At 46.9% G+C, this 576,716-nt stretch overlaps 1 protein-coding gene across 4 annotated transcripts; it reads right to left on the reverse strand.

Moving 5' to 3' along the window:
• Nucleotides 1–15,178: 15,178 nt before the first annotated feature.
• Nucleotides 15,179–484,244, reverse strand: LARGE1 (LARGE xylosyl- and glucuronyltransferase 1). Of its 4 annotated transcripts, none has more exons than XM_088459224.1 (15): nt 482,585–484,244; nt 377,964–378,152; nt 277,525–277,820; nt 216,659–216,741; nt 201,561–201,684; nt 171,564–171,735; nt 91,196–91,300; nt 69,157–69,269; nt 64,035–64,160; nt 36,557–36,712; nt 32,315–32,478; nt 29,823–30,101; nt 26,104–26,250; nt 20,928–21,123; nt 15,179–18,960 (listed from the first exon to the last, which is right to left on the reverse strand). In XM_088459224.1, exons 2-15 carry the CDS (start codon nt 378,067–378,069, stop codon nt 18,763–18,765), a joined length of 2,265 nt encoding a protein of 754 aa, XP_088315350.1. In that variant the 5' UTR covers nt 378,070–378,152; nt 482,585–484,244; the 3' UTR covers nt 15,179–18,762. The 4 variants fall into 4 exon arrangements, with proteins under 4 accessions (XP_088315350.1, XP_088315353.1, XP_088315352.1 ...); XM_088459227.1 differs by lacking the exon at nt 482,585–484,244 and adding an exon at nt 480,075–480,106; XM_088459226.1 differs by lacking the exon at nt 482,585–484,244 and adding an exon at nt 386,863–386,922.
• Nucleotides 484,245–576,716: the final 92,472 nt, after the last annotated feature.

Raw genomic sequence — 576,716 nt, forward strand, 5'->3', positions numbered from 1 at the left:
CAGCAGACAAAGCACGTCCACAGCAGACAAAAAACACCCACAGCAGACAAAGCACACTCACAGCAGACAAAGCACACCCACACAGCAGACAAAGAATACCCACAGCAGACAAAGCAAGTCCACAGCAGACAAAAAACACCCACAGCAGACAAAGCACACCCACACAGCAGACAAAGCACACCCACAGCAGACAAAGCACACCCACAGCAGACAAAGCACGTCCACAGCAGACAAAGCACACCCACAGCAGACAAAGAACACCCACAGCAGACAAAGAACACCCACAGCAGACAAAGAACACCCACAGCAGACAAAGCACACCCACACAGCAGATAAAGCACACTCACACAGCAAAGCACAGCCACAGCAGACAAAGCACACCCACAGCAGAGAAAGCACACCCACAGCAGACAAAGCACTCACACCAGACAAAGCACGTCCAAAGCAGACAAAGCACGTCCACAGCAGCCCACAGAGGACAAAGCACACCCACAGTGGACAAAGTAAACCCACAGTGGACAAAGCACACCCACACAGCAAACAAAGCACACCCAAAGCAGACAAAGAACACCCACAGTGGACAACGCACACCCACAGCGGATAAAGCACGCCCACACAGCAAACAAAGCACACTCACAGCAGACAATGAACACCCACAGCAGACAAAGCACGTCCACAGCAGACAAAGAACACCCACAGCAAACAAAGCACACCCACAGCAGACAAAGCATGTCCACAGCAGACAAAGCACAGCCACACAGCAGACAAAGAACACCCACAGCAGACAAAGCACACCCACACAGCAGACAAAGCACTCCCACACAGCAGACAAAGCACACCCACAGCAGACAAAGAACACCCACACAGCAAACAAAGCATGTCCACAGCAGACAAAGCACACCCACAGCAGACAAAGCACACCCACAGCAGACAAAGCACGCCCACAGCAAACAAAGCACTCACAGCAGACAAAGCACACCCACACAGCAGACAAAGCATGTCCACAGCAGACAAAGCACACCCACACAGCAGACAAAGCACTCCCACACAGCAGACAAAGCACACCCACAGCAGACAAAGAACACCCACAGCAGACAAAGCTTGTCCACAGCAGACAAAGCACACCCACACAGCAGATAAAGCACACTCACACAGCAAAGCACAGCCACAGCAGACAAAGCACACCCACAGCAGAGAAAGCACACCCACAGCAGACAAAGCACTCACACCAGACAAAGCACGTCCAAAGCAGACAAAGCACGTCCACAGCAGCCCACAGCGGAGAAAGCACAGCCACAGTGCGAACAAAGCACACCCACTGCGGACAAAGCACACCCACATCGAACAAAGCACACCCACAGCAGACAAAGCACGCCCACAGCGGACAAAGCACGCCCACAGCGGACAAAGCACGCCCACAGCGGACAAACCACGCCCATACCGGACAAAGCACACCCACAGCAGACAAAGCACACCCACAGCAGACAAAGCACACCCACACAGCAGACAAAGAACACCCACAGCAGACAAAGAACACCCACAGCAGACAAAGAACACCCACAGCAGACAAAGCACACCCACACAGCAGATAAAGCACACTCACACAGCAAAGCACAGCCACAGCAGACAAAGCACACCCACAGCAGACAAAGCACACCCACACAGCAAAGCACAGCCACAGCAGACAAAGCACGTCCACAGCAGACAAAGAACACCCACAGCAGACAAAGCACACTCACAGCAAACAAAGCACACCCACACAGCAGACAAAGAACACCCACAGTAGACAAAGCACGTCCACAGCAGACAAAGAACACCCACAGCAGACAAAGAACACCCGCAGCAAACAAAGCACACCCACAGCAGACAAAGCACACCCACAGCAGATAAAGCACACTCACAGCAGACAAAGCACACCCACAGCAGACAAAGCACACCCACAGCGGACAAATCACACCCACACAGCAGACAAAGAACACCCACAGCAGACAAAGCACACCCACAGCAGACAAAGCACACCCACAGCAGACAAAGCACGTCCACAGCGGACAAAGCACACCCACAGCAGATAAAGCACGTCCACAGCAGCCCACAGCGGAGAAAGCACAGCCACAGTGCGAACAAAGCACACCCACACCGAACAAAGCACACCCACAGCAGACAAAGCACGCCCACAGCGGACAAAGCACGCCCACAGCGGAAAACCACGGCCATACCGGACAAAGCACACCCACAGCAGACAAAGCACACCCACAGCAGACAAAGCACACCCACACAGCAGACAAAGAACACCCACACAGCAGACAAAGAATACCCACAGCAGACAAAGCACGTCCACAGCAGACAAAAAACACCCACAGCAGACAAAGCACACTCACAGCAGACAAAGCACACCCACACAGCAGACAAAGAATACCCACAGCAGACAAAGCACCTCCACAGCAGACAAAAAACACCCACAGCAGACAAAGCACACTCACAGCAAACAAAGCACACCCACACAGCAGACAAAGAACACCCACAGTAGACAAAGCACGTCCACGGCAGACAAAGAACACCCACAGCAGACAAAGAACACCCGCAGCAAACAAAGCACACCCACAGCAGACAAAGCACACCCACACAGCAGACAAAGCACACCCACAGCAGACAAAGCACACCCACAGCAGACAAAGCACGTCCACAGCAGACAAAGCACACCCACAGCAGACAAAGAACACCCACAGCAGACAAAGAACACCCACAGCAGACAAAGCACACCCACACAGCAGATAAAGCACACTCACACAGCAAAGCACAGCCACAGCAGACAAAGCACACCCACAGCAGACAAAGCACACCCACGCAGCAGACAAAGAACACCCACACAGCAGACAAAGAATACCCACAGCAGACAAAGCACACCCACACAGCAGATAAAGCACACTCACACAGCAAAGCACAGCCACAGCAGACAAAGCACACCCACAGCAGACAAAGCACACCCACACAGCAGACAAAGAACACCCACACAGCAGACAAAGAATACCCACAGCAGACAAAGCACACCCACACAGCAGACAAAGCATGTCCACAGCAGACAAAGCACACCCACACAGCAGACAAAGCACTCCCACACAGCAGACAAAGCACACCCACAGCAGACAAAGAACACCCACAGCAGACAAAGCTTGTCCACAGCAGACAAAGCACACCCACACAGCAGACAAAGCACTCCCACACAGCAGACAAAGCACACCCACAGCAGACAAAGAACACCAACACAGCAAACAAAGCATGTCCACAGCAGACAAAGCACACCCACTGCAGACAAAGCACACCCACAGCAGACAAAGAACACCCACAGCAAACAAAGCACACTCACAGCAGACAAAGCACACCCACACAGCAGACAAAGAACACCCACAGCAGACAAAGCACGTCCACAGCAGACAAATAACACCCACAGCAGACAAAGCACACTCACAGCAAACAAAGCACACCCACACAGCAGACAAAGAACACCCACAGTAGACAAAGCACGTCCACAGCAGACAAAGAACACCCACAGCAGACAAAGAACACCCGCAGCAAACAAAGCACACCCACAGCAGACAAAGCACACCCACAGCAGACAAAGCACACTCACAGCAGACAAAGCACACCCACAGCAGACAAAGCACACCCACAGCGGACAAATCACACCCACACAGCAGACAAAGAACACCCACAGCAGACAAAGCACACCCACAGCAGACAAAGCACACCCACAGCAGACAAAGCACGTCCACAGCGGACAAAGCACACCCACAGCAGATAAAGCACGTCCACAGCAGCCCACAGCGGAGAAAGCACAGCCACAGTGCGAACAAAGCACACCCACTGCAGACAAAGCACACCCACACCGAACAAAGCACACCCACAGCAGACAAAGCACGCCCACAGCGGACAAAGCACGCCCACAGCGGACAAAGCACGCCCACAGCGGACAAACCACGCCCATACCGGACAAAGCACACCCACAGCAGACAAAGCACACCCACAGCAGACAAAGCACACCCACACAGCAGACAAAGCACACCCACACAGCAGACAAAGAATACCCACAGCAGACAAAGCACGTCCACAGCAGACAAAAAACACCCACAGCAGACAAAGCACACTCACAGCAGACAAAGCACACCCACACAGCAGACAAAGAATACCCACAGCAGACAAAGCACGTCCACAGCAGACAAAAAACACCCACAGCAGACAAAGCACACCCACAGCAAACAAAGCACACCCACACAGCAGACAAAGAACACCCACAGTAGACAAAGCACACTCACAGCAGACAAAGCACACCCACACAGCAGAGAAAGAATACCCACAGCAGACAAAGCACGTCCACAGCAGACAAAAAACACCCACAGCAGACAAAGCACACTCACAGCAAACAAAGCACACCCACACAGCAGACAAAGCACACCCACAGCAGACAAAGAACACCAACACAGCAAACAAAGCATGTCCACAGCAGACAAAGCACACCCACTGCAGACAAAGCACACCCACAGCAGACAAAGAACACCCACAGCAAACAAAGCACACTCACAGCAGACAAAGCACACCCACACAGCAGACAAAGAACACCCACAGCAGACAAAGCACGTCCACAGCAGACAAAGAACACCCACAGCAGACAAAGCACACTCACAGCAAACAAAGCACACCCACACAGCAGACAAAGAACACCCACAGTAGACAAAGCACGTCCACAGCAGACAAAGAACACCCACAGCAGACAAAGAACACCCGCAGCAAACAAAGCACACCCACAGCAGACAAAGCACACCCACAGCAGACAAAGCACACTCACAGCAGACAAAGCACACCCACAGCAGACAAAGCACACCCACAGCGGACAAATCACACCCACACAGCAGACAAAGAACACCCACAGCAGACAAAGCACACCCACAGCAGACAAAGCACACCCACAGCAGACAAAGCACGTCCACAGCGGACAAAGCACACCCACAGCAGATAAAGCACGTCCACAGCAGCCCACAGCGGAGAAAGCACAGCCACAGTGCGAACAAAGCACACCCACTGCGGACAAAGCACACCCACACCGAACAAAGCACACCCACAGCAGACAAAGCACGCCCACAGCGGACAAAGCACGCCCACAGCGGACAAAGCACGCCCACAGCGGACAAACCACGCCCATACCGGACAAAGCACACCCACAGCAAACAAAGCACACCCACAGCAGACAAAGCACACCCACACAGCAGACAAAGCACACCCACACAGCAGACAAAGAATACCCACAGCAGACAAAGCACGTCCACAGCAGACAAAAAACACCCACAGCAGACAAAGCACACTCACAGCAGACAAAGCACACCCACACAGCAGACAAAGAATACCCACAGCAGACAAAGCACGTCCACAGCAGACAAAAAACACCCACAGCAGACAAAGCACACCCACAGCAAACAAAGCACACCCACACAGCAGACAAAGAACACCCACAGTAGACAAAGCACACTCACAGCAGACAAAGCACACCCACACAGCAGACAAAGAATACCCACAGCAGACAAAGCACGTCCACAGCAGACAAAAAACACCCACAGCAGACAAAGCACACTCACAGCAAACAAAGCACACCCACACAGCAGACAAAGCACACCCACAGCAGACAAAGAACACCAACACAGCAAACAAAGCATGTCCACAGCAGACAAAGCACACCCACTGCAGACAAAGCACACCCACAGCAGACAAAGAACACCCACAGCAAACAAAGCACACTCACAGCAGACAAAGCACACCCACACAGCAGACAAAGAACACCCACAGCAGACAAAGCACGTCCACAGCAGACAAAGAACACCCACAGCAGACAAAGCACACTCACAGCAAACAAAGCACACCCACACAGCAGACAAAGAACACCCACAGTAGACAAAGCACGTCCACAGCAGACAAAGAACACCCACAGCAGACAAAGAACACCCGCAGCAAACAAAGCACACCCACAGCAGACAAAGCACACCCACAGCAGACAAAGCACACTCACAGCAGACAAAGCACACCCACAGCAGACAAAGCACACCCACAGCGGACAAATCACACCCACACAGCAGACAAAGAACACCCACAGCAGACAAAGCACACCCACAGCAGACAAAGCACACCCACAGCAGACAAAGCACGTCCACAGTGGACAAAGCACACCCACAGCAGATAAAGCACGTCCACAGCAGCCCACAGCGGAGAAAGCACAGCCACAGTGCGAACAAAGCACACCCACTGCGGACAAAGCACACCCACACCGAACAAAGCACACCCACAGCAGACAAAGCACGCCCACAGCGGACAAAGCACGCCCACAGCGGACAAAGCACGCCCACAGCGGACAAACCACGCCCATACCGGACAAAGCACACCCACAGCAGACAAAGCACACCCACAGCAGACAAAGCACACCCACACAGCAGACAAAGAACACCCACACAGCAGACAAAGAATACCCACAGCAGACAAAGCACGTCCACAGCAGACAAAAAACACCCACAGCAGACAAAGCACACTCACAGCAGACAAAGCACACCCACACAGCAGACAAAGAATACCCACAGCAGACAAAGCACGTCCACAGCAGACAAAAAACACCCACAGCAGACAAAGCACACCCACAGCAAACAAAGCACACCCACACAGCAGACAAAGAACACCCACAGTAGACATAGCACACTCACAGCAGACAAAGCACACCCACACAGCAGACAAAGAATACCCACAGCAGACAAAGCACGTCCACAGCAGACAAAAAACACCCACAGCAGACAAAGCACACTCACAGCAAACAAAGCACACCCACACAGCAAACAAAGCACACCCACACAGCAGACAAAGAACACCCACAGCAGACAAAGAACACCCACAGCAGACAAAGAACACCCGCAGCAAACAAAGCACACCCTCAGCAGACAAAGCACACCCTCAGCAGACAAAGCACACCCACACAGCAGACAAAGCACACCCACAGCAGACAAAGCACACCCACAGCAGACAAAGCACACCCACAGCAGACAAAGCACGTTCACAGCGGACAAAGCACACCCACAGCAGACAAAGCACGTCCACAGCAGCCCACAGCGGAGAAAGCACAGCCACAGTGCGAACAAAGCACGCCCACTGCGGACAAAGCACACCCACAGCAGACAAAGCACGCCCACAGCGGACAAAGCACGCCCACAGCGGACAAACCACGCCCATACTGGACAAAGCACACCCACAGCAGACAAAGCACGCCCACAGCACACATGCCCACACATTGGCTGCCAGTTATTCATCATGTCCTCATGTCATTGCCTTGCACTATAATAATCCCTGTGTCCTGACTATGGCTGTAGTCCACACTTCTGTACTAGTGACGAACACATATCACTGAGTATATCTGTGATAGGTATGTTACTGACCAATGTGATCTCATTAAGCTGCATGCCCTATGACATATAAATGTATAATACACATTGAATTGCTCTATAATTTGTACTCTTTGTAGATTAGTCGTGTAGAGGTCTCACCCTTTATAGGGAATCTCCGCGCCAGATGGTAACCAATATAACATGGAGCCAGAAGAAGCAACTCTGTTCCTGTCCTGTGTCGGAGCTGTTGTACATGGTACAGGACTACTTTAGAGACCGATCAACTTGGGCGGCGATACCACTGTCAGGGTAGTGAGGAAAATACATGTCCCCAACTTGATTATCTCCTTAGGAACTGCGGTACCTAGATGAACAGCTCACCGGGGTTAACAGTAAGGTCTATATTATGGACAACCCTTAAAGAAACACTTCACTCTAAAGCTGGGTACACACTATAAGATATATCGTTTGATATATCGTTTCGACACAGATCAGAATGATATATATTGTACGGATTGTCCAGTGTGTACGCCCAATTGAGCGTTCATGTTGTTAATCGAATCGTCCCATGCGATATGTCCAGCAGACGGGACGATATGTTGAACGAACAGGTGCTGTTACATGCAGCACGTAACGACACATTGCGACATCCTACACCGGATCATGCAGAGCGTACGGCTTGCGCAATGTATACTTAGATCACATTGCACTATGGGCTGGGTCATACATCATATAGTGTATATACTATCTATATACATCAAGCTTAAGGGGGGTATTTATCAAACCAATCAAATTCTAGCTATCATTCTTGTAGGTTCTATAAAATGAAAGCTAGAATCTGATTGATTGGTTGCTATGGGCAACATCTCAATGTGTGCTCTTTATATGGAGTGATACATCTCACCCTATTTTGTGTGGTGCTCACTATCTGCAGAGCTCTGCTGAGGAGACAGGAGACTCTCCCTCGTATCCCTGGTGACCTCCTGACTGGCCTGTATATATATAATACAGCAATTCTGCAAGAGTAGCATGTCTCCAGGAACGGCCGCCGGCCCCCCGCGCCCACACGCAAAAGGGGGGGCTTCCAGAATGTCGCTAACATGCATTAACTATCAGGGGAGGCACAATATTTTTAGTTGGGGGGGGAGATATAAGTAGATTTTGGTGCAGTCACCCCCTAAGGGGCAGCTGGAATAACCTGCCACACCACCTACCTGATGACAGAGCTCAGTAAGCCTGAGGGGTCTCTGCTTTGACTGATTTGGCCTCCATATGTGGACATCGCTGCTCTCTCCCAGGAATGGGTATGATATACCGCCGGCCGCATGGCCGATTCCCGTCAGCGGCAGCCCGACAGGAGCAGAGTGCGAAGCAGCGGAAGCCCGACAGCGCTGGAAATCCCGATCGTGGATAGATAAGTATGTACTAACCTAACCCCCCTAACCCTCCTTAGGGGTGCCTAACCCTAACTTCCCCCTCTAAGTGCCTAACCCTAACCACCCCCTTCCCCGCTGCCTAAACCTAAGTCCCCCCGTGGGGGTGCCTAACCCTAAGTTCCCCCCGGGGGTGCATAACCCTCCCTCCCCCCTAGCCTAACCCTAACCCTCCCGGGGGGGGGGCCTAACCCTAAGTCCCCCCCGGGAGCCCTAAACCTAACCCTCCCCCCCCCCGCAGCTGTCCGCTCGCGGTGCCCAGCATCACTACGATCGTGATGCTGGGCGCCGGTCTCCCGGTGTCGGGGAAATGCGGGCGTCTACCTCTAGACGCCCGGCATTTCACCCATGCCGGGATAAGCCAGTCGGGAAGCCGGCTGCCGGTATTTAGGCAGTCAGCTTCCCGATTGCTTCCCCTCTCCCAGGCCCCTCATTCACAGCCACAACACTGACACAATGCTATCGCGCAGCTCCGGGAACACATGCAGCCAAAAAGCGCGTCCCTGTACAGACAAGTTATCCAACCAGCGCCGGGAGAGGACGGCTACTTGCGTGCTGCCAGGGAGTCACAGTTTGGGCGTAGGCTTAGTGTAGAGCTGATTTCCCCTTCATTGCTAGGACCTGGAAGTGACATGGAGTGAGGGCGCTTCCATGCCCATAAAGCCACCAAACGAAGAAATTTGACGCTTGCCACAGAATTATATTCCCCCTCTATGTTCACGTCGATGGTAGGGAATGACGTTGGACACTAACTGATGACGTCAGGGTCCTCTAAAGGACATACAGACACCACCGTAGGCTTAGTAGCTTATCACTACAGTGCACTAAGCATCGCTCTAGGACTACAGAGACCATCATGCAATGCGAAGCCGACTGCTTTCCTAACTTTATCAAACCGGACAAATCAATGAAAGGCAGCTTAATAATAAAACCTGCGTGTTATGTCCCTGCATTGACTGGCGCCGCACTCAAATGTTTGTTAACTATATACACTGATGTATAATAAGTGCTTAGCCCCCACCACGGAGCATTGGAAACTATAAAATGTGACCTGTTATTTGACAATTGCAGGATTTTGTATTGAGGTGGGTGAGAGTTCGGGGCTACGGTGGAAACTGGTTACTGCCACCGCTGTACGCTAATTTCATGGACGCTAAGGAACCCGTTCTGTTACAAGTCTGTGGTGCGGAGTCTATGATGATGTTACTGACATGTGACCTTGCAGCCTGTTACAGTCCCTACAGCAGGATCCATGTGTTGGGCCCTTATTTCCTGATACCAGGCTGTGGTTATCCGCTCCCGTCTGCTTCTGGGACAAATGTGACCGACACTGGGAGATATAATGCTAAGACCAGCCTGTATTTGTCTGTGCTTAATATACAGTAAGTGTAGAAAATAAAGCCCTCAGCATCCATGCCAGGGCACAGGAACAGATGCTGGCTGGCGCTCAGATGTCAGCAGGCAGCAGGGAGCTGTGCACATTGGGAATAAAATATATCGTGTTCCAGAAATCCTCTTACTAGTGGTAACAAACCTTAATTGTAATATTATCTTCAACTTATTCCATATAAAATTGATTAAATATTATATATATTTCTAAAAATAAATAGTCCCATACTTTCACCATGGTTCAGCACCTTCATAAAGGTGCCATCAGTTGGGCAAGATGAAAAACGTATGTGCGTGCACCTAAAAAGTGGGCATGGCCACATACCACAAGGGGCGTGGCCACTGAACAATGGGGGAGTGTCAACATAAACCCCACCGTCACTCTGGGAACATTCCTTTCCATTCCATATGCACCTTAATGCCCCCAGTAGTAGTGCCCCTCATGCAATGCCCCCTGTAGTGCACATTATGCAGTGCCCCCAGTAGTGCCTCTTATACAGAGCCCCTCATGCAATGCCCCCTGTAGAGCACATTATGCAGTGCCCCCAGTAGTGCCTCTTATACAGAGCCCCTTATGCAATGCCGTTTGTAGTGCACATTGGGCCTGATTCAGATACGGTCACTCTGACAGAGCGCTCGCTCAGAATCAGGGCCGGGTTTTTTTTTTAGAACGACCTCCTGGCCGCTCACATAGCTGTGGGTGACCACCCACAACTACAGCGAGCGGCCATGATGATGGTCACGATGGTCAAGACCATCGGGTTTGCGACGAGACCCTTGTGGTAGGGTCTCGTGGCCGCAAGCCCCAGAGAGATTTCGGCTCTAATAGAGCCGGAATCTCTCCACTGACATAATTCGTAATGTCAGTGGGGCCGCCCCCAAACGACAGGCGTTCTCATGGGAACGCCTCAGTTTCGGCAGCCACCCCACCGGCGTCTTAAGAGAGGAGGGGGCCCCCTCCTCTCTCCCCGGCGGCCGGCCGCGTCACCGCAGCAGTAGACTCTGGACACTAGTCTGTGCCTAGAGCCTACTGCGCATGTCACTGGGAAAATGGAGCGGACGCCATTTTCCCGGCGATTTCCCTTGTGCACATGCGTACAATGGCGGAAAAAAATGGCCACGGTAGCCATTTTTCAGGAGTTTCGTCCAGTGCTACAGCCCGACGCCGGACTTCGGACGGTTGGTGTGCGGTGTGGGCCCCCCTCAGTAGTGTATGGACCTATTGGGCCCACGTAACTACAGAAGCCTTGATGGTAGCTCAGCATGGGAGGCCAGAACAAGTTGGATACCTATATGGACGGGCGCCCACGTTAATACTGATACACTATCAGCACTAAGAGATGACTGCTAAATTGACGACTTATCTATTTGATCCACTTTTCCAAGTCACCTTTAAGCGTCGCTTCAGAAGTCTTTTTCAAACAACATTATTCAGTGACACGGTGACATTACAAGCAGCCAGTATTGTAACAACTATATCACCCTACCCGTCAGAGTGTACCTTGTTCATTTTATTCCACTTTTTTTTGTACTGATCTACAACAACTATTTTCCAAGTACACGGAACGATCTTATAACAGTGATGTAGCAGCAAAAAGGTGTTCTAAAGAATACAACTGTAGGGCTGTCCATCAACCATCAAAGATCTGGTAGCGATAGCGTGTGCTTTCACCATCGATGAGATGATGATCCCCGATGGCAAGTGGCTCAACCATCGATGGTTTCTTACCAATGGTAAAAAAAACCCAAAAACATTGACAATCGATGGCAGAGCACTTTCATTAAAAACTGGGCACTTTCATTAAAAATGAACCAGTTGTAAGTGTCTTTGATTAAGTTGCTTGGAAGCCATTCCGGACTATGCCTGCGCCGCCCACTGAATAATATTTTGGCAATCCGGTTGAAAAAGACCGATTTGTCAAATCTCATTGCTCTGTATATAATAAGCTCATCCCAACTATCTACACCTCTGATCTTCTGCAGTGTTTGAGTCACCTCACGACCATGTCACCGTGTCAGGTTATTCTACCGATGCCGTATCAATTACCCGCCATCATATGCTCCCGTCATGACGAAGGACATTTAATTTCCCCCCATGTCAACAGCCCTGAATGATTTTCTGTCAGATTTTTTAAAGTGTAATGAACGATTTTTTTGAACTACAAACGATTTTTGCATATTCCCTTAATGAAAATCGTTCAGTTGGTCAGTCTGACTGAACTACAAACTACAAATGTGAACGCGCATGAACGATAATCGCTCATTTTAACTCAGAAAGTGAAAGTTTTTTTCAACGATTGAACGATAAACGATATCGATAATCGTTCAAAAAATCGTTGTGTGTGTATGCACCTTTAGAGCTGAGGGCCTGATTCAGACCCGCTCGCGAGTGCTATGCGCTCGCAAGCGGGTGGATGGTGGCCCAGTGCGCATGACGGAGCTGGCTCCGTCGTGCGCATGCCCAAGACCCGGATAGCGACGGGCAAACCGTCGCTCCGGGTCTCGTACCAAAGGGGGCATGCTGTCGATGTTGAGTGACAGCACGCCCCCTTTGGTGGGCGGGCTGGGGGAGTGGCTGCCCAAACGGAGGCGTTCCCATGTGAACGCCTCCGTTTGGGGGCGGCCCCACTGACATCACGAGTCAGTGGGAGAGATTTCGGCTCTGTTAGAGCCGAAATCTCTCTGGGGCTTACGGCAACGAGACCCTACCACAAGGGTCTCGTCGCAAGCCCGATAGTCGCGACCATCGCGACCATCTTCCTGGCCGCTTGCTATAGCTGTGGGTGGTCACCCATAGCTATGCGAACGGCCAGGAGGCCACTCTAAAAAACAAGAAGGCCGGCCCTGATTCAGAGCGAGCGCTCTGTCAGAGCGTCCGGCTCTGAATCAGGGCCTCATTCCCACCAGCCTTATATAATATGTGTATTAAGAGCATTTTTAGCACTATATTACATCACATGTAAACATAGAACCAATGATTGTAATCAGCCAGTTAGACTTAGCGATTAGCTCTTCCTTGAATCATCCGCTATAGTCACACAAGTCAGACAATCTGATTGGCTCATGTGTAGCGAGAGAGCCTGGATTGCAGCAGGTCCGGGCAGCATAAGTGAGTCCCATACACAGACCAAACCAATCACCGGGGCACAACATTATTTCACAATTTTATTGCACAACTGAAAATAAACAAATGTCCTTGAATTTATTTACAACCCATGAACTCTGGAGGCCGGAAACACTGCGTCTCTCTTCTCATCCGCTAAGCGCTGGAGGAAAACCCACAGCGGCGTGGTTGCTGCGGCGCACTTTTCTACATATGTATACTGTATATATTTACTGTATGTTTTTGAGGTTCGGAACAGGGAAATAATAAACTGATTTTTTATTTAATTTTTTCCCCCCCGGGACTGGCTTTAAGCGTCTCCCTCTTTATAAATGTGTGTTACCTTATCTGCAGTGAAACCGAACGCAAATACAAAAACAGAAATAATAAATTTTCATGCAAACTTTTTTTTTATCCCGCTCCGTAAAAATTGTTGCCGACATAATAAGTTTAGACTTTTGTCACCATGAAAAAAAATATATATCTTGGCGTAAAAATCAGGCAATGAAAAAAATTTGCACATTGAATGAGTGAAAAACGACCTCCAGCGGAGTGTCAGGTTCTGGGAAACGTTGGAACGCGCCACCACCAAGTTTCCTCCCGCACCTACTGGAGATTGTTGGGAAACTACACAAAAAATAAATGCGAGCAAGCAGCCGGAATGACGGGGCTCTGGGCACAAATAGGTGTTTGTTTGTTTTTTAAAAGGAACACTAATCCCATATATAAAGAACTACTAGTAATGTTCATATACTGTATATATCAGTTCTAGATCCTGCCAGTACTACATATTTCAGCCAAGGCTATGATCCGGGGAGGATTATTTTATATGTGAATACAGGATTATCTGCAGGAATCTCAAAGGACATTATACTGACATTAATGTCAGAACTGCAATCAGCAGGGGGTGCTGAGAGAGAGGGGAGGGGGTTATTGTTATTAAACTTTATTTATAGGGCGCCACAAGTGCTCCGCATCACCGTACAGTGGGCCTGATTCAGACCCGCTCGCGAACGCTGAGCACTCGCAAGCGGGTCGATGGTGCCCTAGTGCGCATGCACACGACGGAGGGAGCTCCATCGTGCGCATGCGCGAGACCCGGGGAGCGACAGGGAAGCCGTCGCTCCAGGTCTCGCACCAAAGGGGGCGTGCTGTTGAGACTGCCAGACGGAGGCGTTCCCATGGGAACGCCTACCGTCTGGGTCCGGCCCCACTGACATCACTAGTGATGTCAGTGGGAGAGATTTTGGCTCTGATAGAGCCAAAATCACTCCAGGGCTTGCGGTCACCGAGACCCTACCGCAAGGTCTCGTCGCAAGCCCGATGGTCGCGATGGTCTTGACCATCGCGACCATCATCATGGACGCTCGCATAAGCTGTGGGTGGTAACCCACAGCTATGCGAGCGTCCAAAAGGCCGCTCCAAATTTAAATAGGACGGCCCTGATTCAGAGCGAGTGCTCTGGTCAGAGCGTCCGGCTCTGAATCAGGGCCAGAGGGCAAAACAAATAGACAGTACAGGGTACCTGCCCCGTGGGTTCATAACAGTGGTGGGTTATAATAGGCGACTCCCAATGGCCCACACTGTGCAGAGCCCTATTAAACCAAATAGGGGCATTTGACTGCGAAGGCCAGTAACAAAGCTTGTGGCTTCCTATTGGCCTGCGAGATCACACACCCCAGACTGTGCAAGCATTCTATCACTAGGAGTAAATTTACTAAGATGTGAGTTCTATTGAGAAGTGATGTTGCCCATAGCAACCAATCAGATTCCAGGTATTATCTTCTAGAAGGTGCTAGATAAATGAGAAGTAGAATCTGATTGGTTGCTATGGGCAACATCACTTCTTAATAGAACTCCCATCTTAGTAAATTTACCCCTATGAAGATGCACTAGGGCCCAATTCCTCCTCTCAGAAGGAATGGCAATTGTTGGTATTGAGGACCTCATTCAGAGTCAGTCGTACGCCACTGATGTTTGCTAAACTGCGCATGCGTAAAATTCGCAATGCGCGTGCGCAAACTAGCTATTACGATTAGAAATTGCTCTCTCCTTCAACTTGGCCAGGTCGTTAGTTTGAGTGACAGGATGAGGCGTTTGTGGGTGGTAACAGGGGAAGGTGCTTGTGAACGGGGGAGTAGAGATCCGAACGCAGGCGTGTCTGACTATGCAAACGGCGTTTTATGGGAGTGCATAATTAACTAAGTAGTGTCATGGCACACGTGACATGGGAGGTTTTTACACTGACTTGATCATAGTGTTAAGAGAGGGTATGGTCAACCTTAAGCTCTACGACCAGCTCCGATGGTTCCCGATGGTCTCGATTAATCCTTATATGCCCGGAGATGACGTGTAATGGGAACGAGAAGGGGGCGTATTTTTAGACTTACGGCCGCATCCTCCCCTCGCTCGTCCAGCTAACGATCCCATCTTAACGACGCAACTTGCGAGCGCTTCATTTGCATATCCGGACCCTTTTACCTTACGACCGTGCGGCCGCAACAACCGACTCTGAATAAGGTCATGAGTCCTATAAATAGCTGGGGGGGGTGCACTGCTCCCTACTTCCTTTACTTTCTGCTGGCGGACATCTTTTGTATGATAGTTTCAGAAAGATGGGAGGGTAGGGAGGGAAGTGACCTACTGCTCGGCACTCAGGCCCTGATTCAGAGCCGGTCGCTCTGAATCAGGGTCGGTCTTTTTTTTTTAAGAACGGCCTCCTGGCTGCTCGCATAGCTGTGGGTGACCACCCACAACTATAGCGTCGGCCATGATGATGGTTGCGTTGGTCAAGAGCATCGCGACCATCGGGCTTGCGACGAGACCCTTGTGGCAGGGTCTCGTGGCCGCAAGCCCCAGAGAGCTTTCGGCTCAAACAGTGATGTCAGTGGGGCCGCCCCCAGACGGTAGGCGTTCTCATGGGAATGCCTCCGTCTGGGCAGCCACCCCCCCGGCCCGCCCACCAAAGGGGGCGTGCTGTCACTCAACATCGACAACACGCCCCCTTTGGTGCGAGACCCGGAGCGACGAATTTCCCGTCGCTATCCGGGTCGTGCGCATGCGCTCTGGGCCACCATCGACCCGGTTGCGAGCGCTCAGCGCTTGCGACCGGGTCTGAATCAGGCCCTCAGTGTGGTATATTCTGGGAACAAGGTGTTGCGGCACGGGACCCCCATTGACATATGGGCCAGCGTACACCTTGCAACCATTACATATGTGTCTTCCAAGGGGCTGCTCTAGAGAAACCTGTTTTACAGCTATCTCTATGATTTAGCCGCCATTTTGTTAGGGGACTGAATTATAATAAACTAAATACGCCTCACTCTCAACAAAATACCTGTCACAAGTTATACATACTGCCTACGATTGAGGTGCATGGGGGCGCCGGCCTTGTGTGGGGTACCAGGATTCATAATGGGATATCAGAATCTGAGATGGGGGTCCAGACTGTATAATGACACAATCCCCTTGTATACAGCTAAATAGCAGTATTGTCAATTCAAAAAGTCTTCTGTTGAATGTCAGGACCCTGTGAGGCTAAACTTTTTTTTTTTTTTGTTAGTGCATTTTTAGTTTCAAAAATGAAACCTGTATATATTTGAAGAACTGAAGGGAACTTTACCTATTCATGTGAAAGCGTTGCACTAGTGCAACACGGCAATTCATTATTAACCACCGCTAACGGATGAGAAGAGGACGCAACGCGTTTTACCTGCCCCAGAGAGTCTCCTTCCATTGGTTAACAAGCAGCCTGCTGGCTGGTCTAGTGCATTAGACTTAGAGTTCTCTTTGTAAACATGACAATTAATACTGAACGGTAAAAAATAGTGGAAAATTCCATTAAGTTAACGATTCCAGCTTCGCACAGATCAAGGCAATCAACCGTTTCTCGGGTGTTGGCTAAACTCGCCGGTTTGTCGCGTTGTCTCCTTGCTCTGCGTTTTCGGAAGGAGAAGCGCGTTCTTTGTTTTTTGTTTAATAATTGGGCGACATAAATAACCCTTTTCCATAAATTAATTCCTCTGTCTTTCTAAACACTTGACCTCATGTCTTGCGTTGAACTGAACGGACGCTGTAGAGCTGATCGAGGTGGACCCTAACCCGGGAAGGAAGGCCAGCTGAGACGTTGTATAGTATTATTATTCCAGGTCTCCCAGGAAGGAAAGAGTTAAAATGATCCAAACTGAAAATGAACAAGCCGCAGTATAAATGGCAAGTCTACATACGTCCGACTGCATCATTGTCTCTTGACGCCTAGTCCGCTCGGCACTCGCAGGACCATCTCTAATTGCAGCGCGCACAAACCCGACAGCCAGAAAAGGAATCGCCAGCTTTTCACACCATGAACAAAAGATGTTTTGTCCCGTGGGCAAAGCGAGTCTTCGTTAGTCTCTGCAGACTTTGCTGAAGATGTCAGCGTTGGGACACACGGAATTATTATATAGTGCGCCATGTTCTTATTCAAAGGTGCATGACAGGGCGACAATGCGCCCAGGAGCTAGGTCACCGCGGCCATACGCCAGCTTTCCAGCTCTTGAAAATGATTTTTCCAGTCTAGTAGTATCAGCGTTCCACGTAAGTACGTCGTATAGATACCAGGGCATGTCTGTGTTTTTTTCATTTTCTTTTATACAGGGATGAATACAATACAAAAATAGAAAGAAATGCCCTTTGGATCTTTACAATGTTACAATATTATGTTTTTGTTTTGCATGAAGCGTTTGAGATTTTAACATCTAGTTCCTCAATTCTGACCCCTGCAGGCAAGGAGTGAAACAGCATTTGCCTGAGCTGGGAGTACCACTATTCAGCACAGTTTGTATTACGGGACTTGCAGCGCTAGAGTCAATGATCTTTCTCCCCGTGATCCTCTTGAGAGTGTAGCAAATTTTATGGACAATGATATTTGGACCAACTTTTAAAAATAATTGGTGGGTAATGGCTCACCCGTCTGTGCCAAATCTCTGCCTTATCTTTTTGATTTAGATGACAACATCCCAAAGCAAAGATTCAGCCGTTGGTTCTCGGAGTGAAACTTTTTGCCTTACGATGTCTCTGAAGTTGACGCTTGCAACAGGACTAAGACAGAGAGACGTGGCCGACCTGGGACTGCTTCCCGCTATAAGCGAGACACGATGTTAGCTTTGTTTCTAAATCGGATCCAAAGTGCTTATGCCTCATTCTCTAGCACCAGGGGAGATGCGGAAATCCTCAGTCCCAACGTTTAATCTTCACCCCGAACCCACATCCGTGTTCCCTGCTTCAACGATCGGGAGGGACGGGGCAGCAAATTTCTTGAACAAATGAACCAAGGGTCTCCAAAACACTGTCAGTCTCCAGCCAACCAGTAATGGCCGATCTAATGCCCTCAAGGTCTTCATCATAGCGGTCGTCAGGCACCGGTGAACCCCTCCCCCACCCCCCCCCGGTCTCAGCTGTTATTCTCAGCAGTGAGGTATTTGAGGGCTGTGAATCCATAGCGACGGGACATGTCCTGTTGAAACTCCTCCTTCAGCGTTTTCAGGCAGATCCGGTATTGCTTGTTAGAGCGGAACTTGGTGATGTCAAAGCTCGGGGCGTGGGGCATGTGGATCATATAGGCGTTGGGCAGGACCGTGAATTCGTACTCCTGCCGGAAAAGAATAGAATGAGAGGTCAGAGACAGGACGTACAGTACAGAGGGCGAGAAAAAGATGATAATAAACATGGCTAAGCAATGCGCCATAAGCTCTAGTACCGCTTGCAGATCTCTGTGCCGTGAAGCGGAGATGGAGAATATAGATTACCGACGCTGACTGTGCCTAGCCTTAGTACTCGCAGATGAAGCAGTCTTTATTGCAACAGATCGCTTGCTTCAGTCAGTAACAAGCAGCAAGGTTCTCCCATTGCCTCATGCCAAGTATGGCTGTTATATGAGACAGGTATATTTTGTGTTAAAATTATATATAGGATGATTTATCCAGTACTTTAATTGGATATAAGACGTTACCGCTGTGACCATATAAATACACACGGGGCCAAATGTAAAGGGTAGAAAATGTGACAGTTTAGCAGTAATCGCTCACACTAATACATTGGTCGAGTTGTATCTTCAAAATGGGAAAACATCTGGATGAGAGATTAAATCGTGAGAGTTTTTTGAGTCTGAGGGGCCTATTCATCAACACTAAAATAAAGTTTTTAAGGACATTTTCCTTACTTAATGTTAATCTCCTGGTTAAGGGGGTCATTCAGACCCGTTCGCGAGCAAAGGACGCTCGCAAACGGGTCGATGTTCCCCCACTTCACATGCGCACGACGGAGGGAGCTCCGTCGTGCGCATGCGCGAGACCCGGACTGCGACAGCCAAGCTGTCGCTCCTGGTCTCGCACCAAAGGGGGCGTGCTGTCGATGTTGATTGACAGCACGCCCCCTTTGGTGGGCGTGCCGGGGGTGTGCCTGCCAGACGGAGGCGTTCCCATGGGAACGCCTACTGTCTGGAGCCGGCCCCACTGACATCACTAGTGATGTCAGTGGGAGTGATTTTGGCTCTGATAGAGCCAAAATCACTCCTGGGCTTGCAGCAGCGAGACCCTACCGCAGGGTCTCCGTTGCAAGCCTGATGGTCGCGATGGTCAAGACCATCGTGACCATCATCATGGACGCTCGCATATGCTGTGGGTGGTCACCCAGAGCTATGCGAGCGTCCAAGAGGACGCTCCATTTTCAGGGAGGAGGGCCCTGATTCAGAGCGAGCGCTCTGCTCAGAGCGTAAGTTACCCTGTGTTCATTTCTACACTCCCCATACATTAATATGGGGATGATGAAATTATGGTACTCATCAAATTCCGAAAATTATGAATTTTTGGAATTTGATTGAGTTACTATTCGCCACTGTGAGTTGGCGAATAGGTGAGACTTACCTGTGTCAGCGTTGACAGGTCCCCCGGCTTCTACCTGCGGCACTCTGGACTGTCCTCTGGCTCCGGAGGCTGGTCTGACAAGTGGTCTCCCAGCAGAACACAATAAACTTTATAAAAAAAAAAAAAAAAACGCTTTTTTTTTTTTCTAAACTGTACAGTGGTCTGCTGGGAGACGGGGGGGGGGGAAGGTTTTCGGAGGGGGGAGGGGGACACACAAAATTACCGCAGCTGTAAGCAGTGCTGCACATGCGCTGGTTTTACAGATGTAACAGCGCATGCGCAGCACGGATTCCAGCTGCGGTAAGGTAGGTATAGAGGGAAAAGTTTCAATTTCCCAAAAGGCTGTCATCGCAAAAATGACAGCTTTTCGGAATAGATAGTTATGGGGAGGAGGAATGATGAATTCCTCCGGTAATTAGGTAGAACTCCATGCCAGTTCTAAACCTAATTACCTCCAGAGAATTTTTAGGTATGATGAATAGGCCCCTGAAAAACATGGAAGTTTGCCTGTTCCCGGTCTCTATTACATTGGTCGAGTTTAAAAAGTATATATATATATATATATAATCTCACGAAAGCATCAATTATGTATTATATAAGAAAACATTGGGTCATTTCCGAGCACAAACTCTCCGACCTCGCGCCAAATCCACACCACAGACTTACGCAGCAGCAACATAATCGCCCTTGTTACCTGTGCGTCCAGCTCCATGATATGAGCAACTTTGTTCCACCCAAATCCAACGAATCTCCGGTCATATTCTGGGCAGTTTCGTCTGACCACCACGTATGGCTCGAAATCCGCTTCCCACTCCACGCGGTAAGGGGTTGTCGCGGTCCGCCATTTGGCAAAGTTGGTGGGAGAGTGTCCTTTCGTCCAGACGTGGTACCTGCGGAAATATGTTAGACTGTAAGCTCCACGAGCAGGACCTTTCTCCCTCCTGTTCTCAGCACCTACTTCTCTCACCTGCTACACACCCTCCTTGGGCTTTCTGCGCCCTGGACGCCAATCATCTGTTTTTGATTTTTTTTCAGGCGAACTAGACCGGTCATATCCGCCCGCGCTGACAGCTAAGAGTTTCAGCTGACGCTGTACTTTTCTATTGCGCATATTGCATCAGTGTCTGTGTGGAGATTTGTAGTGCTATATGTACTGTACTGTTTTACCCTGTATTGTCTTATTGTTTTGCTCTTTGTACAACGCTGCGGAACACTTGTGGCACCCAAAATGTACTACTAATAATAATAATAATAAAATATGATGTCGGGAAGGCACAATGCAGCTCCTATTAGGGATGTGCAGGCTCGGATTAGTTCAGATTTTCCCGCCAAATTCTGATTTTTTTTTCCCGCCAAAAATCGGGTCTCAGAAAGAGGCAAAACGTCATCTTTCATGAACAAATATCATCATTCCTGGACAAAAGTCCAGGAAAGATGATGTTTGTCCATGAAAGGACGTGTTGCCTCTTTCTGAGACCCGTTTATTGACGTGGAAAAATCCAAATTTGGCGGGAAAATCCGAACTAATCCGAGCCTGCACATCCCTAGTTCCTATATGTAAAGCTGACCATGCAATAAAATATGATTAATAGGATGGAATTTCCTTGTGACCACCTGAGATTCCCTCAGGTATCTGCAATAGAGCTGGGATGTTCAGGGGAACATTGGGCCTGATTCAGAGCCACTCGTAAGCGGCAGCTCGTTCGCTCCGAGCGATGTTTGCCCAACTGAGCATGCGTACGGATCGTTATACGCATGCGCGAACCAGTCAGCGCGGCCGAAATTCATGTGCTCGCAAAATAGCGAATGCCTGCTATTTTGAGTGACATGAGGAGGCGTATGTGGGTGGTAACAGGGGAAGGTGCTTGAAAACGGGGAGTGGAGATCCGACCGCAGGCGTGCTTAAAGGTCAAAACGGGCGTTTTATGGGTGTGCATAATTAAAACAGCAGCGTCATTGACCACGTCACTGGGTTTTTTTTAAGCCAGAACTGATCGCAAAATTGTGGTAGCAAAAACCAACCACAAGAATAGCGAGCAGTTCATACCCTGTTCGATGTACTCGATTAATCTAATAAATAACGGACATGACGTAGGATGCGAGCGGCCAGGGGGCGTAGTTTCCCAAAAAACGACCGCAAGTTTTGTTCGCTCATTCAGACCTAGAGGCGTGAACAGACCGCAAACAGCGAACGGTTCATTTGCATAGCCACCCCTATTTTCTGGACGAGCGAGCGCAAATAGCGACCGGCTCTGAATCAGGCCCATTGTCAGCAATCGCAGCTACTTTCAGCCACCTGCTGCAGACGCCAGAGAACAAAAGCTCGCACTCTAAATACGAAATGTCTCAAAATCTGTCCAAGTATAAGAACTTTACCATACAGATGTGTCCACATACATCTATCCTCCGTGCGCTACAAGTCGCGTTACACATAACCCGTGAGCGCCCAACGTCTTTTCCTGCAACTTTTCCCCTTAAAACGCGTCTAATTCGAAAAGTGATATGAATAGGATGCACAAACAGCTTATGCTGGTTAAAAAAATGACATGCGACATCCCTATGTGGCCACCGTGTTTCATCCATGGCTGAGGCAATCTCAGCAAAGTGGTTGGAGTTATAGGTTGCTGGGTAATATCGCATGTCTGCCAGACTCAAAGATGGCGGCCGAGACATCAGGTGGGGATTGGGTAATGGGGGAGGTGTGGCTACTGGAGTGAGAGGCTATGCCCCATCCTGATGTACATGCCAATGCATGCCGTGGGGGGTGGTCGTGGCATCATGGGGGGTCGGGCATTCAACCACTGCACTCCTGGGCCCCTACAGATGCTCGGGCAACTTGTACCCCCCACTATCAGTGCCCTTGGTGGGTTCCTGCCCCTTTAATGTTTCTGAGTGCAGGAAAACAAAAACTAAACCGTACTAGGTGCTTATTTATTTTTTATTTTTTCTCCCTTCTCGTACATTTAGAGGCTTTGCCAGCTGCTGGAAGGAATCAGCTAAGCTTTAATTTGTAACAGATTTTGATAAGAGTCCTGCTGTGTCGCATTCGTAGATCCTGGCTGTACATCAAGGTCTGGAGGAGGTAAATTGCAATGGTGCCACCTCCTCTCCCGCTATGCTGTGAGCAGGCCTCCGCTAATTACAGCGCGAGGCACGGCCAGATGCGACCCGCGCGGCAGAGGCCTCCACCGGACACATGGCGACCCCATAACATCAGGAGGGATCAAGATCTGCGGCATGAAACGTATCATTTTGTGCCTTCTGGGTTACTTCGCCGGGAGGGGAGGAAATTTTTGGAAGCACAATCTGAGAATAATTTGGAGCCAGGAATAAGTGACAGCATCTGTTAAGCGTATGTTATAAGCCCCAGTTATTTTCCTCAGGCTGAAATATTCGAGTCTTGTCACTCCCGAGATGTTGTTTATGTTTTAGTGGTCTGTGTGAAGTGAAGTTCTCAATATGACACATCATCTCCATCTGGAATTATCGAGTGTTGTTGTGCGGCTTCTGGAGATTTCCAACAACGAGACGCCATTAACTTTTTTTTTTTCCCCTTAAATTGCAGCCTAAAAATCTATTTTATATGGTATAGTTATTAGCACAATGCACCGTCTCATGGACTGTAGTTCGCCCTTGCACTAATGACATTTTGTTTTAATTACGCGCTTCGCAAATGTGTTTTTTTTTTTATTATCTTCCGGCTGATGATCGGATGATTTGCAGATTACGTTTCGCTGCCTTTGGGTGGAAATAAATCACTTCATGGTGTTGGCGACTCTGACACATCTCTCACATGTTCGATGGACATTGGGCATGATTCAGACCCGCTCCCAAGTGCATAGCGCTCGCAAGTGGGTCGATGGTGGCCCAGAAAAGCAAAGCACTCGCTCCGTGGCTCACTACAAAAGGGGCGGCTGTCGATGTCGTTCGACAGCTCGCCCCATTTTGTAGGCGTGGCCGGGGGTGGCTTCACAAACGGAGGCGTTCCCATGCGAACGCCTGCGGTTTGTGGGCGGCCCCACTGACATCACCAGTGATGTCAGTGGGAGAGCTTCCGGCTCTATTAGAGCCAGAAGCTCTCTGGTGTCTTGCGGCCACGAGACCCTACCACAAGGGTCTTGTCGGAAGCCCAATGGTCTTGACCATCGCGACCATCATCCTGGCCGCTCGCAATAGCTGTTGGTGGGCACCCACCAGAGCATCCGTCTCTGAATCAGGCCCATTGTGTTATCATTCTTCTGTACAGACGTCCGTGGCAGCCAGATTCTGCCCGGCTACGCGATTATCTGACCGCTTTCATGCGTATGGTTGCGCCCCCCCCCCGCTGTTTCTGCGCCAACAGCTGTCATCATTATTATCAGCATTTACCCCCATCCCATCTCCATCCGCGTGCCTCAAAAGAAAAGTTGTGGTACACGCCCACGATACTCCCACAGGACGGATCTGTTGCGCGCTTCCGCGTGGTTACCTCCCAGGCGACGCCCATTTATCCACCATCATGATGCGAATGCGTGAGCAGCCGGCAATTGTTTTACTCGCCGCATGAACAGTCTGCGGATGATCACGGGATGTGTCTGCGGTTAGATTAGTGTCCGAACCAGAATCAGGCCCCCAATAAGCATTTAAAGTGGACTTATCATACTGTACATATCACTTCTGCTCACCGCACTGCAGGAAAGATGTCAGCTCAGTGTAAAGCTGGCCACACACTAGACCAACTTACATCCAACCAGCCAACTTGTTGATTGGTTGGAATGAAAATCTGGTAACGTATGGAAGTAAATGATGATCAGCAATTTGCTCCTAAATGCCAGAAAACAGATGAAAATGGTCATTCAGTCAAGTTTGTTAAATGTTTTGATCTAAACTATTTGTTCAAACAACAGTTTTGGTCCATTTTCCAGCGTTTGGGAGCAAATTGCTGATTGTATACCTTACCAGATTTTCATTCCAACCAATCAACTAGTTGGCTGGTTGGACAGATAATCTTTAGATGTGTGGCCAGCTTAACAGCCCCAGACTGGTCCAGATACTGTGAAGCTGGCCACACATCTAAAGATTATCTGTCCAACCAGCCAACTTGTTGATTGGTTGGAATGAAAATCTGGTAACGTATGGGAGTAACTGATGATCAGCAATTTGCTCCCAAAATCCAGAGATTGGACAAAAACTGTTTGAACAAATTGTTTCGATCAAGCATTTAACAAACTTGTCTGACGCCATTTTCATCTGTTTTCTGGCATTTAGGAGCAAATTGCTGATCATCAGTTACTCCCATACGTTACCAGATTTCATTCCAACCAATCAACTAGTTGGCTGGTTGGACAGATAATCTTTAGATGTGTGGCCAGCTTCACAGTATCTGGACCAGTCTGGGACTGTTAAATTTGCTCCTAAATGCCAGAAAACAGATGAAAATGGCGAGTCTTGGTGCCCTAACCTGGACTTTATACGTGTTTAGCCATTTTATGCTGCTAAACCCGGTCTAATTACTTGTGAAGAGCGCCATAATTAATGGGCGCCTAAAACAATTGAATTACAACATTGGGCGCCCATTAATTACAGTGACATGAAAAACAATGAATCAGCCGCATTGAGTAGTGACTGTCAATAACCTGCAGGTGTCAGTATTTATAAAGTTTCCAATGATAAGAGTGAAAGTGCAAACTAAAATCTCAACATAGACATCAGCTGCAACAGCGCCCCATACAGGCTAAAGAAGGCATGGCCCTTCGCCAAGTAAACCACTTCAGGATATTTGCAAGACACCAATTTTTCAGCAGACTGGACTCTAAAATAAATGTTTATGAAAACTTGGATTTCCCCTCAGCGGTCTGCTAGGACGGTTACTGTTAGAGGCTTATACCCACCTGAAGGTGAATAGAGTGCCCATATCCAGCATAGACAGAAGCTCCGCTTTAGATTTGGGGAAGGAGAGACGATAACGCAGGGTCTCAAAGGCCGGGATGATCAGAGCCTTCTTAGTGCTACTCATGTCCAGCTGTACAACAGTCTTCCTGCACCGGGGAACAGAAGAGAAGGATTAGTATGTGACGTAGGGACAGGTCTTCTCCCCAGTACAATCAGCTCCAATGCAGACAGTCTGGAAATGTTTATTCTATGCAATCGGCTCTATCAGACAACAACTTACTGACAAAAGATATGAAGGATTCATTTGTGTGCTTACCTCAGCTGCACTATTATTAGTGCCACTATAGAAGGGGGAAACACATTGTGGGGTCCTCTCGCCATAGTGCCCTATTCCGCAAGGGGAATCGGGTCCAAAAAAACCCCATCAAGGACACAGTTCCTAGGATAAACTAACCCTGTACTGATAGCAACAGGGCTCATTCTAACACCCTTCTGCAGCGGGTGTTGAGATAATTCTGGTTAATATTAGATAATAAAATTGCTTTTACGGGTGCAGGACAGGTCCCAGCGGGCCCTGTCATGTGGTTTCCTGCTGTCTTGACTAACACATTACTAATCTCCTGATATACTCTGTGTTGCTGGACACTGCTCCTTCCACTATACACTGAAGTGCCAAAAGTCATGGGATAGATACCTAATATCATGTAGGACCCCCTTTAGCCCGGCGAAGTGCAGCAACTCAACGTGGCACCGATTCCACAAGTGGACGTTAGACCTCTGGAGAGATGTGGACCCATGCCATCTGTATAGGTTCTTACAACTCCCTGATATTTGTAGGTGTAGGCAGCGCTGTAGCTAGGGTAGTGCGGCCAGTGCCATCGCACAGGGCACCGCAGGGCAGGGGGCGCTGTTTGGGCCTGTCAAATTTGTGTTTATTATCATTCTTGCTTGTAGCTTCCTCTTATTTCATCCCCAGCATCTCCTGGCCTCTCCTATCTCTTCCCTGGCCCTTGACCATGAAGCCATGACCCTCTTTTGGGTGCATTATGTCCCTTTGAAAAATGAGGGGGGTGCCAATGCTCTTTCTGGCACAGGGCACAAAAAAGTCTAGCTACGGCTCTGGGTGCAGGATCTTGGGTGCGAATGGACCTCTCCACCACGTACCATAAATGGTCGATTGAGTTCATGTAGGCCTCCTGCTGCCTCCATTTCCCTCCTCACATCATGTCACTGCCCCTGTCACATGCAGCCCTGTCCTCACTGACACATCACTCATCTCCTGATATACTCTGTGCTGCTGGGGACCCTGCTCCTCCCACTATATAACTCTCAGTCTGTGGCTTTCTGCTGCCTCCATTCCCCTCCTCACATCATGTCACTGCCCCTGTCACATGCAGCCCTGTCCTCACTAACACATCACTCATCTCCTGATATACTCTGTGCTGCTGGGGACCCTGCTCCTCCCACTATATAACTCTCAGTCTGTGGCTTCCTGCTGCCTCCATTCCCCTCCTCACATCATGTCACTGCCCCTGTCACATGCAGCCCTTTGCTCACTAACACATCACTCATCTCCTGATATACTCTGTGCTGCTGGGGACCCTGCTCCTCCCACTATATAACTCTCAGTCTGTGGCTTTCTGCTGCCTCCATTCCCCTCCTCACATCATGTCACTGCCCCTGTCACATGCAGCCCTGTCCTCACTCACACATCACCTGATATACTCTGTGCTGCTGGGGGACCCTGTTTCTCCCACTGTATAACTCTCAGTCTGTGGCTTCCTGCTGCCTCCATTCCCCTCCTCACATCATGTCACTGCCCCTGTCACATGCAGCCCTGTCCTCAGTACAGATACAGAGAAAATGTACTAGTGAATACTTTCTTCACAACTGTGCACTCCACGATACGTCATCCTTCGATTAAAAAAAAAAAAAACTACAGGGACAAATCTGTGAGACCTGCAGCATCAGTGACAGCTGCCAGCTGTGAAGATTGTTCAGAGAAAAATGGCTGCGCCAAAAAACATATTCACCAAGGACTTGCATTACTCACATAGACCACAAGAGGGAGCTGCAATGCAATACAGTGTCAATTTACAATGTATGTGCTGTGACACACATGTTTATTTTATTTTCCCCTAAAGGGGCCGAACATCAAAGGCATCCCGTGGTTATTAATGCCGGCCTGAGATGATGTTCCTATAATGTGTCTTATCTGCTGAAACGTACATTTCCCTGAGTGTTTACAAACACATGATTACAAGGAGAAGACATCAATTTACTGAGAAATTCAATAATATCCTATTAGAAGCCTCATGCTTCCTTCTCCCAGACTCAAATCATCAATTTACCAGTATGATGACATTACTGCGGGAGATGCGATACGGCGGCTTGTACTTGCCCGGACACAGCCGTTTCATGGCAGTTCCCGGAATCTCCTTACGGCTCACAAGATGGATGAGATGGACTATTTTTGTGGTGATACTTGGGGCTGGGAGGTGGCGAGTTCTGGGTCCAGCACTGATAAGCCATATCTATACCTGAGACTGCGACGCATTGCACTGTGGGAGCTATTGTACATTTTTTTATCTTTTTGAATGGGAAACTTTTTTTTCTGTCACTCTACCGACAAAAGTTTTATATTGGGTGTTGCCGGGACAGATATTATTTTCTTTTGCTTGTGGATTGGAATCAATGTCTTTTTATTTAATAGTGTTTTGGTAGGGCAAAAAGCTTCCATAGTTACTTTCATGTAATAAGTTCCACCTCAGATAAGTACTCCATTATATAATCAGCTGCATATACATACGGTACAGTGGGCCTGATTCAGAGCCGGACGCTCTGACAGAGCGCTCGCTCTGAATCAGGGCCGGCCCTCTAGTTTTTCAGAACGGCCTCCTGGCCGCTCGCATGATGATGGTCGCGATGGTCAAGACCATTGCGACCATCGGGCTTGCGACGAGACCCTTGCCGCAAGCCCAAGAGTGCTTTCGGCTCTAACAGAGCCGAAAGCACACCCACGGAAATCACCTGTGATGTCAGTGGGGCCGGCCCCAGATGGTAGGCGTTCCCATGGGAACGCCTCCATCTGGGCAGCCATGCCCCCGGCCCGCCCACCAAAGGGGGCGTGCTGTCACTCAACATCGACAACACGCCCCCTTTGGTACGAGACCTGGAGCGACGGATTGCCCGTCGCTATCCGGGGCGTGCGCATGCGCACGACGGAGCCGGCTCCATCGTGCGATGCGCACTGGGCCACCATCGACCCGCTTGCGAGCGCAAAGCGATCGCGCGCGGGTCTGAATCAGGCCCTGTGATAGCAACTACGTATGAGCTTCATTTAATGTCTGACACGGTTGTAGGGGGGAAAATAGACCCCTATGTCTATCCTATCCTAATATAACTAGACCTCTTTGAAGGCATCTCAGTGATGCCCAGAGCCAGGGCTATAACGAAGGGTGTGCAACTCTTGCTGCTGCCCAGGGCGCCAGGCTAGGCGGGCGATGAGATCGCTGCACGGAACCCATTTTCATGCTTCCCCAGCTTCTATCTGCCATTTTACATGCTTTGTTTGAAAAATGACAGTTAGGATCTGATTGGTTGGTACTTTACCTGTCTCCATTTGATCTCTGTACAAGCTGTGATAAATTTCCCCCCCACAATGAGATAAAAGGTTGTGTTGGAAGTTGGCGAACTCGGCGGGTTGTTCTTGCATTACCTGAGGCTCTCATAGAGCCCATACATCGGTAAGAAGTCTATGTCTGACAGGAACATGTATGGGGTGCTGACGTGCTTCATGGCCACATTCCTCAGCAGGTTGACGGGATAGAACTGCCCCTCCTTGTAGACAATATGGTAGCCCACGTTCCGCCGGTTGAGTAGCACCTCGGAGCCCTGTGCATAGCGCAAAAACTGCTGGGCCTCCGCATCCGAGAGGTAGAGAGCCAGGCTGATGGGACCCTCCCAGTGTTTACAGATGGCTTCAAGCATCTGGAGCCTGAAAGATGGGAAAATAAGGAATAAATAAGAAAAAAAGAACAAAGAAATGGACGATTTTAATCCTAGACACCGTTCTAACGGAATATGGAGTAAATAATTGCACAGTAGTACCATCAAAGACATTGAAGCAACCTGTCAGAGCCCTGAGACTGGAATTCAATAAATATTCATTTAAGATCAGCGTTTTCCAAACTCGGTTCTCAAAGCCCCCTTACAGTCCAGGTTTTAAGGATATACGTTCTTGAGCATAGATGGAAAAACCAAATTGACTGAGGTACTAATTAAGCCACCTGTGCTGTAGCATGGCTTATCCTCACAACCAGGATTGTCAAGGGGCTTTGAAGATTGAGTTTCGGAAACACAGCATCACAATGCCCACAAATGTTTGGCGCGTAGAGTATTGGGAAATGGGAGATTGCACCTTGGTAGCAATCACAAATACTGCAGAAGGAAGAACAGCACCTCATACAGGGACTCTGGAATTATTTGTCTTTGCAAATGAACTGTCCTTCCATCTAACCAGCAGAACCACAGGGGTCCCAGGCCGAGGACCCTTGTGGTTCCGGAGTTGCAAGCTCCCATCAACGCCTGTAACCAATTCCTGTCGTTAAGCACTTATGATTCCAATACAGGTAATTAGAAAGTGGCCATTTGCATTTAGCTTCACTGAAACTGCCCTTACCATCTCCTGGGTGTGACACTTGGAGAAGCACTGGTTGCAGGTGTGGACCTCCTGTACAGCAGGGGTCTTCAGCCCGCGCAGCCATTCCCCGTGGCCTGCCGAGGGTTACTGTAGTGCAGACCACAGTGAGTGCAGCCAGCACTACAGACAGAAACAAACACACCGCCCCCGGCGCCGGCAGCAGTGTTTGATTTGACAGCCAGCCAATGAGAGTCAGACAGATTCTCATTGGCTGCTGCGCCCACTGAAGGAGCCGGGCTGGAGCTCACTCATAAGCTCCATCTTCCGGCTCCCGCAGTGGGTAATGGGAGAGACATCATGACGTCTCTCCCATAATGCAGAGCGGGCCAGCCTGGGAGGATGGAGGAGCGGATGGCGACGGGAGCGGGGATTCAGGTAAGTGTTTCTTTTTTTCTTCTTTACGTGTGTGTTTGCACTGCTGGGGGGGGGAACTACTGCTGGGGGCACTGCACCTGGGGGGGGGGGTTGGACACTACTTGGACCACTTCTGGGGCACTACTGGGGAGTTCCACTACTGGGGGCACTGCATCAGGGGACCACTACTCGGGTCACTGTATTGGGGGGAACTATTACTGAGGGCACTAAATAAAGGGCACTACTGGGGGCACTGCATAGGGAGAACCACTACTGAGGGCACTGCATAGGGGGGACCACTACTGAGGGCACTGCATAGGTGGGGACCACTACTGGAGGGCACTATATAAGGGGCACTGCATAGGGAGACCACTACTGAGGGCACTGAACAGGAAGGACCACTACAAGGGGGCACTGTATAAGGGGCACTGCATAGGGGGACCACTACTGGGGGCACTGAATAGGGAGGACCACTACAGGGGGAACTGTATAAGGGGTACTGCATAGGGGGCATCACTACCGGGAGCCTGCATAAGGAGGAACACTACTGGGGGCCTGCATAAGGGGGACCACTACTGGGAGAACTGTATAAGGGGCACTACTGGGGGCCTGCATAAGGGGGACCACTACTGGGGGCACTGCATAGGGGGGACTACTACTGGGGGCATTATATAAGGGGCACTACTGGGGACACTGCATAAGGGGGACCACTACTGGGGGCATTATATAAGGGGCACTACTGAGTGCACTGCATAGGGGGGACTACTACTGGGGACACTGCATAAGGGGGGACCACTACTGGAGGCACTGTATAAGGGGCACAGCAGAGGGGGGCAGTTATGGGACATAATTAAAATTGTAAGCGGGGGCAGTTATGAGTCATAATTGTGTGAGGAGGGGGCAAAGTTTAAAAACCGCAGTATAGCTTAGTGGCCATCGGGCTTCGTTGAATTTGTTAATGTGGCCCACACTGCCTTAAAGGTTGAAGACCCCTGCTGTACAGCGTAAGGTCACGTATGATCCTGCACACACCGGCCAGCTGGGATGATGGAGGTTCATGAGCAAATCTACATGCTCACAGGGTCCTCTTTAAAAAGTGACAGAGGCTAAATAGTTTCCCACGTCCCACCGCACAGCCATCGGCCATCGTGTACCTGTCCATGGACAGCTGTGCCACCAGCGTAACATCTGTGTCATCCGCCGCCGGCTCGTATTCGTAGTGCAGGAAGTAGAGGTGAGTCCGATGAACCGTGAACCTCTCTCGTCTGAACTCGTAACATAGATCGTCCTCGTCCAGCTCAGACAGCTGCTTCTGGAGCTGGTAAAAAAGACGGTCGCGTTAGTTTTTATATTTACGTCTATGCTTTCTCTTTGAAGTATGCAATTAAAGGAACAGTGATGTCATCCAATGACGATGTGTTAGTTCCCCTTTTCCTACACTAAGGGTCTGATTCTAGGTCACACGCAGCAGCGACTATTGGCGGTCGCCCGCCTGCGACTTTATGCAAATGTTGCTACAAACCCCCTCCCTTGTGTACATCAATGCGGCTGAATGTGCAAGGAGAGAGAATCCCACTTTTAGCGTCCATGTACGCTGTAATACCGATCAGTTCGTCCTTGATCACCAACATCGGTCGCACCATCTAAACTTGCCCCAGCCCTACGGCAAGTTCAGTTTCTCCGTCTGACCGTGGGCTCCTATGCTTGCGGCTGTGCGTCTGCGAACGCATTGACACGCCTGCCACACTCCCATAACACCCAATGAACGGCCCGTTTCTGCGCACACTGCTGCCACCTGCCAGAAACCGACAGGAGCGCCCATCGCGTGAACATCACCATTGCGTGCGTCTCTGAATGAGGCCCTTTGTATGTAGCGTGCACTATAACAGTCACATCATGTAACTGGAATTACATCTATCGGAGACTTAAATAATTGATTTGCACCTTCACGGCACGCAGATGCTTCAGATTAATCTCTTACATTTTACTGCCCTCCCCTCTAAAACTTTCTTCCTGAGACCTCGGCCTCATTACAGCCACATTTCTGCTCTCTAACAGTGTACAAGATGCCGCAATGCGGCTGCTGATTTACGGCGGTATAAAGCATTTACTCGGAACAAATCCATTTTTAGGGGGTATATTTACTAAAGTGAGAGTTTTTAGAAGTGGAGATGTTGCCCAACCAATCAGATTCTACTTAACATTTATCTAGCACCTTCTAGAAGATAATAGGTAGAATCTGATTGGTTGCTATGGGCAACAGCACCACTTCTAAGAACTCTCACTTTAGTAAATTTAACCCCTTAGGGCCATATTCAATTAGGCAGTGAAAAGACGTCATTTGAGCTGTTTAGACTTTTCCCCCCACATGTGCGAAAAGTCTTTGGCAAAAACTGGGGATAACTTTTCATCTATGAATAGGTAGAAAAATAAAGTGCAGAATTGGGGTTTTGGGGTGCAGACTTTAAAAAAAAGTACCCTGCAGCCTTTAGAATGTTCCCTAAAAGTAATCTCTCCATTTTTTTTTTTAAAGTACCATAGGACACCCCCCAAAAAAGTGGTTTCATTTTGGGAGCGGAAAAAAAAAATTTGGGGGACAAACTTAAAAACTAGCGAAACAGACTCAGGGGGGGTCCCCAAGTATGCGGCAGGTGTTTTTTAGAATGCGGGTGGTTGCGGCAGGTTGATTTTTGAAGAATTTTAAAAGTTCACTTTAGGGAATATGCTTGCACCCATTTTCATGTACCCCAAATTTGATGGGACTAGTTATTTTCCCCCAAAAAAGTTGCTAAATGCTATTCTTCACCACATTTCCAAAGTCGCATAAAAGCACCTGCCGACACCGTTTAAAAGCGCAAATACCTTTAGCAACCCAAATCGGGGGTACCCATAGTGAATCCCCATGTCAGACCATCTTTTTGGGGGGTGACAGGCTGATTTCCCCAAAAGCGACAGGACTTTTCGATACTTACCTTTCCGCCGGGTCCCGTTTTCACCGATTCCTAATTGAATACTGGGATACGCGGGCACGCGTCCGATACTTTATCCCCAGGAAAACTTTCGATGGCATTCTAATTGAATACGGGCCTTAGGGCCTGATTCAGAGCCGCTTGTGAGCGGCCGATCGTTCGCTCTGAGCGATGTTCGCACAACTGCGCATGCGCAAACCAGTCAATGCGGTCGGTAATCGTGCGCTCGCAAAACAGCGAGGGGCTGCTAATTTGATTGACAGAATGTACCGTCTGTGGGTGGTAACAGGGGAAGGTGCTTCAAAACGGGGGAGTGGAGATCCAAACGCAGGCGTGCCTAACGGTCAAAACGGCGTTTAATGGGAGTGCATAATTAGTAAAGGAGCATCATCGACCACGTCACTTGGTTGTCTTTTAGCCTGAACTGCTCGCAGTGATAGCGGGAAGTAAAACCTACCACAACCACTGCGAGCAGTTCAGATGCCTTTCGATGTTCCCGATTAATTTAATAAATAACGGAGATGACGTGCGATGCGAACGGCAAAGGGGCGTCTTTACAAAATAGCGAGCGCATTTTTCGGACGCTCGCTCAGACGTAGAGGCGTCAACACACCGCAAAGAGTGAGCGCTTAATTTAAATATCCGGCCCCTTTTTAAGAACGAGCGTCCGCAAATAACGTCCGGGTCTGAATCAGGCCCCTTAGTATCCTTAAAGAATGAAGTCATATAGAAGATGCTGAAGAGGCAGAAATACACACAGGGTTCCTACAAACATCTCAGGATCCTGCCGGAGCCCTGAATATTAGTTATGCTAAGCAGCGGCTGCTCCCTGACGTCACTGATCGAGGAGGAATCTTCTGCCTGTTTTGCAGTGAAGGGTCCTGATGAGATGTATCAGCTGTGCATTGTACGCCGTGCCCCTGTACCCAGTGACAGGAAACAGAGTTTAAAATAAGACTGTCATGAATATGTATTCTTGCGATGCTTTGGCGTTGCCAGGGGGCACAGGGCACAGCAAGCAGATGGCATTGTGCAGACTTGGCTCAATCTTTGTGTAATAACATTTAAAGCATTAAAGCTGGTCAGAATGTGCGCGCGTTCAGCCAAGGGGTCTGCCCGGCGGCATCTCTGGGGCCGTTGAGTGACGGGAAACTTGCAGCACCTCCAGGGCAGAGAGACAGAGAGGATATGGAAATTGCTACAAGTGTTGGTTAATTAAATGACTATAGAGATTGAATCTCATTAATGAAAACAATATCCCGCTCTGCTGTTTTTCAAGCTACAAGACCGAGTTGCGGTCTCTTTGCCGTATAAATCTATATAAATATGTTCTAAGGGGCATGTGTATCAAAGCTTGATGTGAGATAAAATTTGGAAATATATATCACCAACCAATCAGCTCCTAACTATCATTTTTTAAACACAGCCTACAATATGTAAGTTAGAAGCTGATTGGTTGGTGATATATATAGCTCACAAATTTATCTCACATCAAGCTTTGATACATATGCCCCTAAATCTGTTCTACCCAGTAAAACACGCAGCCATTTATATTCACTGTAATGGTCGCCCTCCATATTAATCCGCAGGAATTGCGGGAAATCGAGAGATTCTGCAGGTTCCTAAGCCCGGAAGTGTTGAGATCTCTAGGTTTTGGGTTAGACAGGGGGGGGCCGTGATTCTGCATAACCCCCACCCCACTTAACTTTTTTATCAAAACCGCACAGAAATTGATGGGTTTTTTTTTTAAATGTAATTAAGTTTAAAAAGTATTTTTAAATGTTTCATTTAAAATAAATACACCTAGAGGATGTTCTGCAGCCCCCCCCCCAATCCCCGTGCCATAGACCCCTATATTAATTTAATTTGCCACCCCTATCAAAAATAGCCCCCCCCCTTCCCCAAGTGCCAAAAGTTCCTCAGGAATATCATCTGCCACCCCCCCTAGGGGTAATAGATCCCCGTGACAGAGCCCCCACTCTCACCCCTAGGGACAATGGGTCCCCAGTTTAGTTCCCCCTCCCCTCCCCTCATGTATTACAGCCAAATAAATATTTTAATGGGCAGCATAATCCCCCCTCCCTCGTTATTCCCCCTTCCCTGGGGCCTAGCCCTGCCCCATCCCCTCACCTTATGGCACAGCGTTGTGGGGTGGGGTGCAGGGAAGACTAATCATCAGCTCCCCCCCCTGCTGCAGCTGATCTCTGCACTTGTAGGGAACAGAGCTCCTGTGCAGAAGCCGGGGGTCAGGACGGGCCGGCGTGGCCGCGTGTCATGTGACGTTGCCAGGTGAAGCACTTCTAGCTGCGGTTGCATCACGTGTGACCACACCAGTTACGTGGTTAAGCTTGTTGTAGCATTTCTATTCATTTGGGCGTTTCTCTTAGATGCAGGGTCTCTGGCCCCCATTATCCTCACTATACTCACATTTTCACTGTTAATGTCTGTTTCGCTGGGGCAACCAAAGAGCTCCCTCCGGAGGAGGTTTCCGTCATACTCCAGAAACGTCAGGTAGAGATTCCGGAAGAACTCCACGTGCTTGTTCTTGACACGTAGCTTCTTAGGAGAATTCCAGTGAATGACCTGCAGAGAGAAACACATTGGACGTATGAAATTATTTTTCAATTTGACGTCAAAATCTTCACACATAATAACTACTAGTATAAGACCCTGCTCCTTCCACTATATAACTCTCAGTCTGTGGCTTCCTGCTGCCTCCATTCCCCTCCTCACAATCATGTCACTGCCCCTGTCACATGCAGCCCTGTCCTCACTGACACATCACTCATCTCCTGATATACTCTGTGCTACTGGGGACCCTGCTCCTTACACTATATAACTCTCAGTCTGTGGATTCCTGCTGTCTCCATTCCCCTCCTCACAACATGTCACTGCCCCTGTCACATGCAGCCCTGTCCTCACTAACACATCACTCATCTCCTGATATACTCTGTGCTGCTGGGGGACCCTGCTCCTCCCACTATATAACTCTCAGTCTGTGGCTTCCTGCTGCCTCCATTCCCCTCCTCACATCATGTCACTGCCCCTGTCACATGCAGCCCTGTCCTCACTGACACATCACCGTTCTCCTGATATACTCTGTGCTGCTGGGCATCCTGTTGCTCCCACTATATAACTCTCAGTCTGAGGCTTCCTGCTGCCTCCATTCCCCTCCTCACATCAAGTCACTGCCCATCACATGAAGCCCTGTCCTCACTGACACATCACTCATCTCCTGATATACTCTGTGCTGCTGGGGGACCCTGCTCCTCCCACTATATAACTCTCAGTCTGTGGCTTCCTGCTGCCTCCATTCCCCTCCTCACATCATATCACTGCCCCTGTCACATGCAGCCCTATCCTCACTGACACATCACCCTTCTCCTGATATACTCTGTGCTGCTGGGGGACCCTGCTCCTCCCACTATATAACTCTCAGTCTGTGGCTTCCTGCTGCCTCCATTCCCCTCCTCACATCATGTCACTGCCCCGTCACATGCAGCCCTGTCCTCACTGACACATCACCGTTCTCCTGATATACTCTGTGCTGCTGGGCATCCTGTTCCTCCCACTATATAACTCTCAGTCTGAGGCTTCCTGCTGCCTCCATTCCCCTCCTCACATCAAGTCACTGCCCGTCACATGAAGCCCTATCCTCACTGACACATCACTCATCTCCTGATATACTCTGTGCTGCTGGGAGACCCTGCTCTTTCTACAATCTAACTTTTGGTCGGTGGCTTCTGGCTTCCCTCAAACATTATGACACTACCCCTGTTGCATGCAAGAAGGCAGGAAGAGGACCGGCAAAATGGATCACTGCATTCTAGTTACTTGTCTGAGTGCAATTAAAGACCACACAAAACATATCAGAGACTGTGATAGCTTGTTAGGGGGAATGGGGAGGGAGAGTAGAGAATTTTCTCTAAGAGAGTAGACTGAGTGTGGCTGGCAGCCTTGCTTTGCAGAAACGCTATGTGTTGAATACATACACGAGGACAGGGCTTATGATATCATGGCATCTCAAAAGCGTACAATCTCTGAACATTGGCCCTCATTCAGAGCCGTACGCTCTGAGCAGAGCGCACGCTCTGAATGAGGGCCGCCCTCCATAATTATGGAGCGTCCTCCTGGACGCTCGTATAGCTGTGGGTCACCCCCCACAGCCTATACGAGCGTGCAGTTTGATGGCCGCGATGGTCTTGACCATCGCGACCATCGCCACTGCGAGCCGGAGCCTGCGGTTGAGTTTTTGAACCGCAAGGCCCGGAGTGATTTTGGCTCTATCAGAGCCAAAATCACTCCCACTGACATCACTAGTGATGTCAGTGGGCCGGCTTCTGACGGTAGGCGTTCCCTTGGGAACGCCCCCGTCAGGGAGGCACGCCCCCGGCACGCCCACCAAAGGGGGCGTGCTGTCAATCAACATCGACAGCACGCCCCCTTTGATCAGACACAACGAGCGAAGGAAAGTCCTTCGCTCGTCGCGTCTGGCGCATGCGCACGACGGAGCTCCTGCCGTCGTGCGCATGCGCAGTGCACAACATCGACCCACTTTCGAGCGGGTCTGAATCAGGCCCATTGTTCCAAACACCATCAAGGAGCGTCAGCTGTCTGTATGGAACTGGTGCGGCAAAGCTTTACTTTATAACCTGCAGTGGAACGTTAGATTACCTCTTGTATGTGTAACATATGTTACCTTCATGGTTCATACATGAAAGTTATATTCTAAAACATACAGTACTAGTCATTTAAAGGCGTGAATCACTAAGGGTGAGGTGCTCCCTATGAGATCGGGTCACTGTAACGAAAGCCATCACTAGCAGAGCCGTAACTAGACTTTTTGGTGCCCTGTGCCAGAGAGAGCATTGGCCCCATTTTTAAATAGGGACATAAGATAGTGCACCTGACAGAGGGCCAAGGCCTCATGGGGAAGGGCCAGGGAAGAGATAGGGGAGGCCAGGAGATGCTGGGGATAAATAGGGACGTAATATAGTGCACCTGAGAGAGGGCCATGGCCTCATGGGGAAGGGCCAGGGAAGAGATAGGGGAGGCCAGGAGATGCAGGGGATAAATAGGGACATAATATAGTGCACCTGAGAGAGGGCCATGGCCTCATGGGGAAGGGCCAGGGAAGAGATAGGGGAGGCCAGGAGATGCAGGGGATAAATAGGGACATAATATAGTGCACCTGAGAGAGGGCCATGGCCTCATGGGGAAGGGCCAGGGAAGAGATAGGGGAGGCCAGGAGATGCAGGGGATAAATAGGGACATAATATAGTGCACCTGAGAGAGGGCCATGGCCTCATGGGGAAGGGCCAGAGAAGAGATGGGGGAGGCCAGGAGATGCTGGGGATAAATAGGGACATAATATAGTGCACCTGAGAGAGGGCCATGGCCTCATGGGGAAGGGCCAGGGAAGAGATAGGGGAGGCCAGGAGATGCTGGGGATAAATAGGGACATAATATAGTGCACCTGAGAGAGGGCCATGGCCTCATGGGGAAGGGCCAGGGAAGAGATAGGAGAGGCCAGGAGATGCTGGGGATAAATAGGGACATAATATAGTGCACCTGAGAGAGGGCCATGGCCTCATGGGGAAGGGCCAGGGAAGAGATAGGGGAGGCCAGGAGATGCTGGGGATAAAAGAAGAAGAAGCTACAAGTGAGAATGATAATAAACAGGAAAACTGACAGGCCCAAACAGCGCCCCCTGCCCTGCGGAGACCTGTGCCATGGTCACACTACCCTAGTTACGGCCCTGAGAATAATATTTCCTCCAGCGAAATGCAGCTGTAATGTCATTAAACAAGGCGCAGCCTGCACGCTTGACTTATTCACCTGATAGTTGTGCTGTCTCTGGCAGTGGACGGCGGTTGGCGGGATTAGCTGGTAGGAGCCAGGATGCCCCCGTTGCACTGAATGTAATGGAATAAGATCACACCTTGGCACAGGGGAAGGAGACTGAGCTGCTTGTTTTGTGATAAATGACCGAGGCCTGCGAGCGGAGCACCCGGGAAGGTTTCCAATAGCGGGGACTTCTGGACGGGATACTACCGCCATTAAAGTGATTATCTGAGGACACAGCAGCCTCCTCGAACGGCAGCTGATGGATTCACAGACTGTCTACGACTTGTGCTGAAACTGCGGCACAACTGCAAAATCATCATGTTACATTATATCCCCCTCCGCCTCCATAACATGGTGTATGACATCATCAGACCAGTGAATCCATCCAGCGGTGTCACTAGGGGGGTGCGGACCGCACCGGGTGACACCATTCGAGGGGGGTGACACAAAAATGACAGAGGCTAAGAGCAGGCGCTGGGCAATAACCCCACAGTACAGCGGCCCAGCTCCGGGTCACTGAGGAGGAGGCTGCGCGGCAGCGAGAAGGATTTCCCTCTCCCCTGCTGCTGCTGCAGGTAAGAGAGAGAGAGGGTCCATTCTATATTATCACTGTATAATAAATCTTAGACGTATTTCCTTTACATGTAATCATAAATTCTGATTCAGAATAGGATTTTACTATTACTGCGAGGTGACAAGTTTGCAGCTTCGAAGGTCAGGAAAGGAAAGTTCTGATTATTTTGATGACAAGTTCAGTGATACTTTCTGAGTATATTTCCATATTCATTTGTCTACAACTTCTACATTACAGTATTTGGGCCGTTATATAAATGAGGCAAACCTAATCCATTAATGTATCTCATTTAACTGTAAAGTTTATTGTTAAAATTAATATAATTTTGATGTAGTTCCTAAACGTTTTTACTTTGAATTCTATCATTTTCTTACCGGATATTTACTTCAACCACATGAAACCACATGTAAGTACATTTAGGCTGTGTGTGATATTGTCATTTGAAGGTATGATTTTCATTTTGCTAGATGTTTATGTCACTACTATTGTTATTACTAAGGATTCTGGGCCTGATTCAGAGTTACATGCTAGTGCACTGCTGAACGCAGATTCACGATGTTCGGGAATCTGTGCAGGCACATGACCCGTTCTGAGCATGTGAAGAACTGGTCTGCCAGCCCGCACGTAAACTGTCAGCAGACTGTCAGTAATTGACAGTCTGCTGGCGTTTGTGGGCGGGGAGGGAGCGGCGATGGCCTCCGTTTCCCGGAACAAGGCATGTCACCACCATTGGGGGGGAGGGAAGAGACCAGGATCTCCATCGGCTGACGGAGATTCCTGGCCTCTTACTCTAATCTGCGCGGCCAGGCTGCGGGACCCCATGGGTCACCGCAGCCGGCCGATGGTCCGCAGAGTATCCGATGAGGCTTTGGGAAACGCAGCTCGGATACCGCAATCGCGCCTCCTGCTGCATTACCATAATGGCAAAGCTGCCTGCGTGCATACATTATATATCTATAGCCTGTGTGTATACATCATATATCTATAGCCTGTGTGTATACATCATATATCTATAGCCTGCATGTATACATATATCTATAGCCTGCGTGCATACATCATATATCTATAGCCTGCGTGTATACATCATATATCTATAGCCTGCGTGCATACATTATATCTATAGCCTGTGTGTATACATCATATATCTATAGCCTGCATGTATTCATATATCTATAGTCTGCGTGCAAACATCATATATCTATAGCCTGCGTGCATACATTATATCTATAGCCTGTGTGTATACATCATATATCTATAGCCTGTGTGTATACAACATATATCTATAGCCTGCATGTATACATATATCTATAGCCTGCGTGCATACATCATATATCTATAGCCTGCGTGTATACATCATATATCTATAGCCTGCATGCATACATTATATCTAGAGCCTGCGTGCATACATCATATATCTATAGCCTGCGTGTATAAATCATATATCTATAGTTTGCGTGCATACATCATATATCTATAGCCTGCGTGTATACATATATCTATAGCCTGCATGTATACATATATCTATAGCCTGCGTGCATACATCATATATCTATAGCCTGCGTGCATACGTTATATCTATAGCCTGCGTGCATACATCATATATCTATAGCCTGCGTGTATACATCATATATCTATAGCCTGCGTGCATACATCATATATCTATAGCCTGCGTGCATACATCATATATCTATAGCCTGCGTGTATACAGTACATCATATATCTATAGCCTGCGTGTATACATCATATATCTATAGCCTACGTGCATTCATCATATATCTATAGCCTGCGTGTATACATCATATATCTATAGCCTACGTGCATACATCATATATCTATAGCCTGCTGCATTACCATAATTGCAAAGCTGCCTGCGTGCATACATCATATATCTATAGCCTGTGTGTATACATCATATATCTATAGCCTGTGTGCATACATCATATATCTATAGCCTGCATGTATACATCATATATCTATAGCCTGCGTGCATACATCATATCTATAGCCTGCGTGCATTATATCATATATCTATAGCCTGCGTGTATACATATATCTATAGCCTGCATGCATACATCATATATCTATAGCCTGCGTGTATACATATATCTATAGCCTACGTGCATACATCATATATCTATAGCCTGCGTGCATACATCATATCTTTAGCCTGCATTCATACATCATATCTATAGCCTGCGTGTACACATCATATATCTATAGCCTGCGTGCATACATCATATCTATAGACTGCGTGCATACATCATATCTATAGTCTGCGTGCATACATCATATCTATAACCTGCGTGCATACATCATATATCTATAGCCAGCGTGCATACATCATATATCTATAGCCTGCGCGCATACATCATATCTATAGCCTGTGTGCATACATCATATATCTATAGCCTACGTGCATACATCATATATCTATAGCCTGCGTGTATACATATATCTATAGCCTGCGTGCATACATCATATATCTATAGTCTGCGTGTATACATCATATATCTATAGCCTGTGTGTATACATCATATATCTATTGCCTACATGCATACATCATATATCTATAGCCTGCGTGTATACATCATATATCTATAGCCTGCGTGCATACATCATATATCTATAGCCTGCTGCATTACCATAATTGCAAAGCTGCCTGCGTGCGTACATCATATATATATAGCCTGTGTGTATACAGCATATATCTATAGCCTGCGTGTATACATATATCTATAGCCTGCGTGCATACATCATATATCTATAGCCTGCGTGCATACATCATATCTATAGCCTGCGTGCATTACATCATATATCTATAGCCTGCGTGTATACATATATCTATAGCCTGCGTGCATACATCATATCTTTAGCCTGCATGCATACATCATATCTATAGCCTGCCTGCATACATCATATCTATAGCCTGCGTGCATACATCATATCTATAGCCTGCGTGCATACATCATATATCTATAGCCTGCGTGCATACATCATATATCTATAGCCTGCATGCATACATCATATCTATAGCCTGTGTGCATACATCATATCTATAGCCTGTGTGCATACATCATATTTATAGCCTGCGTGCATACATCATATCTATAGCCTGCGTGCATACATCATATATCTATAACCTGTGTGCATACATCATATATCTATAGCCTGTGTGCATACATCATATCTATAGCCTGCGTGCATACATCATATATCTATAGCCTGCGTGCATACATCATATCTATAGCCTGCGTGCATACATCATATATCTATAGCCTGCGTGCATACATCATATATCTATAGCCTGCATGCATACTTCATATCTATAGCCTGTGTGCAGCTTTGAAATTGCAGTCCTTACTGAATCAGGCCCTCTGTGTGGTCTGATATGGGAGTTACCGCACTAGGTGACACCAACCCTAATGACGCCACTGATTCTATCCTTAAAAGAGGCTTTTCCACCTTCGACTGATTTACATTTACTGGCACATCCATGTCCTCACACAACTTTTGCCAAACGCATTTTCAGCCATGTCTCTGTACAATCAGGCACAGCTGTTTAGTTTCATTGTCCCACGGAAACGGCACAAAGCAGGACTGTGGATACCGGGCCTGATTCAGCAAGGAACGCATTGCGTCTAGGACACATATTTCAGCGAAAAAAGATGCTCGGCTCAAGCCGGGACCTGGCGTACAGAGAAGGGCTGTTTGGCGCGGCTGCGGAAATAGTGTATGAGGACAGGCCTGTATCTGCTATGGTCCCTTCATTTGCAAAAGATTAGATGGCTTTAGCCATTGTAACCTATGGGCTACATTTCACAAAATGTTTCAGTAGAGGGATCTGTAGAAGGCGTTATCGTGATTTACGGGGGGCCCACTGCATTTTATATTGCCCCCCTCCTTTAGATTTCTGAAAGATCTGTATGGAATTGTCTACAGCACAGGTTCTCAAACTCGGTCCTCAGGACCCCAAACAGTGCATGTTTTGCAGGTCTCCTCACATAATTGCTAGTGAAATAATTAGCTGCACCTGTAGATCTTTTAAAATGTGTCAGTGAGTAATGAATACATCTGTGCACCTGCTGGGTGAGCTGCAAAAAGTGAACTGTGTGGGGTCCTGAGGACCGAGTTTGAGAACCCCTGGTCTACAGAGTTTGAAAATTGCAAAGCTGTTGATGCTGGAGGGTGGACAACATAATTTGTTGTTCATGAATGATAATAACTCTTCTTGTGATACAAATACAATTACAAAGTGTTGCTTTGTAATTGTCATTATGGAGGAAGCAGAGGACTGTGGGTAACTGCGGGTAAATGTGTGTCTTGTGTACAAAACCATGCAAAACATCTTTCCCTTGTAAATGCTGCAAGCCCGGCTGCTTACATAGGGCAAGCAGACATACGTTTCCCCAAAGATATCAGAAGGAAAAAAAATATATATATATTTCAAATAAATGAGTGTTTCCCCCAATAATTTTTTTAAAAAGTATCACATACGGTACATGAAATATTTCCTGAATTATGGATTCCTCCTAGGAAAATCATCCCTGCCATTACAAATATGGCCACTAGATGGCAGAACAACTACACATCAAAAACCACTTCCTGCATCCACAAAAAAAAAAAAAAAAAATCAACTAACCTTCAAATCTCCCTCATTTATCTGTAAGTCACCATTATATGGAGCTGTCAACCTCCAGCTGCAAGACTGAAATCAGTGAGATTTGGGGTGTTTGACCAAGAAAATTAAAGTCGTTTAACCTCTTCGTGGCTGGAGGCAGCGGAGAGTTGGATGGCAAGCACTTTATTTGATCAGCGAGCCCCTGTCAGTGTGTATGGATGACTTCTAATTAGTGCCAGCTGACTGCTGGTCAAATGTTCTGCCTAGAAATTCATGTGCCGCGCGCTCAGGGAATAGCATAAAACAATTTAGCGCGTATACTGGAAGCTGCCATTGAAACATCAGTTCAAATACGTCCTCCTTAGTAACGGTTTCCCTCTTGAGATCGGTTTCTTCTACTAGAACATGAATAATTGCAATAAAAACATAAAGACTCTTTGTTGACAATACACAATAACGGTTCTCATTCGCTGCAGAGATTGTAAGCGTACATCTGTACGTTACAGAAGGATGAAGGAAAAATTCTGAGATGCGCGTAACGTGGTCGCCATTTCGGCGCTTCCAGTCTTCAGAATTCCCATGCGAACATCCGCCTGCATTTTGAGCAGGACAGGTCTAAGCTGCCGCGAGAGCAGCGCCCGTTGCTAGTAACGCCATGTACACCTAGCCCAGGCTTGTTGCAAAAGAGTCAACTGAAAATGGCGCACACTCAGCCGACTCTTCTATTCTCTCTTCTAGGAGGCATCACCCATTGTGGCAAAGTGCTGCAATTTGTGGCTCCACGGGGAGGGGGAGGGGCTAAACGAAGCGATTTGCGTCATTTTAGCATTGCCCCTGCTACGGACCTGCGACTGCCAGTATTATCACCACATAATGGATGGCAGATCCTTCCGGGGGTCCAGTTATGACATCGTCAAAATACCGTTTTCAGGGGTTTGACCATATTTCTCATATGCACCAAACCCCGGAATATGCTTGGATGCGATGGGCAAAGCCTCTGGCTTCTATGCGCAACGCTTCCCTGGGAGGAATCTAATCGGATTCCTCCCAGCACCCCCTGCAGAGCGCGCTTCCTTCGCCAGAAGGACCTCTGGGTCATAAAGCCAGAAGTCCTTCTCTCGCAAAGGACGGCTCTTACCGGTAGAGCTGTCTTTTGCGTTTTTTTCATGCATACCGGTGTAACTAACAAAGGCAGAGCTGAGTGGCGTTACATGCAAATTGCGATGTGTCATGCATCCCGGCCTGGGCCCGATTCAGAGATGGATGCAATGCTTTCGTACTTGAGCGATTACCGGTAATCTGCGCATCCGTCTGAGTCGCCCTGCGCATGCATCAAGTTACACTACCGATGTTGTTTGCTGTGTGGATTTATTTGCAAATTGATTGCCAGTCAGGGACCTTTTTTTGGGCAACAACTGGGAGAAGGGGGTTTGCGGTTCAAAAGCAGGCGCCTCGCGGCCGTTTTCAGTGTGCGACTGCGATCTTATATGCAGTAAGAATCAGGATTTGTATAATTTATGGTTTAAGCCGGGGGTTCCCACATTCGGTCCTCATGGCACCCTAACAGTCCAGGTTTTAAGGATATCCATGCTTGACTACAGGTGACTTAATTAGTACCTCAGTCAATTTGAGTTAACCACCTGTACTCAACTTTGGCTATCACTAAAACCTGAACTGTTGGGGAGCCCTGAGGACCGCGTTTGGGAACCTCTGATTTAAGGGTTTTTAGGAATTCCCAACTGTATAATGATAGCTACAGCTGGATTTACCCTACAACTGTATTATTCCTGATGCAGCCAGTTCCTACGGCAACTGTATATTAGGTCCACATTTATAAAGTCAACATGACAGTGTCGACTCGACACTGATGAAAATGCCGACATGGCCAGCATGTTGACATTGTAGTTTTAAGGTAATTGTAATCCTAACCATAACCCCTAAACCTAAGACAAACCTCAAAGCTAATGTCAACATGATGCCAATGTTGACAAGTCATATGTCCACATTCTGTACGTGCCGACATTTTACAGGCGTCGACGTTTATGATGTGGACATTTTAACCACTTCGAGAGCATAAATGTCGACATTCTGATGTTGACGTAATGATTGTCACTGTCGGCGATCTGACACTCAGTGAAAGGCAACCATTATTTATAAAGGTATAAATGGGCTGAGTCTCACTGACTTTCTCCTGACTGACCTTCCAGGACACAACATGTGGGGGTCACTCACAAAGCTGACCTGCAAATGCAGATTTAGGTCTCGACGATCTACGACTTCAGTTCACTAAATTGCCCATTGAAGTTTCTAAATTGCCCATTGAAGTTATTTTATTTATGACCTATTCACACCTAATTATATATATATATATATATATATATATATATACACCTGAATGTCGAAGCTGGATTAGAAGGAGTGGAGAGTGACAGTTTAGCCCCGCTCCAACGTTTGCTCATTGTGAGTACACAAAGCCTCTTTCCAGAATGTAATCAATGCTGGAATAGCCGTGGCTTTACTGTACAACTCTGTATCCACAATCCCTCATGATACCCTCAGAACACAAATCAGAATACAGTAACTCTACTAATTGCTGTCGGTTACACAGCAACACAATACTGCCCCTGCTGGTAACACACACACACACACACACACACACACACACACACACACACACACACACACACACACACACACACACACACACACACACACACACACACACACACACACACACACACACACACACACACACACACACACACACACACACACACACACACACACACACACACACACACACACACACACACACACACACACACACACACACACACACACACACACACACACACACACACACACACACACACACACACACACACACACACACACACACACACACTGCCCCCCTGCTGGAGCTGGCCCTGGAGCTGCAGGGGACAGTGACGGCATTATTATGTGCTCCTACAGATTCCAACATAATATAAGCAATCTCCCGCAGGAGTGTCAGAGGAATACCACTCACGGGAGAGGTGCACTGAAGCAGGTAATTGAGAATAAAGGAGGATTTCCCAGAGATGAGGAGCACTCTGTGGCTCTGTGCAGACAGTCTGCGGCACGTAGATAACAATCTCAGTCCTCCTGTACTGCTTATTGTGACATATACTGTAATATGCTGGGACTCGGGAGCTGAACAATAAAGGAAAGCGGGCTCGGTGGGAGTACTGGTGGCACCGGGCAAAACAAGTCTGTCTATGGCGGCTATGCAGGGGCGTCACAATACAGCATGGGGTAACATACTGGAAGTAACAGTCCTTGGGGTAACATTGTAGGCACCTGCTATGCACAGTGATGTATCTGTAGTCAATGAAGGAAATAGTCCACTTCCCAGGTCTGCTTTGTCCATATCACACGTGTACACAGCTGATCCCTATTTCCATAGGGATCTAAAGGCTGCTGTTACGCTTGTTCGGCCTGTATGTGCTTTGCAGTGAGGAATACAGAAGCACTGGACTCACCTGTACAGGGAAACATTGCCGCCCGGACAGAGGGCCCTATTCACCGTGCACTGCTGAGTGAATGCAGATTCCCGATGTTCGGGAATCTGTGCAGGCGCCTGACCTGTACTGGGCATGTGCAGTACGGGTCCTGCGTGTTCGCACGCAGACCTGCAACAGACCGTCAGTGATTGACAGTCTGCTGCCGTTTGTGGGCAGAAGGGGGGCAGCGACAGCCCCCAATTCCTGAAACAGAGGCATGTCGCCGTCGTTGGGAGGGGAGAGAAGAGGCCAGGATCTCCGTTGGCTGACGGAGATTTCTGAGCCTCTATCTCTCATCTGTGGCGGCCGGCTTGGGTGACCCCCATGGGCCACTTAGCCGGCTGATGTTACCGCAGATTGTGCCTGATTCAGAAACAGACGCAAAGGTGATTATGCGCGCAATTGAGAGATTGTTTGCCACCGCGCATTCATATAAGCCGCACTGCAGGCACAGCGATCACGGACGCACATAGGAATCCATCGCAGAGTGAGTGACAGGTTGTCAGCCTTTGGGAGTGGTCAGACCTGCAGTGATATTACCTATATTAACGCAGGTAAGGAGGCAGCTGTGGGCGTCCCTATGCTCGGGTGATCTTTGCAGACATTGAGACATTTTCGCTGCTGCATTGCCGTCGTCCTAAGCTTTAATCAGGCGCCCAGAAGTGTTAGGCCCTGATGCACAGAAGAGTTAGTTTGTTGCATCTTTAATAGAAGTCTAAAAAGCACTACAGCCTTGCAGCGGTGGATTGAGCGCTAGACTAAAGCCACCCAAAAAAAAAAAGTTTTTTAAATATGGGGGTGGGGGAAAGGGACATCAAGTAAAAAGAATTGAAGTAACAAAAGGTAGAAATAAGGATGGGGAATGGTTAAACTGGGGATGAGAATAGAAAGAGCGAAAAGCCAGAGAATTAAAAACAACGGGTCATATGACCACAATGGTTATAGCCTCTTGGGGAGTGGTTGGGGGGCCAACTGCCGGTATGGTCCGGTGTTGTGGAAGAGCTGTCCCTCACTTACCCTATACTGGGCTAGAAAGATAAAAGGTGGTTCCGGCGCTTTCTGTGATCTATTCCGAGTTTTTGTTTGATAGTGATCTCGATGTGTTTATAGATATGTAAAAAAATTAAACAATATCGTATAATACCGTTGAGACTTTTTTTTTTTTTGAAAAGTTGAAATACACTCACCATATATTGCTGAGTGGTACGCGTTGGACACAATTCTCACCGTGGTCCTACGGTGGTTCCAAAAAGGAACGTGGATCTGGATGTCTTTGAGTCACTCCAGATTGATAAGGATCGGTGGGGGGACCACGGTGAGAATTGTGTCCAACGCGTACCACTCAGCAATATATGGTGAGTGTATTTCAACTTTTAAAAAAAAAAGAAAAAGTCTCAACGGTATTATACGATATTGTTTAATTTTTTTACATATCTATAAACACATCGAGATCACTATCAAACAAAAACTCGGAATAGGTCACAGAAAGCTCCGGAACCACCTTTTATCTTTTTAACTATTTTCTGAGGGGCATTGTTGAAAAGCTCCTGCTGTTCCAAGCTGCCCATCTGGATCTACAATTGGATCCAACAGGGAAATTGGCGCCAGTCTTACGCATCCCTACTGTACTGGGCTAGGACAGCTTTTTTCCTCTGAAGGGCAATGTCTTGCAAGGAAGCAGTAAATTCGCCACGGCAAGTACTGATGAATCGGATGCCGGGAGTGTTGTGGTGTCTGGGTCCAGCTGCCTTGCCTTCTGCCCTTGTGTGGCCCCATCTTTTCGGCACCCAGGATGCAGAAGAAGGGGCCACACAAGGGCAGAATAGAAGTCTGCCATGTTTTTAGAAAGTACAATACTGCCAGGATGGAGGTAGCTATCGGTACTGCGGTGCCAGGGGGAAAGACACCATAGACACATGTCTAGGAGAGTTTAAGAGGCATTTTCCTTTTTATTGCCCCATGTTTATAGCAACTTATTTTCTTTCATGAGCATAGAAAAAGGACCAGAAATGAGGAGAAACGAGAAGAGTAAAGTTACGAGAGTCCAAGTGGATGAATTCTATAGGGCACTGGCACAATAGTCAGACCTGTAACACAGCTGGATTAGCCATGTTATATATAAACATACTGCCCAGCTGTCCCCATTGGGGGAGGAAAGGGAGATTTGAGAGAACTGTTAAGCACTCGGCAGAGGGTTAGACTGTGGGATTGGTGGGTTAGGCACTAGAGGAAAGGTTAGGGTTAGGCTATGAGGGGGGAAGTTAGTGTTAGGCAGTAGGGAGAGGGTTAGGCTGCGGGTTTGGTGGGTTAGGCACTAGAGGAAAGGTTAGGATTAGGCTATGAGGGGGGAAGTTAGTGTTAGGCAGTAGGGAGAGGGTTAGGCTGCGGGTTTGGTGGGTTAGGCACTAGAGGAAAGGTTAGGGTTAGGCTATGAGGGGGGAAGTTAGTGTTAGGCAGTAGGGAGAGGGTTAGGCTGCGGGTTTGGTGGGTTAGGCACTAGAGGAAAAGTTAGGGTTAGGCTATGAGGGGGGAAGTTAGGGTTAGGCATTAGGGGGAGGGTTAGGCTGCGGGATTGGTGGGTTAGGCACTAGAGTGATGATTAGGGTAAGGGAGGGGAAGTTAGGTCTAGGCACTAGGAGGAGGGTTAGGCACTAGAGGGAGGGTTAGGCACTAGCGGAAGGTTTAGGGTTAGTCATAATGGGAGAGTTAGAGTTAGGCACTAGGGGGAGAGTTAGGGTTAGGCACTAGGGGGAGGGTTAGGGTTAGGCACTAGGGGGAGGGTTAGGGTTAGACACTGGGGAAGGGTTAGGGTTAGGCACTAGGGGGAGGGTTAGGGTTAGACACTGGGGAAGGGTTAGGGTTAGGCACTAGGGGAAAGGTTAGGGTTAGACACTAGCGGGAGGGTTAGGTACTAATGGGAGGGTTGCTGTAGGGCACTAGGGGCAGGGTTAGGCACTAGGGGGTGGGTTACGGATAGGCACTAGGGGGAGGGTTAGGCACTAATGGGAGGGTTACGGTTAGGCACTAGGGGGAGGGTTAGGCACTAAGGGGAGTGTTAAGCACTAGGGGGAGGGTTACAGTTAGGCACTAAGGGGAGGGTTAGGCACTAAGGGGAGGTTAGGCACTAGGGGGAGGGTTAGGCTGCGGGATTGGTGGGTTAGGCACTAGAGGAAAGGTTAGGGTTAGGCTATGAGGTGGGAAGTTAGGGTTAGGCTGCGGGATTGGTGGGTTGGGCAGTAGAGGGATGGTTAAGGTAAGGGAGGGGAAGTTAGGGCTAGGCACTAGGGGGAGGGTTAGGCACTAGCGGAAGGGTTAGTGTTAGTCATAATGGGAGAGTTAGGGTTAGGCACTAGGGGGAGGGTTAGGGTTAGGCACTAGGGGGAGGGTTAGGGTTAGACACTAGGGGAAGGGTTAGGCACCAGGGGAAGGGATAGAGTTAAGCACTAGGGGAAAGGTTAGGGTTAGACACTAGCGGGAGGGTTAGGTACTAATGGGTGGGTAATGGTTAGGCACTAGGAGGAGGGTTAGGCACTAAGGGGAGGGTTAGGCACTAGGAGGAGAGTTACGGATAGTCACTAGGAGGAGGGTTACGGATAGGCACTAGGGGGAGGGTTAGGCACTAGGGGGAGGGTTAGGCACTAGGAGGAGGGTTACGGATAGACACTAGGGGGAGGGTTAGGCACTAGGAGGAGGGTTAGGCACTAAGGGGAGGGTTAGGCACTAGGAGGAGGGTTACGGATAGGCACTAGGAGGAGGGTTACGGATAGGCACTAGGGGGAGGGTTAGGCACTAGGAGGAGGGTTACGGATAGGCACTAGGAGGAGGGTTACGGATAGGCACTAGGGGGAGGGTTAGGCACTAATGGGAGGGTTACGGTTAGGCACTAGGGGGAGGGTTAGGCCTAAGGGGAGGGTTAAGCACTAGGGGGAGGGTTACGGTTAGGCACAAGGGAGTGGGTTAGGCACTAATGGGAGGGTTAGGCTTAGGCAATAGGGGGAGGGTTAGGTACTAGGGGGAGGGTTAGGCACTAGAGGGAGGGCTAGGGTTAGGCAATAGGGGAAGGGTTAGGTGTAATGTTACTTAGAGCATTTTAACCGTTATAACTTTAAACATGCCAGCAATTATAAAGGTCTGTAAGTTGAAGCAACAAAGTACTCCAGCAAACATTACTCACACTGATGGGATACTAAGGATCAGATCAAAGTTGCTGACTGTATATGCGGGACTCTCCACCGAGAGCGGTTCAGGTAGCAGGTGCACATGCCGGGAAACCATGAATTGTGTAAAAGAATCACAGGCCCTGATCAGTTGTAAAATGCTGCCTTTCGCAGTGTGAGATGGAGGCCACAATGGAGCGATTCACAGTAAATGGCGCCATCATGGTCCCGCCCACTGCGCCGCAGAAGTGGATGGGATGCGAGCGAGTTGTCTACTCTTCCGTGAGTGCGGCCCACAATACGCGAGTCTCCCGGACGTTCTGCGAGAGCAGGCGAGAGTGGATCAGAGATAACCCGGTGGCAGTGTCACGGCTTGGAGACTGGAGGATATAACTTTATGTACTTGTGTTTTCTAGGATCCGTTCGATGTGCTCTTTGTAATTACTCTAAGCTTTTAGGCAGGAATTAGCAAAGCAATTAAACAGCTTTCTTAGCGCTGAAAGATGTGTGCGGCTGACATTTAACGATCTCTCTGTGTGACATGAAGGTCACATTGTAATTCTCACCACTTCATAACGCGGAAATGAACCCACAAACCAAAGTTAGGGTTAATTAACTCCACAAAGGGCTGCAATTACGGAGGTTAGTGCCTCTTTACAATGGCGCTTTTTTTTTTTTTCCGACCGTGAATTGTACCAAAATGGCTGCACACTGTGTCACATTTCCCCGACACAAAGGAACGTCTCGGGACGGGACCTGCGCCTTTTCACACACGACATGCGATCAAAACATGTTTTTATACTTCAGATAATATGGATCAATTCACATTTGGCAGATTTCGCTCTCCCTACGGGTAAGAATTCAATGCTACCAATGACCTTTGTGATAAGTTCTCAGGGATTTAAAGAAAACAACTTTAAACCATACTTGGATAACTTTGAATAAGCATTTCGGGGAGATTGTGGAAGCAGCGCCTGTGTGCTGAAGGGGACGTGTAGTGCTCCATCTGGAAGGTGTGTCATAAAATTGTCATATATATATATATATATATCTATCTATATATATATATATATATATATATATGACTGACTGGATGAAACGCGTTGGGGACTCCTGGTTCCACCTTCTCATGAACTTTACCTTTCCTTTTTATCCAGATAAGCTATTCCTTTTTATCCTCATTCAGTAACTTTTTTATGAACCATTGTTTTATTTCAAAATTTTTTAATTGTTATCTTTTATGTACTGCCCTATGTGTCAGGGTCAGGTCTATATTCTGAATTAATTATTACACTGACATGCACAGTACTGCAATATTCCGCACTTTTAATTGTATTTATTTATGTATATATATTTTTGCACTTTTTTGCACATTTATCTTTTATACTAATGGTTTTAATGGTACACATTAAGTTTTGATTCATGTTAAAAAATTTGCACATTTGGCGCTCTACATCAGTTCCGATATTCACACACACACACACACACACATATATATATATTACAAAAAATGCCTTTATCTTGCGCTAAAATAGCAATGCTGCACATCAAGTAGCTCCTCTGTTAGCTACCTTCCGGGAGGCAGCAGCCAGATCGGAAAAGCAAGGGGGCGTGGCTGGCATTGGGGGCGGAGCAGGGGACAGTTTGGCCCCGCTCCCGCTACACAATGCCCAGATTTCCGCAAAATGAGGTGATTCAGCGTGAATCGCGTCATGAGCCACCCCCGCTTTGGGGGATTCTCTCATAACCGCGAGGTGGCCGGGAGAATTGGGAGAGTTGACATGTATGAAATGGGCCTGACGCGAGGCCACGTCCCAGTGACTCATGTCACACCCCTGTGATGTATGACCATGCCCTCTTTCCCATGCGCAACAGGGGCTGCGGGGGGACTGCCCGAAAAATCGTGGGCCTCCCACACCTTCCATGAGAATAGGCAAGCATGGCTTGGAAACAGTTCCCTTGTAACGCAGCACGCAGTTTCAATAAATCAGCACACTTGTTTGGGCACAAATCACCTGTAATTCATCACACATCCTTGGGTAAACAGCGTCTCATGTAGACCCATCAGTGTGCTGGAGACCAATGGCCATTTTCTCGTAGCCCATATTTTCCAGCATTAACCCCATTGGATAAGGTGAAAGTCATCTCTGGGGAAAACATGCGTTGTTTTGTCCTATCAACTTGAGGCCACCACGGGACACGTAGAAATAGAGGTAGATAGCATCCTTATTTTCACAACCCTTTTAGATTGTGAGCTCTCTGTGCCGGGAGCTCTGCTTCTTTTTCCCTATGTCTTTCATACTCGGCAAAAACATGGCTCCTGGACACCTGATAACAGCCGTAGTCTGGGCCTAATTCAGACCCGCTCGCGAGCGTAGGACGCTTGCAAGCTGGTCGATGGTGCCCTAATGCGCATGCGCACAACGGAGGGAGCTCCGTCGTGCGTATGCGCGAGACCCGCATAGCGACAGCCAAGCTGTCGCTCCGGGTCTCGCCCCAAAGGGGGCATGCTGTCGATGGTGACTGACAGCACGCCCCCTTTGGTGGGCGTGCCGGAGTCGTGGCTGCCAGACGGAGGCGTTCCCATGGGAACGCCTACCGTCTGGGTCCGGCCCCACTGACATCACTAGTGATGTCAGTGGGAGTGATTTTGGCTCTGATAGAGCCAAAAGCACTCCAGGGCTTGCGGCAACGAGACCCCACCGCAGGGTCTCGTCGCAAGCCCGATGGTTGCGATGGTCTTGACCATCGCGACCATCATCATGGACGCTCGCATCATGGACGCTTATCACCCACAGCTATGCGAGCGTTCAAGAGGCCGCTCCATTTTTAGGTAGGAGGGCCCTGATTCAGAGCGAGCGCTCTTGTCAGAGCGTCCGGCTCTGAATCAGGCCCTCTGTCTCAGAGATTACAGGACCTGTTCCGTTCAATCTTCCATTTCTATTTATTAAGCTCAGAGTGACTGCGAGACGGTTAGTTCTATCCCTCATTAATTCTGCCGAGTGTTTCATTGTGCCTCTTATTAATTACATATTATCCCTTAATACTTTATAGAGTGTAGAATGAAGACACAGAACTCACTTGGCTGTAATAAGTCTGCATGATAATGGAGAGAAGTGGCAAGGAACATCAAAGGGGCCTTTCTCTCGCTGAGCACAGATAAAACACCTTAGAATTATCCTTGCGAACTCCTGTTGTGTTCTGTATTCTTCTGCAGTGTCAGTAAATAACCTGCGTGTGCTGGCTACTATAGAAACAAGGCCTTATTACAGGGCACATTGGCCTGGTGCTTAAAACGTGTCTGATATATTCCCCTCGTTTCCCAGGTCTCACAACTTAAAAATGACAGATGACTCCGTCCTAAATAATATAGGGACCCATTTATAGCAAGGCTGGGCGGGCGCAGGAGTCATTTTCAGTACGAAGATATCAAATCGGGCTTTGTGCTGGGAGACCTTGTGATAACGGATCAGGCGAAGTACTGACAAGCAACCCAGCAGCATCCTATGCCGACTGTCAATGGGAATTAGTATTGTCCTTGTTAAGGGAGGAAGTAATATTATGAGGGCCATTATCAATAAATAAGTCCTGGATACATTTATATAAAGGCTGCCGGGGTTTATACAGCCGGCTCGCTGGGGCCGGGAGGCTTGCCTGCCTTTCCGGGGGGCCTGGTGAGGCTCACGAGATTTTCGGGAGGCTCCCTGCCGAATCGGGAGGGTAGCCAAGTATCTTTAAAATGGGAAAACATCTGGATGAGAGTTTAAATCATGAGAGTTTTTTGAGTGTAAAGACATGGGAGTTTTCATGTTCTCAGACTCATCACATTGGCCGAGTTTAAAAAGTGTGAGAGGTTACTTCTAATCCCCCCACATTTTCTAAACTCTCACCCTATTACATTTGGCCCAATCTGTCAGTATTAGAGATGTTAGGGACCCACCTGTATGAGGTCACCTTGACATTATTATGATTATTATTATTATCCTTTATTTATATGGCGCCACAAAGGTTCCGCTGCGCCTTACACAGTACATAAATGAGCACATAAGAAAAACAGTTAATAGTAATACAAAACAATGTAGGACAAGGACATGGTTTATACACATCGCTGCATAACACAAGCAGCAGGGCGTCAGCAACCAAGTGTTAGGTGTCGTTGTGGGGAGTTAGGAGTAAATTATACTATAAGTAGGGATTGGAGAAGCACATGAGGACGAGGGCCCTGCTCGTGAGAGCTTACATTCTAAAGGGGAAGGGCAGACAGACAGGGGCGACACAGATGGGGTAGATAGTGAGGAAGGAGCATGGAGCAGTGGGTTAGGATATATGCTGCAGAATGTGTGTGTATAACATGACCTGATGTTATGTCAAGATCAAGTCCTTCATTCATCTGTCTCTGACAGAAAATAGATTTTGTTTATGTGTTATTTATATGAGAGATGTACAAAATAAAGTTGTAGCACTTTAATTATTGTGTGTTACATTTTAGCATCTACATACATCCTGATAAAAAATGGATATATTATGGGACTGTCCCGCCATCCTGATACAGTAGTGACTACTTTAATCCCAGCTGCTGGATGCTATGCCATGCTCCAGTGAGTGGGTGCATCTCACATGCTAGACCCACCCACAAATGGGTGCAGCCATGCCCAACATGCTGTGGTCCAATAAGATGTTGCAGTACCCGGGCCCAGAATTTCTCTTGGTAACCCTGGAGGTGACAGGCAGAACCAGGTGGGCATAGTGGTGGGGTAGCAAGGCCATGGAGGGAGGGAGGTGGTTGATAGTGGAGGAACAGGACAGGTGGGGGAAAGAAGCAGAGGGTTGGAAGGGAGACTGATAAGAGAAAATAGGGGGAACAGCAAATGGAGGAGACAAGAGGGGGAGGATAGGGATGGATAACGTAGAGGATTATGTGGGCACTGAATAAGGGGGTGTTTGAAGTCAGAGTGTTCATGCTATGGACGAGGTAATTAGTGAAATGAAAACTGGAGTGGAGGCTGTGTGATATAGAGACAGTGTGATGTGGAGGCTGTGTGATGTAGGGACAGTGTGATGTGGAGGCTGTGTGATGTAGGGACAGTGTGATGTGGAGGCTGTGTGATGTAGGGACAGTGTGATATACAGACAGTGTGGATTAAAGTTGTTAAATGTTTAAAAATAGAGGTAAAAGAACAGTGCTGCCAATGTATGAGCGCAGCTCCGAAAGTGATATATAAAGAGAGGTGTGTGAGTAGTGGGTGCAGGAATTAGTTATTAAATAAATGATTAAAGAGGATAGGTGTGACACAATGGGAAAAGGCAATACAAACAAGAATTTATGTAGTTTGAGGGCAAAATTACAATGTACCAAGCCGATCCAGTCTGAAGTGTTATATCCAAGCAGGGAGTGTAGTAAGGAGTTTCCTGGATAATCATGAAGCAGAAGATGGTGATTTTGGTAATTCACATAAATATGTTGCTTGTTGTCATTCAGAAAGTGGTCTGGTTTTGAGTTTGTTTTCCCTCAGTTTTCCTCCAGTTTAACTCCGGCGTAATTCTGACTTAGTTATCAAATAGTAATTACACTTATAATCTCACTCTTTTCATCTAACACAGCCTACGTCTATGCAGCCTTAGTGAGCATACATTTTTGCCCAAACATGTACTCAGAGCCTTATTCATACACCAGGCTAATTGTTACAGTTTATTAGAAATGTTTTGATTATCAGTAGTGCTTAGAGCAGGAGTGGCCAACCAGTCAGTAAGAGCCCAAAAATATCAGTAGACAAGTTAAAGAGCCGATAGCATGCGCGCGTCGAAGGCGCTCGCCAAAAGTGGGGCAAAGCCTATCTGTCACAAGGCCACCCAACATTTTTGTGCGCACGCCTTTGGTATGACATTTGCAGGAGTGTCACACCCCCATTTTTAGTAACGCTGTAGGCGAGCCCAGCACTTTGAAAATACAAGCCAGATACACTGAAAAAGCCACTTCAGCACAAAATAAACTGAAACAAGCCAGATCCACATAAAATACACTGAAACAAGAACCACATAATATACACTGAAACAAGCCAGATCCACATAAAATACACTGAAACAAGATCCACATAAAATACACTGAAACAAGATCCACATAAAATACACTGCGACAAGCAAGATCCACATAAAATACACTGAAACAAGATCCACATAAAATACACTGAAACAAGATCCACATAATATACACTGAAACAAGATCCACATAAAGTACACTGAAACAAGATCCACATAAAATACACTGAAACAAGATCCACATAAAGTACACTGAAACAAGATCCACATAAAATACACTGAAACAAGATCCACATAAAATACACTGAAACAAGATCCACATAATATACACTGAAACAAGATCCACATAATATACACTGAAACAAGATCCACATAATATACACTGAAACAAGATCCACATAAAATACACTGAAACAAGATCCACATAATATACACTGAAACAATATCCACGTAATATACACTGAAACAAGATCCACATAATATACACTGAAACAAGATCCACATAAAATACACTGAAACAAGATCCACATAAAATACACTGAAACAAGATCCACATAATATACACTGAAACAAGATCCACATAATATACACTGAAACAAGATCCACATAAAATACACTGAAACAAGATCCACATAATATACACTGAAACAAGATCCACATAATATACACTGAAACAAGATCCACATAAAATACACTGAAACAAGATCCACATAAAATACACTGAAACAAGATCCACATAATATACACTGAAACAAGATCCACATAATATACACTGAAACAAGATCCACATAAAATACACTGAAACAAGATCCACATAAAATACACTGAAACAAGATCCACATAATATACACTGAAACAAGATCCACATAATATACACTGAAACAAGATCCACATAATATACACTGAAACAAGATCCACATAATATACACTGAAACAAGATCCACATAATATACACTGAAACAAGATCCACATAAAATACACTGAAACAAGATCCACATAAAATACACTGAAACAAGATCCACATAATATACACTGAAACAAGATCCACATAATATACACTGAAACAAGATCCACATAAAATACACTGAAACAAGATCCACATAATATACACTGAAACAAGATCCACATAATATACACTGAAACAAGATCCACATAATATACACTGAAACAAGATCCACATAATATACACTGAAACAAGATCCACATAAAATACACTGAAACAAGATCCACATAATATACACTGAAACAAGATCCACATAGTATACACTGAAACAAGATCCACATAATATACACTGAAACAAGATCCACATAATATACACTGAAACAAGATCCACATAATATACACTGAAACAAGATCCACATAATATACACTGAAACAAGATCCACATAAAATACACTGAAACAAGATCCACATAAAATACACTTGAAACAAGATCCACATAATATACACTGAAACAAGATCCACATAAAATACATTGAAACAAGATCCACATAATATACACTGAAACAAGATCCACATAAAATACACTGAAACAAGATCCACATAAAATACACTGAAACAAGATCCACATAAAATACACTGAAACAAGATCCACATAAAGTACAGCCCCTCCATGTGTCACTCCAACTCCCTCCCATTCCAGCCCCATTCATGTGTAATTGTAGCCCCCCCCCATGCCACTGCAGCGGCCCCTCATGTGCCACTCCATTCTGCCCCCCCGGAGTTATCTCAACAGGCCTACTCTGCCCTTATAAGCATGAAAGCAGGCATCATCCCCCAGCTCTCAGGCTGCCCCCCACTGGCTCTCAGACAATCGTGCCCATTATGCAGTGCCCCCTGTAGTTCTGCCTCACATGCAGTGCCCCCTCTAGTTGTGCCCCATATGCAGTTCCCCCTGTAGTTGTGCTCCATATGCAGTGTCCCCTGTAAATTTTGCCCCTTATGCAGTGCCCCCTGTAGTTTTGCCCCTTATGCAGTGCCCCCTGTAGTTTTGCCCCTTATGCAGTGTCCCCTGTAGTGTTACCCCTTATGCAGTGCCCCCTGTAGTGTTACCCCTTATGCAGTGTTCCCTGTAGTTTTGCCCCTTCTGCAGTGCCCCCTGTAGTTTTGCCCCTTATTCAGTGCCCCCTGTAGTTTTGCCCCTTATTCAGTGCCCCCTGTAGTTGTTCCCCTTATGCAGTGCCCCCTGTAGTGTTACCCCTTATGCAGTGTACCCTGTAGTGTTGCCCCTTATGCAGTGCCCCTTGTAGTTTTGCCCCTTCTGCAGTGCCCCCTGTAGTTTTGCCCCTTATTCAGTTCCCCCTGTAGTCGTGCCCCCTGCAGCAGTGGCCCTTATGCAGTGCCCCCTGTAGTTGTGCCCCCTGTAGTTGTTCCCCTTATGCAGTGCCCCTTATGCAGTGCCCCCTGTAGTTGTGCCCCTTATGCAGTGCCCCCAGTCCAGTACTTACCTGACCACGCTGGCTCCCGCTGCTCCTGACTGGATCTAGCTAGATCCAGCAGACACGCAGGGCAGGCTCCTCACATAATGGGTGACATCATGACATCACCCGCGTACTGTATCACTGGGAAGGCTGGCCTCTGCAGCCATCAGAAGCTTCTTTAGCCTCCGATTGCTTCAGAGGCAAGCGTTCACAGTTCCAGTGGGGGGCAGCCGCATCTCAAAACCAAAAGAGCCGCATGAGGCCTGAGAACCGCGGGTTGGCCACCCCTGGCTTAGAGTGTGCACCTGCATTTCCTTTCCTTATGTATAATAATATAATAAGAAAAAAACGTTGTGGCTGTCTGTTTGTTCCAAACTGGTGCAAAAACTACTGAACTGATTTTCATGGGGAGGGGTGGAGGGCAGAGGTGCTGGGCCCGCGGTCACATGAATAGGATAGGCTACATAGCAGTCTGTGCACAGGGCACACAGTGACATTGGTGAGATAGGTGTGGCCCCATGCGCGGGGCTGGTAAGGTGTGGGGGGAGGGGCTTTGGACCCGTGGTCACATGAATGGCTACATAGCAGTCTGTGCACATGGCACACAGTGACATAGGTGTGAGTGGTGGGTGAATAGGAGAGGTTACATAGCAGTCTGTGCACAGGGCACACAGTGACATTGGTGTGCGTGGTGGATGAATAGGATAGGTTACATAGCAGTCTGTGCACAGGGCACACAGTGACATTGGTGTGAGTGGTGGGTGAATAGGAGAGGTTACATAGCAGTCTGTGCACAGGGCACACAGTGACATTGGTGTGAGAGGTGGGTGAATAGGATAGGTTACATAGCAGTCTGTGCACAGGGCACACAGTGACATTGGTGTGCGTGGTGGATGAATAGGATAGGTTACATAGCAGTCTGTGCACAGGGCACACAGTGACATTGGTGTGAGTGGTGGGTGAATAGGAGAGGTTACATAGCAGTCTGTGCACAGGGCACACAGTGACATTGGTGTGAGTGGTGGGTGAATAGGAGAGGTTACATAGCAGTCTGTGCACAGGGCACACAGTGACATTGGTGTGAGTGGTGGGTGAATAGGAGAGGTTACATAGCAGTCTGTGCACAGGGCACACAGTGACATTGGTGTGAGTGGTGGGTGAATAGGAGAGGTTACATAGCAGTCTGTGCACAGAGCACACAGTGACATTGGTGTGAGTGGTGGGTGAATAGGATAGGTTACATAGCAGTCTGTGCACAGGGCACACAGTGACATTGGTGTGAGAGGTGGGTGAATAGGAGAGGTTACATAGCGCTCTGTGCACAGGGCACACAGTGACATCGGTGTGAGTGGTGGGTGAATATTATAGGTTACATAGCACTCTGTGCACAGGGCACACAGTGACATTGGTGTGAGTGGTGGGTGAATAGGAGAGGTTACATAGCAGTCTGTGCACAGGGCACACAGTGACATTGGTGTGAGAGGTGGGTGAATAGGAGAGGTTACATAGTACTCTGTGCACAGGGCACACAGTGACATCGGTGTGAGTGGTGGGTGAATATTATAGGTTACATAGCAGTCTGTGCACAGGGCACACAGTGACATTGGTGTGAGTGGTGGGTGAATAGGAGAGGTTACATAGCAGTCTGTGCACAGGGCACACAGTGACATTGGTGTGAGTGGTGGGTGAATAGGAGAGGTTACATAGCAGTCTGTGCACAGGGCACACAGTGACATTGGTGGGTGAATAGGAGAGGTTACATAGCAATCTGTGCACAGGGCACACAGTGACATTGGTGTGAGTGGTGGGTGAATAGGATAGGTTACATAACAGTCTGTGCACAGGGCACACAGTGACATTGGTGTGAGTGGTGGGTGAATAGGATAGGCTACATAGCAGTCTGTGCACAGGGCACACAGTGACATTGGTGTGAGTGGTGGGTGAATAGGATAGGTTACATAGCAGTCTGTGCACAGGGCACACAGTGACATTGGTGTGAGTGGTGGGTGAATAGGAGAGGTTACATAGCAGTATGTGCACAGGGTACACAGTGACGTTGGTGTGAGTGGTGGGTGAATAGGAGAGGTTACATAGTAGTCTGTGCACAGGGCACACAGTGACATTGGTGTGAGAGGTGGGTGAATAGGAGAGGTTACATAGCAGTCTGTGCACAGGGAACACAGTGACATTGGTGTCAGTGGTGGGTGAAGGCGCTGCTGCCACCAGTCTGTATAGCGCTGCTGGTCACGTGAGCCACTCCCGCGACAGGGCCCCTATACAAAGTAATACAACACCTCAAATAAAAACAATGTTGGCAGAAGCGATTCAATCGTTGCCGAAGCCGCAGGCAGCAGCTAGTGTATGGATACTTGTCTGTAAATGTCTAATGCACTTATGTAATTTTGCCGTATTTTATAACCCCTATATATTGTATTGCATTATGGAACCTTTGTGACACATTATAAATAAAACAATCATAATAATTTATCTTAATAAAATGGCTTATTTCTATTTTTCCTTTTCCCTTAGGTCAGACCTGGTACGGTATATAGTGTTAGAGCGAGGAAGAGAAGAATACCAGGTAAAAGTTTTTTAGACCTAACAAGTTGTTTGATCATTCATTGTAATGCGCTCTGCACTCACAGTGACACTTCATCCAGGGCGCACGCACAAGCTGCGACTGCCCTCCCCCGTCACATTCACACCTCACCTTCAGATCTGAGACGTCTCTGTAGCACTGCTCGGAGCGGGTGTGATCTGACAGCTGCACGTTCCAAAAGCAGGGGAGCTGATGCACCAGGAACGGATTCTGCTTGATGACAGCATTGAAGATGTCCTGGGGAGAGACAGACAGCTCAGCTTCCCACACTCACAGGGAGAGGAACACACCTGCAAAATGTCTTTTTTCATGCCGTCAGAATGAGAGAGATTGTGAGATATCTGCTGGCGGCCCGGGTGGATTAATCCCTACGCGGCTCAGCGTAACCACGTGGCTCTAAGGCGTGGTTATAGATGGCACAAACAGACATTGTAAGACTGGGGCAGTGAAAGGCGGGCAATTGCGCAGTCATCTGGGCAGAAAGCTCATATGTGGGCATGGCCAATTCAACTGAGTGCGTGGGGCGCATCTTTCATGCCATGGTTAGGCCCAAATTTGTGGCCGATTAGCGGCAGGGGAGCCCTGCTCATTTCACAAAACAACATATTGCTCGTATATATATATAAATATATATATATATATATATATATTAATACAACATTACTATCTGACTACGGGCTGAATAAACGGGATGTAGTTATTATACCGACGGCCGGGATGTCGTCTGTCTAAATCCCAGCATCAGAATCCCAACTCGGGACAAAACATAGGCGGTTAAATCCAAACGCCAGCCTACATACTGACGCCGGAATCCCGACAGATGGCATCCCGATCAGAGGTAAGCCAGGCATTTTAGCCGTTAGCCGTGGGGTTTAGGTACCATGGATGGGGGACAGGGTTAGGCTTTGGGGGGGGTAGGATTAGATACCTCTGGGGGGTGTTAGGGTTAGGCACTAAGGGGAGGAGGTTAGGTTTAGGCACCAAGGCGGCAGGGATAGATTTAGTCACTAACGGGATACCGAGCATCGGGATGCCGATGTCGGCATTTTAACAGATGTCAGTATTTTTACAGAAGGCATCCCGACTGCCGGTATTTCATACCCAACCTGAATGAACTACATATATTTCTTTTAGAAGGGTGGAATAGAGCCGGCCCTGACCAATTTAGTGCACTAAGGAATATTAGGCAGCACAGACAGTGTAATGGTTAGCGTTACTGCCTCACAGCACTGAGGTCGTGGGTTCGATTCCCACCACGGCCCTAACTGTGTGGAGTTTGTATATTCTCCCTGTGCTTGCGTGGGTTTCCTCCGGGTACTCCTGTTTCCTCTCACACTCCAAAAATATTCTGGCAGGTTAATTGGCTTCAAAACATTAAATTAACCCTAGTGTGTATATGTGTGAGCATGTGATAGGGAACATAGGGCCTGATTCAGAGCTGAACGCTCTGACCAGAGCGCTCGCTCTGAATCAGGGCCCTCCTACCTTTTTTTGGAGCGTCCTCATGGACGCCCGCATAGCTGTGGGTTACCACCCACAGCTATAGCGAGCGTCCATGATGATGGTCAAAAACCATCGCGACCATCGGGCTTGCGACGAGACCCTGCGGTAGGGTCTCGCTGCCGCAAGCCAAGGAGTGATTTTGGCTCTATCAGAGCCAAGATCACTCCCACTGACATCATTACTGATGTCAGTGGGGCCGGACTCAGACGGTAGGCGTTCCCATGGGAGCGCCTCCCTCTGGCCACCACGCCCCCGGCACGCCCACCAAAGGGGGCGTGCTGTCAGTCACCATCGACAGCACGCCCCCTTTGGTGCGAGACCCCGAGTGACGTATTTCTCGTCACTCGCCGGGTCTCGCGCATGCGCACGACGGAGCTCCCTCCGTCGTGCGCATGCGCAGTCTCACAACATCGACCCGCTAGCGAGCGAACTTTGCTCGCGAGCGGGTCTGAATGACCCCCATAGAGTGTAAGCTCCACTGGGGCAGGGACTGATGTGAATGGCCAAATATTCTCTGTAAAGTGCTGTGGAATATGTGTGCGCTATATAAATAACTGGTAATAAATAAATAAATAAATAATATTTAATCTGGTGCCCCAATAAATTGCAGCCAAGCGTTGTGCTCCCTGGTGGGCAACCCCCCCTAGAACAATGGCACCCTAGTCAACTTACTATATGTCCTGTGCCCAAGGCCGGCTCTGGATTGGAAGCTGAGACCCTCGATCACTATAGCAGCAGCGTTATTAGATGGAAATGGGGGGATACAAAAAGGCAGATGGGGCAACTGTAATTGTAAAACTTAAACGGGCTCACGCAGCCTGCTAACCAATGCTTGTTATGTGATGTGCTGCTGGCAGAAAGTAACAATAAACATCAATACACCATCTAGAGTCCGTAGTGGTCATTCCAAAAAAATCAGGCGTGCACATAGATGTTGTCGAAGGGTGTCGTCAAGTTTGAAGCTGTGACTTTGACCCAAGGATATTTCCATTGATCTCTTTTTAAAGCTTTTGGCTAATTTGAAAACTTTTTTCTTTTTCGGATTGACACGACTTGCAAACGCCTCGCCGTCTCTGACAAAATAAAAGTCTTTCAGTCCATAGAACTTATTCTCTGGCAATCGATGTTCTCTGAATGCTAGCTGAACGCTCAGCAGGGGTGATATCAGTGGGGCTGCTAGAACTTAGCAGGCAACTGCAATGAGCTGAGAAACTTATTTCTTAAGCAGCGAGAAATGTACAAGGCGCGGACATCAATTATAAAATTGTAGTATTTCAGAATACTGACAAACATCTTTAAATATGGCAACGCTTGGTAAGTCTCAGACGTGGCGCAATGCCGCGGCAGACATCCACCAGGACCTGAATATCGGTGAATATTTTAATTTACATTTAAAGCTCACAAATTAGGAATATAGTAGTGAATATGGAATATTTGTTCTCGTCAATTACGCACAGTGGAAGCAGCCATATTGCGGGCAGCACCGACAATCAGCCTATTACTTAATTAGGAACAAGTGATGTTATTGAGGTATTGGTAAATCTTATATTTGTTCAGATTTTTTTCATTTTTAAAATGTTATTTTGATTTTTTTTTTTCTTCCCAGTCCACCGCGCATATGTGAACCGGCTAAATCAATTTACGAATGTGCATATCAATCACTCACCCCGGTGATATTTTTAGTGAATTGCGGCAATAACTGATTTTCTGCTGCCACGATAATTGGCGATAGTAAATCATCATAATTGCAGCATAAACAGAGAGATTCTTGGGGGTATATTTACAGTACTAAAGTGCAGGTTTCTAGAAGTGGAGATGTTACCCATAGCAACCAATCAGATTCTACTTAACATTTATCTAGCACCTTCTAGAAGATAATAGCTAGAATCTTATTGGTTGCTATGGGCAACATCTCCACTTCTAAAAACTCTCACATTAGTAAATATGCCCCTTAAAGTTGTAAAGAGAGTGCCGTTTTGTTGGCTGAAACGTTATTTGGTGAGGCCGCTAGTATCTAGTCTACTGATAAATGGATATCGGTCCAGAACGCAAAGTGTTGATGATGAGTACTGTGGCCGGAGGCCGACCACACGTGATTAAAATGGCTGCCAAGGCATTGAGGGGATTAACCCTCATACCATTGTGCCATTTTTAAAAGGACACTGTAAAGGCACACTGCACATGGTTTATAATAAACTGTATTAAAGTATATATGTATTGCTGTAATGCACTGCAGCTGATCTGCAATGCATTAGTGCATGAAGCAACGTATATTTAATAGGCTATGCACTATATGGTTTAAATGTATATTTTGTAGAGAAAATGCACTTCTTGAATATATGCCTGAATATGACATGACCAGCCTCTGTGTCTGCAGAAACTAGCAGGAGGTCTGATGAATAGGAAGACCTGTTGTGGTCAGTGAACTCTGGCTGGAAGGTTTCTGTTTGAAGGTGTGAATGGTGTCATATAGCCAAACCCTTCAGATAAAGAACTTCCTTTGAAAATACAATTTGTTTGTTTTTCAGAACCTTTTGGATGTCACAATGTTTTAAGGTTGGGAATGCCAAACTGATTGATACTTCCATTGGGAAGGATGAATGTCATTTACTATTTCCTTTGAAATGTATTATGTGGTTAAATTATATTACTGTATGTGAGGAAACATGATTGGTTGGGGACCACAGGGCGGACTTACCCCATATGGCACTGTACCCTGAGGGAGCATAAAAGAAGGCTTCGTGCCTGGTAATATTGTACATCTTTGAAAATCCTTTGTGGAGAATTGCTGTTTGATTTCTGTGTGATATTCCCCTTCAGACGGAAGGGAGGGTCTTCTTTAAGACATTGAGCAAATAAACACCTTTTGCCTTTAAAATCTCCTACATCTGTATCCTGCAACCAACAGAATTGCGCCAAACGCTATTCCGTTCTCCTGCTGTTCTGGGTAAGAGCTCAGCGTCTCCAAGTTGAAGCCCTCTGCCAAGCTACCATGCAGACCTGGTCCATTGCGAGAGATCAGGTGTGAACAGCTGACACCAAACAGGAGGTCCGCAGTTAATCAAATGCATACGCAGCAGAAGCGGTTCCAGGTGACGAGGTAGGAGCCTGAGGGTAACGTAAAAAGCGGTTCCAAACGCCGGTGGTAGAGTTTGGTGGTGGCAGCGTCGTTACATGCCCACGGCGCAGTGGGCGGAGTCAGTGACAGACGGTCACTGACGGTGATTGGGATTCCGAAAGCACTAACCTGTGATCAGGGCCGGCTTAGGCGAAAGGCGTCCGGTCACAAATACATATTAATTTATTTCGAGGGTGGGCCAATTGTGTTTCTCCAGCTACTGCAATACTATAACTCCCAGGGTCTTCATGTGACGACCTGCCAGTGAGCCAAGCTGCTGCCTACGGTCAGGAACTGCTGACACGCGGCACCGCTGAGACTTACTGCTGACACGCGGCACCGCTGAGACTTACTGCTGACAAAATAAGGCTGAGTAGACAGGGCCGAACTTGTAACTGTTCCAATGTGCTCACATAACAGTATTTAAAATTTGTTCTCATTAAATATTAACTTGCTCTTACTGGGTTATTTAAGCTAAAGAGTGCGCACACTTCTTGCCTCCACAGCAAGGTACAGGAAGGTGAGGCCAGAAACACGGATCCGCAGCTCTGCAAGAACCGTCTCCTCTCCCTGTTACCGCAGTTGTGAGTGCAGCACTAAGCGTGGCCTCACCTGATCAGCCAGGGAGGTAGATAGCATGCTCATCAGTTCTCGTTCCGCAGTCAGCCGCCACATCTGCTCCCATTTCATTTTGCGTAGCTTGTCCAGGAGCAAAAGGATCACCCCTGAAAAATAAAATAGAAAAACAGGTAGAGGGGGGATAAATAGGCCACACAGTGACATCTGTGCCCCTTTTATCCTGTACAAATCTCCTTGTCCCTCTTTCTCTTCACTCGTCTGTTTTTATATACAGTATATAACTTTTTGTATATATTATACTTTATTAAATAACAATTGTTATTGCACCAGCTGCATTATAACACTTCTATGTTTTTTGGCTGTGTATTGTAAAGTCTTAAACTGCCAGAGTTACTTTAAAATATTTATTAACTACAATTAATAAAAGAAATATAATCCTACAAACCTTGTGCATAATTCGGTCTCTGCAGTCATTATAGCAAAATGACATGATCCGCCCTGCCCCCCACAGTGCCCACCAGCATCTCCCCTCCAGAATGGAGCAATATGGACGGGAGGTTGACATTAACAAAGTCAACACTGACGTAATGTTGACATTGCCAGACTGTTGAAATTGTGAATGTCAACAGTCAGCATATCAACCATGCGGTTTTCCATTGCCATGTAAGTATCCCTAACCCTGAACCCAACCCTAACCACAGCCTAACTTTAACCCTAATTGCAACCTAACCCTAACCACAGCCTAACAATAATTGAAACTCAACACTAACCACAGCCTAACCATAATCCCAACCTAACCCTAATCGCATCCTAACCCTAATTTCATCCTAACCCTAGCCACAGCCTAACACTAATTGCATCCTATCCCTAACCACAGCCTAACAATAATTGCAACTCAACACTAACCACATCCTAACCATAATCCCAACCTAACCCTAACCACAGCCTAACCCTAATTGCAACCTAACCCTAACCACAGCCTAACCCTAATTGCAACCTAACCCTAACCACAGCCTAACCCTAATTGCAACCTAACCCTAACCACAGCCTAACAATAATTGCAACTCAACACTAACCACATCCTAACCATAATCCCAACCTAACCCTAACCACAGCCTAACCCTAATTGCAACCTAACCCTAACCACAGCCTAACCCTAATTGCAACCTAACCCTAACCACAGCCTAACCCTAACCACAGCCTAACCCTAATTGCAACCTAACCCTAACCACAGCCTAACAATAATTGCAACTCAACACTAACCACATCCTAACCATAATCCCAACCTAACCCTAATCGCATCCTAACCCTAATTGCATCCTAACCCTAACCACAGCCTAACCCTAATTGCAACCTAACCACAGCCTAACTCTAATCGCAATCTAACCTTAACCACAGCCGAACTGTAACTCTAATTGCAACCTAACCATAAAAACTTTAAAGTGTAAAAGTGTAACTGGCGGGCAAAGTTAGGGCTAGAAATATTAATGCGACAGTACATATATAGTGTCCCGATTTCAAATAATTAAAGAAATCATACAACCTGACTACTTTACCATACAATAAAAGTTTAATTAAGCATCGGTGGATTTAATCCTATAAAAGTAGTTCTATTTTCTTTGGTTTACCCCTCTGTATTACTACAGTCTCTTCAGGATCAAGCCCAACACATCATAATGACCTACAGCGCTATTCAATGTGCATTCTCAAAGCTTAGTTAAAACGTTTTTTTTGCGTTGATAGTCGGGAAGAAGTAATGTCAGTGAATGGACGGTTGCTCGCAGCGCTTAGAAGCGTCGCTGCTCTGTACTATACATTGCAGTTTCTACGAAAGAAATCATTAGTGTCTATGTTGGATGCGAAGGGCCGATGTTTTCTGCTTGCGCATGAGTACGAGTCGCACTGCACGTGTCCCGATGCTTACCGCACATAGACGCAGATTGAAATTGTACGCAGATAGATGCATTTCGTTGCCCGTTTCCGGGTGGCAACAGGGGGGGTGGCCAGCCAGACGCGGTCATGTCCCAGTCAGTCAACTGTGTCTAAAGACGGCCATGTTCAGACGCCTACATAGGGATGTTGCAATCTCCCATGGTGCGTCATAACGCGCACAGTGGCGCAATAGCTCCGCAGCTGGTGGGCGTCTCAGTAGGTAGACCACCGGCCGCGGCATTGATATAAATACGCAGTAGCGCTGCGTCAAAAGACGCAGTCTTCAAGCCCTTTGCTCCGTGCGTTCTGTTAAAATTCGAGGACGAAGTCTAGGTTTTGTCTATGGCTATAACAGTAGTCTGATCTCAGGGCCCGCGTATACGAGCCCTAAGAGAGATAATAAGTGCGAATGTTCCTGCGGCTGCAGAACATCTTTCGCACGTTGTATAAGGAGCTGCTGAATGTCAGGTTTTCCCTAACACTCCTCTGGTAACAGAGCCCAGAGTCAGGCTGGTGGGTCTGACAGGCAGGGAAACGCGCGACAGCGGTCTATCATCCACGTTATATAATGCAAGTCATGGGCCTGATTCAGAGATTTGCGCTACTGGCTGAGTTTTTGGAAGCAGCTACTGTGCAATAATATGCTAATGCCGCAACCTCCAATCAGCCGCAGCCTGTTATTTGGGCTGAGGCGCCCAGGCACTGCGAGCGGGCTCGCAGAAGGAGCTCTGCTCTGTACGCTGTACAGATCCTGTGCGCACATGCAGATCATCAAACATCGAACTTGTACGCAAACTATCGGGTTTTACCGAACTACAATTGTAGCCAGACTACATGTTCCAGCATGCACTGCAGCATCCGACTGGAAGAACACAATGGTGCCTGTGGGTCAACAAGTACCAGCATGCCCTTTCGGTTAAGGGCTGTCAGTGCATGCTGGAACATGTAGTTCTACAATAGAGAAGCAAGGCTGTACAAAGTACACGGTCTGACGAGCAGCCATTGTAATTAATAAAGGGGATACTTTCGGTCTGAGTACTTTCTCGTCCGGTTGCTGTGCTGAAATGAATAGTCCCCTATTACTGACAGAAAAAAATGACTTCTAATATCCAGAGATGTCACATATGCATGTAGCAGTGGCGTAGAGCCGGCATATGTTGTATCGGAGTATTGATTCCTACTTGAGTCTGCTCAGTCCGATAAATTCTGCTACAGCCACTGAACCTATTACAAGTGTCATTATTATGCGCGAGCCGCTGTGACAGTACGCACGTCCCCAGCCGCAGACAGCCTCTCGCTCAATATCTCTGGCCATTAGTCTGAGATTTGAATCTTTAACCTAATCACTGCCAGAGGCACACCGTGCAACAACAAACACTACAACCTTTAGTGGTGCATTACCAATAATTACATTCATCTACACTTCTGTACTTTCCCATTAGATTAGATGAGGTTAGCAGACAATACAAAGTTTCATCTGCATTAAAATGATTTTAGTAAATATTATAGCGATGTGATATTTGTGTTAAATAAACCTTTTATCTCTAAAATGATGGACAGTTGTGAAATTAGAAAACATTGCTGCCCCCTCTGTACTACGTCCTGGGCAGGACACCGGTCACATAGCGCACGGTACAGCACCAGGAACTCACCACACGTGCACGCCCCCTCCCCCCATGTGCGACTACGAGACATACACCTCCAATCTGGTGGTACTTTTATTCGTTCATTGACAATTGTAGTTGTCGGTGAGTAAAACGCGTGTGGCTACTATAAAGCTGGGCACACACCTAAAGATTATCTGTCCAGCCATCCAACTAGTTGATTGGTTGGAATGAAAATCTGGTAACGTATGGGAGTAACTGATGATCAGCAATTTGCTCCTAAATGCCAGAAAACAAGCAGGTCTGAATCAGGGCCAGAGGCTGCAGAGTTAGGAGGAGGGCTGGTAAGCTACGGTAGAACGATAAACGGAGTATTAAGGGCGTGTGCTGTTCTAATGCTTTTTTTTTTTTTACCATTTTATTTTAAGGACACTGCATAACATCAAAGAGAATAACAAAAAAATGAAATAAATAAAAGTCATGATACATAAGGATCGAATAAATCCACAACGTGGACTTAGTAACAAAGTAAAGTGATTTTTAACAGTATCCTACAATACTACAAACAGCAAAAATCTCTGTAACATACCGTATATACTCGAGTATAAGCCGAGGTACCTACTTTTACCCCAAAAAACTGGGAAAACTTATTGACTCGAGTATAAGCCTAGTGTGGGAAATGGCAGCAGCTGGTAGTGCCCCCAGTAGTAATTCCCCCTGGTTGTGCCCCCAGTAGTAATCCCTCCTGGTAGTGCCCCCAGTGGTAATCCCCCCTTTCAGTGCCTCCAGTAGTAATCCCCCCCTGGTAGTACCCCCAGTGGTAATCCCCCCTTTTAGTGCCCCCTGTAGTAATCGCCCCCTGATAATGCCCCCTGTAGTAATCGCCCCCTGGTAGTGCCCCCTGTAGTAATCTCCCCCTGGTAGTGCCCCCTGTAGTAATCTCCCCCTGGTAGTGCCCCCTGTAGTCCCCCCCCAGTAGAGAGAGACGGGACAAGAATAAAAATAAAAAAATCACTTACCTGAAACTCCCGCTCCTGGTCCCGCCGCTGTCCGCTCCTCCGGCCGCTTTGCATGGGAGATGTCGTCATGACGACGTGTCTCCCATCACCCACTGCGGAACCCGGAAGATGGCTCCCGCAGTGGGAGCAGCAGCAGCCGCTGAGAGTCTGACAGACTCTCAGCGGCTGCTGATTACACCAAACACGCAGCTGCCGGCTCTGGCGGCTGTGTGTTTGGCAGTGTGTAGCGCTGACCGAACTCCGTCCGGTCAGCGCTACACTTGACTCGAGTATAAGCCGAGGGGGTACTTTTTCAGCACATTTTTTGTGCTGAAAAACTCGGCTTATACTCGAGTATATACGGTAAGTAAAAGTAATGCATCCATAAATATACATACACATACCATAGAGTAGAGTATACTGGCCAACTCTCCCTCATTGTCAGGGAGACTCCCTGAAATAGTAGCAATCTCCCTGTCTCCCTGAAGACTCTACCAATCTCCCTCATTTCATCCTTACCCCCATTATGAAGCTGTTATATTAAAAAACAGAGATATATACATTCCAATGGGATCATTAGTGTCATTTCCTTGCATTGGTTATTATAAGTCTCAAAGGACCTCATTCAGAGGCGGTCGTTAGTTTCAAGCGGTCGCACTAAATCAGGGCCACCCACAGTTTAACGACCGACCAGGTTGATGGTCGCGATGGTGATCACCATCGCGACCATCGGGGCTTACGACCAGACCCTAAGGTTGGGTCTGGGCAGTCGTAAGCCCCAGGGAGCTTTCTGCTCTGAAGGAGCAGGAAGCTCCCCACTGACATCACTGATGATGTCGGGGCAGCCGCCCACAAAACGGTAGGCGTTCGTAAAAGAAAGTCTCCATTTTCCCAAGGGAACGCCTACCGTCTGGGGCCGGCCCCACTGACATCACAAATGATGTCAGTGGGAGTGCTTTTGGCTCTGATAGAGCTGAAAGCACTCCAGGGCTTGCGGCAGACGAGACCTTACCACAAGGGTCTCGTTGCAAGCCCAATGGTCGCGATGGTCTTGACCATCGCGACCATCTTTTTGGCCGCTCGCTATAGCTGTGGGTGGTCACCCATAGCTATGCGAGCGGCCAGGAGGCCGCTCTAAAAAAAGAGAGGGAGGGCACTGATTCAGAGCGAGCTCTGAATCAGGCCCTAACTGCTTTTGGGCTGGGTATACATTTGGATGTAAGTCAGGTTTAGGACACGCCTCTCAGATTTATCAGTACACGCCCACTGTAACACGCGCTCATAGGTGATGCTTTCACAATCTCCCTGACATGCAGGCAAGTATGGAGTAGGGGTATTCTAATCAGGAAAGAACAATAGTAAGACAGCAGAAAGGTAACAAGGATGGACTCCTGGCATAGCTTATTTATGGAAAGTAAAACCAAGGGCACCATATCTGATGATAGGTAGACAGAGTATTGTTTAAAAGGGAGGTAATATACGCCATAGAGGAAATGTACCATAACCGGGTAACAAGGGGAGAGTAAGTGGGAGGGTGAGGGGATTTCCATAGTTTGGCTATTAGGAGTTTAGACTAATGCTTTTATTGTTATTATTATTATTTATTTTTAATCCCATTGGATCCAAAATTGCAAGATTTAAGAAACAAATATATGAGTGATAGACGTTGTGTGGGGGGATCTGTATTTGATGAGACGTCATATACTGTGTACGGTATCTTTATTCGTTTTATAATATTTTTTTTCCTAGTACAGTAAAAATCCCAGAAGACTCTGGATGTCTGGCCATGCTTGTGCTAGTAGTTCTACAAGTGTTTCAATGTGCCCTGGCAGCCATGGCTATGCTGGTGCATTTTGCGCATCTTTAGATGCTGTAATACCGCTTAGTGCGTTATCAGACGCCACTATCGGTCGCACCATCGAAACCTGCGCCAGTCCCATGCTAGGTGCAGATATTTCATCAGAGTACGTCCTCCAATGTGAGCCATTAAGCTTCCGTGTTCGCAATCAGTTGTACGACACGCCCATAAGAGGGAACGTCTTCGTGCATCTGTTTAACCACCTCTCGGTCAGCGCCCAGCACTTCTCCAATACATTTCTGATACAGTGCGTCTCAATTGCTAAAACGCCTCTGCGCCTACAGACGGTGGGAGGCATGCGCCATTTGAGGTTTTAGGGATTTTCTTGAGGTTTTAGGGGTTTTCATGCATCAAAGTGATACCTCAGACTTATCGACTTTCTAAAAATCCTCTCCGGGGACATTCGGGGAGGAGATGCTGCTGTTACCTTGGGGGGAGGGGGCAGACTTTAGATGCCCCGCCCCTTTATGGGGAAAGCTCGCGATTGGCAGGTCCGCCAGGAGGGGACGGGGCTAAATGACTAGATTTGCATAATTTAGCCCCACCCCCTCCCTACGGACCTGTAAAATCTCCCCATCCTGCCTACTTCACTATGAAGTGGGCTGGGTGTGGAAGATATGCATACTCTTTTGTGGGCACGGTGGGGGGGTTACCCGAAAAATCGTGAGCCTCCCGCAACTTCCGGGTGAGTAGGAAAGTAAGCGCTACCTGCGACTTATTGTCATTTTTTCACATGTCCTTAGAGTTGTGATTCAAGTTTCTAATAATGATTTAGGATTACAAACATTACGGTTATAGGATATTAATATTTATTTCTTGGGGGCTGGGGCATTAAGCTTTATTTTTCGAGGGGACGTAGTCAGGATCCTGACGATTAGGATGCCGGCGACGGTCACAATACCAATAGCGGCATAACGACTGTCAAAACGCTTTGTTATATAATAATTCCCCTAAGTGGTATTACTTTCTCGCCTTTCTTATACAGAAGTAAAATGCCTTTTTCAGCATTAATATTAGCAAAGACATGAATTCATATAATACAGTATATATTTAGGGCGCCTACTTGGCCGTGAGCATGCGGTCCACTCGCTGCAGAATCACTGCCTGTCTGCGTACAGCAATTTGTACTTTTCTATTGAAGGTCAGCAGTGGGGCAGGGGGCACTGCGGTGCCAGATTAACACACACACACACAGTCTCAGCTGTTGAGAGAGAGCAGATGGCGCGAATGTTCAGCTGAGTTTTAAATACAATGCACCGGGGGCATTGTGCTCTCTCACTGAGACATTCACCCTCATTCGCAGAGTAATGGATGGGGAGGTGTAGTGACTGCAGCCAGGAGACTATGGGGGAGAGATGCCGGCTTACAACCCAGGGCAAGATTTAGTGTAACTGCGGGATCTACAGTGTAATGCTATTTCCTGCCCATTTAAATATACTCTATATTGATGTAATTGATGTAATACCAAAGGGGCTCTGGGGCTGTTGTGTGTATACTGTATAGTTGAAAAAAAAAAAAAGCCAAAACATTGACAAGGGTTCTATATATATATTCTTGTGTGTGTGTATGTATATATAAATATATAATATATATATATATATATATATATATATACACATGTAAATGTTTACCAGACTTAAGGGATATGTTCACCCAGTTTTATTATGCTTGTGTATTTATTTATATTCTTGACAACAATAGTCTGCAAATATTGTTATTTTCTACCTGATTCGTTGCAATTCCCCATAGCTTGCATGAGCAATTCACAAGCGTTGGATTAAATGTCCTAAGATTCCACTTAGAAAAAAATAATAGTGCAATTAAATTATATTTTATGCAATTAATTTCAATGAAATGTCCCCCCCAAAAAACCATTCCTGTGATCTCTATAAGTTACACAACGAACAATCTCTGTTGTAATAGTAATCACTTTTAGACTGCGTGTAGCCCTAGCGATTAAGCTGGCCATACACTGTCTGATTGCGCAGGGACAAGGGAGGAGCCAACTGCCCGATAGCTTGTTGATGTATGGGGAGGTGATCTCCATTCATAGCCTAAAGGTGGCTGAACGACTGTTGGGTGGATCGGGTAGGGATGGCCATCGGAGGGGTGTCCATCGGTGGTTACCATTGATGGCATAAAAACCATCTATAGTGAACCATCACTGGTTTGCACCTCTGTACGGCCAACACTGCGGTGAGGAACAGTTAGGCTGCGGGCCAATCAAAAACAGGGGCGGAGCTAAGCTTCGTCCTGTCCAGAAAAAAAAAAAATCGGCTCCCACTCATCAAGAACCATTGGCTCTCTGCCATCTATGGTAAAAGTATTCCACATCGGCCATAAACCATCAATGATTTTGAATCATCGATGATCGACGGCCATCCCAAGGATCGGGCAAGTTTGATACCCAAACCGAACTATCCAGACTGTCTTCCATCCCGTATCAGGCTGTGAGAGAGATCACCAGTCACTGCTATACACTGAATGACAACTGTTCAAGCCAGTCATTTAGTTGGCTGGTTTGCACGATTATCGTGCAGTGTTTGGCCAGGTTTAGAATGGTGGACAGCTACAATGTAATAACGATTAGAGAGAAGAGGCTCCTATGTAATACTAGCTGAGATCTCCAGCTCACAAGTAGATGGGTTGTTTGTAAACACTGCTAACACTTGCTTATTATTATTTTTTTTTTAAAGAAGGCACCAGAGAAGTAACAATAATTTGCAAATCTTCCTAATGGGGACAGGCATTTTCAAAAAGAAAAATTGTCTGTTTAAAAGCAGTGCGCATATGAACTGTGCATATATGCTGGGCACTAGGACCCAGAGTCTACTGTGCATTGAGGTCCGACCTTCAACCTGATGTTATACTGCACTTGTGACTGCAGCCATCTTTACTCTATGGGCCTGATTCAGAGCCGCTCGTAAGCGGCCGCTCGTTCGCTCCGAGCGATGTTTGCCCAACTGCGCATGCGTACGGATCGTTATACGCATGCGCGAACCAGTCAGTGCGGTCGAAATTCATGTGCTCGCAAAATAGCGAATGCCTGATAATTTGAGTGACAGGAGTAGGCGTATGTGGGTGGTAACGGGGAGTGGAGATCCGAACGCAGGCGTGCTTAAAGGTCAAAACGGGCGTTTTATGGGTGTACATAATTAAAACAGCAGCGTCATTGACCACGTCACTGGGTTATTTTATAGCCAGAACTGCTCGCAAAATTGTGGTAGCAAAAACCAACCCCAAGAATAGCGAGCAGTTCATACCCTGGTCGATGTACTCGATTAATCTAATAAATAGCGGACATGACGTAGGATGCGAGCGGCCAGGGGGCGTATTTTTTTAAAAAACGACCGCAAGTTTTGTTCGCTCGTTCAGACCTGGAGGCGTGAACAGACCGCAAAGAGCGAACGGTTGATTTGAATAGCCACCTCTATTTTCTGGACGAGCGAGCGCTAATTGCGTCCGGCTCTGAATCAGGCTCTATGTGCAGAATAACATGGTGGGAGACAGTAGTCTCCTACTTAGCTCCTACGAGAGACTTGGTTAATACCTGCATATTAAGCTGTTCCAGCATCCCTGCACCACTACACGTTTGCAGCATACACTCACCGGCTGGTGAGTTGTATAGAACCCTACCTTGCTCAAGCTCCGCTCCATCTACCAGTGTACATGTAACAGTGAGTACGGCTGTACCTGTTATCTACCAATAAACCAACACCATTGGTTAAGTAACGGGGCTACTCATAGTTTGAGTCACCCGCTGGTGTGTTCCTACTTAACTCTGCAGTATCCACACCTGCACACACATCATTTCCAACAGTGTCTCCTTTTCATTCCTGTATACCCGAAATCCACAGCAGGTGCCAGGGGATCGTTCCTCCTTCTGATAGGGCAAACTGGCTGAATTTGATCGCTGATTGTGAGTAAGTTGCGGTAAGTCCACGTCTATATCTCTCTTTTTGTTGCGGCACTACATGCTAGCCTGAAACAAGCATCTAAGTGCACACCCTAATGTGTCTGATCTGAGCCAAAACGCAAAAAAAATATATTTGTTCTGCAGGACGATATACTGGCGTTTAGAGCTCAGCCGGTGTCCGCAGAGAACTTTTTGAGACCTGTAAAACGACCTGACATCTACACCCCCTGACATGGCAGTGGCCTGCCGCTATCCGGTACTTTCAATGGATGGCCTTTCCCCCGTATAAACCCGATTTATATATGAACCCAAATTATGTAAAGCTATGCTGTAACATGTACAACTGTGAAACATGAAGTAAGACTGTCCTAACGTGCCCTTACTTCCTCATTTCCCAATTAAGACCTACAGTAGCAGAGGCTCCAACAAGCAGTTCTTCAGGAGATAAAAGGAAAAGTTTTTAATTACCGTAACTAAAGGCGCGGTCCGAAGTGATGGTAGGCAGAACTTTGAAGCTTTTACTTTGCCAAAACAGACTTTTATATTTTATGCTTCCGTTCAGCCACTGTTAAAAAAAAAAAAAGCATAATGGCGGTCTGCGTGCCCGGAATGTTCACCTGGAAAACTCATCTGTGCGTACAACAATATGTACCGTGCCTCCATGTTTCTTCTACGGCACAGACAACCCTCAGGCCACTGGGAGACCCTACCGACAAACCCTCTTGTGCTACTAGAGGCCGAGGGGCCTGTTTATAAAACTAACACGTGTATGGGGCAAAATCCATATCTATGGGCCAGGTTCAAAGATGTACGCCATACTCCCAGCAGCAGCTGCGTCCAAAGATATGCAATAATATGCTAATGCCTGCAGGAGGCGCCTGCAGAGAAAGGACGCCTCCTGTCGGCATCTCAGAGCCGATGCCTGTGTCCGAAGACGCTGGATCGGATCAACACTGCGACCATCGGTCACAATGTTTGTAGCATTGGCCATCTGAGTAAACCCAAGCTTCCTCAGAATGGCCGCCTCCTGCCCACTTGCGAGTCCAGTATATCTCACGACCTAGTTTGTGGAAACGCAGGTAGTGCCGCCCTGACCCTGTACCCGCTCCCAAACAACCGCAATCATGCCGTGGCTTGGGGGCAATACGTACCAGATTGTAGGATCCGTTCTGCTCATGCCCAGTCCTTTCCCCATGGAAGATGCAAACAAACCATCGGGTCTGCGGGTATCGTTGATTCTCTTCCGACGTCTTGAATACTTCTGCACCTATTGCGATTCATTTGGTAGTTTACACGCCATCTTATTGCCACCTCCTGCCCCATTTCGAAGTTTAAAGTCTCCTCCAGCCTTTTTATCACCTCTCTGATCTTAGTAGCCAGAAAAATGAACTTACAGTAACAGTGCTTTGGAAAACTGAAGGGGTTATGTAAAAAATAGCACATGAATAGATGGGAGACTGACGTAGGAGCACACAGCTGACTGGCACCGAGGGGTTTCCGCCAAACATTTCCGAAGCAGCGGGGATCCAGTACATCTATCTTCATGCAATCAGTCTTTTTATTTATTTATGTAAAAATATTCAATAGTCTACTAAATAATTATAAGACTGCTCAGTGAAATGCTGATTATTAGAACGCACAACTTGTTTTGCTATGCTAATTGTACGGTAATAGTAATCTGCATTTCCCTGTTACAGCGGCATGGTGAGAAATTGCAAACCTCATTGTGATATATGTTGTCACATGAATTAATCGGCGTATTCACGTCCTTGGCTGCAAGAGTCGATGAGCGAAGATATTCCTTTACACATCAAGTGGCTCTGGGCCTGATTCAGAGCTGGACGCTAATTGCGCTCGCTCGTTCAGAAAAAGGGGCCGGATATTTAAATAGAGTGCTCGCTCTTTGCGGTCTGTTGAAGCCTCTATGTCTGAACGAGCGAACGAAACATGCGCTTGCTATTTTTTATAGAACGCCCCCTGGCCGCTCGCATCCTACGTCATCTCCGCTATTTATTAGATTAATCGAAAGGCGTATGAACTGCTCGCAGTGCTTGTGGTAGGATTTTCCTACCGCAATCATGCGAGCAGTTCAGGCTAAAAGACAACCAAGTGACGTGGTCGATGACGCTGCTTTGTTAATTATGCACACCCTTAAAACGCCCGTTTTGACCGTTTGGCACACCTGCGTTCGGATCTCCACTCCCCGTTTTCAAGCACCTTCCCCAGTTACCACCCACAAACGCCTCCTCCTGTCACTCAAATTAGCAGGCATTCGCTATTTTGCGAGCACACAATTTCCGACCGCAATGACTGGTTCGCGCATGCGTATTACAACCCATACGCATGCGCAGTTGTGCGAACATCGCTCGGAGCGAACGAGCGGACGCTTACGAGCGGCTCTGAATCAGGCCCTCTGTGCCATACTGAATCAGCTCGTTGTGTGCTTACCAACGGTGTGCCCAGCTGCGAGGGGCATGGGAATGGCATCACGGGGGCATGGTTATAATTCCCCTGCTCTCCCAGGTGCCAACAAAGACCCGGGCCCTTCTAATCCTTACCCACCATCCCTCTCGGGGCCACTGGTTATTCAGAGGTGGTCAAAGCACCAATGGTTCCGCAGTTGAGCGATTATTTGCTTCTGCGCATTTGCAAAAAGTCCTGGTAACCCTTACTACGCACGCGGGGACCAATCAGTGCGATGGCGTATGCGCTTGGGTACAATATTGCAGTTACTTGAGAGGGTGTCTGCAAACCATGGGTGGTTCAGGGTGGAGACTGGGAGGTCACCTAAAGTCTTCACAAAAAGAGGGCGTGTTATGGGAGGGTCATGTCCGTGTTATAGGCGTGTTATGGGAGTGTCCTGTCCGTGTTACAGGCGTGTTATGGGAGTGTTTCAGCATGTGGCTCTGTTCTCTTTCGCAGCACCGCAGTCAAAGAGGCCATATTTTAAGAAAGTTTGATGTTGCGATGATGGTGCACTGACGTTGGACAGATCGGATCCACCAGCGCATTGCTCAGATATGCAAAGCGGGCATCGTAGGGCTTGCTAAGCCCGTCGCACGGTAGTGCACAAAGGGAATGCTTAAACTTCCACTTGCATATTTTTGCATTTGCGAATCTGTCGGTAATCGCAGCCGCATCTGAACTGCGGGCCCCTCTGAATCATGCCCTATGATTATAAAATGGCAAAACAGTTTGTGTTTAACACTGTGTAATATAGAAATCCCGTATAGTGCTCCCCAGCACGCTGAACGCTGCGCTGCCGTTGAATTCCTCACTGTTCCTCGTTTTATAGATGGAACATTGTTGGGTTAAGTGGTTTTGTTTTTCTCCGAGCTGCTCTATCAGGTGAGAATTAAATTAACGTATCGGATTTGGATTCAGGGCAGAATAGTTTCAGCGAATGGAAAAATGAATCAATTAAATCATTAGGAACATCTAGACCAGGTTTTAAGATCGTGGAGGAAGAGCCCAGCACATTTCAGTTTCAGAGCATGAATATGGCAATATAGCAATATAGCAACGTATTTATCAAGTAACACATAGGGGTATATTTACTAAACTGCGGGTTTTTAGCAGTGGAGACAGGGGTGTTTTAAGAGAGGGGGGGGCAGTGTGCATACTCAGGGCCTGATTCAGCCGGGAACGCACTTGCTAATACGCACGCAATCGGTCGATTAATTCGCACTGCGCATGCGTATGCATCGCAGTGGGCGTGCGCAAACTAGCAATTGCGATCCGAATGGCGATTACAGTGACCCAGAGCAGAGTGATTGACAGGAAGGGCCATTTGTGGATGGTGACGGAGGGGTGGTCGGGCGAACGCAGGCGTGCCAGTGCAGGGTCATGTATAAATTATCCACTGTGATGCCATATGTCTCATAGCGTGCGATGATGTTAGCAATTCCTGAGTAAGGTCAGAGCTTGTGCAAGGGTGCGTGAGGCTGCGATGGTACTCCATGTTACCGATAGCTTCGCAGTCTTGCTAACCATTACAGATGTGTGTAATGTACAGTGGGCGTCCTTATGTAGTACTGCGGCGGCATAGCGATCACAATGGATTAGCATATTATCGCAGTTGAACTGCGTGCGTAATCGCCATTGCATTCGCAGTTACGTTCCTTGCTGAATCAGGCCCAAGGTAAGATGTGTGGCTGAGGGGGGTGACCCGCCGCCGCTCAGAGGAGGCACATGGGCATTAATTCGCCCCTGAAGCAACATCAGAGTTATAGAATATTATACAAAGGGATAACAAAAGATGGAAAACCTCCGGGGAATTGCAATATGTATTTTGATTGGCCGGTTGACCCTGCAGCAAGGAGCACTGATTAAGGTGTGAGGTCTACCCCGGAACCCCCCTCATCCGCTGGACTATGCCGCCCAATTCCCCCGGTCAATCGCTATAAACCTTGCAATCCAGCTGGGGGAGTTTATCCCTATTTTAAAACCAGTAATACGGTCTAATGTGGGAAAGAAAGAGGAATCATTCACACAGGGTCGGAATAACAGGTGACGTCCACCCTGTAGCGTATCGTCAATGGGGACCGGGTGTGGCCAACTTATTATAGTAGGACCAAATCAGGACACATCCTTGCCAGACCCCAAAAAAAGTTAAAGTTTACAACAATGCGTTCCTTTTACTGTCATTTTATTTGATGGCTGAGAAAGTGTTTTACAAGAAGATTAGGGCTAATTGCGCCAATTACAATGGCGTTTAACTACACTGACAAATTCTGAATATTCTGTATTTTTGGATCTTGTTGAATAAGAAAATGACTTGTGTATGGGGACTGCGTTCCTCTTCTGTACTGACAGGTACTGTAAGCAGCGAATCTCCGCAGTCTCCTGTATTACTTAGACAATGAATGGGGCCGTTACCGCAACTTGTATAAAAGACACAGAAATAAGATTTCCGCGTCTATAAGAGAACAATGAAAAGTGGCCAAAGACGGTCGTGGGCCCACTATAACAATGCTCTTCATTTCAAAGCAGAAGGCCTGATTCAGAGCCGCTCGTTAGCGGCCGCTCGTTCGCTCCGAGCGATGTTTGCCCAACTGCGCATGCGTACGGATCGTTATACGCATGCGCGAACCAGTCAGTGCGGTCGAAATTCATGTGCTCGCAAAATAGCAAATGCCTGATAATTTGAGTGACAGAAAGAGGCGTATGTGGGTGGTAACAGGGAAGGTGCTTGAAAACGGGGAGTGGAGATCAGAATGCAGGCGTGCTTAAAGGTCAAAACGGGCGTTTTATGGTTGTGCATAATTAAAACAGCAGCGTCATTGACCACGTCACTGGGTTATTTTATAGCCAGAACTGCTCGCAAAATTGTGGTAGCAAAAACCAACCACAAGAATAGCGAGCAGCTCAGACCCTGGTCGATGTACTAGATTAATCAAATAAATAGCGGACATGACGTAGGATGCGAGCGGCCAGGGGGCGTAGTTTCCCAAAAAACGACCGCAAGTTTTGTTCGCTCGTTCAGACCTAGAGGCGTGAACAGACCGCAAACAGCGAACGGTTCATTTGAATATCCACCCCTATTTTCTGGACGAGCGAGCGCTAATTGCGTCCGGCTCTGAATCAGGCCCATTATTCCTACAATAATTACAATCTCACAGTGGTAGAAAGCCGTTCGGGGTAGAAAAGCACAGGATGCGAATAAAAAGACAACGGCAATCATTTTACATATTAAACGTTACAAAGGAGCCTCTCCCTCATAGAGACAGCGACAATGGCAGGTAAACGCCTGTCGCCTGTGTTTGCAGAGAAGAATGGCTCAATCTTTCTGACTGTATTACAGAAAAAAATCAATGAAGTTATAGATATCTCAGTGCAGTGCTGCAAAGGGAGAGAGATTTAATATCCCTGAATAGCGTAATCTTTACCTTTCGTGTCATGCGCCAATTTCCTCAACACAGCACCAGGGTTTCCAGATATGAATTAAATGATGTGCACACCCTGGCGACGTGAAATTTGCTCAGTCTATAAATACTCCCCCCCGTTCCTTCTGCATGCCAAGGGCATGAGTCGGAGGCGCATGCAGTGCCAATGTCACACGCAAACGGACAATGTTTTACTTCTGCGCATACGTTCGAGTTGCGCCGTGCAGTGTTCCGATGGTTCCCCGCCGGGACACTCAGATCGAATTCGGATTTTAGTGCGCCTTCCTGGGAGGTAATAGGGGGGTGAGTAGGCAGATACGGGCGTGTCGCAGTAGCACAGACGCCAAGTCCAGAAGAAGAGATAGCACCTGCCATAAAGTGGGTGTAAGCTTTGATGGTGCGCCCAAAGACGCGGCGAGATGGATTACCCATAGCAACCAATCAGATTCTACTTAACATTTACCTAGCACCTTCTAGAAGATAATAGCTAGTATCTGATTGGTTGCTATGGGCAACATCTCCACTTCTAAACACCCGCACTTTAGCAAATATACCCCCAAGAGTCCAAACCCTGGGAAGATATATAGCAGCACATTTATTAATCAATTCTGCCCTGACAATTGCTGTTTCTGCATGTTTAAGGGCAGAATTTAGTGTCGCAGGAGATTTTGGAGAAATCTGCTTTCTTTTCTATAGGCACAGTACTGAATGATATCCGCAAAGCAAAGCTTTTCCTAACTTGCACGTGTGGGGCGACGCCATCTTTAGATGGTATTAGCCTATTAACGCCAATGGTGCTATTCTGCCAGAGAGGGATCCTCTCCAGTGGGCTGCAGGAGATCAAGATACGCATTGTGGCCTTTTCCGATTGTGCATGCGCACTGTCCGCCGATGGACGTATCGGAGCCCGTGTCCCTGCATTTTAATTGGTACATCTCAGGAGAAAAAGAATCCTTACTGCCTCGATATGCGGTGATAAGGATTCTTTATATTCAGGGAAGTCTATAGCAAAAAAATCAACCACTAACAGGTGGAGCAGACTGTGCTGCAGCAAATGGCATGTTACATTATTTTTGTTTGCAAAGAACTGGAATCGAACAGTAGAACGAACTACTCACAGCTAAATCAATAGAGATCTCTCACCAGATACAGTAGCTCATAAGTCATGGTGCACTGGAGCTCATTCAGACCCGCTCGCTAGATACGTACGCTCGCCCCCAGCTTATGCAAATTCGGGTAAGTGACAGCATGGTAGGCGATCGCATGGCAAGGCATAAGCACTATGTGTATGTAGACGCCCACCAGCCTGTCTTAAGACGCCCACTTGCACACGTCATCTCCTGGAAGTGCTTGGAAACATTGGTACATCGAGCACCATCGGATGCGATCGCAACACTTAAGGTTGCCTTTACCCTGCCGCAAGCACAGCGATCACTTCAGAGTGAAATCCCACCAAGTGACGTGTACTATGATGCTGCCTTTGAAACGGCGTTGAGACGCTCAGGCACGCCTGCGTTCGCACCTCCACTCCCCCGTTTCCAGTGGTCAGCCCCTGTCACCACCCACAAACGGCCTCTCCCGTCAATCACTCTACTGGGCTGTCTACACGCAGCGAGCGAACGCATCCCAATCTCTGGTATTGTTAAACGCACGCGCATTGCGATGCGTACGCATGCGCAGATAGCGACTATCGGCAGCTACGAGCGTTCACATCATAGTGAACGGGTCTGAATCAGCCCCACTGTTCACTGTGATAAACCCTGCTCCATCTGTGTACAGTGAGTTAACCTGAGCATCTCCAGCAGGGGTTGGGGGGGGGGGTTCTGCACATCACCGGCCTGCCAGCATGAATGTTCTGTTGTATAACGCAGAGTAACTACAGTTAGAGGTTTCCTCATGAGCTGCCTACAGCAGATGGAGCAAAACCCAACATTTGATGATTTACGTTGGACAAAGTGACCTACCAAACAATGGACATGGCCTCGCTGCACCGCAGCCCTCATCTGTTGAGACACACTGATATTTTAGCAGGCCCTGACCTCCGTAAAATCCGTCCTTTCCGACAAATCAAGAAGGTACTAAAAAAAAAAAAATCTTGACTACTGTGGTGTGAGATTCTGGGCACGATCTGGGGCGTTGTTTTGATTTCTCAGTTGGAAATGTACATAGCACGAAACAGAACATCACCTGCTCACATTTCCGGGCGGAACACTGACAGATTAGCGGCCTGATGAATCACTTGCGGCTTCTGCTAGTGGCTTACACAGGCCATGTTAAGACAACATCAATAAGTAATTAACTAATACAAACAAGCACAGATAGAAATAACTTTGCTTTGCTAGAAGCCAGATAGCCGACTGCTTGTCTTTTCCCCCAAAGTGCCCCAAAACATTGTGAATGAAGCTGTCTATACACTGCAGAGTAGCGCAGCCATCGCAGAGGAGGTACGGAACGACGGGATGAAAATTGGAGCGCCTCCATACTCTGGGCCTCATTCAGAGCCGCTCGTAAGCGGCCGCTCGTTCGCTCTGAGCGATGTTCGCACAACTGCGCATGCATATGGGTTGTAATGCACATGCGCAAACCAGTCATTGCGGTCGGAAATCGTGCGCTCGCAAAACAGCGAGGGGCTGCTAATTTGATTGACAGAATGTACCGTTTATGGGTGGTAACGGGGGAAGGTGCTTGAAAACGGCGGAGTGGAGATCCGAACGCAGGCGTGCCAAACGGTCAAAAGGGCGTTTAATGGGAGTGCATAATTAGTAAAGGAGCGTCATCGACCACGTCACTTGGTTGTCTTTTAGCTTGAACTGCTGGCAGTGATTGCACTAAGAAACACAACCACTGCGAGCAGTTCTGATGCCTTTTGATGTTCCCGATTAATCAAATAAATACCGGAGATGACGTGTGATGTGAACGGCAAAGGGGCGTCTTTACAAAATAGCGAGCGCATTTTTCGTTCGCTCGCTCAGACATAGAGGCGTCAACAAACCGCAAAGAGCGAGCGCTCAATTTACAAACCGCAAAGAGCGAGCGCTCAATTTAAATAGCCGGCCCCTTTTTTGGAACGACCGTCCGCAAATAGCGTCCGGCTCTGAATCAGGCCCTCTGTACGATATATACAGGCGGTCTCCATTCACAGCCTGAAGTTGGCTAAATGACGGTCAGGTGGATCAGATTGGTTTGATAACCACACCAAGGTGCCCATTTATCAGGTTTCGGATCCGATACTTATAATTTCTTATCACCGTTATTCGCGGCAATAACAAACAAATTACCGCTGGCATGTATCGTAGGAGCCCATCCCTGCGTTGTATAAAAGTAAAGTGAACGCAATACTGCGCGTGTACGATCTGCTGTCCTCTCCTGATCTGAAGCCTATAGGTTACAATGGGCACCCTAAAGAGACATCCAAGGGATACATAATAAAACAAGTGTTTTCGGGAGGTGGGTAACCCACAAATATGCATTGATAAATAGGCTCCCAAATGTGGTATCCGGACATTAGGTCTACATTGTCTAGATAGACCATGTTTGGGTAGACAATGGAAGATAGGCAGTAGGTCGACAGGTACTGAAGGTCGACAGGCAGTAGGTCGACAGGGACTGAAGGTCGATACACTACAGGTCAACTAGTAACAAGGTCGACAGGTACTGAAGGTCGACATGGTCATTAGGTCGACACTCATATGGTCGTCATACAAATGGTTGACACTCATATGGTCGACATGAAAATGAACAACACATTTTTTTTTTGGGGGGGGGGGGTTTAGCCCTAATCTTTACCCTAATCCTAATCCTCGTCTTGGTGCCTAACTCTCCCTCCTGGTGCCTAACCCTAACTGTCGGGGTAAGTGCCTAACCCTAACCGTCGGGGTAAGTGCCTAACCCTAACCATCAGGGTAAGTGCCAAATCCTAACCCTCCGGTAAGTGCCTAACCCTGACACTAGCCCTAAATTTTTTTAAAATTATTTGTCGACCATTTGCATGTCGACTATGAGTGTCGACCTGATGACCATGCCGACATTCAGTATCTGTCTACCTTGTTACTAGTCGACCTTTAGTGTGTCGCCGACTATCTATTGCCTGTCTATCTTCCATTGTCTACCCAAACATTGTCTATCTAGACAATGTAGACCTAATGATCCACACCCCCCAAATGTTTACAGACTGTCGGCCTGATTCAGTAAGGATTGCTATTGCGATCGCAGCTCCGTAATCGCATGCAGGTCTGTTGCGAAAATATGCTTGCAATCACAATGCCATCGCACTGCCAGCCTAGAGATGCCCACTGCCTCCCACTATCGCTATCTAACATCCTTAACACCTTGCAGTCCTGCGTATACATCCGTAACATTGAGTACCATCGGCTCCTCACGCAGAATGACAGCAGCCCTGACCTTGCTTAGAAATTGCTAACCTTGTAGCACGCAGTAAGTACTGAAGCTGCGTAGGCAATCGCACTGGCTAATCTATGCAGACACGCCTGCGTTTCTCCATCCACCCCCCCGTCACCACCCCCCGAACACTCACTGCCTGTCAATCACTTTGCGATGGCTCTCCGTGGCCTGTGTGACTCCAATGCGATCGCAGTGGTGCCTTCGCGCATGTACACTACGATGAATTTTAGCAACAGCGATCCTTAATGAATCGGGCCCTGTGAACGGTTGTCGCCCAGGTCTATGCACTGAACGATAATGGATCACGCCAGTTGTTTGGGCTGCTGGTTTGTATGATTGCCGCGCAGTGTATGGCCAGCTGTAGTCAGACATCGTCATATTCCCAAACAGAACTGCTATTCCAGAGCGGTAGGAACAAAACGGGTTCCGGGCGGAGATGATTCAGCTCTGTCTGTCTGCAACAATTCTGATGACATCCTCAAATGTTGTTATAATATAATGAAAGAATGTACAGTAGGATCACCTCCGTTTCCGCCATTTTTTAAAGTCTAATTCTACCAGTAAATTATATTTCACTGGAAACTAGTTAAAAACTTTCATTTCCAGAAAGAAACAATATGGGCTCATTGAAAAATATAGTATCAATAAAACTCGTGTTGTAACCCACATCAACCAATCAGATTTTAACATTTATTAGTCTGTCTTCAATAAATGGATGAAAGCTGATACCTGATTTGTTGCAATTAGTTACAGCAAGTGAAGACCTTTTGCACCATGTTAGTTATACCCCTTTTCCTACAAACAGCCAGGTCCAACCTGGATTTTTTAACACGGTTTCAAACCCTGTTCACACCGCAGGCTGGACCCTTTGCAGGCGCTTGGAGATTACATCATCTAAAAGCGACAGTAATAGGGCTCTCCGCTACGGGACAGATACCACGGGTCACTCATCCACATCACACCGCGGCCTACCCAGGTCAGTGCCGGGTTCTACCCTGGTAGCTACCAGGGTCAGATTCCCAGGTAACACAACCTGGGTTGACTCTTTCACACCAAACCTGAATCCGAGTTGCCCCGGCAATAACACGGGTTACAAGTTTGGTAGAAGAGGGGTATAAATTAGCCTCATATTTTAGCATTGTCTACTGCTCGGTAAGAACAATACTTTTCTTGTTCATGACATACATACACACACACACATATACACACACATACACACACACTTACACACTTACATACACGCACACACTTACACACACATATACACTTACATACACGCACACACATACACACACTTACACACACACATACACATATACACACACATACACGCACACACATATGTATGTGTGTACACATATACACACACACACACATACATATACACACTTACATACACACACACTTACACACATATGTATGTGTGTACACATATACACACACACACTTACATACACACACACCGTGCGCCGCAGTACCTGTGTTGTATCCTCTGCCGAGAGCCGGCCAGGGTCGGTGATTTTTCCACAGATTTCCAAGGTACCAGTCACTCTGATTCTCCACCAGGCCCAGAACTTGCTGTCCTGAAAGCAAGAAAGTACAGTATGTAGTGTTACCGTGTTATCTGTATGTTACTGCTGAATAACCACCAGATAATGCTGGAAATATCTGATGTCGCCGTTATACATATTATCTTGGATTTGCAATGTACAGTACATCTGGATAAGGGGTGTTCTCTCTAAACACAATTTTAATAATTAGGAACCGAGAATCATTGGACCTGATTCAGAACCGCCACCAAGGCTGATGTTCACGTCGTTGAGAGATTTTTTTTGAATTTGCGTGTGTGCAAAAATACCTGAAAACTTCTACGGCACAAGCGACTAAAGAAGCATAAGTCAGCATTCCAGCGCCTACGGACGATGACAGCGGGCGCCTCAGTCCTTCACCACATTCACACGCATGGATGTGCACCAGGCTTTGTAGTGGCATTTGCATGAAGTCGCAGACTGGAGTCCGCCAATAAGGTTTGCGTCATGCGCTCCTACGTCCAAATCTGAATCAGGCCCATTGTTTATTGTGCTGGGTGAGCGCCATGTCACCAGGGACCGCACATGTCTGTCATTTCACTACTCCATGTCGATTTGAGTCACTATTTTACCATACTGATACATGCTTATTCTTTCTGTTTTTCAAAGTACCGAGGCTTTGCATGTAAAAAAGCCTACTTATTCTCTGCTGCAAAAATGAGAAGACAGGAGGAATGTGAACTGAGGACTGCGAACAGGAGGAATGTGAACTGAGGACTGCGAACAGGAGGAATGTGAACTGGAGGAATGTGAACTGGAGCACTGCGGACAGGGGAAATGTGAACTGGAGCACTGAGAGCAGGAGGAATGTGAACTGGAAGACTGAGAGCAGGAGGAATGTGAACTGGAGGACTGCGAATAGGAGGAATGTGAACTGGAGGACTGCGTACAGGAGGAATGTGAACTGGAGGACTGCGTACAGGAGGACTGAGAAAAGGAGGAATGTGAACTTGAGGACTGCGTACAGGAGGAATGTGAACTGGAGGACTGCGTACAGGAGGAATGTGAACTGAGGACTGCGAACAGGAGGAATGTGAACTGGAGGAATGTGAACTGGAGCACTGCGGACAGGGGAAATGTGAACTGGAGCACTGAGAGCAGGAGGAATGTGAACTGGAAGACTGAGAGCAGGAGGAATGTGAACTGGAGGACTGCGAATAGGAGGAATGTGAACTGGAGGACTGCGTACAGGAGGAATGTGAACTGGAGGACTGCGTACAGGAGGACTGAGAAAAGGAGGAATGTGAACTTGAGGACTGCGTACAGGAGGAATGTGAACTGGAGGACTGCGTACAGGAGGACTGAGAAAAGGAGGAATGTGAACTGGAGGACTGAGATCAGGAGGAATGTGAACTGGAGGACTGAGAGCAAGAGGAATGGGAACTGGAGGACTGCGAACACCAGGAATGTGAACTGGAGGACTGCGTACAGGAGGAATGTGAACTGGACGACTGCGTACAGGAGGAATGTGAACTGGAGCACTGCGAACAGGAGAAATGTGAACAGGAGGAATGTGAAAAAGAGGGATGTGAACTGGAGGACTGCGGACAAGACGAATGTGAACAGGAGGAATGTGAACTGGAGGACTGAGAGCAGGAGGAATGTGAACTGAGGACTGTAAACAGGAGGAATGTGAACTGAGGACTGCATACAGGAGGAATGTGAACTGAGGACTGCAAACAGGAGGAATGTGAACTGAGGACTGCGAACGGGAGGAATGTGAATTGATGACTGCATACAGGAGGAATGTGAACTGAGGACTGAGAGCAGGAGGAATGTGAACTGAGGACTGCATACAGGAGGAATGTGAACTGAGGACTGCATACAGGAGGAATGTGAACTGAGGACTGCATACAGAAGGAATGTGAACTGAGGACTGCGAACAGGAGGAATGTGAACTGGAGGACTGCGAACAGGAGGAATGTGAACTGGAGGACTGTGAACAGGAGGAATGTGAACTGGAGGACTGCGGACAGGAGGAATGTGAACTGGAGGACCATGAACAGGAGGAATGTGAACTGGAGGACTGCGAACAGGAGGAATGTGAACTGGAGGACTGCAAACAGGAGGAAAGTGAACTGAGGACTGCGAACAGGAGGAATGTGAACTGAGGACTGCATACAGGAGGAATGTGAACTGAGGACTGCGAACAGGAGGAATGTGAACTGAGGACTGCGAACAGGAGGAATGTGAACTGAGGACTGTGAACAGGAGGAATGTGAACTGAGGACTGCAAACAGGAGGAATGTGAACTGAGGACTGCGGACAGGAGGAATGTGAACTGGAGGACTAAGAAAAGGAGGAATGTGAACTGGAGGACTGAGAGCAGGAGGAATGTGAACTGGAGCACTACAAACAGGAGGAATGGGAACTGGAGCACTGCGAACAGGAGGAATGTGAACTGGAGGACTGCAAACAGGAGGAATGTGAACTGGAGGACTGCAAACAGGAGGAATGTGAACTGAGGACTGCAAAAATGAGGAATGTGAACTGGAGGACTGCAAATATAAGGAATGTGAAGTGGAGAACTGCAAACAGGAGAATTGTGAACTGGAGGAATGTGAACTGGAGCACTGTGGACAGGAAGAATGTGAGCTGGAGGACTGCGGACAGGAGGAATGTGAACTGGAGGACTGATAAAAGGAGGAATGTGAACTGGAGGACTGAGAGCAGGAGGAATGTGAACTGGAGGACTACAAACAGGAGGAATGTGAACTGGAGGACTGCGAACAGGAGGAATGTGAACTGGAGGACCATGAACAGGAGGAAGTTGAACTGGAGGACTGCGAACAGGAGGAATGTGAACTGGAGGACTGCAAACAGGAGGAAAGTGAACTGAGGACTGCGAACAGGAGGAATGTGAACTGAGGACTGCATACAGGAGGTATGTGAACTGAGGACTGCGAACAGGAGGAATGTGAACTGAGGACTGCGAACAGGAGGAATGTGAACTGAGGACTGGGAACAGGAGGAATGTGAACTGAGGACTGCAAACAGGAGGAATGTGAACTGAGGACTGCGGACAGGAGGAATGTGAACTGGAGGACTAAGAAAAGGAGGAATGTGAACTGGAGGACTGAGAGCAGGAGGAATGTGAATGGGAGGACTACAAACAGGAGGAATGGGAACTGGAGCACTGCGAACAGGAGGAATGTGAACTGGGGGACTGCAAACAGGAGGAATGTGAACTGGAGGACTGCAAACAGGAGGAATGTGAACTGAGGACTGCAAAAATGAGGAATGTGAACTGGAGGACTGCAAATATAAGGAATGTGAAGTGGAGAACTGCAAACAGGAGAATTGTGAACTGGAGGAATGTGAACTGGAGCACTGTGGACAGGAAGAATGTGAGCTGGAGGACTGCGGACAGGAGGAATGTGAACTGGAGGACTGAGAAAAGGAGGAATGTGAACTGGAGGACTGAGAGCAGGAGGAATGTGAACTGGAGGACTACAAACAGGAGGAATGTGAACTGGAGGACTACAAACAGGAGGAATGTGAACGTGAAAACATTTAGCTTTTGCACAAGAGAACCATTTTCCCATGCAGAATGGGGAATGAAATAGGTCTATAAATGTTAATAGTTTTATGGTTTTACAGAAAATAATGAAGAAACAGGAAAAAAATCAGGCCCATATATTGTCATCGGCCCTAAGAACCCTTATGTACAAGAAACCCTGCATGTTCACACTGGTCAACACAACTTGCTGTCTCATAAACAAAACGTTGGGAGATAATCTTTTTGAACCTATTGATATGCTAAATGAGTCTCTTAACACACTGTGGCCTAAGGCACTTGTCTTAATTGCTTTGACTGTCAGTTGGCTGTTCTTCTAAACCCAATAATATTACCCATTACCGCTGCAGGACAAATGGGTTCAACTTCTAATGTGTTTAATTAATGCATCAACTAGAGGATATCAACACTGTCCACTTCCCGTTGCATCTATCATAAGCAACATGGCATAGAATAAATGAATTGTGTGTATATATATATATATATATATATATACACAAACACACAAATAATATATATATATATACACTGTATATATCTATGCACACACACATTTACAAATTTCTATACAATAAATGGAGGTTTGTACAGTAATTCAATGTTGTAATATATTATAATTATTTTTATGCAACTCCCCAGTTAAATAGTCCCAAACACCAAAATGCATCAATCCTCTGACACCACCAGTTTTCGGAGGTTTGGCTGCATTTTTAGTCATAGTAAATAGGCCCCTCAGACTGTAAATAACCAGGATCACTGCTATTAGCAGCAGAATGCCTCCATATATGTCATGTATGGGGCACTACAACCCGCTCCATAAAAAGGCGACTTTGCTTTGTATCAGCATGGGCGAGAGCGCTCCCTGCACTGTACATCATGTCGCCTCCTTTTACCTTCGACGCGGTGATATGTACGTTGGAGATACCCAGCAATTCCCTTTATGTGCTCCCTGTCACACTCTCCCTGGTAAACAAGTTTATTTAGTTTAAACACTGCCTGTGATCCGTCTGTCCGTGGCCATTAGATTAACGAGGAGCGATGGTACCCAGCATGCTCTGCACCGTATTCAGCAGCACCAATTCCCGGCATTGCTGGGATGAGTTATTCTCATCTCCGCTACCTGTCGCCCCTAATGCTGTCCTGCTCGTCTGACTTTGTCCGTAACCTTCACAACTTCACTTTCTGGTGGAGTTTATTTCGTTTAAACGTGGAGACACTCTGTTGTACAATGGAAGCGCATGTCCCATATAATCGCTCCTGATTTATTAATTCCAATTTGTTTTTACAGTGTTCTACTCTTTCATTTCCTTACAACCTGATTGTGAGAAATTATATTGTGCCATGTTAATTTACTGCCTTATCTTTTTTATCGAAAGCTCCAAGCCGTAGATATTGCCCACAGGGACGTGCGGTGAGGTCAATGGCTGGGGAGACACACATGGAGATGGGTCCGAGTGCTGGGAGCCTGTCTCACCCCCTACTCACTGTAACTCTCCCCTCACTATACTAAGCTGCAGTGTCCACTGATTCTCCTACCTGTATCACTGTCTCTTCTCTTGCTGTTGCTGAGGTACGATCTCTAAACACTGCAGTGCACTTCCCGGTCACATGACACATCCAAGTTTTCCAACAGTGCTCAAGGCATGCCCTCCATAAGCAGAGGCATGCCTCTATTAGCACCCTTTCTGTGCAGCTTACCGCCCGCGGTGTGTCCCCGCCCCCAGCTCTGCAAGCTGTATCTGACTATACAGAAGTGAGGCCGAGCTGTTGCTGCCTCTGCAGTCTCATGAAGCTCCACAAAGCTGGCGAGTGTTAAATATAAGAATGATTACAATGAACAAAGATCTTTTTTGTATTATTCTAATAATTTTTATATCAAATCTCAGGAGTATGACAGGGGAGGCACTGCCTTCCCTGCCTACTCTGACTGCACGTCCCTAGTTACCCACGAGATGGTACTTTGATACTGTATCTCATCATCACCAAGATGTCTCTACTTCCTTCTCAGGCCATACTGTCCTTCAGAATACTGGGAAATATATGGCACTGGGAAAGCACATCGAATAGTGGTGGCATCGATGATTAGTCACTGAGCCTGTGTAGTGAAGCCCATAGGGGGCTGTGCTGTGGCCACTTCTCCCTGGTTTCCGTAACAGGATGGTCGTAATCAGCCATTGGATGAGTCATGGGAAACAGGCATGGAACAAACATTTTCATCGAATCATAAACATCGATGTTTGCAAACCATCGGTTTCTGATGGCCATCCCTAAACTGGGTACACACTATATGATGTATCACATGGTATATTGTTCCGACAAAGAATCGTAACAATATATCGTACACATCATATAGTGTGTACCCCCAATTCGTCATCCACATCAGATGGGACGATTCAATGAACGACACGGTGTGGTTACAGGCAGCATGTAACGATACACCGCGCCATTGTGCGCCAGATCCTGCAGTGTGTATGGCGCACGCGATGTATCATCACATCGGTCGCTGCATCGTATGGTGTGTACCCAGTTTTCGTCAGAGGTGCTCATCGTACAGTAACAGCGGTTGCCTGGTAACAATAGATTAGTATAAAAATAGATTTAATGATAGGTTGCTGATAGAGCTGCTCAAATTACTAAACCGGTTAGTTTGAGAGTTTTGGAATTGTTCACAGAATGATTGCGCCCCTGATTACTGCGCGTGTTCTGCTCCCAGATAAACAATATATGTTAAACTATACTGTAAATGTGTGTTTGAATTTAAATTGCATTACGTTCAATGAATAAAAATGAAGTTACCTTTTAAATGATTTGTCATACGTACAGCGACTATCACTGTGTACCTGCTCACAGAACACCAATGACAATACTACAGTATACGATGTTAGCATTAAAACTGGAGCAAGCTGTTGTCTGTGCCGTAACTAGGGTGTGCCACCAATGCCGCCGCACAGGGTGCAGGGCAGTGTGGACGGTACCGTCGCTGACCCACGGCCCCTGCTTCTGGCTGGCAGGGTCTCTGGAACGCATCTCAGTTGCTTCTGGCCGATGGCTGAGTGGGTGTTACTGGTTGTCAAACATGGTCAGCAATGGGGCCTTCCCACGTAATGAGGAGCATCTCATGGGCATGCCGTGGCCGTGTCACTATTCTGCGTTGTGGGTGGGCAGAGTGCTCGCCATCTTCATTCGCATCTTCTCCTACAGGTTACTCAGGATGGTCGTGTTTTCACGCTGCTGGTGGCCAGTGAAATTGCGTCGGAAGACGCAGACACTGGCTTCGGCAAGTGTCTGCCCCGTTTTCTGGGATGCAGGTTATTGTTGCCCCTTTTTCTGCCCCCAACTCACTTAGGGGACACTGCAACCGTCGTTGCAGTCACCGTTTGGTATAAGCGCAGTACAGATCCTTAGCATTCGCCGATAGGCAACCATTGAAGCTGTACGCAAACCATCAGGCCCCATGTACGACTCAGAATCACTCCCTAACCTAGAATATGTATGGTCATTAAGTTCTTACCCCGTCTCTCAAACGCCTCCTCCAGTTATTTTTATTTGGGGGTTAAAGAGGGGGCGAGTGTAAAGGCTGCCGTCGTTCTAACCACCCCACGTCCCGTCCCAGACACATATAAATGACCAACAAAACAGTAAAACAAATGAGAGCTTTTAAGGTCCCCCCTAATTCACCCACATGTAGACCGCTCTCCCTTATTATCTGGCAGCAGACGTGAGTATACAAACCCGTTTCAAGTGTTTTTTTCTCTTTCTCTTTTTGTATATATTTATTTCCTATAATATTTTTTGTTGCTTTATCCATTGTTAAGAGAATGGAGCAGCATTAATTTGCGATCACACGTACCGTACTTTAACAAGAGCGAATATTCTCTCCAACAATGGTAAGCCCTAGCAAAAAAAAAATAAAAATGACGGTATAAAGTACGGGGGCGCTGAGCTATAATTTTACATGAAAAGCTGCTGGCTATGTAATTTGTTAAAATGCAGTAAATTGATAATACAATGGCATCGCATGGCACTCTATTACTGCGGATTCTATTCTATTATCCAGGAAAAAAAGCTTTCGCTCCGGATTCCACATTTTCCCGGAGACGATAACAAGTGAGAGAGAACTTCAGAGATAATTGAATAAATGATAATGCGGAATATTACAGGGTACCGCCATTAATGTGGGGAGACAATGCTGCTCCTGAAACAGCCAATAGCAGTGTTACATTTTGGGCCGCTAGAAACTGCTTACGAGAAAGTTCCATTTGTTTTCTCAATTGATGATAAAATGTCTTGAAAACAATTTAATTTTTTTAATCATTTTCCTGCTACCTTTTGGCTGAAATACATCATTTAAGAGTAACAATAAATCACAGATAATCGTATCATCAATAAAGGGAAATAAAACGAAGCTAATGGTGTAGCTGGATATCTCTGCAGTGCCATTTTAAAATGGCCAGCAAAAAAAATGGTGTCTGCGCCATCGACTTGCGCCAAGAAGAGTAGCTTTGTGCTGCTTGATAGTGTGCAATGCATATCGCAAGTAAAACCTTGGGCCTGATTCAGACCCACTCGCGAGCGGCTGTCCGCTCGCAAGTGGGTCGATGTTATGGACTGAGCATGCGCACGACGGAGGGAGCTCCGTCGTGCGCATGCGCCAGACGCGATGAGCGAAGGAAAGTCACGACCATCGCGGCCATCACAATGCACGCTCGTATAGCCTGTGGGTGGTGACCCACAGCTATACGAGCGTCCAGGAGGACGCTCCATGAAAATGGAGCCCGGCCCTCATTCAGAGCGTGCGCTCTGCTCAGAGCGTACGGCTCTGAATGAGGGCCCTTGTCCACAAATGTTAATTAAATGCTCTCTGGTGGTTCCACTGATATTCTGTACTCACTCCTATAGGAAATTATCAGGAGCGGGGTGAGTCTGGCATTTGTACGCCACTCTCCGTGCCCGTGATGACGACCTGTTGCCCTCACATGGCTGGCAGTGCTGGTTGCAATCTTGTAATGATGAGGGCGAAGGGGGGGTGGGCATAACAGCTTTATTATGGTATCAGGATTTGTGCATAGGTCTACAGAACAACCATCATTATCCTTCATTTTTAGCCTAATTTTAGGGTGTCACAGGGGATCCGCAGCGCCTTACAAAGTGCATATACAGGTACAGTGCATACATAACAAGACATAGGGGCATATTCAATTGGTGGCGGGAATATCAAAATCCTGCACTTGCGAGCTGTTTCCTGCACCTGCGAGCTGTTTACTGCACCTGCGAGCTGTTTCCTGCACCTGTGAGCTATTTCCTGCAGGTGCGGGAGTTTTGCTATTCAATTAGGTGCTCATGTTTTCCTATTTTGAACGCGGGAGGTTTTTTTTTGCGCACCTCCAGAGCACGACAATTTTAGGAAAAATGGTTGGGAAATGCTCTGGGACCCCGGCAGCACCCCTCCTAATGACTAATTAAGCAATTGGATGTTTCCAATTAGCTTAGTCAGTAATACTCACCTTCTGTAGTGCTGTCTTCTGCATCCAGTGTTGGGACCCGGTCTCCTGCAGCAGCTGTGAGTGTGTCAGTGTTTGTAAGTCTGTATGAGTGAGTGTGTGTGTATGAGTGTTGTGTGTGTGTCCCCCTCAGTGTCTGTGTGGCCCCCGTAATGGGCGCTGGGAGAACTACATCTCCCAGCAGCCCTTGTGCCTCACTGCAACCCCTGGGACTCCCAGCAGCCCCCTCTCCAGTGAGAAGATGGAGGGGAGGCCACCGGGAGCTGCGGAGACCACCGGAGACCCCTGGCCAGGTAAGTGGAGAATTATTTATTTTATTTTTTCAAGCGGCGCAGGGTTTTCAGAGCTGAAAATTGGATACCGTGGGTATCGGGAGCGCGCATACCAGCGGTAATCCAAAATTGGGCGCAAGATTTTTTACTCACTAAACCTCGCGCCCAATTGAATATGCCCCTATGTGTCATACAACTTCCCTGTTTAGATTTGATGCAGGGGTGTATTTATAATGGGTGCAGGGTGTGTGGTGCCCCGCACCGCACACCCTGCACCCATACTTTTTTTTTTATACTTACCTCATACTTGCCTACCCTCCCGATTTGACCGGGAGCCTCCCGAAAATCGGGTGCCGCTCCCGGCCTCCCGGGAAGGCAGGCAAGTCTCCCGACCTCCGGCGACGTGCCTGCACCCCGTGTAGTTGTAAGTATAAGGCCCGGCAGCGGGGGTGGGCCAGTGCCGCGATTCGTGCTGAATCACGTCATCGTGGCTCCGCCCCCTGCTCCACAATGCCATTAATATCGGCATTGCGAAGAGGGGGCGGAGCCACGATGATGCAATTGCGCTGTCACGCCCTCATGCTCCACCCCCAATGACGAGTCATTGCCGGGTGCCGCCCCCTTTGACCACGCCACGCCCCCCTGCTCTGTAATCCCGACAGCTCCCTCCCGGAAGGAGGGAGCAAAATGTCGGCAAGTCTGACTTACCTCTCTGAAGTCCCATGGAGTTGCGCTACACAAAACGCCGGGGAAATGGCAGCATCGGCCATTTTCCTTGTGCTTTGCTCATGCGCAGTAGGAAATCACCGGGAGAATAGCTGCCGTGCCATTTTACCAGTGTCCCACTCTACTGCCCGGAGTCTACTGCTGCTGTCAGTTCGCTGATGTCAGCCGGGGAGAGAGGAGGGGGCTCCAGGCGAGGAGTGAACACGGGCCCCCTCCTACGCCTCTGAATGCATCATAAAGTCGCACAAGCTACACCTTATTGCCCCTGTATCTCGCAGATACAATAAGTTGGCAGGCATAATAAACAGCCAATAATCAAACAAGTATATCTGAGACTAATGGCTGCCTGACAAACAAGTACTGTAGTGTGAAGTAATACAGAACTGCCGCATGGTGAAGTTTGTTTCTTTATACGTTTTCAGGAAATGTCACTGTCACCTTTTAATAAACATTTTTATTATCGGGCTCATGACCTTTAAATGTCTCTATAATAAAATAGCTGTAGAGCTGGTTCATTTTATAAATTTACATTTTACAAGACTAAATTTTCTCCCAATGGGCTCCATTTACCATACAGAGAAAACACGTGTGTTCCTGCAGAAGATAAGGCTTTATCTATCAACGGGCCAACGCTAGCGTTGACTCTCTAGGGTTCTCCAGCGGTGGCTTTCTCATGCAAGAGCAGGGTGGATCCTATTTCACAAGTATCAGGAGGGTAAGTATACGTCACAATCATTCTTCTGCTTTCGCCATTAGAGAATAGAAGCATTATATTGTATATATGTAGTTTGTACACTTTATAGCTTTTACTACTACCACTGCGAGAGCCACATCTCCAGGAGTAACCAAGGTCATACTTGTCTACCCTTCCGATTCGGCCGGTAGCCTCCGGAAAATCTGTACTACTACTAATCATGTACTACTGTTCTCTCCTGGTGTAACCGAGGCACATATACTACTATTCTCTCCTGGTGTAACCCAGGCACATACTGTATACTACTGTTCTCTCCTGATGTAACCCAGACACATATACTACTGTTCTCTCCTGGTGTAACCCAGGCACATATACTACTGTTCTCTCCTGGTGTAACCAAGGCACATATACTACTATTCTCTCTTGGTGTAACCCAGGCACATACTGTATACTACTGTTCTCTCCTGGTGTAACCCAGACACATATACTACTGTTCTCTCCTGGTGTAACCCAGGCACATATACTACTGTTCTCTCCTGGTGTAACCCAGACACATATACTACTGTTCTCTCCTGGTGTAAGCCAGGCACATATACTACTGTTCTCTCCTGGTGTAAACCAGGCACATATACTACTGTTCTCTCCTGGTGTAACCCAGGCACATATACTACTGTTCTCTCCTGGTGTAACCTAGGCACATATACTACTGTTCTCTCCTGGTGCACCCAGGCACATATACTACTGTTCTCTCCTGGTGTAACCCAGGCACATACTGTATACTACTGTTCTCTCCTGGTGTAACCCAGGCACATATACTACTGTTCTCTCCTGGTGTAACCCAGGCACATATACTATTGTTCTCTCCTGGTGTAACCGAGGCACATATGCTACTATTCTCTCTTGGTGTAACCCAGGCACATACTGTATACTACTGCTCTCTCCTGGTGTAACCCAGACACATATACTACTGTTCTCTCCTGGTGTAACCCAGGCACATATACTACTGTTCTCTCCTGGTGTAACCCAGGTACATATACTACCGTTCTCTCCTGGTGTAACCCAGGTACATATACTACCGTTCTCTCCTGGTGTAACCCAGGCGCATATACTACTGTTCTCTCCTGGTGTAACCCAGGCGCATATATTACTGTTCTCTCCTGGTGTAACCCAGGCATATACTACTGTTCTCTCCTAGTGTAACCCAAGCGCATATACTACTGTTCTCTACAGGTGTAACCCAGGCACATATACTACTGTTTTCTCCTGGTGTAACCCAGGCACATGTACTACTGTTCTCTCCTGATGTAACCCAGCCACATATACTACTATTCTCTCCTGGTGTAACCCAGGCACATACTGTATACTACTGTTCTCTCCTGGTGTAACCCAGGCACATATACTACTGTTCTCTCCTGGTGTAACCCAGGCACATAAACTACTGTACTCTCCTTGTGTAACCCAGGCACATATACTACTGTACTCTCCTGGTATAACCCAGGCACATATACTACTGTTCTCTCCTGGTGTAACCCAGGCGCATATACTACTGTTCTCTCCTGGTGTAACCCAGGCACATACTGTATACTACTGTTCTCTCCTGGTGTAACCCAGGCACATATACTACTGTTCTCTCTGGGTGTAACCCAGGCACATATACTACTATTCTCTCTTGGTGTAACCCAGGCACATACTGTATACTACTGTTCTCTCCTGGTGTAACCCAGACACATATACTACTGTTCTCTCCTGGTGTAACCCAGGCACATATACTACTGTTCTCTCCTGGTGTAACCCAGGCACATATACTACTGTTCTCTCCTGGTGTAACCCAGGTACATATACTACCGTTCTCTCTTGGTGTAACCCAGGTACATATACTACCGTTCTCTCCTGGTGTAACCCAGGCGCATATACTACTGTTCTCTCCTGGTGTAACCCAGGCGCATATATTACTGTTCTCTCCTGGTGTAACCCAGGCATATACTACTGTTCTCTCCTAGTGTAACCCAGGCACATATACTACTGTTCTCTCCTGGTGTAACCCAGGCACATGTACTACTGTTCTCTCCTGGTGTAACCCAGCCACATATACTACTATTCTCTCCTGGTGTAACCCAGGCACATACTGTATTCTACTGTTCTCTCCTGGTGTAACCCAGGCACATATACTACTGTTCTCTCCTGGTGTAACCCAGGCACATATATACTGTACTCTCCTGGTGTAACCCAGGCACATATACTACTGTTCTCTCCTGGTGTAACCCAGGCGCATATACTACTGTTCTCTCCTGGTGTAACCAAGGCGCATATAATACTGTTCTCTCCTGGTGTAACCCAGGCGCATATACTACTGTTTTCTCCTGGTGTAACCCAGGCACATATACTACTGTACTCTCCTGGTATAACCCAGGCACATATACTACTGTTCTCTCCTGGTGTAACCCAGGCGCATATACTACTGTTCTCTCCTGGTGTAACCCAGGCACATATAATACTGTTCCCTCCTGGAGTAACCCAGGCGCATACACTACTGCTCTCTCCTGGTGTAACCCAGGCGCATATACTACTGTTCTCTCCTGGTGTAACCCAGGCGCATATACTACTGTTCTCTCCTGGTGTAACCCAGGCACATACACTACTGTTGTCTCTTGGTGTAACCCAGGCACATACACTACCGTTCTCTCCTGGTGTAACCCAGGCACATATACTACCGTTCTCTCCTGGTGTAACCCAGGTACATATACTACCGTTCTCTCCTGGTGTAACCCAGGCGCATATACTACTGTTCTCTCCTGGTGTAACCCAGGCGCATATATTACTGTTCTCTCCTGGTGTAACCCAGGCATATACTACTGTTCTCTCCTGGTGTAACCCAAGCGCATATACTACTGTTCTCTACAGGTGTAACCCAGGCACATATACTACTGTTCTCTCCTGGTGTAACCCAGGCACATGTACTACTGTTCTCTCCTGGTGTAACCCAGCCACATATACTACTGTTCTCTCCTGGTGTAACCCAGGCACATCTACTACTATTTTCTACAGGTGTTACCCAGGCACATATACTACTGTTTTCTACAGGTGTTACCCAGGCACATATACTACTGTTCTCTCCTGGTGTAACCCAGGCACATATACCACTGTTCTCTCCTGGTGTAACCAAGGCACATATACTACTGTTCTCTCCTGGTGTAACCCAGGCGCATAGACTACTGTTCTCTCCTGGTATAACCCAGGCACATACACTACTGTTCTCTCCTGGTGTAACCCAGGCGCATATACTACTGTTCTCTCCTGGTGTAACCCAGGCGCATATACTACTGTTCTCTCCTGGTGTAACCCAGGCGCATACACTACTGTTGTCTCTTGGTGTAACCCAGGCACATACACTACTGTTCTCTCCTGGTGTAACCCAGGCACATATACTACTGTTCTCTCCTGGTGTAACCCAGGTACATATACTACCGTTCTCTCCTGGTGTAACCCAGGCGCATATACCACTGTTCTCTCCTGGTGTAACCCAGGCGCATATATTACTGTTCTCTCCTGGTGTAACCCAGGCATATACTACTGTTCTCTCCTGGTGTAACCCAAGCGCATATACTACTGTTCTCTACAGGTGTAACCCAGGCACATATACTACTGTTCTCTCCTGGTGTAACCCAGGCACATGTACTACTGTTCTCTCCTGGTGTAACCCAGCCACATATACTACTGTTCTCTCCTGGTGTAACCCAGGCACATATACTACTATTTTCTACAGGTGTTACCCAGGCACATATACTACTGTTTTCTACAGGTGTTACCCAGGCACATATACTACTGTTCTCTCCTGGTGTAACCCAGGCACATATACTACTGTTCTCTCCTGGTGTAACCAAGGCACATATACTACTGTTCTCTCCTGGTGTAACCCAGGCGCATAGACTACTGTTCTCTCCTGGTGTAACCCAGGCACATACACTACTGTTCTCTCCTGGTGTAACCCAGGTGCATATACTACTGTTCTCTCCTGGTGTAACCCAGGCGCATATACTACTGTTCTCTCCTGGTGTAACCCAAAGGTCTGCAACAGCTGCACTTTGAGAAACAAATTTAGTTTATATCATCCCAAACCCAGGAATATAAGAATGAAGCAAAGACTTATTAAAATGGAAACCAGGCAGTATATTATCCGCAGAACATTACAGTGTATGGATTTCTTAGCAGTAACTACGGGGCCAAAGTGTAAAAGTGAAGGGTTAACAGACTTTGATTGGAATAAAGCTTTAAGCTTTGATTGCATAGTAAAACCGAGCGGAGGCAGCGCCCTGGATTGCAAGGCCCCGTCCAGTAATGAATTCAGCACCCAGCCATTTCGCTTCTGCAATATTTCAACCATTGATTTTACTGTCAGATGAAAAGACGCTTGTTCCAAATGGCATTTAGCAGGACAAGCCGGCCAGGACGGTGAAGGGCGAAAGCGCGGCTTCCTTTCCGTTGCGCTGCAACCTGCTAGAAAAATCTGGACGCCCAGCAGTGTAAGTGTTAACTGAAACATTTCCTGCCACATGTTAAAGGGACTGATGCCCAGGGTATCAATTCATTCACCTGAGTATAATAAACATTTACCAGTACAATGACTCGTTGTCTCTTACCTCCCAATCCCGGGTTTTCATAAATGATTGCTAATCGGGGAAATTGCATAAAAAACTAATTTCCGCTCTGCCCCCCTGCATGGCCATGCTGTAGGTATTTGCTTCTTTGGCCTATATGCATGCCGCACAATTAGATAGTAGAGCCTCAGGCCTCATTCTGAGCGGAAGGACAGCGTAAGGCAGGTACAACATGACTGAGCCAGGTTAAACCCTGTGGTTGTGGTAGCAGTATACCTTTAAGAATTATGATGTTGGTGTCAGTCATTACTGTTAGCCTATAGGGTTCATTGGGGGGTGTGGCTTTGCTGGTATATTAGGTCTGTTGTCCAAAGACTCCTCCTCTTTGTTTCTGGAAATCCCTCCCTCCCTCCCTGTTTGTGGTGTGTGTGTTTGTTTGTTTTGAGTGTTGTGGCGGAAAGAACGGTAATGTGCTTCTAGTTATACAAATTCATACTTGCCGACAATCAGTTCCCTCCTTCCGGGAGGGAGCTGATTGTCGGCTAACAGCGGGGGGTGTGCCCGGCCATGGTGTCACATTTGGGGGTGGAGCCGGGGGTGAAGCTGCGTGATCGCGTCATCGTAGCCCCGTCCCCTCTTCACAATGCCATTATTTTTGGCATTTTGAAGCGGGGGGGGCACGAATCGAGTCACCGCTCCCCCCCCCCCCCGCTGCAGGGTTTTTTAGTTTATTCTGGGGGGTGGTCGGGAGGGTTGCCGGCTGCCGGGAGGCTTGCCTGCCTTTCCGGGTGGCCGGGAGCGGCACCCGAAAATCGGGAGGCTCCCGGCCAAAGCGGGAGGGTAGGCAAGCCTGTACAAATTAGATGGGTGCGCTCTCCTTGATAAATGATAGGCCAAACGCGTCCCTTCCGGGAATGACACAGGCCGTCCGGGCGTGCTTTATGCTGGAGAGTTGACCACCAACGAGTGTTTGGTCTGCGTGTGTTTTGTGGGAGTGTCCGTTCTTTGCTGTCCGCCACCATACTAACTTTAAGCTTACAATCAATTTCAATTGGCAACATCTAATTATTTAATTAGATAGCCCAACTTCAATATTATATTAATTATGAATTAATTATTAATAATCTAATGGCAAATAAATTTGACCTTTAATTTTAAATCCAACTCCTGTTGTCCGTGTGTTTATTTTTAGATAAGTTTTTAGTTGTGTTAAGTCTGAAAGGTATAGTGTGCCTATCAACCATAGGGAGTTTATGCATGACGCATCTCATTCGGGATTCGATGCATCCCGCCGCTCTTCGCATGCATGCTGATGCTGAATAATCAACGCCGCTATGCATGAAGGAAAGCGCAAAGGACCGCTATCTCGGTTAGAGCTGTCCTTTGCGAATGAGGGACTTACTATGACCCAGACGTCCCTCTGGTGTCATTCTGTGCTGCAATTCTATCCGCTTCCAGGGGTTGGAAGTCTCATGCCAACATCCGCGTGTATTCGGAGATGTACGCCTCTATGTCATCCCACCCCGCCCCCGCCCTAAGGTCGCGAGTGCAGCCTCCATCACTAGCAATGGCGCTTACTATGCTTGGTGCATAAGCTATGACACAAAATGGTGTGAACTCTGCATAGGCTCAGCTCAGAATAGGTCACAAATATGTCTGCACACCCACAAAACGCTTTTCGATGTGCGAATGCCTCTTTGCCGCCCAGTTGCCACCTAGTACGCCCCATTCAGCTGTCGGTGAGGAGCAACTAAGATGAGTCCGACTCAGCAACGCTTGTAGACGCTAATTGTGTATGTAGGTCGCGAGGCAGTTTGCTAAAAGTCACTGTGGTGCGCAGCATTCAGAATTGCGCACAACTCAGAATCAGTCCCATTATGTGTGGCATGGTGTCCAGCCAGTCTGTTATGCGCTATAAACCCCATTGCAAAAAGCAGGACAGGTTGCTGATGGGGCGAGTGGCCAGGCACTTTGCATCATTAGGAGCCGAACCCTTGTGATGTAATGCCGCGATTTGAGGATCTATGGGAGGGGCCAAAATGACGAGGTGCTCATAGAGGGCGGGATGCAGCGAAAGTAGAAATGCACGAAAATGTTTCTCATATTTCACATATGCACCAAGCCCCGGAATGCGATGCACTCCAGGGCTTGCTTGCAGTGGGTAATGCCATCTTGGATCGGATCCCTCCCAGTATGCCCCACGGAGGGGCTTCTAGGTCATAGACCTGGAAGTCCCTCCATCGCACAGGGCCGCTCTGACCGAGACAGCGGTCCTTTGCGGTGTTCGTCATGCATCCCGCTAACTATCACTTCATGGGCGGGATGTACTAAACATCGCTTCCACGATGCGTTACATCCCGCCTCTGTTCGGGTACATAACGCGGTTGATTACTGCGGTATGTACCTAGAAGTGCGATTTACATCACAAAGGACAGCCGTCCCGATAAGAGCTGTTCTTTGCGATGGCTCCAGACAGAGGGACTTCTGAGTTTAACACCTAGAAGTCCTTCTGGCGTCCTTCTGCGTATGAGCAGAAGGACGCCGGCCATCTCAGGGTAAGCGTCCCGGTAAGAAGCCAATATGCTTCTATTGGGTAACGTCACCGTTGCCTACCGGGATGAAGCTTAGTACTGTACATATGTAAAATGCGGGAAAGCCCCCGTTTCTGGAGCTTTGGTACATCCCGGCCCATATGAGCCCTGTCCCATTACCACAGACCCGCAAATAGCAGCATTATGCAGTGAGGGAGTGGGAATTTGATTACAGGCCGTGGTCCCACACAGCAGCCAGTGTGCAAAAGAAAACTGTCCCGTCAAGGTTGTTTCTGGGTACTCAGAAACCCCCCTTACGTGCACCAATGTCCAAGGTCCCTGCCGCGGGGACAAACACACAGACCGGCGGGAGGCAGTGCCGTCCCTACCTGTCTTTGTCAGGTAGGTTGCAGAGCTGCACGCTGTCAAATAAGGGGCGTGGCCTCGCGGGTGGGGGCATGGCCTAGGGGCCCAAACATGAGGGGGAGCCAGCACTTTGGTGACACCCGGGTGTGGCCCGCACTCCCCTTGTGATGCCAGTGGCGGGTGGTATTGATTAAGTATACTGTGCAGCTGCACTGTAGTCAAATCTGAGAAATAGGGATATTTCCAGCAACAAAGGCAAATTTGTAAGCCTTGAACTGTCCTAGTAAATTAGGGATTGTTGGGAAATACTGCATGTAACCGTCCCTCTTTGTACAGTAATGGGATCTTAGGTCTGAAGGGTAAATATAAATGTATGAACTTTTCCCCTGTCCCCCCAGAGCATCCTCTGATGTCTACATTTCCAATAACAACCACCATCTACTGTATACTATAATGTGTATTTATTGCAGTATTGGTAGCTGTATACATTAAGCTGTGTTTTATAACGACTTGTGTCTGCGAGGCTACCAAGGCGCCTGCATGTCTCTGTAAAGAACATATAAATGTGTGCGCTAAACGAAATCTCACGTGTCCCTTATTGGCCATTTCCAATGTTATGAGGTCTGTTACATTGCGGGTGCCAATCTTGGCTACACAGTCGCTCCAAATCTAAAAAGTTCTACACTCTGTAAAAGATTTAATCTAAAGTAACCAGCTCTTTTGCGGGCGTGCCATTTGTTCTGGCCGCTGAGCCCAACCATTGAAGGCTTCATTTTCTAAAGCAGCATTAACAGAACCGGCATCCCGAAGCCAGGAACGGGTAACGGTACGAAGCAGCTGGGCTGGGTTTTTATTTTTCATTTATTTATTTTTTAAATAAAAGTGCATTTTTTTTAAAAATCAGAATAAAATCTACATTATATATGGGCTACAGTAAATGCAGGCACATTAGTGGGTAAATACCACCGTCCTGGCATACTGCCGCCACCTAAATCGTTGTAATAGCAGATTCAGGCAATAATAATTCCTTTCAGACAGGCAAAAATATTAATTAAAATCCCCCACGAAAAAAAACATTGTAGTGGTCATTTCTGCATTATCGTTTTTTGGTAACTGTAATAGCACAAAAGGGTGAGGGATAGAAATCGGGCACGAAGCACTGTCACACGCGAAAATAGGGAACTGAACAGGCCCTGTACACTAATAAGACCACTCCTCTGTACACATTCAGGGACTTATGCAGAGCAGTAAGTGAATTGGGTGGAAGTTCCTCAAAAGTAACATGCATGGGGAAAAAGCGTATACTTGGACCCACGGCAATGGGAGATCTGTTGATGCCAGATACTGGGGGCGTGACCAAGTATGGGGGGGTGTGGCGTAGCCTGGCATAGTTGTAAATACTGCGGCACTCTTTACATGCTGCAGGGAACATTTGTAAGAACCAACGCGTTTCGCGCAAAAAACTATTTTTCAAGTGCTGGTTCTGGTACGGGTCCTGTGTTTATATTTATATTAGACTAATTGTTATAATTTTGTTTTATCTTGAGTGTGTAATACATTTTATGTGAAGATAACACACAACGGTAATTTTCCTATATTCATTATATGAATACACGGAGGCTTCCCGGATTTGGGAACACAGAGGGGTGGATGTCCCAACACTAATGTATATGTGATTTTACTTCTCACTCAATTATTCGTGCTGAAGTATGAATAATACCTAAAGGGTCTAAATACACCCTAAACATCTCATCTATAGGTACTGGGCCTGATTCAGAGCCGGACGCTTTTTGAGAGCGCTCGCTCTGAATCAGGGCGTCCCTTTTTTTTTTAAAGACCACCCACAGCTTATGCGAGCGGCTAGGTGATGGTCGTGATGGTCAAGACCATCGCGATCATCTGGCTTGCGACAAGACCCTTGTGGTAGGGTCTCGTGGCCGCAAGCCCCAGTGGACTTCCTGCTCTAACAGAGCAGGAAGTCCACCTACTGACATCACGAGTGTGCGCTCGCGAGCGGGTCTGAATCAGGTCCACTGTTCAGTGTATATATATATGTTTCATCCATTTATCTATAAATGCTGTATTACGCTATGTGTGTTTTATTTATGTTTTTATGCACTAGATACTGTGGCGTTTTCCATTTCAATGAGAAATTAGATGGAAAGTAATTTAATATTTATGTATTCTCTGGGTGCTAGCACCTTTGATTATTACCTCATTATCTTCGCACACATGAAATTATTGTCCTGATTGGGCAGCTTGGTTCTGATTGGGCAGCTTGGTTCTGATTGGGTAGGACTTGGTTCTGATTGGGCAGCTTGGTTCACCCTATCCTGCGCCCTTGCACACCTCACGTTTTATTGTATCGCATGTTTTTTCTTATATTCAGGTCTGCGTGGGCCTCATTTGCCTTACCACGCCCTAACTGAACTTCGCCTGTGTGAGAATGTCCAGTCACGCCCCAGTTCCGCCGCTTTGGTCCTTAGTATAGATGCGATCTAAATGCATGACTCACTCTTGCATGTGCCCATTTGTGATGCACTGCCCGTGCAAATCACACAAAATACGATCCGCAGATGGGCATACATTGATACCGATGCTATGAAACGCTGCTTCCGAACACCTGCCTTCTATCATTCATGCATGGAATCCATTTATTTGGATCTGAGGCAGAAGTTATCATTACAAATCCTGCGCGCTCTGAATATTTACCGCGCTGTTCACATCAATGTTACCGAAGACTTTGATCCCATGCCAATGTCTATGAACCCAGAAGAGCAATCATACTGCAAATCCGCAAGGTCACTTAGAGAAAAGAGGCCGTTTCAGTGTTCAGATCTTGAAAGTCTCATCTGCAGGAGGTGTCTGGCTCAAGATTTAGGGGGTAGATTATCATAATCCATCAATCTGAATTCAACAATATGACGATCTGCATGAAGGACGAGGGCCGGGTGACAAGATGTGCTCTAACATAGCAATCTCAAGTTTTCTCCACAGCAGCGCTAAGCAACATGCAGCTGCTCCTGGGTCAAAGGGTAATAGAAAGTACCGGATTTTTCCCAAAGGCTCGTCAAATAAGCAAGTCATAAATAATTAGGAACGCCTTACTGGGTTTTTTTTTTTTTGTCTGCATGTTTTTCATTAAAAACCCCCCAATTAATAACCTGTGAGACCTCAAAAATTAGCGGCGCCCTGGAGCCTATAGAGAAGGTAGCACAACCACCGAGTGACGAACTTGTAAACATTATTGATTTGCATATAATTACCCAGACTCCCTGGCTGCAGACACTTTGAAATCTGTGTAATTACTTGTAATGGCACATTTATCACCGTTAATGATGGAGATTTACTAAAGGGCATTAGGTCCGAGCGTCACTACATAAATTAGGCGTTCCTAACTCAGTCCTAGTGGCAGATCGTGTATTTATCGGCTGTTGGATTAAACCACGCAGGGAATTTCCGTAATGGATACAGAGACGAATAGTTGTCACTGGGGTGACTGGCTGTGTCACTCCCCTTCTGAAAGCTTTAAAAGTGCCGGAGTATGGCGCAACCCCATAGAAGTGTCTGGAAAATGTAATTATTATAAGTCGCTGGGCCTGAGTCTGTCGCACGGAATGTTGGCGTCGTCCAGATTCCGTGCGCACAGAGGGCCTGATTCAGACCCAGCCGCACTATGCGCTTGCACCTGTATAAAGACGCCCCTTTGCCACTCGCAACACACGTCATCTCCGGCAGTTGTAGGATTAATCGGGAATATCGAGAGCCATCGGAGCTGCTCGCAGCGCTTGTGGTAGCCTTTTCCCACCACAACATTGTGAGCAGTTCAGGCTAAAATACAACCCAGTCACGTGTGTAATGACGCTACTTTGCTAATGATGCACACCCATTAAACGCCATTCTGACGGTTGGGTACGCCTGCATTCGCACATCCACACCCCCATTTACAAGCACCTTCCCCTGTTACCACGCACAAACGGCACTATCTGTCACTCAAAATAGCGGCCCGACTGCGGGCTATGGGCGAGCACGTTCCCATCGCAATGACTGGTTCGGGCACGCGCATTGCGACTCATACGCATGCGCAGATTGTGAAAAATCGCTCAACGCGAGCGAACGCAGCATACCGTCCGGGTCTGAATCAGGCTCAGGATTGCAGATTCACAGTCTCAGAGATGTATTAAAAATGTACTGGGCGTTCCCAGACGGTGACAGGCAGGTGGTTACGCGGATGCACTGAGATGGGCGTGTTATAGGCTTGTCACTAGTGGTTACGAACTCAGACACATAACTGCTCACGTAGGACACCATACTCTCACGGACAATCTGCACTGAACATGGGGCTAGTGCGAATTTCCATGGTGCGACCAATGATTGCGTCCAAAGACGCACCAAGAGGTATTTGAGCGCCTTGCACATTTAGACGCACCTCTGCACACCTGAGACGGGCATTTATGCATCTGGTGAAAATGGTGACTGTTGCTGATAGGGACTCCTTATTTACCGTTACCCAATGTACTAAGAGGTCGCTGGTGGTAAGCGTCACTGAGGCTTGCGTGGAACCACATTCTGCATTGCAGACCTATATATCAAGCACAAGTATCTCAGGACGGCGGCTGCAAAAAAAAAATAGCCTAAAAAAAAATAGGGATCTTGTCTAAGGAAGTGGACGGTCTGAGGGCTTGATGACGCAGTCAGTAGCGAATCGCGCCATTGTAGATCTACTCCCTGCTACACAGTGGCGCAAGTCATAACAATACAATTCACACTGCAGGGTGCCTGTCTGGAGTCTCTAAAGGAAGGTGCAGCGGCTCCGCAGCAGTGATCCTAGCGACAGTGCCGCCCACGGAGCCCTGCGCTGTGTGTGGCGGCACCGGTGTAACACAGCCCTAGTTACAACCCTGCACAACCGAAGTCGCACACAGATATACATCTGTCGCACATTAAATAAATTAAATAAATCAGCGAAGTCTCCTGGTGCGTCTTTGGCGCATCGCATTGAGACTAAGGCGCATTTGTGGGACGAAAAAGACGCAAAAACCACCCTCGGAGCAAGCAGAGTCGTATGGGATCTGGTGCGCCAAGGTGGGCGGTTTGGCTTGACTGCAGAAACAGTACATGAGGAGGACACATCTGTACATAGAATAGCAGCAGTGAAATAAGTCGTTTTGCGGATTCAGAAACATCATTACACAGCCGCGCTGCTCTGGGAGCACTAGGACATGTACTGAGGCGAAGGTTATACAATAGTCTGGCTCTGCAGGTGCCCTTTCTGTGCCATTTATTTTCTCTATAAATCTTTACTTTGAAAGCAGATAAGATCGCATCATATCTTTCTGCTCTTCTTCCCGGATTTATAACCTACGACCTTGTATTCTCCCGAGCCTGAGCGTTTTATCAATTCCCAAACTATATTAACCTTTATTACCCCATCTAGAAAGCTATCCTGTAAATCCACGACCCCGTCTATGATCCGGCACTGTGCCGTGTTCTCGTGCCAATCTCTGGCGCCTTTGTCCTTGTCGAATCGCTGGTTATTACCAGGAGCTGAACTATTTTACAGGGCAAGTAAGAGTGAAAATAAAGGATTAGCGCGGTGCAACCAACGGAGGAGACCTGGAGCCTGACAAACAGACACCCGTGGACCTATTAACAAAATACTTAGCGCTGCTATCGGCTGGTGTTTAATTCCTGGTCTGACAACTACAGAGAAGCCGACAACTCGCGCAACAGGAAAGGGGAAAACGTCGGCTAATTTTAGTTTAGAATGTAAGCTCTTTCGAGCAGGGCCCTCTACCCTCTTGTGCTTCTCCCTACTGTATTTTCCTTTATCTCGTATTCGCCACTAGGGCAACGAACACTTGGCTGCTTATATGGGTGTAAAGGTCGCTAATATAGCGATGTTTATTATCCATGTCCGTGTCCTGCGTTGTATTGTATTGTAAGTCGCTGATTACTTATATGTTTATGTACTTTGTAAGGCGCTGCGGAACACTTGTGGAGCCATATAAATAAATGATGATAATAATAATAATTAGCCTCTATTTGTAATCACAAGAGCAGTGAGCATAGATAAATACATGCAAGCATTGGGAGATGGTAGCAAAATGGGCATACTGTACATTTCTAGAACAAGTGTTTGCAAAACATGACGTATATCCGTATAGAAAACATATGCATCAAGTTTGCGCGGAGTCACCATAATCAGTCTGCACTTATAGCAGTGCCTCCGAACAGGTGCATATGCGCATATTTGCTGGTCTGCATTTGCGCCGACGCGTCCTCAATGAACTACGAGAGAACATGCGTGAACCCACCAACCCGATTCACTTCTATGGTTGTGAGATGCGTTCAAAGGGTCTGATTCAGACCCGGGCGCTATTTGCGGACGCTCGTTCTTAAAAAGGGGCCGGATATTTAAATTGAGCGCTCGCTCTTTTTTTCGGTCTGTTGCCGCCTCTATGTCTGAGCGAGCGTCCGAAAAAGCGCTCGCTATTTTGTAAAGACGCCCCTTTGCCGTTCGCATCATACGTCATCTCCGCTATTTATTCGATTAATCGGGAACATCGAAAGGCGTCTGAACTGCTCGCAGTGCTTGTGGTAGGATTTACTTCCTGCTATCACTGCGAGCAGTTCAGGCTAAAAGACAACCAAGTGACGTGGTCGATGACGCTGCTTTGTTAATTACGCACACCCATTAAACGCCGTTTTGACCGTTTGGCACGCCTGCGTTCGGATCTCCATTCCCCGTTTTCAAGCACCTTCCCCTTTTACCACCCACATACGCCTCATTCTGTCACTCGAATTAGCAGCCCCTTGCTGTTTTACGACCGCAATGACTGGTTCGCGCATGCGCATTACGACCCATACGCATGCGCAGTTTTGCGAACATCGCTCAGAGCGAACGAGCGGCCGCTTACGAGCGGCTCTGAATCAGGCCCAAAGTGCGCACAGATCTGCAAACATAACCGTTCGCTTTCAGTGCATGCGCAGTGTGAAATCACGCAAGTTACGCTACTCTCACGGTGCATGAGCCCGTCTCTGAACCATGAGACCGTCTCTGAATCATTCCTATTGTTCATACATTTTGATGACAAGAATTCGTCATTTTACAGACATGCAAATATTTGATGAAGGTGGTGAGAAGACTAGGACGGATTGGAGCCTTCTCATGGAGAGAGAGAGAGAGTGGCACATTAATACAGTGGATTATGCATAACAGTATATGTGAATATAAGAATTTATTTTTGTAGGGCGGAATATTTTAATGAGATGAAGAAGAAGAGATTGCATATATCCGGAGGCAGTCTGCTCCCTGTTGAGATAGAGAACGCTGTTTATATCTTGGTTTGTTCTCTGAATATTCCGTTTCATGTTCTGTTTTTGTACACCATGCAAAGCGATTAATGGCAAACACATTCGCTGCAAACAGCAGATCTCCCAGCAAAGTCAGGCAATGATGAAACGCGTTGGTGTTTCGGTCAGGTGACCTGGATGGTGCCACTAGTAGAACGAGTCAGGTGATGCACATAGTAGAGGTGTGAGTCAGATTGCTAATAACCAGGGACGTGCAGTCAGGATATGCAGGGGAGGCAGAGCCTCCCCTGTCATACTTCCTCCCCTATCATACTCCCTGTCATGCTCCAGAGTTTTGATATAATAACGATTAGAATAATACAATGTAGATATTTATAACTTATAAATATCATCTTTATTTATTGTAATAATGTTGTAGTTAAAACTGGCCAAATCTGCGGAGCTCTCTAGAGTTGCAGGGAGAGACGAGAGGTGAGGCGACAAGAGCTCAGCCTCTCCTCTGTGACACTGCTTGCTGAGCTGGGGGTGGGGCTACACCACGGCCAGTAATACTGTACAGAAAGAGAGCTGAAAGAGGTATTCCTCATTGTTCAGGGGGGATGTGTGCCATGAGCATTGATGGACACCTTGGATGTGTCATGTGACCAGGAAGTGCACTGCTCAGAGACTCATCGGAGCTCAGTTAGCAGCAGCAGCAGAGGGAGGAAGAGAAGAGACACAGTTTGTGATGCAGGTGGGAGCAGGCTTGCCTACCCTCCCGATTTGGCCTGGAGTCTCAAAAATAATGGGTGCGCTCCCGGCCCCCTGGAAGGCAGGCAAGCCTCCCGGCTGTCCCCCCCCTCCGGCTAGTAATAGGGGGGGGCGGTGACACGGTTCGCGCTGAATCGCATCATCGTGGCCCTGCCCCCTGCTTCGCAATGCCGTTATTTTCAGCATTATGAAGTTGGGGGCAGGGCCACAATGACGCGATCGCCCAGCCCCACCCCCAATGGGGCATCATTGCCCGGCCGCTCCCCCAGCTGTGCGCAGACATTCAGTTCCCTCCCGGAAGAAGGGAGCTGAATGTCAGCAAGTATGGGTAGGAGAATCAGTAGACGCTGAAGCTTAGTATAGTGAGGGGAGAGTTACAGTGAGTAGGGGGTGCGACAGGCTCCCGACACTCAGACCCTCCCCCATGTGTGCCTCCCCAGCCATTGACCTCACCGCACATCACTGCTAATAACACAAACACTTTGGCTAACCTACAGATAAGCCCTGTGTACATTTTATCGACACCGTGAATGCCGCTCCCTCCTTACTTCTATTGTGCCCGTTCTGCTGAGAAAGTGCTCAGAATAGTGGGCCTCCTTATAATCCTCTGCAGCCACAACAGATAAAGGGGGAGATGTATCAAGGCTTGGAGAGAGATAAAGTGAATGGAGATAAATTACCAACCAATCAGCTTCTAACTGTCATTTTCTCATACACAGCCTGTAAAGTGACAGCTAGGAGCTGATTGGTTGGTACCTAACCCTAAGTCCCCCCAGGAGCCCCTAACCTAACCCTCTCCCCCCCACCGCTGTCCAAACCCTGCTTATCTTCGTTCGGTATGCCGGGCGTAGGTATAATGACGTAGCGTATAATGACAGGCGTCGGGATTTCGATGCCTGTCATTAGTCCCCTGCCGGGATTTGACAGTCGGAATCCTGCGGTCGGTATTTCGACCGTCGGCTTTTTGACTGCATCCCGAGCCTGCAGCCTTTTGGGGATAAATATCCAATAATCCCTCTCTGTTCATGCTGCAACTATAGGTAAAACTTGTCAATGTCATCATCAAATGGCATTAATGATTGTGGATAAGCTCTAAAATAGCCCTATCACGCTTTGTCCATTCATAACGGGATGTAGTCAGGAAGCCGGCAGTCAAAATGCCCGCCGGCTTCCCGAATGTCAAATCCCGGATTGGGACTAATGATAGGCGTCTAAATACCGACGCCTATCATTAGCCCCACGCCGAAATGCCGACGCTCGGCATACTGAACATAGGTAAGCCGAGCGAATAGCCGCGGAGGGGGGTGGGTGGGGGGGTTAGGTTTAGGGTCTCCCGGGGGGACTTAGGGTTAGGCACCCTTGGGGGGAGGTTATGGTTAGGCACCCTTGGGGGGAGATTAGGGTTAGGTACCCCTAAGGGACGGGTAGGGGGGGAGAGTGTTAGGGATAGCCTCTATACTTACCCTGTCGTGATCTCCATATGCCGCCCTTCCGGTGTCGGTATTTCATCCGCCGGGCTGACGTCCGACGGTATATCATCACAGCATGTAGGAGATACCTCAGATAGATCTGACTCACCACCGGATGCTCTTTCAGAGCGCTTGCTCTGAATCAGCGCGTTTTTTTTTTATTGCGGCCTCCCGGCCGCTTGCTAAGCTGTGGGTGACCACCCACAGCTTTTGCAAGCGGCCAGGTGATGGTCGCGACCATCGGGGCTTGTGACGAGACCCTTGTGGTAGGGTCTCGTCCGTCACAAGCCCCAGAGAGCTTCCTGCTCTAACAGAGTAGGAAGCTCTCCACTGACATCACTGATGATGTCAGTAGTGCCTCCCACAAATGGCAGGCGTTCCTGCGGGAACACCTCCGTTTGTGTAGCCACCCCCCCTCCCCGCCTACAAAACGGGGCGAGCTGTTGATCAACATCGACAGCTGCCCCTTTTGTAGTGATTCCTGGGGTGAGAGAATTTCTCTCTCGCTCTGGGGCTTACGCATGTGCGCGGCTCGCGTGCCCAGTACCCCACCATCGACCCACTTGCGAGCGCTATGCGCTCACGAGCGGGTCTGAATCAGGCCCTAAGTTCTAAGAGGTTTTGATAATTAGGCCCTAAATATCTGCACTACTTTTGTACTAGGCCAGGAGAACACAGACTCCCCTCCCTGATTTTAATGGTGTTTGTGAACTCCAAAGGAGGTGGATATTGGTCCTTATAGCAGGCTAAAAACGCGTAGGATTTCTTCCAACATCGCTCATTCAGACACCTAGGGCCTGATTCAGAGCTGAACGCTCTGACCAGAGCCCTCGCTCTGAATCAGGGCCCTCCTACCTTTTTTTGGAGCGTCCTCATTGACGCTCGCATAGCTGTGGGTTACCACCCACAGCTATAGCGAGCGTCCATGATGATGGTCGCGATGGTCAAAGACCATCACGACCATCGGGCTTGCGACGAGACCCTGCGGTAGGGTCTCGCTGCCGCAAGCCCAGGAGTGATTTTGGCTCATCATTACTGATGTCAGTGGGGCCGGACTCGAAAGGTACCCCACCAAAGGGGGCGTGCTGTCAGTCACCATCGACAGCACGCCCCCTTTGGTGCGAGAGACCCTGGCCCCCCTAGTTCTGAATGAAAGAAATATTCTTTGAAGCCGCTCTGCATTTATTTATAGGATCCCTGCCCCGTTTATGCAATTTGCCCATTGCTGATGCCTTTTGAAACCCAGTTAACGCATATTTACCTACGCTCAAGACGGAATGTCCTGGAGACTCTCTAATTTCGGGTGACTCTCCCGGGATTCTGGGGAGAGTAGACCAGGTACCCAAATGCCAATCACTACCGCTGGCTGCAGCCCACATCCCGATGATGCGATTCACATTAGATTGCATCATTGTTGCCCCCCCCCCCGGCATTAAAATGCAGAGAACTGTGACCTTTAAATAGCGGGGCAATAATGACGCAAGTACAGTACAGTATGAATTACAAGGATAAGCTGAATAACTACATTATTAAACGTGTGTACAATATACACTGGGTACTATGCTTTATTGACTATATTACCCTATTGCACTTTTTTCTTTATAAACTATATGCTACTGGGTGTACTTAGCAACATTAGGGCCCATGACCTGCCATTCGTCAATGTTTGTTGTACTTGAAATACTAAATGGAAAAATTCTCTTTCTGGCAGTGAAATCTCCAGCTTTAGTGACCTGGTTTTAATTTATTTCTCCCTAGTGACATTTGTTGCAGGTTCCTGGAATTAAAGAGGTGAAGAGGGGAATATAGCATCCCGACAGACTCATTTCCAACCAGCTCAACGCGGCACCTGTAAGCTCATTTGTGGCCGATGAAAGGCTTAAGCACGGCCGTCAGGTCTCGCTTCTCCACGACCCAGCAGCTAGGCGCGGTTTATGAGATACTAAAAACAAGGTTTATAACGATTCCTCTGTCCCACCATTCTCCAGCCCCCAATATACTTCTAATATCCTTTAATCACAACTAGTAAGGAAGGCCAGCTGGTGGCGCATATATCCCCCTGCGTCAATCTCTCCTTCCGTATCCAGCCAGGGCTGACAGCGAGGCCGAAATGATCCGCTCACTGCATTCTGGAAAAGTTGTGTAAATAATGCTTCGGGTCACTGCAGCCAAGGACTCACCACATCAGCCAGGTAAGGATCTTTACTAATACACTGGGCCTGATTCAGACCCGCTCGCAAGCACATTGCGCTCGCAAGCGGGTCGATGGTGGCCCAGTGCGCACGACTGCGAGTGCACGAGCCCCGGAGCGAGCGCAAAAGGCGCTCACTCCGGGACTCACTACAAAAGGGGCAGCTGTCGATGTTGATCGACAGCTCGCCCCGTTCTGTAGGCGTGGCCGTGGGGTGGCTTCACAAACGGAGGCGTTCGCTGCCGTTTGTGGGCGGCCCCACTGACATCACCAGTGATGTCAGTGAGAGAGCTTCCGGCTCTATTAGCCTCCTGGCCGCTCGCTTAGTTGTGGGTGACCACTCACAGCTATTGCGAGCGGCCAGGTGATGGTCGCGATGGTCAAGACCATCGCGACCATCGGAGCTTGCAACGAGACCCTTGTGGTAGGGTCTCGTTCGCGCAAGCCCCAGTGAGCTTTCGGCTCTATTAGAGCCGGAAGCTCACCCACTGACATCACTCGTGATGTCAGTGGGGCTGCCCCCAAACGGCAGGCGTTCCTTCGGGGACGCCTCCGTTTTTCCAGTCACCCATCCCCCCTGCCCGCCTCCAAAACGGGGCAAGCTGTCAATCAAAATCGACAGCTGTCCCGCTTTGGTGCGAGACCCGTAGCGACGGAGTGCCCGTCGCTAGCCGGGTCTTGCGCATGCGCACGTCAGAGCCGACTCCGGCGTGCACATGCGCAGTGGCCAAACATCGACCCGCTCGCGAGCGAGTGTGAATCAGGCCCTCGGTACGATCTGTACCACCAACGACTTGAAAGATCTTTCAGTGAAGTCATCCTGCCACATCTCTGAACAGGCAAAGTTGACGATATCATCCAGATTGGCCCGCATGTACGGACGATCATAGATATCGTTATCGTTCATGCGGGAACGCGCATCGTTGGTCGTTCACTGCATAGACATGAACGATATATCGTTGAACTATATCATTGTCGTTCATAGATATCGTACTGTGTGTATGCAACTTAAGGTGTATATAAAACATAAATGCATGCTGTGTTTAGATTTGGGTCCCATTCCCAAGATATCTTATTATGGTATGCAAATATTCCAAAATACGGAATATTCCGATACCCAAAATACCCCTGATCCCAAGCATTTTGGATATGGGAGACCTGTAATATCCCTTTATGCATAGTTGAGAACTATATAGATGAAGGATAAGAGACACACATGAGAGGGACAACGCAGATTGGGGAAAACAGGAGAAATACAAATATACAAAAAAAAAAAAAAAGACTGCGCCTTGTCTTGTTCTTAGTTAAAACATTACCCTTGCCAGTCCTTTGTAATGCTTAATATTCCAGAACCCTCCAGCGTGGCGTGAGGTCAGGCTGATCGTTGATGCAGAGGCAGCGGGATACTCGAGCTGTTTTTATACTTTGTTAAACCAACAGTGATGGCTTCAGGTTTACATTCGCCCGGAAGGGCTGTGGGCATGCGTGGGTATCAGTTGGACCTCCTTTGGCTAGATTGCTTTGTGCGAGCAGGGAATAAGAGAATGCTAAATTGGAAGACCTTAACTTCAAAGCAGTTTTCCCTGCAGATGATAAATTAGAGGGGCTGGGATCTCTACGCCACAGAGGAAGATACACCCCTGAAAGGCACAAAGCTCTCATATGTTACAGAGGCCATATGTGAAATAATGCTTTGTTTATGCTTTCTAACTCATGCTTATGACCACCCGTCAATTCATCTTCTACCCAGAATCTATATACTGTATATATATATATATATATATAGTGAAAAAGTTTAAGAATCTGCGCCAATTAATAAGCCCAATAAAATAATGAAAAGACAAAACCCCAATAAGAACCACAATTCCCCTCAAGTAAAGGCGTCAGCTAAATACCAATAAAAGTGTGAGTAATATACTGAAACAACTAAATATATAGAGTAGGTACAGCGACCTGCATGTTAATTCAAATAAAGTGCTAATATATTAAAGGGCAAATGCCATCGTAAAGTTATAATCATAAATGAGTAAAGGGGGGTAACACAATTTAATAGTGGAAAAACGAACATACATAAAATAAATAACAATACATCAGCTGCTACAAATATTGGTAAAAAACAAGTCTAAAAAATAGCAAAAAATCTTAAAAATTGTTTAGCAGAGTTATCTTAAAAAAGCTTATCTTAGTTCAGGAGAAAAAGTTCAAGTGGCAAGAGAATGGAGCTTTGTAATGCGTTTCGTCTCCTCCAGACTTCATCAAAGGGGTCATATATATATATATATATATATATATATATATACATACACATACACACACAATCTATCTATATATATATATATATTACATTATACTGCAAGAAGGCCCCACCCCTCCTTGCTGGACACCACAACCTCTCACCCCCCAAAACCCCCCGGCCAGAGGTCAATGAAATTCGGAACCCCCACCACACATGCACACACCTCCAGAGGTCCCACAAAATGACACCTCACTCACCCCCACTCCTACAGGGGGGGTCCTGCAGTCCGGGACCACTGCGCCACCCCATGTCTGGAACCGGCCACCCCATGCACCCCTGTTGGGCGTGAGGGACATACAGTCCCCCACTGAGCCTGCCACTGTGAGCAGATCTGTCGGCATAAGGTGGAGCAGAGATGAACATGGGGAAGTTTGGAGTAATGGGGGAAGAACAAGGGGAGACGTGAGGAATAGGGGAAGAGCATGGGGGGAGAAGGGAGAAAGAAGGGGATATGGGAGAAGCAGTAAAAAACGGGTAGTCGATGGCAAAGGATAAAACACAGGGGGAGACGGAAGAAACGGGGTGATGAGAAGAACAGAGAAAAGGCAAAGAAACGATAAAAAAAATCTGCACAATAGCTAACAACCCAGCTAATGACAGGTACAAAATAACGATAGATAGATAGATAGATAGATAGATAGATAGATAGATAGATAGATAGATAGATAGGAGATAGATAGATATGAGATGAATAGATAGATATGAGATAAAAAGATAGATGATAGATAGATAGATAGATAGATAGATAGATAGATAGATAGATAGATATGGGATAGATAGATAGATAGATAGTAGATAGATATGAGATAGATAGATAGATAGATAGATATGAGATAGATAGATAGATAGATAGATAGATAGATAGATAGATAGATAGATAGATAGATAGATAGATAGATAGCTAGATAGATAGATACATAGAGAGCCATTGTGAAGAAGGTAATAAGCGAATCCTGTTATATCATTTGAGTAGTCCTGTGACTTGCAGATAAATAGATAGATATGAGATAGATAGATATGAGAGAGATAGATAGATATGAGATAGACAGATAGATATGAGATAGATAGATAGATAGATATGAGATAGATTGATATTATATAGATAGATAGATATGAGATAGATAGATATGAGATAGATAGATAGATAGATATGAGGTAGATAGATAGATATTAGATAGATAGATAGATAGATAGATAGATAGATACATAGAGAGCCATTGTGAAGAAGGTAATAAGTGAATCCTGTTATATAATTTGAGTAGTCCTGTGACTTGCAGATACATAGATAGATATGAGATAGATAGATAGATAGATAGATAGATAGATAGATAGATAGATATGAGAGATAGATAGATATGAGATAGATAGATATGAGATAGATAGATATGAGAGAGATAGATAGATAGATATGAGATAGATAGATTTATATGATATAGATAGATAGATAGATAGATAGATAGATAGATAGATATAGATATGAGATAGATAGATTGATATGATATAGATAGATAGATATTAGATAGATAGATAGATATGAGGTAGATAGATAGATAGATAGATAGATATAGATATTAGATAGATAGAGAGCCATTGTGAAGGTAATAAGCGAATCCTGTTATATAATTTGAGTAGTCCTGTGACTTGCAGATAAATAGATAGATATGAGATAGATAGAAAGATAGATAGATAGATAGATATGAGATAGATAGATAGATAGATATGAGATAGATATGAGAGAGATTGATAGATATGAGATAGATAGATTGATATGATATAGATAGATAGATAATGAGATAGATAGATATGAGGTAGATAGATAGATAGATAGATAGATAGATATAGATATTAGATAGATAGAGAGCCATTGTGAAGAAGGTAATAAGCGAATCCTGTTATATAATGTGAGTAGTCCTGTGATGGGTGTAACTTGCATTCCTGCGTCTTTGTTCCTTGTAAACACTACATAACACATGGCAGAATTTACCTCCAAGTTGACATCTGGAAAATCATTCCTTTAATTGGCAATGTATAGAAATGATGCCCATATTCCCAGATGAATTAGGTTCCTTCGCTGACTCCAGGAGAGGATGAGTAAATAAACAACGCACATAAAAAAGCTATGAGCCGCGTGTCGTTCCATCTGGGAGAGCAGGGAGCCGGTGCGGGTGCCAGTCAGCCGTGCCAAGCCATAAAGGCACATCCTGCTGACTTATTGCTGAGAGAGGATTAAACTGGTTTCCAGCATTAAACATGAATCTTATTTATTGGCCGATTTATCAAGACCTTGCAGTAACAATCATTATTGTACCGTTGCGTATCGCAGTCACAGAATGCACGTCGCCCGTGACTGCTCCGGCATCGCATGCGCGGAAATAAATATGTACATTCACCCATGTGCACCTCCCTGACATGCCCGTTCAGTATCCATAAGCTGACTTAAGTAGCCATCGTCGTCATCATCAGCGCACACTAGTGCCAGTCTATACTTGGTGAAAATTACACCGCCAGAAACAGGGGCGTATACGCTTTCCGCCCACCTCTGCGTAGCCCGCTGTTCCATTGACGGGCCCTCACCGAACTGAGCCTATCTGAAAATGACAGACTACAGCCCAGTTATACCCCTTCAGTTGCAAATGGAGATGGACAATAACTGAAATGCGTACAACTCTGCATTGCCCCTTTAAGAGATTGGCTTCAGCTCATGCAGTATGGACCAGGACAAAATCTGATAGCCAATCACTGGTGGGCTGGTCCCAGACCATGCACTGTAGCTGCCTCATGGCTGCCCTCATGCACATGTCCTTGTCTTACTCTGAATGGCCACGCCCCCTCTGGCCACGCCCTTTCAGCGATAAACACACTATTATTTCATCTCCCCCCGGGCCCTACCGTTGCTTCTCCCTACAAGTGCCAGCCTTATAGGTTAAGGAAAGGAAGAGTTCATAAGGAACGAGGGCCCTGCTTTGAGAGTTTGTGATCTGTAAAGGAGGGGCAGCCCATTTTAGGTGACACAGAGGGGTGACTTAGCGCCAGGGGAGTGGGTTAGGAGGAGAGCTGGTAGGCTTTGATGATGACCAAATCGATTTTGACAGCAGGTTCAAAGCTTTGATGAGAGATGGGCAGTCTAATACTGTAGGTAGAGGGAGTGAGTTTCAGTGGTCAGGAGCAGAATGAATGCGTGGTGCATGCGTCCTTATGCGCAGAATGACACCAGAGGGGTTTCTTTGTCATAGACCCATAAGTTCCTCCATCGCAAAGGGCCGCTCTTACCGAGAGAGCAGTCCTTTGCGGTGTTTGTGATGCATACTGGCGTTACCAACACCGGCATGCATGCGAAGAGCAGCGGGACGCATCCTGAATGCGAGGCGTCATGCATCCCGCCCCAGGCGAGAGATGGACATTGAGTGGACGAGGGTCTTAGTTGCTTCCAGGGTAAGAAAGGATCTGATCCTGATATTACGAATATGGAAGCTCCATGAATGGGAAAGGGCATTTGGGAGCCTGCTATCACATTTTATTTTGGCCATCAACAGGAGCAAGATGTGCCCATTCTGCCCTGTCCTGTCTTATGCTGGGCATACACTGGCAAAATGCCTGTCAGACCTTTATGTGGCCGCATAATGCCCAGCAGATATCATGGTCATACACTGCAGCTGACTTGCAAATCCATATCGCATCGGACGGACACGCTGGACGGCTCTGCATGTCCGACCGATCGCTATTTTGCAATTGGTTGCGCAAATACACAGTAGAATCATCTGGACGATACTACAATGTCAAGCGGGCCGCCCAGATAATTGTATACTGTATGCCCAGCATTACCAATACAATCTCAGTCCCTGCCAATTACAGGGTTGATGCGCTGCAGACTCGCCAGTAAACCACCTGCTATGTGGATTATGGTGTTCTGTAGCGGTAAGCGTTGCTATAATCCATTTTTTAACATTACAATAAAAACTCCTGGTGAAAAATTCCATAATAGCACCCAGAGAATAGGGTCAGATTGTGGGGCCTATTCATTAACCCTAAAAGTTCTCTGGAGATAATTAGCTTTAGAACTCGCATGGAGTTCTAGCTAATTATATGTGGAATTCATCATTCCACCTCTCCATAAGTATCTATTCCGAAAAGCTGTCATCATTTTTGCGATGACAGCTTTTCGGGAAATAGATACTTTTCCCTGTCTACACTACCTTATCGCATCTGGAAACAGTGCTGCGCATGCGCTGTTGCATCTGTAAAACCAGCGCATGCGCAGCACTGCCAACAGATGCGTTAAGTTTATGTACCCCCCCCGACTTACCTGTCCGCGCAGCAGCCTCCGGCTCCGTCCTGCTGGTCTGTCATGTGGTTTCCCAGCAGACCACATGACAGATTAGAAAAAAAAAAAAATTTTTTTTTTTTGGTCTAAACTTTCTTGTGCTCTGCTGGGGAGCACACATGTCCGACCAGCCTCCGGAGCCTGAGGACGGAGCAGAGCGCCGGAGGGACTCGTCGGGGGATCTGCACACGCGGATACAGGTAAGTTTCACCTGCTATTCGCCACCTCACAGTGGCGAATAGTAACTGCATCAAATTCCGAAAATTTATAATTTTCGGAATTTGATGAATACCATAATTTCCACATCCCCATACTAATGTACTAATGTACTAATGTATGGGGAGTGTGGAAATTAACGCAGGAACACTTAGCAAGGAGATATCTGTGATATCTCCTGTGCTAAGTGGCGACATGAATACCAAAATAACGTTATTTAAGGAAAATGTCCTTAAAAACTTTATTTTAGTGTTGATGAATAGGCCCCTGTGAACGTTACACTCAGTAGGCAAACAGTAGTTGTACAGGGTGAGTCTCCCATATCCAAAATGCTTGGGACCAGGGGTGTTTTGGATATCAGAATATTCTGTATTTTGGAATATTTGTATACAATATTGAAATGTCTTAGGAATAGGGCCCAAATCTAAAACACAGATTGCATTTATGCATTATATAACCTTATACACACAGCCTGCAGGTCATTTTATACAATATTTTCAATAATTTTGTGGCTCGAACAAAGTTTGTGTACATACATGAAATTAATTTATGTTTCATATACACACAGCCTACAGGTCATTTTATACTTTATTTTTAATAATTTTGTGCCTTAAACAAAGTTTGTGTACATTGAACCATCAAAAAGCAAAAGGTTTCACTATCTCAGTCATGCTAAAAATATTCCGTATTTCGGAATATTCCGTATTTCGGAATATCTGGATATGGGAGACTCAACCTGTACTGTGTGTAGCTGGTTATTATGAAGAAACAAGTTTATGCTCATAGTAAATGGCTGACGTAAGTAATTTGCAGCGAAAGCCTGTGATTTATTTTGCGGTCCTTTTCTTATTACAATACAGTATGATTTTATAAAAAAATAACAAGCTTACATTTGGGAGGCATAAAAGGGAGGTTAAACAACATCAATGCTGTCTCAGATCTGTCTTTCTGAGGGGTTTACATCCTAAGTTCTCCCAGGGCATAAGCTGGGTACATACGGTTCATTAATAAGGGTCCGCTTAATGATTAGGAATTGCCCTGTCTGTTCCCTTTATATGTAGAGTGAAATCCTGGCAGCCCAGTGGTAGGCCGGGAACTTCACAGGGATTCGTTAATGCGCTGGATATGACCTTGCAAAAATAATGTTCTCACAAACCCCCGGGAGAAGCACATGGAGCTGGGAGGGGGGAGATTCTGTTCATTCAGCAGCCAGATAATTAGCAAAATGCTTCTTGCTCTGAAGATAGAAGCTCTCAGCTCCCGTTTCAGAGGTAATGGTAAGAGCTTGGGACGCGGGACAACGAGATGCCGCACTTTCAGCTGTGAAGTGCAATTACAATGAGAATTTATGGTATAATTGGGGAACACGGGGTTAGTGCGGGCAGATTTAAGCTCGCTAACTACAAAAAATAAAAAATATCTTGCAAAAAAAATAAAAAAAAGCAATTTATAATTTTGCAAAAAGGGAAGATGGATAAGAATTGAGGGGGCTATTTATCATTGGGGTTAGTGAGTGGCAGGTTGACCTGCATGTACGGGTCGCTTCCGTCAAAAACATCCCCGATGCATGCGCGATTTACAAGCGATTGCACGATAACGACATCGTTATCGTGCAATCGCTTGTTTAAATCGCTTGGTGGATACACCCCATTAAGAACCTCTATAGAAGACTATGTTAATTTATAGTTTATTATATATATTTTTTATATTTACTATTCTTAGTACTTGGAGTGTACATCAGCTTCCCCCCTATTTTTCTGCATTAGAACTACAGGTCTCAGCATGGCAGCACCTCTTATAATGTTGTAATTAGGATGTGCAGCCCATCCCCCCCTTTTTCCCATGTATGTGTGTATTAAAGGGACACTTGGAAGGTGTGAGCCCACTTCTCCTGGGCTAGCATGTCTCCTACCTCCCCCAGGTGATAGTAATTAGTATTGGTCCTTGCATTGCAGTACACACATGTAATGGGCACTATTACAAGTAAGTCCTAGTTACATTTATACAATGTGTCAGTATTAGGGAGGTTAGGGACCCACCTGATGAGATCAACGTGAAGTGGTAGGTGGGCAAACATCTTTGGCCAAGCATGTACTAAGAACCTCCATATAAAACCATGTTAATTGATATTATATATATTTTTGATATTTACTATTCTTAGTACTTAGAGTGTGCATTAGCTTCCCCCCTTTGTTTCTGCATTAGAACTACAGGTCTCAGCATGGTAGCACCTCTTAGAATGTTGCAATTAGGATGTGCAACCCCCCCACCCCTTTTTGGCACCTCAGCATGTTTGCATGAAGTGAGCCGACTTCTCAGCAGGTATAAACAGTCCTAAATATTAATGGGAGGAGTGTACATACCATGCACTGTAATGGTAGGAGCATGCGGCTACATTACATAGGCTATACGTCTGCCTCATCTATATATTATGTGTGGGCATACTCAGGGACGTCGAGAGGAGGGGCCATGTGTGCACTCCCCGTGCGGGGCCCCCTCCTCTCTCCCCGTTGGCTGGCAGCCAGTGGCGTAACTAGGGTATTTGGAGCCCAGGGCAAATTTGAAAAGGGCGCCCCCCCACCCCCACCCCCGATGTGGGGGAAAAAATGGGCGTGGTCACTTAAAAATGGGGCGTGTCAACATGACACACCCCTTTATTTTCATACTGAACATTCCTATCCATATGCACCTTAACCCCAGTAGTACCCCTTATACAGTACCCCCAGTATGCAGTTGTGGTCCCTCTTATGCAGGCCCATAGTAGTGCCCCTTATACAGTATCCCCAGTAGTGGTCCCCCTTATACAGCCCCCAATTAGTTCCTCTTACTCAGTACCCCCAGTAGTGGCCCCTCCAATTGCAGTGCCCCATGTAGTGTTCCCCCTTATGCAGTGCCCCCAGTAGCAATCCCCACAATGCAGTGCGCCCAGTAGCGGTATCCCCTTATGCAGTGCCCTTTATATGGTGCCCCCAGTAGTAGTCCCCCCCCCCTATGCAGTGCCCTTTATATAGTGCCCCAGGCAGTAGTCCCCCCCCATTCAGTTTTCCCAGTAGTGGCCCCCTTATGCAGGCACCCAGTAGTGATCCCCCCCTATCCAGTGCCCCCTGTATTGGCCCTTCCTATTATTGCCCCCAGTAGTGGTCCCCCGAGTGCAGTGCCTCTAGTAGTAGGCCTCTTTTATAATGCCCCCAGTGGTAGTTCCCCCCCCCAAGTAGTAGTCCCAAGTAGAGGTTCCCCCTCCCGATTAAGTGCCCCCAGTAGTAGCCCCCCCCCAGTAGAGGTCCTCCCAATATTGGTGCCCCCAGTAGAAGCCACCCCTCCCCCGTTGTGCCCCCACCCCCAGTAGAGATCCCCCCAGTAGTAGCCACCCCCCCTCCCCCGTTGTGCCCCCACCCCCAGTAGAGGTCCCCCCAGTAGTAGCCACCCCCCTCCCCCGTTGTGCCCCCAGTAGTGCAGATAGGTTAAAATATATATATATATAAAAATATACTTACCTGAATCCACGCTGCTGCTTCTTCCGGTCCGCGACGCCGCTCCCGCCGCCGCCGCCCGCCAGTCCTCCCAGGCTGGCGCGCTCAGCATTATGGGACAGACGTCATGACGTCTGTCCCATTACCCACTGCAGGAGCCGGACGGAAGCCCGGCTCCTGCAGTGGGTGCTGCACCAGTCAATGAGAGTCTATCTGACTCTCATTGGCTGCTGTTTAACACACGCATCGCTGCCAGCGCTGGCGGCGATGCGTGTTATGCACAGCCTGAGCCCGCCTCCTAGCGCTATTGGACAAGTGCTCAGGGGGAGGGAACGGGCTCAGGGCACGCACCCCGGTCCAATGGCGGGGCACGCACCACGGTCCAACGGCGCCCAGGGCACGCACCCCGCTCGCCCTGCCCTAGTTATGCCACTGCTGGCAGCCGACTGATGCGGCCAGCCAGCCACCGGAGCATTAGTAGACTCCAGACACTAGAATGTGCCCGGAGTCTACTGCGCATACGCAGAACACCGGAAAAATGGCTGCCGCGGCCATTTTTCCAGTGTTCTGAGCAGCGCTGACACCCGACACGGGACCACGGACAGGTAAGTTTAAAAAAATATGGGTGCAGTGTGTGCGGTGCAGGGCCCTCCTGGACCTGGGGGCCCGTCTGCCCTGCACACACTGCACCCATTATAGATGCGCCACTGGGCATACTGGTATCTGGCTAAATGTGATGCTACATGCCAGTATACTAGCTATCTGGTTGCATGGAGGTATACTGGTTATGTGGTGGTATGTGAGGCTATATAGAGGTATACTGCCTATGTGGTGGTATGTGAGGCTATATAGAGGTATACTGCCTATGTGGTGGTATGTGAGGCTATATAGAGGTATACTGGCTATGTGGTGGTATGTGAGGCTATATAGAGGTATACTGCCTATGTGGTGGTATGTGAGGCTATATAGAGGTATACTGCCTATGTGGTGGTATGTGAGGCTATATAGAGGTATACTGCCTATGTGGTGGTATGTGAGGCTATATAGAGGTATACTGCCTATGTGGTGGTATGTGAGGCTATATAGAGGTATACTGGCTACATAGTGGTATGTGAGGCTATATAGAGGTATACTGGCTATGTGGTGGTATGTGAGGCTATATAGAGGTATACTGGCTATGTGGTGGTATGTGAGGCTATATAGAGGTATACTGGCTATATAGTGGTATGTGAGGCTATATAGAGGTATACTGGATATGTGGTGGTATGTGAGGCTATATAGAGGTATACTGGCTATGTGGTGGTATGTGAGGCTATATAGAGGTATACTGGCTATATGGTGGTATGTGAGGCTATATAGAGGTATACTGGCTATGTGGTGGTATGTGAGGCTATATAGAGGTATACTGGCTATATAGTGGTATGTGAGGCTATATAGAGGTATACTGGCTATGTGGTGGTATGTGAGGCTATATAAAGGTATACTGGCTATGTGGTGGTATGTGAGGCTATATAGAGGTATACTGGCTATGTGGTGGTATGTGAGGCTATATAGAGGTATACTGGCTATTTAGTGGTATGTGAGACTATATAGAGGTATGCTGGCTATGTAGTGGTATTTGAGGCTATTTAGAGGTATACTGGCTATATAGTGGTATGTGAGGCTATATAGAGGTATACTGGCTATGTGAGGCTATATAGAGGTATACTGGCTATGTGGTGGTATGTGAGGCTATATAGAGGTATACTGGCTATGTGGTGGTATGTGAGGCTATATAGAGGTATACTGGCTATGTGGTGGTATGTGAGGCTATATAGAGGTATACTGGCTATGTGGTGGTGGTGTGAGGCTATATAGAGGTATACTGCCTATGTGGTGGTATGTGAGGCTATATAGAGGTATACTGGCTATGTGGTGGTATGTGAGGCTATATAGAGGTATACTGGCTATGTGGTGCTATGTGAGGCTATATAGAGGCATACTGGCTATGTGGTGGTATGTGAGGCTATTTAGAGGTATACTGGTTATGTGCTCGTATGTGAGGCTATATAGAGGTATACTGCCTATGTGGTGGTATGTGAGGCTATATAGAGGTATACTGGCTATGTGGTGGTATGTGAGGCTATATAGAGGTATACTGGCTATATGGTGGTATGTGAGGCTATATAGAGGTATACTGGCTATATAGTGGTATGTGAGGCTATATAGAGGTATGCTGGCTATATAGTGGTATGTGAGGCTATTTAGAGGTATACTTGCTATATAGTGGTATGTGAGGCTATATAGAGGTATACTGGCTATATAGTGGTATGTGAGGCTATTTAGAGGTATACTGGCTATGTGTCCTCGTATGTGAGGCTATATAGAGGTATACTGCCTATGTGGTGGTATGTGAGGCTATATAGAGGTATACTGGCTATGTGGTGGTATGTGAGGCTATATAGAGGTATACTGCCTATGTGTGGTATGTGAGGCTATATAGAGGTATACTGCCTATGTGTGGTATGTGAGGCTATATAGAGGTATACTGGCTATGTGGTGGTATGTGAGGCTATATAGAGGTATACTGGCTATATAGTGGTATGTGAGGCTATATAGAGGTATACTGCCTATGTGTGGTATGTGAGGCTATACAGTCAGGTGCATAAATATTGGGACATTGACAGAATTTTCATATTTTGGCCTCTATTCACCACCACATTGGCTTTGAAATTAAACAAACAAGATGTGCTTTAACTGCAGACTTTCAGATTTAATTTGAGGGTAACTACATCCAAATCAGGTGAAAGGTGTAGGAATTACAACGGTTTCTATATGTGCATCCCACTTTTTAAGGGGCCAAAAGTAATGGGACAAACTAAACAATCCTATATCTAACTTTCACTTTTTAATACTTTGTTGCAAATCCTTTGTAGGCAATTACAGCCTGAAGTCTGGAACGCATAGACATCACCAGACGCTGGGTTTCATCCCTGGTGATGCTCTGCCAGGCCTCTACTGCAAATGTCTTCAGTTCCTGCTTGTTCTTGGGGCATTTTCCCTTCAGTTTTGTCTTCATCAAGTGAAATGCATTCTCAATCGGATTCAGGTCAGGGGATTGACTTGGCCGTTTCATAACATTCCACTATTTAGCCTTAAAAAACTCTTTGGTTGCTTTTGCAGTATGCTCCGGGTCATTGTCCATCTGCACTGTGAAGCGCCGTCCAATGAGTTCTGAAGCATTTGACTGAATATGAGCATATAATATTGCCCGAAACACTTCAGAATTCATTCTGCTGCTTTTGTCAGCAGTCACATCATCAATAAATACAAGGGAACCAGTTCCATTGGCAGCCATACATGCCCACACCATGACACTACCACCACCATGCTTCACTGATGAGGTGGTATGTTTTGGATCATGAGCAGTTCCTTTCCTTCTCCATACTCTTCTCTTCCCATCACTCTGGTACAAGTTGATCTTTGTCTCATCTGTCCATAGGATGTTGTTCCAGAACTGTAATGGCTTTTTTAGATGTTGTTTGGCAAACTGTAATCTGGTCTTCCTGTTTTTGTGGCTCACCAATGGTTTACATCTTGTGGTGAACCCTCTATATTCACTCTTGTGAAGTCTTCTCTTGATTGTTGACTTTGACACATATACACCTACCTCCTGGAGAGTGTTCTTGATTTGGCCAACTGTTGTGAAGGGGTTTTTTTTCACCAGGGAAATAATTCTTCTGTCATCCACCACAGTTGTTTTCCGTGGTCTTCTGAGTCTTTTGGTGTTGTTGAGCTCTCTGGTGCGCTCTTTGGCCCTCATTCAGAGCCGCTCGTTAGCGGCAGTACGCTCGTTCCGAGCGATGTTTGCACATCTGCGCATGCGTACGGTTTTTAGTACGCATGCGCGAACCAGTCAGTGCGGCCAAAAATCGTTTGTACGCTATATAGCGAGTGCCTGCTATTTTGAGTGACAGAATGAGGCGTATGTGGGTGGTAACAGGGGAAGGTGCTTGAAAATGGGGAGTGGAGATCCGAACGCAGGCGTGCTTAAAGGTCAAAACGGGCGTATTATGGGTGTGCATAATTAATACAGCAGCGTCATTGACCACGTCACTGGGTTATTTTATAGCCAGAACTGCTCGCAAATTTGTGGCAGCAAACACCAACCACAAGAATAGCGAGCAGTTCATACGCTGGTCGATGTACTCGATTAATCTAATAAATAGCGGACATGACGTATGGTGCGAGCGGCCAGGGGGCGTTTTTAACAAATAAACGAGCGTATGTTTTGCTCGCTCGTTCAGACTTAGAGGTGTGAACAGACTGCAATTTGCGAACGGATCATTTGAATAGCCACCCCTGAATGAGGGCCTTTGTTTTTAAGAATGTTCCAAACAGTTGATTTGGCCACACCTAATGTTTTTGCTATCTCTCTGATGGATGTGTTTTTATTATTCAGCCTAATGATGGCTTGCTTCACTGATAGTGACAGCTCTTTGGATCTCATATTGAGAGTCGACAGCAACTGATTCCAAATGCAAATGTCACACCTAGAATCAACTCCAGACCTTTTACCTGCTTAATTGATAATGAAATAACGAGGGAATAACCCACACCTGTCCATGAAATAGCTTTTGAGTTGATAGTCCAATTACTTTTGGCCCCTTAAAAAGTGGGAGGCACATATAGAAACTGTTGTAATTCCTACACCGTTCACCTGATTTGGATGTAATTACCCTCAAATTAAATCTGAAAGTCTGCAGGTAAATCACATCTTGTTTGTTTCATTTCAAAACCATTGTGGTGGTGAATAGAGGCCAAAATATGAAAATTCTGTCAATGTCCCAATATTTATGGACCTGACTGTATAGAGGTATACTGGCTATATAGTGGTATGTGAGGCTATATAAAGGTATATTGGCTATGTGGTGGTATGTGAGGCTATATAGAGGTATACTGGCTATGTGGTGGTATGTGAGGCTATATAGAGGTATACTGGCTATATGGTGGTATGTGAGGCTATATAGAGGTATACTGGTTATGTAGTGGTATGTGAGGCTATATAGAGGTATACTGGCTATATAGTGGTATGTGAGGCTATATAGAGGTATACTGGCTATGTAGTGGTATGTGAGGCTATATAGAGGTATACTGCCTATGTGGTGGTATGTGAGGCTATATAGAGGTATACTGGCTATGTAGTAGTATGTGAGGCTATATAGAGGTATACTGGCTATGTGGTGGTATGTGAGGCTATATAGAGGTATACTGGCTATGTGGTGGTATGTGAGGCTATATAGAGGCATACTGCCTATGTGGTGGTATGTGAGGCTATATAGAGGTATACTGGCTATGTGGTGGTATGTGAGGCTATATAGAGGTATACTGCCTATGTGTGGTATGTGAGGCTATATAGAGGTATACTGCCTATGTGTGGTATGTGAGGCTATATAGAGGTATACTGGCTATGTGGTGGTATGTGAGGCTATATACAGGTATACTGCCTATGTGGTGGTATGTGAGGCTATATAGAGGTATACTGGCTATATAGTGGTATGTGAGGCTATATAGAGGTATACTGGCTATGTGGTGGTACAGTATATGACGCTATATAGAGGTATACTGGCTATGTGGTGGTACAGTATATGACGCTATATAGAGGTATACAAGGCTTGTGCCAAAGTCACACAGGGGCACATAGGGCCTGATACAGACCCACTCGCGAACGGCTGTCCGCTCGCAAGTGGGTCGATGGTGTGCACTGCGCATGCGCACGACGGAGGGAGCTCTGTCGTGCGCATGCGCGAGACGCGACGAGCAAAGGACTGTCCTTCGCTCATTGTGTCTGATCAAAGGGGGCGTGCTGTCGATGTTGATTGACAGCACGCCCCCTTTGGTGGGCGTGCCTCCCAGACGGGGGCGTTCCCAAGGGAACGCCTACCGTCAGAAGCCGGCCCCACTGACATCACTAGTGATGTCAGTGGGAGTGATTTTGGCTCTGATAGAGCCAAAATCACTCCGGGCCTTGCGGTTGAGAAACTCAACCGCAGGCTTCGGCTCGCAGTGGCGATGGTCGCGATGGTCAAGACCATCGCGACCATCAACCTGCACGCTCGTATATGCTGTGGGTGGTGACCCACAGCTATACGAGCGTCCAGGAGGACGCTCCATAATTATGGAGGTGGGCCCTGATTCAGAGCGAGCGCTCTGGTCAGAGCGTCCGGCTCTGAATCAGGGCCATAATTTTGAGGGACCGTATAGGGTTTTGGCCCCTATAGGTTGCAAAGACGTCTCCTGAGAGAGTAGACTAGGCGAGAGAACCAGACAGAACTGCCCGGCACACCAGGACAAAACCCCAAACCGATTCTCAGCAATTTGCACAAAATGTCTATATTCAGCCAAACAAAACTTTTTCTCAAAAGAAATCTTAAAATCCTCCCGCTAAAGTATTCACAATTGCACCCCCATAAGTGTTGCTACGAATTTAGAAAAACACAACAAAAGCCCAATACATGAGGAAGAGACAGGTGCACTTTGCGTGATATATATACAACACCACAGCCTAACGGGATTGGACGTTCTGAGAAAATCTATAAATACTTTAAGATATAAAAACCGGCTTCTCTCTGCCTTGCCGGTGATTTATCATCGTCGCTGTAATATTTAAGCTGTCTCAGCAGGATCATTAACGCTCAGGAGAAAATTTCCCAATGGTCCGAACACAAGAGCAGGAATCAGGGGAGAGAATGAGAGGAGGGGGGGAAAAAAAAAAAAGAGTCCTGATTTTTTTTTTTTTTTTCGTAACTTTGCTTAATTTTGTTGTGAATGCTGCAGAAAACACTCATATATTATTGTTAGGGGAGAGAGTAATTTATCAAAGTTTTACTGCAAGTTTGCACTTTGGTAAAAGACTGTCAGCTTTATCGCTTGGTGTATTATCTTCTTTTCTGCAAGTACATATCACAGAGAGAGGATTTGTACTTAAGCACTTTGCAAGCCGCCCTCTTACAGGAAACCTTTGTTTTGCTCCCTGCTGGGTTATCACAGTATGCGGACTCCCATTTTTACCACCTTATATTTATTTCTCCGTATTGGCAACCGTGTATTTTTTAGAACCGCTGATTCCAATTACATTGCCCCTGTCACCAAGCGGGCATTTATTTGTGGTTTACAGTGGAGGTGTGCGCAGATCCCCATGTTTTGGTTCTAAATCGTCATGTTTTGGCGAAACCACCCTTAAGGGGCCTATCCACTACCTGACTTTGTGAACAATCCGACCAAGTCCAGGAGATAGCCGGCAAGGACCGGCCTTGCTGTCCCCGACTATCTACTGAACATGCCCGTCAACCTGACGACGCTCGTCAGGTTCAGTATGATTTACCGCCGGCCGCATGGTTCTAATCCTGACAACAGCCGCAGCCTGGCAGAGGTGAAAATCACGATCGTTCTTTCTGGTAAGTATCACTAACCTAATTCCCTACCCTAACCCTCCTTTAGGGGTGCCTAACCTTAGCCTCCCCCCCAACACCCTAACCCTCCCTTCCCCGCAGACTAATCCTAATTCTCCCGAGGTGGTGCCTAACCCTAATCCCCCCCTTCCCCTAGCGTAGCCTAACCCTCCCGGGTGGGGGGGGGTGCCTAACCCCCCCCCCCTCCCCGCAGCTGTCTGGCATGCCAGGTGTCGGGCTCCCGGTGTAGGTCTAATGACAGGCGTTGGGAATTTGACGCCTGTCATTAGTACCTTGCCGGGATTAGACAGTCGGGAAGCGGCGGTTGGGATTTCGTCTGTCGGTTTCCTGACTGCTTCCCGTTCAGAGATAGGAGGTCGGGCTCCTGCACTGAATGACGTTCAGTGAACGCCGTTCAGTGTGGGCACCGCACCTCGGCGATCTGAAGGTCTGAACGCCAGACGTCCAGTCTTTCAGGTCGCCTAGTGGATAGGCCCCTTTAAGCGTTTTGGTTTTCTCTACAAAATTGAAGAAAAAAATGTTAAAATCATGTAACTTGGGCCTTTTTTTGTTTCTATAGTATTATTAACATCAATAACATGAATTTCCAGTAATTTCCAATCAATTTTGGCACCTGAATCTTACGTGCCATCAAAAACAAGCACGATCCTGTTTTTAGATCTGAGATTCGACTTACGGGAAGACACGGGTCGGGACTTGGTTTTACTCAAAACCCCAAAGTTCGGGTGTGTTTTGGGTTTTCTGCTGAACCAAACCGCTCTTCTCTAGTTTCCAGCTGCCACCCCCCCCCCCCACTGTTGTCTCAATGGCGCTGTGATATTATCTCCCACTCCCCAGCGGTAATACTCCCCCGCCCCACACCACCACCATTCCTTGTGTCCATAGTTCTCTGTTGAGGCATTGGCCCTCACGATGATCCGATCGCATGGCCGCCTGAGGTGAAAAATTGGAATGTGAAGTCGGTGGTCACAAAAAATTAGGATTTAACGTCCCCTTACCGCCCAGAAGAGGGCTTTAGAGATGTGGCACTGGCATCTGCGAGAAGATAGCAAGGACTCTAGCACCTATACCGTAGTCTCTGCTGTCTTCCGTGCAGAAGCCCATGCCAGCGGTCATACTGTACGTTGAGACCCTGCTGTGGGTGCAGGGTTAGCAGTGTGGGGTCCCTTTGACCCAAGACCCCATATTCATGATACAGCCTGCGCCCTTTGTAGATGCGCCCCTGTACCTCGCTCTTGATATTCTCTCTCACTTATATTTTCCTTTGCTTATTATCAAGCTGTTCTGGCCCCCAGGATAACTATGCCAAGCGGCACCCACTCTCCTCTACATGCCGTCATTAGTGTGCCTTTACTGTGCATGTACGGCCAAGGGGCGCAGATGAGTGCCTCTTGGACATAGTGTGTATGCAGGTGTGCATACACACTAGACGATCTTTTGAACGGTATGGCCGATTCCGATGCATCGGAACGACAAATCGATCAATTCGTCAAGTGTTTAAGCACAATGCGCGATCCCGCGGCGATTTCCGCCGCACCCTCAGATCTTCTCTTTATGCAGCTCAATCTGTCAATCTCGTTAATGATTCCCCTCAGATCGTGCAGTGTGTACGCACTACCAGGCGATATGATTACATTGTATAGTTAACGACAGTGCTCGAAGTGGGAATTTAGAGGTGGGGTATGGAGATTTGAATTTCTCCCCCATACCCCCCCCTCCAGCCTCTGCTTCCATATCAACCTCTCATCCCCCACTCTTCTCCCTGCCCGCTCCCCTCTCTCACACCCTGCCCTTCTCACTAACAGATTCCCTCACACTCTCACTCCCTACAATACTGACTGCCTGCTTCCCACTGTCTGCCCCTCTCTCACACCCTCCCTCTCTCTAATTCCCTCTGACCTGTGCTTGAATGGAGCCAGCGGGAGGCTGGGAACATCCAATCCAAGTTGCAGCTACAGTGCACTGCAGTCTGCCAACCAATCCTGCCTCACGGACCGGATCAGACTGGCAATAAAAAAAAAAAGGGGAGGCTCTTAATCTAGCGCGGGCTGTGAACCAATGAGAAGCTGCCACAATTGGCTGGCAGCACTGCAGCACGGGACTCGATGCTCCGTCCCGGATACATGACAGCGCCTCCGCCGATCGAGATGTGTCCCCAGCGGGACACATCTCTATACAATGCCACTGCTGTTCCAGTTCTGGGATCCCATACTGGTACACTCTCTTGTGAGGCTAAAATGAAGTGGGGCCGGGAAGTGGCGGTATGTCATACTGCCGTATACCGCCCCACTTCGAACAGGAATTGGTATGAAATACCGTCGGCCGCAGCCCGACAGAAGCAGAGTGCGACACAGTGGAAGCCCGACAGCGCTGGAAATCCCGATCGTGGATAGGTAAGTATCCACTAACCTAACCCCTCTAACCCTAACCCTCCTTAGGGGTGCCTAACCCTAACTTCCCACGCAAGTGCCTAACCCTAATCCCCCCTCTAAGTGCCTAACCCTAACCACCCCCTTCCCCGTTGCATAAACCTAAGTCCCCCGGGGGGGTGCCTAACCCTAAGTCCCCCCCGGGGGTGCCTAACCCTAACCCTCCCTCCCCCTAGCCTAACCCTAACCCTCCCGGGGGGTGCCTAACCCTAAGTCCCCCCCGGGAGCCCTAAACCTAACCCCCCCCCCCCCCCCGCGGCGCCCGGCATCACTACGATCGTGATGCCGGGCGCTGGTCTCCCGTCGTCGGGGAAATGCGGGCGTCTACGTCTAGACGCCCGGCATTCCACCCTTGCCGGGATAAGACAGTCGGGAAGCCGGCTGCCGGTATATAGGCAGTCAGCTTCCCGATTGCCTCCCCTTCGAACACTGGTTAACTATCTAACCACCCAACGATGCAAGATATATCGTTTGTTAGATTGCACAGTGTGCATGCATTAGATCGTTTGCAAGTCGTTTAGTGTGTACTTAGCTTTACTTAGGTTTAGAAGGAGTACAGCACCCAATCTGCTGGGGAGGGATAAAAAGCGCCGTTTCCAGCAGTGATTTAGCCTTATGGCAGATATGTGAACATCATCCCCAGAAGGCGCTAGCTCCGATACGGCTTCATTGTTCAGAGCTTGATAAATTGCTCCAGATAGCAGCCACTGTTGAGTTGAAGGGGACTGCTGTATTTTCGTGTTACTTTGCTGAAATCAGGAGATATCACTGTTATCTCATGCGTTTAGTCTGTAGCAAAATAGAATTGCATTAATTATGCAGAAACAGCTATTTACACAATTTATGGCTTGATAAATTAGGTCCTGTATCTTTGTCGGCCACGTGGTGAGATATTATGAATGCTTGAGCCAATTTTGGGGAGGTCCGTGTGTGCATACTGTCTCATGTAACTTAATTTACCCCAAGGGGTACCTGAACGTATTCATAACCTAAAAGTAGTCCCGATGGGAGAACCCTATTCTGGATGTCAATACGCCAAGACATGTGGGAAAGAAATTTCTGTCAGGAATATTTTCAAATATCCCCCCAATAATTCCATTGGCGACTCAATCCCGATTTGCAGCGCCTGGGGTTTAGCTGCTGAGGGATATGACGCAAAGTGCTGGCACATACAGAAATCCGCTACCGGCCTATGCGAGTATCTGGCCCAACCTCATGTGCGTATAACGTTCCGCCCAATGTTTTTCCGTCTGCAGCCGCCATCATTAGTATTGGCACTTGCGCCTCATCTTTATCCGCGCGCCTCAAATGCCCATGACACTCCCATCTGTTCTATGCTTCTGCACGGTAACTGGCCAGTTGCTCTCCTATCCTCGCCCCCAAAGGTGCAAATGAATAGTTTGGCACGTGCCCTGTCTGCGGGTGGCGTCAGTTTTTGGACTTGCGTTGCGACTCAGGATGAGGCCCATAACTGTGTGTGGGCGGATCGGGGGCACGGGGATATTTTGTCCCAAATTAACTTCTTACAGTGTTTATCTATTTTATACTAGATCAGGCCTGGCCAACCTGTGGCTCTCCAGCTGTTGTGAAACTACAAGTCCCAGCATGCCTTGCCACAGTTTTGCTATTAGGGAATGCTAAAACGCTGGCAAGGCATGCTGGGACTTGTAGTGTACTAGATATTATTGACGGTATTGATTTGGAGTAACCTAGCAGGCACTGGTCCAATTTCTGCCAGTTAAACTAAAGTAATTAAGAGAAATGAAACCTTTATAATGCAATGTGCAAGCAATTAACCCCTTTATAGACCGGTTACGTCTGTAATGCCAGATTAGGAAGTGCAAGTGAGGCACGGTTGGAGCAACATTGATACGTGGCATTGTTAATGAAGGAGGAAGAATTGTTTAATGGGAGAAGGCAGAGTTGTCTCTAATGCAGGCTGTTAGTAAGATTAATGAGGGGGCCTGTATGCTGAATTCTGCGGTCAATCTCACTAATATAGCAAAGACGGAGCGTGCAAGCTTCAAGGTGGCTGCAGAGAGTCTTCTCCATCATACAAGGTCAGGTCTAAACCTGCAGTGTGTGAAATGATAGGTAGCAGCTGGCTCCAGAGTGTGGGGAGAGCGGATGTGGGATTGGTCTGTACCCGGGGCTCTGCAAGTTCCAGCTGACGCCATCAAGCCATCCTCTGCCCTAAACGTCCTGGATTCTAGGTATAACTGTCCGTACGCTGCTGTCACAGATGGTTGGGGCCATGTTGCAGGCACTGAGTTGACACCATAATGTCGATGATTTTGACATGGTTAAAAAATGTCGACATCATAAATGTCGACATATGAAACATGGAAATTGTGCAAATGTCACCATTAGCACTAGGGGTAGCCTAAGGCTTAGTGAGGTTAGGGGTTAGTGGCAGGGTTAGGGATGTGTCAACATTATGACCACGTCGACATAGTGAATATCAACCTAAAATACTGAACATAGGCGCTACGAAACAAGTGTGTTATTGAAGGCTCCATGAGTTGTGGGAGCTACTTTAGGGACATTGGTTAATGAGCAAATGTAAACCAGTTTTGGGCACCCTGACACCCTTTAAGGACCATAAGTGAGGCCCAAAAGGGTCGCACATTACCCTTAATCTCAGAGCAAGAGCTTGTCCCACAGGTTAAGCTCTGTGGGGGCATAAAGCAAGTACTGAGGACATGTAGCATAAAGCAAGAATGAGCTGAAGGTCTCAGGTGAAGGCCCAAAGACCCACAAGTGGCCCTACGGACACCTGTGGCCCATCACTGCTGTAGGCAGCCATTTTGTCATAGTTGCCGACACATTAGAATAATTTTCAGAGACATTGTACAGCTGGGCTGGTACAGGTAAGAAAACATACCTCATACCTGTAGTGGGACAGTCCCTATATTCAGGCCTCCAAAGATCTAGGTGTGCGGCAGAAAAGCGAGTATAAATTTATTCATAAATCATCCACTTCCATAAATATTATAATGCCCTGATAATAAAGCTGTATTTCTAAATTATCATATTTCAATGAATAGAGCTGTGTGCATGATGGTTCATTCAGTGGCGTGGTATAGTCGGGATAGGACTAGAAACAAATCAAGCCAAACTCAAGTGGCGAAATGTGTAAAATCCATGTGAAACGCGTAAGAAGGTGAATACATAATATTATAAATAATAGTTTGGAACATTTTCCTCATCTCCATCTTATAACCTACATACTGTAGAGGGCAATGCTAGGCTCACCTCACTGACAATAACACCGGAGGCCCATTTGAGAGCTGTACAGTAGGAGAATACATATATTTTATTAGTCAGCAGGAAATGGGAACAGCTCAAAATGTGTTCCTGTCTTCTACCACGCTTTTTGGGAGAAAAAAAAAACATTATTATAATATTACATCAAGACAATGAACTCTTTTGCACTGGACTAGGACCAGGAATAGCGGAGACAATAAAGAAAAGCCCACAGCAATGATGTCAAGTTAATGATAATAAACCAGATTAATTAGAAAACAGTAACTGAATTCAAACTACCATTATTACATAGCTTCAGGAGGCTTTAGTGACCGTCTATAAGGTATTGCTGCAATCATAGACGATAATGGTACCAGGCACAATGACACACCCACAGGCAGCTGCTGTCCAATCAGATAGAATATATTGCATTCTATCCAATCTAATATCATTTATTGAATAAATACATCTTTTTTATGTTAAAATGAATAGGACTTTCGCTCTGACCACAGAAAATAAATATTATTTCTACGGCTGGGAATAGAAGGAATAATATAACCTATATTATTTATGTAAAAAAGTGCTTTAAGGCAGAAAGTGGGATCAAAAAGGCGCACAGCAGCGGCAGAGACAAGTTTGGCTAAGCTATTAGTACCTATTACCATTTTCCCTGGGGCCGCGTATTAACGTTCAGCTGCCTTGTGTATATTTTTTAGATAAATATGGTCGGAAAGTAATTTTTTTTTGTTATGGGGATATAGGATGATAAAAACAAATATTCCTGTTTTCACCTTGGAGAGGTAAATAATTATAAATGAGCCCTTTTTAGGGGTGGAACGCTATCACTATCGCTGATCCTGCAGCAAATATTCCCTTCTCTCTAGGCCCCCAATTTGCACTTCTGAGCTCGGTGGCCCCGTTTGTGCATCAGTGTGCTCTGAGGTGATAGCGGGTACAGGAAGTAGTACAAAGGTATTTGGGGCTCACTTCTCGCCACCAGGCCGCGCAGCCGCAAGAACCACTGCAAGGGCGTTGGTCCCACCACTGGCTGCAGCCGGTATCCTCTCACAGCACGGAGTGTGAAGGTAATACAGGGTCATAAGATAATTACAGATGTACAATATGACGTTGGGTGAGATAGAGAATGACGGCTTGTGAGAGATTTATCATTGTGAGGCGTCAGCAGCCGGGTGAGTTATGGAAAAGTAAATACAGAACTTTTGGTTATTCATGACCGACCACCTGTCAAAAAGTGTCTGTCCTTGTGACTGACATGTCCCGAATTCCCCGACAGCCAAAATGAACCATTTACTAATATCGAGATATGGGGTCTATTTATCAAGGTTTTTTCAGAAATTTCTGCAGGAAACTACAATTTCTGTATATATTTAAGTGTCCCGGCTACGGAACAACAGATTAATCAGGGGCGTGTCCATAATGGGACAGGATGGTGGTGCACACGGGTCCCTGGGCCACACTGCACACCTATATTTTTAATACTTACCTCTCCGGAGCAGTGGCGTAACTAGGGAAGGGCCGCCGGGGCTCGTTCCCTGGGCGCCGTGGGACCGGCGGGTGGCGCCGGCCACAGTACCGTCACGTCCTAGTTAGCCAGTGTATGCCGACCACAACGAGTGCGGTCAGCAATACACATTTACTCAGGACCGGCGCTAGGCTTCCCTGCGCCCAGCGCCGTCCTGTGCTGCACAGCAGCACCCCTTTCCTCCCTCTGAGTGCTTACCCAATAGCGCCAGGGGAAGGGTGGGAGACGGGCTCAGGCTAGCCAGTGCATTTACACACACATTGGTCGGGGGGACGACTACTACTCTGGGCACTGCATCGGGGGGAGGGACCACTACGGGGGCACTGCATCGGGGGGGAAGGGACTACTACTGCGGTGGGGCTCTACTGGAGGCACTGCATAGGGGGAGCCACTACTGGGGGCACTGCATAGGGGGAGCCACTACAGGGGGCACTGCATAGGGGGGGACTACATCTGCGGTGGGGCTCTACTGGAGGCACTGTATAGGGGGAGCCACTACTGGAGGCACTGTATAGGGGGAGCCACTACAGGGGGCACTGCATAGGGGGAGCCACTACTGGGGGCACTGCATAGGGGGGGACTACATCTGCGGTGGGGCTCTACTGGAGGCACTGTATAGGGGGAGCCACTACTGGAGGCACTGTATAGGGGGAGCCACTACAGGGGGCACTGTATAGGGGGAGCCACTACTGGGGGCACTGCATAGGGGGAGCCACTACTGGGGGCACTGCATAGGGGGAGCCACTACTGGGGCACTGCATAGGGGGAGCCACTACTGGGGGCACTGCATAGGGGGGGACTACTTCTGCGGTGAGGCTCTACTGGAGGCACTGTGTAGGGGGAGCCACTACTGGAGGCACTGTATAGGGGGAGCCACTACTGGGGGCACTGTATAGGGGGAGCCTCTACTGGGGGCACTGCATAGGGGGAGCCACTACTGGGGGCACTATTTAAAGGGCACTGTATTGGGGGGACTGCTACTGGGGGCACTATATAAGGAGCACTGCATAGTGGAGGACCACTAGTGGGGGCACTGAATAGGGAGGACCACTACGGGGGGGGCACTGGATATGGGGGGGATCACTACTGGGGGCCTGCAGAAGAGCCTGGCTCTTAACTACTGTGATGTCTAAAAAAAAAAATTACATACAAAAATCTTATGTGCTACCAGATCTGCAGACACCTGCGCATACTCAGTAGGCCAGAACCGGAAGCTTGAACCAAATCGTTTCTCACACCTGACTGTCACATGAGGACATAAATTAGATCGTTAGTTAGCTATGACCATTGTAGCGTGCAAAAAAAAAAAAGTTTTTATAAATATATATATTTTTTTTAATGTGAACCTTAAACACAAGAATGTAAGCTCTCACGAGCAGGGCCCTCGTCCCTCACATGCTTCTCCTCCCCTTCCTAACTCACCACAATGGCACCTAACACCTGGTTGCTGACGCCCTGCTGCTTGTGTTATGCAGGGTTGCTTACCCTCCCGATTCGGGCGGGAGCCTCCCGATAAACGGGTGCAGCTCCCGCCCCCCCGGAAAGGCAGGCAAGCCTCCCGCCTGCCGCCGATCCCCCGACCCCCCCTCCGAATTACCTGATAAACCCCCGCAGCGGGGGGGGCGCTGACGCGATTGACACGATCGCGTGGCCCCGCCCCTGTCACGCCCGCAAACTGACCTCACCTCATTTGGACCCACCCCCTTTTGCCGGCCACGCCCCCTGTGTTGCCGATCTGGCTGCTCCCTCCCGGAAGGAGCAGCCAGATTGTCGGCAAGTATGGTGTTATGCAGCTATGTGTATAAACCATGTCCTTGTCCTACATTGTTTTGTATTACTATTAACTGTTTTTCTTGTGTGCTCATTTATGTACTGTGTAAGGCGCTGCGGAACCTTTGTGGCGCCATATAAAGAAAGAATAATAGTGTACAGTATGCAAGCTTCAATTTATGATCAGGATCTATTGATGACTGTACTGCATACATGTCTGTGGTGTTTAGCTTATCTAATATTACCCGAACGGTGCCCTTTGCTATATAAGCAAAAATGAGGTTGTCTAGCTACTGCGCTGCCTGGCGGCTATTGATGCGGCACCTTATAACCACTTATACAGTGTAACATAAACATTTGCATGAACTGTGCACAATATGTCATAATAAAATGCAGATCCGTGCAGAGTGCAACCTGAGGGGTCAAACTTGTGCCTATGAACATCTGGCTTTTGAATAGGAAACCAAATGAGCTTGTAATGTATTCATCAATTTCTATAGGGTTCCCATTTACTGCTCAGCATCTGGGTAAGAACTGTAAAAAAAAAGAAAAAGCAATAATTTTTCTAACCGACCTTCTGATACTAGTGTGTGTGTAATATATATATTTCCTTTACAGTATCTATGTGTGTACTGCCCAGCAGCTGAGATACACTAGCTCGGAGTCGTACACAGTAATCTGGGCTCCATCTGGATGGGAGGGTAGATGGGGGCGAGAAGTGCCGTTATATAATCACGGTCTCCTTGGTCTTTTTTTTTTTTTAGTCTTTATAGAGTTGATCCTGTATATTATTCGACTTGTTCCACATTACAGATTTTCAATGCAGAATTTGGCCTTGAATGTTGCCCTAATCTCACCACAGAGCAGAATGAAGTTACCGTTGTTATCCTGATTCTATTCACACACTATTACGTTGTATAAAATGTGTATTTGTAAATACAGCGGCACAAAAATTTCATCGGAGAAACTTTGTAAAACTACCGGCTCCTCTACTAAACTGTTCACCCGGAATTTCACTGCAGTGGGGGGGGGGCAGGGGGTGCCATATTACTCATTCGTGTAACATACATTCACAAAGTAATCTGCCCATTGCATGCATGTACAAAGCTGAAACGACAGCACTTAAATAGCATATTAACCCATATACATAGTATACCCAAGTTTTTAACAATATATTTTGTTTCGTTATTATGTTTTAATAAAGTTTTTTAAAAAACCTTCTCTGACACGTCAGATAGAACCTTCTGTATCATGTATTAAATAAATAAATAAAACACATGCAGATGGTGGATGCCAGGTGGTGCGGCCTGATCAGGGGGTCCACCGAATACACAGCTTAGCATATAGAGGTGTAGGAGGAGGACATGAATGATGACAAAGATTGGGTGCAAAAAAACAAAGCAAAAAACAAACAACTTTATTTACACAACTCTCCCTCCCGCACATGAATCTCGATAGTTACTAAGAAAACCTGTTTACGTCTTACAACGCCATTCTCCTCCTGCATAATTTATAATTGCTTCAATCACAGCCGTTACGCCTTCTCACTCCAGCACGACACTATAGCAGATGTTATTTTACTCACTGCTAGATAAACTGGGGAATAAATCAAAGATGGACGTAGTTCTTACTTGCATACTCTCCTGGAAATGCCAGGAGGCTCCCGAAATTCGTCTGCCCCCCGTCCCCACTTACCCGCTCACCTATGCCGCTGCTACACCCCCTGTTGTGCCGACCTAGCTTCCCCATCCTGGCGGCGCAGTGTCTCCTGAACTCTGGCTAAACATGGCCTGTGTGGCTGCGGCTCTGCGTTTGAGAATGCTGCCGCGTTCATGGTCGTCACCGTGAAACTCCCATAACACAGCCACGAGACAGCCTTTTTTTGCGTTCACTTCAGGAATGCCAATTGTTTTGCCTCAACAGTTCTAATGGCAGCTTCTCCGTATACAACAGCAAACTCTGCATAAACTTAGGTGAACGCATGCGCAAAATATCCTGAGAATCCCAACGGCGCAACCGTTCCCCTGAGTTTATGCAGAGTCCGCTGTTGCGTTTGCAGCCCCTTAGATGCTTCTGCCCGATTGACAGGCAGTTGCAAATAATCGCTCGACTACGTGAACACCCACCTCTGAAACAGGCCCACTGTCTCCTCATCCCCCTGGTTAAGTTCTTAATCGTAGCAACGAGTGGTCATAAACAGAGTTTACAAAAATGACTCTGACAGTAGATTCTTACCCAGATAGGACCAAGTGACAGACCCGACTGCTAAGAAAAAAAATAAGTTTTGCTTTTTACTCTCAGATAAAACAGCTCATAACGCTGCTTTATGTCTAAACCTTTTCTTTTTTCTGCACATCACTTTTCAGTGATTATAACCTTTAAAGAAATTGCTTAATGCATTCTCTGCCAGAGCAGAATCTCATTTATTTTAACATTTCCATAACAATTTATACCAATTGTTGGCTCAGAATTATTATTTTTTCTTTAAAACGTTATATATCGAGAGTTAAAAATTGCAGGCACACAAATTAGCAGCTAATAAACTAAAACGGCGCTTGCTCTGCAGAGGTGACGGCAGCTTTCATATATGGTAAGCAGAGACCTCCAGTTTCTGTTGCCACAGCAACCACACCCCTTACGCCAACTGGTGCATGGGCAAAGTCACCGTCCAACTCTGCACAATGATGCAGACCAGAACCGCAGGACGATACATGTCGTATACTATCGGTATACGTCTGTCGCTGCATAGCTGGAACGTCTTCCTCTCATGGAGAACTCTCAAAGGCAAATAAACGAATAATACCAAATCTTAGCAAGTGTGTTGCTGTGTCAGAGTAATGGTGACGTAGTCAGTTAGGCCGCTTGTTGCTGTGTCAGAGTAAAGGTGACGTAGTCAGTGAGGCCGCTTGTTGCTGTGTCAGAGTAATGGTGACGTAGTCAGTGAATCCGCTTGTTGCTGTGTCAGAGTAAAGGTGACGTAGTCAGTGAATCCGCTTGTTGCTGTGTTAGAGTAAAGGTGACTTAGTCAGTGAGGCCGCTTGTTGCTGTGTCAGAGTAAAGGTGACGTAGTCAGTGAGGCCGCTTGTTGCTGTGTCAGAGTAAAGGTGACGTAGTCAGTGAGGCCGCTTGTTGCTGTGTCAGAGTAAAGGTGACGTAGTCAGTGAGGCCGCTTGTTGCTGTGTCAGAGTAAAGGTGACGTAGTCAGTGAGGGCGCTTGTTGCTGTGTCAGAGTAAAGGTGACGTAGTCAGTGAGGCCGCTTGTTGCTGTGTCAGAGTAATGGTGACGTAGTCAGTGAGGCCGCTTGTTGCTGTGTGAGAGTAATGGTGATGTAGTCAGTGAGGGCGCTTGTTGCTGTGTCAGAGTAAAGGTGACGTAGTCAGTGAGGCCGCTTGTTGCTGTGTCAGAGTAATGGTGACGTAGTCAGTGAGGCCGCTTGTTGCTGTGTCAGAGTAAAGGTGACGTAGTCAGTGAGGCCGCTTGTTGCTGTGTCAGTAAAGGTGACGTAGTCAGTGAGGCTGCTTGTTGCTGTGTCAGAGTAAAGGTGACGTAGTCAGTGAGGCCGCTTGTTGCTATGTCAGAGTAAAGGTGATGTAGTCAGTGAGGCCGCTTGTTGCTGTGTCAGAGTAACGGTGATGTAGTCAGTGAGGCCGCTAGTTGCTGTGTCAGAGTAAAGGTGACGTAGTCAGTGAGGCCGCTTGTTGCTGTGTCAGAGTAAAGGTGACGTAGTCAGTGAGGCCGCTTGTTGCTGTGTTAGAGTAAAGGTGATGTAGTCTGTGAGGCCGCTTGTTGCTGTGTCAGAGTAATGGTGACGTAGTCAGTGAGGCCGCTTGTTGCTGTGTGGGAGTAAAGGTGACGTAGTCGGTGAGGCCGCTTGTTGCTGTGTCAGAGTAATGGTGATGTAGTCAGTGAGGCCGCTTGTTGCTGTGTGAGAGTAATGGTGACGTAGTCAGTGAGGCCGCTTGTTGCTGTGTCAGAGTAAAGGTGATGTAGTCAGTGAGGCCGCTTGTTGCTGTGTCAGAGTAAAGGTGATGTAGTCAGTGTGGCCGCTTGTTGCTGTGTCAGAGTAAAGGTGACGTAGTCAGTGAGGCCGCTTTTTGCTGTGTCAGAGTAAAGGTGACGTAGTCAGTGAGGCCGCTTGTTGCGGTGTCAGAGTAAAGGTGACGTAGTCAGTGAGGCCGCTTGTTGCGGTGTCAGAGTAAAGGTGACGTAGTCAGTTGCTGCCACTCCCCCAAACGGTCCCTGAGTGTCAGTCGCTTTGCAAAGAAGTCCTTACTGCGAGTGGTACTTCTAAGGTACCTTGGCGCATGCGCAGTCATGTGACTGTGACAATTGTGCAGAGGGCCAATAATCGTTAAACTGTGCAAATATAGGCCCTCATTCAGAGCCACTCGCTAGCGGCAGTACGCTCGTTCCGAGCGATGTTCGCACATCTGCGCATGCGTACGGATCGTTATACGCATGCGCGAAGCAGTCAGTGCGGCCGAAATTCATGTGCTCGAAATATAGCGAATGCCTGCTATTTTGAGTGACAGAATGAGGCGTATGTGGGTGGTAACAGGGGAAGGTGTTTGAAAACGGGGAGTGGAGATCAGAACGCAGGCGTGCTTAAAGGTCAAAACGGGCGTTTTATGGGTGTGCATAATTAATACAGCAGCGTCATTGACCACGTCACTGGGTTATTTTATAGCCAGAACTGCTCGCAAGATTGTGGTAGCAAAAACCAACCACAAGAATAGCGAGCAGTTCATACGCTGGTCGATGTACTCGATTAATCTAATAAATAGCGGACATGACGTATGGTGCGAGCGGCCAGGGGGCGTTTTTAACAAATAAACGAGCGTATGTTTTGCTCGCTCGTTCAGACTTAGAGGTGTGAACAGACTGCAATTTGCGAACGGATCATTTGAATAGCCACCCCTTGTTTTTGAACGAACGACCGCAAATAGCGAACGGCTCTGAATCAGGCCCATAGTCATTGCTTCCACATCTGAATGTGACAGACAGTAAGACCGCCTGACATCACTATAGCCAGTAGTGGTAGTATACAGGCTGGTTTATATCGAATAGCTATTACTAATATATATACATGTAGAAATGGCGTTAGTGTTTGTATAGGCATCTCCTACCCTAGCACTCTACTTTGTACGCATGACGCCGATCATCCGGCATGTACGTATAACTGTCCTTAATGTTAATTGTAAGATTTTTTTTTTAATACATAAGGCAACATGCATTTCAGTATAGTGCCCCTATACCTTCCCATGTATACTGTGGTATCAGCTGCAGAGCAGGGGACATTGTCACCGCCAGGGAAGATGAAAGGGAAACATGTCCCCTGAGCGATTGTGATTCCAGCCACCGCCGATCAGCTCTAGCTGCTTTACGTCATCACTCATGTTACAGTCTTGTTAAAAACCATTTAAATGCCTAAAATCCTCTTCTCGGAGTTATTAAGCCCCATTCCGCAAGCCCGCTTTAGCTCGCCATTAAGATTCTCCACTGCAGCATTTAATCTACTCTCTCTGCTTCCGAGCGGCACTTGCAAAGTCATAATTATGGCAGCAATAATAGCTCATTCTTGCAGAAGAGCAGCGTCCTGCACAGAGCCCTCTCCGCCAACTGCGCCTCTGGACAGTCCGTTAATCACGCAGACGACATCAAAGAGGAGACGGATTTCTATCCCTCCCATCTAGTGGCTGCGCCGTTATCCATGAGACAGATAAATAAATCCCACACAGAGACAATTGGAGACTGAATAGCTGAGATGCTTGTTGTCCATTTTTTTTGGGGGGGGGGGCAATGCATCAATATATAGGTCGGAGGGTTGAGAAAAAGTAAAATTCTGGGGTCCATTTACTATTAAGTGGTTGGTTTACTATCGCTGCGACTTAGCAAGAAAATCGCTGGAGCGACCGAGTAATACTTAGGTGCCCACCGACAAGGGGCTTGATACGAAATCACATGCAGACACGGACGCGTCCTGTGTTTTTATGCCAACGCCGCAGACGATTTATTCAAAAACCAAGCAGCCCGCTTGCACCTGTGGAAATCCGTCTTGTTGTGTCATCGGACGCACCAACAAAGCTTACGTCACCCTCAAGACAGTGGCTGTCAGTGACACACCCACGTCTGCCTCGCCACCCCCCCTGTTAACTCCCATGAATAGCCACTAAACTCCACACCTCCTCCTTCCCGGCGCAGTAACGGACGCATGTTCAGAACTTAAAACATTGGGCAACTGCACTCATATCGGCATTGGCGTGTGACTCTGAGAGAACGCATACCCATATTTGCCTGCTGTCCCGGGATTGCTGGGAGACTCTTGTATAACACGCATCGATCTCCGTGACTCCCAGTGCGAGTAAGCCGCCCTCCGACATCCCGCTCACTACTGACACAATAAGGGCTATTTCACACCTGCCGCAAAAAAAAAAAGACAGAAGCCGGATATTTTTTTGGGGGGCAATTGTGCCTTTCACATGCGTCTTTCGGCCATTTTTAATGTTTTTGTTTTTCTTTCTAAATGTATTGGGCATGTGCAGGAGCCACGGCAGCTCAGAAAAAGCCGGCGGGTGTGTAAGGAAATATTGTAACCTATACTCCAGTGCCTTGCAGTGACGACATGGACATGGCACGGCAGCCGTCCTTGTCAGTGGATATACCCGGCTGTAACACGGCGGGCGTGCTGTGCCCGTGCCGTCTGAAAGCACCCATCCATTTCCATACTTGATTCAATTTTACACGCAACAAAAAAACACCGTTTTTTTTGTTTTTTTTGGCTGACCGGTGACCGGCGTCTATAGCCCCAAAATAGGCAAGTATACAGTACTAGCCGGCAAGTCTTTAGTACAAAAGATAGCTGACTTTATGAAGACATTTAAAAGGTTACTGTAGCAGAAACAATATGGAGCCTGATTGTGAGTCGCACGCTGCTGTAAGCACTATAACATCTTCTGCCATAGGGCCTGATTTAGAGTTGTACGCAATTTGCATCGCCGCTATGTCAGGAAGCGTCTGAGGGCAAAGGACGCCCAATGCCGGTATCACAGATCTGAGGGATGCATCCAAAGACAGAGCATGGGATTACCTTTTGCGTCCATTGTCACAGCAACGGCCATGGTTACTCAGAAAGGCCTCCTGTTCCCCGCCGGCCGAGGCCAATAAATCTGTGCCAGAAGACGTACCTGTAGGAGGTCCTCGAAAATAGGGCCGACACGCCCGTTTTCGATAATGCGCCCTGTCCCTGGACCACCAAATGGTGGCAGCTTGTCAACTATGCTGCAGATAAGGGGGCACTGCGACCGTCGTCGCAGACACAGATCGGTATATGCGCAGTACAGGTCCTGCGCATGCTCCAATCGGCAACCATCGGAGATGCACGTAAACCTTCAGATTTACGTACAGCTCTGAATCAGGCCCATGGTTGTGTCTGCGACTTTATGCTAGTATCAGCCCTTATCTGCTGTACATCCGTGCGTCTGACAGTGCAAGGTCTGAGACGCCCACTTTGTGCGACTTTATGCTAGTATCAGCCCTTCTCTGCTGTACATCCGTGCGTCTAACAGTGCAAGATCTGAGACGCCCACTTTGTGCGACTTTAGACACTGTAATACCGCTTGGTTCACCTTTAAATTCCACCATCAGCTGCACCATAGAAATTGGCGCCAGCCCCATGCTAGGTGTAGAATACTCCGTCAGAGTATGGCCTCCAATGCGAGTGATTATGCATCTGAGTTCGCAACCAGTTCAGTGAAGCGCTTGCGACACTCCCATACCACGCCCATAAGACTGTGCCTCTCCGCGCTTCTGAATAGTCACCTCCCAGCACATTTCCAGTACATTTCTGATATCGTGCTCCTCAAGTGCCTTTGTGCGTACCCACTATGGGACGCGTGCTCTGTGTGAGGGTTTAGGGATTTCCGCACACGTGCGCAGCAGTAAAAAAAAATTGTACAAGTCCGTGGACACCGCCATTGCATGCGATTCAGAATCTGGCCCTAAATGTCAAAATCATTTACATTTTATCTGTTCAGACCTACCTGTCACAAAGTTATTCCAATCCATCAGGGAAGATTTATCGAACGTTCTAAAGGGGACAAGTAGTGATGTTGCCAAAGTAACCAATAAGGGTCCGGCTATCATTTCTCTAGTGCATTCAATAAAGGATAGCTGGCAGCTGATTGGTTGTTTTTGCAGTAATACAACCCCCTCCCCCATAATCTAATACTCCCCCCCTCCCACACCCCTACAGCAATATACATATGTACAGAGAACACAGGAGCAGATGCATTAGTGCGTGACAGTACTCCGGCAAAGGTTAGGGCATGGGAATTTCCTCATTAAAAGATAAACGTTCATTTATTATCCCCAGAAGGACATTGTTCTGCTATTACATGTAAATAAAAATGCTGATACGCCTCTAATAGCCCTGCTGCCTGTAACAAATAAACTGACTTCATTCAGACCCTAACTGTGAACAATAAAAGACAGACCGATACAGATGGAGTAGAATGTATTGCTGCACACGGTGCAACATGATAGAGGATGAGGTGGATAATGGTACCTGTGCTATCTTGACCAATACAGATGAAGTAGAGTTTATTGCTGCACACGGTGCAACATGATGAAGGATGAGGTAGATACTGTAGCAGTGCTTCTGCTATCTTGACCGATACAGATGGAGTAGAGTTTATTGCTGTACACGTGGCAAAATGATGAAGGATAAGGTGGGTAACGGTAGCTGTGCTATTTTGTGGCAGTGCTCTGATTAGTTTAGGTGCTATACATATTGATTGCTGTAAAGATACGCACCGGGCCGGATTCAGAGACTGGCCCAACGCCGATGTCTGCGCAGTTGAGCAACTATCGGAAGGTCCGCGCAGGCATCTGAGTCGGCTCATGCGCCAAGTTTCATTACCGTCGGCGGTCGCAGCGAGGATATGGCCGCAGTGTGCTTGATAGTCAGGGACCGTTTGTGGGCGGTAAGGAGAGAGTGGCGACACAATTGCAGGTGTGTGGCGACTATTTTTGGGGCGGGTCTCCGACTGCGATTGCCATCCCGTATGCAGATAATTTGGCTTTAGCGCACAGGTTCTCAAACTCGGTCCTCAGGACCCCAAACAGTGCATGTTTTCCAGCTCTCACCACAGAATCGCAAGTGATAATTAGCTCCACCTGTGGATCTTTTAAAATGTGTCAGTGAGTAATGACTACACCTGTGCACCTGCTGGGTGACCTGGAAAACCTGAACTGTGTGGGGGTCCTGAGGACCGAGTTTGAGAACCACTGCTCTAGTGTCTTAGGACCTCATTCAGAGGCGGTCGGAGGATGCAAGCGGTCGCTCAGAAACTGGGCGGCCACTTGCATCCTGACCGCCCGCCTCTGTTGCGGTCGTTAGGCTGTGGGTTTACACCCACAGCTCTAATGACCGCTCGTGTGATGGTCGCGATGGTCAGAGACCATCGGGGCTTACGACGAGACCCTAGGGTAGGGTCTCACTTGTCGTAAGCCCCGGAGAGCTTCTGGCTCTGTCAGAGCCGGAAGCTCTCCACTGACATCACTAGTGATGTCAGTGGGGCCGCCCCCAAACGGTAGGCGTTCCCATGGGAACGCCTCCGTTTGGCCTGCCACCCCCCCGGCCCGCCTTCCAAACGGGGCGAGCTGTCAGTCAACATCGACAGCTCGCCCCCTTTGGAAAGAGACCCACTACGACCAGCGCTGTCGGTCGTAGCGGGTCTCACGCATGCGCACGAGGGAGCCGGCTCCCTCGCGCGCATGCGCACTGGCCAAACATCGAGGCGGCCATGCGGTCATAGACCGTACGGCCGCCTCTGAATAAGGTCCCTAGTCCTGGCGTAAAATTTGAGAAAGCATATGGCCACTCAGACCTTTGATATTCCGCTGATCTTTGCATGTAATCAATTGGATTTGCGAAGCCGCAGGTGGGCGGCTCAGTACAGATCCCGGCGGCTGTGACATTTGCAAACTTTCGCACAGCCGGTGCGCACAAATTAGCAGAATCTGCGGCATTAGCGCCCATCTCTGAATCAGGCCAACCATGCAACATTTCCTACAATAAATTCTACTCCATCTGTAGACAGGGTAGCTATTACAACATCGCATCTTTGTGTCTATCTGCTGCACTAGAGGATTGCCACATTGCAGAGGCAGAGCGAGTATTCAAAATAGAAAGTCTTATACTCCACGTAACACATACTGTACAGCTACAATCAGAGTTCCAGAGCCGCACGCAATACCCATATTCAGGTAGCTGAGCGATTATTTGCCGCAGTGCATGCGTGAAAAGTTCTGAAAACCCCTACGACACGTGCGTTACACAGAGCGTTACCCACACAGACGTTGTTGCGATCAGGAGAGATGGCAACAAATATGGGGCGGCAAAGTTATTGGCATTCTAGTAGGGTGGCTGGAGGTGGCTTGAAGCCAAGGCAAAAAAAAAAATCTGTCTCATGGGCGCGTAACAGAAGTGTCGCGGGACGTCTCAGCGACAGCCGCTGCGTTCTCAGCCACAGAGGGCATGGTCAGATGGAGACACTGCGCCTGCCGCAGGGTTGGTGCACGTGTCGATGGTGCGCTGGTGGCAGCGAGTCGAGAATCACCGGCGATATTACAGCGTGCAGAGACGCAGAAGGTGGGCGTGTCAGGGCTTGCACATTCACACGCAGGCTACTGCACCAGGGGACGGCTGACACTAGCATCTGCGTATTATCACATCCGCAACTCCGGCAACAGACGCACGAGCGGGCGCAGCAGCGTCTGTCTGTGGATCTGGTATCTGGATAACAGAACGCGCTAGGCAGATGGAGGATCTGGGTGCATTGGAGAAGATATAGACAGGAGGATGGATAGATGTTGGATTCAGAGTTGGGTATGTGACAATTGTGAGTGACGTGTTGCTGGATGGAACACGGGGGTGGAATAATATAATGACAAGCAGGGCTGCTAGTTATGATGTATTATCTGCACAGTCCATCACATCTCACACAGGCCTCCTTAGCAGGAAGAAGCTAGAATAGCGCAGTGAAGGGGCTATGTGCCGCCCCTTGGTTTGGCCGATCACCACGCCAGCGTCCTCTGGGCATACTGCCTTTACAAAGTGATCGTGTCTGCTTGTATGAGCGTTTCAGAGCGGCAGTAAAATGTCACTGCCAGTAAAGTGCACAGTCCAGCACTCGCTCCGCACGGCTCACATCCGCTGTCGTCTCCTCGCTGGATGGAAGGGCGCTCCAGAGGTGTCATAACAAGGACAGAATGACCCCCGTGATTCCAGTGTTCACTGCGGCGATGTCTGTGTCTTTAGCATACATGTAATAACCGTCCTCCCCGGCAGCCTGGCAGGGTACTTATCAGGTACATGACAGCCGGCTGTGGCAAGGAATAACTCAGATCGTTTCACCTAGATTTACTAAAATGATTCTATACCAGGCATTCTGGCGGCGAACCCAGAGTACGACTTTTGTTTTTTTACTTTAGCGAGAATTGGCTTTTCTATAACACCGGCGCTCATTTTTCTGAAAAGCACGGATGCCTTTGTCACTGACTATTACAAAAGTGTAATAACGACCTCACAGGCGGGTTTAGGGGGTATGGGGGTTATATACCTAAAGGGAGATATATTAAACCTTGTAAAGAGGGCAGGGGGGGAGAATTTCATAGCATCCAATCATCTTCTAGCTAGCATTTTAAAGAAGTCACTTGATAATAGCTAGAAGCTGATTGGTTGTCTGTTTTCCCCAGTCACAAGCAACTTTCTCACTAGAACAAACCCTTTTTTTTATAATTAAGTTCTCCTACCTCTAATCTTCACTGACCGCAGAGAACATTTTTCTCAATTCCTTTACAGAGTCTAATTAAATAATTGTCAAACTATCAAAACGGATTGTCCTCCTTTCCATTCTAACTGTACTGTTACTGTTCGTGAAATCCTCTCTCTTCTATCTGCCTTAGTTACAGTAAATGTCCCTAACCGTCGGAGCCGCAGGTTAGCTAAAATCTGCGTCCCTCGGTTGGGACAAGTCTATAAGTTGGACACTCCTACCAATGTGGTTTATCTACGTAAAAAAAAAAAAAAAATCAGATTGGGCAATTTTTATCCATCATGTATATGACAAATGATTTAAAACAATCAAATCTGTCAGACCAAATTGCAATAAGAAAATGGGTTTAATTACAAAATTTTGGTGGCTCAATGATCATACAGTGCAGTACATTCTAAGGGGTCTGCGTAGCAGACTAATTCTGACCTTAAAGCATTCGGAAACGGCTGTTTCCTAATGTTTTAGGCGGAATTAAGTTTTATCAAAATGTATTACTGTTAAAAAAAGCAACAGCCGACCACATACAGTCATTTTAAAGTTTAGCTTTGTGCAACTTGCCTGCAGTGGCTGACACCATCTTCAGATGCGGGAAGCCTGGGCACAGTGTGAGCTTGCGATCCACTACAATGTCCATTGAAAGTTTTTGACCACTGTAACCGGCGTTGAATCCGGGATGTCTTATAGATCGTTGAGACAGGCTCTTATCAGGAGATGTAGTTAATAGACCGGCGGACGCAATGCCGCCGGTCTAAATCCCGACACTACCTGCCCGACACGGGACTTAAGATAGGCGTCGAAATACCAACGCCTATCTTAATCCCGATCCCCCCATTTCCCGATCGTCGTGTGCCGGTTAACCCCCCCAAGCCTGGGGATTGGGGGGGGGTTAGGTTTAGGGCCCCCCGGGGGGACATAGAGTTAGCCACCCCCCAGGGAAGGTTAGGGTTAGGCTAGGGGAAGGGGGTTAGGGTTAGGCACCCACCCGGGGGGATTTTGTCCAGGGTGCGGGGAGGGGGGGTTAGGTTTAGGCACCACTGGGGGGAGGTTAGGGTTAGGCACCTCTAAGGGAGGGTTAGGTGGGGGGAGAGGGGAGGGTTAGGATACTTACCACCGGGCGTTGGGATCTCCTACTGTCGGCCTTTCAATCCAATTCTCTTATCAGTCTACGTCCCGGCGACTCCACAAAGGTAAATGCCCGGAGAGAAAAATATTCCTTATTACCGCGATATGCGGCGTTAAGGAATGTTTTCGGGGGTATATACATTTTATTCAATAAATAGGCTCCTTAGGCGTTGTACCTCCGGGGCATACGGCAATAAAATTTTAATTGTTCGCAGACCAGGGGTGTGGAGCAGTAACGGCTTGCACTGGTTAGAGTACAAATTCCTAAATGTTGGTAGGCATGCAATAGTACACTGCAATTAGGCTTTTACTCAGTGTGGATATTGCCTCTATTTATGTGTTCTCTAGCATACAAAATCATGAATATTTAGAGTCCCCTGTCTCTGCAGCAAGAACTAAGGGCCCCATTTAACAATGGCGCATAGCCCCCTATGCATTTGCTAAAGGGGTTAAGTAATCTTTTCTGTATTTATCAAACAGCGGTAATCTTTAGCTGGCGAGAGTGATGCGGTCCACTTTGCCAGCAATGGGGACCTGGCAGCAGCCTTTCCTGGCGTCAAAGAAGCCTTCTAGACACTGCTGGGTCCTCGCCGGATGAATCAGTCATGACACGCGTAGACTGACCATTGTGCACAAGCGCAGACTGACCATTGTGCACGCACATGGCAGAGTAGCCCGCCGCTGGTAGCGTTAGGCTGCCAGCAGGTGAGCGGAGGACCCCGCCGACGAGGATGACGTCACTGGACCTCATCGACAATGTGAGTAATGATGAATACCAGTGGCGCATACATTTGTATCACTGTGATACTAAACGAAATACCGCGGGTATTTTGGAACGTTGCGAAATGGAGCCCTAAACTTTGTTATCTTAAAAGAAGACCGTCCACGCAGATTGGTTCCCAGGTGCTCCAGTCTCACGCCAGGTTCTACCATCTGACAGGTGGGGAGAGACTAAATCGCATACAGAGGCTTTACGTAAGTAGGGAGAAGAACAGAGATGTCCAGGTTCCATCAGTCTGTCAAGAGAACCATGGCTGATTTTTAATTCCATCGTCAGTCGGCGGCTGCAGAGATTACACAGGGCAAATAGGAGCGGGAAGGTGGAAGTTAGAGGAAAATACGACTTCCACTTTCTTATAGAACAAGTTCCCCATCTCTGAGCGCTGCTAATGTAATAACACTGTAGATTATTATGGAGAAATGCTGTTAAAAGTAACTTTTTGCATTTTGTAATCAAACATTTAAAAAAAAACGTTAATTGATGGATGTGCGTGAGAGGCAGCTGTCTGGCGGAGGGCGGATGGGGACACTGTAAACAATCCGTTTCTGCCGAGGGAAAACGTTAAATTCCCACCTTTCTCCTAAATGCTTTTCTAATGACTTTTTGGTTATGATAACGCACAGTGAGAGCACAGCAGTAATTACACAGGCGCTGCGTAATGTCTGCACGTGGAGCCGAGTGGGTGCAGTTATCTTGGAGTCCAGAACAGCTTGATAATGAGCAAAAGGAAAATATAAGTGAGAGAGAATAACATGTCTGAAGTACAGGGGTGCATCTACAAAGGCTGAGGGCTGTGTGACTCACATGGGGTATTGGGTCATGGGGGTCCCACACTGCTAATCCTGCACCCAGAGCAGGGTCTCCATCGTATGACCAATGGCGTTGGCTTCTGCACGAAACACAGCAATAGACTATGGTATCGGTGCCAGAGGTCTAGCTATCTTCTCGCAGACACCAGAAGCCCTCCTCCGGGTGGTAAGGGGATGGTGAGTTCTAACTTTAGCCTAGGGCCCCGGGTGCTTTAAATGCAAAGTTTTCTGAGCTGAATTGCTCCGAGTCCTTATATTATTTTTAACTGTAATATTTTTGCCAATATGCCTGATACATCAAAGTTCTTATAAATTAAGATGATGGGAGATGAGAGAATTCGTATCTATAATATCTGTTTATTCCTCCTTGCGCTGGGGACACAACTAACATCCAATATAACATACAATATCCACTCCATCCTGATCATCCTATTCTATACTAATCCTGTAATCTCTGTACACTGGGGCACATATGCACTAAGAGATCTTATCATCCATAAGCCATATACCACTGTAGAGCCATCCTTTATGAGAACAGAATGTCACTAGTGACCTTGGCACGTTCTGGTTAAGTTACCCAATGGCAATAACTGATCCATGAGATAAACACAGAAAGACGCAGTTATTTTCCCGTTCTGTCCTGACATCTGCTATCTGAGGAAAGAGCCAGGATTAACCCCTATGGAACTGGGTTGCACCGGCTGCCGGCGTACTGTTATGTCATTATACAACGTTTTCATGGATCAAGCAGACTACACGCCGGGCCCTGCCCCAGGAAGTGTGCACATAATTAAGGCTCGGTACTGGCAGGTGTCCCATCATCTATCAGAGGTAGTCAATGGTCCGGCACCCAAAACATCGCTGACCTTTTCTGATGTTACCATGCGTCGTTAGCGGCATTTGAGATCTCTGCAGGAATCTAACAGGTGCTGTCTGCTTTAGTGCTCTCCAACAATACGCAGCGGAATTCTAAATGCAAATACATACACAACACGTAAAGCTGTCTACCAAACACACGTGCATTATCCCAGCACCCACAGCCTTATGCATCAGCCAAACAGGAATGCAATTATTATTATAGTCATATACCATTATTAACATAGCAATGTATACAACTGATATAGTTATTTTAGTGCCTGGGGTGTCGCTTTTTGCTCTGGTGCTTCTAGCACACACTGGCCTGTATATCGGAAGTTTGTTGCATCAGCTGAGTGTGCTAGAAGCACCAGAGCAGAGAACGACACCCCAGGCAGGACAGAGGAACCGCACGAGTTCTGGCCAGGTCGGACCACGTTGCTGCTAACCACGCCCTAGTGCATTTCGTCAGAGACTTCGTCAGAGGGCTGTCGACAGCCCTCTGACGAAGTCTCCGACGAAATACACTAGGGCGTGGCCTCTTGACGTGACACTGAGACGCCATCGGCTCCCCCCCAACTCCATGGTTAGCAGCGACGTGGTCCGACCTGCGGCAACCTCTTGAGAAGCGGTGAGCAGCGGGGTGTGTGAACCCGACAGCTTCCAGGGATAACGTGGTGGTGATTGCCGGTGGGAGTATTTTAAAGACACCACGTGGTAACCAGCCCACACCGTTTTATATAAGGTAGAAGCGGTACTGTAACAGTGCAGTGTTTTATGTGTCACCTTTTTATTAATTAAAAACGTTATTGCACTATGAAGCGCCCCCTTTCTATTTATATTTAACAGAATGACAGATCTGGGCTTGATCTTTTCACAAGGGGAGCTGCGGTCCAATTTCTGAAGGAAAAAGGATCTGGTGTCTATAAAGAATCTGATGAACTGACCAATACACCTGGTCTTGTTGCTGGACTTATACAGTATGGGATTTTTATTAACATTTGCTGATCAGAGTTGGTTGTGAGCGCATGGTCTGGATATTTTGATATATATACACATATATATATATATATATATATATATTTATATATATATATACACACACACACACACACATAAAGATATATATATATATATATATATATATATATACACATATATACAGTATCTATCCCTTTGATGAAGTCTGGAGAAGACGAAACGCGTTGGTCAGCTCTAGGCTCTTGCCATTTGAACTCAATTCTCCTGAATGAAAGCTAATTCCTGGGTGCTTCAAAATCCTAGATATAGCACTTTATAACAACTGGTGCACTATTAATATGATGTCTATCTTTATTTTTTTTGTTTTTATTTATACATTTCTAGATCTATTGTATATTGTTAATTGCAATAAATTGTTTACCCCCCTATTTTATTCATATATTGATGTGTGCACATTTTCTTGGCACTAGCACTTTATATGTATTTTCACATTTGCACTTTATTGGAGTAAACACGCAGATCGCTATACCTATTATCACAAAGCTGTATCACTCCACAAGTGTAAACAATAACATCTCTCACAGAGACACAACTCACAGAAAAGCAGCACATCACTGCCTCGCTGAAAGACGTACTCATCAATGCCTCACTGTCAAATACACATTTCTGAAAATGGACCTGACACCAATCCTTGCCAAAGATCGACTTGTACAACGGTGACCTATTAAAAGAACTTGTACAGGACTTACCTGAGCAGTCACTTCAGAATCCAGCACATCAACCAGTGAGCAGACATGCCAGCTCTGACCCTGAGGAAGCATTAAGCACTTCCTGCCAGTACAACACATGTTTTCTTTCCAAAATGTACCACAGTGACAGTAGTCATTAATGTTCAACTGTTTAAACGGCCTATTCCGCAGGTTCTAGTCCTCAGGACCCCAAGCAGTGAATGTTTTCCAGATTTCCTCACAGAATCACAAGTGAAATACTTAGCTCCACCTGTGGCTCTTTTAAAATGTGTCAGTGAGTAATGAGTACACCTGTGCATCTGCTGGTTGACCTGGAAAAGGTGACCTGTGTGTGGTCCTGAGTTCCGAGTCTGAGAACCCAGTTGGCCTATTCTGAATGCTCAGCTATTTTAGTCACAGACAGACAGACAAACTTGGTATGAGACAGCACTCAAATGGTTAATAGTCAAATTCAGCGGTGCGGGGTCCAGATGCAATGGATACAGTACTCACCTCATACAAACAGAAAAAGTTGAAGACCAATACTCACATTCAACGTAGGAAGTTATTCAGATAAGAGACAGATACATATCATGGCACGTTGGCAGACCCGACAGCCGTTTCAACTGACTCCTGTCGGTTTTCCTCTGGGGTATAGCGGCTATAGCCCCCCTGAGGAAAACTGACAGGAGTCAGTTGAAACTGCTGATGCGTGGCGCTGCCTAGTCGCATTTTTCATGGCACCGTACATGGATATTTGGTGCGACTTTGAGGACAGGTTTACCTAGACCAGTGTTGTCAAACTCGGGCCCTTCAGCTTTTGTGGGACTACATATCCCAGCATGCCTTGCCACAGTTTTAGCATGCCCTAATAGCAAAACTGTGGCACTGCATGCTGGGATGTGTAGTTCAACTGCAGCTTGAGGGCCCGAGTTTGACACCACTGACCTAGACAGATTTGTAGGTATGGAGCAGCAATAGACAAGGGGCAGCAAAGGCTAGGCAAGCTTGACAATATGGGCGGGCAATGAACTGATTTGCACTGAATCGCGCCACTGTCACCTTGCACCTCACAATACATTGCATAACGGGGTGGGCCCAACACGATGCAAGCACAACCTCACCCCTCCCCACACCACCTACTTCTGCCATGCCTTGCCCCCCCAACCTGACTGCCTGCCACTTCTGCCATGCCACAACCCACCCCTACCGCATCGCCGACCTCTCTGCCCCTTAAGAATTCTAAAGAAACACTTCACAATTCTGAAAAGGTTTCGGGGGACCTCAGATTACCCCCCAAAATAAATAGTAGATACTTAAAAGGCTGTATAATCTATCGCCTCTACAGCATGGGCCTAGGGCAGCTCTCTGGGTTTTATGCTCAATTATTATTTTTTTTTTTTTTCGATCAACCTACATTAAAAATAGAGGAAGAGGGTGTTAATAAATGTGCATAAACATGGAACGTGCGCAATTATTTAGCGTGAATGTACAATGCCGGCGACAGCGGAAATTCCAAATAGAGCCCTGCTTGCACAGCGACATTGCACCTTCACAGAGGAATAATTCATGAGTCCATTTAGGGGTCTATTTACTAAGCTGTGTTAGGAGATAAAGTGAACGGAGGTAAGGTACCAGCCAATCAGCTCCTAACTCCCATCTCACAGGCTATGTTTGAAAAATGACAGTTAGGAGCTGATTGGCTGGTACCTTACCTCCATTCACCCTATCTCCTAACACAGCTTAGTAAATAGACCCCTTAACTTGGAAACTGTCTGTATCTCAGGCACAGCGATGAACGTCTAACTGGTCACCGCAATCCAGACGTCAATGTTTCCGCTACAGGGTTCCGATGACCGCTGAACGCAGCACACTGTGCACGCTGCATGAAAAGACGCCATTGGAATTGCATTTTCTGAAGCGGGGTCACAGTTTATCATGGACAAATGACTTCAAAATACCATGCGGCTGCCGGAGGCAGTCTTAGCTCAGCCACTTTTAATTAACCCCTCAGCCGAAACCTAACACTCAGTGGAGCGAGGCATATATTTCTGCTTAGGCAGCGATTCATTCCTCAGTTGTGTTGCTAAGCAATCCTGGTTTCGGAAAGTACAGTAGTAATGGAAGCGGGGATAAGCGTGATTACCCACCAGGGTGACGCCACCTTTGCATGACACCAAAATATTATTGTTATAACGTAGAGTATCTAGGAAAGCGGAAAAAGCTGAGGAAAAGACTATAAATTCCACTGTTCCTGCGTCGATGGAGCCTGAGCCAATGTGTGCGCAGTCCCAGGAGTTACGGTACTGCGGCCTTTCTTAGTTACTTAGATATTATTTCTGCATGAAGAACGGGAGGTTTGGATTTTGGCAGCTGTGATCTCTCTACAATTCCTTATGGAGAGTGAAAGAAAGACTATGGGGTCTATTCATTACACCATATTTTTCAAGCTATTTTTAACATATTTATGTATTGTATTCATTAAAGGACTTAACGCAGGAAATATGACTAATATCTCCTGGTTAAGTCAGTCACCGTTAATTTCCACACTCCCCAGATAGTAATATGGGGATGTCGAAATGGCTGTATTCATCAAACACCAAAAGCTGAAAGGGTGGAGGAAAAGGAAAGAGAACTGGAACGATGAGAAAGGCAGGAAAGTAAAGGGAAATGGGGAAAAAAAGGGATGTGAGGGAAAGGAAAATAAAAGGGGAAAGAAGAAAACACAAATTAAAAAAAGTGAGGAATACGGAAAAGGAAGCAGTGAGAGGGAATAACTGAAATGAAAGGCGAAGAGGAGAAGAATAAGTTAAAGTAAAATTAAATGTGTAGAGGAAGATTTTTTTACAAATAAATAAAGGTAAAATGAAGGCAAAATTAGTATAAAAGTTGAAGGAAAAGCAGGGACAGGGAGGGTAGAGGAAGCAAAAATAATGGACAGGAAAGAAAACAGAAGGGAAAGGAAAAAGGGAAAAAAGGAAAAAAGATAAAGGAAGAGCAAGGACATAAAGGGTGGATGAAAGGAAAGGACAGGAGAGGAAAGGAAACAAATTAAAGGAAAATGAAGAGCGAGACATGATTGGCAAAGAAAGGGACATGACGTGATGGGTGAAGGAAAGGAAAAGACATGATGTTATTGATGAAGGAAAGGAAGAGGAAGAGACATGATGTGATGGGTGAAGGAAAGGAAAAGAGACATGATGTTATTGATGAAGGAAAGGAAAAGACATGATGCTATTGTTGAAGGAAAGGAAAATACATGATGTTATTGATGAAGGAAAGGAAGAGACATGGGGCCTGATTCAGACCCACTCGCGAGCGGCTGTCCGCTCGCAAGTGGGTCGATGGTGTGCACTGAGCATGCGCGCGACGGAGGGAGCTCCGTCGTGCGCATGCGCGAGACGCGACGAGCGAAGGACTTTCCTTCGCTCGTTGTGTCTGATCAAAGGGGGCGTGCTGTCGATGTTGATTGACAGCACACCCCCTTTGGTGGGCGTGCCTCCCAGACGGGGGCATTCCCAAGGGAACGCCTACCGTCAGATGCCGGCCCACTGACATCAATAGTGATGTCAGTGGGAGTGATTTTGGCTCTGATAGAGCCAAAATCACTCCAGGGCTTATGGTCGAAAACCCCGCCCACAGGCTTCTGGTCGCACTGGCGATGGTCGCGATGGTCAAGACCATCGCGACCATCATCCTGCATGCTCGTATGTGCTGTGGGTGGTGACCCACAGCTATACAAGCATCCAGGAGGACGCTCCATTTTTATGGAGGACGGCCCTCATTCAGAGCAAGCGCTCTGCTCAGAGCGTCCGGCTCTGAATGAGGGCCATGATGTGATGGGTGAAGGAAAGGAAAAGACATGATGTTATTGATGAAGGAGAGGAAGAGGAAGGGACATGATGTGATTGACGAAGGAAAGGAAAAGGAAGGGACATGATGTGATTGATGAAAGGAAGAGGAAGGGACATGACGTGATGGGTAAAGGAAAGGAAAAGGAAGAGACATGATGTGATTGATGAAGGAGAGGAAGAGGAAGGGACATGACGTGATGGGTGAAGGAAAGGAAAAGACATGATGTGATTGATGAAGGAGAGGAAGGGGAAGGGACATGATGTGATGTTTGAAGGAAAGGAAAAGGAAGAGACATGATGTGATTGATGAAGGAGAGGAAGGGGAAGGGACATGACGTGATGTTTGAAGGAAAGGAAAAGGAAGAGACATGATGTGATTGATGAAGGAGAGGAAGGGGTAGGGACATGATGTGATGGGTGAAGGAAAGGAAAAGAAAGAGACATGATGTGATGGATGAAGGAAAGGAAAAGGAAGGGACATGATGTGATTGATGAAGGAAAGGAAGAGGAAGGGACATGACGTGATGGGTAAAGGAAAGGAAAAGGAAGAGACATGATGTGATTGATGAAGGAGAGGAAGGGGAAGGGACATGACGTGATGTTTGAAGGAAAGGAAAAGGAAGAGACATGATGTGATTGATGAAGGAGAGGAAGGGGAAGGGACATGATGTGATGGGTGAAGGAAAGGAAAAGGAAGAGTCATGATGTGATTGATGAAGGAGAGGAAGGGACATGACGTGAAAGGTGAAGGAAAGGAAGGGACATGGCGTGATGGTTGAAGGAAAGGAAAAGGAAGAGACATGATGTGATGGGTGAAGGAAAGGAAAAGGAAGAGACATGATGTGATTGATGGAGAGGAAGGGACATGACGTGAAAGGTGAAGGAAAGGAAGGGACATGGCGTGATGGTTGAAGGAAAGGAAAAGGAAGAGACATGACGTGATAGGTGAGGAAATGGAAGGCACATGATGTGATGGTTGAAGGAAAGGAAAAGGAGGGCACATGATGTGATGGTTGAAGGAAAGGAAAAGGAGGGGGCATGATGTGGTGGGTGAAGGAAAAGGTAAGGAACGGAAATTATGTGGTGGGTGAAGGAAAAGGTAAGGAACGGAAATTATGTGGTGGGTGAAGGAAAGGTTAGAAAAAGAAAGGAAAAGAAAGGAAATAATGTGGTGAGTGAAGGGAAAAGGAAGGGAAATAGAAAAAAGAGAAAAGAAAAGGAAAGAAAAACTAATTATATAAAAAAAGTAATTGAAATTAAATAAAAATGTAAAGGGCAACATAATGTAATGGAAAGCTGGGAGAGTAAGGGACAAGAAAAGTTGGAAATGGATGTACAGTACAGTAAGGAAGAAACCAAGGACATGAACTTTAGTTTGATAAATATTTTAAGGAATCTCATGGAGGGAAGAAATAAACCATTCTAGAAGCAGTATAGATGGAGGTGACAAGGAACGGGGGTATGTAGTTAATGTATTCTCTCCATTCATGTACCAAATATTCCATGATCCTTGACCACCACTCCCAGAGCAAGGAGAGTGTCAGGGATTTGTGTCTGAAGTCAAACACACGTGTGGCTATGAGATAATAGATGATAGTGTTTTTAGGCAAAGAGACATGTTGCAACTCTTCAGGGCTGAGTTCCGTCACCACTCATGGTCACCCAGGCCTACAAGAACTTTAGTAGGTCCCAGCGGAAGTGAGTTTCCTACCAATGTGTATGGTGGACAGCCAAGGACCCTCCATAAGAAAAGTAGGAACCAGATCAGGATATTAGGACAGGAGAATGTAGTATAGAAGACTGGGCGGAGGGAAAGCAAGGTAATTAAAGTCTAGCAACTTACATAAGTAACTTTTTATATGAAGCTCTTCCCTCCAGTCATTTCACCAACTGTGGATATGCAGGCTACACATATGACCCCATTATGGCTGAAGTATAGATCCTACAATTCTCCCGTGGCAATGGATAACGAAACCCCTCGTCATAATGGTACCTGCAGGTTCTATTATCAGCGGGTGAGCAGAGCTTATGTTAAAGACAGGACGGGCAATAAAAGGTAACACTTCCTAGCCCTGGGAACTGAATCATGCTTCTTATGGCTCATTAGGATCTGTCAGCTTGTGCCCTTTACCGGCTACAGAGAGATGCTGATAACACTAATCAGAAAAGGTGTTGACCTTTACCACACATTATTGCTACAAGGTATAAAAACAATCGAACAATTTATACAAGTCTCAGAATAGGCTCATTCAATGTGTGTTTTGGACTTTGAGGGCCTCGCTAACCTTTAAACATCACTAAGCAGCTTGAAGTCTTCCAGTCCATCTCTCACCTCTTGCTCTTTGGTGAACCAAGCCATGAAAGTAAGCAGCTAGAATAAATCACAGCCTGCACCCTAGCCGCCGAAATTGAAGTGGAAGCTCTTTGGGCAAAAAAACAAACAGAGCCGCCATAGAGATTGGTTCAAAGCAATTTTTGGTTATAGCATTTTTGTTTTTGGGGTGAGTAGTTTTTTTTTTGTGTTACACTAGCCATCTCTATCAGTTCTATATAGTGATCAAAATACTGAACATAAAACATGCAGTCGATATACAGTATATACAATGAATAATTCTGACCTTTGAACTTGTGAAAAACAGCCCACAGTTCGGCAATGTCCGTGGCAAAGGTGATATCGGTGTCCAGGACAATGACCCGCTCCAGGCTGGCGGGGAGAGTCTTGGTGAGTACTAACTTCATGAGCCCGTATATTCCTGAGTAATGTTTGTTTGGAATCCATGAAACCTCTGACTGTAGAGACAAGATAGAGACACAGATGGTCAGATATTACACAGACTCCCTTCACTGCCCCTCTACTCCACCAAACAAGAAAAAAAATAGATTAAAAAAAATCCACGCTGGACCTCCCTAAGCCTAAACATTAAGACGCAAGACACAAGGGGTGCAAGCAACTACCCACCAGGTGCTACATGTTTTTACGTTAGAACTTTCCATCTCCAGTCTTTCTGTCCGCTGATCTACCAAACATCCATATTATTTATTTATTTATTTATTTGTTAACAGTTTCATATTATATTATACCTCTGGGAGATTTTGAAATATTAGTAGAAATTTATTCTATATCTTACACATATATTTTTCCATTTTCTCTGCGTAGTTTAACTTTTTTTGCGGTACTGTAGTTTTCCTTTCAAGGCACTGAGGGGCCTATTCATCAACACTAAGATAACGTTTTTAAGGACATTTTCCTTAATTACTGTTATTTCAGTATTTATGAACACACTTAACGCAGGAGCTATCACTGATATCTCTTGGTTAAGTCCGTCTGCGTTAATTTCCACACTCCCCATGCATTAGGACATTAGTATGGGGATATGGAACTTAGGCTATACATCAAATTCTGAAAATTATGTATTTTCGGAATTTGATTGTGTTACTATCCGCCACTCTGAGGTGGGGTACAGTGGGTTACACTTACCTGCTGTCTGCTGGGCAGGTCCTCCTCCGGCTCCCTCCGTCACTCTCTGGTCCCTCCTCTGACACGGTGTTCTCCCGGCAGAACACAGTAAAGTTTAAGAAAAAAAAAAAAAAAGTTTTTTTCTTTCTAAACTTTACTGTGTTCTGCCGGGAGAACACCGTGTCAGAGCAGCAGCCGGAGCCGGAGGTGGCTGCAGTGGACAGGTAAGTGGGGGGGGGGGGGGTGTGTGTCACACAATTACCGCAGCTGTAGGCAGCACGGATTACAGCTGCGGTAAGGTAGGTATAGGCAGGGAAAAGTATCTATTTCCCAAAAAGCTGTCATCGGAAAAATTACAGCTTTTCGGAATAGATACTTATGGAGCCATTCCTCCGGTAATTAGGTAGAACTCCATGCGAGTTCTAAACCTAATTACCTCCATCGAATTTTTACTAATGATGAACAGACCCCTGAGTATCCTGAATAACACAAGGCCTATGTACAGCTATCATCTCTACACCGCTTTATGGATCCTATGTGACTGTTTTCCCAGGACTATCGTAGTTTTGGAAAGTCTGAAACTTGAAGATGCGGTTTGGTGTGTACTGTACATACGTTAAACATAATTAGCAAAAATGGTTTTTTGGGGGGGGGGTTTTACATTTAATTTAAAAAAGTTACGAATTTTATAAACTGTGTAAACTTTACGTCCTTGTGTTTTAGACAAGCAAGAGCTCTGTCTATAAATAATTTATACAATCAACTGGATAAGGAAGCATTCAGCATAACTTTTGTATTCTACCACGGTACGTGTGGCAGTACTTGTGACTGTGGGGATACAAATGTGTTAGAGAGGGTTTAGTGTTTCCAAGGGGAACCCTAAAAAAGAGATTTACCTCGTATTCAGCCCTTCTGGCAAATGCCAGATGAGCCGGTTCGGTGTTTAACCCTGGCCAAGCGGCTCAAGCTCCTGGCGCTCTGCTGGGCCGGGATACTGAAAGACGGGGGCGTGCCGTGACTTGTGACACGCCCAGAGATGTAACCATGCCCCTTTTGCAGCGAGGACACGCCCCTTCTGATAAGCAGGCCCAGTCCGTCCCTGCTCATGTTTGTGTCTTATTATTAATACTGTGTATCATATGATATGTAATTCTAGCATCAAAAGTTTAGTTACTTACTGGCTTCAATATGGCCTGTACAGGATTGAGGAGTCCAATTATTTAAGTCCCTGGGGGAGATTTATCAAACCTTCTAAGGAGGACAGGTGGAGGTTTTACCAAGAGCAGCCAATCAGATACTAGCTATAATTTATCTAATACATTCTATAAAATGGTCTTTAGAAGGTCATACGCACACACGCACAGTACTGTATGTCTCTTCCACCTCAGGACATTTGGACTTTTGCAAGTAAGAGCCGTATTCAATTTGAGCAGGCCCGCGATACTGTTCCACCTCCCGGACTTTTCGCCTACTTCGCCTGTTTTGCAGGCGGAAAATTATCGTGCACGTGCCCACGTATCCCCGCATTCAATTTGAAAGTACGCGAAAACGGGACCCGGCGAAACTCAAACAAGCGTAAAGTCATGTCAGATTTGGGGAAATCAGCCTGACACCCCCCAAAAGATGCTCTGACATGGGGGTTCCCTATGATACTCCCCGATTTGGCTTGCTGAAGGTATTTGGGGGGTCATTCAGACCCGCTCGCGAGCGCAGGACGCTCTCAAGCGGGTCGATATTCCCCCACTGCGCATGTGCACGACGGTGGGAGCTCCGTCGTGCGCATGCGTGAGACCCGGCGAGCGACGGGCTCTCCATCACTCCGGGTCTCGCACCAAAGGGGGCGTGCTGTCGATGTTGATTGACAGCACGCCCCCTTTGGTGGGAGTGCCAGGGGCGTGCCTGCCAGACGGAGGCGTTCCCAAGGGAACGCCTACCGTCTGAAGCCGGCCCCACTGACATCACTAGTGATGTCAGTGGGAGTGATTTTGGCTCTGATAGAGCCAAAATCACTCCAGGGCTTGCGGCAGCGAGACCCTACCGAAGGGTCTCCGTCGCAAGCCCGATGGTCGCGATGGTCAAGACCATCGCGACCATCATAATGGTCACCCACAGCTATGCGAGCGGCCAGGAGGCCGCTCCATTTTCATGGAGGAGGGCCCTGATTCAGAGCGAGCGCTCTGGTCAGAGCGTTCGGCTCTGGATCAGGCCCTTGGTGTTTTTAAACGGGCTCAATAGCTGCTAAATAGCGGTTTTGTATAAGTGGTGAAGAATAGTATTCAGGAGGTTTTTTTGCAGAAAATAACTTATCCCAGCAAATTTGGGGTACTTGAAAATGGGGGCCAGCATATTTTAAAGTTGCTAAAGTTAAGTTTAAAAAATCATGAAAAATCCACCTGCCGCGAGCACCTGCAATGATAAAACACCTGGGGCGTACATGGGGAGCCTCCTGGAGTCTATTTCGCTCGTTTTTAACTTTGTACCACAATTATAATTTTTTTCACTCCCAAATTGAAAGTGTTTTTATTGGGGTGTTCTTAAGTGTTTTTTATAGAATTTTTGGACACAGTTTACCTTTGGGGGACTGTCTGGAGGTTGTACAGGGGTTCCCGCAACGTTGCACCCCAAAACCCCAATTCTGCACTTTTTTCCGTCTGCTATTCATAGGTGAAACTTTTCCGCCTATTACATTGCATTGCCTAGGCGGAAAGTCTTTCAAATTGAATACGGTGATACTTTTCCGCCTGGCGAAATGACGTCACTGGCGAAACTTTTTAGCCGATTCCGGTTTTACGCTCCAAATTCAATACGGGCCTAAATATTCACAACGTAACGAGCAATACTCAACTAGTTTTAGGAGTCCTTCACGATTTGCAGCAGTCACAAGTGAGAAAGAAACCCCAAGCTCATAAAACTCTCCTGATTCCTCTGTGTAAATTTGAATGCTGGGTAAATACTTTAATATATTAGTGCATTACCGCCGATAAGTTGTATCTTATGCTGCTGAATGAGAACACCACCTCTGCAGTGTTGGATATATCAGGTGTCTCTGTCTGGTGTAACTAGAAATGTGCAGTTTGGTTTTGCCGAAAACCAAACACACCCGAACTTTGAGGTTCCAAGTCAAACAGAGGGCCTGATTCAGAGCCGGACGCTCTGACAGAGCGCTCGCTCTGAATCTGGGCCGGCCTTCTTGTTTTTTTAGAGCGGCCTCCTGTTGGTGACCATCCACAGCTATAGCGAGCGGCCAGGAAGATGGTCGCGATGGTCAAGACCATCGCGACCATCGGGCTTGCGACGAGACCCTTGTGGCAGGGTCTCGTTGCCGCAAGCCCCAGAGAGATTTCGGCTCTTACAGAGCCGAAATCTCTCCCACTGACATCACTTGTGATGTCAGTGGGGACGGCCCCAGACGGAGGCGTTCACATGGAAACGCCTCCGTTTAGGCAGGCACTCCCCAGGCCCGCCCACCAAAGGGGGCGTGCTGTCACTCAACATCGACAGCACGTCCCCTTTGGTACGAGACCCGGAGTGTCGGATTGCCCGTCGCTATCCGGGTCTCGCGCATGCGCATGACGGAGCCGGCTCCGTCGTGCGCATGCGCTCTGGGCCACCATCGACCTGGTTGCGAGCGCTCAGAGTCCCAGCTCGGATCACTTTTGGGGTTCTGAATAGAACAGAGTCCCAGGTGTGGTCTACCTGTAAACCTGAATCTCGGATATAAAAACTGGATTTGGGGTTTTGGACTGTAGGTAAAGGTATACAGGTCTAAATTACATGATTTTAGCTGTTTTCATCTTTTTTAAAGAAATACAAACCAAATCAAAACTCTTGAGGGTGGTTTTGCCAAAGTCAAAACACGGGTGGTCCGCACACATCTCAAGTGTAAATGCTCTGAAGTGCCCACATACATACTAGTCCACTTCAGCACAGCAGGGAGTGTGGTAGCGGCATAGGTAGGGGGTGCGGGGGAAAGCCAGGACCAGCAGCTTTTGCTTGGTAAGTGGGCAGTTGCATGCGGGTGAGTGTGTGTGTGGGTGATGTTGGCGATAGGGACGGTCGGCTCCAAGAGACTTGCCCACTCTTCCAAGTAACCAGGAGTGCCACCTGATTTTCAGGAGCCTCCTGTCCATTCCGGGACAGTAGGCAATTATGCCACATGCAGGGGTTTATTAACTAAGCTTTATTAGGAGATTAAGTGAACAGAGGTAAGGTACCAGCCAATCAGCTCCTAACTGCCATGTCACAGGCTGTGTTTGAAAAATGACAGACAGGAGCTGATTGGCAGGTACCTTACCCAGGGTTGCTGATGTTCTGGCTGCCCCTTCCAGGAGGGAGCAGCCAGATCAGCATTGCAGGGGGCGTGGCTGGAATAGGGGCGTGGGCGGACAGGTAGGTGGGTGGAGCAGGGCATGGCCATGCGATCACTTAATTTTGGCCCTGCCCCCCGCTACACAATGCCGAGATTGCCGTCATTATGATGCAGGGGACGGGGCAAAAACAAGAAGCGATTCAGTGCGAATCGCGTCATCAGCCTCCCTGCGGGGGGGAGGGGGGTTCTCTTAAAACCGCGGGGGGGGGGGGGGGGCCTGCCTGCCTTTCCAGGGGCCGGGAGTGGCATCCGATTTTCGGAAGGCTCCGGGCCAAATCGGGAGGGTAGGCAAGTATGACCTTACCTCCGTTCACTTTATCTTCTAACAAAGCTTAGTAAATAGACCACGCAATACCTGCAACTCTCACACTTTTTACTCATTTTAAGATATCGCGTGAGGAAATGCAACTGCGCAATTATGGCGTGCATACTGGCGTGTAAATGCAGCTTGATAGTTAGGGACCAGCCAATCCCTCCAATCTATTACCTACCTACCATCCAGGGTGAAAAATGACAATACAGTATGCACTATCTTACCACATAAAGAGGGATATTTACGTTGCACCTAGTGCTAACGCCCTTGTAGCATGTAGACTACAGATCGCATATTTTACCGGTATTGGCTGCTCACACACGCACAGTCTATTGACCGCGCATTCGCTCCCTGTACGTGTTTCTTAATACATGCACGTAGAACATCATTTCTTATTGCTGCGAGTGGTTACTATGGAGCAACTTCTCCAAATTTTCTCTTTAAAAAGATCCATCTCCCCCCTAAGTAGGAACATCAACATGACGGGGTATATTTACTAAGGTGCGGGGTTTTTAGAAGTGGTTTTGTTGCCCATAGCAACCAATCAAATTCTAGCTATTACCTTCTAGAAGGTGCTAGATAAATGTTAAGTAGAATCTGATTGGTTGCTATGGGCAACAAAACCACTTCTAAAAACCCGCACCTTAGTAAATATACCCCGACATCACAAGGAAAAGTGTTTTTCGTTACGCTAGGCTATTTTTTTATTTAGCTGTGTAGATGATTCCCTATTTCCATCTAATAATGGAGCCCCAAACCCCAGAAGGATACGGAACACAAGGCTGCAGGTACCTGAATAAGAAGAGATCATTTAGAGCCCAGCGAAGAGGAAATAATCAGGAAGATCAAGGGATGGTTTCAACACAAGTAGCAGTACCATAAATATATATTACAGTCACATCAAGCGAAACATTATCATATTATCCTCTCGACAGTGACCACAACACAAAATACAGAGTGTGGGTCTCCGCGGATAGCAAAATAATGATATTTTGCATGAGGCTGGAGTAATATTGTATTTTATTTTGTGTGTGTGTAATATGGTTAAAGTATAGTGTATGTGGCTATTTCCTCTGGGAGTTTATATAGCTATTACGGTATAATGCACTCACTCTCCGATGCATTATACTGTCAGTTTTCTAAACGAGAAAACCATAGGGCAGCAGGTGGCATTAAATGGGGGGAGGGGGTGGGGGGGGGGGGGCCGCATTATCACTGATATATATTTAGAAGGAAGAAGGAAAGGCTACTTTTTATTTTTGCTTCATATTATTTATTTTATAAGTCTCTTTAGATTTACATTTTATTTTTTCACCGACCCTATTTTTGCTGAACGCGACTCACTCTCGTTCTGGTTGTGATCCTCTATTCCAGAAACGCTAGTGGCTGGCCGTCCTGATCGGGTGGCAGTCGGGATGCCGACGGTCCAAATGCCGACTGTCGGCATCCCGACTGTCTAATCCCGGCAGAGGTCTAATGACAGGAGTCGAGATCCCGACGCCTGTCATTTTACCTATGCCGTGAGCCTGACGCCCGGCATACCGGACAGCCGCGGGTGGGGAGAGGGTTAGGTTAAGGGCTCCCGGGGTGGATTTAGGGTTAGGCACCCCCCCTGGGAGGGTTAGACTAGGGGAAGGGGGGGGGGTTAGGGTTAGGCACCCCTGGGGGGAGTTAAGGGTTAGGCACCCCCCCAGTAGACTTAGATTTAGGCTGTGGGGAATGGCGGGTTAGGTTTAGGCCCTTACAGGGGGGTTAGGGTTAGGCACTTGGGGGGGAGATTAGGGTTAGGCACCCCTAAGGGAGGGTTAGGGGGGTTACGTTAGTAAATAGTTAAAATACTTACGTGTCAAGATCTTCACTGCCGGTCTTCCGCTGTCGGGATTAGAACTGCCGGACAATATCATTACCCGATTCTGATTTGCACGCAGTATCGGCAGTCCTTGCGTCTTTTGTCGCTGTCACGCCTGCAACTTTATGCTAATGCCGCTACAAAGCCTTTCTCTGTGCAAGGACTCAGGTGCCCACTCGCGTCTTGGTCGTACCATCGAAATTGTTCCAGCCCTTTTGCAGTTGCAATGTCTCCGTCTAAGTGCGCCCTCCCCATGTGAGCGGCTGTGCGTCTCTATACGCAACTGCTTTCAGCGGCATGTCTGCGACCTGCCTCTGTGCGTCTTAATAGTCGCCCCCGTTACCTCCCAGGAATGTCCCTTGCATTTCTGCTACCGTGCATTTAAATTGGTTCTGCGACTCTGCGCAAACAAAATCGGCATGCAAGCACGGTGCAACTCAGACGCACGTGCCGATGTAAAACATCGCTTCACTGCCTCCGACATCGCCGCTGCGTCTCACTCAGAATAAGTGCTGCCGAAATTGAGTGTAACGCACTAATAATCTGTGCGAGATTGATCACACTGTTTCTGCTCAGGAATATAGATCCGGTTGTCAATTGAACGCTATCTTCTCATGTGAATCTGGGCTGTACAGCATCTATTCTATCCAATTCGGCCAACGAGGCGTGGGGATAACGTTTGTGGCTCCTATCAGTTCTGTAGTACAATGTTTTTTTTCGTGGGTAAACAGCTGCGGCTTCCAGGTTTATTATATCCGATCCTGACACCACAATCAGTGACCCAATTAAACCCACATAACTTGTGTTTCATAACTCCCCTAAAGGGGCCTATCCATTAGCAGATAAATTTGAACGATGAACGATTTATCGTTCAATTTATCTGCTAATGGATAGGCTCTGAACGATAAAAATGCGCACTCCTGCGGCTGACAAATTGGGTCTTTTGTCTCTCCAACATGTTGCTCAATTATCGTTTATCGCTGACAGATATTAGAAATATCTGTTGCGGTAAATAACGAACGATTTTTTTAATGAAAATGAATAGAAACATAAAAAAAATCCACTCCCAGAATGATGTCATGCAATATCGTTCGTCGTTTGCAAAAATCTGTCATGTACATGACCGATATCTGTCACCGCAGCCCCAGGATTTTTCAAAAGATAAATCTTTTGTCTTTCAGAAAGATCTGCTAATGGATAGGCCCCTTAAGTGTATTTTTTTATTGGCTGAAGAAATAGAAGAAGTAGGGAGAAGAGCCACCTCACAACCTCACTGCCCCCCCAAAGGCTCAGGCCTAAATCTACCCCTGCTAAGCGGTATCGTTCCAAAGGGGCACTGCATATTTATTTAGCAGATCCTTTGACAGCCCAAGTAACCCATCCAGGCAAACACATCCCCCTTATTTATTTCTGCACAATTGTATTTGTATGCAAGCAAGTTATTTTTTAAATGTTATTTATAAAGTGCCTGCGTATTTCGCAGCTCTGTACTGTGCCATCTCGGGCATTCAGCAGGCGTATCACGTTTGCAAAATAAAAAAACGTCTTTACAAATAGCAATGGCCAAAATGTATTTCTGCGCTGTAACAATTAAGGATTCAGCCAAAAAAATAAATAAAAAAATTAACATGAACAAATACAAGCTCTTGGCCATTCGCCCCAAACTCTCATTCGTTTGTGCGACGTGCCGGTAGGCCCCTACGGGCGGGAGCTACAGAACTGGCACCAGACTTCTGATACCTGGTATCATGCTGTGTCAATAGACAACTTGAGGAGAGAGGGGGTGGGGGGGGGGGTACATTGTGGCTCGGGATCTGCATTCATTGGGTTAGTAACGTTTTTGATGCAGAGCTTTGTACGAGGTAGCAGTTGGCTCCTCAGACTCCAGGGCCTATAGAATCTTCCAAAACAGCCCCAGCTGGAAAATATTACATAGAAAGCCACACGAATAACAATAGCTGTTCCAAGTGGTCTAATTGCTAAAGGAAGCAGAGAAGCACTGAGCCATAAGAATAAGCCTGTGCGTGGCGCTTGTTACAATCATCCCCTACATTCTGTGATGCCTAGAAGCCAACAGCGCTAAACCCTTTCACTGCGAGAGCGAGTTGCAGTTACAGTCGGGTCTCCAGCAGGGTGCTTTCATTTTATAACCTGTAGTTAGAAAGCAATAAAGATGTTCCTCAATTGCTACTGTAATGTTTAATTGTATATTTAACTGCGCAGTCTTTGTATCTTACATATTCAATCTGTCAATTGATGCTTTCATCCAACCAACATGAGACGTGCTCTAAAATGACAGGTCCATGCTGCACATCTGAGTGTCCACAAGAGGGCAGCACTTATGAAATCTAACAAGTGTAATGCATGTTAAAAACTTACAAGTATTTGACCTGTATTCCCAGATTAAATTTACAATAAAATGATTTAAAGATTAAATAAAGGTTTAATTTTTTTTTCTATTGAGGCAATAAATGATATTATGTCTTCAGGGACCTTCTTTCTTTTTATAGTTCTAGAATACTGTTAAAATTGTTTCCTCGCTCATTTGCATAAAGTGCCAGTGGCAGAGTAAAGAGAAGAGAACAACAAAAATGGTGGAATACTAATATGTGGTTATGTCATGATTTATCGGTAATATTTATATGTAGTATTAAATCAATTTAATTTTCTCATGTTGGGTTCCGCACTATAGATAGACAGTAAAAAGGTTGATAATGCCAGCAAATAATGTTATATATATATCAAAATGGCCCTCGGCAGAAAAAAAGGTTCCCCACCCCTGATCTAGACACTGTCGACCTTTTTACTGTCTATCTGTTAATCCACACCCTCTCATGTTAGATTTCGAATGCCCAACAAGGGAGCTTCAGTTATGCAATATCATTTTTGTCCACTAGGTGGTGATGCAGAGACCTTGCAGTTTGTAGTATATTCTAAGGCAGGATGCAGATATACCGTAATACATACTGGACCGCACATTATATATCTGCTATGCAACTCTTAAAGAATCCTATGTGGAAACTTATTTAAATTCAAGATCGATTGGGGTGTGTTTGTCATCTGACAGTTACCATTATGCTAATCCTATGACATTTAAAATTAATATCAGGCTAAAAATATTGCACAGGGCCCAGCGATATCTTCTGCGCTGGAATCTCAGAGGCTTTAATACGCAGACTGATGTTTAATTAAAAAAGAAAATTAATTATACAGTACATTTCATGCGCAAGTCAGACCAAGTGGACCCACACTATATAACATACACAATATTTCTGTGTTATTAATTCTGGTTAACTAATCAACTATCTGCCCAGACTCAATTACTTTGGGATCAAGTGCTTGTTATTATTCTGTATCCTTGGAACCAATGTTATGCTGCTTTTGGGTGTCACAGATATATAGCTAGACTCCTCCCTCTTAGTGACATCACAGTATGTATATTATGGTGGAATGCTATAGGATTAGGAGACTGGCGTAGGGATGGCCATCGGTGGGGTGTCCATCGATGGGCACATCGGTGACTACCATCGATGGCACAAATCCATCTATGGTGAACAATCGATGGTTTGCATCCCCTCGATGGTCACCTCTGCTCGGGCACAGCAGGCCACGGGCTAATCAAAAATGGGTCGGTGCTTATCGGACATCGATGTTTTGAAAACATCGATAATTGATTGCCACCCCTAGGCTGGCTCCTTCCCCATCTCACCTGCCCAGGCATGCTCCCCATCAGAGCTTGTACAGTTTATTACATCACCATTTCTGCCTGTTATTGTGCTGTAGGTATTACTGCAAAAGGTTAATGTATTTGGTAAAGACAATTGTCCTGATTAAACGAGCTACTGAGTGTCCAAACCACTGTTAATAATTTGGGGCACCACATGTCCCTAGTCTAATTAGGATAAATTCAATGTTGCACAAGAACAATGCAGCCTAATTTGCTTATGCAAATGAGACTAATAAGCTGAGGTGCTGAGAGTATTTAGGTAAGCCGTGCGCAGGACAGAGCTGGCGGGGAGAGGAGCCAGCTGACAATCACCTTGTTGGGAGATGGATTGCACAAGCTCCTTCTTGCACACAGGTATCATCCCAGCTTCTGTGTTATTAACACAGGATCCACCCGTGGTAATCCCTGGTCTTTAACCGTCAGCCGTGGAGATAATCCCTGGTTACAAACACGATAATCGTGTGTTCAGCATGGCCCCAGCTGCTCCCTGCCAAACTCTTTTAACCCCGTCAGCGGCTGAAGACCTTTGGTATCTATTGTACACGTGGAATGAAGGCTCTCCGGTTACATCTGCTGTATATAATATCACGCTCGCTATTACTTCCAGGTGCTATATCTATAAAGGTGCTATTCTGTGTCTGAAGCCAAAGACTGCAGTATGCAAATGAGGCGGACGAGACAGACTCCGTGCTGCGCCTTAGTGGTGGGAAGAGAAAGATGACCTCCGGTACTGAAGACGTTATAATGACTCAAGTCAGGGCCGAAACTAGGATTTTTGTCACCAGGGGCAAGACAGTAATTTGGCGCCCCCATGTAATTCCTCCTGCAGTAGTGCCCATATTGTAATGCCCCCATAGTAATGCCCATACGTTAATACCCCCATAGTAATGCCCCTGTAGTGCCCACCATACAGTAATGCCCCTGTAGTGCCCATGCTCCCATATTAATGCCCCTGTAGTGCCCATGCTTTCATAGTAATGCCCCTGTAGTGCCCATGCTCTCATAGTAATTACCCCTGTATTGCCCATGCCCCCATAGTAATATCCCTGTAGTGCCCTTACAGTAATGCCCCTGTAGTGCTCATGCCCCCACAGTAATGCCCCTGTGGTAATGCCCCTGTAGTGCCCATGCCCCAATAGTAATGCCCCTGTAGTGCTCATGCCCCAATAGTAATGCCCCTTATTGCTATGCCCCCATAGTAATGCCCCTGTGGTAATGCCCCTGCCCCCATAATAATGCCCCTGTAGTGCAGCTTATTAAAAAAAAAAAATACTTACCTTGAACCCCGCTCCTGCATCCAGCGTCGCGTCCGGTCCGCCGGCTGCTCCTTGGAACTATGGGGGAGATGTCATGACGTCTCCCCCATAGTGCCCGTGGGGAGAGCCGGAAGCTGGAGTTCGGGAGAGAACTCCAGCCTCCGGCTCCGGCTACACCGCGTCGCTGCAGAGAAGGAGCCGGGCGCCCGCTGGTAATAAATATTACCAGCGGACGTCCGGCTTAGAGCCTCTCTGCAGCGCCGGGCTGGAGGTCACTGGCACCAGGTACAGCGGCTCACCCGGTGCACGTGCACCTCCAGCCCCCCCCCTAGTTGCGGCCCTGCTCAAGTGTAGTATTATGTGAGGGTCACTGAAAAAAAGTATAACGTTTCATGCAATTTTTATTCATTAACAATAATATGATTCAACAGCATGTAGAGTCACAACTTGACATTAATAAATAGAAATTATACTTGCCTACTGTCCTGGAATGTCCAGCAGACTTCCATAGTTTGGGGAGCTCTCCCCGTCTCCTGTGAGAACAGGGAACCCTCCCAGATCTCTCCCACTTCCCTGGTAAAGCAGAGGGAAGGGTGGGTGATGCACCATCCTGGCTCCACCCACGCCTTGAAGGATTATGCAGTGTAAGCAAAAATTGGCGAGTATGGCACAGTCATGTGACAAAGAATGTATTGCCCTCTTTCATATAGGTGTTTTTACATATTAGGACATAATTAACAATTAGTCCTCTGAAAATCCAAATTATTTATAAAGCTTTTGTGTCGTGTGAAATTTACCCCATAACAAATGTATCATCCTTTATCCAACCCCTCACTAAACTGACAGGTCCCCCATGTTTTTTTTTAATGGATAACCAAAGCTGTCCCAAGACAGGACTGTTAAGGTCATGTGATCACTTAGAACCAATGAGCTGAAAGCTGGTAGACTTACTACAGTTTTATAAAGGGACAGAGGGCCTGATTCAGAGCTGGTCGCTATTTGCGGTCGTTCGTTCAACAAAAAGGGGTGGCTACTCAAATGAACCGTTCGCTCTTTGCGGTCTGTTGACGCCTCTATGTCTGAACGAGCGAACAAAACTTGCGGTTGTAATTTTGAATAAGACGCCCCCTGGCCGCTCGCACCATACATCATGTCCGCTATTTATTAGATTAATCGAGTACATCGAACAGCGTATGAACTGCTCGCTATTCTTGTGGCTGGTGTTTGCTACCACAAATTTGCGAGCAGTTCTGGCTATAAAATAACCCAGTGACGTGGTCAATGACGCTCCAGTATTAATTATGCACACTCTTAAAACGCCCGTTTTGACCTTTAAGCACACCTGCGTTCTGATTTCCACTCCCCGTTTCCAAGCACCTTCCCCTGTTACCACCCACATACGCCTCCTCCTGTCACTCATATTAGCAGGCATTCGCTATTTAGCGAACAAACGATTGGTTTGCGCATGCGTATTACGATCCGTACGCATGCGCAGTTGGGCAAACATCGCTCGGAGCGAACGAGCGGCCGCTTACGAGCGGCTCTGAATCAGGCCCAGAGTCTTGAGCACAGTGAGCTACGGATGGCCATCGATGGTTATCCTCGATGGCACTAAACCATCAATGGTAAACAGTCGATGGTTTGCGCCACTCAATGGCCACCACTCCATAGAGAGTGCAGCTTAGCGGCCGCTGGAGGTGGGGCTAAGCTCCATGCCGATGGGAAAAAAAAAAGCATTGGGTCCTACTCTGCCATCTATGGGAGAGAACCAATGAATTTCTGCCATCGATGTCAAAACCAATGATCATTGGTATTTAACAATCGATGTTTGATAACTATCGATGGCCAATTACAGTACCATCCTTACAGTGATCATGCTCCTACCGGAACATGGGATGTTTACACTCATGAATGCCGCAGGTAGGGTATTTATATCTGCAAAGGAGGCGACTAAATTCGTACAGACATGTTGTAAAAAGATGAATATAGAAAAAAATAATCTAATCAGCTGTAACAAGTTTATTTCTGTGCTGTCTGTTTAATACATGGTTATTGTCTGTAGATGACAGCAGGTCCTCTTTAAAGCCTGGGAGTGGGACAGATTATAAACCTTCTCCATGGTCGTCAGATTTATGAAGCATAACTGCACCTACGCTCCTGGACCCGCGCGGTTTATCAAGCTGAGGAGCCGATACTATCGACCGCTTAATCCCAGAATATAAATGTTTACATGTAGACCGTGGAGGTTAATGACATTGGGCCTGATTCAGAGCCACTCATATGCGGCAGCTCGTTCGCTCCGAGCGATGTTTGCCCAACTGCGGATGCGTGCGGATCGTTATACGCATGCGCGAACCAGTCAGTGCGGCCGAAATTCATGTGCTCGCAAAATAGCGAATGCCTGCTAATTTGAGTGACAGAATGAGGCGAATGTGGGTGGTAACAGGGGAAGGTGCTTGAAAACGGGGAGTGGAGATCCGATCGCAGGCATGCTTAAAGGTCAAAACGGGCATTTTATGGGTGTGCATATTTAAAACAGCAGCGTCATTGACCACGTCACTGGGTTTTTTTTAAGCCAGAACTGCTCGCAAAATTGTGGTAGCAAAAACCAACCACAAGAATAGCGAGCAGTTCACACCCTGTTCGATGTACTCGATTAATCTAATAAATAGCGGACATGACGTAGGATGCGAGCGGCCAGGGGGCGTAGTTTCCCAAAAACCGACCGCAAGTTTTGTACGCTCGTTCAGACCTAGAGGCGTGAACAGACCGCAAACAGCGAACGGTTCATTTTAATAGCCACCCCTATTTTCAGGACGAACGAGCGCTAATTGCGTCCGGCTCTGAATCAGGCCCATTGTTCAGGGCTTCCCTCACATTACGCTGTATTACTCTCCCCCACACCCCATTACAGACAGCAAAAGCCCCTCCCACACCTATAGGACAATGGCCCTCATTCAGACCCGGTCGCAAGCGCTGAGCGCTCGCAATCGGGTCGATGTTTAGGCCCTGAGCACACGCAGCGGCCGTACTGCACCTACGCAAGCCCCGGAGCAAGAGAGAAATTCTCTCGCTCCGGAGCTCACTACAAAAGGGCCAGCTGTTGATGTTGATCGACAGCTCGCCCCGTTTTGTAGGCGTGGCGGGGAGTGGTTTCACAAACGGAGGCGTTCCTTAAGGAACGCCTGCCGTTTTGTGGGCGGCCGCACTGACATCAGCAATGATGTCAGTGGGGAGCTTCCTGCTCGATCAGCGCAGGAAGCTCCCTGGGGCTTGCGGTTGTCGAGACCCAACCTTAGGGTCTTGTCGCAAGCCCCGATGGGTGCGATGGTCTTGACCATCGCGACCATCAACCTGGTCGGTCGCTAAAGCTGTGGGTGGTAACCCACAGTTTAGCTAGCGACCAGGAGGCCGCACTTCAAAAGAGAAGCGGCCGCCCACATTCAGAACGACCAGAATGAGGGCCAATGTCCTGATAAGATCTCCTACAGGCTGCAATGCAGAGAATGACCTAATTACAGTTATTGGGCATCACTGGCCCCGCCTCTATGTACAAACACGTCATCAACCCACACTGAGCAATTCTGGAAAGCAAGGCTGACAAGCTGTCAGTCACTCTCTGCCTGTCCACTCAGGGAAGGTAATTCCTCCTAACATTGGCCCTGATTCAGACCCACTCGCAAGCGGCTGTCCGCTCGCAAGTGGGTCGATGGTCTGCACTGAGCATGCGCACGACGGAGGGAGCTCTGTCGTGCGCATGCGCCAGACGCGACGAGCGAAGGAAAGTCCTTCGCTCGTTGTGTCTGATCAAAGGGGGCGTGCTGTCGATGTTGATTGACAGCACGCCCCCTTTGGTGGGCGTGCCGGGGGCGTTCCCACGGGAACGCCTCCCGTCAGAAGCTGGCCCACTGACATCACTAGTGATGTCAGTGGGAGTGATTTTGACTCTGATAGAGCCAAAATCACTCCGGGGCTTGCGGTTGAAAACCTCAACCGCAGGCTCCGGCTCGCAGTTTCGATAGTCGCGATGGTCACGACCATCGTGGCCATCAAACTGCACGCTCGTATAGGCTGTGGGTGGTGACCCACAGCTATACGAGCGTCCAGGAGGCCGCTCCATTTTTATGGAGGGCGGCCCTCATTCAGAGCGTGCGCTCTGCTCAGAGCGTACGGCTCTGAATGAGGGCCATTGTGTGCTTTATCCAAGGCGAGAAAAAGCCTGCACACTTTCACCATTTGCCAGTGTTTTCTCTGGCTTCTTCTAGGAGATTTGGGGTTATAATGGTGGGGTTATAATGGTGCGATTTGATGCAAATCCCTGTATTGTAACCCAAGTCCACCTACCTCACCGGCGAAGTAGGCATGATCCAGGAGGGTGGTCTAGTCTCCCCAGATACTGGAGTGACGCCCCCCCCCAAAAAAAATAATAAAAAAAATCAGGAAGCATCTGGAAATTGGAAGTGATGTTATAGAGTAGGACACTAAAAGCAGATGGTTGGACTAAACTTACATCTTTAACAGAGGAAATAACTATGAAATAAATAAAACTGTTGTCTATACTTTGTCTGCATCTAAAATGGGATTTTCTACACATTGTGGGCCTGATTCAGCATGGATCGATATTGCGATAGCGTACGCAGATGGCCGATTGTTGCGTACTCCGCATGCATATGCACCGCAGTGCGCCAGTTAGCATTGCGATCGCACTGCGATCACTCGCATAGATACAAAGTCATCGCAGATGGAAGGACGGGGCGTGCTCTGAGAAACGCAGGCGTGCCTGTCCATTTGAACGCTGTTGCGCGGGCGCGCATAAGTTAGCCACTGCAACGACATACGTGGCCTGAGTACTCACTGTGTGCGACGAGGTTAGCAATTCCTGAGTAAGGTCAGACCTGCAGTAATTGTGCATGAGGGGCTGATGTTACTCGATGTTCCCGCTGTATATGCAGGACTGCAGGGTATTACGGAGGTGCGAAAGCGGTAGTGGGCGTCTCTATGCCGGCTTTGCGATTGCAATCATCAGCGTATTTACGCAGCAGACCTGCGTGGGTTAATCAGGCCCTGTGTATACATGATGCAGCTTCAAAGAAACCTCAGAAATTCAGAAATGACATCGTATTCAATACAAAATACTCAGTTAACTATTACCAAACATTTCTGCAGAGTACGGCTGTGACCAGCATTCAGTGTCACACCAGTCTTTCCCCATATAATTCTGCTGACGGCTGGTGACAGGATGAACCCATCGTACATAGCTAGTATGTCCCCAAGGGGCTTGTCACCTTGAGTCTGCTTAATGTAAAGGTCTGAATTAAACTGCGTTGAGACGCTTGTCAGACTAGACAGCTAGCACATATGACCTATACCACAGACATACAGTAGTGCCGGATTCCTGTAGCTCCCCTTGCAGTGGTTTAGCCGAAGATAATGAGCGGCTGACACAAGTGCGGAGGACAGAAGGAAAAAGGATATATTCATGCATGAGAGGTCCCCATTCATCATTATCATTTCCCCGTAATGCTTTAATTATATTAAGCAGAGAATACACACTGTTTGTAAACACTGTACAGCTAAAGCAAAATAAAGAATGTGATTTATGGGTAATGACGGGCTTGGGAGTGAATGTACCATATAGTATGTACTAATTTCACTTCTATTTAATCTGTTATCACATATAGCGGTCTATGCATGATGTTACTTATCGGGGTCTGTTAGGACCCCGATAATTAACATTCTAACTCGCCGCGGAAGCGCTGTGACATTTGATCCGAAAATCAGCTGTCCCGCGAGTGGCTTCACTGCTCCTTCACTGTTCCTTTCAGAGCAGTGACGGTAGTGCGCATGCCTGACCCGCAGGTCAAGCATGCGCACAAGAGCTCCGACGTCCAGCGGAAGGAGCCGGACAGGGGTGGAAGGATCCGAAAGGACCCCTCTTCGACACCAGGGGGAAGGAGCGGGTTGCGAGCCCGGGCCTGAAACATTCGCCATTTGAAGATGGCGAATGCTCTCACACTCAAGCTCCAAAAATATAGTGTTTTCGGAGCTTGATGAATTCTGTATGGGGACAGCGGGTCATTCCGCCAGAGGAAGGAAAGCAGGAGACATCTGTGATACTAGTGTATGGGGAAAGCGGGCCATTCTACTAGAGGAAGGTAAGCAGGAGATATCTGTGGTACTAGTGTATGGGGACAGCGGCCCATTCTACTAGAGAAAGGTAAGCAGCAGATATCTGTGATACTAGTGTATGGGGACAGCGGGCCATTCCGCCAGAGGAAGGTAAGCAGGAGACATCTGTGATACTAGTGTATGGGGAAAGCGGGCCATTCTACTAGAGGAAGGTAAGCAGGAGATATCTGTGATACTAGTGTATGGGGACAGCGGCCCATTCTACTAGAGAAAGGTAAGCAGCAGATATCTGTGATACTAGTGTATGGGGACAGCGGGCCATTCCGCCAGAGGAAGGTAACCAGGAGACATCTGTGATACTAGTGTATGGGGAAAGCGGGCCATTCTACTAGAGGAAGGTAAGCAGGAGATATCTGTGATACTAGTGTATGGGGACAGCGGCCCATTCTACTAGAGAAAGGTAAGCAGCAGATATCTGTGATACTAGTGTATGGGGACAGCGGGCCATTCTACTAGAGGAAGGTAAGCAGGAGATATCTGTGATACTAGTGTATGGGGACAGCGGGCCATTCCGGGAGAGGAAGGTAAGCAGGAGATATCTGTGATACTAGTGTATGGGGACAGCGGGCCATTCCGGGAGAGGAAGATAAGCAGGAGACATCTGTGATACTAGTGGATGGGGACAGCGGGCCATTCCGGGAGAGGAAGATAATCAGGAGATATCTGTGATACTAGTGTATGGGGACAGCGGGACATTCCGGGAGAGGAAGGTAAGCAGGAGATATCTGTGATACTAGTGTATGGGGACAGCAGGCCATTCCGGGAGAGGAAGGTAAGCAGGAGACATCTGTGATACTAGTGTATGGAGACAGCGGGCCATTCCACAAAAGGAAGGTAAGCAGGAGATATCTGTGATACTAGTGTATGGGGACAGCGGGCCATTCCACAAAAGGAAGGTAAGCAGGAGATATCTGTGATACTAGTGTATGGGGACAGCGGGACATTCCGGGAGAGGAAGGTAAGCAGGAGATATCTGTGATACTAGTGTATGGGGACAGCAGGCCATTCCGGGAGAGGAAGGTAAGCAGGAGATATCTGTGATACTAGTGTATGGAGACAGCGGGCCATTCCACAAAAGGAAGGTAAGCAGGAGATATCTGTGATGCTAGTGTATGGGGACAGTGAGCCATACTGCCAGAGGAAGGTAAGCAGGAGACATCTGTGATACTAGTGTATGGTGACATCGGGCCATTCTTCCAGAGGAAGGTAAGCAGGAGATATCTGTGATACTAGTGTATGGGGACAGCGGGCCATTCCGCCAGAGGAAAGTAAGCAGGAGATATCTGTGATACTAGTGTATGGGGACAGCGGGCCATTCCGGGAGAGGAAGGTAAGCAGGAGATATATGTGATACTAGTGTATGGGGACAGTGGGACATTCCGGGAGAGGAAGGTAAGCAGGAGATATCTGTGATACTAGTGTATGGGGACAGCAGGCCATTCCACCAGAGGAAGGTAAGCAGGAGATATCTGTGATATTAGTGTATGGGGACAGCGGGCCATTCCACTAGAGGAAGGTAAGCAGGAGATATCTGTGATACTAGTGTATGAGGACAGCGGGCCATTCTGGGAGAGGAAGGTAAGCAGGAGATACCTGTGATACTAGTGTATGGGGACAGCAGGCCATTCCGGGAGAGGAAGGTAAGCAGGAGACATCTGTGATACTAGTGTATGGAGACAGCGGGCCATTCCGCAAAAGGAAGGTAAGCAGGAGATATCTGTGATACTAGTGTATGGGGACAGCGGGCCATTCTGGAAGAGAAAGGTAAGCAGGAGATATCTGTGATACTAGTGTATGGGGACAGTGGGCCATTCCGGGAGAGGAAGGTAAGTAGGAGATATCTGTGATACTAGTGTATAGGACAGCGGGCCATTCAGCCAGAGGAAGGTAAGTAGGAGATATCTGTGATACTAGTGTATAGGACAGCGGGCCATTCCTCCAGAGGAAGGTAAGCAGGGGATATCTGTGATACTAGTGTATAGGACAGCGGGCCATTCCGCAAGAGGAAGGTAAGCAGGAGATGTGTGATACTAGTGTATGGGTACAGCGGGCCATTCTGCCAGAGGAAGGTAAGCAGGAGATATGTGTGATACTAGTGTATGGGGACAGCGGGCCATTCCGCAAGAGGAAGGTAAGTAGGAGATTTCTGTGATACTAGTGTATGGGGACAGCGGGCCATTCCGCAAGAGGAAGGTAAGCAAGAGATATCTGTGATACTAGTGTATGGGGACAGCGGGCCATTCCGGGAGAGAAAGGTAAGCAGGAGATATCTGTGATACTAGTGTATGGGGACAGAGGGCCATTCCGGGAGAGGAAGGTAAGTAGGAGACATCTGTGATACTACTGTATGGGGACAGCGGGCCATTCCGGGAGAGGAAGGTAAGTAGGAGATATCTGTGATACTAGTGTATGGGGACAGCGGGCCATTCCGGGAGAGGAAGGCAAGTAGGAGATATCTGTGATACTAGTGTATGGGGACAGCGGGCCATTCCGCCAGAGGAAAGTAAGCAGGAGATATCTGTAATACTAGTGTATGGGGACAGCGGACCATTCCGGGAGAGGAAGGTAAGCAGGAGATATATGTGATACTAGTGTATGGGGACAGCGGGACATTCCGGGAGAGGAAGGTAAGCAGGAGATATCTGTGATACTAGTGTATGGGGACAGCAGGCCATTCCACCAGAGGAAGGTAAGCAGGAGATATCCGTGATATTAGTGTATGGGGACAGCGGGCCATTCCACCAGAGGAAGGTAAGCAGGAGATATCTGTGATGCTAGTGTATGAGGACAGCGGGCCATTCCGGGAGAGGAAGGTAAGCAGGAGATATCTGTGATACTAGTGTATGAGGACAGCTGGCCATTCCACCAGAGGAAGGTAAGTAGGAGATATCTGTGATACTAGTGTATGGGGAAAGCGGGTCATTCCGGGAGAGGAAGGTAAGTAGGAGATATCTGTGATGCTAGTGTATGGGGACAGCGGGCCATTCTGGGAGAGGAAGGTAAGCAGGGGATATCTGTGATACTAGTGTATAGGACAGCGGGCCATTCCGCAAGAGGAAGGTAAGCAGGAGATGTGTGATACTAGTGTATGGGTACAGCGGGCCATTCCGCCAGAGGAAGGTAAGCAGGAGATATGTGTGATACTAGTGTATGGGGACAGCGGGCCATTCCGCAAGAGGAAGGTAAGTAGGAGATTTCTGTGATACTAGTGTATGGGGACAGCGGGCCATTCCGCAAGAGGAAGGTAAGCAGGAGATATCTGTGATACTAGTGTATGGGGACAGCGGGCCATTCCACAAAAGGAAGGTAAGCAGGAGATATCTGTGATACTAGTGTATGGGGACAGCGGGACATTCCGGGAGAGGAAGGTAAGTAGGAGACATCTGTGATACTAGTGTATGGGGACAGCGGGCCAATCCGAGAGAGGAAGGTAAGTAGGAGATATCTGTGATACTAGTGTATGGGGACAGCGGGCCATTCCGGGAGAGGAAGGTAAGTAGGAGATATCTGTGATACTAGTGTATGGGGACAGCAGGCCATTCCACCAGAGGAAGGTAAGCAGGAGATATCCGTGATATTAGTGTATGGGGACAGCGGGCCATTCCACCAGAGGAAGGTAAGCAGGAGATATCTGTGATACTAGTGTATGAAGACAGCGGGCCATTCCACCAGATGAAGGTAAGTAGGAGATATCTGTGATACTAGTGTATGGGGACAGCGGGGCATTCCGGGAGAGGAAGGTAAGTAGGAGATATCTGTGATGCTAGTGTATGGGGACAGCGGGCCATTCCGGGAGAGGAAGGTAAGTAGGAGATATCTGTGATGCTAGTGTATGGGGACAGCGGGGCATTCCGGGAGAGGAAGGTAAGTAGGAGATATCTGTGATACTAGTGTATGGGGACAGCGGGGCATTCCGTGAGAGGAAGGTAAGCAGGAGATATCTGTGATACTAGTGTATGGGGACAGCGGGCCATTCTGGGAGAGAAAGGTAAGTAGGAGATATCTGTGATACTAGTGTATGAGGACAGCGGGCCATTCCACCAGAGGAAGGTAAGTAGGAGATATCTGTGATACTAGTGTATGAGGACAGCGGGCCATTCCGGGAGAGGAAGGTAAGCAGGAGATATCTGTGATACTGGACGCTGAAGATGACAACTTGTCACAGACAAGGAGAATATGCAAATTGAGATGTGGACAGACCTGTACATGGGCAGAAATATTTGTGTCTGTTGGGAGTCATTTGTGCCCCTTTGCCACCAACTCTACTTCGGGCCTCTCAGAGTGCAAGAGGTTGTAAAGTGTGGTCTTGTTTGTAGACCCTCCTAGACTAGCGGCTATATACAGTATGTCTTCTTAGCCGCTTATATGTTTGTACATTTTGGGAGTTATTTATCTGTAGCTAGTCCAACGTTATCTTTCATTTTCTAAACTGCACTAGAAAAATTTGCAGCAGTATTTCAGAAATGCCTCCATGTTGCGATCGGTCGGGGTCTATAGGAGCACCGAAGTGTGGCATTCGGGGTCTGATTCTGAGTCGGAACCATCAGCAGGCCGTTATTCCGTGCGGCCGTTCGCAGCCTACTTACTATCTTGTGCTAGTGCCAGTAGCCACCCGTCTATGCCAATTATTCATCAGTCTTCGTACAGAAGCCCGAGCCTGCCCGCTGCTTTTCCATCCACAGCCGTCATCATAAGTCAGGGCCATAAGTAGGAGTGTCGCTGCCCCATGGCCCTTGCTTCTGGCTAGCAGGGTGCCTGGTATGGCACCCCGCCCATCCTTTGGACGCTACAGGCCGGTACCCGGTCGTGTATACAGATGAACGGAGCGTTGTCTAGAATGGCACCCCTGCACTGCCTCGCCTCCGGGTACGCACGAGCAGTTTGCAGATAGCCATGAGAGCCATGACATTTGGGCATGCCTCCAAATCAGAATCCGGCCCTTACGGTTTTATAAAAGGGTTCAGAGTTGAGCCCCCTTCGCCCCATAAAGAAGCCTCTATCAGGAGACGTACACTCTCCTGATACTTATACAAGTAATACTTTAGACGCAATCATCCTCCCGGCGCTACGCCTAGAATGTTCTGTGCAGGAATAGACCTGGGAGATTGGCACTATAAATATGCCCAGACACTTCAGCTATAAAGGGTACTAAAACTGCACCTGCTCTGGCTGCTCGTGTCAATGGCGTGCACCTAGCGGATGGCAGCGTGCCATGTGCTCTCAATACACTTGTGGGAGCTAAAGCCCACCACGCCAGACATGAATTCATATAATTAGGGGGCAAGTGTTCCCTGCTCGTTGTCATCCTGCTGCAGAAAGCAATCAGCCCTACATGTGCATTCTGGGCTGTGGGAGCCGGAGTCTTCACAACAGCTTTTGGCCGCTATCTCGGTTTATGTACTTGGAGCTGGCGAGGACGCCATCTGCAATACAGTTGGAGGAGTCTGCTCTTCCCTGTAAAATAAAATAATCTGGTCCGATTTATGTAAATAGAGATGATTAACATGTCTCTATGTGCTTAGAAAATAAAGCTCCATGTGGTAAGGGAATATCGGCACGGAAGAATGTTAGATAGGGTGATAGTTACATAAGTGTGTAACAGGTGCTATAGTCCAATGAGGCACTGTACTAGAGTATTGCTGGCACTAGTTATGGAACAGTGCAGTGGGTAAAGTCATTGGGAGAGGCGGAAGATGGCTTGGTTATAATGATGTTAGGGGATGGTTGTAATAAAATTGTGGAGAGCAGTACGGCTAGGGAGGCGGAGAGCAGTACGGCTAGAGAGGCGGGGAGTAGTTAGGCTAGAGAGGCGGAGAGCAGTACGGCTAGGGAGGCGGAGAGCAGTACGGCTAGGGAGGCGGAGAGCAGTACGGCTAGGGAGGCGGAGAGTAGTTAGGCTAGGGAGGTGGAGAGTAGTAAGGCTAGGAAGGCGGAGAGTAGTACGGCTAGAGAGGCGGAGAGTAGTTAGGCTAGAGAGGCGGAGAGTAGTTAGGCTAGGGAGGTGGAGAGTAGTAAGGCTAGGGAGGCAGAGAGTAGTACGGCTAGAGAGGCGGAGAGTAGTTAGGCTAGGGAGGCGGAGAGTAGTTAGGCTAGGGAGGTGGAGAGTAGTTAGGCTAGGGAGGCGGAGAGTAGTTAGGCTAGAGAGGCGGAGAGTAGTAAGGCTAGGGAGGCGGAGAGCAGTACGGCTAGAGAGGCGGGGAGTAGTTAGGCTAGAGAGGCGGAGAGCAGTACGGCTAGGGAGGCGGAGAGCAGTACGGCTAGGGAGGCGGAGAGTAGTTAGGCTAGGGAGGCGGAGAGTAGTTAGGCTAGGGAGGTGGAGAGTAGTAAGGCTAGGGAGGCGGAGAGTAGTACGGCTAGAGAGGCGGAGAGTAGTTAGGCTAGAGAGGCGGAGAGTAGTTAGGCTAGGGAGGTGGAGAGTAGTAAGGCTAGGGAGGTGGAGAGTAGTTAGGCTAGGGAGGTGGAGAGTAGTTAGGCTAGGGAGGCGGAGAGTAGTTAGGCTAGGGAGGCGGGGAGCAGTACGGCTAGGGAGGCGGAGAGTAGTACAGCTAGAGAGGCGGAGAGTAGTTAGGCTAGGGAGGTGGAGAGTAGTTAGGCTAGGGAGGCGGGGAGCAGTACGGCTAGGGAGGCGGAGAGTAGTTAGGCTAAAGAGGTGAAGAATGATTGTGCTAGTGAGGTGGAGGGTGGTTGTACTAGAGCAGTGTTGGCTAACCTTGACACTCCAGCTGTTGTGGAACTATATATCCCAGCATGCCCTGCCACAGTTTTAGCATGCCCTAATAGCAAAACTGTAGCAGTGCATGCTGGGTTATGTAGTTCCATAACAGCTGGAGTGTCAAGGTTAGCCAACACTGTACTAGAGAGTGATTGTCCTACAGATGTGGAGAGTGGTTGTGCTAGAGAGGTGTAGTGGTTCTGCTAGAGAGAGGATGGTTGTGCTAGAGAGGTGTATTGGTTCATTTGGTTGTGCTAGAGAGGTGGAGAGTGGTTGTGCTAGAGAGGTGGAGGATGGTTGTGCTAGAGAGGTGGAGAGTGGTTGTGCTAGAGAGGTGGAGGATGGTTGTGCTAGAGAGGTGTAGAGTGGTTGTGTTAGACAGGCAGGGAGTGGTTGTGCTAGAGAGGTCCAGAGTGGTTGTGCTAGAGAGGTGGAAAGTGGTTGTGCTAGAGAGGTGTAGTGGTTCTGCTAGAGAGGTGGAGGATGGTTGTGCTAGAGAGGTGGAGGATGGTTGTGCTAGAGAGGTGGAGGATGGTTGTGCTAGAGAAGTGTAGTGGTTGTGCTAGAGAGGTGGAGGATGGTTGTGCTAGAGAAGTGTAGTGGTTGTGCTAGAGAGGTGGAGGATGGTTGTGCTAGAGAGGTGGAGGATGGTTGTGCTAGAGAGGTGGAGGATGGTTGTGCTAGAGAGGTGGAGGATGGTTGTGCTAGAGAGGTGGAGAGTAATTGTGTTAGAGAGATGGAGTGCAGTTCTGCTAGAGAGGTGGAGAGTGTTTGTGCTACAAAACGTGAACAGTGATTGTGCTGCAGATGTGTCCTCTTGCATCTTTGCCGCTTTCGTGGCAAATCGCAGTAGGTGGAGAGTAATTGTGCTAGTAAGTAGAATGGTGGTTGTCCCAGAATGAGAGGCGCAGGTTGGTTGTGTTATAAAGGTGATGGGTGGTTGGTACCAGAGGCATCACACTTTCAACCTGATTTCTCAGTATTAAACGAAAAACTGCAACTGCAAAAAATGCATCTATAGTCACCTATGTGTATGCAGCTGTATTTTAGTCGCACAGATCTTGAGACACTTTAACACTAGAGTATAAAATGTGTCCGTCACCATCAAACCTGCCGTAGGTACTGTATGCCTCCTAAAAGGCATGTGCAAGTACAAATGGGACCCTGGCTACATGGGCAGTAAGTCCCAATTTGTACGTGGCACAAATGAACTCACGTCCGATTCTAAATCAGGTCCATTGTCTCTCAGCGATGCTGCTTGTTCCTCCTGAATTGACAGACTGCATCCTCATGAATATAATTGCTGTACGTACCAGGGTTACGCTTCAGGCTACGTGCATTCGTCAGCACTGCCTACACGATCCTGAGAATTACTAGTACCTTCAGCTCAGGGAGATTAATCTGATCTCCAGCCCTAAAAGTGCCCAATCTGTCCTAGTTGTGGATTTAGAACATCTGACATGACTACCATCAGACCTAATGCAGACATCCTGAATATTGCCCTTACAGGGTTATTTAGCTGCCCTACATTTTATGGACGTAAGCAGATGCGGTCAGCAGAATGTTACCAGCCTGTATAGACCTCAGCGTTATGTATTGTAACGCTGGAAATGAACAGAATTCACAGAGACAAAAGAGAAGACGGGGGCTGTTTATCATGCAGCTCGAGGTAACTCCCGCTGACTTGCAGCTGGAGCAGACCTGTTACCGCAAACAGAGACAACAAAACCACGCGGGTCACCTTCAGCCATAGACAATTACTGCCGAAGTACGGGATCTGTCCGAAGCTTTCAGTCAATGCTAATCAAGTTCTTATCCCCTATTACTATTGACATACTGTATGTACTCAGGGTATGCAGTCTGGAAGCCGATGGACCTAATCCCGACAGCCGGCTTCCCGACTGCTTAATCCTGGCGAGGGTTAAATGACAGGCGTCTAAATCTAGATGCCTGTCATTATACCGACGCCGGGAGACCGGCGCCCGACGTCCCGATCGAAGGGATGCCGGGCGCAGAGTGCGGATAGCCGCGCGCTCGGGGTGGGGGAGGGTTAGGTTTATGTTTCCCGGGGAGGACTTAGGGGTAGGCACCCCCCCGGGAGGTTAGGGTTACGCTAGGGGGAGGGAGGGTTAGGGTTAGGCACCCCCCAGGGAGGTTAGGCTAGAGGGAGGGAAAGTTAGGCACCTCCCTGGGGGACCTAGGTTTAGGCGACGGGGAATGGGGGGTTAGGTTTAGGCACTTAGAGGGGGGATTAGGGTTAGGCACTGAGGGGAAGGTAAGGGTTAGGCACCCCTATGGAGGGTTAGGGGAGGGAATTAGGTTAGTCCACAAGTTCTCAAACTCGGTCCTCAGGACCCCAAACAGTGCATATTTTCCATGTCTCCTCACAGAATCACAAGTGAGATATTCACTCCACCTGTGGATCTTTTAAAATGTGTCAGTGAGTAATGAATACACCTGTGCATCTGCTGGGTGACCTGCAAAACGTGAACTGTGTGGGGTCCTGAGGACCGAGGTTAGTCAATACTTACCTTAGGGACGATCAGGATTTTCACCCATGTCGGGCAGCCGCTGTTGAGATTCCAACCGCCGGAAAGGCGTCCGGCGGTAAATCATACAGTGCTCTGTATAATGGACTCCGTGTTATATTTCATTGATACTTTTTATTGAAGGCTTACATATTAAGGCGGTGATTCTGAGGCGTACGCCGGGCCTAATACAGTCGCATCCTGATTGTGAACGGACGACAAACTAGACACAAATGCGACTATATGTACGTCCTAATGTCTACGCATCTGTCCAATCGCACCGCCCCGCTTTTCTTGTACGCAAGAGCGTCCATCGTCATTGCCATCGGCACTGACGCCTGAATTTGGAGTGCAGAATACGTACCATGCACAATAGAAACTCTGGCTACACGCCCACAGCGTACCCCCCCTCTCACGCCTATCAGACTGATCGCTTGCATGCATTCGCACTGTTGGCACCTAGTTGCCACTCAAGAAAGCCACTTAGCGCCCGCAGAGAAATAGCTGAGGTCTGTACGACTCTGCATCGCGTGACGTTCGCCAAGAGGAATATGCAGCCAAGGACGCAAGTACAATACGCGAATAAATAAAAATGCAGCTGCATACCAACTTGGCTACGGATTAGAATCAGGCCCTAAATATCTAGCTACCCTGCGCATTTGGACAGTGCGCCTTAATCTATACAAGTTTAAAGACATCACCCTAAGATACACCATGCAGGGTTGGACTGAACAGGAGATTCTCAATGTAGCTTCTCAGGGTGGAACACTCATCATGTTTTCAGAATTCTTACCTTGGAGGGATCATTTTTCCCCATGCCCATCTCTCCTCCTGCATTAGAACAAACGTTAGCTCTGACTTGACTATGGGGGTCATTCAGACCCGCTCGTGAGCGGCAGTACGCTCGCAAGCGGGTCGATGTTCCCCCACTGCGCATGCGCACGATGGAGGGAGCTCCGTCGTGCGCATGCGTGAGACCCGGCGAGCGACGGGCTCTCCATCGCTCCGGGTCTCGCACCAAAGGGGGCGTGCTGTCGATGTTGATTGACAGCACGCCCCCTTTGGTGGGCTTGCCGGGGGCGTACCTGCCAGACGGAGGCGTTCCCATGGGAACGCCTACCGTCTCAAGCCGGTCCCACTGACATCACTAGTGATGTCAGTGGGAGTGATTTTGGCTCTGATAGAGCCAAAATCACTCCAGGGCTTGCGGCAGCGAGACCCTACCGCAGGGTCTCCGTCGCAAGCCCCATGGTCGCGATGGTCAAGACCATCGCGACCATCATCATGGACGCTCGCTATAGCTGTGGGTGGTAACCCACAACTATGCGAGCGTCCATGAGGACGCTCCTAAAACAGGTAGGAGGGCCCTGATTCAGAGCGAGCGCTCTGGTCAGAGCGTTCAGCTCTGAATCAGGCCCTATGAGCGCTCAGTGCCTGATTCAGCAAAGAACGCAGCTGCTAATACACACGCAATCGGCCGATTGTTACATACTGCGTATGCACTGAAGTGCGCGCCCGAACCGGCCAGTGCGATCGGGACGGCAATCGCAGTGACCACGAAGACCCATCGCAGAGTGATTGATAGGAAGTGCCGTTTGTGGGTGGTAATGGTGGGGTGGTTGGCCGAACGCAGGCGTGCCAGTGCGTTTGAACGGCGTTGCAGGGGCGTGCATAAATTATCCACTGCGATGCCCTGCGCAACTTGAGACGACATAGCGTGCGATGAAGTTACCAATTTTTGAGTAAGGTCAGGGCTTGCGCAAGTGTGCATGAGGCTGCGATGGTACTCGATTGTACCGATGGTTTGCAGTCCCCGAGTAACATCGGCCCCTCACGCAGAATTACAGCAGCTCTGACCTGTCTCAGAAATTGCAACTCTCGTCGCACGCAGTGAGTACTTTAGCTGCGTATGCCGTCGCAGTGACTAATTTATGCAGGCCCAGGAAACGGCGTTCGAAGGGCGTGCATTTCTTCGATTACACTCCACCGTCGCCACCTCCAAATGCTGATGTCCCGTCACTCACTCTGCGATGGCTTTGTATCTACGTACGTGATCGCAGTGCGATCGCAATACTGCCCGGCACACGCGCATTGCGATGCATGCGCAGTACTCGCCATCGGCCCGATCTGCCTACGCAGTTGCGATTGCGATTCATGCTGAATCAGGCCCTTAGTTTTCCTCTCGCTTGCCAGCTGTGAAGCTTTATTTCCGTACCTTTAATTCATCAGCATCATAAAAGTCCACGCGCACTGCAGGCACCATCCACGTTTGGAAGAGCGTAGCCAGGATCTGCTTGGCGATAGTATCTGCGATGAGATGGAAGTGCAGTGGATTCCTCCTGTAAAAGAAGGAGATGCATATAATTCAGTCTACCTTGTGAAAACCGACTGGGAGGAAGATATAACAACAATGGACATAAAAGCATCATTGGATTTCTCTTCTACACAAGCCAGAAAAATCAGCATTCAGAATGAGTTACTTTTATTCCTGTGTATTATATCAGCTGAAGGCATAAAGTCTACAGTCCTGTGTGGGTCTAAATCAATTGGCTTTTAACACTCAATCTGGCAACAGCGATTTTGTCCCCTTGAACCTGCTTACTAATTATCTGCAGCTCGGCCTGCAACCTGCTTACTAATTATCTGCAGCTCGGCCTGCAACCTGCTTACTAATTATCTGCAGCTCGGCCTGCAACCTGCTTACTAATTATCTGCAGCTCCGCCTGCAACCTGCTTACTAATTATCTGCAGCTCAGCCAGCAACCTGCTTACTAATTATCTGCAGCTCGGCCTGCAACCTGCTTACTAATTATCTGCAGCTCAGCCTGCAACCTGCTTACTAATTATCTGCAACTCAGCCTGCAACCTGCTTACTAATTATCTGCAGCTCAGCCTGCAACCTGCTTACTAATTATCTGCAGCTCAGCCTGCAACCTGCTTACTAATTATCTGCAGCTCAGCCTGCAACCTGCTTACTAATTATCTGCAGCTCGGCCTGCAACCTGCTTACTAATTATCTGCAGCTCGGCCTGCAACCTGCTTACTAATTATCTGCAGCTCGGCCTGCAACCTGCTTACTAATTATCTGCAGCTCAGCCTGCAACCTGCTTACTACTTATCTGCAGCTCGGCCTGCAACCTGCTTACTAATTATCTGCAGCTCGGCCTGCAACCTGCTTACTAATTATCTGCAACTCAGCCTGCAACCTGCTTACTAATTATCTGCAGCTCGGCCTGCAACCTGCTTTTATCAGCTGAAGAACCAGGAGCCTGATTCAGCAAGGATCGCTGTTGGGTTAGCGTCTTCAATCCCGCACGCAGTTCTGCTTCGAAAGTACGCGAATAACTGCAATCGCAAAGTGCTGGCACGGACAACAGCAGACGCCAGCTTCTCCCCTCGCACATATGTAATGCCTTGCAATCCAGCCAAAAACATTGGTAACAAAGTACAGTTGTAGCCATCTACCACGGCATACAGCAGCTCTCGCCGAGCCACGACTAGGCGTGGCCGGCGTTCTACCTAATGAAGTCTATGGCGCCCTAAAGGCGGGCACACTAGTCGTGCCACCCATGCCGCGATGCGCTCGCATCGCGGGATAGATGTGCACGGCAACATCTGTACATCAGAGCCACTCGGACATTTAAGGCAGGTCTGACCCTACCACTAAATTGCTAACTGCGTTTGCCATTGCTTTAAAGATTGGCGGTGAGGGCCGGTCTGGTCAGGTGGAACGTTCTAAAGGTGAGGAACGGTGCGGGGGAAGTCCTGAAGGCTGGAGTGTGAGGTGGTGATTGGAGAGGAGAGATTAATGTAATTGACATAGTGGAGTGGGTGTATAGGGGAGTATTTGTTGAGAAGGTCAGAGATGTAAGAGGGGGAGGAATAAACGCGGCCTGTATAGGTTGGGGTAAGCAGCCTGAATTGTGTTCTGGGTAGGGGGATCCAGTGGAGGGCTGTGCAAAGTGGCCGACCAGATGAGGAAGGCAGGAGAGAAAGATAAGTTGTGCCGAGGCATTCAGTACTGATTGCAGAGAGGAGGAGATTGCAATAAGCAAAGTGGTAATTGACAAGAGCTGTGCCACTGCGCATGTGCCCACGAATGTCGGCACATGCGCGGCCTGGAGCCGTGGGGGCAGGGGTGCATCACCGTCTAATTTGCCTTAGGGCGCCTGATATGAGCTTACGCCCCTGGGAGGGAGGTTAGAGAATCCCTGTGTGAGGTGGGAAGGAGGGGCTTGGTGTGTATATGTGGGTGTGGGAAGGAGGGGCTTGGTGTGTGTTTGTGGGGTGGGAAGGAGGGGCTTGGTGTGTGTGTGTGGGGTGGGAAGGAGGGGCTTGGTGTGTGTGTGTGTGTGTGTGTGTGTGTGTGTGGGGTGGGAAGGAGGGGCTTGGTGTGTGTGTGTGAGGTGGGAAGGAGGGGCTTGGTGTGTATGTGTGTGTGCGGGGTGGGAAGGAGGGGCTTGGTGTGTATGTGTGTGGGGTGGGAAAGAGGGGCTTGGTGTGTGTGCGGGGTGGGAAGGAGGGGCTTGGTGTGCATGTGTATCTGTGTGGGGTGGGAAGAAGGGGCTTGGTGTGTATGTGTGTGTGGGGTGGGAAGGAGGGGCTTGGTGTGCATGTGTGTGGGGTGGGAAGGAGGGGCTTGGTGTATGTGTGTGGGGTGGGAAGGAGGGGCTTGGTGTGTATGTGTGTGGGGTGGTAAGGAGGGGCTTGGTGTGTGTGTGGGGTGGGAAGGAGGGGTTTGGTGTGCATGTGTGTGGGAAGGAGGGACTTGGTGTGTGTGCGGGGTGGGAAGGAGGGGCTTGGTGTGCATGTGTATGTGGTGGGAAGAAGGGGCTTGGTGTGTGTGTGTGTGTGTGTGTGTGGGGTGGGAAGGAGGGGCTTGGTGTGTGTGTGGGGTGGGAAGGAGGGGCTTGATGTGTGTGTGTGTGGGGTGGGAAGTAGGGGCTTGGTGTGCATGTGTGTGGGGTGGGAAGGAGGGGCTTGGTGTGCATGTGTGTATGTGTGTGGGGTGGGAAGGAGGGGTTTGGTGTGCATGTGTGTATGTGTGTGGGAAGGAGGGGCTTGGTGTGTGTGCGGGGTGGGAAGGAGGGGCTTGGTGTGCATGTGTATCTGTGTGGGGTGGGAAGAAGGGGCTTGTGTGTATGTGTGTGGTGGGAAGGAGGGGCTTGGTGTGCATGTGTGTGGGGTGGGAAGGAGGGGCTTGGTGTGTATGTGTGTGGGGTGGGAAGGAGGGGCTTGGTGTGTATGTGTGTGGGGTGGGAAGGAGGGGCTTGGTGTGTATGTGTGTGTGTGGGGTGGGAAGGAGGGGCTTGGTGTGTATGTGTGTGTGTAGGGTGGGAAGGAGGGGCTTGGTGTGTGTGTGAGGTGGTAAGGAGGGGCTTGGTGTGTGTGTGGGGTGGGAAGGAGGGGTTTGGTGTGCATGTGTGTGGGAAGGAGGGGCTTGGTGTGTGTGCGGGGTGGGAAGGAAGGGCTTGGTGTGCATGTGTATGTGTGTGGGGTGGGAAGAAGGGGCTTGGTGTGTATGTGTGTGTGTGGGGTGGGAAGGAGGGGCTTGGTGTGTATGTGTGTGTGTAGGGTGGGAAGGAGGGGCTTGGTGTGTGTGTGAGGTGGTAAGGAGGGGCTTGGTGTGTGTGTGGGGTGGGAAGGAGGGGTTTGGTGTGCATGTGTGTGGGAAGGAGGGGCTTGGTGTGTGTGCGGGGTGGGAAGGAAGGGCTTGGTGTGCATGTGTATGGGGTGGGAAGAAGGGGCTTGGTGTGTATGTGTGTGTGTGGGGTGGGAAGGAGGGGCTTGGTGTGTGTGTGTGAGGTGGGAAGGAGGGGCTTGGTGTGTGTGGGGTGGGAAGGAGGGGCTTGGTGTGTGTGTATGGGGTGGGAACGAGGGGCTTGATGTGTATGTGTGTGGGAAGGAGGGGCTTGGTGTATATGTGTGTTTGTAGGGTGGGAAGGAGGGGCTTGATGTGTATGTGAGGTGGGAAGGAGGGGCTTGGTGTGTATGTGTGTATGTGGGGTGGGAAGGTGGGGGTTCCAATAAGTACTATCCAATAAGACACAAACAAACCAGCTGTACCACAAATGGCCCACGGTAAAAGCCAGTGGTGCTTAATAGTCTCATTAGATGGAACCTCATGTGTCAATGTGTAATTGCTCCGGACCCCATTTGTCAGTGTGCCTGCTTGGGGGCCCCTTGTGTCAGTGTGCCATTGCTCGGTTACCCCACGTGTCAGTGTGCCTGCTTGGGGTACCCATGTGTCAATGTGCCATTGCTCGGTTACCCCACGTGTCAATGTGCCATTGCTCGGTAACCCCATGTGTCAGTGTGCCATTGCTCGGTAACCCCATGTGTCAGTGTGCCATTGCTCGGTTACCCCATGTGTCAGTGTGCCATTGCTCGGTAACCCCATGTGTCAGTGTGCCATTGCTTGGTAACCCCATGTGTCAGTGTGCAATTGCTTGGTAAGCCCATGTGTCAGTGTGCCATTGCTCGGTAACCCCTTGTGTCAGTGTACCATTGCTATGTAACCCCATGTGTCAGTGTATCATTGCTCTGTAACCCCTTGTGTCAGTGTACCATTGCTCTGAAACCCCATGTGTCAGTGTACCATTGCTCGGTAACCCCATGTGTCAGTGTACCATTGCTCGGTAACCCCATGTGTCAGTGTACCATTGCTCGGTAACCCCATGTGTCAGTGTACTATTGCTCGGTAACCCCATGTGTCAGTGTACCATTGCTCGGTAACCCCATGTGTCAGTGTACCATTGCTCGGTAACCCCATGTGTCAGTGTACCATTGCTCGGTAACCCCATGTGTCAGTGTGCCATTGCTCGGTAACCCCATGTGTCAGTGTGCCATTGCTTGGTAACCCCAATTTCTGAAACAATTGAACTAATTTCATGCTGTTACCAGAACTAGTTAAAGGAATTTAAAACTGATACAATTAAGTAACACCATAAAAAAAAAGCATTGTTTCTGGGACACTAAAACACACAGCGTATAGTATATTGCATATGTGGCGAATCAGGCAACACAAACACAAGGGACCTCATTCAGAATCCCTCGCAAGATGCGATCGCTCGCTTGCAAAAAGGGGCCGGCTATGCAAATCAAGCTATCGCTCTTTGCGCTGTAAGGACGCCCTCTATGTCTTAGTGAGCGACAGCAGTTAGCGAACGCTGGACTATAAAACCTCCCACCTGTCACTCGCAGCACACGTCATCTCCGGGAAGAGTCTGATTAATCGTGAACATCGAGGGCCATCGGAACTGCTCGCAGCGCTTGGGGTTGACCTAACCTACCCCAAGCACTGCGAGCAGTTCAGGCTAAAAAACAACTAAGTCACGTGTGCAATGACTCTACCTTGCTAATTATGCACACCCATTAAACGCCGTTCTGACGGTCAGACACGCCTGCGTTCGCACATCCACACCCCCATTCACAAGCACCTTCCCACGTTACCACCCACAAACGGCACTATCTGTCACTCAAAGCAGCGACCTGAAAGTGGCTTGTGAGCTGCCAAAATCAGATCGTAACGAATGACTTGCGCACGCGCACTGTGAATTATACGCATGCGCAGATGTGCGATTATCGCTCCCAGCGAGCGAACGACTCTGAGGTCCAAAATCCACCGCCGCCCTTTGGCTCTCACCCCACAGGCTGCGTACAGTGCTTCTGGTATAAGGAACATTCCTGCGAGCTAGGTCTGCAGAGAGGAATCGAAATCGCCCACGCTGCGGGTCACAAGCTCGTGTCTGCTGTAGGACTAATGCAGATAATCCGTCACTTAGGCCAAATTATACAGCTGCTGTACTGTAGGATGTGTAGTCACTGTTTACCCAATGCTCAGCTTTTCATATTATACTAATATTTACATATTTTTGTTTTTTATGTCATCCGCTCCTATTGCTCGGGACAAGAAAATTGCTGTTAGTTACACTACAAAGAGCAGCATCTAGTGTATAAATGCACAGAAATCTATTTTTTCCCCCCTCGTTCTTTCCATTTAATGGATATGTGTCACCCCTGGCATACTCCGGAGAACAAATCCTTTCATTTGATATTCAAATGATATCCATTAAAATCTAATTCCAACTCTGGGGAATTAGCGGAGCGGCCCGCTAACAAAAGAGCGACCTGCGAGCCGTAAGTTATGGGCGCCAGGAGGATACGTGACATTGTTGCAGTATGTAGCTATCAGTTTTGTCAAGTTTCTTAATGCAATTATTTACTTAATCAGCTATTTACATAATTGTGTTACAGGAGCTGTAACAGGAGTCACGGTGAGTATATTTCAAGGGAAGCAGACACATGCTAAGAATCTAATGGGAGCGTTCAGCTATCATTACAGGAGGATGTGCTAAATGGAGCTGTTGGATGTTGCATTCAACCCTGTATTAAAAGGAACTGCGCCCCGCGCTGAACATCCAGAGACGGTGGGTACTAAGAGAACTGATAGACAGGTCACGTGACCACCTTGATCTTTGGTTGGCTCTCCATCAGTCGGGGGCATCAAAGAGGACAGACCAGTCTGAAGTGATCCTCACATCTAGGTGTGTTTTTGCTGTTAATGAGTCTGAGATCCGTTAATGGACTGTGGTTAGGTGGATCGATGTATTACCATAGTATTCCCAGCCGACATCATTTTCTTTCAGTGCAATGAACGGAATTGTCAAGGCAAATTTAGACAACATGGTAACAGGAAAATACAGTTTTTTCCCATAAGAACATAGCCTTAGGTTGGTTTTGCCTTTTAAATTATTGCAGCTTTAAATTTACAGGGGCTAAAGGTGCGTACACATGGGGCCTGATTCAGAGCTGGACGCTCTGAACGAGCGCCCGCTCTGAATCAGGGCGTTTTTTTTTTGCGGCCTGTTGGCCGCTCGCATAGCTGTGGGTTACCACCCACAGCTTATGCGAGCGGCCATGATGATGGTCGCGATGGTCAAGACCATCGCGACCATCAGGCTTGCAACGAGACCCTTGTGGTAGGGTCTCGTTGCCGCAAGCCCCAGAGAGATTTCGTCTCTAACAGAGCCGAAATCTCTCCCACTGACATCACTCGTGATGTCAGTGGGGCCGCCCCCAAACGGAGGCGTTCACATGGGAGCGCCTCCGTTTGGGCAGCCACTACCCCGGCCCGCCCACTAAAGGTGGAGTGCTGTCACTCAAGATCGACAGCACGCCCCCTTTGGTACGAGACCCGGGCACTCCCGGGTCTCGCGCATGCGCACTGGCCCACCATCGACCCGGTTGCGAGCGCACAGCGCTTGTGACCGGGTCTGAATCAGATCCATGGTACGATAACTATGAACGATAACGATATCGTTTAACGATAAATCGTTCATTTTTATGCAGCGAACGACCAACGAAGACCAACGATGCACGTTCCCGCATGGACGATAATGATATCTATGGTCGTCTGTACATGCAGGCCAACTTGGACAATTTCATCTAGATTTGCATGTTCAGAGATGTGGCAGGAGGACTTCACTGAAAGATATCTATCATAGATATCTACCCGTGTGTACACCCAATATCGTTTGTCCTGCACTACAGAAAAGTTCAAGGGAAATCGTTGGTTGTGCAGATCGTACCGTGTGTACCCAGATTAACTCTTACATAATTGCTATAAACAGGGGCACTGAGGACGTGATTATTAATTACCTGGGCCCAGGCTTGTTGGAGGGGTCCGGGTTTGCCACCCCCCCCTTTTTACCAGTCATCAACTGCAGCCTCTCTCCCCAGCCCGGCACGGCTGAGCAGCAGCAGTCTCCTCTACCTGCTTGATGTGTGCAGGGGAGCGTACCCACTGATCGCCTCCCTCCCTCCTGGATATGCCCCTGGCTGAGGAGAGCTCGGCACCCCCCTGTGGAGCGCACAGCGCTGCACAATCTATTTTTCAGAATGTATTTTAGGGGTGTGGCCATGCCTGCTTGATTAGGCCATGTCCCCTACAGTACCTGGGCCGACTCCGCTCTCTACAGCCCTGGCCATACACTACTTAGGGGTCTATTTACTGAGCAGTGTTAGGAGACAGAGTTAAAAGTGATAAGGTGCCAGCCAATCAGCTCCCAACTGTCATTTTTCAAACACAGCCTGTGAGATGACAGTTGGGAGCTGATTGGCTGGCACCTTATCACTTTCTTATCACTTTTCACTCTGTCTCCTAACACTGCTTAGTAAATAGACCCCTATGTAATTACTGTCTGCTGAGTAATTGCTCAGTCTAAAAGCTAAAGCATAAATTGTAAGGGGGCGATTTCTCAAACTTACTACAAAAAAAAAAAAAGACAAGTGTAGGTGTTGCCCATAGCAACCAATCAGATTGTAGCTATCATTTCACACAATGTACTGGATAAAGGATAGCTAGAAGCTGATTGGTTGCTTTTGAGCAACACCTCCACATGTCCTCATGTAGGTTTGACAAATCTGCCCCCTAGCCGGGATGACGTGGCTATGACCAGGACATGACCAGGACGATCAGCCTGTTATGTTCTGGGTTGCTTGTGGACCCGGGGAGGTAGCAGGAGCAATCACAGAAGCGGGTTTGAATAAAAAAAACTAGGTTTTTTAATATGTGCTTGAGTAGACATAAACTATGGCAGTAAATAAAAGTCCAAGAATATATAAATGCGCACAAAAGTTCTGTGGTGGGAGCAATGGGTTACTTTCCAGGCAGAAACAATTAGAGCTGTCCAGGTGTGCAGGTAGTGAGGCTGAAAATGATCAAGCAGGTATACAGGTAGTGATGCAGGAAATAGAAAGCCAGGTATGCAGGTAGTGAACTGAAGCACAGGATGTCAGCAGGCTCAGGCACTCAGGTATGGGCAAGGGTGATGGAGGAAGCAGGGTAGTCCAGTGGGAGCTAGGAACTGACAGGCAGACTGGCAGACAGCAAATTCACAGGAACAGGATAAGCACAGAGAACTCCCTCTCAGCTAGGCTGAGATACACGTTGCACTGGAAATGCAAGGGAGCTCTGAACTCCCTTAAATCCCCAGTGCTCAGCCGTGAATGGTCAGAGAGGAGCATGTGACACAACAGGATAGGGCAACTAGGTCACCTGACCGGAGACAAGATGGCGGCGCCCATGCCAGAACGGAATGGAAGCACCCCCAGGCCTAACCAGACCAGAGTGACAGTATGCCCCCACAGAACCACGCACAGCCAATGCTCTTCGCCAGGCACCACTGCCACCGCCAGACGCCCCTCGCCATAGAGTCCTCACAGGTATTACCCGTCGACTACCATGCCGAGAGACCCTGGTCGTGACACAGCCAGTGTAGGGAACAAGAAGCTCTGCTAGTTGAAGGGGGTTTCCTGCAGGAAACAATGAATGGTGCGACACAGCCCCATGGCAGCCAGAGTCCCGCATAACCCTGGACCTTGTGCTCAATGAGGAAGGCAATGATGAACTGTGTGCCCCATAACTGAAGGAGTACAAATGGCCATTTAAATTATCATGAGATCTGTGACATTCTTTTGTTGCGTTTATTTGTGATAGTTTCCATCTTCTCTGTCACATCCAGCGCGCCAAGCTCAGCTTGCCTTTGAACTCGAGGAAGCTGTTCCCTAATCTTCAAAATGCTGCTGGATCACAATGGGCTCTGGGTCGTGCCTGAAATTCCTTGGTCCTTCCCGACGCAGTGAGCCGAAGGCTCCTCTTGATGTGTCGGAGGAGTTTTCATCTTAAGAAAGCCTTCCCTTTGTATTCTTCCCAATTCTTGCCAGCGGCTGTTAGACAAAGCAGATGCCTCAGCATTGTGTTTATTAGGTCGTCCGAGCCTTAACATATTTATTACAGATCCATGTTACAGAGCCCTGCGCCAGCAACAAAACTGTCACAGGGACACAGAATCCAAGGTCTTAGGAAGCCCATGTGGCGCGGTGATTCTATGGCTAGCGGCAGGTGAATGAGTGGAGAGTGCGGTCCTCAGGATTAATCAGAGACAAATCATTGCTCATTAACATCAGTGGTTAGTCTACCGTACCGCCCTGGGGTAAGTCACAGCTCTCCATCTCGGAGGCATGAGGCCAAGGCATGCACATTTATCATGCAGTTATAAATATGGCCGTGGAGGGGATTTTATGGAGAGAGATAAAACCTGTTTTCAAGGAAATGTGTGCGTCATAGGGATTTTCCTGCAAAGCAAAACGCAGGGACACCCAATGGTTTTATATTAGCATAATACACAAGAGACGACTTCAGTGAGATCTGATGTCAACTTCTGTATTATAAAGAATAAACTCCATCTATAGATTAGTACGGATATTACAATTAACAATAGGGAGACCCCACTGGAGAAACTGATTGCTGAAGCTGCCTACAGTACTTAAGAACAGCCATAAAGTACAGGATGATACAAAGTCGGCCATAATTTAACCCGTATTGTGTTCTTGGGGCAGATTCTCAGCTGGGAGTTGGGTGAAAAGCAAAAAACCCCCCAAAAAACCCAGCAAGTAACTTTGCAGAAGGACAAACCGTGCTGCAATGTAATGGGGGGGGGGGGGGGGGGAATGCATCTATTATATTTTCATGCAGGGCAAATACTGGCAGCTTTTGCATGTAGCCCACAAATGCTGGACAGTTTATTTTTACACTGCAATTTCAATATTTTTTTGGACACGTCCCTCCCAAATCTAGGTTTCTCTGCACATATTACGTCTGCCCCCACCTGCAGTGCAGCAGGGTTTTACCAAGGTGCAAAGTTACTTTATTTCACTTTGTTCTCCACTCAAAATCAGCCCCTAAATATGTATCTTCACCTGCATGTAGAGTTCTATGCGCCTTTGTGAGCAGACCACCCCTGTCCATATGCTTGTCTTCATGGTCATCGACTCGTTATTGTAAGTGCGCACGTGAACCAGCTCTATCCTTGGCACAAAACAGGTATAATTACACTCACGCAGTACTCTGCCTAGCACCCTGCCCTCGAATGGCGAACGTTAAATCCACGAGATATCGCAGAAAAACATCAAATCACCCAAAATAAATCTGTAGTAAATTTACCCCCTTGCTTCTGGGAGATCCAGGGAGCGGGAGGTCTAGGCGGGAGGAGCAGCGGTGGAATCAGTAGCGGCTCCTGCACGGGCAAGCCGGTCCGTCGCCCGGAGCGCTACTGTTTCCGGAGGGCGCAGGAAACGCCCACCTCACTCCCAGCGCTATGGCTATATTTAAGCTCAGCTGGGAGGGAGCGGAGGAGGGAAGGGGCGGCAACGCAGGACGGCGCTGGGCGCAGCACAGCCTAGCGCCGGCCCTGGGTGGAATGATGCGATCCTCTATAACCTGCAGGTGGGATGCGGAAGAGTTGCCCACTCTCCTGGGAGCCGCCAAGTATGATAAACGTACAGGATCTGATTCAGAGGTACAGGCTATTGCCAGTGGTGTAACTAGGGGGGTCGAGCAGGGCTTGTGCCCTGGGTGCCGTAGGATCGGTGGCGCGGGGAGGGGGCGCCGCTGTGGTCAGTATAGTGCTGACCAGACTGAGGGCCTGATTCAGACCCGGTCGCAAGCGCATTGTGCTCGCTAGCGGGTCGATGGTGGCTCAGTGCGCGTGCGCGAGCCCCGGAGCAAGCGCAAAAAGCTTGACGCCTATCAAAAATCTCTAGCTGGCATTCTGCCTTCGGGATTGTGACCAAATAACCGAATAACTGGTGAAAGCCATATCGCAGCACCAGACAGTAACATCATTCACCCGTGTTCTGGCTGAATTTTGCTGTGGCATCAGAAATGATGCAGCGTCTGCCGGTATACCTGCGGGCACATATTTCATTGATTGATGCACCTGTTGGTCTCAGCTCATTCAATTAGAGAAGCCAGGACTGGAAGTGGGAGGAGTAATGCGTAGAGAGGGGAGGATTTAGGATTAATTCTTAATCCGCCCCCCCTAAAAAAAAGTCTAGATCCGCCCCTGCTACTGGGGGCCTGCATAAGGGGGACCACTACTGGGGGCACTATATAAGGGGCACTACTGAGGGCCTGCATAAAGGGGACCACTCCTGGTGGCACTGTATAAGGGGCAGTGCATAGGGGGGATCACTACTGGGGGCACTGCATAGTGGGGGACTACTACTACTGGGGGCACTATATAAGGGGCACTACTGAGGGCCTGCATAAGGGGGACCACTCCTGGTGGCACTGTATAAGGGGCAGTGCATAGGGGGGACCACTACTGGGGGCACTGCATAGTGGGGGACTACTACTACTGGGGGCACTATATAAGGGGCACTAGTGAGGGCCTGCATAAGGGGGACCACTCCTGGTGGCACTGTATAAGGGACAGTGCATAGGGCGGATCACTACTGGGGGCCTGCATAAGGGGGACCACTAGTAGGGGCACTACTGGGGGCCTTTCAATTTTTCAATTTGCACTGGGCTCCAAATACCCTAGCCACTGGCTATCACAGCTGCCACTGGTTCATTGGCCGCAGTGCGACTGCGTCTTTGTGCTAATGCTGCGTACGATGGGATTTGTACAGAGAAGTCCCTGGCTGTGACACTAATCCGCCGCTGTGTGTATTAAGACACCCCATCATTCGCACCATATAACTTTGCATTAGCCCTATGGAGGCGCAGATTATCCATCTGAACATGGCCGCCCGTTTCAGTGCAGTATGCAGTCGCTGACCGCGACATGTTTATATTTGGCGAGCCACCCCATTGTTACCCCCCGGAAACGCCCACAAAAATTGCCCCTCTCTGCATCCATATTCGTTCCCTGGCTTCCGGTGGTAACCATCGGGACACGTGCGCTGTGCAGCTCATGCGCAGACCGCTTGTGTGCGGCATCGACACTGCGTTTACCTCTAAATCAGGCCTACAATGTGCAGGACCTCTACATAAGAATCAGCTAAAAAGATTTGGGGGTTTAAAGGGCCACCAGTTGCCCGCAGGCAGCTCGTGGCCCCCAAATGTAGAACTGGCTCATCTGAGTACAGTGCAGAGACTCTTCTTCTCATTACCATCTGGCTGTGGCTCTTGGCAGCCAGTAAGAAGCTTCAGTGGAGAGGAGGGACGGCTGACCGCGGCTGTAAATATCATTCAAATTAAGGAGATTGCAAAGATTTTACTTAATTCCACAGAAATTATAAATTTTTCATCATTGTTTCCCGACTGTTTTACAACCCCGCTAGGCAAATAAACTAAATTGTTACATTTATCTAACACTGTAAAGATCAATTAAACACTTCACAAGCACCGGAGAGCACGAGACAATGCACACGGAACACGCAGCCTAACTGCATCTGCAAAACACATTGGACTACACTGTGGCGGTGCTCCTCCCACATGGGACACACACATTAAAAGGATTACAATAAAAAATACAATTCAAGCCTAAGAAAGAAATTGCATCCAAGCAAATTAATTTTTTTTTATTAACTTTAATGTTCCTCCGAGCCTGCGCCTGTCGTTCCCTCCCCACAGTTTCTAGTAGCAGATAGAAGACTTGTGCATCCAGGAAGAAATTTCCAGTTACATGACAAAATGGCAGGGATGGAGTAAACATGATGGGGGCCTGGGCAAAAGGCTCAGTGTGGGTGGGTACTAAGGGCCTGATTCAGACCCGTTCGCTATCTGCGTACGCTCGCTGGATGCGTATGCTAATTTGTCAAAGTGACGCCACGGGAAGCGATCGCTCGCCAAGGCACAAGCACGCCCACCATGTCTTAGCGAGCGGCCACTTTGTGTATGCGTACGCACAATGGCATAGGCAGAGCCGCCCACCAGCAACACGTCATCTCCAGGAAGTGTATTAAAACATTGGTACATCGAGCACCATCGGATGTGAACGCAGTGCTTGCGGTTGCTTTACCCTGCCACAAGCATTGCGAGGAAATCAGTGTAAAAAAAAGGCAAGTGACGTGTACTATGACGCCGCCTGTTAATTATGCACGTCTCTAAAACAGCGTTGAAACACTTAGGCACGCCTGTGTTCGCATCTCCAACCCCCCGATATTAGTGTCCTGCCCCTGTTACCACCCACATACGGTCTCTCCTGTCACTCATTACCCTGGGCTGCCTTTGCTGGGCGAGCAAGAGGGATGCGATCGCAGTGTGTAGTTTGCGCACGCGCAGAACGAAGCGTGCGCATATGCGAACGCACAGCGCGAGCGAGCGGCTCTGAATCATGCCCTAAGTACTGGGGCCTGATCCTGCTGTAAAGGTGCAGCCAACGCCCCCAACATGGTGTAACCATTCCCGCTTCATTGGTGGATCGAATTTCCTAACATAGGCATGCTTCCCCCACATGGCCACACCCCCTTTCCATCAGCCCCTGATCTCTCTAATGCTGGTTAGGAATGGCCACCGACATCATAACCATCGATCATAAACATTGCAACCAGTGACCGTCAATGCTTTTACCATCGGGGTATAAGCATCGATGATTGAACCGTTGGTGGTCACTGGTTGCGAATGGGCAGATCGGGGCCGCCTGCCTCCGTCAGACACCCGCAGCCGATGTTCACTATTGGTGAACATTCCATGATGGTGAAGCTATTCACCATCGGTGTGAGACCATTGGTTGGTTGCTAACCATCGATGGTCAATGGCCATTCCTACTGCTGGTCCTGGGCTTGCGCTTAACATGCCCCAGTACATTTCATGTCTTCTTGTCCTTCAGTATTTTTTTGTAAGTTATTTGGATGCTGGTATGGAGTGTCTAGATTTGGGGAGACTGCAAGAGCTAGGCGGCCCCAGAGGGGTGCAACTGCGTACTGATGATTACCCTCACATATGTAGGTGGGCTGCTTACCATGTTGAACTCTGCTCCACGAGCTGGGGCGTATTTAGAGAGGAGGGGGCCCATGTTCACTTGGCATCTGGGGCCCCCTCCTCTCTCTCCGGCGGCTGCGGAGCTCTGACAGGTTCCCGGTGATTTCCCAACTGCGCATGTGCAGAACGCCGGAAAGTGGCCGCTGCGACCACTTTCCAGGCGTTCTGTGTTGCGCCTCTCCAGCCGACGTGGGACTTCGGAGAGGTAAGTATTAGGAAGTATGGGTGCAGGGTGTGCGGTGTGGGAACCCCAGGAACCCGGGGTCCTGCACACCCTGCACCCATTATAGATACGCCCCTGTCCACGAGTTAATTAACAGATTGGGTCATTGGCTCAAATGTAATAGACTCTGTATTGCTGGTACCAGGTTGTTTTTGCTGTAACCCTAATTGACACTTTAAATCCATCGGATATCTCGCCTGGACCAGCAAATCGCAGCCTATTAGCACTGTCATACTGTACATGGACAGTTCTCAAGTCACCAATGTGATCTGTGAAACTTTACACATAATACGTGAGATAAATAACAAGTTTATTGTACCTGTGAAACAAGACGGATTTAACCAGGGTGACGACATCTCGGCTGGCGTTGTAACCGGCACAAACAATGGCGACGTGAATTGTCTGCAAGGAAGAAAATAAATGTTAATAAGTATGTAGAGGGATAAAGCATCAGGGATAGAGAGGACATGAACTACTGAGGGGGCGACAGGACCTCCATAGAAAACACATTTCATAGTTTTGGTCTAGAGGGGGATTCTAGTGACCTATGATGCCCCCTTTGCTAGTCTGTGCAGACAAGAGAAATTTGGTTACTATGTGAATTTCCCGTCACAAGACATAGAGGATTCACGGCCCCCATCTTTTGTTATACTCAGTCGATGTGGAGATTAGCAAAATATTTGTTTCATTCTGTGTTAACAGTAGCCGGGCAAACGTGCGCATTTTTACAATATGAAGTCAGTAGAAGGAGCATTCAAAGAACTAGAAACCAGACCTAGAGGGACATTGCTAAAATACTCTGAGACAGAGGGCCTGATTCAGACCCGCCCGCGAGCGCTGAGCGCTCGCAAGCGGGTCGATGGTGCCCTAGTGCGCATGCGCACGATGGAGGGAGCTCCGTCGTGCACATGCACGAGACCCGCTTAGCGACGGCCAGCCATCGCTATGGGTCTCGCACCAAAGGAGGCGTGCTGTCGATGGTGAGTGACAGCACGCCCCCTTTGGTGGGCGTGCCAGGGGCGTGGCTGCCCAGACGGAGGCGTTCCCATGGGAACGCCTACCATCTGGGGCCGGCCCCACTGACATCACTAGTGATGTCAGTGGGAGTGCTTTTGGCTCTGATAGAGCCAAAAGCACTCCTAGGCTTGCGGCAGCGAGACCCTACCGCAGGGTCTCGTCGCAAGCCCGATGGTCGCGATGGTCTTGATCATCGCGACCATCTTTTTGGCCGCTCGCATAAGCTGTGGGTGGTCACCCACAGCTATGCGAGCGGCCAGGAGGCCGCTCCAATTCTAGGTAGGAGGGCCCTGATTCAGAGCGAGCGCTCTTGTCAGAGCGTCCGGCTCTGAATTCGGCCCAGAATCACTAACCACGACTAAAAAACATGAGAAAGTCTACTTCATAATCGAATACACAGGTGCTTCGAATAAAGTAAAAAGTATACTCAAAAAACACTGGAATATCTTGAACATGGATAATAGTCTAAAAACCGTAATACATGACAAACCGCATGTGGTATTCCGAAAAGCCCCTGACATAAAGAAAAAAATAGAACACAATCATCTCAAAGAGAATAAAAGGGCGAGACAAGAGACAATGGAAGGGGACAATGTTAGAGAGGGTTTTCACCACTGCGGCAGGTGCTCCAACTGTAAGCAATTGGGGTACACAAGCACAAGACCCACAAGCACAATTATAACAAACCAAACCAATGAGGCATGTAGGATTAGAGGTACACTGTCCTGTGACAGTGACAATTTAATATATCTCCTAGAATGCCCGCGTGGGCTGTAATATGGGGGACGCACCACAAGAGCCCTCAAATTAAGGATTTATGAACATTGTAGGAATATCCACAAAGGCTTTGAGAACCATAGTGTTTCCGAGCACTTTAAGGCAACTCATAATTGCAACCCTATAGGTCTGAAATTCACGGGGATTGAGAAAATCACTTACAACTGGAGGGGAGGCAACAAGTTAGACACCATAAAGCACATGGATATACAACCTACAAACCCTACATCCTGAAGGTCTTAATATAGATCCCTAAGCCATCTAATGCTATGAATACATACAATTACCTCACTCCTGAGTCCAACCATATTCTCTCTCTCTCTCTCTCTCTTCTCTTCTCTTCTCTTCTCTTCTCTTCTCTTCTCTCCTCTCCTCTCGCTTAAGATACCCTGTTCAGATTAATTTAATTATACCCTAAGGTACACCCCATTCTTCTTCATAGGCAGTTTAATTTAATAAAATTTTTGCCGCCGGGGCCCCGGTAAAGAGGGGGCGTGGCCTAATTCCAGAAGGCGTGGCCACGCCCCCTTGAAAAAAAAAAAGTGTTTTGCAGAGCCGCTTCGCCGGGGAGGGGGCGCTGTGAGCCCCTCAGCCCGGCGCAAAGCCAGTGGGGGGCGCGGTCAGTGTGATCGCTCCCCCCTTTCAGGCATAGGAGATTGCTGTGGCTGCTACTTAGTAGCCGCAAGCAATCTCCCGCTGCAGCCCAGCACTGCTGCAGAGGGAGGGAGGGAGGGAGGAAGTGAGGGGGGGGGCGGCGCCAGACCCGGGCCCCTCTGGAAGCCTGGGCCCGGGTAAACTGTACCCGATCCCCCCCCCCGCTCTCGGCGCCCCTGTATATTATATATTAATTTTAACAAGTCCTGTATATTCCATACTGTCTCTCGTCACCCACATATCCATCCCTACTAATTACATTCCAGTTTTTCCCAATGACGTCATAAATCAGCAAATCATTAACCCAACACTTATTGAGCCGGATATCCCCAAAAGATCCCTAAAACACCCCACATTTCTGAGGCACACTAAATGAGCATCATCTGTTGATATATATTGAGGATTATCCAGCAATCATCACCACCTGTCTCCATAAATTCATTTGACCACTCTATAATACTTTATTTACTATTAATCAAGACTGATGTTTGTCTACATTTAAGATACTTACAGATAAATGGTGTGCATTTAAACACAACCACCTATTCATCATTATGATACCAATACTTTAATATCATTTATTTTATTATTTCTAATAGACCCATTACTGAATTAGGCTTCAGTATAACCTTCCACTCATCATTATGGATTATAACTTTATGATTATCTTAATACACCCAATTATGGGCGCTACTTAAACCTACAATAAACGGACTGTACATTATACAAATAATCTAACCAAAGATGGCCGCCGACACTATTGAGGACAAGAGAGATAGACGGTTCTACCACTCCAACCCTCTGCAACTAGAAGGCGGCAGTGAGACCTCGCTGCTGCGCAACTGGTCACAATATTACTTACGGAGGTTAGACACTAGGAGCTGCAGTGTCTGACTTCCACTACATACACGCGGCGTGCACAACCCGGAAGGAATACCCGGAAGTGCGGTGCCACCACACCCGGGGACTAATGAATGAGGAGGATCACTATATAAGATGGAGGGGGCACTACAAATGACATTTGCCCTTGAAAAAGTCTTCTAGTGAGATGAAACGCGTTGGAACATCATTATAATTACCCATGTACTTTTAATCATTAATCCCTGTTTGAAGGGTACTGTCCATTACCCTGTCCATTAGTCCTTTGAACTAGACCTGAGTACATAGTCATCAGTATCCATTATAGGCCCCTCACTTACACTTACACACAGCGATTGCGGACGCAGGAACGTGCAGGACCAGCAGACATCATGGTCAGGTAAGCAATTATTCCTCACCTAAGACACTGTATTCTAGTGTACCTGTCACTCTGACACTGCGTTCCTTTCCTGAGGTGGTGAGAGCAGTGAAGGAGGATTCTACTTATAAACATTTCCTGGACAAGGTCTATTCATACCCATGCAACATCCTGCCGACAGTTTTTGCAAACCTGTAACACCTTGCTGTAAGCTATTGCGAACCTGCAACACCCTGCCGACAGTTTTTGCCAACCTGGGACGATTGTCTTCTCTTGTTGAACATTACCCATACTATGGATAATTCACCTGGATATACGTACATTACTGAGCTATACAGCTATACTAGCAAACTTTCCTGTACTACTGGATATTTTCAATCCTAGGGGACTCCAGTCCTGAATACCCAGCCTCAAGTTTTTGCCCACCAGTTGTCACACATCTCTGCACCCTCATTTGTGATTCCATACAGATCTACACGGGCATTAACATCTAGCCAGATCTTAATCATTAATCTTACTTACTCTACTACCACAGAGCGCTTTATCTATCTGGTTCTAACATTTCACAGGCCGAATATGGCCACAAGCGTTCCGCGTGGAATTCCCACCTATCAGTTTTACCTGCCACACAGACTAATATACACCAACCACACAATCGGTCACAATGAATTGTTGTCCCACTTTCATATACTGTACACTATGGGGCTTTATGTAATAGGTTGCGAGCTGCAGCCGCTGTGAGAACTCCTAGTCTTTCCGTATTTTTAAGGTGGCAATCATTTTAAAGGCAACACCAAGCTGGTTTTGCCTTTAAAACGATTGCCGCTTTAAAAATACTCGAAGACTCGCAGGCAGGGCCGTAGCTAGGGTAGTGCGGCCGGTGCCATTGCACAGGGCACCACAGGGCAGGGGGTGCTGTTTGGGCCTGTCAAATTTCTGTTTATTATCATTCTTGCTTGTAGCTTCCTCTTATTTCAACCCCAGCATCTCCTGGCCTCTCCTATCTCTTCCCTGGCCCTTCCCCATGAGGCCATGGCCCTTTTTTGGGTGCATTTATGTCCCTTTGAAAAATGAGGGGGGCACCAATGCTTTTTTTGGCACAGGGCACCAAAAAGTCTAGTTACGGCTCTGCTCGCAGGAGTTCCCTCAGCAGCTGCCGCTCGCAACCTATTACATAAAGCCCCTATGAATTCAGAGGAAGTCACATACACAAATCTACAAATACACAGCAGAAGGACACTCGGCAGAAGTGGAACTCAAAGGTGGTATTTCTGGAACTTTGCACCTCTACAGAATGTACTGTTCTGCCTCGAAACTGAATTTCAGCTCCATTTTCCTACTTATTCGCTCATCTACAGTCTGATTTGATTGTTATGGGAGTACCGCAATTCATGCCACTGCCCTTTTACCTGAGGGGGACTGCCGCTGCTGCTGCCTTGGGTCCTGTATCCTGCTCAATGAATCTGGCAGGTGTAGGAACCGGCGCATGAGCGGCGGTGGCGCCACGCATGTACACGCTTAACACCAACTTCTCGGGGCTGCATTGTTTGCAACCCCGAGAAGCCCTCTAGGGCTGCCCGAAAGGCAGAGCTATCTGCTGATCGCAGCCTGGCCTCGCAGTCCCAGGAGGAGGAGACACCTCCCCCTGGCTATATGTCTTCAGCGTGGCTGGCAGGTGGCCCTTCCAATGGGAAGCCACCCCCAGTCACAGTGAAGCCAGTGCAGTCACGGACAGCACTGGCTCGCTAAAGTGGCGGATTTTACTGAGGGGGCCTATGACATGTGCGCTAAATGTGTTGCAAATAGTCTGCTTGCAAAGCTCGCCCGTCAGAACATTCCCCTGTGCTAGGCACAATTAGGCAGACAAAACGTTACAGCACCTTTACACCATTACAATAAATAAACATAGAAATACAAAAAGAAAAAACAAGGCTTCTTTCCATAGCTATTAACTTCCCTCTATCGCCTTTCTTTATGTACCGTAACGCGCTAAAAATGCAAACTCGGTAGTTGTTTTCTAAATAGACCGGCCATTCTTCATTTTATGCCTGCCCAAGCAGTACGGAGGAGATCGCACATTTCCTACATAATTAGGATTTCACTCTAAATATAAAGGGAATTATCCATTACCAAATTCATCTTCTTCGCATGCCGAAACACGCCCATGACACTCCCATAATACATTCATGACACTCCCATAATACACTCATGACACTCCCATAACACGCCCATGACACTCCCATAACACGCCCATGACACTCCCATAACACGCCCATGACACTCCCATAATACATTCATGACACTCCCATAATACACTCATGACACTACCATAATACACTCATGACACTCCCATAACACACCCATGACACTCCCATAACACGCCCATGGCACTCCCATAACACTCCCATAATATGTTCATGACACTCCCATAACACGCCCATGACACTCCCATAATACATTCATGACACTCCCATAACATGCCCATGACACTCCCATAATACATTCATGACACTCCCATAATACGTTCATGACACTCCCATAACACGCCCATGACACTCCCATAATATGCTCATGACACTCCCATAACACGCCCATGACACTCCCATAACACACCCATGACACTCCCATAACACACTCATGACACTCCCATAATACGCCCATGACACTCCCATAATACACCCATGACACTCCCATAATACACTCAAGACACTCCCATAATATGCCCGTGACACTCCCATAACACGCCCATAACACGCCCATGGCACTCCCATAACACGCCCATGGCACTCCCATAACACGCCCATGGCACTCCCATAACACGCCCATGGCACTCCCATAACACGCCCATGGCACTCCCATAACACGTCCATGACACTCCCATAATACATTCATGACACTCCCATAATACACTCATGACACTCCCATAACACGCCCATGACACTCCCATAATACGTTCATGACACTCCCATAACATGCCCATGGCACTCCCATAACACGCCCATGGCACTCCCATAACACATTCATGACACTCCAATAACACGCCCATTGCACTCCCATATTATGCTCATGACAGGCCCATGACACTCCCATAATATGCCCATGACACGCCCATACCACCTCCTCTTTTTGCGATCACTTTAGGTCACCTCCAAGTCTCCACCCTGATACGCCCATGGATTGCAGACACCGTCTCAAGTCACAGCAATGTCATATGCAAATGTGTACTCTATCGCAAACACGGGTTTGTACTTGCGTAGTAAGTAGGACGGAGTGCATTTCATATGCATGGAGGTAATTAAACACCCGAGCCTGTGGGTGTCGACCTCTGGACAAGAAGGGGCTAGTTGTTTAGTGAGGTAGTGTTGTGGGGTTGGGTTAGGTTGGGTTGGCCAATAGGATTAGGCAGGGGGTGGGGTTAGGTTTGGTTAGCCTATAGGATTGGGCAGGGGGTGGGTCAGTGATATTTCAGAGTTGTTGCTTGGCAGTGATTTCATAGAAATTTCTCTGGGCGGCTGTTTCCCGCCCTCCCTCCCTTATTCATTGAGTTGTTTGGTGTTGGCTTTTCTTGTGGCGGGAAAGAACGGCAGCAGCCGCCATCTGTCTTTGGAGCTTGAGGTGCTCTCCCTTCCAATACATGGCTTAGGCTAATTCTACCCTACTGGGGTCAGCGGCAATCACCTAACCAGGTGGGCCTCACATCATGTCATTGAGGTGGGGGGAGGATACCTTGGGCGTGGTAATGGGCTGGCTCCTCGCCTCCCATTTAGAAGATCGATGTGAATATGTAGTTGGTGATGTTGCATTGTGGGGCCGTTCTCTCAGCACCACCATACTCTGTCTGTCTTTCTTTATTCTTCTATTAGTTAGTTCAGTTATACATTAAATAGTTTAATTAGTTTAAGCTGACCTTCCTTTCCCCTTATACAAGTCTCTGTGTCATTATTTCATTATGATTATGGTTGACGGTGTACCCTGCACTGTTAGGAGGCGATGGGGAGTTTTATAGTTTTCTAGACTTTTCGCGCATGCACAATAGCAAAACGTCGCTCATCTGCGCAAACATCGGCCCTGCCTGCAGCTCTGAATAAGACTCAATCAGTTGTAAGAAATTGAGGACTGGAGAGATATATAACGAAATAAATAAAACATTATAGTTAAAAAAAAAAAAGATAAAATTGTGTAACAGAAAATGAAAAGTATTGCGGAACTGAGAAACAGAATCATTTATTCAAATAATAAAGCATTTTTTTCAGCCATTAGCTTCTGTTACTGCCATCTGCAAAGAAGCTAAAGTTAAAGCTGTCGGTGACCTGACATATGACGCCGGGGGAGGTTACCGCCTGAGACTGCGCTGTTCTTGCTAGAACTGACAGTGGAGATAGGGCTATTCGCTCACTTTAGTAAAGAGACCGCCATGCACTGGAGTATCTATAAAGGGTGCAGGGTGTGTGGGGCACACAGGTCTCTGGGTCCAGGGGGGGGCCCGCACCGCACACTCTGCACCCATATAATTATATTGCCCTCACCGGAGTCCCACATCGGCCGGCGCTGAAGATGGAAATCAATGGTGTGCCGCCCATTGTCCAGGAGATTTGCGCATGCGCAGTAGAGAATCTCCGGGAACAAAGGGTGGACGCCATGTTCCCGGATATCTGCGCTGCCGGAGATGTGGGGATGCAGGCGTGCCAGGGCGTCTGAACGCCGTTGCAGGGGCGAGCATAAATTAGCCGCTGCGATGCCATACGCAGCTTGGGCTTTCACTGCGTGTGATGAAGTTAGCAAGGTTAGAGCTTGTGCAAGTATACGCGAGGCTGCGATGGTACCGATGGTTTCGTAGTCTTGCTAAACATTACGGATGTGTGTAAGGTAAGGTGGGCGTCCTTGTGTAGTGCTGCGGCGGCATAGCGATGGCAAAGGATTAGCATACTATCGCAGTGAGACTGCGCGCATAATCGCTATTGCAATCGCAGTTGCGACCGGTAGTGAGTCAGGCCCAAAGACAGGAAAAAAAAAAAATCAGATTTCTTATATTGTTTCCCCTGTAAATATATATATATATATATATATATATATATTAACTGTTTGCTATTAGTGTGTGAACCTTTTAGGTAGCAGTAAGTCTGAGCATGGCATCTGACATTTAGAAAATTAAGGGTGACAGCTGGTTGCCAGGGTAGGTGAGCCATAGTAACAGTGCAACTGGGACTTACTGTATAAAGACAGATAAATCCCCATCATCATCGTTTATTTGTAAGGTGCCACAGGTTTCGCAGCGCCATTCAGCCAAAAGTACAAGAATACAAAAAGATAACTGCAGAAAGCAATCGGTACAAAGGCATAAACACATGGGTGCAATTAAGCATAATACAAGCACACAACTGCAAGGAGCTGTCATAGTAAAATAATGAATAATTCTAATTCTAATATAAAGTCCTAAGTGGATTAAACATGTTGGGAAGCTGCCATCTCCCGCCTTATAAACTTTGACCTGTTTTATCAGATAAGCACTTTTTTTTTTTTTATAATTCTTATTACTTTTAAATATGTCATTTCTTTTCCTCTGTGTATTTGTATGACTGACCTATAGTTCTGTGTAAGCTTTTTATGAAGTGCATTAATTATCTGAAAGCTTTACGAAACAACACAAGGATTGTTTATACATTTTATACAGCACATACAGCACTTTCCAGCACCGTTTGCACAATTGTAGAGTAACTAGCTGCTGCTAGAATTAATTTGTGCGGATTTATTGATTTTGATTTTGTTGATATATGTTTGGCCCTTCTTTTTTATACATGTGAATAAATTGTTTTTCTGTAAGCTAAAACTAATTATTTTATGTACTTTATTTTACTATATATTTATTTTTTAATATAGCACATATATATATATATATATATATATATTATATATTGCACATTTTTGCACTTTATTTCACTAAACAAGTTGATATAGATTATCTTTGGTTTGTTTTTTCAACACGCCAGTCGCTTGGATTGACTATATGTAACCATAGTAAAATAATAGTTTATACAATAAACAGAATGACAGCAGGTGGTGAAGGCAAAAGGCACAAACACCACTGTGCAGTCTAATGCTGCCCATCCACTAGGCGATTAAACCTAGCGATTGAGCGATAACGACCCTCATTATCGCTCAATCGCTTGGTAATCGCCCGCAAATCGGGCAGTAAAATGTTAAAAACGACCAGTGATGCGCGCGCCCGCTTTTAACATCAATCATCGCCCGAACATGACGGTCAACCTGACGACCGACGTCAGGTTGCCATGTTCGGGGATGACTGATCTGCATACACTGAACGTCTGAACATTCAGTGTATGTAATTCGCCCTGCGGGAGACGCCGGCGTCGTAACCGCGCCGTCGTCCCCGCATTTAGTAGTGGATGGGCAGCTTAACACTAAACAAGGATGGCATCAAAGGGCCATACAAGGAGGGCCGCCAGGCAAGAGACATAGGGTAGAGTGGGGTTTGCTCACAAGAGCTTACAATCTAGAGGGAGAAGACAGTGAAAGTGGCGCAGAGAGGGCAAACGTGAATGTGGAGTGAGAAAGAAGGGAAGGAGTTAATGATAAAGGTCTAGGAAGAAAACTGGCAGGCAAGCTAGGATTAAAGTGGATATTGTAGGAAGGAGTGCGCTGCTGGTAGGATATTGTAGGAAGGTGTGAGCTGCTGGTAGGATATTGTAGGAAGGAGTGAGCTGCTGGTAGGATATTGTAGGAAGGAGTGCGCTGCTGGTAAGGATATTGAAGTGAGCTGCTGGTAGGATATTGTAGGAAGGAGTGCGCTGCTGGTAGGATATTGTAGGAAGGAGTGAGCTGCTGGTAGGATATTGTAGGAAGGAGTGCGCTGCTGGTAGGATATTGTAGGAAGGAGTGCGCTGCTGGTAGGATATGGTAGGAAAGAGTGCGCTGCTGGTAGGATATTGTTGGAAGGAGTGCGCTGCTGGTAGGATATTGTAGGAAGGAGTGAGCTGCTGGTAGGATATTGTTGGAAGGAGTGCGCTGCTGGTAGGATATTGTAGGAAGGAGTGAGCTGATAGTAGGATATTGTAGGAAAGTGTGAGCTGCTGGTAGGATATTGTAGGAAGGAGTGAGCTGCTGGTAGGATATTATAGGAAGGAGTGTGCTGCTCGTAGGATATTGTAGGAAGGAGTGAGCTGCTGGTAGGATATTGTAGGAAGGTGTGAGCTGCTGGTAGGATATTGTAGGAAGGAGTGAGCTGCTGGTAGGATATGGTAGGAAGGAGTGAGCTGCTGGTAGGATATTGTAGGAAGGAGTGAGCTGCTGGTAGGATATTGTAGGAAGGAGTGTGCTGCTGGTAGGATATTGTAGGAAGGAGTGCGCTGCTGGTAGGATATTGTAGGAAGGAGTGAGCTGCTGGTAGGATATTGTAGGAAGGAGTGCGCTGCTGGTAAGATATTGTAGGAAGGTGTGAGCTGCTGGTAGGATATTGTAGGAAGGAGTGCGCTGCTGGTAGGATATTGTAGGAAGGTGTGAGCTGCTGGTAGGATATTGTAGGAAGGAGTGAGCTGCTGGTAGGATATTGTAGGAAGGAGTGAGCTGCTGGTAGGATACTGTAGGAAGGAGTGAGCTGCTGGTAGGATATTGTAGGAAGGAGTGCGCTGCTGGTAGGATATTGTAGGAAGGAGTGAGCTGCTGGTAGGATATTGTAGGAAGGAGTGTGCTACTGGTAGGATATTGTAGGAAGGAGTGAGCTGCTGGTAGGATATTGTAGGAAGGTGTGAGCTGCTGGTAGGATATTGTAGGAAGGAGTGAGCTGCTGGTAGGATATGGTAGGAAGGAGTGCGCTGCTGGTAGGATATGGTAGGAAGAAGTGAGCTGCTGGTAGGATACTGTAGGATGGAGTGAGCTGCTGGTAGGATATTGTAGGAAGGAGTGCGCTGCTGGTAGGATATTGTAGGAAGGAGTGAGCTGCTGGTAGGATATTGTAGGAAGGAGTGCGCTGCTGGTAGGATATTGTAGGAAGGAGTGAGCTGCTCGTAGAATATTGTAGGAAGGAGTGAGCATCTGGTAGGATATTGTAGGAAGGTGTGAGCTGCTAGTAGGATATTGTAGGAAGGAGTGAGCTGCTGGTAGGATATTGTAGGAAGGAGTGCGCTGCTGGTAGGATATTGTAGGAAGGAGTGCGCTGCTGGTAGGATATTGTAGGAAGGAGTGAGCTGCTGGTAGGATATTGTAGGAAGGAGTGAGCTGCTGGTAGGATATTGTAGGAAGGAGTGCGCTGCTGGTAGGATATTGTAGGAAGGAGTGCGCTGCTGGTAGGATATTGTAGGAAGGAGTGCGCTCCTGCGCTGCCTCCCTCCAGCATCTGACAGGCAGGACTGAGCCGGCAGTCACTAGCACCTGCCGGAGAAAAGTTAGAGAGGGCAGATTATTGACAATCGCTACTGCACATGCATGGCGTCTCCATGCGTCTTTATATCCTGGTACTTTGCATGGACGGCTGGATCCAGGAGACTCTCACCACCATGGAGCCCAGCGCTGCCGTATTACCTGCAAACACACTCTACCACCAGTGCTACTATCCGCCAGTGGCAGCGCTGTGATCACGCCTGGGCACTACAATACCCAGTGATACCCTGAGCTCCAGGCTGCCACAATCCATAGGTTATACCTACCGCTGTTACACCTGTAATATTCCCTGTGTCATATGCTACCTGTTATTCTATCTGAATGAATAAATATAAGAAGTGGTTAAGCATACCACGTGTGGACTAACCCCACCAGCACCAGCTACTGCGTTACAAACCTATTACTCTGCTAATTGGTTACGGCCCAGTACCTACGTGCTAGCAGACATCATCATCCCCGGACAAAACATCTCTGTAAGCAAAAGGCTAACGCAAGTGGGATCTGTACCAAGGCCGTCACCGTGCACGAATCTGGCTCCCAAAAGTCCAGATACCCCTGGCACGGTACACGCTGATACCAAGATCAACAAAGCTGCAGACAACATGGAATAAGAGGATTTGATTGAGTAGCGACAGACCATTATTCATCTGTATGATAGAACTCTGCAGTGCAGGGAGCAGCATGGGTTTTGAAAAGTTGACAGGTGATGAGAACTACACTACATGGAAGTTCGCCATGGAGATGCAGTTATAGCTAAAGAAGTTGCGGAAAGTCACTAGCAATCCTGGTGATAATCCAAACCCTGAAGATATGGACAGAGCTAAGGGGACAATTAGTCTAGAGGTGGAATCACATGTTTATTCTATTATCCATGGAAAAGTTACAGCTTATGATATGTGGACAGCTCTTATGAAGATAAGGTCCAGAGTTTGGGAAGCAAGGCCTTGTATGCTTGAGACAATTACACTATGCTTGAAAGTGAGTGGCAAGGAAGTTGTCACTGACATGGAAGACGTACTGTTTGTACCTAACACAGGAACCAACCTTATTGCTGTAAGTGTTCTTGAGCGGAGAGGATACAGAGTCCAGTTTGCAGAGGGTCAGTGCGTTGTGCACAACCAGAGAGGGACTGTTTTTGCAGCAGCATACTCTACAACTATATACACTAGGCACTGTGGAGTGCCGTGCAATGGTCACGGAGGATCCAATGGAACTGTGGCACAGGCGGTTGGTCATCTAGGCTATGACAGAGTACAGAAGCTTCAGAGTGGTCTGGTGACTGGGATGTCAAAGGACATTCCTGGAAGACCAGAATGTGAGAGCTTTGTGAAGGGCAATCAAACACATGGTGCCTTTCCTAAGTTCGCATCCAGAGTACAAGTGTGATTATACTGATGTGCATGGGCCAATGGAGGTTTAATCCATAAGATGCAACAAGGATGACATGTTTATTTCTTGAGAAACACAAATGAAGCGACAAATTACATCAAAGTGTACAAGAATCTGGTAATAGTGGAGAAAACAAAAATAAAGAACTAGCAAAGTACATAAAAGAAAATCGCATCCAGCAGCAGCTAACTATTGTCTATGCACCAGGACAAAATGGCGTCAGTGAACGAGAACAGTAGTTGAGAGAACTTGAGCTATGTTGAACGATTTAAGTTTCGGTAAGAAATTTTGGGCTGATGCTGTAAGAACGGCGTTTACCTTAAAAATTGATCATCTACAGTGGTAGTCAAGGAAACTACAGCATTGGAAGTGTGGACTGGTAACAAGTTAAATATCAGCCATCTACGTGTGCTTGAAAGTAGAGCTTATGCTCGTGTACCCAAGGAAAGGAGACACAAACTTGATTTCAAGTCCATCGACTACATCATGCTTAGATATTGTGATCAGAGCAAAGACTACCTTCTTTGGGACCCTAACAACAGAAATCGCGGGATGTTGTGTTTTATAGTGTAAACAGGAATATTGTACAGCCACGGGGACCTGTGTGGCTGGATATGCCTGCAGCTGAAGGCGTGTCGGGAAGAAGTGAAATAAAAAAAGTAAACAACCATACGAGGAACAGGAGTTCTATGAGGAGCAACAAGGGGAAACCTCCAACAAAGTTTAGTAAGGTGCTTATTGAACTTGATTGCGGTTTACCTCAGAGACTTCGTGATCCTAAACCAACCTATGATTGGCCTGAAAGCATCAAGTGTTACAGTATGTATTCAACTGCAAAGGATGGAAGTGGAAGCAGTGCAGCTGCTTTTCTTGTTTCTGGGACCATATGTCATTTTATTTGTTTAGTTCAGGGCCGGCCATCCTCATTGCTGCTGAAGACCACTTTATCAGCGATCTGATGAAGATAGCTTTAGTCAGTGCAGTTTATGCTTCCAATGATATATTGAGCAAATGTCTAATTTCTTATGCTCAAAGTTTCTTTTGCAGGAATGTGGACTGGAACATATTCAAAATGCTGATGCTTTATGTTGCCAAATGTCCTGTGATGTATGCCAGTTTTCAGTGAGGGCAGGGGGAGGGGTATTGGAAGGAGTGTGCTGCTGCACTGCCTCCTTTCAGCATCTGAAAGGTAGAACTGAGCCGGCAGTCACTAGGACCTGCGGGAGCTGAGCTAGTGAGGTCTGACCTCATGACATGTGCTGCTTCACATGAGCTGTGACTCTGCGCGTCTTTAATCCCTGGCGTCCTGTATGGATGGTCGGATCCAGGAGACTCTCACCACTTTGGTGCCTAGCAGTGCGGCTGTATTACCCGCCAGTACACAGTACCGCCACCAGTGTTTTGCTAGCAAAAGCATCGACCTTTTGAATTTGGGGCTTAAACATGCCGGGAAGCACACGCCGCCGCTTAGCAAATAAACCTCTTGGTCACATACTTCGGAGGCGGTGAAAAATCCCTGGCCATGACAGGGCCGAAACTAGGATTTTTGTCACCCAAGGCAAGACCATAATTTGGTACCCCCCCATAAAATTATAACATAGAGGACGAAAAGGGTGTGTGGTTGTGTGACACAGTAATGCACCTTATAACACATTATGCCACACATTAATGACCGTTATAACACATTATACCACAGTAATGCCCCCTACAACACATTATGCCTCAGTAATGTCCCTTATAACACATTATGCCACACATTAATGACCCTTATAACACATTATGCCACAGTAATGCCCCCTACAACAGATTATGCCACAGTAATGTCCCTTACAACACATTCTGCCCCTTATTCATTATGCCACAGTAATGCCCCTTTACATTATGCCACAGTAAGGCCTCTTACATATGCCACAGTAAGGCTCCTTACATATTATGCCACAGTAATGCACCATATACATTATGCCACAGTAATGCCCCTTACACATTATGCCACAGTAATGCCCCTTACACATTATGCCACAATAATGCCCCTTACACATTATGCCACAGTAATGCCCCTTACACATTATGTCACAGTAATGCCCCTTACACATTATGCCACAGTAATGCCCCTTACACATTATTCCACAGTAATGCCCCTTACACATTATGCCACAGTAAGGCCTCTTTTACATTAAGCCACAGTAAGGCCCCATTTCCCTTCTCTTACCTGCCAGGGCCGTGTGGTGGGTGAGCTCGGGATGGTGCAGGATGGGGCTGCCACACGCTGGGAAACTGTCAGTACTGCCGTCATTGTAATGTGGCGCCGCTTGCGAACCGATTGGAGCTCACGGACTGGCAGCCTCTGCTGACTGGCTTGCGACCGGCACCACATTAGACTGACGGTGCCTCTGTGACTCGCAAGGCCGGGATGCGGCTCCAAACCCACAAGAGCAGCAACCTAGCCTTTCTGGCAGCCTCTCCCATCACCCCCTCAAGTCCGGCACCTGGGTCACGTGCCCCCTTAGCCCTTCCCCCTAGTTGCGGCCCTGGACATGAGGATGAAGCCAGCGCCTTGACATTGATATGTAGTCGTGAGCATATTCATGGTACAGAAGATTCAACAGGAGGATGTTAAATTTGTTGTTGGGAAGCAGAGCGGACCTGGGCTAATTCGCGGTTATGGGACCCAGACGATGGAAGATACAGGGTCCCATGGGAAAGCTCGGTGTGCGCTCAGTACAACAGCCAGAACTAAATGCCCTCATACATCTGCAATGAATTGGGGCAACTCCCCAATCCCCAGATGCCGAGGTTGTTGGATTTCTCTGATTTGCCGGTCCTGACCAAAATATGATAGTGATCGACAAATCTGGGATTTTTAACATGAAGAATTTCACAGATTCCCCTAGGGATCGGCGGTCATCTATGGCGTTTCCGACAGACGGTTCCAGTCGGATCGGGGTATCGGGTAAACGGCCGTCTGATGTATGGGGCCCTTTAGAATAATAAATTGTGATGATTGAATAACGAAACTGAGAACAAAGGCAGTAAATCAATAACAGGCAGTAAATCAATAACAAAGGCAGTAAATCAATAACAAAGGCAGTAAATCACAACACATTTTAACAATTCCAAAAAAACATAAAACCCAACGTTAAGAAAAAAGGTTATGACTGGACGCCCCATTCAATTAAACTGTGCTGTCAGCAAATATTTATTTAAAACAAATATGTGGCGGTTCAGAGTCAATGAAGGAAGATTGGCATGAGTGATCTTACGTCTACTTTAATACAGGTTATACTATTGAATGGCCGGAGGGGTGCTAATAATAGCACACATATGTATTACAAACAGACCTTCGCCCTAATGACTGGGGCCTGCTCGGAAGCCAGGGACGCGCACGGGGGTGGCAGTTATAGCGGCTGCACATGATTGAGAGAATCACATTTTCGATACAGGCAATTCCATTTCACTAAATGATGGTCTGAAATCCCTCTGCAGGCAGAGCGGCAGCTAATCAGGCATGGAGATAGACAAAAAAAAAAACTAAAGCTGCTTTTGCCAGGAATTGCCTGAAGGTTCACAATCTCAGCTTGACAAAAAAACGTCTGTTTCTGGGATACTCAGATCTAATCTGGGAAGCGTAATTGGGTTTTGGAAAGCAGAGATATTCGACTGAACTCCGGGTACTCCTTCACGGGTTCCTGGGCTGACAATATTAACAGCACCTCTCTGACAGCAGAACACAGCTTTTGAATGACACTGTCACCCAACGGCAGAACCCTAGTAAGGACTGTAATGGTTGGACTGGCTTCTATAGTCATATTTATTTGTGGAACAGAATATAAGGTTGTGCTGCTGGCACTTCACTTTGATTGAAAAAGGTTCTGGACAATGGGCCTAATTCAGACCTGCTCGTGAGCGCTGAGCGCTCGCAAGCGGGTCGATGTTGCCCAAGTGCGCATGCGCACGACGGAGGCGGCTCCTTCATACGCATGCGCGAGACCCGTTATGGGTCTCGCACCAAAGGGGGTGTGTTGTCGATGGTGATTGACAGCACGCCCCCTTTGGTGGGCGTGCCGGGGGCGTGGGTGCCCAGACGGAGGCGTTCCCATGGGAACACCTACCGTCTGGGGCCGGCCCCACTGACATCACTAGTGATGTCAGTGGGAGTGCTTTTGGCTCTGATAGAGCCAAAAGCACTCCAGGGCTTGCGGCAGACGAGACCCTACCGCAAGGGTCTCGTCGCAAGCCCGATGGTCGCGATGGTCTTGACCATCGCGACCATCATTTTGGCCGCTTGCTATAGCTGTGGGTGGTCACCCACAGCTATGCCAGCGGCCAGGAGGCCGCTCCAAAAAGGAGCAGGGACGGCCCTGATTCGAGTGAACGCTATGTCAGAGCGTCCGGCTCTGAATAAGGGCCAATGTACACAGCTGGAGGGGAACACACTGCAATTCTTGATGTGTTTTTCAGCCATGTATTATACATACTCATCTGAACGTTCTCTTGGGGATGCAGTCAGCACAATTTTGACAATCACAATGTCGATAGTATTGGACTGTCGACATGTGCAGAACATACTTACCGACTTCTGAGGAATCCTTTCCGGGAGCTGCTGCTCTCAGCTTCAGGGGGGGGTGGGCCAGACTATAGCCATCATTAGGTACCACTCCCTTTACAAGAAAAGCACGCGATTTGCGGATTCCATGAGGAGGAGACGTGGCTAAATGATGCCATTCGCGTAATTTAGCCCCTCCCCATGGACCCGCACATTTCTCGTAAAATCTCCCCATACTGCCCACCTCACTAGAAAGTCTGCTTACTCTGTCGGGGGTGCGGGGGGTTACCCGAAAAATCGTAGACATTCTGCAGAATGCCGACATTAGGCTGTGGGAGGGAGGGGTTAGGGATAGGCACTAGGGGCTGGGTTTGTAGTTACGGTTAGGATTGGGGCATTACTGACTGCTGGGTGCCGGAAGTCATCATCAGCTTGACCACCGGACCTAGAAGACTCCACCAGATACCCGCTACCAGATAAGTGATCGCTGGACTGTTTTGTCGACAGGCTAATCATGCCGACAGCATGAATGTGGATAAAATATACCCAACCCGGTCTCTTGAAATACTCTGAGATATAACAGGGTTCTGCTGTGCTCTCGTCACTGGATGCAGCGGAACACACAGACTTACTGTAGCTGTATGTCGGAACATTGAGACTGTGGCTTAGAAGAAAGTAGAAAGGAACATAAAAGTGATGCATCTGATAAAAATTGCCAACGGAGCATGCACAAGCCAATTACAGCCATCTGCAGGAGGTAAATCCCTTTAATGATTAATATGACGATCTCTGGAAGAGATGCCAGCACGGAACAATGGACGGACTTAAAATGAAGGATCCTCCCTTATTTGGCTTTGAAGTACTGTAAGAATATGGATTGAGCTTATAGAAGGCATACCCCATCACCAACTGTGGGCCGCATGCAGAGCGTATCGCCCGTGTTTTCTCGCTGCTCATACTCTGGAGCCGATTGTACTCAAATACAGGTGACGCAGAGGTGTACGCATTACAATCGCACCTAGATGTACGACTGGAAAAGCGTAACGGACTGTAATGGGGCGTCCTCATTCTGAGGCGTAGCGCGCCGACAAAAATGCGGGCGATGCAGAGATGGACATACTGTAAGCGCAAGTACACATCAGTGATGATTATGGAGAGTTGCAAACCAAGGGCCTGATTCAGACCCGCTCACAAGCGCTATGTGCTCGCAAGCGGGTCAATGATGGGGCACTGCGTGCGCAATGCGCGTGCGCAAGCCCCGGAGTGAGTGAGATTCACTCGCTCCGGGGATCGCTACAAACGGGGCGGCTGTCGATGTTGATCGACAGCTCGCCCCATTTTGTAGGCGGGGAGGGGGGTGGCTGGCCAAAGGGAGGCGTTCCCAAAGGAAGTAGTGAGCGCTCACTGGGGCTTGCGGCAGACGAGACCCTAACACAAGGGTCTCGTCGCAAGCCTGATGGTCGCGACCATCACCTGGCCGCTCGCAAAAGCTGTGGGTGGTCACCCACAGCTTAGCGCCCGGCCAGGAGGCCATTTTTCTTTTTAAAGTAGTTGTCCTGATTCAGAGCGAGCGCTTGCTTTTTGCGAGTGGCTCTGAATGAGGGTCCCAGTGTACAGATACAGATAGAGGCCAGGTGCAAGATGCACTGGTGTATCTGTCATTTGTGCAGGGTGTGCAGTGCACTTGGGCCCCTGGGCGCAGTGCGGATCACACCGCACTCCCTGCACCCATTGAGTAAACTTACCTTGCAGCTGCCTCAGAAGACATCGCCAGGAAAATGGCGCCGGTTGCAAGATGCTTAAAACTCTGCACATGGGCAAATTGTGTGTTTATTTCCTTGCACTTATTCTGGGTTCTTAATGCCACTTGGAATCTCTTTAGATGCAAATGGCGGGATTGAGCCTACAGAAGAAGCGCAGAAACAAATTTATGCACTTTTGCATATGTTCGTCCTATTCTGAGTCTAACGGAATTTGGCTGAATAATTCCTTCCGTGAAATAGGGCTTTTCAGGACGGGAACTGGGCGGTGGCAAATCAATTACACATTACTGTCCTGACTTGTGAGAATGTTGTGGGCGTGTACCAAAAGCTCCGTCGTCCAAGAGAAGCCTGCGTAGGGGTGGCCATCGGTATGGTAACCATCGATGGCAAAATAGCAAGTGGCCAACTATGCAATGGATGACCATCGATGGTTTCATCAACCGATGGTCATCCCTGTTCTATGACTGACTGGGGGCGTGGCTTCGTGGGTGTCGGGGGGGCGGCACCATAGAAAAAAAAACCTATTCGGTTATGCTATTCCATTGATGGAGGGAAACCATCTGGTTCTCCTCCATTGATGGGAAAAACATTCAACATCAGCCATAAACCATCGATGATTAGTAATCATCGATGGCCATCACTAACTCTGCGTCTGATGGGTCTGGTATATGTGCCGATACTGATGACAGTTGCGGCGATGGCAGGTGGAAAATTAATGGGTGGAACGGCTTCCCGCTTGCACCACACAACCTCCCTCCCCCCCTCTCATGAATGGCAGTAGATCAAGCTTCCGCGACTGCCAGCATCTACAGCCCCTTTGTGTGCAAATCAGCCCCCGGGGTGTCCAGTCGGCAATGACAAAACTTGCATTCCCGTATAAAAATAAAAAGTCCCCTCTTAAATGTCGGAGAACCGGAGCCACCTCTGGAAGCTAATTTTCTCAGTCTCTAAAAATGATTCTTTATCAGTGTAATTGTGGAGGGGGGAGGCGCCGCGCAGCTGTTTGGTGGCCCACTTGAGACAGTTTTGTTAGAACTATTTTAATTGAGGTATAATACAATTATGGCGGCTAAGCCGTTATTACTGTAAGATTGCATTCTGCTGGAGGAGGAGATGCATTCAGCTTCCCCCAAAATGCAGTAAACCGAAAGAAAATGAGAATCACGCCATTTACATAACGATTATAGGTGAGAGTAAAGGGAAACGCGGAGGGTGTTATAAACAGAACGGGGGTGAGGCAGGATGTGGAGGTTCCCAGCGCAGCGAGATGTGAGGTACAGTCGATTAACCTCGTAGTTGCTGGGGGGACAACTAAGTAACACGGAAAGATGATACTTTATAACTAAGGGCCTGACTCAGAGCCGCTTGTAAGCGGCCCTCGTTCGCTCCGAGCGATGTTCGCACATCTGCGCATGCGTGCGCCAACCAGTCAGTGCGGTCGGAAATCGTGTGTTCGCAAAATTGCGAGTGCCTGCTAATTTGAGTGACAGGATGAGGCGTTTGTGGGTGGTAACAGGGGAAGGTGCTTGAAAACGGGGAGTGGAGATCCGAACGCAGGCGTGCCTAACGGTCAAAACGGGCGTTTTAAGGGTGTGCATAATTAACAAAGCAGCGTCATCTACCACGTCACTTGGTTGTTTCTTAGCCTGAACTGTTCGCATGATTGCGGTGGGAAAATCCAACCACAAGCACTGCGAGCAGTTCAGACGCCTTTCGATGTACTCGATTAATCTAATAAATAGCGGAGATGACGTATGAAGCGAGCGGCCAGGGGGCGTCTTTACAAAATAGCGAGCGCATGTTTCGTTCGCTCGCTCAGACATAGAGGCGTGAACAGACCGTAAAGAGCGAGCGCTCAATTTAAATAGCCGGCCCCTTTTTCTGAACGAGCGACTGCAAATAGCGTCCATCCCCAAATAAGATGAGCTCTACATAGATTGAGAACACAGGCATAGGGCCTCAGACGGACGGTAACGCAAACGCAGCCGCACACTCTCACCGATCACAGTTGCTAAAATATGCTAATGCCTTCTAAAGCACAGCCCAGCATAGGGACGCCCGCTGCTGCCTTCTCATATCCGTACGCCGGTGTGCCACAGCGGAAACATCGGTAACATCGACACACAGCAGGCAGCCATGCTTCATATGCGGCAGGTTTGACCAGACGCAGACTTGGCACGCAGAGAGCTCTCCTGCTACTAAAGGGATCGCAATGCTAATCTATGCACGCCCACGAAATGGCGTTTAAACGGTCAGACGCGCCTGTGGATTTCTTACCACCCCCAAACGCTGACTAACTTTGCGAGTGGGTACTCCGTGCGTGTGCACAATCGCAATGCAATCACTGAACATGCGCTGTGCAGCGTTCATGCATGCGCATGTATCTGCGCAAAAATCATCCATCTCTGAATCAGACCCAAAGTTTTTAAAGTTGTGAAAGGGGTTTTCCATACTGTTTTAGTATGCGCCATCCAGCAACTCTAACTGAATACATGGAATTACTTTTTCTGGGTGTCCAGTCAGAAGGTCGTCAGTAACCATGTTGACAAATATTATGTCGACATCACAATGTTGACATAATGTCAACATGGTACAAACTGTTGTTAGGCACCATGTCAACATCTTTATAATATATGCACTGTCGACATGCTGCGGATGCAGCCGGAAGTGTTAGGCTGTGGGGGTGGGGGGGAGGTTTAAGGTTAGGCTGCGGGGTGGGCGTGGATTAGGCACTTGGGGGAGGGTTAGGGATTAGGGATAAGGGTTTAATACTCACTGGAATGCCACTTCTGAGACATCGCTGCCGCAACTCATCCTGAAGTTACCGCCAGGACCCGTTAGAAGATGCTGGATCTACTGCAGCCACTGGGAGAAGTTAGGACACTGCTAGACCGGAATCAGTATGATTTACCGCCGACCGCATGGCCGGCGGTTCAAATCCCGACAGCGGCAGCCCGACACAGGAGGAAATCCCTATCATCTAGAGAGGTAAGTAGAACTAATCTAATTCCCCCACCCTAACCCTAACCCTCCTTTAGGGTGCCTAACCCTAAACTCCCCCCCCCCCCCAGTGCCTAACCCTAATTCTCCCTCTAACTGCCTAACCCTAACTCCCCCTTCCCCTAGCCTAACCCTAAGCTCCCCGTGGGGGGTGCCTAACCCTAACTCCCCCCCCCCAGGAGCCCTAAACCTAACCCCACCCACACCCAGCGGCTGTCTGCTGCGGTCTCCCGGCGTAGGTAAAATGACAGGTGTCGGGATTTAGACGCCTGTCATTTAACCCTTGCCGGGATTAAGCAGTCGGGAAGCGGGCGGTCGCCATTGCGTCCGCCGGCTTCCCGACTGCTTCCCGCTAGACCACCAGGGACGGAATGTCGTCAGTTCAGCATGTTGACAGATTATCCATGTAGACGCGATGAATGTCGACATCTTCACCATCGACCAATCATACCCAACCCCTTTTCTGCTAGGCTTTTGCACTATGGTATGCTCTGCTATCACTTGGAAGAGGAAACTTCCATTGCCCTTGGATCTGTTCTGTGGACTCAACAGTGTCCATCGCAGAGAGCAGAGCAGATCTGTGTCAGATCCAAAGGGAACACAATTACTCACCTCTGCCTGATAGGATGGGTATGGCTGGACGGCATAGAAAGGATCCTACAAAGATAAGTCAATGAATTTATTTAAAGTTGCAATAGGGCAAGTCTGAGCCCAAACATTAGCATTGACATAAACATTTTTCCAAAAATAAATTGCTGTATGTCGCTATGTAACTGGGTTTGCCAGGTGAAGCTCCATCTATATGTTCAAAAACAGAAAATGTTCAATCATCGTGTTACGATCCGATACGGTGGACTTCCGCAGGGCGGCCCCAACACCCATATGAGTGGGACCTGTGCACGGTAAAAATGCCTGTGGCTTGGGCAGTTCAGGACATAATTTGGGAGTGGCATAGTTTGCCCTGAGCATTTCAGGGTGGGGACTGGCAGGTGGCCTAAAGTGATCGCAGAAAGGGATCGTGTCATGGGTGTGTTATGAGAGAGTCACAGGCACATCTGGGAGTGCTGCTACGTTCCCTATCGCAAACCCGCAGCTTCAGAGGCCATGTTTAGTTGGATTAGCAGAGAGTAGGTAGAGTAGACCCTAGGCTAACGCAACCATCGTTGGTGAGACCGATGTTGCGTCGATATTGGAGTGTTTTCACATACGTACACATACACACACATACATACACGTAAATATGTCACACATACATTACACACATACACACCTACTGTATGTCACACATACATTACACACACATACACATACATGCACACATAAAGATGTCACACATACCTTACACACATACACACCTACTGTATGTCACACATACATTACACACACACTTACCTTGCAGCAGCTGCGGGTTCTAGATCTGATAAGGATGGGACCTGGCAGGCTGGCATCATGTCATTAGGCCCCTCCCCCTAGCGACAAAATGCTGCGATTCGCGGGTCAATCGGGAGGGGCAGAGCCAAATGATGAGATTCTAAAGGAATCATGTCATATTGACTCCGCCCCTCCCGATTGACCCGCAAATCATTGCATTTTACTGCAAGTGGGCAGGGCTTAACAAGATGATGCCTGCTCTCCAGTCTCTCAGGAGGGGTTTCTGGGTACTCAGAAACCCCCCCTGCGTGCGTTAGTGAACGCACCGTCGAGCACAAAGGGAAGGCTGAGATTAGCATTTGCATATCCCCGCAACCGCTATTGCGAGAGCACCTGTGAATGCGTATCTGCATTACCAACTATCTCTGGTTCAGGCCCAGAACCTCCACACAAGGCTAGCGGAAGGATATTAAGCACCAGCTCCCCCCTTTCGGATGTGACAGGATTAGTTGCTATGGGCAACATCACTACTAAAACTCACTTCTAAAAACTCTTACTTTAGTAAATTTACCCCTAAGTGAGTTACATGATGTCACTGATTTAGGAGTTGATGCAGCCGATGGTTCGCCTGTTTGCGGAGAGTATCTTACCCCGTAACGCATGAGCGATGCAGAGTTGTGCGCATTTCAATCTCATTTACAGTTACGACAGAAGAGGCGTTTCTGGGCGTTCTCACCAAGGTATAGTTTAGCGAAGGCATGCCGGCGTGGCCGCGGGATAAGGAGCGTTGGACATAACGGAGAATACAAGAAAAAAAAGAGTGTGTAGCGCTCATCAAACAAAAACAAACCCCTATGAGTTTGTCTCTGCAAAAACACTCCAGGGAAGCCAGTGGAGCATAAAATATACAAATTTATATAGCAATATCAATGAAATATAACAAATGCATATTAAAATATTAAAATAAAACACTCAGCAGCATATAAAAAGGCAAATCTACTACGAGGCAAAGCAAGGAGCAGAGCTGTAGACAAACTACCCAGTTGATCGGAATGAAATCACGCCGGGAGAATAAATAGGTGAAATCCGGAACAGAGGGCCGGATGCTATTTGCGCTCGCTCGTTCAGAAAAAGGGGCCGGCTATTTAAATTGAGCGCTCGCTCTTTGCGGTCTGTTGACGCCTCTATGTCTGAGCGAGCGAACGAAACATGCGCTGGCTATTTTGTAAAGACGCCCCCTGGCCGCTCGCATCCTACGTCATCTCCGCCATTTATTTGATTAATCGGGTACATCGAAAGGCGTCTGAACTGCTCGCAGTGCTTGTGGTTGGATTTTCCTACCGCAATCATGGGAACAGTTCAGGCTAAGAAACAACCAAGTGACGTGGTCGATGACGCTGCTTTGTTAATTAAGCACACCCCTAAAACGCCCGTTTTGGCACGCCTGCGTTCGGATCTCCACTCCCCGTTTTCAAGCACCTCCCCCTGTTACCACCCACAAAGCCTCATCCTGTCACTCAAATTAGCAGGCACTCGCTATTTTGCGAGCGCTTGATTTCCGACCGCAATGACTGGTTGGCGCATGCGCATTACGACCCATACGCATGCGCAGTTGTGCGAACATCGCTCGGAGCGAACGAGCGGCCGCTTACGAGCGGCTCTGAATCAGGCCCAGAAGCCCCATAGGAGGATACAGAGGATGATCTGCTGATGTAGAGATTGGCCGACACAGTACAGAAAAATCAGCTGCGCTTACTGCAACACTGTGGGGTCTAGTTACTAAGCAGTGTTATGAGACAGAGTGAAAAGTGATAAGAAAGTGATAAGGTGCCAGCCAATCAGCTCCCAACTGTCATTTTTCAAACACAGCCTGTGAGATGACAGTTGGGAGCTGATTGGCTGGCACCTTATCACCTTTTCACTCTGTCTCATAACACTGCTTAGTAACTAGACCCCTTTGTGTCTAATGTCCGGGTGAGGCGGGAGTCCGTCTGTCTGGTTCCTCCTCCCTGCCTACTACCGATGCGTTTCGTCTCAGGTCATTAGAGATATTACACCTGTTTGGAGGCATTTGTTTTGCCCCTAGTATAGGGCAGGTGTAAGCGCGCATTGATGATGACTATCAGCAAACCAGTTGCATCTCAAGACGCCTATGACTCTGCACTGGAGCAAATATACGCATTTTGGCCGTACGCGTTTCTTAGGCGGAGCATGCATTCAATTTACCTCCAACTCTGCATTCAACCCGCTGAGTCTTAGGCGCACACCAAACCACTGCCGCTCTAGATGACCGCCGTAGGTTGCTAATGGTAACGACGCCCTGCCTGGACTGTTCGCTAATTTGTTCGCTAATCACAGATTGCATGAGCTTTTAAGCCGCTGAGTGTCAATGGCACCATCACAATTCTGAAACGCGGCGGCTGCTGTCCCAGCTGCCAATAGCTTTAAGGCGCGTATAATTTCAGTGGCTTTCGGGTACCCGTGTGTACATTATGTACAGCTCTGAAGGACAGGCCTTAGTCGTCTGTGTTGTTCAGGTGCAACACCGGGATATACTGCACATTTAGACAGATCCAGAAATAATTACTTCCGTCTTATAACGCATCCCAGCGTCCCGCGAGATACGGATGAAGTCATGCTGGCGTCGTGAAGTTTTTGTTTATTTTATGAAGTCTTTGCAGGGGAAAACAAAATGCCTCTCTCTGCAAACCTGTCACATCCTGCCAGATCAGCTCTCTGTTTCATCAGGCAGTCTTTGAAAAGGAGTTTTATACAGAATACACTTTTTTATTTCAGTACGAAGGATGTTCTACAGTATCATCCACATTCTTTACCAGGGATAAGACAGCTCTTCCAGGGAAATGTTTAAATACCCCCAAAATCCTAATATAAAAATACATTTAAACGCCCTGATGGAACAATCAGGCTAAAGCCGCAACACCAAAACCGGTCTACTGAGCGCGTCTGCACTATCATAGAGATTAGCAGTGTGACGGAGACTGAGAATGTATATGGGGAATATATTACATAAGAATGGGTCATGCAAAGGTGGTATAATCATTTATTACAATGCCAAGGTGTAACATATTGTATAGACTTTTAGCTACAGAGGTTCAGCTACAGTAGCTATGCATGAATGTAGAAACTGTAGCTCCTCTAGAAAACCTGCAGGCTGGGTCAAGAATTGCCGTTATTATGCAGAAAGAGCCATTATACCATTTCAGTAACAAAATTCACTTGAATGGTTTGCAAGACATGAATACATTACATAAAGGCTGAAGGATAACAGTGCAGCCCCATAGTGTATTACTGCTAGGTATCAAATCAAATAAGCAAGAAGAAAACGTACCTAAAAATAAGGTTATAACTGTGGCCCCGATTCAGAGCCGGACGCTCTGACAGAGCGCTCGCTCTGAATCAGGCCCGGTCTTTTTTTTTTTTTAGAACGGCCTCCTGGCCGCTCGCATAGCTGTGGGTGACCACCCACAGCTATAGCGAGCGGCCAGGAAGATGGTCGCGATGGTCAAGACCATCGCGACCATCGGGCTTGCGTCGAGACCCTTGTGGTAGGGTCTCGTTGCCGCAAGCCCCAGAGAGATTTTGGCTCTAACAAGTGATGTCAGTGGGGCCGGCCCCAAACGGTAGGCGTTCACATGGGAACGCCTCCATTTGGACAGCCACCCCCCCCGGCCCGCCCACCAAAGTGGGCGTGCTGTCACTCAACATCGACAGCACGCCCCCTTTGGTGCGAGACCCGGAGCGACGGTTTGCCTGTCGCTATCCGGGTCTCACGCATGCGCACGACGGAGCCGGCTCCGTCGTTCGCATGCGCTCTGGGCCACCATCGACCCGGTTGCGAGCGCTCAGCGCTCGTGACCGGGTCTGAATCAGGCCCTGTATCTGCAGGTTTCTTTACCAACGTACACCAAATCAGTGTCCACAATGCCTGAGGACACGGGAAGTAGTTTTGCGAGGTATCAACAAATCTGCCTAACCTGTGGTTTTACTGTGCTGTTATGTTCTCCCATCCAGCTTTGGTTTACCATTATGGGGGGTATTCAATTAGGCTGCGAAAAGTCGAAATCGGCGATAAATTATCGCCGATGATGTCATTTTCGCATGTTTCTTTTAGCCTCGTATTCAACTTCAAAGACTTTTCGCCAGTTCGAAAAGTCTGTGGAAAAAACGGGGATAAGTTTTCACCATGTTTTACATGGCGAAAAAAAGTGCAGATTTGGGGTTTAGGGGTGCAGGCTTAAAAAAAATAGCCTGCACCCCTGGGATTAGCCCCTAAAAATTACCTGTGTCAAAAAATGTTTAAAAAAAAAATAGGGACACCCCAAAAAAATTATTTAAAGTTTGGGGTTAAAAAAAAATAAAAAAATGGGGACCACATTTTTAAATTACGAAATTAATTCAGGGGGGGTTCCCCAAGTATTCGGCAGGTGTTTAAAAAAATGCAGGTGGTAGCGGCAGGTGCATTTTTGAAGAATTATCAAAATGCACTTTAGGGACTTAAAATTATGCTTACCCCCATTTGCATGTACCCCAAATTTGATAGGAATAGTTATTTTTCCCCCCCCAAACAAATCTAAGTGCTATTCTTCACCAATTTCTTCATAGCCGCAAAAATGCACCTGCCGCGGCTATTACAAACCCAGACTTTCTTCAGCAGGCAAAACTGGGGGTACCCATAGTGATCCCCCATGTCTGGACATCTTTAGGGGGGTCCCAGGCACTTTTCCCGAAAATTCCCGTTTTTTTTCGAAGATGCAAATTCGCCGGGTCCTGTTTTTGCTTCTTTTAAACTGAATACGGGGATAAAGCGGGCACGCGCCCGATACTTTATCCCCAAAACAGCTCCGATGTGGAGCAAAGAGTCCAGCATGGACTTTTCGCTCCCATATTGAATATGGCTCAAAAATGTGATTCACCAAGACTTGGTTGTCTTCTGGGCCCTTATTTGGTATAAGTCAGAAAGGACCAAACCTAGAGACCTAGGGTCTCATTCAAACCTGGTCGCAAGCGCCGATGTGCTCACAACCGGGTTGATGGTCCCCACTGAGCATGCGCACGATGGAGCCGGCTCCGTCGTGCGCATGCGCGAGACCCGGCTAGCAACGGGTGCTCCGTCGCTAGGGGTCTCGTAGCAGACAGGGCGAGCTGTCGCTGTTGAGTGACAGCTCGCCCCGTTTGCTGGGCGTGACGGGGGCGTGCCAGGCCAAACGGAGGCGTTCCAGTCGTAACGCTTTCTGCTTGGGGGCGGCCCCACTGACATCATTGATGATGTCAGTGGGAAACTTCCAGCTCAAACAGAGCAGGAAGTTCCCTGGGGCTTACGAGAGCCCAGACCCAACCTTAGGGTCTATTCGTAAGCGATGGTCGCGATGGTGATAACCATCGCGACCATCACCCTGATCGCAAGCTAAGCTGTGGGTGGTAACCCACAGCTTAGCACGCGTCCTGGAGGCAGCACTTCAAAATAAGAAGTGCCCGCCCTCATTCAGAGTGAGCGATCGCTTCTTGCGATTGACTCTGAATGAGGGCCCTAGAGTGTACCTGCAGATACAACTGCAAAAGCATCATTTATAAACTCTGATATTTGATCAGCAACCCCCTTATAAAAGCACTATTGTTATTTTCTGCATATTATCTTGTGGTCTCTCTAAGGACATATCAGGACACTCCATGTAAACAAAGCTACTTGTGGATTATAGTTGGTTCCATTTACTCATTTAGGATTGCTGATTCACTGTTTCTCTACTGTTGCTATATTTGTATTGATTTTAGTTGCTCTTGCTTGCTGTACTTGAATAATTCTTAATTTTACATCTATCTAGTTATCTCATATCTAATAAAGAAAAATAGAGCAAAATAAATAAACATTGCTGCGGATAGGGAATACTGTGGGGCTCCAAATGTGTCCAATAAAAAAAACACAATTTATTATTTATATAAACAAGCACAATTCATTTTAAATAAAATTAAAAACAGGTGAATCTGTGATACAATAATATAAACTGTATCAATACGACATGTGGAAAGTATCAACAGTTGCCTACAATATAATGATACACTGGCTGACAGCTGAGCTAAAGTAACCTGTATAAAAGATTAACTATCCCAAGCACAAAAAAGTTCATATGGTGAATAAATGCATAGGTAGAAGTTCACATGGACCGCTAAGTGGGGAGCATGACAGCCGCGTCCAGCTGTAGGGTTCAATTATTTCATTATAGTCCCATAGATAGTTTAATTGTTGACCCCATAAGCTCATGTGTGATAAACTATACCATATACATAAGTCTTTATAACACTATGCTCTAAGCCGCACTACAACAATTCACATGTAGCAAGTGCCAACTACCGCTCTTCACTGTTATAAAGACTTATGCATATGGTATAGTTTGTCACACATGAGCTTATGGGGTCAACAATTCAGCTATCTATGGGACTATAATTAAATCATTGAACCCTACAGCTGGACGCGGCTGTCATGCTCCCCACTTAGCGGTCCATGTGAACTTTTAACCTATGCATTTATTCACCATGTGAAGTTTTTTGTGCTTGGGATAGTTAATCTTTTATACAGGTTACTTTAGCTCAGCTGTCAGCCAGTGTATCATTATATTGTAGGCAATTGTTGATACTTTCCACATGTCGTATTGATACAGTTTATATTATTGTATCACAGATGCACCTTTTTTTTTATTTTATTTTAAATGCATTGTGCTTGTTTATATAAATAATAAATTGTGTTTTTTGTTATTGGACACATTTGGAGCCCCTCAGTATTTCCTATCTGCAGCGCTGTTTATTTATTATTCTTTTTTAGTTTCTTTCTTTGGTTTGCAACCATTTAAACAGCTGCGTGGAGTGAGCTGAAGAATAGTTTTATGTTTTGAATTTTTATGTGGATATCTCCATTAAGCGCCTGAAGCTACTAACTTTCATTTATTGGTTGTATATTACTATTACTAATCTGTCTGTCTGTCTCTCTCACCCCCCCCCCCCCCAAACCAATTCCTCATGGTGCGTACACATTTAGCAATATAAATGAACGATAAGGATATCATTCTTGTTCATTTTTTGGTCCCTACCAACGACCAGCGATGCGCGGGCACGTATGGACGATAGCGATATTGCCCATCGGCCGCGCATGCTGGCCAACCTGCTCGATATCGAGCAGGTTACTATAGGGACCCGCGATCACTATAGTCGTTGGTGAGTTGGTGGTGTGCTGGATGATCGATATTGAGCATCCAGCACACCAGGGAGGGGGCAGTACGACCAGCCATCGATATGGTATCGCTGGCTGATCGCTCCATCTGTACGCACCATAACCCAAGTAGCTGAACTGCACACATCCTTTTATCTGCAGCTGACTCGGATAGCTGCATAAACAAACATGCTGCCTGTGTAATGGGATTGTCACATATTGCTTGTTTTGGAACCCTTACACTGTCAGTCATTACAGTAGTGTCGAAGCCGGATAATTGGCTGAGACAGAATCTGTTAAAATTAAAATCTGCACGATGCCATTTTGCGAATGGCAACAAGACACCATTTTACGAATGGCCGCTCAACACCATTTTAGCGAATCTCACACAATATCAGTACATACGGCGATGTTATTATTTAGTGTCGTGCAATTCCCACGCAATAGAACAAGGTTAAAAGTCCTCATTATATACATACATTTACTAAAACATATAATATGAACAATCCTGCAAAACACATACCACGGGTGTACTCCACAAACAAGTAGACGCACAACGCTAACTAGTGTCTTTTCTTAATATCCTTACACATTGCACACTTACATAGAAAGGTTCCCTAGCATTAAGGTTAATATTCAAGGTTTTTTATTTATTATTAATTATGTAATGAAGCGACTGTATTTACGATCTCAGGTTTAGTACATGATAAGCAGACCGTGTTTGGTGCTATTCTAAACCACTGTTTATTTGCAGACTTCCGGTTCCATCGGTGAGGAAATCGTAACATGCGTCTGCAAATTATGGATCATAGTGAGTTAGGAATTGAAATGTACTCTGTAATGTAATGTTTAATAGCCAGTTTAGACTTGTTCTTCGGCGGGAAAACGGACACAAAGAACTGTTGGAGGTTGAACTATTACAATACAAACTGACCTATGAACTGTATCGTAACAGAAGAACCAGGAAGAAGAACCAATGGGATTATGCCAACTCGTTCTATGGTATTGCCTATCTCTGTAAGGGTACATAATCAGGCACTCTGAATCTGATAGTCATCATTTTCTCTCTATTGACGGAGGCTTCACCTTTGATGCCGGAAATCTAGATCCAGAGCGCATGCGTATGTATTCGACTGAACCTAGTGATTGTATAATTAGTTTGCGCTAATTGTATTTAGATCACAGCGTGTAACTATATGCTTTTTGGTGAATAATATCTTTTTGTGCTTTGGAACCACAATCAAAGTCTGGAAAGCAATTATTTCTCGTGCGACGTAAAATGCTAAATAGCAACATTTAGGGTGTATAGATCATTAGGTATTCATAGTAGCTACCTGCATTGCTTTTAATTATTATACTTAATTTGCACACTGCAAAATTCCGCTATAAATGCATAGTTGCCATTGTTAACAGTAATCCTTGTTTGCATTTCCCTATATGATGAACCTACTGATACTGTACACATAATTAGTACAATTACACTAACACCATGTAGCTCAATCATTTATGAATACACAGGCATTAATTGGGTCACCTCCCAACAGGAACCAAATCTATTTATAAACCAACATTTTTTTTTCTTCATATTCATTAGACCACAGGTTCTCAAACTCAGTCCTCGGGACCCCAAACAGTGCATGTTTTCCAGGTCTCCTCACAGAATCGCAAGTGAAATAATTAGCTCCACCTGTGGATCTTTTAAATGTGTCAGTGAGTAATGAATACACCTGCTGGGTGACCTGGAATGCACCTGCTGGGTGACCTGAAAAACGTGACCTGTGTGGTGTCCCAAGGACCGAGTTTGAGAACCTCTGCATTAGACTGACCTTGGTAACAAGCTGGGACACGCTCTCATGTGTGTGCAAGTATTGCTATTGCGCTGCAATAAGGTAGTATGCATAGTTAACCCTGCAGCGTATAGAGCTGCATGGAGCATCTGGGCAGCTCTAGACTTTCTACTGCTGCTGGACTAGGGGTGGCCATCAAAAATCGATAGCAATCATGGTTTGTTTTGCCATTGATAGCAGAGAGTCAATGGGTCTCCGCTATCGATGGACAAGTGAGAACCGATGGCTATTTTTATCTGTGATGGAACGGAGCTTAGCTCCGCTCCCCAGATGCAGCTAAGCCCTGTCCCCATTTTTGGACCGCGGACCGCCGTATCCCCAGCAGCGGTGACCATCGAGAGGTGTGAACTATGCACCACAGTTGTTTTTCGTGCCATCAATGTTAATCACTGATGGACCCATCGATGGACATCCCATCGATGTCGATCCCTATGCTGGACCCATCCCCTCGCCTGACGGTTCGGGACCGACACAGGGCAGCAGTCAGCTTTGCTCCGCCACTGGACACACCCGTAATATTTCTAGATGTACATTTACGTGCTAACTAGATATAAATTATAATGCATCTGCTAACCCAGTGATTCTCAACTAAAACCCTCAAGTCCTCCAACAGGTCTTGTTTTCAGTATCTGTGGAAGCAGGTGGGATAATTACTGATATAAATAGGTTATTTATCATGCGCTGTTCTAAATAGAACTGGAGTGAGTTTGGGAGCGGCTATTGCTAGTGATGTCACCACTCTTCTTATTGTACAAGCGAATTCAGGGCCTGATTCAGACCCGGTCACAAGCACTGAGCGCTCGCAACCGGGTTGATTGTGGCCCACAGCGCATGCGCATGACGGAGCCGGCTCCGTCGTGCGCATACGCGAGACCCGGCTAGCGACGGGCAATCCGTCGCTCCGGGTCTCGCACCAAAGGGGGCATGCTGTCGATGTTGAGTGACAGCTCGCCCCCACAGCTATGCGAGCGGCCAGGAGGCCGCTCCCCCCCCCCAAAAAAAATGTCCTGATTCAGAGCGAGCGCTCTTTCAGAGCGTCCGGCTCTGAATCAGGCCCTCAGTTTGGGGTAGCTAGCGCTCACCTTCAGGGTTTTAGGTCTAGAAATATTGGATAAGGGTAAAAATAAATAAATAAATGTACAGATAAAGTTAAACCTACAAATGAATATAAATATATATGTAACAGTGAATAAAAATGACTGTAAGGACACTCTATTACTGTTTAATTGTGGAGTTTTATTGTGATTTTAGGTTCACATCAGAGACATACAGACTTACAAATTACTCACGGGAAAACATGACGGGAAGGGGGGGGATGACAGAGAGGAGGGGGGGTATATAAAAATGGGATTGTTTGTAAAAATATATAAAAGCCTTTTGAAAAAAGGTAGGTGGAGTTCAAAAATAAAATGAGGAATAGAGTAAAATTATTGGCATAAAATAAGAATTGTTTTTGTAGTTAGACTGATATGAAGTTGTTAATGCCAGAGGGGAAAAAAAAAACCTTGTAAATCCAGGTGAAATAGGTAAAAAGAGTTCCGATGCTTAAACGGTGAGGTAACAGTGGTTGCAGAATAGTGTAATTATTCCTAACGGATGCTGTTATACATAAATGACTTTGCGGGGGTCCCGAGTGTGTGTCGGATATTACTGACTGTCAGTTCTGTAGTCACTGACAGTCTCGCAAAGCAGTGATGGGGTGGTGAGGTAAGTACTGTCGGATGGCGCTCACCTGCACGGCTTCATGGCAATGCTCGTGTAGCGTCTCCCAGCACAGTAGATGAACTCACCTGTGCATGTTTTAACACCCAAACATTAACAGTAAACACAGAAGATAATTGCCGGAGAAACTGTTATCACTGCTGACGATAAACTGCCACATACTAAGGTATAATATTGCACAGACTAGTTTAACTAATTACTTTCTCTCACCCAACATTAATTAATCACATAAGGGATGAAAAATATTAGCATGGGCACCCACGGTATTGCTGTTGATACATTAATTACTATGATAGTCTGTGCGCTAAATTCTTAATTATCATCTGTGTATTTACCACACAAGGCGCTTGGAGTATTTACTATCGCCTAACATTAATTAGGCCCCCAGAGTGTGAGGAATATCATCAGGAACGCCCAGTCCATTGCTGGCAATAAATGTGCCTCTGTGGGATAGATAACGTACTTATTATCACCTAGCGTTAATTAGGCACCTAGGGACTGAAGAATGTGGGCAGAAACTCCAGGTCTTTCCCTGTGTCCTCAGTTAACGCCGCTTTCCGTGCACAGGATAAACCGCATAAACCGTTGCCGGGATTTGGGCGCGACACAAAGCTCTCTTTGAATACAACGGATTCCTGTGCGGACATTAGCGTGGCATTAGTATAGCCATGGTGGTACACAATTCTGTCCGACTTCATGGCTAAAACTAGTAGGATGGAAGTCAATAGATCAACAATGAAAAGGATGACAGTGCCTACAGTAGGTAGACACCAAATGGTCAACAGGTACAAAAGGTTGACGAGCACAAGGTCAACATGGATGAAGATCGACAGGTACAAAAGGTCGACATGGACAAAATGTCAACGGTTGACACTTTTTTTTGTTATTTTTTTTTTTAGCTTTAGGGTTAGCCACTTACTGGGGGGGTTAGGATTAGGCTCAAGAAGGGACGGTTAGGGTTAGCCACTTACTGGGGGGGTTAGGATTAGGCTCAAGAAGGGACGGTTAGGGTTAGCCACTTACTGGGGGGGTTAGGATTAGGCTCAAGAAGGGACGGTTAGGGTTAGCCACTTACTGGGGGGGTTAGGATTAGGCTCAAGAAGGGACGGTTAGGGTTAGGCACTTACTGGGGGGTTAGGATTAGGCTCAAGAAGGGACGGTTAGGGTTAGGCACTTGCTGGGGGGGTTAGGATTAGGCTCAAGAAGGGACGGTTAGGGTTAGGCACTTACTGGGGGGGTTAGGATTAGGCTCAAGAAGGGACGGTTAGGGTTAGGCACTTACTGGGGGGTTAGGATTAGGCTCAAGAAGGGACGGTTAGGGTTAGGCACTTGCTGGGGGGGGTTAGGATTAGGCTCAAGAAGGGACGGTTAGGGTTAGGCACTTACTGGGGGGTGTTAGGATTAGGCTCAAGAAGGGACGGTTAGGGTTAGGCACTTACCGGGGGGGTTAGGATTAGGCTCAAGAAGGGACGGTTAGGGTTAGGCACTTGCTGGGGGGGTTAGGATTAGGCTCAAGAAGGGACGGTAGGGTTAGGCACTTACCCCAATGGTTAGGCACTAGGAGGGTTGGTTAGGGTTAGGCACTTACTGGAGGGTAAAGGCGCATATCCACTAGACGATTAAAATGATCGATTGAACGATTACGGCATCGTTATCGTTCAATCGCTCATTAATCGTTCATAAATCGTGCAGTAAAATGTTGAAAACGACCAGCGATGCGCACTCCCGCTGGTCGTTTTCGACATCTATCATCGCCTGAACATGCAGGCCAACCTGCCGATATAGACATGTTCGGGGATGATGGAGGGTGCCTGCGCTGAACGACATATTATTATCCCACTGCACAGGGTGATGAACGATTGCACGATTACAATGTTGTAATCGTACAGTCGTTCCCCTCTCGGGTAAGTGCCTGACCTTTAGGGTTAGGCACTTACCCCGACAGTTAGGGCATGGCACCAGGTAGGAGGGTTAATGTAAAGATTAGGGTTAGGAAAAAAAAAATGTCGACCATTTCTTTTGTGCGTTGGCCAATCCAATGTCGACCTTTGCCCATGCCGACCTTTTGTACATGTCCATCTTTATCCATGACGACCTTTTGTGTGTCGACCTTTTGATTCAACATGGATCGCAATTGCAACCGTGCACGCAGATTGGCCGATGGTGCGTACTGCGCATGCACCACAGTGCGCGCGCACAAAGATGGAATCGGGATCGCATAGAGAGCCATAGCAGAGTGAGTGATGGGACGTCAGCGTCTGGGGGTGGTGATGGGGGGGAGTGGTCAGAAAAACGCAGGTGTGCCAGTTCGTTCGAACGCCGTTGCATGGGCGTGCATAAATTATCCTCTGCAACGGCATACGCAGCTTGTGTACTCACTTCATGCGACACCTGAGACAGGTTACAGATGCTGTCATTCTGCGTGATGGGCCGATGTTCTCCGATGTTACCGATGTTTCTACTTCAGGGTCCATAGGGGGTCCACAGGGTTGACCTTGGGGGTATAGCTGGATCTGGATCCACGAGCACCACGCAGTTAAAGCTTTGCTGCTCCCAGGATGCATTTGGTCTGTCCTCCTCTATACCCTGCCCCCGAGCCACAAGCATCTCAGTTTTAGTTGGTGCCCAGCCGGAGTCGGGTCACCCTGCGCGGTGGAGCTGCATAAGCAGCCCCTAAGCTTTATTTTTAAAAGAAGATTTTATTCTTTATTTTTACTATCTTCAGAGCGGCAGCAATGGACTGTCCATCTGGACGTCCATGCTGCCGCTCCAACAGCCCCGCTGGCGCTGCGACGCCAGTACTGATCTGCGCTGCACGCGTGGGGAACAAATGCAGTCTTTTAGCCGCCGGTCTCAGGGGACAGACCGGTGGCGCTAGTAGCGGCGGCGGGCTCCCCCACTCTGGTATACCCCGCGTGTCTGCTGGCCTCCAGGGTGTAAGTACCGGCTAGGAACCGGCTTCCCTGGGGGTTTAATACTAGCAGGGGAGGCAGCCTTCCCTGCTTTAGCGCTCCTCGCCTCAGCCCAGCGCGCCTTCTCTCATGTGTGCTGGCATCGCTGGGCTGTTATCTCCTGGCCACTCCTCCTCAGTGCTCTCCAGCGGCCATCTTCCAGGCAGCATCGCAGAGCTCCCGGGCAGATACAGTGGACCAGTCCCCCTGCGTACCTCTCCCCCTGCAAAGGACAGTGTTCGCAGCGCTATAGCCCTCCCAGACACTGAATCTGGGAGGTTGATTGTAGCGGAAGGTGCAGTGAGTAATACTTCTCTGCATGGTATGTGACTATTGCTAGTGCTGCTGTCTGTGCTTTTTTCTACTCACTGTCAGCTTTTACCTATCCCTTTCCTTCTCCTACAGCCCGCAGGTGCGTGGGGGAGGGGTGTTCTTTCTGTGTACCTCACTTATATAGATCTACGTATTTGTGAGCTCCGTCACATACTGCAGTGTGCTACTCAGTACCAGATTGTGGGCTGTTTGTGTTGCATACTTGGGAGTGCGTAGGTGTTATACGCCTTACCTCTTTTCGGAGATACATTTTTATTGCAAAAGTTTTGTTTCATGTCTGATGAGGAGAATGAGCGCTCCGTGGCTCCTGTGTTGTTTTCCTGCCGACGCTGTTCGGCAGGGGTTGACGGGGCGGATTTGTCTCAGGACGGTCTGTGCGGACGGTGCCAGCTGGTACCTGGTCCCTCTAAACCCCCAGTGGTGCAGGATCCTCCGTGGGCGATGTTTACACAAGTGCTGGCGTCGATCGCGGACCGGCTGGCGGTCCCGACTGTGGTCCCTTCTAGGGCGTTGCCCCAGCCTACCATCCCCCGTTCCCCGGGCGTGACGCGTCTGGTGCAGTCTCCTCCTGGATCTCAGACTGTGGGTCCTTATGCGGGTTTGCCTGTATACGTGCAATCTCCCACGGTACTGCAGCAGTCGATGGTACTGTTTCAGGGGTATCCTCAAACGGTACCCCCTCCCTGGGTGGATGTCATCTCCAGATCTGTTCAGAGCCTGGCAGCTTCGTCATCGGCCTTTCAAACTATGTTGCACAGCAGGAAGTGGGAAACTCCGCCTGCCGTGGATTCCCACGTTACCCGCTTAATTAAAAGCGCTACGCTGCCTTTGCCGTCGATCTCGTCCCTGAAAGATCCCACGGACAGGAAAGTGGAGACTTGTTTAAAGTCTACCTACTCTCTCTCGGGGGCGGTTGCCCGTCCGTCCATGGCCATCTCTTGGGTGGCTAAGGCCATCGAGAGCTGGGCCAACGCTTTGGAGGATACCTTTCCGGAAGATGCTCCGGAGATCCAGAGAGCGTTGATAGGACAAATGAGGGATGCGGCTTCCTACATTGGGGAAGCATCGTTAGATGCAAGCCTGCTGACCTCTCGGGTGTCGGCTGCAGGTGTGTCGACGCGTCGGTCCTTGTGGCTGAGGTCTTGGAGAGCTGACGCAGACTCCAAAAAGGGACTGGAGGCCTTACCTTTTAATGGGGAGTTGCTTTTTGGTCCAGACTTGGACAAAATTGTGGATACTCTGGCTAAGTCTAAATCAGCCTTCCTCCCTTCGGCTTCTGCACCTACCAAGGTACGGAGCTCTGCCTTTCGGTCCTTTCGGGTTCAGGGCAAGGCCAAAGGTCAGTCCTTCCCGAGGCAATCGGCGACCAAGGCCGCTTCTAAGCCCAAGAAGCAGGCCTGGAGTGCCAGGCACCCTTCTTCCAAGCAGGAGGATAAACCTTCTGCCTGATGGGAAGGGCCTCCCTCTGGGGGACCCCAGAGTGGGAGGCCGACTTCTTCTATTTGCCCAGTGCTGGCACAATACCACCACGGATGCCTGGGTTCGAGAAGTGGTCTCCCAGGGGTACACCCTGTCTTTTCGGCACAGATCGCCCCACCAGTTTTTCTGCACGAGTCCTTCTCAGGATACGACCAAGACTTTACAGATTCAGGAAGCTATAGAGTCCTTGCTGAAAGCAGGGGTCATTGTTCCCGTTCCTCAATTACAACGAGGGACGGGGTACTATTCTTCTCTGTTTCTGGAGCAGAAACCCAATGGTTCTCATCGCCCTATCCTCAACTTGAAGTCTCTGAACAAATTCCTCAGAATTCCCAAGTTCAGGATGGAAACGTTACGTTCCATCATTCTGGCGATGGAACCGGGGGATTACATGGTGTCCCTGGATATCCAGGACGCCTAACTCCATGTTCCGATAGCACCTTCGCACCAGCGGTATCTGAGGTTCGCTATCCTTCAACATCATTTTCAGTTCCGGGTGCTACCCTTTGGCCTCTCCACGGCACCGAGGGTGTTCACGAAGAGTATGGCGGTCATGGCCGCACATCTTCGGAACCAGAATGTACGGCCGCTGCCGTATCTGGACGACCTCCTGTTGCTGGCGAGCTCCCCGGAAGTACTGCTTCAACATCTCCACCTGATGATCGCTTGCCTGCAAGCGCACGGGTGGCTGATAAATTAGAAAAAGTTCTCCCTGATTCCATCACAGCGGATGGTTCATTTGGGAGCCCTGCTGGATTCTCGTCAGCAACGGATTTTCCTGACTCCGGAGAAGGTCTCCTCCCTGCAGCTGCGGATACACAGTTGCCTGAGCAGTTGCCGCCTGTCGGTCCATTTGGCTATGAGAGTTCTGGGGTCCATGGTGTCGACATTCGACATGGTGGAATTCGCCCAGTTCCATTCCCGGCCCCTGCAGGGGCTGATTCTATCGGAATGGAACGGGTTACCTCACCGGATCCGCTCTCAGATGCTGGTGTTGTCCCCGGAGGTTCGGCAGTCTTTGGCTTGGTGGCTTCAGAGAGCGCATCTGGTCGAGGGGCGCCCCTTTTGGATCCCGGACTGGGTCCTGCTCACGACGGATGCCAGTCTCCGGGGTTGGGGGGCAGTGACAGGCTCATTATCGCTTCAGGGTCATTGGTCCGCGGAAGAAGCACTTCTCCCCATCAACATCCTGGAACTGCGGGCAGTATACAGGGCCCTGCAGTCGTCCGGCCCCGTTCTTCACGGAAGGGCGGTTCAGGTGCAGTCCGACAACGGTGGCGTACATCAACCACCAAGGAGGAACTCGCAGTCGGGCAGCGATGTCGGAGGTGTCTCGCATTCTTGCTTGGGCGGAGTGTCACATTCCAGCGATCTCGGCAGTCTTCATTCCTGGAGTCCTCAATTGGGAGGCGGACTTCCTCAGCCGTCACGACGTGCATCCCGGGGAATGGTTGCTTCACCCAGAGGTGTTTCAGCTACTCGTGGACAGGTGGGGGCTGCCGGAGCTGGACTTGATGGCCTCTCGTCACAATCACAAGTTGCCCGTTTACGGGTCAAGAACAGGAGACGCAGGCGCCTGTCTGGTAGACGCTCTGTCGGTGAAATGGACGTTTCACCTGGCGCATCTGTTTCCTCTGATATCCCTGCTTCCTCGGGTTCTGCGGAAATTCAAGCAGGACGGCGGCACGCTCGTGCTGGTAGCTCCGGCGTGGCCCAGATGTCCTTGGTACTCCGATCTAAGGTCGGTTCAGGTGACGCTCCGTGCCTTCTCCCTCAGCGTCGGGACCTGTTGTCTCAAGGGCCCTGTCTTTACCCGGATCTGGGTCGGCTGTCTTTGACGGCGTGGCTCTTGAGACAGCCGTCTTGAGGTCTAGGGGTTTCTCCAGTTCGGTCATTGGTACCATGCTTAGGGCACGCAAGCCTGCTTCCGCGCGGATTTACCACAGAGTGTGGCGCACTTATTTTCAGTGGTGTGAATCCAGAAACTATGATCCGCAGGTGTTCCGGGTTTCCAGAGTCTTGGAGTTTCTTCAATCGGGTTTGGACCTCGGCTTACGCCTGGCCTCTCTGAAGGTTCATGTGTCTGCTTTGTCCGTGTGGTTTCAGCGACGGATTGCTACACTGCCAGATGTTCACACATTTTTCCATGGTGTACTCAGGATCCAGCCTCCCTTCGTGCCTCCGGTGGCTCCTTGGGACTTGGTGGTGGTGCTACGGGTCTTGCAGGGTCCTCCTTTTGAGCCGCTTGTGTCGGTGGAACTCAAGTGGCTGACGTTTAAGACCGTTTTTCTCCTGGCAATTGCTTCTGCCAGGAGGGTGTCAGAATTGGGGGAACTTTCCTGTCGCCCTCCTTTTCTGATTATTCACCAGGACAGAGCGGTGCTCCGCACTCGTCCTGAGTTTTTGCCCAAAGTGGTCTCAAAGTTCCACATTAATCAGGAACTTGTTGTGCCAGCTTTTCAGTCACCTGATCTTTCAGCTGGTGAGGCTTCCTTAGATGTAGCCCGGGCACTTAGAATCTATGTGGACCAGACTGCTTCGGTTAGGAAGTCGGATTCATTGTTTGTCCTCTTCGGTTTTCACAAGAGGAGTTGGCCTGCCAACAAGCAAACGTTAGCCCGTTGGCTTCGTTCAGTTATTTGTGAGGCTTATGCACAGGAGGGTTTACCTGTGCCAGCCTCTGTTAAGGCTCATTCCACTCGTTCTGTGGGTCCCTCTTGGGCTGCTAGACGTGGCGCCTCCGCTGTTCAGCTGTGTAAGGCGGCCACTTGGCCTTCAATTCAAACGTTTTTGAGGTTCTATGCGTTTGACACCTTCGCCTCTCAGGATGCATCTTTCGGGCGCCGGGTGCTCCTTTCAGCACAGGAGCGTCCCCGCCCTTAGTTGAACTGCTTTGGGACATCCCCAAGGTCAACCCTGTGGACCCCCTATGGACCCTGAAGTAGAAAACAAGAGATATGGTAAGAACTTACCTTTCTTATCTCTGTTTCTACGAAGTCCATAGGGTCCACAGGGCGCCCGCCCTGACGCACCTGGCTTCATATGGGCTGTGTGGCTGGTCACCGGTTTTCCATCTCCCATTTCTGTGAGTATGGTTTCTTGTGTGTTCCAGTCTTCCTTCTCTCTGTTTAGTCTCCTCGTCCGGCCTTGGCTGCTTACCAACTGAGGTGCCTGTGGCTCGGGGGCGGGGTAGAGAGGAGGACGGACCCAAGTGCATCCTGGGAGCAGCAAAGCTTTAACTGCGTGGTGCCCGTGGATGCAGATCCAGCTATACCCCCAAAGTAAACCCTGTGGACCCTATGGACTTCGTAGAAACAGAGATAACAAAGGTAAGTTCTTACCATATCTCTTGTTATATCAGGGCTGCGAGGTATTACGGATGTGAGAGAGCGATAGTGGGCATCTCTCTGCTGGCTGAGCGGTGACAGACATTATCATATTTTCGTAGATTCACTGCGTGCGTAATCGCAGCTGCGTTCCGTGCTAAATCAGCCCCACTCTATCTTATTCTACATTGGCCAATTAGAGCTACGGTACTTTCCAGTAGCTCTACTCTGGCCTATCCGCAGCACCTGTTCTGCAATGCTGCAAACAGCTGGAGATCGGCCGGAGTCCCACGCTTTTCCTTATACCTGCTCTGTTTCAAAGCGTAAGTAAATGATTATTTCAACAGCGTTGGATTCCAAACAACATCAGAACGATTGGAGCTGGCGTCACGGCTAATGCAGCGAGCGGAGGTTTGGGTAGCTGGGAAACCAGCAGCTTATTAATGGCTTGCTGCTTTATTGATCATGTGTTTTATTATTTAACAAGTAATGGCAGCTCCCAGCAACAGTAAAATATCTCAAAGAACCGTTAAGACTTTTATTTTTAAACACCGGTGAGATTATGCACAAAACATAAAGCCAGGGGAATGGCTGAGATTTGCTTGGGTTTGTCAGATGCAATTTACTAACGCCGTTCACAAAACCTTAAGAGGTAACCTGGAGTTTGTGTTAGGCATATATTCAACTCAAACATAGCGACGCAGCGGGAACTTGGACTACACAGAGCGAGTGCAGCATCTAACAGCTCAAATCTAGGTTGAGGTTAGGCCGATATGCAGAATTTGGGCTCTGATGCAGTATGGTGCCTGTAGATCAAAACTGCATGATATACTGTATGGTCTGGGAGGACATGGGCCGCGGCAGCCGACTAGTATTAGTGTCCTTCTGTAAGTGACTCTGATGAGTCATAGGGCCTCATACTGAGTTACACGCACTGACAAAGAGCTGGCGCAGGTTTCGGTGGTGCGACTGACGGTGCCTCTAAAGACAAACCAATGTGTATATCAGTGTCTACGGACACTGACGGGTGGACGTCTCAGTCCTTACGCATTCGGGCGCACGCATGTACACCAGGGAAGGGCTTTGACGTGGCATTAGCATAAAGTCGCCAATAGACGTAGACACGGACCACTCAGAGCCAGCTTCATAGTGACTGTGGTATATATATATATACAGTACAGTAAGTATAAAAGCCTTCATCTCCCTAACTAGTAAAAGCATGCATCTCCTGCCCCTGGACACTGGGCCTAATTCAGACCCGCTCGCAAGATGCGTACGCTTGCACCCAGCGTATGCAAATTCGGAGCACACTCAGCAAGGAAGGCGATCGCACGGCAAGGCATAAGCACGAGGCATAAGCACGCCCACCAAGTCTTGGCGTGCGTTCACTTTGTGTATGCAGATGCCCACCAGCCTGTCTTAAGACGCCCACTTGCGCACGTCATCTCCAGGAAGTGTATGCAACCATCGGTACATCAGTTACCATCGGGAGCATTCGCAGCGCTTTAGGTTGCCTTTACCCTACCGCAAGCACTGCGAGCACTTCAGTGTAAAAACCAGCCAGGTGACGTGTACTATGATGCTGCCGGTTAATTATGCACGCCCTTTAAACGCCGTTTTGACGCCCAGACACGCCTGCGGTTGCACCACCACTCCCCCGTTCACAAGCACCTTGCCCTGTTGCCACCCACAAACGGCGCAATCTGTCACTCAAGGTAGCGCTCAGTCTTTGTGCTGGCTCGCGCACGCTCACTGCGATGCATATGCATGCGCACAATGCGAACCATCGGCAGCTACGAGCAAACGCTTCTTAGCATCCTGGTCTGAATTAGGCCCGCTGGCCAATCATAGGGCTATCAAAGGTAGCACCATTCCACCAATGGTGCGTACACACGTTGCGATCAGCCAGCAATAGGATATCGCTGGCTGAACGTCCTGCACCCTCCCTGGTGTGGTGGATGATCGATATCGATCATCCAGCACACCACCAACTCACCCTAGCGACCCACGATCAACCATTGCGGGTCCCTATAGTAAACTGCTTGATATCGAGCATGTTTGCCTGCATGCATGGCCGACGGACGATATCGCTATCGTCCATAAGTGGCCGCGCATCGCTGGTCGTAGGTGAGTTGGTAGGGACCGAAAAATGCACGCTAAGAACGAGAACGATATGATCGATATCGTTCAAATGGTACATTTTTATCGCTACGTGTGTACGGACCATTAATCTACTATCCAAGCACTGCCAGGAGAATTATGACTCATGGTGGAGGGAGCTGCATCAAACCTTCTAAACTGGAGGTGTTACCCATAGCAACCAATCAGCTTTTGGCTATCATTCATTAAGGACATTCTATAAAATGAAAGCTAGAAGCTGGTTGGCTGTTATGGGAAACTTCACCAGGTTTGATACACTCCCCCCCTCAATGAGAAGGCGTCAGTGACGCAAACTGGATGAGCCACACGCACACCTCTCTCATCAGCTTCCTCCACCAGGTGGCCGCAGATGTCAGACATATTATCTGGCGCTGGAGCAGAGCAGGTGATGATGGGGTGATCCTATTATAAGTAACCAGGGATGCCAGTGTTTGTGCTAATTAGATAGAGTATTGATTTTTTCTTTTTTTTACCTACTGTCACAGCTATGGGGCCGTGGGTGCGATTCCGACCATGGTCCCATCTGTGCGGAGTTTGTATGTCCCCCCCAGTCTGTGACTTGGTTTTCTCCGGGTGCTCCAGTTTCCTCCCATCATCCCAACAACGTACTGGTACATACTTGCCGACTTTTAAGTCTTCGCCTCCTGGAATTCCCGTAGGTGAGATGCAGCTGATCACTGTATGGGGGACGGGGCCCCGTGTTTCTCATCATTATGCTTCAAACAGCAGGTCTGTGAAGAGTGTTAGTAGGAAGTGGACGAGATGCGGGAGGGCGACCTACTCTTCTGGGGAGTGTGACTCCCCAAAAATCCGGGAGTTGCCTATATGTTCCGGGAGGGTAGGCAAGTATGTTCTGGCAGATTAATTGACCACACACTTAAATGGACTCCAGTGTGTGTCTGTGTGGAAGACGGGTTATGGTATGTTATTAGGTCGGCATGAGAATGTGGACGTGTAGCATGTCGACACAGATGACAAGTCGACCTAACAGAATGTTGACCTAACGTCCCTGGTGGCCCAGCGGTCACGTACCTGGTCCCGGCGGTAACGATAGTCTCCAGTATCATGTGCCAGATCCCATGTGACCAGCACCCCTGGCGGCCATGTGACCAGCACCCCTGGCGGTGACGTCTGACGAAGCGTCGTTCCGGTGAGTATTTTACCCATATAACTAACCCTAATCCCTAACCTTCCTCCTAGTGCCTAATCCTAAGATCTCCAGACCCCATTTTTATGGTTCTAGAACACAGGTTCTCAAACTCGGTCCTCAGGACCCCAAACAGTGCATGTTTTCCAGGTCTCCTCACAGAATCGCAAGTGAAATAATTAGCTCCACCAGTGGAACTTTTAAACTGTTAGTGAAGAATTAATGCACCTGTGCACCTGCTGGGTGACCTGTAAAACATGAACTGTGTGGGGTCCTGAGGACCGAGTTTGAGAACCTCTGTTCTAGAACATGGAGAACCCAGATGGGCAATTTCAATTACGGTGGGTTTCATTGCTCTGTTTATATAGGCTGTCCATCAGGCATAAAATATTATACTCCGAGCAAGACCCCAACCACTCCATTAGGCGTCCCAGACCAATTGCCACCCCTCTGTGACGTTTTCATCAAAATCCATCCAGTAGAAGGTCTAGAACAGGCTCCCTGGGTCAAAGTTCTGCCCAGCGTACACCAACAGGAGGTCCGACCAGGACCCTAACCCCCTTAAAACCTGGCCAGGATTCAACTAGATCACCTTGCGTTGGATTAATCCCAATCGGCGCAGGGGTGTCCGAATGCTTAACCGGACAGACAAACAAACAAACAGACCAATGAATTTTATGTATAAGATAGCAACGAATCAATTATAAAAAAAACTAATTCAGAATGAATTTCATGTAGAGAAGACAAGTTCTGGGGAGGATCCTGCTTAAAGACTCATCAGGTTATTCTCTAGCGTTTTATATAGAACTGAAATTGTGTTATTCCAGGGACGGAGGTGTCTTAAGGTCCCAGAATGGATTACAATGTGTGTACGATGAAAAACATGGTGTGTGATACCGCGGCATAATTGGCACAAGACTCATTTTCTACACAGCGCAGAGCTGCACGGGGGCAGATTTTACATGTAAATTATAACAAATAGCACAAGTAATAAATGTAAAACTACTGACAGTAATGTACAAGGTAATGAGTTTGCTCTTTTGGAAGCAGGCTGAACACACAGAAATGATTTCCTCTCTTGCCAGTAAATGAAAGGCGCTAAATCAAATATTTATTTTAATAAAGAACAACTCTTATCACAGAAATTTACTGTCATCGTCTGATCTGGACTTTTCTTTCCGTTGACATAAAATGATTTTTATTTATTTTTTCCCTCTTACGTCTGTCGGTTTTTACACAAATCTCAGGCCCCACCCACTCATGGGCGAATTTAAAAAAAATGCTTCATGTGATGGGATTAGCAGACTTAAAATACTCTTACATCGGAGGATTGCCTGTATACAGCTTACCATAAGTAACTAGTATTCTTTTATCATACCAGATATGCTATGTATTTATTTGTATACCTTATTATGTATATTCACTCGTTTGTAATTCACATTATTAACATGCCCATGGCCAGTGCCAGAGCGATGCATTCAGCCGACCCTGCGCAGCAAGGAGGCGGCGGGCTGGATAGGTGCCACCGCCGCCCTCTCCATTTGCCGGCTGCCTGCTGAGATTTTGTTGCCAGCGGGTGCCCGGCGGCTCCTTCCATGCAGCCGGAGGCTGGCGCTCACTCCTGAACTCCGCCTTCCGGCTCTCACAGTGTGTAGAGACGTCTGACGTCTCCTCCTGCGCGTTTCGTCTATGACGACTTCCTCAAGGGTGTGTCTTACAAAATAAATTGGGTGTTATAAAAGTACATTCACATAAAACACATAAAACAAAACTCCTTACAAAAATGCTTTGTATAGTAAAAACTATGATGTACCTGGCGCGCTGGGAGGAGTTATCTGGAGCAACTTGAGCCACAGTATAAAAGGACACATCTGTACAATGTTATTCAAGCATATATGCAGCCTATAAATAATGTATATTTGACTAAAATTAAAAAAAAAAGTAAATCAACTTTTAAGTACTAAAACAAAAACAAAACAAAAAATCGATGAACTCTCGTTGATATTAATGCTGGCAGTGTTAAGTGTCGTCAAAAGCTTCCCCGTGCTCTAGCCTAATACTAAGTGGAACATTATTTGGACTTAAAACATTTGAATTGTGTTTCTGTTCTCTTCTACTCTTTCTTTAATTTCAACATTTTTGATGCAATTCTAGAGTCCAGGGACAAAAGTGTATATATTCCAATTTTAGGTTTTACAGCTCCTCTTGGTACAGTATGCCACAAGATCACCTTAACTTAATTCTGTGTGACCTTCAAGAAACGTTTCCATACTGCAGAGGTTGGTCAAGGTGCGCGTCTACCCTCCACTCCCCAGATGTGCGCCTAGTTGTGTGGAGAGGCGGCTAGTGTTGAAAAGCTGCAATGATCGAAAGTCTAAGCGCCAAATTAAAGTCTATCCTTCTACTGCTTTAGTACAGTGGTCCTCTCAACTCCAGTCCTCAAATACCCACAACAGGTCGTGTTTTCTGAATTTCTTTCATCATATACAGGAGAGTTGATTTATTTTCCTGGGTCATTAATTATCATACCTGCTTTCCTAGACAGAAATCCTCAAAACGTGACCTGCTGGAGGTACTTCAGGACTGGAGTTGCTCTAGTGTCATCTATCATTATCTCTATATTAACATATTACTTGGTTTAGGCATGTGTATGGCTTATATCGACCAAGAGAGTGAGGGCTTGGACTGGCCCACAGGTATACAGGGTAATTCCCCGGTAGGCCCCGCTGTCTGTGGGCCCTCCCCTTCAGTTCCACACCGTGCACTCAAATTATGCATTGTTACTCTACTACAGTTGTGTCAAACTCGGGTCCTTCAACTTTTGTGGGACTACATATCCCAGCATGCCCTGCTACAGTTTTAGCATGCCCTAATAGCAAAACTGTGGCACTGCATGCTGGGATGTGTAGTTCCACTGCAGCTGGAGGGCCCGAGTTTTGACACCACTGCTCTGGTAGAAGGTCAGTAACTTGGTGGAGCAGGATCATGCATGAACTTGGGTGTTTGGTTTGTTTCTATGGAAACTAAACCAATATTGGCTCTCCTGCCAATGAAAGGGCCCTATTCTGTACAGGCTGACTATGGGGTCTATTTACTAAGCAGTGTTAGGAGACAGAGTGAAAAGTGATAAGGTGCCAGCCAATCAGCTCCCAACTGTCATTTTTAAACACAGCCTGTGAGATGACAGTTGGGAGCTGATTGGCTGCCACCTTATCACTTTTCACTCTGTCTCCTAACACTGCTTAGTAACTAGACCCCTATGTTCTCTCTAATAGTTGACCAACTACCTCTTTGGTGGCTGACCACAACTCTTAAGCTTGGGCCACTGCCACTGCATTCCCCGCTGGGCCATTCCTGCCCCAGATCGACACTGATTGAGGGACATCTGAACTGTATTTATTTACTCGCCTACTTTGTAGACCAAAGGGCAAGTGCAGGGGAATGTAGACATCCCACAACGGGGGTGGGGCCAGGATGATGCAAATTTTAACACCTTTTTTTCCAAGACGGAGAGGCTGGATCAGGGTTCGAGGCCTACTTTGGAGATTAGGGAGCTTTCTATTTCTAGACATTCCCGGGATAGTAGACAAGTATTTATTTACTCATACCTGCCTACTCTCCTGCTACGTGTGAGAGTCTCACGTTTTTTCGGGTAGTCAGCCACACCCCTGGAAAATTATCCGGATCTCCTGCATCCCACCTAATCCTAGTGAAGTGGGCAGGATGGTGCCTAGTGATGTGAGAGCTCGGCACCGTCCACCCTAAAGTGGTCAGCTGCGTTTTCTCTCCAGGCTTCCCCCCTGGGAAGGAGAAACCAAAAGTAGACAAGTATGACACATATGTAACAATTATGTGTGTAAAACATCTATTTCTCCCACAGTGATCAGTGTGCATCAATAAATGAGCTCCCTGATAAAGTGCAATATAAAGATGCACAACAGGTCCCATGGAAAGTATAAAGATGATGACAATCAAATGGTAAGTGCACGACTGACGGTGAAATGATGTGTGCCTCACTACACAGCAAGGGATGCCTGTAAGCATGGCCCCTCCCCACAATTATCTCATTTCAGTAATTCGCTCCCTAAAGTGAGATCCTTGTTATGCACTGTGGGCCTAATTCAGCATTGCACGGAAGTGCAATGCTTAACGCAGATTCCCGTCTATTGGGATTCTGCATGTGCGCAGGATCCGTTACTCCACGCAGCCCTTACCATGCCTCTGCCTGAATGACAGGCAGAGGCATTTACAGGGCACTTTGGGGGCGGAGACGGCCGGCGTTCAGGGAAACAGGAGCGGCAAGGCCAGGATCTGCGTCTGCGATCAGCTGGCCGTTGCCGACCATCGTCATCCCAGCCTACGGGATCGCAAATGCAGCAGGGGGTGTCAGACACAGCAGGGGGTGTCAGACACAGGAGGGGGTGTCATAAACAGCAGGGGGTGTCAGACACAGGAGAGGGTGTCAGACACAGCAGGGGGTGTCAGACACAGAAGGGGGGTGTCAGACACAGTGGGGGGTGTCAGACACAGCACAGGGTGTCATACACAGCAGGAGGTGTCATACACAGCAGGAGGTGTCATACACAGCAGGGGGTGTCTGACACAGCAGGGGGTGTCTGACACAGCAGGAGGTGTCATACACAGCAGGAGGTGTCATACACAGCAGGGGGTGTCATACACAGCAGGAGGTGTCATATACAGCAGGGGGTGTCATACACAGCAGGGGGTGTGATACACAGCAGGGGGTGTCATACACAGCACAGGGTGTCATACACAGCACGGGGTGTCATACACAGCAGGGGGTGTCATACACAGCAGGGGGTGTCATACACAGCAGGGGGTGTCAGACACCTCCTGCTGCATTTGCATATTTGCAAGGACAGAATTGCAAAGCTGCTTGTGTGCGGCTTTGCAATTCCGTCCTCTGCTGAAGCACCCCCTGTGTACGTTGCAAAGAACGCCCGTTCGCCGCCCAACTTTCCCCAATTCTTGCAGGAGTTGTGGTTCCTGAAAGTAACCCCCCACAAGCGCCTAGTGTATCTTTGGCAAAAGCTCCAATCCACATCTCTGGAAAGATTTTAATTTTTCTTCTGTTTACACAACTTATTTGTTTAAATTGTTTGTCTACTTTTATACTAACAGGAGTCACTCAAAAAAACGATCACGTATTTTTACGTAAGCATAATTCTAAAATAAATCATTTTATCACAAAAAAAAAATGTAAATAATCGTTTTCCTGCACTTTGTTTCCACGCAGGCAGTTCTGACTGCACACGATAAAAATCAGCTCTATCCACCCAAGCGTACAGAATATCTACGTGACCTGCACATTATCCCTGAACAGCCTCTGCCCTCAAATGGAAACAAATTCCTTTGTTTGGTGGCCCCATGTGCTAAGTGGTGTCAGTGCAGTCTCGCCCTGAGTAGTAATGGAGGCAGTAATGGATGCGAGGTACCGGGGACATGCAGGCACCTCCTTATAGCACTATACGCTCTCCTGTAATGGCTGTCAGCCAAACGCCTGCACTAGTGCACTGGAGCTTGAGCGAAATGTGTATTGTGGCATAAGTAACTGTCACACAGCTCGCTCTCTGCTTGTACGGCTGTCTGAGATGCAGGCTGGGACCATCCAGTCTTGGCGTCTAAATAAAAAATGAATAAATAGGGTCCTGGAGTGGTTCCCATTTCACCTGCCATATCCCTTTACCCGCTAAAGGCCAATTATACTCTAAGTTACTGTACTATGCAATAAAAAAGGTCCATAAACTTTTTGCGATGCATGGAACAGTAGGACAGAATTAAAAATAAATAAATATATATATGAATATTCCGAAGCAGAATTTCCTCCCGTCTCCCACCCCAAGAGACATCCCCGACTCACGCTGTCAATCTCAGTTTCACGGCCCATTTGAACCAAGCACCACACTCTCTGGAGAGAATCTTATGTTTAAACACAACGCAGTCAGCATAGGGGAAAACAAGCTGCTAACCCGTTAGACGCCGGAAGAAGGGGCCGAATGATACAGGGATTTGTTTTTTTTCCTTATTTATGTCACGCAAAAGAAATAGGCAACAATTTTTTTTTCCCCGTATTAGTCCCTTTCCCACCGAAGCTTGCAATATAATTCCCGACTACGGTTAGACATACAGTACAGACGTATCAGGGCCGATTTAGAGGAAGCTGGAGCAAAGCGCGTACAAACTGCACACAGATTGGCCCTGGCTGGTATTAAGCTTCTCAGCGCAGTGAGGCAGCAATGCTAACCACTTGTGACATTTGGTTATAATGGGGAGGAGGAGAGGGGGGGGGGGGGGGGAGTATGCGCTGTTTTTGCATGGCTCCTGGAAAAACCTATGTGTAGCAGTGGGCCTTGAAGGAATATAACTGCGTAGTAATGAGCTTTGGAAAATAAACATCTTTTGTGCAGTAATGTGTTTTGAAAGGCATTTAATGGAATGTTGATATGAATACTCCAGGTTAAGTGTTGTGTGTGCAGAGAATGCAGACAATATCTCTGGGTCTCTCTTGTGCGCTTTGTACTTGATCAACAAAGATGTTTAGTAATTGTCCAGGAGATGAACTACACCTGTAATTACATTCATTGAGCATGCCAAAAGCTGGACATTTCCCAGTGTTTCCATGAAGTACTTATATATGTTATACTAGCTGATGTGCTCGGTTTCACCCAGGTAGACCTTAGATATTTGCATTTCCTTCATACCATCTTAGCTTCTATGCTTAGTTTATTTTCAACATTAAGTAAATTAAGGGTCTTTTTTTTAGTCCTTAGCAGTGGTGGCTTCAGAGGTGGGGCTGCAGCCCAGTCCAATATTCAAATAGGGGAGCCACACCAACTGCCACCCTCAAATGCTGCCAACCATCACTGGCAGTTGGAGTGGCTCCCCTATTTGAATATTGGACGGCGCTGCAGTCTCACCTCTGAAGTTACCACTTGACCCAGACAATGAGCTTACAGTCCCACAGCAATTTTACCACTTTTCACACCCATAAGGGGTCGAATTTTGACACAATCCCTGCCTACTGTGTGCCTCCATCATGGAAGGAATTTACTCCTTAAATTTCATGTTTCTAGGTCCAGGGGTTTGGGCAGGGTGTTGAATCAGCCAGTTAGAACATTTATATATATATATATATATATATATATATATATATATATATATATAAAAATATATATATATATTTACACACACACACACACACACACACTAGCTGGAGTACCCGGCGTTGCCCGGGATTTTAAGAATGTTTGTTTACACATCACCCTCCAACAAACCTCTCCTTAGGCAGGCCTCATGAAAAGTGTGACAAACTTCCCCATCCACAGTCCTAAGGTCTTTGAAGAAAGTAGGACCTGTAACAGTGTAAAGCAAACTTCGGAGATAGAAGCATTCAAAATTTGTCAGATGTACAGTGTAAACACGGCCAAGAGCTTCTGTTGCTCTGATACCAGGATGACTGTGTACTTCCTGGTTGCTGGATCGCACTATGAAATGCACAGAAACTACTTCCAGTTCCTTGTGCAGCTGTTTCCGGCATTCAGGGTCTCCATGGTGTATAAAATTCATCCAATCAGTTTTACCCTTCAGGTGCTGACAAAGGAATGAACCGGAAGCAGCCTCTGTGCGTTCCATAGTGTGGTCCAGCAACCAAGGAGGTAGACAAAAAAGTTTGGTCGCCACTGTTGACACCATGTAGTTGTGTAAGCTGATGCATGAGCAAGTATAAATATAGATTTGTGCTGCAGAGCTGCGTTTTTGCATCCCAGTATAGTTGCCATCTTTATGGGCCTGATTGTAAATCAGATAGATCTCTCCTCATGGATGCAGATATCAATTTTTACCCTATTCAGACTCATAATAAGCCTGGCTTAATATCAATAGTGGTTATAAATTCTAGAGATGTGTGCGGACCCTCGTGTTTTAGTTTTGGACCTGGATCTCCCCAGATTTCGGATCTGAATCTGGTTTTGGATTTTTTTCCTTGGTGTTTTGTTTTTTTGGTTTTGGATTTGGATTTTTCATTAAAATATCATAAAAACAGCTAAAATCACATAAATGGGCCTGTTTTTGTTCCTACGGTATTATTAACTTCCATAACATTTATTTCCAGTAATTTCCAATCAATTTTGACCTTACAATATTATTTTTTTCATCAAGTTAAGGCCAAAAGATTGCATCCAGCTAGCTGGCTGACTGCTGACGGTGTCCTCAGTACATGGGATGGAAGTGCTGCGGTACTGGCAGTGTCCTCAGTGAAGAATACCGGCGATGTCGGCAGTGCGGGGTGCCAGCTGTGTCCTCAGTGCATGTGTGATGACAGTGTCGGCAATGCAGGGGTGCTGGTGGTGTCCTCAGTGTGTGAGTGCCGACAGTGTCGGCAGTGTGGGAGTCGCTAATGCTGTCCTCAGTATGTGGGGCAGCACTGCAGGGGTGCCGGCAGTGTCGGCAGCAGGGGATGCTGCCAGTGGGGGTGCCGGCAGTGTCGGCAGCAGGGGATGCTGCCAGTGGGGGTGCCGGCGGTGTGGGCAGTGGGGTGTGCCGGCGGTGTCAGGCAGCGAGGGATGGCGGGCGCCATCTTCTTTTGCTTCCTGTGTGCATATTAAATGGGCTTAACGCTGATTGACTGAGAGCCGTGACAGACGGCTCTCTCAGCCAATCAGCGTTAAGCCCGCTCAATACAAAACTTCGCAACCCGACAGCTGCATCGCAAGGTTTTGCCTCGGGTGAGGGATCCGGGGCAGGCAGGGAGATCAGAGCCTGGCTCGGATCGCCGCGGATCCCCCAAATTCGGGTGGGTTCAGTTCTCTGAGAACCGAACCCGCTCATCCCTAATAAATTCATATAGCATTTAAAAGGTACTGTAAACTCCACGCAAGAGCCATAGTAAATGATGTTCAGAGGCTTAGATTATATGCTACAAAATAAAATTCCATAATTCCTTAGTATGTAGCAAAATATATATATATTATGAAATTAAACATTTTAATATTTTTATTATTGACTTTGCAGATGGCCCAGAAAGAATGGTGTCCAAATCTGCATCTAACAATAAACCAAACAGGATAAAGCTTTTATTCTTCTTTGGTGTTTTAGGTGTAGAACCATGAGAGATCTTGGCTTGTAAACTGTGGATTTGTATAGAAAGACAGAATGACAGGAGGACACATTTTTGCTTATATATATATATATATATATATATATATATATATATATACACAAACATAAATATACACACATGAAGCTTGTGACAATTTTTTCTAGACGTTGACTTGTGTTGTGTATGTTCTGCTCTAATTGGGTCCATGGGCTGCTCCAGAACTGTGAATGTTCTGCTCTGATTGGCTATGGCTGGCTCTAAAACTGTGATTTTCTGCTTTGGTTGGACAAAGGTTGGTCCATTGTTATTATTAAGTCATTCATACCTGTTTCAGACATAAGCCAAAAACCTGAGTTTTTGCACGTGAACAAGCATCGACCCGGGTCTGGCGTAGGGTGTTTCCCCAGGACCTGCAACCCCCGCTTCGATTCCCCGGTTGAAGTATGAAAGGCTGCTGGCTGGTTCATGCCCCACCCACTTACATATGGCTGCCACTAAGAAAGAAAAACAAGGGCCCAGACAGACTGCGAGTTGCAGCACCTGTTGCGATTCCGGTGATTTTCTGTAGCCCCAAGATTTAAAGCGGCACTAACTTACAAATCAAAACCAACATGGATTTGAATTAAATTTTTTTGCCTCTTTCAAACGGTACTCTGGTTCCTTGCGGCTATTGTATACGGGCCAACATACTACAGCCTGTGGGCCTGATTCAGAGCCGCTCGCTCTGACAGAGCGCTCGCTCTGAATCAGGGGCGGGCTTTTTTTTTTTGGAGCGGCCTCTTGGCCGCTCGCATAGGTGTGGGTGACCACCCACAGCTAGAGAGAGCAGCCAGGATGATGGTCGCGATGGTCAAGACCATTGCGACCATCGGGCTTGCGACGAGACCCTTGTGGTAGGGTCTCGTTCATCGCAAGCCCCAGAGAGCTTTCGGCTCTAACAGAGCCGGAAGCTCTCCACTGACATCACTTGTGATGTCAGTGGGGCCGCCCCCAAACGACAGGCGTTCTCATGGAAACGCCTCCGTTTGGGCAGCAAGCCCCCCGGCCTGCCCACCAAAGGGGGCGAGCTGTCACTCAACATCGACAGCTCACCCCCTTTGGTGCGGATTGCCCGTCGCTAGCCGGGTCTCGCACAAGCGCACGACGGAGCTGGCTCCGTCGCGCGCATGCGCTGTGGGCCACCATTGACCCGGTTGCGAGCGCTCAGCACTTGCAACCGGGTCTGAACAGGCCCTGTGCTCATACCAGGAGGCTGGCCACCACAGAATAAGCTTGGAACATACATCTACGACCTACTTATGAAAACACCAATTACATGTTTTCCTTTCTACGCTACTACTATGAAATTGAGAGAATCAGGCAAATGAAATAAGCTTTTCATACCTTGTATTTATTGCACATTTCTCACAAATATCCCTATTGTCTCCATATATTGCCATGGCTACTGAAGGAAACACTGTGGGGGTATTCTGTAGGCACAGAGGAACCTGAAGATGCTTTTGGAAATGCCTTTGATGGAATGGCTATTCTTTCATACCCTGTATTCTATGGAAAGTCTTTATTTAGAATGTAATAATGTTCTTTTTAGCCCTTAAGAAGCAGTTTCTTTTTCTGGTGCATTCTTAAGAAAATATGCATTCTTAGAGCCATTGCGCCTGATTCAGTACGGGTCGCGGCTGCGATTACGCACGCAGCCTAATTCATTGCGATCGCTATGCCGTCACAGCACTACAAAAGGACGCCCACCTTACCTTACACACATCCGTAATACTTAGCAAGATTGCGAAACCATCGGTAACATCGAGTACACTATCGGGGCCTCGCGCAAACTTGCAAAAGGTCTGACCTTACTCAGAAATTGCTAATCTCAGCGCACGCACTGAGTACTCGAGCTGCGTATGGCATCTCAGTGTATAACTTACGCACACCCCTGTAATGGCGTCCAAACGCACTGGCACGACTGCGTTTCCTGGACCAGCCCCCAGTCACCTCCCATAAACGGTACTTCCTGTCAATCACACTGCGATGTGTCTGCGTAGTCACTGTGATCGCAGTCCCGATCGCAGTGGCCGGTTCGCGTAGGCGCACTGCGATGCCTGCGCAGAACGCGACAATCATCCAATAGCGTGCGCAATCGCAGTTGCGATCCTTGCCCATTGCCTGTTCTCTGCTAAAGTAGCAGGACGCGCTCTCGGGACACTACAGCAGTAATGAGCGGTACTAATTCTGTTGGAAAGAAAAAGTAAAATTTGATGACATAATATTGCTTATTCTGAGCTACACGCAAAAGCGCACACAGTAGCGTCTATTGGCGGTCGCCATCTGCGATTTTATGCAAATGTCGCTACAAACTCCTTCCCTTGTTTGCATCTGTGCGTCCGAATGTGCAAGGACTGAGACGCTGGCCATCAGTGTCTGTACACGCTGTAATAACGATTAATGCGTCCTTATATGACACCATCAGTCGCACCATGAAAACTTGCACTGGCCCTGCGGCTGGTGTAGTTTCTCCGTCTGACGACGGCCGTAGCACGCCCACTGAATGGTTCATTTTTGTGCGCACTACTAGCCATCTCTCATCACACTTCCGATACCGTCCATCTTGATCGCAAAAGCACCGTAAGGGTTCTCAGAAATGTTTGATCAAGCGCAGTTGCAAACAATCGGTAGACTACCTGAACATCAGCGTTGCTTGCGGATTGCGTGCGGCGCTGGATCAGGTCTAATGTGTGAATCTATGAAAGTTACCTGTTATTAAGGGGTCTAGTTACTAAGCAGTGTTAGGAGACAGAGGGCCTGATTCAGAGGCGCTCGCAAAAAGCGAGCGCTCGCTCTGAATCAGGGTGGGCGCAGGTTTTTTAGTTGCGGCCTCTTGGCCACTCGCATAGCTGTGGGTTAACACCCACAGCTATTGCGAGCGGCCATGATGATGGTCGCGATGGTCACCATCGGGCTTGCGACGAGACCCTTGTGGTAGGGTCTCGTGGCCGCAAGCCCCAGAGAGCTTCTGGCTCTAACAGAGCCGGAAGCTCTCCCACTGACATCACTGGTGATGTCAGTGGGGCCGCCCACAAACGGCAGGCATTCGCATGGGAACGCCTCCGTTTGTGAAGCCACCCCCCCGTCACGCCTACAAAATGGGGCGAGCTGTCGATCAACATCGACAGCCGCCCCTTTTGTAGTGAGTCCCGGAGCGAGCGCTTTTTGCGCTCGCTCCGGGGCTCGCACTGGGCCACCATCAACCCGCTTGCGAGCGCAATGCGCTTGCGAGCGGGTCTGAATCAGGCCCAGAGTGAAAAGTGATAAGGTGCCAGCCAATCAGCTCTTAACTGTCATTTTTAAAAAACAACCCGTGAGATGCCAGTTAGGAGCTGATTGGCTGGCACCTTTTCACTCTGTCTCCTAACACTGCTTAGTAAATAGACCCCTAAGTCATTAACTAAACTGCGGCCACTTCTTGCTCAGTTACAGAGGCGGTATAAAAAACGGGGCTATATAACCTTATACGGGATGTAATACACAGGACAGTAATACTACCAAGAGCACAAAGAAACATTCCCCCATATTACATACAGCTAAATCTCATCCAGTAATGTATAATAAACTAAATTATAAACTGACTATAGGAAAAGGAAGCTTTACCATAATGACCCCAGAGGCCTGTGTTACTGGGAATGATTAACTCATTAAGACCCTGGTTCACAAGCAGAAGCAGCAGGTTCTTCTTTTGAGACATTACGCTATTGCCGGTTACAAAGCCTGGTGTATATCTGTGCGTCTTTATGTGCAGAGACTGAGATGCCCACTTGCCGACGCTGATTTACCGTCTAGTACATACAAACGCAAACATCAGTCGCACCATCCAAATTTGTCCCAGCCCTACGACGGCTGCTGGTTCCCTGTCGAGTATGGCCTCCAACGTGAGCGGTAGAGAGTTCCTGTACGCAACCACTTTCAGCGACACGTAATCTCAGGGTGTAAGCTTTGTTCTCTTTCACGTGGCTTATTTCAAACAGAATGGCGTGCTGTCAAACTGCGCATATCATGCAACGCGAAGAAGTAAATCAAGGCAGACTGGCCTGTAGAAAGTCAAACACCTTTACCAACGCATTTCGTCATTAGGATTTCATCATCAAGCCAGAGACAACGCATTTTGTCATTAGTATTTCATCATCAAGCCAGAGACAACGCATTTTGTCATTAGTATTTCATCATCAAGCCAGAGACAACGCATTTTGTCATTAGTATTTCATCATCAAGTCACAGAGGCAACGTACAACATACAGAGGCAATGCATTTCGTCATTAGTATTTCATCATCAAGTCAGAGGCAATGCATTTTGTCATTAGTATTTCATCATCAAGTCATAGAGGCAACGTACAACATACAGAGGCAATGCATTTCGTCATTAGTATTTCATCATCAAGTCAGAGGCAATGCATTTTGTCATTAGGATTTCATCATCAAGCCAGAGACAATGCATTTTGTCATTAGTATTTCATCATCAAGCCACAGCGGCAAGCCATTTTGTCACTAGTATTTCATCACCAAGCCACAGGGGCAACGCAATTTGTCAAACCACAGAGGCAATGCATTTCGTCATTAGTATTTCATCAAGCCACAGAGGCAACGCATTTCTTCATTAATATTTCATCATCAAGCCACAGAGAAAACGCATTTCGTCATTAGTATTTCATCATCAAGCCACAGAGGAAACGCATTTTGTCATTAGTATTTAATCATCAGGCCACAGAGAAAACGCATTTCGTCATTAGTATTTAATCATCAGGCTACAGAGGCGACGCATTTCGTCATTAGTATTTAAATATCAAGCCACAGAGGAAGCGCATTTTGTCATTAGTATTTAATCATCAGGCCACAGAGAAAACGCATTTCGTCAAACCAGAGGGAATGCATTTCGTCATTAGCATTTCATCAAGCCACAGAGGCAACGCATTTCTTCATTAGTATTTAATCATCAGGCCACAGAGGCAACGCATTTCGTCATTAGTATTTAATCCTCAGGCCACAGAGGAAACGCATTTTGTCATTAGTATTTAATCATCAGGCCACAGAGAAAACGCATTTTGTCATTAGTATTTAATCATCAGGCCACAGAGAAAATGCATTTCATCATTAGTATTTAATCATCAGGCTACAGAGGCGACGCATTTCTTCATTAGTATTTCATCAAGCCACAGAGGAAACGCATTTTGTCATTAGTATTTAATCATCAGGCCACAGAGGAAACGCATTTTGTCATTAGTATTTAATCATCAGGCCACAGAGAAAACGCATTTCGTCATTAGTATTTAATCATCAGGCTACAGAGGCGACGCATTTCGTCATTAGTATTTAATCATCAAGCCATTCATTAGTATTTTATCAGCAAGTCATTCATTAGTATTTCATCATCAAACCAGACGCAATTCGTCATTAATATTTCATCAGAGTGGGTCCCGGCTTGGTGTGATCATCAGAATCTGCACATCTGAGAGTGGATGTACAGTGCAGTGACAGCAGCAGTACACAACCAGAGGGGAAGTGTTATTTACCCAAAAAAGAAAGATTTGGGGGGCTTTACATATGACATGGCAGTATCTGTGAACTGTACTATATTTCTGTGTTTTCCCATAAATTTGAGTATCGTTTCAATTCATACAGATATACATTTGGTAAACAAATTAGAAATGATAGCCTATACAATGGAATGGAATGAACAATAACAAGTACAGTACCTCGCACTTTTCCACTGCTGGCTGCTGCCCACATTCTGAGCTGTTACCGGCCACGATTCCGGCCCGTAGGCTCTCGCTGTCTCCTGTCCCCTCCTCCATGGAGTAGGTCTTGGAGCGATTGCTGTGGCGATGTGATGTACCCCGGCTCTGTGCCAGGTTAAGCTGCTTGCGAAGGACCCGGTTTTCTTCCTCCACTTCTCGCACGCGCACCTCCAGACTTTCACGCTGGCTTGAGGACGAGTAGCGTGGACTGTGAGGCTGCGAGTCCAGCGGAGACAGGGAGACCGGCTTCCCATCTGCAAATAAAGGGGAGAACATAAGCCATTACGATAAAATAACATGGAATGCCTACAGAACATTTATTTTCTTATATCTACAAGCAGAAGAAAGTGTTCTAAGGTGAAATGCGGTGGGGCACATCCTAATCTCAAAGGAAATGTGACTCTGCAGAGAACTTTTCAGAAGTAAAAGGAATGGCGCTACCAAAGTAATCCATGGTTACTGACTTTTAAAAAATACTATCCGGGACATAACAAAGAGCAGGTGCAGGTGGGCGGCATGGTGAAATGCGTCATTACAGACCATGCCCCGTCCTCTTGCGGCTCAATGCAGTCATTTTGCTGTATCTGGTGGAAAAATGATGAGATCATTTACCATGAATCACATTAACAAGCACCCGAGCCACCCTCTTCACTGGGAAAGAGCAGATCCGGGAGGCAGGCCCACTCTCTCAGGAGCCTAATGTTGGGTACACACTGCCAGACATATTGGCCAATCAATTGATCGGCCAATATATCTTATGCCCGTCGGCCAGTGTGTACCAGCAATATGTCTGTCAACGGCGTCGTTCACAGACATATCTGTCCATCGTGCTGTGTGTACGGGCAATCAGCCGACCGCCCATACATTTGCTGCGGCAGCCGTGGGGAGGGGACCTCCTCGTGACCCCTGGCCAGCGGTACCAGCAGACAGAAGGAAAATGATGGTTGTTCAGTGTGTATGAACAACCATAATCTGCAGATATATCTGCTAGGTGTGTACCCACCTTAAGAGAGCTCTACAAAATCCAGGAGTAGGCAAATATGATATGATATAATATGATATAATGCAGACCCTACCTACAATAAGTAACTAACAAGGTGAAACTCAGGAAGGGAAAAATGAAAATCTGAATGAAATGAATGAAAATCAGTATATCACAGTGCTCTACAATAAATACGCGTATATACAAGACATGAGTCGTTTTCAAGATCCTTATGTTTAATCCAAATGAATCTAAATTTCTGGAACACCAATTATCCTTAATCATAATGTATCATACATGAAAGATCGCCAAGCATGGCCTGATAATCATACAGCAGTCGCCCAAATGCCTGGAATGACCAGGAGACTCCCGTATTATTGAGAGCCGTCCTGGACTCCCAAGAAAGTAGTCAATTCTCAAAGAAGTCCATGAAAGCCGGTAAAGTGGGAGGGAGGAGCTTGTTGTAGTGATGCAAAATGTGTCGCCATGCATTGCATCATAGACACTGCCGCACCTGGTGCTGGCAAATCCCCATTTCATGGGTTGCTACGGGCAACACCTCCACGTATACTTTTTTGAAGCTTTGATACAGCTCCCTGATACTTCTCAACATTTGTGAATAAATAGAAAAGGCAGGCGTGAAAAATGGATGCCTCGACCCTCCGACACATATTGAATAAAAAACAGGGACAAAATCAATTACGCTCCTGACGACTTCTATTCGTGTGTCAGTAATAGTCAATCTTGGAATGGTTCAGCTTGCAGTATGCCCTGGACACATCCGATCCAGCACTTCCCGTTGCCTTCCTTTGCAGACATGTTTAATGTTGCATCTTCACAATTCATGGCATGTACACAAGGAAACAAAGGAAAAAAAGGAAAACATATCCTGGAAGATTTATTGTTGCAAGAACATAAAACGTTCCTATCTGAATGCATAGACCAGCGACTGGCTGTTTAAGTATGATGCATGCTTTATGTTACCTATATATATCACAGCTATCACTAGCAAACATATTTTTTTTATGCAGCACTTATTCAAAGTCAGATCTCTCTCTTAAACAAAAACAAAAAAAAATAGACTAAAAGTGTTGAAGCAAATAATAAAAAAAAAAAGAAAAAGACTATAAGAGTTTCTTATAAGTTATAAATTAATTTCCTGTTCTCTTCCAGCCAGAATGGCAGAAATCAACTCCTTCAAGCCTCTTTGAGATCTCGGTGGAGTATCGCCGCCACTGAAGCCAGGTCCATTAATTAAAGCCACTAGCGGATTGGTAATTAAGGCTGTGCATGTGAAAAGACTCTGCTCTTTTTAATTTGGCTGTTTGCTGCTTAATTGATCTGTTAATTAAAAGCATGGGCCATAGTTGCTCGTTTAACGCCTGTATGTCCCTAAATGTCGGATTGCAGAGGAAGGTTTACACTCAGTCTGTGCCAGGAGGCTAGAGAGGCAAATGCATTGTGGGTAAATCTACCGAGCACAGCATCAACCTCGCTGCAACCTTTCTTCGATCTGTTAGTTAATTACAGAGACGCTTAGACAAGTTTTAAAGGCATAGGGTTTTTTTTTTTTGTAGGCTCTCGGGGCCCGATTCACTACGGATCGCTATTGCGATCGCAGCTGCGAATACGCACGCAGAGCCGCTGTGAAAGTATGCTAATGACTGTTAGCGCTATGCCGTGGCACAGCCAGCATAGAGAAGCCCACTACCGCTATCTCAGATTCGTAATACCCTGCAGTCCTGCGTATACTTTAGGAACATCGAGTAACATCGGTCTGTCACGCACAATTACAACAGGTCTGACCTTACTCAGTAATTGCTAACCTCGACGCACGCAGTGAGTACTCAGGCTGTGTATGCCGTCGCAGTGGATAATTTATGCATGCCCATGCAACGGCGTTCAAACGGACAGGCACGCCCCAAACGCTGATTACCTGTCAATCACTCTGCGATGCAGGGGCATATCTATAATGGGTGCACACGGGCTCCCGGGTCCAGGAGGCCTGAACCGCACACCCTGCTGCACCCATACTTTCTAATACCTACCTCTCCGAAGTCCTACGTCGGCTGGGGAGGCGCTACACAAGATGCTTGGAAAATGGCTGCTGCGCCATTTTTCCGGTGTCCTGCGCATGCACAGTAGACCGGGCACGGATTTGTGCCGGAGTCTACTGAACTTGTCAGTGCTCCGTGGCCCTACATTTAATCAGTGTGCCCACCTGAGAGCCCATAGAAATCAGGTTAATCCTCAATCTGATAGGTTGCTATGGGCAACAGCTCTACTTCTAAAAAAACTCTCACTTTAATAAATATACCGGGTGTAGAAGGGTAACTTGTTCACTATACTTGTTTTCAGTGATTGCTTTTAGGTTTAATGTGATGGCCCATTGTATTGCAGCAGGGGTGGGATTTAGGAGTGTAACTATATATATATATATATATATATATATATATACTGTAGGTAGGACTAATTCCTGATTTATTTAGGAGACCCTGCCTGTCCTGCCCTATTTGGTTTTGTTGGTTTGTTAATGCTGTCATTAGGCACGATTCTATTCTGTGCGATGTGAATAGCGCCAGGAGTGAGCTCCCGGAGCTATTCAATACACCGCGCTGCCAAGTCCGACTAAGGATTTCTTCTCGCATCCCCCCGGGGATGAGAGCAGAAATCCGACAAAAGACCCGGCGCAAGGCTGTTTTCTGCCCTTAGCGCCGGGAAAACAGCATCGCGCCAGGAAGTTAGGTCGGGGAATGCCCCTTATCGCGCCATAAACAGGGTGTTTAGTCACGAGAACGGGGATTCTCCGACTAAACACCGTGCACAATTGAATAGCTCCGGGAGCTATCTCCCGGCGCTATTTACATCGCATAGAATAGAATCGTGCCCATTGTGTGATTGTTCTGTTGTTTAACTTTTCCCTTTCAGAGGAGACACAGATTGGTAGGAAAGCAGCCAATAGCGGAGCTATTGGTAGTTATGGGGCACATCCCCATTTGCAGCCCGAGCTACTTTTGCCCAAAGGGGGAGGGGCCTGGACTTCTTCATTAAGATTGTACCCCAGTAGTCGTAAAGTAAAAGGAGGGGGGTCGCTTCGCAACACAGGTTGCTACGGGGCCTATACGAGTCCCCCCATTTCATTACATCATGGCAAGAGCTGAGAGTCGCAACGCTGTGTTGGACCACCTTTATCATTTCCATTTTATTTAATATAAACTGTGATTTAATTAATCCCATCTACTGTGTCTGGCATGTTTATTGTATTAGTAATTGGTGATGGTTGTTTATTATTTATTATTATTATTATTATTCAAAACAATTGTTGAGGCTCTCACAATAGTTCACGTAATAGTAAATTTATTGAAAGGATGAGTAATGGAGCGTACACACGGTCAGATTTGTCAGACTTGTCAGATTTGTCAGATGAACGACTGAACGACTAAACGATTTGAACGATTTGAACGATTTGACCAAAGTTTTGAACGATTTGAACGATTGAACGATTTTTGACTGCATTAAAATGAATGGAATCGTCCAAGTCTGACTGCAAACCCATCAGATGTCAGATATCGTTATCTGACAAACGGGAACGCGCATCGTTGATAGTTCATCGTTCAGGCATGTCAGATATGAACGATTTTCCTTCAGATATGAACGACTGAACGATTTTTAAATCGTTATCGTCCATATCTGAAGAAAAAATGTGATCGTGTGTATGCACCATAACTGTATAATTTTTCTCAAATAAATTGCAGAGTCCACTGTCCAATAATTACACAGATCTGTGATGAAAAAGCTTTTTTAACGAATTTATGTGATACTTATAGATTTTTGGCTTCTGAACATGAAAATGACTCCTGATTTTGCATATCACATCACGTTTTTCTGCAAAATGTGTATTTATGAATAAGTCATTTTTTTCATAATCTTTAAAGTAATAAATGTATTCTGCCTACATTTATAATAAAACACTGTCTTAAATGAATTTAGTCGGTAGTTTTAGTCGGTAGTATAGAACATTGTAATTCAGTTCTCGTCATAAAACTCCCCCCCCCCCGCCGCCCAGTGCCAGATTAAGGTCCACATGGGCCTGGAGCTGAAATTTACAAAGGGCCTAAACCCCATACTGTCTAAAGGAACATTGCACACACACAACAACTAGGTTAGCTGCCGAAGGTGGAACCAAATACAACAGATGCAACACAGTTTTGCCCTGTTCCGGCTCATTTTAACCCCTGCCTACCACCACATACACACACACACAGTACACACTACAGTGAAGAACAGGGTGAACGGTTCCACCAAGACATTAAAGATGTAGAAAGAAGATACCAGGGTCATTGGGACGTCAGCATGATGGTTGACTACTGCTGGATGATACACAGAGACGACACAGCAACAGCTTATAAGTTAAAAAAACAAAGTTTGAAGACAAAAAAAACCAAGATATTAACGATTTTTTTCAATAATTATGGTTTTGTTTCTATTATTGTTTGATTTTATTGTTATTTTATTATGTAATTAAGACAAAAAACACAGTGATATCATCTACACTTCTTCGTATTTCACAATAAATATGTCAGAAACAATTAAACTTAAATGTAACCCCCTTATAGGTAAATGTAATTTGGTAATTTTTTTAATATAATATTTCTTGATGTACACAGGAGTATAATTAAGAATATAAAAGTATTATTAAAAAAGCTTTCAATACCTTAAATTTCGCAGACCTGTGTTATTTGATTTTAATTAACTTCAGGCCTTAATAAGCAGCAAAATCGCTGCCAGTTTATTGAGTCTGACTCCGTGAACCAACATTCTGAATCCTGTAACTTCCTGGTGGCTTTTGTGGCTTCTCAATCTAGATTTAGATGACTACTGTAACTTTTCGGCTTTTCATCTCTTGCTTTTGAGGAATACCCATCTTGCTTGACCTCGGGCTACCTACTTGGTTATATTATTGTATGAGTCTCCATACTCACTCATACTTAAGTACAGTGCCTTCTTGAACTTTCCTTCCTTGAGACCATTACTACTCACTGTTGCCTCTGGAATTCACCAGTTAAACATTTGTTAACTCAAACTCATGCAAGACCCTACTCTAGTTATCTACCAGTGTGGGGATATTGCATACTGTACATTGTAGGCTAATACAAAAAAAAAATCATAGACAAACACAATCTAATGTTAAATTTCCAAGGTCATGAAATAGTTGACAAAACATCAATGAATACTATGTTCCATCAGAAGAGGGGCACAATGCATCCTCCCTTCCCTTCCCAGTCTAAAGCTGGGTACACACGTAAAGATTTTCTGTCCAACCATCCAACTAGTTGATTGGTTGGAATGAAAATCTGGTAAGGTATGAAAGCAAATGACAATCAGCAATTTGCTCCCAAATGCCGGAAAATGGACAAAAACTGTTTGAACAAACTGTTTAGATCAGACATTTAACAAACTTGTCTGACGCCATTTTCATCTGTTTTCTGGCATTTAGGAGCAAATTGCTGATCCTCAGTTACTCCCATACATTACCAGATCTTCATTCCAACCAATCAACTAGTTTGATGGTTGGACAGATAATCTTTACGTGTGTATGCAGCTTAAGTCAAGTTATCGTTATTGGGCAACAGGTAGGTAGAAAGAAGCTTTGTTTTAGAAATGAACACTAAGGTGATTCTTTACAGAGATATAAAGAGCCTCAGATTTATTAGAGGCAGAAAAGAAAGTTGCTTCGAGACCCCTTGGGAATTTGGATCAAACTGTGTAATGCTGCTGAGATCTTGGAGATTATTTTGTTTTCGACTTGTGATCGGAATAACAAGGACAGCTAATAGCAATGCAAGGTCAAGGCAACGCCGTCCGACCTACCGTGTCACTGCGCTGAACTGCGTACAAAGTACAGTATATTTACAACAATTATACCAGACACCTCTCCGATTTCACTTATACTTAGCTGTTTATTTGATCACTATTGCTCTATTTTTTTTTTTTATCCTTTCTTCACTGACACTATCATTTCTACCAACTATATAATTATGTTTGTGCACCGAGACACATGTACAATATGGACCTGGTGCAGACATTAGCGCAAACTGTCCATAGGTCTCACTGCTTGCATGGACAAATTGCCTCTATCTCTCAGACGACTTCACGGTTTCTTGGCTCATTTCAGGGGGATGTACTAAGCCTTTGGAGAGTGATAAAGTGAATGGAGATAAAGTACCAACCAATCAGCTCCTAACTGCCATGTTACAGTCTGTTTTTGAAAAATGGCACTTAGGAGTTGATTGGTTGGTACTTTCTCTCTTTTCAGGATTTAGTACATTTCCCCCTTTGTACGCATGCGCGATGCTCGGGGACGTCACTGATACAGAACCTGGCAGTGTCATGTTTTGCCGCTGCAAATCGTGGTGAAAGAACAGGTTTTAGCAATTGCTTTATGGGAGCAGCTATCCTGGCATGAAACTATTTATAAATTGACCTGGGGCTATGGGGCCTATGTATTAAGCCATTTTTTACATAAAAATATGCAGAAACTGCAATTTCGGCATAAGTTTATGCATTGTTCCTATGTACTAATAGCACAATGCAGGAGATTTCACAGAAATCTCCGGCAAAGTGCTAATTAGCGCTGCAGATCGCAGTCCCCATTATAATCAATGGGGACTACGATCTCACTCCTATGTACTAAACTCCAGCGAAGCTTTTTGGAGTTTAGCATCTGTAGTTAACACCATCTTCAGATGGTGTAAACTACTGTAGCCTATGAGGCTATCTTTCAATCTCCACCCAACAGCCCACGGCCAGTTCCGGAAGCTGACGCTGTGCGCATGCGCAGTGCCAGCTTCCCCTGGGGAAGTCTTTCCCTACTGCCGGGGATGTAACTCGCGGGGACAGCGGTTACCGCAACCACTGTCCCTGTGAGTTCCCCGTAGTACATAGCCAGGATATTTTTATAAAAAATTTAAATATCCCTGGCGAGTTAGGTACATAATAATCGCGGCAGTACCGAGATTATTAGTACATAGACCCCTATATCCCTTACCGTGGCGAACAGCTGTGATAAGAGATGTTAGTTACTGGAGCAAATCTGCAGATATCGATCATTATGCCCCATAGTTTGCACTAATCTAATGCAATATCCTGCTTTCAAAGGGGTCACTGCCATGCTGGAAAGGGGTGTGGCCATGTGTGAAACGGTGTGATGAGAGCAGATAAGAGGTGTGGCCTAATTTCTTTCAATCATGGAAGGTAATGCACGATACGTGTAACATGTATTTATATGATGTCTATTGGGATAATATGTAGCTGTGTGTAGGAGACAGATCTGCTCTCAGCCAGTGCCATGAGGCAAAGTATCAGGTGGCATCTACCACTGCCACATCCTCTCACTCACCTTCTGGTCACTTTTAGCTGCCAATAGAATAGAAAGGTCACTAGGGGAATCTTCATTTTGCTGTTTTCAACACATATGTGTCATGCTTCATACAGTCACGATTACTGGGAGACAAAGTGGATCAGGGTTGGACTGGCCCACCGGAGAACAGGGGAAATCCCCGGTGGGCCCCACCTCCCTTTCCTACAGTATGTCAGATTTCTGAGAAATTATACATTTACCCTTAATTGCAGGGTCAGTTACTTGGTAGAGCAGGAACATGAAGAACAGACCGTGCACTGTAGTATCCATGTTGTCTGCAGGATATGTCTCCTATAAAGGTTGGCCAAGCCTCTGTGGTGGCTGGCCACACCCTTTAAGCACGGGCCCCTGCCACTGCCTTCCCTGGTGGGCCCTTAATTCCCCTGTACGACACTGAAGTGGATCACCCCTTTCACATGAGTTCAGAGGGTGTCTCTCTGGGTAACTTCCAGGTTATGTGGCTAAGGTACCCATTTCGAGCTGATCGCATCTTCAGCCAGTAGATTTATCTTTATAATTTACATCTAGGGGTGTATTTACTAAAGTGCAGGTTTTTAGAAGAGGATTTGTTGCCCATAGTAACCAATCAGCCTCTACTTATCATTTACCTAGCACCTTCTAGAAGATAATAGCTAGAATCCGATTGGTTGCTATGGGCAACATCTCCACTTCTAAAAACTGTCACTTTAGTAAATATACCCCCTAGTTTCTAAAACAAGCAAAATAATAAAAAATACTTTGGCCTCAATGCAGATTCTGCCCATGATTTCAATTAGAACACAGTAAAAAAAAAATCAATCTGTTGCCAAACTTGGTATTTTATGTTTTCTAAGAGCCCGGCTCACAGGCATCCGAAAGTGGATAATGTATGTGTCATACAGAGAAGAAAAGCTGCCTCTCCGATTGAGGTCCTGTAACTGTAGAAGGCATAAATGGATCTCAATAAGGAATCGGGAAAGAACAAGTGTCCAGAGCTGTTCTTATGCCAAATTTATGCTACATTTAATTTTATGTAATTTAATTTGTTTCTAAGAGCAGAATGCAAATATGCTATTGAGCGTTGACTTCAATGTCTTATCTTTACTCGTCAGGACATTTCCCACTTGCAGAAAATCCAGCATGCATGATACCATATATTTGTGAATGTCTGCCCCCCAATGGATATTTTCCTTTTATTTTTTTTTTAAAGGTAAAAACATAATTTTAATGGCAGACCTCAAAGCCAAGCCACGACTTCAAGAGCTCCGTCAGCCGGCTAACGAAGCGGGGGTGTACAGTAGTTAACATCATAGACAGTAGTTATTGATGGAGGGATAGAGATGTCTAGATAAGATAAACAATGAATCTTCGAAATATAGGAGTAATGCAGACTGCAAATTGTGAGGAAGCAGGGAAGTAATATGGATCGGGAGGGTGTCAGATTTCGGATGGGTCTCATTTATATAGTGAGGCTTAGCTATAACTTTCCAAAATATCAGGAATGGATGGCATTGAAGTATCCGGATTGGTTACATATAAAAGCACGTCATCGGCAAAGAGACAAAACTTGTTAACAGTGGAATCCACCGAGACACCCGTAAAGGAGGAGATTTTGCCTTTATTTAATAGACAATTAGAACAAAGTATTTCTATTGTCATAGAACATTACAGTAGTGTAACTGTCACCATGGCTGGACGTTAGGCTGTCAGTAACCCCAAATTGCTGCAAGTAGCATGTATGGATGGGAATATGTCAGTAAAATAATTTCTGTAGGTGGTAATGCTTCCTCTCTGTCATACATAGATGTGTCCTCATACACCTGGCCTCCTTGCACGTTAAACAGCCCTTCTAGTCGCGCCATACCGTGACGCGACTTGTTAGCGCCAAGCGTCTTTTCGTGCAAATTTTTGGTGGATCACCATTGTGTCCTCAGCTTACTCAGTCAGGCAAAGGTATAGTAGGGGCTGCGTGCGATTACGCAGGACCCATTCTGCACATTCGCTATAATCAGGAATATGCGTTCGCCAATGCACATATGTGTAATGCTGAATTAGCCCCTTAGTCACACACAGATGTACAAATGTCGCACACACCCCTGGTCAGTGTACACTAGCATTGCGGTTTTGTCATTCTCAGCTGTTTTATTTATGCAAATAAGATGCACATTCTGGGTGGGATGCGTGACGCATCGCACTCGCGATGCATTCCGCCAGTCATCGCATCCATGCCGGCGTTGGTAATGCCGGTATGCATGAAGATCCTCTCAAAGGACCACTGTCGGTAAAAGCATCCCTTTGCGATGGAGGGACTTACGGGTCTATGACCCAGAAGCCCCTCCGGCGTCCTTCTGCGCGCGTGTACCGCGGAGGGTGCTGGGAGGGATCCGATTCGATCCGATTCGGAAAGAAGCCCAACGGCGTCAGGAAGATGGCATTACCCACCGAAACCCCAGAGTGCACTCCAGGGCTTGGTACATATGAGAAATGCTGTCAAACCTGCATTTTCGAGGTTTGACCGCATTTCTCCCCTTCCTGCCCTCTGAGCGATAGAGACACTCTGGGCCTTAGTCAGCAGATGGTCGGGAATCCGCGCAGGCGCCGGACCCTTACTGAGCATGTGCAGTACGGGTCCTGCGTGATCGAACACAGAGCAGCAGCAGACTGTAAGTGATTTACAGTCTGCTGCCATTTGTGGGTGGGGAGGGGCGTGCAGCTGTTTTTTTGCACCCGGCAATTTGGTCAGAGAATGCCGGTTAACGTGCCTTAACACCCAACCACAAAGGCAACTGAATTCAATAGCTCCGGGAGCTCCCTCCCGGCGCTATTCAATTCGCATTGAATTGAATCACCCCCCCCTTAAGAGAGCTAAAATAAAGACAGAAGAAAATGGTTGAAGGGCCTGATTCAGCAAGGAACGCAGTTGCTTATATGTACGCAATCGGACAATTTTTGCGTTCTGCTCATGCATCGCAGTGCGCGTGCGCCAAACCGGCCACTGCGATCAGTACTGCGATCACAGTGACTACACAGACCCATTGCAGAGTGATTGACAGGTAGTGCCGCTTGTGGGTGGTGACGAGGGAGGGGGGGTCGGCCAAACGCAGGCGTGCCAGTGTGTTTCAACGGCGTTGCATGGGCATGCATATATTAGCCATTGCGAAACCATACGCAGCCTAAGTCCTCATAGCGTACACTGAAGTAAGTAATTCCTGAGTAAGGTCTGACCTGCCTTACCTGTGCGTATGGGTCCGATGTTACTAGATTGTACCAATGTTTTCGCAATCTTGCTAAATATTACGGGTGTGCGTGTAGGTGAAGTGGGCATCCTTGTGTAGTGATGCAGCAGCATTGCGATCGCTACGGATTAGCATAAATTCGTAGCAGAACTGCGTGCGCGTACGCTATATTGCCATCCTTGCTGAATCAGCCCCGAAGACATTTATAAATAGACAGCTCTTTAACTCCAAGTGAATTAGTGAAATATTAGGTTGCAGTACGATAGGTTCCAAGATCCATGTAACTTTTTACTCAGGGCCCTCAAATCAATTACCATCTTAATTGCTGTTCTGACCCCTCCTAGATATCTGGGCTGCGTGAAGAGCTTTAATTAATCAAACGAGATATCATTTAAAAATCTCAGTTGGCTAATGCAGATATTGAGCCTGAGAATTTGTCTGTCGATTTGGGCATCCATTCTAAATACCACTTCGCCAATACGCACATCAATCTTAGGAGCCTGTTATCCACAGACGCTCTGCTCAGGAACGCGTTAGTTATTGAAGCAATCAATTGTGAGCACTGTACAGTAAAGGGCATTTCAAGAAGAACAAAATAGTTGACAAAGTACACATGAATAAGCTAAAACGATCAATAACAAGAGGCTACAGCTTGCCGATAACAAGGTCCCACGAAATCCCCGAGACCACAAACAGGTACGCAAGCCAGGGGGTTAACTTTTAACCGTTAACCACAGCTCTGTCCAATCTAACAAGCAAACAGAAATCAGACAGTGGCCCTGATTCAGAGCCGGACGCTCTGAAAGAGCGCTCGATCTGAATCAGGGCGTTTTTTTTATTTTTGGAGCGGCCTCCTGGCCGCTCGCATAGCTGTGGGTGACCACCCACAGCTATAGCAAGCGGCCATGATGATGGTCGCGATGGTCAAGACCATCGGGCTTGCAACGAGACCCTTGTGGTAGGGTCTCGTTCACCGCAAGCCCCAGAGAGCTTTTGGCTCTAACAGAGCAGGAAGCTCTCCACTGACATCACTCGTGATGTCAGTGGGGCCGGCCCCAAACGGCAAGCGTTCCCTCGGGAACGCCTCCGTTTGGGCAGCCACCCCCCCGGCCCGCACACCAAACGGGGCGAGCTGTCACTCAACATCGACAGCTCGCCCCCTTTGGTGCGAGACCCGGAGCGACGGATTGCTCGTCGCTAGCCGGGTCTCGCGCATGCGCTGTGGGCCACCATCGACCCGGTTGCGAGCGCTCAGCGCCTGCGACCGTGTCTGAATCAAGCCCAGTATTCTAACTTCTTCAAGACATCATGTCTAGATGGGTTGGGTACTGGATCCTGACGGTCAGAAACCCGACAGTTTTTATAAGTATTATGAACCTTACCCACCCCTTAACTCTAACCACCCCTCCCGCAGACTAACCCTTCTAGCCTAATCCTAGCCCCCCCACTCCCCGCAGCCTAACCCTCCTTCTAATACTTACCTCCGCAATCTGTTGGCACCGTGACAGTCGGGACACCGCTGTCGGTATAGTGAATGTCGGCATTGTGACTGTTGGGATGTTGACTATAATCCCGTCTAGATGAGGTCCCATCTACTCCAGACTGTTGGATCCTAAACATTGCTCCCTATTAGATCCCCACTTACAGTTTAAAAAGTCTCTCTTACGGCACTTAAACAGTGCGGACAAGGCGGCGTCTATTGTCGATCATCTTGTCCTCACTGGATAGGCACTCGAGAGTTTTCTTGCTACCTGGTTCAGTTGGTTAGGAGTTCAGGAATCAGATTTGTACGCTATGTCGATATTTATTACAGAGTCTAAGTCGCACGGCGCATGCATCCCAAACACTCTGCCATGTCGCTCGCAGAGAGGATTTACATGCAGAGTGGTTGACAATTATGGACTGTTTTTGGTAACGGAGGGGTGGTTAGAAAAACGCGGGCGTGACGCAAACATTTTACAGGAGCGTCGGATCCAGCGAATGAGTCTTTGTATGCACCTTCACTGGTGCCGGCGTCTTAGCTCAGTCGCCCATTCTGCGGTACCATAGGCTTACTCAGAAGGCCGTTGATTGACTGGTGTGCGACCCATGCTGCCTCTTTGTATGCACATGCTGCAACTTTTTACGCAGATGCCTGGATTTGTGAAGCCGCAGGTGGGCGTCGCAGTACATCCCCCTGGCGACTGCAACATTGGCATATTTTTTGCATAGCAGCTGCATAAAATATTGCGACGGGATTAGCCAATAGAGGCTTTTCACATCTCCCAACCGAAACCCCACTGGACTTCCAGCTGGCCATCCTCTTTTATTTCAACTGGTGATGGTGAAACTGGAGGCACATGGTCCCCCCCCGTACTCTCCCTTCCCCCAATGATGATGTTTGTCCATGAAAGATGACGTTTTTCTGAGACCAGATTTTTGGCGGGAATTTTATTTAATTTGGCGGGAAAATCCAAACTAATCCGAGCCTGCGCATCCCTAGTTTGCATATTTCCTTACATTTATAAGTTCTCTTAAGTTGTTTGTGTGATATACAAAATCATTTACAGTACTAAGAAGATTTAACAAAACTTCTAAAACGGGCAAGGGGCGGTGTTGCCCATACTAACCGATCAGATTGTGTTTACCATTTTCTAGATTGCTGTAGCGATATCATAACTATAAACTGATTGGATGCTGTGGGTAACACCACCATTTGCATGTTTTAGAAGCTTTAGTAAATTTCCCCCTATGCCTGAAAAACATCCAAAATTATTAAGAATTGTCAAAGTCGAGTTTCTGCAGAACTACACTGGATTGGGGCACAGGGGCTCAACAGTTCTATTACTTGGTGGGGCAGTTTTAGGGGTTAAAGGTAAATCAACCCCACAGGAGTCCGTGGATAGGGTGTGAGTTGGCATGCCAGGGTCTCCTCATTGGCTGGGTGCATAAGTCAGGACCCACAGATTGGCGGTGAGCACAGGCTACCATAGGAAGGGTTGATATAAAGTTATACCTCTTTTCCACCAAAGACCCAGGTCCAACCTGGGTTTTTGGACATAGTTCCAACTCTGGTTAGACCCAGGTCAGACCCATTCACACTGCACCTTCGATCTGGGTTACTCCCATGTCAGCCCTGTTCACACTGAACTCAGGTCTGCCCTGCTAAACCTGTGAGATCATAAAAAGTGGGCGGTGAATGCCCCACAACCACCAATCAGCTCATTTTAGGCATGACCCAGGTCGGATACCCCGGGTAGCACCGTTTACACTGCACCATCACCCAGGTCCATCCTGGGTCCAACCCTGGTAGCTACCTGGGTTGGATTGCAGGGTCACTTCACCTGGGTTATTTTTCAGGGACCCTTTTACACTGAGCTGCGACCCGGGAAGAGTCAGCAAAAACCCAGGTTTTTGCTCTGGTGTAAAAGGGGTATTATTTGGATAATGCAGAGGTTCTCAAACTCGGTCCTCAGGACCCCACACAGTTCACATTTTCCAGGTCACCTAGCAGGTGCACAGGTGTACTCATTACTCACTGACACATCATAAAAGATCCACAGGTGGAGCTAATTATTTCACTTGTGATTCTGTGAGGAGACCTGGAAAACATGCACTGTTTGGGGTCCTGAGGACCGAGTTTGAGAACCTGTGGCACAATATATCTCTAAATGACAGTTCATTCGTCCAGCTTGCTGTTTTTTTTATTTTTATTTACATTTTGACCCATTCTGACACCTAACAATCACAAAAGTCCAGGGATTGTTCGGAGGCTCCCAGGCACACACCCGAGACAACATAAATGTGAAAATAAACAGCAGGGGATTCGCAGAGGGACTCCTTTCCGCAGATAAATCAGGATTTTGTGGCAGTTGTACAGATGGCGGAGGCTGATGAATGGACTCCAGTGACAATGTGGGGACACATCTCGCATGTTGACCAGCAGAGCTGTCAGGAGACATCCAGTTTGGAGACAGTGAAACTGATCTGCGATCCGGGACTGCATGGCCGTGGATACAATGCGGCCACTGAGACGCCAGTGGGTTGCTGGGTCAAATGACGTGATAGGGCTGCACTAATCATGACATAATTGCCAGTGTAATAAAGGGAAGACATAAAGGGTAATTTCCAAAAAGTGCAAAGACTCTTCACCGACGGAGTAAATGTCATTTGTGTATGGTTTTTTTTGCTATGGGCAACACCTTCATTTGTACTTTGTAGATGGTTTAATAAATCTCCCCCTACGGCTGTGGGAAGCTGGCACTGGGATTCAAACCGTCACCTCCCTCTTGATGCTTAGGGGTAAATTTACTAAAGTGAGAGTTTTTAAAAGTGGAGATGTTGCCCATAGTAACCATTCAGATTATAGCTATTATCTTCTAGAAGGTGCTAGTTGAATGTTAAGTAGAATCTGAATGGTTGCTATGGGCAACATCTCCACTTCTCAAAACTCTCACTTTAGTAAATTTACCCCTTAGAGTTAGAAATCGAGCTACTTCCTCCTTTCCTACAGTAGACCCTTTAACACGACCTTCCCAAGGTTCAAAATACTCAGCTTCCCAACTTCCCACTAAAGTTACCATTGCCGTTACTTAGATTGAATAATTAACTGATAATAAATTATATTATTAAAACACTGGTCAATGCAGAACGAGCAACGGCAATCAGGAAGTAGGATGTTTGGGAGCAGAGTACTTGTACCATACATGCCAACTTTTATTTGCTCCTCTCCAGGAGAAGCCGGGAGAGGGGATGCAGTTGAACAATTCGAGGGCGAGGCCAGACTCTCAGCGTAACGAGGTACAGTAAGCTACAAAAAAAGCTTCATACCAATGCATGCACATTACATTTCTGTATATACTGTACAGTATGTGTGCATTTGTGTGTACCTCTTCTGTGAGGTCATTGGCTTCTACTAAATGGATAGGTTGCATTCTCAGTGACTCAGTGAAGTCACTGGTTCCTAGTAAATAGATAGGCTGCATTTTCAATGACTCAATGATGTCACTGGTATCTAGTGAATGGGTAGGCTGCACTCTCAGTGATGTCACTGGCTCCTAGTGAATGGATAGGTGACATTCTCAGTGATGTCATTGGTTCCTAATGAATGGATAGGCTGCACTCTCAGTGACATAATTGGCTCCTAGTGAATAGACAGGGTGCATTCTCAGTGATGTCACTAGTTCCAATTGAATGGATAGGCTGCATTCCCAGTGATGTCACTAGTTCCAATTGAATGGATAGGCTGCATTATCAGTGAAGTCACTGGTTCCTAGTGAATGGATAGGTGACATTCTCAGTGATGTCACTGGTTCCTAGTGAATGATTAGGCTGCATTCTCAGTGATGTCACTGGTTCTTAGTGAATGGATAGGCTGCATTCTCAGTGATGTCACTGGTTCCTAGTGAATGGTTAGGCTGCATTCCCAGTGATGTTGCTGGTTCCTAGTGAATGTATAGGCTGCATTATCTGTGAGTTCACTGGTTTCTAGTGAATGGATAGACTGCATTCTCAATTATGTTGCTGGTTCCTAGTTAGTTTATAGGCTGCACCTCAGTGATGTGGCTGGATACTAGTGATGGATAGGCTGCACCATCTGTGATGTCACTGATCACTAGTGAATTGATAGGCTGACTTCTCTGTGCCTAGAGAATGGATTGGCTGCATTCTCAATTATATCACTGGTTCCTAGTTATTTTATAGGCTGCATCTTCAATGATGTCACTAGTTCCTAGTGAATGGATTGGCTGCCTTCTCAGTTATGTCACTGGTTCCAAGTTATTTTATAGGCTGCATTCTCAGTGATGTCACTGGTTCCTAGTGATTTTATTGGCTGCAAAGTCAGTGATGTCACTGGTTCCTATTGATTTCATAGGCTACATACTCCTATATGTTGATACAGCCAACAAAATGGCTCCTAGGTGACAGGTATATATCATGTCATGTATTATAAACTACTAGCTGAGATACCTGGCGTTGCCTGGGTTGAAGAATGGACCTTAAAGTACATCTGCAGCCTTAATTTTTTTCACTGTCCTCACCTAAAACTCCATTCCATTGATCCCGTTTGCTAATATGGTTTTAGCCCTGAAAAGGACCTATTTATCCATTTATGGGCGTAATTCAATTGTTTCCAGCCCCTATCGCGCCCGACGGAGCTATTCAATTCTTGCTCCTGTCGGGTGCGATCAGCTGCCAGTGCTACATTTCAGCTAGCAGCCCCAGGGGGATGAGAGCTGAAATGTGCGAAACGTGACCTGTTTGGGCACCCAAATATCACTTTTCGCGGTCGCGCCCAGCACTTTGGTCGGGTTTAGCTGCTTTACGCGGCTAAACCTGACCTCTATGGGTGCGATCAGCGTGTAAAACGGCAGCAATTGAATAGCAACCCGTGATCTCCTGTCACTTTAGACGGGAGATCCGGACTGCGTAATCAATTGAATTCTGCCCTATATGTGTTTGGAGGAAATTAGTAACTGTCAGTGCAGGTGCAGTGTGACAGTTGATCCTCTGACTCACTGATCTCCCGTTGGAGCTCTGCCTGGCTACCACTGGTACATACCAGCCTGGGGATTCAGATCAGTGCAGTTTTAGGCACTGGAAGACATCCTAAGCGAACCTGCTTAAACCAAAATTTCAATTCAGAGACTCCACGGCCTACTTGGTGGGCACCATGTAGACCTCCATGGCCCTGATGAACTTCAAACAAATCTAATCCTGTTCAAACTACACCACCATGCCAAATTTGGTGGAGCAAGGTACAAAACTCTGGCCATGCCTAAAGGTCAAACAGACACACACACTTTCTCACTTATAGATGTATCTCCACCAGTTTTCCGCTCGGATAATCAAAGAATAAATTTGACAGAGGAAGATGACAACATGAATTATTACTCCCGTAAGGGTTTTATTTTTTTTTAAAGGGTAACTTATTTTGGACTCGGAGGAGGCAAAATCATTTTTTTCGCCTGTTCTGAGCTTTGTATTCGGAAAGGTTTTCTATACAAAGCAAATCGCTCCACGTGACTCATTCTGAATCTACTGTTCCCATTCTTTCCAATCCATTTACAAGACGCTGGCGCCTCTTGAAGAACAAAGCGCCAAGCTGGAAACTCAGTATGACAAGTGCCATGGAGAGAGGAGATTGCAGCCTGCTGCCAATCCACCTTTGCACCACTCTCCTGGCGATACACCATTATTTATAGATTGCCTTCTCTCCCAGCCTGGTGAGTACAAGGCTGGGCTAGCAGCAGGCACGGCCAAAAATAACACAATATCCCCCCCCTCCCCTCTCCTCTGATTCCTGATCTGTTCATTTCCTAACTCAGCTTAACAAACTGGAATGAGGAAGAAAATAAGTCTGGATGTAAAATAGTATGATGTTATCTGGGCAGACGACAGCCTAATGTAGTTACCATTTCGTCAAGGGAGAAGCCTTATCAAATAAATTGAGGGGAAACACAAGGATTGCACGGATAACGATTTCACTGCCAGAAGAGACAGCAGAGAGGGGCATTGCAAGAATGAAGCTACAGCTCCATAATTTTAAAGGGGGTTAAACTAGATATTGGCTCAAACCCAGCTAATTTGGCCCATTAACTAAATGGACAATAGCCACCCCCAAATCGTCCGTACCCCGGCTACTTGTGCTGATGGAACCCAGCCATCTTGTGACAAGATATTTTACTGTGATGTTCAAGTTAACTGCAGCAGCCTTTGGTCCTGATTCCTGACAGGCAGCAGCCTCTATTACCGGTTCCCCGTCTGCGACTTTATGCAAATGCTGCTACAAACTCCTTACCTTGTGTACATCCGTGCGGCCGAGTGTGTAAGGTGTGAGACGCCGGCTTCCGTCCCCGTGCACACTGTAATACCGATTGGTGTGTCCTCATACTCCACCATCAGTCGCACCATCGAAAATTGCACCTGCCCTATGGCAGGTGCAGTTCCCTATGGCAGGTGCAGTTCCTATGGCAGGTGCAGTGCCCTATGGTAGGTGCAGTTGCCTATGGCAGGTACAGTTCCCTATGGCAGGTGCAGTTCCTATGGCAGGTGCAGTTCCTATGGCAGGTGCAGTGCCCTATGGCAGGTGCAGTTTCTATGGCAGGTGCAGTTCCCTATGGCAGGTGCAGTTCCCTATGGCAGTTGCAGTTCCCTATGGCAGGTACAGTTCCCTATGGCAGGTGCAGTTCCTATGGCAGGTGCAGTTCCTACGGCAGGGGCAGTTGCCTATGGCAGGTATAGTTCCCTATGGCAGGTGCAGTTCCTCTGGTAGGTGCAGTTCCTCTGGCAGGTGCAGTTCCTATGTCAGCTGCAGTGTCCTCTGGCAGGTGCAGTTCCCTATGGCAGGTGCAGTTCCTCTGGTAGGTGCAGTTCCCTATGGCAGGTGCAGTTCCCTATGGCAGGTGCAGTGTCCTCTGGCAGGTGCAGTTCCCTATGGCAGGTGCAGTTCCTCTGGTAGGTGCAGTTCCCTATGGTAGGTGCAGTTTCTATGGCAGGTGCAGTTCCTATGGCAGGTGCAGTTTCTATGGCAGGTGCAGTTTCCTATGGCAGGTGCAATTTCTATGGCAGGTGCAGTTCCCTATGGCAGGTACAGTTCCCTATGGCAGGTGCAGTGCCCTATGGTAGGTGCAGTTGCCTATGGCAGGTACAGTTCCCTATGGCAGGTGCAGTTCCTATGGCAGGTGCAGTGCCCTATGGCAGGTGCAGTTCCTATGGCAGGTGCAGTTTCTATGGCAGGTGCAGTTCCCTATGGCAGGTGCAGTTCCCTATGGCAGTTGCAGTTCCCTATGGCAGGTACAGTTCCCTATGGCAGGTGCAGTTCCTATGGCAGGGGCAGTTGCCTATGGCAGGTACAGTTCCCTATGGCAGGTGCAGTTCCTATGGCAGGTGTAGTGTCCTATGGCAGGTGCAGTTCCTCTGGTAGGTGCAGTTCCTCTGGCAGGTGCAGTTCCTATGTCAGGTGCAGTGTCCTCTGGCAGGTGCAGTTCCCTATGGCAGGTGCAGTTCCTCTGGTAGGTGCAGTTCCCTATGGCAGGTGCAGTTCCCTATGGCAGGTGCAGTGTCCTCTGGCAGGTGCAGTTCCCTATGGCAGGTGCAGTTCCTCTGGTAGGTGCAGTTCCCTATGGTAGGTGCAGTTTCTATGGCAGGTGCAGTTCCTATGGCAGGTGCAGTTTCTATGGCAGGTGCAGTTTCCTATGGCAGGTGCAGTTTCTATGACAGGTGCAGTTCCCTATGGCAGGTGCGGTGTCCTCTGGCAGGTGCAGTTCCCTATGGCAGGTACAGTTCCCTATGGCAGGTGCAGTTCCCTAAGGCAGTTACAGTTCCTCCGGTAGGTGCAGTTTCTATGGCAGGTGCAGTTCCTATGGCAGGTGCAGTTCCCTATGGCAGGTGCAGTTTCTATGGCAGGTGCAGTTCCTATGGCAGGTGTAGTTTCCTACGGCAGGTACAGTTCCCTACGGCAGGTACAGTTCCCTAAGGCAGGTACAGTTCCTCTGGCAGGTGCAGTTCCTATGGCAGGTGCAGTTCCTATGGCAGGTGCAGTTCCTATGGCAGGTGCAGTTCCCCATGGCAGGTGTAGTTTCTATGGCAGGTGCAGTTCCTATGGGAGGTGCAGTTCCCTAAGGCAGGTGCAGTTTCTATGGAAGGTGCAGTTTCTATGGCAGGTGCAGTTCCTATGGCAGGTGCAGTTCCCTATGGAAGATGCAGTTCCTATGGCAGGTGCAGTTTCCTATGGCAGGTGCAGTGTCCTCTGGCAGGTGCAGTTCCTGTGGTAGGTGCAGTTCACTATGGTAGGTGCAGTTCCTATGGCAGGTGCAGTTCCCTATGGCAGGTGCAGTTCCCTATGGCAGATGCAGTTCCTATGGTAGGTGCAGTTCCTATGGCAGGTGCAGTTCCCTATGGCAGGTGCAGTTCCCTATGGCAGGTGCAGTTCCCTATGGCAGGTGCAGTGTCCTCTGGCAGGTGCAGTTCCCTATGGCAGGTGCAGTTCCTATGACGGGTGCTGTTCCCTATGGCTGGTACACAGGGCCGTTTCTAGGGGCGGGCGACCCGTGCAATCGGGGCGCGCCGCCTCTGAAACAGCCTGTGAATTTCTGGGCGCCCGGCGGAGCAGTTACCAGCCGGAGACACAGGTCTTAGCGGGCGGCACAGTAGAAGGCTCTCCAAGCCCTCCCAGGGACTCCTCCGCGCTGTGTGATTGTCACGGCGTGTGACATCATCACACAAGCGCCACCACACCACCGCAGCCAAACTGCTCAGCTCCGTGAAGGCGGCTATCCGGGATACAGTGACAGGGGCCGTGCTAGTGTGCTGTCCTCGCTCTGATCAGGTAAGACCTGCTGGCTGCTGCTAATCATGGACGGCCAGGGTGTGCAGCCTTATATTGCCCTGCAGCCTTATATTGTTTAATTTGTGATCATATATCCCTCCCAATCACGTGTGTGTGTGTGTAATGTGTATGTGTAATATATATATATATATATATATATATATATAATTTGTATTTGCAAATGGATGTTCTGACTCTCCTTGTTCCTACATTGCCATTATATTCCAAACACTTTCGCCTATCTGTGACTCTGGTGTGTGCTGTTGGTCTCAAATTCAACTATATATATATATATATATATTACAGTCACTGTGGGCGGCAGTGTCCCGTGGGTGGGGAGATGTGTGTCCCCGCCGAATAGACGCCTGGCATCTATTCTCCCTGTCAGCAGCGCTTGGGGGCTGCCCGGCGTGTCTGTAAGTGCCAGGCACGGCCCCAAGAGTCACGAAAAAGGGACGCGTCTTATAGACATGCCCCATTTTCAATGGCCACGCCCCCTTTTCGGGCGCGCGCACAGAAGTACCCTCTCTAGCTCCGGCGCCCTGCCTGCCACAGTGTATTTTATGTGGATCTGGCTTATATTCTTTCGAGACCACGCTCCCTTACTGTGATACCACACCCCCTCACGATGACGCCACGCCCGCTCCACAATATTACTGCTTCTTTGGGGGGGGGGGCGCATTTTGACTGCTCGCACTGGGAGCCTCAGACCCTAGAAACTGCCCTGCTGGTACAGTTCCCTATGGCAGGTACAGTTCCCTATGGCAGGTACAGTTCCTACGGCAGGTGCAGTTCCCTATGGCAGGTACAATTTCTATGGCAGGTGCAGTTCCTACGGCAGGTGCAGTTCCCTATGGCAGGTACAGTCCCTACGGCAGGTACAGTTCCCTATGGCAGGTACAGTTCCCTATGGCAGGTGCAGTACCCTATGGCAGGTGCTGTTCCCTATGGCAGGTACAGTTCCCTATGGCAGGTGCAGTTCCTATGACAGGTGCTGTTCCCTATGGCAGGTACAGTTCCCTATGGCAGGTGCAGTTCCCTATGGTAAGTGCAGCCCTGAGAGGTGCAGTTTCTCGGTCTGAGCATGGCTTCCTATGCCTGCGTCTGTGCGTCTGTGAACGCAGCCCCATGTACTGACACACTTGCGTCATCTCCACAATACGCACACTGAAAGGACCATGTTTGCATGCACTACTAACCACCTCCCAGTCGCGCCACCTTTCTGACACCATCTGACGTGATCACAACAGCAGCTTTGTGCATACACTCTTAGCGCATGCGCAGTTGCACAACTACGTGATCATCGGCATTGTGTGCGGCACAGAATCAGACCTTTGGTCACAGCATTTAATTCACTGCGATACATTCTGCTCCATCTATGATTTCATTATCATTAACTTTTATTTATAAGACCATCGCGACCATCATCCTGCACGCTCGTATATGCTGTGGGTGGTGACCCACAGCTATACGAGCGTCCAGGAGGACGCTCCATATTTATGGAGGTGGGCCCTGATTCAGAGCGAGCGCTCTGGTCAGAGCGTCCGGCTCTGAATCAGGGCCCTATTTCGCTATTTTTAAACACAGTTCCCCTATTTTTTTTTTTCCGCTCCAACATTTTAAATATATTTTTTGGGGTGTACCGAATTTTTTTCTTTTACTTATTTTTGCACATTTCGGTTTAAGGGGGCATTCCCAAGGGTGCAGGCTATTTTTTTTTAAACCTGCACCCCTAAACCCCAATTCTGCACTTTTTTTCGCCTGCTAAAGGCTGGCGAATATTCATCCCCGTTTTTTTTACATTGACTTTTCGCACCGGCGAGAAGTCCATGTAATTGAATACGGGGATAATTGAAATAGGCGAAAATTACGCCATCGGCAGAAAGTTATCGCCGATTCCGACATTTCGCCTCAAATTGAGTACGGACCTAAAGATGATAGATGGCTGCTGGGACAGGAGAAGGATGCAGAGAAGGTGGTTAAAATTAGGAAACTTTGGGACATTATGAAGATAGCAGACAGATAGTGGGTTAACTAAATATTACAGAAGGGAAGAGATCAGGATTAAGCTGGGTATACACTACGCCATACATTGCACAATATATCGTTCTGACTCGGATCGGAGAGATATATTGTGCCGATCGAATAGTGTGTACGCCCGCGGGTCGTTCATCGCTGAGCAGCACAGCAGATGGGACGATGTGATGAATGATGCCATGCTGCTAAATGCAGCATGGAATTACACATCGCTCCGTCGCCCACTGAATCGCGCAGTGTGTACGGACGGCGCAATGTATCGTGCTGAGTACACACATCATGTAGTGTACCAAGCTAGGAGAGGTAGATTTGAGTGTTATCAGCATAGAGGTAGTGTTGGATTGAATAAATTAGATCATTCTCATTTAGTATATAATATATAATGAGAAAAGGAGAGGGCCTAGAACCAGAGCCCTGTGCGACCCTAACAGAAAGTTGAGGGGGATGGGAGTATGTGCCAGAGGTGGAGACACTGACGGAAAAACTGGATAAGTAGGACGTGAACCATCTGCTGACATCACTGGCGCTGCCCCCTGCGTACAAATCTGCCAATCCACACAATGTACTTCTAGCATGCCAGTCAGCCAGGCAATAGTGACTTCACTTACTCTTCAGCAGTATCGGACAGGTGCATGAGGGGCCCACTGGGGGAATCATTAGTAGGGGCCCATGCTTAAGGGGTGTGGTCATCCAACAGAGGGGGTGTGGCCAGCCACCAAAGAAGCTTGGCTAACCATTAGGCAAATCTTGGTGTAGTTTCTATAGAAGGGAACCAAGCCCCCAAGTTGATCAGAGGTCCTCCAGGTAACTGACCATCTAATACAGTAACAATCTATAATTTGAAGTCAGAAATCTGACACCTAGGGGGATGGGCCCACAGGGAATTTCCCCTGTACTCCTGTGGGCCAGTCCAACCCTGCTCTACAGCCTTGGTTGTTTCAGCATCCTCTTTCTATGAGGAAGAGATGTACAGTAAGGATGGCCATCGCATGGTTCGTCAATGATGGTCTCGATCGATGGTGCCATTGTTGTGTTACATCAATGACAGGAAACAATTGACGTACATGAACCATCGAACGGCATCACTAGCTGGCGACACATGAATGCAGTAGGCCACTCAGAGACGAGGGCAGCTAAGTGCCACGCAATGTGGGTTTCGGAGATAAAGAAAAGTGCTGTGCGGCTTCACTATCGGACCTCTGCCATCGATGGTGGGGAAACGTGGGGCCTCCATCATCGATGGCAAAACCATTGGACATTGGTAGCAAACCATCAATAGTTGATACCCAATGATGGTCAATGAGTTAAAGAAGATTAAAGAAGATTTCTAGATGTATAAGGAGAAAAACCCCGGTCACTGGTGAAAACTCCATCTTTACCATTAATAGAATGTTTCATTCCTTGATATAAACAGCTGTATATTATTTCTTTAATGATAACTAACGTCCCGCCCTGGCTTCGAACAGGAGCAATTTTGTATTTACGGCGATAGTCTTTTTTTACCTGAGGGCTTATAGAATTGCCTTGTAGATGACATTAGTAGTTTTACCCCCTGACGTCAACACCAAGTCGTTTCTCCTCCTGATGTATCAAAGGGAGAAATGCGGTCAAACCCCGAAAATGCGGGTTTGACAGCATTCTCATATGCACCAAGACCCTTGGTTGCGGTGGGTAACACCATGTTCTTGATGGCGTCACCCTATAGAAGCCTATGGGAGAGAGCGCATACACAGAAGGATGCCTGAGTGGCTTCTGGGTCATAGTCTCGGAAATCCCTCCTTCGCAAAAGGCCGCTTTTACAGAGAGAGTGGCCCTTTGAGGTGTTCGTCACGCATCCCGCCCTTAGTTTTCACATGACACTCAAAAGGGCCACGTAACATTGTCCATGAGCAACACAATCTACACCTAGGTGAACTGCAGCCACGTTACGTGTCTGTCCCTGAGCTCTATTTACTGTCATACCAAAGCCGGGTCTTACCGGGAATTGGATTTGAAATGAAAGAATCATTTTTTACATAAATGAAATAGGAACAGTATAAAAAGAAAAAAAAAAAGGTAAAAACTGAAATTTTATATCAGTAAACAGGGCTTACATCAACTGGATAATACGTATCAATCTCTACATGGTATAACATAAAGTGCATCATTGTGATATATAAATAACCAGGGGCGTCGTAAGAGAGGAGGGGGCCCGTGTGCACTCCCTATGCGGGGCCCCCCCCTCTCCCCGGTGGCCGGCAGCCGACTGACGCGGCTAGCCAGCCACCGGAGCCTTAGTAGACTCTGGGCACTAGAGTGCGCCCGGACTCTACTGCACATGCGCAGAACGCCGGAAAATGGCCGCGGCGGCCATTTTCCGGTGTTCTGAGCAGCGCAGACACCCGACGTGAGACCATGGACAGGTAAGTCTAAAATATTATGGGTGCAGTGTGTGCGGTGCCTCCCTGGACCCGGGGGGCCCGTGTGCCCCGCACACACTGCAGCCATTATAGATATGCCACTGTATATAACGGTTTAGGCAGCGTAGGCCAAGAAAGTACTTGGACGTATGTATTACCATTGGCTTGCTTCACTAAAATCATCACCGCTCAGTTCCCTTATGTCATACATTAAGGTGTCATACACCTAAACCTTCCTCCACAAATGCTCTATACACTAGTGACAGCTACATCACTAATATCAGCACCGCTCAGCTCCCTATTGTCATACATTACTGTGTCCTACACCTAATCCTTCCTCCACACATGCTCTATACACTAGTGACAGCTACATCACTAATATCATCACCGCTCAGCTCCCTATTGTCATACATTACTGTGTCATACACCTAAATCTTCCTCCACAAATGCTCTATATAATAGTGACAGCTACATCACTAATATCATCACCGCTCAGCTCCCTATTGTCATACATTAATGTGTCATACACCTAAATCTTCCTCCACAAATGCTCTATACACTAGTGACAGCTGCATCAAAATCCGTCCAGTGGTTCTCGAGATTAGCCCGAACACACAGGCAATCGCCTACCAGTGACTTTATTTAATACTATATATAGAATAGTCTCTCCCAGACCAATGGGACCAGAGGAGGCCTTCCTTAGTAGTGATACATAGCCCCAGCATAAGTTATCACATTTGATCTAGAGTACACCGAAAACCCACCATTATCCGCTAACAGAAGGGCTTTCTGCATTTTGACAAACCAGCCCCAAGTTCTACCTTTCCATTCTCCTCTACTGATCAGTAAGTTTAACTTTAACGGGTTAATATCGTCTTCTCTCCAAGGGAACAAAATTCTCTGCATTTGCACGGATGATTAGTTGCAGCTGTGCTTCAAGAGAAATTTCAGTCCATAATTAAGTTAAACTTTTAATGCCTTTGATTTGCATATGACAGAACTCACATCTCTTGTGCTAGGAACAATACAGAGGCGAGATACAGCCCGCGATTGTCCCGGGCCCTTTATCTACGCCGCCCGCAGTCCATTTACGCACTCTCTTAAATTAAACGGCAAAGACAATTATTAACAAAAAATAATTGTATAATTAATAAGAAAAAAAACTTTGATAAGAGAAGCGTGACCGTTAGGGGCTCCGTGTACTTAAGCGGGAGAACGCTGAGGTAAATCTTGCACAAAAATCAATCTCAAAAAGGACTGAAACACACAGACTTTCACCAGAATTTGGCGACACATAATAGGCATACAGTAAAGCCTTCAGCCTAGCTTGTGACAATCTATTTTGACCAGCCCTCAAGCAGATCCTTCAGGGGCGGTACAGAGAGCAAGTGCACAGGATGTGACAACGCGTTTTGCATCATCATGAAGTTCTGTCATTGTGTATCAGGAAGCAGGACCATTAGGACGTGATTCACAACTAATTACATCAACAGGCCCTGTCCCACTTCACTAGGGAAGTGGGCAGGAGCATAGCTGGATTAAGATGCCATCGGGCCCTAGGCAGGACACTTGTCTGCATCCTTGCTCAATCCATGGGACTTGTTTTATGTTACCCTCCCAGACAACTTCAATATCCTCGGAACCTCGCCCACAGATAACAGTGATACACACTACACACCAGCCACCAGATAACATTAATGCGTCCCTCACCCATCCTGAGGCTCTTAGCTCTCCTTGACTGTGGCTCTGGTCTTATGGACTCATGGACGAGGGGGTAAGAATGCAGGGTGCTGAGAAGTTGATGTGGCTCAGGGAAGGGAGGGAGCTGTGAGCTTGTCTCTGTAGCGCAATGGTGGGTGATCCCAGGGGGATCACACCAGTGGAGCTGGAATACTTTATGGCCCAAATTGTCACTGCACTGCAGTCTAGCGATAGATGAGCCCCAGATGGCCCACTAAACCCTAGGCATCTCCAGGAAGTGTATTAAAACACTGCTACATCGAGGACCATCGGAAGCGATCGCAGCGCTTGTGGTTGCCTCTACCCTACCGCAAGCACTGCGAGGATTTCAGTGTAAAAAAAGGCTGGTGATGTGTACTATGACGCTGCCTGTTAATTATGCATGCCTCTGAAACGGCGTTGAGACACTCAGGCACGTCTGCGTTCGCACCTTCACTCACCCGTTTTTTCCTGGACTACCCCTGTTGCCACCCACAAACGGCCTCTCCTGTCACTCATTACACTGGGCTGTCTTTGCAGGGCGAGCGAGCGGGTCCCGATCGCTATGAGTAGTTCGCGCACTGTGAAGCATACGCATGCGCAGATTAGCGAACATCGGTAGCAGCGAGCGGACGCTTGCTAGCTAACGGGTCTGAATCAGGCCATTAGTCAATATGTCCCTCAAGGTAGGCCGTTCTCCCACACAGTAATGCATAGTAGCTTAGGTAAGGGAACCGTCTGGGCTCCTAGGAGAGCAGATTAAGTTTCTGAAAGAGCGTTCACCAGGCTGCAAAGTGGGTGGGATGCCATGATAAACGTTGGCCCCTTCCCACTTAATGACAAAATGATGCCATGAAAGCGTATAGTGATGCCATTGGCATCATACGTCTTGCTCCACCCATTTTATGACACAAATGGTTAATCATGCCCATCTCATCTACTGTATATACTGTATATCTTCACCTGCCGGAGGGCAGATAGAAAAAGTAGACAAGTACGCATGCATCTAGTTAGCATGCCCCAAACTCCACCAAAGTCCTACTATCAAGAGGAGCAGCACTGTAGGGATGTAGCCTGGAACCCGACGGTCTAAATGCCGACCGCCGGCTTCCAGACTGCTTCATCCCGACTAAGGATGAATGACAGGCGCCTAAATCTAGACGACTGTCATTTGCCCGACATCGGGAGACTGGCGCCTGGCATCCCGATCGAGCGGATGCCGGGCGCCAAAGCGGACAGCCGCGCGGGGGGGGGGGTTAGGTTTAGGGCTCCCGGGGGGGATTTAGGGTTAGGCACCCCCCCGGGAGGTTAGGGTTAGGCTAGGGGGAGGGAGGGTTAGGGTTAGGCAATCCCGGGGGGAGGTCAGGGTTAGGCACCCCCCCGGGGGACTTTAGGTAGCGGGGAAGGGGGGTTAGGTTTAGGCACTTAGAGGGGGGGTAGGCACAGGGGGTTAGGCACCCCTAAGGAGGGTTAGGGGGGTTAGGTTAGTAAATACTTACCTTTAGGACGATCAGGATTTCCTCCTTTGTCGGGCAGCCGCTGTCGGGAATTGAACTGCTGGCCATGCGGTCGGCGGTAATACATATCACACCCGCACTGTACTCCCCCGTTAGGCATGCTGTGGGCATGAATGGCTGAAAGCTCATTAGAATATTGCTCTCTCCCTTGTATGTTCCATATTTGTCTTGTCCTCCACAACTTTTTTTTGCGTGCTCTCTGCCCCATTGCAGGTCACCTAACAGAGCATTTGGTCCCAGACAACCTTGTAAAAATAGCTTTCGCCAAATGCTTTTTATTGCGGGTTCATTTCTTTTTCTTTTTGCTTTTAAAGCGAAGACGTTTACAGCGGACACTTACTTAGTTATTTTTTTTTTAAATGAAAATCAAACAAAAGCAAATTCTTGTCTCAGTTAGAAGTTGAGGAACATTAGACAGGATAAGTTAATAACAGCTGTAAATGATGGTAACGACTGTTTATCATCCAGGGATGGCAGCGAGGATACGTCTGGAGAGGGTACTCATTGGACACTTTGTCCACCCACTGTTCTTACTGCAGCAGAGAACAGAACATAAGTATCTGCCTGACAGAGAAAGCGAAGTTACTAATTATGCCTCATAACTTAAAACAATATACTGGGGCTCAGTGGCGAGGGTGTGCTGCTCTGCTATACTGGGGTAACCCCCCTTGGATGGTGTCACCATCACCAAGCAGTCCGGAGAGGCTGTGGGACTGCCCAGCAGCTCCCGGTGAATTGGGTAAGCCCCCAGGGTGGCGTTATTCAACGGATATAGGCTTGACCCCGTGGGTATGAGGCCACGCCCATTTTACGTGCAAGGAGACCTCAGCTAAGGGGTGAAAGGGTGAGTAGGCGGACTGGGTTACACCAACCCCTGTGATGCCTCTTATTCTCAGTTTCTCAGCGTCCGTAGACGATGAATTAACTATTTGTGCTACTTTGGACGCCACTGTTGGTCGCACCATCAAAACCTACACCAGCCCTATGGCCTCCTATGTGAGCTGTACAGCATCTTTGTATGCAAACGCTTCCAGCCACACTCTTCGATGCACAATTTACGTGCATCTTTTTAGCCACTCTCTCCCCCCCCTCCACCAGGAACGTCCCTTGTGTTTCTGGTACCAGGGGCGTATCTATAATGGGTGCAGGGTGTACGGGGAACACGGGTCTGGGTTCAGGGGGGCCCCGCACCGCACACCCTGCACCCATTATATTACTTACCTCTCCAGAGTCCCACATTGGCGCTGGGGGTCCGGTGCTGTAAAACGACTGGAAAATGGGCGCGGCAGCCATTTTCTCGTCGTTTGTGCATGCACAGTACAGGGAGAATGGCCGCCGTGGACATTTTCCCGGTGACCTGTGCATACATTATAGAATCTGGGTGCACTCTAGTGCCCAGAGTCTATAACTCCGGCGCTGGCCGCACACAGTTCAGTGCGCTGCCGGCCGCCGGGCGGAGTGGAGGGGGCCCGTGTCGGAGACTGCACACGGGCCCCCTCCTCTCTAGAAACACCCCTGTCTGGTACCGTGCGTCTAAATTTGATCTGCGACTCTGCACGAACAAAATCGTGAAGCATGCTCAGAAGAAAAAAAAACATTGGCCGTGAATATCGGGAGAGTGCGATTATGAATCAGGCCTGTTTTTTTTAATCCCTTATACTGTAATGTCTCCTTTTTTATTATTAATAAGCTTTGAAGATATTCTTGAATTAAACATTAATTCTAGTTCTGGATCTGTGTTTTTATTACCCAAGGCCTCATATGGCACATGTTACCTATTATTGATAATTGTGTATGCAGGTGAGAGAGCATACACCTTATGCTTTAGCATTACAGTTTTCTTCTGCTGGTGCAGTTACCAGGCTTAGTTAACCACACATGATGAGGTAACCTGTAAAAGTCATGGGCGCCGATTCTCAGATTGGCGTATCTTGAGGGTCGGCCCGCAGGACCGTGACATGTATACAGTAGGTGCGAAAAATCATACCAAGTTTAGTGGAACTAAGGTCATGTCTCTGATATGGTACAGAAGATTTTTTAGAACCCATTACTGGAACTGTTCGTGGACAAAAGGGTTATTGGTTGTAAAACATATTGATACACAAGAACCCTACTTTCAGTGATGTCCTCAAGGAAGAGGGCTTGAGCAAGGAAGAACGTTTAAATAGTCACAAAATGATTTAGAAATGGTGTCAGTTTTTGGGGAACAGAGAACTGTTCACCTTCTAGAATTTCTCCAGGCAACAGATAACATAAAAGTCTGTGAGTGCAGTTCTTGAGTTTCTTATATTTTTTTTTAACTCTACATTATTTTAATAAACTGTATTGAATTCATATTTCTGTTTAACAGGTTGCTATAACAATTTCTGTTTTTAAGTATTGTGACTTTTTTTGTCATATTAAAATCACATTTAATAATGATCTGTGTTTGTGGTCTTATTGATTTCACCTGCCGGGCTTGGTTTTTATAATGCTACATTTATGCAGGTAATTGTTTGGCTTAAATTACAAGATTGAGTTTTGTTTCCAGCTTTGGAGCCAGTTAGGGAGTAACAGAAGACTTCCTTCTTAGTGGCAGCAGATGTTTGGGTTTAATAGCAAGGGCAGGATGTAATAGAGATCAAGTCTGCCGAAGGTGCGGGATGCAGACTGATCTCGATCGTTTTTTTAAAGTTGCAGGCATTTACAAGGCAAAGCCGAACCGGGTTTGCCTTGTAAATGCCTGCAACTTTAAAAAAAATGATTGAGATCAGTCTGCATCCTGCACCTCCGGCAGACTTGAACTCTATTACATCCCGCCCCAAGTGGGAAATATACGGATGTGTCCACATACATCTTACCTCGGTAGGCGTCAAGTCGTGTAAAAAATCACGCGTGAGACTCGTTAGCACAAATTTTTTACTTTCAAATGCGTCTAATTAGCAAAGCGTTGCAGAAAGGATGCACCAACAGCTTCTGTGTGCGACTGCGGCTGTATCTGCATCATACTTACCGACATTTCACTCCCTCCTTCCGGGAGGGAGCTGTCGGGCATTCTCGGCAGTGGGTGGGTTGTGGCAAAAAGGGGGCGTGGCCAGACGATGGCGCAGATTTGGGGGCGGAGCATGGAGGTGTGACATCATGATCGCGTCAACGTGGCTCCGCCCCCTCTTCACAATGCCGTTTCAAAGGCATTGTGAGGAAGGGGCCGTGATGCCGCGATTCAGCGCGAATCGCGTCACTGGCCCCTTCGCTGCCGGGATTTAATCTGAAGAGTGCAGGGGTGTGCAGGCGGGGTGGGGGGGGGGTTGGAGTCTAGGAGGCTTGCCTAACTTTCTGGGGTGCCGGGAGCGGCACCTGATTTTCGGGAGGCTCCTGGCCGAATCGGGAAGGTAGGCAAGTATGATGTGCATGCGAAATGCTACGTTACAATATCTGCGGCTGTGACGCTGTAACATTTTGCAAGCTGATACAGCCGCAGTTGCACACAGAATATATGCATGCCGCGTGTCATTTTAATCAGCAGAAGCTCCAGAAGCTACTTGTAAGTCCTATTCGCATCACTTTGCGAATAAGACACGTTTGAAGGTAAAAAGTCACACAAAAAGACGCTCAGCGCTACCGAGTCATGCCACGACTAGAAGGGATGTGTAACGCGCAAGAAAGTAAGATGTATGTGGACAAATCTGTATGGGCCGGGGAGGTTTTACACCCAAGTGCCACACAAGCCCAAGAGGGTCTTGTCATGATAAATAGCATTCTCAGAGAGCGTATGGCCTACTGCACAGTACCACATTTTCTGTATGTCTCATGTAATTATTAATACCGGCTGTATATATGAACAGCTGTATAGTACCTTATATCTTGTACTGAGTATCTAATTTTATTGTGCATGCACAAGTTCCAAGGGCTGAACCTCTTGTCTGAAGTGGGCTACCGTGACATATTTCGGCATACCCTGTACAGCGGAGGCATTCTTTAACTCTGTGCTGGGCCACCAGACAGCCTCCTAAAAGCACCCCTGCGTGCCACCCATGGTACACACCGCCGAAGTCCTAACAATTGACATACATATGTTTGGCCAATGCAGTCCTAGAATGTTTACTGACTGAGGACCTGATTCAGACCTGCTCACTAGTTGCGGCCGTTCGCTCCCAGCGTACGGAAATTCAGCTAAGTGACGTCAAGGCAGATGATCGCACGGCAAGGCATAAGCACGCCCACTATGTCTGTGCGAGCGATCACCTTGTATGTCTAGACGCCCACCAGCCTGTCTTTAGCCGCCCACTTGCGTACATCATCTCCAGGAAGTATATACAACCATCGGTACATCGGGTTCCATCGGATCTGACCGCAGCGCTTGTGGTTGTCTGTACCCTACCACAAGCACTGCGAGCAGTTCGGTGTAAAAATCAACCAGGTGACGTGAACTATGATGCTGCCTGTTAATTATGCATGCCGCAGAAACGGCGTGAAAACACTCTGGCACGCCTGCGTTCGCAACTCCACTCCCCCGTTACTACTGGCCTACCCGTTACCACCCACCAACGGCCTCTCCTGTCACTCATTCCACTGGGCTGTCTTTTCCGGGGCGAAAGAGAAATTTGCGAACGCTCGTACTAACTTGCGCACGCGCACTGCGAACTACACGCATGCGCACATTAGTGAACATCGTCTGCATCGAGCGGCCGCTTGCTAGTGACTGGCTCTGAATGAACTCTTGAGTTATAAGGTTGTCAGGGCAACACAGGTTAAATAACTGAGGAGTCCTCCATTTTGTGAGTGTCACATTAAGACTTCCCAATTTTGCATGTGATATAAAAACTGCTTACACATTGTATAATTCTCAGTTTGCTAAGGTCTCCTTTACCCAGTGAAAATGGACACGGTTTATCTCTGAGTGTTGCCGCTTGTTCCCAGTGAAGTGATTCGTTGCCTCCTCGTGAATATTGGTTCAGTTGACAAAATGGCTGCTTCCACTGTGCACAGAGACGAGGGGCAGGCTTTAATGATGGGTTGCTCCTTTAAACAGATTTTTGGAACTGTGCTTCCAATTCTACACACCAATAATTAGAAAGAAACCAGTATTTTGTATAATGAAATGAATACACATTTATTCAAATGAACACAACAGATGTTATGATTTTACCGAATATATATTCATGTCTTTGGCTGCCTCGAAAGTCAGTGATTACAAACACGTTTATGTATAGGTGTCTGTGATATATACACTCGTCTATATACTATCCCACCTGTCAGTCGAGGTGGGATGCGATCAGTGGCGGCTCCAGAGGTGAGGCTGCAGTGCGGTCCGAAATTCAAATAGGGGAGCCACACCAACTGGGACTCCAAACGCTGCCAAATATCGCTGGCCGGGACTCACTGGCAGTTGGTGTGGCTCCCCTATTTGCTTGCTATAGGGCACTGCTCATTGAGGGCCTGAATCAGCGTTGGCCGCAGTTACAGCCTCTGGTGCACACGTTTGCTGAGTGGTGACGGCGATAATATGCAAATGCTAATTTCAACCCGCCCCTTTTGTACTAGCGTGCACCGGAATGTGCAAGCCCTGAGACGCACACTTTCACTGCCCGTGCGCGGTGTAACACTGCCGGCAGTTCTGAACAATCCACCATCGACGGACCATTGCATGCATCATCGACAACTGCACCAGCCTATGGTCTCTGTGGCTGTGGCTCTGCGTCTGACACGCCCATAACACAACACGCACATGAGACGGCCTTTATTCGTGTTCAGTACAGGTCACCACCCAGTAACCGCCCGGTTACGCCGTGGTTTTACCTCATCATTTCTGATACCAGCATTTGTGTAACTCATGCGCTGCAGGGGTTTTCAAAGTATTTTGCATATGCGCAGTTGCAAAACAAATGGCTTAACTATGTGAATATCTCCATCGCATGCACTTAGGGCCTGGTTCAGAGGAACTCACTATTTGCGAGTGCTCGCTCTGAATCAAGGCGGATTTTTTAAATAAAAAAATCCGCCTCCAGGCCGCTCGCATAGCTATGGGTGACCTGGCGGTGGTCGTGATTATCGCGACCATTGGGCTTGCGACGAGACCCTTGTGGTAGGGTCTCATCCACCGCAAGCCCCAGTGAACTTCCTGCTCTAATACAGCAGGAAGTTCACTACTGACATCACGTGTGATGTCAGTAGGGCCGCCCACAAACGGCAGGCGTTCCTTTGGGAGCACCTCAATTTGTGCAGCCATCCCCCCCCCCCCCCCCGACCCGCCTACAAAAAAGTTCTCTCTCGCTCCAGGGCTCGCGCATGCACTGCCCGACCAATGACCAGCTTGAGAGCGCTATGCGCTCGCGAGCGGGTCTGAATCAGGCCCTTAGTCCCATATCAACCGCTATTGTGTTAACAATATGTACAGATGTGTCCACATACATTTAGCGACTGTACGCCACATGAAGCAAGACGCCGAGCGTGACTGGGACACTCAGATGAATAAGCGTATCGTATTTTACTTTTCATTTTGCATCTTATACACATCTCAGATGTTCCGTTCTCTCTAGTGTACGAGCTGTTAGCAGCTCACAACCAATTGAGCTCAGACAACTGTTCACTGCCCTTAGCTAGAATGCTGCCTGCACTAACACTAATGTTCAGCAGAAAATCCCCGGGGACTGGAGCAAGGACTGATATACACAGTTATTAGGGAGTGAGAGCCATGTACTGAGCTCCGCATCACGAGCGCTGCGTGAATTGCATGCCGCAGACAAACACATGGCTCTCCTGCTAAGTGACACCCAGGCGGCTGAAAAACGGTTTTAAATTGGATGGAGATAAAAGTACCAACCAATCAGATAGAAAACTGCCATTTTTAAAACACAGCCTGTAAAATGACAGCTAGGAGCTGATTGGTTGGTACTTTGGGCCTCATTCAGAGGCGGTAGGAGGATGCAAGCGGTCGCTCAGAAACTGGGCGGCCACTTGCATCCTGACCGCCCTCCTCTGTTGCGGTCGTTAGGCTGTGGGTTAACACCCACAGCTCTAACGACCGCTCGGGTGATGGTCGCAATGGTCAGAGACCATCGCGACCATCGGGGCTTACGACGAGACCCTAGGGTAGGGTCTCACTTGTCGTAAGCCCTGGAGAGCTTCTGGCTTTGTCAGAGCCGGAAGCTCTCCACTGCCAGTGGGGCCTCCCCCAAACGGCAGACGGTCCCCTCCGTTTGGGCTGCCACCCCCCCGGCCCGCCTTCCAAACGGGGCGAGCTGTTACTCAACAGCTCGCCCCCTTTGGAAAGAGACCCGCTATGACTGGCGCTGTCGGTCGTAGCGGGTCTCACGCATGCGCACGAGGGAGCCGGCTCCCTCGTGCGCATGCGCACTGGCAAAACACTGAGGCGGCCGTGCGGTCATAAACCGTACGGCCGCCTCTGAATAAGGTCCTTTGTCTCCACCCACTTTATCTCTCTCCAAGGCTTAGTGCATAGACCCCTAAACCTGATACGTGTTTCTCAACACTGGAGTGTCCATCAACACCCAGGGGCGTGCCTAGCCCTATTGCCCTATTTTCATGTCATTAATCCCCATCTCATCGTCATGGCTTCTGCAATCTTCCTCTGCGTCATTATATCCCCTATCAGACCCCAACTCCAATGCAGCTGCATCTAGCGAATCTTAGGAAATGCACCTTTGACTATCTTTGGTTGGACCCATCTCTTCGTTTCTCACTATCCATCAAAGGGGCGCGTCTGAGTGATAACTGGGCGAAAGTGGGCGCACGCACTGGAGGAGAACCGTCTTATGGGCGTGCAGCCATATTTACGTCTTATACTGAATCGTGTATTTTCTGAGTGAACAGCATTTTTTACCGTGGGCCTGATGTACGCTAACGTCAACACTGCTGCGTCTCCCGCCGCCGCAGATCCTTCGATAATCAGACTTTGAGTAGCTCTATGGTCACGCAGAATGGGCGCGTGCACTGAGATGCTTTCACCGTGTACGGGATCGCACACGCAGGCTGTGACATGCCCTGAAAACAGTCGTTATGTGCCTGTGTTCTGTGCCGCTCCCTGACTGTCAATCACACTGCGGGTAAAAAGTCGCTGCGAGCGGCTACAATTATGTACCTTGACAAATGCGCAGATTGACGATTATTGCTTAACTGCATAACATTGGAATAGCGTATATATCTAATTCAGGCTCTGTACTGCTTACACCTAGTAAGGCGTACAAAATGTGTAACTTCCGATGCTAATGATAATGGCAGCCTACGGAGGGCTGCGGACGGTGTAGCCTCAGAGATTCGTGCGCAGGTGGATAATTGCACTAGACTTCAGATCGCGGCCGGTGTACAGGATTTCAGCAGAGTTGCATGCAATTAAGAATAAGGCTTCATGTTCCCCATTTAGGGCGGCCTTCAATTAGTTTTGCACCCGTGATAAAATACAGCATGCCGGACTTTTCACCAACATCGCGTCTTTTGGCCGCGGAAACTTATCGTGCGCGTCCCCGCTATTCGCCCTATTCAATTTCAAAAGATGCGAAAACAGCGACACTCAAAGTCAGAACAGGCGGAAAGTGGTGTCAGAATCGGGGAAATCAGCCTGAACCCCCCAAAAAGATGCAGCAACATTGGGGATCAATGTAGTAGTGCCCGATTAGCCCTAATAAAACTGTTTGGGGCACTTAAGCTGGTACAATTGCCTCTAATTAGCGTCTTTGAACTAGTGGTGAAGAATGACATAAAGCAGTATTTTTGGGAGAAAATAAGTAGTCCTGGCACATTTGGGGTACCTGAAAATGGGTGCTGGCATCTTTTAATGTCTATAAAGTGAAGTTTTTAAAAAAGTGAAATTCCTCCCTCATACATGCACCTGCAACCCCAAAAACACTTGACCCCTTCTTAGAGCACCCCCAAAACCTTATTTCGCTAGTTTTTGAAGTTGTCCCCCCACGTTGTGCTTTTTCGCTCCCAAAATGAAAGTACTTTTTTGGGGTGTTCTTTTACTGGATTTTTTTGATACAGTTGTCCTTTGGGGGGCTGTCCCAAGGGTTCCGAGTGTTTTCCCCACCTTTGAACCCCTAAATAAAAATGTTGCACTACTTTTCTCTTAATTCAGAGGCAAATCTTTTTCGCCTATTACATTGCATTGACTTTCCGAGTACGCGAAACCCGACTGAAAGTGAATGCAGAGATAAGTTTCCGACAGGCGAAAAGACGCAATCGGCGATACTTTCTCACGGATCTCGGCTTTTCGCATGTAATTGAATACGGGTCTTAGGGCCTGATTCAGACCCGCTCGCGAGCACTATGCGCTCACAAGCGGGTCGATGGTGACCCAATGCGCACGACGGAGCCGGCTCCGTCGTGCGCATGCGCGAAGCCCGGATAGCTATGGGCAATCCGTTGCTCCGGGTCTCGTACCAAAGGGGGCGTGCTGTTGATGTTGAGTGACTGCACGCCCCCTTTGGTGGGAGGGCCGGGGTAGTGGCTGCCCAAACGGAGCGTTCCCATGTGAACACCTCCATCTGGGGCCGGCCCCACTGACATCACGAGTGATGTCAGTGGGAGAGATTCCGGCTCCGATAGAGCCAAAATCTCTCTGGGGCTTGCGGCAACGAGACCATACCACAAGGGTCTCTTCGCAAGCCCGATGGTCACGATGGTCTTGACCATCGCGACCATCTTCCTGGCCGCTCGCTATAGCTGTGGGTGGTCACCCACAGCTATGCGAGCAGCCAGGAGGCCGCTCTAAAAAAAAATAAGACGGCCCTGATTCAGAGCGAGCGCTCTGTCAGAGTGTCCGGCTCTGAATCAGGACCTTAAGCCCAAAACCTGGGTCAGGTGTCACTCCCCTCATCTAGCCCTGATTTGCAGTTGCCCCTACAATGAAGATATAGCTTTTCATTTGTTTTGTTTTTATCTTCGGACAGCTAAAATTGTATATACAATTAGCAAGTATAACTACGTTTTCCAGTATAGATAATTCTGCCGTGCTAATCTTATGTACGGTGCCTCTTTGGTAGACTTGCTGAAGTTCTGCAGATGAGAAAGTTTAATAGACATTAAATGGGGTCACGTCTGAACAGCACGAGAGGAATGGTGCCTCGACATCAAAATAGGAGCCAGGCATGGCAGTTCAGCGTGCGGGAAATGAGCATCGGAGATAGCAGGTCAGGTGCCTTGTAGCATATGGCGCTCAGTGCGGATCTGAAACGCTGTTTGATGTATGAAGCCGGCAACCTGTTACGTGAACAGAGCAGAGAATTGTGTGTGGGCTTTTAAACGCTGCCTAGTGATACTCTGAATAATTTTACATTATTTTACTTTGACATTTTATATTATTTTATTACCTTAACAAATCTGGAGAAGTTTCCGGTTTTAAATATGTTTTTTTTTTATCTTCTCTAACTTTGTATAACACGGTGACAGGATTTATAAAAAAAATATATATTTTTATTTTCATTATAAAGTTCTCGATTTGCCGCCCATGTCAAATTAATCAAAGAAACTTTTGACCTCGGTAAATCGTGAAACAAATCCTGGGCTGTCTGAAAGCAGCGGACAAGGGTCCTGATTCATTACGGATCGCAACTGCGAAAGCAATAGCGATTACGCACACGCATTTCCACTGCGATAGTATGCTAATCCATTGCGATGGCTATGCCGTCACAGCACTACACAGGGACGCCCACCTTACCTTACACACATCCGTAATCCTTAGCAAGACTGCAATACCATCGGTACCATCAAGTACCATCGCAGCCTCACGCACGCTTGCACAAGCTCTGACCTTACTAAGGAATTGATAACTTTATCGGACGCTATGAGACCTCAGGCTGCATATGTCATCGCAGTGGATAATTTATGCACACCGCTGCAACGGCGTTCAAACGCACTGGCACGTCTGTGTTTTGCCGACCACTTCCCGTCACCACCCGCAAATGGCACATCCTGTCAATCACTCTGCGATGGGTCTGCGAAGTCACTGCGTCCGCAGTCAGAATCGCAGTGGCTAATTCGCGCACTGCGATGCATACGCGTGTGCAGATCGCAACAACCGTCCGAATGCGTGCGTTATTAACAACTGCGATCTTTGCTGAAACAGACTCATGGTCGGATATTGGGGTCTATGTACTATAAACCTTGGAGAGTGATAAAGTGGACGGGGATAAAGTACCAAACAATCAGCTCCTAACTGTCAGTTTACATACAGGCTGTGTTTGAAAAATGACAGTTAGGAGTTGATTGGTTGGCCTCCATGTTTCTATGGGCTCTATTTATTAACATTATATTTACTAAAATAAAGTGAAAAAGGGTGTTTTCACACCCTTTTCACATTATTTTAGTTTCACCTGTAGTTATTACAGGGCAATTGGAGTAGAATTAGTAAAATTCTACTCCAAGCCCTAAGTATCACTTATTTTTAGTAAAGCAGATCGCATTTCCCATAATTGTAATGGGAAATGTGATCCGACCACAGTTACTAAAAATAAATTGTAAAAAAATACCGGGGGAAGCCCTGTGATAATAACGCCACCTGGAGGTGGCGTTATCCAGGGTCTCTCCCGGTTACCAGGCTCCCATTCTGCGGGGGTCCGCGATCGCGGGGGGCGGGGCTTAGCGTCGGTGGGGGGTAGCAGCGACGGTGGGTCGGCGCATGCGCGGGCTCTTAGTCGCGGTATTTTTTCCGAATATACCGCGACTAGAGTGCGGATGGGATCCGCAGGGACAGAGCTTTATCACAAGCTCTATCCCTGCAAGGGATTTATAGTAAATCCCTGTGATATTGCCTGAATTCGCAATGCACTCGGTAGTATCACACTACAATCCGCATTCAATATGCGGATTGTAGTAAATAGAGCCCTATATCCCCAATGGCTTTGTAAACCAGCTTACAATATGACAAACAATGACTCAAAAAAATAAATTATTCCAACAAATTACAAGAACTATACCTCATAAAAGTCCTGTTTTTGGAGGAAAGGCCCCGATTCTTGGTCCCCCTTGTTAGAAGGCATGGCATAATGAATGGGCCATGGTGGCTTAGAATAAATATGGTATTCGGCTGGGAGAGAGACTGAGAGTTATATAGTGGAAGGAACAGTGGCCCTGATTCAGAGCCGGACGCTCTGAAAGAGCGTTGACTCTGAATCTGGGCGTTTTTTTTTTTGGAGCGGCCTCCCGGCCGCTCGCATAGCTGTGGGTGACCATCGAGCTTGTGACGAGACCCTTGTGGTAGGATCTCGTGGCCGCAAGCCCCAGAGAGCTTCCGGCTCTGGTGATGTCAGTGGGGCCGCCCACAAACGGCCTCCGTTTGTGAAGCCACCCCCCACCACGCCTACAAAACGGGGCGAGCTGTCGATCAATATCGACAGCCGCCCCTTTTGTAGTGAGACCCGGAGCGAATGCTTTTTGCGCTTGCTCCGGGGCTCACGCACGCGCAATGAGCACGCCGCGCGTGCGCACTGGGCCACCATCGACTCGCTTGCAAGCGCTATGCCCAGTGGGCCTGATTCAGAGCCGGACGGTCTTTGAGAGCGCTCGCTCTGAATCAGGGCGTCCCTTTTCTTTTTTAAAGACGGCCTCCTGGCTGCTCACAGCTTATGCGAGCGGCCAGGTGATGGTTGCAATGGTCTAGACCATAGCGACCATCAGGCTTGCGACGAGACCCTTGTGGTAGGATCTCGTGGCAGCAAGCCGCAGTGGACTTCCTGCTCTAATAGAGCAGGAAGTCTACCTACTGACATCAGAAATGATGTCAGTAGGGCCGCCCACAAATGGCAGGCGTTCTTGCAGGAACACCTCCGTTTGTCCAGCTACCCCCCCCTGCCCGCCTCCAAAACGGGGCAAGTGGTCAATCACCATCAACAGCTGCCCCGCTTTGGTGCGAGACCTGTAGCGACGGAGCGCCTGTCGCTGGCCGGGTCTCACACATGCGCATGCCGGAGCCAGCATGCACAGTGGGGGACCATCGACCCGCTTGCGAGCGGGTCTGAATTCGGCCCAGTGTTCCCCAGCAGCACAGAGTATATCAGGAGATGAGTGATGTGTTAGTGAGGACTCGGCTGCATGTGACAGGGGCAGTGATATGATGTGAGGAGGGGAATGGAGGCAGCAGGAAGCCACAGACTGAGAATTTTATATAGTGGAAGGAGCAGGGTACCCCAGCAGCACAGAGTATATCAGGAGATGAGTGAGGACAGGGCTGCATGTGACAGGGGCAGTGACATGATATGAGGAGGGGAATGAAGCCACAAAATGAGAGTTATATGGTGGAAGGAGCAGGGTCCCCCAGCAGCACAGAGTATATCAGGAGATGAGTGATGTGTTAGTGAGGACAGGGCTGCATGTGACAGGGGCAGTGACATTTATTTATTACCAGTTATTTATATAGCGCACACATATTCCGCAACGCTTTACAGAGAGAATATTTGTCCATTCACATCAGTCCCTGCCCCAGTGGAGCTTACCATCTATGGGCCTGATTCAGAGCCGTTCGCTATTTGTGGTCGTTCGTTCAAAAACAAGGGGTGGCTATTCAAATGATCCGTTCGCAAATTGCAGTCTGTTCCCACCTCTAAGTCTGAACAAGCGAGCAAAACATACACTCGTTTATTTGATAAAAACGCCCCCTGGCCGCACGCACCATACGTCATGTCCGCTATTTATTAGATTAATCGAGTACATCGTACAGCGTATGAACTGCTCGCTATTCTGTGGTTAGTGTTTTCAACCGCTATTTTGCGAGCAGTTCTGAGTTAAAAAAAACCAAGTGACGTGGTCAATGACGCTGCTGTATTAATTATGCACTCCCTTAAAACGCCCGTTTTGACCTTTAAGCACGCCTGCGTTCGGATCTCCACTCCCCGTTTTCAAGCACCTTCCCCTGTTACCACCCACATATGCCTCATTCTGTCACTCAAAATAGCAGGCCCTCGCTATATTGCGTACCAACGATTTTCGGCCGCACTGACTGGTTCGCGCATGCGTACTAAAAACCGTACGCATGCGCAGATGTGCGAACATCGCTCGGAACGAGCGTACTGCCGCTAGCGAGTGGCTCTGAATGAGGGCCAATATTCCCTACCACATGCTCACACACTGGGGTTAATTTTTGTTGGGAACCAATTAACCTACCAGTATATTTTTGGAGTGTGGGAGAAAACCGGAGTACCTGGAGGAAACCCACGCAAGCACAGGGAGAATATACAAACTCCACACAGTTAAGGTGTGTACACACTAGGCGATCAGGAAAGACAGTACGATTACGACATCGTAATCATACCGTCGTTCCTGATCCCCTGTAGTGTTTGCACTGAACGATCAGTCGTTCAGTGCAGGAACTGTCCATCATTCCTGAACATGCCAATCTGTCGTTATCGTCAGATTGTGCTGCATGTTCAGGCGATGGACAATAACCAGCGGGAGTTCACATCGCTTGTCGTTTCTGACATAAAAGTGCACAATGTCGTAATCGTGCAGTTGCTCAGTAATATCGCCTAGTGTGTACCCACCATTCTGGCCATGGTGGATATTGAACCCATGACCTCATTGCTGTGAGGCAGTAACGCTAACCATTACACCGTCTGAGTGACATGATATGAGGTGGGGAATGGAGGCAGCAGGAAGCCACAGGCAGAGAGAGATATGGTGGGAGGAGCAGGGTCCCCAGCAGCACAGAGTATATCAGGAGATGAGTGATTAGTTAGTGAGGACAGGTCTGTATGTGACAGAAGCAGTGACATGATGTTAGGAGGGGAATGGAGGCAGCAGGAAGCCACAGGCAGAGATAGATATAGTGGGAGGAGCAGGACCCCCAGCACAGAGTATATCAGGAGATGAGTGATGTGTTAGTGAGGACAGGACTGCATGTGACAGGGACAGTGACATGATGTGAGGAGGGAAATGAAGCCACAAAATGAGAGTTATATGGTGGAAGGAGCTGGGTCCCCAGCAGCACAGAGCAATGATGTGATGCTCCTAATAAACCCATGCAGACAGATTGTATGGTGAAAGACACCCTACAGTATATAAACGGGAGTTTATACATATGGGTGAATCTGCCGAATTAAATTAAAACTTTAAATGGTGCTCAACGAACATTATTGAATTTAATGTTAATAAACTGAAAAGCAATCCGGTTAGTAATTATAAGCTTAAGTATAAACCTCTGGCATTATGAAACCCTTCAGCTTTGTTCATCAGGAAGATTGAATCTAGGAGTTTGCAGCAGCCCCTCTCACAAGATGCAGAATCGTTTTTGTGCCATGATAAAAAAAAAAAAAAGAAACAAATAAACAAAATAGATACACAGAGGGAAAGCAATATAAATGTTAATGAGCAACTGTCTTAGGACAAGAACAGTAGCCAAATTTATAGGCTAAATCAACACAGATCAAAATAGAATACACACTGATAGGATTATCCGTCCTCCTAATCAAGGAAATGACTGCAACAAGTTGTCTTGGGTTACGTCTCTGCCAAAAGACGTCCTAAAATTAACTTTTGTTTCCAGGGTAAGACTGGTCTGAATCATGCACGGATGTGTGTAGTGGTGACAGATCGCCACACGGAGACAACCCAAAATCCATCGGCTTTAGGTTACCCTCTTGTGACATGTTACAAATAAGCGGCTGCTTTTTAGGAGGATAAAATATTCACTTTGGATGGAATTAGGGGCCAGCGGTCACAATGTTGCCGTATAAAATGCTGATGTCCACAATGTCGACAGTAGAAGGTCGACATTGATTATGTCGACATGGTTGAAATGCCAACATCGTTAAAGTCGATACCTGCAAAATGTCGCTACTGACAGAATGTCGAAATAAAAAAAATTAGCCATTGTCAATATGTCGCCATTGTCATAATGTCAGCATTTCCAGTTGGTTTAGGGTTGCCATAAGGGATAGGTTTAGATTTGGTGCCTCATGTGCTACGGCACAGGGTACCGGAGGGCGCTGTTTGGCGGCACCTGTTAATTTTCTGTTTATAATTATTCTCACTTGTAGCTTCCTCTTGTTTCATTCTGGAATCTCCTGACCGCCCCTACCTCCTCCCTGGCCAACTCCACCTCCCCAAGCACCTTCAGTCACATGCTCCTTTATCAACACACGCACAATTTAAAATACAGTCATACCGGGACTCGAACCCATCACCTCTGCATAATTATTGTGTATCATCATTGCAGCCATTGGATTCACACTATATTTGGCAGTGACACCTGGATAACAGTGGTTCAAAGAGATTGGTAACCCTTCATCATCATATGGGACAAATCAGATTTGTCATGCCCCTTCCCCATGAGGCCACACCCCTTTTTTAGCCGCAGATCCCTATTTGAAAAATGGGGAGGGAGGGGCAATACTTTTTACTCCCCCGGACTACAGGAAGAATGGGCAGGCTCCTACATCATCCACTCCCCTCCTTAAAGGAGAAATGGGTTCTCCGGAGGCTCGATCACATTAATCGCTGCTTTGTACAATGGGGAGGTTTGCTGTTGGCCTCTTTCTCCGATATCACCTGGCAGGCCTGGGTAAAAAGTTGTCAAGTATGGTTCTATTTACCAGCACTTGGTGGGTTCAGTAATTTGGCGCACTGGAACCTGTATGCGTAGGAATATGCTCTCTCGCTCAGTTGGGCCTTGTTCGGATTGTCCCCTTTCACTTAATAAACACGTACATGAGAACTTCAAGGAGGAGGGCTTGGACAGTCCTGAGCCAGACCCATAGGAGCACAATGGCCTCGCCGTGGCATGCACCTAATCGCCACATACACAAAGAACTTTTCCCAGAAGTTCCATTATCCAGAGGGCGTACTGTCTTATTTTACTAAGGGAGCAGCTTAATAAAACAGGCTCTAACACTTCTCGCTGTAAACAGCAATTCACATAATGAGCAAAACATTCTTATTCCACACTGAGCCCTAATACGGGCGGCTAAGTCTGAAGAGGAAATTTGTTTGAGCACAGGTCAGAATAATACTCTGAATACCAAGTGGATGTAACAGGGATTCTAAGGGCCGTCAAGTGGCATTTTCTCAGAAGACCCTTCTGACTTTGACCTGCTTATCTTATTTAGTTACACACAAAACTTTTTTTTATAGGGGGGGAATAAAAGCTAAACAGAAGCAGAATATACCCGATGCCCATCTCAGGCTGGCGGAACGCCACTACTATTTAGCAGATTATTAGCCCAAACAGCCACATCTACACATTTCTGTATAAAACAAAGATAATGGTTATACTTAGCGCACATTTTCCTACCTACATTGCAAAAGTGTTGTAACTAAATTTTAAATAACAAAATAAGATGAAGGATACATGTCATATGTACGTAAGTAGGAGCAAAAATAAGATTTCATGGGGAAATTCCACTATACAGTAACTCACTATATATTGTGCCTCATGCCTCAGGCATGGCATTGTGTCTTAGGGGGAATTCAATTCTGCGTGAAGTGCCGCGGCTGCATACATGTCGGACAGTCACGGTAGTGCCGACATCGCAGAATTTCCCTCGCACCTCTATGAAGTGCACGGGAAAAGCTGCAAGGCCGGTGGACGCGATGTTCTGTTCCCGAACGCCACATTGCGGTAATGCTGAGGAATTTAATTCCCTTCTTAGCGGATAATTTATTGCAGTTTTACGCATTAAATTCCCCCCCTGATGAATTAGGGGCTAGTTACTAAGCAGTGTTAGGAGACAGAGTGAAAAGTGATAAGGTACCAGCCAATCAGCTCCTAACTGTCATTTTTCAAACACAGCCTGTGAGATGACAGTTGGTGAGCTGATTGGCTGGCACCTTATCACTTTTCACTCTGTCTCCTAACACTGCTTAGTAAATAGACCCCTTTGTGTTAATGCAGCAGCCATTGGTGATGTGCGCTGACGTTTCTCTATTTTACCGATGTTTTCAGTGACCACAATAGTCCCCATAGAAATCTATGGGGACAGTGATATGGGCAATTTTATCAAGCTCCAAAAAGCTTTGCTTTCCGATAGCTAAGTCCACCTTAGGGGACGTCAGCCATTGCAGTCTAGGTTACAATATTGCGACTATTTTCAGAGCCTAATTTCCCGGACAGTAGTCGGGGCGAGTGGGTGTTCATAGCTTCACCCACCGCAGCATAATAACACGAATCCCGGGATTATGTTGTGGTGGGGTGGGCGGCAATGACTCAATTGCCAGTGCCAAGCTCCCACTCCCCCCACTCGGACCTGCTCAGAGAGGACAGAAAGAAAAAACGGGTATATTGCTTCTAGTGCAATTCTTATATAATCAGGTTTCGAGTGGGTGGGACTAGAACCTTTTGTAGCCAATGAAATCCTCAGGAGCACAGAGAGAGGAGCCTGATTACCCTGGCGGCGAGGCAGCCAAGGTGTCCTGCCCACTCCTGCAATTGCGTCGGCGAAGCTCCAGTTACACTAATGCGGGAGGATTGTGGCTTCAAAATGCTCTTTCATGTGAAAGTTTATAAATCGAATTTCTTTTGCTGAACAACCAACTGTACAAATGTAAAAGCGCTCCAGAGTACTCAACGTGTATAGCCTATTTTCCATACACACAATACTGATGGGGTGCTCACCTAGCTTTTAATGTTTCATAAATGACAGGAAGACGCAGAATGGAACGGAATGATCTCCCGCACGGCGCACGCTGGGGATAAATCACTGTCAGAAGTTCTGTATAATGAAAACGTTATACTAATATCACACTATAATCAAACACTCCCCGCTCTCACCAACAGTCACTGTGACAAGGCGCGCTACAAATGACAATACAAGGGGAAAACTCATCGTCTGGCTGCAGTAAACAGTGTCAGGAAGACTGATTTATTAGCTGACTAAGGGCCTGATTCAGACCCACTCGCGAGCGGCTGTCCGCTCGCAAGTGGGTCGATGTTATGGACTGAGCATGCGCACGACGGAGGGAGATCCGTCGTGCGCATGCGCCAGACGCGACGAGCGAAGGAAAGCCCTTCGCTCGTTGTGTCCGATCAAAGGGGGCATGCTGTCAATGTTGATTGACAGCACGCCCCCTTTGGTGGGCGTGCCGGGGGCTTGCCTCCCTGACGGGGGCGTTCCCACGGGAACGCCTCCCGTCAGAAGCCGGCCCACTGACATCACTAGTGATGTCAGTGGGAGTGATTTTGGCTCTGATAGAGCCAAAATCACTCCGGAGCTTGCGGTTGAAAACCTCAACCGCAGGCTCCGACTCGCAATTTCGATGGTCGCGATGGTCTCGACCATCGCGGCCATCACAATGCACGCTCGTATAGCCTGTGGGTGGTGACCCACAGCTATACGAGCGTCCAGGAGGAGGCTCCATGAAAATGGAGCCCGGCCCTCATTCAGAGCGTGCGCTCTGCTCAGAGCGTACGGCTCTGAATGAGGGCCTAACATCACAGCCATCCGCTATCCAGCACTGGGATCAGGTTATAGCATGGGCGGCTAATCTTACTAAACAGTCTGAGAATCAAACTAGTGACCCCCCCCCCCTCCCCAGTTTATATTTTTATTACACATTATGCCTGGGCGCCACTTGTGGAAGATCACGCAGCTGCGTAGTTGGCAACATTTTACTAATGATAAGATCTCAGAGGGTACATGGGGAGGAGCTTGTTGTGGTGATGTCATGATTTGATGCTGTTGCGGCTCGCAGAGGGCGGAGCCGCCATGACACGCATCACTGTGAATAGCGTCATCAAGTCATTGTTGGCTGATGACGCTTTAACGACTGGACCCCTTTATACCGTACGCTGACATGGGGCAGGGTCTGATGTGAATGACAAACATTCTCTGTACAGCACTGTGTAATATGGTGGTGATTTGTACATACTAATAATGATATCTAAGATGTTTTTTTATTATTATTATCAATAATAATAATAATTTTGCACTGTTGCACATTAACGGCGGTATCCAATTAGCCCCGATATATATTTTTCGGGGGCGATAAATGGTAATTTTTCGCCAAATTATCCCCGTTTTTCTACGATTTTTGTTTTCACCCTATCCTATTTGCTTTGGGCGAACAAATTAAGTAAATTCACCTGAAAACACATAGAATCCGGGATAAGTTCACAGACTTATGTGTTTTCGCCATTGCGCTGGCAAAAACACAGCACTTTTTGAGGATTACTTTACGGGAGATTTCAGGTCCCGAAAAAAAAAACTCCAACAAATGCTGGCGTTAGACCGGATAGATCCCGGGGGATCCAGTAGCGCCCAAATAATGTTCGGGGCTAATTGGATAGAGCGCTAAGTATAAACACGTATGGACACATTAATTGATGTGCACCTCAATGATCCACTACATACAGCCGGACCATGACACCTGTGCTCAGGGCCGTAGCAGCAGAGCACTTCTGCACCTTGTGCCACCCCCCGTCGCCCCCAGAACATGTGTGACATCATGAGTTACGAAGAGGGGGCCAGGTTGGGAACAGCCATCTAGCTGGGAGCCATGCATATCTTAAGGAAGTATCGCTGTGTGCCACTCCAGGCTACAGCGTCTGTTCTAGGCACCCTGCAACCAGCCTTATAATTGGGTGGCAGTGCACCCTGTGCCGTCCTCACCCACTGAGCACATGCCGTTATAAAGTCAAGCCGAGATCCCGCCATCACTGGGAAAGTATGGCACTGTCAGGAGCATCCTGAGGATGCTCCGAGTGGTTGTACAGGCTGCAGAGTGTGTGCCAGTAGCGTCCAGGGCGGCACTGCACCAGTGATACTAGTTGCAGAATGCCGAACAGGCCAGATGCAGGTGTTGCAGTTTAGCAATGGTGCCACCTGCAGAACTCTGCGCCCTGTGCGACGGCACCACTTGCACAGCAATAGTTACAGCCCTGTCCACAACCTGGAAAAGGGTGCCACTGGGGCACCGACGGTGCCACCTTCTTGGCCTTGTGCAAGGGGCAGCAGGACTGGTCACAAACCCCTCCTTATGGCCCTGCCGTATCTGTGCTATCAGCCTCCTACTTACACAAATAAAACAAGCCGGCCTCCTCTATTATACCCCTTTCAGATATACGAACCGGGATATTTCCTGCTCAGACCCGGGGATTTCTCCTGTGCAAATTCCCGGGTATTTGGTCGAGACCCCCCTTTCACACTACAGTGTCTACCTGGGAAATTCCCAGGTAGACCCCTTTCAGACAAGAGCAGGGTTTTTTTGCTTACCTGCCTCTTCTCTGCCGTCTGCTCCTCCTAGCCTATCCCCTCTCTGGCTGATGATGATGTCATCATTCGGCTGCCGGAAGCTGGCCAATCATAATGCAGATTTTTTTTTAAATTATTATTATTATTTAATTTCTTTTAATTCCCTGGTCCAGCGGGAGTGCGGGTGGCCCGCTATGGCTGGGACCAATCAGCAGTCTCCAGCGTGGGTGTCCCCAGCGTCCGGCTGTGGTCCTGTGTCGCTGACACAGCAACCGGTGTGGCGGGCGGCCCGCTGTGGCAGAGACCCGCCGGCGGGTGTCCCCACCGTCCGGCTGGGGTTCTCTGTACACAGCTTGCCGGCGCTGGGGGTGGTGAGCAGCAGCTCTGAGCGTCCTATAGGACGCTCTGCGCTGCCAACTCCATGTAAAAGCCGCTTGGTTCTGCCCGGGAGTAGTAAATTCCCGGGTAGCACCATTCAGACAGAAGCAGGGTAATTTCCCGGGAATTAAGTCGATTGAAGAGACGGCTACCAGGGAACGTGTTCCCGGGTGGGTACCTTTCAGACAGAAGCGGCTATCCGATAATTTGGCTGAGGCAGGCAAAATTCCCGGGAATCTCGAGATGTCTGAAAGGGGTATTACTGAATGCAGGTTGCTTGATCTTTACTGCAGTTGGCAGACAGAGACTTGAAAATGGGGGTAAATTCATATAAACACCACTCCATACGCCAGTGAAGAATCACCAAAACCTCTCCTGGCTAATCACAGCTAAATACTAGCGTTCGGCACTAACAGCAGGTAAGTGTGCAAACCCTACAGGGTGAGAGGACTTTGGACTTAAAGAGTTTGCTAAAATAAGAAAGAAGTCGCTATTCTTCTATGGGTTTTGATCGGGGTAAACTTCCAACTTGACTACATGAAAGACTCCGTTCTCATTGGCATTTCGCCACCAGCTGAGCGGCATCGCATCTGACCTCCAGTCCGTCTGGGGAAACATCAAGTAGATGTTTACCGGCCACTGACACCGATTGCCTACTGAGAAGCTTAATGGTGACCACACTTCTTCAAACACTCTGCAATCAGAAACACCCTGAGATGGCCCAAAGCAGAGACCCCAGCATGAGCAGGCTGATTACGCTTCCCTATCCTTACAGAAACAACAAGAAATGAAGGTAAGATATAGTTCTGGTTGGTGTAGCGGGAAGGACAGACACCTGTTAGGTGGGAAACCAGGTTCTGATTTTCTGCCGAGGGTTTTTTGTATTACTTATACAAACAAATGAATAAACTTGACAGTAGGATGAGTCACAAGAATTGCTAAATATGATAATAATACCTAAACGTAAAACGCAACACAAAAGCCCATTATCTTATATATAAAATGAATGGGTCTAATTGTTTGTGTGTTTGTCCGGTTATGCATTCGGACACCCCTGCACCGATTGGGATGAAACCAACGCGAGGTGGTCCAGTTAGATCCTGCCCAGGTTTTAGGGGGGTTAGGGTCCTGATCGGACCTCCCGTTGGTGTACGCTGGGCAGAACTTTGACCCGGGGAACCTGTTCTGAGCCTTCCACTGGATGGATTTGGATGAAAACTTCACAATTGGTCTGGGATGCATAACTTAAAATCTTTAAGATTTAACCTGGGCAACACCAGGTACTTCAGCTAGATATATATATATACAGCAATGGAGAGACAGGCGACACTCAGAGGGCTTGTATTTTATCCGCTGCCCATGCGGACTTATTAAACGTTACCTTCTATCGGATGAGGTGTATCGTGTGCAAACCACTTATCATACTAACATAAAATAAAGACACTGAGACGTGGATTTGGCAGATAACTTGATGGCGATTTATTGGAGCAATAATTATTTATTATTTATTTATGTAAGGATGTATGGTGGCAAAGAAAGGACGGCCAGAAATCAGCCAGATCTGCTATGCCAACACACAAACAACAACGGGCATAGCAGAGTAGATCGCCCAAAGTGCACACACATAACCATATAAACCATGTAATCAACAAAAGGTAACGCTCACCCTTTATCTTGACTTCCCACCCGTTTAGGTGGTGATACTGCCCCCCGTTAGGTTGGTACAGCCAACTACCAGTCAACAGAAGGGAGCGCCCTTAAATCATTATTGCACCCGGACTGGTGACCTGCCGTTCTTTCCCGCCACACAAAAACAAACCCACAAACATACCAAAATTTATAGGGGAGGGAGGGCGGGGAATCTGGAACAAAGAGGCTTTGGCCCACACTTCTAGCTCTTTATATAATGTTCCTGTTACAAACCCGCCCCTGCTTGCCATAGACTAACTCCAACAAGTAATTTGCATACATGCCGGCCCCCATCCTAGAGGTTTAAAACACCTCTTTTCTTATGTAATCTTTCGGTTTCTCGTATGTGGGCAAAACGTCCTGCCAGTTTAAGGAAAGAATGACCCTCCATAGGTCAGTTATTTGAATGCCTTGGAGGGCAAGGCTAATGACCAGCCAGGGGCACGTCACTTTAGAGAGTGTAAACATAATTTGGCGGCCATAAGGTACAAGATTATAGATCCCCTATATCCCCTTGTGGAGGTTACAGAAATAAAATGATTCTGCAAGTAGAAGCTAGGTGGATTCATAAACTTAATTCAGTTCATCCATTTGGCCTTAATGAATACCAATTATACAGCGTCTTTCTGTGATTCCTGAATTTTTCCCTGCTGCTTTTGGTAATGTATGAGTATCTTTAATGTAATAGTGTAGTTTTGCTATAATGTGTACTGTATAAATGTTTTTGATATATCCTTGTGATTATGGGCCTGATTCAGAGCCGTTCGCTATTTGTGGTCGTTCGTTCAAAAACAAGGGGTGGCTATTCAAATGATCCGTTCGCAAATTGCAGTCTGTTCCCACCTCTAAGTCTGAACGAGCGAGCAAAACATACGCTCGTTTTTTTTATAAAAACGCCCCCTGGCCGCACGCACCATACGTCATGTCCGCTATTTATTAGATTAATCGAGTACATCGTACAGCGTATGAACTGCTCGCTATTCTTGTGGTTGGTGTTTTCAACCGCTATTTTGCGAGCAGTTCTGAGTTAAAAAAAACCAAGTGACGTGGTCAATGACGCTGCTGTATTAATTATGCACACCCTTAAAACGCCCGTTTTGACCTTTAAGCACGCCTGCGTTCGGATCTCCACTCCCCGTTTTCAAGCACCTTCCCCTGTTACCACCCACATACGCCTCATTCTGTCACTCAAAATAGCAGGCCCTCGCTATATTGCGTACCAACGATTTTCGGCCGCACTGACTGGTTCGCGCATGCGTACTAAAAACCGTACGCATGCGCAGATGTGCGAACATCGCTCGGAACGAGCGTACTGCCGCTAGCGAGTGGCTCTGAATGAGGGCCTATATTCATATTTGTCTATCTTTTGCATTGTTAGGTTTCCTGGATTTACTCTTTGTGTTTCCTTTCTCAATTTGGAGGTTTTGTGCTCATAGTTATGTATGCGCGCGGCATCCATTCCTCTTCTCCGGGACCGCACAGCTGCGGTGGTGGAGGTGCCTAACCTACCCACCTCCCGCGGGACACCTCGTCCTGTGGGTGGAACAGTGGGGCAGTGCCAGAAAAACTGGACTGTCCCGCTGAAATCGGGAATGGCTAGGAGGGGTGCTCTCTCTATTGGATGGCGCCCCTGCTCGACCGCACTGGTCGAACATGCCTCGAGCCGGCCCTGGCCTGCAGCTGCGAGATACTGTAGTGGGTCCCAGAGCACGGTCAGAGCCAAAACACAAAAGATAAGCTCTGCAAACATACTAGTGTTGAACTAGTCAACAGTAGTATTTATCACAGTTTGCTGGTCATTTAATAATATATTTAATATTACTAATTATCTTTTAATATTAGAACAACTTTTCTTGTTTTTTTTGGAACTTTGGGTTTAGAAGCCCATTAAACTTACCAAAGAGAGGACCTGAAAGTCCACATTTTGGAAAGATGACTTTGAAGATATCAGCTTTGATTTTCTTTTTTTTTTTCTCAGAACTGGACCGCGCAACCGAATGGTATCCCGTGTGGCGAGTACGAACTTTTATTAACAGTGAGAAAGTCTCGTTCACACTGAATAAAAGAGGACTTGAGACTATTGTGTCTGTGACAAAAGAATATGGATAAAAGGGAATACTTGAAACAGTTTTTGTTAAAGCGACAGTGGGGAGCCATCTTGTCTGTTTTATCAATAAAACAAACTCCAGAACAAAACACCTTTCATAGTGCTGCTAGTTTAAGTGACTTTAGAACAGGTGACATGAAACTCGAGCAGGATTTGGATTCAGCAGTGGTTGGTATGTATTGCTGTAAGGCTAGAGCATAAGCAAGGTACTACTGTATACTCTATGCATTTGTATTTTGCAGACTGCTTATTAAAGAATAAGGCCTGACTCATTACCGATCTCAACTGCGTGCATGCGAATGCATCGCAGTGCACGAGCGCGAAGACTCCACTGCGATCGGACTGCGATCGCAGTGACTACGCAGATCCATCACAGAATGATTGACAGGAAGTGACTGTTTGCGGGTGGTGGCAGGGGGTGGTCGGTGTTCCAGTGCGTTTGAACGCCGTTACAGTGGCGTGCATAAATTATCCAGAAGCAGCTTGGGCTTTCACAGCGTGTGTTGAAGTTAGCAATTCCTGAGTAAAGTCAGAGCTTGTGCAAGTGTGCGTGAGGCTGCGATGGTACTCCATGTTACCGATGGTTTCGCAGACTTGCTAAGTATTACGGTATTATTGTAAGGTAAAGTGGGCGTCCTTATGTTTGGCTGTGACGGTATTGCGATTGCAATCATTAGCATATTTTCGCAGTGAGACTGCTTACATAATCGCAACTGCGATCGAAATAGCGATCCGTAATGAATCAGCGATCCGTAATGAATTGAATGTGGAACAATGGTCCTGATAAGGTTTTCCTTCCGATTGGAGAAGATTTTCCAATCAATAGTGAGTTACCAATAATTAAAGCCTATTCTGACGCCTTTCCCTCCGATTTAGGATTACAGAGCAGCCAGGGTAACAATCTTGTAGAGAAAAATGTATGTTTTATAACCAGATGTTTTAGTGGAACCGATTGTCATGTTTCTGATTGTGGCAACATCGGAACAATGGGTCTTTCTCATTCGATTCCCATTCCTACCCAGTTATACACACCCCTAGGTGTAGATATGATATGATATACCCTCCATGTGATGTGGCACGCCCTATATCATACTTGAATGGCCAGGATGCTCCCAAAAACCAGGTGGCCAAGTCTCCCGGGTTTGGGGACACCCGGCCGTCCACCTCCCCGGTGAAGTGGGCGGCACAGGTTGGCCGATGACGCAGTTCGCATTGAATCACGTCATCATTGTTCTGCCGGTAGTCTCAGCATTGCAAAGTGGGGGGCGTGTATACAATTACCCAATCATGTCACGCCCCCGGACTCGCCTACATCAGCTAAGCCCAGCCCCCGCAGTCCTGACCTTCCGGAGGAGGTAGCCAAAAGGTCGTCAAGCTTGCCCTATATTAGGGAGACCATGACCCCTTCTCTTAATCACCAAAGAGCGTGCTCATTTCCAATGAAATAACGCAAAGGGTCTGATTCAGAAATGTGCGCAATGCCGATATTCGTGGATATGTTTTCAACTGTGCATGTGTCTAAGTCGCACATCGCATGCGTCCCTCGGATTGTGCGCACAGAAGTGCAGTTGTGATTGAAGTGCACGGTATTCAAAGTGTATTGTTCCTGGGCGGCGACTGAGAGGCGGGGCTATTCAGATGCACCAAAATGCTCTCGTCTTATGGGAGTGTTATAGGACAGGCGCTTAATCGGCGCTTAATCGCTCATATTGGCGCTCGTACTCTGACAGAGATTCTGCACCGAGCATGGAGCTGGCGCAAGTTTCAGTGGTACAACCGATGGTTGTGTCTACAAACACACCAAGCGGAATTTCTGCGACTATTGATGCTCAAAGTGGACGTCGGATGTACACAAGGGAAAGGCTTACAGTGGTAATAGCATAAAGGGCCTCATTCAGAGGTGGGCGCAATGTTGATGTCGGAAGTAGTGGAGCGATTTTTTGTTACTGCGCATATGCCAAAGCCACACTGCGCGCACAAGGTGATATGTTAGCAATGGCGGTCTCAGAGTGTATTTCTTCGCAATGTGAGTTACAGGTAGTCAGTGTTTGTAGGAGGTAACGATGAATGGCTAGGAAAAACACAGGCGTGCAGGACCGTTTTCTGGGCGTGCGCTAGTGGGCAGCTCATGAGACAGTATAGGTTCAACATGGGACCGATGTATCAGCTTTACTATGTAAGCAGCGGATGTGAGACACGGCAGGTGGGTGTCTCTGTGCGCAAGACAGTGACTCATTAGCATATTTCTGCACGTCGTGAACGAACGGGATCGCAGCTGCGCAGGTAACTGCATGCACCTCTGATCAGTCCCAAACTCGCTTACGCAAGACCAGCAAATGACGCACACACGGACGCAGCAGGATCAGCCCTAATGTATTATTATTCTCTATAGAGTTCCAAGTTATCCAGGGAGTACTCAAAATCGCGCTGACGCACTTCATCATGTGGTTCAAAAATAATGTGTCCCCCCCCCCCCCTCCCCACCAGTGGTTGGACGTTACTGTTACATATTGTATCGCCAGCCTTTCAGCTTGTGTCTAAAAGCATTGTGGGGTTTTTTTTTTTTTTGCTCGTAGCAGAGAAGGGAGAGAATACTAATAATGAACCAAGATACAGCGGAATATCAGACACTAACGAGTGCAATTTATCTTCGTGTAACAAATATGACAATTTGCGTTCTGCGGACCACACTTCTGGAGACAGCTGTGTGCTAGACAATCCCACCCACGTACATGGGAAGTGTGGGCGCCCATCCTGATGATCATTCCGGCAGGACGATTCTAAACAAGCGGCTTCTTATGAGAATGGTGCACTTACAGAAGAATCCTGATTGGGCAGTTGGCGGTGTCAGATCTCTCAGTGGTCACTATGGGAGGCCCGTAGTCTAATAACTTGCACCAAATGCCAGTAATAAAAATGATAGACCTAGTAGGCTTGGTCCAACATAAAACCCAAGGGACGTGGGCAGACCCTTGAAAAATTAAGATGGGAACTCAGGTGGCTCGAACTGAAAATATGCTGGGGTAACTTAAGAGTTACATAGATAAGGCAGAGATTACTGGCGAACAATCTAGACTCTGGAAGCACAACATTCCGTCTATTAAAACAAGCCTACAGTCGGTGGGAATCGGTATATGCCGGCTGTCAGAAGTTCGACACCGGCATCCCGACAGGGCTAGCAATCCGACACTTGTTATTTGGTATGCTAACCCTTCCCCTCTCCCTATTCTAACCCTCCCTCTGTGGTGCCTAACCCTAACCTCCCCCCTAGTGCCTGAACGTAACCCCCCCTCCCTGCATCCCAAACCTAACCCTCCTCCCTTAGTGCCTAACCCTAACCCCAGTGCCTAACCCTAAAGCTAATTATCTTTGATATCCCGGCGGTCGGGATGTCGGCGCTGAGATTGTGATATGCGTTCAGATTCCGGCTCCAGTAATATCGGTGCCGGCATCGTGGCCACCGGGATACTGAATGTATCCCAGTAGGTGACCCCAAGTAGATCAGATGGGATGTTATTAGAACTTGTAAAGCTGTATACCTCCAACTTCCTCGCACAACGCCGCCTTCCTAGGTTATCCCGGCAAGCTGTCATTGACTTGAGCACTTGGCTTTTGATAGAAGAAAAAGCTCAGGTCATAAGAAAAAAAAAATTAAAAAAGTAGGCAAAGCACCTGGATCTGACGACTTCACAGCAGCACGCTGCAAAATAGCTTTCTCTCCTTGCAGCTTCGACACCTCCATGTTTTATTCAGTAGCATTTAATATGGTGAATCCCGCTTGAAGCAAGCCCTTGAAGCTGGGTTCATAGTTACACATAAAGGAGGCTAATGCATAAATAGCTGTCCCATTTCCCTAATGAACAATGATGTCAAATTAGAGGACACCTTGCTTGCCAAGCGGCAGCCTCCTGCCACCAATACATAATGAATAGGTGGAGTCCATCCCGAGACGGCAAGCTGGAGACAACACTACACGTACCATCGATCTTCTCATTTAATGAACTCTAGGCGGTCTGCTCTAGAGATCGCTTGATGCTGGGAAGGCGTTTGATTGGATCGGTGATGGATACACTTGGCCACATTGGCGTACCGGTTGAGATTTTATCAGTTTTTATCAGACATACTGTACATGGGCTAATGCAGACGTGGACGGAGATGTGGCCACACCTATTGGCGTTCGGCCGTCTGCTACTTTATGCACATGCCGCTACAAAGTACTTCCCTGGCGTGCATCAGAGCGCAGAAATTTACAATGACTGAGACGCCGAAAAAAAGAGATTGGTGCATCTTCAGGCGCAGCATTGAAACCAGCCCTACGGCAGCTGCAGTTTCTTGGTCCCAGTACGGCCTCCTATGTCAGCAGTTTGCCGTCTGTGTACGCATCCTCTTTCGCCAATGCGCCCGTAACTGTCCCATAACACGCCAATAAGGTTGACCCGTCTCCGTGCGTGTGCTAAGCCACCTCCAAGTCACCGCCCAAGAACGCCGATCACTTTTCCAACACACTGCTGATACCGTGCATTTCGATAATAATAGCACCTTTGTGCGCACGCTCAGTGTAACGCACCTTAGGTGTTTTTATGCATTTCCTTGCACACGCAGTAGAAAAAAAGTTGCTTAGCCAAGTCAACATCAGGTGGCTCTGAATCAGGCCTACAAGCTCTATACTCCAAGCCACATTATGGATCAATGATATGCCTTCAGGTACTATTGATATTAGTAATGGAACCTCATAAAACAGTTACCTGACCACTGTTCAAAATAAATATAGAGTCAATGCAAATATTGTTTTACCCTTTCAACATTTCCCCCCTGTACTTACTTCTATGTGGGGCAAATCAGTCCCTTCAAAGCCCCAATCCCAACAGTGGATATATCAAAACTTACAATGGGTACAATGTGACAACAGAAAGGAGGCATCCTGGGCACACACAAGAATCCCTACTCCTTTTGGAAAGCTACATATAGGCTCCTCTAGACACATAGGTTGTATTTCAGCTTCGTATAGGGGTTTATGGCCCTGATTCAGAGCCGGACACTCTGACAGTGCTCGCTCTGAATCAGGGCCGGTCTTTTTTTTATTTAGAACGGCCTCCTGGCCGCTCGCATAGCTGTGGGTGACCACCCACAGCTATAGCGAGCGGCCAGGAAGATGGTCGCGATGGTCAAGACCATCGCGACCATCGGGCTTGCGACAAGACCCTTGTGGTAGGGTCTCGTGGCCGCAAGCCCTTGAGAGATTTCGGCTCTAACAGAGCCGAAATCTCTCCCACTGACATCACTCGTGATGTCAGTGGGGCCGCCTCGATTTGGGCAGCCATTGGAACGCCTCCGTTTGGGCAGCCACTCCCACGGCCCGCCCACCAAAGGGGGCAAGCTGTCACTCAACATCGACAGCTCGCCCCCTTTGTTGCGAGACCCGGAGCGACGAAGTGCCCGTCGCCATCCGGGTATCGCGCATGCGCACGACGGAGCCGGCCCGTCGTGCGCATGTGCACTGGCCCACCATCGACCCGGTTGTGAGCGCACATTGCTTGAGACCGGGTCTGAATCAGGCCCTATGTATTAACAGTGAAAAGCGTGGAGAAGTGGACCAGTGGAGACGTTGTCCATAGCAACCAGTCAGCTCCTACCTATTATTTTATAGACTGTACTCGATAAATGCTTCCCCGAAGCTGATTGGTTGCTATGGGCAACTTCTCAACTACAGAAAGGGGGCGATTGTGTCCAAAAACAGCTACATTCCAGGACACGGATATCTGGTGATCCTAGGAACCATTATTGACAAATACTTTATCATCCCAGATAGGCGCCATGTTATATAGCATCTCTTGCGCGACTGAAAAAGACCCTCTTGTTTATTTGCATGGGTATTCGGTCATAGGGGGCCCATTTATTAGGTTTTTGGCCTGATAATTATAATTTTTTTTTTTATCGGCGCTGCTCGCAGCAAAAAGAAATTAAGTACAACCCAGATCACCTAAGCGATCACTTTACTTTTAGTTCCCGGAGGCCGCCGCGCTACTGTACTTGTACTTTTTAATACTCACCTCTCCGCAGTCCCGCGTCGGCTGTCACAGCCCTGCATAATACCCCTGGAAAATAGCCACCGCGGCGTTTTGTGCATGCGCAGTGGGGAAATTGCATGCGCAGTAGACTCTGGGCACAGACTAGTGCCCAGAGTCTACTGTGATGGTCAGTCCGTCGCCAGCTGCCAGGGAGAGAGGAGAGGGCCCCGGATGGGGAATGTAAATGGGCCACCTCCTCTTTTAATACGCCCATGCCTCAAACCGACATTATCGACACTGTAACTATGTTGACATTTCATCGGTGTCGACATGGTAAATGTTAGGTTAGAAGGCCCCCCATGCGGCCCCAGAAATCTATCAGGTTGCCTATTACTGGATTAATCCCATGATTCAGTCTTCCACCAACTTCATCATCAAAGATCCCAGACAGCAATAAACCAGCCCCTACCCTCCAAACATTAATTATGGGAATTCTATCTAATGGTCCCCATTATAAGTTGGGCTTCGGTTCCTAATGTTCTACCACACAAAAGACGTACACTGACGTCTAAATAGTCTATATAGACGGAGTATTTGGCAGGCATTCCGCTCAACCCCTTACCTTTTGGAGTGGGCATTCTAAGTGGTTAAACGAAAAAAAAATATTTGCGTAACTATGGAGCCACCTTGTGTACCCCCCAGGCCTTCACCTTCCTTTACGTTACCCAATGCCCCTCTCCACAAACACTCTCTGTACAAAGAGAGATGACAACCAGGCCCAGTTTTCCCTCACTAGCTGTAGCTCAGGAGATTACAAACTCGCTACAAAAGGACTTAAGCAAACGCGGAATTTTTAACACATGATAAAATATTTATGCAGAGAGATGAAGAAGAAAAACACTGCTAAATATAAAACAGGCCGGATGTAGGGAGAGACTGAGTGCGCAGGGACAAGGCAGGGAGTGGGTACCAGAGACCCCCGCTATTACATCCAGCACGCTATACATTATACATCACTGTATATGCACACACAATTTAGGGCACATGGAAATAGTGCAGAGCTGCACAGCAGGGATTTTTCTTTATCGGGATATTTTAAATGGGTATTGTGGCGGAAAGCCGAGTTTTATTACATGCCTCGTATCTGGGTGTCTTTGTGCGGAATCTTCTCCTCCTTGGTGTGGCTGAGCTGGTGTCAGATAGTGGTTTTAAAGCTGGTTACTCGGTAGGGGAAGTTGTTTCATTGGAATATATCAATGTTTGCATCTGTTGTTTACGCAACGGGGGTACAGCTATCTAGGATGGGACCAGATTTCCAGACGGTGACTGGATGCTGCAAATGTAATAATCTCTCCGTGACAGAGTTAAAGAGACAAAGGGCCTGATTCAGCAAGGATCGCAATATAGCGTACGCACGCAGTTTTAATATGAATATATGCTAATCCATAGCAATCGCAATGCCGTCGCGCCGCTACACAAGGACGCCCACTTCACTTACACGCACATCCGTAATGTTTAGCAAGACTGCAAAAACATCGGTACAATCGAGTACCATCGGACCCAGATGCACAGATAAGGCAGGTCAGACCTCACTCAGGAATTGCTTACTTCAGCGAACGCTGTGAGGCCTCAGCTGTGTATGGTATGGCAGTGGCTAATTTATACACGCCCCAGCAACAGCGGTGAAACGAACCCACAAACGGTGCTTCCTGTCAATCACTCTGCGGTGGGTCTGCGTAGTCACTGCGATCGCAGTCCCGATTGCAGTGGCCGGTTCGCGAACTGCGCTGCATACAGAGTACGCAACATTCGGACAATTGTAACTGCAATCCAAGCTGAATCAGGCCCAAAGTTGCAAAAAAAAAGGTGACATTATTTTTTTCGATGTTACAAAACTAAATATCCAGCTTAACACTGTTAATTTAAAATATTCACTGGACCATTGTGTTTTTAAAAGAGCCTTTTACCCAGCCGCTAAGTCTCAGTCTATGACATATAATGGTGTGCGCATTACAGGGTGCTAGCACCAGGCAGGGCCACCGAGACATTGGGCAGTCTCTGGTATCGGGCAGGCCCTACTACTAAGGGGGTGCAGTTACCTGTGGGGCAGGCTATGGCCCTGATTCAGAGCCGGTCGCTATTAGCGCTCGTTCGTTCAAAAAAAAGGAGTGGTTATTCAAATGAACTGTTCGCTCATTGCGGTCTGTTGACGCCTCCATGTCTGAACGAGCGAACAAAACATGCGGACGTTTTTTTGAAAAATACGCCCCCTGGCCGCTCGCACCATACGTCATGTCCGCTATATATTAGATTAATCGAGTACATCGAACAGCGTATGAACTGCTCGCTATTCTTGTTTTTGGTTTTTCCTTCCGCTATATTGCGAGCAGTTCTGACTATAAAACAACCAAGTGACGTGGTCAATGACGCTGCTGTATTAATTATGCACACCCATAAAACGCCCGTTCTGACCTTTAAGCACGCCTGCGTTCTGAATTCCACTCCCCGTTTTCAAGCACCTTCCCCTGTTACCACCCACATACTCCTCATTCTGTCACTCAAAGTAGCAGGTATTCGCTATAGAGCAAACAAACGATTTTCGGCCGCACTGACTGGTTCGCACATGCATATTATAAACCGTACGCATGTGCAGATGTGCGAACATCGCTCGGAACTAGCGTACTGCCGCTTACGAGCGGCTCTGAATCAGGGCCTATGTCCCATCGGGGGCAATGTATGCGGTGGCGTGCACAGAAGGGTACCTAGCTATGGCAACTTGAGGCATAACCCCTCTCTCGCCACTCCTCACTCCAGGATCTATTCTCCATAAAACATTTGGGGCCAAATGTAATAGGCTAGCCAGCTAATTGCGGCAAGTGCCAAGATTTCTGTCCACTTCTCAGCGCACTGACAAAGCCGGGTTACAGTAATTGCAGGCAGTAAGTACGTGCAAAAGGCCACTACAGGAATAGTGACACATGGGCCTCATTTAGCGTAGTACGCAAAACCCGCTGCTTTGCATACTGCTCCGATTGTGAGAGCCCTTTGATCTGTACTGCGCACGTGCAGGTCTCCCTCTGCGAGATCTCTCGCAGTTCCTGTTTGGCATTGGGCAGTGGGCGGGGCCGACCTCGGCTCCGGAAAATGGGGGCGTGTCTACAGAGCTGCCAGGGGTTAATCTCAGTAACCTCAGGATTACTCAGACTGCCCATAGTCTGGCATATTAACAACGGATTCCTATAGTCATCATCAGATAGAACCATCAGATAACAATCTTTTTTTTTTTTCCTTTGTGGACAATTTCCTGCGCTTCTCACTTTAGTATCTAAACAACGGATATTTGCTATTTGAAAAAAAAAGTAATGCCCGATCTCCAAAAATAACCCTCCAACCCAGACAGGTCCCAGCATCTGCCTGGCGGCTATAAATCTCCCTAATATCTCACCATTGCCTGTGACTTGGGGGGGTTTGCAGGCAAGAAGCTCTTTTAATAATTAAGAAAATGCAAAGCAAGACTTGATTAAATATGCAAATGAATTGCAAAGCTAGCCTTTCACAAACAGCGTGACGCTGGCCTTGAGAATACAGCTGGAAACATCAGCTCTGTACAAGTCCCCCCCCCACCCCCTCCCCCTTTTATAGACAGCAGCCCAAATATGCTCCACGGAATCTTCTAATATAAGACTATACCATCTCGCCCTGGGACCAATCCCATTATAATTAGTATTATGTAACTAAGTCCCTCGGGTCACCCAGCTGAAAGAGCACTTTAGTGCTAATTAGAGGAAAACCTTGAATTTGTGTTTTTTTTTTTTCTTCCTTATATCAATTTAACCATTTCTATGAGAAGACGTTTTGGAAGAAAGAGTCAGTGTTAATAATAGATTATAAATATAATAGTCTAGTCCACAGGTTCTCAAACTCGGTCCTCAGGACCCCACACAGTGCATGTTTTCCAGGTCTCTTCACAGAATCAAAAGTGAAATAATTATAACCACCTGTGGATCTTTTAAAATGTGTCAGTGAGTAATGAGCACACCTGTGCTCCTGCTGGGTGACCTGGAAAATGTGACCTCTGTGGGGTCCTGAGGACCGAGTTTGAGAACCACTGGTCTAGTCCATATGCAAGTAAACTACAGTCAGGTCCATAAATATTGGGACATTGACAGAATTTTCATATTTTGGCCTCTATTCACCACCACAATGGTTTTGAAATGAAACAAACAAGATGTGCTTTAACTGCAGACTTTCAGATTTAATTTGAGGGTAATTACATCCAAATCAGGTGAACGGTGTAGGAATTACAACGGTTTCTATATGTGCCTCCCACTTTTTAAGGGGCCAAAAGTAATGGGACAATCTAAACAATCCTAAATCTAAATCTAAATAACTTTCACTTTTTAATACTTTGTTGCAAATCCTTTGCAGGCAATTACAGCCTGAAGTCTGGAACGCATAGACATCACCAGACGCTGGGTTTCATCCCTGGTGATGCTCTGCCAGGCCTCTACTGCAAATGTCTTCACTTCCTGCTTGTTCTTGGGGCATTTTCCCTTCAGTTTTATCTTCATCAAGTGAAATGCATGCTCAATCGGATTCAGGTCAGGGGATTGACTTGGCCATTGCATAACATTCCACTTTTTAGCCTTAAAAAACTCTTTGGTTGCTTTTGCAGTATGCTTCGGGTCATTGTCCATCTGCACTGTGAAGCGCCGTCCAATGAGTTCTGAAGCAATTGACTGAATATGAGCATATAATATTGCCCGAAACACTTCAGAATTCATTCTGCTGCTTTTGGCAGCAGTCACATCATCAATAAATACAAGGGAACCAGTTCCATTGGCAGCCATACATGCCCACGCCATGACACTACCATGCTTCACTGATGAGGTGGTATGTTTTGGATCATGAGCAGTTTCTTTCCTTCTCCGTACTCTTCTCTTCCCATCACTCTGGTACAAGTTGATCTTTGTCTCATCTGTCCATAGGATGTTGTTCCAGAACTGTAATGGCTTTTTTAGATTTTGTTTGGCAAACTCTAATCTGGTCTTCCTGTTTTTGTGGCTCACCAATGGTTTGCATCTTGTGGTGAACCCTCTATATTCACTCTTGTGAAGTCTTCTCTTGATTGTTGACTTTGACACATATACATCTACCTCCTGCAGAGTGTTCTTGATTTGGCCAACTGTTGTGAAGGGGTTTTTCTTCACCAGGGAAATAATTCTTCTGTCATCCACCACAGTTGTTTTCCGTGGTCTTTCGGGTCTTTTGGTGTTGCTGAGCTCTCCGATGCGTTCTTTCTTTTTAAGAATGTTCCAAACAGTTGATTTGGCCACACCTAATGTTTTTGCTATCTCTCTGATGGGTTTGTTTTGACTTTTCAGCCTAATGATGGCTTACTTCACTGATAGTGACAGCTCTTTGGATCTCATATTGAGAGTCGATAGCAACTGATTCCAAATACAAATGTCACACCTAGAATCAACTCCAGACCTTTTACCTGCTTAATTGATAATGAAATAATGAGGGAATAGCCCACATCTGTCCATGAAATAGCTTTTGAGATGATAGTCCCATTACTTTTGACCCCTTAAAAAGTGGGAGGCACATATAGAAACTGTTGTAATTCCTACACCGTTCACCCGATTTGGATGTAATTACCCTCAAATTAAATCTGAAAGTCTGCAGTTAAAGCACATCTTGTTTGTTTCATTTCAAAGCCATTGTGGTGGTGAACAGAGGCCAAAATCTGAAAATTCTGTCAATGTCCCAATATTTATGGACCTGACTGTATATCATATAGGACTAAAGCTATACTATTAAAACTTATTTATAAACCCCCTGCGGACTCTGCAGTACTTTTTATTTGTGACAGGACAAAGAGGTAGAAGGGCCCTGCTCACAAATGTACAAGGTATATAAATAGATGAACTACTGTAGTCTATGGGTGGAATAGTGCATCCAGCTCCGCATCAGCACTGGAGCAATCTTCTGCCCTGAGCCAGTCCCGCTCCCGACCATGTGACGTCATGATGTCACGCTGTGCCCAGCAATGCCGCTGAAGCAGAGATGGGTGGGCTTCCCTGAACAAGTGCGTCTGCCTACTTCCTATGAGCCACTGAAAAGAGGAATCTTCACAGCAGAATGGTAGGGCCGGACGTATTGGCATTGCCAAACCCGCTGACTTCTGGACTTGGTATAGCCACACCTACTGCACCCACAGTAGTTCCACCTCCCAGTTGGTCTCGTCTTGGAGTGCGTGACAACATGTCAAGCCCCCTCTCTCCGTTGCCCTACCCAGCGCTGTGGAAGCTGCTGGGAAACCCCCATCCTCTCCAGAAACCGGGGTGTGTGGAACGGATGACGCAAGCAAGCGCACACCGTCCATCTCTGCCGCTCACCGCTCGGTGACACCATCCGAGGGGGTGATACCAGGACAGCAGAGCAGCTATGCTATTTTGGTGCCGCCCCCTGGGATGGTGTCACCCGGAGCGGCCCGCAACCCTTGCAACTCCCTAGTGACGCCACTGCAAGGAGCTGTTACATTGTTTCAACAAAGAAAGAGAGGGATTGAGAAAGAGAGAAAGGAAAAGTAATGAGCAGTAGTTGGATTTACAAGCAATAGGATACATGAGAGAGATCAGACTTCTGCCCTTTCGAATTCACCTAACACGTCGGCTAAAATCTCTAAAGCACAAACGGAAAAGGAAGGAACAACGTAAAAGTAAATAATCACGTGGCCGTCATTTCCATGGCATTCTCAGGCTCATCCTATGATTTTGTGCATGCCATTTGCACAAAGCGCACCTCTAGGCGTACTTGTGCTAAATATCTACAAGTGCCACATCTAATAATAATAATACATTTCCGCCGCTGTTCGCATGCATGCCGGCGTTCACTACACCGGTATGCGTGAAAGAATGCGCAAAGGACCGCTCTCTCGGTAAGAGCTGTCCTTTGCGTATGAGGGACCTCCCGGTCTATGGCCCAAAAGTCCCTCTGGCGTCCCTGTGCAGAAAGATGCACGTGCCGCAAGGGGGCGCTGGGTGGGATCTGATTGGATACCTCTCAAAGCACTTTCCCAATAGAAGACCATAGGGTAACGCCAATCAGGAAGATGTCGTTACCCACCCCATCCCAGCCCCCGGAGTGCATCGTATTCTGAGGCTTGGTGCGTCTGAGAAATGTGGTCAGACCCACATTTTTTGGAGTTTGACCGCATTTCTCCCTTTGCTGCATCCCGCCCTCTGGGAGTAAAGCAAAACAGAGCAAGTAACGTTGCACCTGGACACACCACTGCAAAGGATGCAAACACATTAGTTATCTCTGCATGCAGGGTAAATACTGTCTGCTTTTGCCTGTAGCCCACAAATACTTTTATTTTGAAACTGCAATTTGGAATTGAATTCAGACCACACTTGCCGACCCACCCGCACTGGCCGTGAGGCTCACGAAAACCGGGTGGTGCTCCCGCTAGCCCTCTCCCACCCCCCCTCCCCCGCAGGAGAGGACAAGTTTCCCGGTCAGGCTGCATCCCCCATGATTCCCCTCCTACCGTCCTAAAGTGGGCAGTCTGGAAGGGGCCGGTGAAGCGATTGCGTTGAATTGCGTCATCATGGCCCCACGCCTTGCTTTGCTATGGCGGTAATCTCGCCATTGCATAGTGGGGGCCGGGGCCGCGATGACGCCACATCTAAATCTCTCTGCACATCCCACCTTGCAGGTTCAACATTGTTTTACCACCTTGCTCAGTAACTTGCTCTTTTCTGCTTTACTCCCACCCCAGAATCAGGCCCTCTCTGTGCTTTACCTCCCCACGTAATCTGCTTTGTGATAGCAATGGGGCAGCGCACAGTAGCGCTGACGAGGGTTATCACACCAATAACAAGAGTGGAGAACCTTCTGGAGAACCATCTCTGCTCTATTCCTGGACCTATCAAGCTATTCAGTCATTGTTGCTGCCTTCTACTCAGCTGCCCGGTCAACGGAGCCCGAGTATAAATTGACAGGCAATCCTGACTAACCGGCTGTATTAATCTCGCCATACTGTACACCGTACACACTGTCACCTAGAAAGCACCAGCTGTGGTTAGTTATTTGATGGAGCTAGCAATCCAGCCGATGCCCTTACAGTGGTGGTGGAAAGTGCGGCTCCCTCACAACGAGCAGCTGAAGGACTGGTGATGTACAGAAGCATCATGCCACCTGGGCACAGATGGACAACATGTGAGCAGCATTGTGCCGCCTAACAGAGCCACCAAGCTCAACGATTCCCCCAAAACGTGAGCACTTTAATCCAGGAGGTTCTAGTGCTCCCCATGCCTGTAAGATTTGCAGAGTCTCGCACCTCCCGCTTCACCAGCACAGGAGTGGTACAAGTACTGTAGCAACTAAGGGTGAAAAAAATATTTACTATTTAAATAAACTGGGAGTTTTTATAAATTTATAACGCAAATTGCATTGTTCACTCTGCCGGATGTGGTCACTTTCCCTTGGGGTGGGCAGTCCAGAGAGTTAATTACGTAATTCAAAGTGAATAACATAATAATGTACAGATGGGTCCACATAGATCTAGCCTCCTGGCGCTTTAAACAGCCCTTCTAGTCGCGCCATGTCGTGGCATGACTCAGTAGCGCCAAGCGTCTTTTCGTTCATATTTTTACCTTCAAATGTGTCATATTGGCACAATGATTCGAATAGATAGCACAGGCAGCTTCTGCTGATTAAAATGATATGCGGCATTCCTATGTTCTGTGTGCGAGTGCGGGGGTATCTGCATGCGAAATGCTACATTACAGTGTTACAGCCGCTGACAGTGTAACGTAGCATTTCACATGCAGATACACCCGCACTCGCTCAGAGGGCCTGATTCAGATCCGCTCGCGAGCGCTGCGGGTCGATGGTGGCCCAGTGTGCACGTGCGGCGCGCGCCATGTGTGTGTGCAAGCCCCGTAGAGAGAGAACTTCACTCGTTCTGGGGCACGCAACAAAACCGGGCAGCTGCCGATGTTGATCGACAGCTCGCCCCGTTTTGGAGGGGGGGTGGCTGCACAAACGGCAGATTGTGGGCGGCCCTACTAACATCACTCGTGATGTCAGTAGTGGACTTCCTGCTCTATTAGAGCAGGAAGTCCCCTCGAAATTGCGAGTGCAGAAACCCTACCTTAGGGTCTCCTCGAAAATGTTGTGCAGTACGTCAGAGGAGATGGCGAAATGATGTACTTTCTGTGCGCTCTGCTGCAAAACAGACACCCCCCTGTATTAGCGTCTTCACCACCGATACGATTTATTTGTGAATGACGTCATTCACAGATATATATCGCGTGTACACATGAACCGATGCACTGTCAGACATCTCATTCGTCGGCTATATGAACGATATATCGTGCAGTGTGTACCCAGCATTACAATGGATCAGAGGTCTGCGTCCCTTTACCGACTGCATGACTCACATCCTCAGCTGCCAAGATTCTGTAACCGGCCCCCTTACCCCTCCCTGTCCTTCCATGGCACCGAGCTGTCCTTGGCCCATTTTGCTAGAGAGCCAAATTCCACCTCAGTCAGTGATTTTATTATTCTTATCAGTTTTTTTTTTCTAGGTGACAGATGGAAATGTATTTCTCTGCAACAACAAATAAATGAATAAAGAAATAAAAACATGCAGAGGCCGGTGACTCCACTATAATAATAAGATGGGGTTACTGTAGCTGGAAAGCTGTGATGTGGTTACACGCCCAGTCATCCCGCCTGAGATGGGCAGTGAAATGACTGAGGCCCTGATTCAGAGCCGGACGCTCTGACAGAGCGCTCGCTCTGAATCAGGGCCGTCCCTCTGAATTTTAGAGTGGCCTCCTGGCCGCTCGCATAGCTGTGGGTGGCCACCCACAGCTGTAGCGAGCGGCCAAAAAGATGGTCGCGATGGTCAAGACCATCGCGACCATCGGGCTTGTGACGAGACCCTTGTGGTAGGGTCTCGTCTTCCGCAAGCCCTGGAGTGCTTTCGGCTCTATCAGAGCCGAGAGCACTCCCACTGACATCACACGTGCTCGGTGCTCTTACAGTACAACATCCAGCCCTGCGTTATGGGAGAAGACATGGTTTTAATAAACTGCATGCATGCTAATAGCGCAGAGGACTCCGCATAAACAAATAACATTATTCCCCCAATGTCAGTCATTCCATCACGTTCAGCCTCTCGGTCCTGAGCCGCGCTCAGCCCCCCTCCTCCCTTCCCAATGACAGAGATCTTTTTCAACGCAGCTAAGCAAGGACAGAGCAGGCTGCTTGGCACTGTGTCTGCAACGACAGATTAACCGGCCTCCTGCCGACAGCTACCGCGGCTTAGCCGGGGAGATGAGCGGAAAATTAAACTCTTCATCCGTCCTGATGAAGATTAATATCTTTTCTCTGACGAGCAGAGAGCGCTTAATCTATGCTATTAATATGGAACCGCTGAGGTGTAAGGCTCTGAAACACGGCTGTCAACCCAAGTCAGTCCTGACCGGAGGTTTGCATGCTCCGCTGTATAATCAATGTTCTGTACATGGGAAGCACGGCAGAGAGCCCCGGTGAACATGTCTGCGGAGGGATTAATCAGTGTGAACCACCGGGATGTTACCATTATTTATCAGTAACAGAACAGGTTCTGTTTGTACATTTGTTATTAATAGCACCAGTAGCGGTTGTCACGGGCGACATGATAAAACAACAAAAAGTTTTAAGTAATTATCTAGTATTGTAGGGTGAGGGATGTAGAGGACAGGACAAGGGCCCAGTCTGCCATTTTGTTGTAGCACATCTATGTCATTTGGTTATGAATTCCTAGGGGTAAATTTACTAAGATGGGAGTTCTATTTAAGAAGTGATGTTGCCCATAGCAACCAATCAGATTCTACTTCTCATTTATCAGACACCTTCTAGAAGATAATACCTGGAATCTGATTGGTTGCTATGGGCAACATCACTTCTTAAATAGAACTCCCATGTTAGTAAATTTACCCCCTAGAGTTTTGTGTACAAATGATGGATTTTGACTAACATTGTCTACCGTGGCTGAGTTTGGAGGTGGGGAATTAGTCAATGACTGGCATTTACCAACCTTAAAACTCACATTGCCAAAGGCAGAGCTATCCGGCATCGGTTCGATTCCCGGCAGCGCCTGGCCGACCACAGCAGAGTTCCCGGCAGTGGAAGCCCGACAGCGCTGGAAATCCCGATCGTGGATAGGTAAGTATTGGCTAACTTAACCTAGCCCCCTAACCCTTCTTAGGGGTGCCTAACCCTAACCTCCCCCCCAAGTGCCTAACCCTAATCCCTCTCTAAGTGCCTAACCCTAACCCCCCCCCCTTCCCCGCTGCCTAAACCTAAGTCCTCTGGTGGGGTGCCAAACCCTAAGTCCCCCCCGGGTGCCCTAAACCTAACCTCCCCCTCCTCGCGGCTGTTCGCTCGCGGCGCCCAGCATCCCTTCGATCGGGATGCCGGGCGTCTGTCTCCCAGCGTCGGGGAAATGTCAGGCGTCTACATCTAGATGCCCGGCATTTCACCCTCGCCGGGATATGACAGTCGGGAAGCCGGCTGCCGGTATTAAGGTAGCAGGCTTCCCGATTGTATACCAGCTATCCAACTTGTAGGCCAAGGTTCATACATAGCCATCCAAGTGGTTTAATTTAAGACCCTTTGCACTTTGTCCATATAAAGTATAATTTTTTTTTTATCACCACATATCGTGCCGACAAGAAATGATTTTGCACGATGAAAAAAAAAAAAAACTCATGGGACATTAGCTCCGAATAGATACTGCCCTGGCAGATAGTTTATAATAAAGTGATAGGTCTCTATTACTTTACTTCTGGGTTCTGACCCGACTTTGTCGCTGTGCAGAATAAAACTGCGATAGAAGGGAGGGGAGGAGTATGGAGCTTGCTAGGAAGGCATCAGAAGATCCCTCGCCGGCTAACGCCATCGTCAGGTGGCATTAGCTATCAGGGCCAATCTCCAAAAAGTTATGCTTTTTGGAGCTTAATAAAATTGGGCCAGATAGTAGTCCCCTGTAAGAGTTATGGGGCCTGTCATCTTCAGCTTTAGTTTGGATAACACAAGAGATATTTTTCATTATTCTTAATTACCACCAAAACTGAAATTTGCCTAAACCATGCAGAAACATCCGTTTGCACATGGCTTTTGGCTTGATAAATAGACCCATACATCTTTTTCTTACCTTCCCTGGGTGCCTGAAACTCAGGGCCGGTGGGAGATAATTTAAGGCAGATGCAGCAGCACCCTTCCTCCCGTGCTGGGCGGGCAGAATTGGCAAAAACAGATGGTGCATGCACAGCCTTGGGGGGTGTGACCAAACTGACCAATAGGAAGGTACCCATATCCCGTCCTGCTGCAGCTATAACCCGACTCTGCACAACCCTAGGGTAGATGTGAGGATACGGGGTTCTCTCAATCACCCAGACACCGAGCAGATGAAACCAACGTGATGGTTTATTTTTCCACAGCACACAGAAATAGATAATATGTCAGGACAAGCAGTAAATCCAGTGAACGGGCAATAAACAGGTAGCAGTCCAGACAGAGGCAGTCCCAGTAGAGTATAATGTCCCAGAACAATTCCACAAAATAGCTAGAGACCCTCAGTCCCCACAGTAGAAACTATCACTGATCACACAGCAGTGAATAGCGTATGTCCACCAATCGCTTCCAGGACCCCACACGTAGAAACTATCAGAGATCACACAGCAGTGATAGTCCCTGGGTACAATCAAGCATTTCCAGGACCCCATACAGTAGAAGCTAATCACAGAACACACATCAATGAATAGCGTATAGGTCCTTGCAGAATTTCCAAAGTATAAATCCACAGAACTGGTGATGCGTTCCACTAGTACCATGGCAGAGCGAGACCTCTTAGCCAAAGTCAGCGACTAACATGTGGAGTTGCCTTCGGTGACTGATGTGAATGGCCAAATATTCTCTGTAAAGCGCTGCGGAATATGTGTGCGCTATATAAATAACTGGTAATAAATAAATAAATAAATAAATAGATGGGGTCAGATCCATGGGCCCAGCGTGGTCACTTCATCCTCCCAATTATAATCCACTACTGACGGGCCTCCGAAGCAGACTTGGGCCCAGGCCGTTTGTACCCATCCACCCCCACCACCCCATAGCTCCCGTTGGCAACATATAAAAGCTCTAAAGCTCTATTAAATGACATTTGTTAAGTAGCAGCTCATTACAATGGCACCTGTAGCGACCTTTTCAACAAAACAAAAATCATATTTTAAATTTAGAAGCAATGCACGGAGATTTAAAGTGGACGGGGCAAGGTACCTGCTCACTAAATAATGCAGAATTTATGTGTATTAGCACCATAACAATATATGTCCTCTGTGCATTCAGGATTAGGAGGATATAATTGGGTCAGTAGGGAATTCACATATTTCTCCCTGCAAACCTAGAAAGCCCCATACTTACTGTGACTGACACTGTGAGGGGCATCGTGCGCTGTAATTCCTCACCAGTGGCGGAAGGAGGAGCACAGGCCAGTGATGACCCAAACATTTTACCCCAACGCAAAACAGAAAATATTCTAGTCATGGTAGGATGACAAAAATAATATACTGATTAGTAGAGGGCTAGATGGTCTGATGTCACTGACCATATTAATTACAAGACTGTCTGTGGGAGATTCATCAAATGAATAAGCCCCTCTGTTCGCTTGCTTTCAGAATTGCACTTCGACTTCATTATGATCATCATAGCATGCTTGTATGTTCATCATAGCGTGCTTGTATGTTCATAACGTGCTTGTATGTTCATTATAGCATGCTTGTATGTTCATCATAGTGTGCTAGTATGATTATTAATGCGTGCTTGTATGTTCATCATAGCGTGCTTGTATGTTCATCATAGCGTGCTTGTATGTTCATTATAGCATGCTTGTATGTTCATCATAGTGTGCTAGCATGATTATTAATGCGTGCTTGTATGTTCATCATAGCGTGCTTGTATGTTCATCATAGCGTGCTTGTAAGTTCATTATAGCATGCTTGTATGTTCATCATAGTGTGCTTGTATGATCATTATAGCGTGCTTGTATGCAGAGCCGTAACTAGACTTTTTGGTGCCCTGTGCCAGAGAGAGCATTGGCGCTCCCCCCCTCCATTTTTTAAATAGGGATATAAGATAGTGCACCCAAAAAAGGGCCATGGCCTCATGGGGAAGAGCCAGGGAAGAGATAGGGGAGGCCAGGAGATGCTGGGGATAAATAGGGATATAAGATAGTGCACCTGAGAGAGGGCCATGGCCTCATGGGGAAGGGTCAGGGAAGAGATAGAGATGGCCAGGAGATGCTGGGGATAAAAGAAGAGGAAGATACAAGTGAGAATGATAATAAACAGGGAAATTGCCAGGCCCAAACAGCGCCCCCTGCCCTGCGGTGCCCTGTGCCATGGCACAGGTCACACTACCCTAGTTATGGCCCTGCTTGTATGATCAACAGAGCATGCTTGTATGTTCATCATAGCTTGCTTGTATGTTCATCATAGCGTGCTTGTATGCTCATTATATCGTGCTTGTATGTTCATCATAGTGTGATAGTATGAATATTAACGCGTGCTTGTATGATCATTATAGCGTGCTTGTATGATCATAATAGCATGCTTTTATGTTCATCATAGCGTGCTTGTATGTTCATCATAGCGTGCTTGTATGTTCATTATAGCATGCTTGTATGTTCATTATAGCATGCTTGTATGTTCATCATAGTGTGCTAGTATGATTATTAATGCGTGCTTGTATGTTTATCATAGCGTGCTTGTATGTTCATCATAGCGTGCTTGTATGTTCATCATAGTGTGCTAGCATGATTATTAATGCGTGCTTGTATGTTCATCATAGCGTGCTTGTATGTTCATCATAGCGTGCTTGTAAGTTCATTATAGCATGCTTGTATGTTCATCATAGTGTGCTTGTATGATCATTATAGCGTGCTTGTATGCAGAGCCGTAACTAGACTTTTTGGTGCCCTGTGCCAGAGAGAGCATTGGCGCTCCCCCCCTCCATTTTTTAAATAGGGATATAAGATAGTGCACCCAAAAAAGGGCCATGGCCTCATGGGGAAGAGCCAGGGAAGAGATAGGGGAGGCCAGGAGATGCTGGGGATAAATAGGGATATAAGATAGTGCACCTGAGAGAGGGCCATGGCCTCATGGGGAAGGGTCAGGGAAGAGATAGAGATGGCCAGGAGATGCTGGGGATAAAAGAAGAGGAAGATACAAGTGAGAATGATAATAAACAGGGAAATTGCCAGGCCCAAACAGCGTCCCCTGCCCTGCGCTGCCCTGTGCCATGGCACAGGTCACACTACCCTAGTTACGGCCCTGCTTGTATGATCAACAGAGCATGCTTGTATGTTCATCATAGCGTGCTTGTATGTTCATCATAGCGTGCTTGTATGTTCATTATATCGTGCTTGTATGTTCATCATAATGTGATAGTATGAATATTAACGCGTGCTTGTATGATCATTATAGCGTGCTTGTATGATCATAATAGCATGCTTTTATGTTCATCATAGCGTGCTTGTATGTTCATCATAGCGTGCTTGTATGTTCATTATAGCATGCTTGTATGTTCATTATAGCATGCTTGTATGTTCATCATAGTGTGCTAGTATGATTATTAATGCGTGCTTGTATGTTCATCATAGCGTGCTTGTATGTTCATCATAGCGTGCTTGTATGTTCATTATAGCATGCTTGTATGTTCATCATAGTGTGCTAGCATGATTATTAATGCGTGCTTGTATGTTCATCATAGCGTGCTTGTATGTTCATCATAGCGTGCTTGTAAGTTCATTATAGCATGCTTGTATGTTCATCATAGTGTGCTTGTATGATCATTATAGCGTGCTTGTATGCAGAGCCGTAACTAGACTTTTTGGTGCCCTGTGCCAGAGAGAGCATTGGCGCTCCCCCCCTCCATTTTTTAAATAGGGATATAAGATAGTGCACCCAAAAAAGGGCCATGGCCTCATGGGGAAGAGCCAGGGAGGAGATAGGGGAGGCTAGGAGATGCTGGGGATAAATAGGGATATAAGATAGTGCACCTGAGAGAGGGCCATGGCCTCATGGGGAAGGGTCAGGGAAGAGATAGAGATGGCCAGGAGATGCTGGGGATAAAAGAAGAGGAAGATACAAGTGAGAATGATAATAAACAGGGAAATTGCCAGGCCCAAACAGCGCCCCCTGCCCTGCGGTGCCCTGTGCCATGGCACAGGTCACTATACCCTAGTTACGGCCCTGCTTGTATGATCAACAGAGCATGCTTGTATGTTCATCATAGCGTGCTTGTATGTTCATCATAGCATGCTTGTATGTTCATTATATCGTGCTTGTATGTTCATCATAGTGTAATAGTATGATTATTAACGCGTGCTTGTATGATCATTATAGCGTGCTTGTATGATCATAACAGCATGCTTTTATGTTCATCATAGCGTGCTTGTATGTTCATCATAGCGTGCTTGTATGTTCATTATAGCGTGCTTGTATGTTCATCATAGTGTGATAGTATGATTATTAACGCGTGCTTGTATGATCATTATAGCGTGCTTGTATGATCATTATAGCGTGCTTGTATCATTGTAAGATCAATATTGCATGCTTGTATGATCATTATAACATGCTTGTATGTTCATCACAGTGTGCTTGTATCAGGGCCGGCTCTAGGGGTGTTTGACCAGTGCGGTCGAGCAGGGGCGCCACCCATAGAGGGCGCACCCCTCTCCAACATCCCGATTTCAGCGGGACAGTACTGTCCCGCTGTAACTTCCACCCATGGGCCGGGTGGTGAAATCGGGAGGTTGGGGACCCCCACCGTCGCAGCTGTGCGGCGGTACCGGACCCCGGAGTCCATTCAGTAACGGGAGAGGGCTGGGGGAAGCCCAGCTAGTGAGGCTCCCCCCAGCCTGACGCTATTTGGAGGCGTGCCATGCGGGCACGCCTCCAAATAACGTCACATAGGGAGCATGGCCTATGGTAATTAGACTACACACCCATTTTTTGTGAGGGCGCACTTTGAAGAGCTGGCACAGGGTGCTCCGAACCCTGGAGCCGGCCCTGGCTTGTATGATCATTATAACATGCTTATATGATCATCATCGCATGTTTGCATTTGTATGTTCATCATAGCGTGCTTGTATTTGTGGTATTTGTACAGTGTGATTTCTTAGTTTTTTTTTTAATTAAATTTGCAAAAATCGCAAAAAAACTTTTTACACGTTGTCATTATGGAGTATTCTGTGTAGAATTTTGAGGACAAAAATTAATTTATTCCATTATGGAATAAGGCTGTAACAACAAAAAGTGGAAAAAGTGAAGCGCTGTGAATACTTTCCGGATGCACTGTATGTTCCTCATAGCGTGCTTGTATGATCATCATTGCGTGCTTGTATTTGTAGTATTTGTATGATCATCATAACGTGCTTGTATATGTGGTATTTGTATGTTCCTCATAACGTGCTTGTATTTGTGGTATTTGTATGATCATTATAGAGTGCTTGTATATGTGGTATTTGTATGATCACCATAGCGTGCTTGTATTTGTGGTATTTGTATGATCATTATAGAGTGCTTGTATTTGTGGTATTTGTATGATCATTATAGCGTGCTTGTATTTGTGGTATTTGTATGATCATTATAGCGTGCTTGTATTTGTGGTATTTGTATGATCATTATAGCGTGCTTGTATTTGTGGTATTTGTATGATCATTATAGCGTGCTTGTATTTGTGGTATTTGTATGATCACCATAGCGTGCTTGTATTTGTGGTATTTGTATGATCATCATAGCGTGCTTGTATTTGTGGTATTTGTATGATCATTATAGCGTGCTTGTATTTGTGGTATTTGTATGATCATTATAGCGTGCTTGTATTTGTGGTATTTGTATGATCATTATAGCGTGCTTGTATATGTGGTATTTGTATGATCATTATAGAGTGCTTGTATTTGTGGTATTTGTATGATCATTATAGCGTGCTTGTATATGTGGTATTTGTATGATCACCATAGCGTGCTTGTATTTGTGGTATTTGTATGATCACCATAGCGTGCTTGTATTTGTGGTATTTGTATGATCATTATAGAGTGCTTGTATTTGTGGTATTTGTATGATCATTATAGCGTGCTTGTATTTGTGGTATTTGTATGATCATTATAGCGTGCTTGTATTTGTGGTATTTGTATGATCATTATAGCGTGCTTGTATATGTGGTATTTGTATGATCATTATAGAGTGCTTGTATTTGTGGTATTTGTATGATCATTATAGCGTGCTTGTATTTGTGGTATTTGTATGATCATTATAGAGTGCTTGTATTTGTGGTATTTGTATGATCATTATAGCGTGCTTGTATTTGTGGTATTTGTATGATCATTATAGAGTGCTTGTATTTGTGGTATTTGTATGATCATTATAGCGTGCTTGTATTTGTGGTATTTGTATGATCATTATAGCGTGCTTGTATTTGTGGTATTTGTATGATCACCATAGCGTGCTTGTATTTGTGGTATTTGTATGATCATTATAGAGTGCTTGTATTTGTGGTATTTGTATGATCATTATAGAGTGCTTGTATTTGTGGTATTTGTATGATCATCATAGAGTGCTTGTATTTGTGGTATTTGTATGATCATTATAGCGTGCTTGTATTTGTGGTATTTGTATGATCATTATAGCGTGCTTGTATTTGTGGTATTTGTATGATCATTATAGAGTGCTTGTATTTGTGGTATTTGTATGATCATTATAGCGTGCTTGTATTTGTGGTATTTGTATGATCATTATAGAGTGCTTGTATTTGTGGTATTTGTATGATCATTATAGCGTGCTTGTATTTGTGGTATTTGTATGTTCCTCATAGCGTGCTTGTATTTGTGGTATTTGTATGATCATTATAGAGTGCTTGTATTTGTGGTATTTGTATGATCATTATAGAGTGCTTGTATTTGTGGTATTTGTATGATCATTATAGCGTGCTTGTATTTGTGGTATTTGTATGATCATTATAGCGTGCTTGTATTTGTGGTATTTGTATGATCATTATAGCGTGCTTGTATTTGTGGTATTTGTATGATCATTATAGAGTGCTTGTATTTGTGGTATTTGTATGATCACCATAGCGTGCTTGTATTTGTGGTATTTGTATGATCATTATAGCATGCTTGTATTTGTGGTATTTGTATGATCATTATAGCATGCTTGTATTTGTGGTATTTGTATGATCATTATAGCGTGCTTGTATTTGTGGTATTTGTATGATCATTATAGAGTGCTTGTATTTGTGGTATTTGTATGATCATTATAGAGTGCTTGTATTTGTGGTATTTGTATGATCATCATAGCGTGCTTGTATTTGTGGTATTTGTATGATCATTATAGAGTGCTTGTATTTGTGGTATTTGTATGATCATTATAGAGTGCTTGTATTTGTGGTATTTGTATGATCATTATAGCGTGCTTGTATTTGTGGTATTTGTATGATCATCATAGCGTGCTTGTATTTGTGGTATTTGTATGATCATTATAGCGTGCTTGTATTTGTGGTATTTGTATGATCATTATAGCGTGCTTGTATTTGTGGTATTTGTATGATCATTATAGAGTGCTTGTATTTGTGGTATTTGTATGATCATTATAGAGTGCTTGTATTTGTGGTATTTGTATGATCATTATAGCGTGCTTGTATTTGTGGTATTTGTATGATCATTATAGCGTGCTTGTATTTGTGGTATTTGTATGATCATTATAGAGTGCTTGTATTTGTGGTATTTGTATGATCATTATAGAGTGCTTGTATTTGTGGTATTTGTATGATCATTATAGCGTGCTTGTATTTGTGGTATTTGTATGATCATTATAGAGTGCTTGTATTTGTGGTATTTGTATGATCATTATAGCGTGCTTGTATTTGTGGTATTTGTATGATCATTATAGAGTGCTTGTATTTGTGGTATTTGTATGATCATTATAGCGTGCTTGTATTTGTGGTATTTGTATGATCATTATAGCGTGCTTGTATTTGTGGTATTTGTATGATCATTATAGCGTGCTTGTATTTGTGGTATTTGTATGATCATTATAGAGTGCTTGTGGAAGCAATTTTCTAGGTTAAACCAGGATTCCTAAGAACTAGTGTACGAGTACCTGCCTAAATACAGACAGGTTATGCTTCTATCGAGCACTGGAAATCTTCATGGAAACCTTCCTCAGAACTGCTGCGGTTGGGTCAGACTGAAAGACCTGTAACCTCCCGACATTTAGAGTTTATTATTTTGGACAGGGAATTTTGTTGTCACCCAACTATGGTGCCTTGCCGCAAAATGGCACATCACGCTTAGGGTATTGCTGCGTCATGATGGGATATGCCCCAAGTCCCACCATTCTGTGCTGCATTTCACAGTGCATAGGACACCCCTACCAACAGTACCAGCAGTCTAAACAAAAGTCCTGACTATTGTGATGGCGGAACAGATGGGCAGAATTGAAGACAGTTGGATAATACATGTAAGTACATATGCTAGAGAGGCATTTCACTGAGGCATTTCCTGAACACATCATTTTGAGGTACTGGTTGCTGAAATAATAAAGGCCACACTGTGTTCCTGTAAATCTATTTAACTCAGTTGAATGACATCTATATAGGCACACATTCAAATAAACATGTTGCTTAGCAATGCTTGAATTTATAACTAGGTGAAAGGTCTGAAAAGTTATATTCATGCTAATTCGATAAACATTTTTTTTTCCACTCAAGAAATCATTAAAAAATGGATGAGGATGGTGCTGGATATCTGCATAGCCAAATATGGCTTGGAGTCAAAATAGAAAATAGATGCTCCCAGTATTAATTAAACTTTCTATATCTTCATTTAAATTATCAAGATATAGGGACCCATTTATAAAGTTTCTATTTTTTGACCCGATAATTATAATTTCTTATAGCTGCTACTTGCCACGAGCCCGTCCCAGCGATGTGTAAAAGTAAAGTGTTTGCACTAACCCGGGGCACCGCGCTACTGTGCGTGTGCGGTCTGCTGACTGCACATTCTTGAGTGGTGAGTCCTGTGGAGGGATCTCATGGATCCCTCTCCCGGTACTTTTTTGTGACCTGTAGCCCAAAGGCTAACACTCTCTTCAAATGGCGTTGGCTTCTGGGGCCAAGTTATTCATGTCAACATCGGCGATAGACATTGGAAATCCTTATTAATGCTTTATCAATTGGCAGGCGCATGTACTAAGTGTCTGTGAATTACATCTTTCACATTCAAAAGCATATTGAAACCTACATGAAGCCGCTGCAGTAGAGCTTGTAGGGTTAGTGGTGGTAAAGCTCCTGGTTCGCATATTCTTACCACTTTCCCGATTTCTAAAACGCATTTGCTCCAACAAAAAGTGGTGTTCTCTCTTTGCAGCGTGGATCTTAGCAGGGTCTGCCAAGGCTGACTCGGGAAGCCCCTGCTCGATACTATAAATATCTTGTGATGACCTGACACATCATGTTAGGAAAAGACCGTAGGCCACTTGGTACATGTATTAAAGGTCCGTAACACAATAAGGAGTCGGCAATATATAACAAGGAAAGATATAGTGGTTGAGATCAATGTAACCATGAAAGAGTAAAAAAGTAACAACGATACAATACGGTTGTAGAAAAGAATATTAACTGAGCAATGCCCTTGGATAATGACATCTGAAGGAGGCAAACAAAGATGAAAGATTCTGATAGCAACGTGTAACAAAGGAACGGTGGTGGCAGATGTGGATTAGCAAGTTCCCAATGGCCAAAACCCTTGAATGACATTCAGCTAAGAACAGAAAAGGATCCTACGCTTCTAGAAGGTGGCTGTGTATCAGTGCCATGGTAAAAGTTACAGCATTTGCAAAGATCGCTGGTTAATGTGGGCGCAAATGTGGAATAATTATTAGTTATACTGCTGTGCATGCACCCTGATATCATACTTATCAACCTCTAAAATCCTGAAATAGTGTACCTGCGTTCTACCATAGGGGTGCAGCTGCTATGGGGCCCAGAACTGAGGGAGGCCCATCTTCCGGGATGTAGTTTAATCCGGAATCCCAACACCAGTCAGAATGGCGGCGCCGGAATCCCAACGATCAGTACAGATGTGTCCTCATACATCTAGCCTCCTTGCGCGTTAAACAGCCCTTCTAATCATGCCATGACATAGTGTGAATCGGTAGCGCCAAGCATCTTTTTGTGCGACTTTTTACCTGCAAATGCCTTATTCGCACAGTGATGTGAATAGATAGCACAAGCAGCTTCTGCTGATTAAAATGATATGCGGCATGCCTATGTTCTCTGTGCGTCTGCGGGGGTATCTGCATGCGAAATGCTACGTTACAGTGTTACAGCCACTGACAGTGTAACGTAGCATTTCGCATGCAGTCGCACAGAGAACATAGGCATGCCGCATATCATTTTAATCAGCAGAAGCTGCTTGTGCGTTCTATTCACATCACTGTGCAAATAAGACGCATTTGTAGATAAAAAGTCGCATGAAAGACGCTCGGCGCTACAGAGGCACACAAAGCTCCCGCGTTATGTGTGGCGCGACTTGTAGCGCATGGATGATAGATGTATGTGGACACATTTGTAATGAGGGGAGGGTTAGGCACTAGGGGGAAGGATTAGGCACTAGAGGGGGAGGGTTAGTGCTAGGCTGCGGAGGGGGGCGGTTAGGTTTAGGCAACGGGGAGGGAGGGTTAGGTTTAGGGGTAGGGTTAGGACACTTACCAACAGGTGTCGGAATTCTAACCCTGTCGGGACATCAACGTCAGGATTCTGACCTCCGGGACCCCAAGCGCTGGCATCCCATACTCAATCCCATCTTCCTTGTCAAAGTTACACGTGTTATATACATTTTTCACCATTGGACGGTACATAAGGGCCCTTACAAACTTTTGCTATGGGGCCTTCAAATACCTAGTTACGACCCCTGGATGGTGGGACAGTCCCTGAAAAGCGGGACTGGAGGTATGCTGAAATACCGACACCGATCAGCGGACCCCTGGCTGTAGTCAAATGCTTTTTTTTATTTTATTTTTTGTAACTATTTTTTTTTTTTACAGTAATCACCATGTAGTCTATTCAGGCCACAAAGCTGATCACAGGGGGCAAGCTCCAGTCTCTGTTCTGCCTGTACGAGCGGATAATGATTCGGGGAACTTTCAGAGAACTCTGCTTAAATGCCATCTCCAGATGGCGCTGTTATTGCAGGGCGCCCATACGATATTTTTTTCACAATTCCCCCTCAGTACATTTCAAGCAGATCACATTTTCCATTACAAGTATGGGAAATGCGATCTGCTTGCTAAATAAATGTGAATTAAAGGGCTTGAAGTAGTTTTCCACGAAAACTGCTCCAAAAGCCCTCTAATACATTCCATTGAAACTAAAATAATGTGAAAAGGATGTGAAAAACACCCATTTTCACATTATTTTAGTGGAAAAAATTTGATAAATAGAGCCCAGAGTGATTAAGGCTCAAGGAGGCGGATGAATGGTTAGAACTAGGGAACACATTATCATACACACTCCAGAACGCTGTATGGGTTAGACAGAAATAATTATTTCTATCTCCTTTAAGTGCAAGTCTTGAATACTGTGAGTTTTAGGACTCTCACAGTGTTGTGCTCTGATTTTAATTATCCTATTCAGACATAAAACGCGACTCTCTTTCTTTGCATGCGGAGGAATCAGGAGACGCTCTAAGCTCTGTACTTTGTAAACTCATGCAGTCGTACCGCAGGTACTCCCAAACTCACAAAGTGAAACTAAAATAGTGTGAAAAAACCCGTTTTCACATTATTTTAGTGAAAATGCATATTGTATATTGTAGAACAGGTGCTGCGTACAAAGACACAGAAGCAAAGTAGCAAAATTTAGGAAACAGTGCACGGCAAGGCAATCGTGCCAGGCATCTTGCGCCATACAGGTACTAGAGGTAAGGAAGGACACTGCCACCTTACTCACAGAGAACATCGTGCCCCTAGTGGTGAAAGTGATGGTGCAGGCAGAACAGGCAGAGAGGGACTGGCAGGCACCTAGCAGAGTGCTAGTGCTATTATCCCGACATTATATGGATCATACCATATATGAGATCCAAACCTCCATGAAGTCGGATGGCTGCCCTCCACACTCACTGCTGCAGACCCTGTCATGCATAACGGCACCTACCACCAGCGAGCCCCTTAATCCTATAACACTGGATGGGCTCTACAGTGCGGAAGTGACAGTGGAAAGCTGTGTGACAAAACTGATAGCGATGGGAGATGCTGAGGACCTGCTGAAGATGCTCCAGAGTGTATTTAAGTCCTGCAATGTCCCTAACAAACTCTGTAGTCTCACAGTCGCAGCAGAGCTCCTCAAATACACACCTGTATGTCTGGAGGAGTATATACCACCATTATTAATGACGTACTAACAGCGCTGACCGACTGTGATGATGACATCCGCTTAATGGCCTTACAGTGCGTGATAAATGGCGCAAGATCATCGCCAAAGGAGGCCAGGAAGCTCTCTAGTACCATCACGGAGGCGCTCCTGCACACGATGAAAGGCCAAGACGGTGGAGGTCCTACCCGCAGTGAGACAGGCACTAATAGCCGTAGTGCATATCGATGACAGGAAAAGCTGCCACGGGAATGACAGAATACTGCTCCGCGTGCTGAGATACATCGACCATGCCAGCGAGGACATCCAGCTGAGCACTCTGCAGCTATTCACCGAGCTGATAACGCGGTACAGGCATTACCCCGGCAGCGATATCAGCGCCATAGTAAAGGAGCTGCTTATAACAATTCTCACCAAAATGCAGAGCACCAACATACAACTGTCATGAGCTGCAGCTGCCTGTCTGCAGACCTGCCTGCCCCACCTGGGGTGCAACACCGGACAGCTGGAGGGCAGCAACTGGGGGGATACCCAGTATAAAGAGTCCCTGTACAAACTCCTAGCAAGAAAACACCTGCTGAAGAAGCTGCTATTGGAGGCATTGAAAAAACTCCTCATGTGTATGGAGACAAGGGACCTGGTGAGACTCATAAGAGTCATTAAGGAATTTATTCCACATGATCTCATGTCATCGAGAGATCTGAACATCATGGCCACAGACCTGAAGAAAGCAATGAGACACCCATGCCCTGATATACACCGAGGTGCACGGAGAGTGGTCCAGTGTCTTTCTCAGAAGTGGATGAGCCTGGCAGCTTCCTGTAACATCAAAGTGCAGCACTGCCAGGATGCCTGGTGGAAGGAAGGAGCCCCAGGCAACTCACAGACCATCAGTGAGCCCCCCAGACCGCGGGAACGGCTAGTGTAGGAATGGTGGAAGGAGGGAGACATATTACATCATAGGCAGCAGAAAGATCACCAGACGGCAGGAACGTCTGGAATGAGAGAGGTGGAAGGAAGGAGCCACATAACATCAGTGACCATCTGTAAGACCACCAGATGGCAGGAACAGCTGGTTTGAGAGGACCATGTATAAGACCACCAGATGGCAGGAACGGCTGGTGTGAGAGTGGTGGAGGGAGAGAGCCTGCTTTACATCTCAGGCAGCAGAGAGACCACCAGATGGCAGGAACGTCTGGTATGAGAGAGGTGAAAGGAAGGAGCCACTTAATATCAGAGACCATCTGTAAGACCATCAGATGGCAGAAGGTCTGGTATGAGAGAGGTGGAAGGAAGGAGCCACTTAATATCAGAGACCATATGCAGGAACATCTGGAATGATAGAGGTGGAAGGAAGGAGCCGCCTAACATCAGAGACCATCTGTAAAACCACCAGATGGCAGGAACGTCTGGAATGAGAGAGGTGGAAGGAAGGAGCCGCTTAGCATCAGAGACTATCTGTAAGACCACCAGATGGCAGGAACAGCTGGTGTGAGAGGACCATATATAAGACCACCAGATGGCAGGAACGGCTGGTGTGAGAGTGGTGGAGGGAGAGAGCCTGCTTTACATCTCAGGCAGCAGAGAGACCACCAGACGGCAGGAACATCTGGTATGAGAGAGGTGGAAGGAAGGAGCCACTTATTATCAGAAACCATATGCAGGAACATCTGGAATGATAGAGGTGGAAGGAAGGAGCCGCCTAACATCAGAGACCATCTGTAAGACCACCAGAGGGCAGGAACATCTGGAATGAGAGAGGTGGAAGGAAGGAGCCACTTAGCATCAGAGACAATCTGTAAGACCACCAGACGGCAGGAACGACTGGAATGAGAGGTGGAAGGAGGGAGCCGCATTACATGACAGACATCAGATTGGCCGGCTATTCAGGTAATGGGTTTTAATGTATTAAAAGTGTGCTGGCTATCATTTTCCTTAATTTTTAAATACTGTATGTAAAAAATAAACCATTTGACACATTTTTACAGCCACCTATACTTTACGTATGGGCACTATTAGCCTATTACACATTGCATGATTTATCCGCTCTTTCACCAACTACATCTAGTTTGCACGATATTGGCGCGATGCCCGTGACTTTCCATTTCCAATTTTTTTTTTCAGCAAAAATGTTTCTCATTCATAAAATGTTTTAAGCTCAAGAGCTGACACTCAATTCACAATAAGAGCCTGAGTCCAGCATCTGACATGCTCTATTCACACACTGAGATCTTGTGCCGAGGAGCTGACATTCCTTCAAGAGTAGATAAGTATGTTTATATCTAATAAAAGTTTTTAGGTCATATAGATCGCTATTTATTCTATTCAATGTGTATTATATTATACAGTCATCTGTTTTCATGTTCTAGTTGTAACAATAAATGATAACATAATATAAACAGCGCTGCGCCTGCGAATCTGAGACTGCAGAAGTCATGCCACGCCCTCAGGGGGTTGACCACACCCACTCTAGTGGCCGGCCAAACGCCCTACATGAAGTAGCCTGTGTAGCCTTTTCCTTTACTGATATGCAGAAATATCCTTAATGACCCAGATACCTGCTGCGGGACAGAGAGATGTTTGGCAAAGTGCGGCCACTAACCGCGGTCATCTGTTGGTTCTGCTAAGTACCAGTATGTAGAGAAACCCCCAATCCTTCTCACAGGCTGCACCAGAGTTCCCAGTGATGGTGGGATGATCTTGATGTTGTCCTCTGCCGCAAGTTCACATGTGAACATGGCCTGAGCGAGCACATGCAATGTCCATCGGACGTCAGAACTTCCACGCCTGTTGTTTGGGGATGATAGGCGTGGTAGTTACATCTCTCTAGGCCCTAAACAGCTGCCCTCTGCATACAGATGCTTGTGCCAATGTCCCTGTAACCTACTCACTGTCTTCTAGTGATCTCCACATAAGGGGGAGGCCACCGGAGGCCTGACCTGTGTAGCAAGCTGGCAATGATGCGTAAAGGTAAGTTCCCCCTGTGTCTCTAGACTAGTCACAGTGACAGTATATATGCAATACCTGCATCTGTATAGAAATATACAATAGGAGAACCTGGCTCCAGCCGAGTCATTACCCAACGTCCTCTCTACAGATGGACTTATATTATCACTGCCAGCAGTGGTGTGTACATGGACATGTTCTCTACCCGATCGCTGCATTCTGAGGAAGGCTACGGGTCACGTATGGTAGAAACGTGGTCATCTGAGGAGGAATTCTACCGCTTGCTGGCTGTCAATAACTATAGCTGCTGTTATACTCGAGTCACCAACCCTTGTGCTTCTTCCCAGGTATCTCCGGAAAGGGACCAGCTGCTGGCAACGGAGACTCTCCTGCAGGAGCTTTTTGCCCTAATTCGGACACCATCCCGCCCTTACCCCCACCCCAAGTAACGTCAGTAGAGGGGGACAAGGACAACTGGGAGTCTTATGCTTTTCTATTCTATAGACCAGTGTTGGCTAACCTTGACACTCCAGCTGTTGTGGAACTATATATCCCAGCATGCCCTGCCACAGTTTTAGCATGCCCTAATAGCAAAACTGTAGCAGTGCATGCTGGGTTATGTAGTTCCATAACAGCTGGAGTGTCAAGGTTAGCCAACACTGCTATAGACATTAGCCCCCCTCACTTTTTTGGATGGAACTGCTTCCTCTAGAGGTCAAGCTTAGAACTACACCTACAAGAGCACAGTTTGGATCTCCTCCGTGATACACAGTAAAGAAGGGAAAGAAAGCTGTGGCCCTCATTCAGAGCCGTACGCTCTCAGCAGAGCGCACGCTCTGAATGAGGGCCGCCCTCCATAATTATGGAGCGTCCTCCTGGACGCTCGTATAGCTGTGGGTCACCACCCACAGCCTATACGAGCGTGCAGTTTGATGGCCGCGATGGTCTTGACCATCGCGACCATCGCCACTGCGAGCCGGAGCCTGCGGTTGAGGTTTTCAACCGCAAGGCCCGGAGTGATTTTGGCTCTATCAGAGCCAAAATCACTCCCACTGACATCACTAGTGATGTCAGTGGGCCGGCTTCTGACGGTAGGCGTTCCCTTGGGAACGCCCCCGTCAGGGAGGCACGCCCCCGGCACGCCCACCAAAGGGGGCATGCTGTCAGTCAACATCGACAGCACGCCCCCTTTGATCAGACACAACGAGCGAAGGAAAGTCCTTCGCTCGTCGCGTCTGACGCATGCGCACGACGGAGCTCCCGCCATCGTGCGCATGCGCAGTGCACAACATCGACCCACTTGCGAGCGGACAGCCGCTCGCGAGTGGGTCTGAATCAGGCCCTGTGTTTCATGGTGTCTATTTCCCTTACGCCGTTCTGATCATCTGACGTCATGTCCCGTGTGTCTGTGTGCTGTATATAGCTATACGTTGTCGTGATGCATACAGTATACCTCAGAGCAATACAATAAAACTCTAGAACTATTGTGATCAGTAAAGTTTCTTTGGGCAAGAAGTGGTAATTATTATTAATCTCATATAAGGAATAGTGCGCCAAATCCTGGTGAATGTGTGCACCCTTACTGCCAGTATCAAGTGACAGCGCCTGCTAGGCGTTACCAGCCAGAGGACTCCCCCACATCTATCATGTAACACTGCTGTGCCATCTCCCTGCTGTACACTGAGCCCAGAGAACAACCTGTCACCACCTGTTTGAGTTTCTGCTGCTGCCACTGTGGGGCTGGTTGGTGAGCTCACATCGGAGACACTTGTTTCCCTTGGCGGTGTTGGCACAGAGCGGGACAAGTGCAAGTACACCGTTTTGGAGCAAAGGTAATCAATAAGCAGCTTTAAGACTTTGATTGGTCCATCACCCGTGGCAGGTATATAGACAGCTTATAGTGTGTGTACGGCGGGAGAGTCCATTCACTGATCCTATTTTAACAGTGATTCACAGAACACCTTATTTTATATAGTAATGAGAGCTTTATTTGTTATACTTTGTGTGAATTATTTTTTTATTACCATTTAGTTATACACATGTCATGATGACATCATTCTGCCGTACCAATACAATATGTTTTTACATAATAAGCGCAGCACTTCTCTATTACTTGTATCCTTTAAACGAGATGGGTACCGGATGCCGGCACCCGGGATCCCAGGTGTCAGATTCCCGATGCCGGCTTCCCGACCAGGTTACAATCACGACGCCTAAAGGTAAACCTAATCAATAATCCTCCCTCCCCTGCAGCCTAAACCTAACCTCCCCCCTAGTACCTAAACTTAAACTTCCCTACACGCAGCCTAAACCTAACCTTCCCCCTAAACCTCCCTCCAGTACTTACCGCCAGTATTTTGATAAGTGTCGGGATTCCGGTGTTGGCATTCTGAACACCGGAATCCCAGCGGAAATACAGGCTGCATTTTTAATGAAGTCCTGCCTTTATAGACATATGCCAATATGTGTTTCAACAGTGTTCTAAAGAATGAAAAATAAAAAAATTAGTTTTTAAAAGTCCACCTTAAAGATAATCTAGTTAACAGTACCTTTGAATCTAAAATCAGAGAGATCAGAAGTAACACTGTGCGTTTCCACAGATGTGGGATTTGTCTTCCTTGCCGAAATATGAAAAGTAATAAGAGCAAGTTTGTTCATTTTGCAATGAACGGAAAAACTCATAAAATTAACGAGCTCGTTACTTGCAATACTCCAAGGGGGATATTTACTAAAGTGAGAGTTTTTAGAATTGGAGATGTTGCCCATAGCAACCAATCAGATTCAACTTAACATTTAACTAGCACCTTCTGGAAGATAATAGCTAGAATCTGATTGGTTGCTATGGGCAACATCTCCACTTCTGCTAAAAACTCACATTAGTAAATATACCTCCAAATGTCATTTATTTAATGAATGTAGATGTGGTTTCTTTTACGTAAGCCGTACGTCTAGACCTTTAAAAGTACACCTGGGTGATCAAATCGGGAATATTAAAAAGGGTCTGGAGACCCCACTCTCTTTACTCACACTTTAAGGAATTTCTTAAATGCCCAGAGAAATCCATTCAAAATATGTTGGAGCATTAAACACATGCAGGACACATGGAGGTACAGTATAGAGATTTTTAAAACAGACTTGCACGTACTGAAATGGAATATATTTTTCATCTGGATACTCTTATTGCTAAGGGCCTAAGAGCCTGATTCAGACCCGCTGCGAGCACATAGCGGGTGTGCGAGATTGGGGCTCGCAGCAAAACAGGGCGGTTCGCAGCAAAACAGGGCGGTTCGCAGCAAAACAGGGGGGGGGGGGTGGCTGCACAAACGGAGGCGTTCCCGAAGGCCATTTGTGGGCAGCCCTACTGACATCACACGTGATGTCAGTAGTGAACTTCCTGCTCTATTAGAGCAGGAAGTTCACTGGGGCTTGCGGTGGACGAGACCCTACCACAAGTCGCAAGCCCGATGGTCGCGACAATAGTGACCATCGCCATGCCGCCCGCACAAGCTGTGGGTGGTCACCCACAGCTATGCGGGCGGCCTGGAGGCTGATTTTTTTTTTAAATCCGCCCTAATTCAGAGCGAGCGCTCGCAAATAGTGAGCGCCTCTGAATCAGGACCTAAATTCAGAATTTGATTTTAAATGGTTTTTAGAATAATGACTTTAACAATGTATCATTTTTCTATTGTAAACACTGTAATATCAGATACAATAATTCAATAAAAAAACAATCTCTTTTTTATGTGATTGACCAACTACAACAAAATGGCCGTTTGTTTTTATCCCCTCTTTTTTTTCCCGGATATTGTTTGATTATTTGGGAGATTACTAGTTACCTTTTATTTATTTAGGTGATGTTTACATATATAAGAAAGTCTTCTTTTACATACGGCTTCCGGATAAAAGGTCAACAGTAAAAAAGGTCAAAAAAGCAGTTGACACCAGATGGTCGTCAGTTAATAGGTTGATAGAGACAATAGGTCGATAGGTACAAAAAGTCAACACATGAAAGGTTGACATTAGCTTAGGTCGACAGGTACAAAAGGTTGACATGGGAATGTTCGACACATTGTTTTTTGTTGTTGTTTTTTAAGGGTTAGTCACTTACCAGAGGGATAGGTTTAGGCTCTAGTAAGGGTGGTTAGGGTTATGCACTTACCCCAACGGTTAGGGTTAGGAACTAGGAGAACGGCAAGTCACTAGGAGGGACGGTTAGGGTTAGGCACTAGTAGAACGGTTAGTCACTAGGACGGATGGTTAGGGTTAGGCACTAGGAGGGACGGTTAGGGTTAGGCACTAGGAGACCGGTTAGGGTTAGTTACAAGGAGGGACGGTTAGGGTTAGGCACTAGGAGGGACAATTAGGGTTAGTCACTAGGAGAATGGTTAGGGTTAGGCACTAAGAGGAACGGTTAGGGTTAGGCACTAGGAGGGATGATTAGGGTTAGGCACTAGGAGGGACGGTTAGGGTTAGGCACTAGGAGGGACGGTTAGGGTTAGGCACTAGGAGGGACGGTTAGGGTTAGGCACTAGGAGGGACGGTTAGGGTTAGGCACTAGGTAAACGGTTAGGGTTAGTCACAAGGAGGGACGGTTAGGGTTAGGCACTAGGAGGGACAATAAGGGTTAGTCACTAGGAGAATGGTTAGGGTTAGACACTAGGAGGGACGGTTAGGGTTAGTCACAAGGAGGGACGGTTAGGGTTAGGCACTAGGAGGGACAATTAGGGTTAGTCACTAGGAGAATGGTTAGGGTTAGGCACTAGGAGGGACGGTTAGAGTTAGTCACTAGGAGAACGGTAAGGGTTATGCACTAGGAGGGACAGTTAGGGTTAGGCACTAGGAGGGACGGTTAGGATTAGCCACTTATTGCAGAGTTATGGTTAGACAGTAGGAGCGACAGTTAGGGTTAGGCACCAAGGGGAGCGTTAGGGTGAAGATTAGGGTTACAAAAAATAACAAAAATGTGTCAACCTTTTTTTTGTGCCGACTATCCCCATATCAACCTTATGTACCTGTCGATCTACATCCATGTCAACCTTTTGTGTGTCGACCTTTGGTACCAGTCATCCTTTCGTCCCTGTCGACCATTTGGTGTTGACCAATACACTGTCGACCATTTTTTATTGTAGATTTAACAATCCACACCCAAATATACATATACAACCATTTTGTTTTTTTGTTTTGCAGCTTATAAAGCTACAATAAAAATGGCGGCCATCTAGTTCCCTAGTAGTTATATTGTTTGACACAAGTATGGCCGCTGTTTCTCACTTGTGTTTATCATATACAAGTTGAGTCTCCCATATCCAAAATGCTTGGGACCAGGGGTATTTTGTATATCGGAATATTCCGTATTTTGGAATATTTGCATACCATAATGAGATATCTTGGGAATGGGACCCAAATCTAAACAGAGAATGCATTTATGTCTTATATACACCTTATATACACAGCCTGCAGGTAATTTTATACAATATTTTCAAACAAAGTTTGTGTACATACATGAAATTAATTTATGTTTCCTATACACCTTGTACATAGAGCCTGGAGGTAATTTTATACAATATTTGTATAATTTTGTGCCTTAAACAAAGTTTGTGTACATTGAACCATCAAAAATCAAAGGTTTCACTATCTCATTCGTGTAAAAAGTATGACTCATTTTTTCCATCCGCTATTTGAAACGCTGATGTCATTTCCGGTGGTTGACATAATATTCAAAATAGTGCCCTCATATTTTCCGGCACTTGGAACGTAAGTACTACTTTTAAATACTATTTCTAATAATTTTAACCATAGTGGTAAGCAATTCGTCTTCATTTTCTTTGCTATATAACAGAGGTTCCCAAAAGCCGTACTCAAGGCACCCCAACAGTTCAGGTTCTAGAGATATCCATGGTTGAGCAGATGGTTAAATTGAGGTTCTAATTAAGTCACCTGTGCTCAAGCATGGATATCTCTAAAACCTGAACTGTTTTAGGGTGTCTTGAAGACCACGTTTGGGAACCTCTGCTATATAATGTTTGTTATTAGACAGTCTCATTATACAGATGTGTCCACATACATCTTCCCTCCATAACGTGTGAGCGCTCTGTGACTCGATAGCGTCGAGCGTCTTTCCGTGCAACTTTTTACCTTCAACCTTGATACACGGCATGCCTATATTCTGTGTGCAACTGCGGGTGTATCTGCATACGAATATACTACATTACAGTGTCTGTGACACTGTAAAGTAGTACAGATGTGTCCACAAACATCTAGCCTCCTCGCGCGTTAAACAGCCCTTCTAGCTGCTGACACTGTAACGTAGCATTTTGCATGCAGATACACCTGCAGTTGCAGACAGAACATAGGCATGCCGCATATCATTTTAACCAGCAGAAGCTGCTTGTGCGTTCTATTCGCACCGCTGTGCAAATAAGACATATTAGAAGGCAATAAGCCACACGAAAAGATGCTCAGCGCTACCGAGTCACATGGCACTCACGTGTTGTGTAGCGCGAATTGTAGCGCAAGGAGGATAGATGTATGTGGACATAACTGTATTTCACATGCAGATACACCTGCAGTTTCGGGATCATAAGCATGCCGCATATCATTTTAATCAGCAGAAGATACTCGTGCCTCCTGTTCGCATTGCGAATAAGACACATTTTAAGGGAAGAAGTTGCACAAAAAGATGCTCGGTGCTACTGAGTCACATCTCGGCATGGCGCCACCAGAAGGGTTATGTAACGAGGCAAGATGTATGTGTACACAGCTGTATATACCCTTTAATACAGAACATTATAATTTAACTTATTTTCCTTTTACAGGCACATATGAGGAGAGGAAGATATAATAGAGCTGTATAAACGGGATGCAGTCAGGAAGCCGACGGTCGAAATGCCGACCGCCGGCTTCCCGATGGTCAAATCCCGGCAAGGTCTAATGACAGGAGTCGAAATCCCGACGCCTGTCATTAGACCTACGCCGGGAGCCCGACGCCCAGCCGGGCACGTACAGGTTTAAGCGCTTATAGGGGGGTAGGGTTAGGCACTATGGAGGGAGGTTAGGGTTAGGGGGGGTGGTTAGGTTAGTTAGTACTTACCTTTACAGCTGTCGGGATCTTCACTGGTGCCGGTCTTCCGGCGTCGGGATTTGAACCTAGGACATAGGTCCGGCGGTATTTCATACCGATCCCGTGTAACAACAGAAAGCGCCAAATGGACTTTCAAACCATTTTTTATTTTTTCATTAAGTGTTTTTGGTATCTTGCTTTGCATTGATAGTGTTCTAAAAAATATCTTCTATTGGCTGCGAGCAGAGCTGTATCTTCAGTATGATGCACTTAAAAAGGACATTGATCACATTGGGTGTACAGTACTTTGGTTCCACACCCCATTAATTTGCAAACTACTGTGTTGTGATATCGGTTCCTACCCCGGCCCGGCTTTCATGGAGAATGCACCAGAAATGGATAAACCTCGATTAAAATCTGTGTTTCTCAAATTAACAACTTGCTGTGCTGAATACATCATGCTAAAATAACATACTTAAATAACCATTATGAAGTATACACAGTCTTAAGAATCGCTTATAAGCTTAATGGTTTAAAAAGCCATTTTCACATAGAAACACTTTGGTTTTTTCTTCTTTTTCTTACGTTTCATAAAATGATGGTCATTGAAACTTACGTACAAGTACCGACTTATTTGAATGTTTCAGTAACCATGCTTTTAATGGAGGTCAAGGTACATACACATGGGTCTGGCTGCAAGGGATGGGGCCGCAATGGGTAACCTCTCTCTCCTGCTTGAGGAGTGTAAAGGCTGACACTATAACATTACAGCAAGGGAATAATTAATGTACATTTCCCCCATTCTGAGAGTTGCCATCCAGTAACGCTTGCTGTACAGTAACGCACAGAAATAGCTGATAGAGCCATGTAATTAAAATTGCTACATGCAACATACACACGCAAGTACAGTATTACTCAGCGGGCCACCCCTAATAAACGACCCCACACTTAATGATAATCCTTTCACAGAGCTAAATGAGAAATAACGTTTCTGATCAACCAAACTAATTCCTTTTATACCCAGGAGACATCACCTCCTCCAAGAAAATAAATTCTGGTTCAATCACGTTAAAAAAAAAAGGGCTCTACGAACAAGCTGCAGTAATATAGATGCATTTTTGGCGCTGCGGGCAGGATGAAATGCGTTTTTTTGCTCTCCCTCTAGATTAAAAATTCAGTCATTCTTTTCACGCCCTTCGAACAAAATTGCATCGAGTATTGTTTCTTTCTGGTTTTTATACGGCATTAGAAGCAAGAAAAAAGAAGCCGTTTCCTATCCCGCTTTGTCAACAATATGGACAGTGTTTGAGAAATATGCCTCCAGCCTCTTATTACTGTATGAAAGAAGAAACCGCAGCAGAATATCAACAGAAGTCAGAGGAAGATAAGGAGACGATCCTGCATGTAAGCCGGCGACCCTAATTATGCCCCTTATCACCTTATCCTGATTTACCAACACCGATCAGGCTGCGCTTCTGTTCCCGATACGTCTTCGTTTTATTAATCCTTTTTTTTGCGATTTGAATCCACTGCCCGTCGTGGAAGTCAAAACGAACAACCTTTGATCGATCCACGGGAACGCAGGAATATGAAACAACTGGAAAACAATCTGTAAGCCTCCGATAAAAAGATCAAAAGTAAGACTCAATTTCCTCACTCTGGAACACGCAGACACTATACCAATTTTTTTTTTGCATGATTGTTGTCAGATACTTTACTATTATTCTTTTTTTTATTGCATTTTGTTTTTTAATAAAGTGGTGACATATTCCGCAGTGCTGTACATACATGAAAATGGGGAGTGGTCACAGGGTAGAGTCCATCACTCAGATGCGCTGGACCGCCTCCTGCCCTGTACCTCACTGCATGAAGATGGGCGCGGCATCTGTTCACCACTACAAATCATACCTCCTAATTTCCAAGCTCGTTCAGGACAAAGGGGGTCATTCAGACCCACTCGCAAGCGGCAGTACGCTCGCAAGTGGGTCGATGTTCCCCACTGAGCATGCGCACGACGGAGGGAGCTCCGTCGTGCGCTTGCGCGAGACCCGGACTGCGACAGCCAAGCTGTCGCTCCGGGTCTCGCACCAAAGGGGGCTGACAGCATGCCCCCTTTGGTGGGCGTGCCGGGGGCGTGGCGGCCAGACGGAGGCGTTCCCATGGGAACGCCTACCGTCTGAAGCCGGCCCCACTGATAGAGCCAAAATCACTCCAGGGCTTGTGGCTGGGAGACCCTACCGCAGGGTCTCCGTCGCAAGTCCGATGGTCGCGATGGTCAAGACCATCGCGACCATCTTTTTGGACGCTCGTATATGCTGTGGGTGGTGACCTACAGCTATACGAGCGTCCAGGAGGACGCTCCATTTTAATGGAGGAGGGCCCTGATTCAGAGCGAGCGCTCTGGTCAGAGCGTCCGGCTCTGAATCAGGGCCAAAGTTACCAAGATCCCCATGGAGAAGCAGAACCCCCAAGTTAGCAATGTCCTCCCTAACTCTAGACCAGGGGTATGGATTTATGCTCTCAGCCAGAGTTAGAGTGGGGAACAGTGATCATAAGAAAGAGGGAGACGGACATACTTCTTTGAAGAAATGAGTCTTGATCGGCCATTTTAGGAATTTAGAAGTTGAAGATGAGGGAGGTTAGAGAGGTCCATGAAATGGAAGCTGCTGGTGGGAAACCTTGGAGTGGTGCACGGGTGGAGGAAATGAGAGGGGAAAATATTAGGAGAAAGAGCAAAGAGGGCGACTGACAGTATTTTATGGTGAGGTTGCCAGTATAGGTGTTACAGGAGGTATGGAGGGACGCAGCTTACGGAAAGCCAATGAGCAGGTGGACAGAAGGAGTAAGCAAATGAGGAAAGGGGGAGTCTTGACATTGGTAGGTCAGACAGAAGGATGTTGCAATAGTCAAGGTGGGAAATTATAAGAGTTTTGATCTGGAGCTCAGTGGCACATTGCACGAGGAAAGGAATGTATTCTAGGGTTCTTGTGTAGGTAGACGTGTCATGACTTAAGAGAATGTGAGGAATAAAGTAGATGGCGGAGCCAAAGGTGACATGGGTCAGCTCCAACTCTACCTGGCCCCTCTATATAAACTACACTGCTCTATTTAGTTGAATTAGGGGCAGGGCATGGGCAGAGCATCTGGAGCGTGTGATCTGGCATCCAAACAGCACTATCAAGTAGTTGGAAAAAAAAAGAGAGATATTCATTTATTTAATAAAGTTTGGTATATACAGTATGTCGTTGTAATGAATTTATCTCTTGTTTAATACAATGTCTGAGGAGTTTGGAAGGAGAGGTGCCTGGAGTGAGGCTTAGAGCATCTACCCTCTAGGCATACCCCTCAGATGATGGGCACACCCCCTCTGTGAACGGGCTGCGCCCCCACTGTGACATTACAGCTGCCTACACGCTATACCAAGAGTAGCGGATGTCGAGCCGCACGGAAACAGGACGTCATGGCGCCATGTTATACCATTGTTTGGAATACACATATTTCACAGTTAAGGACAAAATCTGAATAAAGCCATGATTATCCATGCACTTTGTATTACTACAGTTACTTAAAGGAAACATTTTAACCACAAATATTTTTTTTTTCTTTTCGCCTTTTTAATACCCCTTTTCATTCTAGCACATCATTAAAACCCACAAGCACCGATAATGATTTGAGGAGATAAAATGATAACTCGACATTGCCATGAGTTCCAAACTAATATTTATTCCTATTGCAGATCTCATGCATACCGTTTGATATAATTCAACAATAACTAGCACAACTAACGTCATTGGGATAACATTAATGTCCTTACCCGTGTCCTATAGATATATAACAGATATGGAAATGGACAAATGTAAGATCTTCCAACCAGTCGCACACTGAGGAGGCAGCCATTTTGTGGCATGAACCAATATGTATGAGATTGTGGCAAGGGTTGAGAGACATTACTGAGGAACTTTATGAGCAATACTTATGAATTACGTCCAATATCAGTGAGACCCTAGCTCATGCTGAATAGACAGAACATGTATTAGATTGTCCTAGGCAGATTGGCAATTGCTCACCATCCATTGGAGGGAAAAGCCAAAAGGCATCACTGACTGAAGGGGGAGATGTATCAAACATCTGAGAGAGATAAATAATAGCAACCAATCAGCTGTTATCTACCATTTATCTAGCACAGGGCCTGATTCAGAGCCGCTCGTAAGCGGCCGCTCGTTCTTTCTGACCGATGTTCGCACATCTGCGCATGCGTACGGATTGTAATACGCATGCGCGAACCAGTCAGTGCGGCCGAAAATCGTTTGTTCGCTACATAGCGAATGCCTTCTATTTTGAGTGACAGGAGGAGGCGTATGTGGGTGGTAACAGGGGAAGGTGCTTGAAAACGGGGGTGTGGAATTAGATCGCAGGCGTGCTTAAAGGTCAAAACGGGCGTTTTAAGGGAGTGCATAATTAATACAGCAGCGTCATTCACCACGTCACTTGTTTTTTTTTTACCCCGAACTGCTCGCAAAATAGCGGTTGAAAAAACCAGCCACAAGAATAGCGAGCAGTTCATACGCTGTTCGATGTGCTCGATTAATCTAATAAATAGCGGACATGACGTAGGATGCGAGCAGCCAGGGGGCGTATTTTTCAAAATTACAACCGCAAGTTTTGCTCGCTCGTTCAGACTTAGAGGCGTGAACAGACCGCAATTAGCGAACGGTTCATTTGAATAGCCACCCCTTGTTTTAGAACGAACGACCGCAAATAGCGTCCGGCTCTGAATCAGGGCCACAGTCTATAAACTGGCAGTTACGCAGGGTAAACATTATAAGATTTATTGTCCGGACGCGGATAGAACGCTATATCATACACATCATATAGTGTGTACGCCCAATCCGTCGTTCATTGTATCATCCATTTTATCTCTCTCGAAGGTTTGATACACTTGTCACTGGCAGAGTTAGTAGTTGACACTCTGAAATGGGAGTACTCACGTCACATTCAAATTCATTACATACCGTCAAAGTTTCCAGTGAACAGATAAATCCAGGTGACTGCTGGAAGGAAGAGGAGAGTGAGAGAGGCTGCCAGGAACTTCCTTCTCCCCCTGCAGAATCCCAGCATTCTCTCAGAATTGGGCTATCCCAAGGTCACCGCGTTTCCTATGCCGGAAGCATCGCCACTTCTTCCGCCGGCATGTTACAAACCTGCAGGAGAGAAGACGGCAGTGTTAGTCTGCGGAGAATCCCGCTATCAAACGGTACATGAAAGCACATTACACAGCGGTGGGGAGTGAATGCACGCAAAAACGTATCTACAGTCCCTCTGTTACTACAGAATATAAATGGAGGTCATTGCCCATACCAACCAATTAGACTATGGCTATCAATTTATAGAATGCACTAGAGAAATGATAGCTATAAACTGGTGGGTTGCTATGGGCAACTCCTCAACTTGTCCTCTCTAGAAGGGTTCATACATCTCCCCTATAGATTTTAATTGCAGAGGATGTTAAACTCTGCGCTAGACTGTATCTAACAAATCAATATGTTAGGCAGGCACCACTGTTTAAAAAATTAGGGGGAGATGTATCTTGGAGAGAGATTTTTGGGGTCTATTTAATAAGCTTTGTTAGGACATAAAGTGAATGGTGATAAGGTACCAGCCAATCAGCTCCTAACTGCCATTTTTCAAACACAGCCTGTGAGATGGCAGTTAGGAGCTGATTGGCTGGTACACTTATCTAGCACAGTCTATTAAATGACAGTTACAGATGTATCCCCATACATCTTGCCTCCTTGTGCGTTAAACCGACCTTCTAGTCACCCCATGCCGTGGCGTGACTCAGTAGCGCTGAGTATCTTTTCATGCAACATTGTACCTTCAAATGCTTCTGCTGATTAAAATGATATGCGGCATGCCTATATTCTATGTGCGACTGCAGGTATATCCGCATGCAAACGTTACAGTGTCACAGTCGCTGACACTGTAATATAGCATTTTGCATAAAGATACACCCGCAGTCGCACACAGAATATAGACATGCCGCATATAATTTTAATCAGCAGAAGCTGTGCGAATAAGACACATTTTAATAGAAGACGTTGCACAAAAAGACACTCTGCGCTGCCGAGTCACACTGCACTCACACGTTATGTGTGGCACGACTTGTAGCGCACGGAAGATAGATGTATGTGGACACATCTGTATGTCCTCCCACATCTATCCTCCCTGCGTTATGTGTCGCGTTACACAGGGCGTGTGAGAGTAGGCGGCTCACGTGCAACTCGGCTGTGCCGAGCGTCTTTTTCACCAAAAATGCGTCTTATTCGTAATTTGATGCGAATAAGACTCACGAGCAGACTTTGATGATTAATATTATATGCGGCATGTGTATGTTCGTGTGCGGCCGAATCAACATGATCACACGGAACGTAGTGTGGAAAACAGCCGCTGACACTGTAACGTAGCATCATGAATCAGGCGCATTTGCGGTGGAAAATACACTCGGCCTGAGTAAACTCACACGGGACTAGGCGCGGCTAGAAGAGCTGTTTAATGCGACTGCGGCAACAACGACGGAGGACACAACACATCTGTAGATGTTGATGTTGTGTTGTGCAATTTCTCCATTTTATCTCTCACCAAGGCTCGCTACATCTCCCCCTTAACCCTACCGGCCAATTATGACTAATTAAGTCTGTGTGATTACTGTAATTCATCTCTGATGGGGAGATTTTTTTTTAAATCTTGAAGAGAGATAAAATGGAGATATAACCCATAGCAACCAATCAGCTTCTGGGCAGGATGCACCGAGCATCGCATTCTGCGTGTGATGCCTCCCGCCACTCATCGCATGCCTGCTGGCGTAAATAACGCAGGTATAATTGAATAAAATCACAAAGGACAGCTCTCTCCAGGCAAAAGCTGTCCGGGGTTTATGACCCAGAAATCCTTCTGTGGCTTTCGCGGGGGTGGGTTGGTGAGTTGGCGGCGATTGCGCGGACACCTTACTGTATTTTTTTTACGCAAAAAATCTAAAAGATTGCGCAAGCTCTGTCCCTGCGGGGGATTTTTGATAAATCCCTGTGATTTTTCCTAAGTTTACAAGGCGCAAATATCACACAACAACCGCATTTTAGGGCGGATTGTAGTAAATAGGGCCCGATGGGGCAGATGTATGAGGCTCTGGAAAGTGATAAAGTGCAGAATGATAAATGACCAGCCACTCAGCTCCTAAATGTCACGTTACAGGCTGTGTTTGAAAAATGACAGTCGGGAGCTGATTGGTTGGTCGTTTATCACTCTCCACTTTATCACTTCCAAGAGCTTCATACATCTGCCCCAAAATCTGCAATGGTGCACCCCTCCCTTAAACTGTCATTTTAAAAAATGACAGAAGCAATTGGTTGCTCCGGGCAACTTCACTTGATGTCTCGACAAGATTTGATACATCTCCCCCTGAATGTGGAAAAACAAACATAAAAAGAAGATATTTTTTCCCAGAAGGGATACAGAGATTGTGGATGTTACTCCCAGCAGAGCTGATAATCACTGACATGCTATAAATAAATACTGTAGATGGGGAAATGGGTAGAGAAAACAGACCAAATGTAATTTTATTTCTGACATTCCAGTCTCTGTGCTTCAAATGAAAAAAAAACAAAAAAACTAAATAAATATATACTGTATATTATGTTCTAGAATAATAACCGATGAAAACTCCCTCTTACAATAGCTTTCTTAGCAACCTCCAAACAAAGCAGCCTGGGCTTCCGAGCTTTCTGCACAAATTAGCATTAAGTACTAAACACTCAGAGCTGCGAGGAATTCTCAAAAATAATTTAAGAAGGGCAGATAATATATTCCAAGTATAATTGCCTCTATGAAGACATCTCGCCACTCCACACAGGGTAAACCTATTCCTGTCGCTGAAAATCGCTCCAACGCGTGTGCCGATCATTGTCTGCATTCCCCTCTAGACTTGGAAATAGGCTCCAGTAAAATTAAGTCCTCTCATTCACATGTAGAAGGGGCTGTATGCGTTCCAGCCGAGAGACTCCTTCATTTTTACACAGTTAGGAAGAAGTCCATTAAGTTTCACCTCTCTGCGCCTCTGTCACCCCTCTCGCTGGCTGTTTGTTTAGCGCAGTATATTAAAACAAATCGTTATACACTTTTACAGTTATGAGGCGCCCCTGTGCCAACACAACATTCATCTTGTAACACACAAAACCCCATACTGTTTTATAAACATTTTCTACAACACCCATTTATTAAGTATTGTTAGCGGAGAATCGGTACGAAAGACCGCCGGCCATGCGACTCCCGGCAGCGGCAGCTTGACAGATGAACAGATCCCGGCAGCGGCAGCCTGACAGTGCTGGAAATCCCGATCGTCTTCAGGTAAGTAATAACTAACCTAACCTAGCCCCCATAACCCTAACCCTCCTTAGGGGTGCCTAACCCCAACCTCCCCAAGTACCTAACTCTAATCCCCCCTGTAAGTGCCTAACCCCCCCCCTTCCCCGCTGCCTACACCTAAGTCCCCGGGGGGGTGCCTAACCCTTAGTCCCCCCCCGGGGGTGCCTAACCCTAACCCTCCCTCCCCCTAGCCTAACCCTCCCGGGGGGGGTGCCTTACCCTAAGTCCCCCCCGGGTGTGCTAAACCTAACCCTCCCCACCCGCGGCTGTCCACTCGCAGCGCCCGGCATCCCTTCGATCGGGATGCCGGGCGCCTGTCTCCGGGCGTCAGGAAAATGACAGGCGTCCAGATATAGACGCCTATCATTTAACCCTCGCCGGGATAAAGCAGTCGGGAAGCCGGCTGTCGGGATCACGTCAGCTGGTTTCCCGATTGCATCCCGTTAGCGGGAAATCCCACAAAAATAACACCAGTTTTTCGGGGGTAATCAAAATATTAAGGATCCCTGGATTTTAACATGGAGGGACGGCTATCTCTGATAACTGCTATGGCCTCTCTATTCAGGGGAGTTTTAAGAGAGGAGGAGGCCCGTGCGCAGCCTCCGATTGAGCCTCCTACTCTCTGTCAGCGCAGTAGGTTCTGGCTTCAAGCCAGAATCTACTGTGCCTGCGCTGGTCTCCGGGTAAATAGCGCCTGCGCCTTTTTCCCAGGGGGCATCTTTTCTACGCATGCACGAGTCTTCGGGAAAATGTCCGACGCCATTTTCCCTGTGATCTTTTGCTGCTCTCCAGCGCCGATCCGGCGCTGCAGAGCAGGACCCTGGAATCTACAGAAAGGTAAGTATACCTAACTATGGGTGCAGGGTGCGCCCCTGGATTCAGCAGCCCCTGTGCACCGTACGCCCTGCACCCATTATAAATACGCACCTGCCTCTATTCCCGACCGAGAAGCAGCCCCCATAGGTTTCTATGGGGGCTGCGGTGCTGGCAGATTTATCAAGCTCCGGAATATGAAGCTGGCGATGAAGATGGCGTGAGTTACTCAATTCATGAACTCAGGGCCTGATTCAGAGCCGCTCGCTCTGACAGAGTGCTCACTCTGAATCAGGGCCGGGCTTTTTTTTTTTTTTGGAGCGGCCTCTTGGCCGCTCGCATAGCTGTGGGGTGACCACCCACAGCTATAGCGAGCGTCCAGGATGATGGTCAAGACCATCGCGACCATTGGGCTTGCAACGAGACCCTTGTGGTAGGGTCTCGTGGCCGCAAGCCCCAGAGAGCTTTCGGCTCTAACAGAGCCGAAATCTCTCCCACTGACATCACTTGTGATGTCAGTGGGGCCGCCCCCAAACGGCAGGCGTTCTCATGGGAACGCCTCCGTTTGGGCAGCCACCCCCCCAGCCCGCCCACCAAAGGGGGCGAGCTGTCACTCAACATCGACAGCATGCCCCCTTTGGTGCAAGACCCGGAGCTAGCCGGGTCTTGCGCATGCGCACGACGGAGCCGGCTCCATCGTGCGCATGCGCTGTGGGGCACCATCGACCCGGTTGCGAGCGCTCAGCTCTTGCGACCGGGTCTGAATCAGGCCCTCAGTTCCCGGTCATGGCTTATCAGTGTGGAGTTTGCATGTTCTCCCCATATTTGTGTGGGTTTCCTGCAGGTGCTACGGTTTACTCACTCACTGCAAAGACATATAGTACTGGAAGGTTACTTGGCTTCTAACAAATTAACCCTAGTGTGTATGTGTGTCCGTGTGAGAGGGAACGTAGCTTGTAAGCTTCACTAGGGACTGATGTCGCTGACTGAAATATCCTCTGTAAACAGCTGCGGTATATGTGTGCGCTATATAATATAAATAACTGTCAATAAATAAAAAATACAGTTTGGGCAAAATAACATCCCCTGTAGAAGATAAAGTTACCTGATAATTGCCTTCACTCTCAGAGCTGTGGGTGAGACGGTGAGTACTGTGTGTTTTTAACCCGGCAGCTTTACTCTAGCACATTGCAACGTGCTAATGAACAGGTGGCAAATGTCAGCGGGACGGGCTGACAAATACAGTACAAGGCCTCAATGCTGATATTACAGCTGGCTCTATGTAACCTTCAGTCACCTCCCCTGGACAGCTGGTACTACCCAAGCACATGACATACCCCATACATACAATATACCAGCTCTACACCCCACATGTTATACAAGCAGTGACCTCACACAATATACCAGCTGTGCACCAACCACATACAATATACCAGCTGTACCCCAGCCAAATTATACCAGCAGTGACTCCTACTCATTGTCATACTCACATAGGGGCATACTCATCAGCGGGGGCCAGATGGTTAAGTATCCCGCTTCCCGCAGGGGATACCTGTCACCGGAGCCAGGGCCGGACTCGCCATCTGGCACTCCTGGCAAATGCCAGAAGGGACGATGGCCTGATTGGTCGATCCAGACTGAAACCTGGCTAAGCAGCTCCGCCTCCCAGCGCACTGCTCAGTCGGTAGACAGGGGTGTGCATTGAGGTCATGCCCCCTTTGCGCGAGATCCATGCCAGGGATGATCTGGAGCCCCAGTCCGTCCCTGGCCGTAGCAATTCAGCACTGCTCTGGTGCGGGGACAGTTGCTTCTAAAAAAGCAGATGTCCCCGTCATTAGTAGCAGCGTTACTTACTTCCCCTGTGGCCAGCTTCTGCGCATATATGATTTGAGGTCATGCACGTGCAAAGCCGGTAAGGAGGAGGCGGCAGAGGGATCCAAGCTCAGATCCCTCTTAAGAAGGAGCGGGGGTTCTGAGAGCCAGCGCCATCTGAAGACGCCGTTTGTTCTTGCAAGCAAACTCCGAAAACATTAAGCATAACACTCCCACAAGATGGACTTGCGCCCGATTTAGAATCAGGCCCTTACTGTATGGATACTGTGAACTGGGGTTCAGACAAGGCTGGTCAATAGCCATAGGTGCCCTTAGCCCAGTGCCATGTTATAAACATGTATGTGGAGTCTATCAAGGGTGGTATATAAGCTGGAGCCCTGCGGAGTCCAAACAGACCTCGGGGCCACCAATCATTCAAACTTCCATAGAAATCCGAGAAGTGTCCTATTGGTGCTAACTTCCTACCTGGCAGCCAGGAATCAATATCAGCTGTACCGTTTAAAGAAAAAAATCTTATTATTGGGCCAATAGTTCCGCTGCCGCAATTTGTGATTATTTAAAAAAAAAATCATTTGATAGATTTTTTTTTTCCCTCTTTATATAGCAAAATTGTAAAAGATAAAATTTGTCCTTCGTTTTTACAATGACGGCAATCAAAACATTGAAACCGCATTGTTGAAATGTGCGCCAATGTTTTACTTGCGCCCACCTCTGAAGCAGACCCTATTGGTGAATTCTCATGGCAAAAGGTGACGATCGTTATCAATACCGGACAAAATACTAGCACCGAAAACCACAGTACACACACTAAAGGCTCCTACACACGGAACGATATTGCACACGATCCGACGCACTGGAACGATAAAACAGCAATATCGTTCCGTGCGCATGCATGATATTGTGCATTGCGCGCCCCCGTGGGGTATCCTGCATGTACTGTAGAACAGATCAAGCAAAGCGACTGACGATCCCATGCAGTGCTATGCGAGGGGGGGGCCTTTCGGGTGGTCAGGCACCGGATCGCCCCATGTGTAGGGACCCCCCGGTATGTTGGAAAGCACTGGCAACACCCCCCCGTTTCCAGGAACGGTGGCCAGCTGCGCCCCAACCTGTGGGGGGGCTGTGAGCAAGATCGCAGGACCCGAGCTGCAAATGTGCAGAACGGGTCATGCGCAGACCCCTAAAACATCGAAGATGTGCGCTAACCATCTGTTGAATGGGTTGTGACAGTCGCCGACGGTGCTGCAGTTGAATCACCAGATTTTCTAGCGCTGCAGTTGAACCGCCAGCAGTTACACAGTTAACGGGAGATAAATGGCACTACAAGGGGTTAGCATTGTGAGAGCTCCACTGGGCACATAATTATACAGCCCAGAAGTGACTCTACAGCAAACACCATAAGCTGTCAAAAAAAATCATATCTGTCCTGATCACACATAGCGAAATTTCCCCCAATTTGTCCTGATTTGTGAATGCTTTTAAGCTGCCTGTCACACCTAATCAGTCCACACACCGGATAAGATCCCAATTTGCCGAGTTTATTAGTATGCCTTGAGAAGAAGAGGTCACCCCGATTATTTATGACACCCCCCTTCCGCACACACAACGCACACGTCTGCTGTCACAGCTAATAAAATGGCAGCGTGCAATGTGCAGGCAGGAGATGAAAGATCAGGCAATTTGCCTATTTACTCCCAAGCGAGCAGCTAGCTGAAAGACAGCAACCAGCGATATACTACACTGACATTAGCCATCAGGATCATCGCTGCAACATAATAAGTTGCCGGTCTGGTGATTATAAGCCACCGGGCTTGATGACATTGCCAGGACTGAAGAAGGCACGCTCCTTGGAATAGAATGCACAGCTAATGCAGAACATCTTGGTAAAGCTGCTCTCCTTGTGAAGAGGCAGTTATTATCCTTTATTAAAGATACGGTAGCGCTTACTTATTGCCCAGCGCTCTACCGAGAATATATAGTCATTCCCATCAGTCCAGCCCTGTGGGGTTTATAATCTATATTCCCCACCACACACAGACACACACTAGGGCAATGGTTCCCAAACTCCTCCAATACAGTCCAGGTTTTAAGGATATCCATGCTTGAACCCAGGTGATTAAATCAAATTGACTGCTGTACTAATTAAGGGGTCTGTTTACTAGGCAGTGTTAGGAGACAGAGTGAAAAGTGATAAGAAAGTGATAAGGTGCCGGCCAATCAGCTCCCAACTGTCATTTTTCAAACACAGCCTGTGAGATGACAGTTGGGAGCTGATTGGCTGGCACCTTATCACAGACTTATCACTTTTCACTCTGTCTCCTAACACTGCTTAGTAAATAGACTCCTAAGTCACCTTTGATTAAGCATGGATATCCTTAAAACCCGGACTGTAATGGCGGAGTTTGGGAACTTCTGTTCTAGGGTTAACGAAAAGCTAATTAACCCATAAGTATGTCTTTGGTGTTTGGGAGGAAGCTGGGGCACCCCTTGGAAACCCACATAAACACAGGAGAACATACAAACTCCACACATAATAATTATCGAACCCTTGCAGTGAGGTAGCAATGCTCAGCGTCACCCAGCATGTGGCGCAGATATAATCTGTATCTGCTTTATAAACGAGCACACAGAACTTTAGTTATTGCTGAATTGTAATAAATATATACCCCTATTCCTGCCAGTTTAACTCTTTCAATTTTCAGCTCTAGATATAGCCCAAGTTTTTTTTTAATTGCCCAGGACATGAAACATACCGTACATTATAAATGCCAATGTGGAAGACGGGAGGGGTAATTTCTCTGGAAACGTAGATTTAAATCTGAATTGGACCACACAGACATTACTTACCTCTGCTACAAGTCCTTCCGTAAACAGTTGTAAAACACATGCTTAAAATGGACTCTTGGGACAGTCAGTGCCACCCCTCCCCCCTCCGTGCCAGCTATTTTGGGTACAGATGGCAGCTCTGAGTGGACTCCCAGCTCCTTTCTGTCCCTTTAAACGCTGTCACTAAGCTATAAATAGGCGCAGTATCTTGGCTCATGCTGCTGAGTTATAATGAGCTGGGGATAGTTACCTGCCTGGGACTCCGTGCACATTACACTAACTGCAGAGGAGTCACCCTGGTAAGGGACATCGCAGTCTCCGCTGTTTACACTTCAGTCCATTCGCCTCTCACTGGCGTCTCAATGCAGATAAATTGAAAGGACTGTTGCACAGGCAGCGCCTGGGAAGCTGTAACCAGCAGAAATGAGGCTGTTATATGCTGCAAACACGCAGTGACAGGTACCACAACAGCTACGCCGTGCCGCGTCTTTAGCTGTCAAGTTAATTTAAGTGTTAATTCTTTATGTGGTTGCATCTTCTCTATATCTACCTATGAATATCAATATATTATTTATATCTACATATTTATATCTAACTATAAATCTGTCTTTCTCTCTCTACATCTACATGGAAAGAAAATCAGCCTTATCTCTGCAATCAGTGCCCGAATGATAAATAGGTCTATAGAAGAGGGAGAAGATCCATAAATCCACTACAGATGGATCTTTTGGATGGAGATAGGAATTCTCCCTATCACTGCACTGATTTAGAAGCAAGGTTCTCTGAAGAGTATGAGAAATATTGAGCACTCCTGGGCTGTGACTGGGAGGCGCTGATCGGCGGCTTTGCAGATCCAAGCAAGTGCGTACAAACATGCAGTTCGGACCCCCCGAGCGACTAAAACGGGGGTTCGAGGCACGAGGCAACACCCCCTGTCCGCGAGGCCATGCCCCTTTTACCGGCATGCGGCCTAGCACTACAATCCTCCCTGCACCGGGTGTCACTGTGGGGAGGGACGACACTGTTTGTACCCGGCTTGGGGCTGGTGCAAGTTTCAATGATGTGACCAAGCTGTATTTCTGCGCTTACAGATACGGCAAGTGGGCGTCTCAGTCCTTGCACATTCGGATGCATTGCTGTACACCAGGGAAGAGCTCATTAAGACATGCTGAACATAATAAGATATATCAGTATAGTGTATATATAATATATATATATATATATATATATATATATATATATATGTATGAAGTTCATTATGTGGTTCAAATTTTAGATAAAAAATTGGCGCAGTCAGCAGGATTATCACTAATAGGGTGTGGCAGTGATTAGAAGTCCCAATCCCAACAATTTTACATAATGGATTTCTCAATGTAAAATTATACAATGAACAGAGGCTGAATTGTACAATACTGACCCTAATTATTGGTTAGACTGTGACAAAGCTTCATCGAGTAACGAGAATCTCTGCAGGCAGGAAACACAGTAAAAGTAAATTGCTAAAAATCCAGCACAAGACCTTGTGACATAAACATTTAATTAGAGAAAAATATGAAAACGTGAGATTCTGAGGCCATTGCATGATACATTTCTACTAGTACATAGTGCTAAAGATCATCTTTCATGTTATATACAGTAATTGGGACTCGGTTAACGAATATGAATGCATCAATGCAGTATAGCCGAGTTGAAAAAAAAAATATATATATATTACTTTAGGATGGCTATCCAGCTTTACTCCCTGGTGCAGAAATTAGGCCACACAATGGGGTATATTTCCTAAAGGTTTTAATCGATTTTGATCGATTCATAATCAATCAAAATCAATGTTGTGTTTCTGGGGCTAAATCGCACATTAAATTTTTATTTTATTTTTTAAGTATTAGTAAATGTGTGATTTAGCCCCAGAAACACAACATGGATTTTGATCGATTTTAAATCGATCAAAATCGGCCTTTAGTAAATATACCCCTAAGCATCTGGTCTGAGTTAGTCGGATTTCTTCTCACAAACATAAATAGCGATTTTTACCATTCAGCGCACAAATTTGTGTACCGATGATCGCCAGATCTCTGCCAGATCTCGCCTTGAATGAGATGGGATGAAACCGGGCAGCATTGGGTGGCAACATGCAACAAATAACTACAGGGGGCATTACTATTGGGGGCACTACTACAGGGGGCATTGCATAGAGGGCACTGCATAAAGGGAACCACTCCTGGGGGCACTGCATAAGGTGTACCACTATTGGGGTCACTGAATAAGGGACACTACCACTGTGGGCACTGCATAAGGGGCACTACCACTACTGAGGGCACCACTCCTGGGGGCACTGCATAAGGGGCACTACCACAACTGTGGGCTCTGCATAAGGGGCACCACTACTTGGGGCACTGCATAAGTGGCACTACCACTACTGGGGGAACTGCATAAGGGGCACCACTACTGGGGGCACTGCATAAGGGGCACAACCACTACTGGGGGAACTGCATAAGGGGCACCACTACTTGGGGCACTGTGTAAGTGGCACCACTACAATGGGCATTGCATAAGGGGCACTACTGCTGTGGGCATTGTATAAGGGGCACTACTACTGTGGGCATTATGTGTATTAGGGGTACTACTACTGTGGGCATTGTGTAAAATGGGTACTACTGTGTGTCATACATGAATACAAGACACTACTATGTTGTGTAATGTGAATCAGGGGTGAATCAAGATTGTGCTACTGTGTGGCGTAAATTGAATTGGAAATACTATTGTGTGACCACGCCCCTTTCTTTTGAGACCACTCCCATTTTTCCAGCACACGCTGTCCCTTTTTTATTTTAAACACCAAGGGGGAAGGGGGGGGTGAGTTCCACCACTTCTCTAGGACCACTTTACGCACTGGGCGGCTGGTCTAAACAGCTGCAGCCTGACCACACTGTGCCTATGACTCCATCATCAGTCAACACAGTGCCAGCAGGTCTCTGCGTGTGCGGCCACCTGCGCTGTCTGCAGTGTCACCGAGAGGGGGGCGGAGGGAGCAGACCGGGGCTTGTTGGGGGGGCCCAGATCAGCTGATGATGTGCACATAATTCACCTTTGCCTCTCACGGCAGAAACTGTTTGCAGATAAAGCTTCATGCCGATAATGTAATGATTGATGCCCCAAGTAGCCAATCAAACTGCAGTACACAAAGTCAACAACTAGAGTCAGCGCTAGAGTTAGCACAGTGGTGGCCATTTTGTTATAGTCTCACAGTGACACATTTTATATCCTCTTTTTATTGGATATAACCACATTTGTGTCTCCAGTTCATAGATACACAGTGACCGTGCATAAGACATATTATACCATAGTATTATTTCTTGTCTCTGTCGTCCCTCATCACTGCTGTCCCTGATGTAAAGATCCGCACTGCGAATAATCACTGTCCAATCGCATTAGTCGCTCTTGAAACAGTCTCAATCCCTTTGACATTCTGTCATATCACAATTATTTGAATATCAACCACTTATCTTTCTCTAAAGATATTCCCTGGGGAACAATTACCTTAAAATGTGCCCTGTCGTTCAATCTTCTCATTACACTATCACTTAGAGATGTAGTTAGCTCCTTACAGCACCGGCTGGCAGATTGCAATGTCAATGGAAAAGGCATTATTATTATTATTATTACCAGATATTTATATAGCGCACACATATTCCGCAGCGCTTTACACAGAGAGAATATTTGACCATTCACATCAGTCCCTGCCCCATGGAGCTTACAATCTATATTCCCTACCACATGCGCACACATACATACACAGGTTAATTTGTGTTGGGAGCCAATTAACCTACCAGTATATTTTTGGAGTGTGGGAGGAAACTGGAGTACCCGGAGGAAACCCACGCAAGCACAGGGAGAATATACAAACTCCACACAGGCATGAGTCCAGGTTCCATTTTGTGGCTGAACAGCAAATAATTATTAAAGGGCAAATTAAATTTATGTGTCATTTGGCAATGGTAACACTAATAATGAGTTTAGATGGGGGGGAAAAAACTAATTTTATTTTGTTTGGGCTAAATTTGAAATCAGCAGATAATAACCTAATGACGAGCAACTTAAAGTCGAGGACATTTATGGAAATGATTGTGCAAGCAGCTGTGGAGAAAAGGCAGTGTTTCATATACCATCCAATCAGATTATAGCTGTCATTTTTTTGAGTACAGTTTAGTAAATGAAAACAAATGTCTCATTGGCTGCACCACCTCTGGTACACAATTTCCTGTGGAACGGTTTTCACAAATGTCCCCCATTGTCACAGTTGCCAAGATTTTCATTTTAGCATTTCATGTTTCTAGCAGTGATGGCTGGGGAGACACACATGGAGATGGGTCTGAGGACCTCATTCAGAGGCGGTCGGAGGATGCAAGCGGTCGCTCAGAAACTGGGCGGCCGCTTGCATCCTAACCACCCGCCTCTATTTCGGTCGTTAGGCTGTGGGTTTACACCCACAGCTCTAACGACCGCTCGGGTGATGGCCGCGATGGTCAGAGACCATCGCGACCATCGGGGCTTACGACGAGACCCTAGGGTAGGGTCTCACTTGTCATAAGCCCCGGAGAGCTTCTGGCTCTGTCAGAGCCGGAAGCTCTCCACTGACATCACTTGTGATGTCAGTGGGGCCTCCCCCAAACGTTAGGCGTTCCCATGGGAACGCCTCCGTTTGGGCTGCCACCCCCCCGGCCCGCCTTCCAAACGGGGAGAGCTGTCAATCAACATCGACAGCTCGCCACTTTGGAAAGAGACCCGCTACGACCAGCGCTGTCGGTCGTAGCGGGTCTCACGCATGCGCACTGGCCAAACATCGAGGCGGCCGTGCGGTCGTAGACCGTACGGCCGCCTCTGAATAAGGTCCTGAGTGCTGGGAGCCTGTCTCACCCCCTACTCACTGTAACTCTGCCCTTACTACACTATGCTTCAGTGTCCATTGATTCTCCTACCTCTATCACAGTGTCTTATTTTGCTGCTGCTGACTCTGCTCCGATCTCTAAACGTTGCAGTGCACTTCCTGGTCACATGATACAGCCAAGGTGTCCATCAGTGTTCAAGGCACACCTCCCATACTCAGAGGCATGCCTCTATTAGCTCTATTTCTGTGCAGCTTACTGCCCGTTGTGTGACCTCACCCCCAGCTCTGCAAGCAGTGTCTGACTATACAGAAGCGAGGCTGAGCTGGTGCTGTCTCATCTCTCGTCTCCCTGCAGTCCTAGAGAGCTGCACAAAGCAGGTGAGTGTTAACTATAAAAATTATTACAATAAACAAAGAAGATAATTTTTATATAAAATGTCAGGAGTATGACAGGGGAGGCTCTGCCTCCCCTGCCTACCCTGAATGCACATCCCTGGTTTCTAGGGGACCTTACGCACCTATATTTCCAACAACAACAAGTTTACTGGACGTGATTATGACGTAATTTTGCTCAATAACGGCCATATTCAGAGTCACCTGCAAAGTGGCCACAGTACGCACTTATAAGTAGCTGCGGATTTCTGCATGTATTAGGAGTCAGCAGGATCTATGTGGCTGCAACGTCCCTACACATCCGCTTTTGATACCAGCCATCATCTCTATCAGTATGGAGGGCAACCGACCCGTCTGAAATCGTCAGATCTTTATGTAAGCAAGCTTACTTCTGAATAGGCCACAATTCCATGTACAAATCCATGACATGCCCATGGTTGAGGTCATACTTATGCCAAGTATGACCTCAACCCTATTGAGATGCTGTGATGGCACCATAAGACGGGTTTGTACGGTATCAACAATTTCCTCTAACATCAATGAACTGAAGCAGAAGCCAACGAAGTAGCAAACCAAAGTTCCTCAATTACACTGAAAGAGTCTGATAAACTTGTCAGTAGTGGAGTGCACTACTGCGTAGTCTCCAACAAAATGGCTCCTCTAGGGAAGCCTCATTCCCTAACCAAGATGGCTGCTGATAGTGTATCTGCGCATGTGTGCCGCCATCTAGCCACTGTGTATGAGCGACATGGTGGAAGACGGAGTTCCTCCTCTTAGCTCCAGAGACCCGCAACATTGCACCCGCTGTTCCAGAACCCTGCACTGTTACCTTGAGAGAGGAGAGTCACCAGCTTGTGAGCTCTCTGCACCCCTGCTAAACTACAGGCTCAGTTCCATTGCTGAATTAATATCTTAAAACAGTGAGTACGGCTGTACATACACAGTTAGTGTGTACAGTACTCTGCTCATCTACAAGTCTGCACACACATTCCCCCAAAAAACTGATCTAGCAAATTTTAAAGTTATTACTGCTATTTCTTGCCCGTCCTATTCTGAGCCAGAGGGAACCAGGATGGATCTGTCTCTTCGCACTGCCCGTCCTGAATTGTGGGAGTCATGAGAGAGTCGTGGGCATGTATCAAAAGCTCCGTGTGATTCTGAGTCGCAGTTACAGAGAAGAGGAGCAAGTTTCTGACGGATCTTTAGGACCCGGCATGGAGTTAGTGCAAGTGCCAATACTAATGATGACGGACGAGAGGTCCTATGTCCAGCACAAAAACGTAGGTTTTCCCCCTTGACATCTCGTCGGGGTCCCATTTCCTTTGCACACACGTGAACTGGCTAGCCAGGTCCCACATGACCATAACCCCTGACACTGGCCTGGCAAAGAGGTAAGTTAAACGTTACTGTTCTCGGCCAGTATCGATGAGGCGGCTGAACCGCTGTCTCGTGAGATATTATTGATAAACTGCGGCGATAACAGATTGTTTATTAGCTGCACCATTATTTCCTCCTGTTGTTAACATGTAGGCCCCTGGATGAGGACGGGAAGATTGCTAATTATGTGCTGATATATAAAACCACAGAAGTGCACTTTCTCTTTCATTCAACTGCAAATGGAAACCAGGCGGTGCCGTAGTATCGCCAGGAAAGTCAAGATTCTTAAAAAAATAAACCCCTTCATTATCGTCTATTGTCTGCTCAGCTGTCATTCTCCTGTCTCTTACTTTTCTCTAGGAGACGCAGAGAGAACAATCTACTCAATTTGACATTCACCGAGTTGCACAGATAAAAAATTGTTCCGTAGGAATCCAATAAGCCGTAAGTAACTGTCTTAAACCAAAAAAAAATGTCAGCGCCGGGTGACAAATATCCGAAGAGGTGGAAGCCATTGAAATATTAACAATTGGTCATCACAGAGAAGGAAACTATACTGAGAAGTTTAGAGACCTATTACCGAACTTCATTCCCAGGCAGGTGATACATCACTGCCAGCATATATCTAGTGCCAGAATCCGCCATTAAAGCCGGATGTGAGCGGCAAAGGGGAAGCTCTGCCTGTAATAAGAAGAGGAACCCGAAAAACCCAAGATGGCGATGGGCAGTCCCATTCAGTGACACTCAGTCATCTGCAAATTAATTTACTATAATAATCTCTTTAATCTCTCAATGATCTGAAGTCTAAGCCGCCAAACTAGAATTTCATGATTGCAACTTAAATAAATCTATATGGATCCAATTTAATAATACCAGCAGTAATTGTATTTTCATACTATTCATTTGCATACAGCCTGCCGAGCTTGAAGACAATGGTTCAGCAAATTGATATTGATATATTAATAGAGTAATATATGCAGCCTAAAGTAAAGGTTTGATGGATTTTTTTTGTGCATTTACCACAATTACATACATCCCAATATTTGAAAATGCCAAATATGGACAAAATAAGTTCCGCCCCCGTCCACCCAAACTCTACCATGACCCACCCAGAGATGCATATTTTCCCCAAAGCTCCGCCTCTTTCGTGGCCTGCAAATCAGGACTGTCCTGTGAAAAATCAGTAACTAGACCCCAGAGAAAGGCAACTTCAGTGGGTGTTTCTGGGTGGTCACAGGGAGGGTGGCTAGCCAGACACGGGCGTGACGAGGTTAGCGACTGATCTATTGCTGCAGGTGAACCGATACCGGTTCAATTACAAATTCTGTGCCTCCATAGAACTGGTACAATCTTCAATGGTGCCAAAGACTTGCGGCCGATGGTACGTCTTAATGCACACAGTGGCAGATTAGCGTTGCAGCTGGTGGGCGTCTCTGCGAATTCCATTGGGCACGTTATTTGCATAAAGACGCAGTGGTGGCTGAAATAGTGTGCCCCTCTGAATCAGGTCCAACTAATTTGTACCATATGCTAATGCTGCTATGCGCACAGCTTCATGGCATGCCTATATCCAAACCGCTTTCACCATCATTAGTACTGGCACTTATATCTACCCCATGCTGGGCGCTAGATATCCATCAGAAACAGGCTATCCATTCGCCTTACGCACGTCTCAGAATACCACGGAACTCTGGCTACACTCCAATGAAACGGCTCTCTTGTGTGCGTCCGTAAGCTAGCCGCTTAGTTGCACCCCAGCAACGCCCACTTCACAGAACCAGAAAATGAGTCGCAGTCGTATCCTTCATCGTGCATATGCATGTTGCAGCGCATGTGCTGTTTGCAAACGATCGCCTGATGGGCCTCCATTTTTACTTTTGTGCAACTTAGAAACAGGCCCCGAGGCAGCTCAGGTGCTAGTTTCCTAGATGACAGAGTGGTAAGGAGAAACAGCAGTTAATATAATGATAGAAGAATGTCTAGTCCAAGCATCTCATCAGTTAGCCTAATAATGGAGTGTCTGTCCAAAACATCGTTTAACCTAATAACTGAGTAGATAAGTCAGTCACCACTTAACCTACATATAGAACTGCCAATTAGCCTAATGACAATGAGTTGCTAGCACAAGCAACAGTTACCCAAATAATTAAATACACACAGCCAAAGCTTCAGTTACCGTAATTATTGAGTAGACAGCAAAAGTATCAGTTACCCTATGATAGAGTGGTTATCCCGAGCATCAGTTACCCTATGATAGAGTGGTTATCCCGAGCATCAGTTACCCTATGATAGAGTGGTTATCCCGAGCATCAGTTACCCTATGATAGAGTGGTTATCCCGAGCATCAGTTACCCTATGATAGAGTGGTTATCCCAAGCATCAGTTACCCTATGATAGAGTGGTTATCCCGAGCATCAATTACCCTATGATAGAGTGGTTATCCCGAGCATCAGTTACCCTATGATAGATAACTGATGCTCGGGATAACCACTCTATCATAGGGTAACTGATGCTAGGGATAACCACTCTATCATAGGGTAACTCAGCAGTTCTCAAACTGTGGGTCGTGACCCCAAAGTGGGTTGCGGCCATCCCAGCTTGGGGTCGCGACTCACATGGGGTCAGGTTGATGACTCCTCTGATCTCTCAGCCAGTGATCTGAGAGTGAAACCAGTTGAACTGTCTGTTATTTCAGACTCCTCGGATCACTGGCTGAGAGATCCAAGGTGTCATCAGGCAGCCCTGTCCCCACCTCAGTGCTCAGCGTCTCCTGTCCTCCTGCCCAGCAGCAGAAACTGACACACAGGCAGCAAGCATCAGCAGCAGACAGACTCTCTCTGTAGTCTGTGCAGATGTTCTTAAGTAAGTGCAGCCTGGGGGACCGTTGCTGCCAGGGTGGGAGGACACAGAATGTGTGATGATTGCTGTGGAGGGGGAAGAAACATCAGCAGGGAAGCATGAGGAATGAGGCCCATGGGGGAACAGGGGAGCACATAGTGTGGGAACTGGAGGGGGGAAACAGAAAATATTTATTAAAAACCCACTGCCTCCCCCATCATCCCTGCCTCCCCCGCCATCCACTGCCTCCCCCGTCATTGCTGCCTCCCCCCTGTCATCCACTGCCTCCCCCCTGAAACGCACTGCCCCCTCTGTCTTTCTCACTTACTGCCTCCCCCTGTCACCCTCTGCCTCTCCCTGCCTCCCCGTCACCCACTGCCACCCTCTGTCTCTCCCTTTCACTCCCTGCCTCCCCTGTCACCCACTGGTTCTCCCTCTTACCCACTGCCTCCTATGTCACCCTTTGCCTCCCCAGTCACCCACTGTCTTTCCTGCCACCCTCTGGCTCTCTCTGCCACCCTTTGCTGCTTCTTGCTAGCCACTGCCTCTCTCTGTCACCACTTCCTCCCCTGTCACCCACTGCTTCTTGCTGCCTTCCACTGCCTCCTCCTGCAATCCACTCCCTTTTCCTGTCACCCACTGCTTCTCCCTGCCACCCACAGCCTCTCCGTCACCCACAGACACCCTCTGCCTCCCCCTGTTCTTCCCTATTACCCTCTGCCTCCTACCTCACCTATTGCCTCACCAATTACCCTCTGCCTTTCCATGCCACCCTCTGCCACTATCTGCCTCCCTCGTCACCCTCTAGTTCTCCCTGTTACCCACTGGTTCCTATGTCACCCTTTGCCTCTCACCGCCTCCCCAGTCACCCACTGTCTCCCCTGCCACCCTTTGCTGCTCCTTGCCAGCCACTGCCACCCCCTGCTTCTCCATCACCTTCCGGCATCCTCTGCCTCCCCATTACCCACAGCTTCTCCCTATTACCCACTGCCTCCTATGTCACTTATTGCCTCCCCAGTCACCCTCTGCCTTTCCATGCCACCCTCTGCCACCATCTTCCTCACCCCTGTCACCCTCTGTTTCTCCCTGTCACCTACAGCTTCTCCTCCTATGTCACCCTTTGCCTGACCAGTAACCCACTGTCTCCTCAGTCTTGCAGGGACAGGGGCTTCGAAAAGAGCTCGTCCCTGCAATGTGTAAAAAATGAAACGATGGCATTATCGGACACCTCACAGTTTTGTGTCTCCCTAATGTTACTGTGCATGAGCGGTCTGCCGACCACACGTGTGGCAGTCATTCTGCAGTAACATGCTGGGGTCCTGTAATAATTTTTACTGTTAGACGGGGTCCCAGAGCAATAAAGTTTGAGAACCCCTGGGGTAATTGATGCTCGGGATAACCACTCTATCATAGGGTAACTGATGCTCGGGATAACCACTCTATCATAGGGTAACTGATGCTCGGGATAACCACTCTATCATAGGGTAACTGATGCACGGGATAACCACTCTAGCAACTGAGCTGTTAAATTTCTATGCTAAAGATGACACTAAAGATAGAGTGGGTCATCTAAGAATTGGTTAGCCTAAAAACTTACAGTCTAGTCACTACATCAGCTAACCTAGTAACTGAGGAGCTGATTCAGACCCAGCCGCTAAGAAGCGTTCGCTCGTTGCTGGCCGATGTTTGCTTTCTGCGCATGCATCACAGTGCGCGTGCACGAACCAGTGCGAAAGCTCGGAAAGCGTTCACTCGCTGCGTATAGACTGCCCAGCAGAGTGATTGACAGGAGAAGCCGTGCCTGAGCGTCGTAACGCCGTTGCAAAGGCGTGCATAATTAACAGGCAGCGTCATAGTACACGTCACCTGGTTGTATTTCACACTGAAGTCATCGCAGTGCTTGAGGTAGGGTATAGTCAACCTCAAACGATGCGCTCGCTTCCGACAGTACCCGATGTACCGATGGTTGCATACACTTCCTGAAGATGACATGCGCTATTGGGTGTCTTAAGACAGGCTGGTGGGCGTCTGCATACACAGAGCGATCGCACGCCAGGACATAGTGGGCTTATCGCCTGCTGTGCCATCACTTAGCCGAATTTGCACACACTGGGTGCGAGCGAACGCATCTAGCGAGCGGCTCTGAATGCCTAGTCACAACATCAGCTAACCTAGTAACTAAGGGCCTGAGCAGACTTGTTCGCTAGGCTGCGATCACACGTAGCCTGCCGATGTTTTCAATCTGCATATAAGACGCAATGCGCGAACCAGTTATTTTAACGCTTTAGATAGTGATTACATGCAGAAACATACACAAATCACACTGATCTGTGTATGTTTCTGCCAAACTCGCAGCTCAGGAGGTGGAGTGTTTGAAAATTCAATTTATCAGCGAGTTTGCTACAATCTCACCCGAGATTGTAATCTCGTTTCTTAATAAACTCCCAAATTGTATCTTTTTCATGAAAAGTACTTCCGAGTTTGCCTGATGGTGAGTTTTTTTGAGTTTGCAAACTCACCCGAGTTTTACCAGTGAGAAAAGAGAAATCTCTCCCAAACTCACCCGAGTTTATCTTTAGTAAATTTGCGAGTTGAAAAAAATGGCTAAACTTACCCGAGATTGCCATCTCGACCAAACTCGAATCTTAGTAAATTTACCCCTAGTAATCTCCCTGATTGGACCTTACCCCCAATTATGAAGCTGTTATATTTAACAAACATAAAAAAAATAACAGAGATATATAAATTCTAATGGGATCATTAGTATAATGTCCCTGCATTGGGTATAAGGCACAAAGGCCCTGATTCAGAGCCGTACGCTCTGAGCAGAGCGCACGCTCTGAATGAGGGCCGCCCTCCATAATTATGGAGCGTCCTCCTGGACGCTCGTATAGCTGTGGGTCGTGACCATCGCAACCATCGCCACTGCGAGCCGGAGCCTGCGGTTGAGGTTTTCAACCGCAAGGCCCGGAGTGATTTTGGCTCTATCAGAGCCAAAATCACTCCCACTGACATCACTAGTGATGTCAGTGGGCCGGCTTCTGACGGTAGGCGTTCCCTTGGGAACGCCCCCGTCAGGGAGGCACGCCCCCGGCACACCCACCAAAGGGGGCGTGCTGTCAATCAACATCGACAGCACGCCCCCTTTGATCAGACACAACGAGCGAAGGAAAGTCCTTTGCTCGTCGCGTCTGGCGCATGCGCACGACGGAGCTCCCGCCGTCGTGCGCATGCTCAGTGCAGACCATCGACCCACTTGCGAGCGGACAGCCGCTCGCGAGTGGGTCTGAATCAGGGCCAATGATCCCTATGGCTACATGCATGTTATGAAAAGTATCAGTGTGTTTTCATCAACAAATAGATCTTACTAACTGATTTGGGGCTCATTTATATGTGGATGTAAGTCAGGTTTATGACATGCCTCTCAGATGTAGCAGTACACGCCCACTTTACCGCTGCGCTCATAGGTGCTGCTTTCACAATCTCCCTGAAATGTTTTTTCAAAAGTAGGCAAGTATGCATCGGCTAACCTAGTAACTGAGGGCCTGATTCAGACCCGCTCACGAGCGCATAGCGCTCGCAAGTGGGTCGATGGTCCCTCACTGCGCACGCCGGAGCCGGCTCCGGCGTGTGCGAGACCCGGCCAGCGACGGACGCTCCATTGCTATGGGTCTTGCACCAAAACGGGGTGGCTGTCAATTTTGATTGACAGCTCGCCCCGTTTTGGAGGCGGGCGGGGGGGGGGGGTGGCTGGCCAAACCTGAAGGTACGCCTGCCGTTTGGGGGCGGCCTCAGTAGCGAGCTTCCGGCTCATCGGAAGCTCACTGGGGCTTGCGATGGACGAGACCCTACCACAAGGGTCTTGTTGCAAGCCCGATGGTCGCGACCATCACCTGGCCGCTTGCAAAAGCTTAGCTTAGCGAGCAGCCAGGAGGCCGGCTCACAAATAAAAAAATGCCACCCTAATTCAGAGCGAGCGCTCTGAAAGAGCGTCCGGCTCTGAATCAGGCCCTGAGTGCCTAGTCATCACATCAGGTAACATAGTAACTAAGGGGTCTAGTTACTAAGGGGAGAAAAGCGGGAAAAACGCTAAAGGCAGAGAAAACCCCTGTACATACCGCTTCTCAGTACGTACTGAAGGGATTTTCTCTGCCTGCAGCCTGCCTGCCAGCCACCCACAAACGCCTCAATCTGTCACTCAAACTACCGACCTGGCTGTGTTCAAGGAGAGAGAAATTTCTGATCGTAGCCGCTAGTTTGCGCACGCGCATTGCGAACTTTACGCATGCGCAGTATAGCGAACATCGGTGGCGTACGACCGTGCGGCCGCTTCGACCGACTCTGAATGAGGTCCTCTGACTGGTGTCGGGATACCGGCATCGGCATTCTGTGCTTCGGAATTCCAACATCCGGGATCATAACTACATCCCATGCTACGTTTACTCTTAAACTCATTGACTTGCAGCTCTCAATTTCTAACGTTCAATATGCATCTGAGCAGAACTTACAAGCAGAAAGATTTTGCCAATGAAACAGTTTATCACCGACAATCGATGGTTAGGGACCACCGATTTCCATTGGCCATCCCAACCTTGGTGGTATAACTGTTATGACAATTACAATAAGTTACTCTGATGGGATAATAGTATAGCTGAGCATAAAGATATCTTGGCTCTATAACAGTTTCCCCAAGCAATCCTGCTTTCATAGCAGTTACCAAAGTGTCAGGCGCCATGATGGTAGAAATCACCGGCGTGACGGGTCAAGCAATGATCAGAGTGCGCAAATGTTAAAGAGGTGGAATTGGGCCATAGAGCAAGATCCTGACAATAGATAAATAAGGTGGATAAAATAAATGGAGGGCAATAACGGGAACAAAAAGGAACATTTTGTCATTTATACTGAGATTAATAGAAAGCCAGGAGACAGATTTCAGGAGATCAGAGGCAGATAAATGAATCTGAGGGAGCGGGGGGGGGGGGGGGGGAAGAGAGTGATTCTCTCTGCGACGCTCTGAATAGATTGCACGGGATAGAGGTGTCCAGCTGAGAGGCCTGATGAGAAAATGCTCCAGCAATCAATATGAGAGAAAATGAGGGCATAAATTAGCGTCCTGCTCGTCAGACAGGGGTGCGTCTCTCCAACGAGCCGCGAGGCGGAGGAGCAGAGTTTGCAGCCAGAGAGGAAATTTTAAACTTTTGCCCTGGAATATTATGTGGAAAAGTTTAATTTCAATAAAAATAAATCCCGTCTCTCTGTTTATACAAAACTGCACATATATCAGCCACGGCAAATTCAGCCCAGGGAACACGGGGCCTGATTCAGAGCCGGACGCTATTTGCGGACGGTCATTCCAAAAAAGGAGCCGGCTATTTAAATTGAGCGCTCGCTCTTTGCGGTTTGTTGACGCCTCTATGTCCGAGCGAGCGAACGAAACATGCGCTCACTATTTTGTAAAGACGCCCCGTTGCCGTTCACAACACACGTCATCTCCGGTATTTATTAGATTAATCGGGTACATCGAAAGGCGTCTGAACTGCTCGCAGTGCTTGTGGTAGGTTTTTCTTACCGCTATCACTGCGAGCAGTTCAGGCTAAAAGACAACCAAGTGACGTGGTCGATGACGCTCCTTTACTAATTATGCACTCCCATTAAACGCCCTTTTGACCGTTACGCACGCCTGCATTCGGATCTCCACTCCCCGTTTTCAAGCACCTTCCCCTGTTACCACTCACAAACGGTACATTCTGTCAATCAAATTAGCAGCCCCTCACTGTTTTGCGAGCGCACGATTTCCGACCGCAATGACTGGTTTGCGCATGCGCATTACGACCCATATGCATGCGCAGTTGTGCGAACATCGCTCAGAGCGAACGGGCGGCCGCTTACAAGCGGCTCTGAATCAGGCCCAGAGTTTGCAGCCAGGGGGGACTGGAGAAAATTTTAAACTTTTGCCCTAGAATATTATGTGGGAAAGTTTAATTTAATAAAAATAAATCCCGTCTCTCTGTTTATACAAAACTGCACATATTTCAGCCACGGAAAATTCAGCCCAAGGAACACGGTCTCCAGTAAAAGAAGCCGTTCGGCGCTAATGGGTTATTGTGGATGTGAGTTGATATCGGACTGGGCCCTCTGGATGTCTTAGACAGACTGAACTAATTGGACTTTCAAGTGGCGGCTTTTGCTTAACTCTCCATCCCAAAGGTGTCCTCCTGTTCCCTGCAATCTCCACATATCTTCCCTCAGCCATCCTGACCAGGGTCTGCTCTCGTTACTTCCCTTTATCTCCTAAATGGCTGCCTGGTAATTTGCTTTTGGGCTGTCAAGAGAGAGAAGGGAAAGAAAAAATAATAATATATATTCTGGTTCCTTATCTCCGCGTGCAATGCCAATTCCCTGTCACCACTGCAGCCTGAGCAGTCTCTGAGCGTGAGAGCTGCTGAGCGAACTTTTAAAAGCAGTCAGCGGCGCGGCGTCTCTTCGCCCTGTGTTCCAGGGCGGCCCTGGCCTCTCTTTCTTCTTAATAGCGCAGTGATTCAGCTGCCACACTGAAGGCCCATGTACTTAATGGAGGGAGATAATGTCTCTGTGATAATAGCTTATAATAAGCACATCGGTAAACCCAGCCTCAGCCGTTATTACTGTATGATGGTTTTTTTTTTTTGTCTCCAAGCAACCTGTTACCGCACTGTAAATAATGAACTACATGTACAAAAATGCAATTTCTCTGACGTGATTTGCGCTGCATCGCGTCATTGTAGCCCTTGGCCCCCCGCTTTGCAATGCCTGTGATCTCGGCACTGTACAGTGGGAACGGTGCCATGATGACGCAATTGTGCCAGCGCACCGCCCACATCTCCAGCAACCCCTGCTGTCAGGGGCGTTTCTAGAGAGGAGGGGGCCTGCGTGCAGTCTCCGACAGGGGCCCCCTCCTCTCCACCCGACAGCTGGCAGCGCACTGAGCTGTGCGCGGCCAGCGCCGGAGTTATAGACTCTGGGCACTAGAGTGTGCCCAGAGTCTGTAGTGTATGCACAGGTCACCGGGAAAATGGCTGCGGCGGCCATTTTCCCTGTACTGGGCATGTGCAAACGATGGGAAAATGGCCGCCGTGGCCATTTTCCTGTCATTTTACAGCGCCGGATGCCCGCGCCGATGTGGGACTCCGGAGACGTAAATATTATTATGGGTGCAGGGTGTGCGGTGCGGGGCCCCCCTGGACCCAGGGGCCTGTGTTCCCCGCACACCCTGCACCCATTATAGATATGCCCCTGCCTGCTGATCTAGCTGCCCCCTTCCAGAGGGGGCAGCCATGCAGTCGGCAAGTATGAGTTAATCTATTTGGCTGGGTCAGTAATTTTTCTACCTACTTCCACAGAGAGAAATCCTCAAAACATGGCCTGTTGGAAAAACCTGAGGGTTAAGATTGAGAACCGCTGCATAAGGGGTACAGTAGTGGAATTAGTGAAACATGGAGGCTCCCGATCTGGTGTTCTGAGCCGACACAAAGGCCAGTTCATGTCATGGGATTCAGTGTTACACCCGAGTATGTACAACCCCTTTCATTTATCTGAACTGAAATTTTACTTTTTAGATTTCATAAATACTACTCCTCATACTCCAGTATATGTACTACTGTAGATAAGGGGCCACTGCACCTTTATGTTGCAGGTCACAATGTACAGTATACTCGCCGATGTTGCAGAACTCCTCCCCGGGAGCAGCCCGTAGAGGGGATTCTGCAAACATATGCGGGGGGCGGGGCCGGACTGTAGACGTCATTACAGGAAAAGACTGCTATTCGCGGGTCGAGGAGGCGGGGCTAATTGATGCGATTTGCACGTTAGCCCCGCCCCCTCCCAACGGACCCGTGAATTCCTAGTAAAATCTCCCCATCCTGCCCGCTTCACTAGGAAGTGGACGACATGCGGAAGATCTGACTATAATTTCGGGGTGCGGGGGGGGGGCTACCCAAAAAAAAATTGTGAGCGTCCTGCGACTTCCGGGATAGTGGGCAAGTATGACACAATGTAGATTTTATTCTTTGGGGTTCTTTTATAATATGCAGTTGCCTGGTTGCTATTCTGTAATGCAAAAGCCGTGGGAATTTTTATAAAGGGTTAATCATAATTTTAGCATTCTCTGTACAATCATGGGGATGATTCTCCAAGACCATGTCGTGATCCCTGTTAGTAACAACTCCCCCCTCAAAAAAAAAAAAAACATACAACCCTGTTTTACCCCAATTTTCCTGGTTGTAATATAGAGGTAAAAAGGGACTTTCCTAAGAAAAAAAATGGACTGTAGGAGAATAAGAATAATTTTTTTTTAGCCAACCTAAAGTTCATACCATTGCTTATATTTTAGTTATTTACTAGACTTACAGTATTTTCCTCGTTGCCTGCTTTGCTGGCCGACCCCCGGGGACCAGTGGTAATTTATGATAAACAAATCAGGAAGAAGGCTTTCATCAGAATTCATGTACTTATGTTATTAAGGAACTACTGAATTTAGGTGCACACAAAATACCTTTATAACTTCTAGATTGAAGCGATAATTTGAAGCCTCTAATAGCAATGATCGCTATAAACGAAGCAATCTGGAAATTACGATATTAATAGTTAAACAAGCTTAACGGATGCCCTGGACAACAGATGCTGAATGCAGACATTCAAGGTGGACCTCTCACAAGATTATGTTTTTATCTCTAATTTTCCGATCTCTCATTTTAGAGTTTACGCAGCAAATCATAAAAGAATAAAAAAACAAAGCGAAACGCGTAAATACTCAATGTTACCAAGAAAGTGGTCTGGACCTGTGGAAACTATCTATGGACTAAAAATTCAATACCTGGTATGCAGCTCCACCATTAGGGTCTCCAGATAATCTTGTATTTTTTTTATATATTATATATTTTTTTTGTACTAGCCCATATACTGTACATTGGCATTTCATTAACTGCAGGGTTGCGTTGTGCTACATTTTTTATGACACTTATGCAGGTTTTTGTTTCCATCAAATGTCAAATACGATTGGTGCCACCTGCAGTTAACTCCGCTTAATAGCAGTATCATAGACAGAAGATGCCATATTCACAAAGAGAAATTGCACCTGCCAGGGGGGGTGCAAGCTTCGATGGATTGCCGATGGACACAGCGAGACAGATTAGTGGGCGTCTCAGTATGATCAGAATAGACAACGGCATTACCATAAAGACCCAGACACAGCTGCAAAACAAAACTGATTCAGCCTCTATGGGGGGAATTCAATTCAATTCGAATTGAATAGCGCCGGGAGCGAGCTCCCGGAGCTATTCAAGTCAGTGCGCTGTGTGGTCGGAGAATGCCGGTTATCGCACCTTAGCAAGGGTGTTAAGGCGCGGTAACCGGCATTCTCTGACCAAAGTGCCGGGCGTGCGGCTGTTATACAGAAAAACAGCTGCGTGCCCGGCACTTTGGTCGGATTTCTCCTCACATCCCCAGGGGGGTGCGAGAAGAAATCCTTAGCGCGCCCAAACAGCGCGGTGTATTGAATAGCTGCGGGAGCCCCCTCCCGTCGCTATTCAACATCGCACTGAATTGAATTCCCCCCAATATGTCATATAGTTAATGTACATGTTAGTACAGGATCTTCAAAGAGATGGCAGTCAATAGCAGACAGGCAATAGGTCGACAGGCACAAAAGGTCGTCATGGTCTAAATGTCGACACACAAAATGTCGACATGGATGAAGGTAGCCATGGACAAGAGGTCGACGACTGAAAGGCCGATATTTGAATGGTGGGCACACAAAAAAATGGTCGACATGTGTTTTTTTTTTTTTAAGGGTTAGGCACTTACCGGAGGGTTAGGCTCTAGAAGGGACAGTTAGAGAGATTACCACGACAGTTAGTTAGGCGCTAGGAGGGACAGTTAGGGTTATGCACTTGGAGGGTTAAGGTAAGGCACCAAGGGGAGTGTTAGGGTGAAGATTAGGTTTAGAAATATAAAAAAAAAAAATATGTAGACAATTTTGTATCGCCCATTCTAATGTTGACCTTTTGACCATGCCGACCTTTTGTACCTGTCGATCTTCATCCATGTTGACCTTTTGTGTGTCGACCTTTTGAACCTGCCGACCTATTGCCTGTCTACCAGTTGGTGTCCATCTTTTAAATATGTAATACTGTAGTGTAGATCTGTTAATCCACACCATCTTCAAAGAGCAGAACAATTTGAATTCCGTTAGTGCTATAAAAGAGACACAGCCACTTTGTACAAAAGGAAATTAATAAGCGAGGATATTAAAAAAAAAAAAAAAACATCCTGCCCTTTCCTACAATCAGATGTGATCACAGGTTAAACACAGTAACATTCTCGCCGCTCTGTGTATAAAAATCAATTTTTCGCTTTATTCAAGTGATATTATAGAATCTCAAGACCCTGGTCCTCTAGGTCTGATGTTTAAAACCAACAGCATTTAACCCCTATTTGTTGAAAGAGCCGATGTTATAGAGAATTGAGTAATTGGCTGTTAGGTGCTTTTACTAAAGGACAATTTCTTTTCACCCGTGATGATCAAGCACCAGTACAGTAACTCATTCTGCAGATCATGACATGGAACGCTGTAGACGGAACCGTTTTCAGATAGCAGGATATTCAGGGACCTTATACCGTCTTTCTTGGATTTCCCAGAGAAATCACATTTTCATAGTCAGGAATCTCCTGACCTAAAATGGGTAGTTGAGAGGATCATTACAATTTTTGTATTTAATTTAACGTATAGATAAATATCTGGCTGCAAACTGTCCCTTAATTCTCAAACTAGTTACAATGTTTGAAGATGCTCTCTGGAAATGTCCCTATTTTTCAGCACAGACCCACTACAAATACATCTCTATTCCATGAATCTTAAGATGCATACTGTACACACGTAAAGATTTTCTGTCCAACCAGCCAACTAGTTGATTGGATGGAATAAAAAATCTGGTAACGTATGGGAGTAACTGATGATTAGCAATTTGCTCCTAAATGCCAGAAAACAGACGAAAATGGTCGTCAGACAAGTTTGTTAAATGTTTGATCTAAACAATTTGGTCAAACAACAGTTTTTGTCCATTTTCTGGCGTTTGGGAGCAAATTGCTGATTGTCATTTGCTTTCATACCTTACCAGATTTGCATTCCAACCAACCAACTAGTTGGATGGTTGGACAGAAAATCTTTACATGTGTATGCACCTTTAGTATTTATTTAAGATCAGTATTTAATATGGTTGATATTAGGGATGTCTATGTTTCATTTTTGAGGAATTTATATGCCATACAAAAAAAACAACAAAACATAAAACTAAGGGTTCATCTTTTTAACAAGTCCTGTAATAATCTAATAAGAGATTAATACAATTCCTCATCACCTTAAAGCTCATAGGGGAGGTGTAGAGAATCCCAGGAGATAGAGAGTGCCAGAAAAGATGTAAGGGTATCAGGTGATAGAGGGTACAAGGAGAGAAGAGAGGGTATCAGGAGATAGAGGGTAGAAGGAGAGAAGAGAAGGTATCAGGAGATAGAGGGTACAAGGAGAGAAGAGAGTGTATCAGGAGATAGATGGTACAAGGAGAGAAGAGAAGGTATCAGGAGATAGAGGGTACAAGGAGAGAAGAGAGGGTATCAGGAGATAGAGGGTACAAGGAGAGAAGAGAGTGTATCAGGAGATAGATGGTACAAGGAGAGAAGAGAAGGTATCAGGAGATAGAGGGTACAAGGAGAGAAGAGAGGGTATCAGGAGATAGAGGGTACAAGGAGAGAAGAGAGGGTATCAGGAGATAGAGGGTACAAGGAGAGAAGAGAGGGCATCAGGAGATAGAGGGTACAAGGAGAGAAGAGACGGTATCAGGAGATAGAGGGTACAAGGAGAGAAGATAAGGTATCAGGGGATAGAGGGTAGAAGGAGAGAAGAGAGTGTATCAGGAGATAGAGGGTACAAGGAGAGAAGATAAGGTATCAGGAGATAGAGGGTACAAGGAGAGAAGAGAGTGTATCAGGAGATAAATGATACGAGAGAAGAGAGGGTATCAGGAGATAGAGGGTACAAGGAGAGAAGAGAGGGTATCAGGAGATAGAGTGGTACAAGTAGAGAAGAGAGGGTATCAGGAGATAGAGGGTACAAGGAGAGAAGACAGTATATCAGGAGATAGAGAGTACAAGGAGAGAAGAGAGGGTATATGAAGATAGAGGGTACAAGGTGAGAAGAGAAGGAATATGGAGATAGAGTAGTATGCGGAGAGAATAGAGGGTATCTGGAGATAGAGGGTACAAGGCGAGAAGAGAGGGTATCTGGAGATAGTGGGTACAAGGAGAGAAAAGAGGGTATCAGGAGATAGAGGGTACAAGGAGAGAAGAGAAGGCATCAGGAGATAGAGGGTACAAGGAGAGAAGAGAAGGTATCAGGAGATAGAGGGTACGAGGAGAGAAGAGAAGGTATCAGGAGATAGAGGATACAAGGAGAGAAGAGAAGGTATCAGGAGATAGAGGGTACAAGGAGAGAAGAGAAGGTATATGGAGATAGAGTAGTACGAGGAGAGAAGAGAAGGTATATGGAGATAGACGATACAAGGAGAGAAGAGAAGGTATATGGAGATAGAGGGTACAAGGAGAGAAGGTATCAGGAGATAGAGGGTACAAGGAGAGAAGAGAGGGTATCAGGAGATAGAGGATACAAGGAGAGAAGAGAAGGTATATGGAGATAGAGGGTACAAGGAGAGAAGAGAGGGTATCTGGAGATAGAGTAGTACGAGGAGAGAAGAGAAGGTATATGGAGATAGAGGGTACAAGGAGAGAAGAGAAGGTATATGGATATAGAGTGGTACGAGGAGAGAAGAGAAGGTATATGGAGATAGAGGGTACAAGGAGAGAAAGAAGGTATCAGGAGATAGAGGGTACAAGGAGAGAAGAGAAGGTATATGGAGATAGAGTAGTACGAGGAGAGAAGAGAAGGTATATGGAGATAGTGTAGTACGAGAAGAGAAGAGAGGGTATCTGGAGATAGAGGGTACAAGGAGAGAAGAGAGGGTATCAGGAGATAGATGGTACAAGGAGAGAAGAGAAGGTATCAGGAGATAGATGGTACAAGGAGAGAAGAGAAGGTATATGGAGATAGAGGGTACAAGGAGAGAAAGAAGGTATCAGGAGATAGAGGGTACAAGGAGAGAAGAGAAGGTATATGGAGATAGAGTAGTACGAGGAGAGAAGAGAGGGTATCTGGAGATAGAGGGTACAAGGAGAGAAGAGATGGTTTCAGTAGGTAGAGGGTACAAGAGGAGAAGTGAAATAAGGATAAAAAAATAGCTTTCTATGTGAGTGCCAATTCATTCATGCATATTTATAAAGGGTTTTTATACGCGAGAAATAGCAAATACAGTATCTCCAGCCTTACATCTCCAGATCATCGCTGTTCCCATATCCTCCATGGAAGCAGCAAAGTTGTAGAACTGAAAAAGGTTTCATTTTGGATACTGAAGGCTCTAGCTAAGGCCATGTTTACATGGCAATACGGTATCAGGCACTTGTGCAGATACTGCTCTGGTGAGAGAACTGATCAAATAAATCTAACAAACCAGTATTGCACATCAATAACTTACGTCTTATGTTCACATTATGTTCTACTGGAAAATAAAATGCTCATTTGAAGTATTTACCAATGGGGACTTCATATATCTGACCAGCACACAAAGGGCAAGAAAATCCTCATCCACTGACATTATACTCAATGGTGCTACGAAACCCTAAAATTATCATCTAGATTTCACGGCAAAGTGCTAATTAGCATTACAGATCGCAATCCCTGCTAATATCAATGGGGAGGTACGATCTGACCCCTATGTACCAAACTTCAGAGTTTGGCTGCGGTAGTTTACACCATCTTCAGATTTTGTAAACTGCTTTAAGGCTTAGGAGCAGGAGAGAGATCTTTCGATCTCTCTCCCACGAGCTCCGGCCGGCGGCAGAAGCTGTGCGCATACGGTGTCAGCTTCCCCCGAGAGAAGCCTTTCACTTCTGTGAATGCCGGGGATGTAACTCGCAGGGACGACGGTTACTGCAACCGCTGTCGCTGGGAGTTCCCCTTTGTACATAGCGTGCCCAGCTCCTAGTGTTATCTATAGCTCAGGGTTGGATATATATCCCCAGGTGAGACCTGCCAACTGCTAAACGCACAGCAAAATAGGAAAAACAACTGAACGTTTTATTTGTGCTGCATTAATTACTGGCTCCGACAGTATTTTACAGTACAAAATGTATTTATTTTATGTCCATTTAACGCTCATAAACAACCTAGAGACTACACAGGGGATGGCTGGGACATCAGCGAAGAAAAAAGCCGTTGATAAAGGCCAAACACCTGCTCAGTATCTTCAAATCACCTGTATTCACAGAGAAGACTCCCACACACCGATATGTATAGAAACTCTCTATGGCTCTCGAGCCTAACGCCTGCATTCATATTGTGACACTCCAGTTTTCAGAGGAACAGCTACGGAATACTTAGCTACTTTATGTGAATTTATATAGGTCACCGCTGTGTGCATTTCTTAGTAATTAAACACGCCACAATATACACAGGGTATTAATCAAAAGTTTAGCGCTGGGAAGCCGCTATTTAATTCCGACTAATAACATAAACATAGATAGGACACACCGGTGCGGTATTGTAAATGATAGCATTATAAACTGTCTTGAGAGGGACATTATGCAGAGGAATGGCTTATTTTAAAAGTAATATATGTTTTGTAAATTTTCCTGCTGAGAGCAGTAACTCAAGGATACACGCATGTGTACAACAAGGTCTTTTTTTAACTCAAGTCTGGGGAATATATCACTCTCCAGCTGTTTCGTCAGGTTCCAGCAAGCCTGCCAGTCTGCAGATTCATGTTATTCATGTAATACAATTATATCACTAGGTGGCGCTGTTCTATTGTTCTCTATTGGTGTATCGCATGCAAAAATGACACCTGCTTATTACATTTGTACATATAAATTTGGAGTAGGGATGGCCAATCGGTGGTGTTGCCATGGTTACCATCGATGGCAAAATAACAAGTAGCCATCGATGAATACAAACTATTCAATGGATGGCCATCGATGTTTTCACCAACTGATGGTCATTATTATTTTTTTGACTGACTTGCCCGTTGGTCATCAGAACCAGGGGGCGGGGCTTCACAGGTCCCCGAGGGGAGAGGGGGGGGGGAGGTCAGAGCTATGCTCAGAATTCCGGCACCTTGTAACAAAAAACAAAAAACATTCAGTTACGCATACACATTGATGAAGTAAAACCATCTGGTTCTCCCTTATCAATGGCAAAAGCAATAGACATCGGCCACAAACCATCGATGATTATGAATCATCGATGGTCGATGGCCATCCTAATTTAGAGGGAAATATGGTTCTGTGTGAACCATAATTCATGTCCATATGTTATACTGAACTTTTATCGTTGTGATCTCCTCAGTATCACAGTGAAATAATTAGCTCCCCTTTTGATCTTTTAAAATGTGTCAGCCAGTATTGACTAAACCTGCGAACCAACTAGGAGATCTGTAAAACATGCACTGTTGGGACTGGAGTTAGGAAACACTGGACTGTAAGAAGCAGCTTGGGAAATTACCTTTTTTCCCCTGGTTTATTTCTTCAGACTGCTATCAATGAATGATAAGTCTCCAGTTATGTGAACACTGTGACAACCACAGTCATATGGCACATGATGCATTGAGCAGAGAGGCTTTGGAACACCCACCTGAGCTCTGCTTTCACTGTGATATCCTACTCCTCCTTCTGCCATCAAATGACATGCTGAAAACTGTGAGCTTACTGTATATCTGGCAGCCATATTTGTTTTTCCTCCACATAGATTTTGAAGAGGAGATAATGATTTGCAGGAGGCAGCTAAAAATGCATCGTTAAAATGTACTTAATATGCAATTTAAAGAAAAACCTTCTATGTGTGATTGATGCTTTACGTGTAAATGGCACAATACTGGTTACTATTGGTTACCTGTTCAGAATGCGCTTGTGTGAGAAAGAATCCAACTGGAAGGGCTAAAGTTCCAGGACTCTTGTAAAGAAGCCCCAATCCCTGTTTCTATTGTTACTTACTACCACCTACCTGTGCTCATAATTATATAAAAATATAGTAAAATAATAAGGTTCTTTCAATACATGTTCAGAACCTAATTTATCAGCATTCTGTACAATTTAACATAAGTGGGAGTTTCAAGGGTAAATTTGCTAAACATCGGATATTCAAAGCAGCCGATGATCGGCAGCTTTGACCGATGTTTTTCAAACGACAATAGTAGTTAATGCTAAACAAGTAAACAAGCCTGACGTTCCGATGTTTAGTAAATATGCCGCTCCGTGTTGCTATTTTTGATACCAGCCATACAATCCTTCGGAACAGTGCCCCTATTGGCCAAATGGTATACTATATGCTACCATTTGGCCAGTAGGCAGAGCAACTTTTGGGAGTACTCTTGTTTAATGCAGCAGTAAAAGCTCTATTGATTTTTAAAATAAACTTTGCCTGACTTAAAAACTAATACATGTACAATTTTTTTTTTATCATTGTAAACTACTATCCCTGTCCACTAATCTTCCTGACATGGCGGCACCTTATTGTAAAAAAAAAAATCATTAGTCAGAATTTATATCATTAATGACTTTGGCCCTGATTCAGACCCACTCGCGAGCGGCTGTCCGCTCGCAAGTGGATCGATGTTCTGGACTGAGCATGCGCACGACGGAGGGAGCTCCGTCGTGCGCATGCGCCAGACGCACGACGGAGGGAGCTCCGTCGTGCGCATGCGCCAGACGCGACGAGCGAAGGAAAGTCCTTCGCTCGTTGTGTCTGATCAAAGGGGGCGCGCTGTCGATGTTGATTGACAGCACGCCCCCTTTGGTGGGCGTGCCGGGGGCGTGCCTCCCTGACGGGGGCGTTCCGACGGGAACGCCTCCCGTCAGAAGCCGGCCCACTGACATCACTAGTGACGTCAGTGGGAGTGATTTTGGCTCTGATAGAGCCAAAATCACTCCGGGGCTTGCGGTTGAAAACCTCAACCGCAGGCTCCGGCTCGCAGTTTCGATGGTCGCGATGGTCAAGACCATCGCGACCATCATCCTGCACGCTCGTATATGCTGTGGGTGGTGACCCACAGCTATACGAGCGTCCAGGAGGACGCTCCATTTTAATGGAGGGCAGCCCTCATTCAGAGCGTGCGCTCTGCTCAGAGCGTGCGGCTCTGAATGAGGGCCCTTATTCCAATAACAATATCTGCTAAATGTCAACGCTGTGGTGTATACTGAGCTGAGGCGTCCATAGGACATGATTTATCCCCCGATGCCCCCATTTCCGGCTCCTGTGCCCTCTCTTCCCTGGCACCGTGCTCTGTCTGCCAGACAGGCAGCAGCTCACTCAGACCTAGGAGAGACGGCAGCAGAAATTCACGGCCAGCATTGACCCCAGGCCCGGGCCTGACAGTCGTCATGGCAACTGGAAGCCTGGGTATTTATTTATAAATCCACGGATAGTATTTCTAAAATCTGAGCTGCCCCCCAGATCCTGAAAAAGATTTTTAAACATTTAAGGTGCATACACACACACACAACGATTTTTTGAACGATTATCGTTAACAATTTCGTTTATCGTTCAATCGTTGAAAAAATCGTTCAGTTTCTGAGTTATAACGATGAACGATTATCGTTCATGCACGTTCACGTTTGTAGTTTGTAGTTCAGTCAGACTCAGTGGCAAACGCAGGATTTCTAGAGGGGGGTTTCCAAATGCTTAATTTTAGAGTGAGTGTGGCCAGTCCATGAAGAGGGCAGAATTAGTAACCAGCTTTAATAAGCGTCATACAAAGTGTATTGTGTGTAATAATTCCAGCATATACAGGGCCAGAGATCACAGTAAGCCATTAGATATGTCAGTAGGCAATCCTGCCCGAGCTGAATGTATTTATCTTAGATGTGGGCACTGTTCTAGACTATTGGATCAAGTTCGGGAGCCTGGAGGAACAGAAGAAGAATCTAGCACTGCCCTGTACATATATGTACATATTGGGCTCTATAGCAGTGCATCTCTAACAGTGCATGTTTTCCAGATCTTCTAGTTGGTGCACAGGTTTTTTTTACTAGCTAATACATGTTAAAAGATCCATAGGTGGTGCTATTTATTTCATTTGTGATACTGAGAAGAACATGCAGCACTAGTAACAATCTATTATATTACTATTTCTATTGTGGTCATGGTGTGGGCTGGGGAGGGGGGTTTCCAGGCAGTCGGAAACCCCCCCTGCGTTTGCCTATGAGACTGACCAACTCAACGATTTTCAGTAAGGGAATACGCAAAAATCGTTTGTAGTTAAAAAAAAATCGTTCATTACATTTAGTAAATGAACGATTTTAGTAAACGATTATCGTTCATTTTTCCCTTGAAAAAAATGAACGAAAATCGTTTACTAAAATCGTTCATAAACTAAATTGTTGCGTGTGTGTGCAGCTTAGTTTTAACAGCAAATGTATTTATTTTAAATCGTACAGGTAGAGGTGTCACACTCTCCGTCATTCAGTACCTAAATAGACATTATATAAATCCAAATCCATCGGTACTTCACGTCAGCCAAATAGTACTGTACGCTCAGCGTTAGGTGTATCATTAACCGCGCTAAAGCCTAATTTTGCTATTTTCCATGACGTGAAGGGCGGCACTAACTCCGTCATAATTGATTTTTGTTTTATAAGGTCTGACAACAGAAATACTGTACAGTAATAAAAACAGAGGGGGAAATTAATTGTTTTCTAGTGCCCGGAGCTCCCATCTAAACTGTTGGGCAATATCCAATTGTTGTGCCACTGGGCACGAATGCAGCGGGCGCCTATTACTTATTACAATGTCGTGCCAAAAGGTACTGGGATTAGCCGCACCCGTGCAGTCCATCAGACACGACGAGTTTTGGGCGCCCAAAAGCCAGACTTCGGGTGGATTTCTGCTCGTCATCTCAAGAGGGTGCGAGCAGAAATAATGGGCGCCTGCCCATGACCAGTGGCGCAACAACTAAATATTTTGACAGGAGCTGCGGCTACAGTAGAACAGTTTAATTTTCCCAAGAGACATTAAAAATAACTGATAGAAAAATTAAGCAATTAAAAGAGAGTTGATCCTGATTCCTAACTCATTTGGTTATTCAAAATATAAAATAATTATCAATATGTCTATGGGGCAGATGTACTTGATTGATAAATTGGAGAGTGATGAACTACCAACCAATCAGCTCCTAACTGTCATTTTTCAAACACAGCCTGTAATATAGCAGTTAGGAGCGGAGTGGCTGGTCGTTTATCACTTTCCAATTTATGACTTTCCAGAGCTTAGTACATCTCCCTCTATCTATCTATCTATCTATCTATCTATCTATCTATCTATCTATCTATCTATCTATCTATCTATCTATCACAATAAGCTACATTTACACTTTACCAGTGGCAACTACTCAGAAAAAGTGCCGCAGTCTGTTACAGACGGAGGATGTCACTTACTAACTATCTAAACTAATATAGCAAAATATATCACAATTGCAATTTAATTTTCTACTGAATAAAAGACAAGTATATTTAGTAATCAATGGAATTACTGAGCAGGGCAGGACAGTACAGCTATATCATGAAATTATATTACATGCAGAACACACACACACAGACGCGGGAAATTATACTGCACGGTTTGCTGGGAACAATGCACAGGGCATTCATGTTTTGTCATTGAACATCTGACTTTCAAGGCCTGCTGGGTCTTACGGCTTCACAAGAGACGATGAGCCACAGACTTGTGTTAAAGGATACAGTATTTCTTATATCCTGAAAATACCATAAATGAATATGAAAGAGACTGAACAATCCATGCCTCCCAACTTTCTGGGGGACAGTAATGATCTGAGCAGACTGTCAAACCATCTTGGCATGGCTTATTTTTAACTGTTATTGCATTAGGGAACATTAATTTATCTCCATCTGTAAGGATAATCCCTCCCAAAACAAAAAAACTTTGCACCATGTAGAGTTCGTAGAGTTAAAATAAAAAATGTAGTAATACTAAGGCCAGGATGTACTAAAGAAACAAGGAAAAATGCGGTAAAAACCCTGTTTTCGGGGTTTTTACCGCATTTCCATATGTACCAAGCCCCGGCCGCACACAGAAAAACCTGGCATTACCCTATAGAAGCCTATGGCCTTCTTACAGCTCCCTGCTCCCGACGCTTCGCCGTCGCCCAGCGCTGGTCCCCACTCACCTGCTCTCCATGGTCGCCGGACCGCGCTCCTCCTAGGTTCTCCGCCTCCTCCTAATCTTCTTCTGGGTGCAGGGAGGAGGAGCCCGGGGCTTCCGGCACAGGTGACCAGCAGGAAGTTCCCGGGGCTCGGAGGGGGCGGGGTCCCACCGAGACCTTAGTACATCCCGGCCTAACTGGCAGGGGCGTAACTAGACCGAGGGGGCCCCATAGCAAAAGTTTCACGGTTCCCCCCGGCTCTACCTCAGTCCGGGACGGTCCTGGTGCCATAGCAGCAGCACCCCCTGGACCTACGGTAGTTGTGCCACTGCTACCTGGGTAATATGCAGCAGTCACTAGATCCGCCTCTTTTCCAACGCTCTGCACTCTACTCTAATGGTGTGTACGCACTAGACGATTTTTGGACCGATGCCCGTTTACGACGCTCCCGTGGGGTTGTCAGTCGCATCAGCAGGTTGGCCTGCATATATGGCTGACCTGATGATGCGGCTGACAGCCCCATGCAGCGGGATGAGGCAGGGGCCGACATCTCGGGCACGGGTTTGTCTAGTGTGTACTTGCAGGCCGATAAGTCGGCCCGTCAGAGGGAGGGGGACGCCGGTCACACCGCTGCGTACACACGTCATCTAGTGTGTACGCACCTTAACCGCTCGCTTGTTTCAAACAGGCTAAACAGGCGTAGTAGCCCCTCCGCCATGCAACTACCCAGTCATTGGTTGACAAACTAGCAAGTGGTTAGAGAACCGGGTACCCCGTCATCTCTAGTGAACCACAACAAAAAAAATTACTTAACTAAACTATACCCAACATAATTTTTTTTAGTTTTCATTGGAGTTCCTCCATTTACGCCATCCACTTATAAACTCTCTCTTCTGTAGGCGTCATTGCCTGGCTCTTTTACACCTCTGAGCCACTTTGGCTCTGGCTGTGTCTACTTTTGAGTTTTCTTTTCTTCATCGTCAACACTTCTAAGATCCACTCCAAGTAGCACACTTATGCTGGACACTTACTACTAGATATATCGTTCGATCGATCAACGAATGATATATCGGTAGCGGATCGGCAGGTAGGTACACCTGATATGCCTGTGAATAACGCTGTTCACAGGCATATCGGGTCGCCACTGTAGCACAGGCGATGCACCGATATAAGATATATTGACATCAGCAAGTGCGCTCGGTTACCCACCGATCGCCCGTACACCGGCCGCAGGAACCGCCGACACTGACATCACAAAATGGCGGGCAAATTTAAATGCCGCCAAATCGTGATGTCTGGCCCGACATATCGAGCGGCCGATTAGTAACTGTATGTAGCATACCTAATCGGCATACTCAGTCTGCACGACGGACGGTCATCTGCATTGTCTTTCAATGCTTAAGAGTTTTCAATGCTTAAGAGTTGGCACGACTCGTGGCTCCTGCTGCTTCGTGCCAAGATCAGTTGGCTTTGGTTCTCAAACTCGGACCTCGTGGAGCGCTCAAGGTGCCTACACACTAGGCGATGTGCTTACGATGCGATATCGTGTCCTATTTACCTTGGACTCTCCCCGGCAGTCCAGGACACCATATGGTGCTAAAATGTGTCCAATCTTACTTAAGATCTATCGAGCAAAAAATCTATTGCACGAAATCGTGTATGAGACTGGCAATTCTTGCCTGCAGCAAGAATCTGAAGAAGTGATGTACGACCAGCGGGTACGCGCATCGGAATCGTGAGTGGACATAGGCCCTGATTCAGAGACGGACGCTCTGTCAGAGCGCTCGCTCTGAATCAGGGCCGGGCTATATTTTTTTTTAGAATGGCCTCCTGGCCGCTCGCATAGCTGTGGGTGACCACCCACAGCTATAGCGAGCGGCCAGGAAGATGGTCGCGATGGTCAAGACCATCGCGACCATTTGGCTTGCGACGAGACCCTTGTGGTAGGGTCTCGTGGCCGCAAGCCCCAGAGAGATTTCGGCTCTAACAGACCCGAAATCTCTCCCACTGACATCACTCATGATGTCAGTGGGGCCGCCCCCAAACGGAGGCATTGACATGGGAACACCTCCGTTTGGGCAGCCTCTCCCCCGGCCCGCCCACCAAAGAGGGCGAGCTGTCACTCAACATCGACAACTCGCCCCCTTTGTTGTGAGACCCGGAGCAACGGAGTGCCCATCGCTATCCGGGTCTCTCCCATGCACACGACGGAGCCGACTCAGTCGTGCGCATGCACACCGGCCCACCATCGACCCGGTTGTGAACGCCCAGCGCTTGCGACCGGGTCTGAATCAGGCCCATAGTTTACACGATTTGTCGTTCCGATGCGTCAAAATCGGGCGAAGCGTGTAAAATATTTGTCTGGTGTGTAGGCACCTTAAGAGTCCAGGTATTAAGGATATCCATGACTCAGCACAGACGGTTAAATCAAAATGGCTAAGTTGATAATTAAGTCACCTGTACTAGGTCAAAGGGCCTGATTCAGACCCACTCGCGAGCGGCTGTCCGCTCGCAAGTGGGTCGATGGTCTGCACTGAGCATGCGCACGACGGAGGGAGCTCCGTCGTGCGCATGCGCCAGACACGACGAGCGAAGGACTTTCCTTCGCTCGTTGTGTCCGATCAAAGAGGGCGTGCTGTCAATGTTGATTGACAGCACGCCCCCTTTGGTGGGCGTGTCGGGGGCGTGCCTCCCTGACGGGGGCGTTCCCACGGGAACGCCTCCCGTCAGAAGCCGGCCCACTGACATCACTAGTGATGTCAGTGGGAGTGATTTTGGCTCTGATAGAGCCAAAATCACTCCGGAGCTTGCGGTTGAAAACCTCAACCGCAGGCTCCGGCTCGCAATTTCGATGGTCGCGATGGTCACGACCATCGCGGCCATCAAAATGCACGCTCGTATAGCCTGTGGGTGGTGACCCACAGCTATACAAGCGTCCAGGAGGACGCTCCATGAAAATGGAGCCCGGCCCTCATTCAGAGCGTGCGCTCTGCTCAGAGCGTACGGCTCTGAATGAGGGCCAAAATTCCTTAGAATGCCGATGCTGGAATCTCGACACCTGTCAGAATCCCGGCTCCGGCATCCAGACAATAAGTACTGGGGTTAAGCACTAGGGGGAGGGCTAGGGTTAGGCACCAGTGGCGGCTCCAGAGGTGAGGCTGCAGCGCAGTTCAAAATTCAAATAAGGGAACCGCACCAACTGTCATTTCAAACAAAGCCAATCATCACTGGCTGGGAGTCACCGGCAGTTGGTGTGACTCCGCAATGGAGCCGCCACTGTTAGGCACTAAGGGGGGAGGGTTAGGTTTAGTGTGCGGGGAGGGGGAGGTTAGGTTTAGGCATCGGTATCCTAACCCTTTCGGGATGCTGGCGTCGGGATTCCATTCCCAACCCGCACTAAGCATGGACATATTTGAAACCCAGACTATCACAATTTTGCGGCATTTAAATTTGCCCGCCAAATTGTGATGTCAGTGTCGGCGGTTCCTGCGGCCGGTGTACGGGTGACTGGCGGGTCAGCCGAGCGCACGTGCTGATGCACCGATATATGATATATCGACATCGCCTGTGCTACGGTGGCGACCTGATATGTCTGTGAACAGCGTTATTCACAGGCATATCGGGTGTACCTACCTGCCGATCTGCTACCGATATATCATTCGTCGATCGATCGAACGATATATCTAGTAGTATGTGCCCAGCATAAGTGTGCTACTTGGAGTGGGCACATAGAATGACTTTTCTAAGCCAAAGGCATTTTGTTAAGACTTACACAAATGGCTGAATCCACCCAATGAGACAACTACATACAGTATATGCTTGTGGAGTTATCAGTATACTGTAGCACATATTGGCCCTGATTCAGAGCCGGACGCTGTGACCAGAGCGCTCGCTCTGAATCAGGGCCCACCTCCATTAAAATGGAGCGTCCTCCTGGACGCTCGTATAGCTGTGGGTCACCACCCACAGCATATACGAGCGTCCAACAAGATGGTCACGATGGTCTTGACCATCGCGACCATCAGACTTGCGAGAGAAACCCTGTGGTCGGGTTTCTCAACCGCAAGCCCTGGAGTGATTTTGGCTCTATCAGAGCCAAAATCACTCCCACTGACATCACTAGTGATGTCAGTGGGGCCGGCTTCAGACGGTAGGCGTTCCCATCGGAACGCCTCCGTCTGGCAGGCACGCCCCCAGAACGCCCACCAAAGGGGGCGTGCTGTCAATCAACATCGACAGCACGCCCCCTTTGGTGCGAGACCCGGAGTGATGGAGAGTCCTTCGCTCGCCGGGTCTCGCGCATGCGCACGACGGAGCTCCCTCCGTCGTGCGCATGCGCAGTGGGGAACATCGACCCACTTGCGAGCGGACTGCCGCTCGCGAGTGGGTCTAAATGACCCCCATTGTAAATTGTTTTACTATCATTTAATTAACTTTTTTTCCCTTTTGCTACTTGATTATGCCAACCGCCTATGGACCTCATTCAGAGCCGCTCGCAAAATGCGAGCGCTCACTCTGAATGAGGACGGCCGCTTTTCTTTTGAAAGGCGGCCTCCTGGCCGCTCGCTAAGCTGTGGGTGACCACCCACAGCTTTAGCGAGTGACTAGGTGATGGTCGCGATGGTCGAGACCATCGCGACTTGCGATGAGACCCTTGCGGTAGGGTCTCGTCTACCGCAAGCCCCAGGCAGCTTCCTGCTCTAACAGAGCAGCAAGCACCCTACTGACATCACTGGTGATGTCAGTAGGGCCACCTACAAATGGCAGGCGTTCCTTCAGGAACTCCTCCTTTTGTCTGGCCACCCCCCACCACGCCTACAAAATGGGGCGAGCTGTCGATCAACATCGGCAGCCGCCCTTTTTGTAGCGAGCCCCGGAGTGAGAGAATTTCTGTCTCGCTCTGGGGCTTGTGCACGCAGCGTATGCGCAGTGCCTTACCATCGACACGCTTTTGAGCGCATAGGCGCTTGCGAGCGGGTCTGAATGAGGTCCTATATCTCCTAGTGAAAATAATGGAGAACGTACGCAGGTCAATGAGACTGTGGTGTACGGAATTATTACTCTAGGGAGGATTCGAGGCTTTAGCCCCATCTGTAAAATCAGCCCTGCACACAGATCTCCCTGCACCGAACACGTTAAAAAATGTTTGCTTCCTCCGGTGATAACGGATGTTGTCGCTGCAGTACTTTATCGCTTCGCAATGTTCCAGTACTGAAAGAGTTTTATGACGTACTTTAATTTCCTGCTCCTGCCTCACAGATTGGGGTGAGATGGGTCACTATCTAGCAGGAGGAAGGCGCTTGGTATTCTGAGTCTAGCAGTGGGGACTGACAGCTGATGAGAGATAACTGGGGTTCACCTCTGCGGAGAACGGAGGGTAGTGTAGATAACAAAGTTATTACATGCAGTTATTACATGTCACGCTGCGGATTGCAGGTTTGATATATCGATGTTATCGCCTCACTGTTAAAAACAAAACAAAACACGGGATCACTAGGAGACAATAATCCTAAGCTTTAATTAAAAATATCTCTAAAATGGAAAACAAGAATGTTTGTCAAGCTCGGCTTGTCCGGCAGATATGGGACAACAAATCTCAGCAAGACTTGCAGGGCGAAGTGAGCACTAGGCCTGATTCAGAGCCGCTCGCAAAAAATCAGGGCGTGTGTGTTTTTTTTTGTTGCAGCCTCTTGGCCGCTCGCATAGCTGTGGGTTACCACCCACAGCTTATGCGAGCGGCCATGATGATGGTCGCGATGGTTAAGACCATCGCGACCATCGGGCTTGCGACGAGACCCTTGCGGTAGGGTCTCGTTGCCGCAAGCCCCAGTGGACTTCCTGCACTAGTGATGTCAGTAGGGCCGCCCACAAACGGCAGGTGTTCGCATGGGAACGCCTCCATTTGTCTGGCCACCCCCCCCAAGCCTACAAAATGGGGCGAGCCATCAATCAACATCAACAGCCGCCCCTTTTGTAGTGAGCCCCGGAGCGAGTGCTGTTTGCGCTCGCTCCGGGGCTCGCGCGTGCGCACTGGGCCACCATCAACCCGCTTGCGAGCGGGTCTGAATCAGGCCCACTGCACGATGGGACTTGTAGTCCCACCATAGGGGCTTCCAGGACATACAAGAACTTACACAAGTGAACGCACTTGGCTCATCAAAGCGTCCTCCTCCTTTGTCCCTTTTTCAGGCGTTCAGTTCCACCGCACATGCGCGATCCAGTTAGCCAGAACACGCATGTGTGTCTCCCCTGCGAGCGGGCCGGCAAATGGGTGAATCAGTCACAGGCGATAACAGTATGCGCAGTTATGGCGATGGCTGGTTTCTATCACTGCAACAAGTCCTATCGCAGGACGTTAATAAATAGGTCGGCAAATAGAGAGTTCTGATGGAGTATTTGAATTGGAAAATAAATTGGAAATGCAGAAGCACAATACCATCACAATATGAAGATTGGCTGCTCTGTTGCTCATTGCCTTCAGGGCTGAAATATAATTATACACGTACAGTAAGAGCATTAAGGGACAAAAAGCAAAGATCGCTAAGCCTTAGGCACAGACTTCAGCCTGAGTACTCCTAGCGTGCGATGAAGTTAGCAATTCCTCAGTAAGGTTGTGCAAGTGTGCGTGAGGCTGCGATGGTACTCGCTGTTACCGATGGTTTTGCAGTCTTGCTAAGTATTACGGATGTGTGTAAGGTGAGGTGGGCGTCCTTGTATTGTGCTGTGACAGCCTAGCAATCGGAATGGATTAGCATATCGTCGCGGAGAGACTGCCTGCGTAATCGCGGCCGCGATCGCGATTGTGTTCCGTAATGAATCAGGTCCTGTGTTACTAACCCCACAGGGATCCGAAAGCACAGCTTCATATATATATATATATATATATATATATATATAACAATGCCATTACACATCACATAGTACAAGCATCACGACTACGCTGGAACTTGTAGTAATTAAGTGACTTTATTTACAGTATATCAGTACTTTATTCACAGCGATGACATCTCTTCTGTTAGGTAAATAAATCACTTTTGTTTTTAATCATAGTACCGCACTGGCCTGAAGGGACTGGAACCGTATTACACGGCTCTGTTTACTGATGTCACATTTTTATGTAAATCTTTTATTGAATATACTGTTATCCGGAGGACAAGCCATGTCGGTTCCTTTCTTCGTTGGAGCGTGGACCTTGGGGCAGCTGTCTGTGCGGATTTGTAAACATACCTTTCCAATTAAAGGTTGCCTGGGGCCCAGATGTGTCGTGTTTGCATGTAAACAATAGTTTTTGTTAATGGCTATGAGTCAGTCATATGTTGCATGATCAGAACACAGGCAACGCAGGTCAGGTTCAAGGGCTTTTCCACACTGGCTCCCACAACATTCCTTCACGGCAGAGTAATACTGGGGGGTGGGCGTTGGAGAACTGGGGGAATTAACAATTCCCTTAAGGATTTGTCTTTTATATAAGGTTTTATTGTTCAATTAGCACCACAGAACAATGCTTGTAAGAGTGGAAACAGTTTCCACCCCACCCTTTAACACTTTACGCATCTATTTTTCATTTGGGTACAAGAGCTTACCGAATAAAAGACTGAGCATAATTCTACGGGTAGAGCAAACTCTGGATGTGTTGAACACATACTTGCCGCCTCTCCTGGGATGAGACTTACAAAATATTGGGTGGTCTGCTGGACGCCCTGAGATAGGGCGGAAATCTTTCAGAAGTCGTAATAGTAAGAGAAGCATCAGGAGATAGATAGCGTGATGACGTGATTTGCATCATTGCACTGCGGTGGGCGGGCCTTTATGACGCAAACTGTGTAATCTTGGGATAACGACAGAAAAAAAAATATATTTTTTATTAGCATATTTTTTGTTTTTCTTGTTAATAGAGTGGCGCTGTTAGCATTAAGAAGAAGATTGGGATTTAGCATTTTTGCTCTTGCGGATTTATAATTCTGAGCAGTGTCCTGTGCAACCATGGCAACCACAGACACATGACACATGATGTAGTGACCAGAGACACTTTCCAATGCCTCTATCCGATCTGTATACTGTAAAGACCTCCCCCTCCTTCTCCCCCATCTGCCATTGCATGACACGCTGAGAGCTGTGAGCGTGAGTGTGACTGGCAGCCATTCTTTGCACCGTCCAAAGAGATTTTGAAAAGGAAATAATGATTTTTAGCCACAGAGCTACAAATAAAAGAAGAAAAAATAATAATAATTCTACGTGGGATTACTGTTTTAACACCAAGGACGCAGCATCGGAACACTATGCGTGAACATCGATCATCTGAGGAGCCTTCGGGTTACTCAGGATGGACGGTATCTTCACACATCTGAAGCCAGTTAAGCTGCCTACAAGGATGCAGCCGCTGGTTTCAGCTTTCCCAGAAAACGATGCCGACCGACGCGACCAGATTTCTGAGACGCTGTCTGACGCTCGTCATTCAGGCTGCGGCATCTGCCTATGCGCAGTGCAGATCCTAAACATGAGCAGATCTTCCAACATCGGATTTACGAACAACTCTGAAGCAGCCCCATTATATCTGTGAACAACGTCTTTCGCAGGTACTGTATATCCCATCGGCCGTGCTGCACAGCAGATGCGATATATCGTACAGATCATATAATGTGTATACACAACCAAACAACCGCACGTTATGTTAGCCACAAGTACCATTCCAAACTACGACAAGACTGGGCGGCCATATTGAAATGGGTTCCTCTGGCCAGACATATCGTGCTGGCGATTGGTAAGTGTGTACAGTCGACCGGTGGGTACGTCGTCCAAGTGTGTACCCCACATATTAGCAAAGAACCGCCACCGCCCCCTAATCTGTCAAATTGTTGCAGGGAGGTGAAAGCGGACAAGCATGAACACGACAGATGTACAGTAGTTATGGGGCCCATTTATCAACGAGTTTTATCATACGCAACGCATTGCGCATGATAAGTGGTGCTCCAGCCAATCAGCTCCCAACTGTCATTTTTCAAACAGATGGCAGTTGGGAGCTGATTGGCTGGAGCACCATTATCATACGCAACGAGTTTTATCACTCGTTGGGTATGATAAAACGCGTTGATAAATGAGGCCCGATTGGATGAATATTTTGGTTACTTTGGGCACATCGTTCAGCACAGTTTGATACGACCATTTATTTCAAATAGTAGTTTGACTTGCTCTTAAATAAAATAAAATATAAAACAACCTTCAGGAAGCGGAGTGAGCCCTGCACAATCTGATATTTCATTATTTTCTACATCAGAGAAGTTCTCTAAAGTAATACAGCTAACCTGCGTGCCTGGAAGGGTCCTACCACTCACCTCCATCCAATTATGTGAGCTTCATGATGATATAAATGATAAAAAAAAGAAAAATAATAATAAAAAAAATAATCTCACCGTGACAATCAAAGTCCCTTTGTTCGTTTAGCCTTCCTGCCTGTGCCAGATTAGTCTTAAAACCCATTTGACTTTTGTGATTTCACAAGTCAGGAGAAACGGCGTGTAATTGTGCGAGAACAATAGAGTGAATCCGCAGAGAGTTCTCCTGCTCAGTCCCGGGGGGAGATTGACAGTCAGGGGACTGAGAGGAGGGTGTCACAGAGGTGCAGAGTGTCAGCTGGGAAATGTAGGACTGAATACTAAAGAGAAGAATTATCATCACAAAGATAACACACACACAAAAAAAAAATTTCTAATACAACAATTAAAAGGTTTTAAATGGGAGTTATTGCAGCATGGTAGATGTGAACTTAAATTGCAAAGGTGACTCAATTACACAACGCAACAAAAATACCTGCAAAACTTAAAGAGTTTCTAGAGCATATGAAGCAGTAAATATAAAAACAACAACAAAATAGTTAAATAAAAAAAACAAAAAAACAGCAAAACAAAAACAAAAGCGTACTTACTTTGGATATGCGAGCTCGCCAGCTCGTCTGGACGCTTTGATTACTCTAAGAGTCGTCTTCTGCACTTTAAGCTTACTGCTCTGCCTGCTTCACACAGCCTGTGCATTGTCGATGCCCCTCCCTCATAAACTACGTATACACGGAGGCGGGGCATCGACACCCACTCTGCCTGTTTCAATCTTAGAGATGAATACAGTGTGGTGGGACTATAGTCCCTGGGCGTTAGAGTGTCTATAATCATGGGTGTAGGGTGTATGGTGCACTTGGGCCCCAGGGGGGCCAATACCCCAATACCCCAAGGTGGATCCAACTACAGCAATTACACAGCAAATTTTCTATCATCGCTTACAGCTTTATCGTAAAAATCTTGCTGAGGCTTTGATGATACTGTACCAGCCCAGAGAATTAACTTAATGCTTTGCCGGGGAAGGTTCAAGGCCTACACTCATGTGTGGGGTGTTTGGCTGATTCGCACATGAGCAAGAGAACTGAACATCTAGATTATAAAATATATATTCCAAAAATTACCCTGAGAAGGCGATAACAGGAAAATCATTGTGGCAGTACATTAATGCGTGCCTGCCATGGGATTCGGTAGCGTTTTGTGAGACTTTTTCCCTCAAAATGCGTCTTGTTTGCAAAATGATGCGAATAGAATGCACAAACAGCTTCTGCTGATTAAAATGATATGCGGCATGCCTATATTCTGTTTGTGACACTGCGGGTGTATCTACATGTGAAATGCTACGTTACAGTGTCACAGCCGCTGACACTGTAACGTAGCGTTTCGCATGTAGATATAACTGCAGTCGTACACGGAATATAGACATGCCGCATATCATTTTAATCAGCAGAAGCCAAAGGGGAGTGGAACTATTCCCAAATCAGCCACGGATAAGGGAACGCTATTACTAAAAATGCGTCACTGTAAGAGGTATATTTACTAAAGTGCATGTTTTTTTGAAGTGCTGTTGTTGCCCATAGCAACTAATCTGGTTCTAGCTATTATATTGTACAAGGTGCTAGAGAAATAATAAGTAGAATCTGATTGGTTGCTATGGGTGACATCTCCACTTTTAAAAACCTGCATTTTAGTAAATAATATACCCCCTAAGCTGCCGTCTACGATTCAATCAAATCAAACTTTGTATTTTTCTTCACCAAAGGAATAAATAGCTTTCATTCTGTATGCGGCTCTGTAATCATAATCTGACGCCTCTCTATTCTGGACAGAATCGCTTGTTGTTTGTTTGGTTTACTTTATATACTGTATATATATTACCAGGGCTCACAATTGCTACTTTTATGAATACTATGTGAAATTGCAATTACACTAGCTTTAAAAATGAATAAAAAGAAGAGGGAGTGAGATTACCTTCTGCTGCCTGTGCGACTATCTGCAGGTGATTCCTTTCCTCCCCCCGCCAGGAGCTCATCTAGATTCCAGGCTTTGAGATGTTCTGTAAATATTGTTCTATTCCCCAAAAAAGTTTATTGACTATATTGGTTTTATCTCTTTTCCTTATGTATGACCATTCTGACACTCGCATATATATTTCAGGTAGTGTTCATTCTAGCACCCTGTCCCTGTCCCAACAACCCGTGCAGTTCCTCCTTCCTGCCTGGGGTGTCGGTCTCTGCCAGGGCCGGATTAAAGGGGGGGGGGCGACAGGGGCGATCGTCCCTGGGCCCCCACACCTGAAGGGCCCCCACCCCCAGCGGGCGCCCGGCTTCCTCCCCGCAGCGGCAGCCAGAGCCGGAGGCTGGAGTTCACTTGTGAGCTCCGGCTTCTGGCTCTTGCAGTGCACTACGGGAGAGACGTCATAGTGCAGAGGGGCAGCCAAGCGGACTAGAAGGCAGCGGGAGCGGGGCTTAAGGTAAGTATGACTTTTTTTTCTTTTTAGCGCAAGCAGCTTTTCTACTGAGGGCATTGCTGGGGGGGCATTACTACAGAGGGCATTACTCAGGGGGGGGCATTACTACAGGGGGCATTACTACTAGGGGCATTACTATTGGGGGCACCATTTCTGGGGGCATTACTATTGGGGGAACTACTTGAAGGCAGGGCATTGCTACTGGGGCACTACTGCAGGGGGAGCATTACTACTAGGGGCACTAATACAGGGGCATTACTACTGGGTGCATTTCTACCGAGTGGTACTACTACAGGGGGCATTACTACTGGGGCCACTACCACAGGGGGCATGACTTCTGGGGGCACAACTACAGGGGTAGTACTACTGGAGGGCATTTATACAGGGGGCATTACTACTAGGGCATTACTATTGGGCACACACAGGGGGCATTACTATTCGGGGCACAACTGCAGGCTTATTACTACTGGGGGTATTTATACAGGGGGCATTACTATTGGGGACACTACTACTGGGGGCATGACTACTGGGAGCATTGCAAAGGGGGCACTGTATAAGGGGCACTACTACTGGGTGCACTGCATAAAAGGCAGCACTACTGTGTGCTCTGCATTCAGGGCACTACCACTGTGGGCACTGACACTACTGGGGTCCCCACTGTGCATACCCCCAGTTCGTCACATTTAATAGGGTCCCACACATGTTTGTTGCCCAGGGGCCCCCACAGACCTTAATCCGGCCCTGGTCTCTGCTCTGGTGCTTCTAGCACTCTCTGGTTTGTATCTCAGCCGTTTGTGGCATCACCTGAGTGTGCTAGAAGCACCAGAGCAGAGAGCGACACCCCAGGCAGGAAAGAGGAACAGCACGGGTTGTGACAGGTGCAGGGTGCTAGAATGAACGCTATCAGATTCAGTAATCATGTGGGTGAGGGGTATATTTACTAAAGTGAGAGTATTTAGAAGTGGAGGTGTTGCCCATAGCAACCAATCAGACTCTACTTAACATTTAACTAGCACCTTCTAGAAGATAAAAGCTAGAATCTGATTGGTTGCTATGGGCAACATTTCAACATCTAAAAATTCTCACTTTAGTAAACTTACCCTTTAGAGTCTTAAATCACGGAGACTATTAAAATCAAGGATGTACTGTGTAAGGCGCTGTGGAACACCTGTGGCGCCATATAAATAAAGGATAATAATAATAATAAGGATAATATGGATTAGTATTTAACACTGTCCACGTTGTGGTCATAATTATTAATCTGAAATCCACAATGACCTTATTGGATATACAGTATATATAAATATTATGCGAATGGCTGTTCTGTTATCGCCATCTAAGGTAGGTGATGGCAGGATAATGTCATTAAGCTAAGGACTTATTATAACATGCGCTGTATCACTACCGGAAGGAGTCCATTGATAAACATATCCAGTGTATGCAGCTGCAAAGCTCTGTGATCTACGGCTACATTGAGAATGCCTGCAAAGATGAGCAATCTCCACCCACTAATCATTATAGTATTCAGTTATCCGTCTCCACGCCCTTCTTATCATATAGGGGCACATTCAATTCTCAGTGATGTCGGCAGTGATATCAGAATGCCGACATCATGCGGCCACCAAAATCGGCATTTTTCCCTTTTACCCCATAGAGGTGCATATGAAATTTAGCCGTGTTGGGTTATTATAATTTCCAGGGATGAATTAAAAATTTTTTTTTTGATTAGATTATTATTACCCCTATATCTCCTTCCACAATCAACTTCTCAACCCAACCGTGTGGGGCTAATTGTGAGCAGGGGACATCCACTTCTGTGCTCGGCCATGGCAGCCTCCATACTAGGTCACCCCCCCCCCCCCCGTCTATGCGAGTTTCCACGCATCTTCATGCGTATAGGCGTGCCGTCCACATCCATGGGCGATGTCATTACTATCGCCACTCCAGAAGTCGGGCTGCACGCCAACGAAACTCCCATGAGACACAGCGTGTGTCGTGCGTACGAACAGTCGTCACGCAGTTGCCGTCCAGAAATGCTCTTTTGCCGTTAAACTCCGTCCGCTGGAGATTCAGCACAGATAGAGCTTATTGCCTCTGTATAGGTACCATGCCATGTATGCGCAGACCCGGTTTGCAGTTTTGATCCATGCGCAGTCAGCAGAAAATCCTGTGACGCGTCCGTTCCTGTGCATGCATCTGACTCAGATTCGTGCGCAAAGTTTTCGCACCCTTCATGTGCGAATTCCGCTTGTCACGTCTATGCGCGCACCTGTTTTTTGCGCTATTCGATCCCAAAAGTCGCAAAGCGGCATTCGCTCGAATATCCTGTTTTTGCCGGAGATAAGTATAGGTTAAAATGGGGAAATCGGCCTGTACTCCAAAAAAGGCAAAGTGATATACTGTATGATAATAAAATAAAAGTGTATTAGTGGCCATAATAAATGTATTTGGGGTTCTTAAATTGTGTCAAATAGCTGCTACAGTACATGCATGTTTCTAAAACAGTGAAATAATGTTAGAAAGCGTTTTTACTTAAATAAGGGGTACATAAAATGCCTATAAGTATATATATTCTATCATTTAAAGACACTTTTAAAAAATCTTTAAAATACGCCTCTAACACCCACCGGCAATTTTAAATACACCTCCCCCATCCATACAGTACCACCATATACCTGTCCCTTTCATACAGCACCCCCATATAGTGTACCTATCCCATCCATACAGCACCCCCATATACTGTACCTGTCCCATCCATACAGCACCCCCGTATACTGTACCTGTCCCATCCATACAGCACCCCCATATACTGTACCTGTCCCATCCATACAGCACCCCCATATACTGTACCTGTCCCATCCATACAGCTCCCCCATATACTGTACCTGTCCCATCCATACAGCACCCCCATATACTGTACCTGTCCCATCCATACAGCACCCCCATATACTGTACCTGTCCCATCCATACAGCTCCCCCATATACTGTACCTGTCCCATCCATACAGCACCCCCATATACTGTACCTGTCCCATCCATACAGCACCCCCATATACTGTACCTGTCCCATCCATACAGCACCCCCATATACTGTACCTGTCCCATCTATACAGCACCCCCATATACTGTACCTGTCCCATCCATACAGCACCCCCATATACTGTACCTGTCCCTTTCATACAGCACCCCCATATACTGTACCTGTCCCATCTATACAGCACCCCCATATACTGTACCTGTCCCATCCATACAGCACCCTCATATACTGTACCTGTCCCTTTCATACAGCACCCCCATATACTGTACCTGTCCCATCCATACAGCACCCCCATATACTGTACCTGTCCCATCCATACAGTACCACCATATACCTGTCTCTTTCATACAGCACCCCCATATACTGTACCTGTCCCATCAATACAGCACCCCCATATACTGTACCTGTCCCATCCATACCGCACCCCCATATACTGTACCTGTCCCATCCATACAGCACCCCCATATACTGTACCTGTCCCTTTCATACAGCACCCCCATATACTGTACCTGTCCCATCCATACAGCACCCCCATATACTGTACCTGTCCCTTTCATACAGCACCCCCATATACTGTACCTGTCCCTTTCATACAGCACCCCCATATACTGTACCTGTCCCATCCATACAGCACCCCCATATTACTGTCCTATATCAATTAACCTATTCTCCTGCACTTTGCACATTTTCTCCCCAAAAAATGACATGTCATTATTGGCCAAATTAAGCTAATTTAAAAAAATATATATAATTAGTCATTAAGGAGGGTATCCCAGTGGTTCTGAACCAAGTCTCGACATTTTTACCCAAAAGTAGGGCATTTGCACAACTTTTCACCTACTCAGGAGGTGATGAAAACTTTTCGCATCTAATGGTATAGAGAATTCGCACCAGTGAAAAGTCGCGTTTAGTAGGATTGCGGGATCAGTACAAATTTGCACGAAAAGTAGTTTTTCACGGCAAAACAGCTAATCGTGCCTAATTTAATTCCACCCTCAGGCCACATGTCCCCTCCCACCCTGATAGTGAAATATTGGCACCATCTTCCTTTCCTGAGAATGAAGTGCGCAGAAAACATTCCAGCGACGCCACATGCACGAGGATTACACAGCTGCCATTGTCTGTGTCAGGATAAATGCTCCATAATATGCTTATTAATAGTATGATTATTTTACAAGGTATATCATAGATTTGAACACTAAAGCTGCATACACACACAACGATTCTTTGAACGATTATCGTTAAACGATATCGTTTGAAAAATCGTTCACTTTTTTAGTCAAACGATGAACGATAATCGTTCATGCGTGTTCACGTTTGTAGTTTGTAGTTCAGTCAGACTTGTCAACTCAACGATTTTCATTAAGGGAATATGCAAAAATAGTTTGTAGTTCAAAAAAATCGTTCATTACACTTTAAAAAATCTGACAGATAATCTGACAGAAAATCGTTGGTAACAAAATCGTTGTGTGTGTATGCAGCTTAAAGCGAATTAACGTTAAAACGATTATCGTCAAACAATATCGTTTAACAATAATCGTTCAAAAAATCGTTGTGTGTGTATGCAGCTTAAAGCTGGGTACACAATAAACCATGTGTGTATCCAGCGAGGCGACTGGCGACCTCCCCTCCCCCACGCCGACAGGCCAACATATCGGGTGGCCGGTACACACTAGACGATCCTGTGCCTGACCGCCCAATATTTCGGCACCCATCGCATGGGGTTGTCAGCCGCATCGTCAGGTTGCGCAGTACTTAAAACATCGGCCAACTGCGCTCTTATTGGCATAGCGTCCGCCTCTGAATCGGGCTGCAAGACTATTGTAACACTATCAATTAACAATAACAGTCGCACTCGTCACAGTCTACTGCGTGAACAACAAGTGACTTGCGGGAAGCTGCAGCCGGCTCACCGCCGTGTCAGCGCATCTGGTTACATACTAAAATGAACTACCCAATTAGCGCCACGTTTTACATACACAAACTGCAGCTTATTAAAATTAAACATCTAATGAATACTATACTTTACATTTAAACTGCATTTACATATCAAGGGCCATTACAGTGACAGAGGAAGAAAATGAGATTTCAATTTATTTGGGAAAGTTCAATGTAATAAGGCACCTTAATGTAATTATACCACTATTATCTCTCCCACGGGGTCTGTTTTAATATGAGAGACTTATTTTTAGACGTTCGTACCCTTTTTAATGAGGCAAACTTGTAGGAACACATTTTGTACAATATATACACAATTTCGCCGCCTACTAAAAAGGGCCCATTAGTCTAAATTAGTTTTATTTCTGTTTATTTCACAATCTAGACCCACATAGGATTGCAATGGAGCCAAACTAATTTTATCTTATTGTATACATATGTACTGAGAATATTGTAATTACATATAGGACTCGTGGTGTAAAAATCCCTGTATTTTTTAAGTGATAATTTCCATACAGACAATTATAAAGTAAGTTTACATATTTACGTACTTTATTTTGTTTGAGAGGAGGGATTTACAGGTCTGTGTTTTCCCAGACATAGAGCTTCTCCATATATATCAAGAGCTGCTCTTACCGATGATAGCCTTCCCATAGGGATGGCCATTATATGGTTCACTTTAATTGGCCTTCATCGATGGTGCCATCGGTGCTTTAAATCGATGGCAGGAAACCATTGACGGAAAACCATTAATGGTTTGCACCACAGATAGCCATCATACACAGTGTAGGCACCGCCTCTGACTGAGTGGGAAGGTGGGACATGGCGAGCCCATCAGGAAAGGAAGGTGGAACTATGTTGGTCACCAGGAGGTGGGGCTATGCACCATGCTGCCTGCACCAGGAGAAAAGAAAAAAATGTCCATGCTCTCAGTCATCAATGGGGGAGAACCATTGGACCTCTGCCATCGATGACAAACCCCATCGATCATCGGTGGCAATCTACCAATGGTTTCTAACTATCAATGGTCCATGTCCATCCCTACTTCCAGATGCTTTGCTTAAGGCCCCTATACATCAGCAATTGATTGCAGCAATCATGCAATTGCCACAATCGATTGAAAAAGGGAAGGATTTTTATATACAATCGATTGCAAAGTGCACGATTGCTGCAATCAATTGCTGATGTATGGGGGCCTTTACTTAGCAAGGACTGCAGTAGGCGAAGAGTTTGTAGCTGAAGTTACTCTTCAAAGTATATTTTGTTGCCTACTCACAATCGAGGCCTCCATCTTGAAATGCTTGGTGCTTCGATTACGCAGTTTCTAGTAAATGGAAAGGCTGAATCATGGCCTACATCATTTTCCCTGCACTGTGAATGGGTGACTGGCGCACTTTATGGGTAAAAATACTGTTCTATTTTGTATACTTTTGCACAATCTGAACAGCTGTCTACTAATTTATGAGTCTCCGTGACGTTCTGGGCCTGATTCTGTGGAAATGGCGATGGATCCTTGCCTACAGCGCATATGTCACACAATGTATATGTACAAGGCAAAGTGGTAAATCCTAATTTGCCTAACACATATCAGGCACTGTGCACAATGCCTCATTTCCCACCTTGCCCATAAAGCTGGATACACACTCTACGATATATCGTACGATATATAATTCCGAGGCGGATTGGAAAAATATATCGTACACATAGTATAGTGTGTACGACGCCCGATTCGTCGGACCAACGGTCCGATTCGTCAGTCCCAATGGTCATTCACCGTATTGTCCCATCTGCATGTGTAACGATACATTGCACAGTCAAACGCCGGATTGTGTAGTGTGTGCAGCGCGTATGATGTATCGTTACATCGCACCATCGTATGGTGTGTACCCAGCTTAACATATACACACACATAGACACAACTGAATTAAATGTGCGGATAGATTGCGAAATGGGCGAAGTACAATAAACAGCATTTAGATTCGGTTCCCCACCTTTAATATCCAGCAGACTCCTGAATTTCAGTAGGCCACCTTCCCAGATCTTTACTGTAACGCGGGCGAGGCCTAGATAATGCTATTCATGTAATCAGAAACCACCTCCACTGTGCGATGTTTGCGTCATCAGGCGGTGCAGGATGGGCCCGATAAAGTCTCCAAGGGGCAAGTGAGCGCTGTGCGATGATGTGAAATTGTTTCCTCCGGGCCCTGCTGCATGATGACGCAAACTGCACCGATGGGGTGGGGCTGCGATTATATTTGCCTCTTGATGAGGCCATTTGCATGTTTTGTGTGAATGCAGTGAAAGCCAACACACCTCAGGCTGATATCAAACTATCGGTCTCCACCAAACAAATCGCGTCTGGATCCTGTACTCCTAGGCCATCAATCACTGGACGCCAGTGACAGTGACTACCCTGCGCAGAGGCCAGAGCCACCTCGTCTAGGTCACCAGTGGTGACAGACATACTTATTCTGTCCCTGTTCAAATATGAGAGTCATGGGGATAAAAATAGCGCAGCCAGCGACATTCTGGGGCCGAGAGGGACTATGTTTACTTCACGTTATATTAGATGAACTGTTACTGTTTCTGACAGACGGGGAACTTCTTTGATCCCAGTTCATGGCAAAATGCATTTAAGAGATGGGGGGAAACAGGACTTTGGGTGGGATGCAGGAAAGAGAGAAATGGGTAGATTCGGGGCTAAATATACAGATGTGTCCACATACATCTATCCTCCGTGCGCTACAAGTCGCGCCACACATAACGCGGGAGCTCCGTGTGACTTGGTAGCGCAGAGCGTCTTTTCGTGCAACTTTTTACCTTCAAATGCGTCTTATTCACCTGGCGCTGCGAATATATAGCACAAGCAGCTTCTGCTGGTTAAAATGATATGCGGCATGCTTATGTGTGCAACTGCGAGTGTATCTGCATGCAGAATGCTACGTTACAGTGTTAGAGCCGCTGACACTGTAACGTAGCGTTTCACGTGCAGTTGTGCTAAATATTGGCATCGCTGTGCGAATTAGACGCATTTGAAGGTAAAAAGTTGCACGAAAAGACGCTCGGCGCTACCGTGTCACGCCACGGCATGGCACCACTAGAAGTTGCGTTCCCGCTAGGCTGTTTCAGCGCCCTAGCTGAAACAGCCTGCGGGTTCTGTCCTCCACCAGCGGGCTGCAGTGTCCCGCGGGTGGGGAATACGGCAGAGCAGCGTTCACCGCCGGTGAATGGATACTCGCGCCCGGCATTCATTCACAGTGATCGCGGCTCTTGTGGCCGCCCGGCATGTCCGTGAGTGATGGGCACGCCCCCAAGAGTAACGAAAAGGGGGCACGTCATAAAGACACGCCCTCTTGTCATTGGCCATGCCCCCTTTTCGGGCAGAAGTGCCCTTGCTCTAGGTCCGGTGCCCAGCCTGCCGCCGGATCTAGAGTGAACACTAAGAAGGGCTGTTTAGCACGCAAGGAGGCTAGAGGTATGTGGACACATCTGAAAGTTACCCAGTCCATTCACCACAAGCCCCACAAACAAAATAATATTGAAATGCAGACCTGAGTTACTGAAGAACTTAATACTGGCTGAACAAGCCCTAGATTAGGAGGGAAAAGTTAGTCGGAAGATGCGAAGCCGTACACGACTTTATCCGGCTTTTGGCAACGCTGCACACACTTCAGTTGCAGACAGCAACTCCTGTAAATGATCCCCGCATAGACTCCTTGTCGGCGAGATAAAAAATAACCCCGAATGATATTACTCCTTACTGAGCGAGACGTACCAGTTTCATTTTAGATACAAAATGAAATCATGATCTGTAATTAAGTTTAGAACACAGCTGAGCGCCCACCTAAAGACGATGTTTGTAAAATGGGACATTAGCGTCATAGGCCCTCATTCAGACCCACTCGCGACCATCATTCTGCACGCTCGTATATGCTGTGGGTGGTGACCCACAGCTATACGAGCGTCCAGGAGGACGCTCCATATTAATGGAGGTGGGCCCTGATGCAGAGCGAGCGCTCTGGTCAGAGCGTCTGGCTCTGAATCAGGGCCATAGTCTCTGTGTACTGCGCAGAGAAACAGCAAATGCAGCCTTCGGGTTAATCTGCATGATTATGGTTTATGGCGCTACATGAAGGCCATACAGCTAGTCACTTACTGTACATCGCACATAAGGAACCGGACCTTAATGGAGTTAGAGACCATTGTTCAAGATTTTACAAATTTATTACTAAAACGCAGTTATAGTACTGCAGAGCTATAGCTCTCTATAGCGAGGGGATGAGCCCCATCTCTAAGCCTAGCAACAAATCATTAATGACCCTTACATTCGTCTTTCACCATAGAAATCCAGATTTACTACAAACAGATGTTTCCACGTACATCTATCCTCAGTGCTCTGTAAGTCGCGTTACACCTACGGTAATGCGCGAATGCTGTGCGACTTGGTAGCGCTGAGCAAATTTTTGTGCAGTTTTTTACCGTCAAATGCGTCTTTTTTGCAAATCGGTGCGAAGAGGATGCACAAGCAGCTTATGCGGATTAAAATGATATGCGGCACGTCCATATCTTGTGTGCAACTGCGGTTATATCAGCATGCGAAATGCTACGTTACAGTGTTAGCGGCTTTCATCAACCGCCAGCAGGTGTGGCTTTGGGTCCTGGCCGCCAGCTAATTACAGCTGGCGCACCGGCAGGCAGCGGCAGACTTTGAACATTTGACAGCGCCGCAGTTAGAATCAGCTACTGCTGATTGGCTGCCGGTCCGTGAGCTCCGTTTGGCTTGTGATCGGCAGCAGATTCAAACTGCGCCGCTGTCAATGTTCAAAGTCTGCCGCTGCCTGCCGGTGTGCCGGCTGTAATTAGTTGGCGGCCTGGACCCAAATCCACACCTGCTGGCGGTTGGTGAGAGCCGCTAACACTGTAACATAGCATTTCGCATGCTGATATAACCGCAGTCTGCGAGCTGTTATTGCCTCGCGGCCGGCGGCGCTGTCTTTCCACGTCTGCCTGCCAGTGCACCAGCTGTAATCAGCATGGTGGGATGGTACTAAATCAACACCGCTGACACCCAAGACAACCTCGGCGGCCCTAACAGGACCGGCCCGCCTTGTGTGCGTGACTGGGTGCAGGTGGAGCTGCGGGCCACAGAGGCAGCTCGGGCACCATACCAACCGCACCCCTTGCACCCACGGCAGTTACGCCACTGTTTGCATGCATGTTAGCAAACAGTGGGTCCTTTTCAGGATCAATGGAATGGGGGTTATGGGCAAGGAAAATGTAAACGAATAAAGGTTGCAGGTGTACTTCAGGGTCCAGTCTTCAACCCGGGCAACGCCGGGTATCCCAGCTAGTGTTGAATAATAGAAGATGTACTGTACTCTGTAGTGTACTCTGCGTGTAGCCAATATAAAGAGACTGGGGCTCAGTGATCTCCTTTGAAAACTGGGGTTGTGTCTACAAATGTTATACAGATGGCAGCAGTATATATTGTAGAAATATAGATCTTTGCGCAGTGATTAGGTTGCTGGATCATCACTGGGTCATCTCAGCCTGTTAATGCATTCAGAAGTGACCACAAGCACCGGTTGTAAGCATTTAGGCCGTCATTCAGAGGCGGTCGTTAGTTGCAAGCGGTCGCACTGAATCAGGGAAGGAGCTCTGGAGCTACAGAGTTTCTCTGTCGCTCCGGGGCTTGCGCACGCGCAGTGCGACCGCTGCGCGTGTGCAGGCCAAACCATCGAGTCGGTTACGAGCGCATCGGCGCTCGCGACCGACTCTGAATGAGGTCCTTAGTCTACATACCTCATGTATCATTCAACATACACTATGTAGACAAAAGTTATTGGACAATCACAGCAATAGATCAATGAGATTTTATTGACGTCAGTACTTTGTAGGTCCACCACACGCAGTGATTACTGCAGATGCCCAACAACAGGCGGGATGTTTTGCCATTTCGCCTTATGTACAGTGACTGACTGTGACACTGAAGATAGTCGAGTCGGCCTAGAACGCACCCGACGCTCCAATTCATCCCAGAGGTTCTCAAGGGCGTTAAGATCTGGACTCTGAGCTGGCCAGTCCATCCGGGTTACTGAATTTCCTGTATACCAGTCCAGCGTCGCCATAGAAACATGACAGGTGGAACTGTCGTTCCTGATAAAAACATTTGTTGTTTCTGTAGAACTGCAAGTGCATGGGCCTCCCTACCAAGTGCATGGGCCTCCCTACCAAGTGCCTGGGCCTCCCTACCAAGTGCATGGGACTCCCTACCAAGTGCATGGGACTCCCTACCAAGTGCCTGAGCCTCCCTACCAAGTGCCTGGGCCTCCCTACCAAGTGCCTGGGCCTCCCTACCAAGTGCATGGGCCTCCCTACCAAGTGTTCTTGTCATTAGTGGCCATTTTGAACTCGTGTGCAATGATATGCATGGGACCATTTCGCTTGCGTGGGGGTGTCCAATCACTTTTGTCTACACAGTGTAGCTGAAATTGCCCCAGTCGATTTCAATTAGTTTATTACCAGGGATTAACACATATCCGTGGCCATAGATACAGCGCTATTGTGCCAATGACCAGATTACAGTCAGAGATATGGCAGGGTGTAGCAAGCGTCAGATAACTTATCTGACTTTCTCTGCCCCTTTAAATTCCTTTAAATGCTGCATGAATTATTGAAATTTCAGCTAAGCAGAGAACAGGGAGAGATCGGATTCTTTGCCAACAAACCCACTGCTGCAAATCTCTCATTCTAATTACTAAGCAAGCTGCAAGACGTGTACCCAGCGTGCCAGCCAGTTAGGAAGTCACGCCAGCTGGGCAAAACCACCCGACGTATTCAGATTGTCACCGGAATAAAAAAGAAAAAAAAAAACTGGAGTGAGATCAGCCGACCTGAGCCAACAGCCACTGTACTTATCGTGACTTTGTACTATTACATCTTGTAAAAATAGGAGTACATGTTTTTGTTACTTTATAGAAACTGAAAATCAATTGCGCCCATCATCACCTTTCATAATTATTTACTTGACTGATGGTAAAATAACAAAAAAACATATTCCAAAAATATGCAACAACTTAAAGTTCCTGTGCACAGGTAGGTTTTCAATTACTCTACGCCGAAGCCTCCAGATCTCAGTTTTTCCTGGTATTAGATAAGTTGGGATAGCAGAACTAAACCCTCGGAGAGAGATAAAGTAGATGGAGATAAAGTACCAACCAATCAGCTCCTAACTGTCATTTTTCAAATACAGCCTGTACAGTGACAGTTAGGAGCTGAATGGTTGGAACTTGGGTCCTGATTCAGAGATGGACTCTCCGAAAGAGCACTCGCTCTGAATACGGGCGTTTTTTTTTTGTGTGGCCTTCTGGCCGCTCGCATGGCTGTGGGTGACCACCCACAGCTATTGCGAGCGGCCAGGATGATGGTTGCGATGGTCAAGACCACCGCGACCATCGGGCTTGCGACGAGACCCTTGTGGTAGGGTCTCGTGGCTGCAAGCCCCAGAGTGCTTCTGGCTCTTAGTGTCGGAAGCTCTCTCACTGACATCACTGGTGATGTCAGTGGGGCCGCCCACAAACGGCAGGAGTTCGCTTGGGAACGCCTTCGTTTGTGAAGCCACCCCCCCGCCACGCCTACAAAACAGGGCGAGCTGTCGATCAACATCGACAGCCGCCCCTTTTGTAGCGAGCCCCGGAGTGAGAGAATTTCTCTCTCGCTCCGGGGCTTGTGCACGCAGCGTACGCGCAGTGCCTTACCATCGACACGCTTTTGAGCGCATAGGCGCTTGCGAGCGGGTCTGAATGAGGTCTTATATCTCCTAGTGAAAATAATGGAGAACGTATGCAGGTCAATGAGACTGTGGTGTGAGCCACGGAGTGAGAGATTTTATCTAGCGAGTGGGTTTGCGCACGCGCAGTGCGGCCGCTGCGCGTGCGCAGAGAGCACCATCGACCCGCTCGCGAGCACTCAAGAGCTTGCGAGCGGGTCTGAATCAGGCCCTTTATCTCCAAACACTTTATCTCTCTCCATGGCTTAGTACATATGGCTCGATTCAGACCCGCTCGCTAGATGCGTTCGCACGCACCAAGCATGTGCAAATCCAGCACGCACCCAGCATGGCAGGCCATTTACGGCAAGGCATTAGCACGCCCACTATGTCTTGGAGTGCGATCGCTCTGTGTATGCAGATGCCCACCAGCCTGTCTTAAGACGCCCACTTGCGCACGTCATTTCCAGGAAGTGTATGCAACCATCGGTACATCGAGTACCATCGGAAGCGAACGCAGTGCTTGTGGTTGACTATACCCTACCGCAAGCACTGCGAGCACTTCAATGTGAAATACAACCAGGTGACGTGTACTATGACGCTGCCTGTTAATTATGAACGCCTTTGAAACGGCGTTAAGACGCTCAGACACGCCTGCGTTCACACCTCCACTCCCCCGTTTCTAGTGGCCAGCCCCTGTCACCACCCACAAACGTCCTCTCTTGTCACTCATTTTACAGGGCAGTCTACGCACGGCGAGCGTACGCTTCCCAATCACTCACACTGGTTCGGGCACGCGCATTGCGATGCATGCGCACAATGCAATAATTCGGCTGCCTGCGTGCGAACGCTTCACAGCGAGCGGGTCTGAATCGGGCCCATAGACCCTTTTGTCATTTCATAAAAGGAAAAAGCTTTGCCAGGCCTTCGATCTATTTTTCTGGCGAGGCTCAACCTCTGCTCCGAAACATTACTGCTTCTTGTGTATAAAAAAATAAAATAAAATAACAGACACTGCGCATTTTCTTCTGGTCTGTTTAATCTGAATGTTAAGTGGTAATTATTCTTTCCTGTTATTTCTTTAAACTAATTATGATGCCACTGTTAGACAAACAAAATAATGACTGGATGAGCAATCGGCTTGTGTATATGTAACAGGTTAAGAGGAAACGCATCAATAAGCAATGTAATTAAAAAAAGAGGCCCCACTTACTTATGCGTGGATATAAAGCAGGCGCCACATTGCTCTTAAAGGAATCAGTGACTTTTCCTTTAATGCTGCATCGCTGGTCTTGTTTTCATGGCAGCATCTGCCCAAACAGCAGCCATTTTGTATGCCCCCAGTGTCTCTTGGACTGAGGAAGATGGCTACCGTCCAGGGAAAATGTATCACTCATCATATTTACATTTCACTCAGCACTGTCCTGCATAAAAACTTTCCGAGGTAAACATGTAATAAATCCATTGACTATTGTTAAATAGGAGAGTGATTTATCAGGCTGTCCTGGCCAACCAAGACACCAAGGGGCCTATCCATCATCGGGAACATCGCAGCGGGGGATACTTATCACTGGAGCAATTCATCATTGCTCCGGTGCAGGGATTGCTGCTCCGAAAAGCATCCAGTGTAGGGTTTTCCTCCATGGTACTACCTTCAATGGTTGATGATTTGTAATATCGATGGAAAAACCCACTGATGATTAACAGTGAAAGCTTCACTCCTGCACATGCTCAGACAGCGGCCCCTATGTTCAGAACGCAGCTGCCACCCACCATCGGGTGCTATCAATGTAGGCCATCGGAGGTCCCCTAGTCACCGTCATCATCAAACCATCGACAGATGTTAACAGTTGATGGTCGATGGCCAGCCCTTGTCCAGTGACCATGCTGCAAGAAAAGCACCAGTGAGCAGCGGACAGGAAAAGGGTAAAAAAATGCCCATCTAATCCAGCCTTAAAGCTTGCACACACAGGGGTCTATTTACTAAGCAGTGTTAGGAGACAGAGTGAAAAGTGATAAGAAAGTGATAAGGTGCCAGCCAATCAGCTCCCAAATCCCAACTATCATTTTTCAAACACAGCCTGTGAGATGACAGTTGGGAGCTGATTGGCTGGCACCTTATCACTTTCTTATCACTTTTCACTCTGTCTCCTAACACTGCTTAGTAAATAGACCCCTTAAGCTTAATGTTTTCCCCCATAGATGTTCCTAAGAGATGGTCTAAAGCTTATAAAGGACAAGAGGGTTGGATGAGAATCTGGTAACCGTAGTGATTTTGCAGAAACAATAACTGCAGATTTAAGCGGAGGACAAGGAAGGGATGAAAAGAACATCAAGGACGGCTCCAGACGTGTATCCAGTACATACAGTATATACAATGTTACAGTCACTTATGCTTGTGTTGCAATGGTTCTATTGAAACCTGCTCGAGCATCCTGCATTTCTCAGATAACGCGGCTCTCATAGATTCAGTTGGTTTTAACAGGACACAAAGACAGATCTGGTAAAAATGCCTTATACCTAGAGGACCACAGTGTGCCGCCTTCCATAGAAAATTGCCTTGGCATGGCAGGCATCAGGGAAGGATGTGAGCTCTCTCCACACTATAGATCGGGTGTAGTAAATAATACATTATTACATGCCTATATAATAATAAAAGCCTGTAATAAATGGAAACATTTAGCGTACTTCTCATTACCCTTCTTCTAAGGCCATAGGCTGCCCCCAACTACACCTCCCACTAGTGCTGGCACACTAGTGGCAGAAACATGCATCACCCATACACCACGGGACATATCTCACAAGTGTCTCACCAGTTGGGACAGTCCTCTAGACCTGCAACTGTCCCACCTAGAACTGGACAGTAGGGGGAGGTATATTACATTAGCACACGACAATGGCTCTCTTTACAAGAATACATGCCTAACAGGGGATTTATGCTACATTTAATGTGATTTGAATTAATTTGCATATCCGAGCAACTCACAGTATTAACCGCCATATTGTGTATCATTTGCTTCAATTTGTGAATTTTGAGCTGAAATTCATCTGAATCTGGGCGAACAGAGATTCTTTATTATACAGTACCTACTGGTTTACCTTTCACATACTCCAGCATCTAAGAAAAAATACAGTAGGTGGGCAGGGCTTAGTGATGCCATTGGTGGCATCATTCATTGGGTGGATCAATGTCTATAATGAGATGATTTGTGTCATCACGTCCTGTCTCCGCCCACCTTGCAGGCAAGTAAGTGCACTTTCAGGTGAATTTACTACTCTCCGGTTACCGGGCTGTGTCTCCACGCACCCTATCGGAGCTTCTCAGGGGATAATGGTGGGAAAATGGCAATGGGTTTTTTTTTTTTATAATAATAGCTCACCACTTCTTTTAATAATGAAAAACCTAGGGGCATATGTACTAAAGTGAGAGTTTTTAGAAATGGAGATGTTGCCCATAGCAACCAATCAGATTCTAGCTATTATCTTCTAGAAGGTGCTAGTTAAATATTAAGTAGAATCTGATTGGTTGCTATGGGCAACATCTCCAATCAGGGGCGTTTCTAGAGAGGAGGGGGCCCATGTGCAGTCTCTGACACGGGCCCCCTCCTCTCCACCCGGCAGTGCACTGAGCTGTGCGCGGCCAGCGCCGGAGTTATAGACTCTGGGCACTAGCCCAGAGTCTATAATGAATGCACAGGTCACCGGGAAAATGGCTGCGGTGGCCATTTTCCCTGTACTGCGCATGCGCAAACGATGGGAAAATGGCAGCCGCTGCCATTTTCCCATCGTTTTACAGCGCCGGACCCCCGCGCCGATGTGGGACTCCGGAGAGGTAAGTAATATTATGGGTGCAGGGTGTGCGGTGCGGGTCCCCCTGGACACAGGGGCCCGTGTTCCCCACAAACCCTTCACCCGTTATATATACGCCCCTGACTCCATTTCTAAAAACCCTCTCTTTAGAAAATATAACCCCTATAATCAGTCTTCTTTAAACAATCTTCAGAGTGAGTAATGAAATTATATTTGTACAAGGAAAATACAATACTATATGCTAATCATTTCTGGTGGTGGTGGAAATGTGCCAAGGCGTCAGGGTCAACTTCATAAACGGTGGAAGAAGAAAGTCTAAACAGTAAGGAACATAGAATAAAGGGAGATAGAAGTAGACAGGAGAAAGGAGAATTTGCCCTGACATAACAGGCACAGCATGAAAGAGAATCTGTTCCACTCATTTACAGCCGCTTGTATAATTGAAGGTGACAGTAGAGGTCAGGAGACAGCAAACCGGGGTGATAAAAATGAACCGTATCAGTGGAATGACCGAATGTGTTGTTTTATGATCACAGATGATACACTGGAGTCCTAACCACTAAACAGCCTATTATGGAAGCTTTCGGCCATAAACCCAGCGTGTCAACCGGGACAAATAAAAATATGTGTATCGCTGTCCATCCATCATTGTCGTTGGGTGTTTTGCATGGAGAACCTGCAGGCTACAGCGACATTGCTGGAGCAGGGGCAGGTAATCTGCAAGACTACAAGTCCTTGGCTGGCAGGTTGGGACGTGTAGTTCTTCAGCGGTTGAAGAGACATAGGCTGCTTTAGCTTTACCTGGAGTGTGTTATTGGGTGCGCACAAACTTACTAGTCTCCAGGAATTTCGGGGGGGAAACTATTTAACTTCCCGGGACCTCACCTGGACTTCCAGGAGATTAGGCCACCCTCATGGATCCCAACCAGTTCCCTAGTGAATCGTGGCATTGAAGGTGGAGACTCGATTATACAAATCGTGTTGTCACGCAACTAGCCCCTTCCCCTGTATAACTCACAACTTCAAAGTCCAAAATGTAGGTAAGTATGAACAGCACATATTAATGGATGGGTGATGCACCAAGAAGTGTACCGGCCTGACATACCTCCCAAATTTCTAAATAATAAGTAGAGGACATTCATTGTAGACCACACCCAGCAGCTGATTACATTTTGAGTTCCCAATTTCCATCAGCCTTTGTTCTGACAATACAAGGACTGAGTGCAACAGCCACCACTCATGTAAGGAGGGCACGGCCATTTATCATACACAAGGGCGACGAATGTTAACAAATATGACTGGATGAAAGCACTGACTGAAGGTGAACTTCTGCTTCAAGGTTGTTGTATTTAAAATGTCTTCTACTAGTTTGAACTAGTTAGCAGCTCGTCCAGATAACGGGACATTGTCGTGCCCGCGAAAAATCCTGTTTGAGCGCTCAAAGGGGTCACTTTTCAGTCATTTCTGCTCGACAGCTCAGGGGGGAGGGGGGGAAGGGGTGGAGCAACAATGGAAATGCTCCATCGGACGCCATCTAGTGGCCGCAGCATGCAACACACCTGAACTCCCCCCATAGAGGTGAGGTGCAGCGTTAGCCTTTGATATATATATAGATAATAAACAGACTTGGAATTGGCATGGCAAACACAGAGCTGCCGGTCAAATACTGTATCATGAATTGTTTCACAAGCCACATGGCTGAAAATCCACTCTGAGCTATTGATTCAGGTCCTGATTCAGAGATGGATGGAACTGTAGAGCCGCACACAATCGGCTGTGTAATTTCCGTCCGTCTAAAATTCAAATGCAGGATCTGCGATCCAAGCTCTGCGACACAAGATCGCAGCCTGAGATCACCACCGTGACCATCGGTCGTGATGGTTGCCCCTTTGGCCAGGCTGCGGTAGCTGATGTTTACCGCAGCCTGACCGGGTCCTGGCAAATTGCGAGGCCAAAAAAAAATATATATATCTACGTCCACCCACACGCAGGCCCTGGCCACGTCCCTCCCGGAAAACGAGGATGACACGCCCCCTTGGAAGTGCGGTTTCCATCTCTCCAAAATGTAAGTGGCTATACGTCATTATATTACAGGTGATTTATATTAGTTTAATATAAAGGGAAGGAAATCCTAACCAAGCTGCATCTGTCAGAACCTGCCGGGTCCCAGCGGCAGCGGAACTTACCTGGCTGACGAGTTTGAACCGGGACTGATACTGTATATGTGGGTTTGGTATGTTGTGTCTATAATGTTGAACTTGACATGGTCCTAATGTTGGCACTAATATACCCCTTTCACAGGTTATTGCCGGGTCAACGTGATTTTAAAAAGCACTAAAATGAATAACCCTGGTCGACCGGCCTGGTATTTCAACCCGGGTTAAAAGGAGGGTTAAACACGGATCGGACCTGGGTTATTTCGCTCTTAAATGGTAGACCCGGAATATTCGACCAGGGTCTGAGAAAATAGTGCTGATTGGCTTTTTCCAGTCAGCTGACCAGCCTGCACACAGAGCACATGTCTCTGTAGTTACATTACTGTCCTGCACTGCACACTTTGCACACTATGGGGAAAAGGCAGCTATTAATAAGCTATATACAGACAGCACAGTGTACTATACTGCACTTTACTTTCACTGGAGGAATCATGGCAAACTGGAGTGATGAAGAAGTAATGGAGTTGCTGCGGATCAGGGGCGAGGAAGAAATATGTAATCAGATAACTGGCACTTTCAAGGATGTGATAACTTATCGCAACATCAGCAAAATGGCTGCATCTGGATTCATAAGGAGCCAACAGCAGGTCGTCAGTAAGCCGAAGGGACTGAAGAAGCAATTTCATAAGGTGAACGACCACAACAGAAATCGCAGTGGTGCTGCCCGCATGGACTGGAAGTTCTTTGGGGGTCATTCAGACCCGCTCGCGAGCGGCAGTACGCTCGCAAGTGGGTCGATGTTCCCCACTGCGCATGCGCATGACGTAGGGAGCTCCGTCGTGCGCATGCGCGAGACCCGGCGAGCGACGGGCTCACCATCGCTCCGGGTCTCGCACCAAAGGGAGCGTGCTGTCGATGTTGATTGCGATGTCAGTGGGAGTGATTTTGGCTCTGATAGAGCCAAAATCACTCCAGGGCTTGCGGCAGCGAGACCCTACCGCAGGGTCTCCGTCGCAAGCCCGATGGTCGCGATGGTCAAGACCATCGCGACCATCATCATGGACGCTCGCTATAGCTGTGGGTGGTGCGAGCGTCCATGAGGACGCTCCAAAAAAAGGTAGGAGGGCCCTGATTCAGAGCGAGCGCTCTGGTCAGAGCGTTCAGCTCTGAATCAGGCCCTTTGAGCTGTGTGCCAATGCATTTGGCCATACTGCATTAAGCAGACCTGTGACATAGTCATATGCACTGCAGGCATTCCCCAGCCCCTCCTTTTCTTTACTGCAAACGTCATCATAATTGTGAGCCAATAAAATCCTTTAAAAATGACGTCACACTATTTTAACATGGGCAACCCGGGTTGAGTTAAAAGGCACCAAATCTGCAATAACCTCGGAATAACCCAGGTTATTAAGGCGATGTGAAAGGCCCTGACACGGGTCTGACCTGGGTCGGACCCCGGTTCAAAACCCAGGTCCGACCCGTGTTTGCGATGTGAAAGGGGTATTAGAATGTCAAGAAAAAGTGGGTCCCGGTGGTGTGGCGCAGATCTGTTACAGCGTTGTCAGCTGATGGGGAGTTCCGGCGGAGTCATATGATTCAGCGGTGACCAGCAGCCTAACCCTAATCCCGCAGCCTAACCCTAACTCCTGCAGCCTATCACTACCTCCTACAGCCTAACACTAACCTCTGCAGCCTAACCCTAACCCCACAGCCTATCCCTATACCCGTAGCCTAACCCTAACCCCCACAACCTAACCCTAACCTCTGCAGCCTAACCCTAACCCCACAGCCTATCCCTATACCCGTAGCCTAACCCTAACCCCCGCAGCCTAACCCTAACCTCTGCAGCCTAACCCTAACCCCACAGCCTATCCCTATACCCGTAGCCTAACCCTAACTCCCGCAGCCTATCCCCTAACCCCTGCAGCCTAACCCTAACCCCTGCAGCCTAACCCTAACCCCACAGCCTAACCCTAACCCTTGCAGCCTAATCCTAACCCCTGCAGCCTAATCCTAACCCCTGCAGCCTAATCCTAACCCCCGCAGCCACACACTATCCCCGCAGCCTAACCCTAATCCCACAGCCTAACACTAACCTCTGCAGCCTATCCCTAACCCCTGCAGCCTAACATTACCTCCTACAGCCTAACACTAACCTCTGCAGCCTAACCCCTGCAGCCTAACACTACCTCCTACAGCCTAACACTAACCTCTGCAGCCTAACCCTATCCCCACAGCCTAACCCTAACCTCTGCAGCCTAACCCTAACCCCACAGCCTATCCCTATACCCGTAGCCTAACCCTAAACCCGGCAGCCTAACCCTAACCTCTGCAGCCTAACCCCACATCCAATCCCTATCCCCACAGCCTAACCTTAACCCCGCAGCCTATCCATAACTCCTGCAGCCTATCCCTAACCCCACAGCCTAACCCCACAGCCTACCCCTAACCCCCGCTGCCTAACACTAACCAAAATGATGACATTCTACAGAATATCAACAATTCAACATTATGGTGTCAGCATTATGAATGTAGACATGGCGACTGCATCCCGATATATATATCATTTATCTCACACGCTACCCTGAGAGACTGGATGACAGAACTGGTCACTGAGAGAAGCACATGGCGTAGCCTGGTACAAGCCCAGCACAGTGTATTTTCCTGTCTCCATTGGAGAAGCTGCGTTCTTGTATAACAGAGATGACTGTACGGACTGATGTACCACTGACCTACTGATTCATCCTGTGCTGCCGCCACTCTGGGGATGTTATTAAGGGCATACCAGGCTCACATTAACCCCTGGCACTATAAATATACTCAGGATTTAGTGTCACATATGAATAATATGAGTGGGATGAAAAATATTTGCTCTAACATTGTATATAAAGAGCAGCCCCTGATTCTTGAAGGAGGTGACAAATGCAGATGGGACTGATGGCAAAATACACTTACTGGTATTAAGGATTATTACATTTTATCACTCTATCTATATCATATCTATCTATCTATCTCATATCTACTGTATCTCATATCTATCTATCTATCTATATCATATCTATATCTATCTCATATCTATCTCATATCTACTGTATCTCATATCTATCTATCTATATCTATCTCATATCTATCTATCTCATATCTATCTATCTATCTCATATCTATCTCATATCTATATCTCTCTATCTATATCTATCTCATATCTATCTCATATCTATATCTCTCTATCTATATCTATCTATCTCATATCTATCTCTCTATCTATCTATCTATCTCATATCTATCTATCTTATCTCTATCTCATATCTATCTAATATCTATCTAATATCTATCTCATATCTATCTCATATCTATCTCATCTCTATCTATCTATCTCATCTCTATCTCATATCTATCTATCTATCTCATATCTATCTATCTCATATCTATCTCATATCTATCTATCTCATCTCTATCTCATATCTATCTATCTCATCTCTATCTATCTCATATCTATCTATCTATCTATCTATCTCATATCTATCTAATATCTATCTGTCTCATATCTATCTATCTATCTATCTATCTATCTATCTCATATCTATCTCATCTCTATCTATCTCTCTCATCTCTATCTCATATCTATCTATCTCATATCTATCTATCTATCTATCTATCTCATATCTATCTAATATCTATCTGTCTCATATCTATCTATCTATCTATCTATCTATCTCATATCTATCTCATCTCTATCTATCTCTCTCATCTCTATCTCATATCTATCTATCTCATATCTATCTAATATCTATCTATCTCATATCTATCTATCTCATCTCTATCTATCTATCTCATATCTATCTATCTCTCTATCTATCTATCTCATATCTATCTCTCTATCTATCTCATATCTATCTCATATCTATCTAATATCTATCTGTCTCATATCTATCTATCTATCTATCTCATATCTATCTATCTAATATCTATCTATCTATCTCATATCTATCTATCTGTCTCATATCTATCTATCTGTCTCATATCTATCGCATATCTATCTATCTATCTCATATCTATTGCATATCTATCTATCCATCTCATATCTATTGCATATCTATCTATCTATCTATCTATCTATCTCATATCTATCGCATATCTATCTATCTCATATCTATCGCATATCTATCTATCTATCTATCTCATATCTATCTATGCATCTATGTATCTATCTTATATCTACATCTATCTCACATATAATTTACAAACAAGGTGAAATTAGGTGCAACATTTGCTCTAAGCTGCGCAAACCAATAAAATGCTTGCTCTCATTGTAGACCTTGCACTACTAGACAGATAAAACACTAATTGCTAATTGGTTACATATTGTGCAGCTAAATTCAATGTTAGTAAAGGAGACCTAATATATTTAATTGGGGTTTTCTAACTGGCTGACACCTCCACAATACACAGTTTCTGGCGTGCAATCTTGTGTTATATGGAGATTAGGCGAAAGCCGGACAGGACAAGATTCCGGAACGCCAGACTGGGACAGCTCCCTGCAGCGACCTCTGCAGCTGAGGAGCTGTCAGCTATATAATGCGCATCCCTGACACCCCGTACGTGGGGTGTGTCAGTGACAGACAGGGAGCGTTCATTATAGTGGCTCCCTGCCGGAACAGATGCCGGGACGGAACAGCTCTGCTGTAATACGCTGTCTGTCCGAGGGAGCCGGCTGTAATCTCTCCCTCCCCCATGACAGGCTGTCACTACACAACCCCCGGACACTGCTTCTTAGCAGCAGAGCTGGTCCGTTCCGGCGTTCCGGCATCTGGTCCGGCAGGGAGCCACTACAATGAACGCTCCCTGCCTGTCACTGACACACCCCCTGGACGGGGACTCGCATTATACATCTGACAGCTCCTCAGCAGCAGAGGTCGCTGCAGGGAGCTGTCCCAGTCCGGCGTTCCGGAATCTAGTCCGGTCCGGCTTTCACCGTTACCCTATTATATGGTATACACGTACTCGTATATTGTATGTTCTCTAGATCAGTAAGGGCAGGTAATTAATTCCATACTCAATGTACTGGACACGCCTATGAGTCATGTTTTGCCAGAAGGTGCCAACGTCCCTTTGGCACTTTCCTTGGTGGGCGTCCCACCCTACAGGCCTCTTAGGAGAGCAGATGAAAGGATTTTGAAGGCCAGGATGGTGCAGCTGTCCCTATGATGTGTGTTTCCTTCTGTGTGGTCCGGGAACTGGGGACATATGCATCTCAGATATAGACCTAGGTAAATTGCAGATGGGAAACAGACAAAAATCCACAGAGGAGCCCGGACCTCGCGCTGTCTGCTTCACGGTGACTCAGTTCTTGTCACATTAGATCAATGCGCTTAAATGGCTTTCCCTGGCACACCAGGCACTTGGGACGTACAGAAGGCGCGGCGCAGAAGCTTGGCACTGCATACAAGCCATTTCAAAGGCACGAATGTCTCTACAGTACATTGTGTTTGCATTTGATTGCTAGCAACCACGGGGGAGGGCTATTGGTGCATGGCTACATCAGCACGGGCTCCAGGAGAACTCTGTCAGCACCTGCTGTCTGGCATAATGCTAATCAATAGCAAAGGATGTTGCTGTAAGTCACAGCATGAAGAATATGGATCAGTAACCCCGGGGGTGCACGCTTATGATGGGGTAAGTCAGCACAACGCCGAGCGTCTCTCATTGGGGACAGGCAAGATGCATGCTTTTGGGAAATTATCTTCATAAACCCAGTGTGACAGCCCCACAGAAAAGGCATCAATCAAAATGATGTGCAACAGAGATTATAGCGCACGTAACCCAACGCGGCAGACCTAGTCCCTGGGTATTTTCAGTGGCTGCAACATTTTTATAATATAACACTTTGGAAGAGATGAACTATTACTCCCAGCATGGCGTTGAATGCGGTATGGCAGGGGGTTCTTTCCGCCAAAACGTTGGATACATGCCATGGTAAGGAATGTAAACACTCTATGCCGCACTTCTGGTTTGCAATGTGCCATGCTCCCAATATGTTATGACCCTCTCCTCCATTGCACTTTGCAACACTGCATTCCATTTGCACAAAGCTGATACTTGCCAATATTGGGATAATGGTGCATTGTGTTAGGAAGGCCATCGCAAGGGTGGCAGCAAATGGTTACATCCCAAAAGATGCCATGTAACCATCATTTCTAGAACCATGGATAGCAACTTTGACACCAGTTAAACTCATTACTCCCACCTTTGTTATTTAATCACATATGTTTCTATGGGACCATGTATTTGGTTGATATAAACAGTCTCATCAGACATGATACGCCCATACAAAGAAAGGGGTATCTTTGCTCGAGGCAAAATCGAGGGGAAAGACAAATTTTGCCTATGCTGGGGCACCCTTTAGAAAGATAATAACAGTAGGAGATGATACGCCCATACACCTGATGAAGTCGTGAGGACGAAACGCATTGGGTGGCTTCCCATTTACTTTCTGGTTTGCATCCTACGGTGGCTGCTTCAGCATTGAAAGGGACTCCATTGTGGGACTGGGACTTTGCAGAGTGGACACTAAGGAGTAAATGTACTAAGCCTCCAAGTATTGAGTGGTTTCACCCATTGGATTTAAAGAATCAGTAATACTATTATATAAACAACATGTCCGGTTTTGTATTTAAAATGAATGTCGGCCTTGGTCACAGATCATTCGATGTTAGCGGTCCCGAGCAACTCTATGGTCACACAGAATGGGCGTGGGAACTGAGACGCCGGGGGCCATATTTACAGTATGCATACGGAATCGCAGATGCAGAATGTGACGCCACCTGAAACAGTCGCAACACGCCTGCATGTTTAGCCGACATTCCCCGTCGCCTCCTCCACACGCTCCCTGACTTTCAATCACACTGCGAATAAAAACTCGCTACGAGTAACTACGGTAATGTATCTTGACGCATGCACTGACGACCGATAATCGCTCCAACTGCAAAAACATCGGCCTAGCGTACCAATCTAGGCCCTATGTACTAAATTCCACACAAGAACGGCATCCTATTCTCACTTTTAGGTCTCATAGTTCTGGATGAATATCTTCCCTATATATGCCCCGGGAAATTATCTGGAGGGCCCTTATCAGTCACAATCACCTAAGATAAGACATCCTATTTTTAAAGCGAGTAAACAAGTTTTTTTTTTTAACTGGTATCTGCAAAATCGCATCCAAGGCTGATTCCCAGTGTGATAAGAAGCTGCCACTTGGGGCCGGATTCATTCCGGATCGCAACTGTGATCGCAGCTCCGTAATCGCACGCAGACCCACTGCGAAAATATTCTGTTTGCAATCGCAATGCCGTCGCAGCCGAACATAAGGACGCCCACCTCCTCTTACTCATATCCGTAGTACTTAGCAAGTCTGCAAAAACATTGGTACCAACAACTAACATCGGAGCCTCACGCATAATTGCAACAGGTCTGACCTTACTCAGAATTTGCTAACCTCATGGCACGCAAGCTCAAGGTGGTATGGCATCGCACTGGCTAATTTATTCACGCCCCTGCAACGGCGTTCAAACGCACTGACACGCCTGCTTTTCGCTGACCACCTCCCGTCAACACCCCCAAATGGTCACTTCCTGTCAATCAGTCTGCGATGGGTCTGTGTGGTCACTGTGAGTGCAGTGTGATCGCAGTGGATCCTTCGCGCAATGCGATGCATACACATGCGCAGAATGCAAGATTATCAGATTATTTTCAGTGGGCTTTTAGTTATTTAAAACTGAAGTGAAGCGCCTTACAAAGAATATTCCAGTCATTCACATCAGTCCTTGTACCAGTGATGCTTACTATCTATATTCCCCATCACATCAACATATGCATCCGGCATGGGATCCCGGCTGCCACGTGACCGGCAGTTCGATTCCCGGCTGCAGCAGCCCGACAAAAGAGCAGAGCTCGGCAGCGGAAGCCCGACAACGCTGGAAATCCTGATCGTCCTTAAGTATAAACTAACCTAACCAACCCCCCTAACCCTAAACCTCCTTAGGGGTGCCCAACCGTAACCTCCCCCTCTACGTGCCTAACCCTCATCCCCCCCTTCCCCGCTACCTAAACCTAAGTCCCCCGAGGAGATGCCTAACCCTAAATCCCCCCCGGGGGTGCCTAACCCTCCCTCCCCCTAGCCTATCCCTAACCTTCCCCGGGGGGGGTGCCTAACCCTAAGTCCCCCCCGGGAGCCCTAAACCTAACCTCACCCCTGTGGCTGTCCGCTCGCGGAACCCGGCATCCCTTCGATCGGGATGCTGGGCGCCTGTCTCCTGGCGTAGGGAAAATGACAGGCGTCTAGATTTTAGACGCCTGTCATTTAACCCAAGGCGGGATAGAGGATTCGGGAAACCGGCGGTCGGGATTGCGGCCGCCGGCTTCTTAAACGTATCCTGAACATATAACTCACTAGGGTTATTTTTTTTTGTCAGAAGCCAATAACCTACCAGGATATTTTTGGAGTGTGGTAGGAAACTGAAGCACCCAGAGGAAATCCCTGCAAACATGAGGAAGAACATACAAACTCTACACATGTAATGCCTTGCCCAGGAATTGAACCCGTGACCTCAGGGCTGTGAGGCAGCAATGCTAACCACGATGCCAACCGCGCTGCCACAATGTTATCTTATTTTCAGGATGTGTCCTTTTAGTCGCTCCTCTGCCTGGGAAAAAAAAACAACCCATCGAAGTTTTCAAGATTGATATTAGAAGACCGGAGCGCCTTCCCCTAGAACTTTCTGTCACCGCAGGGACCTCAGTCTCGCAGGCCAGCGTCAATCATCACAAACAAGAATGCAAAATGATGTGGAAATTAATTTGCATTTAATTGAACGAGCCTAATGAACACCGATACGGAAGACACGATCATTTCCCTCAGCTTTGTATTTAACATTTTCACTTGTCTTGATTAATCAAAACTAAATATAATTCACTTACAGGGGATAATTATTCTGTAAAGTGGCCCAGACAGGCCTGTAATTTCCTGTCCTCACAGCTGAAGGACGCTGTTACTTCTGATAATGAAACAATATATAGTGCCTGGTGCAAGGAGGCGTGTCTACGCTAGGTCACCGCCCCTTGGGAGGGGGTTAAAATCAGTTGTCCTGCCCCCACCTCAGACATGTGCGGAGCGGCTTTTAATGAAGGTGCGGAATTCAACTTTCTGATAACACCAGCTGAAAACAACGGCTCAAAACTGGTGGTAATGTGAGGGTGATGTTACAAACACTGTGACATACAGTACAGGTTGAGTTGTTACTTGTCACTGCGCTAAGAGACATCCTGCATTGCCACTTATTAATCTGATATCATGTGACCAAGTCCATACATGCACGCTGAACTCCAGTGCTGATATGTGAATGAGCCCCTGCATGCACGCTGCACTCCAGTGCTGATATGTGAATGAGCCCCTACATGCACGCTGCACTCCAGTGCTGATATGTGAATGAGCCCCTGCATGCACGCTGCACTCCAGTGCTGATATGTGTATGAGCCCCTGCATGCACGCTGCACTCCAGTGCTGATATGTGAATGAGCCCCTGCATGCTCGCTGCACTCCAGTGCTGATATGTGAATGAGCCCCTGCATGCACGCTGCACTCCAGTGCTGATATGTGAATGAGCCCCTGCATGCATGCTGCACTCCAGTGCTGATATGTGAATGAGCCCCTGCATGCACGCTGCACTCCAGTGCTGATATGTGAATGAGCCCCTGCATGCATGCTGCACTGCGGTTAGGAAATGTGCATGACCCCCTCTCCTACGCTGAAAACATGGACATATTTTCCTATCTGGATATTTATTCCCTGCGCCCAGGGTTCAGACCTTCCTCCCTCCCTCAGCGGTGTATGTAATCCTGACATCTTACACCAGACAAGGAGAAAGACACGAGTCACGTATTATCAGTCTCATCAACTCATCTTGTGAGACAAGCAATAAGCCGGCTCTGGAACACAATATACTCCTGGGTGTCAAAAGACACAAATGTGCAACCGGTGATAAGCGAACGACTTGTCCCGCAGGACGGCTGAGTGGACGGGAATGGCTGCGTTACACCAGAAACCCGTGTGAGGACATGTCACTGACCACCGCAAGAAACTGCTCCATTCATCTGTAAATGCCAACATAGTACTGCGCATTACGGGACAGCCGCGATGGAGCCGTGAAGCATTTGTTCCCGAGAAAGTGACCCATTAACAATAACGCTCCTATTACTTCACTGGACTGGTGCTGAAATTGCTTTCTCTATGGTTTTATAACAGCTGAATTATTACCATTTGCACCTGCATTGTAAGGTTCTACCTGCCATGTGATTTATTTACGTGTTTCCCGGAATACAGAGGACATAAACCTTTGGGAAGTGCGCACATATGGGTCTAATACAGAGGCAGAACAGGCACCCGCTGCCCTCACCCTACTTCTGCCTCTCTACAGGGGCGAACGCTCCTTCTTCACACTATTTCAGGCGCCTTGTTCTCCTCATGTGTGTACAGCATATGTCACACAACCACTTGCAAACGCCACAAACTTTGGGAAGTTCTCCTGGCCTTCCAGCAGCACAGGCCACCCCGGACCCCACTTCACTTCCTTCTGGGAGGGGCAAAAACTGGCCACACATCTAAAGATTATCTGTACAACCAGACAACTAGTTGATTGGTTGGAATGAAAATCTAGTAATGTATTGTATGAAATGTATGAAAGCAAATGACAATCAGCAATTTGCTCCCAAACGCCAGAAAATGGACAAAAACTGTTGTTTGAACAAATTGTTTAGATCAAACATTTAACAAACTTGTCTGAACGACCATTTTCATCTGTTTTCTGGCATTTAGGAGCAAATTGCTGATCATCAGTTACTCCCATACGTTACCAGATTTTCATTCCAACCAATCAACTAGTTGGATGATTGGATGAAAGTTGGTCTAGTGCAGTGGTTCTCAAACTTGGTCCTCAGGACCCCACACAGGTCACATTTTCCAGGTCTCCTGGTAGGTGCACAGATGTATTCATTACTGGCTGACACATCTTAAAAGATCCACAGATGGAGCTAATTATTTCACTTGTGATTCTGTGAGGAGACCTGGAAAACATGCACTGTTTAGGGTCCTGAGGACCGAGTTTGAGAACCTGTGGTCTAGTGTGTGGCCAGCTTTACCCCAGACCCTCCAACATGACCCGTTCCATTAGGTCCAAAAACCTCTGCTCCTGGACTCTCTTAATTGATAATTGCAGCCACCTGTGGTAAAACACCTGTCTCATCTATTACCTAGCTCAACACAGGTGGCTGCAATCATTAATTAGGTGGTTAGTCTAGGAGCAGAGCATTTTGTACCGGGTGGAATGGGCCTCATACATCTGAGAGGGATTGCCGCGATCCTGCGATGATGCAACCCGGCATCGCAGGAATCCAACATGTTGGATTTTGGCGATTTGACGATCGCGAACAAAAAAAGATCGCGATCATCAAATCGGGGACATTTAACACTATAAAAATGTAGATGCCACAGATCCCAACAATCTAAAATTACAGATTCAATTTATCTCACTGTTGTTTTCTATCTACCTGGATCGCAGGCTAATTGCAGCACCCCGTAATTTTTTGCAGACGCTTTGTTGATGGTGAGAACAAATGATATAGAAAAAAAAAAGTTATTGCTGCGCCGAAAATATCTGTTAATGACCCATTCAGCAATCAGTCTGTCTCTACGGCAGGGATTTGCTGCAAACCGCCCAGCTGTGCACAGCGGAGATCACACCTACTGTAGTGCCTGTAATAAATGTGTAGATATAAAAGGAGGATAATGATAACAATATAACGCCGAGAGGCTATATAACCAGCCTCTGCATACATATAACCGTGACGGGTGAAAAGGTCACTGAAAAAGCAAATAAATCCCTTTAAAATATTGCTAATTATTGAATTAAGGCCCTGATTCAGAGACGCTCGCAAAAAGCGAGCGCTCGCGCTGAATCAGGGCGGCCGCTCTTTTTAAAAAAAAACTGCCTCCTGGCCGCTCGCTAAGCTGTGGGTGACCACCCACAGCTTTTGCGAGCGGCCAGGTGATGGCCGCGATGGTCGCGACCGTCGGGCTTGTGACGAGACCCTTGTAGTAGGGTCTCATCTGCCGCAAGCCCCAGTGAGCTTCCAGCTCTAATAGAGCAGGAAGCTCACTACTGACATCACGAGTGATGTCAGTAGGGCCGCCCTCAAATGACAGGTGTTCCTTCGGGAATGCCTCCGTTTGGCCAGCCACCCCCCCGACCCGCCTACAAAACGGGGCGAGCTGTCGATCAGCATTGACAGCCGCCCCGTTTGTAGCGAGCCCCGGAGCGAGTGAATTTCTCACTCGCTCCGGGGCTTGCGCATGCACAGTGCCCCTCCATCGACCTGCTTGCGAGCACATAGCGCTTGCGAGCGGGTCTGAATGAGGCCCTAAACCTCAACTGCCCCAATATATTCTGTAATACTTGCCACACACATCCTCGGGAGATGGGAAAATTCCTGCCAGTCTGTGCATGCGCAGTACAAAAATCACCAGAAAAACTGTCCACCGCGCCATTCCCAGAGACCTGCGCACGCGCAGTAGACTCTTCTACGACACCAGAATCTACTCACTTGTGCCGCTGGCTAGAGAGGAGGGGTCCTGGTCGGAGACTGCGTAAGTGATCCACGAAAGCCGCACTGTGCAAGTGAGTGACGGGAAAGGAGCGGCTTGGGGGGAGGTAACGCAGCTTCCTTGGCGTGTATAATCAGCCATTGCGATCGCCTACGCAGCATGACACCTCTCTGAGTGTCAGGAGAGCCGCAGTGTTTGCGATTGGTCAAACTTGACCCACATGCTGCGTGACTGCCCGATGTGCATCGATGTTACCGATGTTTACGCTGTTGCACGACGTCGGACGGATATGAGAAGGCAGCAGCGGCGTCCCTATGCTGGGTTTTGCATTAGCATTTTTTAGTAACTGCGATCCGTGAGAGAATGCAGCTGCGATTGCATTACCATCAAACTCGGAATCAGGCCCTTAATCCGCCACTTGTTCCGCTAGTAGCATTTTAAAATGTTTTGATTTGACAATGAATTGTGGCGTGTATATCCACCCCTAGGGGCTGAGGGCCTCAGTGCAGGACGGAATTGCAAAGCTGCACGCAACCAGCTTCGCAATTCCATCTTTGCGATTGCGGAAATGCAGCAGGAGCCATCGTGCCTGCATTACTTATCCAAGCAGCATCGGATAATCTGCCACAACATCGGCTGGCTGAGCGACCCATAGGATCACGCAACTCTGCTGCGGCAGATACAACTAAGAGGCGAGGAAATCTCCGCCAGCCGATGGAGATCCTGACCTCTTCCTTCCCCTCCAACGGCGGCAACGCGTCTTGGTTTCGAGAAACGCAGGCCAGCGCCTCACCCTCCCACCCACAAACGGCAGCAGACGGTCAATCACTGACAGTCTGCTGGCGGACTGTGTATAAACACGCTGCTGAACAGGTCCGGCGCCTGCGCAGATTTCTGACCATCGGGCCACGAGTCTGACTTGGGAGCAACGCAAAAACAAGCAAGTAACTTTGCACCTGGACAAAACCAGCGCCAATAATAGTATACCCAGTGCGCCTGTCAGGTACGCCGTAATCGGATAACAAAACTAAGCTCTATTACTTCAAACAGCCGCCTATCCATCTCTATCATTCAAATGTTTCCACGAGTGTTTAATTAGTTCTAATGATTGTAAATACATACAAACAAATACAGCAGCATCCTTATCTTTTTCCTGGGAACAATATACCAATTAACAATGTCATCAATAATAATCGTTATATCAGGCGGTTTCCTCCAATGGACAAATTAAATGAGTGAGATTATGCCCCGCGCTTGCCGTAAATTACTCATAAAAGAGATTACGATGTTTCGCCTAATAGACGCTTTCTGTTTCTTTCCCTAAGACGATGATTTTAATTCAAGTCAGAATACCATCACCGGGGTTCTCTTGTTAAATATGAGAGCTTATAATATAATGATGAGCTACATAGTGAGAACTGGACGAGGTCACACGTAGCCGGTGTCTTTTGAGAATCAGGTACATGAATTACCATAATAAAAGCGATACAGGGACCCAGAGCCGCCCCTCGCTGCTAACCAGAGTCAGATTAATGCATTTCTTGATAAAGCGCATCCAGGGTCACAAACATGAACCCACATTCGTGGTGAATTGAGTCATCGTCATCCTGCCCCCCCTGCAAAATGGGAGCAAATCACTGCAATGAACAGCAGGGGGGGGGCGTGGCCACAACAAAGGGCCTGATTCAAAGATGGACGCAATTCCGATAATTGTCATTGAGCGATAATCGGTAAACTGCGTGTGCGTCTGAGTCGCACTGCGCATGCATCAAGTTTCATCGATGAAGGCACTCGCAATGAGGATTTATTCGCAAAGTGATTGAGAGGCAGGGACCGTCTGTGGGTGGCAACGAGGGGGTGGTGACTCAAACGCAGTCGCATCACAATCGTTTTGCCTGCGACTGCGATCACGTACGCAGTAAAAATGGCTGCAGCGTCTACGTTCCGGCAGCCAGTCCATTAATTGACTGTTCTGCCACCCATACTGTGTCACTGGGCTCGATTTCAATTGAACGCGAATTAAATAGCGCAGGGAAGGAGCTCCCAGAGCTATTCAATTCTGCGCGCTGTTAGGTCGGAGAATGCCCGTTCTCGCATGGTGTTTAGTCGCGAGAACGGGCATTTTCCGACTAAACTTCCCGGCGCGATGCTGTTTCCGCAGTGCTAAGGGCAGAAAACAGCATCGCGCCTGTCCTTTTAACGGATTTCTGCTCGCACCCCTGGTGGGATGCGATAAGAAATCCTTAACAGCACGCAGAATTGAATAGCTCCGGGAGTTCCTTCCCGGGCGCTATTTAATTCGCGTTCAATTGAATCGAGCCCTTTGTATGGACTGGATGCTAGTGCAAAGCATCTTTTTTGTGTCTTTTTAGCCTGAAAAAGCGTCTTCGTCACAGTGCGACGCGACTAAGACACCACGAGACTCATTTATTTGATAGGCTACGATGCAGCGGCCGCTGCTTTTTTCCACGGTAAGTTCCGCTGCGCTTCGTATATGGACTCGGCCGCACACAGTTATACAAGTATCGCACATCAAATTAATCAGCGCAGTCTCCTGGTACGTTTTAGCGACTAAGACACATTTTCTGGCGGAAAAGATGCAAAAGAAGACGTTCGGCGATAGCAAAGTCGTACAGGACCTGGTGGCTCACTCGTAACCGGGCGTCTGGCGCCGCACGGCATATTGAGGCTGGATGCATGAGGACACATCTGCACATGAGCCGCTCTGGTTCCATGTCTCCAACTTCAAAGTTGTGAGGTATGGGAGTTTGTGGGACAGTCGAGAAAATGCTGCGGCAGCTTTTTGCAGATGGCGGACATTGCCATCAGACTGACTTTCTGTACCCACTTTACTAAGTCTATCTATATGTCCCCTCCGGCGGTATTCTGTGGTCAGAAGCTCCAACAGCAGCTGAATGTGCAGCACCGAGCTGGAATGTCACCTTCTGTAAAGGACACCAGCATTCTCGGTCAGTGTGACATTCCAAACAGCACATCCACAGATGGATTTAGGGATTGTAACCAACAGTCAAATGTTCCTGATTGTCACTTGGCAAATGTAGGCCCTCATTCAGACCCACTTGCGAGCGGCTGTCCGCTCGCAAGTGGGTCGATGGTCCCCACTGCGCATGCGCACGACGGAGCTCCGTCGTGCGCATGCACGAGACCCGACGAGCGAAGGACTTTCCTTCGCTCGGAGTGTCTCATCAAAGGGGGCGTGCTGTCGATGGTGACTGACAGCACGCCCCCTTTGGTGGGCGTGCCGGGGGCGTGCCTGCCAGACGTAGGCGTTCCCAAGGGAACGCCTACCGTCTGAAGCCGGCCCCACTGACATCACTAGTGATGTCAGTGGGAGCGATTTTGGCTCTGATAGAGCCAAAATCACTCCTGGCCTTGCGGTTGAAAAACCCAACCGCAGGCTTTTGCTCGCAGTTTCGATGGTCGCGATGGTCAAGACCATCGCAACCATCATCCTGCACGCTCGTATATGCTGTGGGTGGTGACCCACAGCTATACGAGCGTCCAGGAGGACGCTCCATATTAATGGAGGTGGGCCCTGATTCAGAGCGAGCGCTCTGGTCAGAGCGTCCGGCTCTGAATCAGGGCCGTAGTCCACTAGAAAAACAATAGTTATATTCACTATTTTGTAAGTAATGTTTCTATTTATTGGGATCGGTATGAATGACCGTCGGACCTATGCCCAGCGGTTGAAATCCCGACTGTAGATGCCCGACAAGGTGTTTTACCTATTCCTAACCCTCTCCCCCCCCTAACCCTCCCTTAGGGGTGCCGAAACCTAACCTCCCCCCATAGTGCCTAACCCTAATGCCCCCTGTAAGTACCTAAACCTAACCCCCCCATTCCCGCAGCCTAAACCTGTCTCCTGGGGGGTGCCTAGCCCTAACCTCCCCCCAGGGTGCTGAACCCTAATACCCCCTTCCCCCACCCTAACCCTCCTGGGGGGGTGCCTAACCCTAAGTCCCCCCGGGAGCCCTGTGAGCGCCGTGTGACTCCGAAGCGCCGAGCGTCATTTTGTGCAACTTTTTCCCTTCTAATGCGTCTTACTGGCACAACAGTACGAATAGCACGCACAAGCGGCTTTCGCTGATTAAAATTATATATAGCATGGCTATGTACTGTGGGTCTCATTCAGACCCGCTTGCGAGCGCAGGACGCTCGCAAGCGGGTCGATGGTACCCAAATGCGCATGACGGAGGCTGCTCCGTCGTGCGCATGCGCGAGACCCGGCGAGCAGGGTCTCGTCGTAAGCCCGATGGTCGCGATGGTCTTGACCATTGCGACCATCATCATGGACGCTTGCATAAGCTGTGGTGGGACGCACCAAAAAAAAAAAAAAAACGCCCTGATTCAGAGCGGGCGCTCGTTTAGAGCGTCCGGCTCTGAATCAGGCCCTGTGTGCGACTGCGGGTGTATCCAGGGCCGTTACTACCATTAGGCAGCCGCCTAAGGGCGCCTGACACTGGAGGGCGCCACTGAGTCCACAAAAAAACCCAAAACCATGGTATAATTCATGGCTGAGTGGCATATAATATATTTGTGTACACATCTGTGTTGCATATTATGAATTTGCGGCAGTGTTATGAGGTACATTATGATTTTGGTGCTCTGCTGTGTGGCATATTCTATATAGTATATTATGAACTATGAATTTAGGACACTGCTGTGTGGAATATTATAAACTAGGGAGATTGATATGTGGCATATTATGAATTGGAGGGAGCAGGAGCGATTGGTGAAATGTTGCCGAGGGCACACGGAAGCCTTGTACCGGCCCTGGGTGTATTTGCATGCGAAGCACTATGGGCCTGATTCAGAGTTGAACGCTCTGACCAGAGCGCTCGCTCTGAATCAGGGCCGTCCCAGCTAAATTTGGAGCGGCCTCCTGGCAGCTCGCATAGCTGTGGGTGACCACCCACAGCTTATGCGAGCGGCCAAAAAGATGGTCGCGATGGTCAAAGACCATCGCGACCATCGGGCTTGCGACGAGACCCTGCGGTAGGGCCTCACTTCTGCAAGCCCAAGAGTGATTTTGGCTCTATCATTACTGATGTCAGTGGGGCCGGACTCAGACGGTAGGCGTTCCCATGGGAACGCCTCCGTCTGGCAGTCACGCCCCCGGCACGCCCACCAAAGTTGGGCGTGCTGTCAATCAACATCGACAGCACGCCCCCTTTGGTGCGAGACCCGGAGCGACGGAGAGCCCGTCGCTATCCGCGTCTCGCGCATGCGCACGACGGAGCTCCCTCAGTCGTGCGCATGCGCAGTGGGGCAACATCGACCCGTTTGCGAGCGTCCTTTGCTCGCGAACGGGTCTGAATGACCCCCCATGTTACATTGTCTGCGGCCGTAACCATCTCATCTCTATCTATCTATCTCATATCTATCTATGTCATATCTATCTATGTCATATCTATCTATGTCATATCTATCTATCTCTCTATCTCATATCTATCCATCTCATATCTATCTAATATCTATCTATCCATCTCTCTATCTCATACCTATCTATCTATCTATCTATCTATCTATCCACAAATAGAATAAACATTGACCAGCATTATGTGACATTAATAATATAATAATAACAGGAGCCCTCTCTCACTAGAGTACAGAACTGTTCAGTAGAAAAGGTCCAATCATTTTATTTTTGTTATTACACAGTTCTCTAGATAAATCCTTTTCTGAAGGTTTAAAGACGCCGATGCAGTTTTATACACGACGACAGCTCCATTCTAAGGACATGATTTCGGCGGTAGACGGGGGTCAGACCTTCCCTGGAAAACATGTAAAGGAAAATGATGCGATAAACTTTACAGCAGCACATAAGAAGTAAAAGGGATCTTTCCTTGTCACTGGGAATAGAGAGGTATATAATATACAGCAGTTAGAAACACAGGCCCCCCCTCCGAGGCAATAACAAAATGCAGGTTCACCGCACGGGCTCGGATGAGGCGAGGTGAGGAGTCTGCGCCATTGTTTTCAATCTTCAGGAGCACGTCTGCCTGCCGAAGTCTCATTACAGGTACAAAGTGACATTAAACAGCGGGTTTCTCTGGGAAACGGAAACATTTTCTCACTTCTATCTTTCAATTACAGCATTTTAAGTCTTACGGAATGACTTTTCCGCAGGTGACTTTGGCAGAAGCCGTAATAAATATGCAGCTTTGGGACTTTGGAGCGTTAATGGCTCCTGAAACTAATGGCGGAGCCTGGGCGCCTGCTAGGCGGCTGGGGAAACCCGCAGAGAGTCATTGTCTTTGTCCTGCGTCTGTGTTTTTCGCGCTACGCCAAGACGGCGGTGTAGAATTAGTGGCTGCTCGGGATCAGACAGGAGTTATTGTATCTGGTAGTGTTATTCCGAGTAAAATGACGTTCACTCACTCTCTTCCCAACCGTCCCAAATTTGTGGTCCTTAAATGGGGCGGCGCTTATGGGGAAATGGGTGGGGCTTTACCGGGAAAGGGGGCGTGGCCATGCAGGTGCCAATTTTAACCTCATTCTGCCGGGACAAAAAGTCTATTTTTCATTGCCCAAACCAACGTTTCAACATGCAAATTTCCTCTCGGGAATCTCACAGAGGGGAGGCTTCAGGGACAAACCAATCGCAAGGGGTACGATGAAACAATCCCACATCCACACCCCAAGGGTCTACCAAATTCTGAATGTGTCCCAATTCAGAATGATTATTTCACTCATCTCTATATATAACTGCCGCCGGTTCGTTACCCTAATTCATTTATGCCCAGTGGTCAGACGGCCCCGTTGCCAATTTTGAAAATACAGTTGCTACATACAGGACTGATCGGGAAGCTAACGTCTCCGTTCAGTAGGAAACAACATTGCAATGGCTCCATTTTAATTGCAGAAATCCTGGATTATATTTAATGGAGATGCACTGACTGGTTCCAGACAGAATTAATATGCAAATGGGGTTACCTTTATTATTAAACAAACAAATGGGCTGTCAGATGACTTCATTAGGACGATCGGTAGCAGTGTAATTTCCCTGATAGAGGCTCCAGCGTTAAATGACTGTGTGTGCATGTATGTGATATACATTATTTCCTAATCTTTCTCGGCCGTTTGTTTGTTACAATGTAGCGCGTAAACTAGAGGCCCTTATCAGAGCCTGAGAGTAAAGGTCCCCATACATCAGCAATTGATTGCAGCAATCGTGCAATTTGCAATCGATTGTGTATAAAAATCTTTCCCTTTTTCAATCGATTGTGGCAATTCTGCAATCGATTGAAAAAGGGAAAGATTTTTATATACAAATCGATTGCAAATTGCACGATTGCCGCAATCAATTGCTGATGTATGGGACCTTAGGGCCTGATTCAGAGCCGGACGCTCTGACCAGAGAGCTCGCTCTGAATCAGGGCCCTCCTACCTAAAAATGGAGCGGCCATGATGATGGTCTTGACCATCGCGACCATCGGGCTTGCGAGGAGACCCTGCGGTAGGGTCTCGTGGCCGCAAGCCCTGGAGTGATTTTGGCTCTATCAGAGCCAAAATCACTCCCACTGACATCACTAGTGATGTCAGTGGGGCCGGCTTCAGACGGTAGGCGTTCCCATGGGAACGCCTCCATCTGGCAGCCACGCCCCCGGCACGCCCACCAAAGGGGGCGTGCTGTCAGTCACCATCGACAGCACGCCCCCTTTGGTGCGAGACCCCAAGCGACAGCTTGGCTGTCGCTATGCGGGTCTCGCGCATGTGCACGACGGAGCTCCCTCCGTCGTGCGCATGCGCATTAGGGCACCATTGACCCGCTTGCGAGCGTCCTGCGCTTGCGAGCGGGTCTGAATTAGGCCCTTAATACCTAATCACCAGTGGAGGCTTAATTCAATAATTAGCAATATTTTAAAGGGATTTATTTGCTTTTTCAGTGACCTTTCCACCCGTCACGGTTATATGTATGCAGAGGCTGGTTATATAGCCTCTCGGCGTTATATTGTTATCATTATCCTCCTTTTATATCTACACATTTATTACAGGCACTACAGTAGGTGTGATCTCCGCTGTGCACAGCTGGGCTGTTTGCAGCAAATCTCTGCCGTAGAGACAGACTGATTGCTGAATGGGTCATTAACAGATATTTTCGGCGCAGCAATAACTTTTTTTTTTTTTTCCTTATCATTTGTTCTCACCGTTAACAAAGTGTCTGCAAAAAATTATCCTGCGATCCAGGTAGATAGAAAACAACAGTGAGATAAATTGAATCTGTAATTTTAGATTGTTGGGATCTGTGGCATCAAAATTATTAGTGTTATACCTATTTTACACCAAAAACCCAGGTCTGACCTGGGCTTTCAGAGATGGTTCCAACCCAGGTCAGACACCGTTTACACAGCACCATCAATCTGGGTTATTCCCAGGTCAGCCCCGTTCACACTGAACCTGGGTCTGCCCTGCTAAACTTGTGAGGTCATAAAAAGTGGGAGGAGACTGCTCCACAGCCCCCAATCAGCCAATTTTAGGCATGACCCAGGTCAGATAACCCGGGTTGCACCGTTTACACTGCAATATTACCCAGGCCCATCCTGGGTCCGACCCTGGTAGCTACCTGGGTTCAATTGCCGGGTCACTTGACCTGGGTTATTTATAAGGGACCCTTTTACACTGAGCTGCGACCCGGGTAGACCCAGCAATAACCCATGTTTTTGCTCTGGTGCAAAAGGGGTATTATAGTGACCGTTTCAGACTTGGAGCAAAGCAATAAAATCACCTAAATTGCAGTATTATAATAAAGCTGTCCAGCAATAGTGGGCTACATGCACAAGCAGCCAGTATGCACCCTGCATGCAAACATAATACATGGATATGCACCAGGGACGTGCAGTCAGTCATATGCCTGAGATTTGATATAAAATGAATAGAATACAAAGAAGACATTTATAACTTATATACATCTTTGTTTATTGTAATAATTGTTATAGTTAACACTCACCAGCTTTGTGGAGCTCTTTGGGACTGTAGGGAGATGAGAGATGAGGCAGCAACAGCTCAGCCTCGCTTCTGTATAATCAGACACTGCTTGCAGAGTTAGGGGGCGGGGCCACACCATGGGCAGTGAGCCGCACAGAAAGAGAACTAATAGAGGCATACCTCTGAGTATGGGAGGGAGTGACTTAAGCACTGATTGACACCTTAGATGTGTCATGTGACCAAGAAGTGCACTTCAGTGTTTAGATATCGGAGCTCAGCATCAAGAGAAGACACCGTGAGGCAGGGAGGAGAATCAATAGACACTGAAGCTTATTGTAGTGAGGGGAGAGTTATAGTGGATAGGGGCTGAGACAGGCTCCCAGCACTCAGACTCCATGTGTACCTCCCCAGCCATTGACCTCACCGCACGCCACTGAGATACACCTCGTATTTCTGTCTCTCTTTCTCTCTAATACAGCTTGTTACTTGTGGGGTCCGCAGAGGCTGGCTGGCAACTTTAAGGCTGGTGCAAAAATGCAATCGAGTGGCCCCAGCTTTTCTACAAGTGCGCGGCTATGGAAAAATAGATGTGGCAAAAATACCTGCAGGCGTGGTTTTTCTAATGGGGATGCAGTCTAAATGTATAGTAGAATATATGGAAAATTATTATGTTAAAGAACTATTGTCCTGATTCAGAGCCGGACGCTCTGACAGAGCGCTCGCTCAGAATCAGGGCCGGCCTTCTTGCTTTTTAGAGCGGCCCCGTGGCCGCTCGCATAGCTGTGGGTGACCACCCAAAGCTATAGCGAGCGGCCAGGAAGATGGTTGCGATGGTCAAGACCATCGGGCTTGCGACGAGACCCTTGTGGTAGGGTCTTGTTGCCGCAAGCCCCAGAGAGATTTACAGAGCCGAAATCTCTCCCACTGACATCACTCGTGATGTCAGTGGGGCCGGCCCCAGACAGAGGCGTTTACATGGGAACGCCTCCGTTTGGGCAGCCACTCCCCCGGCCCGCCCACCAAAGGGGGCGTGCTGTCACTGCCCCTTTGGTACGAGACCCGGAGCGACCGGTTGCCCGTCGCTATCCGGGTCTCGCGCATGCGTACGACGGAGCCGGCTCAGTCGTGCGCATGCGCTGTGGGCCACCATCGACCAGCGCTTGCGACCGGGTCTGAATCAGGCTCTATAATCAAATACATCACCTACCAGCCCTGTCTGACTATTCTAGTGACTGATATAAAATATAGGAAACAATCATATAATACAACATACAGGTGCTAAAATTGGAGACTATCAAGATTTAAGCTTAAGCCAATGTGCTTTACCAAATGATACACCCTTACCCCTGCTCACAAAGGGCGGTCCTGCCCCTCCCTTATAATTATCTACTTGCAAATGTGAGCACTGGTACCTCTGATCACACATCACGGCAAATCAGAAACAGTATAATAATATATATAAATATAAATATATATATATATATATACACACACACACACATATATATATATATATATATATATATATATATGACACAGATAATACTTGTATATCATTGTTTAGCTCCACCCTCAGTTTCTGAACCTATTTTTCCAGAAACATAGCACTAGTACAGTGTTGGCTAACCTTGACACTCCAGCTGTTGTGGAACTATATATCCCAGCATGCCCTGCCACAGTTTTAGCATGCCCTAATAGCAAAACTGTAGCAGTGCATGCTGGGTTATGTAGTTCCATAACAGCTGGAATGTCAAGGTTAGCCAACACTGCACATATATACATATATACACACACACACGCTGTATATACACACAGTGTATATGTGTATATATTTTACTGAATAAAAGCTTACATTTATTAAAATCTTAAAACATACAATCTACTGCATATACAATAACAATCTGTGAGAAACATAGGGATCAGCTTACAGTATATTGGTAAAATAAACAGAAAAATAGAATTCCCAATATTTTTGTAATAAAAGTCAGATCTGGCCCCTGTTTTCTTCATTAAAGATCAAATTGCAGATTAATTTAAAATGAAATCCCAATACCAATTTAAAAGCAAACCCCAGATCAGCCCCCTCCCCACTATTCCTCATTAATAAGTAATTTGCCAATATCTCACAGTCAAAGACCCCTCACTGACAATCAGGCCACTCAAAAAATAAGGCCCAAGGCCGAAACCACCCCTTCTTCATTAACAAGCAGACCCAATGTAAGCCGAGTTGGTGGGGGGGCACGATGGCATCGTGGCCATCCCCAGACTGCCCTCTTTTGCTTGGTAAGTGGGCAGCTGCGTGCGGTTTGCGGGGTGTGGATGTGAGGCGGCCGGCTCCAGGAGACTTCTGCGCGACCAGGAGTGCCGCACGATTTTCAGGAGCCTCTTGGTCATTCCGGGACAGTAGCCAGGAGTGAGGGCGGCTGCTTATCCTGACATTGCAGCCCTCCAATGAAAGGAGGGGATTTCTTACATATTTCTTATCACTTTCACCTTATGAAAAGATGTCTCTTCTGTGAAGTATTAAAATAATTCTTGGTTCTAGTCACAATGGCTGCTTAACCAGGTGATGTGGCCTTACCAATCAGCACTGATGATTCCGCTCCCTATTATACTACAGGTTGAGTCTCCCGTATCCAAAAAGCTTGGGACCAGGGGTATTTTGGATAACGGAATATTCCGTATTTTGGAATATTTGCATACCATAATGAAATATCTTGGGAATGGGACCCCAATATACACACAGAATGTATTTATGTGTTATATACACCTTATACAGACAGCCTGCAGGTCATTTTATACAATATTTTCAATAATTTTGTGGCTCAAGCAAAGTTTGTGTACATACATGAAATTCATTTATGTTTCATATACACACAGGGCCTGATTCAGAGCCGGACGCTATTTGCGCTCGCTCGTTCAGAAAAAGGGGGTGGCTATTCAAATGAACCATTCGCTCTTTGCGGTCTGTTCACGCCTCCATGTCTGAACGAGCGAACAAAACTTGCGGACGTTTATTTGAAAAATACGCCCCCTGGCCGCTCGCATCATACGTCATGGCCGCTATTTATTAGATTAATCGAGTACATCGATCAGCGTATGAACTGCTCGCTATTCTTGTGGTTGGTTTTTCCTACCACTATATTGCGAGCAGTTTTGAATATAAAACAACCAGGTGACATGGTCAATGACGCTGCTATATTAATTATGCACACCCATAAAACGCCCGTTTTGACCTTTAAGCACGCCTGCGTTCTTAATTCCACTCCCCGTTTTCAAGCACCTTCCCCTGTTACCACCCACATACGCCTCATCCTGTCACTCAAAGTAGCAGGCATTCACTATATAGCGAACAAACGTTTTTCGGCCACACTGACTGGTTCACGCATGCGTATTATAAACCGTACGCATGCGCAGAAGTGCAAACATCGCTCGGAACGAGCGTACTGCCGCTTACGAGTGGCTCTGAATCAGGCCCACAGCCTGATGGTAATTTTATACAATATTTTTTAATAATTTGTGCCTTAGACAAAGTTTGTGTACATTGAACCATCAAAAATCAAAGGTTTCATTATCTCAGTCATGCCAAAATTATTCCGTATTTCGGAATATTTGGATATGGGAGACTCAACCTGTCTGTAGTTGAAGTTAAATTGGTAGCACTCACAAAATTAAGTTGGGGTGATAATATTTTTATCTCTACGTAGCTTCGCCTGTCCGTCAGCTTGCAGAACACTAAACGTAAGCCAGTCACCATCCGGTGACATCACAGCAGGTCCAAACTCGTTATCCATCACATATTACAGGCAATACAAAGCAAATGGAGAATGCAGGTTGCAGGTGGCAGTCATTACATGGAAGTGTTTTATGGTAACTGCATAATAATAATGCCGTGTACGGAGGTTGGACAGTGCTCGGGAAAAATAACAGAATATCAATTAGCAGACGGGGAGCCGCTATCAATTGGTTTATGTTCTGTCTCACCTCTGCCCATTAAAGTACAATAAAGGTACTTCCATGCTGCAGTGCTTTATTCCTGCGCATTTGTTTTTGCCGCAAACGTAATGTAGATGCTTCAATTAGATATAATGTACATACAGTCATTTCAAACATGCTTTTTTTCCTCTATAATTTGGTCTCATATAAATCGTCGCAATCCTATGTCACAAGATATGGAAAGGAAAATGTTCTTTGTATGATGCAATCTTCAAACTGAATTCCAGACTATTCCAAGAAATATATGAGAATGTTATATTGTGCATTCCTGGGCTGTGACTGGGAGGTCGCTACACAGATGCGCGAAGATCTTCCGTCATATGGGCATGTGCTGGGAGTGTCGCTGGCGTGGCGCATGAGTGATTTGGGACTTGGGGTGATTCAGCTTAGGACAGATTTGCAAAGCTACACGCAGGCTATAGATATATGCACGCAGGCTATAGATATATGATGTATGCACGCAGGCTATAGATATATGATGTATGCATGCAGGCTATAGATATATGATGTATGCACGCAGGCTATAGATATATGATGTATGCACGCAGGCAGCTTTACAATTCCTTCCTTGCTAATACGCAAATGCAGCAGGAGATATATGACACGGACACCCCATGCTACATTTACGATCCCAGCACTGCAACCGAGGTCGCAAGCTGGGATCACCATCACGACCATTGGTCGCGAAGGTGGATGGCGACGGGTCGCCTGCCAGCTAAGTAAGCCAGCTGAGTAAACCTCAGCTTACACAAGCTATCCAGCTTTGGAGGCCAAGAAACTGCGTCCGTGGACACAACCCCTGGCCTTGCCATTCCTGGAAAATGAGGCCAACACGCCCACGTTTCCGGGAACGTCGGCCATCCCCGCCGCCGCACCGCCCCTTAAATGCCTCTGCCTGTCAAGGGGCTGCGTGCTATCACGCAGGACCTGTTCTGCACTTTCGCAGAACGGGTCCTGCGCACGTACAGGTTCCTGATAATCGGGAATCTGCGTTCAGCATTGCTGAATCAGCCCCTCAGACGTTTAATCGTGTACATTGGAGACCATACTGCGATGGAGAATCTGCATCTAGCAAGCGGCTGGCGCACGTCCTGATGGCCCTTGCACACCAGAGGAGTGGCTGATACTAGCATAGCATTCTCACAGATGCGACTACAGCAAAAAAAAACGCTAACGCAGTGGCAGCAGGGTCTGACTTAGAATGAGGTCCTATAAAATAAGGCCCTATATAGTGAATCACATGAATTTACGGTGAATCTCATCATCATGGTCTTTCCCCTCACTGCACAAAGCCACAATCCTCGGCACTGTACTGTGACTCCCACACTTCCCACCTTGGCGTCACAAGCAGGTATCTCTTGGTAGGTGCATAAAAAAACTCGGTAAGCAGAGGTTAAAATACAGCTGCAGGCTCCATTCCCTGGACAGATTGCAGAAAACAATCCTGCTAGTCCCCATGAACCCTCTTTTATCTTAAATAAATAAATGTGACTGGAGTCCAAGCTCCACTTGAAGAAACCTATTTACTAACAATCACCAGGCTCAACGCATTGATAGAAATGAAATAAATTCTGTTACCGTCGCAATGTATGAATAAGACAGCATCAGCCATTTACCGCTGCTATTGATAAAGGAGACAGACCCCACTGTAAGACTTTGCAGATCGGAGTTTGGCAGAATAGGGGGACACACTGCCGTGCTGTTACTCCCCTACAGAGGTCACTGCGCCTAGTTTTGCAGAGCAGCGCACAAACAAGATTCCATTTTGCGGAGCCTGAAGTAACACTGCCGGCCTTTATTCAGCCTGATGATGATGTTACCAATCTCACACACCGATTTTATCAGGAATATTTTTTTTTTCTTACAGCACCTAATCAATTCTTTTGTAGCTCGAAACTGACTAAACCAGTTCTTGAACTTCCAAGGAACGAAGACGGTTGTTCATGATCTGGGTCTAAGCGGCTGGAGAGCGTTAATCATGGGAGGAACGGACGGATGATTAAAGGCTTTGAGAGCGAAGATCAGAAATTATTAGCACAAGATATGATGATTGTGACATTAGTTGTAGCGGTGATAAATTGGAACGTGGGATTATAATGCACAGTCCGCATGCAGAACCTGTACACGAGGAGTAGAAATCAGGGCAGACAGACCACAGTAATTGAAAATTGTAACTTATGGTAGCGCTTGGCTGCTTCATAGGGATGTGCTATGAAAGTAATGTTTAATGTGCTGAGCGTTTTTATTTTTAATATGAGCATCATTCATTTTCAAAATCCAAACATATACGGTGGTGGAAAATAGCGGACATCTTGCATCTCTAATCAACCCTGCGTGGTTCCAAAGATTTTTAATTACTGCAATATTAATATTTAAACAGCAATATGTCACATTTATGAGCATTTATTTTATCGTGAAAGTTTTATGCCAGCAATCACGTGTGCATGGATATTTACGTAGGCTTTGCTGATGTATTTTAACAGAAATACCATCATTTAATAATACATTAAATAGCATCAGATTTGTTCAAAATCTAAAAAAAAAAAAAAAAAAAAGGATCTAACAAAGAACCACATCCATTTATTTCCTGGGACCGAATGACCTACAGTACAGTACGTCAGTGCCGCATGGACAGCGTTAGGTGACAGGGTCACGGGTTCCAATGTTACGGCTGGCGTCGCGATTCCTCCTGAAGTCCTGTGCAGCAAAATGCCAGCATGCAGTCACTGCGAGGATCAAGGGGGCAGAGCGTTCGCTCTCTAACACCTGAAATCGCTCAGGGTTCCCCGTGGATTTAGACAATTCTCAAAGCTACAAGTGTTGGTTACGGGACTCACTTGCTGCATACCAATTCGTAGTTAGGAGCTCATTCAGAGCCGCTCGCTAGATGCGTTCACTCAGCACCCTGCGTATGCAAATCCAGCGCATGCCCGGCAAGGCAGGCGATCGCACGGCAAGGCATTAGCACGCAAACTATGTCTTGGCGTGCGATCACTTTGTGTATGCAGACGCCCAGCAGCCATTCATAAGACGCCCGCTTGCGCACGTCATCTCCTGGTAGTGCATGAAACCATTGGTACGTCGAACACCATCGGATGGGTTCGCAGCGCTTGAGGTTGACTATACCCTGCCGCGAGCACTACGATCACTTCAGTGTGAAATACAATCAAGTGATGTGTCTTATGACGCTGCCTTTCAATTATGCACGCCTCTGAAACTGCGCTGAGACACTCAAGCACGCCTGCGTTCGAACCACCACTCCCCCGTTTCTAGTGGGATGCCCTTGTTAACACCCACAAACGGCCTCTCCTGTCACTCATTTAATTGGGCTGTCTATGCTGGACGAGCGAGCGCTTCACGATCTTTCGCAGTGGTTCACGCACGTGCATTGCGATGCATGTGCAGATTGCAAAAATCGTCCAGCTACGAGCGATCGCATCCTAGCGAGTGGGTCTGAATCAGCTTCTTAATTCCAACCTGTCACCTACAGTACATATAACTGCATGTTAAACAGGTATCAGAGCAGACAACATATAAGCATTTAGTGCCTGTTACCGCTGTATATTACAGTCCACGCCATGCATAGGCAAGCCTTGGCACTGGTGGTTCCACAAGGAGGATGTTTTGAGTGGCATCTGTGGGTTCAGTTCCTCTCCTATTAAGAGTGCTGCTCCTCCCCTCCTGCACCACATCTCTCCCTCATACAGGAGGTTAGACCCTCTCCAAACTGGAGAACCCAAGCTGGCCCTCATGCCCAGCGAAGCCTGGGTCTCTGGTGAGAAAACTTGCCACATAGTTACTGCTGCTCACACTTGAATAATGGTACAAAATTTGGAAACAATTCCAGACTACAAATTATCAACTTAACTTGAGCAAACTAGCTTCACAAAGAGGAAGGCTAGGGAAGCCACTAACATTTTTAGTATCCTTTATTACTTTTGGAAATCTTTGTATATGTTTCATTGGTACCGTAGTGGCACTTCAAAATATTTATTTGGCTTGTAATGTTACACGTGTGGCATCCAAAATAAGAAACGTTGTCTAACTCTGGTCTTGCGTTTACAGGTGTGCATGAAGTCAGCCATCTCCCGGCAGGAGGTAGGTATTGATGAGTATTAAAAGAGCAACATGTGAGCATCCGGTAATGTCACTGGATCCTAATGGGCTGCCTGCTTGCACCTATTGGCTCAGCTCACAAAACCGTCTGATACATGCTACCAGGACTCTTTAGGACAGTTTACTTTACACAGGTGCAAACCTCCCAGCTTTGTCCACAGGAAAAGGGGGTCTCGCCGAGCTGATCTGGGGGTGTGGCCATTCCAAGTGGGGGGTGGTGCCTAGTGCTGCCAAAGCTCCCCTAAAAACAGTGCTGCATGCGCCATAGTGACTGGGACACACTTGGCAAAATTTGTAGCAGACAGAAGGAGACAGTTGGGTGAGATGCAGGTAGGTGGACTAGTGCACATGCTCTCCCAGTGAACAATGCAGAGGAAAAACCAGCATGTCGTTACCAGTTGAGCGAGTTTATGTGTTCTGAAACACTGTGATGAAAACAGTCATTTGCTAAACACGTGACAGTGCGCTGGCCCTTTAAGCAACTACATTATCTATGCTATCGAATTTGTGAGTGCATGTGTATATATTACTTATTATATATTTATTTATTTATGAATATTTGGCCATTCACATCAGTCCCTGCCCAAGTGGAACTTGCAATCTGTATTTCCTATTAAATGCGCGCACACACACACACACACTAGGGTTCATTTTGTTGGCAGCTAATTAACCTACCAGTATATTTTTTGGAGCGTGGGAGGAAACCGGAGCACCCGGACAGGACCGGCACTAGGCTGTGCAGCGCCCAGCGCCATACTGAGTTGCCGCCCCTTCCCTCCCTACCCTTGAGCTTAAATATTTCCTCTACCTCCAGGAGGGAGGTGGGCGTTTCCTGCGCCCTCCGGATACAGTGACGCTCCGGGTGATGGACCGGCTTGCCCGTGCTTGGAGCCGCTACTGCACCTGGAGGAAACTCACGCAAGCACAGGGAGAACATACAAACTCCACACATTTAGGGCCGTTGCCTACTCTCCTGATTTTCAAGGAGTTCACATGTACCTCTAGTAGAGATGGCGGCGCTCCTGAAACCTCTACTTTGGAACATACTTACCGACATTTGGCCAGCCCCCTCCGGGAGGGGCCATCCAGGTCGGTGCAACACGGCGGGTGGGGGCGGTTTAGGCAGGGGCGTGCCGACACGATAGTGTCATCGTGGCCCCGACCCTGCTTTAAAATGACGATATGCCGGCATTATAAAGCAGGGGCGGTGCTACGATGATGCGATTCAGGCTAATTTCTTTCGCGGGGGGCTGGCCCGCCATTCCGGGGGACTTCCCTACTCTTGCGGGGTGCCGAGAACGGCACCCATTATTCGGGAGCCTCCCGGCAGTCCCGGGAGAGTAGGCAAGTATGATTTGGAAGTGGGTGGGGGCTTGGCTTTGCAGATCGTACTATCGTGGACCTCCCCTCTCTATGCAATGATGTCAATAGCGGCATTACGACACAAATCGTATTGTCCCACCTTTTTGGTAGCCTCCCAAACATTAACTAATTTTAGTCTCTGCTCTACAAAACAACTTTCTTATTCCCCATGCAATCTGAAATAAAGGGAAAACAATGAATATTTTGCACCATGCCTTGGCTGTTTTGTGTGCATCATAAATCCGAATACTTAAAGTAGGTGCTGAGTAGGCTTTAACTGAAAACATAGTATGGAGAGTTGTTTTATAACTAAAACACATAGCCGGATCTCCACCTACCACTCTGAGCCAGTGGGCGGCCATATTGTGCCACGTTGATGCGTCACTTCCTGTATTACTGGGGCCTGTCAGGTGACCGCACACAAAGCCTGATTGCATTTTTCCGCAGTCATCTTCCAAAGTCATTTTGCCAACGTGTCCAATGATGATCTGATCGGTTCTGATCAGTTTATTATCGGGCACTGCAGCTGAATTCCGCCAGCATACGCTGGAGTATCGGCCACCGCAATGTCACGTCAGGAGTGACCAGCTTTAGGTGACCGTCGAGGTCTAAACTGTCCCCCCCCCCCTGAGATGATTGTACCTCTTACTGTGCATAGGAAGATAGGCGCACAGTAACAGAACACAGCCTACACAGAGAGGGAAAAGGCTCCCTTTGTACTGTATTGTGAATTCAGCAAAGGGACCCTGTCACAAGTCCTAGTGGGACGCCTGTATCAAAGCATTCAACAGTTGCATTGTTTTTATTGAGAAATCCGAGTGTGCGTGCTGGTGAATTAATTCCAGGAGTACAACGTCTCAATGGACAAAGGATAAAGTAATTCTCGGGAGCGAAAACATGGAGATGGGCAGAGATAAACATTTCTATATCTGCTCCATTACCCGGGAGGTGGTAAAGTCCTGAGATTTCATTGCAGCAAACAATTACCATGTGAAAGGAAGCATACCGCACGGTGTAATTACTCTGCATGTCTCTCTAATCACCAACGCCCTCCTACCATCCAGCAGCTCTCTCGTCATCTCACTCCTACCTGAGCTAGCGCCGATAAGCCGGTTATTCCCTACTATGATCAGGTGGCAGCTAAAAAGAGTCCGGGGCGACCATTCAGTTATTTTCATAACCTTCGGCATATGGTATCGGGAGCGCAGCGATAATAGCTTTGCCATAGATGTGCCATATTTTATGTGTATCGGTAACTACTCAATGTGACTGCCATATACTAAAAAATATGAGGAGAGGTGGGTAGAGGAAGTAGCTAGCCGTGGCATCTAAAAATCGTTGACAGCGCCCAACTTTTGGGGCCATTATTTGCTGGCGCTTCGCTGTTGAAAAAAAAAAAATAAGTAATTTGAAATGTCTCATTGGCAGGAGCTATAATGATGCACGGAAAAATCCAATACCGACCTCTGTTAGGTCCTGTAACAGCAACGGGCAGCCACGAGCAGTGCCTATTGCTTTAAGTTAACCCCATGTCAGGTATTTAGATCGCTTGTCTTTGAAGGAAAAGAGTGCACAGTATAACGGAGCAATATATGGCTAACAGACTTCACAGTACAGATGACGAGTCAAACACTGCAAGGTGTTCATGATAGTCTCTAATATAAGTCAAGCTTTTGAATGAAACATGAATAACACACACATATATAAATACACATACACACATATACAGTATATATATATATATATATATATATATATATATATATTCAAATGAAGAAAACTAACTTATGAGAGGACAGCGACTATTCCACAGAATTTTAGCGTCACTAAAAACCTTGACATAGTCTGACACCCGTTCAATACCCAATACCTGGAAATCCGCAGCATAGAGAAGAGATTCCCAAACTCGGTTCGCAAGGCACCCTAACGGTCCAGGTTTTAACTATATCCATGCTTGACCACAGGTGACTTGATTAGTACCTCAGTTAATTGGATTTAACCACCTGTGCTCAAGCATGGGATACCACTAAAACCTTAACTGTTGGCGTGCCCTGAGGACCACATTTGGGAACCTCTGGTATAGAGTGTATATAACTACTTCAGTGGTTCTCAAACTCGGTCCTCAGGACCCCACACAGGTCACATTTTCCAGTTCTCCTGGCAGGTGCACAAGTGTAGTCATTACTCACTGAAACATTTTAAAAGATCCACAGATGGAGCTAATTATTTCACCTGTGATTCTGTGAGGAGACCTGGAAAACATGCCCTGTTTGTGGTCCTGAGGACCGAGTTTGAGAACCTGTGAACTACTTTATCTTACCAAGGGGCTAAATCAGTGATTCCCAACCTCGGTCCTCAAGGCACACTAACAGTCCTGGTTTTAGTGATATCCATGCTTAAGCACAGATGGTTAAATCAAAATAACTAGGGTACTAATTAAGTCACCTGTGCTCAACTATGGCTATCCTTAAAACCTGGACTGTTAGTGTGCCTCGAGGACCGTGGTTGGGAACCCCTGGGCTAAATAGATGGAAAGGCTTATTACTGACGCAGTCTTTTCCTGCCATACTTCTGGAAGTATATTAAGCTTGGACATGAATTCTCCCCTAATACTATCCTAATGATGTCAATCAATGTTTTACACTGTATCTTAAGTCCTATTGCCCTTTATAATGCACAATGACCTTCTCCAAGACAAAATCAGTGTGTATAGTTTGTATGTTCTCCCCTTTTTGACGTTAGTTTTCTCTCATGGTCTGAAGACATACATGTAAGGTTACTGGCCCATGGTATCTGGGAGTGGGTGGGCGGCTATAGTTGGGGCAGGGGTTCTTGTGCCTGGATAAGGTTATTTTGAACGGTGCGGTGGAATATGCCAGTGCAATAGGAATAAAGAGTTAATGATAATAACACACTTGTGTCAGTAAGTACTATATCATAAGGCTTAACACAATATATATATATATCTCTTGTTGTATTACATCAGCCATAGTGCGACATCTGATCCACACAATATTAATACTCAAGTCCTTGCAATTTTAGACCAATTTAAAAGTGGGAACACTGCAATACAGTAAACAGGTAAGACATCAATAAGCACTGTATACCATACCGGACTTATTAACACGTGCAACATAAAAGGCTTTTGCACAAGATGACGGGGGCACGCAAGGAAAAAGCAACCCCCTGTGTTTAACCCTTTACTAGCCCAACAGACAGGTGATCTGTTATTTAAATCCATATACAGTCACAAAGGCCATTATAATATTGACGTCATTGCGTTGCATTCATTTTATGAAAGAAACCTATATATAACAGACCTAAGAAATAGTATCAGCCTCAAAGTTGTCAAGTTACTGAACCTCTGGTGATACACATGTCTGCGGCACAAAGTTAGCAACATCTGAATACGCCTATGCTGGCTGCACCGTTACCGTAAAGCGGTTTAAAACTAAATATTTGAAATAAAATTGGGAACAAGATTTTTTTTTCGTAGAGGGGGGAGGGGGATGCAAAAACGTACCAGAAACCGCACAATAACAGACAAGTGCTCCAGAAAATGAGGGCTCATTCCATCCAGTGTACCAGTGTGCAGATTGTGTGCATTGGTCCTGACACTTGTATGACATTCGGCTATCACGCTGAGGTTAGTGTAACAGAGGTCAGCATGGCCAGGACAGTTGTAAGGGAAATGAAACAAGGCATTTACCTTGTTACATGCCATACAAAAGGCATTTGCACTCTTAATAAACGAGGCTGCGTAGGGCAGTGAGCTGCAGGTGGGTTGGGTTCCTTCACATAATAACAAAAACAAACAGCTGATATATATATATATTATATATAATATAAATGAAAAAAAATATTTTTGTTAATTGTTTTAGTATACGAAGGTTATAGACTTACAGATTTTACGATATTTTATATTTAGTTGGCAGCAATGTCATACAATAGCCATGGACACTGGTAGACCCTAGAGAAGATGTACAGTGGGCAACCTGTGGTTCTCCAGCTGTTGTGGAACTACAAGTACCACCATGTCTTCTACAAGAGCTGGGGCGCCGCGTCACATTGTGTCTTACGGTCTAAGTGACATGGGACTCGGAATCATGATGTCAGCAATTGACACTATGGAAAACAAAATGATACTGCATTGTGATATCGTGTGTTATATGGTGCAGGATTCAATGTGAGAACCTTTGCACCATTGCATACCCCCATAGTGGCATTGTGCAATTGTTGGGGGACACAGTATAATAGGGTCAAGTTAAGAAACAAAAATAGTGATACTTTTGAAAGAAGAAGTGTTCCATAAATATATTCTCCCTCCCTATAAATGAACAGGATTCAGACTTCCATTGATTCCCAACAACATTATCATACCTTGTATTGCGGAGCTGATAGAAGATCCTGATAACAGTGTTTCCTATCCAGGTCTTAGGTGAACGTGTATAGTGAGACAGCCATTGCCACGCCAGGAAAACACCGGGGGCGGGTGGGTCTTGCCCTTGGATGAAATGTTGGATGCTCCGGGAAGTAGCAGTGATGTAAGGACCTTAAGGGTTAGATACTGAAGAGATAAGAGATAGTTCTCCTGGTCTGATCTGAAGGTGGTGATGTCCTCAGGGGGTCTCAGAGAAAATCTATCCCTTTACATGTAGAGGTTAGGAGGGCAGTGAATCAGGATTGCCCTGAATAAAAGTACATACTGACTATTGTCTCTGGGGTGTCAGTGCAAGGGTTGGGTTGAAGACATAAGGGCTTCATGAAGTCCTACTTTGCAGCCTTGAAGTTTAGGGACGTTGTGATGCTTGATGATGTTGGGGAAATGGTGTCTTAGAGGTTCTTCAAACCAGTAGTTGACTCTGACAGTAAGGCTTATTTTAGCGGTCCAAGTCAAACTTTAAGATACTCTCACATGAGTGGTGTCCTGGGGAGGAGTTCTCACAATGTGGTGGGCTTCCTGGGTGGTCTCTAAATAAGAAAGTGGTCTGTGGATCAATTGACCACTTATTGGATGATCTCTATCTGTGGGTGGTTTCTCTGTAATAAGATGGTCTGTGGATCCCTCTGATGGAGTGGTCTTTCTGTAATAATGTGGTCTGTGGTACAGTGGACCTCAGATGGGGTAGTCTTTCTGTATTAAGGTGGTCTGTGGACCTCTTATGGAGTGGTCTCTTTAGTATGAAAGTGGTTTGCGGACCTCTGAAGGGGTTGTCTCTTAGTAAGAAGGTGGTCTGTGGACCTCTGATGGGGCGGTCTCTCAGTAAGAAGGTACAGTATGTGGTCCTCTGATAGGGTGGTCTCTCAGTGAGAAGGTGGCCAGTGAACCTCTGATGGTGTTGTCTCTCAGAAAGAAGTGGTCTTTGATGCAGTGGTCTCTCAGTAAGAAGGTGGTCAGTGTACCTCTGATGCAGTGGTCTCTCAGTAAGAAGGTACTGTATGTGGACCTCTGATGCGGTGGTCTCTCAGTAAGAAGGTTGACAGTGGACCTCTGGTGGGGTGGTTTCAGGCAGATGTTCTTGTTCTCAGGGTCTTCGATGTAGACCTTTGGGACTCCAGGAGAGGGGGCTCCTTCCCTGTAGGTCTCGCAGAGGATGTCTCCGCTCAGACAGACCCAGCAGGCCCGGGTGTTGGGCTCTGTCTCCTGGCCTGTGAGTCACACACAGCCTCGGAGCTCTCCTGATAGCACACAGGGCTCCCCCTCCAGATCTGCAGACCCTCAGCCCCCGGCGTCCTCAGGCTACAGGGCCGGCTGACACCCCGGCAGCCCTGCTGCTCCACGGCCCAGCTTTCAGCACCACGGAGAGCCGGCGAAATGAGACGGAGAGCCGGGACTCAGAGCAGTAGCAGCTGTAGAAGGAGGAGAGAATACACCGGACAGACGAGGAAAGGCAGAGCCGGGGGAAGGAGAGCAGGGCGGGGGCTCTGTGCATCTGTGGGATGGATCTCTCTGGCCGTTCACAGAAAAGTGATATCAGGGGCTGGAGTCTCCCTTCTCTCGGACTGAGCTCACACAGCTCTGCCTGCTCCTCTCACTGCATCTCCCGACTCCTAACAGCAGCATCTCCCCCTCCTCCCTGCTTCTCCTCCTCCATCCCTCCCCCTGGATGTGTCCCTCCCTCTCCCGGTATTCCTCCTCTCTGTGCCCTATCCCTCCTTTCCTCTATCCTATCTATCCCTCCTTCCCTCTGTGCACTATCTATCCCTCCTTCCCTCTGTGTCCTGTCTATCCCTCCTTCCCTCTGTGACCTATCTATCCCTCCTTCCCTCTGTGTCCTATCTATCCCTCCTTCCCTCTGTGTCCTATCTATCCCTCCTTCCCTCTGTGTCCTGTCTATCCCTCCTTCCCTCTGTGTCCTGTCTATCCCTCCTTCCCTCTGTGCACTATTTATCCCTCCTTCTCTCTGTGTCCTATCTATCCCTCCTTCCCTCTGTGCACTATCTATCCCTCCTTCTCTCTGTGTCCTATCTATCCCTCCTTCCCTCTGTGTCCTGTCTATCCCTCCTTCCCTCTGCGCACTATCTATCCCTCCTCTCTGTGCACTATCTATCCCTCCTTCTCTCTGTGTCCTATCTATCCCTCCTTCCCTCTGTGCACTATCTATCCCTCCTTCTCTCTGTGTCCTATCTATCCCTCCTTCCCTCTGTGTCCTATCTATCCCTCCTTCCCTCTGTATCCTAGCTATCCCTCCTTCCCTCTGTGTCCTATATATCCCTCCTTCCCTCTGTGTCCTATCTATCCCTCCTTCCCTCTGTGTCCTATCTATCCCTCCTTCCCTCTGTACACTATCTATCCCTCCTTCCCTCTGTGTCCTATCTATCCCTCCTTCCCTCTGTGTCCTATCCCTCCTTCTCTCTGTATCCTAATTATCCCTCCTTCCCTCTGTGTCCTATCTATCCCTCCTTCCCTCTGTGTCCTATCTATCCCTCCTTCCCTCTGTGTCCTATCTATCCCTCCTTCCCTCTGTGTCCTATCTATCCCTCCTTCCCTCTGTGCACTATCTATCCCTCCTTCCCTCTGTGCACTATCTATCCCTCCTTCCCTCTGTATCCTATCTATCCCTCCTTCCCTCAGTGCACTATCTATCCCTCCTTCTCTCTGTGTCCTATCTATCCCTCCTTCCCTCTGTGTCCTATCTATCCCTCCTTCTCTCTGTGTCCTATCTATCCCTCCTTCTCTCTGTGTCCTATCTATCCCTCCTTTCCTCTATCCTATCTATCCCTCCTTCCCTCTGTGCACTATCTATCCCTCCTTCCCTCTGTGTCCTGTCTATCCCTCCTTCCCTCTGTGACCTATCTATCCCTCCTTCCCTCTGTGTCCTATCTATCCCTCCTTCCCTCTGTGTCCTATCTATCCCTCCTTCCCTCTGTGTCCTATCTATCCCTCCTTCCCTCTGTGTCCTGTCTATCCCTCCTTCCCTCTGTGTCCTGTCTATCCCTCCTTCCCTCTGTGCACTATTTATCCCTCCTTCTCTCTGTGTCCTATCTATCCCTCCTTCCCTCTGTGCACTATCTATCCCTCCTTCTCTCTGTGTCCTATCTATCCCTCCTTCCCTCTGTGTCCTGTCTATCCCTCCTTCCCTCTGCGCACTATCTATCCCTCCTCTCTGTGCACTATCTATCCCTCCTTCTCTCTGTGTCCTATCTATCCCTCCTTCCCTCTGTGCACTATCTATCCCTCCTTCTCTCTGTGTCCTATCTATCCCTCCTTCCCTCTGTGTCCTATCTATCCCTCCTTCCCTCTGTATCCTAGCTATCCCTCCTTCCCTCTGTGTCCTATATATCCCTCCTTCCCTCTGTGTCCTATCTATCCCTCCTTCCCTCTGTGTCCTATCTATCCCTCCTTCCCTCTGTACACTATCTATCCCTCCTTCCCTCTGTGTCCTATCTATCCCTCCTTCCCTCTGTGTCCTATCCCTCCTTCTCTCTGTATCCTAATTATCCCTCCTTCCCTCTGTGTCCTATCTATCCCTCCTTCCCTCTGTGTCCTATCTATCCCTCCTTCCCTCTGTGTCCTATCTATCCCTCCTTCCCTCTGTGTCCTATCTATCCCTCCTTCCCTCTGTGCACTATCTATCCCTCCTTCCCTCTGTGCACTATCTATCCCTCCTTCCCTCTGTATCCTATCTATCCCTCCTTCCCTCAGTGCACTATCTATCCCTCCTTCTCTCTGTGTCCTATCTATCCCTCCTTCCCTCTGTGTCCTATCTATCCCTCCTTCTCTCTGTGTCCTATCTATCCCTCCTTCTCTCTGTGTCCTATCTATCCCTCCTTCACTCTGTACACTATCTATCCCTCCTTCCCTCTGTGTCCTATCTATCCCTCCTTCTCTCTGTGTCCTATCTATCCCTCCTTCTCTCTGTATCCTATCTATCCCTCCTTCCCTCTGTATACTATCTATCCCTCCTTCCCTCTGTGCACTATCTATCCCTCCTTCCCTCTGTGTCCTATCTATCCCTCCTTCCCTGTGTGCACTATTTATCCCTCCTTCTCTCTGTGCACTATCTATCCCTCCTTCCCTCTGTGTCCTATCTATCCCTCCTTCCCTGTGTGCACTATTTATCCCTCCTTCTCTCTGTGCACTATCTATCCCTCCTTCCCTCTGTGTCCTATCTATCCCTCCTTCCCTCTGTGTCCTATCTATCCCTCCTTCCCTCTGTGTCCTGTCTATCCCTCCTTCCCTCTGTGCACTATTTATCCCTCCTTCCCTCTGTGTCCTATCTATCCCTCCTTCTCTCTGTATCCTATCTATCCCTCCTTCCCTCTGTGTCCTATCTATCCCTCCTTCCCTCTGTGTCCTATCTATCCCTCCTTCCCTCTGTGTCTTATCTATCCCTCCTCCCCTCTGTGTCCTATCTATCCCTCCTTCCCTCTGTGTCCTATCTATCCCTCCTTCCCTCTGTGTCCTGTCTATCCCTCCTTCCCTCTGTGCACTATTTATCCCTCCTTCCCTCTGTGTCCTATCTATCCCTCCTTCCCTCTGTGACCTATCTATCCCTCCTTCCCTCTGTGTCCTATCTATCCCTCCTTCCCTCTGTGTCCTATCTATCCCTCCTTCCCTCTGTGTCCTATCTATCCCTCCTTCCCTCTGTGTCCTATCTATCCCTCCTTCCCTCTGTGTCCTGTCTATCCCTCCTTCCCTCTGTGCACTATTTATCCCTCCTTCCCTCTGTGTCCTATTTATCCCTCCTTCCCTCTGTGCCCTATCTATCCCTTCTTCCCTCTGTATCCTATCTATCCCTCCTTCCCTCTGTATCCTATCTATCCCTCCTTCCCTCAGTGCACAGAGAGAAGGAGGGATAGATAGGGCACAGAGGGAAGGAGGGATAGATAGTGCACAGAGAGAAGGAGGGATAAATAGTGCACAGAGGGAAGGAGGGATAGATAATGCACAGAGAGAAGGTGGGATAGATAGGACACAGAGAGAAGGAGGGATAGATAGTGCACAGAGAGAAGGAGGGATAGATAGTACACAATCTATCCGTCCTTCTCTCTGTGTCCTATCTATCCCACCTTCTCTCTGTGCACTATCTATCCCTCCTTCCCTCTGGGCACTATCTATCCCTCCTCTCTGTGCACTATCTATCCCTCCTTCCCTCTGTGTCCTATCTATCCCTCCTTCCCTCTGTGTCCTATCTATCCCTCCTTCCCTCTGTGTCCTATCTATCCCTCCTTCCCTCTGTGTCCTATCTATCCCTCCTTCCCTCTGTGTCCTATCTATCCCTCCTTCCCTCTGTGTCCTATCTATCCCTCCTTCCCTCTGTGCCCTATCTATCCCTCCTTCCCTCTGTGCACTATTTATCCCTCCTTCCCTCTGTGTCCTATCTATCCCTCCTTCCCTCTGTGCACTATTTATCCCTCCTTCCCTCTGTACACTATCTATCCCTCCTTCCCTCTGTATCCTATTTATCCCTTCTTCCCTCTGTGTCCTATCTATCTCTCCTTCCCTCTGTATATCATCATCCAGACTCTTTAGGAGCCCGAAGATGCCATCGCAGACATGAGTAACGGACGATCCCAGGCTGCATCCTGACACTAGCCTTCCTTCCTGTGTCTATTTTTTTATCTATGCCTAGCCTTCCCTTCTATCATTCCATTTATCCCTAGCCTTCCCTTCCTCTGTATATCATTCCATCTATTCATAAACTTAATTTCCTTCCATCCATCCCTAGCCATCTGTCTATCCTTAGCCTTTCCTTCCTCTATCATTCCATCTATCACCAACCTTCCTTTCCTGTGTGTCATTCCATCTATTCCTAAACTTCCTTTCCTTTATCATTCCATCTATCCCTAGCCTCCCTTTACCATTCCATCCATCACTAGACTTCATTTTCTCTGCCTATAATTCCATCTATCCCTAGGCTTCCCTCCTGTGTCTATTTTTCCATCTATCACTAGTCTTCCTTCCTTTCCTCTATCATTCCATTCATCCCTAGACTTCCTTTGCTCTGTCCATTATTCCATCTATCCCTAGCCTTCCTTTCCTCTATCATTCCATTAATCCATATCTATCCTCAGCTTTAATTTCCTGTCAATAATTCTATCTATCCTTAGCCTACGTATCCCCTGTCTATCATTCCATCTATTCCTATCCATCCTTTCCTTACTCATTCCATCTATCCCTAGCCTTCCTTTCCTATGTCTATTTTTCTATCTATACCTAGCCTTCCCTTCGTCTATCATTCATCTACCACTAGCCTTCCTTTCCTTTATCATTCCATCCATCCTTAGACTTTTTTCCCCTCTCTATAGCATTCCATCTATCTTTAGCCTTCCCTCCTGTGTCTATTATTCCATATATCCCTAGCCTTCCTTTCCTCTATTATTTCATCTATAACTAGCCTTCCTCTGTCTATTAATCCATGTTTTCCAAACACTTCTTTCTTCTGTCTATCATTCCTTCTAACCCTGTTTTTCATTTCCTTTATCATTCCATCTATTCCTAGCCTTCCAGTCCTCTGTCATTCAATTCATTCATAGCCTTCCTTTCCTCTTTCTATCATTCCATCTATCCCTAGCCTTCTTTTCTTGTGTCTATTATTCCAACTATCCTTAGCCTTCCATTCCTGTGTCTATAATTCCATATATCCCTAGCCTTCCCTTCCTCTATCATTCCATTTATCACCAGCCTTCCTTTCCTCTATCATTCTATCCATCCCTAGATGTACTTTCCTCTGTCTATCATTTCATCTATCCCTAGCCTTCATTTCCTTTGTCTATCATTCCATCTATCCCTAGCTTACCCTCCTGTGTCAATTTTTGTTAACTATCCCTGGCATTCCCCCCTGTGTCTATTTTTTATCTATCCCTAGTCTTCCCTTCTATCATTCCAGCCATCCCTTACCTTCCCTTCCTCTATCATTCTATCAATCCCTAGCCTTACTTTCCTCTGTCTATCATTCCACCTATTCCTAGCCTTCCATCCCTTCCTCTATCATTCCATCTATCACCAGCCTTCCTTTCCTCTATCATTCCATCCATCCCTAGACATCCTTTCCTCTGTCTATCATTTCATCTTTCTACTTCAGGCTCCATAGGGGGTCCACAGGGTTGACCTTGGGGTATAGGTTTGGAACCAAATCCGGGCACCACTCAGTAAAAGCTTTCAGCTCCCAGGATGCACTGGGTCCACTCTCCATATAACCCCGCCCCCAAGCCAGAGGCACCTCAGTTTAAGTTGGTGACCAGCCGGAGTTGGATCACCGTTATCGCAGGGGGGACTGATTAGCAGCCCCTAAGCTTTATTTTTATTTTTATGAGTTCACAGTTTTTTTTCTTACTTTTGGACTCTTCAGAGCGGCAGCGTTGGACTGTCCATAGGATGTCAAGCTACCGCTCCGTCACCCCACCGGCGCTGAGACGCCAGTACAGATCTTGGGTCTCAGCGGACCCCAGAGTCTGTACTAGCTGGATTTTGCGGGCGCCCAGGACTGCGGCCGGATCAACGGGGAGCAGGCAAGGTTGCGGGACACCACTTGCGGTGATCCGCACATTTAAAATGCAGTCCGATGTCTCTGGGGACAGACCGGAGGTGCTGGCAATGGCGGCGGGGCCCCCCCATACCCCGTGTGTCCACTAGACCACCAGGGACTTAACGATCGGTGCAGGGAGCTGGCGTCCCGGGGGTTTATAGCCAGCCATGGGAGGAGGCCTTCCATATTGTAGCGACTCCTCCCCTCAGCTCAGCCAGCCTTTCAGTGTCTATAGTCTGGCGTCGCTGAGTTGCTACCTCCGTGGGCCACGCTTTCTCTGAGGTCTCCAGCTGCCATTTTATCTCCATGGTGCAGCAGAAATCTCAGGATGGCAGTTGGTCCTGTCCCCCTGCGTACCTCACCATCAGGTCAGTGTACACAGCGCTATAGCCTTCCCAGACACTGAATCTGGGCAGTTGAATGTAGCAACATTTTGCAGTATATTAAATGTCATGTTTATGTACATATATATATTTCTGCATTGTATGTGACTTATGCTAGTGCTTACTGCTTTTTCTCTCACCTGTCAGTGTATATCTATCCCTTTTCTTTACAATCTGCCCGGATACTGGTGGTTCTGAGACCTCACATATATATATATATCATACTTGCCGACAATCAGCTCCAGCCTTCCGGGAGGGAGCTGATTGTCGGCTAACAGTGGGGGGCGGGGCCGGCCATTGGGGGCAGAGCTGGGGCGGGGCCGTTCAGGTTGTTTCTCATTGGGGGTGGAGCCGGGGGCGGGGCCGCACAATTGTGTCATCGTGGCTCCGCCCCCTCTTCACAATGCCGTTATTTTCGGTGTTGTGAAGCAGGGGGCGGGGCCACGATGACGCGATTCAGTGCGAATCGTGTCAACGCCCCCCCCGCTGCGGGGGATTCTAGTTGTTTCAGGGGGGAGGTAGGGAGGGTCAGAGACTTCCAGGAGGCTTGCCTGACTTTCCGGGGGGCCGGGAGCGGCACCCGAAAATCGGGAGTCTCCCGGCCAAATCGGGAGGGTAGGCAAGTCTGATATATATACTTGTCAATATTTGTGAGGTTTTATCACATACTGTTGCGTGCTGCACATTGCCATATTTTAGATGGAACTGTGTGTTGCATACGCTGATAATGGGTACCTGCAGCTAATCTTAGCGTTAGTCCGTACCAGTATAGCGCTGCTTGATTCTCCACGATGGTGTGTTAGTCAGATGTGTCTGACTAGGGAATAGAGCATCCTGCCTGTCATGTGCTGCAGGTGTGAATGCAGAGGATTTGACTCGAAAAGGGTTATGGGGCAGGTTGTTTCTCTGGACACAGGCCTCCCTTGCGGATCGCCTGGCGGCCTCCTTAGTTGCTACCCACTTTTGGTTGCTCCGACATACTACCCTTCCCTCTCAGGGTATCTCGCAGTTCTTGCAATTGCCCCTGTGACACAGACTACCGCTCCCTACCGGGGTTTTTAAAATTCCCTCAGGTAACAGTCTGTCATTTCCCTGGCAGGGACTACCACAACAGCCACCCTGGATGGATGTCGTTTCTACGGTACACAAAATGGCGTAATAAACGCCCGGTGGTTACTGCCCAGTTTGCACTGCTGTCTAACACAGATCGTCAGCCAAGGGTGCACTGGATGAGGTGTCGGACTCCTTCACACGAGGGTGTGCCTAAATGAAGTATTTTTTATCCCTGCCTTGGTGCTGGTGGTCATGGACATCCTGGTTATAGAGGATGTTGAACCTGCACCTAAAATCAAAACACCCTCAGTTTAAGCAATTAAAGTGTCTTCGGCTGTTTTCCCCCTCTCTGACCAGCGAGTGGATCACATGGCGGAGGTCGGGCAATTGCCAGATAAGAGGTATCACAAGAGCGTTGGGCCTCTTGTTTCTCATTCCCTGAGGGTCACTGCAAGTAATAGGAATCACCTCCTGGGGTGGATCCTCATGTTATTTGTCTGATTAAGAGCGCTAATATGCCTCCCATCCTTGTCCGGACGGATTCTAGGGAACCGTAGGTGGTGACATTGCCTGAAATCAATATACACGTTTCAGGGGCTGTTGCCCATCCAACCATGGCTATCGCAGGGGTGGCTAATGCTATTGAGTGCTGGGCCGCTGCATTTGTAGAGCTTTTTCACTTAAAAAAACTTCTGGGGAACTTCTGGGGATCAGACGCATTTAAAAATGCAGTTTCATATGTTGGAGCAACAACATTGGATGCCGGTCTCCTACTCTTCAGGGTTTCGGCTGCGACTGTATCTGCCACCATACCCTATGGCTGCGCTCATGGGCGGCAGAGGTAGTCTCCATGATAGGCCTTAAAATTGACTATTTTGGGGAGAGCTTGTTTAGTCCTGACCTTGACAAGATTGTAGCAACGTTGGCAGTTTCACTCGGCAAATTTCCGCCTTCAGCTACTCCCACTACGAGGCCTCGGACTACATCTGTTGAGTCTTTTTGTCCTCAGGGACAGCCTAAAGGCCAGTCCTTTCCTAGGCTGTTGGTCTCCACGAGGGCCGCCATACCCGGTACAGAGCAGACCTGGTCATCCAGACGCCCTGCTTCTAAAACTGAAGGACGAACCTTCAGCCTAATGGGACCGGTCATCATCTGGGGGATGCCAGAGTGAGATTGCGGCTTTTTCAGTTCGCCCAGTGCTGGTGTCAAGTTACCACGGACGTTTTGGTAAGAGGTGAAGTCTCTAACGGGTGTGCCCTCTCATTGCTCAGACGGCCTCCTGACATAATTTGCTACACAGGCCTTTCTTCAGACCCGACCAAGGCCTTACAAGTCCAGAAAGCTGTACAGTCCTTGCGATAAGCAGGGGTAATTTTGCCAGCCCCGCTATCTCAGCGAGGGACTGGTTATTCTACCTTTTTTCTGGTGCAGAGGCCGGAGGGTCCCCATTGGCCTATCCTCTATCTGAAATCCCTGAACCAATTCCTAAAGGTGCCTAGGTTAAGGAGGGAACCCCTATGCTCCATCATCCAAGTTATAGATCCTGGGGACTTTATGGTATCACTGGTTATTCAGGACATGTACCTACAGGTACCTATAGAGCCCTCTCATCAGCGACAGTTCAGGTTTGCTGCCACAGCAACTCTTCCAGTCTTCAGGTTCTGCCCTTTGGACTGTCCACAGCCCCACCGGGGTTACCAGATTTATGGCTTTTATGACAGTCCACCTGTTCAGGGTATCCGACTGCTCCGGTATCCGGGCGACCTCCTGTTCTTTACAGGATCACCAGGATTCTTTGAAGGCATTTCCAGTTAAAAAGTCCTCCCTGAATTCCTCACAGGATATAATTCATCTGGGAGCGCTGCTGGATTCTCAGAATCGGAGAATCTTTTCTAACTTCAGACAAGATCGCCACTCTTTAACTACGAGCACACAGATGTCTCCACAGTTGACAAGTGTCTATACACTCTGTCATGTGGGTTCTGGAATCCAGGGTGTCTACCTTCAGAAGAGTGGTGTATGCTCAGTTCCATTCCAGGTCTTTGCAAAGACTGATCCTCTCTAGCTGGAACGGTTTTCTCCATTAGATCACTGTTTAGAGATGTTCTCTCCGGAGATGTGTCTGTCTCTATCTGGGTGGTTATAGCCACCTCATCTAGGGTAATCCTTACTACGGACGCCAGTCTCTGAGGTGCTGTGACCGGTCCGCACTCCTTTCGGGGCTGTTGGATGTCTGTCATTTCCGCCCTGCCAATTAACTTGTTGGAACTTTAGGCTGTCTTGGGCCCTCACTCTGGCCTAACACAGGCTTCATGGTGAACCTGAAACGGTTCAGTCCGACAATGTCACAACAGTGGCTTACATCTAGGTGACACTGGTCGTTGGGTAGCAATGACGGGAGTGTCACACATTCTGACATAGTCCGAGAGTCTCCTCCCGGCCATCTCTGCAGTGTTCATTCCGGGAGTTTTCCATTGGGAAGCGGACTTCCTCAGCCATCACGTCGTGCATCCCGGGGACTGGTCTCTTCTACAAGAGAGGTTTCAACCCCTAGTGAGCAGAGGGGGCCTCCCAGAGGGGGTCCTCATGGCCTTCTGACTCTATCACACAGTGCTGGTGTTAGAGTCCAGCTCTTGAGGTACTGAAGCAACCTTCGGTGACGCATTGTCAGTGAAGTGGTCCTTCCACTTTGTGTACCTGTTTCCTCTGGTCTCCCTTCTTTCTCAAGGTCTTCAGAAGTTTTTCAATCGAGACGGAGGTGCTGTCTTGCTGGTGGCTCCTGATTGCCCCAGATATCATGGGTACTTAGATTTCGGAGTCTCCCCATCGATACTCCGTTCCTGCTGCTTCACTATCCGGATCTGTTGTCTCAGGGTCCTTGTTTTGCCCTGGACCTGGATCGTTCGTCTTTGGCTGCATCCCTACTGTGGTCCTAAGGCCTCCCTGGCTCTGTCATCATTGAGATGTTTAGAGCACATAGACAAGCTTTGCTGGGATCTTCCACAGACTGTGGCATACATAATTCTTATGGTATCATACCTGTCACTTCGATCCTCCGGTGCTTAGGATTTCCCGAAATTCTGGCATTCCTTCCAGCTGGCTTGGGTCTTACCCTCCACCTGGCCTTTCTGACAGTACGGATCTCTACACTGTCAGTGTGGTTCGGATGTGGAATTGCTCCACTCTCTGGTATCCATTTCATCCTTCAGGGTGTTTTCTGGATTATGCCTCCCTTTCTCCCCCCTAGGAGCTCCTTGGGATTTAGTAGTGGTTCTTCGTGCCCTCCTGGGACATTCAGTTGAACCACTGGCTGTGATGGCCATTACTTGGTCTATTGCTTAGGCTCTCTCCTTCTCTCTCTCTTTTATAGTGTTTGCATCCGCCAGGAGAGTGTCAGAATTGGGAACATTCTCAGGTGGCTCCCTCTTCTGGTTAGTCCACCGTGTCAGGGTTGTGAGTTGCGCTCGCCCTGTGTCTCTTCCTAAAGTGGTTTTTAAGTTCCATATTATTCCGGAACTTATGGTACTGACATTTCAGTCACCAGTCCTCTCGGCTGGTGTGGCCTCATTGACTGGGGTCCGGCCTCTCCGGATTTATGTGATCCGTTCAAGTTCCTTCAGGAAATCAGACTCCTTAGTTGTGGTCTTTGGATTTCACAGGAAAGGATGGCCGGCCAATAGATTGACACTGGCTAGATGACTTCGTATGACTATCTCAGGGGCCTACACATAGGCTAGGCCTTTCTGTTTTGGTTGATACTTATTCTACTCGGGCTGTGTGCCACTCGTGGGTGGCTCGCTGTGGCGCCTCGGCTGTTCTGCCTTGCTAGGTAGCCACGTGGTCTTCAGTCCACACCTTTTTAAGGTTCTATGCATTGGTTTCCTTTGCCTCTCAGGTTGCTTCCTTTGGGCGATGGATTCCCCTCTCAGCACAGGAGCATCCCCACCCTTATAAGGACTGCTTTGGGACATCCCCAAGGTCAACCCTGTGGACCCTGAAGTAGAAAACAAGAGATATGGTAAGAACTTACCTTTGTTATCTCTAATTCTACGAAGTCCATAGGGTCCACAGGGCACCCACCCTGACATACCTGGCTTCATATGGGCTGTGATACTGGTCACCGGTTTCCCGTCTCCTTCTCTGTGAGTATGGTTCTTGAGTGTTCCAGTCCTCTCTTTTTCTTTCCTCCTCCGGCCTTTGGCTACTTACAAACTGAGGTGCCTCTGGCTTGGGGGCGGGGTTATAGGGAGAGTGGATCCATGTGCATCCTGGGAGCTGAAAGCTTTAACTGCATGGTGCCCGGATTTGGTTCCCAACCTATACCCCAAGGTCAACCCTGTGGACCATATGGACTTCGAAGAAACAGAGTTAACAAAGGTAAATTCTTACCATATCTCTTGTTATCCCTAGCCTTCATTTCCTTTGTCTATGATGCCATCTATCCCTAGCCTACCCTTCTGTGTCAATTTTTGTTAACTATCCCTAGCATTTCCGTCTTCTATCATTCCATGATTCCCTAGCCTTCCCTTCCTCTATCATTCTGTCAATCCCTAGCCTTCCTTTCCTGTTTATCATTCCATCTATCCTCAGCTTTCCTTTCCTTTGACAATAATTCAATCTATCTTTCGCCTTCCTGTCTATCATTCCATCTGTCCCTATCCATCCTTTCCTTAATCATTCCATCTATTCCTATCCATCCTTTCCTTAATAATTCCATCTATCCCTAGCTTTCCTTTCCTCTGTCTATCATTTCGTCTATCTCTAGCCTTCCTTCCTCTGTATATTTATCCATCTTTTACAAACACATCTTTCTTCTATCATTCCATCTATACTTAGCCTTACCTTTCTCTATCAATCAATCTATCCAGAGCCTTCCTTTCCTCTATCATTCCATCCACCCCTATACGTCCTTTCCTCTGTCTATCATACCATCTATCCCTAGCCTTCAATTCCCTCTGTCTATCATTCCATCTATTCCTATCCTTCCCTCCTGTGTCTATTTTTTTTTATCTATCCCTAGCCTTCCTTTCTATCATTCCAGCCATCCCTAGCCTTCCCTTCCTCTATCATTCTATCAATCCCTAGCCTTACTTTCCTCTGCCTATCATTCCAGCTATCCCTAGCCTTCATTTCCTCTGTCTATTATTCCATATATCCCTAGCTTTACCTTCATCTATCATTCCATCTATTACAAGCCTTCCTTTCCTCTGTCATCCCATCCATCCCTATACGTTCTTTCCTCTGTCAATCATTCCATCTATTCCTAGCTTTCCATTCTTCTGTCTATCATTCCACCTATCCCTAGCCTTCCCTCCTGTGTCTATTTTTTATCTATCCCTAGCCTTCCCAACTATCATTCCAGCGATCCCAAGCCTTCCCATTCACTATCATTCTATCAATCCCTAGCCTTACTTTCCTCTGCCTATCATTCCAGCTATCCCTAGCCTTCGTTTCCTCTGTCTATTATTCCATATATCCCTAGTCTTGCCTCTGTCAATCATTCTATCTAGTCCGAGCCTTCCTTTCCTCTGTTTATCATTCCATCTATCTGCAGCTTTCCTATGTGAATAAATCTATCCGTAGCCTTCCTTTCACCTGTCTATCATTCCATCTATCCCTAGCTGTTCTTTTCTCAATCATTCCATCTATCCCTAACCCTCCTTTGCCTCTGTCTATCATTCCATCTATCACTAGCCTTCTCTTCTTCTATCATTCCATCTATCCCTAGCCTTCCCTTCTGTCTATTTTTCCATCTAACCCTAACCTTCCCTTCTATCATTCCATCTAACACTAGCCTTCCTTTCCTCTATCATTCCATTTATCCCTAGACTTTTTTTCCTGTCTTGCATTCCATCTATCTTTAGCCTTCCTTCCTGTGTCTATTATTCCATCTATCCCTAGCCTTCCTTCTATCATTCCATCTATCCATAGCCTTCCTTTCCTCTGACATTCCATCCATCCCTAGACTTACTTTCCTCTGCCTATCATTCTGCCTTCCCTACCTGTGTCTATCATTCTATCTATTCCTAGCCTTCCTTTCCTCTATTATTCCATCTATAACTAGCCTTCCTTCCTCTGTCAGTTAATCCATATTTTCCAAACACTGTTTTTCATTTCCTCTATCATCTATTTCTCGCCTCTATCATTCAATCCATCCTTAGCCTTCCTTTCATCTTTCAATCATTCCATCTATCCCTAGCCTTCCCTTCCTGTGTCTATTATTCCATCTATCCATAGTCTTCCTTTTCTCTGGCTATCATTCCATCTAGACCTAGCCTTCTCTTCCTTTGTCTATCATTCCATCTATCCATAGCCTTCCATTCCTCTATCATTTCATCTATCACCAGCCTTCCTTTCCTGTATCATTTCCTCCATCCCTAGATGCCCTTTCCTCTGTCTATCATTCCATCTTCCCTAGCCTTCCTTTCCTCTATCATTCCATCTATCCCCAGCCTACCCTCTTGTGTCTATTTTTTAATCTATCCATAGCCTTCCCTTCTTCTATCCTTCCATCTATCCCTAGCCTTCTTTTCCTCTATCATTCCATCAATCCCTAGCTTTCCTTTCCTCTGTCTATCATTCCCTCTATCCATAGTTTTCCTTTCCTCTGTCAATCATTGTATCTAGCCCTAGCCTTCCTTTCCTGTATATCATTCCATCTATCCTCAACTTTCCTTTCCTTTGTAAATAATTCAATCTATCTTTAGCCTTCCTGTCTATCATTCCATCCTTCCCTTAATCATTCCATCTATCCATAGCCTTCCTTTTTCTCAATCATTCCATCTATCCCTAGCCTTCCTTTACTGTGTCTATCATTCCATCTATCCCTAAACCTCCTTTCCTCTGTCTAACATTCCATCTATTTCTAACCTTCCTTCCTGTTTATTTATCCATCATTTCCAAACACATCTTTCTTCTATCATTCCATCCATACCTAGCCTTTCATTTCTCTATCAATCCATCTATCTATCCTTAGCCTTCCTTTCCTCTATTATTCCATCTATCCCTAGCCTTCCTTTCCTATTTCTATCATTCTATCTACCCCTAGATTTATTTGCGTGTGTCTATTATTCCATATATCCTTAGCCTTCCTTTCCTCTATCATTGCATCCATCCCTAGCCTTCCTTTCCTCAATCATTCCATCCACCTCTAGCCTTACTTTCCTCTGCCTATCATTCCATCTATCCCTAGTCTTCCTTTTCTCTGTCTATCATTCCATCCATCCCTAACTTACCCTCCCTTGTCTATTTTTTTTTATCTATCCCTAGCCTTCCCTTTTTCTATCATTCCATCTATCCCTAGACTTCCCTTTCTCTATCATTCCATCAATCCCTAGCCTTACTTTCCTCTGTCTATCATTCCCTCTATCCCTAGTTTTCTTTTCTTCTGTCAATCATTCTATCTAGCCCTAGCCTTCCTTTCTTGTTTATCATTCCATCTATCCTCAGCTTTCCTTTCTTTTGTCAATAATTAAATCTATCTTTAGCCTTCCTGTCTACCATTCCATATATCCCTATCAATCTTTTCCTCTATAATTCAATCCTCCCTAGCCTTCCTTTCCTCTTTCTATCATTCTATCTATCCCTAGATTTATTTTCCTGTGTCTATTATTCCATCTATCCTTAGCCTTCCTTTCTTCTATCATTACATCCATCCCTAGCCTTCCTTTCTTCTATCATTACATCCATCCCTAGCCTTCCTTTCCTCAATCATTCCATCAACCTTTAGCCTTACTTTCCTCAATCATTCCATCAACCTTTAGCCTTACTTTCCTCTGCCTATCATTCCATCTATCCCTAACATTCCCTTCCTGTGTCTAACATTCTATCTATCTCTAGCCTTCCTTTCCTCTATTATTCCATCTATAACTAGCCTTCTTTCCTGTCTATTAATCCATCTTTTCCAAACACTTCTTTCTTCTGTCTATCATTCCATATATCTCTGATTTTAATTTCCTCTATCATTCCATCTATTCCTAGCATTCCTTTCCTCTATCATTTAATCCATCCCCAGCCTTCCCTTTCTCTTTCCATCATTCCATCTACAGTATACAACAACAAAAGAGTAGAGGATGTCTCCAAAAATGTTGTTAACATAGTCCTGGAAGACTGCTGGAGCGTTACTCAAGCCAAATGGCATCACCAGATATTCAAAGTGTATATCTTGAGTGTTGAAGGCAGTCTTCCATTTGTCCCCTTCACGTATGCGGATGAGGTTATATGCACAGCCAGATCAAGTTTAGTAAAAATGGAGGCTCCAAGAACTTTATCGAATAACTCCAAGATGAGAGAAAGTGGGTATCTGTTCTTAATAGTAATGTCATTGAGACTTCTATAATCAATGCAGGGCCTATGACCACCATCTTTTTTTTCAACTAAAAAAAAATCCTGCACCGGACGGTCTAATAAACCCTTTCTTTTCTTCTCTTGAATATATTCAGACATGGCTGATGTCTCTGGTACTGAGAGACTTCGTGGAGGAGTTTTTCCAGGGATTAAATCTATGCCACAATCCCATTTACGATGGGGCGGCAATTGGTTTGCAGTGTTCTTGCAAAAAACATTGGAAAAGTCCACATAGTATTCTGGAATAGGTGTTGAATTGTAGACAGATATCAAGGGATACACTGCGGTGGCTTTATTAATGGTAAGAGACTGGATAGGGGTTACCTTGGATACACATTTATTTTGACAATGAGAACTCCATGCCAATATTTGCATAGAAGACCAATCTATAGTAGGATTGTGGAGTTTTAACCAGGGTAACCCGGGAACAATATCATGGCTGCAACTAGGTAGAATAAGATATTAAATCTCCTCCCGGAACAGATTTTTAAGAAACTATTCCAGTTTGGAGAGTACTTCCATCTACACCCGAGAGGACGAAATTGTTTTCAAGGGAACAGACTGGAATTTTTAGTTTTTGGACAACAGAACTGGATAAAAAATGTCCTGCAGCACCAGAGTCTATCAGAGCAAGAAAATCTTCACAATGTGATCCCACTGAAAGCACAACTGGAAACAGTGGATCTATTAACTGAGAGGTTTTGGACAATACCCCTAACCGAATTCCTCCTGGGACGATCAGGGTTTGGTGTTTTCAGACAACAGCGGGCAAGACTTCAGGTGATGACCAGGTTTAGCACAATACAGACAAAGTTGATTGAGCATACAACGACTCTATTCAGTATGAGTTAAACAAGCCTTGTTGACCGGCGGAAACAAGAGTGGGTCGAACATGAGTCCGAACCTCATGTCCCTGATTAACTTGCCTTTCCTGGTGTCTTAAGCTGGGCATCCACTATACAATTTTCTGTCAGATATCTGTTAAAACACACAAATTTAACCAATTTGAACAATTTTTTTGTCCTTTTTTTCAGTGTTTAAAACCATATGATTGACTGTCATTTGCTCTCATACATTACCAGGTTTTCATTCCAACCAGCCAGATTGGACAGATATCTGACCGAAAATTGTATAGTGGATGCTCAGCTTTAGGTCAATGTTAATACAGAGAGAAATGAGATCAGCAAGTGTTTCTGGCAAGTCCCGGGAAGCTAGGTCAACCTTCATTCTCTCGGGAAGCCCTTGTAGGAAAGCTGCCTTGAGAGCTGTGTCATTCCATTGCAGTTCTGATGCAATAGTCTGGAATGAAACTGCATACTGAGCTACTGTACTGGCCGAGAACCCTGCCGGAGTTGCAGAAGGTCTGATGATGCAGTAATGGACCTTCCAGGTTTATCGAAAATTCACCTAAAGGCTTTAATGAAATCTTCATAATTAGGGACCAACGGATCCACTCGTTCCCACAGGGGTGAGACCCATTCTAAGGCTGTTCAAGACAGGAGAGAGATAATAAATGCCACCCTGGATCTAGAGGTAGGAAAATTCTGGGGTAAACATTTGAAATGGTTCTCGCATTGATTAACAAACCCCTACAATTTTTCGGGGTACTATCAAAACGATTGGGAGGAACCAATGAAAGGCGAAATTTTGAAACAACAGGAACCACTGGAAGACTCGTGGATGCATGTTGGAGAGGACCAGAAACGTACAGCACAGAAAGAATAGAAAAAAGTTGGTTGGAGACTTCCTGGAGATGTCGTCCTATGTGCTGTGCAGTCTCTTGTGCTTCTAAGTGAGAGAGCATATTTTGAAGACCTCCCTCATCCTGAGACCCGGCGGCTTCCATTTTTGGGCCTATACAAACTGTCAAGCCCCAGAGTTTAAGGGCTTCTGTAGCTGGAACATGGACCGGGTGGTCAAGGGCAGCTGGTGATAGGAAATGGGAAGGCAATATATATGTCCTCCCAGGTGTTGGCAAGACCTACCCCAAGGTGCGGAGTCTAGTCCACCTGATGGTCTTCACCATTGACCCCTCCAATCTGGATGTGGGTTTCGCTGGAGAAAACACGGAGATAGATATGGGAGGACCATATAAGCACTGACAATGTTGGAAGAATAGTTATAATAGATCCCGAAACCAATGAGCGGAGAAAGGTACTTTGGAAAACTATATGCCAGTAGTGAGGATAACCAGTACTTGATATGAGATGCTGAATAGCAATGGTAAGCAGTTCCTGATATGAGATACTGAATGACGATGGTAAGCTGTACTTGGTATGAACACTGGATAACGATGAGAACCAGCATAGATGAGAGACGCTGAGTAGCGGTGATAACCAGCACTTGATGAGAGACGCTGAGGTGCTGAGTAACGATGAAGACAGCATACACGAGAGAGTACACAGTAGAGGTACACTGCAGAGCCTGGGAAGCAGACACAGTAGAAAACCACTATAGGAGCGAAGTTGTACAGGCAACTTCCTGCTGCAGGAAGCGCCCTAATATACCCCTTGGTAGCTGATCATTGCCCAGAGACAGCAGCTGACCGACTGCAGAAGTACCATAGGAGAATACTGATCAGATGACGTGAAACAACATGGCAGCACCTCGGACAGCGACGCGGCAACTAGGATGCACACCAGAAGGCTCTAGTAGACCCTGGGTAGAATACTCAGCCATCACTTGTCTCTACGGCTGATGTACGGACTCTTTAGGAGCCCAAAGATGCCATCGCAGATGTGAGTAATGGCCGATACCAGGCTGCATCCTGACACTAGCCTTCCCTCCTGTGTCTATTTTTTTTTATCTATGCCTAGCTTTCCCTTCCTCTATCATTCCATCTATCCCTAGCCTTCCCTTCTATCATTCCATCTATCCCTAGCCTTCCCTTCTTCTATCATTCCTTCTATCCCTAGAATTCCTTTCCTCTGTACAGTGGTGGCCAAAATTGCGGACACTTTTTGAAATTTTAATGTTTTTCAACTTCGAATGTTTATAAAAACTGTTACACTTCACGCAGTGCAATGATTCATATATCAAATTAAAGGAAATTATATGCTGAATTTCAACACAATAATCAGAGGTCAAATATTTGCATTATAAGGGAAGTTATGCAGTGAAAACAACACTTAGTGTGAAAATCCCTGTGTACTTATGATGTTACTGTCCTATCAGTATTTCGTTGGGTATCCTTTATTTTTCAAGACAGCAGCACAGTGACGTGGCATTGAGCCAACCAGTGTTTGGAGCTCTTCCTTCTTTATTATGTGGTGCCATGAGACAATTATAGCCTCAATTAATTGTCTTTTATTGGATGGATGCCGCAGATGTACCAGTTTTTTCAAACTGAACCACAAATGTTCTATGGGGTTCAGGTCTGGGCTGTTTCCTGGCCATCCCAGCACCTGTATGTCATTCTCCGTGAACCCTGAGGTTGCTCAGAATTTGGCTGCTGGGGTCAGTGGAACTGCGTCTTCCGATGCTGTCCCTGACACCGGCACGCTCCCGTAACGCGCCGAATGCCTCGATCCAGCCTTCCCCGTCATCGTCCAATAATGTTTATCAGAACTGCGTGGATCTCTGATCATCGGGACACTTGATCGATGCATTTTGGATGCATGCGCATAGGTAAAGCATGTTTTACTTGTGTCTGGGTCCTGTATCTCTAGCATTATGTATCTAGTTCCCCTTAAATACATGCACTATTTATATTCTTTCTGAATGCCTGAATTCTAATACACTAACCCCTTATGCTTCAGTCATACCCCCTTCCTCTACCCATCATCCACTTCTGTATCCCCCTAAAGACTTAAACGAGAAGCATTCGGGAAGCTGACGGACGATATCCCGACCGTCGGCTTCCCGACTGTCTAATCCCGGCAAGGTACAAATGACAGGTGTCGAAATCCTGACACCTGTCATTAGACCTATGCTGGGAGCCCAACACCTGGCTTACCGATCAAAGGTAAGCTGGGCGCGGATAGCCGCACGGGGAGGGGTTAGGTTAGGGGCTTCCGGGGAGGACTTTGGGTTAGGCACCCCCCCGGGAGGTTAGGGTTAGGCTAGGGGAAGGGGGGGGTTAGGCACCCCCGGGGGGAGGTTAGAGATAAGCTCCCCCGGGAGACTTAGGGCTAGGATACGGGGAAGGGGGGGGGTTAGGTTTAGGCACTTGGAGGGGAGGTTAGGGTTAGGCAACCCTAAAGGAGGGTTAGGGGGTAAAAATAGGTTTGTTAATACTTACCTTTCTAGCTTCGGGATCTTCACCCCTGCCGGGCTTCCGCTGTCGGGATTAGATCCATGCGGCCGGCGGTAAATCATAATGATTCCGACTTAAGCATACTCAATATACTCTAATTAAATATTCCCTTTTGGACAGAATCCGTCCATCTCGCTATACATTGGGCGCGATTCAGAGGTTCACGAAATCTGAATGCAATGACGATGTTCACATAACTGAGCGATTATTTTCAACTGCGCATACGTGAAAAGTTCTGAAAACCCCTACGGCGCGTGTGTTACCCAGAGTGTGTGCACATAGGTGCTGTTGGGTTTGGGGACAGTCGGTATGAGATATGGGGTGGCACAGTGATGGGGGTTCCTGGGCGGCGACTGGGAAGTGGCCTGAAGTGAGCGCAAAACCAGGTCAATCTCATGGGCGTGTTATGGAGTGTCGCAGGCTTGTCAGTGATAGCGATGGCGCTCTCAGCCGCAGAGTCCATGTTCAGATGGAGACACCGCATCTACTGTACCCTAGGGCTGGTGCAAGTGTCCATGGTGCCAGAGAGACGCTGGCAGTGGGCGTGTCAGGCCTGGCACATTCAGACGCAGGCTGCTACACCAGAGGGACGGCTGATACCAGCATTTGCATATTATCGCAGCCGTGACTCTGGCATCAGACGCACGAGCGGGCGCAGCAGCGTCCACCTGTGCAGCTTTCAGGGTTTTTTTTTTATTCCCATTTTCACTTTGTCCATTTCCCCATCTCTAGCCATGTTATCGCTCCAGCTCCTCCGTGTTTTGATTATTTTTAGCATATTTTGTTTCCTTCCTCCTATGGTTCCTCTGACGCTGTTATTTGTGCGGCCCCCGTCCTTTTACATGAGCCCATTCTCCCACCCTGGTCTCTCCCCCTCTCTCCGGGCAGCTGCATTGTGATGTCTCATCCCAGCTGACCCAATGCTGCTGCTGCTGGGTATCTCTCCTCTGTGGATGAGGTGGGTGTAAGGCAGTGCTCGGCGTCTGTCTAATCAGGGTGATAGCAGTGACTGTCACTCATCCTCTATGGCTGTCTCTCTGTTTAGATGCTTGCCAGTGTTGGTGACAGGTCCGTGTTCCTCTTTCTTTGATTTTCAGCCTGTCTCTTGTTCCTACACCATCTTAATAGGCTATTTCCCTCGTTTCTCTCTCTTTACCTCTCGATAATTTTATTTGCCGCTTGTCTACACAGATTTCCCTATCACCACTTGTACTCTCACTTCAATTAGGATTATTTTGAGCTCATGCCTGGGCCCCCCCCCCCCACCCGTCTCCTACCCAGTGACAGCCTCCGATTCCTCTCTCACAAGTGTCAGTGACTGTGATCGCACTCCTCCAAAACTACCTGCAGCTGTAGGCGGAACATGTGCAATCATAGACCACAGGGGGATCCAATGCAATACCCCCTGCTGTCACCCTTAGATCCCTCCAGCCCCCCCATCTGCATCTCGTGCCAATCAATCCTATCAACGACAGCCTCCCACTCCACTGCCTCCATCTCCTTACACACAAGCAGTGCTGTCTGCAGCAGCAGAGTCTGTCCTTGGAATGCCACTAACCCTTTCATGGGAGGAGAGCTGGATGAGGAGCCTAAATCACCGATCGGTGTAATTAATGTACTGTACTGTGTGTATTGGCTCGAAACAGGCTCTTCGTTTGCTCACAGCGGAGGCTGCCATGTTTGGGGGCTACAGTATATCAATATTTATGAGAACGCAGCCCACCAATGGACTAGGGACTCGCGCCGTCGGTGATGCATGAAGTCACTAGTTCCATGCCAATGAATAAGTCTGGATAGGGGTTCGGCCCCGGGAGGGTGCCATCAGATTGTTGTGACGTAGCCGCCATCGCAGCATGGGCTGGATTCAGATGTGGACAGTATTGCCCAGTCGCACGGAAGTGGCTGCGCAATACCGTCCAACTAAATGTAAATGCAGCAGGAGGTGTCTATGAGAAAGAGACTAGACACATCCTGCTGGCATCTGCGATCCGAGTGCTGTGTCCGTAGACGCTGCTTCAGATCACCATCGGTCGCGACGGTTGCTAAACAACCATTTCCGATGTCCGTCCTTAGGCTAAATCGGGCCTTCTCAGACACACGCAATGCCGATATTCTTTTAGTTGAGCGATGTGTGAAAATTTCTAAAAACTCATATGGCGCATACGTTACACTCGTATGGCGCATACGTTACGTTGCACAATGCTGCTCTTGCGATCAAGAAATGTGGTGGAGAAAAGATGGGCGATTATGAGCGGTGGCTGAGAGGTGGCTAATAGTGCACGCAAAAATGTTCCGTTCAATGGGAGTGTCATGGTCTTGTCGGTGAAGACGGCTGCGTACACAGACGCACATCCGCAGGCATAGGAGGCCGCGGTCAAACGGAAAGACTGTACCTGCCATATGTCTGGTGCAAGTTTTGACGGTGTGACCAGAATAGTCCTTAGGGGTATATTCACTAAAGTGCAGGTTTTTAGAAGCGGAGTTGTTGCCCATAGCACATAACACACTTTAGTAAATATACCTCTTAATCTGCGCTAATGGATATAAAACCTAATAAACCAATTTAAACAATGAAAAACTGAATATATAGCTGCTCCTCCTGGAATAATCTTGCCAGACTCTAGAAAGATCAAAACACAAACACACTGAGAGGGTGCTAAAAATTAGCAATAAAAGTAAATCCTGGCCTGTGCGGCTCTAACTGAACAAAATTATTCCCTCTCTCAGGGTGGGGGGGACCTAACATCCCTCTCACAAAACAGAAGTCTTTAGCATAGCACTTACATTCAGTAATCACAGTCTCTCAACAGGCCTCAGACCTGTTCCCCAGGTAGTGAGAGACTGACTACAGAGGCTGACAGCCTTTATCAGCCTCTCACATGTGGTCTGGCAATCAAGGCTGCTAATCACAGACATATATACAGTATAGATATACATATATATATATTAGGGATGTGCAGGCTCGGTTCTACTCGGTTCCGTTCGGTTCTTTTTACCGAATCTTATTGGCTATCCAAAACTCGTGACAGCTGAAACCCAATAAGATCCGGTAAAAAGAACCGAACGGAACCGAGTAGAACCGAGCCTGCACATCCCTAATATATATATATATATATATACATACGCACACAACTTGCACAATGCACTTAATTGGATTTAGCCAACGCACTGATAGCAATAGGATGCCATTCACTGATCTATACATCCATATACATAGTCATATGCAAGGCAATAGCAGCACAATAATTTACTCCAGTTACAGTGGCTGCATTTCTTGTAAAATCATTTCCCCTAAAAGCTCCTAACAAGTGCACTTAAGAAACGGCTAGCTGTGCAGAATGACTTTCTGCTGTGATGCGCCTGATGGCTCTGTGTGCTGTCTGCTCATGTCCTCTGAGTTTATCACGCCATTTCACTTAGGGGGTGGGAAATATTTACTGAAACAGCTGTGAAGTCTTCCATTCCCCCCCAGTGCCGACTGAACATGTACTTGCACCTCCTGGGAATGAGACGGACATTCACTGGACTGGAAGGTGGAAGATTTCAGCGTCTCCCACAAGCCCGATGTTGACACATTTGGGGAAGCTGTTTAGTTCTGGCTAATCCCCGATGTTACAATATTTAAATAAACGGGGCGAGCTCTAATGCAAATGCCAAGGAAGAAATAATGTAACCGCTAAGGTTACAGATTACCGTATGGCAGAGGACAGAGTAATAAGCAGTTTGTAATTATATATATATATATATATATAATATATTTGTGTATTTACTGTAGGGGTGAGCGGGTTCGGATTTCTGAAATCCGAACCCCCCCGAGCCCCCCCGATCCGAGTCCGATCCGAGTCAGGCTCGACTTTTCCCGCCTGACTCGGATCTGACATCGAGGCAAAACGTCATCATCCCGCCTTCCGAGTCTCGCGGGTTTTGGATCCTATATAAGGTACCCGCGTCGGCGCCATTTTCTCACTCGGCTGTGGACAGTGAAGAGGGAGGGTGGGAGTTAGTGCTGTGTAGTGTAGTGTAGTGTAGTGCTGCTGTTGTCCACTACTTCAAAGTCCATAGGGGCTGGCTGTGTTGTGCTGTGCTGCTGTTGTTAATAGGGGCTGTGTCCACTACTTCAAAGTCCATAGGGGCTGGCTGGACTGTGTTGTGCAGTCAGTTCTCCATAGGGGCTGTGTCCACTCCAAAGTCCTGTGCAGTGTCCCAGTCCTAAAGGGGTGCTGTAGTGTTGTCCAGGGGGTGCTCTGTCCATCAGGGGTGCTCCCCCCAAGTGCTAAAAAAATAATATATTTTCTGTGTTTGTGAATTGTGTGCGCAGTAGCCGCACGTGCATCAACAAAGTAGTGCCAAGCGTGCGCCTGTGTCATAAGTAAAGGGCCGGCTGGCTTGACCGTTAAAGGGTGCTGTAACCCCCGAAAGTACACTCCAGTCCAAACCAAAAAAAAATTATTTTCTGTGTTTGTGAATTGTGTGCGCAGTAGCCGCACGTGCATCAACAAAGTAGTGCCAAGCGTGCGCCTGTGTCATAAGTAAAGGGCCGGCTGGCTTGACCGTTAAAGGGTGCTGTAACCCCCGAAAGTACACTCCAGTCCAAACCAAAAAAAAATTATTTTCTGTGTTTGTGAATTGTGTGCGCAGTAGCCGCACGTGCATCAACAAAGTAGTGCCAAGCGTGCGCCTGTGTCATAAGTAAAGGGCCGGCTGGCTTGACCGTTAAAGGGTGCTGTAACCCCCGAAAGTACACTCCAGTCCAAACCAAAAAAAATTATTTTCTGTGTTTGTGAATTGTGTGCGCAGTAGCCGCACGTGCATCAACAAAGTAGTGCCAAGCGTGCGCCTGTGTCATAAGTAAAGGGCCGGCTGGCTTGATCGTTAAGGGTGCTGTAACCCCCGAAAGTACACTCCAGTCCAAACCAAAAAAAAAATTATTTTCTGTGTTTGTGAATTGTGTGCGCAGTAGCCGCACGTGCATCAACAAAGTAGTGCCAAACGTGCGCCTGTGTCATAAGTAAAGGGCCGGCTGGCTTGACCGTTAAGGGTGCTGTAACCCCCGAAAGTACACTCCAGTCCAAACCCAAAAAAAAATTATTTTCTGTGTTTGTGAATTGTGTGCGCAGTAGCCGCACGTGCATCAACAAAGTAGTGCCAAGCGTGCGCCTGTGTCATAAGTAAAGGGCCGGCTGGCTTGACCGTTAAGGGTGCTGTAACCCCCGAAAGTACACTCCAGTCCAAACCAAAAAAAAAATTATTTTCTGTGTTTGTGAATTGTGTGCGCAGTAGCCGCACGTGCATCAACAAAGTAGTGCCAAGCGTGCGCCTGTGTCATAAGTAAAGGGCCGGCTGGCTTGACCGTTAAAGGGTGCTGTAACCCCCGAAAGTACACTCCAGTCCAAACCAAAAAAAAATTATTTTCTGTGTTTGTGAATTGTGTGCGCAGTAGCCGCACGTGCATCAACAAAGTAGTGCCAAGCGTGCGCCTGTGTCATAAGTAAAGGGCCGGCTGGCTTGACCGTTAAAGGGTGCTGTAACCCCCGAAAGTACACTCCAGTCCAAACCAAAAAAAAATTATTTTCTGTGTTTGTGAATTGTGTGCGCAGTAGCCGCACGTGCATCAACAAAGTAGTGCCAAGCGTGCGCCTGTGTCATAAGTAAAGGGCCGGGTGGCTTGACCGTTAAAGGGTGCTGTAACCCCCAAAGTACACTCCAGTCCAAACCAAAAAAAAATTATTTTCTGTGTTTGTGAATTGTGTGCGCAGTAGCCGCACGTGCATCAACAAAGTAGTGCCAAGAGTGCGCCTGTGTCATAAGTAAAGGGCCGGCTGGCTTGACCGTTAAAGGGTGCTGTAACCCACAAAGTACACTCCAGTCCAAACCAAAAAAAAAATTATTTTCTGTGTTTAGCCGCACGTATATATCAAATCGATATAACATAAATGGAGGACCAAACTTTCTCCGATAAAAATAAAATAGAGAAAGATCAAGAACCACTTCCTCCTAGTGCTGAAGCTGCTGCCACTAGTCATGACATAGACGATAACATGCCATCAACGTCGTCTGCCAAGGCCGATGCCCAATGTCATAGTAGAGGGCACATACAATCCCAAATGGCAAAGTTCAGGAAAATGACCTTGAAAAAGACATTTAAATCAGCTGAAGAGAAACGTAAACTTGCCAATATGCCATTTACGACACGGAGTGGCAAGGAACGGCTAAGGTCGATCCCTAGTATGTTCATGACTAGTGGTTCAGCTTCACATGACGATGGAAGCACTCCTCCCACTAAAAAAATCAAAAGAGTTAAGCTGGCAAAAGCACAGCGAAGAACTGTGCTTTCTAAGAAGATATCACAAATCCCCAAGGAGAGTCCAAGTGTGGTGGTGGTTGCGATGCCTGACCTTCCCAGCACTGGACGGGAAGAGGTGGCTCTTTCCACCATTTGCACGCCCCCTGCAAGTGCTGAAAGGAGCACCCACAGTCCACTTGCTGATATGCAAATTGAAGATGTCACTGTTGAAGTACAACAGGATGAGGATACTGGTGTAGCTGGCGCTGAGGAGGAAGTTGGCGAGGAGGATTCTGATGGTGATGTGGTTTGTTTAAATCAGGCTCCGGGGGAGACAGTTGTTGTCCGTGGGATGAAAAAGCCCATCACGGTCATGCCTGGGCAGAAGACCAAACATTCCACCTCTTTGGTCTGGCAATATTTCTATCCAAATCCGGACAACAACTGTCTTGCCATATGTACCATATGTAAAGGTGAAATAAGTAGGGGTAGGGACGTCAACCACCTAGGAACATCCTCCCTTATACGGCACCTGCAGCGCGTTCATAAAAAGTTACTGTCAAGTTCAGAAACTTTGGCTCAGACTGTAAGCAGTCCAGGGACACCTAAATCCCGTTGTCCTGTTGTATCCAAGCGCCTGCAAACCACACCGTCAACTCCCTCCTCGTCAATTTCCTCCTTAGTCAGGATCGGAAGTAGTCCTGCAGGCCATATCACTGGCATGACTGACTCTCCTATCCGGGATTCCTCCGGAGGATCCTGCATTGCTACGCCTACTGCTGCCGCTGCTGCTGTTGCTGCTGCTGCTGGGAGTCGTTCATCATCCCAGAGAGGAAGTAGGAACACCACTACTTTTACTAAACAATTGACCCTCCAACAGTCCTTAGCGAGGAGGATGAAGTACGACAGCAGTCATCCTGAAGCAAAACGTATAACTGAGGCCTTGACTGCTATGTTGGTGTTAGACGTGCGTCCGGTATCCGCCATTAGTGCAGTGGGATTTAGACAATTGATGGAGGTAGTGTGTCCCCGGTTCCAAATCCCGTCTAGATTCCACTTCACTAGGCAGGCGATACCGAGACTGTACAGAAACGTCAGAAAAAGTGTCCTCAGTGTCCTGAAAAATGCCGTTGTACACAATGTCCACTTAACCACGGACATGTGGACAAGTGGAACAGGGCAGACTAAGGACTATATGACTGTGACAGCCCACTGGGTAGATGTATCACCTTACGCAGCAACAGCAGCAGCGTCACCAGTAGCAGCATCTCAGAAACGCCAGCTCGTTACAAGGCAGGCTACGCTGTGTATCACCGGTTTCAGTAAGAGGCACACCGCCGACAACCTCTTAGAGAAACTGAGGGAAATCATCGCCCAGTGGCTTACCCCACTTAGACTCTCCTGGGGATTTGTGATATCTGACAACGCCACCAATATTGTGCGGGCATTACATCTGGGCAAATTCCAGCACGTCCCATGTTTTGCTCACACAATAAACTTGGTGGTGCAGAATTTTCTGAAAAGCGACAGGGGCGTGCAGGAGACGCTTTGGGTGGCCCGAAAAATTTCTGGCCACTTTCGCCATTCAGCGACTGCGTGCCGAAGACTGGAGCGCCAGCAAACACTCTTGAACCTGCCCCGCCATCACCTGAAGCAAGAGGTTGTGACGCGGTGGAACTCAACCCTCTATATGCTTCAGAGGATGGAGGAGCAGCAAAAGGCCATACAAGCCTATACATCCACCTATGACATAGGCAAAGGAGGGGGTATGCACCTGACTCAAGCGCAGTGGAGAATGATTTCCGTGTTGTGCAAGGTTCTTCAGCCCTTCGAACTTGCCACACGTGAAGTCAGTTCAGACACTGCCAGCTTGAGTCAGGTCATTCCCCTCATCAGGCTTTTGCAGAAGCAGCTGGAGAAAGTGAAGGAGGAGCTAAGACGGAGCGATTCCGCTCGGCATGTGGGACTTGTGGATGAAGCCCTTCATTCGCTTTGCCAGGATTCCAGGGTGGTCAATCTGTTGAAATCAGACCACTACATTTTGGCCACCGTGCTCGATCCTAGGTTTAAAGCCTATGTGGTGTCTCTCTTTCCGGCCGACACAAGCCTGCAGAGGTGCAAAGACCTGCTGGTGAACACACTGTCAGCTGAAGCGGAACGTGACACGTCAACGGCTCCTTCTTCATTTTCTCCCGCAACTGGGGCTGCCAGGAAAAAACTTAGGTATCCTAAGCAACCCGCTGGCGGTGATGCAGGGCAGGCAGGACCAAGTTTGGACATCTGGTCCGGACTGAAGGACCTGGCAACAATTTCTGACATGTCTACTGTCACTGCATATGATACTGTCACCATTGACAGAATGGTGGAGGATTACATCGGTGACAGCATCCAAGTAGGCATGTCAGACAGTCCATACCTGTACTGGCAGGAAAAAGAGGCAATTTGGAGGCCCCTGTACAAACTGGCTCTATTTTACCTGAGTTGCCCCCCCTCCAGTGTGTACTCCGAAAGAGTGTTTAGTGCAGCCGGGAACCTTGTCAGCGAAAGGCGTAGGAGGTTGCTTCCACAGAATGTGGAGAAGATGATGTTCATCAAAATGAATTATCAGCTCTTCCAGGGAGACCAGCCTCCAGAACGTACAGAGGGACCTGTGGTGGTGGATTCAAGTGGGGACGAGTTAATACTTTGTGAGGATGAGGATGTACACACTGAAGAGGGTGAGGAATCGGTGGATGAGGAGGATGAGGATGACATCTTGCCTCCGTAGAGCCAGTTTGTGCAGGGACACATTAATTGCCAGCTTGTTTTGTGGGGGCCCAAACGAACCAATCATTTCAGCCACAGTTGTGTGGCAGACCCTGGCGCTGAAATGATTGATTTGTTAAAGTGTGCATGTCCTGTTTATACAACATAAGGGTGGGTGGGAGGGCCCAAGGACAATTCCATCTTGCACCTCTTTTTTTCTTTGCATTATGTACAGTTTGGGGCCTAGTTTTTCTAACTGCCATCCTGTCTGCCACTGCAGTGTCACTCCTAGATGGGTCACGTGTTTGTGCCGCCCACTCGTGTCGCTTAGCATAGTCATCCAGCTACCTCGGTGCAACCTTTTGGACATAAAAACACTATTGTGAGGTGTGAGGTGTTCAGAATAGACTGGAAATGAGTGGAAATTAAGGTTATTGAGGTTAATAATAGCATAGGAGCAGAAAAACCTACAAATTCTGTGATTTTAGCTGTTTTTATGCTTTTTTTCAAAAAAATACAGATCCAAAACACAAAACCCAGAACCCAAAACACGGAAGGGTGGTTTTGGCAAAACCAATCCAGATCCAAAACACGAAGAAAGATCCAGATCCAAAACCAAAACACAAAACACGAAAAGTGGCCGGTGCACACCCCTAGTTGTAATGCACATGGGACAACCAGTCAGTGCGGTCGGAAATCGTGTGCTCGCAAAATAGCGACTGCCTGCTAATTTGAGTGACAGGATGAGGCGTTTGTGGGTGGTAACAGGGGAAGGTGCTTGAAAACGGGGAGTGGAGATCCGAACGCAGGCGTGCCAAACGGTCAAAACGGGCGTTTTAAGGGTGTGCATAATTAACAAAGCAGCGTCATCGACCACGCCACTTGGTTGTCTTTTAGTCTGAACTGCTCGCATGATTGCGGTAGGAAAATGCTACCACAAGAATAGCGAGCAGTTCATACGCCTTTCGATGTACTCGATTAATCTAATAAATAGCGGAGATGACGTATGATGCGAGCGGCCAGGGGGCATTTTTTCAAAATAGCGAGCGCATGTTTCGTTCGCTCGTTCAGACATAGAGGCGTTAACAGACCGCAAAGAGCGAGCGCTTAATTTAAATATCCAGCCCCTTTTTCAGAACGAGCGTCCGCAAATAGCGTCCGGCTCTGAATCAGGCCCTCAGTTCAAATGCGGGATGCACACCTGTAGGTATGTAAGCACGGAACCTGCACCTGAACTAATTGCAGTGCATTCATATAGCATGTGTGTTCTTTATATTTCCATTATTAAACTGCAGTCATGCAGCATGCATCTGAAGTTGAACTGACAACCTCAGTTACCAGATACACCACCTGGGGCTGATTTGGAGTCGGCTCTATAGGTGCATACACACGTAACGATTTTGTAACCAACGATTATCTGTCAGATTTTCCCTTGAAAACTGAACGATTTTTTGAAGAGTAATGAACGATTTTTACAACGATGAATGGAAAATGTTCCTTCCCTTAATGAAAACTGTTACGTTGGACAGTCTGAAATGAACTACAAACTACTAGGGGTGAGCGGGTTCGGATTTCTGAAATCCGAACCCCCCCGAGCCCCCCCGATCCGAGTCCGATCCGAGTCAGGCTCGACTTTTCCCGCCTGACTCGGATCTGACATCGAGGCAAAACGTCATCATCCCGCCTTCCGAGTCTCGCGGGTTTTGGATCCTATATAAGGTACCCGCGTCGGCGCCATTTTCTCACTCGGCTGTGGACAGTGAAGAGGGAGGGTGGGAGTTAGTGCTGTGTAGTGTAGTGTAGTGTAGTGCTGCTGTTGTCCACTACTTCAAAGTCCATAGGGGCTGGCTGTGTTGTGCTGTGCTGCTGTTGTTAATAGGGGCTGTGTCCACTACTTCAAAGTCCATAGGGGCTGGCTGGACTGTGTTGTGCAGTCAGTTCTCCATAGGGGCTGTGTCCACTCCAAAGTCCTGTGCAGTGTCCCAGTCCTAAAGGGGTGCTGTAGTGTTGTCCAGGGGGTGCTCTGTCCATCAGGGGTGCTCCCCCCAAGTGCTAAAAAAATAATATATTTTCTGTGTTTGTGAATTGTGTGCGCAGTAGCCGCACGTGCATCAACAAAGTAGTGCCAAGCGTGCGCCTGTGTCATAAGTAAAGGGCCGGCTGGCTTGACCGTTAAAGGGTGCTGTAACCCCCGAAAGTACACTCCAGTCCAAACCAAAAAAAAATTATTTTCTGTGTTTGTGAATTGTGTGCGCAGTAGCCGCACGTGCATCAACAAAGTAGTGCCAAGCGTGCGCCTGTGTCATAAGTAAAGGGCCGGCTGGCTTGACCGTTAAGGGTGCTGTAACCCCCGAAAGTACACTCCAGTCCAAACCAAAAAAAAAATTATTTTCTGTGTTTGTGAATTGTGTGCGCAGTAGCCGCACGTGCATCAACAAAGTAGTGCCAAGCGTGCGCCTGTGTCATAAGTAAAGGGCCGGCTGGCTTGACCGTTAAGGGTGCTGTAACCCCCGAAAGTACACTCCAGTCCAAACCAAAAAAAAAATTATTTTCTGTGTTTGTGAATTGTGTGCGCAGTAGCCGCACGTGCATCAACAAAGTAGTGCCAAACGTGCGCCTGTGTCATAAGTAAAGGGCCGGCTGGCTTGACCGTTAAGGGTGCTGTAACCCCCGAAAGTACACTCCAGTCCAAACCAAAAAAAAAATTATTTTCTGTGTTTGTGAATTGTGTGCGCAGTAGCCGCACGTGCATCAACAAAGTAGTGCCAAACGTGCGCCTGTGTCATAAGTAAAGGGCCGGCTGGCTTGACCGTTAAGGGTGCTGTAACCCCCGAAAGTACACTCCAGTCCAAACCAAAAAAAAAATTATTTTCTGTGTTTGTGAATTGTGTGCGCAGTAGCCGCACGTGCATCAACAAAGTAGTGCCAAGCGTGCGCCTGTGTCATAAGTAAAGGGCCGGCTGGCTTGACCGTTAAGGGTGCTGTAACCCCCGAAAGTACACTCCAGTCCAAACCAAAAAAAAAATTATTTTCTGTGTTTGTGAATTGTGTGCGCAGTAGCCGCACGTGCATCAACAAAGTAGTGCCAAGCGTGCGCCTGTGTCATAAGTAAAGGGCCGGCTGGCTTGACCGTTAAGGGTGCTGTAACCCCCGAAAGTACACTCCAGTCCAAACCTAAAAAAAAATTATTTTCTGTGTTTGTGAATTGTGTGCGCAGTAGCCGCACGTGCATCAACAAAGTAGTGCCAAGCGTGCGCCTGTGTCATAAGTAAAGGGCCGGCTGGCTTGACCGTTAAAGGGTGCTGTAACCTCCGAAAGTACACTCCAGTCCAAACCAAAAAAAAATTATTTTCTGTGTTTGTGAATTGTGTGCGCAGTAGCCGCACGTGCATCAACAAAGTAGTGCCAAGCGTGCGCCTGTGTCATAAGTAAAGGGCCGGCTGGCTTGACCGTTAAGGGTGCTGTAACCCCCGAAAGTACACTCCAGTCCAAACCTAAAAAAAAAATATTTTCTGTGTTTGTGAATTGTGTGCGCAGTAGCCGCACGTGCATCAACAAAGTAGTGCCAAGAGTGCGCCTGTGTCATAAGTAAAGGGCCGGCTGGCTTGACCGTTAAAGGGTGCTGTAACCCCCGAAAGTACACTCCAGTCCAAACCAAAAAAAAATTATTTTCTGTGTTTGTGAATTGTGTGCGCAGTAGCCGCACGTGCATCAACAAAGTAGTGCCAAGCGTGCGCCTGTGTCATAAGTAAAGGGCCGGCTGGCTTGACCGTTAAAGGGTGCTGTAACCCCTGAAAGTACACTCCAGTCCAAACCAAAAAAAAATTATTTTCTGTGTTTGTGAATTGTGTGCGCAGTAGCCGCACGTGCATCAACAAAGTAGTGCCAAGCGTGCGCCTGTGTCATAAGTAAAGGGCCGGCTGGCTTGACCGTTAAGGGTGCTGTAACCCCCGAAAGTACACTCCAGTCCAAACCAAAAAAAAAATTATTTTCTGTGTTTGTGAATTGTGTGCGCAGTAGCCGCACGTGCATCAACAAAGTAGTGCCAAGCGTGCGCCTGTGTCATAAGTAAAGGGCCGGCTGGCTTGACCGTTAAGGGTGCTGTAACCCCCGAAAGTACACTCCAGTCCAAACCTAAAAAAAAATTATTTTCTGTGTTTGTGAATTGTGTGCGCAGTAGCCGCACGTGCATCAACAAAGTAGTGCCAAGCGTGCACCTGTGTCATAAGTAAAGGGCCGGCTGGCTTGACCGTTAAAGGGTGCTGTAACCCCCGAAAGTACACTCCAGTCCAAACCAAAAAAAAATTATTTTCTGTGTTTGTGAATTGTGTGCGCAGTAGCCGCACGTGCATCAACAAAGTAGTGCCAAGCGTGCGCCTGTGTCATAAGTAAAGGGCCGGCTGGCTTGACCGTTAAAGGGTGCTGTAACCCCCGAAAGTACACTCCAGTCCAAACCAAAAAAAAATTATTTTCTGTGTTTGTGAATTGTGTGCGCAGTAGCCGCACGTGCATCAACAAAGTAGTGCCAAGAGTGCGCCTGTGTCATAAGTAAAGGGCCGGCTGGCTTGACCGTTAAAGGGTGCTGTAACCCACAAAGTACACTCCAGTCCAAACCAAAAAAAAAATTATTTTCTGTGTTTAGCCGCACGTATATATCAAATCGATATAACATAAATGGAGGACCAAACTTTCTCCGATAAAAATAAAATAGAGAAAGATCAAGAACCACTTCCTCCTAGTGCTGAAGCTGCTGCCACTAGTCATGACATAGACGATAACATGCCATCAACGTCGTCTGCCAAGGCCGATGCCCAATGTCATAGTAGAGGGCACATACAATCCCAAATGGCAAAGTTCAGGAAAATGACCTTGAAAAAGACATTTAAATCAGCTGAAGAGAAACGTAAACTTGCCAATATGCCATTTACGACACGGAGTGGCAAGGAACGGCTAAGGTCGATCCCTAGTATGTTCATGACTAGTGGTTCAGCTTCACATGACGATGGAAGCACTCCTCCCACTAAAAAAATCAAAAGAGTTAAGCTGGCAAAAGCACAGCGAAGAACTGTGCTTTCTAAGAAGATATCACAAATCCCCAAGGAGAGTCCAAGTGTGGTGGTGGTTGCGATGCCTGACCTTCCCAGCACTGGACGGGAAGAGGTGGCTCTTTCCACCATTTGCACGCCCCCTGCAAGTGCTGAAAGGAGCACCCACAGTCCACTTGCTGATATGCAAATTGAAGATGTCACTGTTGAAGTACAACAGGATGAGGATACTGGTGTAGCTGGCGCTGAGGAGGAAGTTGGCGAGGAGGATTCTGATGGTGATGTGGTTTGTTTAAATCAGGCTCCGGGGGAGACAGTTGTTGTCCGTGGGATGAAAAAGCCCATCACGGTCATGCCTGGGCAGAAGACCAAACATTCCACCTCTTTGGTCTGGCAATATTTCTATCCAAATCCGGACAACAACTGTCTTGCCATATGTACCATATGTAAAGGTGAAATAAGTAGGGGTAGGGACGTCAACCACCTAGGAACATCCTCCCTTATACGGCACCTGCAGCGCGTTCATAAAAAGTTACTGTCAAGTTCAGAAACTTTGGCTCAGACCGTAAGCAGTCCAGGGACACCTAAATCCCGTTGTCCTGTTGTATCCAAGCGCCTGCAAACCACACCGTCAACTCCCTCCTCGTCAATTTCCTCCTTAGTCAGGATCGGAAGTAGTCCTGCAGGCCATATCACTGGCATGACTGACTCTCCTATCCGGGATTCCTCCGGAGGATCCTGCATTGCTACGCCTACTGCTGCCGCTGCTGCTGTTGCTGCTGCTGCTGGGAGTCGTTCATCATCCCAGAGAGGAAGTAGGAACACCACTACTTTTACTAAACAATTGACCCTCCAACAGTCCTTAGCGAGGAGGATGAAGTACGACAGCAGTCATCCTGAAGCAAAACGTATAACTGAGGCCTTGACTGCTATGTTGGTGTTAGACGTGCGTCCGGTATCCGCCATTAGTGCAGTGGGATTTAGACAATTGATGGAGGTAGTGTGTCCCCGGTTCCAAATCCCGTCTAGATTCCACTTCACTAGGCAGGCGATACCGAGACTGTACAGAAACGTCAGAAAAAGTGTCCTCAGTGTCCTGAAAAATGCCGTTGTACACAATGTCCACTTAACCACGGACATGTGGACAAGTGGAACAGGGCAGACTAAGGACTATATGACTGTGACAGCCCACTGGGTAGATGTATCACCTTACGCAGCAACAGCAGCAGCGTCACCAGTAGCAGCATCTCAGAAACGCCAGCTCGTTACAAGGCAGGCTACGCTGTGTATCACCGGTTTCAGTAAGAGGCACACCGCCGACAACCTCTTAGAGAAACTGAGGGAAATCATCGCCCAGTGGCTTACCCCACTTAGACTCTCCTGGGGATTTGTGATATCTGACAACGCCACCAATATTGTGCGGGCATTACATCTGGGCAAATTCCAGCACGTCCCATGTTTTGCTCACACAATAAACTTGGTGGTGCAGAATTTTCTGAAAAGCGACAGGGGCGTGCAGGAGACGCTTTGGGTGGCCCGAAAAATTTCTGGCCACTTTCGCCATTCAGCGACTGCGTGCCGAAGACTGGAGCGCCAGCAAACACTCTTGAACCTGCCCCGCCATCACCTGAAGCAAGAGGTTGTGACGCGGTGGAACTCAACCCTCTATATGCTTCAGAGGATGGAGGAGCAGCAAAAGGCCATACAAGCCTATACATCCACCTATGACATAGGCAAAGGAGGGGGTATGCACCTGACTCAAGCGCAGTGGAGAATGATTTCCGTGTTGTGCAAGGTTCTTCAGCCCTTCGAACTTGCCACACGTGAAGTCAGTTCAGACACTGCCAGCTTGAGTCAGGTCATTCCCCTCATCAGGCTTTTGCAGAAGCAGCTGGAGAAAGTGAAGGAGGAGCTAAGACGGAGCGATTCCGCTCGGCATGTGGGACTTGTGGATGAAGCCCTTCATTCGCTTTGCCAGGATTCCAGGGTGGTCAATCTGTTGAAATCAGACCACTACATTTTGGCCACCGTGCTCGATCCTAGGTTTAAAGCCTATGTGGTGTCTCTCTTTCCGGCCGACACAAGCCTGCAGAGGTGCAAAGACCTGCTGGTGAACACACTGTCAGCTGAAGCGGAACGTGACACGTCAACGGCTCCTTCTTCATTTTCTCCCGCAACTGGGGCTGCCAGGAAAAAACTTAGGTATCCTAAGCAACCCGCTGGCGGTGATGCAGGGCAGGCAGGACCAAGTTTGGACATCTGGTCCGGACTGAAGGACCTGGCAACAATTTCTGACATGTCTACTGTCACTGCATATGATACTGTCACCATTGACAGAATGGTGGAGGATTACATCGGTGACAGCATCCAAGTAGGCATGTCAGACAGTCCATACCTGTACTGGCAGGAAAAAGAGGCAATTTGGAGGCCCCTGTACAAACTGGCTCTATTTTACCTGAGTTGCCCCCCCTCCAGTGTGTACTCCGAAAGAGTGTTTAGTGCAGCCGGGAACCTTGTCAGCGAAAGGCGTAGGAGGTTGCTTCCACAGAATGTGGAGAAGATGATGTTCATCAAAATGAATTATCAGCTCTTCCAGGGAGACCAGCCTCCAGAACGTACAGAGGGACCTGTGGTGGTGGATTCAAGTGGGGACGAGTTAATACTTTGTGAGGATGAGGATGTACACACTGAAGAGGGTGAGGAATCGGTGGATGAGGAGGATGAGGATGACATCTTGCCTCCGTAGAGCCAGTTTGTGCAGGGACACATTAATTGCCAGCTTGTTTTGTGGGGGCCCAAACGAACCAATCATTTCAGCCACAGTTGTGTGGCAGACCCTGGCGCTGAAATGATTGATTTGTTAAAGTGTGCATGTCCTGTTTATACAACATAAGGGTGGGTGGGAGGGCCCAAGGACAATTCCATCTTGCACCTCTTTTTTTCTTTGCATTATGTACAGTTTGGGGCCTAGTTTTTCTAACTGCCATCCTGTCTGCCACTGCAGTGTCACTCCTAGATGGGTCACGTGTTTGTGCCGCCCACTCGTGTCGCTTAGCATAGTCATCCAGCTACCTCGGTGCAACCTTTTGGACATAAAAACACTATTGTGAGGTGTGAGGTGTTCAGAATAGACTGGAAATGAGTGGAAATTAAGGTTATTGAGGTTAATAATAGCATAGGAGCAGAAAAACCTACAAATTCTGTGATTTTAGCTGTTTTTATGCTTTTTTTCAAAAAAATACAGATCCAAAACACAAAACCCAGAACCCAAAACACGGAAGGGTGGTTTTGGCAAAACCAATCCAGATCCAAAACACGAAGAAAGATCCAGATCCAAAACCAAAACACAAAACACGAAAAGTGGCCGGTGCACACCCCTAATTTACTGTACATCAATCTCACCACAATTCCCAGCCAACACGATGTCAGCAGGACATCTCAGATTCGAGGTCTCCGGGGGTGAGTCTTGTTGGAAATGATGTATGTGCAGGTAATACTGCAGAGTTATGTAGGCATACACCAGCAGATTACTCAAACTACATAACCAGTGGTGTTGGTTTATTGAGATATAGCAGTTACCGCCGTACTCACTGTTACATGCACACTGGTGATGGAGTGATGCAGAGTTCGATACATCTCACCAGCTGGTGAGTGAATGCTGCAAATGGGTAGTGGTGCAGGGATGCTGGAACAGTCTTTATATGCAGAAATTAACCCGGTCTCCCACAGGAGCTAAGTAGGAGACTTCTGTCTCCCACCATGTCACTCTCCACAGTACTCAGTAATGACAAGATGGCTGCAGTCACATGTGCAGTAGCACATCAGTTTGAAGGTTGGACCTCCCTGCAGATTCTGGGTCCTAGTGCTCAGCACGTATGCACAATGAGGAACGCACTGCTTTCTAACAATTCTGAGTCGGACAGAGTTGCACTAGCAGCTGCATCTTTTTGTGCTGCCTCTACTGTGGGTAATGTTGCTGCCGATGGGCATCCTATTGAGATGCCCACCGGCGGCTGGCACAATTCAGCCGATGTGCATACAAAGAGGCACTATTGGCGGACCATCGGCCTGGCCTATGGCAGATGCAGAATGTCCGACTGACCATGGCCTTCGCTATCTGACGCTGACACCCCGCAAACATACAGGTGACTTGGGGACATGTACCCTGTGTGATGTGGCCATGGCCTGTGCCCTAATTCTCTGAGTTACAATGTTGAGAGATATGGTGATGGGCAACAGGCGGCCATAGAGTCACACGCGCCCCTTCGAGTCTTTACTTGCCCCCAGCTCATTCCTATTTTGTCATCACATTTATTTATTATAACTTGCAAGACTTTGTTAAAATGCTGCTTATATGTAATGACAGATATGTTTATTATATAGTATATATTGGACCTAGTTCTGTGGCACACACTGGGCTTGATTCAGAGCCGCTCGCTCGCCCTGTGCGTTCGCAAACGGCCCGACGTTCTGTGTACGTGCATGCGTGAACTACACACTGCAATCGCGTCCCTCTCGCTCACCCAGCAAAGGCAGCCCAGGGTAATGAGTGATAGGAGAGGGCGTTTGTGGGTGGTAACAGGGGCAGGACACTAATAACGGGGGGTTTCCAGATGCGAGCACAGACGTGCATGAGTGTTTCAACGCCATTTTCGAGGCGTGCATAATTAACAGGCAGCGTCATAGTACACGTCACTTGCCTTTTTATACACTGATTTCCTCGCAATGCTTGCGGTAGGGTAAAGCTACCTCAAGCACTGCGTTCACATCCGATGGTGCTCGATGTACCAATGTTTCAATACACTTCCTGGAGATGACGTGTTGCTGGTGGGCGGCTCTGTCTGTGCGATTGGGCATACGCATACACAAAGTGTCCGCTCGCTAAGACATGGTGGGCGTGCTTATGTCTTGGCGAGCGTTCGCTTCTTGTGGCGTCACTTTGACAAATTTGCATACGCATCCAGCGAGCGTACGCAGATAGCGAACGGGTCTGAATCAGGCCCACAGTGTCGATGCCACACACAGTTGGCCGATGTTTTAGCTTTACCATGTGCCTAAGGGCCTGGTCCAGCAAGGAATGCAAAGGAGAGAACGCACGCACTCGGCCAATGTTTACGCACTGCGCATGCGCGAACTAGCCAGTGTCATCGGTTAAGGATATACAGACTACATGCAGTGTGTACGCAGACCCTTCCGATATTGATTGACAGGAAGTGCCGTTTGTGGGTGATTGACGGGGGGTGGTTGGGTGAACGCAGGCGTGCCTATGAGTTGGGACGCCGTTATAGGGGCGTTCATAATTAAGTCAGTGCGGCGGCATACACAGCCAGACGACTCGATGCACGCAGGGAGTGGCCAAACTCCTGCACGATATCTGGTCAACCTCTACGGTGCGTATGGTTACGCTGTCTGGCGGACTACTCAGGCTTTCAGTAAAGGGAAGTGAGCGGCATCGTGTAGTGCTGGGCGTCATCATCTTATGCTGCGGTTGCCGTGCGTATGCATTGATTAGCATAGACACGCAGCGGCTGAGTGCGTGCGTTCTCTCACTTGCGTTCCTTGCTGAATCAGGCCCTAAGTCACACAGCGCCTGCGTCCTGAGACGCAGAACAGAATCGCGCACATGGTCTGTGTGGATGCGGGAGTGTCGTCGGCGTGTTGCTGTATGCAGAGAGGCACAGCTTCTCACACAGCAGGCCATGGTTAGTTACATTTCCACACAGTTGAATGAATATCACATTTGCTTAAGCAATTTTCCCCTCCACAAACATCCATAGCCATACCACAGCTCACCACAGCTCACCACAGCTCACCACAGCTCATAGATGGCAGGCAGGGAGGTGTGGCTATAACATAGACAGTACAAGGTCCACAACAGGGGCATGGCCTAGCAGACACAAGGACACGCTCCCTTTCACGCGCGCGAGGAATCTCACTACGGGGCATGAGAAAGTAGGGAGTTATGCAAGTGATATAGGGGCCTATTTACTAAGCTGTGTTAAAAAGATAAAGTGAACGGTGATAATATAACAGCCAATCAGCTCCTAACTGCCATGTCACAGGCTGTGTTTGAAATATGGCGGTTAGGAGCTGATTGGCTGGTACCTTATCAACGTTCACTTTATCTCCTAACACAGCTTAGTAAATAGACCCCATAGAGTGGGATGGTAAATACAGTATTCTTAGTGTGACATTGCTGGCCTCGCCCCTGTGTATGAATCCACCAATCTGCAGTTGGTACAGAGGGCCTGATTCAGACCCGCTCGCGAGCGCTATGCGCTCGCAAGCGGGTCGATGGTGGCCCGGTGCGCATGCACACGACGGAGCCGGTTCCATCGTGCTCATGCGCGAGACCCGGATTGTGACGGGCAATCCGTCGCTCCGGGTCTCGTACCAAAGGGAGCGTGCTGTCGATGTTGGGTGACAGCACGCCCCCTTTGGTGGGCGGGCCGGGGGAGTGGCTGCCCAAACTGAGGCGTTCCCATGTGAACGCCTCCGTTTTGGGCCGGCCCCACTGACATCACGAGTGATATCAGTGGGAGAGATTTCGGCTCTGTTTGAGCTGAAATATCTCTTGGGCTTGCGGCAATGAGACCGTACCACAAGGTAGTTACCCACAGCTATGCGAGCGGCCAGGAGGCCGCTCTAAAAAACCAGAAGGCCGGCCCTGATTCAGAGCGAGCGCTCTGTCAGAGCGTCCGGCTCTGAATCAGGCCCAGAGTGTGAATATTATCACTGACCCTATAATCAGTAGAGATGAGCGTTTCAGTTATTCTCGATTACAGTATGTCCGTATCTGAAAATGGCAGGTTATTGGCTATCCGAATCTCACGTGATTTAGATAGCCAATAAATTAAATCCGAACTAAAGCTAATTTGGCGAAAAGAACCGATGAGAACTGGACCGCTCATATCTTCTAACCAGAGAGGGATATTTAACCAAAAAATATGCTGCCATTCTGCACTCTTCTCCCAGGAAAGTGCCTCAAATTACAGTAGCTGAGTGCCTCAGGGATCACCCCTATTCTTACCATCATTGCTTTCAGGCAGTCGGTCCTTTAAGGACACAGCTGAAGTCAGAAGCATTCTTTCCTGCTTATATCATTCTGCGGATCAGAACGATGGGCCTGGTTCCCCCTATGGCCGATATTTACGCACATCGAGTGAGTGTTAACTATTGTGCAAGCGCGATTGCCGCACTGCACATGCCCAGCGGTTGTGTTGCGATCATTAGTCCCCCCCCTGCTGCAGCTGATCCCTGCACACGCAGAGATCAGCATAACGCTACTCAGAAGAGAACAAGCGCCCCAGAGTGCCGTTCACGTGGCATTCTGGGGTGCGGTTGTGGCAGTGATATCGGAGGTCACAGACAACCACACCACTGCAGAAGGGCCAGAGCAGAAGGAGGAGACCAAGAACGGATATATCCTCTGCAGTCGCTGGGGGACAGAGAGGCTGGTGTGGTCGCATTACATGCAACTTGCCAGATGAACCAATTCTGGCTCCGGTCGCATTACATACGACCACTACAGTGCACGCTGCGTATCATTATAATCAGCAGAAGCTGCCTGTGCTGTCTATTCCAATAAGACGCATTTGAAGGTAAAAAGACACTTGCCGCTACAGAGCCACACTGAGCGCCCACGTTACATGTGGCGCGACTTGTAGCGCATGGAGAATATATGTATGTGGGCACATCTGTACTGCTGCCCCTTTGTATAACGCCCACATGTACCTTCGGGTTCATATATGTCTGTGTAAATCTGGCTCTGATACTAGCCAGCGCCTCCCCAGGCGTTTACCTCACCGCACGTCACATGTTAGCATTGAATGCGCGAGTCACATTACCCTACTTCCAGGCAATATAACGATGTAATGAAGCGCCAAAAAAACAGCAGACGATGGCGTCTGGACAGTGTTATAAAATAATCTGAAATATAAAATGTCATTAAATACAAACACGAGTACAAAATGAATATTCAGTTATATGAAATTCAATTAAACAAAAACAGCTGCAATTTTTACCTTTTAAAGCCCTGTCCTGCCGCAGCGCAAAATGGAAATATCAGTTAAGTAATCCAAATAGGTGGCCGAGTCTTTATATAACATAGCAGCCACAGTAGTGAATGAAGTGGGAGGGGTCAATCTGCAAACATCCAATCAGAAGAGTCAGGCTAGGTCTGCTGATCATTAATTTAATTATGTCTCGTTGCCCCTCAACAGGCACGCCTCTTTCCAGGTCTATATGCTTCTGCATCCAACTGAATACACTTACATTTCTTACGGTACATGGCATAGCTCGTGTACAGTGGCGTAGCAACGGCACCCGCAGACCCCGCAGTTTCTTGGGGGCGTGGGCAGGGCCGGATTAAGGGGGGGGCGTGGGGACGGTGCCTCGGGCCCCCCTCATGCCCCTCCTCCAGTCTTCACCAATCTCTGGCCTATACTTGCCTACTCTCCCGATTTGGTCGGGAGCCTCCCAAAAATTGTGTGCCGCTCCCGACCTCCCGGGAAGGCAGGTAATCCTCCTAGCTACCGCCCACCCCTCCTATCCCCCCGCAATTACCTTTGAAACCCCCGCAGCTGAATCGCGTCATTTTGGCTCCACCCCCTGCTTCACAATGCCTGTAATATCGGCATTGTGTAGCAGGGGCGGGGCAAAGTGACGTGTTCATGTGGCCCCGCCCCCGCTCCGCCCACAACTACACATAGTCTGGTCGGTCCCACCTCCTTGTGATGGCCACGCCCCCTGTCATGCCGATCTGGCTGCTACCTCCCGGAAGGGGCAGCCAGAAAGTCGGCAAACCTGCTCTGGGCCCATCACCCATCAGCCTACCAGATCTGTCTTCTGCAGTGCACTCTGGGGGATGTGGTCCTTTCATTTACTGCTGCCATTAGCTGCTGTCTCCCAGAACTACGTCCCAGCATCCCCCACATCTGGCTTCCCTCATCTTGCTCTGTGATTGGCTGCTAGCCACCACCCCTGTGACCGCCCAGAGACGTCCACAGAAATTACCCCTCTCTGCTTCCAAATGAATTCTGCGGCCCCCCATTAGTAACTATCGGGAAGCATGCGCAAGCAAATCTGCATGCTGCAGACTGGGCGCTTGCGTGCGGCAATGACACCGTGCGCGCCTGAATTATACCAATAATATGTAATACATTAAACGCTTACCAGATGTGGTTTGAGAATGGGAGGACATGAATTAAGGGGAGATGTATCAAATCTTGGAGATAGATAAAGTACCAACCATTCAGTTCCTAACTGTCATGTTACAGGCTGTGTTTGAAAAATGAGTTAAGAGCTGATTGCTTGGTACTTTATCTTTCTCTACTTCATCTCTCGCCAAGGTTTGATACATCTCCCCCCCTTAGACTTCCTGATGGGTGCATCCAGGTTATCGGACAGATTCCCAGCATTCGGAAAGAGGACATAAGCCTGGCCCTTTTTTTTTTTTTTTAATTAAACAGGACAATATGGCGCTTGATTCTATTCCTCTGTGCTCACGTGCCTGACTGGTGTGAGAGAATATCATTTCATGCTATGTTATTTTATGGGTTACTTTGTGGATGTGTCTATGGAATGACTGGCTGATGGATTAACCTCGTGGCATCGCAGTGTCAAGTGACAACGCCTTGTACGAGGCGAGCCGGGGACGCTTTGATTAATCTGCGCCTGTCTTCACATTTCCGCACGCAGCAGAGATGATACTGCTCAGGAAATGATCTGGAGTCACTTATCCAGACCTCAGAGGGGAGATCAGCGTTACCGTGTATTCATTCACACCGGGATATGAGATGCCCGTAATTACATATTATGTGCACGTAATTAATATTACAGTTTTCCAATTTTACAAAGGGCTTTTCAAAGGCATGGAAACAGATGCCCACGGGAACGCAATGCTGTTCAGACACTGCTGGGGCACCACCATAGTAATCAGATAAAGCAATCTGTTTTTGAAGCAACACTTAGCACAGCCCTGGGGAGGCAACATAGGCTCCAGACTTAGCTGCAGCCAGACGAGGGGGCTCCAGCACAACCCGGATGCCGTTAGGCAGTGATGGGCGACAGATGGACCCAGATCCGAATGTGGACATCCGCGATGCGGAACATCCCGCCTGTCTTCGGGTACATACCGCGGTTCATTACCGCCGTCTGTTTAACACCCAGAAGTACCTCTGCCGTCCTTCTGCGCATGCGCAGAAGGCCGCAGGTCGCGGGGGTGATGGGAAGGATCCCTCCCCAGGGGAATTGTCCCGATTAGAAACCCGTAGACTTCTATTGGGGTGGCGTTGCAGTCTGGTGTTTTGTACATATGGAGAATGCGATAAAACCCCGAAAACTTAATTTTTTGGGGGGTTTACCGCATTTTCCCCGTTAATACATCTCGCCCTTAGGGGTCTATGTACTAAGCCATGGAGAGTGATAAAGTGGAAAGAGATAAAGTACCAACCAATCAGCTCCTGCAATTTTTCAAACAAAGGGCCGTATTCAATAAGTTTCGCACCCGCGATACTTTTTCGCCTGCCGGACTTTTTGCCTATATCGCGTGTTTTGCAGGCGAAAAAGTATTGCGCACGTCTCCGCTTATCCCAGTATTCAATTTGAAAGGACGCGAAAACGGGACCCGGCGAAAGTTAAACAGGCGCAAAGTCCTGTCAGATTTGCGGAAAACAGCCTGAGACCCCCAAAAAGATGCACTGACATGGGGGATCAATATAGATACCCCCGAATAGGCCTGCTGAAGGTATTTGGGGCACTTAAATGCTCTGAATAGCTGCTAATTAGTGTCTTTGCATAAGTGGTGAAGAATAGCATTTAGCTGTTTTTTATGTGTGAAATTAACTAGTTCCAGCAAATTTGGGGTACATGAAAATGGGGTCAGCATATTTAAAAGCTGCTACAGTGAATTTGTAAAAATCGTGAAAAATCCACCTGCGCAAGCACCTGCAATCAAAAAAACACCTGGGGCATACTTGGGGACCTCCCTGGAGTCTGTTTCGATAAATTTTAACATTGTCCCCCAACTTTGATTTTTTTTTTTTTCGCCCCCAAATTGAAAGTAATTTTTTTGGGTGTTCGTAAGTCTTTTTTTATATTTTTTTGACGCAGTTTACCTTTGGGGGACTGTTTTAAGGCTGCATGGGGCTTTCCGCAATGTTGCACCCCAAAACCCCAATTCTGCACTTTTTTCCACCTGCTATTCGTAGGAGAAACTTTTCCGCCGGGTCCATTGCACTGACTTTCCACCTAAGCGAAAAGTCTATTAAATTGAATACGGCGAAAAGTTTTCACCTGGCGAAATAACGTCGCCCGCGATACTTTTTCGCCGAAACGGACTTTTCGCCTCAAATTGAATACGGCCCAAAGCCTATAAAGTGACAGTTAGGAGCTGATTGGTTGGTACTTTATCACTCTCCACTTTATCACTCTCCAAGGCTTAGTGCATCTAATCATTATTGCTTTAAGATATTATAATATATAGGTGTCTCTTTCATATTTTTTATTACTGAGGTTAAGGGTAACGTGTGGCTCTTGAAGGTCAGAGGTCGCGCGGTGCAGTTCCTGACGCTGTAAACTGTCATCTCTGCTTGGCATTGCTTTCACTCTTTTCTAGTATCCATCACTGTCCCCATCTCGCGAGGACTTGCCGTCTATTACAAAAACATTGGGCTCGCTAAAACAATGAGAAGAGAGGGAGTCTCTGAGTCCGGCCTTATATGCAAACAAGCTAAACCGAAATGAGAATAGACTTCTGGGTAATGCCAGTCCTTTGAACCAAACGCCGTACATGCCCATTGGTTTAAATTAGTTTTAATGCAAACGACGTCCATTCTATTTTTGGAATTGTTTATTGCAGAAAATGCAGAGAAATGAGGCATAACATTATGTGTTTGGTTGTTGAATACTTATTCTCAGGTGATTACCACCTATATGAGAGTGTATAGTGTTAGGCAGGTGTGGGAAAAATGCTGCAAAGTAAGAATGCTTTCATAAATAGAAGTGTTAATAATTTATTTTGATCAATTAACAATATGTAAAGTGAATGAACAGAAGAGAAATCTAAATGAAACCTACATATGAAAATGATGATCATCATCACCTGTTTGGTATGAGTGGTTAGTCATACAACTGACTATGGGCCTGATTCAGAGCCGGACGCTATTTGCGCTCGCTCGTTCAGAAAATAGGGGTGGCTATTCAAATCAACCGTTTGCTCTTTGCGGTCTGTTCACGCCTCTAGGTTTGAACGAGTGAACAAAACTTGCAGTAGTTTTTTTGAAAACTACGCCCCCTGGCCGCTCGCATCCTACGTCATGTCCGCTATTTATTAGATTAATCGAGTACATCGACCAGTGTATGAACTGCTCGCTATTCTTGTGGTTGGTTTTTCCTACCGCAATCATGCGAGCAGTTCTGACTATAAAACAACCCAGTGACGTGGTCAATGACGCTGCTGTATTAATTATGCACACCCATAAAACGCCCGTTTTGACCTTTAAGCACGCCTGCGTTCGGATCTCCACTCCCAGTTTTCAAGCACCTTCCCCTGTTACCACCCACATACGCCTCCTCCTGTCACTCAAAATAGCAGGCATTCGCTATTTAGCGAACAAACGATTTTCGGCCGCACTGACTGGTTCGCGCATGCGTATTACGATCCGTATGCATGCGCAGTTGTGCAAACATCGCTCGGAATGAACGAGCGGCCGCTTACGAGCGGCTCTGAATCAGGCCCAATAATCCTACAAAATCCCTTACTGTGTGCAAGTGTACCGAGAAGAATCGATGCTGTTTTCAGGCAAAGGCTGGTTATCGCTTTGCATTTTGTTAATTGATGAACATAAACTATTAATACTTGTATTTTTGAAAGCATTCTAACTTTGCAGCATTTTTTCCACACCTGCCTAAAACCTTTGCACAGTATTTGTATGTCATGCAGTCTCATATAGGTGGTAACCACCTGAGAATAAGTATGCAACAACTAAACACACTGCTATGCTGCCTCATTTCTCTGTATTATCTACAATAAACAATTCCAGTTCCTGAACAGTGGCGTCCCTCCCCGCATGTCACCCAGTGCAGGGAGGGACGGTGTGTGCTGCGTGTCACCAGAAAGGGGGCGTGGCACCGCAAGCAGTGATGTGGCCACATGGGTAGGGGGCGTGGCCTCACCTCCCGAATCCCAGTGGTCCTTACCAGGAGGGGGTGCAGGTGGTGCAGACTGTGTTGTGTGCAGTGTCCCGGCTCCCTCACAGTGACAGGAGCCGAGTGCTGCACTGTAGTATTAAGTGCAGCACTCGGCTCCTATCACTGAGGGGGAGTCTGCACCTTGGTGTCAACCCTCGGCGGGTGACACCCTTGTGCATCCCGCACCTCTCGTGATGACACTGGTCCTGATTCTACTATATGTACAAACCCCTCAGTTTCAATATAATTTAGTAAGTCTGAATAATACCCTGAATAACTTTTAACTAGGGATGGCCATCGAAAGGGTCACCATGGCGGCATCGGTTACTTTACATCGATGGCAGGAAAACTATCCTTGGTTTGAATCATCAATGGGCATCATTATCATGGGTTAGATGAATGATGGCAAACCAATCAGGGAAGGTAACAGGGATAAGTGGCACAATGCAGTGCGTGGATAAGCTCCCTGCACAGAAATGAACAACATTGCTCCATCCCTGCCATCGATGGCTTAGACCAGCGGTTTTCAACCGGTGTGCTGCGGCACACTAGTGTGCCGTGGCCGGTTGTGAAGTGTGCCGCGGGGCTGTCAGAGCCACCGGGCACATTTTACTGTACTTCAGCATCCCTGGCCGCTGAGCTCCTCTGGGAGACTCAGGCGTGACCGGGTAGTGACCTGCAAAGATGCGGCGGCGTGACATCACAGGTCACGCACGCCGCGTTGTCCACTGCTCTCCAGCCTGCTCTGCCAGCCAACGCCCTGCGCCAATCAGCCAGTCCGCTCTCTGTCCAGGCAGGCTCTGCAGCCTGCCTGGAAGCCCGCCCGCGCGCGATCCTGCTGCAGTGTGAGTGACAAGGGGGGAACAAATGTGGGTTTTGTGGGGACCAGACATTTTTGTCTTCTTCGTGGGTACCAGCCATAGTTTATTTTTTCGTGGGAACCAGTCATGTCATTTTTTTTAGTGAGAACCAGCCATATGTTATCCAGCCATATATTTGCCTATTTAGTGGGGAACAATGTGTTTTGTTTTGATTTTTGTTTCTGTGGGGCCAGCCATAGGATTCTTTTTCTGTGGGGAGCAATTCTGTGGGGCGCAATGTGGTATGGTTGTTTTTTTTGTGGGGAGCAATGTGGGTTTTTTGTTCTGTTAGGCCAGCCAATGGGATTGTTTTATTCTTGTGGGGGCCAATGTAGTGTGTTTTTTATTCTTGTGGGGGCCAATGTAGTGTGTTTTGTTCCTGTGGGAACTAATGTAGTGTGATTTTTCATAGTCCGCGCACACCGCATCGCCGGATAGTGTGCCTTGGCAATTTTAAAATCTTGTGTAGTGTGCCGCGAGTTAAAAAAGGTTGAAAATCACTGGCTTAGACACATCAGACTTTCTGCCATAAGGTCTGCTCCATAGGGCCTTTGTAGGCATAAGATACAAGGACTGGAGATGTGCAGTACTTAAGAGTGATAGTATTTTGACATTGAACCTCCACCATGAGAAAACCATGTTTACAAACCATCGATGTTTACTAATCAGCTGTGCCTAATGGCCATTCCGGGCATGAATGTTTGAATCATTTACGTTGTTACAGTATGCATATCAATGGCTGAAGCACGGAGTCCGATCAACCAGACGATCCCAATTCATCACTAGGCTCTCTCTACGCATTTCGCATGTGTCCCCCAACTAGAACATTGCGCATTTCGAAGTGAATAATTTCATCAATTTAATTGTTAACAATCTATAAACTAAGTATGTACATCAATGGCTGAAACATGGAGCCCGGTCAAACAGAAAAGCCCAATTCATCACTAGGCTCATCCACAACTACGCATTTTGCATGTTTTCCCAACTAGAACCTTGCGCATTTCAAAGTCAATCATTTTTCCTCAATATGTTAACAAGCTAAAGTAAAACATTACACTTTATTATTATTATTATATTGGAATTTATCATACAATCATACTGCGCATACTTTGAGCCTAAGCCACATGCAAAGCCGATGTTCACAGAGTTGGGCAACTCTTCGCAATGCGAGTGCGCAAAAACCTCTAAAAACTTGTACGGTTACACTGTATGTACGCTCGGAGGCGCAGGTGCGATTTAGACGTACGGTATCAGAATTGTATTGGAAATGTGCTGGACGTTCCTGGACGGTGACTGGGAGGTGGCTATTTAGACGCAACGGAGATGGTCAGCATCAGACCATGATATTATGTATAAGATTCTATGTAAAATAACTCTGCATAAGTTATATTGTTATTATGATATCACAATTTGTGTACACATTTTTAGTGTATAAATTTTGTATTTCAGGGGAAAAAAATTTTGGTTGAATAATCACAGTGTTGCACAGAGATAATAGTGATTAGTATTTTTGTGTCTTAAGTGTTCTTGTATAACATTTCAAAGATGGGTCTGTGACATCATTTTGGGCTCTATTTATCAATCTTTTTTTTTTTACTAAAATAACCCCTTTCACACTATTTTAGTTTCACTGAAATGCAGTACAGTAAAGGGCTTTCAGAGCAGTTTTCATGAAAAACTACTCCAAGCCCTTTAATTCTCATTTCTTTAGCAAGTAGATCGCAGTTCTCATGTTTGTAATGGGAAATGCGATCTGCTTGAAGTGTACTAAGGGGGAATTGTGAAAAAATACCGGATGGGAGCCCTGTACTTGAAGATCTTCAGACAATGTCTCCCCCTAGTGGCACATCGTGTAAACTACTGTGAAATAATGACTAATTAACCAGCAAAATGATTTCTACCAATCACAAGAGAGTAAAGTTTCCATTCAGCACAAAATATGAAGGTCAGTCTGATCCTTATATTTAAATCACCTGTCACTATTTGTACTCATGACATTTCGGGAAGTTTAAATTGGTTTAATAAGGCTAATAATTTAAAGAAAAGCTATTTTGAACTGCCAAGGGTTGTCAAGAGGAACGTTGAAAGGAATAAGAAACATCATATCACTCTCCTGGGTGGCATTGTCACATCCCGTCCCCTGATGATCTGCAGTACATTGCAGAGGATAGAATACCCTGTGCCTGGCTTGCTTGGCATAAGTATGCCTTGGCTGAGCCTAAGGGCCTAGATTAGATACACAGAGAGAGGAAGCTTGTAGGGACCCGCAGCAAGACCGGCCCACTTCAAGGTGCACTTGCTGGGTTGCCCATGGTACTTGTAGTCTTTTGAGATAACTGCAATATACTCTACAGACATCCACTATCCAGGTAGGTGCCATCCCTGTCCCCTTAATCAAGAGTATTGCAGAGAAAAATAGACTATAACAGGTGCACAAATGATTTTAAGAAATATAAGTCATATAACGTCAATTTGGCACCATGAACTCCAAATCCCCTATAAAGGACTAACACCATAGCTGGATCATCATTAGGGAACCTAAGCTCCTGCCTAGGGCCCAAGGGGGCGCTGATGGGCCTCAGGTAACTCTACACAGTTTTTATGTTTGTTTCTTTAGACAATTGGAGGCAATAAGGGGCCTTAAACTATTTTATCACTATGGGCCCCATAGGGGTCTTAATGAAAATCTGACCAGCATCATTTATTATACTGCCGCATTCTGCCTTTGTGCATGACTTCGGTAAGAATCCCACTGGAGTAAAATTCCTGCCACCACAGCAGAGTTGGATTCACCTTCAGCTGCACAGATAAAACATATGAGTGCTGAGCTGACAGATTTGAAAGCCTGCCCCTATTTTCATCTTTAGACCAGAAGGGGGCGGCAGGCGTCATGGCCGCTATATTGTCACACTTCTCTGACAGCGGTGCAGTTAGCACACAGTATTATTTCAGGGCTTCCACCGTGTATCAATTTTGGCCTCCTCTGGGAATTCTAATAGCACTGATCTGTTACTTTCCCATACACCTGATCTTATTAATGGCCTTTTTTCTCTAGAACAGAATGGCACATTTATCATACCTCCCAACATGACCCTCTCCAGGAGGGACACAATGCTCTGGTCCTGGACTTCCCTGGTAACTTATGATTGGTGGAGGCTCCAGAGGTGGGGCTGCAGCACAGTCCAATATTCAAATAGGGGAGTCACACCAACTGCCAGTGAGTCCCAGCCAGTGATGTGTGGCAGTGTGTGAAATGACAGTTGGTGTGACTCCCCTATTTGAATTTTGAACTGTGCTGCAGCCCCGCCTCTTACCAGGGAAGTCCAGGACCAGAGCATTGTGTCCCTCCTGGAGAGGGTCATGTTGGGAGGTATGTATTTTTAGTGCTGTTTCAGTATATACGTGTAATGAAGTGCTGGAGTCAGGACGACATCATTAGGGGGCCCAGAACGCATCTCTCCCACCAACTGTGATAAGATTTCCTGCAAATAACTGCAGCGTGCACTCCTCTTGCACGCATAGGCAGAGGCGTCGCACAACAAACTGTTGTGATGATACGGATTTAAAGAGACAGCATGAACCAAACCTGTGATTCCAGAGATACAACTCATGAATAATGTTGATAATAGATTGGGATGGAAACTTAGCTGACGACACATTTTGCGATATGAATGGAGCGCCCTATTTCTCTGCTATGAACAACAGGCAGAATCGGATTCTCGTATTATGCAGAAATAATTATTCTTGGAGGTTTGTATGTACACACAAAACTCTCATCACATGTTGTACATCAGTGCTTCTCAAATCCAGCCCTGCATGTTTTCCATATCCCCTCGCTGGAGTACAGGTGTAGTCATTACTGACTGACACATTATAAAATATCCACAGATGGTTCTAATTATTTCTGTGGGGAGACCTGGAAAACATGCACTTTTAGGGTGTCCCGAGGACTGGATTTGAGAAGCACTAATGTAGAGGGCAAGTACAAAGGTGCGGCTTCTGTAGGGCTCGAAAGTTGAGGTGGCAATGTCGCCCCCCCAACCCAAAAGATTCCACGCTATTCTCTAATAAGAATGGAGTCCTCTTCTTAAGGCCGACATATCGTCCATAGTGTTCGCGCTAGGTCCGGTGCCGGACCTATAAAGGGGCACTCCTGCGCGTGGCCAAAAAGGGAGCGTGATCACGACAAAAGGAGTCTTTTCATCAGTCTTGGGGCGTGCCCGGCACTTACGGACATGCCAGGCTGCCCCCAAACTCTCCAGTGTATGTGAATAGATGCCGGGAGCACCAAGAGGTGATCGCAGCACAGCAATTTTTTCCCACCCACGGGACACTGTGGCCACCCACCATGTTGCTTTAGCGAGTCGCCGCTATGCAAAAACAGCGTAACGTGAACATTAGTCCACATCGTCAAATGTGTACCCACTATGCACGAGCACGCTCCCGCAGGTCGTCCATCAGGGTCGTTTAGTCAGCCTGCATGTAGGGCTGACGTACCGACCCAGCTGCCAAAGCCAGGCAGGTGTTTGAAGCTGGTGCCCGACATATCGAATGGTCAGGCACCGGATCTTGTAATGTGTACCGGCCGCCTGATATGTCGGCCTGTTGGGCATCGCATCGCTGGGTACACACATCAGTAAGAGTGTACCCAGCTTAAGTACACAATAAAAGAGCACACACAGGCAGAAGATTCTCTCTCTCTATCCGTGAGCCTATGGCGGCTTTGTCGAGCCTCTACCTTAGTTTTGCTATGGGGCTCAGCAATGTTCCATAATGAGGAAATGACCTTGAACTAGAGATGTGCGCTGACCCATGTAATTTTGGTTTTGGATCTGGAGTCATCAAGTGTTTTGGATTTGGTTAAAAATTGATAAAAACAACTAACATGTCCGAATCCAAAACCCGAGTTCGGTTTTTAAATTTGAGTTCTGAACCAGCAACAGATCCGAACCGGGACTCTGTTCGAAATGGGTTATAAAGGTGAATCTGGACCTTGATCTGGTTCTATTTGGAACCCCTATATTCGGGTGTGTACAGATTTCAGAAATCTGGACCCGCACATCTCTACCTTAAACTAGAGTGCCCTCGAGGCAGAGTGTCCAGTTGATCCCAGATCTCTCAGGAACAAAAAGTATTCATCCACAGGCACTATATAGAGTAGAGGAAGGTCACAATGTCTAAATCTATATGGACTGGAGAAGATGGATAATCAGGAAGTAGGCTAAGGCCATTGGGTGGGAGGAAACAGAACATAAAGAGCAGAGTCCTCCTAAACTGAGTCTATTTCTTTATTCAGTGTGCACAAAGATTGTAGACATGGGATTGTAGACATGGGATGGCCCAGTCCAAGCATGCAGAAATATCCACATAGACACATATGGAGACAATCTGACATGACTTCTAGTCTCTAAGGCATCTCTTTACAATTTAATGCAGAGAGATAGGCTGAGGGTCAGGGCAGGCAGGGTGATACAGAGAGAGAAACAGGCTGGAGGGCAGACAGGATAATACAAAAAGACAATGTTAAGGTCAAGACAGGGTCATACAGAGGTTTGCTGCAGGGCAGACGGGATCATATAGAGAATCAGGCTGCAGGACAGGCATGATCATACACAGAGGCTGAAGGTCAGGACAGGCATGATCATACACAGAGGCTGAAGGTCAGGACAGGCAGGATCATACAGAGAGGCTGAAGGTCAGGACAGGCATGATCATACGGAGAGGCTGAAGGTCAGGGCATGCATGATCATACAGAGAGGCTGAAGGTCAGGGCATGCAGGATCATACAGAGAGGCTGAAGGTCAGGGCATGCAGGATCATACAGAGAGGCTGAAGGTCAGGGCATGCAGGATCATACAGAGAAACAGGCTGAATGTTAGGACAGCCAGGATTATACAAGGAGACATGTTTAATGACAGGACAGGCAGGAACATACATAAAGACAGGCTTAATGACAGGACAGGCAGGAACATATATAGAGACAGGCTAAATGTCAAGACAGACAGGATAATATAGAAAGACTAGCTGAAGTTCAGGACAAGAAAACAAAAGATAAATACTTGACGTCATGTTCAGGACAGGCAGGATCATGGATAGAGACAGGCTTAAGGTCAGGCCAAGCAGGATCATACAGAGACAGGCTGAAGGACAGGACATGCAGGATCATGCATAGAGGCTGAAGGCCAGGGCAGGCAGGATCATACAGAGAGACAGGCTGAAAGTCAGGACATGCGGGATCATACATGGAGATAGTAAAAGGTCAGGACAGGCAAACTCATAGAGAGAGAGGCTGAAGTTCAGGGCAGCCAGGATCATAAAGAGAGACAGGCTGAAGGTCAGGACATGCAGGATCATACAGAGAGAAAGGCTGCAGGTCAGGACAGGCAGGATCAAACAGAGATAAAATCTGAATGTCAGGTCAGGCAGGATCCTAGGGATAATATCAATGATATACTATAGCACTGGTGGCATGTCAAATGTTGGCTTAACTAGCCCAGTGATTACTGGGAATCTGTGAATGATAAGCAACTCTATAGTCAAAAAGTTGTACACATGTAAATTAATAATGTAACTCCTATAAAATTATAATAAATTCAAATTGGTGTCAGTAGTGCAAATTTTGTAAAAGCATACACAATGAACATGAATAAAACTGGTATAAACTATGGAAATACACAAAACATGTAATAGCCAATTAGCATAAATATAGAGATGAATGAATGGGTTAGCCGTGAGAGGGATGTTCCCCCAAATGGATCAAATGAATATTAAGTGGAGCAGTGTCCAGTTAGAGAATAGAATTTCTTGTGGACAATTAATGCAGTCAATAATGTTAATATGGAGAATACCGTCCAGATTCATCCTTGTTAATAATTATTATACTAATTATTGGGAATCTGAGCTGAGAATCTGTAATGAACATGTAAGTGTTTATATGGTAGAAACTTTATCATCCTTGCCTACGCTCCTGGTAGGTGCGGGAGACTCACGATTTATCGGGTAGTTCCCCACACCTCCAGAAGTGTGGCCAAATCTTTAGCATCCCGCAGATTTCCTACAGAAACGGGCAGGATGGGGAGGTAATACCACCAGTCCGTAAGGATGAGGGGAGCGAAATGACACAAATTGCTCTAAGTTTAGCACCTCCCCACGGACCCGCGAATCGGGGCATTTTGCCATGACGTGGATGGGACCTTGTGACGGGCCTCTCCCAGAATAGAGACTTTAAAAGTAGGCAAGTATGAGCGTTATACTGCGAGCTTCACTATTCTCTGTAAAGCGCTATATACAGTAAATGTTTATCACTATATCCAGTATCTACCCTCAGCACAGTCCAAATGTATAACCTGTTTCTTGTGTGCAGACATATAAGGATAACCACAATCGTTACATTGCACTAATAAAGGGCCTGAGTTGGACGCAGTGGCGATGTCGGACGCAGTGGAGCATTTTTTTCTTCTGTGCCTACGTCTAAGTCGCACTGCTCATGCGTCCAGATAGCGGTCACACATAGTCGGATTTGCCATTGAGGCGCCCAGCAGAGGCACGTTCTCAGAAATGTTTTGAAAATGCATAGGGCGTTCCTGGACGGTGACAGGGAGGTGGCTTAGCGCACACGCAGAGATGGTCCGTTTGACAGTATGCTATGGGAGTGTCACGGGACCACGCAGAGGCGCAGAATCGTTCACTTAGTAGGCCGTATTCAGACGCATAATCTGCACCTGCCATAGAGCTGGTGCAAGTTTCAATGGTGCGACTGACGGTGGCGTATAAGGAAGCACCAGGCAGACACTGGGGGTCATTCAGAGCAAAGGTGCGCTCGCAAACGGGTCGATGTTGCCCCACTGCGCATGCACACGACGGAGGGAGCTCCGTCGTGCGCATGCGCGAGACCCGGATAGCGACGTGCTCTCCGTCACTCCGGATCTCGCACCAAAGGGGGCGTGCTGTCGATGTTGATTGACACCACGCCCCCTTTGGTGGGCGTGCTGGGGGCGTGACTGCCAGACAGAGGCGTTCCCATGGGAACGCCTACCGTCTGAGTCCGGCCCCACTGACATCAGTAATGATGTCAGTGGGAGTGATTTTGGCTCTGATAGAGCCAAAATCACTCCTGGGCTTGCGGAAGCGAGACCCTACTGCAGGGGTCTCGTCGCAAGCCCGATGGTCGCGATGGTCTTTGACCATCGCGACCATCTTTTTGGCCGCTCACATAAGCTGTGGGTGGTCACCCACAGCTATGCGAGCGGCCAGGAGGCCGCTCTAAATTTAGCTGGGACGGCCCTGGTTCAGAGCGAGCGCTCTGGTCAGAGCGTCCGGCTCTGAATCAGGTCCACTGAGAGGGGGCATCTCAGCCCTTACACATTCAGACGCACGGATGTACACCAGGGAGGAGCTCTGTAGCGGCATTTGCATAAAGTCGCAGGCGTGCGACTGGCCCAACATGGAATCAGGCATTATAAAGAGAAACATGCACAGTACATTCTGTAGCTCCTGTATGGTGCAATACACAGCAAAATCACAAGTAAAACAAATGAACAAACAAAAAAACAGTTCCTGTGTATTAAAAATGGAGAACACTACAGATCTGCAGTATAAATAAGAACATCTGACATGAATAGCATTGTACATGGACAGGAAGGTTAGTGATAGTACATAAAGTCGGCTGTTGGTCTTTTTTTCAGAAATATCAGAATCTTTAAAAGCTTCCAGTTCCTACACACGATCACAAAGTACTGAGTCATGGTTAGGGATAGCGCCACCTACACTGACAGACACAACTGTGGGGGAATGTGGCGGCTCTGTGCTATTAGTATTAGTAATACACAGCTGCGCATGTTGTTCTTTAGGTTTTGGAATGAAGCAAGTGTAACATAAAAGAAAACGGTCCATTAATATTAGAGATAAATACTTCTGTTTTTCTTAATAGCCACCTGAATTTTGGCTCAGGTCTTTCCGCAAGTTAAATCTAAAAAAATGGATCCCAAGTATTTTTGAAGGCATGTAAGTCCTTACCCTTGTAATTTCAGATGCCAAAAATTGACTGGAAATGAATGTCATTGATGTTAACAATGCTATAGGAACAAAAACAGGTCCAAGTTACATGATTTTAGCAGATTTTTATCCATTTTTTAAAGAAATCCAGAACCAAAGCCAAAACCTAAACAAAACGCTTTAGGGTGGTTTTGCCAAAACAAAGACACGGGGGTCCGAGCACATCTTTAATATATAATAAAGTACTGTATATATTTATGTAACACTTATGTATCTCTTTTCTATTGATATACTGTATATAACCACTTACTTGATGATGTGTGACTCCCAACACTGTGGCAATGGGTGTGGTATGTTCAGAATGTTGACACCAGAATGTCGACACAGACGGGAAGTCATTGGGAATGTTGATAGTGTTTCCTCTCATGACTCCTCTTCCCCTCCACAGCCTCTTACAGTAGGTGTTCCCCAAGGTTCTGTGCTTGGACCTCTCCTATTCTCCCTCTATACTTCCTCTCTAGGTGAATTCATCAGCTCTTTTGACCTCCATTATCATCTCTATGCTGATGATACCTTTTCTCTCCTGATCTCTCCCCCTCTATTCTGACTCGTATCTCCAACTGTCTCTCTGCCATCTCTTCCTGGATGTACCAGCGATTTCTTAAACTTAATATGGCTAAGACAGAGCTGATCGTCTTCCCACCCTCCCGCATAACCTCACCTCCCACTATTTCTTTATCAATTGATGGAATAACTATCTCATCTAGTCCCAAAGTGCGCTGTCTTGGAGCTATCCTTGACTCATCCCTCTCCTTCAAACCACATATCCAGAACCTCTCACAGTCCTGTCGTTTCCATCTCAAAAATATTTCTAAGATCAGACCCTATCTCACCCAGGATGCTACAAAAACCCTCATACACTCACTGGTCATCTCCAGATTGGACTACTGTAACCTCCTCCTATCTGGCCTCCCCAAATCCCATCTCTCTCCTCTCCAGTCTGTCCTCAATGCTGCTGCATGGCTTATATTCCTCTCCAAAGGCTCTACATCTGCCTCCCCTCTCCTACAAGCCCTCCACTGGCTCCCCTTCCCTTTTAGAACCCAATTTAAGGTTCTCATGCTCACTTACAAAGCCCTCACCCAATCTTCTCCCATATACATCTCAGATCTCATCTCCCTTCACTCTCCTCTCCGCTCTCTTCGTTCAACTAATGCACGCCGCCTTTCATGCCAGCTGATTACTTCCTCCCACTCCCGCCTCTTAAGATTTTGCCCGTGCTGCTCCCCACCTCTGGAACTTTCTCCCTCTCCCCATCAGACTCTCCACCTCTTTGCAATCCTTCAAACGGGCTCTCAAGACACACTACTTCATCAAAGCCTTCCAGCTATCATTCTAACTCCCTACTACATGCTCCTTCCTCCCCATCTACCCCATCTGTGTCACCCCTGTTTGTCTTCCCCTCCCTTTTAGAATGTAAGCTCTTACGAGCAGGGCCCTCTACCCTCTTGTGCTTCTCCCTACTGTAGTTTCATCTACTTCTTACTCACCACTAGGGCACCTAACACTTGGTTGCTTATGTTCTGTTGCTTATCTGGGTGTTATGGTCTCTAATGTAGCAATATATATTATCCATGTCCTGGTCCTGTATTGTATTGTTCTGTAAGTCGCTTGTCTACAACTTGTTTATGTACTTTGTAAGACGCTGCGGAACATTTCTGGCGCCATATAAATAAATGATAATAATAATGTCAACCATGCTGTTTTCCATTGACGAGGTAAGTATCTTTAATCCTACTCCTAACTCTAACTACAGCTGAACCCTAACTCTAACCTAGACCTCGCCTTAACCACAGCCCAACCCTAACCATAACCGCAGCCTAACTCTAATGACAAAAGCAAATGGAGCACTGTTTACTTGCATGGATATATCAAAACCTAAAACCAGACCGTATGTATGGAGAGCTGTATTTTGCAGAAGTATTTCAAATTCAAAACATTTTAATTCTTACACAATAAAACAATACAAATTTAAAATTATACCTAGAGTTTCAACAATACAATTCTAAAGATGTATAGACAGTTTGCAAAGTTACCGTTTCCACAATGTGACATCAAATGTACTAAAAAAAACAGTCCAGTGCTATTAATAGATAAATACATTTCCAGCCCTGTATCCAGCAGATGTTAGTATAATCCTGTCACGGTTGGTGTTTGAGAGTTGCTTGACTCAGGTGTTGAACTGGATTCAGCGGAGACCGGCTTGGCTGGAACCATGGATGACGTAAATAGCTCTATTTGCATATGAAATGTATGGCACTGAGAACTGCCTTTGATGATAAATGACAGGAACAGGAAACTTGTAACGTTGGAGTGAGACCAATAGAAAACTCGGAGGAACCGGACAGGGACCGGCAGGAAAGCTTGCTGAGCTGGACGGGGTACCAGTAGGTGGGCTTGTGGAATTGGACTGAGAACCAGTAGGATTTCTGGATGCGCTAGGTATAGCTATCAGCAGGATTACTGGATGAACTGGTCTGGGAACCAGCAGGATTTCTGGATGCACCAGATATAGCTGCCAGGAGGATTACTGGATGAACTGCTCTGGGAACCAGCAGGATTTCCGGATGCACCAGGTATAGCTGCCAGCAGGATTACTGGATGAACTGGTCTGGGAACCAGCAGGATTTCTGGATGTGCCAGGTATAGCTGCCAGCAGGATTACTGGATGAACTGGTCTGGGAACCAGCAGGAGCCTGGGATACACTTGTACACAGGGAGACAGAAGTAGCACAATCTGTAAACCACAGGAATTAACGAGATACTCAGGCCCAGAATGCTATCAGAGGAGGATGTATGTACCCCGGGTCTGGCAGGAATTGGTGGATACAATCAGGTGGTCTGGCAGTAGCACTCTGCGTGGTGGAGAGCACAACATGCAGAGGAAGCAATCATATCTGCAGTACTGACAGTCAGAGCTACACCTGCGATTTCAATCAAGGCTAGCAGTGTTCACAGACAGGAAAGGACCCAGGTGAATAATCACTGTGGAAAGGAGAGCACAGTCCAAATGTATACACAGAAGTGTTGCAGCCAGCATGATTAGAGCAGATCTCCCAGGCGAATTACACATACAGACCCACGGGACAGTTGGCAGGGGTAAGTCTCAAGGGAAAAAGGTGAAAAAGTAGCCAGGATTGTGGCAAATCCTAACCTTAACTGCAGCCTAACCCTAACCCAGGACCGGCTCTAGGGGTGTTTGACAAGTGCGGTCAAACAGGGGCGCCACCCATAGAGGGCGCACCCCTCCCCAACATCCCGATTTCAGTGGGACAAAACTGTCCCGCTGTTCCACCCGTGGGCCGAAGTGGCCTGCGGGTGGTGAAATCGGGAGGTTGGGAACCCTCACCGCCACAGCTGTTTGGCGGTGCCGGACCCCCGGAGTGTGAATGGATGCAGCGTGCATGCGTGTGGCATCCATTCACAGACGGGAGAGGGGTGGGGGAAGCCCAGCCAGTGACGGAGGGCTGGGCTTTACCCCCAGCCTGATGTTATTTGGAGGCAAGCCATGTGTAGGGGCGTGGCCTATGGTAATGAGGCCACACCTCCAATTTCAGTCACACCCCCAATTTCGGCCACGCACGGATTTGTCACGCACGATAGCAGGGCGCAGCGTACTGGACCGGCACAGGGCGCTCAGACCCCTGGAGCTGGCCCTGCCCTAACCCTAATTGAATCTAAACCTATCCCTAATTGCACCTAACTCTAACCACAGACTAACCCTAATTGCACCTACTGTAACCCTATCCGCAGCCTAACCTAAATCACAGACTAACCCTAATTGCACCTGTAACACCCCGACTGGTGTTGGTTTATTGTGCAGTGTGGTGTTTCCCAATCTTACCACAACTGGATGAGTCTCTTGGTTCAGGATGCAATCGGGAAACCGGCTGTCTTAATCCCGACAGCCGGCTTTCCAACTGCTTTATCCCGGCGAGGGTTAAATGACAGGCGTCTATATCTAGACGCCTGTCATTTTCCCGATGCTGGGAGACCGGCGCCCGGCATCCCGATCAAAGGGATGCAGGCGCCGCGAGCGGACAGCCGCTGGGGGGGGAGGGTTAGTTTTAGGGAACCCGGGGGGGACTTAGGGTTAGGCATCCCCCTGGGAGGGTTACGGTTGGGCTAGGGGGAAGGAGGGTTAGGTACCCTCGGGGGGGACTTAGGGTTAGGCACCCCCCCGGGGGACTTAGGTTTATGCAGTGGGGAAGGGGGGTTAGGGTTAGGCACTTAGAGGGGGGATTAGGTTTAGGCATTTGGGGGGGGTAGGGGTTAGGGTTAGGCACCTCTAAGGAGGGTTAGGGGCAGAGCCGGATTTAGACCTCATGGGGCCCTAGGCAAGATACCAGTTTGGGACCCCTCTCCCTCAAACAATCCATAGCTCTTTGTTTGCGTTCGTGATTCATGTAAAGCGTCCCTACCCTAATGCTGACCCTAACTCAACCCTAAGTTCAAACCTGACCCTAACCATAACCTCTAACCCTAATACCCTAACCGCTAAACCCTACACCATCCCTAATGCCCCAACTCAAACACCTAATCTGACCCTAATACCCTAACCCAAACTGATACACCAACCCTAATACCTTATCCCTAATACCATAAGGTTTTATTCCTCGTCATCCATTAAATACAGCACAGCCTGAGGGGTGCTAAGGATTAGAAGGTAGCTGCGAGGTGGCATCTGCAGTGGGGGGCTGTGGTGTGGCCATGCCCAGTATTGTGTGTGACTGTGCTCAGCTGAGTACAATGATGATGATGAGTCATCACCATTACACCCCCCCCCCCTTTTTTAAAGTACACTATAGGATTTATTTTTTTAATGGTAGGTGGGGAGTGGACAGGACTCCATTATAGTACAAGTATATTACAAGTACCTAACATGAAAATACCATCATCCTGGATTGATGTACTAATAATACTAATAATATCATGATCATCATAATGTATATTACTATATGCTTGTAATATAAGGCAGTGCTGTCCACCTCCCAGACCACCCCTACCATAAAAAATAAATCCTACATAATTCAATCTATATTAGAGTAAAGGGCGTATCTATAATGGGTGCAGGGTGTACGGGGAACACGGGCCGCTGGGTCCAGGGGGGCCCCGCACCGTTGGCTTTTCCCCAGTTACCTGTGCATACACTATAGACTCTGGGCACACTCTAGTGCCCAGAGTCTATAACTTTCGGAGCTGGCCGCGCACAGCTCATTGAGCTGCTGGCCGCCAGGGGGAGAGGAGGGGGCCAGTGTCGGAGGCTGCACATGGGCCCCCTCCTCTCTAGAAACGCCCCTGATTAGAGTAGTTGAGAATAGCACAGTACGTGACCCTACCTGCCTGGCTGCTGTGATTCCCTGAGATCTAGATCCTCGGTCACTGTCTCACTCAGCCAGACTCTGCCTTGGCCTGTCCCTCTGCTCCTCACTGGGTGCCACCGGTGCGTGCTGCTGGTGGCAAGCTGCAAGCCTGGCAGTCAGCGGCAGAGGCTGCTGTGCTGGGGGTGGGCTGGAGCTGGATGGAGCTGGTCGGAGGACCCGGTGACCCTCCTCCTCTATCTTATGCACAGTCACTCTGTGACAGTGCAGACAGCGGCACCGCAGTGAGACTCTGGGAGTATAAGCGGGTCCTCGTGACATCATGACGTCACACGGTACTCGCACAGTGCTCCTCTGGGAGCATTATGACCGGCCAGATTTCTTGGGGAAAAGGGGACCCATCTATGGCCCCGCGAGTCAAAAGGGGCCCATCCACGGGCAGCTTTGGACTCGCAGGGCCCTAGGCGAGCGCCTAGGTTGCCTTGTGAGAAATCCGGGCCTGGTTAGCGGGTTGGGTTCGTTTTTACTTACCTTTAGGATGATTGAGATTTCCAGCGCTGTCGGGCTTCCGCTGCGGGGAACTCTGCTTCTGCCGGGCCTGCCGCTCCCAGGATGCGAACTGCCGGCCAGAGGGCCAGCGGTATTTCATACCGATCCCCTTGGTTCTTATTAGTGAATCAGAGAGGTAAGACGGAAGGGACAGGCATAGATGATAACCGCTTTTGGTTCAAATAGGAGTTTTGATTTATTAAAAAGATGTTTTTCAAACAATTAGGAAAAGCTAGTAAATGATATACAATATACTGACCATCTACAATGTCATTGCTAACAGCTCCAGTACATTTACACTGTTAACACACCAGTAACGTTTTATTTTTCTGGAACTGGCTGGTAACTGAAGTCTCGTCCAGCAGGGCCGTACTCCTTTAAAAGGACTATTGACACCAATTTACCTGTTTAAAACTAATACTTTTCACAAAATATTTTCTTACCATAGGTGTCTTACGAATACAGCAGTTCCCTAAAACAGTAAATAAGATCCTACCAAACAATATACTTTAAACTAAAGCTGCATACACACGTAAAGATTTTCTGTCCAGCCATCCAACTAGTTGATTGGTTGGAATGAAAATCTGGTAAGGTATGAACAGTGGCGTAACTAGGGTATTTGGAGCCCTGGGCAAATTTGAAAAGGGAGCCCCTCCCAACAACCCAATATGTGCGCGCGCCAAAGGCGCACGTGGAAAAAAATGGGCGTGGTCACTTAAAAATGGGGCGTGTCAACATGACACACACCTTTATTTTCACGCTGAACATTCCTATCCATATGCACCTTAACCCCAGTAGTACTCCTTATACAGTACCCCCAGTATGCAGTTGTGGTCCCTCTTATGCAGGCCCATAGTAGTGCCCCTCATACAGTATCCCCAGTAGTGGTCCCCCTTATACAGCCCCCAATTAGTTCCCCTTACTCAGTGCCCCCAGTAGTGGTCCCCCCAAATGCAGTGCCCTATGTAGTGTTCCCCCTTATGCAGTGCCCCCAGTAGCAGTCCCCACAATGCAGTGCACCCAGTAGTGGTATCCCCTTATGCAGTGCCCTTTATGTAGTGCCCCCAGTAGTAGTCCCCCCCTATGCAGTGCCCTTTATATAGTGCCCCCAGCAGTAGTCCCCCCATGCAGGTTTGCCAGTAGTGGTCCCCTTATGCAGGCACCCAGTAGTGATCCCCCCTATCTAGTGCCCCCTGTAGTGGTCCCCACAGTGCCCCTAGCAGTAAGCCCCTTATATAGTGCCCCCAGCAGTAGTCCCCCCCCTCCCATGCAGTGCCCCCAGTAGTGGTCCCCCTGATGCAGGCTCCCAGTAGTGACCCCCCCTATCCCTGTAGTGGTCCTTCCTGTTATTGCCCCCAGTTGTGGTCCCCCCAGTGCAGTGCCCCTAGTAGTAGGCCCCTTTTATAATGCCCCCAGTAGTAGTTCCCCCCCAAGTAGTGGTCCCCAGTTGAGGTTCCCCCTCCCGATTAAGTGCCCCCTGTAATAGCCCCCCCCAGTAGAGGTCCTCCCAATAATGGTGCCCCCAGTAATAGCCCCCCCAATAGAGGTCCTCCTAATAATGGTGCCCCCAGTAATAGCCCCCCTAGTAGAGGACCTCCTAATAATGGTGCCCCCAGTAATAGCCCCCCAGTAGAGGTCCTCCTAATAATGGTGCCCCCAGTAATAGCCCCCCCCAGTAGAGGTCCTCCCAATAATGATGCCCCCAGTAATAGCCCCACCCAGTAGAGGTCCTCCTAATAATGGTGCCCCCAGTAGTAGCCATTCCCCCACCCCAGTAGAGGTCCCCCCAGTGGTAGTCACCCCCGTTGTGCCCCCAGTAGTGCTGACATACTTACCTGAATCCACGCTGCTGCTGCTCCTCTAGTCCGCGACACCGCTCCTGCCGCCGCCGCCCGCCAGTCCTCCCGCGCTGGCGCGCTCAGCATAATGGGACAGACGTCATGCCGTCTGTCCCATTACCCACTGCAGGAGCCAGACGGAAGTCCGGCTCTTGCAGTGGGTTCTGCAGCAGTCAATGAGAGTCTATCTGACTCTCATTGGCTGCTGTTTAACACACGCATTGCCGCCAGCGCTGGCGGTGATGCCTGTGTTATGCACAGCCTGAGCCCATCTCCTGGCGCTATTGGGCAAGCGCTCAGGGGGAGGGAACGGGCTCAGGTGTGCAGCACAGGACCGGCGCTGGAAGCCTAGCGCCGGTCCTGTGTAAATGTGTAGCGCTAACCGCACTCATTGTGGTCGGCTCTACACTGGTGGCTAACTAGGGCGGGCCGGACCGTGGCCGGCGGCGCCCCCCAGCTCCGCCGGTACCACGGCGCCCAGGGCATGCACCCTGCCCGACCCCCCCTAGTTACGCCACTGGGTATGAAAGCAAATGACAATCAGCAATTTGCTCCCAAACGCCGGAAAATGGACAAAAACTGTTGTTTGAACAAATTGTTTAGATCAAACATTTAACAAACTTGTCTGACGACCATTTTCATCTGTTTTCTGGCATTTGGGAGCAAATTGCTGATCATAAGTTACTCCCATACGTTACCAGATTTTCATTCCAACCAATCAACTAGTTGGATGCTTGGACAGAAAATCTTTACATGTGTATGCCGCTTAAGATGCACATTAAATTATCACTGATAAGCTGGGTACACAGTAAGCGATATTGGCAGCGGTGGGACCTGGCAGGGGGGGGGGTTGGCATCGGTAAATCCATATACACTTGGCGATGCCGGCGATGAAGAACAATGGCGGGGGGGAGCTAACGATATTGGTAGTGGTGGAACCCGGCGGGGGGGCTGGCATTGGTAAGTGCATATAAACTTGGCGATGCCGGCAACAATGAACAATGGCGGGGGGGGGAGGAGAGCTAACGATATTGGTAGCGGTGGTACCCGGTGGGGGTGCTGGCATCGGTAAGTCCATATACACTTGGCGATGCTGGCATCGACGAACGACGGCGGAGGGGGGGGGAGAGCTAAGGATCTCCCCAGATTATGCTGCAAATACAGATGACTGGGGATATCATCAATGACCCGCGGGAGTGCGCATCGTTAACGCTCTAGTGCGTACACATTAGGCAAATAGACTAAATTGTAGTAAAGATGTGTCGTTATTGGCAATATCGTTTAAAAAATCGTCTAGTGTGTACACACCTTAAGGATAAATTACATTACAATATACATTTGACCTGTATCTCTAACTAAAATCCTGTTACTAAGACATAAATATATGTATTACATGCATGCAAGATATCGTCAGAAGTAAGGTCCAGCAATTTCTTTACTGGTGGTGCACTTTGAGGGATTGCCCTGTTTTGTTTCCACTAGTGGATAGTACATGGTGAGGAATTGCAGTTTACAAGCACTAAAATCCTCTGCTTTATAGCTCGCTGGATCCCTAAAACAAAATACATGGTCGCTCCTTACCTTTAGCAACATTGAGCTAAGTTAATAACAGTTACGTGAGGGACTTAGCAATAAAGTAACTTTGTGGAGCAGTATTGGGAGAACTTATTGGCAACTTCTGAGGTTAATGTCTCTCTATTTAGTAGATCCTCTTTCACTGTCTACAAATCAGTTACAGAAGAGCAGGGGACTTTTGATAATGACTGAGGACTTATTATGGTATCGTCTTTCCTGCGCTGAAGGGAATCCTGGCTGCTGCAATGCTCACTGGCTGTGGGAGCTCCTCCTAGGAGCAGTAATGTAACGGCTGCTAAATTACTTACGCTCCATTTGCAATATATTTAGGCTGTTTACCCTCTCTCTCTCTTTATTAATAGCAATCCTATGGAGTCTGTATGGGGCATTTAGTGTGAATAGAGGAGGCAGTCCCCGTATCTGATAGTTACACTGCTCGCACTCCCCGGTACTGATGATAGGTCAGTGCTGCAGCTGGGTTGTGAGACTGACGTGGGGGCTGTGATGGGTATTTTGTTACAGACCTCTCCCCTGTTGGCTCCGTCCACCTTTCTCAGCTGGCCCATTCCTAGCTGAGAATCGGTATGAAATACCACCGGCCGCATGGCTGGCGGTTCGATTCCCGGCAGCGGCAGCCCGACACTGGAACAGATCCTGGCAGCGTGAGCCCAACAGCGCTGGAAATCCAGATCGTTGTAAGGTAAGTAATGACTAACCTAACCTAACCCCCCTAACCTAACCCTCCTTAGGGGTGCCTAACCCTAACCTCCCCCCTGTAAGTGCCTAACCCTAACCCGCCCCTTCCCCGCTGCCTAAAAATAAGTCCCCCTGGAGGGGTGCCTAACCCTAAGTCCCCCCCGGGGGTGCCTAACCCTAACCCTCCTGGGGGGTGCCTAACCCTAAGTCCCCCGGGTGCGCTAAACCTAACTCTCCCCCCCAGCGGCTGTCCGCTCGCGGCGCCCGGCATCCCTTCGATTGGGATGCCAGGCGCCGGTGTCTCGGCATCGGTGAAATGAGCGGCGTCTACATCTAGACGCCGGGAATTTCACCCTCACCGGGATATGACAGTCGGGAAGCTGGCTGTTGGTATAATGTCAGCCGGCTTCCCAATTGCATCCCCTAGCTGTGTTGTCCCCTGAGGAGCCCATCAACAGGGAAATCACTGCCCTTTCCATTCAGCACTTATGCTGGGCTCCTGCTCACTGTTACCTCAGGGCTCCCTGTAACTAACATAACCATTCACCTCAGCGCCCTGCAGCTGCGACCAGTAGGTTCTGAGTCATGTGACCTCCTGCTGATGCACCACATACTGCCTGCACCAGTACATATAATTATTTTTCCTATATAAATACATGAAATTTCATACATATAGCAGGGTGACTATTCAGCCTTGAATAACATTTTCCAGTCACCCCATTCAGCTATACTTGGGTGCCACATACCTAATCCTAGCCACAGCCTAAACCTAACTCTAATTGCACCTAGCCCTAAACCTAATTTTAATCCTAAATGCAGTCTAACCGTAGCCTAACCCTAATTGCACCTAACCATAGCCACAGTCTCAACCTAACCCTAATTGCACAAAGCCCTAAACCTAAATGTTACCCTAAGCACAGTCTAACCATAATTATACAGTACCTAGCCCTAGCCACAGTCTAACCCTAACCCTAACTGCACCTAGTCCTAAACCTAAATTTAACCCTAAGCCCATCCTAACCGCTAATCCTAATTGCACCTAACCGCAGTCTAACCCCAGGGCCGTAACTAGGGTGGTGTGACCAGTGCCATCGCACAGGGCACCTCAGGGCAGGGGGCGCTGTTTGGGCCTGTCACTTTTCCTGTTTATTATCATTCTTACTTGTAGCTTCCTCTTTTTTTATCCCCAGCATCTCCTGGCCTCCCCTATCTCTTCCCTGGCCCTTCCCCATGAGGCCATGGCCCTTTTTCAGGTGCACTATATAATGTCTCTATTTAAAAAATGGTGGAGGGGGGAGGCAATGCTCTCTATGGCACAGGGCACCAAAAGGTTTAGTTACGGCTCTGCCTAACCCTAATTGTACCTAGCCCTAAACCTAAGCCTAACCCTAATAGCAGCCTAACCCTAATTGCACCTAACCCTAAACCTACATTTAACCCTAAACCCTGCCTAACCCCTAATCCTAACTGCACCTAACCACAGCCTAACCCTACCTAATTGCACTTAGCCCTAAACCTAAGCCTAACCATAACCACAGCCTAACCCTAATTGCACCTAGCCCTAAACCTATGTTTAACCTAAACCGCAGCCTAACCCTAAACCTAAAATCGTTAAAGAAATCGGCTACCGACATTATGTCATATTATCATTCTGAATGTCAGACCATGTCGACATTCTGGTGTCGACATTTTGAGCGTATACCAAGGCATTTAAGGATAGTTTTATCTTTAAATAATACCCATAATGGAGCTAATATTCGCTCAATAAATGTGACAAGTTACAGCTCTCTGGTTTCATATGTCTTTAAAATACAGTGTAAGTGGGGGATGGGCAACCTGCAAGAACATCATCGTACTGTGCAGTGACAGTGGTGGAAGACTACATGTACAAGCATGCACTGCAGTACCCATCTTCCCCCGTGACATCTCCCCCAAGCTGTCTGCGGCATTGCTGATGCAGCTAATATTTAAATCCAGTTTATAAAAGGCGCTGACTCCAGCACAGAGGGTAACACAAAATGAGGTGTGATGTAAGGGGCAGACAAGCCTAAATCAGCATAGAAGGGTGTTACCTAGTCCTATAGCAAACTACAATAATACTCCGCCAGAAGCTGGTCATTGCTGTATCTTCTACATCTAAACCGAAGACAACAGCTGCAATGCTATATTGGAATATATATATATATATATACCGACTGTACTGCCTAAACGGCAGAACACAACACGGCACTGCAGTATAATGAACAAAGAAGATTTTACTTTTTCCACGTTTCTGGGCTATCAAGCCCCGTCATCAGGGAAACATAAGCACAAACACAAATTCCAACTTACCTTATATCCCCACCAAACATCGACTGATTAGTGACAAAGACAGCAATGCCGTGCGCACGCGACCGGAGCGTGTGTGCGGCGCATCGTGATGACGCGCAGCCTCAATCTACGGCGGTCTCCATGGAAACCTAAAGCGCTTCTCCGGCTGCTGTCAAGAAAAATGTGCAAAGATGAAAAGAATAAGTAAATGTTAAACATTACAAACATATTAAAACATATCACAAGACTTAATAGACTGTACATAATTCATATTCCATCTAAACAACCAATTAAGGAATAGGTGTAACAAAATACACTTGTGATCTGAAAAATCTACTATTAGAGTTTTTAGTATTCCGTTTACAAATGAACTACAATAATAGCTACAATATTACATCACATTAATGAGTTCCATGAAATGCGCTCATTTAAACCACGAGGGGCCACAGTGTCCAATTTAAAAATCCATGATGCTTCCAATCTGGTAAAGATTTTAATCGATGCCACTGGTTGATCCATAGGTTTGCCTACAAGTGCTGCTTTTATTGCTGACCTATGGAGAGCCATCTGCTCTTTAAATTTCCGTGAAGTCATCCCTACGTAATATAGACCGCAGGGACAAATGATGATATATATCACGCAAGTAGTATTGCACGTTAGTACATGTTTGATATGAAACATCTTGCCAGTATGCGGGTGTTGGAAAGTTATATATATATATATATATATATATATATATATATATATATTTTAAGTTTATAAATGTAATGCAACCAACTTGCTGGAAAGGGGATACAGTATCTCCTATAATATCACTTGCTGGAAATAGTACAGTATACAGTATATCCTATAATATCACTTGCTGGAAAGGGGATACAGTATATCCTATAATATCACTTGCTGGAAATGGTACAGTATACAGTATATCCTGTGATATCACTTGCTGGAAATGGTACAGTATACAGTATATCCTGTAATATCACTTGCTAGAAAGGGGATACAGTATATCCTATAATATCACTTGCTGGAAATGGTACAGTATACAGTATATCCTGTAATATCACTTGCTGGAAATGGTACAGTATACAGTATATCCTGTGATATCACTTGCTGGAAATGGTACAGTATACAGTATATCCTGTAATATCACTTGCTAGAAAGGGGATACAGTATATCCTATAATATCACTTGCTGGAAATGGTACAGTATACAGTATATCCTGTAATATCACTTGCTGGAAAGGGGATACAGTATATATACTATAATATCACTTGCTGGAAAGGGGATACAGTATATCCTATAATATCACTTGCTGGAAAGGGGATACAGTATATCCTGTAATATCACTTGCTGTAAAGGGGATACAGTATATCCTATAATATCACTAGCTGGAAATGGTACAGTATACAGTTTATCCTGTAATATCACTTGCTAGAAAGGGGATACAGTACATCCTGTAATATCACTTGCTGGAAATGGTACAGTATACAGTATATCCTGTAATAACACTTGCTAGAAAGGGGATACAGTATATCCAATATCACTTGCTAGAAAGGGGATACAGTATATCCTATAATATCACTTGCTAGAAAGGGGATACAGTATATCCTGTAATATCACTTGCTAGAAATGGTACAGTATACAGTATATCCAATATCACTTGCTAGAAAGGGGATACAGTATATCCTGTAATATCACTTGCTGGAAAGAGGATACAGTATATCTTATAATATCACTTGCTAGAAAGGGTATATAGTATATCCTATAATATCACTTGCTAGAAAGGGTATACAGTATACCCTATAATATCACTTGATGGAAAGGGTATATAGTATATCCTATAATATCACTTGCTAGAAAGGGGATACAGTATATCCTGTAATATCACTTGCTGGAAAGGGTATATAGTATATCCTATAATATCACTTGCTGGAAAGGGTATACAGTATATCCTATAATATCACTTGCTGGAAAGGGGATACAGTATATCCTGTAATATCACTTGCTGGAAAGAGGATACAGTATATCCTATAATATCACTTGCTGGAAAGGGGATACAGTATATCCTATAATATCACTTGCTGGAAAGGGGATACAGTATATCCTATAATATCACTTGCTAGAAAGGGGATACAGTATATCCCATAATATCACTTGCTGGAAAGGGGATACAGTATATCCTATAATATCACTTGCTGGAAAGGGGATACAGTATATCCTATAATATCACTTGCTAGAAAGGGGATACAGTATACAGTATATCATATAATATCTCTTGCTGGAAAGGGGATACAGTATATCATATTATATCACTTGCTGGAAAGGGGATACAGTATATCATATAATATCACTTGCTGGAAAGGGGATACAGTATATCCTGTAATATCACTTGCTGGAAATGGTACAGTATACAGTATATCCTATAATATCACTTGCTAGAAAGGGGATACAGTATATATCCTATAATATCACTTGCTGGAAAGGGGATACAGTATATCATATAATATCACTAGCTGGAAAGGGGATACAGTATATCCTATAATATCACTTGCTAGAAAGGGGATACAGTATATCCTATAATATCACTTGCTAGAAAGGGGATAGTATATCCTATAATACCACTTGCTAGAAAGGGGATACAGTATATCCTGTAATAGCACTTGCTGGAAAGGGTATATAGTATATCCTATAATATCACTAGCTGGAAAGGGGATACAGTATATCCTATAATATCACTTGCTGGAAAGGGGATACAGTATATCCTATAATATCACTAGCTGGAAAGGGTATACAGTATATCCTATAATATCACTAGCTGGAAAGGGGATACAGTATATCCAATATCACTTGCTGGAAAGAGGATACAGTATATTCTGTAATATCACTTGATGGAAAGGGGATACAGTATATCCAATATCACTTGCTGGAAAGGGGATACAGTATATCCTGTAATATCACTTGCTGGAAAGGGGATACAGTATATCCAATATCACTTGCTTGAAAGGGGATACAGTATATCCAATATCACTAGCTGGAAAGGGTATATAGTATATCCTATAATATCACTAGCTGGAAAGGGGATACAGTATATCCTATAATATCACTTGCTGGAAAGGGGATACAGTATATCCTATAATATCACTAGCTGGAAAGGGGATACAGTATATCCTATAATATCACTTGCTGGAAAGGGGATACAGTATATCCAATATCACTTGCTAGAAAGGGGATACAGTATATCCTATAATATCACTTGCTGGAAAGGGGATACCGTATATCCTATAATATCACTTGCTGGAAAGGGGATACAGTATATCCTGTAATATCACTTGCTGGAAAGGGGATACAGTATATCCTGTAATATCACTTGCTGGAAAGGGTATATAGTATATCCCATAATATCACTAGCTGGAAATGGGATACAGTATATCCTATAATATCACTTGCTGGAAAGGGGATACAGTATATCCAATATCACTTGCTGGAAAGAGGATACAGTATATCCTGTAATATCACTTGCTGGAAAGGGGATACAGTATATCCAATATCACTTGCTGGAAAGGGGATACAGTATATCCCATAATATCACTTGCTGGAAAGGGGATACAGTATATCCTATAATATCACTTGCTGGAAAGGGGATACAGTATATCCTATAATACCACTTGCTAGAAAGGGGGTACAGTATATCCTGTAATATCACTTGCTGGAAAGGGTATATAGTATATCCTATCATATCACTAGCTGGAAAGGGGATACAGTATATCCTATAATATCACTAGCTGGAAATGGGATACAGTATATCCTATAATATCACTTGCTGGAAAGGGGATACAGTATATCCTGTAATATCATTAGCTGGAAAGGGGATACAGTATATCCAATATCACTTGCTGGAAAGGGGATACAGTATATCCTATAATATCACATGCTGGAAAGGGGATACAGTATATCATATAATATCACTTGCTGGAAAGGGGATACAGTATATCCTATAATATCACTTGCTAGAAAGAGGATAAGGTATATCCTATAATATCACTTGCTGGAAAGGGTATACAGTATATCCTATAATATCACTTGCTGGAAAGGGGATACAGTATATCCTATAATATCACTTGCTAGAAAGGGGATACAGTATATCCTATAATAACACTAGCTGGAAAGGGGATACAGTATATCCTATAATATCACTTGCTGGAAAGGGGATACAGTATACAGTATATCCTATAATATCTCTTGCTAGAAAGGGGATACAGTATACAGTATATCCTATAATATCACTTGCTAGAAAGGGGATACAGTATACAGTATATCCAATATCACTTGCTGGAAAGAGGATACAGTATATCCTATAATAGCACTTGCTAGAAAGGGGATACAGTATATCCTATAATATCACTTGCTAGAAAGGGGATACAGTATATCCTGTAATATCACTTTCTGGAAAGGGGATACAGTATACCCTATAATACCACTTGCTAGAAAGGGGATACAGTATATCCTGTAATATCACTTGCTGGAAAGAGGATACAGTATATCCTATAATATCACTTGCTGGAAAGGGAATACAGTATATCCTGTAATATCACTTGCTAGAAAGGGGATACAGTATATCCTATAATATCACTTGCTGGAAAGGGTATATAGTATATCCTATAATATCACTAGCTGGAAAGGGGATACAGTATATCCTATATTATCACTAGCTGGAAAGAGGATACAGTATATCCTATAATATCACTAGCTGGAAAGGGGATACAGTATATCCTATAATATCACTTGCTGGAAAGGGGATACAGTATATCCTATATTATCACTAGCTGGAAAGAGGATACAGTATATCCTATAATATCACTTGCTGGAAAGGGGATACAGTATATCCTATAATATCACTAGCTGGAAAGGGGATACAGTATATCCTATATTATCACTAGCTGGAAAGAGGATACAGTATATCCTATAATATCACTTGCTGGAAAGGGGATACAGTATATCCTATAATATCACTTGCTGGAAAGGGGATACAGTATATCCTATAATATCACTTGCTGGAAAGGGTATATAGTATATCCTATAATATCACTAGCTGGAAAGGGGATACAGTATATCCTATAATATCACTAGCTGGAAAGAGGATACAGTATATCCTATAATATCACTTGCTAGAAAGGGGGTACAGTATATCCTGTAATATCACTTGCTGGAAAGGGTATATAATATATCCTATAATATCACTAGCTGGAAAGGGGATACAGTATATCCTATAATATCACTTGCTGGAAAGGGGATACAGTATATCCTATAATATCACTTGCTGGAAAGGGGATACAGTATATCCTATAATAGCACTTGCTGGAAAGGGGATACAGTATACAGTATATCCTATAATATCACTTGCTAGAAAGGGGATACAGTATACAGTATATCCAATATCACTTGCTGGAAAGAGGATACAGTATATCCTATAATAGCACTTTCTGGAAAGGGGATACAGTATATCCTATAATATCACTTGCTAGAAAGGGGATACAGTATATCCTATAATATCACTTGCTAGAAAAGGGATACAGTATACCCTATAATACCACTTGCTAGAAAGGGGATACAGTATATCCTGTAATATCACTTGCTGGAAAGGGTATATAGTATATCCTATAATATCACTAGCTGGAAAGGGGATACAGTATATCCTATAATATCACTAGCTGGAAAGGGGATACAGTATATCCTATAATATCACTTGCTAGAAAGGGGATACAGTATATCCTATAATATCACTTGCTAGAAAGAGGATACAGTATATCCTATAATATCACATGCTGGAAAGGGTATATAGTATATCCTATAATATCACTAGCTGGAAAGGGGATACAGTATATCCTATATTATCACTAGCTGGAAAGAGGATACAGTATATTCTATAATATCACTTGCTGGAAAGGGGATACAGTATATCCTATAATATCACTTGCTGGAGAGGGGATACAGTATATCCTATAATATCACTAGCTGGAAAGAGGATACAGTATATCCTATAATAGCACTTGCTGGAAAGGGGGTACAGTATATCCTATAATATCACTTGCTGGAAAGAGGATACAGTATATCCTATAATATCACTTGCTGGAAAGGGGATACAGTATATCCTATAATATCACTTGCTGGAAAGGGGATACAGTATATCCTATAATATCACTTGCTAGAAAGGGGATACAGTATATCCTGTAATATCACTTGCTAGAAAGGGGGTACAGTATATCGTGTAATACCACTTGCTGGAAAGGGTATATAGTATATCCTATAATATCACTTGCTGGAAAGGGGATACAGTATATCCTATAATATCACTAGCTGGAAAGAGGATACAGTATATCCTATAATATCACTAGCTGGAAAGGGGATACAGTATATCCTATAATATCACTTGCTGGAAGGGGATACAGTATATCCTATAATAGCACTTGCTGGAAAGGGGATACAGTATATATACTATAATATCACTTGCTGGAAAGAGGATACAGAATATCCTATAATATCACTTGCTGGAAAGAGGATACAGTATATCCTAAAATATCACTTGCTGGAAAGGGGATACAGTATATATACTATAATATCACTAGCTAGAAAGGGGATACAGTATATCCTATAATATCACTTGCTAGAAAGGGGATACAGTATATCCTATAAAATCACTTGCTAGAAAGGGGATACAGTATATCCTATAACATCGCTTGCTAGAAAGGGGGTACAGTATATCCTATAATATCACTTGCTGGAAAGGGGATACAGTATATCCTATAATATCACTTGCTGGAAAGGGGATACAGTATATATACTATAATATCACTTGCTGGAAAGGGGATACAGTATATCCTATAATAGCACTTGCTGGAAAGGGGATACAGTATATATACTATAATATCACTTGCTGGAAAGGGGATACAGTATATCCTATAATAGCACTTGCTGGAAAGGGGATACAGTATATCCTATAATATCACTTGCTGGAAAGGGGATACAGTATATCCTATAATATCACTTGCTAGAAAGGGGATACAGTATATCCTGTAATATCACTTGCTAGAAAGGGGGTACAGTATATCCTGTAATATCACTTGCTGGAAAGGGTATACAGTATATATACTATAATATCACTTGCTGGAAAGGGGATACAGTATATCCTATAATATCACTAGCTGGAAAGAGGATACAGTATATCCTATAATATCACTAGCTGGAAAGGGGATACAGTATATCCTATAATATCACTTGCTGGAAAGGGGATACAGTATATCCTATAATATCACTTGCTGGAAAGGGGATACAGTATATCCTATATTATCACTAGCTGGAAAGAGGATACAGTATATCCTGTAATATCACTTGCTGGAAAGGGGATACAGTATACAGTATATCCAATATCACTTGCTGGAAAGGGGATACAGTATATCCTATAATAGCACTTGCTAGAAAGGGGATACAGTATATCCTGTAATATCACTTACTGGAAAGGGGATACAGTATATCCTATTATATCACTTGCTAGAAAGGGGATACAGTATATCCTGTAATATCACTTACTGGAAAGGGGATACAGTATATCCTATAATATCACTAGCTGGAAAGGGGATTCAGTATATCCTATAATATCACTTGCTGGAAAGGGGATACAGTATATCCTATAATATCACTTGCTGGAAAGGGGATACAGTATATCCTATAATATCACTTGCTGGAAAGGGGATACAGTATATCCTGTAATATCACTTGCTGGAAATGGTACAGTATACAGTATATCCTATAATATCACTTGCTAGAAAGGGGATACAGTATATATCCTATAATATCACTTGCTGGAAAGGGGATACAGTATATCATATAATATCACTAGCTGGAAAGGGGATACAGTATATCCTATAATATCACTTGCTAGAAAGGGGATACAGTATATCCTATAATATCACTTGCTAGAAAGGGGATACAGTATATCCTATAATACCACTTGCTAGAAAGGGGATACAGTATATCCTATAATATCACTTGCTAGAAAGGGGATACAGTATATCCTGTAATATCACTTGCTGGAAAGGGTATATAGTATATCCTATAATATCACTAGCTGGAAAGGGGATACAGTATATCCTATAATATCACTTGCTGGAAAGGGGATACAGTATATCCTATAATATCACTAGCTGGAAAGGGTATACAGTATATCCTATAATATCACTAGCTGGAAAGGGGATACAGTATATCCAATATCACTTGCTGGAAAGAGGATACAGTATATCCTGTAATATCACTTGATGGAAAGGGGATACAGTATATCCAATATCACTTGCTGGAAAGGGGATACAGTATATCCTGTAATATCACTTGCTGGAAAGGGGATACAGTATATCCAATATCACTTGCTTGAAAGGGGATACAGTATATCCAATATCACTAGCTGGAAAGGGTATATAGTATATCCTATAATATCACCAGCTGGAAAGGGGATACAGTATATCCTATAATATCACTTTTACTGGAAAGGGGATACAGTATATCCTATAATATCACTAGCTGGAAAGGGGATACAGTATATCCTATAATATCACTTGCTGGAAAGGGGATACAGTATATCCAATATCACTTGCTAGAAAGGGGATACAGTATATCCTATAATATCACTTGCTGGAAAGGGGATACCGTATATCCTATAATATGACTTGCTGGAAAGGGGATACAGTATATCCTGTAATATCACTTGCTGGAAAGGGGATACAGTATATCCAATATCACTTGCTGGAAAGGGGATACAGTATATCCTATAATATCACTTGCTAGAAAGGGGATACAGTATATCCTATAATATCACTTGCTAGAAAGGGGATACAGTATATCCTATAATACTACTTGCTAGAAAGGGGATACAGTATATCCTGTAATATCACTTGCTGGAAAGGGAATATAGTATGTCCTATAATATCACTAGCTGGAAAGGGGATACAGTATATCCTATAATATCACTAGCTGGAAATGGGATACAGTATATCCTATAATATCACTTGCTGGAAAGGGGATACAGTATATCCTATAATATCACTAGCTGGAAAGGGGATACAGTATATCCTATAATATCACTAGCTGGAAAGGGGATACAGTATATCCTATAATATCACTAGCTGGAAAGGGGATACAGTATATCCTATAATATCACTTGCTAGAAAGGGGATACAGTATATCCTATAATATCACTTGCTAGAAAGAGGATACAGTATATCCTATAATATCACATGCTGGAAAGGGTATATAGTATATCCTATAATATCACTAGCTGGAAAGGGGATACAGTATATCCTATATTATCACTAGCTGGAAAGAGGATACAGTATATTCTATAATATCACTTGCTGGAAAGGGGATACAGTATATCCTATAATATCACTTGCTGGAGAGGGGATACAGTATATCCTATAATATCACTAGCTGGAAAGAGGATACAGTATATCCTATAATAGCACTTGCTGGAAAGGGGGTACAGTATATCCTATAATATCACTTGCTGGAAAGAGGATACAGTATATCCTATAATATCACTTGCTGGAAAGGGGATACAGTATATCCTATAATATCACTTGCTGGAAAGGGGATACAGTATATCCTATAATATCACTTGCTAGAAAGGGGATACAGTATATCCTGTAATATCACTTGCTAGAAAGGGGGTACAGTATATCGTGTAATACCACTTGCTGGAAAGGGTATATAGTATATCCTATAATATCACTTGCTGGAAAGGGGATACAGTATATCCTATAATATCACTAGCTGGAAAGAGGATACAGTATATCCTATAATATCACTAGCTGGAAAGGGGATACAGTATATCCTATAATATCACTTGCTGGAAGGGGATACAGTATATCCTATAATAGCACTTGCTGGAAAGGGGATACAGTATATATACTATAATATCACTTGCTGGAAAGAGGATACAGTATATCCTATAATATCACTTGCTGGAAAGAGGATACAGTATATCCTAAAATATCACTTGCTGGAAAGGGGATACAGTATATATACTATAATATCACTAGCTAGAAAGGGGATACAGTATATCCTATAATATCACTTGCTAGAAAGGGGATACAGTATATCCTATAATATCACTTGCTAGAAAGGGGATACAGTATATCCTATAACATCGCTTGCTAGAAAGGGGGTACAGTATATCCTATAATATCACTTGCTGGAAAGGGGATACAGTATATCCTATAATATCACTTGCTGGAAAGGGGATACAGTATATATACTATAATATCACTTGCTGGAAAGGGGATACAGTATATCCTATAATAGCACTTGCTGGAAAGGGGATACAGTATATATACTATAATATCACTTGCTGGAAAGGGGATACAGTATATCCTATAATAGCACTTGCTGGAAAGGGGATACAGTATATCCTATAATATCACTTGCTGGAAAGGGGATACAGTATATCCTATAATATCACTTGCTGGAAAGGGGATACAGTATATCCTGTAATATCACTTGCTAGAAAGGGGGTACAGTATATCCTGTAATATCACTTGCTGGAAAGGGTATACAGTATATATACTATAATATCACTTGCTGGAAAGGGGATACAGTATATCCTATAATATCACTAGCTGGAAAGAGGATACAGTATATCCTATAATATCACTAGCTGGAAAGGGGATACAGTATATCCTATAATATCACTTGCTGGAAAGGGGATACAGTATATCCTATAATATCACTTGCTGGAAAGGGGATACAGTATATCCTATATTATCACTAGCTGGAAAGAAGATACAGTATATCCTGTAATATCACTTGCTGGAAAGGGGATACAGTATACAGTATATCCAATATCACTTGCTGGAAAGGGGATACAGTATATCCTATAATAGCACTTGCTAGAAAGGGGATACAGTATATCCTGTAATATCACTTACTGGAAAGGGGATACAGTATATCCTATTATATCACTTGCTAGAAAGGGGATACAGTATATCCTGTAATATCACTTACTGGAAAGGGGATACAGTATATCCTATAATATCACTAGCTGGAAAGGGGATTCAGTATATCCTATAATATCACTTGCTGGAAAGGGGATACAGTATATCCTATAATATCACTTGCTGGAAAGGGGATACAGTATATCCTATAATATCACTTGCTGGAAAGGGGATACAGTATATCCTGTAATATCACTTGCTGGAAATGGTACAGTATACAGTATATCCTATAATATCACTTGCTAGAAAGGGGATACAGTATATATCCTATAATATCACTTGCTGGAAAGGGGATACAGTATATCATATAATATCACTAGCTGGAAAGGGGATACAGTATATCCTATAATATCACTTGCTAGAAAGGGGATACAGTATATCCTATAATATCACTTGCTAGAAAGGGGATACAGTATATCCTATAATACCACTTGCTAGAAAGGGGATACAGTATATCCTATAATATCACTTGCTAGAAAGGGGATACAGTATATCCTGTAATATCACTTGCTGGAAAGGGTATATAGTATATCCTATAATATCACTAGCTGGAAAGGGGATACAGTATATCCTATAATATCACTTGCTGGAAAGGGGATACAGTATATCCTATAATATCACTAGCTGGAAAGGGTATACAGTATATCCTATAATATCACTAGCTGGAAAGGGGATACAGTATATCCAATATCACTTGCTGGAAAGAGGATACAGTATATCCTGTAATATCACTTGATGGAAAGGGGATACAGTATATCCAATATCACTTGCTGGAAAGGGGATACAGTATATCCTGTAATATCACTTGCTGGAAAGGGGATACAGTATATCCAATATCACTTGCTTGAAAGGGGATACAGTATATCCAATATCACTAGCTGGAAAGGGTATATAGTATATCCTATAATATCACTAGCTGGAAAGGGGATACAGTATATCCTATAATATCACTTGCTGGAAAGGGGATACAGTATATCCTATAATATCACTAGCTGGAAAGGGGATACAGTATATCCTATAATATCACTTGCTGGAAAGGGGATACAGTATATCCAATATCACTTGCTAGAAAGGGGATACAGTATATCCTATAATATCACTTGCTGGAAAGGGGATACCGTATATCCTATAATATGACTTGCTGGAAAGGGGATACAGTATATCCTGTAATATCACTTGCTGGAAAGGGGATACAGTATATCCAATATCACTTGCTGGAAAGGGGATACAGTATATCCTATAATTTCACTTGCTAGAAAGGGGATACAGTATATCCTATAATATCACTTGCTAGAAAGGGGATACAGTATATCCTATAATACCACTTGCTAGAAAGGGGATACAGTATATCCTGTAATATCACTTGCTGGAAAGGGAATATAGTATGTCCTATAATATCACTAGCTGGAAAGGGGATACAGTATATCCTATAATATCACTAGCTGGAAATGGGATACAGTATATCCTATAATATCACTTGCTGGAAAGGGGATACAGTATATCCTATAATATCACTAGCTGGAAAGGGGATACAGTATATCCTATAATATCACTAGCTGGAAAGGGGATACAGTATATCCTGCAATATCACTTGCTGGAAAGGGTATATAGTATATCCCATAATATCACTAGCTGGAAATGGGATACAGTATATCCTATAATATCACTTGCTGGAAAGGGGATACAGTATATCCAATATCACTTGCTGGAAAGAGGATACAGTATATCCTGTAATATCACTTGCTGGAAAGGGGATACAGTATATCCAATATCACTTGCTGGAAAGGGGATACAGTATATCCCATAATATCACTTGCTGGAAAGGGGATACAGTATATCCTATAATATCACTTGCTGGAAAGGGGATACAGTATATCCTATAATACCACTTGCTAGAAAGGGGGTACAGTATATCCTGTAATATCACTTGCTGGAAAGGGTATATAGTATATCCTATAATATCACTAGCTGGAAAGGGGATACAGTATATCCTATAATATCACTAGCTGGAAATGGGATACAGTATATCGTATAATATCACTTGCTGGAAAGGGGATACAGTATATCCTATAATATCACTAGCTGGAAAGGGGATACAGTATATCCAATATCACTTACTGGAAAGGGGATACAGTATATCCTATTATATCACTTGCTAGAAAGGGGATACAGTATATCCTGTAATATCACTTACTGGAAAGGGGATACAGTATATCCTATAATATCACTAGCTGGAAAGGGGATTCAGTATATCCTATAATATCACTTGCTGGAAAGGGGATACAGTATATCCTATAATATCACTTGCTGGAAAGGGGATACAGTATATCCTATAATATCACTTGCTGGAAAGGGGATACAGTATATCCTGTAATATCACTTGCTGGAAATGGTACAGTATACAGTATATCCTATAATATCACTTGCTAGAAAGGGGATACAGTATATATCCTATAATATCACTTGCTGGAAAGGGGATACAGTATATCATATAATATCACTAGCTGGAAAGGGGATACAGTATATCCTATAATATCACTTGCTAGAAAGGGGATACAGTATATCCTGTAATATCACTTGCTAGAAAGGGGGTACAGTATATCCTGTAATACCACTTGCTGGAAAGGGTATATAGTATATCCTATAATATCACTAGCTGGAAAGAGGATACAGTATATCCTATAATATCACTAGCTGGAAAGAGGATACAGTATATCCTATAATATCACTAGCTGGAAAGGGGATACAGTATATCCTATAATATCACTTGCTGGAAAGGGGATACAGTATATCCTATAATATCACTTGCTGGAAAGGGGATACAGTATATATACTATAATATCACTTGCTGGAAAGAGGATACAGTATATCCTATAATATCACTTGCTGGAAAGAGGATACAGTATATCCTAAAATATCACTTGCTGGAAAGGGGATACAGTATATATACTATAATATCACTAGCTAGAAAGGGGATACAGTATATCCTATAATATCACTTGCTAGAAAGGGGATACAGTATATCCTATAATATCACTTGCTAAAAAGGGGATACAGTATATCCTATAACATCGCTTGCTAGAAAGGGGGTACAGTATATCCTATAATATCACTTGCTGGAAAGGGGATACAGTATATATACTATAATATCACTTGCTGGAAAGGGGATACAGTATATCCTATAATAGCACTTGCTGGAAAGGGGATACAGTATATATACTATAATATCACTTGCTGGAAAGGGGATACAGTATATCCTATAATAGCACTTGCTGGAAAGGGGATACAGTATATATACTATAATATCACTTGCTAGAAAGGGGATACAGTATATCCTGTAATATCACATGCTAGAAAGGGGGTACAGTATATCCTGTAATATCACTTGCTGGAAAGGGTATACAGTATATATACTATAATATCACTTGCTGGAAAGGGGATACAGTATATCCTATAATATCACTAGCTGGAAAGAGGATACAGTATATCCTATAATATCACTAGCTGGAAAGGGGATACAGTATATCCTATAATATCACTTGCTTGAAAGGGGATACAGTATATCCTATATTATCACTAGCTGGAAAGAGGATACAGTATATCCTGTAATATCACTTGCTGGAAAGGGGATACAGTATACAGTATATCCAATATCACTTGCTGGAAAGGGGATACAGTATATCCTATAATAGCACTTGCTAGAAAGGGGATACAGTATATCCTGTAATATCACTTACTGGAAAGGGGATACAGTATATCCTATTATATCACTTGCTAGAAAGGGGATACAGTATATCCTGTAATATCACTTACTGGAAAGGGGATACAGTATATCCTATAATATCACTAGCTGGAAAGGGGATTCAGTATATCCTATAATATCACTTGCTGGAAAGGGGATACAGTATATCCTATAATATCACTTGCTGGAAAGGGGATACAGTATATCCTATAATATCACTTGCTGGAAAGGGGATACAGTATATCCTGTAATATCACTTGCTGGAAAGGGGATACAGTATTTCCAATATCACTTGCTGGAAAGGGGGTACAGTATATCCTATAATATCACTTGCTGGAAAGGGGATACAGTATTTCCAATATCACTTGCTGGAAAGGGGGTACAGTATATCCTATAATATCACTTGCTGGAAAGGGGATACAGTATATCCTATAATATCACTTGCTGGAAAGGGGATACAGTATATCCTATAATATCACTTGCTGGAAAGGGGATACAGTATATCTTGTAATATCACTTGCTGGAAAGGGGATACAGTATTTCCAATATCACTTGCTGGAAAGGGGATACAGTATATATACTATAATATCACTAGCTAGAAAGGGGATACAGTATATCCTATAATATCACTTGCTGGAAAGGGGATACAGTATATCCTATAATATCACTTGCTGGAAAGGGGATACAGTATTTCCAATATCACTTGCTGGAAAGGGGATACAGTATATCCTATAATATCACTTGCTGGAAAGGGGATACAGTATATCCTATAATATCACTTGCTGGAAAGGGGATACAGTATATCCTATAATATCACTTGCTGGAGAGGGGATACAGTATATCCTATAATATCACTTGCTGGAAAGGGGATACAGTATATCCTATAATATCACTTGCTGGAAAGAGGATACAGTATATCCTATAATAGCACTTGCTAGAAAGGGGATACAGTATATCCTATAATATCACTTGCTAGAAAGGGGATACAGTATATCCTATAATAGCACTTGCTAGAAAGGGGATACAGTATATATCCTATAATATCACTTGCTGGAAAGAGGATACAGTATATCCTATAATAGCACTTGCTGGAAAGGGGGTACAGTATATCCTATAATATCACTTGCTGGAAAGGGGATACAGTATATCCTATAATAGCACTTGCTGGAAAGGGGATACAGTATATATACTATAATATCACTTGCTAGAAAGGGGATACAGTATATCCTATAATATCACTTGCTGGAAAGTGGATACAGTATATATACTATAATATCACTTGCTAGAAAGGGGATACAGTATATCCTATAATAGCACTTGCTGGAAAGGGGATACAGTATATCCTATAATATCACTTGCTAGAAAGGGGATACAGTATACCCTATAATACCACTTGCTGGAAAGGGGATACAGTATATCCTATAATATCACTTGCTGGAAAGGGGGTACAGTATATCCTATAATATCACTTGCTGGAAAGGGGATACAGTATATATACTATAATATCACTTGCTAGAAAGGGGATACAGTATATCCTATAATATCACTAGCTGGAAAGGGGATACAGTATATATACTATAATAACACTTGCTAGAAAGGGGATACAGTATATCCTATAATATCACTTGCTAGAAAGGGGGTACAGTATATCCTATAATATCACTTGCTGGAAAGGGGATACAGTATATATACTATAATATCACTTGCTAGAAAGGGGATACAGTATATCCTATAATATCACTAGCTGGAAAGGGGATACAGTATATATACTATAATAACACTTGCTAGAAAGGGGATACAGTATATCCTATAATATCACTTGCTAGAAAGGGGGTACAGTATATCCTATAATATCACTAGCTGGAAAGGGGATACAGTATATCCTATAATATCACTTGCTGGAAAGGGGATACAGTATATCCTATAATATCACTAGCTGGAAAGAGGATACAGTATATATACTATAATATCACTAGCTGGAAAGGGGATACAGTATATCCTATAATATCACTAGCTGGAAAGGGGATACAGTATATCCTATAATATCACTTGCTGGAAAGAGGATACAGTATATCCTATAATATCACTTGCTGGAAAGGGGATACAGTATATATACTATAATATCACTAGCTAGAAAGGGGATACAGTATATCCTATAATATCACTTGCTAGAAAGGGGGTACAGTATATCCTATAATATCACTTGCTAGAAAGGGGATACAGTATATCCTATAATATCACTTGCTAGAAAGGGGATACAGTATATCCTATAATATCACTTGCTGGAAAGGGGATACAGTATATCCTATAATATCACTTGCTGGAAAGGGGATACAGTATATATACTATAATATCACTTGCTGGAAAGGGGATACAGTATATCCTATAATAGCACTTGCTGGAAAGGGGATACAGTATATATACTATAATATCACTTGCTGGAAAGGGGATACAGTATATCCTATAATATCACTAGCTGGAAAGGGGTACAGTATATCCTATAATAGCACTTGCTGGAAAGGGGATACAGTATATCCTATAACATCGCTTGGTAGAAAGAGGATACAGTATATCCTATAATATCACTAGCTGGAAAGGGGATACAGTATATATCCTATAATAGCACTTGCTGGAAAGGGGATACAGTATATATCCTATAACATCGCTTGGTAGAAAGGGGATACAGTATATCCTATAATATCACTTGCTAGAAAGGGGATACAGTATATCCTATAATATCACTTGCTGGAAAGGGGATACAGTATACAGTATATATACTATAATATCACTTGCTGGAAAGGGGATACAGTATATCCTATAATAGCACTTGCTGGAAAGGGGATACAGTATATCCTATAATATCACTTGCTAGAAAGGGGATACAGTATACAGTATATCCTATAACATCGCTTGCTAGAAAGAGGATACAGTATATCCTATAATAGCACTTGCTGGAAAGGGGATACAGTATATCCTATAACATCACTTGCTAGAAAGGGGATACAGTATATCCTATAATATCACTTGCTGGAAAGGGGATACAGTATATCCTATAATAGCACTTGCTGGAAAGGGGATACAGTATATCCTATAATATCACTTGCTAGAAAGGGGATACAGTATACAGTATATCCTATAACATCGCTTGCTAGAAAGAGGATACAGTATATCCTATAATAGCACTTGCTGGAAAGGGGATACAGTATACCCTATAATACCACTTGCTGGAAAGGGGATACAGTATATCCTATAATATCACTTGCTGGAAAGGGGGTACAGTATACAGTATATCCTATAATACCACTTGCTGGAAAGGGGATACAGTATATCCTATAATAGCACTTGCTGGAAAGGGGGTACAGTATATCCTATAATATCACTTGCTGGAAAGGGGATACAGTATATATACTATAATATCACTTGCTAGAAAGGGGATACAGTATATCCTATAATATCACTTGCTGGAAAGGGGATACAGTATATATACTATAATATCACTTGCTAGAAAGGGGATACAGTATATCCTATAATATCACTTGCTAGAAAGGGGGTACAGTATATCCTATAATATCACTTGCTAGAAAGGGGATACAGTATATCCTATAATATCACTTGCTAGAAAGGGGATACAGTATATCCTATAATATCACTTGCTGGAAAGGGGATACAGTATATATACTATAATATCACTTGCTGGAAAGGGGATACAGTATATCCTATAATAGCACTTGCTGGAAAGGGGATACAGTATATATACTATAATATCACTTGCTGGAAAGGGGATACAGTATATCCTATAATATCACTAGCTGGAAAGGGGATACAGTATATCCTATAATAGCACTTGCTGGAAAGGGGATACAGTATATATCCTATAACATCGCTTGGTAGAAAGAGGATACAGTATATCCTATAATATCACTAGCTGGAAAGGGGATACAGTATATCCTATAATAGCACTTGCTGGAAAGGGGATACAGTATATATACTATAATATCACTTGCTGGAAAGGGGATACAGTATATCCTATAATATCACTAGCTGGAAAGGGGATACAGTATATCCTATAATAGCACTTGCTGGAAAGGGGATACAGTATATATCCTATAACATCGCTTGGTAGAAAGAGGATACAGTATATCCTATAATAGCACTTGCTGGAAAGGGGATACAGTATATATCCTATAACATCGCTTGGTAGAAAGAGGATACAGTATATCCTATAATAGCACTTGCTGGAAAGGGGATACAGTATATCCTATAATATCACTTGCTAGAAAGGGGATACAGTATATCCTATAATATCACTTGCTGGAAAGGGGATACAGTATACAGTATATATACTATAATATCACTTGCTGGAAAGGGGATACAGTATATCCTATAATAGCACTTGCTGGAAAGGGGATACAGTATATCCTATAATATCACTTGCTTGAAAGGGGATACAGTATACAGTATATCCTATAACATCGCTTGCTAGAAAGAGGATACAGTATATCCTATAATAGCACTTGCTGGAAAGGGGATACAGTATATCCTATAACATCACTTGCTAGAAAGGGGATACAGTATATCCTATAATAGCACTTGCTGGAAAGGGGATACAGTATATCCAATATCACTTGCTGGAAAGGGGATACAGTATATCCTATAATATCACTTGCTGGAAAGGGGATACAGTATATCCTATAATAGCACTTGCTGGAAACGGGATACCGTATATCCTATAATAGCACTTGCTGGTAAGGGGATACCGTATATCCTATAATAGCACTTGCTGGAAAGGGGATACAGTATATCCTATAATATCACTTGCTGGAAAGGGGATACAGTATATCCTATAATAGCACTTGCTGGAAACGGGATACCGTATATCCTATAATAGCACTTGCTGGTAAGGGGATACCGTATATCCTATAATAGCACTTGCTGGAAAGGGGATACCGTATATATCCTATAATAGCACTTGCTGGAAAGGGGATACCGTATATATCCTATAATATCACTTGCTGGAAAGGGGATACAGTATACAGTATATATACTATAATATCACTTGCTGGAAAGGGGATACAGTATATCCTATAATAGCACTTGCTGGAAAGGGGATACAGTATATCCTATAATATCACTTGCTTGAAAGGGGATACAGTATACAGTATATCCTATAACATCGCTTGCTAGAAAGAGGATACAGTATATCCTATAATAGCACTTGCTGGAAAGGGGATACAGTATATCCTATAATATCACTTGCTAGAAAGGGGATACAGTATATCCTATAATATCACTTGCTGGAAAGGGGATACAGTATATCCTATAACATCACTTGCTAGAAAGGGGATACAGTATATCCTATAATAGCACTTGCTGGAAAGGGGATACAGTATATCCAATATCACTTGCTGGAAAGGGGATACAGTATATCCTATAATATCACTTGCTGGAAAGGGGATACAGTATATCCTATAATAGCACTTGCTGGTAAGGGGATACCGTATATCCTATAATAGCACTTGCTGGAAAGGGGATACCGTATATATCCTATAATAGCACTTGCTGGAAAGGGGATACCGTATATATCCTATAATATCTCTTGCTGGAAATTTTGGGGCTGATTCAGAAATGGACAGAATGGCGATGTTTAGGTAGATGAGTGATTGGTGGTAATCTGTGCATATGTCAGAGCTGCACTGCGCATGCTTAAAGTTTCATTAACTATGTTGCTTGCAGTGCGGATTTATTCACAAATTGTTGTGGACAGCAACTCAAACGCAGGTGTGTCCTATATAGTAAAAATGGCTCGGGTGTCCCAGTGCGTGACCATAGTGTTACTCAGAAGACTGATTATCGGCTCATCTGCAAACAACACTGCGCCGTAGTATGCAGTCGCTTAGATCTGCGAAGCCGCTGGTGGGTATCGCAAAACAAAACCAGGCGACTGCGACATTTGCATATTTTCACACAGCCGCTCGCTACGTACAAATTCCCAGTTGCCGTGGCATTAGCGCCCATCTCTGAATCCCTTAGTGTGGGTCTGATGAATAACTAGGAACACCTTCCATATGTAAATAACTAGATATACTGTAGATATGGGCATTGGGTTATTATATCTGTTTAATTAAACACAAATACTTTTTTACTTTTTGCAATAAACACAGGAAAGTGATGGTCAAAAATGAAAAGTTACTACATATTAAAGTGACATTTTAACTTATCTTAGTAAATGAATACAGCACGACTGGACCAATCGGAAGCAGGCATAACCTGTCATATTTTTGGAACTTTCCAACCCAGCCACACCCACAATGACATCATACCCATGCCCCTCTAGTCTGTAACTTTGTGAGAGGATTATCACACCTCAATTCGATACACATGAGGACTCAGGGCCTGATTCAGAGGCGCTCGCTCTGAATCAGGGCGTTTTTTTTCTTTTGTTTCGGCCTCCAGGTCGCTCGCAAAGCTGTGGGTGACCACCCACAGCTAGTGCGAGTGGCCTGGCGATGCTCGCGATTATCGCGACCATCATGCTTGCGTCGAGACCCTCTGGGAGGGTCTCGGCTCCCGCAAGCCCAAGTAGACTTCCTGCTCTAATAGAACAGGAAGTCCACTACTGACATCACTAGTGATGTCAGTAGGGCCGCCCACAAACGGCAGGCGTTCCTAAGGGAACGCCTGCATTTGTGCAGCCACCCCCCCCTCCCCGCCTACAAAACGGGGCGAGCTGTCAATCACCATCGACAGCCACCCCGTCTTGTAGTGAGCCCGGAGCGACGGAGCTGCCGTCGCTCGCTGGGGCTCGCGCATGTGCACGCCAGAAGCGGCGCATGCGCAGTGGGGGAACATCGACCCACTTGCGAGCGCTGTGCGCTCACGAGCGGGTCTGAATCAGGCCCTCAGAGGGATTTTGGAAAAGAGAAGAAAAACAATGGAACTGTACAGAAGGATGACCTCCACTAGCAGATTTATTAACCTGATTTAGTAAAATCTCCTTAATAAATTACAAATTGCATTAACCTGAGTATTTGTTTATCAATCAATATTAGTGATGTGTGGTCCGGTTCTCCAGAAATCCGAATCCACCCAAATTTTGTGAATCCGGACAGACCCAAGTCGCCATTCATATCTCCTGTAGAGATCCGAGATAAATCCGAGTCATGGTTCTGATCTTCCCACGATTCGGAATTCAGATTTTAAATCTGAATTTCAGGTTTTGGATTGCAAAAAATACACGATTTTAGCTGTTTTTAAAAACTTTTTGTAATTTTTTAAAAAAATTTAAACTCATATCCAAAATCAAAACACTTGACGGTGTTTTCACAAAACCAAGATCAAAACACGGGGCTCAGCGCACATCTCTAATACATACTGTAGTTATAGCAGGGCAATACGAATGGAGAAAAAGAGGGTTAAAATCCCCGTGAAAAGCGTTGAAAAAAGAAATATAACAAAAAAAACAAAACATTTGTTCCACGATTCACTGACGTATAAAACAGGCTGCCGGCAGACAAGTGAAGGGTTTGTGCTTTTAAAGTTCAGTGACCTTTTAAGTGGTGACATTAAGCATCTTTACAAGGAGTCCCACTTACCATTTGAACTGTCCAGATATGGGAAGAGCTGAGTGAACGGAGGATAACTGCAGGTCATTCAGGAAATGTCAGCCGGAGAATGGAGCGGATATTTGGGTACCGGGAGGCCAATAGGTCCTTGATGATACGGAACGTGTCTCTTCATAACTCTTCCTAGTCTGCAGGTTGGAGTAAGACGGCATTTGCAGGATTAATTATCCAGGGCCGTAACTAGGGTAGTGCGACCAGTGCCATGGCTAGGGCCGAATTATAGGGGGGGGGCGACAGGGGCGGTCGTCCTGGGGCCACCACACCTAAAGGGCCCCCACACAGCAGCAGCAGCAGCTGCACAAGAGCAGGCACCGTTATTAAGCCCCGCCCACCTCGTGGCAAAATGCTGCGATTCGCGGGTCAATCGGCTGGAGGTGGAGCCAGCATGATGCATTTCCATTACAGTTGTGTCATTTGGCTCCGCCCCTTTCCGATTGACCCGCAAATCGCGGCCAAAGCCGCAAGGGGGCGGAGCTTAATAACATGGTGCCTTCCTGCCAGGTCCCCTCCCCATCCCATCCACAACATGCAGTGCAGATGGTGCAAGGTAAGTGTGTGTGTGTGATTTGTGTGTGTGTGTGTATTTATGTTTGTTTGTAATGTACAGTATGTGTGACACATGCATGTGTTGTGTAT

Source organism: Taudactylus pleione, unplaced genomic scaffold (genome assembly GCF_031769625.1).
Source record: "Taudactylus pleione unplaced genomic scaffold, aTauple2 ptg000903l, whole genome shotgun sequence".
NCBI classification, from domain to species: Eukaryota; Metazoa; Chordata; class Amphibia; order Anura; family Myobatrachidae; genus Taudactylus; species Taudactylus pleione.

Bases quoted from the DNA above. Each gene is read 5' to 3' on its own strand.
- LARGE1 (XM_088459224.1), bottom strand. From the start codon at position 378,069: ATGCTGGGATTCTGCAGGGGGAGAAGGAAGTTCCTGGCAGCCTCTCTC. The intron at 201,685-216,658 runs GTACAATAAACT...CTTCTTTTACAG, and splicing joins AAATCCGTCTTGTTTCACAG to GAGGAATCCACTGCACTTCC. The intron at 18,961-20,927 runs GTAACAAGGGCG...CTTTTCCGGCAG, and splicing joins TCATGGAGCTGGACGCACAG to GAGTACGAATTCACGGTCCT.